The sequence below is a fragment of the Camarhynchus parvulus genome, chromosome 3 (assembly GCF_901933205.1).
Source record: "Camarhynchus parvulus chromosome 3, STF_HiC, whole genome shotgun sequence".
Lineage (NCBI taxonomy): Eukaryota > Metazoa > Chordata > Aves > Passeriformes > Thraupidae > Camarhynchus > Camarhynchus parvulus.
In genome coordinates this window covers 76819409-77396124 of record NC_044573.1, presented here as the reverse complement: position 1 = coordinate 77396124, position 576716 = coordinate 76819409, and the positions used below count along the sequence as shown (strand labels likewise).

At 39.7% G+C, this 576716-nt stretch overlaps 7 protein-coding genes across 17 annotated transcripts; 5 read left to right on the top strand and 2 right to left on the bottom strand.

Moving 5' to 3' along the window:
* The first annotated feature begins 3962 nt into the window (after positions 1-3962).
* Positions 3963-6441, top strand: KCNF1 (potassium voltage-gated channel modifier subfamily F member 1). The gene is made up of 2 exons (XM_030945687.1): positions 3963-4306; positions 4408-6441. The coding sequence occupies exon 2, from the start codon at positions 4606-4608 to the stop codon at positions 6067-6069; it is 1464 nt and encodes a 487-aa protein (XP_030801547.1). The 5' UTR covers positions 3963-4306; positions 4408-4605; the 3' UTR covers positions 6070-6441.
* Positions 6442-157382: 150941 nt separating this feature from the next.
* C3H2orf50 (chromosome 3 C2orf50 homolog) lies at positions 157383-160809 on the top strand. The gene is given in 7 exon segments (XM_030944760.1): positions 157383-157557; positions 157560-157626; positions 157628-157666; positions 159963-159989; positions 160613-160719; positions 160722-160751; positions 160754-160809. Coding segments are annotated over 7 exon segments (501 nt in total).
* Positions 160810-171212: 10403 nt separating this feature from the next.
* Positions 171213-179292, top strand: SLC66A3 (solute carrier family 66 member 3). The gene is made up of 7 exons (XM_030945708.1): positions 171213-171491; positions 173571-173653; positions 174098-174167; positions 174793-174850; positions 176021-176141; positions 177289-177330; positions 179204-179292. Exons 1-7 carry the CDS (start codon positions 171349-171351, stop codon positions 179290-179292), a joined length of 606 nt encoding a protein of 201 aa, XP_030801568.1. The 5' UTR covers positions 171213-171348.
* A 200-nt stretch (positions 179293-179492) lies between these two features.
* ROCK2 (Rho associated coiled-coil containing protein kinase 2) lies at positions 179493-284238 on the bottom strand. 2 transcript variants are annotated; one of them, XM_030945707.1, is made up of 34 exons: positions 283617-284238; positions 243256-243337; positions 232571-232671; positions 226366-226503; positions 223522-223782; positions 217751-217895; positions 215240-215378; positions 213506-213597; positions 212545-212704; positions 211893-211956; positions 211724-211735; positions 210444-210509; positions 210066-210145; positions 209626-209674; positions 208762-208897; positions 208542-208633; positions 208046-208292; positions 207619-207725; positions 206800-206959; positions 205963-206123; positions 205383-205567; positions 204169-204238; positions 202736-202839; positions 202433-202619; positions 201998-202091; positions 201788-201882; positions 200946-201125; positions 200560-200728; positions 197526-197596; positions 196483-196571; positions 195678-195756; positions 195214-195475; positions 194376-194589; positions 189763-191080 (listed from the first exon to the last, which is right to left on the bottom strand). In XM_030945707.1, the coding sequence occupies exons 1-34, from the start codon at positions 283764-283766 to the stop codon at positions 190981-190983; spliced, it is 4341 nt and encodes a 1446-aa protein (XP_030801567.1). In that variant the 5' UTR covers positions 283767-284238; the 3' UTR covers positions 189763-190980. The 2 variants fall into 2 exon arrangements, with proteins under 2 accessions (XP_030801566.1, XP_030801567.1); XM_030945706.1 differs by lacking the exons at positions 189763-191080; positions 210444-210509; positions 211724-211735 and adding an exon at positions 179493-189753 and having other exon boundaries at positions 283617-284235.
* Positions 284239-299650: 15412 nt separating this feature from the next.
* Positions 299651-310072, bottom strand: E2F6 (E2F transcription factor 6). Of its 2 annotated transcripts, none has more exons than XM_030946246.1 (7): positions 309870-310072; positions 305857-305905; positions 304153-304369; positions 303679-303837; positions 302573-302687; positions 301136-301287; positions 299651-300376 (listed from the first exon to the last, which is right to left on the bottom strand). In XM_030946246.1, exons 1-6 carry the CDS (start codon positions 309924-309926, stop codon positions 301168-301170), a joined length of 717 nt encoding a protein of 238 aa, XP_030802106.1. In that variant the 5' UTR covers positions 309927-310072; the 3' UTR covers positions 299651-300376; positions 301136-301167. The 2 variants fall into 2 exon arrangements, with proteins under 2 accessions (XP_030802106.1, XP_030802107.1); XM_030946247.1 differs by having other exon boundaries at positions 299651-300283.
* Positions 310073-318580: 8508 nt separating this feature from the next.
* GREB1 (growth regulating estrogen receptor binding 1) lies at positions 318581-406421 on the top strand. 6 transcript variants are annotated; one of them, XM_030946336.1, is made up of 33 exons: positions 318581-318714; positions 350818-350974; positions 355168-355293; positions 355998-356174; positions 362963-363145; positions 363417-363560; positions 364894-365019; positions 366926-367048; positions 367903-368040; positions 368176-368361; positions 368901-369251; positions 369943-370071; positions 371623-371748; positions 372181-372378; positions 372469-372649; positions 374163-374355; positions 374927-375063; positions 376190-376529; positions 378077-378192; positions 378889-379088; positions 380870-380959; positions 382315-382889; positions 389892-389994; positions 390690-390848; positions 392559-392704; positions 393449-393610; positions 395403-395607; positions 396428-396602; positions 397528-397746; positions 400029-400164; positions 400687-400905; positions 402818-402956; positions 404609-406421. In XM_030946336.1, the coding sequence occupies exons 2-33, from the start codon at positions 350818-350820 to the stop codon at positions 404770-404772; spliced, it is 5823 nt and encodes a 1940-aa protein (XP_030802196.1). In that variant the 5' UTR covers positions 318581-318714; the 3' UTR covers positions 404773-406421. The 6 variants fall into 6 exon arrangements, with proteins under 6 accessions (XP_030802196.1, XP_030802193.1, XP_030802192.1 ...); XM_030946333.1 differs by lacking the exon at positions 318581-318714 and adding an exon at positions 318773-318828 and having other exon boundaries at positions 355171-355293; XM_030946332.1 differs by lacking the exon at positions 318581-318714 and adding an exon at positions 318773-318828 and having other exon boundaries at positions 392562-392704.
* Positions 406422-436037: 29616 nt separating this feature from the next.
* Positions 436038-491389, top strand: LPIN1 (lipin 1). Of its 4 annotated transcripts, none has more exons than XM_030945970.1 (20): positions 436038-436096; positions 452827-453027; positions 454330-454425; positions 455631-455968; positions 456326-456445; positions 461928-462057; positions 464404-464713; positions 466199-466292; positions 467618-467805; positions 468809-468902; positions 471219-471288; positions 474062-474154; positions 475460-475533; positions 477502-477646; positions 480307-480455; positions 481273-481359; positions 482756-482908; positions 484757-484871; positions 486996-487099; positions 487955-491389. In XM_030945970.1, the coding sequence occupies exons 1-20, from the start codon at positions 436064-436066 to the stop codon at positions 488112-488114; spliced, it is 2754 nt and encodes a 917-aa protein (XP_030801830.1). In that variant the 5' UTR covers positions 436038-436063; the 3' UTR covers positions 488115-491389. The 4 variants fall into 4 exon arrangements, with proteins under 4 accessions (XP_030801830.1, XP_030801831.1, XP_030801829.1 ...); XM_030945971.1 differs by lacking the exon at positions 436038-436096 and adding an exon at positions 442910-442967; XM_030945969.1 differs by lacking the exon at positions 436038-436096 and having other exon boundaries at positions 452742-453027.
* Positions 491390-576716: the final 85327 nt, after the last annotated feature.

The following is a 576716-nucleotide window of genomic DNA, read 5'->3' as shown; positions in this document are numbered from 1 at the left end:
GATGACTTGCTCTGTCTGAAGTCCAGAATGACATAATTAATTGCTTCCTGTCCTTCCAGGTTATGTGCTTCCCATTTCTTGTGATTGGCATGAAGTAATTGTATGGTGCTTTTTCCATACAGAACCTTGTACTGTCAGCTGAAGAAGTGATGTCCATGCAACTGGCTGAAAACTTTGACCCCATAATACCCCAAGCAAGGGAGAAAGAATAAGATATTTCCATTTTCCATCCTTCTTTAGGTCCCTGATTGACTTTTCTATAGGACATTTTGATGATATGTTCTTGTCTCGAGTGGCTCTCCATAGTGTGTATCTAGTCTAAGGTAAGTGGTGAAGCTGTGTGTTAGATGCTGAGATCTCCTGCTGAATCTATCACAGGTCCAGTACTGCATGTGTCATTTAAAACCTAAATATGACACAACAGAGAATGTGTGCTTATGCTGAGTATAAGCAGATTTACATGTGCCCAAGGATGTCCCTGGGCATTGAGGCAAACTGACAACTCATCTCCATCTCTTTTAGGAAGTCCTTTTAATCAGCAGTACTGGTGGTGCCTGCAAGTGCTCTGTTGGGAATTGTCTCTGATGGCTAGGAAATGTCCATGTTAGCTGGTCAGTGTGGGCTGGATCTGTGCCAGACATGCTTTAGCTGTTTCTTACTTGGACAGTCAGAGTCAGGTCCCTAAACTTTCTTGAGCTTGCCTGTGATTTTGGGAGAAGGGAGAGGGCAGGTTCAGGGCTGTGCTCAGCGCAGGCAGGGGCTGACTGCTCCACAGCCTGCTTGCAGAGAGGCTGTCCAAGTCCTGCCTCTGTACTAAGCACCCTTCTCTCAGTGGAATCCAATCTTATCTCCCTAGGGTTGGCTTCTAACCCACTCACAGTCCTTAAAGCACCGCTAGTGCCCACAGCTCGGTGGGGAGCAGCTCGGTGCATCTGACAGGAGGACAGAGGTGCTGGCTGGGATTCAGGAATGTAGTATGAGCCAGACGAGTGCTCAAGAGGAGCAATCTCTCTTCCCAGACTGGCATAAAGCCACTCAGGGGTAAATGTCCTTTCCCAAAAAGTAATCAACAAGATAGCCAAACCTTGAACGTGAGCATTCCCTGGGGACTGTGGTTACTGCAGGTCCCTGTGCTGCACTGTGGGTGCTCTGTGCCACCCACTTCCCTCAAAAGGAGCCAGTGTCACTGGGGACCCACTCTGAGCTCCACCTACACTTTGTGGACCAAGCCCTGCTGGGGTTCAAGCCCCACCCCGGGATATTGGCAACCCCACTAAATGCAGCCCCTGCCTCAGCAGGGATGCCCAGCGACCCAGGAGCCCTTTGCTCAGGCTGCAGGGCTTGGTGTCTGGCTGGGCCTCCTCCTCCTCCTCTCCTCCTCCTCCTCCTCCTCCTCCCTGAAGGAGCCTGTCTGAACCACAGCCAAAACTTAACACAACTGTCAGCTCAAATCCATGTGTTGTTCTCTGAGCCAAAGCACCAACACAGGAAAAAAACCCCTCTGTGTTTCTTGTTGGGTCTGTAGGAATTCAATTGCCAGCACAAATTGCTTCCAGCAGACACAGCACAGCTTGACCTGTTCTCACAGGCAACAGAAGTTGAATTTAGGAGCCCTAATAATTGCAGCAATCTGGTCATAAATGAATTATAGGGCAACAATTATCTACTGAAATTTTTAGATTAGAGAAGCTTTCTTTTTGTGGATAAAAAAATGAATTAATGGAATAAATTATTTGCTGCAAATTATTATTTCTGCTCCCATTGTTTGCTGATCTGTGATACATCTGATACAAACATTGATCAAGCAAGCCTGTGTCACTCTTTTCAGCTACAAAAACAAGGGTTTAATTCATTATGATTTCCCTGACCGTTCTTTGGATCATTTACATTTGCCCAAGTGGATTTAAAATGCTACCAGATCTCCTCTAACATTTCACAGGCACACTGAAAGGTGTAAAGAACTCTGAAAAGGTGCAAGACGAGGGAGAATAAAGCACAAGGATTTTAGCAGCCACACTAAGTAAAGTCTTTATAAGGACAGATCTGGCATTTCAAAAATAGTTTCTTCTCAATCTTTTGAGAATGTGCTGAGATTTATCATCTGAAAGGAGCTGATTTCACCTTTCAAACAGAACAATGTCCTGCGTGCCTTTTTGTAGGTATTTGTTCTGTAAAATGGACAGGGAGGGATAAGGGAGGCAGAAAAGCCTTTTTGGAAACAAAGGTTGCTGTGTTGATCATGCTGGACCCTGCATTGATTTCTTATCATCATCTAGAGAAAAACGAAAAGGTCACTGAAATGAATTGTTGATCAAAGAGAGTAGGATCTGAGATGGTTAAATCTGAGGATTTAAATCTACAGAACTTTTCCCTATGCTTATGCAGTGTGACAAAATTTGAAGCCTAACTTTTCCAGATCTTGATTTTGTTTTGTAAGATTGGATAAGTAATCCCATCTGCATTTTCCCCTGTGCAAGCATGTCACTGCTATTGGCATCTTAAAATTTATTTTGCTCATGCCAAGTTAGTAAGTAAGCAGGAAAGCCACAGGTGGGTAATTATTTATTGATAAACACAAATAACCTGAGGGTTTTTCCAGGTCTCCAAAGCATTTCTTTTGTCTCAAGAAGCTTGCAAGTATCAGCAAATTTATATGTGACTGGAAAAAAATTCAAGGGACCTCTTGTATTGTACCCAAACTATGCAGCACACTCAGGAACACACTCAGGTGACACTGGCCTCCAGAGGTTCACAGTATGACACAGGTGTAGATTAATAGATATTACCCTCTTCCTGGGACCTGATATTCCCTTTTCCTGGGTATGTGACACTATGAGCACTATGCCATGTCAAGATGAGGTCTGGTGCACAGCCCCTCATTAATCACCCATAAGCTTCTGAGACAGTGGAACAGGAACACTGTGTACTCACCAGGGTCCCCCTGGCTGTGTGACACCAGCAGGAGGACAGCAGGGACTTCACAGATCCCACCTTTCTCCCAGCATGGACACAAGCCTGGAGAAGCAAACAGTCTGCTGGATTTGCTCCTCTCTATTCCCCTCTACTGAGAAGCTTTTCAGAAGCCAGTAAATTGGAAAGGATCATAACTTGCTTGTGCAGCTCGTTCTGCTGTGCCAGAAACAGTTAACTTATGAACTGTAGATTTTCCTGGATCCACTAAAATGAACTGTAGAGTCAGATTTAATAATTTAAGGGTGGTAGGTTTCCTGCCTGTAGAGGTCTGGGTTGGGAAATATTCTTCAAATCCTGGAATTCAGAGCAAACAATGTTAAAAGGAAATGCTTGTTATTCTACTTCTACTTTTAAAGAGCTGGTTGCAGTACAAAGCATTGCTTCTGGTAAGTAGCAGTCACTGAGAAATCATAATAGATGTAAATTACTCAAACCCTCCTCAGGCTCAGCTAACTACAGGTCACAGAAACGTAGCTAAAAGTGAGGACCCAGAGCTTCGGGAAACATGCACAGAGTGTAGGGGAGGTTTTGCTCCACATCTGCTCCACATCTTCAACAGAAACTTTACGGTCTCTGCTTCTCTCTCAAAGACACCAGTACAAACCCAAATTAACTCAATGTCCTGACGCAGGACAGGGATGCTCTAGAGTTGCTCCAGTCTCACTGAGAGCAGGATTTATGCCATATGTTTATTCCCAAAACACAGTATTGCTTCTTCTGGTTTCTGCCTGGAGAAAATATTTGTGTGTCTCTCTGAGCTCTGGATGACTTTATACACGATTAAGCTTTGCATGTGATTAAAAAAAATGTTATAAAAACTCCTTAAAGTTCCTGTCAGTATAGAAACCCATCACTGTACCACTGGGCAGGCGTATAAATAGCTGAGAAGGGCTTTCTGTGCAGCTGGTGCTTTGCTGCGTTTCACCAGGAGAGGGTAGAGTTTGGAAAGGACTCCTGGCAGCCCAGGCTCCCTATTGTGCTGGGAAACAGCGAAGGGAAAACAAGCACAAGTTTCTCCTCTGCCTGTTTGCACCGACTGACTATGTGCGAGAGTCAGCAGATGAACTCTGGAAGACCTTAAAGTAAACAGAAAACGGAAAGAGAGACAAAATTCAAAAGCAGCTTTCTAGGGAAGTCGGTGGAACCGAAGGGAGAAGCCGCGGCAGCTCCCGTGGGCTCGCCCCGCCGGCTGTCTCAGAGCTGTCACTCACTGCACCGTGCCTTAATCAGAGCTCGGGATTTATTTCTCTGCCGTGACTTCCAAGCTGTGAATAGATACCCCTTTTAGAGACAGAATGGGACCTGAAAAGACTCTCGAGCACTGAACAGAGTGGTGAGTTTTATTAAATGGTTTCTTCTCTTTCCAGTCTGCTGGAGCTTTCTAACACCCTGCTTGCAGGCACAGCAGCCCGATGACTTGTCTTTTCCCTGCAGCTTGTTGCATTCCTCACCAGGCTTTCCCGACCGCAGGTTTCTATCAGTAACCTTTCCCACCAGGACTCCAGGGCAGTTTGGTGACATTTGTAACAGAGCTGGCTCAGTGCTGATTTGCTTTCATGAGAGATTAAAACCACAAAGCTGTGAAACCAAACAACGGGCTAAAAATCAACCAAAATCCAATACAATTATAAAATGGCAGGTGACTCTAGGTTTCCAGATGTGGACGCTGATGGATCAGAAAAAAGTGAAGAAATGGAGATTGTAGTCAATGTCGGCGGGGTAAGGCAGGTGTTCTATGGAGATTACCTGAATCAGTACCCAGAAACACGGCTGGCAGAGCTGGTCAATTGTTTATCGGGTGGATACGATAGCATATTTTCCCTCTGTGATGACTATGATCCTGGAAAGAGAGAGTTTTACTTTGACAGAGATCCAGATGCTTTCAAATGCATTATTGACGTGTACTACTTTGGGGAAATTCACATGAAGAAAGGAATATGCCCCATATGTTTCAAGAATGAAATGGAATTTTGGAAAGTGGATCTGCAATTTTTGGATGACTGCTGCAAAGCTCACCTAAGTGAAAAAAAGGAGGAACTGGAAGAAATAGCCCGAAGGGTGCAACTCATTCTGGATGACTTGGGAGTAGATGCCTCAGAAAGTCGCTGGAAAAAGTGCCAAAAATGCATCTGGAAATTTCTGGAGAAGCCAGAATCATCCTATCCAGCTAGAGTGATTGCTGTACTGTCCTTTCTGTTTATTTTGATCTCCTCTGTTGTGATGTGTGTGGGGACCATCCCAGACCTGCAGGTGGTAGATGCAGAGGGGAACCGTATGGAGCACCCAACCCTGGACAGCATTGAGACCGCCTGCATAGGCTGGTTCACCATGGAGTACGTGCTGAGGCTGATCTCCTCTCCCAACAAACTCCACTTTGCCCTTTCTTTCATGAACATTGTTGATGTGCTAGCAATACTTCCTTTCTACGTCAGCCTGACCTTGACCCACCTGGGGGCCAAGCTGATGGAGCTGAGCAATGTCCAGCAGGCTGTCCAGGCGCTGCGCATCATGAGGATCGCAAGGATTTTCAAGCTCGCACGGCATTCCTCAGGGCTCCAGACCCTAACCTATGCCCTGAAACGCAGCTTTAAGGAGCTTGGGCTGCTCCTCATGTACTTAGCTGTTGGAATCTTTGTCTTTTCTGCCCTAGGTTATACCATGGAACAAAGTCACCCCGAAACTTTATTTAAAAGCATCCCTCAATCATTTTGGTGGGCAATCATTACCATGACCACAGTTGGATACGGAGACATTTACCCTAAAACAACACTAGGAAAACTGAATGCTGCCATCAGTTTTCTTTGTGGAGTGATAGCGATCGCCCTCCCCATCCATCCCATCATTAACAACTTTGTCAGGTATTACAACAAACAGAGAGTTTTAGAAACAGCTGCCAAACATGAATTGGAGCTGATGGAACTAAACTCTGCTGAGGGGAAAGCTGCAGGCTCCAGAAGTGAACTGGAGGATCTTTCAAGGGAAAGCAAAGAGGGTCCTTTTTATAGCAGCCGGATAAAAGTCTCCCACAGTGACACCTTTATTCATCTCCTGTCAGAAGAGAAACACCATAGGACCAGGCTTCAAAGCTGCAAATAAACTGTGAGCTGTTGTCAGCGCTAAGCTGCAGATCAGGACAACCTGACAATCAGCTATGGAAGGGACTCGCAGATCTGTCAGAGTTGGGAGGGAGCACTGCTTTGCTTTTCCAACATGAATATAAATTAACCCCATGGCTTCTCCATCAACAGTTGGTAAGATTTTACCATTATTAACCCAAAATAAAACAGTAGGACTCCACTGAGATCAGACTGCTTATATTGAGTGTGTTCTGACAAAAACCATTTGTAACCATTTCTGAGACTGAAAAATCCTTCCTGATCCGTAAATGTTCAATGACCCGAATGTGCAACATTGCCACATCAGAACTTTGTACCTGTGACAATAAAGAGCAGCATCACACAGATTGTGTCTTTCAGGCTCTCTTCAATGCCTTTGCAGCTAGGGGAACTGCTCCTTAAAAAAATTAAAGCAGCCTCTCATTTTTATTAGATTCATGCTTACAGCAAAATGTTACAAGCAGTTCGAGCCTAGAGATACCGAAGGTATCAGCATATTGTGTGCAGAATATTAGAGTGAATAAATGGCTTTGTTTTGTAAAAGTGTACTTTAGGGTCAACTTTTTGGATAGGTTTCTGTTCCACTTTCCAGAAAAAGTGTCATTTTCAATGGGACATGAAACTATATTTTGAGCAGAGATACAGAACAGAATCAGTGTATTTTAAAGGGAAAATTTAAAAATATTTGTTCTAGCTATTAATTGCTGGATGGTTTATATATGCAGGGATCTTTCAGGAAGGATTTATAATTAAGTAGCTTTTTAAAACTGAGTTAAATCATAGTATCTTTAATTCTCTACTAAATCAAGGGAAGTTTATAAGGAAGTTAAATTGAGTAATTCTAAATAAGAAACTAACTCTTTGAAAGTTTCAGTAAAAATAGTATAGTCTCCAATTGATTTTTAGTAAAGATATCTCGCTGAATAAACATGTTATTAGGTTATTCTTTAAAATAACATACCCTTCCCCTACAATAACTGCAAACTCGGTAAACATTAGTTTACAGAAGCAGTAGGTACTGATCAGTATCTTATTCATTAATTAATATACCAATTAATCAACACCAGTGTATAGATACTATCCTTTCCAAAAGCAAGTGCCATCTACATAAGTCTAAATTTGGTTGGTGTAAAAACTGTATGTGTAATAGGTCTGGTGCCAGAGAAATCCATTGAAACTAGGAGTTATGCCAGCTTGGAGGGAAGGGGAGCACTGGCACACAGATATATTTACATAAATTGGAAGCAGGATCCCAAATGTTTAAAGGGCTAGAGCAGCTATCTTCATTTGTTCCCTTTTGTGCTGAGCAGCCCCTTGCCCAGGTGAAATGCAGCGACACGAGCCATGACCTATCCCTGGGCACCTCATGCCCAAGATCCCCCTACAGGTCTTTGGGACATTTTTCCTGGGACATGGGCAAGCAGTGGGCCTGTGGCATCCACCCCATAGGAGCAGTGGCTGGAGGGGCACAGAGCTGAGGGATGGGCTCTGTGCTCTTTTCTGGCTCCTTGTTTGTCCCTGTTCCCTGGCGGAGTGGTATGTGTCTGCTGGTGGGGAGCTCCCTGTCCTGCTGGGAGCAGAGAGCTGGGGTGGCATGTAGGGCCTGGGCAGGTGTGCAGTGAAGAGCAGCACTCCTCAGGAACACTAGCCACCCTGTATCTCTCCTAGCATGGAAATCAGCAGCTGCTTCCCTAGGTTGAAGGCCTTTCCCAACATTACACCTCAAATTGCTGATCTCCAGGGACACCTACTTGGTATCCCCATGCCCCAGCCCTGTGCCTGACCTGATGTCCTTTCCCCCAGTTTGTTACCGTCCTTCCTTACATACCTCCATCAAGTAATATTAATTTAAACAATGTCTAAACATTTCTGTACCCAAATCCTTCCACCAGCATTTGTGCCAAACTCTCTCCTGCCTAAGACAAACAGCCACTATAAGTACCTCCTCAGCCCAAGAACCCCTTCACATCCATCCTCCCCTCCACATCCCTGCTCTTAGCCTCTAGACCTGCTCTCTCACTCTGCCTCACCTGCTGAGACCTGCTCCTTGCTTGCCAACAGCCTCAGCTCCTCTCCCTGGCTGCCTGGCCAGGACCACAGCTGGCTCCCATCTAAGGGACAGAATCCTGTCGCCGCACAGTTTAAGACTTACAGATTACAAGTATGGGCTGCAAACCAACAAAAATTGACTCAGCTGGGGTGCTGAGGGTGGGAGAAGAGGGAATCTAACACAGCTGTGTGAGCCCAGCCTTATCTATCAGCAGGAATATTACACTCCTGACTTTGCTTGTGGCATGCAAAGGGTAGTTGAAAGTGAGTTCAGTTAGCAAAAGCACTTTCTTGGATGAGGAAAGCACTGTGTTAACATTAAGCAATATGGTTTAGCACTGCAAGTGCTAAATCTTCACTGCCACACTTTGTGATTTATTTAACCTGACATTAAATTTAAAAAAAACCCCTCTTTTATCAGAAATAATTTTATGGGCTAATTTCTCCAATGAATTATGCCTTTGAGCACTGGGCTCTGCTTATGCTCTGCCAGTGTGGAAAGAGTTTTGAGACAACCTTGGTGCTGCTGTAGCCCAGCCAGGTCTCAGTGTGTCTTGCTGCACTAGGGACCTCATTTGTTGGTTTTGTTGCTAGAAGTTATGTTTTCTTAAAAGACTGTGTGTGGGCAGGATGGATTCCTGCCTATTTGCCTTGCTCATGGTGTGGAAACCTTGCAGGAGCAGGGGGAGACGTGGGCAGTGGTGGAAGGACAGGGCAGGCTGTCAGCCCATGGTGAGACTGGAGAGGAGCAGGGGGTCTTGAACACACAATCCTGATGGTGCAAAACAAGAGGCTTTCTGCGTCCCTGCAGAGACATCTCTTGCAAATCAGGAAACTACCACAAACCACTGGCTTTGAAATCAGGGCTGGACAGAAGGCTCTGCTCCTTAAAGAATGGAGCTAGATGTTTGTTTCCTATTGTTTTAATATCCTACACAAATCAGCAGAGCTGATTTTCCTTTATTACAAGGCAGTCTAAAAAAGAAAAGGATTTTAAAATCTGGAAGTCTCCAGGGTTGAAGAGAAGGATTAGAGAAGCCCTTTCTCAGAGAGGAAGCAACACAATCCAAAGGGTCTGGTGTCCCCACTCTTTGACACCGGACTTGAGAAAGTCCAGATTTAGGACAAGCTCTGAAGTCTTTCCAAAGCGGAAACTGCACCATGCTTGTTGCAGGTTTCATTTCTGTGCTCTGGGTGAAGTGAGCACAGGCTGCACCACTCAACCCAGTAGTGCCTTCCCCACATCCAGCTCTTCCCAAGCACTTTGTGGGCACTTTGGCTGATTAAATTAAGGAATTAATTAAATTAAGGAATGCAAACCATTCCAAGTGAGACCATCTCCAGACACATATGGGAAACTGTAGCACAACTGTCTCTCAGGGGAGCCCTGTCCCTAGTGTTTAATACCCTTCACCTGGGAACCAGGACTGGGATAGCCAGAATGCATCCAAGTGCAGAAAAATCCAAATAAACCACCTGGGTCTCTCCTTATTCTTGCTGCACAAGGACTCTACTTTGGACTCACAGGTGTATGAAGGAAAGGGGTCACTGTTTCCATAAGAAATTTGGAGTCTGGGAAAAAAAATGTAGTACTCTTCTATGGAATGCTCTTCATAATTCTCTTCTTGACCAGAATTATGGAGAACAAAAGAGAGCTACTGTAATTTTAGCTGATATCACTTGTCATACAGAAGCTCCTCAGTTCACCATTCAAGCAATTTCAGAGCACAGTGAGCAGATCAAACTGTCCTCTGGAGAAGTTATCCTGTGGGACATCTGCCCTAGCAGCCAGCCCTGGCTGCTTCTAGAAAACTTCGAATCTTTAAAACAACCTTAAAACTCTATATAGAGTTAAAACTTGACATGAAAAACTTTCAGTTCCTGAATAACATCAGTCACAGCTGTAAATTCAGGATTAATCCAGGCTTGACATCAAATAGCTGCTAGCAGAATCTGATTCAATAGCCTTTATTTAATAACACAGCCAATGGCGAAGATTGCTAAACTGTAGGTAAAATGAAGCCTGTTTCTAGCTTCCTGGACACCATTAACAGCAGAACTTAATTGAGTGGAAATTGCTGCTAGAAGTGTGGGAGATGGCTGGAATATTTGGTGACACACAGCATTAGTCTTAGGGAAGTGATGGGCGTTTAACACACTCCACACTCTGGCTGGCATGTCACAGCCACCTTCACTTTGGAGCCAGGCTCAGGCTCAGGCAGAAACAGCCATCAGCAGCTGGGGTTTCACTGCTGGATTGACACATATATATGATTTGAAGAGACTTTATAAAAAACCCCACCAAAATGATGGGAAATAGTAGAACACCACTGTTTTCTGCTGTTGTGCATGTGGGAGAGCCTCTGAGTCCTGCAGGTGTGGCAGTGCCACACAAGGTTAGTTGCAATGGCCTCTCTGGTCTGTGCATGGGTCAAGGTGAGCATGTGGAGGCAGAGGCAGCTCCTATCAAAGAGAAGGAGGGCTGAGAACCAGGCACCATGGCCCATCTGTCCCTTGCTGTGCTAGGGGCACTCATCACTTTTTGCAGGTGAAGCTGACAGCAATGCTGTTTCAGTAACCCTTTGGGCAGATTTCTTTTTGCCTAATGTACTATTTGAATGTAGCTGATAAAAATGCTAAAGAGGAGAAACCAAGACTGTTTTCAGTCTCAAGTACTCTCTATATATGGATTTTTCAAATAACTACCCAAAATGCTCACCTGAGACTGGATAAAATAGTCACAAACAGGTGTTTTTTGAAACAGAACATTCAAATAACCATAAAAAGTAGAGGTTAAGGAATAGAAATTAACAATTAACTATACCAGAAGACAAAAATCCACTGAGATTAGCTCAGTTGGTTAGAGCAGGGTGCTAATAATGCTAAGGTTGTGGGTTTGATCCCCATATATGCCTTTCACTTAATAGCTGGGATTGATGATCTTTGTGGGCCCCTTCCAACTCTGAATATTCTGTGATTCTGTGAAAAAACCCCACAACCCTCTTCCAGCCACACCTGCACTGCCAGATATGCTCAAACAGATAGAACAGAGTCCCCTGTGAATTACACTAGGCAGAATTACTTCCTCCCTTTCAATGCAGCCCTTGGCCCTAAATCCACCAAAACCCCTTACAGTTCCATACTTACATAGCTACTGGGCTCATGCACAGGAGAATGCACTTGTTAGCCACCCAGGTTTCTGGCTTGCTCTCCTTTCAACTGTTTTACCTAGACCGTCCTTTGGGAATATTAGTGTTTCCTTCCACACCAACTTGCACAAGACATTTCCCCTTTGAGACAGAGGGCTCTTAATGATGTGGGTAATAAGTTCTGCACTGCCTGGTGTAAATCAAACTTTACTGGGAGTTGCAGGAACATAACACTAGTGTGAAAGTCAGCTCAGGACAATGTATCTTAAATACACTTGCTTCAGCTGTAGATATCTCACTAAAACCAAAATTGGTTTCCCATCCTGCAATGAACCGTATTAGGCTTGAATTCAGTGGGAGCTTTGCCTGCCTTAGGAATTTTATAGGGGATTTTATAGGGGATGATGGAGCCAAGCAAGCCAGGCTACTGTACAAGGCAAGCTTGTATAAATTGCTAAGAGGAAAATAAAAATGATGGAAATGTCAGAGAGCTCCAGGAGAAGCTGTGCCATTTAATTGTTTCTTTTCTTGTTGCTTTCATATATAGGTGAGAAAGCCGACAGTGTTTTTAAGTTGCTTTTTTTTCTTCCCACGTAAAGGTAACCTTGAATATCTTTTTAACATGCTGAGAGCCAAGTACTGCTAAATCATGCTGGTCATTTAAAGATATATAATAAAAACAGAAAGGAAGGGAAATCTTTAGAGGAGTCTAAGTAGACAAGTTTGATTTTTAAAAAAAAATCTCAAAATGGAAAGAAAGACTGAATGTTATGCTGTATATCCCTACAAAAATCCTCTTATTTTCAGTGAATCCCTTTACTGATTTCATTGATAATGATGCACAAATGCTGACCCCGGTGCTTTGAATTTTAAGTACAACATTCTCTGATTCCCTATTGTATAAGGAAGTAACTTGTACACTCCACAACAGTGAAATGTCTTAAAAATGGAAATTATCTATATTCATTAGAGTCTGTGCTAGAGCTCACAGGTTCTGTGTTAGGGCTCTCAAAGCCGTGGAAACTCGGGCAAGCAGTCACTGGAAGAAGGCAGCAAATTGCTCAACACTGCAAAGGGAAGTTTTAGTAAACCTTCTGCCCGCTCTGACTGTTGTACTGTGCAAGAAACAAACTGCAGCTTCAATTACTATAAGAGCATTACAGGGAAATTCTTTATCAGTACAATGCACTCCACTGATCCCAGACAATGTTTCCAGTGCATTACTGTTATCAGCTTTACAAAGTCAATGTTTTCCAGGCTTACTAGCATAGTAAATAATGTCTATTTTACACAACATCCAGAATATGAAGTAGTTGTAGCTAGCTATTGGTCTCTGTTGATTTTTCCTTACTTCTACTTTTGCAGCAAAAATGATACACCACAAATGCTCCTCTCCATATTCACATAGATGATGTATTCATCATCTTACTGATTTTAACTACTCATATCCCCGAAGTCTCAGCTTGTCCATTGTCAACCAGAAAAGAATTATCTTATTTGACTTAGTCAATACCAGATTAACCACCATGAAATGCTACATGCCATTTTGGTTTCTTTCCTTGTTCCATACAGATTACTCCAAAATCAGACATCTCTTCTCACTGGCATGTTTTTATTTTCATTCACCCTCATTTCTCATACCTTAATTTCAGTCTATTACACGTCAATGTTTTGTTTCAGAAAATGGAAATGATTCATCTGTCTTGATGCTCACACCTCTGACACATTTGTCAAATGACTCGTGTGATCCCCCTGAGTGCAGCTCTCCGAACGCTGCCAGTTCAGCGGGGCTGGCTTAGAACATGCCCAGGAGAGAAAACAAACTGGCTTGAAACTTCACTTGGACATTGTCCTTTCATCCTCCAAACCCTGCATCAGAAGAAAACTCTCTCATACATGAACGCTCAGAAGATGTGAGGCCCATATGCAGCAGCCTTGTCTGAATGCTCAGCCCTAGGTGAACATTTTTGCACACGTTTAAATTCCCTTCTCTTTGAGAGGACTGAAACACTGAGGCATTTGGCTGGAAAGAGATTGCTTTAAATGTACACTTACGTGCTTTGCTGATCAGAATGTGCTCGTGTTAAACCTTACATGGCAAAAAAATGGAAGTTTCTGAACTGCATCCAAGCAGGCACCAGCAATTTTCTGCTCACGGCTACCAATCAGGCATCAGCACAATGGGACCTTGATTGGTCCTTACAGGGGCTGCTGCAATACAAATGAGAATTATTTTCTGCTCATGAATAGCAGATAAATTGTCATCCTACTGCTTGAGAAGTGAAATATGGAGAAGACAGCTTGACCTTTGCCCTCCCTTACTTACTCACTTTGTAGAAACATTACTAATTACAAGTCTGTTTTTTGTACAATAAATAAAAAACAAAAAAACCCACCCTAATTCCATCACTGTTTAGTGGGCTAAACTCAAGCAGAGAGGAGATAAAACCTGCATCCTCCCCATGGCTTTTGCTTGGCAATGGCCACTGGCCAGCTGGACACTGCTTGCTTGTTTGCAAAGGAACAAATCACACCCTTGTCTGCCAGCAGGTCCTTCTATTTCTACTCGTTGTCACAGTAATAAATCAATTGTTGCTGCAAAACACAGCTCCTCTCCAACTCGTGGGGAATCTGCAAACTCTCTGCAGCCCAAATGTCAACCAATTGCTGGCTGGGCTTTCAGGCTGGAGTGGTTATTGTTTGCCAGTTCCTTATTTACATTGGAACAGTAAAATCCATTCGCACAAGCCTTTACCATTTGGACTCGTTTGTCTTAGAAACAAATTAATTGCTGCCGTACAACATCATCCCTGCTGTGACTCACTAGGGCACATTTGTACTGCCTTGGCTGGAGGAGTGAACCTCAGCTGCCAGCTGGACTTCATCCTTGCACACTGGAGCTGTTATTGTACTCCTCGTGTCGGGGTTCTTACTGTCACAGCTGCTCACATGAGACCTGAGCTTCTCAAAGATGCATTAAAGTGAGATCTCCCAAATCTGATGCAACTCATCTGCACAAACATTTCTGAGTTGGAAAAGAGGTGTAAAGAAGCTATAAAGATCTTCAATGAGCATCTGGGGGCTAAATGGGGAGGGTGCACGCAGGCTTGGCTCAGAGCAGAGCTTGGCTCAGCCACCCAGGAGTCATCAGGAGAGGCACCCAAGGCCCTCTTCCCTCCACTCATCGGACTGCCCCTTAAGCATTGCTTGGCAGTGAGCAGGTGGGTAGCAAAGGATGATTGTGTCTGATATTCCCTCAAAAGAGGTCTGCCCCTTCCTACTCCCCATACAGAAAACACTATTGCCCAAAATTCCATGAGGTTTAAAGTCAAGAAATATCATAGGAGGTTAGTAGAGCAGCCTTGGAGACTCAACATTTTTCCCTCAGCTAAAACTTAGGGATGCCAAAGTTTATTTTTTTTTTGGAGGGGAACAATTTTTGATCGCAGGGTTGCAGACAGCCCCAGTGTGATAATGTTTGGATCCATGAGTGAGACTTGCAGGTGTCAGAGCCTGTGACAGTGACACTTGGCTTTGCTGCCTAAGCTGTCACATGATAACCTGTGCCACTCTGGAAAGCTCATGGCTCTCCACCATCAGGAATCCTGGAGGGAAAAATAAAAAGCCTTGTTCAATGTAGCTAAAGAAGTTGCAACCACTTGTAAGTAAACTGTTTGCTGAAATCCCCACATTGCTTTGTGATGCTTGATAGGTCACGAGATGTTCTGTGACATCCACCAAGGGAAATAAAGGAGATAACTGGATTCCTCTACATTTCTTACTGTTCCAGGGTAAATGAGAAAATAGTGATGACATAGTTGTGGGGGAGAGGGAGATTATTTGCTGGTACACTCCCTTCTGGGCTGAGTTTTCTCATCCAAATTTGTACATTTTGTAGACTGAAAAATTTAATTTTGATCAGCAAGACAAAAATATTATGGCGCAGTCCAACACTACTGATTCTCGGGCAGCCTACAATTAGAAGTGGAGTACAACAAACTTATCTAAGATCCCAGATTTCAACCTAATTCACTGCTACATCAATCCAAGATGTAGGGTGCAACAAAACACAAAGGACCTTTTGTAATCGGTCCTGTGTTGAGGAGAAGCCACTTCCAGCTTCAGTGGGAAGGCAAGGATCTTGGCAGTGGGCTGCAGGATTGGAAATGTGCCTTACCCAAGGACCCTCATCTGCAACCTGGTGCTGCAGCTGCTCTTCTGCTCAAGGAATGTATGGGGCATTTCCCTGTGCTGCACTATCAGTGTGTCAGAAAATGTTTTGTACAAAAAAAAGAGATTTCTTCCTAATGAACAGTCAGTGAGGGAGGGTGATGGGCATTTGGGATGTCTCTAGGTATTGCTTCATTTATAAACAGAGACTAAAGTGAAAACAGCTTTTTTCATTGTTAATTTGATTCCACTGCTTTCTCTCCTGTTCAGACTGTACCATTGCTAAAATTTAATGGGAAACAATGCTTACTCCAGTGAAATATCACTGAATTCAATTGCTGGCTCATCTGCCTCGTTCTGATCAAATGACAAAGACACACACCATCACAGTGAGCCATGTCCTCTAGCATCCAGGGGATCTTCCAACACTTTAGTATTTAATGACTCAAAAAACTTTCATGGTAAAGGCTGCAGGAATGAAAGGCTGCAATATGAAAGATCTGCCTTAAATAATTTTAAAAAGACAATTTTTGTTTTGTTTGGTTTCCCAGGTTCTCCAGTAATACTTTTAGAGATGGCTTGATCGAGTACCAGCATAGAATGGAAGTTCCAGGTAGCTGAGGGCTTGTTAATGTAACAGACAAAAGCATAAAGTATTACGTGTAGCATACTCTAAGGAGATGCACAATATCATAACAAGTAATTATTTTACCATGAAGGAATTAATTTTGGACGGGCAGTTTTGCCACCTGGACTCTTGGCTATATAGTATTTCAAAAGAGGTGACTACTGAGAGGTCAGTCACTCAAATTTATTTAGTACCCAGTGTACCTGAGATGGTGAGGGTGTCCCTCCTGGCCTGGTATGAAATCATGCATATTTTCCATAAGTGCTGTTCTGGCCCAGAGAGGTGAAGGGCATCTCATGGGGTATGAAACTCCTAAACATCCTCAAATGAATCAAGCTGAATCACTGTCAGTGGATTTTGGCAGAGCAGAACTTTCAGGTGCCCAATGAACTGGAATTTGTTTCTAGCTGACACCACAGAATCATTTAGGTTGGCAGAAATCTTTTGAAATCCTCAGCTCAGTTCCTCTGCTCAAGAACAGCCATGTAAAGCAGGTTGTCCAGGAGCATGACCAGACAGGGTGAGCTGTCTGAGACATCTGCAAGGGATGGCCAATACACTCTAGGGAGCACATGAGCCTTTCTGAAGTGCCTCCAAGATGCCAAGAGAGGTGCTTCACAGCACCTGAACTGATAATAGATGTCTGGGTTTGGGTAAATGAATCCCAGCCCTCGTGTCTGCTTGAAGAGGGCTCCTGGAACTTCAGCTGCCTGCTGGGCTCCACCATCAGCTTTGAGCTGATCTCAGCTGACTCCAGAGGGATCTGAGAGTGCACAGTGTCAATGCTGGCCTGAACCTTCACTTCTGCTGTCTGCTACCTGCTTCCTGAGTTTGTGATCACATGGTGAGGTACAGAGCACTTTGCTGAGGAAAAGCAAAGAGAATGGTCTTGTTTTACAAAAAAACCCATGCAGCTGAAGAGTTTTCTGCTACAAAAGAATCATAGAATTAGTTTCTCCCTTGATGCTTGGTTAGAAAAGAAAACCTATCAGATATGAATAAAGGTACCTTAATCACATGGTATTAAGGATGGTCCCACAATCTGTGGCACAGGTTGATGGTATTTCAGGTTTCCCTGTTAGATCAGAGGATGCCTGGATCTGGCTGCTGGATCCCTACCTGTAAATCATAGAATCACTCAGGCTGGAAAAGACCTTTAACATTGAGTTCAACTGTACACCTAGCATTACCAAATCCTGTCCTGAAATCATCAAGCTAAATTACCCAACATCTGTTTCTGATCTCACAGATCAAAAGAGGATTGTGCCAGTTGTGTCAGTAGAAAATGAGATAAAAATCAGCAGTGGGCCATGTGCTCTGGCACTGGATCAGAAACAGCCATGGGAGCAGAATGGTGACTGTTTTCCAAAATGCAGGAGACACTCCAGCAGCTCCTGCAGCCGTGACTCCTGCAGCCCATAACCCTGACAAAGCAGCCACTGCTCTGCACAGCTACCCTTCCTGTTCTTCCACTCTGAAAAGCCTTCCTCTCCTAGTCCCTGATCCCTCATGTAAATGGAGACAGCATTATAAACTGTGCTGTCATCTCCTGTTCTGGAAATGTAAATTCAAGAGTCTTTTAACAGTGGCTGGGAACAGTGTGGTTCATGTGCTCCAGCTGATGAGGATAGATCAAGCCAATTAACTTTGTTTCTTAGTCTGGAAGGAGATTTACCTTCCAGGTTTTAATATTGATAGTGGAATGTTAGAGTGGCATTTTCATAAACCATGTCAGTACAAAATTTTGCTCTGTTACAATACTTAAAGATTGCTTCTAACTACACAAGTTTCATAGCATTTCAACAGAAGTGTTGTCTTGTCTAGCTTTCTCTAGACAGCTTCTCATGCATATTCAATTTGAACAAACAAAACTCTGTGTAATAACTCTGATGTTATTGTCCTAGGATTTCAAAAGGAGTGAAGATCCCTTGGGATAGCTGATGACCACAGTCAGTATTCTTACTACGGACTAAATAACTAAATCATGTGATTTCACATAGAGAATCATCTGAATAGAAATAAAAGGCTAACCACCCACATAACTCAATTGGCAAACTATCAAGATGCACTCTCATGTTTATTATTGCAATAAATCTGTGATTTAAATTCAGTGGCAAAATATTTGCAAACATTTACTCAATTGCTGCATGCTCATTTTTTTTATCATAAGATGAATCAGCTGAAGCTCAAGTAGTGCTGTAGCTCCATGATGTTTAGTGCCATACATAAGTTTAGCAACATGTTCTTTAGTCCACACTGTGGCCCTGCATAGAAGTGGTGTGACATCATCTCCTGTTTAGTACAGATGGAGTGACAGACACAGATTTTACTACTGTCAAAATAGCATTAACACTTGGTAGCAGTCATGTTGTGAACTTATCCCTCCATCAGACTGCCTGGTATGGTGTTATATTGCAGAAAAGATATCGTCATTGACATGTTACTGAGAAGAACAGAAACATCAAAGCTGCAGTGCAGTGACTGGAGAACAAAATGAGTCTGATTCATCACCCTGAAAAATCCCATCTGAAACGTCTTGAAAAGCTGGCACAGTTGCACCTTTTCAGCCAAGAACAATGAGAAAAGTCAGTGTGCATGAGAGAGAGAGAGCATTTGCCACTTGTCCAGGCTTGATGGGAACATGAAAGGATGTACTGCTAGTTAGTATGAAAGCAGAGGAGGAGAATAAGCGGGAATAGCACAAGATTTAGAAGGGCAATAGAGAGCAAAAGAATAAAAAGCAGTACAGAGAAAGACACTAAGAATGGAGAGGCAAAAGGGAAGGGGATGAGAGACCTTTTACATTTTTTATTCCTTTCTGTCTTCTCACAAAGCTCCATTTTCCAATTTGCTTTGTGTGACTTTAATTCAATATGATGAAAATCCTTTTAGTACTTTTAGCACTGCCAGTCATTTGCTAACAACAGAGTGAGCGTGAGTAGTGGTGGTGCATAAATGTGCATATATGTATGTTTGCATATACACATACATGTATATGAATACAGTCAGAATTGCAGGATTGATGAAAAATATTTTTAAGTACTTTCAGAAAAGTTTGCTACAGTTGTAACAGAATAATCTTTTAATAGTTACATTTACCATGGGGTATATCTATAACTAACATATATTTAGATGTTTCTCCTTTGAATTTATGTCCAAAATATCTTTTCTATTACTTGTTACTTTCTGTATGGTGCTGAAAATGCATATTGGCAGAGTGTCACCCATTTACAATCCAGAGGTTGACAGCTGTGAAACTACAAAGCCAACTCGTTAATGAGCTTCAATCTATTCCCATATCCCTCTTTACCCATTTACCTCAGAATGAAATTGCCATTCTGTTATTTTTTCCACAAACTGCACAGAGTTGACCCACTTAATTGGAAAAAAATGCATCACAGAAGGATATGACATGTTCATGAAAATTTATGGCTATATATCCTGTCCCTTTAATTTCCAGTTGGTAATTCTTGTTAGTGAGTCCTACAGAAAAAGTCTCAATGAAATGGAAAACACCAATAATTGGAATGAAATAAACCCACTGTATTATGCTCATTGATATACTGCTTTTCTGTGGTTACTTCTGATGGGTGCCTGCAAGAAAACCAAGGAGATTGCAGTAAGGTTGTGGCTTATGAATTAAAAGAATATTTTTGTACAGGACATGATGAAAAACCATTCTTCCATTCTGACATATTTCCTAATAGTTCAGGAAGTTAAACACATGGTTTAATTGCTACCAAGTAATCCAAGGTCAGGGATGGCATTATAAATCACTGCAGTGAATGCCTATTATTTAAAACCTCTGTGAGATAACAAATGACTTCTGGTTTCTGATCTCAAAGTTAAGCAAATGAGAACAGAGTTAATTGTTTTTAAAGGTTTGTGAAACAAACTGAGAGGAACATCTGTATATTTATTTAATTTGCCTTAAAAATATCCATCAATGCCAAGTGCTCTGAAGTTCATGGATGTAATGCTAAGTAAGAGGATATAAGGATTATTACTTTGCCTTGAAGAAAAGTGGATACTAAGAGACGGCATGCCTGGATTTTCACAGATGAGTGTTGAAAGTGCTTTGGTTTCTGACTGTCCTGGTGGTGCAAGGGGGATCCAAGCTCTCCATTCCCTGCCCTGAGATGGACATGGATGTGCTGGTGTCTGATGCTGGTGCCTGCACATGCACAAGTGAAGGAGGTGGCAGGCGGCTGCACAAACTGCTATAAAAACCTTTTATCTCTGCTCTCTAAGCAAAATCACATGCCCTGCAGACTCATCCTAGCCAAATCCAGCCTGCTGACTGGCAGCAGGAGAGCTCTGCTGTATACAGGGGATTAGTCCCCCATTCAGCTCTTGCTCCTAAAGCATTGACACAAATCACCTTTCAGGCTGGACTGCAGGGATGTCCCAGCTTTCCAAATGTGCAGTTACTCTTGGACAATTCCAACAAAGCTAAATGTTAAACCAAATTGCCTAAGGGAGAAGAAGGGAGGGAAAATGTCCTAAGAAGCTGACCTGATAATTTAGTCTTCTGTGAAAAAATAAAAAAAAAAAACTGTCAAGAATGAACCTTCTTTATTTTAGACACAGTCAGAAATTAAAAGGAAGCTTTTCCTGCAAGGAGAGAGCCCTGGGTGTGATACAGGGCTATTTTCAGCTGCATGGAATAATGCAGCTTTGCTTCAAACTGTCAAGAAAAAGCACTGGAGAAAGGGACATGTGTGAAGGACCTGCCTTGCTTCTAAACAAGCAGAAATCTTTATGCTAGCATGGTAGTTTATTTATCTCTGATGTTTTAATCCTACTTGGTGTAGAATTTACAGCTCCACAGCCGAAGGTGAGGGAATGCAAATGGCTGGAATGACACATGAGTATTTTGCTTATGCCAGCCCAGCTTGTCAACTTCCATATCATTGCCCTCTTCTTCAATCCCATTTACCCCATTTTGGAAGGAGACAAACTGGTTCAAGGTCTTTATGACCAGCAGGACTGTACTCCAATGTAGTGACTGTTCTTCCCAGTTTGGTATCATCTGTAATTCCTTCTTCAATGGTGATGGTAAAGTAGAGCTCAGACATGATTTTTCAGATGTAAATTAGAAATAAAGACAGAGAAGGCATATCCTTTCCATGCAGCTTGCCACCCTGAGTTGAAAAGAGACCTCCTCTAGGTCAGCCTGGAAGTAGCCTGAAACATTCCTGTGTCTCATGTGTCCTTGTATCCTCTCCTGAGAAGCCTCAGCTGCTGTTAGACTGAGACACAGAGATGCTCACCCTCCCACTGAGGGCCTTTATTGACTTGTTAGAGACAGGAAGCAATTTAAAAGCCTTTTCTCATTTACCTATTGACTTTCACATCACTCCTTTAAAGGATTATTGGATCTTGAGATAGTGACTAATGTTGTTATCACTATTCATTAATCCTGAAAAGCGTCTGCCATCCATGGAGCTTGGCAAAGAAGATGAAAAGAAGACACTGTAGGAAAAATGATTATAATGTCTTTAATGAAATTCCAAGAGGATAGCTATTATAAGCAATGCATCTTATGGAGTGATAATAGATTTTACTTTCTTAAAAGTGGTGACAGGTTCTTGCTCAATGAACAGCAAGAGAAAGAATTGGTATAAAAACATTCAAGTGACAAACACAAGTTCAAGATCTTATTTCTGCAATTATTTCTTGAGTGTTTCTGGCCTGGTATCTAAAGTCACTGACAAACTTGGAAAAGTCTAGTGGAGGCCACCAAGTTGGTCAGGGCTGGAGGACTTGTCCTGTGAGCAGAGCTGAAGGGAGCTGGGCTTTTTCAGCCTGGGTAAAGGACAGCAGCCCTGACAGCAGCTTCAGGAGGGTCTCACAGCAGCCTGGCCATACCCACCTGGAGGGTTATGGAGGAGCTGAGGTAGGCTCCTCACAATAATGCACAGTAGAAGGAGAGGCAGGTGTCATAAATTGAAATAGATTCCAGCTGGATATAGGAAAAGAAATTTCACTGGGGCCAGTCAGTAGACCAGACTGCCTGGAGAGGGAGTCCCACTTTGGCCTTGGAGAGTTCAAGATCCCCATGGGTAAAGCTCTGAGCAGGCTGGCCTGAGCTCACAGATGACCCTGCTTGCAGCAAGGAGTTGGACAGAGGGTCCCTGAAGTCTATCCCAAAGCAGTTGATTTTGATTCTTCTTCCATTTTCACAACAGTTTGCCAGGACTTCTAAAGAATATTCAGAGTCTAAACACAAATAAAATGATCTTCCTTCTTTATTGCTCTAACTGCATCTGTCCTTACAATGAAATGACCTGATTGGCCAGTCCATATTCATATATCCAGGTGATAAGAACCTAGAGACCACCATAAAGCCACCAGAGAGAAAAGCAAGTCATGCTGCTTACTGTACAAGACTAAATCCTCTCACAAACCCGTCCTCTAGCAGAAAGATAGGCTTTTACATTAAGTGGTGCAACACCCTGGAAAATGAGTAATGACTACAAGTAATTCCTGCAAATGGGATGAAAATCCTTCACAAGTCTGTCCAATCTCTGCTTCCAAAGTGCTCCCATTCATATTAATCTATTCAGAAGATCACATTACTCCTTCAGTGCAGGCGCCTCCATTCACACAGGCACTCATCCAGAGTTATGCTGAGAACATATTGCAGAAGTGTGGCATTTCAGAGCTAGAAAACATGTGTTAACCAGACAGACATTTCCAAGAAGAGAACGCATGCATGAACTCTATACTGCTCTGTACATGGGGGAAAACCTTTGCTCTCCACAGGGCTGCATCCCCAATCCTTTTGCAGCCACATCTACAGGGTGAAAAGCTTCAGGCCATCAGAAAATTGGTGCTCCCTCTGCCTACAGCAAGAGCATATCACTGTCTGTAAGTAATGCAGGTTGTTAAGAAAAAGAGAATATTTATTTAAGCACAAATATGGTTATGAAAGTTTTTTAAATAGCACAGTAATGAGCTTGAGCTGGCTATGTATATTACATTTTCATGTTCGTTATGAAAATTAATGTCAGCTTAAATACATGCATCCCTTTAAAATGTAAAGAACTTTTTGCAGATGAAAAATATATTAAAAAAATGTAAAGATAAAATATTCTGCTATAAATCCACAGAACGAGTCTTATCTGAATTACTGACTCAAGTCAGTGAGGCAGAGAAGAATAGAAGGCAGTAGAATCTCGACAATAAGAAGTTTGACCTGATTTTCCTTCAGAATTGGAAGGTCACCTAGTCAAATGTTATACTAGTATGGTGATCCAGTGTATTCCCAAAGGCAGAGTGGCTTGTACAAATCAAGGAATAGGTATCCATAGAGTAATGTACTATTAGGGGCTTTCATGCTGGAAGACTTTGTTTTATCAAATTGATTGATACATATTTCATAAGTGCTCAAAAAACATAAATGTTCTTAGGATTCTCTAGCTGCTGTCTCTCTCACTCTTCTAGTTTGTGGATAAGCAGAAAAATATTTCATTCTTAAAAGCAAAAGAAAATTATTTTATCCAGAGTAATATGTTCAAACTACCAGAGAAAAAACAAAAACCTAAATGGAAAAAGAACAGCAGTGATTCCATTTTTAGGAGGGAACAATCTTTCCATGACTGAACAATTTAATACATATGACTTGCAATTTCTGTGCCTGAATCTGTCATCTTTTTAAATGCCATTAAACCTCAGTGTCAAAATACCTATTAAGAAACAGGCTTTTATTGAGGAAAAGATAATAAAAATCAGGTACATTAATAAGCTGTATGAGAAGCCTCCCTCCAGAAATAATGAAGCTCATAAAATGAGTTTTGCCATTTACATTCACATCCTAAAGCAACCAAGCACTTTAACACACCCAGATCTGACCAACAGAGATTTACCAGCCACTGAACTCACCAGTCAGAATTTAATAAAATTTTGTAGACACCCAACCTGTCATACTAGGTCACCTACAAATAGAACAACAGAGTTTCAAACTACATTACTTCTTCCTTCAGAAACATGGAATGTCTAGAAAATAGGATGTTGGATTTGGTGTTCCTTTAAGTCCTCAGAAATCCCTAATGAAGCCCACACAGTCCATGAGTACAAAGGATCATTTTCAAAAAACCACTGGGGATGGGATTTTGTGCATGGTAGGAATATACACTAAACAGCAGAGCTGAAGTTATAGGTCATAAATAACCTCATGGATCTACAGTCACTCCAGAGCCTGCTGAAAACTGTTGCTCCTGAACTGCTTGAGCTTCCCAGCCCACCTCCTCAATGCCTACAGCTGACATGTAGCCATTGCACCATGGCAATATGAAAATGGTATTATCTGTGTCAACAAGCATCCACTCATGATACCATTCTGGAACATAAATTTATTCCAGTTATTCGATTTTGAAAAAGAATTAAGGAGATAAGTATCTGGTGTTTGAAAGAATCATTTGAGATGGAAAACAGGAACAACAAAAAGCTACCCATAATATTATTTTAAAGCAGTTTACTTGGTTACATACAAATACAATAAATACATTATTTGAATTTTTATGTCTCATATTCAATAAGTGATTTTCATTTGCTATAAAATTACTGATCTCTTGCTCAAATGACAGACCATTTTGAATTTAATGAATTCTAAGATTAGCAAATTTAGGAAAATTAGAAGCGTTCTTGGAATATAATTTACTCCAAAATCAAAGCATTAAGGTAGCTGAAGCAATGCACTGTAACAACCTGTTCAAACAATAAACTCTCAAATAATCAATGGAACATTGAAATAGAAGACAAAAAAACTAATTTTATTTGTGCTTCTTCATTCTGCTAAATTCCATGAGACAAATCAGCACTCCACTTTAAACCTACATCTACTGGGAATTAATAAAACAACATAAGGAGAAGTATTTTCACAATCTCAGGATAAAATTGTATCTTTGCATCAATTAGCACAATTTTCTTACATTCTTCTAAATAGTCTATCTTTTTTCCACACCAATAATATTTCAAAAATATTATCTTGTTTGTTTATGAGTGAAATACTGTTCAAGACTAGATGCTGAACTGGCTGAAGAATTAATTTATAAAACTTATTATTTTAGAGGTTTGTGCTGTAAGAGATGCCTTTTATTTCCATTCAGATAACTCCATTAGAAACTATTAAATTACATTCTGCTGAAACAGATGAAATTGTGAAGACCTCAAACAACCCACTCAGGCCAGTAGAATATTTGCATTCTTTTCAGCTGCTTTCAGAGCCAAACCCAATTCCTAAAATCCTGAGATCATTCCTACCTCCTCTAGTGACCCATTTTTCATGTTATTCTCAGTCCCTGTCAGCCATAGGTCAGGTCCTTTCTCACTCAGGAACAAGTACTACAGGTTGCTCTGTGCTTAGTAGGAGCACCACCTGTCTCAGCTGCGTACTTTGTGCCTCATTTCATTAATTTGCTAAATGAGAAATAGTGGCATCTATCCTAGAAGTAAACTAAAATATTTAATGATGCATTTAAACAGGTTTTAAATTGCAAGTTAAATTAATAGGCAAAATTACAAAAGAGACAATGAAATGAAATCCTTGCAAAATTCTGTTTGCATCATTCAAAGTGCCTATACGGCTGACAAAGATTTTCCCAAGCTCTCAGAAAACAGGCAGCCCAGTAAGGAGAAAGTAACAAGCCTCTTATGAGGAAGGCTCACCCATTTCTAATAACAGGAATAAACCAAATTTGAGAGGCACTATGAGTGCTTATCCAGGCTTTGCTCTTTTACAACCATTATGGATACACCTGTCTTTTAATTAAACTTACAGTTCAAAGGTACAACATTGCTCTTTACATATCTACCTCTAATTTTACCTTTGAAATTTATTTCCAATTTATTTCATTAGATTTAAAAACGAATTCTGTTTTTTAAATCTAATGATACAAACAAAAGAAAAAGAGAGCAAATCAACATTTCCAGATTCAAATGATCCTTTATTGGTGAGCTAATAACCATTTTCCACCTTTTTTTCTCGGGTTTCTTTATTACTGCTCTGTCTCAAGAATCCCACCATTTCTCCACAAAATTATATTTCTAACCTCGTTCTACAAATGGAACCAAACATTTTTTTCCCCACAGAACAGGAGAGAAATGCTTGCAGTAAGAGAAGATCAGCTTTTCACAAAAAGCTTCCACACAGACATGAACTAGCTGGTAATGATTTATAAACCACTGGGAACACTATAAAAGATTTATTCTATTTAGACAACTATTTTCATCTTTTCAGTATTCAAGTTTAATTCCACCCTTATTAAAATGGCCATTTTTTTCTATTCTCTCACTTAATGAATGGAGATAATCTGGCACAAATTTCACATCAGATTGCAGCAATATCCATCTCGAAGGCTGTGCCCAGCCTGCAGCTGCTCAGCTGAGTGCTGGCAGGTTGATTCTTGGTTCTCAGCACATGGTATTCTCCAAGCTATTGCTGATTTGGGTGGCTGATGGCCAGTGCAGGTTGTTGCCAGGCTGCTGCGCTGTGGCCACCATTGCTGGCCAGTGTGACCTTGTTGTTGGTCCCTCTGTGTTGTACATGACCATGAAAATAAGAATGACTAAGCCAGCCCAGAGCAGACCCCAGAGTGGGACTGCAAAGCCCCACCAAGCCTACAGTGACCTGATATTATTCCTTTGTATTTATAAATACAAACAGGGGACAGCTCTGCTCCCGCCCAAAGCTGTGACCCACCAATGGTACAGTGTGCCTGCTGGTGCCTTGGCAGATGTGGCAGATCTGCTCCCTGGCACAGGGTGGCTGTCCATGGCTGAGCCTCTGGCTGTGCACCAAGCAGGTGTGAGATGTGTAGGGGATGGAAAAATGAGCCCTGCTGCCTGCAAAAATAACTGCACTTCAGTACAAACAGCGCAGGCTCAGGGTGACCTATTGGCAAAGCAATGATTTTAAGGCAGTGGTAGCAGGTTTATGGGCTGTGCCTCACTGGCACACATAGGGCACCATGTCACAGTAGCTCTGGGAACAGTGGAACCAGAAAGAGTCCCAGAGAAATGGGTTATTCTACATCATCAGTTTGCAAGGACAGATGCTGTAAAGCAGGTATAACTTTAGAGCTCTCTTGTGTTCATTTCCTCCAGATTACAGTGACACATAAGGTTTGGTTTCAAGGGAGCTGTGTCTGGCTGGACCTGTACCAGCTGCCCTATGCTCTTACTTAAGAGTAATGTGGTCTAGATTCATTTCTCAGAGGCTCATTTCCCATTGCTGTTTTACATGCATACCACTGGAGCCCTGTGCAGAATCACCAAGGACACTGAGAGTACCAAAAACAAAGTGAAAAAGGTGCAATGAAAGCAGATCTTTGCCTGTGTTGTCCCCCCCAAAAAAGTCAGTGCTGGTCAACTGGCATTTTACAAACAGACAAAACATACAAGACTATTTGCAAGACAATTAATTCTGAGCCTTCTTTCTGGAAGAGGTATGGATTTCTCATTACCTATACAGAGCAGGAGTTTTAGTCCTTGGTTTCACACATCAAGCAAATTTGTGTCAAGAAGGTGATGGCAGAAGGAATTGGAGAAGTCAGAATGGTCACCCAGTTCTGTCCTCTAGAGATCAGGGCTGTGTGTCTTCAGTGAGGTGTGCAGAATGGTGCTCTTTCACAGGGTCACACTGGAAGAGTAAGTTGTCCAGGCTGGTATTTAGCCCACACATCCTCAGGAGTGTGGATTTATACACAGACTGTCAGATTTTAGCTTTGAGAGCCAGAGGTGATTTGGCTACAGATATATCCTTGGCTGGGAGAGCTGTGCAAGGCAATGGAAACAGGTCAAGTGATAATATCAAGAGGAATTCTCTCTTGGCTTGTCTCCTGTACCTCTCTGTTCAGAATCACAGCATGCTTAACTGGATCTTTCCAGCCCAGAGCAACAAACCAAATTTATAATGTTCTTAATTGCTTTTTCTTTTCTTCTTCCCCAGCTGGCAGATGGACCTGTACCATATCAGCATTGCTTTGTGTCATGCTTTCAAGAATGATAATAGAACCAACAAAATTATTTTATTTTCTGCTCTGTGCACACTGAAGAGAAATTTCAGTAAGCAGCACTTGGTCTTTATTTATTTTCATTTTCAGCTCTTGCTGAGATAAAAAATTATTTCTGCTGTATTTTGTTTGCTTTTATCATATAGCGTTCCAAACATTCTCTTTTAATTCTCACAAAGGATGTTTTTTGGAAACAAGCCAGGCTCGCTGAATCTTTGGTAGGGATGTTTTGAGACAGAAAACAGGAAATCATGCTTGTGTAGTCTATGAACACATAGGGATAAAAGATGACTCCTATCACATGCATCAACAAAGAAACCCATCTGAGGCTGAATATAGTGAAGATTTTAGTTACAAATGCCTGCCTTCACAGGTAAGCTAAAGATTCAACTCAAAGCAGAGAGGTTACCCTCAAACGTAACCTCACATTCAGAAAAACTATTCACAATCATAACACCCACAGAATCAGCACAAGTCTTTTCTGGGATTTTATTTTTACTGGGATGCAGAGAAGCATTTCACAGTCTTATTTGTGCCTGACATATGGAATGAACCTGCCATCATTTTGGGATGTAAATATATATATCCACACACATGTGATTGTAGTCTCCCTCTGAAATGGATGTCTGACCATATGAGGTACATTCAAATTCAAGTTTAAAAACTTAAGAGGTGGTTCAGGGGACCTGCTGAGTATTGAAGAAAAAGAAGAGTGGTATTGACTTCAAGAGATCTTTGATTTTTGCATAAGTTATTTGGAACTGACTCTACTAGTTCTCTTCCAGAGAAGTCAGGCTGAATAGTCCCTTTTGATAAGAAAGTTAATTAGCCTTTAATTATTATTTAATGTTTTATAAAAAAATAACAGATTTTTTCCCTGAGGTAATTTTGGTTTTGCAGAGCTGTATCCTTCTTAAACTTAATGCTGTAGAAGGAAAAAATTCATTTTCTTCTTTATAACCCTAACAGTTTAAGGCTGCATATGAAAAAGCAATGCACAAATACTTAAAGAGTTTGGCTTCTCCTTGTAGATGAAGACTCAAAAAAACTGCTATTTTCACTATGACTACTTTGATTGTAGCATTTTCTTTTCCACTGAGCAGTCTGTTGAGGAAGCAGCCACAGCAGACAGCATAGAGTACTATGCTGCACCACAAACAAGGCTGTGAGAGAGCAAGAAATTAGTTCAACTGGTGTTTGTGCCAAACAGCATTAATTTAAATATGCTTTTAGTGTGGAAAAAAAAAAACAGGCTGGAAAAATTTCAATCTTTGAGCAATGCAACTGATTATGGCAGTGCTTCTGGAGCTGTGGTTGAGTCAGCTAAGAGAACCTAGGGCTGTGGTTTTCAGGGCTGTCCCAAGAAACAGCAGGGTTATTGTCTCCTGTCAGGGGGTAAAATGGTAATGAACCATCCATGGAGACCTCAGTGGATCAGGAAATAAGCCCCATGGGTGTTGGGATCTCTAGCTTGTCAGAGTGACCCTGAGATATGTTAGAAAGTCTCTTTTCCCAGCCCAGCACTTGAAGAAGGAGACAGGGCTCTTAATTTCTTGGTCTCAAGGTTGTTTATTGTATCTTACCTATAAAAAATTTTCTCCTGCCCTGCTGAGGTCCGTCCAGCAGGACAGTTCCAGGCACTCTGCCTGCCCCCAGGGCGGTGTTATGTCTTTATACTAAAAACTATGTATACAATGTTTACAATTACTTTCCAATACCTATCACCTATGTTAGACAGTGAGCTTCTACTCTAAACCAATCTAAAAGTGCCAACATCACAGCAGAAGATGGAGGCCAAGAAGAAGATGGAGAAAGGCTGGACATGCCCAGTTCCCTCCATCTTGCCTCCTGAACTCCCATATCAAAAACCTCAAAATCTACTTTTCCACGCTGTGATAACTTCACTATTATTCTGCCTAAACTGTTGTGGCTTGCAGATCTTCATATAAGGTTGGTAATTTGCTCCACGGGTCATAATCAAAACCACGTGTGTCTTGGGCTCTGTGCCAGGGTCTCTGAGACCCCTGGCAGGGGTCCTGGCCATCCTGGACAGCCAGAGGGATGTCCTGGGTCCTGACACATGGGGAGTTTCTGCCTGTCAAAGACAGCTTGAAGTCACCAACTGTCTTTGGAGCCGTCAGCTTTTTACAAGTTCTGGGAGAGTGAATTGTGAATTCAGACCTCTGCTCACTACATATAGTTAATTATGTAAATGCCAGTGCTTTGATGTGGCTCCATTCTCAATCAGGCAAACATCAAGTGTCTCTATGGGTCAGATGAGCCAGAGTTCAATTTGAACCACGGGAGATTGGAAGCATCAGATTCAAAGCTCACACACAGACCAGCTATCAAGCAATGCCAGGTTATTTCACAGGGGAGTGGATTTTGGTTTTAAACATCCACCACTTCCTTGCCCAAATTGTGTATGTCTTTATCTGCATTTCTCTTACATAATTTGTGGGCACCAATCAATCTCTTTGTGAGTGATTTTTCCCAAACTCAGGTAAACATAGACAGAAACTACCCGGTGGAATCAAGAGACCTGTTCTTGCTTCTCTCCTGAGCAGTGCTTGAGCCTATTGGTTTAACTTCCATAGACAGAGAGGATACAGATTTATAAAAAACCAAAACCAAACACAACAACAACAACAAAAAAATACCAACCCAAATAAACAAACAAAACCCCACAACCCCAAAAAACCCCAACCAAACAAAAAATATTCTATTATTCTGGGTTTTTTTCTGGTGCTGTTTTCCTGCTTACCTTAGTTGGGAACAAGGGTGAGGGGATTAAATGAGAGAGTTAAAGAGCAGCTGTAGGGGTTTGCAGGTGCTCAGAGACTGCCACCCTGCAGGCAGGACTAGGCAGAATGTCCTGGGTTCTTGTTACCACTTTGCACAAACTGGCAAGGGCTGCACCCTGTAGCAGCCTTTTTAGCCCCCCTGGTACATCTGAGGCTCACAAAATTCCCCTTATGCAGTGGTGAGGACAAACTCAGGGTACTTTGAGCTCACATATTTTCATGTACTTTTTAAATTCACAGGTCCAGTCCCAAACAGGTCAGATAGAGAAGAAGGTCTTTGTCAGATCAAATTTTATCAGCAGAAGAATCTGGGAATGGCTCCTTTCACTGCCATCCATCCAAATTTGTCCATCTCAGGGACAGAGTATTTGAAAGCACAGTTAGCAACGGACATTGCAGCACTGTAATAGATCTAGAATTCCTCAGGAAAGGGATCAGAGAGCAGGGATTTCTATAAAAAGAGGAAAATAAAGCAATCTAGTGAGTCCCACAAAATTACAGCATTTAACTGTCAAATGCAAATCTTGCAGTTAAAGAAAATATTAAGGAAAGAGATTTTGTGTGTACTGATCCTAGCACTGTCATTTCATCACTGAAATTTGTCTTGCACAGTTTTCTTGGCATCTTGTCTTGGGTTTATCTCAAATCACATTATTCTTGTGCTAATAAAGTCAAGTGTTTTCCATTCTACTACAGAACAGTAAACATGGACTTAAATCCACCTATCTCTGCCAGTTAACTATTTTGCAGAATTATTGCTTAAGTTCCATTGCATTAAATAGGAGATGAAGTTCATTTGGTAGGACATATAAACAATTCAAAACTAAATCTAACAGCTTCCAAACCTTTTGCCTAGGCATATACATATTTTACTATTTTTGTTATTTTTAAATAGTGGTCATTCCTACCATATTTATCTATATCAAATAATCTCAGTGATTTCTTTTCCAAAATTCCTAAGCAAAGTGCTCAGTCTCCTCTGCAATGCACAGCATTGCCAATCTCCACGAGGACTGGTAGACACACAGGTGTCACCTGCTGTCTGAGGCATTTGTCTCACACAGCCCTTCACAGGAAGAGAAATCTAAGTTCTTATGGTTGACTCTTCTGTGAAAGCACCTGTGCAGCAGGGAAGGTCATAGAAAGGGTGAATTTTCTGCTCCTTGTTACCTAAAAACTCATAGTGATACTGAATATTCATATTTGCTGGTAGGATGTGCAGAGCACACTGAGTAGTACCCATCTCTTAGCAATTCATTCTCAGCTACCCCAAAAATGAGACACTTGAAGCCAGTTGTTAACTAAGGCCCTTATTTAAAATGTATTTTCAGAAAAGGCAGTTAACAATTCACTTTCAGTGTAATGAGCACCAGATTCATTAAATAAACACTGGGTTACATGAATCCATATTTATGACTCTCTGCAGCAAACAGAAATCCAAAGTCGTGTTTTGAACTAAGTCATGGGAGGCTGGACAGACACTGCATGGGGAGAAGGTAAATACACACCACAGAAAGAGTGGTGACTCCATGCTTGTCCTCATGGTAAAAACATGAGGGGAAAAAACCCCAGTGAACTATTAATGAGACTGTTGTATTGATGTAGACAGGGTGAGGAAATGTCATAACATCTTTTGCAAAGCACTCTACATTAATTGACAAACATGATGTTCCATTTCTCCAATATAGTCAAAGGATTACCATTAAAAAACCAATCGTAAATGACAAAACCTATTACCAAAAATTACTTGAAGACATTTTCTTCCTTGGCTCCATATTCTGTCTGTCCTCCTCCTCCCAGGAGGATTCAAGATTTGTAAAATCCTTGGCAAAAGGGCTTTTTTTTTGTCACCCTCTCCATTTGGAGGTGATTATTTGGAGCAACATAATTAGTGGCTTGGCATACAACAGCAGTACTCTGTGATTGAAAATTTAAACCAAGAGATTTCAGGAGAAGGACTGTTTGATGAAAATGTGTTGTGCTCAATTCAGCCATTGAAAAGATTTCAAAATGGACTCTTTCTCTCTTTCATCTGAAACAGGAGGAAAAAGAATCACTGTGATTTTATGCTCAAGGAGTCCAAAACCAGAAATACACAAATGAGAAAGGAAAACAAAAGAAAACCTGACTAAATAAATGGTTGATGATCAAGCTTTAAAAATTAGCTTGCCCTACAGAAGGCTATAGCAAAAATTAACAAGTAAGCTGGAATCAAATCTGTTACCACTTCTAATCTGTTCATTACATTTATATACAATATGCTGTGCAAAACATACCTGGAGGACTTGCCTCTTTCAATCCTGTTTTGTTTGTTCTGTTCCACTAGTGCTGTTGAACATGAAATGTAATTCTGTGGAGAAGTGACTAGAGGCTCATTTTTTTTACCATGTAAATGCCTTGTGTCACAAACACAGCCAGGCACAGCTCCTGGGCTCTCCTGTGTTGCAAAAGGTGTGTTAGTTTCCAAAGAAACATGCAGAAATGTTTTCCTGTTCCCTAAATTGTGCAATGAGTTTATGATTTCCTAGAGATTCATAATCAAAACCCAGCAGGGTCTGCAAATGGGGGGCATCTGAGAAACATGCAGCAAAACTGAGACTCCTCTCCTTTCATTGAACTATTTTAGAAGTTCTAAATATGGGGAAGTCAATAAAATATTCATCTTGAATAGGAAGGAAGGAAGGAAGGAAGGAAGGAAGGAAGGAAGGAAGGAAGGAAGGAAGGAAGGAAGGAAGGAAGGAAGGAAGGAAGGAAGGAAGGAAGGAAGGAAGGAAGGAAGGAAGGAAGGAAATGATCAGGATTTTTCTTGTATATATTCTGTGAAATCTACTTTAAAGTCATCCAAAAGAGAATGAGTCCTTTTCATTTTATTAAAAAAATATATCAAAGCAATAATGAGCAGTTTGATCCCAGTGTGAACATTTTACCTCTTATTTTATGTTAAATAATTCCTTTCAGTTAATAACAATTCCACTTTCAAAGCAAGAAAATAGAAATTCTCTGTGTGACCATGCTGTATAAAAGCAAAGTTTGTTTTTATTTCTGCAGGAACAATAAATTAGAGCCTTTCATCAACTACCATTTATCTCCTCTTTTTTATGAGGATGCAAGTAAGTAATTATCAGTGAAGTTCAATGATCAAGCCACTGCATTAATCTGCAGTAGAAACTAATCCTGACTAATTAATCTGACAAAATGTATGGTTTAAAATAATCCTCAGTGCCAGTAGTTCCTTCTCAATAATTTGCTTTTATGTTAGAATTTCATCTGTCCTTCATGCTTTTTATTTGAAATTGCACCCAAGAGCCAGTTTTACCTGGAAATTTCATGATGCTTTGTAAATACAGCCTTGGATACAAAGAGACATAAGTAAATACTCTATTGCTATAGATGAGAGCATCATGACAGTAGTGAACCAATGCCAAAACACTTTAGAAAATCTGGTGAAAATAACAAGGAACAAGTTGAGGGGTGCAATGGATGAAACAGAATCACTTTAGGTCTCTGCCACAGCTGTCAGGGAGTACAAACATCTAGGAAGGATGAGTTAGCTAAGGATGAGTTAGGTTCCAGTACTCCATAGTAAAAAAAAAAAGCAGTGGACATTCTTAATCCTTTTCTTTTTCCCTGAATGCTAATAAACTTAAATTTTCCTTGTTGCAGATTTGTAACAAATAAATATTTGGTTTTGGGAAAAAAAAAAGAAAATCTGGTCAAAGCATACAGTTACTTATTTTAATATCTTTCTCTTCCCTAAACTTGACCTAAAATACTCAGGAAAATCACAGTTCCTTGCAGCACTGTTTCTCTCTAGATGACAAGTATGGAAAAGAATGCACAGAACAGTGCAAATTGCAGGATGTGTGTAAATTCTCTAGCTTACATGGGCAGTACAAGTCCCGGTACCTGCTTGTACAAAATTCACAAGCTAACAAAGCACAGATAGCTCCCACATGAGCACATTTCAGCATCTCCTTAGGGGAAACTGAGGGATGCACTGGTTGGAAATAGTAATTTCTTAAGTCCAAACCTCAAGTCTTAATTCCCTATTTGTGTTCAAGAAATATCTAGATGTTAGAAATGAGAAGTCACAGTCTGTTTGCCATTACTCTTCCTTAAAGACAATAATGAGGGTGTTTCCATGTAAGAATGTATAGGATTTTTTGCCCTCTAGATCTCTTCCTGCAGTAAAGATGCAGTAAAGGAAATCCAAAAAATATCTACTAGTTAGAAATTATCTTCCTGAAAGGGAATTTTATTTTTTTGGTACTTTTAATCATTTTAGTACCGACTAAATAAAAAAATGTAATGTTATTTCTAAGCTTAACAAGTTCACTTGGCAACCACAAATAGCTGTGATTGTCAGGACTTGGATGAGAATGGGGCACTGGCTGACTCTGCAGCATCCTGTAGAGGGATTCTGCTCAGTAAATGCACAAAGCATTGCCCAGTGAGACAGAAAATTACCATGCTATCCGTGCTGTGTGCTTTCCACATCAGCTCAGGAGAAACAGCAGGTAATCTACCTGGTTTAGTGAAACTTTAGCCCTCTGAAAATGTCTCACCTAACCAAAAAAATTAGTTTCTACTCTTGAAAAATCTTTCTCAATCCTGCAGAACATTTACTACAGGATAAGCATAATGTCCAGAACACTTCATTGATAACATGCACACAGAATTATTTGTTGTACTGTTTTTCAAATAATCAAAGTCAGGAGGTTATTGCCTTATTCTCAGAGATTTGCACTATTTCCTTGCTACAAAGAGGCTGCTTATAGAAGCAGAAAGTGCAAGGACAATGGTTTTGCACAGCCTGGTTTTTGGTAGTGGGGGCCCACAGAGGTGGTTTCTGTGAGAAGCTGCTGGAAGCTTCCAGCACATCCAGCAGAGCCAGCCCCTGATGGCCCTGAAGGTGGACATGCTGCTGGCCAAGGGTGGGCACATTAGAGATGCTGTTAACATCTTTGTGATGACATATTTAAGAAGAAAATCAAAACAAAGTAGACACAGTCTTTTTCTTTTAGTGAGAGAAGAGGAGGAGATGAGGACATATGAGGGAAAAAACTTAATGACACCAAGGTCAGGGGAGAAGGAGGGGGAGGAGCTGCTCCAGGAGCCAAGATTCCTCTGCAGGCTGTGGTGAGACCATGGTGAAGCAGCTGTGCCCCTGCAGCTCATGGGGATCCAGGGGGATGCAGAGATCCACCCACAGCCCATGGGGATCCATGGGGATGCAGAGATCCACCCACGGCCCATAGGGGAGTTTCCCATGCCAGAGGAAGTGGATGCCTGGAGGAGGCTGCGATTCAGACGGGAGACCCGGTGGAGAGAGGGTCCCTGCTCCCAGGCTGGGCAGCCTGTCCTTGGAGGACTGCAGCCCATGGAGGAGTGACCCACGCTGCTGCAGCAGTTTTGGGAGGACTGTGTGCCCATGGAGAGAGTTCACACTGCAGCAGGTGTGGTAGGATTGCTGCTCGTGATATTGGAGCCATGCTGGACAAGTTCATGGAGAGCTGTCTCCCATGGGAGGGACCCCACGGCCCCATCGGGTAAGGATTCCTCTCCCGGAGCAGCAGAAGAAAATCTGAGTGATGAACTGACCAAACTCCCATGTCCTGCCTCCCTGCACTGTCGGTGGGAGGGAGGGAGGGGCTGGGGGCGTAGCAGTGTTTTTAAGGGCTTATTTTACTTCTCATTATGCTCCTCTGATTCTGTTAGTAATAAACTCACTTTGTACCTTTACACTGAGCCTGTTCTGCCCTTTGAGTGTTTTCTCCTGGTCCTTATCTCACCTCACAAACCCGTTGCTAATTTTTCCTCTCCTCTGCCCAGCTGTGGCAGGGGAGGGTCAGTGAGTGACTCTCGTGGGTGCCTGGTGTTTGGCAAGTGTCAAACCATGACAGATGGCTATAAATGGCTGGGGAGATAATTCAAAGGAGTTGGGAATCCACAAGAGGATTTACACTATCTATAGCTGTTTTTCAGCCTCTTTCTACCTTGCATGTACTATACATACATTTATATTTCAAAATTTTGTAAGTACAGTTATGAATAAGACTGTCCTTCTAATTTCTTCCCTTTGGAGAGTCTCATAAGAAATGCAACCTTACAGCAACTCTAAAGCAGACTATGCTTTACATACCATGACTCATATTTCTGATCCAGTCTTGCCAATACAGACCACAGCACAGAACCTATTCAGTAGGATAAAATACTCAGACCTGAATGGTGCAGGCCCTAGATGAATATAACTGTCTCACCACATGCTGTTTATAAACCCATTGTGCTGTGTGTGATAATGCAGTAGTCAAAAAACAAAAGCTTGGCTGGAGACTTATAGTTAATTTGGATACATTTTCCCAGTTGTTTGCTGTGCAGAAATGTATTTCCTATGGTGTCTGAGTTACAAAGGCATTACTGGCACTTAAGAGATGAGCAGAAGAGGTTGAACCAGTTGACAGTTAGTGAAGCACTGCATCTGCTTGTGATTTGCAGTCCTCAAGATATCAACTTTTCCTCCTAGCAGCTGTCTTCTGCCTAAAGAATAAAAGCTATTTTGGGCTGCTATTTATCTATCACCTTCCAAGAGTTTGGGGGATTTCCTTCCTGCAAGCTTCCATGCTTCCTCAAATTTTGTCTCATGAGTTATAAATACATCACGTCCATACCAGAAAGTTCAGGGTCCTAGTTCACAAACAGGATTTAAGCAAACAGAAAAAAGAGCTCTTGGCCTGAACACAGACACCTTTCCATCTGCACACAGCTCTGAGGCTGTGACCACTTCAGTGCCTGGGCTCAAGGGAGCGTGGACAGCTCAGTCTGCCACAGGGCTGGCAACAGTTGGATTTAGGGATCACAACACTTCTTCCCATGGCATCTGCAGGGAGCCAGGAGCTGAACCCTCAGAACAAATCTTCTCAATTTCTTACATTCTCTTGGACTTAGATGCCATGGAAGACATACCACTTAACTTAGGTACTTATAAGGTGCTATGAATACACCCCTCTGCATTCCCCTGCCAGCTCTGACTTCATCTCTCGAGTGGTTACACATCCCAGGCCTCTGCAGAGCCCCGTGGAGGTCCCTGAGCCTGGAGCTCCCCTGCCAGGGAAGCGAGGAGGCTCTGAACTGCAGCCTCGTTCTTTGAACAGAGCTTGGGGAGCAGAGCTGGCCGTCATCTGTGTTGATTGGACCAATAGCAAATTAATTACAAATTAATTACAAATTACAAAATGCAAATAAGATAATAAAGAAGATTTCTGTTAGAGCAATTGTTGCTCTAAATTGTTATGGAGGATTTGGGGAAAGAGTCTGGGAGAAACAACGGTTCACTTTGAAAATTTAAAAAGGTTTATTAGACCTTAACAAAAATACAACAAAAGGACTACATAAGGAAAAAGCTGCAGTGCTGGGAACTGCCCCTCATGCATACCATGTGGCCAGTTCCTTTCCAAGATGGATGCTCAGTCTTTTATACCCCTGGGGGTCGCATCAGCCAGCCCTGGCTCCTCCCAAAGTCTGTCAGTCAGCTCATCTTTGCCATTTATCAGTGGAAACTGCTTTCTTGTAACTTGATTGGAGATCAGGTGTTGCCATGCCGCACCCCCTAAGCACCGAAGCTTTTCCATTCCAACTGCCCCATGCAAGGGGCACGTGTGCAGCCTTCTCTCTACCTGTCCTAGACAACCCCGGCTGTCTGATGGTCACAATACAGGGGGGAAAAGGGAACTATGGAGAGAACAGAGGACATCTAAACCACAATAACATAACTATACATCACTAAAGCTTTTCTTAATATTCACACAACAGTTATCCCTTAATTGCGAGAGCCGATCACCTCATTATCCACCTATAACAGGTCTGTGAGAAGTAGTAACATCAAAAAGCAAGTATGCTATGGTTTTTGAGGTAGCTCTTATGTGACTGTGCAGATATCTGTGCACAGTAGATACTGTAGAAAATACAGAGAACCTTGACTGATCGGCCAACCTTTAGAGAACAAGGCTTCTGTGGATAATTTATCAAAACAAAGCCATCTTCCTGGCACAAGTTTGCTTTATCAATTTTGTTTGTGCTAGCTAAACAAACACATTACAAATATTCCATTATCTTTTGCTGCCTATACTAGTGTTGCAGCATTTTCAGATAACAAAATAAACATTTATAAAGGTGGATCTTTGCACGAGCCTTTTATCATGAACTTTTAATAAAATGGATGGGCCAGTGGAAATAAGATGGAACTACACAATCAGGCAAGTAATTTTTTAGCAGTATCCGCCCTTGTCCCACAATAAATGTGAGATTATTTATCCCCCTGTAAAAAGCAATAATGTAGTTTACATTACCATGGGGAAGAGCTTATACAGAAATGCATTGCTGAATAGGTAAGTTGGGGTACACTTTCATCAAGCTTAGCCTCTGGTAACTTCCTGCTGTGCCCAACCCAGCAGCTCACCTCATAATTCTCCATGGAGGTCCTCCCTGAATCCAGAGACCTGTGGGGAGAGTATGATTTTGTCAGAGGCACTGCTGCACTCCAGCCTGTCTCATTACCAGCATGCCCAGGTATGCAGCAAGAGCTAGTAAAAACCCTGCCACTCCCCTGTGAAAACACACGTAGTTCTATAACAGATGATTTCCAAACTGCATGCTGCAAAAGCTGTCTAAGGAACTTATAGGCCATGTGCCAAAATCTTCTCAGCCAAGAAGCCAGATTGATGTTATAATTCTTATTACTAACAAGACTTAAGCCTTTCTAAGTCTACCCAGCAATGGGTCTGCACCTCTGTGTATCAAACTAATAACTATTAACGAGCTGATACTTTACTAATTGCCAAAGTAAAATCTTCATTTCACATTCACCTGTGCTAAGAAGGTCTTCAGTAGCACTGAGTGACATATAAGACAAACCTTCCCCCTGCCTACCTTTGCTGTGCTCAGTAAGATGCCTTGAGAACATGGTCTGTCCTGTCACTGCTCTACTCCTCACCTCTGGCTGAATGTAACACAGAACAGATCACTGGGTGCCAGTAAATAACAGATATGAGGGCATGCTATCATACACATCTGTAGTCCTTTTTCTGTGTCCAGGGACTGTCATGTCAGGGATGGTCCTGCCACAAACCCTCTCAGAGGTCAAGAGCAATTTTTGGCATAGCTGTGTGCTCCTCTCCCTGGTGTTGGTGTTTGGGTGTGTGAGATGGCTCCTGGGGTGCTGTTCTCTGTTCCTGCACCATGCAGCTGCACTAGTACAACAAGACAAGGAAGGCCTTATGGCAGTGCTCCACTAAAACCTGTGAAGGCTTTAGAGACCTGTTGGTGTGAGGTCAAGAGGGGAAGAATCATGAGCTTGATTAACCAGGGATTTATTACTGACATGCTAACTATATAGTTTACTGTGTAATCAAAGCTTCTTTGACAATTCTCTGATTGCACTGCAGAAAATTTTAACTCAGTAATCAGTGAGAAAACCAGTGGTGCTTCTAAATTTACTAGCAGATTTCAGTTCTCCTGTGTTACTACCAAAAGTCTAAAAGACAGAAAAATACACTTATCACTCCTTTCCATGCTGTCCCTTGCAGCCCATGAAGATGCTAAAACCTGCCTTGGTTTCTCCAGGGAGAAGATGACAGTTCCTGATGCTGTGATCACTTCATCTATTTTTGCTGATGTACTACTCAGTGCTACAATTTAGTTCTACTAATTGATTCCTCCTACAAGAAAACAGTTGATGAACACCCATTTTAAAAAGTATGCCTAAATAGGGTTGATCTGCCACTCTTTTAAGACTGCAGCTACTTTTGATTACTTAACATAACAATAAGCATCTTAGTCACTCAGTTGCTGTAGGTAACGCTGTATAACACTTGCGTATTCTCTCACTATTCCTTGTTGTAACCATTAGGATCTGAGGAAAAATCAATTTGTTATTCAAATTTTGGATTTTCTTTATATATTTCTACTTCCATTTTTCCATGCAATGATGGAAGATAGGTGATATTAGCTGTGGCTGGAAATCATTTTATATGATGTCTAGTCCTTTTCTTTCTAATTCTATCTGCTGTGAAGTCAGAAATACAGAATAAATACAATTGCTCATATAGGAAAGTTTTCCTGTACAAATTTATTTCATAATTACAGAAGGATGTTATTTTCTAAAAATTCAGTTGGACTAGTACTGTAGCAAATTTTAAAAATGAAAGGGTAATTGCTACAACCACATTTTAACAACCAGGAACATATTGTTATCCTGTGCTGTAAGGAAGCTGCTGTAGAGAGGAGCTAAATCCAGAAAAGTCCTAAATCATTTGGAAAAGTGGAATGGGAAGCAATGCTTTAATTGTAAAGGAAATAGAAGAAGGTTTGGTGTGAGCCTTAACTGCCTTGACAGAAGGATGTCCATGCCTGTGGTGAGAGGAGCACCTTTTCCTGCCACATGGTAACTCATGCATAGGAGGGTGACTTAAGCTGGTAAACTCCACTGCTTTGGGAGAGTGTCTGTGAAAATTCAAGGGTTCAGGAGGTACAGAAGGATGCTTGTGGAAATGAGGAGAGGGTAAAGAGCTGATACCTTTTTTCTAGCAGAGGATTCAGTGACTGGCAGCTCCACTGCATTATCTCCTGCATTTTGCTCCTTCTTCAGCCTCTACAGTCTTTGATGCTGTATCTGCCATATATTTCATATTTGCAACTTTCCTGATCCTACATTACAAAGCAACTCTGCCGAGTAAATAAGAGCAAATCCTGATGTCAAAGAGTAATTTTTTTGTGTGTGTGTATGTGTGTGTATGCTGGGAGAGATGGGAATAATAAGCTATTTTTCATAAAAGTTTCATATCTCTATATATATCTCTATAAAGATATGAGGTTAAGTAGACACTGGATAGAATAAGATTAGCTTCATCTCCTGGCCAAATTTCATCTTAGGTAATTACATTCTTCCTGACTAAATATCTTCATAATTTCAGTTGGGTACAGTCTATTTCCTATTTCAAATTGCTTTTCTGTACATAATGTGAGCTCCTGTATTTTCCTAGAAATGGGTATGCTCTGCTAACAGGTGAAGTGATCACTGGTGAGTACACATTCAAATCAATAAAATACTCTTAAATTACTTTAGGAAGCAGCCATAAATCTTACTGTTTGTTATGCAAAGACAAAAGGTTGTGGAGATTTTTTGAGGAGATTGGAAGAAAAGAGTTTGGTACTAAGCTAGTGATCTCTGCCTCTTTCACCTTTGGGTCGGGAGTGTCAGGACATGGGTAGGGGATTGACACAATGGATTACAGACTTATACTTGGACTCCAGCTCTATGAGGGGAAAAATATGCCATACTTTGAGCGGTAGATGGATGTATCAGTTAAACTCCTAGGAAGAAGGGATCTGTGCAGGTGACTTAATAGCTCTTGTGTGCAGACCTGAGCACAGCACTGATACAGTTGTGAGATGGTAAGGCCAAAGTTGGGAAGTTACAGGTAGGAACAGGACAAAAGTTCAGGGTATGTGAAATGTAACTGATCCAGGTTTCACAAAAAGTGATGAAAATGGCCATGGGACCAGATATTTGCATCAACAGCATGACTTGTGCCCATTAAATGTCTCTTCAGAATAGACAACCACTGTATAGCACAATGTGCCTTGTATAGAGTAGAAAAGCCAAGTTTGGTTTATGGCATTTTTGAGCACAAAAATCCACAGCAAATTAATGATTACTTCCAGAAATTAGTACTACTGAGAAGATCCAGAGTCATAACTGTATACACCAGTATGAACTGCTTGGGATCATAGTCCTGCTCATTGGGTACATCCATACTCAGAGTCCCAAATGTTTGAGATACATGAATACAAGGAGATGTCACTGGGGAATGAACTTCTTAATAACATCTCCAGTGTTAGGAGCTACTGATTTGCTACACTTTTCAGAATATTAGCCAACTGTGTGCAATGGGCCCAAGAGCACAAGCATTTAATGTGCAGATAGAAATTGTAGTTTATTATTCATGTGCCTTACATATTTACCAAATTAAAGCTGAAAGCATCACCACAGCATGGGGTGGCTCTCTTTGTAGAGTATGTCTTGAGGTCTGCCAAATGGAATGGTGACACACAGACCACCTACCCGATGCAATTTCCAGAGCAAACATTCTTGAAAAATAAGTTAAAAATCTAAATTGCCTGAAACAGGCCTAAGAAATGGGCAAGAATGGATTTCCTCAAGGCTTCATAAGACTGACTTATTTGTAAGATTTAAAAGAAAATTAAATTCTTCCTGGGTTCACCTGGGATTTAGAAGTGCAGACCCACTGCTTCACTCTTTATTCTGTGCAACAGTGAAGTTTAGGAACATATTTTCTATATAAAACGCAATCTGACATGAAAACATGCCTTAATGTTTTGCACAAAACTCTGCACAGAGAACTATTCATATAAAAAATAAATAGAGAAGGATGAGAACTGAGCAAGCACGTGTGATACAGCCCAACTTTTTCCCAGCTCAGGATTAATCACCTCACACAGCCTCTGAATCTAGGCTCTGGAATTGCAGATGATGATGATGATACAGTCTCAAGAGGCCCAAAGTCTCTCTGGAGCTGTGTTCTGCCTTTGCTGTGCAATTACAGCAATAATCCTCCTTCACACTTCCGAGGTGCCTGGAAAGCTCCTGGTAGTGTTCAGCAACCAACAAAGCCAGCATGATTCAGCAACCACTTCTTTCCAGCTTCTATTCTTTTTTTTTATAAAGAGCAATACTGTGTATAATATAGTTTTAAAATACATCCCTTCATTATAAGTTAAAATTAAGTATTTTTGGTTTGCATTATACCGTACTCCTAGTCCAAGCTTCTGCTATTTTCCCCTCTTGGGTTTCTTTTGCCCTTATCATGCTTATGAATCAAATAAACTGAGAATGAGCTTTAAAGCTGTGCTTTACAGAATTGCCCATTTAATGTTAGAGTTCTTGCAGGTCATTTGAAATTATATGCCACTGAGCCTCTGACTTCTTATTGTCACAGGATACACAATATGTTTGTTCTTTCAAAAAATCCCACTTTAAGTAGTTGCAGAGTAAACTGGATCTCCATTTATCAGTATGCCCTGGATAATTATACAATGCTTTAAAAACCTTAGGAAGAAGCATCATCAGTCAACAACTATTTACATTACACACCAGCCTCTTATCCAGCAAATGGCCCTATCCACAGAGCAGACCATCCATCCTGGGTCTTCTCTGGGCAGAGAGACTTAAAACATTACTGGGATTTTCTGCGATTTTAAAATTTCAATAACTTGAAAAAAGGTGAAGGTGTTGCCATAAGGTGGGAAAGTGGAGTGGTTCATGCTGTGACACTGAGAGTATTTGGTGCATTAATAAGGCACAGCCTGATAGAGATTTGGGGTACATGAATTTCTGGGACCTGCCAGGACAGTATGGGAAGATAATGTGTGGGCTCAGTCACTGTGAACCCAAATCATCCCTGGAATGTAGAAACTCTCTCAAAAGGAGAGCCCTGGACGAAATTGCCAGTACATGGTGTGGAGCACAGGGGGACAGGATCTGGCAGTGAGCTGAGGAGTTATTTGGCAGGTACTATGTGCACAATATTTTTCTTTCATTAGCTGGCTGATAACAAGGCAGAAAAAGAATACCATGGTGACAAGATGAAGCCCCAATGACAAAAATGACTTTCTTTCCCAAGACTTCAGTAGGGTTGGGCCAGTTAAATCTGTGCTGTACATCAGCACCTTCAAGATACACACAAATATTTCGTGATTTTACCATCCAGGATATTCATAATGGCCTATGAACTAAATATTTTCTGAATTTAGGAAGTATCATGTGAATATGGAAAAAGGAAAAACTTGCTTGGCTGGGAATGGCCACATTGCTACCCGTAGTCTTCAGAAAGGTGATGTAGCAGCAGTTTGTTCATGTCTCCTCACGTTAGGTGTACTCCAGGTGACCAGCTCAGCTGCCAAGCAAGAACATCTCAGTAGAGACAAAAATGCCTCTGTGCCAATTATTATAAATCTCATTCTTTTTTAAGTGCATCTGAAGCTGCAAATCACATGCAGATGTCAAGTGCCAAGTGAGCTCTGAAGTCAAAATCACAGGGCTGGAAAGTGTCTTTTGTAAAACTGTTCACATCTGCAGCCTCTATGATGCTAAACACAGAAGGCAAAAAGATTACTTTCCTGTAAACTTAAGGGAATTTTCCTCTGCCTGTTCCTGCCTGAGGATTGATGTTACCTGCAGTTGTAATCCCAAGTGAAAGGCTGAAGAGCCTGGAAGTTTGAAGGGGACAAAGCCTTGTTGTGTGATCCAAATTCAGGTCCCAAGTGTCTGCCAGGGTGCCAAAGTCTTCCCAATCCAACCACCAACCGCTGCTGGTGCTCAACCTCTTGCCCACAGCCTTTGCAAGAGTGAGGAGGTATCAGACAGCTTAAAAGGAAGCAGAGCACAGTTGGGGCAGAGCTGAGCACCACCAGTGGTCAGACCTGAGCTGGAATTGTAGAATTTGCAAACTCATGCTTCTCAAATGAGTCTGATTTTGAGCATTTTTTTCAATAATCCATCTCCAGGGTATGAATTAAAAATATGACCCCTCCTCTGCCAAAACAGTCTCTCTTTCTACAGCTGAGTTAAAATTTCCCTTCCTGCTACTTGCCTTTACTCATGGCAATAAATTATTTAATAATATGCCACGATGTAGGTTGGCTGCACAACTGAATGATTCCCATCTTTTTGCTCTAGGGAAAACTCATTTTTGTAAAGCCATCAGGTGATGTCCCAGAGCCATCTGGTGATGTCCAGGTGAGGTCTCAAGGCAGGATCTTCTCTTTTAACTTGATTGTCTGAAGATCTTATGGAAAACCAGAAAAATTCAGAGCATGGTGGGTTTTAAAGTTTAGTGAAAAATACTTGTGTTCAGCAAATTGTAAACAGCCAATCAGTCCTGGAAAAAATAATTCAAGGAGAATGAATAGAATAAAGTGAATTGTTGATGGCTCCCTCCCATGTTTATGGAAAGCTATGCAGCTGTTATTAGGCCAATGACACTTTTAATAGAAGTGCATTTCTGTAAAAGTGCTCTTAAGAGAGTTTTTTGTGCAATATTTGCATCCCTTTGTACTGGTGCCTGCTCATGGTAAGCTGTGAGCTGACTGGGAAATTGGTCCTTACCACATCTGAGACCAAGTGTTGAAACTCCAGCACCAGAACAGGGATGGCCTGGGAGCATCTGGGGACACAGAGATTTACTGTGTACTGCATTTAGAAAGTCTCTGTTGCTTCCCTTCAGGATTACAGGACATGTAAGGTGGAGGTCCCTCCAGCAGCCTGCATGCCAATCCATGTGTGCTGCATCCCAGAGATTTACCTTGGAGCTACGGCATGGGAGAGTACTTCCAGTGCTTCTCACACAGGAGCCCTGCACTTTTACACTCCTGTTCTCAATTCCACCATAACAATTGCTGGTCATTTTAATAGTGTTATGACTTCAAATCAAAAGAACAACTAAGTTTTGCTTCATTTCACCTTTTCAGTCACTGGGATGAGTAGTTACGTATTCCTGATTGAATTGCTCTTTCCTGCAAATGTCACCACTCCATACTTACAATAATTACAATGCAGAAGGAAGCACTGGAAGCTTCCCTGAGAGAAAAATAATTTTTATAATGGCTTGTATAGGAGGAAAAACCATCATCTTATTTGTTTTATTGAGCAGTAACCAAGGGATCCATTAGTTTTATAAACAGGAAATTTAACAGCACAGCTAATCAAGTGACATATAAAAATCTATCAATAGAATTACTTACAAAAAGGATGAAGTAAATCATAAGATAATATTCCTTGAATACTGGGAGAACTCACTGAGAACAACCCTGAAGAGAAGGACTTGGGGGTGCTGTGGGTGAGAGGCTGGACATGACCCAGCCACGTGCCCTTGTAGCCCAGAAAGCCAAACATGTCCTGGGCTGCATCCAAACACTGTGGGCAGCAGGTGAGGGAGGGGATTCTGCCCCTCTGCTCTGCTCTGGTAAGACCCCACCTGCAGTGCTGCATCCAGCCCTGGGGTTCCCAAGAACCAAGGACATGGACCTGTTGGAGGAGGACACAAAGATGATCAGATGGATGGGGCACATATCCCGTGGGGAAAGGCTGAGAGAACTTGGTTCCTTCAGCCTGGAAAAGACTCTGGGGAGACCTAATTGTGGCCTTCCAGTACCTACCTGAAGGAAGCTTATAAGAAAGATGGGGTCAAACTTTTTCGCAGAGTCTGTTGCAATAGCATAAGATGCAATGGTTTTAAATTAAAAGAGAGCAGATTTAGACAAGATATAAGAAGAATTTTTTTTTACAATAAGGATGGTAGAACACTGGCAGAAGTTGCCAAGGAAAATTGTGGGTGCCCCATCCCTAGAACCATTCAAGTTAGACCAGGCTCTGAGCCACCAGATCTAGTTGAAAATGTCCCTGCTCAGGGCAAAGGGGTAGGACTAGGTGAGCTTTAAATGTCCCTTGTAACTCAAACTATTCTAAGATTCTATGATTGTATCTCTCAGGCTGTCTCAGGTGCAAGGCTTACCCTGTCTACAGATGACTCCAGTTGCAGCTAATTATACTATTACTAATTAAATAGTACCTAAAGGTTACTAAAATGTCTCATTAATGTTAAGGGTCCAGAAACAAAAAGGTAAATTAAAGACTGATACTGAAAAACAGTTACTCTAGGCTTGCCAAAGGATTGCAGAGCTGATCTGGAGCCAATGTTCACTCCTGCTGTCTCTGTGTCACAGCGTACACAACCTGGGTATTTGCTGTGTAGGAGGAATCACTGGTACAAAAGCAAAGCTGTAAAAGTAGTAATAGCCATACAAGTTTTTAATTCTTTGTGAGGACAGGTAAGTGTCACCTGAATGAAGCTAAAATTATCTTGCTGCTGAACAGGAATTGGTAACAAAAGTTTTTAAATTGGTACTGCCAATTAGCATTGGTACTGTCAATTAGTATTTATCAGCTTGGTCTTTCCCTTTTTTTTTTTTGTATTGTAACAAAATATGATTGACAAAAAAGTGAAATTAGATGGTTGTTTTAAATCTTAGTGAGAAAAGCTAACCCTTTTTAAAGTTACTAGAAACCAGTGAAACTAAAGGAGCCTGTCATGCTTGAATTTAGGATGTGAATTTTAACAGCTGTTTAACAGTAGCTTGACTCTTCCACAGTGATATGTGAAAGAAAATGGCCTTATTCTGATTTCTGCTCCCATTTTCTGCAGTCATTTGGATGGCTTGAAGTTATTTATAACTTTTTTAAAAGCTGTTTAAAATGTAGTTAATAGCTGGACTAAGTGGTTTCATTATTAAACTGTTTTTAAGAAATGACATGTGATTATTTTTGACAGAAGCTTAGCATTTAAACCTTGAAAGCTAATTATTGCTTCATACATTCTTCCATGGGGAAAAAATCTATTCTTAATAAAAGAAAGGGAATAGAATTTGAGTGTTTATGTACACACAAGGAAGCAAAATGCATGGTAATTTATTTTAACAAAAGTGCAAGATGTCATCTAACTTCCTTCAAAAAGCAAAATTAGGGACACTGTACTTTCTTCACCTGTTGTACCTTGTGAGAGCTCAAGTTCTGTGCAGGAGTGGGCACAGTACAATTTACAACATGCAGCGTCATGCTCCAGTAAAGGAGCACTTTGGGGTGATCAGTATAAAAGCAGCTGCTGGACCATGCTCAATGGGCACAGGGACAGGATGTGGACCCTCACAGCTCCCCAAAACTGAATCGAAGAGTTGCATGTTTGTATATATGGAGTCTTTTTTATTCATTCAGACCTTTTGTACAAGCACTTGAGATAGTTATTTCCACATTCCCTTCCTTTCCATTTTCCATTCCCTTCCTTTCCCACTTCACTTTACCTAATTCATCTTCTAAATATCTTCACCTTAAATCTTGCTCAGGTCTTTAAAATCTGCTTAGTTATCTAAGAGCTGGAACATGGGACAGAGGTAGTCAGGCTTCACTTTAAAGAATTGCAAAAGGAGAAAGTCATATGAATTTTTGTCTTCCAGTACCTGAAGGGAGTCTACCAGAAAGCTGTAGAGGGACTTTTACAAGAGCATGTGGCGATAGAACAGGGGGTAGTGGCTTCAAATTGAGACTAGGTTTAGATTAGATATTAGGAAGAAATTCTGTACTGAGAGGGTGATGAGGCATTGGAACAGGCTGCCCAGAGAAGCTGTGGATGTATGTCTCATCCCTGGAAGTGTTCAAGGCCAGATTGGATGAGGCTCTCAAAAACCTGGTCTAGTGAAAGGTGTCCGTGCCCATGGCAGGAAGCTTGGAACTGGCTGATTTTCAGAGCCTTTCCAACCCAAACTATTCTATGATTCTAGGGCAAAACAAGGACAAACAAGATGCCTGAGGTGCTGCTGGGCACTGCTGGACACCACTCTTGCAGACAGAACTGTCTCCTTGGGATGGCATCTCCTCTCTCCCCACGGGTTGCCTGCATTTACACTTCAGTACACTGCTCCCTCAATGTCTTGGCTGGAAAATAAAGAAAGTAGCACTTTTCTGACTCCCTCAAAGGTTGGTACAAGGATAAATCAAAGGACAGAAAAGGCTCTGAACATTTCATCATCTTACATAAGCTCTAAATATCAGTAACTCTGTTATCATGTGTTTAGTATGCATTCAGCAAGCAACTTGCACTCTTAACAGTCCTGGATGGAGGAGAGCAGAGCAGGAGGAGCTGCCTCCAGCAGTGCGGTTGTAGGCTAATACACCAGGTTTAGTAATCTACACCACTTCAAAAACTTCTGTTGGTTCTCTGTTTTTAGAAAATAAAGTTATGCTTTTCATGTTTCTTTCATTTGAAGAAATGTCATTTATTCATCTCAGAGTTGGTTGTTCTACTAATTTTTTCCATTTGCAGATTAGATTTTATAGTTTTGATTGTTCACCAGAGTGGGGAAAAAGGGAAAGCTATGCAGCCTACATCAAACATCTCCTCATACAAAGAAATATCTATGAGGGTACAATATTTTTTTTGTGATTTCTACATTTAATTTCTTATATGATTTTATTATATTAATATACATTCTGTTCTAATAAATAGAAAACAGTTAGAAAGTAATTTGCTCTTTTAATGAGACTAATAAATTTATTTTCATGTCTGTGAGGACTTCAATCAATAAAATAGTATTCTCACCAAGGACTCAATAAAATCTTTAAAATATATATGAACTTCAATTTTATCTTGGAATTCATTTACAGAATATAATTGCTCTTAATGTACCATGAAGAGAAGCTGTACTTTTTAATATATAGTTTCTAGGGAGAAGTTACAAAATAATAGCTATTCTTCTACTTCTGACTTTAGAGAATTTCTCTGGTTGTTGTCAAGACTATTGAAACATGTCTGCTCAATGTTCTTCACTCTTTAACAAATAGGGTATTAGGAAACAGTTGAGAATTACCAAAGGAAACAAGAAGGAATCTGATTATTTGGGGTACTTAACATACAACATTTAATACTAAATTGTTTAGAGACTTACTAATAAAGTTACTTTCTATGTATACACACCAATGTTTTATTTTTGTGTTGTATTTGGTCTATCCCTTATATCTCTCTAGCCCAATTTCAAAATTAATATATCACATGAAAACATCCATGTATTACTGATGTTTGCTTTTTGTTTTTCCCACTGAAATAATTCCCAGTTCTTCCTCCCAACATCTCTGGGGAATTCAGCTTCTGACAAAACACACCAAGAACTTCAGAGTGAATTCTTCAAAACACCTCATTTTAAAACTGTTGCTCTCTCTAAAACAGAGAGAAACTTACTGGCTTTCAAAGGCCCTGAGCCTGTGAGCCCTGGTTTCCACAGGTAATGAATAGGACCTAATCCAAGTACCCAACACAGAAAAAGGACCAGGACCAGCAGAGCTACTGGCTCACAGACTTAGCCATGAAGTTTGAATCCCAGCATGGTATTCAACAGTGTAGGACTATAGTTTGGTTTGGGCCACTGTATGGACAGGAGTGACTCAGGAACTTGAAATCCAGATTGAAGATATATTCAGCTTAAGTCTTTATTAAAATATGAGCACTGACATGTTGTCATAGTGCAAGAGTTCTATTATCATTACAGTGTGAGGGTTCCATATTGCCAGAGTTTTGTACCTCCTCAATGTTTCTTGTAGGCAGCTCCTCTAGGCACAGACTCTTCCTTGTCCTCACAGCAGCCAACTGACTCCAGTTCCCCTCAACCAATCCACTCTTTTATAACACTCTTCTGATTGGCTACAGCTGTGGCCTGTTAACATCAGGCCTGCTCCTAATACTTAATAATTAGCTCAGCTGCAACTCTTTAGGAGGTAGGATTACTTTCTATACTACCTTCATTTATTTATGCTCCATCCCCCTACACTGACAAGTAGAACAGGTTGCATGTTTCAGCCCTGGGTTTGGAAATGGATGGCAGGAATGGTTTTACTGTGGGACATGTGCAAAGTCCAAACATGACACAGGATCCACATTTCCAATGCCACTTGCTCACAAAAAACAATCAAAAAACCTCAACAACAACAACAAAAACTTTCCCTCTTTCTCTACTGACATGACATAAAATGAAAATTTGGGTTTAAACTGAAATGTCTGTATGTTCAAGACAGAGACAGATGTATGAATAGCCGTGGATTATTCCTCATATGAATAGCTTCTGAATCGCCTCTGACAAAGGTAGTGTACCAAACTGGCATTTGAAGTCTGAAGTTTTAATTCTATTAACAGATTGTGTTCCCAGTCCTCCTTTATGGCAAGATAATTTAGACAATTTGTAAATGAAAGTAATTAAGCAGGTGTAAATAGCACCATGGAGCACTTAAGTGTGCTCTTTTCCACTGAGAATAGCATAGTTAAATGAAGTTGTTAATTTAGTCCTTTGTAGGAATCAAGCATTACAGTGACATGCTAACACATTAATTAAATAGTCAAGATCCTGCCATCATGATTTGATTCACAATATTTCACTTGAGAAAAATCCAGATTCATCCACAGATACACAGGCATATTAAAATGGAATATTGAAACAATTATGTAAAACTCAGTGTAGATGAAAGATATCTACTTGCCAGCTTGGTTTTATTTGGATAGGCAAAAGGAGTCATTCTTCTAACATATTTTCTAACATTTATTTAGCCAAGCCACTTGGTCACAGCCAAAAGGCTCTGTCAACATATGGTGTAGGATGTTTAAAACAGCATTTGTGGGTGATATCTTCACACATTTGATGTGTTAGATTCAATAAGGAAACTTAGATTAGATACACAGATTACAGCCCTGATTTGGAGAGAGCTGCAGGACTCAGGAAGGCCGTGGGCAGCCCTGGCGTGCCCAGGTGCAGGCACAGGTCAGCACCTCCTGTCACAGCCACAGTCCATGCCCAGGCCCAGCTTCAGGATGGGGTGCACTCTTTGTTTCATGGAGAGCCCTGCTCCAGCTGGAGGCAGGATGGCCAAGCATTGGCACCCCAAAGCAGAGGGTTGCCCTGCTTCTCATCCATCCAGCAGGGTGGTACAATCAAAATCAGCTGGTTGGTACCTCCTGCCAACTTCAGAGCAGGAGAGACAACGTGCCCAGCCCAGCACACTGGATCTCCTGGGAAGGCAGCCATGGGAAAAGTCTGGCTGGCGACCATGCACTGGAGAAATTAAGGTGCTTAAAGGAGGTTTTGTTTGGGTTTTTGTTTGCTTTGTTTGTTATTAAATAGCCTCTTGGGATCTAATCAGTCTTAGGACTTGGAGCTGGACTGCTCTCCTGAGCTCTGGCACCCAAATTGTGTCTATGGTGCAGTGGGGGTCCAGGTATATCCTATAAAATATATCTCACTCCTAATGTCAATGAGTTCAATGAGTTGGCTTCCTGATCCTGCGGCTATTGGGCTTCTGAGGTTAATTCTTTTGCTGCAGGATGAAGGGATTTTTTATAAGCAATGAGCCCTCAGGGAACATTGTCACACTCACAATAAGAGACAGCTAACATTTTTCCAACATACTCTTCATCTGCAAGTATAACTGAACCAAAACCCTGTTTTAAAGGAGAGGCAGGCAGAGACATAGCTTACAAAAATGGAAAGAAAAAAAAATTAAAAGTGTCAAGAAGATTTTTGCCAAAGTTTTCTGTTGCAGAATTGAGAATTATGTGCACACAGATTTCACCCATAGCCTCACCAGCTGTGCAACAGTAGGAAAGAATTAGAAGTGCTACATTTTGAGAGAAAGTGTTGTGTTCAGAAATCATTGTCAAGTGTGTAAAAGGGAAGGTGTTATTTTTATAAATGAAATGTATTTTTCTCCTCTTCCTCACACTCTCTTACTATTTCTTAGCTCTACAAAAGCTAGAAGAGGGTGAAAGTTTCTGAGTGTGGCAAAAGAAAAATCCCTTTTTCATATTTTCATCCTTTTCTCATGGAAAACTTTATAATTTCACATGGAAAGTGCTCCTGAGAAAAGCTCTACTTTTCCTGTTCTACCTATGCATGAAGCAGAAAAGACAGATTAAAGGAACTGTCAAAAGTTTCAATGTTAACAGCAGAGTGAAAAATAGAAACTCATTTATCTGACTTTTCCTTTTCCTATTATTCTTCTTGCTGTCACTCTCCAAAATGTCCCCTGATGTCAAGTAAGAGCAGGACTTGGCAAAGATGGAAAAAGATCCTTCAGACTTCAAGACAGGTATAGAATTTCCTGGTTTTGAATCATCTTGAGAATGCAAATGAAGATTTTGTCAAAATAATTTTCTAAACAGTAATTGACACTTTGCAGTTGCTAAACTGCCACAACAAATTCATGTTAACTTTTGCCCATGACAAAACAAAGTTTTTTTGTCTCTTTCTCCAGCTGAACTCTTCAGTCATATTTCTAGAGCTTCTTACAGACCACACAGATTTTTGGACGTCTGGTCACGCCCAGGAACCAAGTTCCCTTGTATGTGCACATCTTCTATATTGCTACACCTCTAGCCTGCCCAATCAGATCAGGAAGCCACACTACTGCTTTTTTCCCATGTCTCTTTCTACTTGCCTAGGAATAATTTTCATACCCTGTAACTGTAAATCAGCTCCTGCAATCCCCAACTCCTGCTTATGTAACAAGGGTTCATGCTAAAAAACACCTGTGTGCTGCTATTTCAAATGCAGAAGTTTCAGTGGAGAATCTCAGCAAAGAAAGAAGAAATCCCACAAACACTTAGACAAAATGACACAAGCCTTTCAAATGTCTGCTATTATTAAAGTAGAACACCAAATGATGCCATTTGTCCTTCCACTGGACAATGCCATTGCTGCTGCTCAGCCCAGGCATTCGACAGTGCTGGGCCATGGACAGCAGCAATGTGCCTCAGTGAGTGTTGGGTTTGGCTGTGCTTGTTCTTTCAGAAATATTTTCAGGTTAAAGAGTAAGTTACAGTCAGAAGGCTGACCTGAGAAAATGTTACCAACAAGACAAGGTTAATGACAGGTCCCATGATCTGCTCAGCTGAGGCTCGTTGTCATTGCGCTGCATCTTTAATGAAATGGGTCCCCAGCAGAGGGCTGAAAGTGACTGTAAGAAATGAAAATGTGGAGATGGGGAGAAAAAAAATGTGCTCACTGTTATTATTATGTTCCATATATCCCTGTGAGTACAGGATATCTTCTGCATATATGGCTTGAATATGGGACCTGCTCCACAGAGAAGAGGGCAAAACAGGCTTTCTCTGGTAGCACAGTAAAAAAGTAATAAAAGAAAAATATATTAACCTTTTCCAAACTTTGGACTGGGGCTCTATATACTGTTTCATGATGGATTACACATTTTAATTGCACTACCCATGGAGTTTTATTGCTGACCCACAATTTTCAGAGTATCTTCCTTCCTTGCAGGTAGAACAAGGTGTGATTTACTGCCATTGAGTTCTCCTGAATTAAACAAGATTAATGGGGTTTCCACAACTTTAACAGTCTCATTATCTTATGGTTTTAATGTGTTATGTGAAATTATTTCAATCTTTGTGACAAATGGAACATTATATAATCTTTTATTGCAATTGTTCTCAATATATTAGGTCTAGGATTAGTACCGCTGTGCTTTCTGGTGGTTGAAAAAAGAACAAGCTGCCCAAATTCAGATGTGCTAATCACCATGTAGGACAGAAATATTAACCAAGAGACTTATAGGAAGGAGGGGAGGATTCACCCATGTGATAGATTCATGTACAAACACAAAAATGAAATCTGTCCTAAAAGAGAAATGTTACGGGCTGGAAACAGGACAGATTGCTTCAGGAACCTTTAGTAAAAAAAACAGACATCACATATCTCAAAAAGCTCTCCAGTGAAAAGTAACTTAGATGAAAAAGGCAATTCTCCTTTACCATAAACTGGCTTTGAGCAGTTAGTTTGGCTTTCATCAGAGGCAGAGATATTGCATCACCTGCGGCTCAAGCTATTTTAGAAAGTTTTGTATTTACAATCAATAGGTTGCAAGCAATTCCAAAGTGAGTACAATGGCTGGAAAGCATCACTGTAACCATGATCCAAAACCCTGCCTTCAGTCTGCTTTCACTTTTACTTGATAGGATTTTGACAATTTGTCTTTTTTTTTCCTCTGGGTATTTTGTCAATGTAAATGCAAAAGACAGAAAGATGCTCAGTTTTTTTAAACATTTTGGTAGGTGAAACTCAAAAGGCTAAGTGGATAAGAAAACAAATTATGTAAATTACTTGTGCAAGGAACAGCTCCTTTTTTACTGTCACTCATATGTTTCTACAGAATGCTGATGATTTTTTTTTCCATATTGCATATTCCATTCTTTTCCAAGTTTCATATGCATTTAAGAGCATAGGAAACTAAGGAGTTAAAGTATATACCTTGGTAAATTTTATCTTGTGAATTCATCCCACACAGTCTGTTTCCTTTGTCCAGTGTTTTCATAACCCTTATTCAAATTAATGAGGGATCATTACATTAAAGACTAAAGAGCATATCTTTTCAGAGCTTTTGAATGTAATATTTGTCTCTGTATTCTTTCTAGAGTGCCATGTAAATGGAACAGAGTACCAGAGACTTCCCTCAAGCCTTGGAAAGGGAGCAGGGCTGATTTTTTAACATGAGATTCTTTAGGAATACAGATTTACTGGCTACACGTGTTTGTGATGGAAAATGAAATAAGAGCTCCCAATATCCACCAGACAGATTGACCTGCTGATGATTTTAAAACATTTTTCCAGCATAATTAAGAAAGACATTTTTGGAGACCTCATCTCATTCTGTCTCAGAAATTTGCCATGCAGCCTGCAATATCAGTTTCTAATTTCAGGAGTAATTAGGTATCTCCTGAGACTTGCCCTAAACATATATTTTCTTCTTCATCCTGTATACTTCTTCATATAAACTGATTTTGCTCCTCTCTTATCAGAGAAAGCACAGTAGAAGAACTATTAATGTTTGCCATTTAGAATTCTACAGTAATATGATGGCTAAGACATATATTGTCCTCTGTACTCACCTCTTCCCACTTCTATCTTATCTTAGATAAACATCACTTATGCTACTACTAGTAGTAGCTGAAATAAATTTAAGGTGCCCTCTTTTAGCAGGAATATAATATTTGCTTCCCTGAGGCAAGTAACAAGCACTGTCTAAACCAGACTGGCCATGCTAGAAAATGGTTCAAACTCTATCCAGGTCTGGATACAGCCCAAACCTCAACATTTCAAATATTTGCTTCCTCTCTGTGCAACTGCTTTGGTATCTCTGAAGAAGGGAATTTTCTCTATCAGGTCATGGTGTATGGGCTCACCCATGGAGGGTTACTTAGCACTTCTGACAGAGGTGGCTAAGTGCTCCAGGCTGTCCCAACACTTTGGGGATAATTCAGAGGAGAGTGTCCCAGCAAGAAGGTCATTTCCATGGTGACAGGCACAGGAGAAGCAGCACAGTGGATGGGCAGGCTATGGTTCAAGACACCTAATGTGAGGTGTCAGCACGTAGGTGTCTGAGTGTGTTTATTTGCATTACAGACAGAACAGATCCAGCCTGTGGTTTAGGTCCTGAAATGTAAGTGTTGAGCCATCTGAGGCACCCTAGGACACCCCACAGGCCCCCTACATTTTCTGGGCCATACCCATGAAGCTCACATGGGTGTTAGAGTGTCTCAAAAGGCCCCAGGAATCTCCTCTGGTCACTGAAACTGAGAGGCACGTGCCTGCAGGTACTCACACAAGGACCCTGAAGGAGGGCTCAGTCTGGAACTGAGCCTGGCTGGGATGTGTTGTACTGCTCAGGATGTACAGATGGAAACTGTACAGATGGAAACCAGTATCCTGAGTTGTTAAGTAACTCTCTTAGAAATCATAGAAATGATTGACACCAAAGTTCCAGGCAGACCCTGGAACTGATGCAAAGCTTTCCAAATCCCAGCCATTCTCCTATCCAGAACGTGGACAAGGATAGCTACAAAAAGGGAAAGATTAGACAAGCAGGACTTCCTCATCCAGCAGGTTGCCCTAATCCTTCAGGCACTCATAAAAAGTTGTAGATGCAACCTTTTCTAGGCACCTCATCTTCTTTCATGGATCTTTAAAGTTAGCAATTTTTTAACATGTAGCACATTGCTGCAAATACTAATTTTCTGTTGTTTTCTCTAATTTTAATCAGGCTGGATGTCTATACAATTGGAATGACCTCTAAAGATCTCAATAAATTCCCTTATGTGTATTACCCAAGCAATGTCTTACACTTCATTTGAAATTTCTTTCTATTTCAGTTGTAATCAATTGCTTTAGCAATCTGAAAAAAAAAAACAAACCAACGTATAGGCCACTGCTCCTAATCACACTCATGGTTAGGTTTGCAGTAAATTATCACATGTAGATTGAAAAGCATTTTTTTATCTGTTGCATGATTACAGCTTCCTTTCTAATCAGTCTTCACTGGGTTTTGTGTATCAGCTATTTAATCAAGCCATAAACACATCCTTGTCAAAGATATCCTTGATATCCTTTCATTACATCCTACGTCCCTTTATTCCAAAAGACAAGAACCTGACACGCCACACATTTGTCTACAGCTGTGAAGGTTATACTTATCATATCTAGAAATGGAAGAAAAATGTCATGTCTCCAGGTACACCTTTCCATATGGACAAAATTTGCCCCTCAGAAGTATTTTTAAACACTTTGTTCTCTCTAGTTTTTCCAACTCAGATAATCAGATTCTCACCAATTCTGCTGGGGAATGTTCCTCAAAACTTTCCCTATCCTAATGTCATCCTACACAAACAAAGACTTTCCACTGCTGACATTTCCCAAATGTTTGCCATCATGTTGTTTCCACTCTCCCATAAATCTGATTAATCTTCTCCACACTACATAACCAGTTTTCAGTCTGTAATAATTTTCTTTCCTTTCTGTTACTCTTCTATAATTTAAGTTCATTTTAATTACTACCCACATCCTAGCACTACACAGACACAAGTACTCCTGGCTGGAGTTTCTGTAGACTAGAACTGTAGCATATCATCACACTGGTGGAAAACAGTGCCTCAAGATTTGGTCTGGCTGCACTTCTTAGAGCAGATATACTAGCTAAACTCTTGAAAGAGTACAGCCCCATGGATTACAGCTGATCTCAGCCACATCAGTGCCCGGTCCTGGGCCTGGATCCAGAATGCAGTGAGAAGTGGGTCTCTCATGCTGTCCTACAGCACAGGACACAGCAGGTGCATCCCCAGCCTCTGGTCTCTGTGGTGTTTTTGCTCCTGACCTGCCAGGGCAATGCATCCCGAGAGGGTTTTCCATTTGCAGCATTTCCACATTGCACATTCAAGATTGATTTTGTCGTAGATACTATCAGCACATTCCCAGCTTTTGCTTGAACACTTATGTTTAAATATTTACAGTTTCTAGGTTTTGTTCTTGTATTTAATACAGATATTTACTCCACATGTTTACTTGCATTTTCCAAGCACAACATTGCTAAGTGATTTTCCAACTGTAGCTCTGCCCTCCATCCTCATGACTTATTGCTCTGCTCTCAGGAGGATTGCAGTAATTCTTTGTATAGTATGTGTTGCCAACTGTCCCTTGGGTCCAGGACACCAAAATGTAAAATGGGACTAATGTAAGGACCGATACAAGGACAAATACCTTCACAGGGGCAAGCCCTAACCCACTACGTCCACAAAGTGCAGAGGGGTTTTTGGTGGCCATGGCATCATCAGCAATGGGCTGGTGCTGAGCTTCCTACAAAGTCCATGGTGGCACAGATCTTTTCAACCTGATCCCTCATTGTGGCAACATTTTCAGTAGGACTAGCACAAAGCCATTGCCTCGTTCTTTCAACTCACAAAAAGACTTCAAAACATATCTTAAGGTCCATCCTAGCTGGATGTAAACTAGCAATTCACTGCAACAGCATCTACAGTTTGCTGTTAATCCTACTAGCCTGCAGATACCCTTTTTACTCTTTCATTATTTCCTGTACCCAGTGCATGGTGGAGTTCTTTTCATTTCCCTTGAGGATGTTGTCTATTTCTCATCATTTCCCAGATGATACATTAGCTGTTTGAGAATTCAATTAATTGAAGTTATTTTATATTTATGCTGTAATTTTGCAATTAATATGGCAAGTGTTATAAATGTGTTCAGCAAACTAATGAAAATGTTATTGATATCCAGTAAACTGCTGTGACAATTTCCTGGGGAGCCCATTACAGTGCCCAGCCACCCTCAAGGTGAAGAACCTTTCCCAATATCCAGCCTAAAACCCCTTTGGCACATCTTCAGGCCACTCCCTCAGGTCTTGTCCCTGGTCATCATAGAGAAGAGATCAATGCCTGCCCTTCCCCTCCCAAGGAAGCTGTAACTGCAGTGAGCTCTGCCCTCAGTCTCCTCCAGGCTGAACAGACCAAGTGACCTCAGTCACTCCTCACATGGCTTCCCCTCAGGGCCCTTCACCATCTTGGTTCCCTCCTTTGGACACTCTGCAATAGTTTCATGCCCTTCTTACATTGTGGCACCCAGAGATGCCCCCAGCACAGGAGGTGAGGCTGTCCCAGTGCAGAGCAGAGCAGGACAATCCCCTCCCTTGCCCAGCTGGCCATGCTGTCCCTGATGCCCCCAGGACAGGGATGGCCCTCCTGGCTGCCAGGGCACTGCTGGCTCATGTTCAACTTTCTGCTGGCCAGGACCACAAATCCCTTTCCATGGCACCTCATTCCCCAGTCTCATTCCAGCATCTCATTCCCCAGTCTGTCTGTACAGCCAGGGCTGCCCCATCCCAGGTGCAGAGTCTGGCTTTTGTTTCTGTTAAACTTCATATGGTCTCTCTCCAGGGCCTCAGCCTTTGAGGGAGTCAACAGGTCCTCCCAAGAGTGCCTGGAAACCTGCCCAGCAGAAAATGACCTAGAGGTGCTGGTTGGCAGCTGGTTGAATATGAGCCAGCATGTGGCAGATGGCCAAGAAGAACAATGGCATCCTGGCCTCTGTCAGCAGTAGTGTGGCCAGCAGGACCAGGGCAGTGACCATCCCCCTGTATTCAGCAATGGTGAGGCCACACCTCACCTCACTGCTGTGTCCAGTTCTGGGCCCCTCAAAGACATTGAAGGGCTGGAGTGAGTCCAGAGAAGAGAAACAGAGCTGGTGAAGGGTCTGGAGCACAAGTCTGATGAGGAACAACTGAGGGACGTGGGGTTGTTTAGCTCAGGGAAAAGGATGCTCAAGGAGACCTTATCATTCACTATAACTACCTGAAAGGAAGCTGTAAGGTGGGAGTTCTCTTCTCTTTTCTCTTCTCTTCTCTTCTCTTCTCTTCTCTTCTCTTCTCTTCTCTTCTCTTCTCTTCTCTTCTCTTCTCTTCTCTTCTCTTCTCTTCTCTTCTCTTCTCTTCTCTTCTCTTCTCTTCTCTTCTCTTCTCTTCTCTTCTCTTCTCTTCTCTTCTCTTCTCTTCTCTTCTCTTCTTCCTTCTCTTCTCTTCTCTTCTCTCCTCTGTAATATGTGATAGGACAAGAGGAAATGGCCTCAAGTTGAGCTCGGAGACATTTTGGACATTAGGAAAAATCTTGTCACAGAAAGGGTTGTCAGACACTGGGACAGGCTGACCAGAGAAATGGCAGATTTGCCATCTCTGGAGGTATTTAAAAGATGCATAAATGTGGCACTTGGGGAATGGTTTAGTGCTAAACTTGGCAATGCTGGGTTAATAGTTGGACTCGATGTTAGAGGTCTTTTCCAACCTAAATGATTCTATGATTCTATAAAAAATTTCAAAATATGTTACTTGTGATAGTCTTTTCAACTCTTCCCTAGTGTTTCTCAATGAATCACCTGCATAAACATGCACAATAATTTTGGCAGCATGTATTATTAAGTCCTGACTTTTGGCTTTGACAAACACTTCGGTATTTTTCAATTTGTTTTGGTAGGATCTTTTTAGTTTACTAGCTCAATTCCCAGATGCCTTTTGTGTAACTCAGTTTCATAGTCTCAGTAATGTCTTTCATAGGCAAGCTGCTGAACTAATAAAAAATACACAATTTAATAATAGATTCCTTTATTTCTAAATGTCAACAATATGGAGTAGAAATAGCTGCAAATAAGTCTTTTCAAAACCAAGGTTTAAAAAAAATCATAATAGCAGCCCAATGTTTTATTGCAAAGATATTAATGTTAGAAGGAGTCAGAGACCTGCACAGGATAAAAACAAGGTTCAGTGAGTTCCAGGGCTCTCTGCTTTGCTGACATTTAATGGCCTGTTTGAGCTTCTCTGTGCAGAATTATTTCTATGTTTGTAGAAAAAGTTCTCATTTACTTCCTGGCAACATTCAGAAAGCCCAGAGTGTTTGCACATAGTGCAGAGGGTTTTTCTGATGGCCATGGCATAACACTTTAGAGAGAAATTGGATGCCCTTTCCAGTGTAACCTGGGAAATGAAGTGGCTACCTAGCTTAGGCATGGATATGTGCATCCCACAGTGTACATGTTCAGGAGTCAGAAGCCAGCTCCTGACAGAAGTTCCCAGTTGCGATCTGGGAATGATACAAGAGTTGCTTAACCCCAGCCACTGCATGGTGACAGCCTAAGCTCCAGCCCAAAGAAACCACAGTAATGGGAGTTTGCATTCCTGGAAGTTGAGCCAGGGGAGCAGATTCCTGCTCTTCCTGCCCTCCACACCATCTACCTGTGCTGTGAAGCTCTATGGTGTGGTGTCACCTCCCTCTCCTTGGGCTCCCCTACTGTGATCTGTACACAGGCACCTTGCTTCAGAAGCAAGGAAGGTGGGTGCTGACATAACTGCCTGGTTGTCAGGGTGCTCAGCTGGAAGGGGGGAAGGCAATGGGGATCTCCTTCAGGTTAGGAAGAAATAGAAACTGAACCCAGGTCTTCAACTTCCTGATGCAAGTATGGAAAAGCAGATGTTATTGCTGGAAAGACTTCAAAAGTAATAAGTATTCTCAGCTACAAGTCCTCACCTCTAAGAGGGTTCCACACTCTGGACTAACCTTATGGAAACTTTCTGATATTCTAATACAGCCCCAACAAATAAAAAGTTTGACTAGGTACAGACAAGCCTGGTTTCACTAGTTCTGAAACTGCAGAACAAAAAGGACTGAGGGATAGGATCTGACAAGATGTTATCTTTGATGAGTAATATGTCATTTGTCACCATTGGGACCAAAGCTGCACTTCTTGGGAGTGCTCATAGTATACAGCTTTTCTGTATGGTTTGGCAGCTTCATGATACTGACACCAACTCACCAGTGAATGTTGGCACAGAGTACTTGAGAAAGGAAAAGGTTTTACCCCCTGAAATTTGATTACTTAGAATGAAAGATACTAAAGAAAGTGAAAACAAGGGCTCCAGATGAACTTTTAGCAGTAAATAAAGAAAAATCAAGAAAATTTTTGTCTTAAATGCAGTCTAGGGAAAGCTTTAAATTAGTACCTAACATTGAAAAAAAAATTATAATCCCTTTAGGTGAACTCCTGTATTGCTGGGTAACTTCATTTTCCAGCCACCCAGTAAGTATGGACATTACTATTCCCTGGAGGAGGAGAACATGCCAGAGTAGTGATGGATAAAAGTGGGGGCACTCAGGGTTTCTCTCTGAGAGTTCTTTTGCTAATAGACTCACATAATAAGAAGTTGCACGGTTAAACTTGAACAGATCATTAATTTGATAATGAAAAAGAGCCAAGTCCTATGAAATGCCCCAACTTCCATCATTTAGCAACAAATCAAAGGGAAACTATGAGGACAGATGGTAAAATTACTGTTAGCACAACTGGTACAATGAACAATGTTTAATAATAGCTAATAATGCATCAAACAGGATGGGCTGTGCTGTACCAACACACTGCTTGCCAAGGGCACCCAAAGGCAAGCACTTCTAGTCCACAGCACACAAAATCTTGAGGGTCCAAAGACTGTTTCTGAGATACAGGGTCCTCAGGTCCTAACAGAGGGGTTGTCAGTGCCAGGGAAGAGAGAATTTGGATTTAATTCTTTTTGCCAAGCCCTGTCCTGAAGTCACCAGGATTTATTTCCAAAAAAAAGCACATTGAAAACAGGATTGACACTCTGGAAACACCTGGAGAGTGTTTCCAAAGTGCTAATGCTTTGGGGAGAGGGAAATTCATCCTTATTCAAGATTGTGGATGACAGTTTTGAGACATCTGAGTATAACTACCAAAGGAAAAAAAAAAACCAAAGCAAAAAACCAAACTGCTTACCAAACAGAATACACTCACCGAACAGGAGATATGATCTGGTGGGTTTCAATCAGTCTATTGTGTCCTGTCACTTTTATGCAAGCACTGCAGTAAAAGAAATAAGTAGGAAATTCTGATCTGCTTGTCCCACTTCAGTTCACAGTGAAAAAGAAGAACTAGAGCAAGTAGTCAATTCTTGCTTTCCTGTGCAGATCAATATACTTTATCTTCATGCCATAAACAAAAATCATGAATCAAACTCATCACCTAAACACTCATATTTTCACAGCTTCCAGACACATGAGTGTTTTGTAAATGTAAAAATACAAAATGGTCAAATGGAAGTAATGAATTTTATATCTCAATACCTGTTCTGTAACTCTAATAAAAAGTCAGCATTATTGACCCAATACTTAATGAAGTAAATATTTCTCATGCTTCTCTTATTGTAATGAATAATTATTCAGTTGAAATCCCCAATATAAAGAGCATATATTTTAATTGCTGGATAGCAGCAGCTCTTCTCATCAGTACCACTCATTCCTTCAGAAAAGGCAGATCCAGAACAGCACAGGAGCAGTAAGGACTACACCCTTCCCATGCTGTTACAAAGGCAGGCAGAGTCAGGCCCCCTCTCTGTCAGTCTTCCCAAGATTAGCAAGAGAGCTAACTAAATGAATAATATAACCATGCAGTGGGAATCACTGCATTATTATTATATATACAGAAGGATTCTTCTGTAAGTAGTTTCCATAGGCAAGATTATTCAACTTTCTATTGAAATACAGAAATAAAATTTTAGTTTCAGAAGAAAATCAGAAATTAAAAATCTATCAGCTAATTAATGTTGTATAGCTGTTCACATGCTAAGAAAGGTGAAAGCCAATACTTGCACCTGGGGTGAATAAAAGTCAAACTTCTCCCACTTTTTGCTTGCAATCTCCAGCATGCAGTGTACCAGGAGTCCCAGAACAATGGCAAACAGGGGAGAGCAGATGAGAAAGCTGTCATGTTAGAGGAGCGATCACTTCATTTTCACAGCTCTCCTTTGCTTTTAAACTTTTGAAGGAAAATGCTACAGATCAATAGGTTTCCTCATTAGCCAGCTTTAGCACCTGGCTGTGAACACCAGAAGAGCCCTGACTTCCATACAGATGAGCTGTACAGAGCAGCTGAGCTGACATCACTTGCACTGTGGAATTTTTCTGGACTGAGAGTGTGTATGTCAGGAAGTAAAGGCTGAACATATAGCTTACTCTTCCAAATTCACCTCTTGGGCACTGTAACTTTCCTTTCTTTGCTGCCCAAAGCTTTGCAAATTTACTCTGCTAATCTTCACTTTTTGGTCTTGATTTTTGGGGGAATGCTTCCCATTCTGTTCAGGTTTTCTGGTGAGAAAAGGGCAAATGACCAGCTCTTTTTGAAGCCACTTGTTCCAGTTTCTTCATTTAGATTTGAAAAAGCTCTATACCATCCTTAAGAATAAACACCTTGTGGATTATTTTATGAAAATCAAGTAAGTTGTTTCAAGTTAGCACATTTTTTCTCCATATTTTCTGCATTTCATAGAATGAAAGCAATTTTACTTCATGGCACTATGATGATACAGCTCACAGCTCCAAATAGTACTAGTTTCCAACCACAAAAATTTTAGCAGAGAAAATTTTATAAGTACCGAAACCCTGACAGCAGATACATTTTCCTTACATCTGCAGAACATCTCTACATTTAATACCCGTGAAAGAAAATTCTCAGTTCTCTTTCCCCTAGGCTCCTTAAATCTGCTTTCTGCACCCAGGAACTGAATCCATGGCAGTGAACAGAGCTTTTTGACATCAGGTTTCAGGTAAGTAAAAAGCTGCAGATCTTTACAAGGGAATCTCTGAGTTCCTTTTTTTCTAATTATTTTCTGTTCTGTCAATTTAAATTGGAAGCTTCTTGCTACAGGAACTGTCTCTGACTTATCATATAAATGAAGTTGTATAACCAGTCACATATCTAAGAAGGTGAAACCAAAACTTTGCCCAGGGTATGAACAAAAACGTATCTTCTAACATACTGCATTCTGCTTCCTGACAATTTTACTGTGTCAATTTAAAACTGTAATTATTTGAGTCAAGACAGGTGTCCAGATGCAGTTTACAGAGAAAGGCAAAATCCAGATGCTGTGGCTCCTGCACTGGGGTGGCTGGGAGCTACTACCTCTCCTCCCACCTCTGCATGGCAGGCAGCACAAATCCCAGAGCTGACCACTTATTTATGTTTTGCATCCAGGAGTTGCATCAGCTCTGTCTCTCAAGGAATGGAGACATGTGGAAACAGCCTCCAGTTCAAATGGAGAGCTCTGTGCCAACCCACTGCTCTTTCAGAAGGTATCACAAGCACCTGTGTCAGCTCTCCATGCCCTGGAGACCCACCTGTCATCTCTGCAAGTCTCTGCAGCTGCCACTACAGCTGATGCAGTTGGGTAAATGCTCAAAGCCACATGTATCCTGCCTATGCAAGTACTGTCAGCAAAATAGCAGCAGAAACTTAGCTTGGCTTTGGTCATTGATTCTTTTTTTTGAGAATATAATTTTGTGTATTTGATTATGAAAATCAAATCACGAAGAAAAATGCCTTTTTTCTGTCACAAGCCAGCTCTGAAAAGTGATGATTCTTCATTTCGTAATTTGGTTTATTCAACTAATCTATTTGACCTTATGCAGACCTTGTGTTTTCATGACTGAGTGGCAAGGAGGAGGGGTTCTCAGTGCATGTAGAAAAGCTGGAGGGGCTGTGAAGAAAACTGAAGTCCAAAGCTTATTGTTTTCATGAGAAAAGTAAAAACTACATTTATGGCAATAAGTGTTACAAGGGTCTTCTATCTCCTTTGCATTTGTGTTGTGGGAACCCAAAAATGAAATTATTAGCCTAAGATACAAAACTAAGCTATTCAAAACCATCTTTCTGGATTATATGAATTTGTTGTGTCATTGTGTCTCCTCTGTGCTCAACAGGCAGAATCACACCATGTACAGCTTACAGGCTTGGAGGAAAATGCTCAGTAAATTCCATTCACTCCCAACAGCCTCAATGGCCAGCACTTCTTGCTCATTTCATATCAGATCCTGCAGCCTGACATACACTTGAACAGCAACATCTTCTTACATACAGGGGATGTAAGGAGCAAGCTGGATCTCTACCCCTTTCTCATGCCCAGGAAGGGCACTGCTCCTGTAAGATTTTGGTCAACCCCTGGTGGTCCTTCCTTTCCTATCAGCTGTTGTGTTCTTTCTTTATTCTCCATTTCTGTGCCCAATTTTGTGCCAATATTTTTTTGCCTTGTCAGAGGTGAGGAAAAACTACAGCTCTGGAGGGCATGTGGGTACTTAGCAGTGGGAACCCTGGAGACCAAACAGCAGGTTGATTTGGGGCTTAAAGGCATTCCAGTCTGGAACTTGGTCTCACTGGCTGAAATGGAAGGTACATTTTTTTCCTCTGCAATTGGCATGGCATCCTCAGCTGTCCCTCGGGATTAATTTTTGTCCTGAGGAAAGTGTCCGTGGTTCAGAGAAGAGCTGTCCTTCCTGCTCTAATAACAAAGCCAGCAGGATTATTACCTAACCAAGAGAAGTTTTTTTTCTGAGGGAGAGATAATCCTGAATGAGCACTGGGGGCATGACCTGCTTGAGGAAGGGCATCTGTGTTGTTGATTTTCAACTGAGCAGTTAGCAAAAGGGAATATTAACACTCAGATGGAAGTAGACAATTTTGAGGGTTTATACAAGATACAGGCCTGCTGGAGATCCCACAGCTCAGTGCAGCAGGGACAGCTTCATCCCTTAGTGCTCCTGCTTTGTATGTTCTCTTCTAGCTAAAAGTATCATCTGATGGGTTGATTAGTCTTAGATTTCTGTTCAAAAATAGTTGGTACTGAAGGTAGCTGGACTTTTCTATAACCTATAAAATGTGACCTGAAGACCCCAAAAAGACAAACATCTTTGTGGGTAAGGCAGTATATGCACCTTTATAGTACAGAGCATTTTAATGGGTAAGTGGAAAGGAGCTGGTTAATATGAACAGGGTTGGACTTATGCTTGTATTTGGGATTTAGACATATTGCAAGAGGCTGCTTTATTCAGCTAAAAATCCACACAGCTGTGATCTTTGTTAGCTGAAAGGTATGTACCAGCAACCACCCATAAACCTGAGAGTCAAAACTGCTTTGATTAACTTGGGACCTACATGAAATACCTTTACATTAAAGTTATCTTCCAGCATGCTGGTCATTATTTTATTAGAAGATATATATTGATAGCATAACAGATATTTTTCAGACTGCCAATAAACCCCAAGTCTGAGATTTTGATTTCAGAAGGAGAGGCTGTAAACTGATGGGAGAAACACAGAGGCAGTATTCTGCAGAAAAATTTGTCCAGAAATAGTTTCATGTGCTTTGGACAGATAAGAAACATTTGAATATACACCTTTAGATACCCTGTATTAAGTAAGTGCTTGTTGCTTCTTCTGAGTGATTTGTGACAGCGCATGCCATCTACTGTGAAACAAGACTCCTGACAGAAATAAAGGATAATAGTTTTTAAAGCAGAGTGGAAATGTGGAGTCTTTCCATTGCCTTTAATGGGCTTTGGATAGATTCCAAACAGGCTGCAGTGATGTGTTGCTCACTATAATTCACAGGCTCTTGCCTTGTGACGAGAGAACATCACCCAGCACAGCGTGCACTGCCTGCAGCAACTCCACACTTGGGACCAAGGCAGCACCAGCCAGGGGCAGTGCCATGTTTGTGGCTCAGGATGGTCTCAGAGGGATACAAAAAACCCCATCAAAGGCAAAGGCCAGCCCCAGAAGTTGTCAGGGATACAACCTTTCTCCACTGTGCTGTGTCAGGGGGTCCCAAAGTCCCAGCCAAGAAGTTGTTCCAGGCTTTGGGTGCACAGCTTTCCTGCAGAGAATCACAGAATCCCATGGAATTGGACTGGTTGGAAGGGACCACAGTAACCACATAGGTCATCTGGTTGAGCCTCCCTGGTCAGCAGGGTGATCCTAGAGCATGTGGCACAGGCTAGATTGGATAGGAAGAATAGACAGGAAGACTGCAGCAACCCAGGGCTCACGAGGAAGGTGCTGCTCCTTAGGTGCTCCTCCTTGGGCAAAGTTCCCCAAGGTGCTACCTCCCCGAACCTATCATCCCACCAGAGCCATGGGAAGTTGCCAAAAGTCATGTCTTCTTGCCCATGGGAAGTTCCCACTCAGCTGGAAATATAGCCCATGGGAATGCATTTCCAAAGCTTCAGGTTTATCTCCATGTTTCATTCTTTCCTGCAGCAGCACCAGCACATGGGGCTCTCGTCCCACCTGTTCCTGTTCCCAGGTGCTGCACCAGCTGTGCTGCAGGAACTGCCCTCATCCCTAATTCCCTAAAGGAGCTGGTGACCTCCCCTCTCCCTGGGGCCCCTGTGCCCAGCTCTGCTCAGTGCCCAGAGCTGGCAGAATTTGCCTGGCTGGGTAGCACACCAAAACAAGGTGATGAAGAGTGATATGGGGACAGGGGACAGGGCCACCTCCCACCCCAGTTCACTGCACAGCCACATGGATCTTTGGAGGTGGCAGATGGGGAGGGCTGCCCCCCTCCTTCCTAGGTCCCTGGGTGATAATCTGGCAAGAGCTGCAGCTGGGTGAAGGTACAGCTGGTATTGAGGTTTCTGTTCTCCCTAAGCTCAGCAGGCTGGCGGTTTTGAATTTGATTTCATTATTGGTGTGAATAGGAGCTGCAGGTTGTTTTCTCCACACTGGATTGTTCCAAGTTATACATATGCATTACTGGCTTGAGCTTAGGCTTCAAAGCACAAATATTTTGTGTGCACATAGTAACACACCTCAGAAATTAAAAGACTGAATAATTACTAGATATAGAGCTTCTTGGAGAAAGTAAAGGTTGTTCTGCAAAAGAAGTGTCCTTTTATTTCCAAAATGAAGCTGCTGAAACAATGCTCATAGCAAGGTTTAGCTGCAGAGCTCTCAGCATTTTTATTAATAAGAATTACTTCCAGCCGCTCTGTGTGTGAAGCACTGTGACTCCAGGCAGACTCACATCTCCTGTCAGGTATAATGAAACACGAGCATCAACTCTCCTGCTTTGTGTGTCACTGCTAAGACGGGGTATGAAGGAGACCAGGCATCACATCCTATTCTGAAGCAGCTGGCCTTTTGTGAAAAGCTAATTTTATTCACGAGCAACGGTGATTTGTTAAATACAGCCTATAAAACCAGAATTTAAGGTAGATGCTATTATAATCAGGGAAATAAAATATTAGCCTTTCCACATCATATAAATCCATGCATTCTTTTAATAAGTGGATTTCCTTAATCAGTGCTTGTTCATTGACTGTAAGTTAACATCTAAAATCTTGGCACTGGTCTTTGGCACATTTGCTGAGACAAAATATCATTATTAACAATTAGAGCAGAGTTATTTTAAAATATTTTGCTGCACTTGAACAATTATCTGGGTAATCACTGACAGGAACATCCAGGCAGTGATGCCAAAGCACAGAGCCGAATTCTTTATTGTTTTCTAGTCTTAGCCTCAAATTTAAAATCACAATGAGCCAGTGAAATTAATGTAGGCATCAGACAGTGTTATCTCACCCAAGCTTATGCAAAGGCTGACTATTTTCACATTCTTCAATTCTGTGTTCAACCAAATTTCTGTGCACACACATGGACATGCTCACAGAGCTCCCCAGACTCTGCCAACCTCAGATCGTAGGAGCCTTGTCTAACTGGAATTCTCCCCTTCTGAAAGCCCAGCTCAGCCACAGCACAGCTCAGTGCTGGTGGCACTGCCCACCGGAGGAGCACAACCACCGAGAACATCCCCATCTGATATCACAGACTGCTCGCTGCAAACCCAGGTCTATAGAAAGATCCTGCTATCACAGCCCTCCTAAAGCAGATTTTGGAATCCAAGAAGTCCTACATAATTGAAGAGTTACGAGGTAATTGTAGACAAATAAGTAGACGTAGTGCAAAGTCCTGGTGAGTCATCCGAATTACAAGCAGACCTGAAGAGTGGTGGCTCACCAGTTTAGCCAGCAGGAGAGGATTTTGTTTTACTTTGCAGAGCTGCAGTTTACAACCCTTTTACACCCTCTTACTGAGTGGCTTGCCTGCTGTTCCAAGGAAACTATTTATTCTGCTGGAAGTCTTATTTTGTCTTTGAGGCTTTTCTTTAAATTGCCATTGCTATATGAATAGAATCTAAGTTAAAAAGAAACTAAGTTAAAAGTGTTTAGCAGGGACTTGCTTTCATTCCAACATAGATTTGTGTGTGTGTGTGTATGCATGCATAACATACAAATGTGCACATCTGTTTAAATTGAATTAATATAGAAGAAATACAAACAAAAACCCAAGCACCAAAGTGCACTTTCTTGTCAACACTTTCCTTTTATTTGGCGAAAAAAAAAGAACAGTGAGGTTGTCGAAGAATTTCTCTAAGAACAAAGTCTGCCATTCCTGACATATAGCCAAAATAATTATTTTTAAGAGGTCCTAAAAGACAGAATAGTCACGTGTGATACAACAATTTTAAATATCAGATTTTATATTCAGGAGGGTATTGTAGAAAATGAAGATTAGGACAGAGCAAGTGATACCACTGCAGCTCTTGGTGAGTGCCTAAGACCTTCAAGGTTTAGATGTCCGCTTTGTATCACTAGTCACAAAGTTGACCAGGGACATGATCTAGAGAGGACCATCATGTAAAACACGTTTTTGGAAGGTAACCAATACTTGTTTTCCTTCTCAAGGAGCTTGGTTTTTTCCTTAGGCAGTTTTCAGTAGAAATTAGCAGCTGATCAGTTCTGCAGCAGATCAGTTTTGAGAGCTCTGCCAGGCTAGGGAAATTTCTGTAAATAAGTGAGTATCTGTAGCTCATTTATCTACTTCATCCAGTTCACACAAAGTTTTGCACCCGCAGTGAGAAACAGCTACCAGTGAATCCACCTTCTGCTCCATTAAATCTAAGCTCCTGTAAAGCTCATTAATTTCCAGCACTGATTGATTTTTTCTGATGTGAATTCTAGAAGAAACCATTAAACTATAAGGCCTAGCAGTAAAATTAATCGTGCATCTACTGGATAGTAATGTCAAGTGAATGTCATTAATTGGAGCATAAAAGGATCTTTATCATCATTTCAATAGTGATTGAAGTCTTGTGAGTGAACACTGGTGATGGACTTGAAGAGTTTTTACTTCTCTAGGTTGCTTGATTTCCATTGCATAGACATGTTTCATTTACATTAAATGAAAAACACTTTTGATTATATTGACTGCCTTACAAAACTCCTACTGATCACACACCTTTTGCTCAATCACTCGGATTTCAGAATAATGAAGATTATTTTTAGAGTTACAGAAGAGGCCAGTATCCTGCCATTTTACAGTGCCTTTTTGGGCTAGAGCCACAGAACCTGTTAGTCCTTCATCTTCTAACACCCAGGTGAGACATACATTTTAACTCTGTATGTACAGGACACGTAGAAACCCAACCATTTGTGTTCTGCCAAACTGTTAGCTTGGACAACGTCTTACAGGAATGAGCACACCACTGATTATGTATTTTATGAAAATCAGAATTCATTTTAAATATGGCTATAGGAGAAAAGCAAAAACCTTTTCTGCCCTTAATTGAGCCTGAAGTTATACATACATATGGTGTCTTTCCAGGTCTTTTTTGAACCAGTAGATAACATATATTCAAACCGTTATCTTGGTTTAGGTTCTGGTCATAGCCATATGGGGATTGAATCAACTGGAGAGTTTTAGGATTGCTAAACTTTATAGTTATCTCAAAGCTATAGACCTAATTTCATGTTAGATAAATGGAAATTAATGCATTCCCTAAGGAAGATTTCTAAAATGGGTCAAACAAAATGCTCTTTTAAATTGTCTGATGCTCTTTGTTGACTAGGGAACATCAAGTACAAGAATCAGTGTGAAACAATGACTTAAATTCAGGTACTTTTGGGTTCCTTGATTCCTCCACTCCCATTAGAGTCACTGGAGCCTGAAGAGCAATTCAGCTCACCATAAAGCAAGTATGTAGTGGCTGTTCAGCTGAATCATTCATTGGTTACTCTTACTAGATCTTCATTAGTGGTAGTGGGAGATTAGACACTTCATCACAGAATCACAGAATGTGCTCAGTTCAAAGGGACCCACAAGGATCATTGAGTCCAACTCCTGGCCCTGCACAGCACCATTTCCAAGAGTCACACCATGTGCCTGAGAGAATTGTTCAGAAACTTCTTGAGCTCTGTCAGGCTGGTGCTGTGACCACTTCCCTGGGGAGCTGTTCCAGTACCCAGCCACCCTCTGGTTGAATAATCTTTTTCTAATCTCCAACCTAAACCTCCTCTGACAAAACTTCAGCAGAGCAGGACAATCCCCTCCCTTGCCCAGCTGGCCATGTTGTCCCTGATGCCCTCAGGACAGGGTTGGCTCTCCTGGCTGCCAGGGCACTGCTGGCTCGTGTTCAACTTGCCATTGACCAGGACGTCCAGGCTGCTTTCTGTGGGTCTGCTTTCCAGCATCTCATTCCCCAGTCTATCTGTCCATCCAGGATTGCCCCACCCCAGGTGCAGAATCCAGCCCTTTCCCTTGTTTTCCATGGTTGATATTTGCCCAGTCCTCTAATTTGTCAACATTTCTCCACAGGACTTTGAGGGAGTCACCAGCTTCTCTCAATTTTGTATCATCTGTGAATTTGCTCAGTATCCCTTCCAGTCCTTCATCCAGGTCATTTATGAAGATGTTGAAGAGCTCAGGACTGAGGATGGAGCCTTGTGGAACCCCATTAGTGACAGTCCCCCCAGCCTGATGTCACCCCAACTTGGTCTAGTGAAAGGTGTCCCTGCCCATGGCAGGGAGGTTAAAGCAGATGATCTTTAAGGCACTTTCCAACCCAAACCATTCTATGATTGTATGAATTATCTCAATGATAACTGAATTCCAAATTCACTTTTAAATGTAGACAAGTTCTCATGGTTTTTATTACATTAGCACGATCAGACGAATGGCTTTGTGGAGCCAACTGCTTTAGAGCACCACATTACGAACTAATTTCATTACTATTTGGCAAGAAGTAGTATCTCAAAGTCTCCTTGCACCAGGGCTTACAGAAAGGGCTGAGGGCCAGCACTGTAATTTCACTAAATGCAATCATTTTACCACAGCATTGCACTAAACCATTATCTTATTCCCCTTAAGACACTTAGTTGCAAACAGGCATTCAAATCATTCCCACCAGACATCCAAGATTAACAAAATAAATATGTTCCCACACTGCAGATTTTTAGAAGGTATATCTGTACATTGGCAATTTCAAGTTCACAGAAGCATGGCTTTCTCATAACCAGAACAATGCAACAGTCTATTTGGGATTCTGCAAGAAAAATGAATATATATATTATATATATATATATATATGTGTGCTGATTTGACACAGGAGACATACAAGAATTTGAAATTTGGCTGCATTCAAGCTACTGACCTTGTCTGAAGTCAAGTCCAAAATCAACTGCTAAGAAAGTAAAATTTCCTATTGGAAAGGCTTTTCCACAAATATTTTTACAAAGTTCTTCTTTCTACAGTTTAAATGTAAGTAATTATGTAAGTAATTATGTAGTTAGTATAGCAAACTGTACTGCTCAGCTCAAGAGAAGAGATGCTTCATTCTTCTTCTCCCAAAAATTAAGCTTTCCTGGTTCTCCACATGCAACAGCATTACAGAAAGTCTAGGAATTGTTTTCCATATAATATTCTGTACAAGTACTACTTTCTGGTCTAAAACCTTTCAGTGTGACTGTTTCATAGAAATTCAGTAGGTGTGGAAAAGAATACTGAGTACTGCACTTAGGAATTAAACTGATTTTGAGGTATTTGTAAATACCTAGAAATTTTCTGGATGGTCTCCAAAAGTCAACCCTACTCCCCTGTTGCACATTGTTCAAGGCTGTCAGAGAAATGCAAGAGAAATAGAGAAGACCAGGCAGGATGTAAAGACCCTGCAGTGCATGTTTGATCAAATCTCAAATCCTTTTTCCTCCTTCTTTCAATCCGATTTCACTGATGGGCTGAATTCTGTCAGATACCATGCACCTACCACTCCTGATCCCACTCACAAGTCAACAGCGCTCCAACTCTTCTCAAAAGAGAGAGGTAGGCTTATTTCTTAGCCCATTTTATGTAGCATCCACAGGACTTGAGAGTCTTGGGAAACTCAACCTCATAAAAACCCACTTGATTACTCAGTGTGAGAAATAGAAAGGGATTTGCTGCTTGGCACACATGGCACTGCTGTAAGAGCAGTTGAGGGATGAGTAACCTGCTGGAGCATCTTGGCCTGCAGTACTAAACTGCTTCAGTTCTCACATCAGACATGGTTTTTGCTGTCCTGCTTCAGTGGGGTTCAGGGTGGTCTATTCCACCCAGACAAAGCTAATGCACAGAGTTGGGGTGCCTGGTTGGCTGGGGTGCTGACTAGCTGGGCTGCCAGCACCGGCACTAGTCTGGGACCCTATGGTTAATTTGAAACTCAGACTTGATCCTAATTATTGCCCTTCCTCACAGCTACCCAGGATGCCAGTGACAAGGGATGATTAGATGGATATCTCAGCTCTTATTCATATAAACTTTCAGTTTAGTTTACCTAATTAATGTAGCTAAGAAAAATAAATTGAAATAATGACTCAAACTATCTATGAGTTCCTGGAAAAAGGTCTTTCATATAGGGTGGGTGAGGGTAAGAAGGTTGTAGGTGTAAGCCCACCCTTTGCCATTCTCTGCTATCAAACTGACTACTTCAACCACTGACCTCATCTAATTGAACAACCAAGGGCACTTACACACAGAACTGGGAAATCTGGGGTACTTCATCTGTTATCATTTCCTTTGTATGATAAGGAAATGGGCAAGCAGGATGGACGTGGGCATGAATTCCTGAAGCATTGTAGTGGCTGTACTGCCCTTCTGCCAGCATCAGGAGATTTTGCAGGGCAAGAATTTATACTAACAGGCACCTCATAAATCTGTCTTATTTCACTGACTCAGGTCAAGAGAGCATTACTTTGCCCTGTTATTAGTGCTTATTATTATAAGCACTGATCCTTCCCACAGGTCTCAGCATTGTCTTCATTGGTTTATGCTTGTGAATGGATAAGAGATGTGATTTATTACTTTCTTCATATTTTTTTAAAATGAGATGGTCATAGTCTAAGTGACACTTTTAAGACCTTCCCTGAATGAGTACAGTTAAATATTATGTTTGATGTAAGTATTCTGTGCTGACCCCAAAACATTAAGTTTATGCCACATCTTCCATCAGCTTGTTATTTTATTCCTCAGAGGAAAAGACACATTTTCTCTGCATTGCTTCACATGCATCTTTAAAGCTTAGCTTTCCAGTTTTATAGGAAACAATCCTTTATGAGCCTGTATTTTAATGTTATTAGCTGCCAAAATATGAAGTGTCTCGCTGAAGAGGTTCACAATTGTAATAATTTAAGATCTCAGACTCATTCAGACTGTTTTCCCCTAATGAATGATGTCACATTCTCTGTTGAAGTCTTGCTTGTTTTCAGTTTTTTGACTGAATGCAAAATGTGCTTAGCACAGTTCAGGTTTCACAATAACATATCAGAAATTGTCAATAGACTTAAAGAAGGAAAACCACTGTAGGCCAGTTGTGAAAGATCAGGAATAGCTGAAGAAATTCATAGAGAAATAACTGCTGTGAAATTGGGTCCTTTGTTTCATTTCTAATGTTCCAAGAACCAAGGAGAGATCTTTACACAAGAGTAGAAAGAATAGTAGATTAATTTAAATACTTGGCTTCTTCTGCAATGTGAATTGATATGGGTGAAGGAATTCTTCTACTCATATCTCTGATACTAAAATTAGAACAATAAGCTAGGTCCCAGCATCCAAATATGCACCTTGACATTGGATCAAAAAATGCTGTTATTATTTTTGTCCATTGCTGTCCACCCCGGGCAGTAATACATCCTGCCAGTGACATCTCATCATTGTCCTCACTCTGGGGGGCAGGCCAGGGGACATCTGTGCCAGAGGCTTTGAGCATATCCCCACACATCTCGCAGCTCCAGAAGTGAGCTCAACAGGAGCATACTTCAGAGAATGATGATGATGGATTAGGTACCTTATAATTAAGCATTTTAACAAGCCAAGTCAAATTCTGTCCCCATGTTAAAAACAAACAAACAAACAAACAAACCTAAAAGATCCCCAACCCTCAAAATTAAATAAAACAACCAAAAAACCTACTCCAGAAAAAAAAATCGCACACTGATTCAGAGTTTCCCGTATTTACATACGTCTCAGTCTTCAAGAGACTTTGTTAAAAAGCAAACAGGCTTTCCTTGGGGCAATTTTTTCCCCATAGTGCAACATTGAGTACAGGTTTCATTTCAGGGAGAAAACAAACCCATAGCACAGAGGTTATGAGTAGAACAACCACATTTTGTACACTCTAGAGCGCCCAAGATGAACACAGGTATGTAGTCAAGACACACATATTTAGACACAGTATGACAAAGTGAATGCAAATCACTCTATATCACTTCTGTGACAGAAAGGATACATTTAGGGCCATGCTAGGAAATATGAAGAGGTGTTCTATCTTTCAACACATGGAAAAATCAAAACTTCACTGAGGAGTTATGGGACCTGGCAAGTTATATCCCTGAGTTTGGGCTCTGTGATTCAAGGATTATGGAGCTGCAAGGAGTTCATAACTAGCCTGACAGAGCTGGAGTAAGGCAGAGTATCAATACTGTGCTGTTTTCCTCAGGTGGGAAGCCCCATCCTCTCCACAGCAGTTTGGTATCAATACCTCAAGGGCTCGACTGAGCTCCAGGTCTGAGGTTATCTTTAGATAAGGCCCTGTAAGAGAAGAGGAGAAGAAGCTCTCAGGCACTGTGTTGAGCTCCCTGTAAAGCCTCAGGCAGGCAGCCAGGGGCTGGCAGGAACAAGGGAAGAGGGGAATACCCCACAGGAAGAAGAGCAGAACTGCTCTCAGCCAGCTTTGCCATCAAAGGAAATCCACTACTGCTCTGTGGCCCCAGGGACAGATATCAGCACTCACAGATGGGAACACTGTGCTCAGTGTAGAAAACTTAATTTAATGGGCTCTAGGTACAGCAAGGGGGTTTTCAATAGCTAAAAGCTTTCTAGAGTGAGGAATTAATGAAGGATGGGAGCAGGTGGCACAAGGGGTTTGTACAGTCTGTGTTACTAGAGGTCAGGAAGAAACTGGACAAGGGCGATGCCCCAAGCACATGGCATTATTGTGCCTTTGGACAGGAGGATAAAGCAGTTACCCCAGTGTTTGACAGCCTTATTTGACTTAATTTTTGGCTCCCAGAAGTCCAGTACAGAGACTTTGGCCATAGTTACTTTGTAAAGAGGATATTCCCTTCTTTCTCTTCACTAATGTATGGGGGTTTTTAAAAATGAGAAGACACTTTAGTAGATAATTGACTTTTTAAAGGTAATTATATAATTGGGTCAGGGGCAATGAAGAGCCATTAGGGCTACTCAGACCTGTAGTTCTCATATAGATGAATTACTTAAACATTTGCTAACTGTCTATAAGTGGGCCCAGAGTTGATACATTTTTCAAGAGAAGATTGTTCTTAATTACATGCCTTTTGACCCCTCTATTTCCTGTGCTTGTCTCACTCATGTATACAGTGCCATTGAAGTGGGTATCATTTCAGGAATCCAGCTGAAAATAATTGGAAGTTGGCATCATTTTACAGAAGGCCACACAGCATTAGGGACAGACTCAGCCTAGACAGGGTGCCTTCTAACAGTCATGCAGACTTGTTTCATCCTGCTCTTACTTTTCCTTGAATCATCATCTCTTCTCTTGTCCTGCCACATGGTAGGTGTAAGTAATTAATGTCTGCAAAATGCTTTAAAACCTGGGCTGAAAGAAACTACACAGGAATGCTGGTCATTTGGATCAGTTTCAGAAACAGTCACAGCATACTCACTAATTTTATTCCCAGTGTGAATTTTCCATGAGTAATTTTCAGTGCTCATAACTACTAGAAGCAGATAATTTCTTGTATCCAGAAGCTGTATTAGCTTTTACAATTTGCCTGTTCACTAAAGGAAATCTTTCTCAAAGGTGAGCAAAGTAAATAAAAGAGCTTGTACGAGTTTTGAACCGCATCCATCCCACTGCACAAAACCTCCATGAAGAGCCTCGTCCCCCATGATTCTCTTGGCAAGAATGTGGGTCCAACACTAACACACCCTCCCTTCACGAGTGGCATTTAAAATGTACCAGTTATACATGAAAGTGCTGGTATGCTTTATTTCAGGAATGCTACCTTTGAATAACTGGCCTATTTAGTTAATCACCAAAGTGTCTTGATCTTTATCAAATGCAATTTCAGAGCCAAAGCACCTGAGTGATTTCCATTTTTAACTAGCAGCTCTTCAGTACAGCGCAGCATAGGAGAGACAATCCTGGTACAGTGGCAGCTACTGCAGAAACTCTGCACATTTTGTCCAAGCTAGATGGGGCTTCTAACTGAGTATTATGGAAGAATACAGGGGAAAAAAATTAAAAAGCCCCAAACACCTCTACATCACTACTATAAACCTGAGCTGCTGACCTTTGGGCACACTGCAAAATACTGTAGGGAAGAGGATGTCCTCTGGAGTGATGGAGCAGCACAGCTGCTGGGCTGAGTCCCATTTCAAACACTGCAGGGAGCAGCTCATCCCCAATACTGCGTGTTAGCATGCCTGCATTGAAACAGCCGCTATTTTCAGAAGAGTCAAAGCCACTTAAAGGTCTCTGTCTCCTTGAAGTAAGACAGCTACTGTTGAAAGCAACCCGTCTCTGCTCCCAGTTATGGTCATCTGCATTGAGGTTGCTGTGAATTGCTTGAGGAAGCAGCCTACAGAGTGGTTTTCAGTGAAACAGATCAAAGATCATAACTTTGCTCCACTCAATAACCTTTTGTGGTTTTGTTGTATCAGCATTAATCATCTTCTTTCTTTCTTCTTCAAAACCATCCATCCATCTTTCAGGTTGATGGAAGATATTTGCCCATTAAGAGCACATTAGTGCTAGGAACAGCCTGTCCACCATGCAAAAAGTGCTATCACTCCTTAATATAACCATGTTCTGCTGCCATATGCTTAGGAGAAAAGTACCTTTGGGCTTTTGGAGCATCTTCTTTGTGGCTGCTCTACACCTCCTCTTTCAGCCTACATCTGCCTCACTAACTAGCCCTGCATCAGGGTGATCCTCAGACATGACTGTTACTGTCATTTTGCTTTCCTCAAACAGACCTGTCTCTCTTAAATGTTTCCTTAGAAAGCACTTTGTCTTTTCTGTGATGCCCAGCTGGACAGCCAGAAGTAGAAATGACCATGACAGATATTAATCTGGTTTTGACATAAAACATCCCACAGAGAAGGTGAACACTTAGTCATGCCTCCCCTTTAGTACCAGGAGCAAATCTGAATGACAACTTTCATGGGCTCACAGTCCAAGTCTTCTAATTCTCTCTATTTGGCACATGGATAATATTTTTTTAAGCTGAAACCATGAATGAGAAGATTTTGGGAGGGAATTAGCTGGTGTGGCTGAATCAATGGCAATGCCCACAATCAATGGCACTGACCAACAGTGTTACAAGTGAGTAGAATCAGTGACTAAGACCCAGGAAGGGAGCAGGGCAGAGTTTAAATAAAAAGCGCAGATCAGCACTAAGCCCTTAGTCTCAATTATAGTCCTTCGTGACTCAGATATCACTCCTAGGCAAATTCCATCATGCAAAATCCTATGAGATTCATAGAGCTGGGACTCATGTTTTCTCCTATAGAAATTTCATTGATAAAAGTGATAAAGAATTTTCCCCTGTCTGAATCTCACATATTTGAGAGCAGACAGCAGCAGAGCAGTTGCCTGTTCCAGTGCTGTGATAATGCTGGTCTCCAAGCCAGGCTTCAAAGACTGCTCTGACCTTAGGCAGTGACTGCAAGAGGCAAACTCTCCTGTTATCTTGTTATAGCATTTTTTCCAGAAGAAATACCACAAAAAGTTTCCATTGCAGCATTTTCCCTTTATTATGTGGGGTATGGTGGGAGGAAAAGTTTGATGAATTGTGTACTTCATGGTACTCTCAAAACCAGCCCTTCCAGAAGTCAGCTTGCACAACAGAGAGTATGAATTAAGAATAAAGCTTTTTTCAGAGCACCAAACTTTTATTGCATCTTTTGGGGTGAATGGGATTAGAGACAGGGGAACTGATGCCCTGATTTTTCAACAGCAAACTCTGTTCACAAACTATCTGTAAGAAGCTGCTCTCTAGGCATAAAAGTATCCCCACAGCTCTAAAAAGCAATGATACCTAGATTTTATCTCAGCCATTTATCTCATAAATGGTTTAAATGTTGCAATAGCAACAGCCACTAAATCTCAAAAGGGCCTATAAACCAGCTCCCAGTCTGGGGCTAGACTGTCTAGTTATTTTTGGATTTACATTATACTGTTACATTAATTTGAATTTACACTGTTACATTAACTGTACACTTAGAAACACTCTCACTGGTAAATCAGCCAAGAGCAGTCTTTGCACAATTTGTTTGTTTTCACCACAATTTATTTCAGGTTAATAAAATCAAGTCAAATAAAACAAACCACTTTTTCTTATTTTGAAGAACTAATCATTGAATATAGCTGTTTTCTTGAGATTTCCACAAGAAACACTTCAACATTTTGTAGAGAAATGTACTCCACACTACATAAGCTAACAACTCATAGCAGCAGTGGATTTTGCTTTGCTAACTCAACTAGAAGATAAGGAAAAAAAAATGGATATTTTCAGCATTTAAAATCTATCAGCTGTTTGAATCTCCAGCTTCTGAAAACCCTTGAGGATGATATTTATGTCCAAGAAACACAGTGGGCCAGAGCAAGGCTCTGGTAGGTGGTGCAAGGTGGGATACAGGTGGAGAGCCAGCAATGCCTGTATCATGGGGGAAAGGCAGCACATCTACAGCCACACAAAGATACAGCTGCACCCTTGGCACAAACAACAGGACATGAGCAAATGGCCTCAAACTGAGCTAGAGGAGGTTCAGATTGGATATATGGAAAAATGTCTTCACTGAAAGGGTTGTCAAGCATTGGAACAGGCTGCCCAGGGGAGTGGTAGAGTCACTGTCCCTGGAGCTATTTAAAAGGTGTGCAAATGCAGCACTCAGGGACATGGTTTAATGGTGGACCTGTCAATATTAGATTCATGGTTGGATTTGAAGATCTGAAAGATCTGTTCCAACCTAACCACAGTTTATGATTCTATGATTCCTTGTGTCAGTACTGAAGGACACTGACTCACAAACAGCAAAGTACTTCGGATACTACAAGATTTTTCTTCTTGCTGCAGCCAAAGAGATGCCATATTGCTGTTGACATCCCCTGACACATTCCCGAGCCCTTAGCACCCAAAGGAGCTTCCGACACAATGGGGAGTGGTGGGGCCTTGCAGGCTGCCAGAGCAGGTCCCACCAGCTCAGCACCCACTTCCCTTTGGCCCTCACAAATTAAGGGTTTCAGCCCCACAGTCCCTGCTGGCCACTGTCACAGGCACACTTAGGCTGTGGGGTGTTTCATGTGCTGCAGGTGACCCTCCACATGTCACATGTGCTTTACTCCAAGTCCAGCTCTAGAGCAGCTGTTTTTCAGCAAGGAGAGGGATGAGGAGCACTTGAGATTCAGATTTCTTAGACAGGGAATCACAGTGGATAGGCTGGAGGAGGAGCAGTAGCTCTGAGCCTCTCCCATCACAGGTGCTGGTATCACTAAGCCTGTTGCTCAGACACAGCCTGGTTTTACACACTCACAGCCCAGCCTGCCAGAAGGCACCATGCAGTAAGCATACAGAGAAGCAATTTGAGGGGGCCAGGACCAGGATTTGGTATTCTCTAAGTCCCAAGAGAGAGATTACATCAGCCTCTTACTGCTTTTACATGAGTCTTGCTTCACCTCCTTGGCAGTTTCAGAGGGGCTGGAGGGAATCCTATCTCAGCTGTACATCCACCCAGGCTGGGGCCATTGTTGGCTTCTACACTTCATGAAAGAGTAAAATAAGAGAGGAAGATTCAAGGTTATTACATCCTGACAGGAATTAACTCTAAAATATTTTCTTCTTTTTTTTTTCTTTTTTTTTTTAATACACTGTTACTTGGAGCATTTGTCAGAGGCATTCAGTCAGCCAGTTCCAAATTCTCTCCAGCCTTAATGGCAGTGGAGCTAAGCAATGCCCATCACCTGCCTGAGGAGCACCTGCCTCTCCTTCCACCCCTGCCCCCAAGGGAAAAGGTGTTCCTGCAGACACCCCAGCACAGCTCCCCATCTTCAGCAATACCAGGAACCATATTGCTCATAAATAAAAAGATGAGCATTAAAATTAGGATCCTGTAGTTTCAGTTTCATCTCTATGTGCTTTGCACCACTCAGGAGGAAACTTGGAGTAACCCAAGACAGTCTGTTGGTGTAAAACAACAACTTTGTTGGCTGTCCTCTCTGAGGGATCTTCTGTGAGAAATTTTTAATTCACTTATAAGGAAAGTTAGAAGTCACAAGAAGAAATCTGGTATTTTTCTCCTCCTGGAGAAATGGTGCTTTTCAACTAATGCATTTAGATGGTAGAACTGCCTTAGTCTTAAGATCTGTGAGCAGACAGGAGTAGAAGAAAAGTGTAAGAGAACAGCAGAGAAAAGTCATCCTCTGCATGAGTCTCCCCTGGTGAAGATCAGAGGCCTTTCTCTGTACTGCTGGCTGGAGCCCTTCCAACTCAGCACTCCAAACTCAGCACTCCATCAGCATTCTATAATTTGTTATAGCTCAGGGCTGGTGTTCAGGATACAAAACTTGTTAAAACACTGTACCAACCTCTTGTGAAGCTCTGCACAAACACTTGTGTAGGACTCACAAATACATAATAACATAAAGCAAACACAGAAGTGAATATAAATACAGGGTGAGGATAACTCTTCTCACAGTAACTTACAGTGCCCTCCACTGCTATGCATGTCTGGTAGCAAGATAATTGAAAAATAAGTTCTGCTGTGAGCTGGTTAATTAGTCTAATCTGTATGAGTTGCATGTCTGCATGTCTATACTGCTCAGATTTTTTTCCAGAGGTCCAAAAGATAGTTGGTCTACTTTCATGTGACAGCATTTGATTTTCTTTGATTTTATGAAAGGGAGCAAAGCAGTGAGAGGAGGATGTGGCTTTCTGCTCTACAAGGGTTCAGAAGGAAGCATAACACTCTTGGTAAGAAAGGCATAGAAACATTCAGGAAAATATTTATGTACTTGCAAATTATCTGTTTTGTGAGCCATTTTGGATATCAAATTAAACATACATATAACATACCCATGTGCAGTTATATATAAATGAATAAACAAGTACGGGAGTTTCTGTAAGAGTAAAAATGTAGGTTTTATGAACTTCTGTTTATGAAATTACCTGAATATTCAAAAAACCCCAAAACCCCGTTACATACAATATTTTTAATGCACATGAAATATTTGATTACAACAGGGTTATATTTAGTTATATAACAAAGTTTCTGTCATATTCACCACGGCGTTACCTAAAGATTTTCCCAGAGTGCAGTAATCAACATTGCAAATTGTTGTCTCTGAGGCAGAAAAGACAGCGGAAAAATGGAATTTTTCTGTTACAGTTGAAGGCAACAATGCCTATGATGTACCTCTGGCCCTTAGGGAATTTTTTCAAGGGTTTCAGAGTGATTTCTTTTGTGGATTCTGCTCAGACAAGCTTCCTCCTTATCATAAAAATGCCTGTACCAGAAGAGAAAGATGGGCAAAGCCATCTGCATGCCTGCAGGAGCCTGTGAGAAGCTTTCTGCATATCCTTAGCCTCAAGCCATAAAGCACTTTAGCACTAAGGGCTGGAAACACGAGCTTGCCTCAGCCTTCTGTAAGAAGCTAATTCAAATGAGAGAGGAAAGGTTTGGTGGTATCCTGGCTGCTGCACAGCTGAGGAAATGTATTCTGTACTACTTAGAAGTGCCAAAGTGCTGCACACTTCATGCCTCATTCTGGTTTTGCTGCCATCCAGCTAAGATTTATTATCCACGTCATGAAGCCATGGCTTATTTTACTCCCAGGGGTAGGCTGGAGTCTGTCATTGCCCCAGAAGTGAAAGAAAGAGCTGATCATAAGCACAGATACTCAAATCAGTGGGAAATACAATAATCATCAGCTGCAAGTATCTCCAGGAGACCTGGGATTATGCAATGGTGTTACAGTGTGCTCTGCTTGAATGTGAAGAAATATATCTGAGGTGACCCACCTAAATGGAGTTGACCAGAAATTGACTGGCAAAGCCCTATGAAAAATAATTTTTGTAGTTGTTCTCTTGTTTCAGCAGCCTTGTCAGTGCTAGTGCTGAAATGTAGCAGGATGGAAGTTCCTGCATTTGATACCTCATGAGAAGATAAATGCAATGCTGCCTTTCCCTGTCTTGGCTGAGTCTGTAGGGTGCTAAGTACCTCTGGGGAGGCTTAGGAGGGTTTGGGGTGTAATTCAAATACATCCAGGTAAGGCAAGGTACACTAATGCCTCTTTCTGTTGTACTTTATTGTTGTCACACCCTGACACAGTCTGGGAGCTGCCATTTGTCCCAGATCAGCTGGACACAGTCCATGGCATCAGTGATGGCTCTGCAGTGATGTCTCAGGCTGACAGCAATGACACAGTTTGAGTCAGAACAGAGAAATCTGCCCTGGGTGTGTGGAGACAACATCTGCAGAACCTTTAGTTCACTAACCAGCACCTGCCAGCTCCACAGCTAGCCAGGGAGCAGCCAACAGGTACTCCTGACACCAGTGTGATGTGCCCAAACAAATGCATTTCAGAGTATCTTTTGTATCAAACCATGCAATAGCGAGCCTAGCTACCCTAGGGGTCTGTGTAGTGAACTTTATTCCTTTTAGAGAGTAATTAAAAGCACCTGATATCATGTCATTAGGCTGGTGTGGCCATGTCTACATCAGACTTAGGAAGATCCCAAAGGTCCAGAAGTGGAAGCAGTGTTTGTGCAAACAGGCCGATCACAACACCAGGAATTCCAGACAATTTTCTGCCAACCTTATCATCCATTAACCAAGCCCCTATGCCCCCAGTTATGATGACAGGATAATGTGGGGGTGTGTCAAAGGCCTTGCTAAACAACATATGCTGCTGTTCCTCACCTGCTGCAACATCCATCCCATGCCAAAAGCAGATCAGGTTGGGTATGGCTGTGGGATTTCCATACTTGCTCCTCCCCAAAACCTTCTTGCCTTTCGTTGCTTGGGAATAGCTCCCAGGAGGATTTGCTCTATAATCTTCCTGTGCATATACTAAAGCCTTACTGAAGGAATTTGGAGTAACTGTAGGGATAGCAAAAAAAAAAAAAAAGTTCTCATTTTTCTATATACAAGGATTAAAAACCTATCAGCCTTACCCATCACTATCTGCTTCTAAGACTGGATTCTGCTTTAAGTGATCTTAAACTGCTTCTTATTGGAATATATTACTTATTTATATTTATGAACACTTCAGAGTGAATAAATCACTCTTGTTCAACAAATCAGCAAACTTTCCTCTGCCAAACTACTGCCAGAATGATTCAAATCTAGTTCCTTTGCACTTACATATAAAATAAACAATCTGCATCCCATCAAATTATGTGGAGTCTCTAAAAGTTATGATGTGCACCTTACTCCAGATCTCCCAGCTATACATGATGCTATTGCAGATGTTGCCCTTCCTAACCAAAACCCCTCCACCTGTTTCTATAGGTTGTAATTCTGGCTACTAAAGGCAAATGCCAGAAGTGGACAGGTTTCCAAAGAATGACAGCCCCTTGCTGGTTAGCTCTATGCGAGAAAAATGTTCTGCATTTTTGATGGAATAGCATTAGCTATTTTGTACTAACTGCTGAATTAACAACACATAACTAACATTGCTAGCATTATTACTGTTAAAAAAATATCCCTAAGAAGCAGTAAGAAAGACTAAGCAAAGTGACCTAAGTTAGAAACATATATGAGGCTATGTGCTGGGTCTGGCTAGGATGCAGTGAACATTCTTCACAGCAGCTGATATGGTGCCATGTTTGGGAGCTTTGACTAAAACTGTGTTGATAACATGAGGATGTTTTAGTTATTGCTGAGCAGTACTTGCACTTAAAAGTGCTTTACACTTTGCTTCTGCAAGCAGCTTGGTTTCAGCTATTAAACTATTAACACTTGCCTAGCATTTCAACACGCGAGTTTTTGGCTTTTGTTCTTCAACTTTTCTCTCCCTTCCTGCCAGAGGGGAGTGAGTGAGCAGCTGAGTGGGGGCTCAGCTATGAGCCAGGATCAACACACTGTATAAGAATATTTATGTTAAGCTAGGATCAAAAATTCCTGGTTATGTGTTCTACTGGATCTTTAAACACCTCCGGGACAAGCTGAGGATTCATGTCCCTGCTGTACAGTCTGCTTGGGACAACATAATGCAAAATAATGCAAAATAGGGTAAAAACCAACAACCGCTCACTCTCCTGTTTGACATGCCTTGAACAAATCAGTGGCATACAAAGTATCAGCCAGAGAAGTGGTGCTAGGGGGCCATCAGGAAAACCTCACCTTTCCAGGAATGTTTCCTCAGCAGAGTCCCCCAAGAAGGTTGCAACTGCACTGCCAAGCAGCTGAATCCCTCTTGGGCACAGCTCTGCCTCCAAGCTCAGCACGAGGCCACTGGCTGCCTTGCAATCCCTCTGTTGAGCAAATAGTGATATTCTCATCTCAGACCTACTCCATGCCCAGCTGTGAGCCCGTTGTCACTCACAGATGGGCTTTTAACCCCAGCAGCAGGATCCTTTACAAGATGCTCTTCTGGGCTATGAAGCACAGCTGAGAGTACAGGCTTGGAGTGTTGGTGGAAGGTGAGAAGTGGCTGACTGTCACAAATTGGTACCCTACAGCTGTGTAAACAACATGGCCAAACCAGGCTGCTCTGAATGTTATGTTTTCATCACAGACAGAAAAAGAAAGAAATCTTTTTACCACCTGTTTTGCAATGCTGTCAGATACTCCTGGCCCCTCTTTGGCTCTGCTGCCTTGTGGCACTCCTCTCCTTGCCTGCATTGCCCTTCAGACCTCTGCTCAATTCCAGCTACGCATCCAGTACCTGAACAGATGGGACATTTTCTCCATTTTGGTTATGTCAGAAGCTTCCTGAAAAAACTGCCATAGGAAATCTGCAAGGCTTTTATATTCAACAAATATATCCCATATGACATTTTGATGGGAAAAAATGCTCAAACAAAGAAATCAGTCCAATAAACAGCTCTCTGCATGCCTTAGTGACATATTCATTGCTATTTCTTGTTTCCTTTTCTTTCTAGAATTGTCTGTGCTGATGAGCAACTTATCTGAGAGGTTATTTCTATGAAGGGTTGTGCTTCTATCAGTGCAGTAGGGCAAGTCTGGGTCTGGCAAAAACAGATGGTCCTCAAAGGAGTTCAAGAGGGCTCTCGATGCACACAGGAGTGAAGAGTGAAAGACACCCTGCCTCCAACAGCTTCTGCCCACTCTGCTGTTTGGGTACACTTTCAGAGGACTGACGTCATAGAGCTTTTGAAAGGGGACATATTTCTGTGACATTTTGCTTGCCTTAGCTCATGCTGGCCTGAAGACCTTCTAGATCATTGGTATATGTTTTATATCCCTTAACACACCACTTCCAAATTAGGCCAAGACTATAGTCATTCTGTACTGATAGTGTACGTCGTTCTTCATCCCAAGAGCTGAGTGCTTTATACATCCAGATAACAAATTTCCAAAACATTCTTAAAGATATTTATTCTATTAAAGCGCAAATGACAGTGGAAACTTCCACAGGATTATATATATATATATATATATCTCAATCCAGGGTAATTGCAAGAACAAAATGGAAATGCCCCTATATATAGCCTTTGCAACCCCAATAGCCAGTGTTCTCACATGTCAGATCATGCCATGTGAATTTAGTTGAGACACAGAAATGAAATAAGTCATTAACTACTACAACATATTTTAATAAGAATTTCTGTTTATGCAAGTTTGCTACAAGCATTTAGCTGCTATAGCAACAGGCACTTTATAAATGAGCAAAGTCACAAAAACAAACATTCCCAGTTTTATTTGAGCTTCACTGAAGTAAAGACCATTCCTGCACTCTAGTGCTGGATCTTTTTTCCTAGGTGGAAAAACAGTGGAGAGCTTTAATTCACAGTTTATTTATCTTAGGATGATTTGTTTAAATGATGCTATTTTGAACTAGATTTTATTAAATGACAGAGTACTTGCTCCTTCCCTTTGGCATGTGAGAGAATGTGCGTTCATGATGGATTTGAATTACTTCATCACATTTCCACACTTAAGTGTGATGGACCAGAATCATGGCATGTATGTGCTCTAAATTGTCTATATTTGGATCTGCACTTTCAGTGGACAGGATGAGTAATAATGAGCATAAGATGAGGGAGTGGGAGACTTCAGTGGGACCATACGAAAAAAATTCTATTGATGTGTGTACAGAGCATTGGATTTGGTTGCTGAGAGCAGTTGCAGCATTTCCAACACAATCTTTTTTGCAAAGAGAAGGTTAAACAGCAGTTTTTTGGTGGAATATCTTAGGTTGTAGAGTTGATTCTTTCCTGGAGCAGGGAACTGACTGAGAGGTTTTCTGAAATTGCAGCTGAGCCTGTAAACTAAATAGTGCTGGAGCAATGGACTAAGAACCTCAACATTTGAAAGATTGTCACATTGTTTATTTGCAATCTCCCTTGCTAGAACAGTTTATTCTGGTGTCCAGAGCACACTCCTAGCTAACACTTCTGCATATATATATATATATATATATATATATATATATATATATGTGTGTGTGTGTGTGTGTGTGTGTGTGTAACTCTGTGCAGTACAGATGAGCAGTACAGATGAGCAGTACAGATGAGGTCACACTTGGGACAGAAGGGAGTTACCTGAAGCTATTTTCTGCCACTGCCTGTCATTACTGGGGAATAGACTTCTTGTCTGCCTTATTAGAACAGTCTTGAATGTTTTATTAGCACAGGCACTGCCAGAGGTTTTCTTCCACCCCTACTTCCCCCAGCACTGCAATCAAGCATTTAACAAAAAGGACACACTTATGAAATGTTGGTATTCAGCTCTCAGCAATGTTCAGAGTCTGTTTTGGTTCAGGTCCTATTGTTTGTCTCTCCCCTGACCTTATCTTCACAGCACTGGTTTCACTGATATATCACTGCTGGTTTCAGAGGGGATTATCCTAGTTTACATGCACCAGGACTCAGAAGTCAGCTTTGTTAAGGGGAAAACCTGGTATGCTGTTTTTTTTAAGTACATTGGGTGAGGTAGCAAGAGAAAAGGATGTGGATGTTGTGGAAAGTGCTAAGGATGTACAGCTTTATGATCTAGCATGGAAACAAAAATGTCCAGAATCAGGCAATTGACAGCAAAGTACATAACCAGTAGTATATTTTTGGAATATATATAAGTACATAACCAGTATATATTTTTGGAAGCTTGAAAGAACATTGTTAACTTTACAGGAAAGGCGGATGTTTTCCAGTCTCTGTTTAATTTGTGTGGTCAGTTTTTAAAATTTGTGCACTCAGAGAACTTGCACTGTGCAATTTCTCACCCAACACAAATCCTTCTTCTATTCAGTGCATGAAGAATCAGCCTGCAGTGTTGCTGTGAAACCCCTGGGCTGATAAGGACCCTGGGCTGATTAGGACACCAGACAGACTTTGCTTATCAAATAGGTGATTCTGGGCCCTGTGTTATCAGTGGCCCAAATGTGCTCAGATGTTATCTAGAGTAGAGGCGTCCATGGTAACTCAGAGCATGGACAGGAGCTCTGCGTTGAACATCTGGATTAACTGTTCCTGCTGGTTTCGTGTGGGAAGAAAGTCTTGCTGAGGCAAGTATGGCGCAACTGTTTAATCTGCTGTCCTTGGTGTAGATGAAGTTGTCGATGAAATTTGTCAGATTTCCTCTAGAGTAACCCTCTTTCCCAAGAATGGAATTTCTTGAGCTTGAAGGTTTCAGAACAGATCCATGATAGGATTTTATCTGTCTTGTGAGAGAGAAGCTATCTGTGGCCTAGAATTCAAAATAACCTCCTAAGAACTTGATGCTCTTTCTTGGATAACCTTTGGTTTTTCTTTTGATTTTGAAGATCAGCCCAGGAAAGAACCATGAGGTCATGGCTTCCAAGATGAAGGGTTTGCTGAGGTGACCTCTAGGAGAGTTCCTTAGTACTGTGCGATAACAAAAAGGATAAGAAGCTCTACTAGCATTAAATTTCATGTGATTCTAAATAATTCCAGGTTAATGGACATTTCAAGATAGATCTATGAGCCAGAGAAGAAGGCTTTCTCAAAGAGAAGCTGAAAGACGGTGTTATGAAGTTCTTCCACAGCAGACATTAGCAAAGGAGTAGCAACATACTTGTTAGCACTTCAAAAACATGCTGGAGTTCACATTTCCTGAAAAACACATGAGCCAGAGGAGAAAACTTGAAAGGAAACAAGACATGGAAGGAGATTCTGTCATGCATTTGCCACTGATGGCTTGTCTGTACTTGAAAGATCCTGTAATCCTCTGAGAATGCTGATGGTACTGGGCAGACAGGTATTTCCTACAGCCAAACCTTGCTCCTTTGGGACCCTAAGGAAGGCCCCCAGAGTGTGATGAGCAGTCACAGAATCTACAAAAGAAAAAGCTTATGCATTTGATAACTGCAAACCTTCTTTGCTATTAACAGGCTTGTCTTCCCTTGTGGTTTGGGCCACTGGGAATCCCAGGGAATCCCTGGCAAGGGCATCCAGACAAATATTCTCATCATTACAGAGATGGAAAATACAGTCTACTGCACTGAATGCATCCAGCCTGTAACTGTAGGGAAATAGTAACTATCATCTCTTCTTCATTCATTCAGGATCTTATTGTGATTATTCTGAAACCCTATGCCCTAATTCAGATCAACTCAAGCATTTATAGTAATTTAATGGACTCATCTACAAACTAACAGGTGAACAAAATTTTCACATAATGGGCTCAAAGGGCATCAGCTGTTTCAGCTGGTTTTTATAACAGGAACTGTTGTACCCATTTTTAAATTTAAAGTGTGTCTCTCCTTCACAGGTCCTGGTACCTAATAAGCAGGTTGTGCAATCTTTCACTGTGTAGGTCTTTTCAGACAGGTCAAGACGCAAGATACCCAGGAGCTTGTGATATTTCTCTTGCACAATTCTCCTGAGGTATGTCTAGCTTCTACCATGCACATGATAAAGGAATAATACCATCAGCAAGAACAAAGATGCTGCAGAGGAGGCAAACTGTCCTTCCCACCCATGTCTCAACTCATGGAAGATGTGAAGAAAGAGCAGGGAGGAAAGATAAGTCTGTAAAAGGTACAGAGATTCACCTGACTAAGGAAGGACTCTGTTGGCTTAGTGGTTCTTCTTGTTAGCCATCCTTAGTCCCTTGAAGCCCATTGCTTCTAGGGACTAACTTACCAGACAATCAAGGTGTATTCTCTTTATTATATATGCTAATACTCTTGGGTATAGAGTTATTAAATGGTGGCGTTATGGAAGATGGAAGTTCTAAGGAAATGGAGTTCCTACATTTGTTCTCTGGCTCAGGCCGTATCTAAAAAATCAGACCCCAGGCACCAGAGAGAGCTGTGCTGTGCCTATCTTGTGATAGACTCAGACAGACTTGCTTTGGCGTGGCTGGGGTCAGGAAAGGGGTCACTCTGGGAGTACCCTTTTCCTTACACCCCCTGATCACCAGGCACATTTTGATGACACATGGAAGGGCCTTTTGGCAGCAGAGGGGTTTTACTGAGGCAGGAGCAGAGAGAGCGACCAGCTGGAGGAGCAAGGGAGAATTAGCTCCTCCGTTTTATGAACTTTAGGCCTTTCATGGAGCATTTCCCAGATGATAAAATTAGGTAGGATTTTTGAAATAGCTTGTGAAGTATGGCACAAAAATAAAGTGTCTTCTAAAAACATGTTCCTTCCCTAAATCAGAAAAGCATCTTTTTATAGGTAGTGCTTCTCACAAATGGCAGATCTTGTGCCCTGGGATTTTCTTACTCCCTTTCTCTTGAGCTCTCTGTCAGGATGAACATAATAGCTCCACTGTTTTACAGCAAAAATATGGAGGTTTGGGTTCTAAAACTGTTAACAACCCACAGATAACTCACATTCATTTATTAACAGTATACAGAGAAGAATTAATTTTTTCTTCCAATCCAGGGTTTCATTAAAACATTCTCTGTTTTTGAAGTTCAGAAACAATAATTTGCAAAGAAATCTTTAATCAAAACAAAGGAATTGGATTCAGATTTTTATTTTTAGTGTAGGAGAAGAGCAGATGGTTTGTGGGAACAACTCATTATTCTGTAACATTATCTCTTTAGGCAAATCTTTCTTTAGCCTGCATGAAAACTGCTAGTTTGCTAACTCTGGGCACATAAAGACCTATGTTTACATACAACACAGGCTTGGTCAAAGCAAATTCCTTGGCTCAGTCTTAGAATGGATTATAATTGGTATTGAGCTGTGGAACAGTGCTGAACATAGTTTGGAACTTCCATTTTCGAAGAAATTACATTTAATTTCAAATATAACAAATGCACTTACAAATGAAAGTTTTTGTAAATCATGATGGCTTTGGTTTAATTTGGAGAAGCTGATATTAAGTGTCAGACATGAAAAAGTCTTGGGGCAGTAACAGCTGCTGGCTGAGATTAGCACAGGTAATATGGGCAAAACCATAATTGACACGATAATAATTTCACTCTGTAGTACCAGAACATTGCACATCTGGGTTCAGTCCTCTTTTAATAAACTGAAAGTGAACATGGAAGAGACTTCCTACCCCTCAGTGCAGTGAAACTGTGGAACAATCATTCCATGGGAATAGTGGTAGAGGAAAAGTCCACAGGAGACATACAGACCCAGAGCAAGCTCAGCTCATTGATTTAGGCTGTAAATTCTACAGTCAAGTACTGCACAAGAATTCTTGTGTGCTGTGTCAAAGGAGTCAAATGGGAACTCTCCTTTGACCAAATCTGTGGCTTTGGTGTTAAATTTACCTGCAACCTGATATTTCTTTTGCAGTTTCAATGTAATTTCATCATCCTTTATATTTTATCTTAAAAGCTCTTGGGTTAACTTGCTTGGGAGTGAGAACAAAACAAGCCTACAATAGTCTGTTTTGTGGGAAGGATAAATATTCAATAGGATATCTCTCACAAATTAAAATCAAAAGAGATTTAAAGTCTTTTAGTACAAATTATTAAAACCAAATAAAAAAGGGTCTTTAGAATGGCAAACACAGAGAAAATGGGTAAAACTTCCAGATCAACAATTTAAATTCATTCTTTCCTACCACCCTAGGATTTCTAATACTTATAAAGAAAATACATACTGAGAGATAAAAGAGAGAAAAAATAGAATATTAAACTTCAGTTGTACATAAAAGGAGTAAGTAGGAGTATGGGAACATATTTGTAACTGTTTCCTTATTGCTAAGTGGGACAAAATTACTCCAGAAATGCATGGAATTATTTAAACCACATATTTAAGCAACTCATATTTTGTTGATTTTTCAAAACACAATTTCCTTACAGAGAAAAATGCCAAGACAGATTGACCAAGGGTATTAATGATAAAAAGCAATATTATCCCATTGGTTTTATATTATTGATTTCCTTTTGAATAAGTAGCTTAGCATAGGATTTATTTACTTAATTATATACATTTCAGATGTTAACTTTAGACTCCCTTCATACTCAATGGACAGAAAGGACATTTGTAGAGTACCATTTATTGCACCCTTATGTAGATCTCTGAAATGGGTGGATGAATTGCACTCCTTTATTGCCAGTTTCTCTTGGGGGCTGATGTAGATCTCCACTGTGCAGAAATCTCAGTTTAGTCAAGAACCACTCTGGGGGAGAGCTTCCACTTCCTACAGACATTTGCACTGTCACATGTGTGCCATCGAAGAGATGTCCATGTGATAGTGCAAATAACATAGTGGATCTATTGGAAATCCATGTTCTTCTCCAGCAGCAACTGAACACTAGACAAGACACCCTACAGAGTCTGTAGTACAGCTGTCTGTAAATGTTAAGGCTGACCTAGAACAGAGACTAGACAGAGCTAAAGAATAAAGTAGGGATTTATTAGGAGGCCTCAATGGATCCACCTTGGGCAGCACAAGAGACCAGCCAGGGCTACACTGCAGGTGAACCCAAAATGGTCACAAAATGGACAACCGGTCACGGGGTCTCTCACTTTTATAAGTTCTGGTTCATTAGCATATTGGAGTTAATTGTCCAGTTACAGCTTTAGCCCATGAAGTCCTGTCCTTCTTGTTTTTCTCTCTTCAGTCCGTGTTGTTTATGCTCTTGTGTCTGGAGTTTGGGTCATTTGTCCTTGGTCCCCAGCTAGAGAAGGAATTGTTTTGTCTGCCTACTGTGTGAAGAGAGCTTACCATCCCCTAATATGAAGCTCAGAAGTACACACTAAAGCAGTACAGAATGTGAAAATATAAAAGCTAAAGCCTGAGGCATCAGTAGAGATAACTTAGTTGAGGCAGAGTACTCTTAGCAATGAGAGATTACTTTTATTACTAAGAGTAATCTCTTAGTAAACAGAGATTACTGTTTACTATCTGCTGGTTAGATTGCCACAACAAAGGGATATGGCAGCTACTTATGCAGGTTGGGAACCAGATAGTCAATTTAAATGTCCTAATTTCATAGGACTGGATTTCCCTCTGGAGGTCCTCAAAGGCACTATTTTTCCCTGTTAGGTGATTTTTGGCACTTACTTTTGGAAGGATGGTCCATTAGATGCCAAGAACTGACCACAACTCATGTACCTAAATGGACAGGATCTTAATTTCTGCAGTTAAATACTGTAAGTGACCTTACTATTTCTTAGAAGAGCGATCCTTAGTCATGTGCCAGGTGTGGGTGATGTATTTTTGAAATCTAGTTTTCATTGTATCTTCAGCATTGCTGAGCAGTCAGCAAGTGCCAGATCTCTGTGTGCTGGGCACTCAGAATTACAGTTGTGTTTCAAAACCATGGTACTGCATTGATCCAAAAAGCACAAATTCCTACCCTTCTTTGGGGGCTTTTTGTTTGTTTGTTGGGAAGGGAAGGGCTCAGGCAGGGTGTGAGTGGGACTTGGCTGTTTCTAGAGGAACAGTACACATCTGAGATCCAGCTGCTCTCACCTGAAGGCAGGTATTTACAAAGACCCATGCCTCAGATAGTGAGCACAAAAGGAACCATGGGTGACAGTCCCAGATGGAGATGTCTCCTAAAGGCAGACTTGTCCCAAGGAAACAACTCCTTAAGACTTGCTCTAATTCCAGTGGGTTTGGGGACCTCTTTCTCTGTGCTTCACTATCCAGTTGAAGAAGAAGCACCTCCTTGTTTGATATGGCGCTCTTGGGGCTTAGTGACCTGAGGCATAGAAAAACTGGCCAAATGAAGTATCTAAAGTACACAATTTCAACCTGTTAAGAGTTAAGAAAATTGCACTGTTTTTCTAGATCATCCCCTATCCCCATCTACCATTTATTAAACATCTCCTCAGCCCACTGCCTTTTTTGTAAACCTGATTGTCTAGCAAAAGATCTGCTGGGAAACACACCAGATAAATCACTGAATTTAATATATAAGTATGAAAGGAAGAGCTGGCTGGCATTTAGATAGACTGACCTTTCAATAGACAAACTGGTCTGTGATTGAAACACTGCCTCATTCAAGGTTTTAGGAGGTTATTCCATGTAATAAAAAAAATGTAAAAATGAAAAGGCAATTGGAAAACATAAAGAGTGGGGTCATTTAATTTCACCTGATACCAACCACAATCTCAGTGTTATACCATTCAGTATTTCTGCATTATTTTACTCAAATATAAATCTCAGGGGGAAGAAGATTTAAATAGAATTTTATTATTGACAGATCATTTAAGATTTTCAGCAAAGACACCAAAACAAGTAAGACAAGTGATATTTCTTTTTGCTTGCTTTATCATCTTAGTTTCTCCCTCTTTGTCGTTTATATAATCTAATCTTTGTCTCTTCTTCAAATGTCATGTGACAAAATGGGTTTTAGAAACCTTTTTAAAGCATTGTTTTGTTTAGCCAGAATCAGCAGCTTTGTTATCAAAGACTTGCATTATCTTGGTCCAAGAGAATACAGAGCATTTGAAAGGGCTTTTACAGAAAACTATTTGAAAAGAGAAACTATGGCATTGTATAGAGAAAACATTTAACTTTTGAAGACTGTTAACTTTTTAAAGTGAAAAATATCTTTTTCATTTATAAATAAGTGGGTGGATCAGTCAGCTAGGCACTCCCAGCAACCTGCACAAACATTTCCAATTTGTTTCATTTTCAGTCCAATTATAATCCCAATAAAAGCAAAAAAGATAGGACCAGGACAAAATGGAGTAGAAAAGACATGCTTTAAATGAATGAGACAAGATTTTCCACAGTTTTTCTTTTCATCTAATCTTTTCCTTATAAGCCAACTTACATTTCTTCAGCTGGCTTCAGGATCACAGTTTTTGAGCTTGGAAGTTAGGTGCAGTTCTGATAAAAATTATGCCTATTAAAAACCAGCATTGAATACATTGACAATTTACATTTTCCCAGCATCGGCCAACTGCTGAAAGAATGGGCATTTTAGTAATTCCAAAATGATTCAATGAGACATTCAGCTGACAAGGTCAGGAATGTACTGTAAAGCTCTAATTAAATGATACTGTAAGAAACATTTTATATAGGCAATTTTCCACAGGCCATTCCACTTCACCAAAACGTTTATACTTATACTTTATAATAACATATAGTTTCTTATTAATTGATCTCATGCACATAAGACCCACAAGAACTCCAGTACCTGCACCAGACTGAAGTGATTTGCTTATGTCACCCAAGAAAAGAGCCCACCTTTGACCATCCCACCACATTTTACTTTTGTTTTTTCTTTTTCAGTTCAGAGGTCAACTATCTGCACTTTTGAAAGCCACCCAGTAAAACCATAGTGGCATATACAGTTGCAATCTTTGCAGACCACTCGGTATAAAAGTTGTCCCGTACATTTCAATTCACACTTCAAAAACTGTCAAGTGTCCAATTTTTTTAATGAACCACGGTGGTTTAGAAAATTACTACAGCTCTGCAGATCAGACAAAAGTGAATAGCTGTTTGAAGTATGCTTTTTAGATGGAACTCTCAGCATCTCTCTAACTCACTTTGATATAGTTATTGGCTGCTTGGATGTATTTGAGTTTCATGTTGTTTTCCTAGCTGGATTGCAGAGTTTCTTCCCCCTCCCACTGAGGGAGACTCAAACCATGGCATTTGGTTACAGACTTCAAGCCCTGCAATTCAAAGATACTCAGAGCCTGTATCTCTCTCTAGCCAGGTGCAGCCTCTCTCAGCAGTAAGATAACACCACAGTTCAGCTCTGGCCCTGAATTCAAATTTCAAAGATAGTTTGTCCAATTGCTTTACATGCAATTAGACACCTGGTCAAAATCACCATCCCACTGGGGTCAGTGGCAAACTCAGCTTCCTGCTACACTGATGCAAACTAATGCTTCACTGCAAGTAAACATCGTTTCTGTTCATTTGCATCAGCATCATGACTGAGAAGTGGATTTGGTCCATGCCCACAACAATTTCACAGTATCATAGAGAAGAAAAAAACCCATTTTTCCATGCCCAGATGATTTTCTCACTTCCTGAATATTGTATTATAGTGCATTCAAGCATAATTAATGTTCCTGTCACTTCACCCACTGCCAGCAGAAGCAGAAGTATTTTTATTCCATAATTGCCCGTTTTTCAGTGTCCATGAAAATGATTGTATTCGCATTACTGGCACTCACTGAGAGCGAGCAGAGCATGAAAGGGAAAGCATTCCGGTGTATGAGTCTGCAAGCACCTGCAATACCACACATAATGTGACCAAAATTTTAATGAATGCTGGAGTTTTAAAAGAATGTCTCTGAAGATCTCTCTTCCTTTTGGAGTATTCTGATCAGCTGAATGATCCCTAATTATCCCCTACAGAAGTGGAGATAGCTCTTGGAACTGGGGCTTTGACAGCTGCAACAGCTGCTGACGCATGAAAGCCAAAGAGCTCTCGAATCCAGTGTGCAGCAAGACAGCTCTTCCTCCCCATTTCTGTCTTTAAAAGCTGCAGGTGAACAGTTTGAGGATTGAGACTTTAAATGGCATCTGCCAGCACAACATCAGAAGGGTTTGTAGGGCTGACTGCACTTACACACCCTGCAAGGAGTTTGTAAAACTGGTGTCATCAGGGCCTAGGTCGTCATGGGTTTTGAGGCGTCTCTCCCATTTAGATTGATAGGTTATGGATTCTGGCCTAATTGGCATTTTAGCACCCTGGGAAGGTTAGATCAGCATAAAGCAGAACCATTTCAAGATTGCAAAAGCACTTGTAAATGCACTGTTTGAGCAAACAACATCTGAAAGCATCTAGCAAGACAATAATTACTTTATCAAATTGGGTGCCAAAACAAAGGACTTAAAAGCAGTTTCTGGAGAGACTTGTCCAATTAAAAAATTAAAAAGAAAAAGTCAGCAAAAAGATTTTCAAAGTGAAATAAATACTAAAAGTCAAACAACACAAACTTATTCCTGCCATAAAACTGTACCATATCCTGAATACCATATAATATTCCAGTTGTGTATTGAAAGAGATGAAGAAAAGATAACTGAAACAAAGAAAAAAATTAACCCACACCTGGTACATTTTGAGTGACTATCCATTCTGTGTCTAGTGAGTACAGGGGAAAACACGTGGCCATAACTAAGGTCAGAAGCACAAGGCTCAAACAGTAATAATCAATTTTTTTTTTCCAAATAAAACAAATATTTAAATTCACACATAGCTGTGAGGTATTTCTTCTTAGCAAATCAAAAGTTTGTGGAAAAAATCCCACAGGACACAGGAGTTTAGAAGGAACCACTTAAAACCTAGATTCTAACATTTTTCTTCTACCATTAAGTGCCAGCAAAGGCTGAATTTAAGTTGATGCCAGAGAGGAAATGAGAGGCATTAGGGACTCAGTGTCTAATTTCTGCATTCTGGCACACTGCCATGCTGTGATTTTGAAAGTTGGGAGCTGGCTAAGCATCCACAACTAGGCAGTTAAAAGAAAAGGTTATCCCATTTCTGCAGTGGCAGCTCAAGGAATATCAGCCATTAAAAGGAGCAACAATTTACCTGCCATGTTTATCTCTGAAAATTTTGCATTAACTTTATGGAAATAGAAGCATCACGGAAGTGATTCAAACATGTTTCCCTCCTCACCTGGGAAATGGTTGAGAGTTTTGATTGCTGCCCTTGACACTCTCTGTGAGCTGTAGAAAGACGAAGCCTGAACTAAGATGTGCAGAGGTCATAACACTTCCTCCTCAGCCTTACAGGCACCAGCATATTCTGTGCATTGAGGAAAAACACACACAGGAAATTCAGAGTCAAAAGAGTTCTAACAATGAAGAATGGAGGCCAGAAATTCTCAGAGAAAATATAGCATGTGCTTAATTCCTATTTTTTTCCCTACAAATCTGCTTTTGGATATTGTTGCAGAAACAAGCATTTAATGCAGGGAAGTTACAAAATTTCCATTTTGCAGCTCAAATTATTTCTTTTTTCCTTGCCTTTTATAGTTTGAATTTAGTTTAAAGAGGTAACCTGTGTGATAGATCATACAGGCCCTCCTCTGTCCGACCTGCCAGTAACTGGAGGAACTGGGAAGGCAGCAAAGGGACTGCATGGAGATGGAGGCTTCCCAAAGCTGTCCTAGCAATATCCTGCATGCAAGGAGCATCATACACAGCCTTCAGTGAGGAGGCACAGACCAAGATGCAGAGGGAAAAAAGCTTGGGAGAGAGATCAAAAACTGAACTAGAAGAGGAATATGGAAACACAGAGGGAAGTAGAAGAAATCTGGAGATGGATGAGAGGATGCAAAATCAAAAAGAAGAAATTAATGCTACCAAATAAGGAAATGGTATTGAAAGAGAAATCAGAAAAATATTAAAGTGATTTCAAAAGAGAGATCGAGATGAGAAAATGAAAGACCATCATTACCTGCAGAAGGGCATAAAGAAAACTTCAAGTCCTTCTCCCCTCTGAGGTCAAAACAGGCACCAGGTGTCAGCCTTTGGGGAAGGGGTGGTGGCTGCAGCCCTTTGTCCTGGCACCCACAGCCAGGCACACCCTGCTCTGCCTCCCTGCCAGCCTGGCACAGCCACACTCTCAGCCAGGCTCAGGGGTGAGCCACAGAGCCCCTCAGTCCTGCCCAAACCTCCAGTGTGAACCCTTCAAATTACTTCCATGGATAGCAGCTCGCCACTTCTCATGCATTGTCTTCCACATTTTCTCACCTTTAACTTATCAGCGTAGTGTGGCTGAGATAAAGGAAGATACTTCCATGTGGATTGTGTGATAAGATAGCATCACTTTATGTTTCAGCATCATAAATGCAAATGAGGAAAAATTACCTATAGGAGTACACCTGACAAAGATTAAGGGGATTAATTTCAGACAAATCATGCCCTTCCAACTGTGACTGACATTGGATTTTTACTTTCAGAGACTCTTCTGTCTAACCTCCTCAAGACATACTATGCTAAAAAAAATTAAAACACCTAGAGCAAAAATTGGAGTGTTTCATCAAACTCGAAAAATAGAAACTGCTCTTTATAGGTGGCAAACAATTCACCTCAGCCAGCTCCATATTGATGTAAGGGGTGGGCTTGATTGTTTGTTTGAACTTAAAGGGCATTAATTTGTTGCTGTCAGTACACAGTCAATTTAAAAGAAACAAAAGGAGAGAAGAGTGAGCAAGTGCTTCAGGAAAAAGGTGCTTCAACAAAGAAGTGCATTGCTTTGAGAATGAGAAATAGATCCTGATTTCACAGGGCTGCATTGCAGTGGAAGAATAGAGTCACTGAGCTATGAAGGTCAGTTTGTATGTCACAATGTACTTGTACCCCTTGGATTTATTTATACAGATATAAGGCTACAAAAGAGTGTGTGCAAAGGTTAACCAGCTCATCTTAGAGTCTCTTTTCCCCAGCAGTTCTACAGGAGCCCAACCTTAAGAAATCATTCTCAGCTGCTGATACATGGTAGGTAAACACAGCCCGGCGGCAGGAGCTGCAATCACCAGGGAGGGAGCAGAAGTCCTCTGCCCTGCACATCCCCTCCTGAGGGAGCACAGCTCTCTCTCTCTTCTGCCAAAGGGGCTGTGCAGGGGCTGCCAGGGGCTGCTGCTGCCCCCAGGCTGGGAGGACCTGTGCAGCAGGTCTTGCACAGATCCTGTCTTGCACAAATCAACCTCTACAGCTAAAGCCAACACAATGGGCTGCTCTGAAACTAATTTAGGGCCAGCAACCACAAAAGCACAATCCCTGCTCTGGCAGGGCTCCCGCACTTGGTGTGGGCGCGTTCTACCATTCTGTGAAACACCAAGAGGCCTTACAGCTCCAACATGTCCTGTCATCTGGCTACAGTAAGGCTGGAAGCATACAATCACAGGGAAGGCTGTCCAACTGGGCAACTTCAGCTCAAGGCAGAGGAAAAGAAAAAGAAGTGAACACCCCATTTCTGAGGTCAGTTCTTCAAAGCAGGGGCTGTCAGGCCTGTACATTTGTATGGCCCCTCACACAGAGTGGCCTTCAGGCCAGCAGCCACAGCTTCATGCTTATGCAACACAATGCTTATTAATAACTGTATCAGTTTTACATCTCACTCTCTAAAACAGGTTGCACCTCCTCCCACCCCCAGCCCAATCAATCAAAAGCCCTTAAAATAAATCTTCTCATTCATGACTATAATCAAGTCTCAGAGAGAAAATGAGAGCAGGTATTTGCTATCACACAAAATTAGGTTATCATCCCCAATTATTCTTAGGAGAATAATTGAGAAAAGTCACATTTTTTGTCTATGCTCCTCTCAGTCTTGGTGCTAGTTCTTTCTCTGACCTTGCTTCTTACTCCTTCCCTGGTGAGTGCAATTTTGAGTTCAATACAGAATGTCCTGTGAGTCCCTCTCCCCTCACAGACCATGTGTGAGCCCCAGGGACAGAGGCTGCCCCAGGCACTGTCTGTAAAGCCAAACCCAGCCACGGGCTGTGGATAACACAGCAGCACTTTTCTGTACCTACACTGCTCTTTGCATAACAGATATTTATTGTCTTACAGCTGAAAAGCACCATTAAGTACTTCCATTTCATCCAGGAAGCACAAAAGTGTCTCCAACATAGAAGACAAATTTCAGATAATATTTTGTAACTGAGCAAGTAATTTGCTGGGAAATTGAAAATCACTGATGTGCTCTGAGTCACCATTGAATTCCAAACACAGCTTCTATTGCATTGGTGACACTGATGGCACAGATATAATGCCAATTTGTAACATATGCATTCAAAAATGCCATATTGTCTTTTCATAGGTAATTGCATCACAGGAACAAAACACTGCAAGTGAAAAATTAATAACATTGCAATGAAACTGGAGGTGGACCTGCACATCCCTTGGCAGATGTGATACAAAGCCTATAGATGTGGCACAATTATTTTACCACTTCTAAGACCAGTAAATACCAGACAGAAGCTTAGTCACTGTAATTGGAAAGAAGATTTTGCTAGAAATTTAAGTATTTAAGAGTTCCTACACAAATCACCACAGTTTTGCAGTAGTAACCCACCATACATCTGAAAACAGGCATTCTAATTTACAGCCACTTGTCTGGAGGTTCACCTGGGGAATAGCCAGGGCTAGGATGAGTTCACATGTCTAGAAGAAAGATCATATATATTCCAACAGGAAGAATGAAGAGACCCAGATTACCTCTGCAAGAGATCTTTGATGACTGCATGTGACTGAATGGGCATGATTCTCTGGACACTTAACTGATCAAGTAATGTGACTCACTTTCGTAGGTAAAGAGTGACATTTGGGGAAGGGGAAAAGAAGAAGCAGAATTTTTTTCAATAATCATTTTTCTAAGCTTGCAAATTTCATTTGAACATATAATAATAAATATGTCTTTAAAAGAAGAGAAGGGGCAAAAGATAGGGGGGAAAAAAGAAAATTGAAAAATGTTTTTTCATCTAATCATTCGCTGGACTATTTTAAGGTTCCTCATAGCTAATTGGTTAAAATAAGTTTAATACAGGCACAACATACAGTCAATTTTTTTACATATAATACATTCCCCAAGAGTCATGGCGTTCATCCCCAGAAGGAGATTTAACGAAAAGAAAACAGATTTCTTAGAATTCATGTCAGAGGAATATATAGATATTCCTCCAAATGATTTTCCTTTGCTTTCTTTGCCATAAGAAATGTGGCATTTTTGATCTTTTAGACTTAGAAGTTGTCAGCAATTACAATTCTCCTTGTGTTGTCTGAAAGAGGTGAAATAAAGGGCAGGGATTAAAACCTGATAGACTTAATTAAAATGTTTCCAGAACCATGCTCAGAGAGATGAGTTCCTCTCAGAAAAAAAAAATAATCTTTAATGCTATGACATTTCTATCCTTCTTTTTTGAATACACTCTTCAATCCATTAATTTCCACTGAAACCTTTCCATAAAAAAAACACAGTTCACTAGAGTTACACTTGTATAGTCTGTGAATAGAACACCAGATAATAAGGCTCATATAGTTTTATCTTCATAGTTCCACAAAAAATAATAATAATAATGTCTAATGGTTTCATCACCTCTTCAGCAACTAATTATTTCATTTCTACAGCTGGAAAGTACACAATAGGAACCATGCTCACTCACAAAGGAAATGAAAAAGGAAAAGTGGACAGAAAGAAGTAGAAGGAAAAAATACTTGTTGAAATGCTACATATTGCTAATATCAGCTGTGAGAGTCATGTATCCCTGTGCAGCAGAAAAATACCATTTCTCTACCATTCAGAGAAGCTCCTCAGAAAGGTGGGATGTAGTGTCACAGGTAAGGCATAGGCCAAGTTGCTTGCCCCACTAGGGACATAAATTAGACAGGATGTGGCGATTTGGCATGAAAAATAGGTGGAGCTAAAAACATGAACCTTCCATGTATACGTGACATATACCCACAGCTTGTACTTGTGCTTGGCATTGCCCCAGCCCTGGTGCAGCACCTTGCACCTGGGTTTTTCTGAACTTTTGCAGATTTGCACAGGGCCACCTCTGAGGCTTTTCCAGGTGCCTTTGGATGGCATTCCTTCTGTCCGAGGTGTGACTGCCCCTCTAAGCCTGGTACTCCTGGCAGACTTGCTCAGTGTGCTCTCAGTGCTCTCCATCCACTGTGCTGCTGCCAAGGACGTCCAACAGTGCTGGCCGCAGCAGAGAGCCCTGGGCACAGCTCCACTTTAGACACTTACCTGCTGGAGCATCCATCCCTGCTGGGACATTCCTCTTCCACAGACTGCCTCCTCCACAGGTTCTTGGGAGGGCTGCTGCCTTCTCTGACTCGAGTAAGCCTATTTCCAGTTTCCATTTGCAGTTTAACAAAATTTATTTCACTGCCTTCTGCAAGTGTATGCGTATGTACAACCCAGAGTCTTGTTTTCAGGTTGGTCTCTTGGTGACCATTTTCACTTCCCACATCTGGGAGCTATGTTGAAACTGGAAGTACTGGGGGAAAAGCCACGGTTTTGTACTCTGGATATGCACACTCAGCCTGCTGTTCTGTGCCTGCCAGCCCTGTACCTTTCTGCTGCATTGTGATGAAGTCCTGAGGCAGAGCAACCACACCTCTCCCTCAAATTGGGATTTAATTCCTTTAGCAATGGTCAGGTTTCACTGATGCCCTTTACAGTCCAGCATTGTCTCAGTCTCACTGCACATAAAATGGAAAAAACCCAGGCATTTTTCAGCTCACATAGTTGGATTCTTTACTGTTGATGAGGTCTCAAGTAATGTATGCACTCTGTAAATAGTCTGTAGAGCTGCCTAGGAAGAGTCTCAGATAGGATAGAGGATTGGCATAATCAAGAGAGACACCTGGGCTCTCAGTCTGAAAAATGTCTGTCCAAAATAATGGCTTACAAAGCACATATTAAAGCACTAACTGTGCACCTCTGAAGCGTTATCTACTGCATTACCCTGGACCTATTTCCACTGCTGCAAGATGCTGTTTCTTTCAGATAAAAGCAATATAGTAAATGTCAGGATCAGTGGCACTGGGCTGATTGGGGGAGATGCTGTTCTGTAATCTAGAGAGTTCCACATTTTCTCTCCACCCAGATTTCTAAAACTGTCTTACTTCAGAGAGTGTCTATATCATATTTTAGAATGAGAGACCCAGAGGGCACCATTCGGCCAATAAAAAATTCCATCAAATCACTTGGGGTAAAACCTTTTGTTGACTTCACTGACATCTCATTTTATTTAGCAATCTACTTTTTTGATAGAAACAGATGAATAAAGCTTTACTTAAACTTGTTTTCTAGAAGTGCTGAGGTTTTTTACAGGGATTATATCTCTTCCTTTTTTTAAAGATCAGCGTTTATACTGTACAGCTGTTTGCAGCTGCAATAGCCTGAAACCGGTAAATAAACCAGATTTCCATAACCTGTGGTGGTTCCAATGAACATAGTGAGAAATTATATTTCACACAAATGAAAAATTTGGTCAATAGACTTAAGATGTACATATTTTACACAATTGAGTTGTGCATTTGAATTGTGTGATTAAAGCAATAAGAAGCCATTGGAATTTGTGAGGAGAATCCTAAAGTGAGGATTTTTCACAAAGAGATGTCTGCGACAGTCATCTGCCTCCCTGATACCTAATCAAGGTTCCTGGGTTTACCACAAACTTCAGTAGAAGGGCGATAAGGCTTCCATGGGCACTTCTGCTGAGCCTTGGCAAAACCCTGGCCAGCCCTGCATCACCCTGGACCCCCAGCTCGCCTGCCCTGAGGAGCAGCCTGCCCTTACTGCTCCAAGACAGCCACAAACAGGGAAGAGAAAACTTTCCCCTCCAGGAATCTGTTTATCACACCTATTTGCTGGATGTTACTCCACCTTTTTTTTTCCAGCTTCCCCTAGACATTCATCTGAAATCCATTAATCCAGTGGTCTCAAAGGCAGACTCCTTGCTGTCTTTCTGCTTTAGAGCTGGAGAGGTTTTCTTTCAAATATAGGTGAGGCAAGTACAGCTGACTTCTCTCCCTGAACCTTGCAATCCCAGACGTAAGACTGAGACAATTGAAACAGAAATTTTTTTTAAAAAGAGGTCACAATAAATCAAAATTATGGTCTTCCAGGCTGCAGATCCACTTTGAGAGGTGTTGGCAGGTACTTTTGCCTCAGATTCACATGCAGCTCAGTAGCAAACACATCACAGTTTCTACAGCTTTTTGCAATACAGAACCATGTCTGCTTGTTTATTCCCCAGCAGGCCTCTGGGAGTTTTAAAGGACTTTGTAAACATTAATAAAGCAAGTGATGATAAGCAGCAATAACCTGCTTGTAGTGTACTGGATTTTAAAATCCAGGCCTAAAGTATAAATTTAGCCACTACATTTCAAAACAACAACAACAAAAATTTCAAATAGAATAGCTTTACTCAAGAATATTTGTCTCCAAGGTCCACAAACCGTCTTGGGCTTTTGACTCTTTTAAAACATCTCCTATCCTATATTCTTGTGCAGAGATATCTTGATTTATTCCCTTTCCCATGCATGCATATCTAGAAATATTTTAAAGTAAGGATAGAATGGGAGAAACTGATCATAGCATTGTTGTGACCATATACAAATTTGTAAAATGACAGAGCCAAAAGAAAGTTTACTTTTCATTTGTATTAGACAGAAGATACTGACATCATTTGTGGGTAAAATAAATTCCAAAGAAATTATCAGTTTGCTATACACATTGGTAATTATCTTTAGATAATTTTATTAATTTCAGTTCACTTGTTGGTCCATCTCCAATGTTCCTCCTTGCAGAACTATGGTGCTGGCAGGAAAAAAACTGTTATGGGACAATGCAGGGTTTTGTTCTAATATTTACTAAGGAAATACACAAAAAGGGAGTTTTTAACAGCCACATTATGGAAGGATAAGCTAACACAAGAGGGAACTGAGTGACTTCTGACACAATTAATTTCTGGATTTTATTAGATAGCGGCACCATATGGGGGACACCAGGAAATTATTAACTGCAGCCATAAAGGCAAGGGAATCAGAGCAAACTGCAGTTTTGCACAATAGGCTGAACAGTCTCTAGGTACTCTGCACTCACTTCCATGTGTAAATGCCACTGAATACTTCCAATTTCCCTGCTAAGCCCCAGAGACTGCTGGAGCAGTGAGGGGCCAGTCCCTCAGCCCAGCAGGATGCCCACCCTCCATCTGCTGCCTCAGAGCTGGGGGAATGAGAGTGGGGACACAGGTTCCACCTGAGCAGCACTGCTGAGCCACTCATCAGCCTGTCAAACCCCCCTCACCTTGACCCACCAGGGAATGACCTTTTGGGAAAAAAGTACAATTTGTGTGAGAGATCTGCCATCCCAAACAGCACCTGGGTCTTGCATGTCTGCAGGGAAAGCTTAGTGCCATGACTGGGGGGTTACTTGCCCTTTTTTTTCAGTGCCTGCTTGGTCTCAGAATGACATTTTAAGGCACAGCTGCTGTTTCAGACACTCTACAGGGCCAATTCATCTGACTCAGATCTGAAATATTTACTGATCATGTCATCTCCATATTAACACAATTCATGTGAAAGAAGCTCACACCAATTCCTTGTTATTGGCAACACTGATATGGTATCCCAAATGTTTTAGCATCAGGTGACCCAGCAGATGTGGAGGGACACGCTGCTGCTGGGTTTCCCCAAACCCACTCCCCTGGCTACTCAGGAGGTTCTCTCCCCACAGGCAGGAGCCCTCAGCCTGTTTAACAGGGGAATAAAGGTGTAATGGTTTTTTGGAATCCTGGATGCTGAGAATTTTAAACTTTCTGTGCTGAAGGGCACAGACCCACAACAAAATACTGTATTTGACCTGAGGCCATGGAGAAGGCTTCCAAAATTGACTGATAGCACTGGGATTACAGGTGTGTAGTTGATTAGAAGTGTGTAATATCACAAAAATTAGTGGTGGAAAACTTAAGAGTTTAAGGTTTTAGAATATAGTGATGCATATGGGGCAAGATGGAGGTTTTAGGTCAGTGGCTGGTTGTTGTTCTTTACCTTCTTCACCTTCTTCCTCCTTCTTCATGTGTTTGGGTGGTATTTTGTAATTGGACAGAAAAGTCCACAGTGCGGACTTCAAGTGATTAGTTGTTGGGTTAAAAGTGAAAATAATCTAGGTGTCACTTCTTAATTGGATAGTTTACCCTTAAAAGACCTTGTAATGAAAGATAATGAGCCATTTTGTAGTTTGCTACTAGAATGGTGTAGAACTCACGACTTGTAATATAGATAAGAAATGAAAACTTCTAAGCCTGAACGCGAAATATCATCTTAAGTGCCTTCAATCCTGACCTTGACAGAGGCAGGAAAAAGAACCTGAGAACCAGCAATGGTTGAAGACAGATTATTTTATGAGTAGACATGAGCATCTGAGGATGCTTGAGGGGATAAAAATTTAAGGCCCAGTATAATATATGGAATTATGTACACTTGAATTATATTCCGTCATCACCTAACTAACTGCAAAGTATATCTTTGGGATAAAATATGTATTTTTTGTAGTTAATTAAAATAAAGGTGCTAGCAGTGAAACCTTGAAAGAATAAAATTTACCCTTAAAGTTTATGTCTTGAGAGAATAAAATTTACGCATTATACAATTTAAATATAACACTCACACCAAGTTTCTTTCTTCAAAGATTCACTGTGATATTTCTGAGACAGGGTCTCGTATTTCAGTAGAGATGAGGTTCAATGTCATTCCTAAATAAAAGCACTACCATACACTGTGGGAGACCATTCTTGTGAAAGCTTTGCAACACTGTCCCTATTCAAGGAACTGATCACATTGAAATCTTGGTCTTGGGCTTATGTGTGTCCAGTCTTTGGGCTGGACCGCTGCCCTCTTCACTGGGAACAGCTTTTCCTTGCTGTCTGATGAAGTGTGACATCTTCCGAAGTTTTATCTTATATGTGCTTTAAAACTACTAAATTAGGATGAGCCAAAACATGGTAGAAGTTTCTGATTTCAGAAATTTGAGACATTTGGAGAGCATTTGCAAACTGGACATGGCAGCTGCTAGTGTAGTTCAAATCTTAATGCAGAAGGTCTAAAAAATGAGTATTTTCAACTTTGTGAGGTAATGAGTAAAAATTAATTTAATGTTATAAGAAATTGTATAATCTTTGCATGAAAGTTGTATGAATATTAACTGTATAAGACATAATTTATAATGGCTCATTATTTAATATTTATTTGCATGACTGCAGCTAATTAATCTCAAGCTGTTTTATCTTTGTTGAACTAACATCAGTCTTTCTTTGAAAAAATACATTACAGTAGTATCTCTCTTTTTAAGTAGCACTGCTGAGCATAAGGAGATCAGTAATGTTTGCCAAGCTCTAGGATCTATTGAACTTTTAAGAAAGTTAATTTGTCTTGGTTTTGTCTGCCTGGAGAAAAATTTTGTTCTTCATGCAGATCAGCAGTGGTCACAAAGAGGAATACACAGCACAATGGACATTTGTTTTGATTCTAATCCTGCATTGGTAAATTATAAGTTAATTTGACCCTTGATCTGCTCACTTTTCTAAAAATTATAAATGTATTTAATACAAGAGAGGCAATTTTGTACTTTATTTGTCCATTATGTTGCAGCTTCATAAAGGGAAAGCCTGCACGTTTAGTCCCTGTAGTCACTCTTTTGTCTATGAAGTGAAAATAAACAAAATATCATGGGACAGGCAAAATGCTTAATTGGTAGTTTAGTTCTTCTCTTATATTTCTGACGTTAGCCACATCTGAGAGAATAACAATTGCTGAAAGACTGCTGCCTTCTGCAACTGGAGTCAAATGCATTCACATTAAATATTAATTTCAGTATTTCCTTACACGCTTATTTGAAAATGTGCAGAAATGTACACATGCTGAAGATACAAAATCCTCCCTGTTTGTGAAGGTAATACCAACTGTCTTCTGGGCAAAGTGGATGCCATATTTATAAATAAAGATGGAGAAAGCAAGATGCCCATCCATCTGGGGAAAAGAAAAGCCAATAAATATTTAAAAGAAATTTCTGGTTTTAGATTCTGCATTTGTTTTATGCAGGGAGTGTGCTTGAAAGAAAAGATAGTCCTGCATGCAGAGAGAATGTGCATGAGCGTAAAAGAAGCACCTAAGAATTTCCCAGCCCCAAAGCCCTCCAGACCAACTCCATCACACATTCATTAGGTCAGGGAGGTCAGAGCATGGGAAAGGTTTGCTGGTGATCCAGAGCTGCTCAGAGTGGTACAAAGAGAAATGAATGGCACTAGGAAGCAACTTAGGAAAATGATTGCCAAGGCTGTAAGATATCAGATGAATTGTGATAGAGGTGAATATAAAAAGATGCACAAGATGGCAAATTATTCACACATAAAGTTCTGCTTCTAAGCAAACCAGAACACCTCAGGACTGAGGCCTTGGGAAACAGCACCTGTTTCCTTATAAGCTCAGTCTTTGGTGGAAGCCAAAAAAAGCAAGGAAAATGAAGTTATATTATATAGGTATACCTATTATATATCGGTAAAAAATTCCATTAGAGAGATCCCTGTTATTGAACAGACAAATTGGGCAGGCAGAGGAAATCCATTGGTCTGAAACAACAGACATCCATTGGTGGATGTAGGCTGAGGCAAAGGGAAGAAATGTCACACAGATTTCTCCTGCTATTACAATTCCTCAGGTATCTACTTACAGACACTTTCAGGCTAGGTGGATATTTGCTCTGAACCAGTAAGACCTTTTTCATGTTTTTATGGGACACAGGAGGGCTGCATTAAATTCCAGCTCATTCACAGAGGCCAAGTCCTTTGCCTGGTTACTTAATCTTAACCTTGAATAAATTTTCCCAGACATCTGAGTGAACATAAAGTGACCTTTCATAAGGAGACTCACACGCCTATGAAAATTATTCCCACTGGTTTTCAGTGAACTTTGCAGAAGGCAGGAATATTGTGAGCTTTTAAAGCCAGGAGTATTTGTCCTTTTATTCAGCTTGAGAGGCAGTCAACACACTTGTGGATGCCAGAAAGCAATTACAACAGTAATTATTTGCATTTCAGCACCAAAATTATTAGCCTTACTGTGAAAATTCAATCTAGTTAAAAGTTGGCTTCTGTTCCAAGTGCCAAGACTGAATTGCTCTGTCTTTCCTTGAGCCCTAGCCAACCAGCAGCATGGCTTGGGAAGGTTACTCAGCAGGGTACAGAGCCGTTTTATTCAAATGCATATAATGAGAGGGTGTGAGAGAAATAGTTGAGTCAGACACAGCTTGCCGTTTGTCACTGCCTAGGTGGGATTAAGCAAGTGACCTTATGATGAAAGCTCAGTGTTAGAGGGTTATTCATGAAAGCTGTTTGGTACTACAATAACTAAATGAAGATTTAACTGTTGGGGTATAAAGAACTACTTGCCCCTCTTTGCTCAACTGCGCACTTACACGTGATTAGCCCCATTTCAGCTGTCAGCCCCTGCCTAAATCATACTGTGGGTGCAACCACATGGATGGACTTCCGAGCCAAGTCACAGCTTCTTCCCAGCCCTGTTTCTGGCCTAGTCTCCTTCTGCTTCTGGATGGAGCACTAGAATGGATCCTGGTCCTGGTCCATTTCTTGCCAAGCCAAAGGCTGTTAGACCCCCGTTATCTGCTCCTGTGGGACTGGGACTGTGGGTGAGGGCAAGGTTTGCACTGACTCATGCTCAGCTCCTGGCTTTGCTGTCTCCCTGGAGCAGCTGGCCTGAGGTGAGACCACCCTGTCAGCAGAGTCAGTGGTAATGGGTAATGCAGGCATTTTCACAACAGGCCTGCTTGAGTGTTGTTTGTGTGGATGTTGCAGTTGAATGAGTCCTCAATAGGAGAATTATTATTGTCATGGCCCTCTGTGATAGTTCCTATGTGGAATGGTCCTAAATGGAAAAAGAACTTTATCCAGTGATTCCCTCTTACATTAAAGTTGTGGTTTCTATATAACATATAAGAAAGAAGGATGTTCTTCTATCTCAAAGATTGAAGAGTGTGATGAATTTCTTGTTCATTTCTAGTAGCTTACAATAGCCACCTTCAGTGCTAAAACTCACCGTTTTACGGTTGCTATATAACATATAAGAAAGAAGAATGTTCTATCTCAAAGATTGAAGAGTGTGATGAATTTCTTGTTCATTTCTAGTAGCTTACAATAGCCACCTTCAGTGCTAAAACTCACAGTTTTACCTTTGCTTTCAACTTTGAGGCAGTAGATCTCTGCATAATTTGCAAAAAGGTAGGTAGGGTTACTGCAACTCGAAGCTTCTTCTGTTTACATGTGATTGATCTGACTGTGCATACTTGACACAGCTTCCATTTATTAAGATCTGTAAATACAAAAGAGGAAACACAAAATAGGAAAACAACTTTATTTCTCCTCTGGTCACATTGCTGTTTCCAGTTTCTTCAGGTTCTCAGTTTCCCAATGTCTTGTTGAATTTACTGTGCTCTAGTATTCATCTTTCTATGTAAGAATCAATGGAATTACTTAGAGTTAAAGGAATTTAAAAGGTCAGAGACGTCTGAGAAATCCTGCAGGAAATATACAGTTTCCAGTATCTTCTGTGTAGGATTTCAAAGCAATTTTCCTTTGGGAATGATACTTCCCTTCCTCCTTCAGTCTAAATTCTTCCATTCACCAAATATTAAGGCTGGTTTAAAAGTTCTTTTCTTCTGAGCTCTTCAAGTGAAGATGAGAAAGGAACTCAACCAGAGAGTTTGATCCCTTTATTTTGCTGTTTCACTTGGCCTAATAAGACATTAAAAGTCGACATTATCTGTACCTACAGGCATTGCTACCCCTCATCCCTTGGCCATTACAGTGACAATCTTATTATCACTTAGCATTAACTGAGATGTTCTGTTTGAACTTTCAAGCTGCCACACCTGACAGCCAACAATGCCCAGGGCATTTGTGAAAGATTACATACATGTTGTAATGGGAGTCTATAAGAAACTGTGAGTCATTCCATTCCAAACAGCTAGAGTACAATATTTTAGAACACCACCACCATCCCACCACCCTCTACCATGAAGAAAATAAACTCTCAGGAAGTACTAAATGAATAAAGAAATCTGGCCTGATTTTGTATCTGGTCTTGCCTCAAGCAGAGGCCTGGACTAGAGACCTCCTGGGGTCCTTTCTGACCTGAATGATCCTATGGTGAAAGTGAATCTCCCCTAAGACCAAAAGAAAGCACGGTGCAAGGCAGATCCTTAGTGGGTCTTTACTTTTGGAGGCAACCATTGCATCTTCTGAAAACCCAAACCTTCTGTGAAACATTTTGTCACTGTTAAACTTGGTCATTCATATACTCATTTTCACATTCTTGTAGCAATCCAGATGAGAGTTGTACAGAATACAAAGGAAGAGCAGAAAGAAAGGAGAAAGAAAGGAATATTAAAAGAAGCTAAATAATATTTTTATCACTCTTCATAACACCTAGAGGCTCCTTACTGCCCAAATGACCCAGTATTTTTGACATCTGGGGAATTCTTTAGTACCCTTATGCTTTTAAGAAAGACACAAGGATGCTACAAGTTAGGCAAATGCACTTGTATCGCTTGTGATATGAACATCATGTATTCTTAGAAAGGAAAGGCTGATGGGCTTTTTGAACTGTGGATCATGAACTGCTTTTACCTTTGTGATTCAGCCTTGTCTGAACCCTTTAAGTCAGTCTCTACTGGAGTCTTCCCTAAAAAGTGGTTATCTTAGGCCACCTATTTCAAGGTTTCTTGTCTCTTCCTTTGGATATAAAGGGAAGAAATGGAGAGGGAGACAGTAGCTTAGAAAACGGTCTAAGTGTCAAATTTTAAATTGTTGCTATGTCACATGCTATCTCTGAGAACAGGATGTAATAATGTAGAAAATATGAGTTTGGCAAGATCCATGTATAATGAATATTTTATACAGTGAACACTGCTTTCAGTGCATAATTTAGATAGTTTGAAAGAAGTCGTGCACCTGTTGTGATATCTCCACCTCCAGAAAAACCCAGAATGCTTCATTCATAGCACCCAATGGGCTCCTGCCTGGGATCATTTAAAAACTTTAAAAAAGAAGATGAGAAAACTCCAGTGCAAAGAACAAAAGAGAAAGGAAGAAACCTGAAGCGTTCAGGCACAAAAAAATGTACAACATGACAAGTTGAAAGCAATTCTCCTGTCTTGCTTCATAACACTGATTTCCACTGGAGGAAGTCCAGAAGAGAGCTTAGCAAAGGAGGCAATTCCAGCTAAACAAAAGCACAGGCAGGTAACTAAACAACTCACCAGGGACATCAAGCCCTAAAGAGAGAAGGCTTTTGTTGTTCCCAACCATGGGAAACACTAAAAAACAAACACAAAACAAAACAAAACAAAAAACAAAACAAAAAAACCCAACACAAAAAACAACAACAACTAAATCCCACACCAAACTACATTTAGCTCTTTTTATTTAGTGATTTTGTTTAATAATTGGGAATGTAAACCTTTCTGCTAACACAATAAGATTTCATTTGTCTAATAAAGACAGTTGATTCTTCTTAGGGGAATTTGCTAATTTGATAGACCACACAAGCAGCATGTTATGTGCTTGGCAGACACATTCTTTGATTACCTGTAATTCTCTTCAAAATTCAGAGGAAGAGTGTATTTTTAATCAATGAGCAAAGATTATCTTAGAGGCTGGTAAGATTGCTAGCCCACCAGCACAGAGAGGTTAATATTGGTGGTTAATATATCTAACATGCCCAACAATTCAACTGACAGGGTAATCCCATATTGTAGAAGATGAACCTTGCTGTGCAAGTTGAAAACAGGAATTACTTTTCTTTAGAGAAGTGAAAGAAACCATACAGACTGCTGAAGGATGAGCAATTGCAGCAGCCCTGGGAAAGAAATGTTATCTCTTGAAAAATATATAGAATCCCAGTTTGCAGGTTTTCTGTTATATTACATTCTTAAGCAAGAGAATAAATATTAGAACACTTATTTGGAAAAAACAAACAAACAAAAAAAAAAAAAAAACAAAAAACCCAACAAAAACCCCCACCTATTTTCCATTGTACAGGGTGGGGAGCATGCAGAGGTATCAACCAAGGACACTTCCCCAAATACTCTTTCTCTAAATAAAGCTTTTAATAGCCACCTGAAAAGTAAGGGCTCTGCTCACAGGTTTCTCATGCCTCCAAGTAGGGAGTACTCTTTGGACCACCAAAGAGATTGACCATCACCCTTTTTAACGCTCCAATAGCGTGCCACAGGGATCTGTCTCATTTTTCCAGCTGAACTGTACTGAAAATGGAATAGCCTTGTCTCAGCTCCACAAAAGAGACTGTTGTCATGCTTGAAGTTGCTCAGCACCTCCATTTGCCCGTTCTTTCCTTCCCTGTTAAACAGCCCTCTGGCAGTAAAGCAAGGCTTCTAATTTGTCTGTCCCTCCTCCTGCCCAACCCACAGCGTAAACATGGCCAAGGCTGTGTCTTTGGCTGGGCACCATTCTCCTTCCTCCTCTCCGTAACTCAATAAAAACCCTATTCATGAAGTCTCCTAATATCTCTGTGAGGTCTCAAGTCTAGAACTGATGAAAAGTACTTCACAGATGCAGTGGGGCCACTGCAGCATTTTGCATCCTCCTGCTGCCTCCCAAGGTAGTAGCAAAGAAGTGCTGTAAATTTCCAGCCGTTCTGTCAGTTAATCAAAGCCAGAGATCATTTTGGAGTGGGGTGTAAAACCTTATGAAGAATTTGGCTAAAACGTGCCCAGCTCAGATAACCATTTGTTGTGTGCTCAGACCATCAATGTGTGGATCCTTGAGTACTTTGCTTCTCTTTCCTTGCCATTCAAATATCATCCTCACCAGTTCCCAGGCAAGGTACAGCATCAACATTGTTAACCACAACATTCTGAGGTCAGATCATGTTGCTTAACAAAAACAGAGGGAGCAAGAACAGTGTCTTCAAGCAATAGTGACACAGAAGACAAGAATTTTAAAAGCCCTAATCTCAGGTGAGGCAATCAGGAAATAGCAGCTCTACTGCAGCTCCTCTCCCTGTTCTTAAACTAGGAGTGAAAAAAAATGTCATCAGCCATTTAGTCTGGATGTTGTGATGCTGTACTGGCCAAGCTCAGTTCTGGCAGCCCACATTTCAGAAACTGAGAGTAGAAACACTGACTCATGAATCCTGTAGCTAAACTGCTGTTATATGAACCTGACTGCATGGGGATGCAAGCTGAGCTCTGTATTTTTACCAAAGCATAAGAAATTTTTGTACACTTGTTTGATATTTTCATATATTTAGTATGTTCCTTTGGACTGATTCCATGGTATTTTTTTCTAAAATATCTGTCTATAACAGTAGAAAAAAGGATTCATAGTTTATACATCCCTGACTGGAGCACCATCTTTAAAGTAAATATATCTGACTGAAAGCTGGAAGAATTACACAGAGTTAGTTTTACCCTTCTGAAATAGGACTTGTCTTTAAGTGTGTTTTATCCTTTGAATTCTTTCACGAGCATGGACCTTGGACCATAGAAACTTGGGTACTGCTTCATAGTGCTTCCATGAATTCTGGAGAAATGGAAAAAAAAATTATTTTTTTGAGACAAAGAATTAGGCTTTAACTTCCATTTGAGTTCCATGTTTATGATGCTTCCTAGAATCCCCTCTGGAGAGTTTAGCCCACTTGTATTTGGCAAAACATAAGTCAAATCTATTTCTGGAGATGTAAGAGTGAAGGATGCTGGAGGCAGGGGTTCATCTGAATATCACCCCATAAAAAGCTCCAGGCTGAGCCCTCTGCTGGGTGCTGGGACACAGGGCTGCCTGTGGGTCAGTCATCCCCTGCTGGGTCTGAGTGTCACCAGAGCAGTGACCTGCAACCCCAAGGATGAAAGATTTCACTGCATCAGTGGAAGAATAGCGCCCCAAAAAGCAGCACAGTCATAGCTGCTTCCATGCCATGTAGAAGGCACCAAGGCCAGGACATTCCCATCTAGCTTTGCACACTTTTGTCTGGCCTCAAAATCAGACTTTTCACTAGAGGTGACTGTAGGTTTCTCCTGTAGTCAATGGAGAGGGAGAGGCACCTTTGAGGGACTGACTCCTGCTTGCTGGCAGCATTTATTTTAGATTTTTGCTACCAGTCTGCAAAGTGTCTGCTGCTGGAGAGTGTGACTGGGAGAGGAGCAGGAGGAGAGAGCCAGATGCTGAGGTTGGCCATGGCCATGGGGCCCCTCAGCTGTCACTCCACTGCAGAGAGAGACAATGCAGCACTGTAAAAATTTCACTGAGCTTGTTCACACCCCAGAATGTCTGAAGATATTTCCAAGATGGTTAGGTCTGATGGTTACTTCTTGTCTTTTATTTCTTCCATGGAGCTAATTGTTAGTCCAGAACCAGCACCAGCAATTCAAACACCACCAAAAGGGATTTCCCATCCACAGTATGACCTCTTGTATTGACATCTTTCCTTGTAGTCTTTACTACAATCAAAGAGATAGTATTTCACATGAGTTTAATAATGCTCAGAAAAAAGATAAACACTTTCTTAGAGCACTTTCTCTGTTCATTCCCACTCCTAATAAAAATACATGTATGGAATGCTACAGGCTTGACTACAATACTTGTAGGTGCTTCCTCTACACAGAATGCATGTTTTAAAAACAGAATCTAAGAGGTTAAAATGAGCTTTTGAAAAGAATTTTGGAAATACTGAACATAAAAGAGGGAAGTATTCAGCTAAAACAAAATAAAATTCAGCTGGTTCACTGAAAGGATGCTCTTTCCTCGGGTTGATTCCTTTTTTCCTTCAGACAGCACAGGATGAGCTGTAGCCAGGTTTTCTTAAAAAAAATCTGTAAAGCTGTCTGTTTTGTGCCAGTGAGATAGGAGAAATATTTTAAAATGAACATTTTAAAGTTGAATTTCACAACAGCGACGTACCTGTAGGCATTTGTGCTGCATGAGTAATTGTGAAAAAGACTAACAGGTTGTTATAGCAACCAGCATTAAGCAATAACTTCATGAGAGGAGTTGAGTGACATCAGAAAAGCACCTTGAAAGCGGCTCCTTTGCTGTGAAGCTCTGCTGTGGTTTAACCCCAGCCTGGAACTGAGCACCACACAGCCACTCAGTCCCCCCACCCTGGTGGGGAGGAAAATAAAAAAAAAAGAAGTAGAACCTCATGGGTTGACATAAGAATAGTTCAATAATTGAAATAAAATTAAATATACTATTACTAGTAATAACAGCAGCAATAATAATAATAGATGTTGTAATGAAAAGAAAATAGAAAGGAATAAAAGGCCCCAAGAGGCAGTGGTACATGCTGCAATTGCTCCATACCCAGTGAATGCTGCCCAGCCCATCCCTGAATGGTGATTCCCCCCAGCCCCAGCCATCTTCCCCCGTTTGTCCACTGTTCCATGCTCTGTGGCTTGGAACATCCCTTTGGCCAGTTTGGTCAGTAGGGTCCCAGCCATGCTTCCATGGCTTCCTGTGCGCCTCCCCAGCACGACACAGAGAAGCCCTTGACTTAGTGTTAGCACTCAACAACTAAAACTTCAGTGTGTATCAACGTTAGCCACAGCACTGCATCGGGAAGAAAATGAACTCTGTCCCAGCTGAAACCAGCACTGACTCATTTTACTGGACAGACTGAATCAATTTCTTTTCTCCCAATGCCCTGAAGCTTGAAGGAGCTGTGAGTGCAGGGGAACCAGAGCTTGTGTCTTATGCTCAGTGCAGGGATGAGCACAAGGAGCTGGATGAGCAAGACAGAGCCCCATGGGCTTGGAGAATGCTCTCTTGTCTATCTCATAGCCCACTGAGCACTTCTAAGAAGTAATTTTTTTCACCCAAAACTTTGCTTCCTGTCACTCCTCCAAATTTTTCCTTCAGACCATCTCCTTGGCCCAAAGTTTCTATTTCCCTCAAGCTTCTGTGCAGAGGGTTTCTGCCTTCTTGGCACATAATTACACAAAGCCTTGAAATGCCTGAGGGAAAATGAGGCCTATAAAAGGCAGAAAATATGACTGGGCTTAGGCTGGAGTTGGGCTGGCTGTGGTGCTGCTGGAAGAAGTAGCTGATATTCTGAGTGGTATCTGAGGAGCCACTGATCATTCTCATCCTCATGATGTTTTTTCCAGAAGCAAATTTTATTCCCTTTCAGGTCTCTTCTCTTATTCCTGTTACCTGAGAGGTTTGAGAGTTGCTGGGATGGAGGGGTTTTTTTATATTTACAGATTTTTCATCCTGTTTTTTCTGCTTTGTTTCACCCTACAGACTTAAATAGACACAGGGTGGTGGCTTCTTGCCCCTGTTAATTCTTGCTACCAGTGGGTAGTATGAGACCACCTACCTTACATCTTTTCCCCAAAGGACAGGGAACTAAGGATTCAAGGATTTGACAAGTGGATATAAAAGAACACTAACTCCTGTTTTTCTCTTCTCTGGTCTCTTCAGCTCCCTTATCTAACCCACAGTTTTCTATCATCTTGACAGTTTCAATTTCTTTGTGGTTTCAGTACATCTTTCTGCTCTTCTGCCTATATATAGGCAAAGAGAAGGTAAACAAGAGTTTGGTGCTTCAGATGGTAAAGAAATACAAGTGTAAGGAATGTAGACTCTAGTGTAAAAAAAAGAAAGCTGTTTTAGACACTAATATATTACTTAAGAAAGCCAAAGAAAATTTCTATAATAGCAATTTCCTTCACTGAAGAACCTGATTTCTAGAGATGAGGCTAGCAGTGTAAATTCAGGATGCTTTTCCAGACAGGCTCCTTCCAGGCATTGCTACATCATTGCATTGCTGAGATGTAACCTGCTGGATCCAGGTGATGAGGAGATCACACAGATGCTGATTGGGTGCATGAGGCAAATGGGACTAAAGAGTGAGAGGTTGTGAGACATCCCTCAGAGTAGAGTGAGACAGAGAAATGGCAGAGGGGTCAGTAAGGAGGGCTAGATAACCTAGTCCCATGTGTGATGCATGAAACTTGGTGGATCTGCAAATTCATTGCTGAGGAACAAGCACTAATTGCACTCCAGAAACAGCAGCAGCAGCCAGTGACTGCTTGGGTGCTGCAAGAGCTTCTAGGGCTGTGCATCAGGCCTTTCTGGTTTTGTGCTTGGCTGGAAAGACTGAACTCATTGAAGGATGTCTGCTCCTGATGCAATGAAAGGAGACCACCAGAGACTTTTTGGATTAGCTTCTTTTAGAAACTGAGAAGAGATTCCAGCCCTCCAGGCTCTTTTCCAGAAAAAAATATGATGTTTCATATTTCATTCAAGAAATGCATATGTTTTCATATTTCATTCAAGATGCTAAACATGAAGAAAGCAAGCACTCCCAACTGATAATATTTAGAACAGTAACCAAAATGGCCACAAACACTCTACACATCAAAGACACTGCATGAGTCACTAATAAGTGCTGTAAAGGACTCGGGCTGTGACAGGATCAGAAAGTTAAGTCCTTCCACGTTGTGTACACAGTCAATGACTCAGCCTGCTCTGACTTTAGAGAACCATGGTGTTGAATCTCAGGTTTTGGCCCAGCAATGGCTAATGAACCTCAGCAGAGAAGACAGAAGCAACTAATTATCATCTGGACATATGAGAAAAAAGAGGAAGAATAGGGGTATCTTTAAAAGACAGGGGGGGAAAAGGACTCATTAGCATGCCAAGACATTTAGTTTAATTGTCTGTGTAACAGAACTCTATAAAGAAAAAAAATCTAGTCTGGCTTCCCTTCTCCTTATGAATGAACTAGCCAGAGGAGGATGAGAGATGCTGTGTCCTTGGACACTCCCTTTTTCCATAGGTACCGTATAATTGCCAAGAGAAATGTGAACAGTAGATGTCCCACATATTTGTTGACTTGTAAAAAGTGAAAATCCCAAATCCAATAACAGTTCTAAGAGTCTGAAATCAATCCAGAAAAAGGTAGCATTAGCTTATAATGCTTTGACTCTGGCCTAAGAAGCTGAGGATAAAAGACAAAACTGATCATTGATTTCGAAGCTCACTTCAAGGCTTGCACTTTTGCCCTTGGTAGGACATAGCAGCTCAAAAGCATAAAAGTAGCTTTCCAATGGAATTTGTTTCTTAATCTGCATTCAGATTGTTCAATTCAACTGTTAATTTCCTCATCCTGAGGGGCTTTTCCCTCTCATCTGCCTCAAATAAAGCTCTCCTACCAGTCAGTGTGGTCACATCTTTGAAGCTGTGCAGCTTCCTTGCTCTTCTTTCTCCCTGCTCTGAGGCAGGGATGATTTCTGGTTCTGCATGAAGATGTATGAAATGAGAGCTCTTCATCTCACCAAGAGAAGAAAGGATTTCAGCCTCATACGTAGAGTGTTGCATAGAAAAAGGAATTAAAATGCTTCAGGAGTTATGAAACTTCAAAATTCAAGCATACATTCAAACAAAGAGACAAGATATATATAGATGATGTCTGCATGTATATACACACACACATAGAATATATAGATAGCACATATGTAAAGCAAATCTTTAAAGCAAGAGTGGACTCATACCAAGTATTACATAAAGAAATTACCATGATTGTGGAAAAGATCCAATCTAGTCTTCCACTAATTTGAATGTAACAGCAATTTCCATTAAAATGTTAGGTTATCTGTTTCTGATGCCAGGATAGGGAACAAAACCACACCTTTTCCTAACAGACTTACTACAACAAACTGAAATTAATTAATAAATAAATGTGTATGCCTATTATAAACGGAGCTTTATCTCACCAAATTGTAACCATATAGTTTGATATTTAATCTACATTAGGGCAGCCAATTTTAGGTTTGTCTTTCCCATCTCTCTGCATGTTACCTCAGCACATGGAGATTATCCCCAAAGTCCAGCCTGGGAGCCCCCCACATGCCCTAGCAATCCATAACAAAAGATATAAGCACTACCAGAAGGTGCCTCTAAATACAGTGATTTCAGATGAATCCTAGGCCAAATATATTTTAATTACCCCAATAGAGAGATGTGAGTTAACTCTACTTCTAATTTTGTGGTGAGGTTTTTATGAAAACTCCCTGAAGAAAGCTCTGTAACAGAAGAATGCAAAAAAATGGTTGAAATTCAGAAGAAGAAATTGGTGATGTCATCTCTACCTGGTCTGCAAAGGGAAAGGAAGGATCCTTGTCTATGCTGTATGTGACCTGGCCAGCCATGGGAGAGGTGTGAGGCCTGGCACTGCACTGCACATCCAAACTGAGCCAAAACCAGATTGCTGTGAATCCCACCTGCAGCAGAACAAATCCCTCATCAGGCTGTGGGCATCCAAAGTGAGGATCCACCCAACAGCCCCACAGATGCAACTGCAGGGGGGTCTGGACTGTACAGAGATCTCAGGCACTGTGTGTCACTGGCCTGATACAGGGCAGGTGAATGCAGACAGCCTCAGAAACACCTTTCAAATGCTTTAGAGACACAGGCAGAGATGGTGCATACTGGCAGAACTTCAGTTTGGGGAAGATTAGCTCACTAGACTGCAGATCTGAGCCACATTTACCTGCAAATCTGCCTTCAGTGAGTCACATGTACTCATTTTCCTCCATGAAAAGGAAATCTCATCTGCTTTTGATTGCATCCATGATACTTTCTGGTCTTCTCTGTTCCTGCTAAGGATCCCTTCAGTTTCCCATTGTTGTCTTCCCTGGCCTTACCTCATGCAGTATTTCCCAGCTGTTCACTGTCCTGACATTGTCTTCCCCTTCCAAACTCTTCCTTATCTCATATTTTCCAGATCTGTCATTGTCCTTTACTGATTTTCCGTATCTTCCTCCCACACCTCACATTCCCATCTGCAGTCTTCTGCACAAGTTTTTACATTTTTTTAGCAACAACTGCTGGCAAACAGTGGTGCTTGCCATTGCCCATGGTAACCATTTGCCCATTTATAGGGGCAAATATGACCAAAATACACACTGTCAGAAGGAATAATACCAGGCCTATCCAATTTGTTTGGGTCATACAGATCTCACAACTGCTCTAGACCAGAGGAACTGCACCCCAACACAGCCAATGGTTTTCACAGCCAGACATATTGCACTAACACAGAGACTGACGATGGGAATGTCCTTTGATTGATGTCCAAAATGCTAATGACCTAAATTCACATGTGGAATCCCAAAGAAATGCTATTGTGGTTCACAATTTTTTATCACCAATGAACTCCACAAAGATTTCCTGCAGATTAGCTTTCTGTCTAAACACACCAGATCTGTGACCATTAATTTCCACATAGTTATAACCTTATTGTACTTGTCAAGTAAAATTGAATATGCACAAATTTCCTTGCCATTGGGCATGTAGAGTTCAGTTATTAAAATGTCCTTTCAAGTTGGGAAAATGTTGTCAGCAGTATGTCTGTGGCTTTGTACATTGGCAAATATAAATCAAAAGAGTATCCTTGAAAAAAAAATTAATTGGCTCCCAAAATGAGAAATGAAGATGGAACTTTGAAAAATCTACAACAGTAATCTGAGGAAAGAGAGATAGAGTGCTTTAAGAAAATCCTTAAGAATTACAAAATATATTCAAAAGCCCATTTTTGCTTCTTTAATGTCTTCATGTAAAAGCTTCTGGCTCTAATTAAAATCTTCATATCACTCAACTAACATTCACTGCTACAAAGTGATAACAAACTTAAATCACAGGACTGGTCTTTTGAAAATGAAGAATTCTGGTCTTGGAGATAATTAAAACTTAATTGATTGAGGCCTTGTCTGATTATAAACCTAAGATCTTTCTGTCACATCCTAATCACAATATACTTCTTGATTGTCCTAGCACAAGACTCTCAACACTGCTCAATCACTTAGGCCAAAATGAGAACAAATTTTCAGACATAACTTTAATAGGATTAAGGGCACTGTCAGGCTTGGCTTCTCATAACCTCTTGTTTTGGCTTCTTAAGCCTACTGCTAATGCCATGAAAAGTCTGTTTTTTCCTGAAGGTTAGACTCTGGCCAGTGTTTGATCTTGTGGAGGCCTTCAAATGGACTGTGGTCCTGCAGATTTCAGCAAGCAGATGGAAAGCAAGGATGTGTCCCACTAGGGTCTCAAGGGATCCAGGCAAAAATATGTGGCACACTAAGTGGGACAGAAGTGTACTCCTGTGAAGAGATTAATGACTGTCAGGTTGACAGGATGCAGAGAGAACTGAACACCAGCTCTGAGTGAGAGTGATATGTTAATGGAAGTAAAGTGAATGCTGGCATGTGCCTCAGTAGAGAAAGACAGCACATCCTGTGAAACAGTTCTGATCAAATGAAAGCTAAATGCCAAACGTGCCTACATTTTATCACCAAAATGTAGCTGGATCTCCCTCTCTGTTCTTCTTAGTTAACTGGTCTTCATCAAACCAGGAAAACAGGTTACACTTATTCACATGGCCAAATACAGGGTCAGTTTCTAATATTAAATAATGAAATTTAAGATTTAGGACAGATCTAGTTAATGCCAACAAAAACCATCAGAGGCAACAGACTGTATTCTGAGTTTCCCGTAATCTGATGTGGTTCACACATCTCAGTGAGTAAAGGGAATAATTTAACAGCTTGCCTCTATTATTTCTTAAGTTACCTTATTTCTTTCATTGGTTCTTCCACATACCAATATAAAACATATTTTAATGCAACACCTTTCACATTTTTAGTGTCATTTCTCTATAAAACTAGTGAGTAATTATGAATTCTTCAAATTTTTGTCCTATTTTTTTCCTAACAGTGCTAGAGCAGGACTCTGATTCAAAAGAAGGACCTGTTGAAAAATTACATTGAGATCAGAAGTTTCAATAGTAAAAAGCATCAAATAAAGCATCCAATTCTCCAAAGTTTTCATCAGTTCAAATGTCCTTTTATTACACTCTCCTGGGGACAATTTTAAAAATAATTTTTTTTATTGATCAGGGAAAGCATCCATCTGACTTCCTGAGCATGCAGTCTTCTGGTTCAGGAGAACCATGATCAAATGCACCAAGGAACAAAAATTCTGGGGGCTCCAGACAGGTCCCCATTGTGCAGCCAAGTGTGGCTTGGTGCAAAGATTGGTGCAAAGAGCAGAAATTGAGTGAGGCACAGCCCCAGAGGGCATGGCAAACTCAGGAGTTTAATCCATGGCTCTCAAATCCTGGCTCAGCATCCCCTCTCTGTTATATCTATCTAGCTAATGGCCAAAAGATGGTCCAAATAATTAGTGCTGCAGAAAGTGAAAAACTCACCACTTCTGAACTGTAGCAACAGTAGATGCAATGACAAAACTTCTTAATGTCCAGTGAAGGGGGTTTCCCATTTTTTCTTTATAAAGTCCTTCTTAAAGCTTTTCTTTTTATGAATTTCAATGTAGATATGGAGTGCAGGACAGAGCTGCCTGGATTGCAGGAGACACAAGCTGTGAGATGGTATCTGCTGTGGTCTGTGCAGTAACACTCCTTCCTCTTCCATTTGATGCAGGATGACATGGATCACCCCATGACTGGATTCCTCAGGACAGATCAAGAGGCTTGGAGAGTCTGGGCTTCATTTCCTTGACACGTTCTTCCCCACCTGGGCTGTATAGTACAGCTCTGGCCTCGGGATGCCTGCATGCTCCTCTGCTTCCCCGCTGGAGCATCTCATCAGCATTTGGTTATCATGCAGTGTGTTCACTGCCCCATCCATCAATGCTGGCAAAGTCACAGTTCCTAATGCTAGCTGGAGGTTCTTCCCTCTACTCTGCTTTCCTGAACCTGTCTTCACACAGACCTGCCAGTGATCCTGTGCTGCAGAAACAGATGGACACAAACTGCTGCACCCACCAGCTACACAACTGCACTTCACTTCAGTCCACGGCAAAAAATGAATCAACATTAACTCCTGACTGTGAGCTCCTGCCCAGCACTGTCAGCACCCATACCCACAGCAGGGAGCAGACCCCACCAACACCAAGCCAATGCCTGGGGGCTCAGTACAGGCACTTGAAGCATCATAACATAAATAAACTATGGGTGAGATGAAGGGAAAAATAGTCAAATAACTTCCTGTTGTGTAATTACAATAAAAATAGCTAATCCTGAGTGAAGCTGTTGCTTCATTCTTGTATCCATGGCAACAGAAATGGAGCCTGGTAGCCTGGCTGCAGATGAACACAGTGTTCTCCACCCCAGCAGCCAGCCCAGACTTCCAGCCGGCAGGGGAGGAAGGGCTGCTCTGCTGCTGGGGTGGGCTCTGCCCAGTGCTGAGAGGGACCAGAGGCAGGGAAACACAGATCCACGCTCAGCAATCTCTGCACAAGCCCATGACACTTTCAGAGCATCCTGCTGCACTCCCTGGGCCTTTTCCAAAGGCAAGCATAGGGTATCATGGAGAAATGTACAGTGCACGGTGTTCTTTGGCCCAAGTGAAGGCAGAGGGCCTGAGTTCTCAGTCAGGAATCAGAACAAATCAAATGACAGGTCACCAGCTGAAGAGGATCAATACTTCTCCCTGTGAAGCAACAGGTTTCAGTGCTTGCCTTAGGTGCTAACTGAAGTCAGCTGGGGCAGTTTGCATTCTGATAATCTGTGAATCTATTGACATGGATATGTTTGCTCTTCCTCTGCGAAATTTTATACAAGTCACTGAGTGCCAGTGAGCAGCTGGACAGTATCCCCATTTTGGATAGTACCCTCATATTGTCACTATCTCTGTTTTGGACAGTATCCTCATTTCACCCTCAGTGAGTCTGTTGAAGTTATGCTGATGACCCCATTAATATTATCTGGAAAACAGTAACTACCACACAGGTACAAAAGCATACCTTCAGTTCCCCATTGGAAAATATCCCTTATTTCAAGTTCTCTTGCCCTGTCTAATGTTTATTTTACAAGTTTAAGTGCAAGAGATCAGGACTTGGATACAAATTTAAATGTCATGTCCAGGTGAACAGAGGTCACAAGTATTGTATCCCAGTCACATCTATGTTCATTTGCACATTCTCAACTCCTGCTTATAATTAATTGCTGATCATGAAATTCCTCCTCATTAAATGGATATTAAATTTGATTATTGCAATCAGTTTTCATTTGATAATAATGTTCCTTTAAGGACAGTGAATTGCACTGCATTTTTATTGGAAAATCATATAATTCAAAATCTTACGTGTTTCACTGATGACATAGACCAGAAACACATAAAATTCTTGTATCTTTATGTATGAAGAAGCAGTTTTTCTAATCCAAGTACTGGGAGTAATGAAAAAGCCTTTGTAACATAACATCATAAGCATTGTGAAAATTGTGAACACTGAGCTGCTGGGAAAAAGAAAAACACTTTACTATGTTTTTCAGTTCATGGGAAGATGGGTGAATAGCCTCCTTTAAAGAGGTAACCATATACAGAATACAGGATCACCTCTTGGAGAAAAATAGCTGAGCAAAGTAGGACATAAGAATCTGTGTCATGTATTACTGTACAATTTTTCTGTTTATGAGTTTTTGTAGCCGTTGGGGTTTTTTTCCAATTTGGGCAATATTTGAATGATTTGCCAATTCTAAATGGATGGCACTTCTATGGGGATTTTTATTCATTACGAGAAACTAAGGCAGGGGGAAAAAAGGTTTCAATAACTGTTTTTACCCAGGTGAAGGCCATACAAAATGATGGAAGGAATCAAGTCTCCTTTTGATTCTTTGGTTCAACTAGCTGTCTGTAGCATGGCTTTTGTAGGCAGCAGAGAACCACCCTGTAAAGAAGAGTTCGCCTTCTGCTGCTGTCCTGATACGTGCAAACATGAATTAAAGCTTTTTTCCTAAATATCCTCTATGCACATTAGTGAATAACTCACTCCCTGCTCAGAACACTGTCTGGTTTGGAGGGTGACTGGCATGACTTGGCTTGCACCTGTACAGCTGACTCTGCTATCCCCAGCACCCACCCTGTGTAGAGAGACAGATCCTGCTCAGCCGCCCTCTGGCAGCTGTCCTGCCCTACAGCTGTATCAGGGGTGGGCCAGCAATCCCTCAGAATGGGCAGACATGCGCCAGCACTGCCCATGTCCTCATCTTGTTTCGTTTACTGGGAGGGAAATAACTTTTGTGGCTGAGAGGCAGCTTAGTTTCTCCCAGGAGCTGCTCATCTGAAGGTTAACAGAAAGCTTTCACTGTCACACTGATGCTCAGAGTTAATCCATCAGGCACTATCTGCAGTTGATCTGAATCACTGGTGTGACTGGGAGAGGCATCGATGGAAGGGAAAGGGAAAGACTGCTGGGTGATCCCCACTCAAAAAAAAAAACTTGCCTCTGGATCCCAAGAACATTTAAATGAAAAATCTCCTGTTTTTTTCAATGTCTGTTACATTTATCAACAACAGTCTGTGCTCTTCTAAAGCCCTTTGCAAACCCTGTTACTGTGTTCTTTTCACCTAGACTTTCTGCAGTCTCCACCTCTCCTTCACTGCCACTCTCTCAAGCATTTTTAGCCACAGGTTGTGTTCTTTGCCACTGATTCTTCTCTACTTTTATTCTGCCAAAGCCAGCCAGCCACATTCACCTTAGTAAATTGAACAATGGTAGGAAGGTCACCTTGGCGGGAGGGTCACAGCTCTGCAGGTCTGTCCATCATGCCAAGCGTTCCTATTAAGTGTTCATGGGTTGGCACAGAAGGACCTTCTGGCGTTACTTTCACCAGGTGATTTCAGTGCAGCTTCTGTTTCAGTGCAGTGCCTGTTTCGAAGCAGAGGAGAGCATGACATGACTGCACTCCCCTGCTCCAAGACTGGCTCTGCTCCTCTCCAGACTCAGGGCTAGTCTGTGCCAGGGTGGCACAGCAAGCTGGTCCTGGCACCATTTATTGTCTCAGATACAAGCTAATAAGCAGATAAAGCAAATGAGATCTCAGTGTAATGGTAGTTGGGGTATTTAATTCTTGCTGCAAAACTTTAGGGCCTCAGTTATTGCCAATCTATTCCCTTAATGTGCTTATTCACTGTTTTGACTCCGTGATGAAAGCTCTCTATTCCATTACAATGGAAGGGAAATGTTTTCTTATGAGCACTGGGAATGCTGTGGGTACAAGGGAGGAGCAGGCTGAATTTGTGACCCCTGAGTTGTGAGAGAGGTGTTGTTGAGGGTGATGAGCTGTTGGGGAAGAAGCAGCTTCACCATTTGGACAGCAGCAGCACTGTGCCATAGCAGGCACCACTCCGTGTCCTGCAAGGCCACAACTGTGCTGGGGGAACAGCTGGCACCACTGCACCAGGAGCTCTCCAGTGAGCATGTGTCGCAGACATCTCTTTGTGAAAAATCTTTTCTTTAGGATTTTTCCTTCTGAGGAGCTGTGGCCTCAGAAACAGATGTAAACAATAGGTTATCTGCTGCTGTGGAATGCAACAGGTCTGTCTGGACTGGCCCATCTTAGATGTTTATAGTTAGTGGCCAATCCAGGACTGAGGTCTCTCGGACAGAGTCTGAGAGAGCTCCTTTGTTATCATTTTTTCTAGCCCATTCTTAGCTTAGCAGCTTCTGGAAATCTTTCCTTCTTTTTCTTTTTAGTATAGTTATATGTATATATCATAAAATAATAAATCAAGCCTTCTGAACATGGAGTCAACATTCTCATCTCTTCCCCCAATCAAGAACCCTTGTGACCACTGTCACAAGCATGGACAGCTCTCCTGTCACCCAGCTCCAGCACAGCACAGATTGTGGGCAGCACTTGAGCAAAATTACTGGGGTTTTCCTCCAGAAAGAATCATGGAGGAAATAAATATTTTCTCATTATTTTCAAATACTTCCTTTGACATTTTTCAATTTTTCTTTCAAAACAAGACCCGGAAAAAATATTGATCAGAAGCAGTTTCTGAAATTTTCTCCTATATGTTCTCTTTAACAAATGTTTTATCCTGATTTTCCTGGAACAAAACAAAATATATTGCTACAGAAAAAATAAAGTGTTATTAGGGTTGTTCTGTCTGCTATATTAGCAAAGGGCCCTGGTTTAGTGAGCCAGAATGGGATGCAGGAGAGGTATGTGTGCACAGCCCTGTGAGAGGCTTGCACAAGGTTTAATCTTGCTTTTTGAAGCTGAATCCTTTCCTGTGCAGCCCAGGTGGGCCATGATGTAAGAGCAAGGGCAATTTTCCTGTAAGACACTGCAGGGTTGGGAGGATTAATGGTCCCAGGCAGCTCATGAAGAATCCACTTGTTTGTACACAGTGGGGCTCTGCCAAGCCACATTCACAAGGATGGGACATTTTCAGAGACTTCTTGATTTTAAAAATTCCATTTCTTTTCATCTTTGGAGCCTGACTTAGGCTTGTTCATGTTAAAATCCCTTCCACCCAGCACAACACTGGCAGAGAACTGGGCACGATAAAAACTTGGTGGTGTCAGAGACCTAGAGTCACAATTGTAAGTAAAATTAGTAAAGAATTCAGAGGCAGCAACAGCATGGCAATACAGAATCTGGAAATTCACACTTTTATCTAAAGCTCTAGCATCTGGTTGATCTCACAGATTCAGAAAGACTTATGACCTTCACACAAGGCATTTTACATTATTAAGGGACTGCATCCAGGATTCCCTGTTTGGGGCTGGCAAAAGGGAGTGTAATGTTGTGGCTGCTTTTAAAAAGATCCCACATACCTTGTGAGGGAAATAAAATTGCATTATTAGTTCCTAAAAGAAATATGTCATTGAATAGATTTTTTTAAAGTTTTCCAGGTTTCTGTAAAATGATTTGTAATCTAAATAAACATTAATTTCCTGATGATGTTTTCGTTAGGGTACAACTTCTTTTCTTTTGTACAGGTTATAAGAGTAGCTATCCCTACCCACAAAATCATTATTATGGAATGCATAATTTATGTTGTGTATTTATTTATTTCCATTTGTGAATCATCTAGCTATATTTTTGAAAGTTAGCTCTTTGCATTGTTTTAGCATTTTAAAATTGTTGCATTTCCCCTTGTGACTGAGTGTTTGCTCGGGGTTAGAAGTGGATATGTGAATTCAGTGAGCAAGCACCTAAGTCACCCAACATCTCTTCTACTCCCAGACTAGGAAATCTCACTTTCAGTATGACCTCAACCTACATAAATAATGTGTTTGGTACCCGCAAGGTGATCCAGTTCAAGATGAAATATAACAAGTTAGGGATGCTTTAAAATAGTTCCCTTTCCCATTTACTTGATGTATTTTTTAGCACAGCAGAGTCAGCAGAGCATTGCATTTAAAATAGTGGAGATGCAGGAGACTCCAACACAGCAATTTCAGTTTCAGAAAGCAGCAGTGCCCCCTCTCTCTCCAGATCCCCTTGGCATCACTGTGCCATCAGCATTGCCCTGAGGATGGTGGATGTGTCTGGGGTACATTGGGTGCTGTAGAGACACAAGGCTTGCAAATCTAAGGCTGTGGATCCTAAAGGAGCTTATGATTAACCCAGAAAAATAAAAAGCCCCAAACAAATACACAAAGAGAAACAGAAGCACAACAGGATGAGGGATTCAGCCACAGACATGTGGTGAGCTGGAAGCAGAGGTTAATAGACGGTCTGGGTCTCATGCATGCTATCCTTGGGGATCATGCCATATTCTCTATGGACTGAAAGCACTCAGTTGTGCCACATCAAGTTATTTTTCCAGTAGAAAGACTGGAAATAACCCACATGGAATCAGTGATATGGGTGGGACAGTAATATTCCTCATTATCACCACCTACAGAAACAGGTACATCTCAAGAGCCTTCTCAGGATCATCACATCCCTGCAACTTCTGTGTATGCCTTCAGATGTGTTTTACCAGTTCCTCTCCTGGGCTGTTTTTTCTGACTTGAATGAGACCTTGGGTCATATCTGCTACTTGAAATAAACCTAACCAAAAATATATTTGGGATGGCTGTCAAGACAGTTTCTCAAAAAATGTGAGCTCTGTGCAACCTCTTCCCTATGAAATCATTTCCTCTTAAAAAAAAAAAAAGAAAAAGAAGAAAATAGGTTTCAAATAGTAATTGTAAACCTCCACCTACGTACAGGCAGAGCCATGGGATAAGGTATAGGAAGAGCTTTGTTGTGTCTGAGGGTGCAGGACTGAGTGAGGAGTGATGTGCAGCTCTCAGGAACATGCTCTGTTTCTATGGTGGCTCTTACTGCAACAAGCTGGGGGTAGGTTGGTGTGTGTCCTCTTGCAGTCATTTCCTCAGCCAGCACTTGTTCCATGTCCTCAGTCTTTCCAGGGGCTCAGAGACCACATGCTGAACAATTTGTCAAGTTCTCCACTGGGGCTCTGTCTTTGTAATCTCCTCTTTGCTCTTTCAAACCCTGAGAATCATTCTAGACCCAAGGGACCATCAGCCAATGCTGAGGAGTCTCCCTCTAATCACAGCTTCAGAAAATAAGCCTTTGCTAATACTCTTCAGAAATGATAAATCCCTATAAATCCTTTTCCAGTCCTGCACACCCATCAGCAGTGTCTGTACTGGTCTTCCCTAACTCTTGGCTGAGCATTTTCCTTCTGTGCTCTCTGCTACCTCAGGTACACCTCCTTCCTCACTGGCATTAGCTGCACTTGGAGAAGGACCCTTCTCCCACCCCAGAGCCACACCTTGCCCTGGGACCCAGGGAAGAAGCTGGGCACAGGCTGCTCCAGTCCTGCAGGCAGATGCTGCCTCAGGAAACATCCAGAGAGAAGGGGGAGATGCTCCCCCAGCCCTCGTGGGCAGCTAAGAAATGAAAAGTTGGCTACAGTCTCCAGCTACCAGCTTCTACTGGGAGGTTATTGGGAGCTTGGAGCTTAGAAGCCTTAATATATTTATAGATGCTTCCACAGAAAAGTGTAAATTTACATGGTTTAGTAGCACAAGGATTCCCTGCCCCAAAATCTTTAACTTCATCCAGAGACACATCTGTCTTCTTCTGCCATGGCTGCAAACTACAGAGCATTGAGTATACAAGTGAAGGGCTCAGAGACCCTCTGAAGGTGGGCATAATACCTCCAAAATCATAACTTCAAAGCTGCTAAAGCAGGAGGCAGCCCTGAAGCTGCTCCTTCCAGACAGACCGTGCCAGGAAGGCAGTTACAGGCCATACTGTGCATGCATGAAGGTCGCCAGGGTCTGAGATTGGAGGCTTGAAATAACAGCAGCAGATTTTAACAGCCTACAGATGTTTTGAAACATGATAAGTCATATTTCAGTAAATTATGAGGGACATTGCAAAGCAAGCCTGATTCCACAGGACCCAATGGGACTACACCAGTGAAATCCCAAAATACCTATCAAGGAGTTTGACTAAAGTATGCCTTTCTGCAGTTTCTGGCTAATGTGCCTCTTCAGACTTTCACAAAGACAGTGACATTACATTGAAAGGTTCAAGGTAGAATTTAAAACATCACCAACTATCCAATATAGAAGACTAAGCATTTAACAGATGCCACTGAATAGTTCTGTACACATCAATTACTGTTTTTGATAGCATCCATTCATCCTCAGCATTCCCAGTAGAAAAGCAGGAATGTTCTCTCTAATGCTGATCATAATTGTACCAGTCATAGAAAGTGACAGGGCTGCTGTGAGCCTGTAAAGGCAGAGGACACCATTAATTATCACAGGGGAAGGAGGAATGATTTACCTTTGTCACAAAAACAGACCTCAGTGCTTGTTAACTCAGCAAAAGAAAAAGTACTGAGATGTGTTAATTTGTCATATCGGAATGAATCTGAAAGGGCAGAAGAGTGTTTTGAAATCTAGGAAACAAAAATATTTGCTTATTTGCCAGATTAGATTGGTCTGACACTAAGGATGTTGATATAAATGTATGCCTCTGTAGTGCTAAAGGCATTAGAAACATCCCTAAATGACCCAGAGGCTTACAGGATCATTTATTGTCATTATTTGCATGGCAAGGGCACACTGAACCTTGATTTTAAGTGTTTCCACATTAATTTAATATTTCACATTTAGATTTGGCCTTCTGTGGGCCACAAAATACAAAAAATAACAGGGGTCAGGAAATGCTTTGATCGTGTTTCTGTGTGTCCAAACCTGTTTCAGCATGTTTCTGGTAGGCTGTGAACTGATAATATCCCAATTTCCTTTCCTGGGCAATGCAATATAAAGGATAACAGAAGAAAAGCAACAGGATAAACACAATCAGCCTGATCCTCCTCTCAGTTTGCTGTCTGGTTTACTGCAAGTAAGGACTTCCCTGGAGAAGAGGCTGCAGGCAATAAAACTCTTGTTATTCTAGCAGGCTAAGCTTTGGGAAGGAAGATGTTTGCTCATCCAGCTGTGGGGTGATAGGACTTGTTCCCATTATTTTTGTTTTCCCTGCTAATTCCACAGTTAGTATCAAAGTGGGGATTTGAGGGCTGAATTTTGATTTCGCTCTCCTTGGAAACTCAAACAACTGAGGTGGTTTAGCAAGATCTCAAATTGTATGAGGTTGAATCAAAACAAATCAGGGAAATAACATCTGGGATTTCCATCCAACTGCTGCTGTTGTTTCTGGCAGCATTTCATAGAATTGTAGAAGGGTTTGGGTAGGAAAGGACCTTAAAGATCATCCAGTTCTCAGCCCACCTACCACAGGCAGGGACACCTTCCACTAGACCAGGTTGCTCAGGGCCCCATCCAACCTGACTTTGAACATTTCCAGGGATAGGATCTTGTTGTCATTATATTACAAGAGTTCTATTGTCATTACAGTGTGAGGGTTCCATATCACCAGAGTTTCATACCGCCTCGATGTTTCTTGTAGGCAGCTCCTCCAGGCACTGACTCTTTCTTGTCCTCACAGCAGCCAACTGACTCCAGACCCCTCAACCAACCAATCCACTCTTTTATAACACTCTTCAGATTGGCTACAGCTGTGGCCTGTTAACATCAGGCCTGTTCCCAATCTCTAATAATTGGCTGAGCTGCAACTTCTTAAGGGGTAAGATTACTTTCTATACTGCCTTTATTTTCTTATATTGTATCCCCCTACAGGATCTCTACAGCTTCTCTGGGCAACCTGTTTCAGTGCTTCAATTTGGGAATTGTTTGGTTAGCAGACAAGTATTTCTAGTAAAACTTCCCTCTATTTCTGCAGATTCTAAGAGTTTCCCACATAGCAGTATTCAAAATGGGAAGTGAAAACTGTTTCATGAGATTCCTGTGTAAGATGGTGGCCAGTGGCATGAGGTTGGGAATGTCCAGTCAGTAGAAAATTAGTCCATCTACACTCTTCCAAAGCTGTAGAACATATTAATAAAGATATATTCTGGTTTGATATATAGGGATTTAGCTAAAACGTACCTTAATTCACCTACTGCTCAGTCAATTACTTGCAAGTTCATTTAGAGAGACTATCACAGTTAGAAACTTATGTGGGGTATAAAGCAAGGGCTGAAGACGAGTGGAGCTCACAAAACACACTATGTCCAAAGTGAAAAATTTGACCTGGCATGACAAAAAAAAAAATCTGAACATTACCAAATTAACTATGCAGCGAAAGAGTTTGTGTTATTATCTCTATTTGTATTTGTTTGTACTATTATCTCTGTCTCTCTATGGTTTTATTATCTCTGGATCATCTGTTAGCTCCAAAATGCAACAATGAGCTGGGACCTCTGGATTTCCAATCAAGCAAAACTACATTTGCATAATCCTCAGTATCTGTAGGACAGATGATTGCTTGAAAGATATGCAAGAGGAATTGTAACTCAGGTAAAATGGGACCAGTGCCATTGTACACCAGACTGCTCAGTGCTCTGTGGTTGGATAATAAGGATACACCAAGCTGGATCAAAATTGTGCTGGTTTGTTAACCTTAACTGCACCTGCATGCCTAATAACATTTTAGTGCTTCCTTTATTTGGAGAAACATTCTGAGCTCTTAATCTCATTAATGTGCACTTACTTTAAATTGGCACATTTATTTCCATAATGGAAAGAGTCTTACAAAGTGGAAGTCTGTAAATATTTGAATTCCCAGCCCCAAGTCAAGACACAGAATCAATATACAGATGTCTTTTAACTTGATATTGATATTTTGGGAAATGTCACTCATTCCCATATAGCTGGCCCAGAGGGATAGTTTTGGGAGAAATTCAAATATTCCTGAAGTAGTCATTCCAGATGCCAGAATACCATTGGAGATTATTGTTAGATGGCTGGCAGCAGAGATGTGTTCAAAGTGACAGGTGAGAGTTCCTGTGAGAGTTTATTAAAGCTACAGTATTAAAAAAAACACCACACATGGAAATGTGTGAGCATGACAAAGAAAGTCTCTGGATGAGGAAGGTCTGGCTCTGGAGAGGCAGTTTTACAGTGGTACTGGTGCAGAACTGGATTAGTTAGGAAGGAGAAGCAGAGACATCTCAGTATACCTCTGTAAACTGATGAATATATCACACAGAAAGGTCAAGGGCAAGGCAAGAGGTACCAGTATTTCTTCTCAGCAAAGGCCACAATCCATTTCTGCTGCCTGTAAGAAATATATCTATAAAATTTAAAAGATGCAGTTAGAACCTTAGGGGATGCTGACAAGATTTTTTAAAAAATATTTTGTTTGTGTGGCTGTGAATCTGCACTGAACAAAAATTCTCAGTCCCTCATGCTATTGTGACCTGAATGACAAATTATAATTGAGATTATAGCTGTGCAATGGCATCTGCTGCCCCTCAGCTGGAGCCTGGCTCTCATGCAAGGACTGTGAATGCTCAGGCCTCTCAGTGAAGGTTCATGCAAACATAATCTTTCTACTTTTGAAAGGTTTTTGTTTTACAGTAAATCACTCAGCCATCGCTCAGCCACTTGTCTGCCTGAGATAATGAAGTATCCTGGAAAAATCTCTCTGAGTAGTGAAGAGCAGCCAGGAGTGCTGTATTTCTAAAAACACATCTGGCAGCTTGTTCACAGTCAGAGATGAAATATCAGGCAGAAAGTCCTTAAGATTTTGCTCAGGGTTTTGTTTGTTTGGTTGGCTTTTGTTGGTTTTGTTTGGTTGGTTGGGTTTTGTTAGTTTTGGTTCATTGAGTTGGTTTTGGGATTTTTTGTTGGGGGTCTTTTTTCTGCCCCAATATTTCCAATGGTCTCTGCATCTGAGCCAAAAATGCTTAGGGTAAATGAACCCATCCTTCCAAATTTTAATAATCCTCAAAATTTGAACTGATGCTAACTTCACCCCCTTTTCATTTTGCAGAAAACAGAGAAAAAGGAGGTGGAAGGGAATATATATTTCTAATATGAAAAATTGTGTGCATGTTGCATCCAGGTTTAAGTAGTCATGGTAGCTAACAGTCAAGTGTGAGCTTTTTCTTCCAGCAAGATTTTTTTTCAGATCAAGTGGAATGAGATTGAGAAAATCATAGCACTTTGGCTCATAACAGCCTATGATTATTCTTTTGTGCTTCATTAACTGTGGCCCACCAAAGGCACTTGAAAGACTTAGTCAGCTCACAGAAAAAGGCCTTTTATCCTGCCTAGAGCAAATTATGTTTTCTCTTTAAAAGTCATCCACAGTGGATGGAGAAGGGAATTAAAATTTTCAGAAAGAATGATGAGTATGACCGCTGGTACTATTTCCATATATGTATGTGCATGTGTTTACCTGTCTCATTCCTGGGCACCCTTAAACAAAGCTCACTTTCGAGGAGAAAAAGGGAATTTAATAAAATAATAGATGTCAGAAAGCAAAAGATCAGTGTCCTTCTTCTCCATACAATATATACACTTTACTTTTCCAGAACATAATTCCCCAGAACAGAAGAAGAGTTAGAAAAGCTTTTTTGCAGCAATAAAGCCTCTCCAACAGGCACAATGAGCACCCCTGAGAGGGACTGCCCTGGTCCTTCAGCAAAGCTCTCTGAAATGGTGTCTCCTGGACAGAGGAGTGCTGCCAGCCTCCCATGGGACTGGTGAGGGACAAGGAAAGGGCTGGGCAGTCACTGCTGCTGCTCCAACCCAGCTGAGAGGAGAATCACTGCTCCACCTTGCTCTCCACGTTGATGACCCTGATATTTTAGGATGAAGCACATCCTATTCCTTCTGAAACACTTCCCTCCTTCCTCCTGAGAAGTATTTTTTCCACCTTCAAGCACAGCTGGTTTCTTCCAAACCCATCTGCCCTGCTAACTATGGCAGGGTATCATGTTTTAAAGCAATAATTGTGGTGTTTTACAGGAATATCCTATCAAATCTCAGAAAGCAAAGAAAATAAGAAAATAGTAATACAAAACACAAAGGCAACACACCTCTCCTGAAGCTGGTGGGTAGTTTTGGGAAGCTGGCTGCTTGCTCTCAGAAAGCAAGTGCTACATTCAGGAATCACATTTATCTGCCTCTGAGCAGAGGCTGTGATGCAAAGCTCTTCCATGGCACAAGATGTGTGTACAGCATTTCCCCTCTCACTGGCATTATGTCTGTGATGAAGTTTGTACAGAAGGACCAGGAACAGGGCCTCAAGCAGGCAACTCAGAAGTTTGCAGCTACACGGGGAATTTAGGCATCACAAGCATGGATGCAACCACAATAAAGTCAGAGGAAATATAGACCCTCTTTGCTTGTGTTTGCCTTTCTTCTTCCCTTGCATAGATGCTGAGATGTTGATGTTGTGCATCCACGTGCCTGAGCTCTCTGGGTAACAGGGGTTTTATTATTTGTAACATAGCAGGTCTACTCAAAACCATTGTGGTAGCACTACACATAAGAGACAGAAAAGCTTTAACCAGATGAAGCAGAGAGGGAGAAGGGAAGATGAGGCCAAGGATTAGATGATTTCATGAGGCCCCTTCCATGAATAACCTGAATAATCCTGTGAACCCACAAAGCCAAGCCACCATCATCTTATAGAAGCCAAATGAGGAACAGAGCTGAGAACACTTACTGCCAGCAGGCATTGGGACATCACCAGGAACCCACATGGGTTGGTGCTCACCTTTCTCCTGTTTCACAGATACTGTGCATCCTCTTCCCTCTTGATTTTTGATCTGCCTCCTTCCAGCCTTCTACTTTTAACCTTGTTAATTGATATTCTCCACTTTGCCAGAGCCGCACTACAAAATCTGTTCTCACCGATACTTCTAAGTGTCACCCCTCCTCCCACATTATCTCTCTCACCTTAGTAAGTGCTTTTAATGCATTGCAAAAGGTGCATCCTCCCTTTTTCCTTTGATACTGCACAGTAACCACTGACCCTGCACCCTCTTCACCCTTAATCAGTGCTCTTCAATCCATCTATCCCACCCACACTTCTGGAGATTTTCCTGCTGCTGGCTTCCTGTCTTCTGCTCCTGTTGGGAAAAGGAGCAGCATTTGTGAGCAGAGCAAGGTCACCCTTCAAATCTAGTGAGTTATTTGTGGCTCTGTGCAGGCTGAATCTGCTAGAAAAAAACCCCAAGAACCTCCCTCAAACAACTGAAGAGAAGGCAAGAGTCATTGCATAAGCAAGGGACAGAAACACTGTTAAATGATGTTTTCCAGTCCATTTATTTCTGTCCCTTTATAGTTTGTGAAGAAAAGAGACAGTTGGAATATTCCAGTAAAACAAAATTACCAGGGATGTGATTATCAGATATGCAGTTCTGTCTCAAGATCTTGTCTACAATGTTGGTTCATTAACCTGCTGATGTATTGCAGACTCATTTAGAAGCTCAGAGACAGTTTCATGTCATCTAGTACAAAATATTCTGGGGACAAAAAATGTACTGTTCACTGTTTTGGGAATTGATGTATATTTATGTCATCAACGCATCGCTTTTAAATATCCTAACTCACTAGAAAGCCAGCCTCCAGCACCTCTACAACAGAGAAGAAAGCGAAAAATCAGAGCAGCTGGAAATGCAAAGGAAGACACTCATTCATTCGTTCGTTCATTCATTCAGTCAGTGTCTCACTCACGCGCGGCCGGCAGCCCGAGCTCCGCGCGGCAGGCGGAGGGGGACGCGCGGCGGGCGGCTCCCCTCTGCTGCCTGCTGCCCGGGCACCGAGCCGGGCTGCACCTCCCGGGGCCCTCCGCACCCGCCTGCCGAAAAGCGCCCAAGCTGCCCGAATAATCCCAAAAGGATGTTTTTCCCTGCAGGTGATCAGCCCTTGAATGACTTTGTGCAAGGGGAAGCTGACAGCAATGGTGACAGCAATTTTCACAAATTCTTTACGCTTTATGGCAGGGAGTCTGGAGACGCTGCCTGGGGTGAGGACGTCTTGACTCTCCCATTGTAAAAAACAGGTTTTCTATGATTATAAATTTCTGTGACTATAAGTTCTGTGATTATTAACCTTAATCATCATATCTGAACATTTCCATATCTTCCCTCAGCCTCAGACTGATACTTTTCAAGTTTCTACCAAAACAGCTCAGTAGTTCCTGTAAATCAATATAGGAAACGTACTTTTCCCCCCCTCCATATAATTTGAATACTTTTTTTTTTTGCCTGCAATATTTCTAACATATATTTTGTTACAATTTCAATGTAACTTCAAATTTGGCAGTGCATATTCAGGAACTACTTCATACCAGCAGCTAGAATGTATGTACCCAAGCCATAGAACTCAGAATCAAAAAATGCCTCTCTGCCAATGAGCAGCAAGAGATCTGGGAGTCTGGCAGCAAACCTCTGAATACTCCTGTGAGATTGTACATCCAACATCTTGTCAAAACACTGTCCTAAAGGAGCTAATAACACCTTTCCTACAGACAGCAGCAGCTCAACAGACCTGCTGCTGGGAGAACACGTGGCAGCAGCCCTCCCACTCAGCCCAGCTCCCAGGGCTTTTGGCAGGGAACCACCCGGATGAGGAGCCATAATTGCTGTCCAATTGCATCCTGGAAACAGGGCAGCATCTTCAAAAGTTGACTGCACCATTAAGCAACACATAAAACTGAAGCATGCTTTTCTTTTACAGTACCTAGTTAGGGATTTGGGGTTTTTTTCCTGACCATGGGGATTTCACACTGACTTCACAAGAGCAGGGCCTCATGCCCTTTTAGTAAGGCAAGTGCTTAAAGCCCACTATACATATGAGGGAATTTTTTCTAAGCACAGGAGGTCTGGTTTGAATCATTCCCAATAGCACAAAAAAAAAAAAAAAAAGATGTCTCACTTACCTGGCTCAAAGCCAAGAAAGAAAGCTGCTTACCGTTACTCATATTATTATTATTATTTGCATTAAATTATGTATGCCCTGAATTATGGACTCTTAAAAATTTTAAACAAGGGGGATAAAGGTGTCTTCTGGAGTCACGGAGATGCAGTCCTGAGCTACAAGCTCCTTTGTTCATCATAACACATCACCTTGGGGAACAGGAGCAGCCAAAGAGGTATCCCGTGTTCCAGGAACAGCATCTGTCAAGCAACTTTCTATATGGGGGACCAGATGCCACCCCTTTGATAGAACTTTGCAGCCCAGGAACGTACCTGGGCTGATTTTCTTCTGTGTGGTTTTCTTCTTCCTGCACCTAAACTAGCTGCTGTGCTCTGCAGGCAAGGTATCCCCTGTGTTCAACAAGCAGCTTCTCAATGGGAGCCCAGATCTGCAACAGAAACAGACGCAGGCACAAAACTTAGGGCTTCTCATACACCCAAAGGGAAATGAGAATAAAGGCTGCCTTGGTCTTGGAATCTCACTGAATTTTGGTCAAAACTTGGCTTGTTTCAAAACTGTGTGTGTAATATGGTAGCATTAGTGCACAATGCACATGTTGTGATGTACTCATAGCATAGAACATGTTTGTGTTCCACTATATACACTGAGTAAATGAAATTTTCTTAAAATCATTAATGTAGAGATATTTACTGTATTGAAATTGCAAAGAGCTTTAATTTCACTGCTTACCTAAACACCAAATAGAACCACTATCTACTAGGAAACAAGAAAAGAAGGGGGAAATAGTACAAAACTCTGTGTTGGTTGTTAGAATCAAATTTTAATGAAAATGATCAGGTTTATGCAAATTCACAGCTAAGCTACCAATCAAACAGCAACATAAAAGCCCACAGAAATGCAATGATAAAAGGCTGGCCACACTGCTTGCTGTCACAAGCTGTCACAAGTCACACAATTACAATCCTTTTACCATTTACAGGCAAATTGCACAGCACAGCTGTAATGGATGGGGCTGTTGATGGGGAAGATGCCGTGGTTCAACAGAGAGACACTACGCAGCAGTTAGAGTAAAATGGGAAAACATTATATGCAGAAGATAGTCTATATTCCATAATAACTGCCTCTAATGATAGATCCTGCCATAATTTCAGATCCTATTTCAGCAGCCACTGACCACATTCTTGTGGCTGATGATTTGTTTGATGTGTTACACGAACGACACAGAGGTCTGTTTGCAGTAAATGTGTAATTCCATCCTGCCTTGCCCACTCAGTGCTGGGTATGGGTGCCTGGGAAGAGACTTAAGCCAGCATGGGAGGAGGGCAGGCAGAAATAACTCGAAAACCACTTCCACTCCTTAAGTGGCTCTCAGGATTAGAAGCCACCGTGGTAATGTAAAAACCACTTGATTATCTTTAGTCTTTAGGGACTTTCCTTCAGTGTTGAAAAATTTCTCAAGATGTTTTTGAAGCTCTGATGGAAAGGATTTACAGAGGGAAGGTTGGCAAGCGGGGTCAACTTCATTTCTTCTATTAACTAGATGATACAGTACGAAAAATGTTTTCTATTCTTCCAAGCACCTAAATACGATGGTTTTTTCAGTTTTATCAAATCTCCATTCAGACAAAAGACCCTAAACATCTCTCAAACGCAGTAGTTACCGGGATGACTATTTACTGGCTTTGAGAGGGCAGCTCTCTTTCACACTTTCCTGGGGCTGTCACACATAATTTCCAAACACCAGAGCTGCTCAATTTCCAAATACCAGAGCTACTCAATCTGCACAGGGAGATTAAAAATAGGGCTGTAATAATTTTACTGAAGTTATATCTTGCACTCACACTCAGTATGAAGGAGAATAATTGAAATGTTATTAAGAAAGGCTCATAAGTTAGCTGCAGACTGCCAATTAGGCAGGAAGGTGTTGTCATATCTTCCTCACATACTAGTAAAACTTCTTGAGAAAATTCTTTTAAAAATGAGGGAAAACCTGTGCTTTCCATTAATTTTAGGAAAAGGTAGACAACCACATGGACACAAACTCAACGTTAACATTTCTGCTTGCATGTCCACCTCTCAGCTTTCACCAAGAGCTTCCTACTCTTCAAGGCTTACTTTGCACCCTAAATAAATCTGAACCATTTTTTATCTCCCCAGCCAGAGTTGCAGACCAGCCATAGGTGCACTGCACTTGTCAATGCCCAGCACTCTCCTGACCTGAGAGAACTGCCTTCCCAGTCCCAGCCTCCCACAGCATCCATACGTCACTGCTCATCATCTGAGGGCAACAGGGGATGGAGAGTTTGCAAGTGAACACAAAAATCTGATTAAAGGAACACCCTTGCTTTTCATGCTCCAAATGACCAAAACCCTCTCTAGTCCCACAGCTAAAGCCCAAATTTTTTAGATCAGCTTTCCTTAAGGAATCTTTCTGTCCTTCTTGGGCTTTTATTTATACAGTAATAAGTCTCTTTTCTCTGCATCTACTACTCAGCAGAACTTTTCAACTACAGGAGCTACAGACAGCTGCTACAAGAGGCTGCAGAAATAGCATGGGATGTGTTTGCAGACACTCCAGTTTATAGGTTCATTTTAGCCATCACTCTCTTTATCTGTAAACTCAGTTTTTGAATAAAAAATTATGATTGCATGGATCATGGAGATACTTCAGGACCAGAATACCCCTTTTCAAAGGACAGAGAGGAAAAAGGAAAAAAAAAATTAAAAATTTTAACTGCAGGATGTGCCAGTTGGTCAGCTTTCCCTCAGTCTCCTGGTGTGGCCTCATTACCTTACTTCTCCACAGAGCCCCAGAGACCCCACTCCCTGTGGGACTCTGCCAGGGAGGAAGAGGAGGAGGATGAGGTGAGGAGAAAATGAGGACAAGGGTGAGGAGGAAGCCTTCAACCACCTGCTTAACTACTGCTTCCACAGGGACTGTGAAGAAAAGCCCCTCTGGCTTCCTTCTTCCCTATTGCTACTGCTGCCCCAGAGCTGTTTGTCCTCCAGCAGGTCCCTACCACTGCCCTCCCTCTCTTGTGTCTCCCAAAGTCCATCCAAAGCACACCACTATTGTTTCCCAAGGCTGCCAAGCAAACCTGCCTTGGCCTATGGTGAGAAAGAAATGTTTCCAAAGAGCTCCTGCTCTTCCTTGAACACACCTCAGATGCTGCCAGCCATCAAGGAGACCTTCATCGTCATCTCACCCAACTTTAAATTGACAGGGATTAATTTTCTTGGACTTGGCAGCCTTTTTTTCTCATTTCTGACAACATCAATAAAGCTTTTAAAGAAACAGCAAAGGAAAGCATTCATGTGCTCATTCAATTTCCTTCAGTTTAGCCTTTTCTACAGAGTTTTATGCTAGATTTCAGCACTGGCAAACCAGCTGATTTTGACAGTAGTATGTGTGACATCAGATATCGGCTTAGAGAAGAGAAAATAATTATAACAGTCAATGCTGCTTGTGAGAATTTGTTAAGAAGATCAATAAGAACAAGAGCACTTTGACTTTTCTTATTATGGTTTCTTTGGCAACCCAGGGAAATAACATAGCCAAAATTACAGTCCCATCACGCTCCATGTGCTGACAGTACATAATTGCGTGCTTCCCACCAGAAAAATTACTTAGTATAATCCCAAACAGTCTTTTCTTTCACACTGTTTTAGGTGTTTCATCATTTTCACAGCTAGCAAAGCTCTAAAAAAAAATCAAAGAAGAAAACAAAACCCCTTGAATTGGTTTTGCTATTGCCTGCCTTTGAGAGCTTATGACAGCACCAATTTAGTTTGTCTGGCAGCAATAATCCTAGATTATTCAAAACTAAGAAGTGGGTGTGTAAATCATGCAGTATTTCTGGAAAGACTTGGTTTTGCAGTTTGTCAGAATCCTTACCCCACTATGGGATCAACTCCAGTACTTCCTGAGCATCTTTACTTCTGACAGCACCTGACTGGCTGCTGATTTCAAAGCAGAGGGGGTGAACCATCCCCTTTCTTTCAGCGTGCACTTTCCAATAGCTGGTGTATGCAGTTTGTCAACCCCCTGAGTCTGCTGTCTGTGTTCTGAGTTCTATTTGTCTCAAAATTCATAGACACCCTGGATTTGCAGAAGGTACTCAATGGGACCTGGAGAAGCACCAACATTTTGCTGTGACATTTATTCCTCAGAGGGGAGGCTGCTGTGCATGTAGCATAGCCTGTGCCAGTGTTTGAAAGGAGAGGAGCAGGATAAAGCAGGACAAAAGCTTGCAAAATTAGCTTATAACTTGCAGAAGTAGAGGTCAGCATTCAAAGCTCTCATCCTTCCCATCCACAGCAGCTCCCCAGTCTCCATCCACAGTCCCTGCCTCACCTCCACCCCACTCAATACTTCGCCCATGGGACACAAGTTCCTCTGAGAAGAATTTTTTGGAACCTAAAACAAGTTCAGCTTCTAATTTTTTTATTTTGTACTGAATCTTCCATGTTGGTTTTTTTGTACTCATCAGGGTACTTTTTTTTCAGATTTGTCTCTTAGGTAAATGTTTTTGAGATACTGCCTCAGCCATACCATCCAGAACTTGGGTTTTAAAAAAGCAGGCCCCTTTTTCTTCCTCTAGAGATCTTGTAACCCAGACAGAAGCAATCATATCTACCGCTCTAAAACATTTCATGAATATAATTTCCTTTTTACTTTTAGCAGAGTGCACTTCAGATGTCTTTGGGATGTTCTACATTTGTTTTCTCTCTTGTTGTTTGTTTTTTTTTTCTAAAGCCAGACTTACCAGAATAAGCAGCATTGTCCTGTTGACCAAGGATCAATGCCAGATTACTTTTCTCTCCTTTCAGCCGACAGCTCTATCCTCCTCTGACTTCAGAAATATCTATCAGTCATTTTATAGAGTTTTTTATCTTAACGCTGTCATGAAAAGCATAGCAGACACAATACTTTTCATATATCACCTCTTTTAATGCTGGCTCTTTACATTTTGGCCGGCGCGGAGATGGATGAAAGTGACGTTCTGGGGAAAGTCATAGCCATAATTCAAATCACTAGAGGCTTGATGTCATCCACACATTGCAACAGACTTGAAATGGCAGATAAACCTTCATAGCTGGGAGCTGTGGATTTCTTCTACAGCGTGAACAACGCCAGACATTCGGCATCTTATTTCTCATGTTAGAGAGAAATCATCTTATTTCCCATGTCAGACACCTGCACGTTGCAGAGACAGACACACAACAGTCAAAGGCAGCTGGGTTTTGGTTGAGAACACTGAAAACTGAGAGTGCAGCTCCAGCATCCCCTGGTTGGGAGCTGCTGCTGCTGTGCCCACACAGCCAAGCTCACTGTTACAGAGCTCGTGGTTTCTATAGCAGCCAGCGCTACATAAAAAGCTTGGCTTTCCCCTCACCAGCTAATCTTCACATGATGGAAGGAAGATGGGAGAGAAGAGGCACAGACCTGCAGGTGTGTGTGTTGCAGGTGGGCTCTGAGCAAGCACTGTGCAGGGGGCTCTGTGGGGATCACCTACCCCTGTATTTCAAGACTAATATTCCACTGATGTCCTGCAGTTATTGGTTTTTATGATAATTTCCATCAGGGGGGAAATATTCTGATATTAAAACCATACCTAACCCTACTCTGCTTCCTAACTGGCTTCTCCAGCCTCTGTGCCAAAACCCACAAGTGCCTCACTAGAGAGAAGATCCTCCCAAATGGTGACTCCATCCAACACTGACACTTCCCCTGCCCATGCTTTGTGCACCACTGGCCAGTTATAAAGGCAAGCCAGCTGAAGGACAAACACATACGGCTGAAATCTCTAAGGAATAAGGAATGCTTACACTTGGGAGTAAAATCTTGCCAATTTGCATATTAAGAAAAGAACAAACCCAAAGTACTGCCAGCCACAGTGTCTTAGCATCAGTTGCAGGAAGGAAAAAATGTACTTTCCTGGCATACCCTTTAAAGGTCGAAGATCTCCCTCCAGCCAGGATGTTCAGAGGGGAGCAAAACATCCAGTTCAGCCAATAGATGTTTTGCTTGAGTAAAATCTACTTCTTTAACCAAAAGGTGAGGAAATTACAAACTGACATGTTTGGATTTTCAAAGCACATATGGAGTTGCTGCCATTAAACATTGATTTTAATGGGAGAAGTCATATTCTGCTGGATGCTTACAGGAGCCTCTCCCTCAAAACAATCATGTACTTTCTGGTATTATAAATATGTGAAAAATACTCTCTTCCTACTGAGTGCCTGTGGCCTGTATAATTTACAGATTCTCAGAATCTTCTGAATTGGAAGGGACCCACAAGGATCATAGAGTTCAACTCTTAAGTAAATGGCCCATATGGGGATTGACCTCACAAACTTGGTGGTATTAACACCATGCTCTGACTAGCTGAGATAATCTCAGGGTCAATGGCAGCTTTTAAAAAATAAAATTATTCACCATTTAAATATTGAATGTAGATTAATCTTCAACTTATCTGCATTAATCCTTTTGTTATTGAACCAATTAATGTTCTAGTTTAGAAAATTCTTCAGGACATAAATTTCCATGGCACAGACATTTATTTGAACTGTAAACAGAAGATTAAGGTTGCTATGGTGTGATCTCTTTCTCACAGTCTATTTACTTCTCCCAGCTAACAACAATCCCAACAGCAGAGTCCATAAAACAGAATGTACAAAGTAGCCACCACAGACCAAGGTGCTGATGAATCTGAACACTCTCCACAAACAAAGACATATAGAAAAGTAAGACAAACTTTTTTTTTGTTAAAAGTTGTATTTGGGGATAAAAGTTTTTTTAAAAGGAGCAGCTTGAAAAATCTGCTTTGATTGTTGTTGTCTAGTCCTCCTACAAAATGGCAGGTTTGTGCAAGCTGAAGTATGCAGACTGTGAGAATATTCACATTATGGCAAGTTAATGACGCCATGGAGGAATGGAAACAGGCAAAGGGCAAAGAGCACATGGATACAGGACAGAGATGCTTTATTCAAAATCTCTATCTCTATCCGGCCTTTTGCAAGAGTATGGTACCATTTCAACTACAGAGCCAATGCAGGCTATTTCCAATATGGATATTCCCATTCATCAGCAAAACTTTTAGCTTCTGTAAACTGTAAAATGGTTTGGGCTTTTTATTTTATGCTAATGGCACAAGTTGTTTTCAGCATCAGACTTGCAAAAAAAGGCAGTCCAAACACATCCTCAATCCTCCAATTGTCAGGTTCAAGTACATAACAAAATTTTATGAGGGAAAAAAGGGCTGGAAGTAGGAATATTAAACTAATCAAACAGAGAAAAAGACTGGAAAGTTAAGCTATTTTTTCTACAAAGTCCCTCACCCAACCTCTTCCTTTGCTCCTGGCTAAGTCCCTTTTTAAACAGGAATTAAGTAATAGAACAGACCATGCAATATAATGTAATCACTTAGTACAAACTTCTTCACTAATGTGAGAAATGTTTATGATTCTCATCCAGAGAGTGGGCTCTGGCACTCTTTTCCCAGCACAAGTGTAGTTATACCTTTTCCTCACAGTAAATCTCCTGTTCAACAGCTGCTGTAGGACTCCTTTAAGGATATCTCTGCCACCCTGCAGGTAGTGGAGGTGTAGGGAACACGTGTGAGCAGCAGGAAGTGGATTTTTGGAGTGAAACCAGCTGTGGTTAAGGAACCACAGAGATGTTTAACCCACCCTGCAGGTCAGGGGCTGCCTGCCCTTCCCTGGCGCTCAGTGCTGACAGATGTGAGCAGCTGCAGAGTGGGTGCACCTCACCTTCCCCAGAGCACTCTGAGAGTCCCCACAGGCTGCCTGTTCCAGGACCACTCCATGGCACAATCCACCGTGCAGTAGGTGGAGAGAGGTGACGGGGAGATTTGGCTGAATAACGCTGAATAACACTCTTAGCTGGATGTCAAGATGTGAAGTATTGACACACTCATTGTCATCCAGAGCAACATGACAGCCAGACGTTGCCTGTCCCTCCTGCTTTTGTAGAAAGATGCAGGTCTCTTGCAGCTTAGCTATGGATCTGCTGGCCTATCATGGACTTCTCAGCTATCCTAGGACTTTCTAAATGGCAGTAAATGCTTCTATGTGTGATCTTCTCACTGACCCAACTAATTTTGCACAGATTAGTTAGTCTTAAACAATTTGGAATACATTTAAAGGACTTTTGGCATGGTCAGCAGACAAGAACAAAGACTTTGCAAAATGTTTTCTGTCATGGTTTAATCTACCAAGGACTTGGAATGCTGAAGTGGACAAAGAATTAATATGCCCATCAGAATATCCCTAATTTGGTTGCTTTTTTAATTTTCTTTTAAAAATATATGGAAGCCTTGAGTAGTCTGCCCAGAAACCAAGGACCCAGGTAGCACAACATCTCAGAACTTTGAGATGCCTGCTATCAAGTGCCAGGAATGCTGGAAGCTGTAGGAGACCTCAACTGACATGGGGCTCTTCATGCTGTCATGCTTTGCTCTGTTTTCTGTCCTGGGCCTCCAGAACCTCGAAGGATTTTGGAAACCCTGTTTCTCATTCACTGATCTCACTATATTTCAAGATTAAATGCTTCATGTGAAACAGGGCAACAGTTTTCCATAATCTCAGTTTGGCTGAAGTTTTTAATGAAGTTTACATGGAAAATGCTGGTAGGTGCACTTCTATCAGCACTGTGATTCAGAGCTGGAATTTTGAAGAGAGATATATGATACTCATACTGTACATGTGTAGATTATGTGGGTAGTTCACACAAAAAGTAGGATAAGGTCTTGCCCTTTTTCTCATTAAGTGACCAAATGCAAGAAGGCAGGATTTAATCCTAATTCTGCAACAGCACTTTTAGTTGTATTTCTGTATAATGTTTTGGGAGAATTCTAAATTTAAGTAGTGACCTAAGCAAAAGGTTTCTGAGAAACTGGGACCTGTCTTGAAAACTGGAATACAGCCCATTCTAAGAGGCAGACTCCTATTCTCTTCACCACACCATAGCAAGATCATTATTGACGCACCTGGTACAGTGAAAATCCAGTCTGAAATATTTTCTAAGTCTGTTTGGCTACTCTGGACTAAAGGTCTGGAGATGCAGCTGTTTTCCTTTCAGTTTTGTCTGAGTATTTGTATGTGAATGGTTGCACAACTAAGATAAAAAGAAAAAGCTCCAAACTGTGAAATCCAGGAAGATTTCACATTGTTCTGGATGTCCATTTCTTCAGGGAGCAAAATTTTCCAACCCTACAGCAAAACAGTCAAACTTGGTACAACCATAGAAGGAATAAGGCTGAACTGGGCTACAGAACAGTGCAGGTGATCTAAGAAAAGAATGCCAAAATGGCACTCCATGTGCACTCCAAGTACACTCTGTTATTTTCCTTTCTAGATCTCATGAACCATCTGCCCTGCTGGGCATGAGCAGCGTAAATGGTCAAATCGGGCAGGGACAGAGAACAGAGTGGGTCAGGTAAAGATCTGACACATCTGTGTAACACAGACAACACAACTGGAGATCAAACTCTGCCCAGCCTGGAGCAGAGAAGGCTGTGGGGAGACCAAGGAGCAGAGTCCCAGTAACTGCAATCAGATTATTGGAAAGACACAGTCAGGCTGCTTAGAGCATGGCTCAGCGGAGGAATGAAATAAAATGGGCACAAGTTGAAACAGGAGAGGTTCTGACTGTATATAAGCCAAAACATCTTCACTACAGTGGCAACCCTGAGGTGAGATGCATTACCCAAAATGGTTCTGCAGTCTCCATCCTTGGAGGCTTTCAAGATCAACAGCACAAAGCCCTGACCAGCTGGTCTGATTTCATAGCTCATGCTCTGAGGAGCAGGTTGGTCTAGAGACCTCCTGAGGTCCCTTCAGACCTGAATCCTCATCATCTCTGGAAATCTGCCACCAGATTTTAGTGTATCAAAGAAAAGGTTATACACAACCCCCCATATTATGGGAGCATCCTGCCTTTAGGGAGAGCGTCTTTCCAAACCCCAACAGTCAGAGATGGACAAACATCAGCCTGAAGTGTGATTTGACGCTAGCTTCTACAGTTAAAAAGGAAACTGACACTAATAACTGCAATGAAGATTCTAAAAGCTTTGCTGAAAAATAGACAAAGCTTGTGATTAGCATGATCAGACAAGACTCTGACAGTTACCTTGAAAAAAATTAAGAGGAAGTAGCTCAATACTCAGCCAACAAAGCTAACAAAGGTGAAGAACATTTTAAAAGCCAGGTGACACCTTTCATTTAATAGTGAGACACAATTTAAAATAAATTTTAGGTGTTGTCCTTTGAAAACTTTGCATAACTTACAGCAGAGAATTTTTGGTTTCTCACATAAAAACAGCAAGTTAATGTCTTTTATGAATATGGTGAACAGATGGCAAATGAAACATTCAGTGTACAAAAATGCAGACCAACAAATTATACCCTTAGCTGCCAGAAGAGACAGGTGAAAAACCAGAGAATAATGCAAAACGCCCCAAAACCAGAAAAGAGTCTTGAGCATTGAAATATGTAATAATACACAGCTGGAATGTTGTAATTCACAGGACAAAATACTTCTCTAAGTACCACAGTGCTACAGGTAGCAGAGAGGGAAAACTGAGCCTCTGTAGTATTTTTGAGGCAGTTTTTCTGCCCTGTAAGGTGCCTCTGTGAGCAGCTGCAGACCCCAGGAGTGCAGGAATCAGAGCCACGCCAGAGTCAGAGGCCAAACCACTGCCACGGGTGCTCAGGCAGCACAAAGCACGCTCTGCAGAGCACTGAACCACTTTATACCCTGCAATTCTCCTGGACCTGTTCACAAATTGTGCGAGCCAACAGTGAGGATGAACAGAATAAAGCCAAGCTCCACTGTGCAGTTACCAGAGCTCCCTGTTGTGGTGAGGATGTGATTTTAACTCAACTCTGACTAACAAAGATAACTTTGGTTGTCCCTACAATATTGCACTTCTTCACAGGATCTGGCCTCTAAGACTTAAATTATGTGTAATAGCAACTGAAAAGATTCCTCAGCCATGAGGAACACTACATATATTTAAAGTTCCTTCTCCTAAAACCAGATACCTTCAAATCCCTACTCACATAACAGCCCAAATAAATAATTTTTGCTTCAAATAGGGAAACTGCACATCAGTAGTTAACATATTTTACAACCTTTATAAGGGGATAAAAAAAATCACAACAGATTTCTTGCAGTCTGTACTACAGCTTTGGTTGTATTTGAAGTGTCAGACTCTGTGTCACTGGAAGCAGACATTCCTCCCGTGGTATTTGTACGCTGCCGACGCAACAGACACTCCGCTTGCCAGGGTCTATCAGCACAACTCCATAAAGACATGAAATAAGTGTATGTTTTAAGAAACCCACAGCAAAACTTAATGCATGATGCCTTTAATCAATCAGCTACATAAATTGCTTACAAGGAGTTTGACTCCAAAGTGGCAGCTGGCTGGATTTGTTTTCATTTTGCCTGCATACAGAGACCCAAGCCATTCTGCTCCTGCCAGACCAAGATATGGCTCACCAGCAGGAGCTGCCATCTCCAGGCTTTCCAGAGCCCTCGGTGCTGAATGCCCAGGGCTGATGAAAAAGCAGTGTGTTAATGCCCTGCCAAATGTCACTTCTCTGCTGGGTGCTCAGTGTCCTCTGGCCAACCACCTCACAGCTGCTCTGCCAGCCATGGCCATGGCCCTCCTTCCAGCCTGCAACCCTGACTGACTTGACTGATCTTCATTCATTCAAGGGACATGATGATGACAATTCAAATGCCACTATTTGAGGCAGGCAGGAAACACTGCTTGTGCTGAAAGATTTCCGTGGGGATCTCTTCACTCATCATGAAGTGACAGAGATCTTCTGAATTGTGACCTGCTCCAAGAAGCTGCTCTCCAGAGGGCTGCCCTCTCCTCCAGCTTTTGCTCCTGCCTCTTATTTGCATACAGCACATGCATTGCACCTGGGTTTTCAATGTGTGTGCTACTTAAATCTCCACAATACCTCACAAACCTTCTTGTATGAAAATTGCTTTGTTGTCCATCAGTCACTATCAGAACACTCAGAAACTTGATCCTCACAGATAATGAGATATGGCTGCTCTTCTACTTATTTTACAAGGTAAGCTTGTTGAGAGACATGTGGGCATCCCATGCACCTTCTCCTAAATTCAGCAGTAGATCTAGGAGTGGGTGAATTCAAAAATCCTTCTAGGTCCCTCTCCCATGGCACAAACATTTGGCAACACAGCCCTTAAAGTTCAGAATACACAACTTTTGTAGGGAAGTATTGCAACACAGTATTGAGTTATTAAAAAAGTGCAAATCAACATTGGATGTATACTGTAGAAGAACTGGGTGTAAATGAGAAAATTGGGAAACACAAATGAGCTAAAAAAGATTTCAGAACTTATTCCTTCAAATAAAACCACATGGAAAAATCAGATCAGAGTCTCACTGACTGTGCCAGCTCCCATCCTGAACCAATGGGCACTTCCAGACAAAGCAGCAACACATTCATCTCCTGTTACTATTTCTCTCATGTGACTGATGTATTCTTGCAAGCCATTTCCATGAAGTTATTCATTGCTTCAGAGTAACTGTCTAAGTCTCTGTTATCCAGTGAAGGGAACCTCTAAGTCTTTAAGAAACTTTTACTATAAGTTTTAGGAAAAACTAATTCAGAAATTGCCCTTGGACAAGGACATCAAATACTGGCATACAAAACCTGATTTTCTTAACTACTACCACCTAATTTAAATAATCAGTTTTGAGAAATATGTATCTTAAAAATAAGTCAGAGCACATAAAGGCAAACATTAGTTAAAGTCTTGCATAACTGATACTGCAACACCCTCTTGTGGTCAAATAAAAAGGTTTTGTCTGAAATTTTTCCTCTATAAAAAGCTTCTCTAGGCATCTTTTCCTTTGACTCAAAGGAAATAACTGCCATATTTCTGCCAGAATAATTTGTACTGCATATTATCACTTGTCTTGTAAAACCAAAAGACCAACCTCAGTCAAGTTCTTCTTCAAAATGACAGGCCCTGACATTTGCTTGTCAAATTAATTAATCACAAAACATACTTCTAAGCAAAGGCCATCTTTGACAGTGACACTCATAATTTTTTTTCAAGTTTCATGTCCCCAACCAGAAAATATCAAGAGGTTCTGATCAGTTTACCTTGATGCATGTGGCATGAAGCCAAAATAAACATAAACCTACAGGATGAAAAGATGTTCACAGTAAATCTGTTGTACCAATTTAAATGAGCAAATAAAATGCTAAACTGGCAAATGGAGAAAATGAAGGGAAACAGTTCAGTATCTGTGCCAGGTCTGCTGAGATCACTTAATGGCATAGACTTAAAACACATGATTGTAATCTTTCTGTCCAGTTTATTTGGTAGCTGATAGTCATTTGGAGGCTAACCTCAGTACAATGACCAGTTTTACCTTATTATTGTTTAATTTGCAGAAACTGACTTGAAAGAATGATCAGAATTAAAATTCAATTTGATACAGGAACTTTGTACACAAGAATCAAGAGGAACAGACTTTCCATCAGCATCCTTTTCTGAACAGATCAGGAGATAAAATCCTATGCACTCTGATTAGTGCATTGGTTCTTCCAAATGTGCCTCAGATTCCTTTTAAAGCAATCAGATGCTGCTAAAAGGCTGCTCTCCAACCAGCTGCACAGACTCCAACTTGGAGAGGACCCTGGACCAAATGCAACAGGATAAGCAGATTTCACAAGAGGAACAGGGACAACTACTAGTCCAGGCTGAAAAGGACTACATTTCTTCACTCCATGACAATGCTATGTGACTACATGACTTCTTTTTCTTTTTGGTTGAAAGAGATGAAACTATTGAACTATTCATGTTTCAATTATCTCAGAAAAAATAGCAAATAAACAAAAAGCCTACTAAAATTTAATTCAAAACCAAAGCAAACATAGGGGTTTGAGGTGGAATTTACCTTTTCTTAAGTTATCATGATTTTCAAATTCAGAATAATTTTTCAAAGATTATTGTAGAATTGTAGAAGTATTTTTTGCTCAACTTGTCAACATGAAGTGTTAGGATTGTTGTATAATTGTAACTACTGTTAAAGAAATTATCTGCCAAATTCAGTATGTGTTTCCCAATACTGCAAGCAAATAAGTTTGCCAAAATCCCCCCGAAGAAGTAGATTCAAAGTTCATTAGCATTTACCAGAAAGATGAAACAAGAGGATAGAATTCATCTGGAACTAATCCACACTACTCAAAAACAAGTCAGTCAAGAATTTCAGAGGAAATTTATACTTTAAATACTCTGTTTTCCTGCAAGGTCACAAATACTTGAGGAAGCGAGTTCATCCCACAGAAGCCTAACAGGCTGACTGCAAAGACAAACACTGATATTTTGGACACTGTTTTGAGAATTCTCACTTTTTATCCTAATGACCCTTTATAGTTACTTAAAACCTTCTCATAGTTGCTTAATACCTTCTGCGGAACTCTCCAAGTGCTTAGAAAAGAATTTTTTTAATTTGAAAATAAGAAGCTTTCAGAACAGATTCCTTGAAACACTTAATTTTAACCAAACATCTCTGCCCCAAACAGAGTTCAAGGCCTCAGCAGCTGTCACACTGGGTCTCTGCTCCTCTTCTGGTATATATTCACAAGTCAGACGTTTCCAATAGAGACAGTAAACACAAGGGAAACCAGCAGCTTTCAGGAGTTTTGCTTCTGCTACATAACCACAACAAAAGTCCTCCTGACTACTCAGCAGCAATCTCCACAGCACCCTTTGCTATTAAACCAGACTTTATTGTTCTGAGGATTTTGAATAGAGGCTGATCTCAGCTGCAGTCGCTGTAATCACCTTGTGAGCTAAGAGTTTGCTGGCTACATCTGGAGATCCCATTGCATCCAATTACAGTCACTTATGAAGCTGCTGTTACCATGAAGACCCTGACAGCACTCAAGCAATGATGCAACATAAAGCACTAGGAAAGGGCATTAAATAAGAGGGAAGTAAACCAGTGCTGAGCACTGCCTGTCAGTGCTGCTGTGCATGTTCTTTCCTGAAAGCACTCCAAAGCAGCAGCTGAAAGAAAATGTTAGGAGAAAAGCAACTTTGAAAGTGCAAACAAGAATAGGTTTCACTTTCTGAGAAGTCACAATATGGCTAAAAAGGCTGGGTATATGGTAAGTCTCAAAATGGACAAGCTGGAAAGGGGTTGTAGAATCAGGAGAAATACCTTGGTTAGGTCTCAGCAAACAGGAACCATACCTCTGGGGCAACCAGCCCCAGCTCCTTCTGTGTCCTAGCAGCACCCAGCTGAGCAGAGCTGGCAACCACTGCATAAGTGGCTACTTGGGCCTGGGCAGACAAGCAGGTAGACCAAGTCCAACAGGATAAGATCTGGAGAGCCAGTGGAGGCTGAACAGAGAGGAAGGAGAATCTGGTAAGTCACTTATTCCAGTTCATGCCTCTTTGGCTTGTCTTGACAATGGTCCTGATAGTCCCTGACAGCATTAGGGCTTGATCCAAAGCCAACACTAGCAAACAAAATTTGCTGCTGCAGGGACATTGGATCAGATCCTAATACCTTCCTTTCTAGGGTTACATTATCTCTGCTCTCCTTCACTGGACAAAATCTGTCCTAATATCTCCAGCATGCTGGGCTTAAGCTGAAAATCGATGCAAAGAACTGTATGCTAAGTATCTTTTAGCTTTTAGAGATTTCCACAATGAAGACATAAAAGTGCCAAGCTTTATAATTTATTGCAGACACACTGATATTATCACCTCTTCTCATACTCTTGGAAATGGCTGAAATGGAAGCTGAACAGAGTGTTCTGCCAAAATACAATTTTGTATTCCCAGTCTGTAAATCTAGTGAACTTGCCCCATTGTTATGGTATTTCAGCAGACTGCTGCACACGTACAGCCTAAGCTTTGGCTGCGCACGCACCAGTGACCCAAAGGAACCTGAAATTAAGATCCTGTCTCTGCCATATCTTGAGTAAGTGTTTGTGTTTATACTTCAGTATACATCATCATGTCTATTAGAAGAACATTCTTGGTAAAATTAAAATCAGCTCCATTTCCAGCTGCACACTGACCAAGCTAAAGGAAAAGGGAAGAAAAAGAGTATCACTCTCAGGACTTTCTAAAATGGGAAATGAAACCACCCAAAAACCTTCACCCCCTTCAGCCTACCAGGGAAGATACAGATCCCAGCCCTGATTTCCCCAGAGAAATTTGCAGTTTGCAGTCTTGCCTGGCTCTGTTTACTTGAGGAACAGGCTGATGCCAGGACTGTGACGCATGCAAAGCCAGGGCAATGTTACTCTTTCCCAGTTCTGCTCGGACACTCAGACTCTTGCTCAACAGGCTCAGCCTGTTCCATACTCATTCCCTAGCTAAGGCAGCAGGAAAGACTCTGTGCCTGTCCCTGGGGTTGACAGTCATGAATATTGGTGCAAACTCACTTTCATATGTAATATGACACATCATGCAGCTGATGCATGTTCTGCTTTCCAGTTGTAGCCATGACTACAGAAACTCGTGCAAAAGGGTAGGACAGGCTTGTGAAGAACAAGATGCCTAAAGATGGATTCATCAAACTACATACCCTACAGCCTGCAGGGGACTGTCCTTCAGTTCCACATTCCTGTCCCAAAAACAGTGATGGAGAAAGGCTGGTATGCATTAAATGTCTGACTTGAAGCAGATGTAAGGCAATGCCTCAGACCATGACATTTCTCATTAATTAGCACCATCCAATAGCACCTGAACCTGATAACACTCAAATAATGGCTGCATATCAAGATAAAAAATTCTAGGACCTCACTGCTGTGCTGGTATACCAAGACACATAGTGATAAACAGAACAGTCATAAATTAGATTTTATTTGCACCTGGGGCATATCTGCACTGGACAAGGAAGTGCAGCACAGAAGTCCATTGCTCCTAGCTCTACATGGTACAAGGCTGTGCCGTACAGACAAGCTCAGCTCAGAAGGATGTAGAGCTTCTGCACTAGTTTGATGAGCTTAGATGCAGCACAGGTGGGCAGCTCAGAGTCAACCCAGGTGTCCCTTGAGCCCTGCTGCAGATACAGCTGTACAGAACTGTTTCCTCTCTTGACTCACACTCCTCTTACAATAGTGGGTGAACTGATGTTTTCTCCATTTCAGGCCGAGGAAAGCAAAGGACAGAAAATCAAAGGACTTGCCCTGCAGCCCCACACCAGGTATAGAACAGAGCTGAAGTGCAAAACTCAGGCCTCTTCTGACTCCATGTGCTCCTAGCACAGCTGCCTATCTGCACAGAATACTCCCATGGATGTTTGCCTGCAGCAATATGGCTCTGGGAGCTCCTACCAGGGACTTCTGCCAGCAAAGTATTGGTAATTTCAAAAATAAGATGCTGTGTCTTGCTCAAGGCATTGAACAAATGTTTTCTACAGCAACTCAGGACATGAATAATCTATTTGGATTTGCACAAGGCATTGTGGACATGGTATTCTCACCTTCCCTTAGCAAAAATAACACCCACTCCTCATATAGTATGAAAAGAAAACCCTGGGCTCCATCCCCAAAAAGACAGGTTTTAGTACAAGGAATCTGCAGGTATAAGAGCTGGGCTGTACATGTCAAACTGAGCAGTTGAACAGGCATTCAATTATGATCAACATTAACCAATTTATTTAAAGACAAAGAATTTGACACTGTATTTTTTACTTCTATTCCAAGGCACCAGATCTGGAGTTTCCTAAAGGATCCTTAACCAAATGAAGAGACATTTAACTGTTCCCATGCTCTATTTAGTTTTTGTCAATTTGAGCTAGGCTAATATTTCAAATTGAAGCATACCTAGGCATTATTGGCAAATTCTTTACAACTATAATCTTTAGGAAAAATAAAAGAGCTGAAATGCTCTTCTCTGCTACCTATGTGTGTTCAATCTGTTTTAATGTTAACAACTTGGCAAAAAGACAGGTGCTGGAAGAATCAACTTCCTAGGAGCAAATTTGTAAGATAATCATCTTGCTGAAACCCAAGCCACTACTAAAAATAAAAGAAAAAGCCTCCCACAACACAACCATTCTAGAGCTGGGTAACTTCTGTCCCAGATAACATTTTATGCAACACATTTTAAAATTATTCATTTCCCTCTGTTATCCTATCATAAGACAACAGGAGAAAAAAAAACCCAATTGTTTTGCTTTTTTTCTACAACACTTGCATGTACACTCAGTATGATATATTTCAGTACATTTCAATTCTAATTTTGAAAGCAGAAGTGCTGATATTATAAGTGCTGATATTACAAATAATTTCAGTAAGTTGTACTTTTATAAGAAGCAATTCTTTCAATTTTGAAAACTTATTATTGGTCTTTGTTTTATCCAGGGTAAGAGAAAGGAGCAGAAGCCACTGCCAAACTGTATGTCTGTGTTCTCAAGCAAAGTTCCCAACTCAACCAACCAAACTACTGGCAGCCAAATGAATATGAGCCTGGCAGGGCTCTGATAAATCTGAATTCTTCAGCAGTGCTGCATGAAAGAGGAAACTTGAGGGTGAGCTCCAGCTTTCTTAGTGCTTCAGTAACAATATAACAGCAACAAAGCAGTTCTTTCAAGGGTAAAAACAGATCTGGTCCAACAATGCCATAATGGTCCTCTTCATAGTTTGGGTGACTGTGCCATATACAGACAGCTCTACAGATCTCATCCATCCTCCCATGCAAATCTACAGTAAGGATGCCACTAACATCTGAAAGAATGAGGTTACAGACAAAAGACCATTTCTTCCTGAATTTTATCTCCTGAAAACAAACAACAGAGATCTGCTCAGATGAGTCACAACATAAAAAACACACTTTCAGTTCTGGAAGCCATGACAAAAACGTAGAAGCTTGTTGCATTTCATGTAGTTAGACAAGGATTCATCAGCTTCTGTCATCTGCATGTTTAAACTTGCTCTAAAGGATAAATACTTAGGCACGTGAGACATGCTCTGTGCTTTTCACCACTCCCTGCTGAGGGAGGGAGACCAAATATTTTTCACACTAGTTTTCATTTTTGTGTCTGTGGATTTGCTGCCCTTTAATTCCTTTCCCTTATGCTTTTTTTTTTTCCTGGTTTAGCTGATGGAAACTCATTGACAAGGAAGCAGGCTTTCACATTTTGCTCTGAAGGCGTGTTGGCTCAGCAACCTGTCTTACACCCTCAGGACTGTCAACCTTGAATTTAACAGGTTCAGTCCCTAAAATCTGTGGTTGCCCAGGGAAACTATCCTCCAGCTAAATCAACACAATACCAAAAACCTGTTCAGCTAGTGCATCTTCATTACATAGGTTGAAACTTTATGGCCTGTTGTTCTGTAGGGAAAAATCTGCAAGGAGCAGAGCATGGAGAGGGTACACACAATATCTGTCCTTGAAGCTGTATGTAACTTCTGCAGGATCATGCTCAGGCCGAAGTGGAGCTCAACACAGAAGCCATTAGCATTGCCTTGACACAACAGGCTGCAGTCTCTCACCAGACTGAGATGGAGCTGGGTGCACTCATGCTTTGCAATTAAAGCTATTTGTTTTTATGATTAGACTTCAGTGGCAGAAGGCAGCTCAGCAAACAAGGTGACCACTGTGACCAGTGTGATCGCTGATCCAAGTGGTCTCAGGCAAAAAAGAAGGCACTGTAGCAAGGAGAGCCAGGTCCCACCCCTGAAGTCACGACTCCCAAGTGGTTCTCCTCTTGGCTTCCTCAACACAGTGAGAACTGAAGGATCAGGGCTTTCAAGACAACAACTAAGTTACCTAAAGAAGGAAGACCACATCATACAACCAGCCCAGGTGAGGAAGGCTGATTCCATTCTGTGCAGACATGAATGATGATGGAGAACTGAGTTCAGACACACCAAATGGGAACAATCCTTTTAAAACTTTTTGTTCATCTGAAACACTTTCTGCTGCCTCCTGTGAGCAGAAAACTGCACCAGGAACTCATTTGTCTCCTGAAAGCTGGAGAGGAAAGAGCAGATCAAGACTTTTCTTGTCCTTGTGCTGTCCAGAGCTTTTTCTGAAAACTACACAGGCCGCTCAGAGGTTAGACATTTTCTGGTGATTGCATAACAGCAAGAGACATTGCCCTTGCATGCCTTACTCTGGGTCACAGACTTTACACTTGAGTGCTGGATGCCCAGTATCTGTCAGGCTCAAGCTCCTACTCATGTAAGAACATTTCAGTTGTAAACCTAGGGGATTTTGTTATTCAGCATGAAAGCATACAGAGCTCCATGTTTCCTAACCTCCAGATGGCACTCACTCTACATCAAGTAATCCACCAGAAAGGATACTAAGGCAGTGCTTAGTGCCTTTTTAATGACATTGAATAATTCCAGATTCTTGAGTCTGTTTACTGTGTACGAATCCAAAGAATCCTTCTCCCAGAGAGTTCCTGCAAACTGGAGGGCAAGAAGATGGTCTAAGCAGTGCACGATTTAGTCCTCCCACTTCACTGAGAAGCAGCACTGTTTCAACTGAAGCACTTCTGGTTTTTGACAAGATCTTCCACATCTTAGCCTAAAGATGTGGGCTACTAATCAGAGTCTAGAGAAATAGCGATGGCAACGGGAGTATGGGAAGACATGTCATATAAGGAAAAGTTAAAAAGATTGTTAAAAGTTTAACCTGAAGGGAAAAAAGCTGTCTTGGAAGAGGATAGCGGTCCTTAGATATGTGTGCATCTCTGGAATGAGAAAACAAGTAATTTGCACGTTGAGGGAGTGTCAGGCAGCAGCAAAAATAACAAGCTAAAGTTTTAACATGGAAGAATCATATTAACTTTTTGGGAAGCAAGTAGTAAGGATAATACAGCATGAAATGGATTCCCTGAGGAATCTCCACCTTTGAAGGTTAAACACACAGATCCATCAAGAGGGATGTATTTAATAGGGTTTGTCTTTTATTGCATAAATTGAATGACTGTTGGAAGAGCTTTTCACCAATTATATGACTAACCAGAGCTGCTGGGAACAGAACATATTTTGCAAAAATAATTTTTCAAAAATATTCACAAATAATTTTTTAAAAATTCCTATTTTAATTATACCAGGCTTAAATAGATTTCACCTCTAAAATACAGACTAATCACTTATTTTAAATTTAAATAGATTTTTAATTCTTCTAACTATTCATATAGGATACTTTTAATGAAGTCAAGATGTGTCTCTTTTAATCATACAAATCTGAGAGGCTTGTTTAGTGCCCTACTGACAGCCACATAAAGACACTTTTCAAAGAACATATTATGTCATGTCTGTGAATGGCAACAACCAATATATTTTTTTTTTAATTGATGAAGTCTGTAGTAAAACTGCGTAGTCCTGTGTCCTTAATCAGATGAAGCAGCCATGGAGGTGCCAGGAATTTCTTGAAGTGGGGATGTGCAGTGGTGGTGTGTGAACAGCACAGGAAAAACCCTGCACTCCCCTCTGCTGTGTACTCCCTTGCAAGGTCACTTCAGGCCAACAGATCTCAACTGGAACTCTGTAGGAATACCTGAAAAAGAGCCAAAGTATGCAATAATTTTTGGCTTAATTGTCGAAGAGTCCAACCTTGGAAAATGTAGTTCTGTGCCTTGTTGTGAGATCGCACCAACCCACAACTGTGCTCTTTTTATGTGCAATTAAGCTAATATCTTGACTTTCTCAGTCAGAGTTCAAGCTAATTGAAATTACTCTAAAATACTAGTGGGCAACAACTAGATAGGACCAGCTCTGTTCACCACAGAACTCCAATTCATTCCTATTTCCCTTTGAAATCAATCACAACTCTTTAGCATTTTGACATTTTAATGATTAAGGGGGAGTGTCCTGAGAACCAAAGTTTCCTATGTGGAATAGATCAGATAATCTGTGTGATATGGGAACATTGTGTAGAACTGGACATCTGATTTTGTTAAATTATTACACTTTTCCTAATAATTACACATAAATTATGTCAATGCAATTAGCTCTCCAGCATTACAATTCCTGAGTTAGTTTGGATCTCTCCATGTACAGCAACCTCCAGAAGAGACCTTTTGGGAATATCCAGGGTCCTAATCAAAACTGCCTTAGAACCTGCAAGTAGAAGGCAGCAAACAGACAATCTCTAGACTCCAATTTCATCCCAAGTTTAGCAGTCATTTTTCTCTTACAGTAATTAACTTTGCCAACTAATCCTTATTTATGTAAGCAGAGTGTCTTAGAAAGATTGGCTGAGATCATAATAGTAGTGAAATCTCTAAATAATCAGTGGAAATTCCTTTATCAAAGAGATTGTGTAGATATTAAACTGTGTGGTTAGTTACTTGTAAAGCATTCTTATGGTGTATCACTTGGGCTTCAGTTTTATGAGCTTTTTTCCCTTTTGTTGCCAGATCTCAAATGAGGGATTATCCATGTTTAGAGAATTCATTTTCTTTATTTCTTTCAGTTGGCACAAGTGGGTAGCTATATTAATTTATTTCTTCCCATAGTTATATACTGCTTTCTCTTCTATATTTTTGAGTACAGTTATAATATTTATAATGTGAACACATGTTTCCAGTACATCTGGATTTTGTGTTCTCATTTTGAGTTCATTTAAATTTAAAAAGTGTGAAATATATTTTTAAAAAAACATAACATACGTAAGTTCATATAAATCTGTGTTTCTTGTGCTTTTAGAACAGTCTTTGTATATAGTTCCCAGATGGCACCTTAACTATAAAGTTTCATTTAATAAGGTTTTTTATGACTGTTAATCCAGTTGTTTCTTGGAAACTGTATTTAAAACTGTTTCTTGACCTTTAGATTACTTTAAAGTAAAAAAAACCAAAAACCCAGGTTTTCCTACGAAGAAGGTCTCATTATGCTGTGAGACATATGATGCTGACAGGGCATCATCTGTTTGTATGCATTATGTGCATACATATTCACATTGCTCAGCTTCTAAAAGAAATACATTTCTTTTCAGAAATTAAATTAGAAAACAGTTTTCTAAAGCAGGGCATTTTTTGTTTTGTTGGTTTTAGAAACAAAAATAATCTGTCAGGGCCTCAAGTTGCATTTCCTAAATCCTGCACAGATACAAACCACTAAAACCTTCCTAAATCTGAATACTACCCTTAAAAACTCTACTTGCTAGTCTGAATCCATGTCAGATATGTTTTCCTTCTTCAGAAAATTTCATGTTTGTGTCAATGAATTCCTTGAAAGACAGATGGGTCTCCACGTAACTCAGGAATTCTGCTGAAAGCTGAAGAGGTGCTGGCACAGGCCTGCCCACAGCACTCTTCTGTCACAGGGCATAGACTGACTGACTTCAGCTTGTGACCTTTCCAAAGCCTCTCTGAGAAGCTGTGTGAACCTACGTATCTGCACAACTGCTAGCACTTAAAAATGGAATTTCCAAGGGTCTGGGGTTACAGCTTCATGTCAGCACAAGGCCTTTATGCCAGGCTGATGGAGCAAAACCACTGCAAATTTTATTAACTGTCTCTTAACCCAGAGCAAAGTCTCAGCTGGCCTATAATGATTGACAAATTGCATTAAGAAGTTATGTCCAAATAAACTGGCACAAAAAATATAAAAATGATGACAATTGGGTTCACTCTATGACCTGATCACTATATGACTTAAAACTGTGGGTTCACTTTGCCCAGTTACTAATAACCAAATACCATCACTGGATATATTTTATATGAACTGTGAATTAACAAATTTATTAATGCAGTAACTCTTATGTCAACTGCAGGTGCTGCTGAGAATGAGAAACAAACCAAAGATGTAGCCTAGACCCACCTGCAGCTATCACAACGCTTATTTAGCAGTTACACTGTTATGTCTCTTTAAAGCCAGACAGACTAAAAACACAATGTTTACATCAACTCTCTACCACAAAACTTAATGGAATGCTGACACATTGCTAGCACTGTGTTACCATAGAGATACATAAAAACCCTACAAAGGCCAGAGTGAAACCCACACCTGGCAGTGTTTCAGACCTGCTGAGATGATAATCTTTGCTGGAATAAAGCATGATTGTAACTGTAGCTGCTCCTCAGTGCTGGCAGATCCATTTGCACCCTCTGGGAGAATCTTAAGATATTTAGCAAGAGTGCAGGAGGCATCACTCACCAGGACCTTAGCAAGGGCTGCTGCCCTTCTATACTCACACTCTCAACTCTTGCTGGAACCTCCTCTTTGGGTAAATCAGATACAGTATGGATCTAGAACAATACCAGTTCCAGATCCAAAAGCTCCAGCTCAACCTCCTCTCTGGGCTACAAGCTCAACACAGATTTTCTAACACAGACACTAGTTAGGATATTTTCCTTCTCTTCTGCTCTTCCCAGATCCTAGCTTTTTTAAGCTTTTGGTTAGGTTTTAAAATCTGTGTTTGGCATTCTAGGCTCTTTCAGTACTACTTTTTAGATAGCAATATTATTTTCGATAAATGTCATTACCCAGAATGGCCTTAACGTCTTCTGTTAACTCAGAAAAGCATTCCACAGACCAAACACTGAGTCAAGAGGGTTTGGGGTTTTTTTTGCTTATAGTACTTTCATTCAATTTGTTATGCTTCTGTTCAGCCTAACCTCAAGTAAACCTTATATAAATAAGGTCATGTTTTCAGTTCCCACAAATATATACAACACACTGCAGACAGAACCAACAAACTACGTGCAACCTCCAGTTTCTTTAATACTCACATCATGCACATTTGTACAACATAACACAAACATGAAGCACGCAGGGATCCATTGGACTTCTTTAGTAAGAGAAGGATCTTCAGATCAGAGTTGAAGCAGTGTCATTGTGCCACCAAGGAGCCCCAGCACAGAGATAACCCCCTTCTCAAGGTGAGCTTTTATCACAGAGCATCAGTCTACTACTCACCAGTAAAGCTCACAGTCCTTGGGCACTACAAGTGTTCAGCAAAGACAATCAAAAGTGAAGAGTACCTAAAATCATAGCCATCCTTTTTCAACTTTGTTTTGAAGTCTTGATAATTTTTACCTTGTCTTAATCTTGATGTGTCTGTTGGTAGAATGGAGCCTCAAATATGCAGCTTGCATAAGGACTGAAGTACAGGAAATCACAGTCATTTGGCCAGAGGGGACCTCTGGAGGCCTCTAGGCCAAGCCCCTGCTCAAAGCAAGGCCAATGCTGATGTCAAACCTGGTTGCTCAGGACCCTGTCCTGCTCAGTTGTGAAAATCTCTATAGGTGGAGATGTCAGAGCCTCTCTGGGCCACTATTCCAGTGTTTAACTCCATTCCCTCACACCTGGGTGGTTCATACCTGTTTCCATCTTTCCAGCCCTCCCATTTTGGTGTTTGAGTTCAGGGAAGCACTGCTGGATCAGCCAATCTGTTCCTCCGCCTGCTGGAGTTCCAGCTCACCAGACAAGCCAGTTTTTGTTCTGTGAGCATGTTCTTTTGAGTTTCAATGCACCCTCCTGATCTCCACTGCCCCCATCGCATGTTCCTGAGAGGTCCTGACAAACCAATTTCCCAAACAAGACAAATTCTGTTCTTCTGAAGCCCAGAATCTTTGTTCTACTATTTGTCTTCCTTATTTCTCTTGGGGTCTTAATTCTAAGGTCCTGGAGTCACTGATGCCAAGGCTGCCCTTTACCTGAACACTGCCTATTTTTTCTTCCTTCCTTTGTTTTTGAGTAATAAATCCAGCATCTGGGTCAAAAAAGAATGCTCTTGATGACCCACAAAAATTCGTTGGACTGCTTTTACCCCACTGGGTGTTCCTCCAGATAGCAGAGCAATTTTGTATTCCAAAGCAACCTGTACCTACAATTGTGAGTTCCTTGTAGTTATTTAAAGCTTCATCTGCTTCCTCTTCCTGATCAGACAATTTATAGAAGGTACCTGCACAGTGTTCCCCATGCCAGTGTCCCCAGCAATTTTGACCTCTCAGCTCAATCAACTCAGTGCTTATTCCAACAAGCAGGGGAACGCTCCAGGCAAATAGAAACTGTTTTGAGTAGAACACAACTTCCACTCATTTCCATGTCTGCTTTTCCAAAAAAGCTTGAATCCTGCCACCTGTAATGTGCTGTGCCATACTGTCCCTGCGATCCCTAAGAGCTCACAGCCTTGCAACTGTGCTGGTATGTCTAATTCCTCTGGTTTCTTTCCTGAGCTCTATGGGTTGAAACACTGTGTTCATGCTCCCTTCCCTGGGCAAACAAACGAGCCTCTTGTAACCTGTTGTCCCTGGCAACTCTGTCCACCCCCAACCTTCCTTTTATGTCTCTCTCAGGGACTGTCCCCATCTGCACAGGTCCCTGAATGGTGGATGTAACCTAGAGCTTAAACATCAATTATCTATAAAATGAACTATTCCCTGTTAGCATGGCAGGCTGTGGAAATAACCACCAAGAGCGCACTCTCTGCATTCCTTGCAAACTCAAAAAATTTAAAGCATGATTCTGTTCAAAAACTCAACTGTGATAAGCCAACATCATTTTTGGGAAAAAATGTTTTGGCTTTTTGTCTTTAGTTACTACAGGAAGATTCTTTTCCTTCTCTGTGTTTTTTTCAATAGGAATCAACATGTGCATTCCCATTTGAGGTGCAGTAGTGTTAAACAACTGCCCATCTGCTGCAGAACTCACAATCTGCACTGGAGACTTGGATGCTATGAATTCATTTCTGGAACTGTAATTTGAAGGGGTCCTGCATTCTGCTGCAACTCACTAAAACTGCAACTTGATGTAGAACTAAATAATTTAGACAGACTAGGAAGAATTTCTCACAGTGCTCACAGATTAAATTTTTCTTCCTGACCTTGGACAGAACTGCCCAGCACTGTGACATCTGTTCCTCCCCTAAGCTGCTGCTCACATGGGCAGTGAAAAGATGCAGAGCAGGGCCATTACACAGACAGGGCAGGGGAGATGGTCAATCATCCTGGTTATCTGATTGCTTACAATGCAAAGCAGGATGTGTTTTTAAAAAGGTAAAATGCTGACTAAAGCAAAATACTTAGAAACTTCTTAAATATAAAAATAGTTGAATAAAAGGGGCTTATGAGCTGCTTAATAGTTTGTAGTTCAGCTTCTTGATTACTCTAGAAAGGTACAAGGCAGTACACATTACTGACAATCTTACAGGTTTTTTTGATCAGCATCCACACAGCAGTGCAAGAATGCAACTTCTATCTTAGATATTTCTGTTACTTTCAGATCATCTGAAATGACAGACACATCTACACCTCAGACCTAACTTTAAATAACTTCATTGTGTGTGACAATTTGTCAACTTTTTTCAAGTACATAATGCTCCCACAAAGCAATTCAGTTCATCAAGAACAATTCAGTTTATCAAGAAAATCGAACCCAATTTTTTTTTTTTTTAGCTTATTGTCTTTGAAAAGCTTGATTACTTTGAATTTTATTAACAGAAACACAGTTTCTACATAAGAATTTTGTATTGGAGGGCTATTTATTTCTGAGTTTTGAGATTTTATGTACTTCTACATACCTGCTTCCTTTTATGACTGAATTACTAAGGGAAACGTGATTTACAAATTCAGAATGAGAAATACAGTTTTAAAATACCATCAAGGGTATGTGGAATTAATGCAATATACCTGTTTTAAGCCATTTTAAGAACTATTGATCACAGTAAAATACAACTTTCATTAAAATTAAAATTAAAATTAAAAAGAAGAAATGCTATGCCTGCAAATAACCCCTCATGTTAAAGCAATTACATTCTATGTGAAACTCTGAATTAATGGTGTAGATGTGACAGTCAGAACAGTCCTGGCCATATGCAGGCACAAAACAGCCAAGATTCTGTCCCTGTGTAATCAGTACAAATGTGTGGTCCTAGGATAACCTTTATTTAGCTCTGACAAACTGAGAAGTGCAAAAACTTCACTGGTTTTGTATGTAACTGTGTGCGGTGGGTAGATGTATGTTTTGTATTTATCTCCAATAACCTGTGATAAATAACTTAAAGAATAACAATTTTCAGTTCCCCCGAAGTTGCTAAAAGACTAACTGGCAAAAAAAAAAAAAGAATGTAAAGGTATGCACACAGGATGATAAACACAGCTGTGGAGAAACAGATAAGGAGGCGTACAGTGGGTTTTTAGCGAATTTTATATAACAAGAAACAACAGTGCGTACACAAAGAAAAAACTTCAAGAGAAAATCACCTTTAATATCAAAGCATTCAGAGAATGCAATCACCAAAGATTCCCCTTAATAAGCCTCCAGAACCACAAACTTCCAGTAAGCGGTGAATGTATGCATGTTAGTTCTAGGAAAGTGATATTTATATATTAAATAAGAAGCATGTTTTAATGAATATGTATAGTTATAATGAACAAAACCCTGCTGTAAAGTCTCACTCCAGGCACAGAATAAATCCACTGCGTCCTCCACAAGTAAAGAATGCCTGCTTTCTAATACTTGAAATTGTGTTAAAAAGTTTATTTCAGCCAATTTCGGTATCCTCTGACAAGTTCAGCATTTAGCAACTTTTAATTTGCTTCACATTTTTCTTGTAAAAATAAAGTGCTGCTGTCAGACCCGTGCGATCCCTGCTGCAGGAATCAGTTCCACAGCAGTCCAGAGAGAGTGACCTGAAAACCACGGGCGCTGGAGCAGTGGGGACTCTACTCAGGGGGAGAAAACTGAGCTCCAGCCTACAGCTCCAAAGCCGGAGCTGACCTGCACCGCTCCGGGGTGAACATGGCCCACGGCCGGCACAGCATCACATCATCCCTGTTCGGGGATGTTGTTTACGGTAACAGACTCATTCCAGGACCAACGCTCCGAACCTGGACCGGAGCAGTTCTCGGCCCGGTCACCGAAGGAGTCAGAGATAGGGAGGCATCAACCAGCGGCCCCGGTGTCCCCTCGGTCACCGCGGCGTTCAGCCCCACGGGCCGGGGTGACCGTGGCGCTGCCCCTCCCGCCGGGGCCGCGGGTGCTCCGCCGGGCTTGCCTCTCCCCTCCTCGTGCCCCGGGCAGTGCGGGCGCCCCGGGCGCTCCGTGAGGGCCGCGCCGGCGCCACCGTCCCACCGCACGCTGCCCGCCTCTCCGCGGATTGCCCGACCCGGGCCGCCGCAGCGGGATGGCGCCGGGGCTGCTGGACCTGGTGCACTTGACAACCTGGGCCGTGTGTGCCGTCATCAAGCTGCCGCAGCTGGTGGCAGTGCTGAGGGCCGGTTCGGCGTGGGGACTCAGCGTGAGCAGCCTCCTCCTGGAGCTGACCGGGTAAGGCGGCGGGGGCACACGGGGACTGCGGAGGGAGGAGCCGCGGATCCCCTCGGCCGGGGGTGCGGGGCTGCTGCGGCAGCTGGGGATGCGTTCCTTCCTCCGCGGCTCAGGTCAGGCGTGAGGGTGCGCTGAGGGGCGGCCTGAGGGCGGCGAGCACCCCCCGCTCCCGCCGTGCCACATCGCTCCGTTCGGAGCTCAGCGCCAGCCCCGCCAGCTGAGCCCACAGAGCCTTTCGGGAAGGAACTTCCTGTTTTAGTGATTCCGCTTTTTCACTTAAAGGGAAACTCGTCTTTTTTTAACTTGCCCCAAACCATCCAGGACCACGCATGTCGGTGCATACAGCAGCTGCAGAGGGTGTAAGCCTGTGTTTAGGTTATTCAGTGGCCCGTGTACCCTGTGGTGCAGGTAGCTGTACTTGTCAGACAGGCTTCCCTCACTCGAATCAGTAAGACTTAAATAATTCCTTAAGAAAATTACAAGCCGTGTCAAACTCCAAAGACTTGTGAGCCCGTAATGAGCTTACATGGGCTAGGCTTATTAAATCTTGCTTAAAGAGGATTGTATGAAACGACAAACAAATAAGCTCGGTGTGTGCACGTTCAGGTGTGGTTACAAGCGAGAGAAAGCAACTTGAAGAGCCCTGCCTTGGCCCAACCGCGGGGTGGAGGTGGGCAGAACATCCAGCCGGGCGGCTGCGAGGAAAGGGGCTTTCACCCACAAAAATCCCCTCACAAAAACGGCGTGGTGTGTCTGAGGGTGCCCGTGCCGTGTCTCCAGGCAGGGGCCACAGCTCCTTTTACAGACATCTCTCAGTGGAGCTGTGCGGAATCCCTCAGGTTCCGCCGTGGCCGCTCCCCGCCCGTCTCTCTCTGCAGCAGTGAACCCGTGTTGCTGCTGTTTACCCTTAACACACCTCAGAATAAATGAAGCAAATTGGAGCTCCAGCAGAGATTACTGCTGCCACAGTCTCATCCAAAAAGCGGTGACAGCCCTTCAATCATTTGTGTGCGTTGTTCTGCATTAAAAAGGGTTTGTAAGTAATGTTTGAGATGAGCATGCAGAAGCTGGAAATGTCTCTTCAACACCTGTGTGAGAACCACGGTACCCACACAACTACAGGTTCTGGTCTTCTTTGAAACATTTATTGTATTTAGTAGACTGTTTATCCTCCTACCTTTAAATACTTTGGATCCAGTTGCAGGGAGCTGTGTGACTACCACTACAAGCTGGACTGGTTCTGTGAAATCAACATAGAGTGACCAGGTGTGAGGGGTGACACAGCAACATGGTGCTGGTGGCTGAGTCTGATTTGACTCTACATCAAATAGCATTCCTGGGAAGTTCAGATATTTAAATTCTGAATACTGTAAAAGCCAGTTTCTTATAAGGCAGGCTGTTCCTTCTGCCATTTTTCTACACCAGAAACCATAATATTTTTTCTTATGTAAAACTGCTCTGAGTCCTTTCTGTTTTCTATACAGCTTTGAATTTTCTGTCTAACCCCATGGACTTGCAGGAGAGCTGGAAGTACAGAAAACATAAAAGTTCAGTTCCTTTTAGGTACTGTATTGTGGAATGGCAGGAAGGAAAATTGCCATTGTTTGGTGCACTTAGAAACAGACTCTTAGTCTGACCAGTAGAGCTACACTGTATAGTATAGACAGTATAGTCTAGACAGCTTGAAAGACATTTTCTCCCCCTATAAAACTTGCTTACAAATTGAACTACAGACATAAATAAAGAAATCAGAGTTATCCTGGAGGTGCCAAGGCTCTTGCAGAGAGAAGGTATCTCCTAGGTCTGGAACCTTTATTTCTTTCTCAGCAATTATAATAAATAAAATTATGCCTTGCAGACTGTGACATAAAGACCTCAACAAGAAGTGTGAGCAGTGAGGGTAACAGAAATAGATTACAGAATGATCAGGCTTGCTCTGTGTGCCTGTGTTTTGTTTGATCGGTTTGACAGCAAGGGCTACACCTATCTGGAGCCTTTTGGCACCACCAAAATCGATATAAAAGCTGTGAAGGCATTTGTGTCCCTCTGTGCAGTCATGTTTTGTATCTCTCTGTTCAGCTTCCTTGTGTTTCTGAGGTACCAGATCTATTATGGTTACCCCCTGGAGACATACCTGGAGTTTCCTGTCGTCATTGCACAAGGTAATTTTCGTAAGCCATGTTTTGGAAATGAAGTGGGGCTCATTCAGCACTCCAAGTATCTGTGTGTAGGTACAGTGCTTCACTGCAGTGATGCTGGAGTTGGGGGGAAGAGGGAATTAACATCTCATATAAAACTGAATTCGTTTAAATGCCATTGAAAGAGATGGTCAGGTAGAGGAGAAAAAGCTAATTATTACACGGAGTCACAGTGTAAACTCATCCTTTTGTCTGGTTTCTCCACATGGGAGAGAAATGTACTAAACACTCCAAACTCTAAGAAAAGCTTAGTTTTGGAGCTTACAGTATTTTGGTCATCGATCACATTTGAGAGACAAAAGCTGTAAGAAAGGAGTTTCCACAGACCTCGTGCCCAGTGGAACTATCTAGGATTGGGTTGGGCCCCTTCAGTCCTTTCTATGACGAGCCATCTTTTGTTTATTGCAGATGTCATTCTCCTTAGCTGTATTATGCATTTCAGTGGAAAAGTGAGACGAGCTTGTTTCTATGCACTCATGTATCCTTTGAAATCTGGGAGGTTTGGTTTATGTGGCTTGTTTGGTAGTTCTTTGCATAGCAGCTGTGTCATCATTTTTTGTGTGCTACTATTGTAAATCATTCTCAGCCCCCTTCAACATGTATTCCACATTCCCATGCTGATTTCTGGGATCACAGTAAAACTTCTGCAGGAAGTAAACTTTATATGTTTGCTCTGCTTTAGAAGGCTCCCAACTGATAAAGAGTAAACCAAATTAATAATTTACATCCTTTCTACAGGGATGCAGAGTAGAGATTTTATTTTTTTAAATTAATTTTTTAAAAATTCCTGCCCACGCAGTTGTACTTACAATAAAGACAGCACTGTTTGGGTTTTTTCTAAATAGGACTTGGGTTTAAATCTCAAATCTTGTGCTTTGGAGCAGGTTTTGAGAAACTCCAGACACTATTTGACCAGACAGTGTGAAAAATAGGAACACTTAGTGTTTCAACCAGTTCTGAATATGTTTTATCTTGATTGCATAGTCTGTTAAAAAGTTTCAATAAGATTATTTCCAGATGTTTAAAAAAATATTATTCCTCAGGCAGTTTTGAGAACTCTGTATCCTATAATTTAAGTGCTGTGAAACTTAATGTAATGTAAGATATTGCGTGGGCTGGTATTTGATAACACTGCAGAAGTGGATAATAGATCTGGCCATGGTAAGTGCTACATGATTATCTGAAATTAGAGCTTCACATGAAATGACTTTTTTTTTCTGGAAGTATTTATTAGTGGACTCTCTCCTATATATATGTCCTTGGAAGAATTTGTCATTTTGGTTAGCTTTCAGAATAACTAACCAGTTTTCAGATACAGGTTCTTTCTTTTGCAAGTAGCTGGAAAATAGCATCGAAAATAGAGACTCTATGGGGGGAAAAAAGGCATATTCTGAGATAAGTTGTTACTTGGTGGTGCCTTAATTAAAACTAGCAAATACTTAAAATGTTGAAATTCTACTGCCACTTTAGTCCTAACGTCATAATCCCAACCAATAAACCTTTAACACAAAAGGAAGAGAATAGAGGATCAAAGAGTTTGAAACAGGGATTGTGACATACTTCTTTTTCCCCCCTTAGTCATACAATTTTGCAAGAAAAATATAATCTGATAACACCTACAAATTAAAAATGGTCTTTTCTTAGCAGGAGAGAGAAAGTAAAAAAGTAATTGAGATGAGCAGGATCTGCTAATGCAAAAGGTGATACAGATGGGGAGAAAAGCTTCCAAGCCCTATGCTGATCCTTACTTGCAGCAGAAATCCAGGCATGGCGCAAAGGCCTGTGTGGAGTCCTCTCTACCTGCTGCCTTTGCAAAATCCCCTTTGAAAGGGGGACTGAGTGAATAGTGCATTCCTGTTACTATTTTTTCCCTCCAACTGGACTAATTTTCCACACATTCTTGTCAGTTTTCTCATTCCTTTATGGTTTGGTTTGCCAGACTAATGATAACAGATGGTCTGAATCAACCTTGCTGTTTAGACTAGGTCAGTCTCATTTAGGTGACTTCTATAAACAGTTTTATGGAGCAGGTTGAGAGGCTTTTTTTGTTTCTTTGCTTCTTACTGCATTTGCCTCTGTCAAGCATTTGTCATCCACAGTAGCAACTGTGCTCTTTGAGCTTCTTGCTGGGCAGTACCTCAGAAATGAGTCCTTGTTTATGGCAACTCCCAGTTTTTGCTTCATTGTTCCTTACTAAGAAGCCGAAGCACTTGGGTTGCCAAATACTGGAAAAGTGTCAATTTTTTTTAATTCTAAATGAAAAAGCTACTCCTATTCAGATAATAACATGGCAGAGGCAGAGGTTCTCTCTCTTTTTCACCTGCTTTTCAGAATCTGTGCACGCTCATCAGTGCAGCCAGTAAGCTGGTTCAGCTGCAGCATCTCTGGGAGACCAAAGATGCCGGACAGGCGAGCGCCCTGACCTGGGGCTTGTCTGTATATGCCTCTGCAGGTAAGCTACAGACAACTTGGAGTGAAGTACTGAGTTCTCCTAGCTCCTGTTTTCATAGGTCTTTACTCAGTCATAGTAGGTGAAGATCTTGCCTTAGTTTCCCTCAGTGCTGACACCTGGGACTCAGATAACATACAGTCTCTTGAAAACAGGTTTTATCTTTGACACCAGTGATAAAAACCAATGACTTAAAGTGTGAATATGACCAAGGGAAGGGGAATGGAAATAACTGAAAGGCTGTCTTTATGAGGCAAGTTTCTCCATGTTCTATGATTTAATAAAGTTACTAGTGGTCCAGCTTGAAAAGATGCTAAAATTTCAGGTATACAGTCAGACAGTGCTAATTATGAAAAGCTGTCTACAAATAAATACACACTTAATGCCAAATACCTTTAGCTCTATGCTACTTGTAATTACATTTCTTGACAGAATTTATGAACAGTCATTTGTGGAGTTCCTGTGGCAATTCCCCAGGGGTCTGCATGAACAGTTCTACAGCTGTTTGTCAGAAGTGCCTTTTGCATCTTCACAAAACTCATTTAAAATATTCTCACTATAAAACTCATCATCCAGTGATGCTGGATCTATTTCTACATGAAAAAAAGTCAGTAATTAGAAGTTATGGTGAACAGCAACAGTAAACTTTATAAATGCTTTTACTCTGCTGCAAGTGTGAAATAATTAACATTTAGGTTCCTTATGGGAAGGGAAGCTGAATTCCTTGTATTTGCAAAACCTGAAATAACACACACATGAACATTCCCAATGGTTAAGTCATGCTAACTCAACTGTGGGTATAGCTCACTGTCAGCTCCTGAAGGAGGGGCTGAACAGAAAGAAAAGCAGTAAACTGACCATGACCAATCTAGTGTAATAGTTGTAAAAATTCTAATTATATTTAGATGTAAAATTTCTAATTATATCTGTGATTTTCTCATTAAAAAAGACCCTTAATACATTGTCAGTCAGTTTTGAGAGCTTGATCTCTAAAACCAAAATAGTGAAGAGTAGACACACTAAAAGTGGGAATGTGTACAGTATGTATTTTCATGCAAGATGATCTGTTGAAAACCAGATATTTCATAATTTTTTAGAAGTATAAATGTGTCCTATGTGTTCCACTAATCAGAATTCATTCAATTTACAGCAAGAATTATTACAACTCTAATGACTACAAAGGATTTCGCAGGTGAGTGAAGTATGGAATTCTCTGCCTTTTCAAGGGAATAGCTGCCACAGGAGTTTTTAGTTGTTTTGCAAAACACTTAAAGTCTCCCAAGAACAAACCATGAACGTGATAGGTTAGTGTGGTGAGGGCAGGAGTTACACAGGATTACAAATCAGGCAAAGACATCAAGAAAAAATCCAGAAAACTGCTTATGCTCGTCATGTGGTGCAACTGGTCCAAAAGGCTTTTTTTTTTCCAATGGCAAAAGCACTACAAAATTAATTCTGAAAATAACAGAATTAAAGTATTAAAATATGTACTAATTTAATAAATAAATAAATAAATAAATATAGTCAAATACAACTTTAGAAAACCTGAGTACTTGAATGAGATTTTCAAGTAATAAGTATTTCACTTATTGACAGCTTTTTGAATTAAAAATTTCTTCTAGAAAACTAAAGTTCAGTTTAGTATGTGAACAGTTTTAGGTCCAAATTTCCATTCAGAAAGTTTATGACAGGCTGAAAATGAAATGGTAGGCTAGTAAGAAATTTTTAAAAACTGACTTAAAATATATAATTTCCAACAAATTATGAAACAGATTTATTTAACAGCTTCTTACCATCCTGAGAAAACCACAAGAGCTAGGGAATGTCACAGATTTTTCAGTAAATTGTTCAAAATCAAGGCTTGGTGGATGCAGGAACAGTAACAATCCCTTTGTACTTCATCTGGTGGTTCCTTGTTCTCATTCAAAACTCTTTCATCAGAAACATCACTTGAATAGATTTTGTAATTTTTAAGCAGCCTTTGCAGCCCAATAAAGCTGTAGCTTTGCAAGCATTTCAAGTGGGTCTTTCACTGGAAAGGGAAGTCCCATTTCTGGCCCACATTTCCACCCCCATGCTTGCTGCTTTTTCTTTGCCAAGGTAAGGAGTTTGTGGGGCTCTGCAGTTAGCTGGTCAACAAAGATTTGGCAAAATGCTCAGGCAGGGATTTGGTCAGAGTCAGGTACTGAGTCCACATCACCCACAGCTACACATTTACACTGAGTGGGAGGGAGGGGTTCACTGTGGGGAGGGAGAAAACACCAGGAAAGCAAAGCTGGTGCTAGGTAAAGGTGCTGTTTGAAACACAGCACCATCCACTTTGGCACATGGAAGGGCCAGCAGCAAACACTGATGCTGTCCTGCTCTAATGGAAAATGTTTCCCATTAAGTAGCAACACTGAACACATTGACACATAGGAAACAGTCAGATATCACATAGTTCTGAAACAAAGTTTTGTGTACATTTCTGTGAATATTCCACCTACCAAATAAACATCAGACATACCTATACTTTAAATACCTTCTCACAGGTACAGGTACTGTGCTGTTACGGTTTAAAGCTGATTTAACCCAGGTTAAATCAGTGAAAAACTGCTTATTTGTCAGTTGTCAGATTTTCTGTCATTAAAGTCTGACAGATCCAAGTATCTCCTGTCTTCTCAAAGTCTAAACTTAAGAGATAGCAGTAGAGAGTAGTTCTTTTATTATAAATAACACATGCAGCTATAAAGGACATGTGAGCTGTGACTCTGAATTTAACTTTTGATGTACATATAAATTTATATGAGGCTTCTCATGCTTGTACTATTCTCCAGGTTACAAAAGAATTAAAGGTACTGGAGTGTATAATTTTGAGCTATCTCTGAAAGAGATCAAGTGCTAAATGCTTGGATTCATGCTTAGAATGTGTGGATTCCTGAACATGGTAATTGAAACTAATTTGCTGAAAACAGTTTCCAAATGTGAACCAGCCTGTGTGTACACCAGCAAAAATTTACAAACCAGTGTTGTAACAGTAGTTGATTTTTTTGATTTATGCTTACAATATTTTTTTTCTCTTTTAGTTCTCATCCGTTTCATAGTCATGCTCATTCTCAATATTTGGGTCACAGCCACAATCCTGCACTACAGGAAGATTAAAAAGACTGATTAGACGACACTCATCAGCACACATATCATTACCATAAAAAATATAATTAAGCCTAACAAATTTAAGAATTCTTCAAAGATTGAGGAAGCTCTCTTTCTCTAATATTTACCCTTCAGCATGCTTATAGTATTTACAGTACTTACAGACTTACAGTATAGCACATTCATGCTTACTTTCTCTTAGAAATAATTCTGATAAGATACTTAATTTAAGCAGCATATTTTTATTGGTCATTTCAGACAAGTTTCACTGATACCACATTTTCTCTGAATTTTTATACTACAAGGTATTTCATAGTTAGATGTATATATATTTTGATATCACTTCAGTACTTTCTGGTTACATATAAGCAATTTTCTTCAATTATACATGATCAATTTTGCACCAACATACTGACTTGTCCTGCTGCAAGACTGTAAAACCACAATAGAAGTTTGTCTTCTTCTTACAAGCAACTCAATTAGTTCAACATTAACTGTCTGTATTTTAGGATGAAGAAAATCTGATCAAGGCCCAATCCAGAATAAGGTTCTAATTACTAAGTCACAAATCCAGTTGGGATTGTAGCACTTACATGCAACACTTAAATAGTACAATTTATACAGCTGATACAGGACACCCATAGTCACTTTCCTCAGTATACCCAGTTTTTATTGGATAAGAGCGCAAAAACTCAACTACAAATTATTTTTCAACCTGAGCTCTCATTCAGTCAACATATTATTTTGGGAACAGCAGGGACTAGAATGTATGGGAATTAATGAAACTGTGGCCAACAGTTAAAAATGCTGTTCAAGCAAAAGTTCCTGGAATGATATCCAGAATTCCCAAACACCATCCATACTGGCAGTGACATGTGCACCTTGATGCATCTCAGCACACTGATCTCCTGTGGTTGTGAGGTTTTGCTGATACTGCTCTGTGGTTCATGAATTTTTGGCCTGTCAGTGCTAAGTGTGTTGAAGAACATAGACTTCACTAAAACTTTTACTTCAGAAATTCTAAGAAGTTTGTAGTACTTAGATTAAAAAGGGGAAAAGGATATTCTTGACAACTATTAACAGAGGATTTTGGTTTTGAAAGTACTGCCTTCACAACCAAAAGTTACATTAGTAATCATACAGCTTGCCTTCATTTATCATTACATTCCCCAAAATTAAAAGATACAACATTCCAGGAGTTCTTATGGTATTCTGTTGATTGGTATGTAAAAACCTAGGCACCCTTGATTCCAACACCCTTGAAAACTATGGGAAGACTGCGTTGACTTCATTTGAGGCAGGTTTTCTTCGAAACATTCTAAATTGTGTGACTGCTGTGGAGCAAAGGGATCTGCAAAAGCAGATGTTTCTGCCAGTGAGCACACAGCAATTGGAGCATTCACCATCAGAAAACAGCTGCTTCGTACTCTAAATTTTAGTGGGAAGGGCTGTGTCTGTGGGCAGTGATTTCATGTATCCCACGTTATTGAGAGCAAGTCAAAGATGAGCTTTTCTTTACTGCTCCAATAAAAAGTCAAATCTTCCTATGTTGGTTGAAAGATTAATTGTAAACATTCTGATTTTACTAAAGCTGTGTAAAGTATCTGAAGTGGTCTAAATGGTGGCAGGTGGCATGTGATACATTTTCCAGGTGATACTAATAAATGCTATTCTTCAAGATTGATAGTGTCATTCTTACAGTTAATTTTCATTGCATTTGAGTTTTTATTGTTTATTGTTCTCTCCATATATGGAGAGAAAATGAAATATTCATTACAGGTCATAAATGGGCAGCTTTCACCTTAACACTTGAAGCATCAGGCTGAATATTGACCTGCCAAATGCTTAAGAGCTCCAGCATCTTAAAATGAAAAAAACACACTTGCTTTTTAATTAAAGCCTTTTCTTGATAGAGAAAGATTTGTATGGAATCCAAACCCTCTCTGTTATTGACTTCTTTCACACTCCTGAGTGATGCTGTAGCAAGATGAAGCTGCTCCATTTTGGTTTGACAATCAGCACCTCAAGATGTTTTTTTTATCATAAAATACTGAAAATGCATTTAAGAACAGTTCTTAATAGGTTACTTAACGCATTTTGAATAAATCACCTTAGAAACCTGTGGGAAAAAAAGACTGAGGAAAACAAATAAAGCTGGGTAATTAATGAACTTAAGGTAAAGTAATTTTGTGGACTTGGAAAACTGGACCATGAGTTCTCATTCAAGCTGCAAGAGATATGGAACAAATCAGAAACTAGCAGTAAATAGTTTTACACTTTTTCCTCTCTCAGAGAGTAACTTTCATAAACAGAGGCACATTCAAATTCCAGGCAAGCCCCACGAAAGCGCAAACACTGTGTTTTCCAGTAGGTAAAGAATAATCTTCTCAGTGGCTGGATTAAAGGCAACAGCTTTAGACAAATACATAGGCAGGATAAATCTTGTTAAACTTGTCATTCACCAGTATCAGGGTGGAAACAGGGAGGTCATTGATGTAATGCAGCAGCAGGGCAAAAGCAAGCAGGGAAAGCATCTTGGATTTATGGCAGAAGGTGTAAGCAAGTAAGCAGCTCTTGTCCACAGGGCTGGAAGTAATCCAGCTCCATTCACAGATGCTGTACAGGTGTGGAATTACACACTCGGTGTCTAATTGTACCAGTTCACAATATGCTCACAAGGTAACACAGCCTGTCCTGCCCTGGCTGACAAAGTGCGTGTCTTGCCGGGGCTTTCAAAAACTTTGAGTCTTGTCTGTGAGAAGACAAGCTCTGAGTTCCAGTACAGTCCACTAAATAACACCAAGTACCTCCAGCAGTGGCTGTGAGAAACTGTGACTGGATTTGGCAGCAGGTAAGCTAGAAGCTCACTTCAGCTGTATGAGAGAGGAAACATTTACCATGAGATTTACTATTGAAAGAATGAGGATGTGAGTCCAGAGATAGCAGGCTGCAGGTCTGGACATGGATGTGGACAGGGGAAGATGTGTATAGTTTATTTTTTCTGGACTGTCCTCAGTGAACAGAACACAAATGCAAACCCATCCTCTCCCCACCCTATGGGCCTCCCTTAGCACTGGGCATTCTGTGCGAAGCAGACACAGATCTTTCTTTCCTTGTGCTGCTCCAATCCAGCAGAGGATGCTTGGACTGCTCAGAAGCCCCTGTCCCTGCCTGACCCCCAAGCCTCTCTCTGCCTTACACCGTGCACGTGGCTGCTCCCCAGCCTGGCTCTGCTCAGCTGATCTACTGAAACACAAGAACAAGGAGTGGGGTGGACAGGCAGTGACAGCCCCCAACCGCTGCAGGTCAACAGCTGGATTTTAGTGCAGTTTGACTCTGGAGAAAGTAATCCAGAATTAGCTGAATGGCCCCAGTCTTATAGAACACCTTCACTCACTTCTTTAAATGAGGTAAAATTACTCTTCCTCCACCAAACAATCATCCCTTTAGTGACGTAAGTAATAGGGGGAAAATAAAAAAAGGAAATAACAGCTGAGTCCACACAAGGAACTATTATAAATGAAAAACTCCACAGATGTGGAGATAACTGAAATGAGGTAGTTTCCCAGCCATGTATTTTCCTTGATGATAAATAATAATGACTTCCCTCCAAATTCTCTTCAGGCTGGTTTTTCCACTCTCTTCCAAATTCATCCATACATGAAATTCATGTTTATGTATGAAGCAGAACATGAAATGTCACCTTCATCACTAATAATGGTCTAAGGATGTCTCACTTTTGAAGGTGAGGAAGCTGAAAAAAAATCTTAAAATAGGATGTTCTAAAGTTCTTGGTTTGTACTAAATGTAATTTGCTGGATTTTGAGCCAGGGTTCTTCAGGACACTTCAGAGTTCTTGGTGATGACAACTGTTGAGGTCAAACAGGTGCCTGGGAGCCACAGTGAACATCACTGTAAGAATCTGATAGATCATCACTTGTGATGGATCCATTTACAAGACCTTGCCAGCCTCACAGACCTGAGTCCTGATGGACCTCAGGTGTTTCCTGCTTAGTGGCAAGATAGACATACAGTAATTTTCAAAGGTGTCAGCTATTCCATTCTACATTGGCAGTAGATGGGGCAACCATCTCTGTCTTGGAAAAAAATTCAATCTTTGGGCCAGGGGTAAAATAAGAGATTTTTACATCATTGTTTTGATGAAATTTAATTTGGAATACTTGAAGAAGTTTAAATAATTGTCACAATTTTGTTCATACCCTGTTTTTTTTCATTATTTCATCTTAGAACTTTCTTATTGTCAGAAGCCTAAACAGGTATCTCTGTACATTATGTGGTATCACTGACTCACAGGGAGGGAGCTTTAAGAGGGCAGACACCTTGTTTTATCTGTCAAGTATTCTGGAAAATGGTGTAAAGGACAGAACCTGCACCAGTCTAAAACGTGACAAGTTGGCTAATGATGGTTCTGATTCAAACTGTGTAGTAACAAGGCTCCATGCTGAAAATCAATTCTACTTACTACCTTATTATAATTACAAGTCATCTGTGCATATGCCTGCTCTGGAATGTACAAGATTTCTGCTTTGGAATGTGAAGGCTTTGGCCAGCAGTACCAAGACTCATACTATATGAAAATCACAAATGGAATAACACACATCCTGTGCCTCAGTGTTGCCTCTGTCAGGTAAATCTTAATGAAGCACGGACTGAGCTTCTATAAAGCATATTTTAAATAATTACTTGAGAGAAATTCTTTCACCTTTGAACAGCTGACTGTATACAGATCCTGTAGAGTGGTCTTTCAAGAGTCTGACTTATTTTGTGAGGTTTTTTTCTCCCCCATGAAATGCACTGTCAGCACAACTTACAGTCTTCATGGACTCTCTGAGCTCATGGGTATTTTCCTCTCTCAGCCGTGTTGTTTTTTTTTAGTTTGCACAAGAGCCCACCTTCCAGTAATACAACTCCCATTGCTGTAGCTCAGAACAGAGCTGGCAGGGGAGCCTCTCCCCATGGCTCCAGATTGGACTAAAGGCTACACAGATCCTACTGAGTCTCAGTGGCCCCCAGGACACAGGGATTGTAATATGCTGGAAAACATCACACAGACACATGAGACCATGGGATCCAGCAGGCAGATTCAAGTCCTAGCTGCAGCCAGACCTGCATCCATCTGCAAGACCTGCTCCAAGAGCCTACCAGAAAATGGAACAGTTGAGGTCAGAGACAGTGCAAGGCGAGCCACTATGAAACAGGGCTCAGACCTCAGGTGGGGTACCCGGCTCCTTCAGTCTTAAAAAGATAAAGGCATTTAGTATCTCAGGTCACTCCAGAAAAAGTTTCTACCAGTTCACTTGTTAATAAAAAGTAGCACTTATTGAAGGCAATTCAGTGCCCAGAGTCTAAGCAGTTGGTGATGCAAAGGACAAGAGGACAGGCTGTGGTCTCACAAGCCTGGTGTACTTGTTGCTGGATAGCCATGCTTACCAAGTGGTGCAAGATCATCCTGGGCAAAAAACACCCCAAACAGTAATGACAACTGACAAGAACTACATGACATGAGGCCCACAGGGACAATATAAGACTATGCATAGAAGCAGGCACACATTTCTGAACAAACGCTGAAGGTCTCGACCTTAAAATGAGGTGGTAGGACTGAAGCATCCCATGCAGTTGTCTTGGCTGTGGAAGCATTTCTGTGCAGCTCTTCCAAGAAGTAAGGGCTGCAGGGACATGACATTATTGGACTCTCTGCCCTTTCTTCTCAGGGTGATGATGTGTTTTTTTGGAGTTCTTTAAGGGTATCAGGACTACATACACTTGAAATTTCGTGACCTTTCACCATGACTTTCATTTTGAAAGCTCACTTTAATCTTGCAGCTTCTACAAGATTATTGGAGCAAAAGCAGCTGAAGTCAAATCCAAGACTTCACCCTTGCAATATCAAGTAGTAATGTGGCTTTCTTACCTTTATAAAACACTGCTTCCTACCTACAAATTGTCAAATATTCCAAATCCCAATTTTCATTAATAAGACCTGGTAATTAACATCCCTGTGCCAATACATTATTTTCTCTACATCCCCACTTCTTAAGAGTTATATTTCTACAGCTACAGCTTTTCCATTCACTGCAGTAGTTTCTGGGGAGAACTAGGCCGGATGTGTTTTGAGTGTTCTTCTCTGCCACACATATTGCAGTAGACTTGTCTAATTTCTCAGATGAGAATGTCTGAGTATGTACACCTGTCTAATTTTTAGGCAACTTCAACATCAAACACAAATTGTATTTTCAGAACCACTCCATCAACATCTTTTATGGTGACTAGAAAGAAGACTCCTTCCCACCCTCATGAGGGATACTTCAAAGCAGCAGGCAAACTCTGTGATCCTTGGGATTCTGATAGAATCCTAAATGATTCAGAAGATTATCTTAAAAATAAGAAATAATGTTTTAAATTTAAAGTGTACTATGTGCAGAGATGATAATTTGTAAAAAACTGTAATGTACTGAAAAAGGCACCAAGCCTGTCAGAGGTCAAGGAGTGTCTAGATCATGCTTCTAGTCATATGGTTTAGTTTTAGGTAGTTCTGTGAGGAGCAGAGAGTTGGACTCGAAGATCCTTATAGGTCCCTTCCAACTTGATATATTCTATGATAACATGAAAAAATAAATTAATCATTATTTTAACATGAATGTCAAGGCAAACTATCCAAGAATGCGGAGGAGACTGAAATACTCCAGTTCACTGAACTGGACCTTATACTGTTTTTTCTTCTACCTCAAAAATAGAATAAGGAGGTGATTAAGGGTTTGTACGAGCAATGCAGGTAAGAAGTTTGCTTTCATATAAGCTCCCCCTTTTCACAGCAGCATCCCAAATACAACCTCACAAGCACAGGATGAGTAAAGGCACTTGGGACCAAAAGATATAATTCTCTTCCAAGGATGATTCTCTCAAAGCTAGATGGAAAACTAATAATTGTAAGATTACAAACAGAAAGGCTCAAATTTCTAATGATCACTTGACATTAGAAACTAAAAAGAAACTAAAGAGAAAAAGCCCATAATTTCAGTGGCAACTTTCCTGGCCTTGGTGCCTTCAGAGATCCACTGAATGCCTGTCAAAAGGTAGGAGGTTCAGCGTTTTCAAAAGGCAGTAAGAGAAAGTAAGCAAAATTTCAGTGATGTTTTAAATTTGGCCCCTGTCACTGCTAAGATCCTTGAGCCTCTTGCATGTTTCCAAGTCCTACATCCTACTGTGATTCTGTGTCATGTTTTTGGTTACAGCATCAGCCATGCTCAGAAGCACAAGAACCACCACAGTTTTCCTCTAGTTAAAAGCAGACTTGGTGCTGGGTTGCTGGCAGTGCTGGAGGGGCTGCACTTTGGCAGGGACACAAGAGGTAGGGAATTGCAGCACACAGCTAGGACAGAAGTGGAAATGTCATTGCAGAAAGGTCTTTCTGACACCTGGCAAGGTAACTCCAATGGGGTCTGCCTGTCCTTCTGTTCTGGTGAGCTCTTGGGACTGCAAACTGAGGAGCAATTTCTGTACAAGTGCCTTGAGCTTCTGGCTCCAAGTCTGACCCCTGGTTTTCCAGAAGATTAATCTGCAGCTTGGCTATACCACTTGTTTATGCTTGTGAGACAAAAGGACTTGCAATGAGAGGATTTTCTATAGGTAAGTCATTCAGGCCATAAAAATGTCCTGTTTGCTTAGGACAAGCCTGTTACAAAAAGAAAATGTTAAAATATCAGTAACTTTCAAGACAAATACTCCTTAGTTCATGAATATGCCCTTCTCTCAAAAATATTAAAAGGTCACCACTAGACAATAAGGAAACAACACAAACTCCAGGAACTAGCATTAAAGAGGTGTTTGCATTTCACAGCAGGATAAGGGAGAAGAACAGAAGAGCAGCTCTGCCTTTTGTGTGCTGGGTACAAAGTGAGGTTTGTGCACCTCAGCCCAGGGGCCTTGAGGAAGCTGTGCTAAGTTAGCTCTGCTCTGGGCAGAGGGCAGAGCACAGGAGCCCAGTGCTCCCTGAGACCCGAACTGCTCCCCGACTCCGTCTCAGCACAGCCTGCTGTCCGTACAGCTAAGGACCTTCTGTACAAGCATGGAATTCATACACTGGGACTAGCAATACTATCATATAGTACATCTTCTAAAATGTCAGGCTTAGCAGGGCCCCCTGGATTCACAATAAATGAGGGCAAGCCAGGGAGAGAAAGTGCAAAGTATCCAGCCCCAGCAGTCTGCTCTTTCTCCAAACACACAGCCTTTGCTGGGCTGCCTTTGGAGCAGCCCTTGCCTTTCCCATATCTGCTGCAGTAGTTATCTTTATATTTAAATATTTCAATTAATTACCAGCTTCTCAAGTTCAGGAACTATTTTACCTTACTCAAATAGTTTATTTAAAAATATATATATATATAATATTCTCCAATTCAGAAAAGGATAGAACTTCCCACAATGTAACATTTTTTAATATATATATATAAAATATTTATGCATTCAGTGAATGGAAACAGTTTTACTGTATACATTTTTAATGTTGTACTCTATGCACATCTGCATTATCTAAAAATATACCGTACTTCTGTAAATCAAAATAAGCAGGGAAAAACCACTGTAGCTGTACTCTGGGTTATAATACCTAACAGAAATGATATGAAAGTTTTAGTTTTGAATTTAAGAACTCACAAACAACATTTTACTTTGTGAGCACATAAATAGAAGACTGAATACATTCTTGCTTTGTTAAGCTGAACTGTAGCAGAGGTTACAAAATGTAAATATATTTATTAATTTTCAGTATTTCAGTGTTTCCAAGTCCACCTTTCATGATAGTGTTAAATAAAACATGGTCCTATCCTTCCAAACATTTCAACACTCTTTAAAAAACAAAAACAAACAAACAAAATTTTAAAGTGAAATGTCCTCCTTCATTGAAGTGTTAGATCATATTTTAAATTACTGCACTCCCACACAATATTTTATATATATATATATATTCTAAATATATATATATATTTATATATATATAAAGAGACCAAATAGGAGACTACACTTTTTACTGTCAATATGTTTAACATCACATACTGTAGTTGTATAAAACATGCATTTTCTGGGATAATTATGAACACATCATGAATGAGCCCATATATATTATATTTTTTGTACAACTCCAAGTTAAAAAAAAGTCAGAATAAGTGCCTCTGAGGCCCTTTCTTCCCAGCTATCAGTTCTCAAAACACACTACTGAATTTTTTATCTATGCCTACAGCTATGTGCTAGAGAACCAGATTAAAACTTTAAAATACATCTACAGTATGTTTCACTTTTCTTAAAGTTTGTGACAGTCCTCAGATATTGTGTTGTGAAATGTAAAAATAGTCACAGATTCTTTTATTTTCCAGAAATTAAAAAAAAACACATCTAGGAGAGTATGCAAAAACAAGGCAAAATGAAGTTTCATAGCACTTAATGAGGGTTAATATAAGTCAATAAGGAGTACTGAGGTTTGTAAAAAGGGCTGGATGAGCAGTTACATTTACAAGCAAATGGTCTGGTAAATCCCATGCTCTCAGACATTGTTTCTGTAACCAACACTTCTCCACCCTTAAAACCAGTTGATATACATTCAAAATAGGTTGACACTGATATACTTAATAGGTGTAAAAATAGTGCACTATTTTTTCTGCCACAAAGCAAAACTGCATCCTAAGAGCTGGTAAACTTTCTTTTTCCTTAAATAGAAAGAATGGGCAAAAAAAAACTTGAAAAAAATTTAAATTAAGGCAATTAGACAGGTACAAGGGGACTGCCCATGATGATGTAGCTGAAACTAGTATATACTTCAAACCTATACTAGCTGCTGAACACTGACATGCAGCTTCTGATAGATGTGTATGAATGATATAAACTTCAACATTATGGCTTTATACAAGTGCATAGTTGCAACTGCAATAAGTAACGGTATCTGATTAATAAGCATAAAAAAATAAAGTGGAAAGATTTTTAAAACCCCTCTTGCAGTATTACAGTACAATATATTTACACAGTTTAATGGTCACTTCTCACAGATGCAGTCTATATCACTGTGGTGGATCCTCCTCCGGTTCTACGTGCAGACGTGCTGGTGGCATCTTTACCAAAGCTGAAAAGTCAGTTTCTTCCATTGCAATACTCATTCCTCTCGATCCTTTTATGAAATGTAGTGTATGTGTCTTGCCAAGAAAGCTTTTGTGGAACAGAGTTTAAAAGGTTACCTAACATATCCTTTGACTATTTACCAACCATTCCTCAACTGATCAGTCACTTGGGAGAATACAGGAAAACCCTCAGAGATTAGTAATTTATATTGCAGCAAAAATGTAAACCTCTGATATATATAGCACAATCTCTCAGGAAAATATATATTTTTAATATATTTTGGGATATGTTTCAGTCTTGCTGTAATGGGAAGAAAATTATCACCTTGACTGTGTCTGCATTCACGGAAAGCAGTTAGCTGAAAAAGAAGCAGGAAGTTTGGTCAGTAAATGCAACAAATGTAAATCTGACAAAAATATACTTCTTCAAAGTCTTTCTTTAAGGTGGGTTCATCATTCTACTTGTGAGAAGCACCTTTCCTCTGCATCTAACAGCAACATTACTCCAGTATAGCACATCCTTACACACTGTAATCCCAAATCAATTAAACCCCCTTGCAATACATGAGGGTAAAGTACAATATGCACAGTGTAATAATTACTTCTAAAGGATTAGTGATCAGTAAGCTTTTAATACACAAAGATGCAGAATATTTCATTAACATAATGCTCATTACTGTGAACACTAAGCCAGTTAAGTTCTGCAGGAGCTGGTTCCTCAGTTCCCTGAGCACACAGCAGAGGAGCAGCCCCTGTGCCACTGTTATACAGCCAGACATATCTCACATACTGTTTAAAACAATTCTAAGGCATTTAACATTTAGTTTTTTTCTGTGTAAATATAAGATTGCATCAATGTGTGAAATTATCAGATCCTGAGGTCTATAAAAAAGGTAAAGCTATCTGCAATACATCCAGAATTAAGCCATGGGACAAATCAGATCACTGCAACAGCGGGATCTTTCTAAAGCAGTCAAGGAAACCACACCACAGAAGCTGCAAACCCATCTGTTTACATAGCAGTTGTCAAATGCCTGGTTAGGTACCCAGAAAGCACAGCACTGCAAAGGAAAGCCAAGTCAAATTCACTTCAGAACAAAGGTAGAAAAGCAAAATGCAGAACTCCAGTGGTTTCATGTCTGCTAGCCATAGACCACTTCATATTCAAAGCTTAGAAATGAAAAGTGTTTGCAAATACCAAGTCTACTTCAGCTAAACATCCAACTGCTACCATCTCCCTTTTATCCTTCAAATATTCAATGCTGAGGTTCCCAGTATTAGCATTAGAGATGAGCAAGGACCCTGAAAACAGCAGTTTTGGGTTTTTCTTCAGGCAGGCAGACATGAATTTTGAAAAAAAATATCTAAAATTAGAAAAATAAAAACACTGGCAAAGGCAACAACTTTGTTGTAATGAAAATGACTCCTCTAAAAGTTCAATATGATGAACAGAATCTCATTTTTCTATTTAAAATTTTAAAATGAGATCTTTTCTCTGCTTTAAGAAACAAAATCCAACATAGCATGCTGTATTTAAAGGCAAACAAATCCATTCCTCTCTATTTAGATTTACCCCTTATACTTCTTCAGAAATCAAAACCATCGTCATCATCATCATCATCACCATCAATATCATCAACATCATCAAAGGACCAATCCCAGTCCTTAAATGCCAGATCAAGTAATCTGCAACAGGAGGGTTTGATGTTTAATGAGTGTCACACTTCTATAAAAGACTTGAAAATTCCTTTTGCTATTACTAAACCTTTTTAACTGAAAGACTGTTTAAGGGTTTGTTCCTTTGCCTATCACGAGCATGAAGTTTCAGTTAGTGTTCATGTAAGTTAAGAATATTGCATTCATTGCAAATCCATCTCAAAAATAATTCTATTCAATACAGAAATCTTACCATATTGATTTTTTCCCCTAGAATTTCAGTAGGAAAGACCAACATGTACCTTTTATAAAATTATCTGCTTTCTGTTTTGTTGCTGTTTTTGCTGACTGAGATGGTTTTATGCTCTTCTGCTATCCCAAATACAGGGATACAAGATATCCCAAATACAAAATGAGTGCTGAAAAGAACATTGAATAAGATAGCACTTCATCTGAACGTACAAACAAATGCAGCAGGATTTTACTGTATCCCAAATACAGGGTGATTACACTATGAAGCTATTCTGTAGCTCATTATTTAAAGTTAAGCAATGCCAAAAAAGAGGATTTATCAACTTGTTGTCTAGGCCTCCCTGTCTGTGCTCCTTGTATGGTCACTATAGAACAAAGAAGGCAAGCAAGGCAAACCCTGTCAGCAAATGAGTCATTTTACTTATCTGAGGCATTTATTTTGGGATGAGGTGAATCACTGTCTAGAAGCACTCATCTCTTTTCTGTTCTAATATCTTAAGTACTAACTTTTCAACTGCTATAGCTACAACAAATGAAACACAGCCTAGTCATCTCTCCAGAGAGCTGGAAGGATCCTAATTAGGGTTGTATGCCAAGCATAGGATGCAGGCATGGAAACCTTACCCTAAGAGAGCATCAATACAAACATGTTACATTGTTTAATACAGTTAATCACATGTTCTAAACAAAATGGGTTTCAGGGGAGTTTGTATTTTCAGGCTTTAAACTATTTAAACCTTTAAATGTGATATAGCCCTGAAAAGGCTCAATATTCATCTGTTACATGAACTATGGCTATTACACTTAAACAATTTATAGGAATTAAAATACATTAAAGTTGTTTGTTTTTCAATTTGGAATTATCCATTTGGCATGATCCAACCAAATGGCTAAGCAGAAATTACATGGTCTGTATGAAAAACTAGTTTGCCCTTTCTTAAATCCTCATGAAGAAAAACAGCCATGAAAATCTTGAAGAAACAATTGTTGTGTGAAATTCCTAGCAGGGACAGCATTTTTAGGACCAGGCAGCTTGGAAGGAACCTCAGGAGGTTTCTAGCCCAGCCTCCTGCTCAAAGCAGGGTCAGATACAAGGCCAGCCCAGGATGCTCAAGGCCTTGTCCTGTCAGATGTTGAGAGCCTCCAGGGATGAAGCCTGTCCAGCCTCATTCCTCCGTCTCTGCATCAGCTTTTCCTTCTCTCCAGCTGGAGTGTCTCCTGGTTCAGGGGACCCCCTTGTTTCTCACCATGCAGCACTGATGAGTCTGGCTCTGTTTCCTGGATGCCCTTCCCAGAGGCTGCTATGGGAGCCCCTGGGTGTGCCCATCATCCAGGCTGAACAAGCCCAGCTCCCCCTCAGGCATCTGCTCTGACCATCCTGGTGGCCTCTGCTTGCTCCTTCCCCAGTGTGCTGAGGTCTGGCTGGAATCTGGGGGCTCAGAGGTGGAGGCAGTGTTGTGCTGCAGACTATGGACTGGACAGAGGGGTATAATCTCTTCCCTCAGCCATCCGGCTGTGCTCCTCTTGGTGCAGTCCCAGAGCCTACCTGGCTGCCAGGGCCCACTGCTCAGTTCCTAGATTGAACTGGCAACTGCATCTCCATTCTTCATAAAGTTCATAAAGGCAAATTAATTAATTCATATGGTAAGCCCTTGCACAAAAGCCTCATAGAAGTAACACTGAGATATAAATTTACTGTAGCAATTACAGTTATTTATGAGTATGTGGTTTCTAATTAAAGGTGTTTAAATCCATACAAATTTCCACTGGTTTGACAGACCTGCATTATTCTGGTAATACGTGACATGACCTCACAGAACTACACTTTTCTTCTGTTAGGTACATTTGTGAGGCTAACTTGGAAACTTAAATTGAAGAATTACATGCTTTACACACAAAAACACTCATCCCCCTCCTTTTCCCCCCAGTATAGAATGGTAAATACTATGCTATGAAAGCATTTTGTACCAAAGTTCAAGACTGGAAAAAGGGTATTGGAAGAAAAATAATTATTTGCAGAACACCTAAAAATAGCTATTGAAAAAAAAAATCAGAATTTATCATATACCTTTATATGTTAACAGCAAGAAACAGAGTAACACCACTAAGTTAGACTGTAAACAGTATGCAGAAGTGATCTACTTGTCCCCGAAATTGTCATGAATGTTTTCCATATTCATGCTTTTGGTCCTATCACTGGTATTTTATTTTTGCACAAAGAAAATCTTCAATAATTGGTCCCTAAAAAGTGATTTAAAAGCTTTTTTCCTTCGTGATTATAATAAATCTATTAATTTAAAATCTAAATTATGAGGTCTGATTCTCTTTAAAATACGTAAATTAAATCACCAAAAATTAGACTGTATGAAGGTTGGGAGGTTGAAATTAATTTACTCTAAGTCCTTCCACTATGCATTTCTACCCATTAAAATACCAGTATTTGTTTAAGATCCTTATGCTTCATAGCATAAGGATGTTTTGTGGTAATAGCAGCATCACAGCAAGAGTGTGCTTCCCTGCATTCACAACTGTAACTCTGGCCACTCATCCAGCCCAGGTCTCACCCAGCCCCCTGAGATACTGGTGCCAATCTGGTCACAGAAAAAAGGACAGCAATCCTGTCTAGGCACTGCCCAATTACCTCTCTGGGGAAAAATGTTCAGCTTTTGCTAAACTGGAACACTGCAATGAACAAAATAAGTGAGACCAACCTTTTCACAGGCTGCCAGCACTGGGAACTGACAGAAACAAATATAAACTAGTACTGCAGGTGATGAAAAAAGCAAATGGCAAAAAAGCCAGAAACTGCCCTGCACAAGTATATAAATGCTACCTGCAGAATGCTATCAACTTCCACAGCACAGCACATAGGATTCTGCTCCTTTGAAGTGATCCAGCAGTAAACTAACGATTTTTGTATGGACAATTTTTACCCAATCAAAAGAATCTGATTAGGCTATTCTTTTAGGGACCATGAGATATTAGCACAAGCCCTTCTACCCTGAATAAGAAATTGAAACCAATTGTAGTAAAACATTTAGAACAATAAATTAAATGACAACTCTTGTGTCACCTTGGTTTGTTTGGAGGAAGCTGTCGACTCGGTCGTCTGATGGACTGGTTTGGCTGTACCTTCATGGAAGTTCTGGGAGAAGATCGAGCAAAGGGGTCTGGTGCTGGAGGCTTCTTGGGTATTTTTTTCACCAGTCGGCTCACCCATTTTTGCTGTTCTTCCGTAGAATTAGCTAACAGTAGTAGATTCTTCGCCGTAGAAATATCATAGTACACTGTAATAAGATTTTGAAAATAAAAATGAATATTGTTATTATTCTAAACATGGCTCTACATCAAAAATTAGCTGTCAGATTAGGATACTCTCATACTCGAAGCAGAGAAATCAGCAGAGAGGTCAAAAGTAAAATGAACTAGTAGGTTTTGTGGCTGCTGACAGTGCCTCCTACTTATATTTTGAGAGTAACAAGTTAGTACTGTGGAAGATACACATTCAAGTGGAAGAAAACACAGGTAATGCAAAGAGGTGTGACTGAGACTAAGAAATTATATAATGTTGAGTCACAGGGAGCAGCCTTCACCACATGTAACCCCTTCCATAGTGCTATTGTTTCCCACAGCAGAGCACAACACAGTGTGAGCACATTACAACCACCATGCTCTGTTCCATGAGGATGACAACACAACAGGTACATGCACACCACAGCCACATGCCATGAACTCAGAGCAGAGTGACCCTCATGGAGACATCCTCGGAAAGGGGCTGATGGCCATGTACTAACAAAAGACAAAACAACCTTGATGTTCAGTTGGCGTCAGACCATTACCAGAATCCTCTGATCTATTAGAATGCCTTGTGACTTCAGCACTATCTGCATATTTAAATACTTGCTACTTACCTTTGCAAGGCGCTATAATCTCTTCCTTTTTATCCATGTGATCTTTGTGACATTTGATATGGCAGCGGCGACATTCCAGAGCAGGAGGAGGTTTAAACATGTGCCACAGGGGCTTCATGCAAGCTTCACAATTGGTTGGGAAGTGGTAAAGAGTAGGTATAAACTCATGTCCTTTGTGACAAATGTAATTTGACTTCTCTCCCATGGGTTCCACAGGAAATTCCTGTTCCTTTTTGCTCTCTCCTTCATTAGCATATAGGATCTAGAGTGAAAGCAAAATAATCTCAATACTCTGAGATGGCAAATGTAAATTCACAGTCATTATCTAAGTACAAAGATTGAAGAAGTATATTAGGAATGATTTTTCAATGATTTTTTAGTAAATATTTCATTAGACAGTACTGTTGACAATGTCTGAAATGCCATGTCTGTTACAATAGAAACATTAATTTATTAATGAATACCTGAAATATCCTAGGAATTTCCTTGGCATCTGCTCTGTACACATCAGTCTGAGTGACTGGTCGGACATGGAAGAGTTTGCTATAGGAAATTGTTTCAATAAGGACAAAAATTAATGTTACCACAATGATAAATATGACAGATTAAGTTAGGATACATTATACCACATTAAGGCTTAGAACCATTGAAGATTTGTCAAATTTGTACAGATTTCTAATCACTTGGTAAAGCCCTGTCTTTCAACCCTGCACATGAACTCTCAAAAACCCTAAATAAAAAGAAGTCACAAGCATCCAGCTACATTTGTGCACTGAAAAACCATCACCATGTGACTTTAATGGCTGCTGGCACCTTTCTAACACAATCCTGTCCCCATGCTCTGAATAGCCACCTTCTGCATTTATTAAGAAAATAAATTAACTGTATAACCCCCCTGTAAGGCCATGTTGTAAGAGAAAATAAATGAACACTAAAAATGATATCTTCTCTGCTACAGTTTTCATTACATGCTGTGCTCCCAAGCGTGTGTGAGGCAGGTCTAGCTGAGCTAGTGGGGGCACTTCAGTTACACCAGGGCTCAGTGCAGCTCTCTGGATCAGTCTGAGCCCCACACTGCTCCTCCTGCACCAGTGCCTACAGCAAACCCCACTCTGCACCACAGTGGGTCTAGCTCTACAGTTCAGATTAAAAGTCGTGTGCCATGTGATGTGCTCCCAGACTGGACCTCAAAAAGCCCTTTGGCCACAGATCTTTCCAACAGAGTTCACCTCCAGATCAGAAGAAGGAAACACACATGGCAATACTTACTCTATATCCAATACCATATGGGGATTAGATTGCTCTTTATCTTGTTCACTGTCATAGAACAGGATCTTCTTGCTGCTTACAATTACATACTGTTAGGAGACAAAAGGATAAAACTCAGCTCATCACAGATGTCAAATATGTCACAGCAATTATCTATCACACATGTTGTAGCAATATTTGTCTACAATTTGATTAAATGGTACCTAAGTGGACAGTGGTAGTACAGTATACTAAGTCAGTGCCAAGGAATTCATTGCATAACAAACAAAATCCTGATTACCTGAAAAATCAAGTTATATTATCAGATTAACTGATTTTTAAACATATTTAAATACCTATGAAGAAACAAAAATGAAACTCAGGAAGAAAGTAGCATATAAGCTTTTCCTTTCTATTTTATTATTTAATTCTCAATTGGACTGGTAGAGAGAGTAACTGTCACTGTATTTTGTGTATGCAGGTCACAGCTAATAGGGATCATATTTGAAAAGATCACTATTATACTTACCAGAAAAGCTGACAATGTTCACTAAAAAGCTAATTACCTAAAAGATGCCCTACTTCCAGAATTTTGTCTAGAATTAACTGTATGGCAGCAGTAAGGAAATTTGTATGAAAATGCGTACGTTACATTTTGGACAAAGACTCATCAAAGAGGTTACTGAGAAGCAGTAAGCAAATGAAGGCTGCACAAGGGGGAGGAGTAGGTTTTAGTCTTATCTCCAAAGAAATTGTCAAGAGCACCTGTTTCCAGACTCTGCCTAATTCCAGCTGTGTAATACTGATGGGAATGCTTATGGCATGTATAAACATCTGAAGATCATGAATGACTGCTCTCACCTCTGGCTACACAAAGAGGTGTCTTAAATTATTGCAATTGTCCTAAGCTGTTCCTCTCAGATGTAGCTATACCAATTAACGCATTTTATACATTTAAGTAAGGAGAGAACACATAAAAAAGAAAAACTGAAGTGTTGAAAACCTACAGTAAGTTTAAAGTTGAACCTATGCATGAAACAAAATAATAAATCCGGTTTTCTTACCTTTTTAACCCATCCAAATTTTTTAGTGTTATTTCTAACAGGCATTGATAGCCAGCCTTCCAATCTTGATTCTGAAAACGAGATATGTATTAAAGAACAGACAAAAAAAATTCGAGACTACTGTGCATTTTAGAAGTTATTGAACATCAATAATAAAGCAAGAGAGCAAACATGAGAAGATGAACTATTTAACAGTATGAGATCTTGCAAAGTTTATCATGGTAAATGTTCAGGAATACATTAAATAAGGAACCACTGAATACAGCCAATAACCAGCAATGCAATCACAAAGAAGTAGTAGGAGGAAGGGAAAGAACAAACTTGCAATTATAGCACACACATTCCCTTTAGTAATTTTTTCACGTCTTAAAAGCCTTATGTCTATTGACCATTACCTTTTACAACAGCACCTAAAGATATTAGTACAGACCACACAACATCCAATCCAAGACCAAAAAAAGGCAAATTACCACCACAAATAACCTATATACCCCATATGCTGGGGAAAATGTCAGTTTAGTATTCTAATTCATACTGTTTGGTCTGTAAATTTTTCTTTTCTCTAATTCTGCCTGTATTTCCTAGGCTTTCTAATCCAAAATAAGTAATTTTTGCCTAACTCTTAGGCCTTGCCTGAATTCAGCTGCCCTTTCACACACTTGCAATATTTTATATTACACTGACACGTTTGTCAGATTTGATTTATCAAGAGTATTGAGAGCTCAGCTGTTGTTTGACACACACATTTCAGCAGTCACCAAAAGCTCAACAGGATCACACTTTCCCAGTGCTTGGTAATACATAGAATCACGTGCCCTTCCACCCTATTTTTGTAGCTGCACGTAACACAAGTGTTTCTTCTCCCTATGTTTTATTAAGGGGAACTACTTAATTGCAGTAATATTTTTCTAATGAGTTTCCTACCCTAGCAGATAACCTCTACTACTGCTGAGGAACCTCCAAGTAAAAAATAGTGAAGTGTTAAGCATCAACAAAGACAAAACCATGGAACTAGCAGAAACATACTCCAAAATTACAAAAACTATTTTTCTTCTTATCAGAGGGCATTTGCAGGTTCCTGCCCATGTTTAACACAGTGTAACAAATAATTACTAGATATTCATAGAATTCTTTTTGTTTTAGAGAGACTTAAACAAGATACACAGATACACACTGTCTTCAATGTTTATTGCCCTACAAGCAATGCTGTTGGGGACCTATTTTAATACATATATCCAGTACATGAAACAGTTCTGTAACATTTGTTTTGCCTCATACCTGCCAACTTATATTGTTCCTTTTAACTACACCTCATAGAAAGTGTAGTAAGCATAAGGTTGATACAAAAAAATAGTCAACTCTATATCCAGGAAGCAGAAGTAGAGCAAAAAAACATCCATATTTCTCCTATTTCCTAAAATATGATTTTCCTATTTTTCTCTGTAACTTGTAATACAGATTAAGTTAGACAAAATGGAGAGCTTCTCATTATAGTTCTTCAATTCTGGTGTCCATTCAACACTAACAGATCAGAAAAAGGGCAGAATATTCCAAACTTTTCAAAATACATGCTTATAAACACTAGGACACTATCCTACCTCAAATATTTTGTAATTAGGTCAGCAAAAAATCTCATCTTAGCTATGATTTTTACTTTAGAACAAAGCAAATCCATGCATATACCACAACAGCAGCTAACAAGGAAAAAAATACATATGTATGTAGGTTTTCTTTCATTAGAAGCTTCAAAGCAGAAACCAGAGAATGAGGAAAATAGAGGAAATAGAGGAAATTCTTTACTCTAGTTTGATGAAGTAATGTCAAAATACCAAAAGAGGTTCTACCTTCAGTGGAAAGGCATTCACACTTTAAAGGAACCTCATGTGAAATCCAGAAATTTGAATGCATTAAAAAACCCACCTCTAACATTAACACTAAACAGAAGCTTTGTTAAAAGGGTGTATGTATAGTCACATAAAATGAATATAGAATTAATAAAACAGGGCCTTATTACTCACAATATACTTTTAAGGCAAAACAATGTAATATTCAGGACAATGAATTTCTACAAGAAAATCATATATGTTTAGATGTGAGCCATTAGTTATTTCCACACTTCACTTAAACACAAAGATTTGACCTTTTGGTGTTCAGTACCTTAGGGTCATACAGAGAGCTGCAGATACTGTGTAGAGGCTATCTTGAAAACAAGCCATAAGGCTAATTTATTCTATGACTCAATAAAAATGGTGGGTTTGTAACTGTCAGCAAGCATTTGCAAACATTTAGAGAAAACAGACCAGTTATTTGTTCATGCAAACTTTCTCATGTCTTTGATGGCAATGTTTACTGCTGCTGCAGTGTGTTATCTGCCAGATTTGGTTTATGAGTCTTTCATTATGTACTAATAGTGTTAGTTCTGAAACAAAAAACAACACAATAAGAACAAAATCAAACGGTTCTCAGGGGTGTCACCTGTGCTATCAACTTCTGTAGGGCTGTGGGAACAAGACAAAGGTTCTTCCTCTGAGTCAGAATCGGAATCAAGAAGCATGCGAGAACTGGAAGGCTTAGTGGCAATACTGACAGAGGTAGAAGAGTGCTGATAGGTAAAAGACATGGATTCCATAGTGTGGGATTGAGTGATATGGACTAAACAGAAAGCATAAAGGAGGAAAAGTAGAAAAGAAGTCAAAGTAGAATCTCTAAGAGAGTATTAGTTTTACATTTTATCACATACACACAATAATTGCAAAGTAACCACCAAAATAAAGTGAAAAAAAATTTAGTTCTAATGGAGCACAACAGAATTTAAAAAAAAATTCTTTAAATAAATATAAGGTGAAGTATTACAACAGACAGATTTAGTTAGCAGGTGAGCAAGTGATCACTATCAAAGGATTGGTAAGATGGTAGAAATAGATGAAGATGAGAATCACAGAATCATCAGACCATCAATTTAATACTCCAGTATCTATGGAAAAACACTGGTATGAACCTAGTTAATGCCAAAATATTAACAAAATTAACATACCAGGGAATCCATCATCTGCCTCAGCCTCTCCAGGTCCACTGCCTATGCTACTGTTGTCCAGCCCAATGTGCAGTGACTGCAGTTGGGAGCGAAGCTGTTCAATGTCACTGTCTTTGCTGTCCAGAGTCATCTGCAGTTCAATCCGTATCTGACTCTCTTCTGCTATTTGCTGCAGAGATAAATTGCAAGATTTCCTATTATCACAATATTTGGTTACTCAGAGAAAATTATGCAGAATTTGTAGCCAACCTCAATCTACATTCTGTGTATTTCTTCTGGCTGGGGAAATTCAAAAATAGAGACTGGATATGCTACCTTAAAGTCTGTATCAATAGTAAGACTTTACAGAAAATACTCCAATGTTTATATTTACAAAAGGATCTTACTGCCTGCATTTCATTTATTTCCTTCTGATATTTGATCATCATCTGGGTTAACTTTTCTCGTTCAGACTTCAGTTCCATATGCAGCTTCCTATTTTCCTTTTCCTTCCGCCGTACATCAGTGTCAGCTCCACGTTTGACTGGACCCTTCCGATTCATGATTTCAGCCAATTTATTCACAGCCTTCCCATGGGAAAGAAAAAAGTGACAAAAACCACACTAATAAATACATAGAGTTAAGTTGTGAAGAAATAAAGTATTCTCTCCATCTATAACCAAGCACTTCTAACTATAAATTAAGACCTCTGCAATCCAGTATTACAAGCTTGCTTTAATTCAGTGTATTACACAAAATATAAAAGAAGGTAATGATGCCCTTTTTACTTGAAGCAAGCATTAGCTGTGTGAACACTTTCACTCATTTAAATAATCCCTTCCATTTTCACTACATAGACTCAAAATATGTCTTTGTATTAAAATGCCACTTGTTCTAAAAAACAATCTATATTAAAATCAGAAATGTCCTTTTTTATAGAACTTGTAGAGATATGTAAATCAAGATTGAAACCAATAACATATCAAATAATTTGAAGGAAATGAAGGCTTCTGCTGGTGGAATACATCTGGATTATAAATTCCTCTATTATGAATCATAAGGATTCAGTTTCACTACACTGAAAGTCTACTTACAAGAAGAGGAAAAAAACCCAATATATTTTCTTTCAGAGCAAAAAAAAAATATAAAGCAATACTGGTATATATCAATAGTTTATAATGGAAAGTATTCTATTAAAAATTTGATTAATGAACATTGTGCCTACATGCATTTGAATATATTTGCTTACCTGGGTTTTTAATGTTCTTTCATTCAACAACTGTTTCTCAAATTGTGCTTTAATATTTCCTACATTTGCTTCTTCTTCTTTTAGCTTTGTAATTTCTGTAGCAAGGTAATTAAAAGAAAATCTATGAAAATTCATGACAAATGCATATAGTACTATTAAAGAAAAAACTTAGTTTCAATTTAAATCCCGTTTGGTTCAGAGATTACGTACGTTCTTGTGCTTCCTTCAGTTTATTGTTTAATTCTTCTTTCTCATTAGCAAGGTTAGCCACATCACTAGTTAGTGTCCTATTTGCTTCCTCCAACTAAAAAAAAAAAAAAAAGGACATGTGAACATGCAACAATCTCATCTGGCAAACAAAGCAGCATTACAAGACAGAAGGAAATGCTGCAGAGTGAGACCAGGATAAGGATAAGAGGACTTGCTCTAAGAGGGGTAGGGGCACAGAAGAAAGAATGGTCAGAGAAATGCATGGAAGAAACACAGTAAGAGACTATTGAATTTCAATCATAAGAAATAAATATTTTCAAAATATTAGATGTTGTACTTGTAGATCTCTAAATCTGCTAAAGAGCAATGGATAACTCAAACTGCAAATAAAGCTCACGTACAATGTCTACCAAAATTACAGATCATATAACTCACTGAGGCTATGGTGGCATCTTTCTCAGTAAGTTCCTGTTTATGCCTCGCCATCATCTCTTTAATCTCCAGCTCTTTCATAATCTTCTCTTTTTCCAAATCAGAGTACTGTTCTTCAGCAATGGAACGGGCAAGTTGTTCTGAATCTGCTTTTGTCAAAGTAATCTCTAGCTGAGCAGCCAAGGAATCTCTGCAAATTATTGATATATACTTTTAACTTTAAAATGGGTAGGTTAGGAAGGAAAGAAAACAACAAAAAGCCATCCTGATCCTTTACATATTAGCAGTCCAACTAGCAAAACCCACCTCTCATCCTGTAACTCTTGTATCTTCTGCTGCATTTCTTTACAAATTTTGGTCTTTTCCTCACATTCTTCTTTAAGTTCTCGAACTTGTGTCTTATAAAGAGTCTAGAATTTAAAGTTGGAAAGAAAATGATGTGAATTCTATACTCTTGAAGGTTCACAAAATTTATACAAGTTGACATGGTATGCAGTTCCTTAATCACACTAATTAGAGTATAATTGTGCAATGCCTTCTTGAAACTTATCTAAATATCATCATCATTCACAAAAGTGCTTTGGTTATTTTACTTTGTTGCTTTTCCTTTTTTAATTTATGTATTTGTGAATGGGTAGATGTATGATTTGCATTTTCTCTGTTTGTATACATACTTCTAAAGACACTCTAAATGTGAAAATCACTATTTTGTACAAAATCAGAAGTATCAGAAGCAGAGAAAATAATTAATTTATTTTTCTCTACTATTTTAAATCTTTATCTCATGTAATTAGGCATGTGGAGTTTAAATTCTAATCATACAAATCCATAAAACCAATATGACAGTTAAAGAACAAAAAGAAATACAGGAATAAGGGAAAACCAATTAGAAAATAATTTGAAATTCAAAATTTCACAGAATCAATATAAATTTAGAACTCTGAAGAAAATGAAAGAAACATTATATTGCTCTGTCGATTCAAATGACTGACTACAGGTCAAGTAACAGACAACTCTAAGTGTACTTACTGCAGGGATTTTGAGACAGATTGTCTCTCTGGCCCATCTATCTACCGCAGTCAACTGACCTCAATTCTCCCTTTCTTTCCTTTAACATGTGTAACATTTTAATCTATAGAACTTTAGGTAGGCCTCCTCCTCACTGACCTAAATCCACAAGGAAATCTTAATTTTCCATTAATATTGAAACAAGCCTTCTGGCATCTCATGCAGTGACTGGCTGTGCACTGTTAATAAAAATTGATCTCCACATGCCAGTGATGATGTTTTAAGTATGCTACCTATTTATTCTAGTGTACCTTGCCACAATAAATAAAAAACTCCCAACAGATCACTACCAAGTTTGGTCGTAATGCAAAATTTCCTTCTGAACTGTAGATGCACATGTATTGTCACATCACATGAGAATACAACTCTTCTCTACCATACAGCATGGAAAAGGCTTGAAACATGCACAAGATTATTCACATTGTGGAAAAATGAGCTGCTTCACTCCTCCCTCTGAACTCCCCTACAAAGCTGCGACATTTCTCAACATGAGCTCTTTTGTGCTGCTCAGTGATCAAGATCAAGGCAGCAGACAACACTGGAGACAGGCACAAGAAAAACAAGTAGCTTTGGGTTAGAGATGTGAAATGTCTGATAGCTGAGGGGGAAGAAGAAAAGCTAACATACTCAGTAAACAAATTAAAATTAAAAAAAAGCAGCATAAAACATACTGAGAAATATTGCTCAGCTTCGAGCTGGTCTTGAAGCTCTTTCATTTGTCCATCTGCATCTTGACGCTCCCTAGAAAGAAAGAACATGCTTTAGAGATATGAAGATATTCCAAAGCAGTAAACAGAAAAGACAGCAATCACACTCTTGAGATCTCCAGCAATTTTTTGATCTAAATATCATCAGCCATTAAACCTGAAGCTTCCTCTGGGTACCAGCTCTCTTTTTCACTTGTACAGCTGAGAATACTGCACTAATAACAAGTCAGTTTAATACTGCTAACACACTAACTACAACCATGTCACAAAGATTAACTGGTAAGAGACACTGATGAAGTAAACAGCCACCAACATAATCTTATTTCCATGTAAAATGTCACTGATCTGACTGGTTGTTTTAGGTCTCTTGCTTGCTAGAGCACAGTGTGTGAACGTCTGTATTCCTTGACACACATATTTTCTTGAATTCATCTGTTATTTAAACAACAGTCAGTTCCATAACAACAGAAATGTAGCAGAAAAGACTTCTGCCAGTGTTCCACATTATGGCCACCTTCTACATGACTAACTGCATCTTGCTGACAGAAAGGCAAAGCACAGGGAGACAAAACATGCAAAGTCATAAAGAAGCTAGGATTGAGATTCATCTGATACATGTGGTAATCTGGTCTTTTCATTCACAAGAAAGTTCTTCACGTAAAAAAAAATCTTTCTTTCCTTACTTCCTATCAGGTGCAAATACTACTTGTAAAACCTTGAAGAACTCCTGTCTGAAGGTCCAACAGATGTGCTATCTGTAGTACTAGATATTTCCAATGGTTATGCTTCATAGCTCTGTAGCAGTATTCATTTCCAACTCTGATAAGCTCTCCTAGACTAATAACTCCAGTCACTTTCCTCTTCACCAAAGTCCTACATCATTAAAAAAAAGTACCTAGACCTTCAGTTAACTGTTTCTCTGAAGTATTCAGACTCATATTTAAGCTGTGTTTTCTAAGATTTTCAGGATAACAAACATCTTTTAATACAAACCTATACATCGCTGAATCACTAGGGCAAGTCACATTTAGAGTCACCGTAAAGAACAATTAGGTTTTGCACTGTAGCATACCATATTCTTTGCAGCAATTTTTTAAAATAAATTTTGCTCCCAGCTTTTGTTCCAAAAATATTTCAAATCAGTAACATGACTAAAACGTATAGAGCAACTTGCATACTTGCGGAGTTCATTGTTTTGTTTTTCCAGACTTAATTTGATTTCCTGAAGGTGGTTATTCTCCTGTTTTAACTGCTTCTCCGACATTCTCAAGGTGTTGACCTGCTGTGTTTGCATCTTGAGGTCATTTTGAGTGAGACAGCGCTTCTGTGTTTCTTGCTCTATTTTTAATGTCAAGTTTTTTACCTGAAAAAGAAGCAGAAACCTGTGAATTTTACAGATCTACACAGGAAAACAACATTTAAACAGTCTCTAATTGACTTCCTTTACATCTCTTGGTAAATCAAAGCTGCTTCCTGAATAAAAGCATTAGCACACATTAAATTACCTAGTTTTTCCATGTCAATCTCACAGCATTTACCACTATAGAGGACAAACTTTTTACATGAATAATGCTGAAATATATCAGAAAATGACACCCCATTCCATGAAGTAGACCTTTCAAAGTTTCAAAGGCAGAGAAGGAAAACTTTGCTGCCATTTTCATGCACAAATATTCCTAAATACAGCTATAACAGGAAAAATACTAGGACATTGAAACCAAGGTTTGGCTCAAGACTCCTCTTGCCAGTGCTCCTTACATCTTCACTCAGTATATCCTTTTGCCGAAGGAGCTCATTTATCTTCTGCTGCGACTGTTTGAGATCACAGTCCAACATGGAGCGCTGCTTCTCAGCTTCCAACAGCCGATTTTCTACTTTCTGCTTTAAAGCTCTCTCTTCCAAAAGTTTCTTTTCCATTTCTGCGAAGTAAAAGATGTAAGACATCAGTGAAGTGTAAACAGCAGCTTTTGGAGGCCAAAGGGAAGAGGATGTCTACCCTGTACTAACAATAAGCCACGTGTTTTTCCTTTTAAAACTGAAGAGAAAGACTACTTAGAAGTGATTAATTAAAATTTTCACAGTAAAAACACGCCCAGAGGATGCTTTTTCAAGCATTTCTGACAGAGCTATTTCCTACTTTTGAGCTTGTAGATAACTTCCAGTTTATCTGCAACACATCTGAGATGAACAAAATGGGTGGAATTTTAAAAATAAAACATTTAAATCTACTGTGCTCTGACTGTAATAATATAAAATCAAAGAGCTGAAGCTCTTTGGGAACCTGATATGCCAAGTGACTAAGCCATTACTACTGAATCATTCTTGCTTCTTTTGAAAGATCTGCATGCTCAAATTTTTTGTGAATGCTCTGCAATTGGAAGGACAGGATCTGTAGGTAGCTTTTTAACTAGCTGCAATAAACACAAACCATTTAATTCAAAAGTAAGAGCTATCTTCTGGATTTTTTTGGCAATCATCCCTCCCTTCAGGATATTTCAGTTGTCATGAGATGCACCAGAATATGCACAGTGAGAGATTATATTATGTACTTTTTACAATTCACACCTAAGTCCAACTGTGATGTCAAATACATACCTTTCATGGCTTCAGATTTTGCTTCCTCTATAGACTCATAGATCTTATTTTTGTCTGCTAATCGTGCTTTTGTGGCTTTATGTTCAGCTTCTTCTTGTTCAAGGTTCTGCTGCATAACTTTAAATTTATATGTCATATCTATTTCCATGTTGCTCTTTTCCTGTTAAAGAAAAAATAACATTGAAATAAAACATTAAATATACCAGGTTAGTGGCAGAATTTTGAACAACAGTAACATGCTGCTTGGAAGGATGCTTGGAGTGGAAGAGAAAAGCTCAGACCAAGGAACTGAGACTCACTTCCATAAATGTTTTTTGTGAACACCAAAGTGCTCTAAAAATGTACAACAACATCCCCAGTTGCAAACAATTACAGAATTACTGCCTTAACAACCAACATTTTGTAGTAAGAGCAGCTCAAAGATTAAGTTTATTGAAGAAATTTTTCAAGCCTTTTGTTTCAATAAAAAATTCATTAAAGAAATCCTATTATCAGAGGCTCTTTTATTTTTGGCAATAGTGAGAGTTTAAAAAAACTCCACACATTAAATGAAATGTAACTACTGTACTGTTAAGGTACACACCAGAGTACATAATTAAGTACTTAAGTACTCTAAAAGTAAAATGTGTCATGAGTGTATGGGAAATGATGTCTTTTTTCCCCACTTCTCAAATTGGAAAAAAAAAATTAAAAGAAAAAAAGCTGAGAACAAAGCTTATTTATTGTATAGGTTTAGTTGCAAAGTCTCAAATAATAAAAGTACAAATGCAAAAATTCTGTAAGAATGTAACACCAATGTTCATTTAGCAGTGCTGTTACCTTTTCTAAATCAGTGAGCTTTTCCTGCAATTGTCTTTTCTCCATTTCCAGTTTGGCTAATGCACTCTTTCCATTTTTCACTTCTTCCTCAAGGCTAGATATTCGACCTTAAAATTACCAAAGTATTAATGAGGCTGTGGTCAGTGTGTGAAAACAAGACTGTATTTTAACTATTTAGAGATAACATGTTTTAAAATATAACACCTTCTAATTCTGACTATTAAGAATGTCTCCTTTTGGGGTGATTCTAAAAGTTTTCAATAATGTTTTATAGATGTCACTTACACATTTTTTCCTAAATGCTACTCACAATTATGTAATGTTTTATAAAACAGCACACTCACCTAGTCACTGTCTGAAACTCAAATAACACCACCCACACCAGAAACATGAAGCAATCTGAACTTCAGAAGATTTGCAGAAATACCTTGTAAATCACTGATAATCTCTGATCCATGACTTCGATCTCTCCTTTCTGATTCTAGAGCTGACTGAAGATTGAGATACTCCTTCTCCAGTTTGAGTTTTGCATTCTCTAGCAGGCAGTTCTTATCTTGTAGTTCTCTATTATTAATTTCCAGCTGCTGGATTTGCTTTGTGCTTTCTGTCTGGTTCTTCCTTAACCTGGCTGCAGTATCAGACTCTGACCGCAGCAAAGAATTGGCTTCATCCAACTAAGATTGATAAAAACATACTTCAGAAACAATTAAAATATAAAGCCCACTATTTCTACTACAGAATACTAGGTTTTATGGATTAAAGAAGTAAGGAGTATATTTTAAGATTACTTTTGAACACCAAAACCTAACAAGAAAGAACAGCTTTTAAAACCCAATCCCACATTTCAAATTCCTCCACTGTTACCAAAATCTGTACTTCAAGCAGTAATTATTTTAAAATATATGTATGTAAAGCTGACATACCTGTCTTTGTAGTTGATTGATTTTTTCATTGGATATTTGAGAGTTCTGATTCCTCTTTTTTAAATCTTCAAGTTGGTCTTTCAAACTGTTAACTGCAACAAAAACAATTCAACATTGTTAGTCACTGTCATGAAAACACTTCAATCGTAACTATAATTTATTTATTTTAAGTATTAAAAACCCACATCAAAATGGAACCTTCAAGCATGGTTCAACATACCCTCATTTTCCAAATTGCGTTTCTTATCTGCTTCATGTTCTGCTTTCCTCTGGTATTCTGTGTTCTTATGCTGAAGAAGAGCCTTTTCTCTCTCTAACTGCCTGACTGCAGACTCTACATTCTTCCTTGAAGTTATCTGGATATATTTAAAAAAATACACCACTAATTACACACACAGGAGTGGTATTCTTTTACGATAAAAACCCAGCTCATGCACTCAGTTTAGTCTGTAATGGAGGAAGCCAGTCCATCTGCCTGCTGCAAATCCTACGTATCAGAACACGTGGTCAAATCCAGCCTGGGATGTCTATGGCCAGGAGCTTTGCAATTTAAATACTGTTTGATCATCTGAATTTGACAAACCTGGTAGACCTGCCTAAGCAGTCACTCTGGGAGCAGACAAACATACATGTAAAGGTAAGGTCTTGACATGCACCTGCATGAGCCATACATTAAGTTGTACACAGCCACATCTAAATTTGTAGAAGCAGTAAAGTGCAAAGCTGGGTAAGAAATAGGGTCCTTTTACTAACACCAAACAATCCAAAGCATGGTTTTCTTCCTCTGGAAACATTACTCTCACCCCTTCAGTTTTTAAAATCTGTATGGGATATTTGCTGTATGGCAACTTAAAAATATGGTAAAAATCTAGTTCTAGAAAGAAATTTGCAGTTACAGTACAGAAATCATAATGAAAACATTTTAGCAGTGACAACAATTTCATGCTTATGAACACCAAGAAATCAGCTGGTTTTATTTGCTATAAAATATACACCTAGTCAAAATCAATTTGCTGTTATTGAAGGAAAAAATCCAGACACAAATGATAAAGTTCTAATTCCAGTAAGAAATCTATGGCCTTACCTCTTCATCGAGCTCTTTTGCTATCTTCTCTAAACGAACACTTGTAGACCTGAACAAATTTGAAAAATAATTTTAAACCCTGCTGATAATACAGAAATTAGAATGTTTGGATATGTTTCACTAATTTTATGTAAGGTGCTTTTGTCTCATTATTTTTATGCAAGATATTCTATTTTAAGCAAAAACATGAAACCTCAAGGACTGGTGAAATCACTGAACAGTGAGATTCTTATATGGAGCTAAAGCAAAAAAAACCAAACCCCCAAAAAACCATCCCAGTAGTCACAGGAGTAGCAAGAATTAAGCCAGCAACTTAGACTGAGGTCTGCTTGCAGGGTTGGGAATCCCCAAAGTGTATTAAAATGCTTTTAAGCATTCAAAAACAAAAGGTCTAATGAAACATCTTTATAAACATACCAAACATGCTGAAACATTCTCACCTGTACTTCTGTTCTAGTTCATCTTTGGCTTGTAATTCATTAGTGAGCTGTTCTTCTAGCTTGCTTAGTTTTTTCTGAAACTGTGCAAAATGTCAAAAAAGCATGACCCATGTATAAAAATATTTTCACAGAAAAAAATGCAATTCAATTAAATAAAAAATAAGGGAAAGCGAGGAAAATTAATTCAATCTTCCAGTATATTATTTTAAAACCATCACTAAAAGGTTACATCATTAAAAGGTATTAATTCTGATAATTTTGAACATATGGATTTACAGCAACAAAATTTGCTGCATGCTGAATTGAATTGAACCATCACAGAATTATGTGCCACAGATTGTGAGTCATTAAATTTATATGGGCAAAAAACATTGTTACCCGCCCTTTGTTGTGCTCTGTAGCCAGAGACTTTCCACTGGAGCAGTTGTTTTTGGATAGCATTTTCTAAATGAAATGAAAAAATAAAAAAGGGGTATACATGACCAAATTTGACAATATTAGATAACATGGCTAAACATGTTCAATGACCTCACATAAAGAAGAATTTTATACCTTGGAAACTAATGAACACTTTGGAAATGCTTTGGTTAGCTTACTAAAATATTTTTGAGAAATAATTCATAGTCCAGTACCCAAATATTAATGAAATAAATTATAAATAATACATTTTGGATTAATCTCATGACTTCAGGCTTTCAAACGCATTTATTTTCCTCCCTTCCTCCTCTTCCTCTACCCCCCAAACATAAAATGTAAAAATGTGGTTTTCCAAAACACTTTATAATTGTCACAATTAGAAGTTTTCCACAACAGGAACATTGAAAAGGACATCAAAACTGGAGATTTGTTGCTTGAGAAAATACAAATAACATATGTTGTCAGAAGTGAAATGCAAAGTTTTACCATCTGCATTTACTAACACAACATAAAGCAAACACCATGAATGTGACCATATGTATTTTAAACAGCAGTGCCATTTCTATTTAAAAGGTGAAGTCTAAAACTATTCATCTATTCATCAATGACAGGAAGGAAGTGGAGTCTCATAAACTTGTGCATTTAAATTTATCTGATCAATACATCATGCATTTCCTTTATGCATTTTTTAAACTTTGAAAAGGAATTGTAAGTTTTAAGAAATGTTAACAACATACTATCTACACTCGAATAAGACAAATGTTTAAGTAACATAATGAAGTAAGTATATGAAAATACCATTGCTTTTCCTGTCATGCAAATTTAAATTCATTTGTCAATCTTCAAAAGCTGGATAAACAAGCTCCATAAGCTCCATCTGGAGTATGATTTAAACATTCCTTTATCCCTGCAGGTGACAATTTACTTTTTCAAACTCTGAATAAATCCATCATGAATCATTAATGCAAGTGTGGGACCTTCAGAAGAGTAATGTTGTGTGTAGGAAACAGAGCCTCACACATTGGCTGTCCAAACAAATTCTGGATGCAAAAAGAATTTGAGAAAAATCTGTATTCATTTATCTTTATACTACAGTACCTTAACACTTGATTACAACTGTTTCAAAATACAACTGGTTTACTGCTAACAATTTGGTGAATAAACATTAAAGATACTTCACATCCACATAAAATTATGAAGGAATTTTTTTATTCCTTTCATAATTCAGATACTGTACTTACCTCTTTGCTCTCCTGTAAATAGAAAATATCATTTTTATTGAGGATCATTAAAAGACAAAGAGCTCTCCACTAAACTGTTTCAACACTTATTTTAGACTTTGACTTTTCTTAACAGACTTAACAAAATTAGTTAATCATCCTATTAATACTAAGGAAAAAAGGTACTAACCTCATTTTTACTAGATTGCACAGATTCGTTTTCTCTGCAAGACTGAGAGGAGTCACTTAGCAACCTGTCAAAAACAAAAACAAATCCCTCCAGCTCTTACTCAAGTTTTCAACAACTCTGGCAACCTTGCCATTTTAATCAATTCCCTCAAATCTCAATTTGTCCTACGCTGCTCTCAGAATGAAGCTTGTTTCATTTTGATGTTAGTGCATCTTTCTGATTTGAATTTTCCTTAACAGAATGTTTTCAAAACTACAGCAGCTTGAAATTTTTCAATTAATACAATTATTTCTTGATTATTCAAGATGAATTCTAGAAAGTTATTATGCTGTGTAAGCTTTCTTCTAAAATAACTAATAAAAAGCAATTTTAGAAAAAAAATTACCAATCTATCTGAATTTTAACCCTAATTAATTTTTTAAGATATTGCATAATTTTGTGCATATAAAAATACACTGTTTAATCAGAGTTATTGAAATAATTGAAAGAGTAACAAATTATTTTACTCAAACTTTGCATTTTTATCTTCACAACTGGACATAAATTAATATAATGCAAGGAATAAATTATGAATTTAGAGTGAAAAAAAGAAAGAATATAAGAAGAAATGTGCAGGTATGTTTTTAAAAATGCATATTAAAGTATCACATACAAATTGTCTCTGTAATAGGTAAATCCTATGAAAGGCAGCTGGTTTCCCACGAAGGCTTTGGGGATTGGAAAGGTCTCCACGTCTCCCTTGTCATCCTCAATGTCATCAAAATTACTGCTATCTATATCACTGCTAAGCTCAGGAACAACAGGAGCAGCAGCTATAAAAAGGGGAAAAAAGATGCATTTCACTCCAAGACTCAGTCACTTGCTATATACAGCTATCTCTCTAGTGTTAAAAGACTGTATTATAAGTTGTCCTTAAATAACTTGGAGTTAAATATGTATTAACCAGACAGCAGATCTGGAAATATTACTATGAACAATTTTTTCTAGAGCAATCTATTTTTGCATTCGTAGCCTAATGCATAGACCATCTAGTATGCAAGACATATTTGCTCAGATAATCACACTTGAGAATATAACTCCAAATACAATAATAATTTTTAAACTTCTTAGTAAATATATAACTTTAGAAGTTATGACAAGCTTATGAGAACAGACATACTTTGCTTTTTAATCTAAAGCTATCAGGTTCTTAATACCTTACATGAAAAGCAGTAAAATTGACAAGACCACTGTCAAACTACTGTCTTAACTACCAGAAGATTAAAAGAAAAATTAAAGAAAACAAAAAAAAACACCTCAAAAGAACAAAAAACCTGAGAAACAGAACCCAACATGCATTCCTTTTAGTTAAAATTCTGAACCCTCCAATTCCATTGTTTAAAATTGAAACTTCTACATTAAAAACATGATAAAGGTGAGATAATTCCAGTAGGAAAAATGCATATTTATTAACCCTTCCTCATATAAGGTTTCATAATACAAGTGATAAATATGAATGTTTGAGCAAGATTCTTGATAGATAGAAATTACTTTGTTTATACAACCAAAGGTTTTTTTCATTTCTACTATTGTAAATACTGAATAAAATAGAACTTTTAATCTGATTTACTTACTCTCTCGAATGTTGTCCCAGTTCCACTGATCACTTCTGAAGAAAGGGTGATGCTTTATTTCTTCAACCCCATTTCTCCCAAGTCGCACATCTCTAAACAGCAATTAATCCAGAGTCACATTAGGAAAAATAGCCGCTTTTGTTGCCTTTTTTTTTAATTCTCACTTGTTCATAAGCAGCAATGAAACTTTCAATAAAGATTGTCTGTGTTAGCCACACTAATGGTCAAACAAAAACAAAACTTAAAAACCACCAACCACTAATCTGTAGTTTCTTATATAAAATTTACTGATTCTTAGCATGCACTCTGCCTGTGACTGCTAAAATGTCTAGAATCTGGAGTCTGCCACGTGGGGAGTAAAGCAAGAAAGTGAGCACTGAGGCAAAAACTAAGAAAAAACTAAAAACACAAACAAAATCTCAACACCCTTGGGGGAAATAAAACTGCAGAACATTCGTGTCTGCCAAACCACATGACAGACCGTAAGACGCAAGTGAAGGAAGGTCTGACTTGCTGCACAGAACAGTTATTCAAAGCTGGACTCAAATAAATATTCTAAGAATTCCATCCTCTGCCCCACAACTAACCCTGACACGTCTCTTGCTGATATTTGCCGCGAAGTAAATCTGAAGTGCAACAAGAAACTTTTAGTTTGAACAGAGGAGTCTCTCTCGAAACTACGTACAAGAACAGGACATAAAAACAATGCATGGAAAAGAAGCCATAAATCACAGGGTCAATGTTTAGTCCTCCTTTAAGTGCTTCAGCAGCGATCACGCAGCATCTGTTTCAAATAAATTGCTCGAGCCCTGTGTTAAATATAAACAGGAAGAGGGACACACGTAGTAGAAGTCCACCTTACTACATTTACACTATTAAATTCTAATCATGTTTTCTCTCTACCTTTCAGTTACTGAAGGTGAAAAATGCTGTTAAATACAGCACATCCTTCCTGACCAACCACAGGCTTGCTCAGTAGAGCAAACAATCTCTCTTTGAATGTAAAACCCATTATAAGGCACTTTATTTTCCTAATTCCTCCTTCTATAGTGGCCGGATGCCCTGCTCCAGCCAAGTTCAGGTGATCACAGGAAAGCATAAGAAGGCATCATCAATCTAGAGTTAACTGTGGACCTACATTGTTGTTCTTTTAAATCAGTGAAATTGAAAATTATCTCTGCTTTCTGAAAGCAAACAAAATGTAAGTGTTCAGGTCAAGAACAAGCTTACCCAGCTTAATTTCAACAAGTGGCTTAGTTCCATCAAGGGAAACTTCTAGGATTTTTTTTGTAGCCAAAACAATACCCTTGTGGGTTTGTTAGCTATATTTACCAATTAATGCAACAAAGCAAATGAATAAAAAATTCAGTAAATACATGCTTACTTTCAGAAAAGTATTTCCTTCTACTTTTTTTAAGTAACACGCACATAGACATTGAGCAAAACAATTTTGTCCCTGCCTTGGAGGTTACAAATTACTTTCAGCCTTATGAGTTTGTTACTGCAGTTGGAAGGATTTGTCCAGTACCAACTGTGTTGTTAACAAGAGCTGTCAGAATTGCTCATAAAAGTAAAATACAATACCTGGAAAAAACACCTCAAAAGAAAAACTAGAGAACAGGAGGTTTGGCAGAAGATATGTGAACAGAGATCAGGAGAAGTATGAGAATGAATTAATTTTTACAATGTACCATCCAAAATAAAAAACAGTGCCAGAACAGTATGTGCACTTACCTATCAGTTAAAAAGGCACAGATAAGGTTCTTTGCATGCTTAGAGATTTCCACATCATCAGGGAAATGCAATGAGTTCTTGTGATCCATAATTTTACTATATGTTCCTACTAGTGAGTCTGCATAAAAAGGAGTATCACCTGAAAATAAAAGAGTAAACTGGCTGTGATTTTACATCATGTTTAAGTTATGTGAGTTGAATAAGACAGAAGAGATAATGAAAAGTCTACAAGCAGTTTACCTAGCAGAGTCTTCTATTAAGAAGAAGAAAAAAATTGGACATGCAGTGTACAAATAATGTATACTACTAAAAACATTCCTTCCCTAAAATGTCTGTGTTAGAAACTACACCATTTTCCATCCTGTCTATCCTTACCTAAATTTTGCCTGGTGAATTACATCTTTTGTTCTGCCTTAAAGCTCTCAATATATTTTCTAATTTACATAATGGCCGACACCCATATGAATCAATCTTTAAACATTCCAAGGGTAAAATGGACCAAAACTCATTTAAAACTTGCTCATGCACATTTGTTGGAAGGAATCCACCAAAGCTCTCTGAAGACCATTTCAGAGGCACACAGGTCTAGGCTCCCTAAGGCATGTCAGCTCTGAGCAGGAGCCTTCCCAGTGTGTTACCACACTATTAAACTTGTAATAATAAATCTTGCTGACTGACAAATTACATCAGCTTGAGTGCCCATATTAACATGGCAGGTGGCTTTTAAAATAATAGACTTTTCTCACCCAGAGATTTCCAGCCTAGGCTGTATTTAAAGATATTTGCAAAGGAACTGGACTTAAGAAAGGTAAAACAGGGGCAAGTGAAAAGAATAGGCTGTGATAGAGGCAACTGACAGTCAAATTAACTGGCAACATTCTTAACATAGAAATGGTTTGGGTCTGTAATCAAGAAGCTGCAACTTTCACAGGAATCCTTTCTCCCAACTAATCCATAGGTTTCATAGAGAAGGTGAACAAGCAGACTTGTGAGTTAGGCTCTTTCCTCAGTTCTGGTGTGCTGCATGCAGGCCGGAATAAGCCGGCATCTCAGGCTGCAGCATTCCAACAAGGAACTGAGCGTCTCAAAAGCCATAAACATGAAAAAATGTACAAACAAACCATTGCACAACAGCCACTCTGCTTTTGAAAGAACAATCTTAACTTTTGTCTTTTTCTGTCATTTTATAGAAAAATAAGAAAGTAGTACACACCAGCTTGAACTTAACTTCTAGACTCTTAGTAAATTTATTAGGTTGCCATACCAGTGCAATGCAGATGGGAATCACTGATATTTGCTGTTGCCTCCCTCTTTTCCAACCTTCCTCTTCTTGTCTTGGAAACACCTTTGATTTTGGCAACATCTCAAAACTATCTTAAGTCACTGAACTAAAGTTAGGATTCATCCTGTGACCAACATTTTATGGTTGAGTTAAGCACACAATAAAATTTTCATTTTCATAATAAAATTACCATTTTCATTAGTTCTGTGGCTTTATCAAAACCAGAATAACAAAACAGTTTCTGTGCTTTCTTTGAAGTGCAAAGTTTTTGAAGACTATAGCCAGAATCTGATACATAAGCACAGATAAAAATAGATCTTTCTACCAATATATGGTGAATATGGAGAAATTAAGTAATATTTTCCTCCTAGATACAAGGTGGGAAAAAAAGAGGCTCTGAAATGCTGAGAAAACATTCTGGACAGCTATGCCCAATATTTTAAGAACTGAATAATTTTATTTACTGCTAAAATTGTTCATGACAGACTATTAACTATAAACCACACATTCTTAAAGTCAACATGCTGTAATTCTGAAAGAGTTGGAAATGGTAATAGCATCATATGTTAAAGCGTATTTCCTGTCTCAGTATACCAGAAACATGAAATCTGCAATATTCCTAGAAAATGCTGATTTTTAATAATTGTATGCTCAATTCCATCCTTCCAAAATCAGCATTTTGCTACCAGACCATCATAGTGATCCTCACTATAATTTAAGATGCAGATGACTCATCTCCTGAACAGATTCTATTCTCTGTTCGTTGCCATAGCAGTCCAGTATATTTTATTGGAAAAACCTGACTCAAGCACAAAAGAAAGAAGTGAGCCATACTTCCACACTTTGACCTAACATAAGACACTGATGTGCTATGGAAAAGGAGGAGAAAAGAAAAGAACAGGCCTGCCCTTGCCATTCCTCTTGTCTCCTGTGTCCCTGCAAACTCAATACTGCCTGAGGTGGGCACAAATGTGGTGAGGTAGCTGACCCCAGTTCTAAGAATTAGTTTTAAGCTGAACCGAGTCAGGGAACTAATCACTGAACAAGCATGCAAATAGCTGTCACAGCACCAGAGTGACAAAGAGCAAAGAGAACAGCAATGAGCCATAGCATCAGCCAGAAGTCAGAAGCTGTCAGTGAGTACGAGCAGCCTCCATGCACCAAAATGCAGCTAAAGGCACAGGGAAGACTCAATGATAGTCCCACTAGCAGAAGAAATCATTACTTACCAACTAACATCTCAAAAAGGAAAACCCCTACAGACCACCAGTCACATTCCCGTCCATAGTAGCCATCACCCCCCTGCGACTTCAGGACTTCGGGTGAGATGTAGTCGGGAGTCCCCACGGCTGTGTCGCAGCGCACCATTCCTGTCTGGGCAACAGCAACAACACACACAGCTCAGCTCAAGGGCCTTCTGAGCACCTCTCTAACCAATTCCTCTGTTAGCAGCACAGAAAACCATCCAAAATATAGCCTAAAATACTTAATTTGAGGAGAGTGTTTTAAAGACTAATTATAATTCAAGAAGCAATATGGATTGAAATGACATTTCTTGGTAATGTGCTTACCCCTGCCTACTCCGTAGTGATTTCTCTTGACTTCATCTTCTCAAAATTCACCAATTTTATTCTTTTTACCCTTGGTTTTAATATGAAGGTACACAGACTTCTCATTTTCTCATTGAATTCAGGGACAAATTTTAGAATTATTTTGACAAGTTATGAATTCTAGGCCCTACAAAGCAGATACATAACAATTTTGTCTAACTCAGCCAATAAATCAAATTATAGGTAAATTTTTGTATGTTCTTTGTTTTTGTTTATATATAGTAAGAAGAATAAAAGGAGAAGCTATTTTTAAAGAAGAGCAAAGTTTTATTTTTTTATTAACATATTACCACAACTGTATCTATGAAATGATTCCTCATACTCTGCTTCACACTGAGAAACCAAAATATAGGGAATGAGTGATGCAGAAGCGTCAATCAGCTCTGCCATCATTCTGAATCAGTTATAAGTCTTGTTTCCTTTAATGAAATTCACTGAATTCGTTCCTGAGACCAGATGGATGAATGAAATTAAATCCTGGATGAAGTTAGAGAAGTACCAAAAATACACTCATCTTTTATCCTGTTTCCTAATCCGAAGTTTTATCTAAACCATTTTACAAAGGTTTTTTGTGCATTTTGCCATAAGCATGAATGGCAATATATATTAATTTTGAATATTAATACAAAATATTAGTAGCAACAACTAAGTTAAAAATACATATTAAAATAAGAGAATAATTTGATTTTGGAATTGTACTGATACACAAAATTTGACACCACATTACAATATTCTTCCTCATATACAATATGAACTGTGAAAAGCTTTTATTTCTGTACTAAAACAATATCCAGAAAGTCATGAACCAGTAGGCAAAAACTAAAGGGATGACTATATACTGTAAAGACCTATGTAATACTTCAAATGTCCTCCTGACAAATGCCTATTTTCTATGACTCCATGCTAAAACTGAAACCTAAAGAAATTTTAACTTCTCAGTTCCAGAATGAAGAGCAGGTAAACTTTTGCTTTCTATATTGGATGAGATAGCACATAGCTTATTCATACTGGGATAAGAAAATGAAGTTAGCTCTTTCCAGAAGACCTATTGCATTCATTGGACAAAGAAAAATTCAGGCAAACACATTTTAACACTGCAAAATAAACTAAAGCTCAAAGACTACAGGAATCTAAAGCTGAGAGGATTTGAAAATGGATCTAACACATGGCAAGGAACCACTATTTGAATATCCTGCTTGTCACAGCACTCTGTGCACTAACCTGCATGACTTCTCTGAAGCTTAAGCCTCTCTTTGCTTTGAGCACAGGAGGAATTGCTGTAGGGTTATGTGGTTCTACTCATCCAGTAGGACTGTGGCAACGTAATGAGGCTCCAACACTGGTGTGTGTCTATCTCTTTCTTATCAAAACACAAAATTACAACAGGGGAAGGTCTGAATTTGTGCTCAGTCAAGTCTGGTTGAAACCACCTGAATCCCTCCCTGGGTAAGGAGATTCTTTAAAAACAAAGTCACCAAAACAGTTCTGAGAGAGTTCTCTGAAGTCAGCAGCTTCAGTCACAGCTTTTCCACTGTGACAACAAAGCACTTAATAACATCCTATTTCTCATCCCTCTATAACTAATACACCAAAGCAAGAATACTTTTTAATATGTTACACATGTTGCTATTTTCTGAGCTCTTAAACAAACAAAGTCAAGACTGTGCCAAAACCTAGCCAGACCTACACAAGTCTGATGGCTGCTATGCAGCAAAAACGTAAGTATTTTCAAAAATGTTACAGATGCTAAAGAACTCCATGTAGTAACACTTTATGTTTTCAGGCAAGATGACAAAGAATTGAACAGTAGAACAAAAAAATACCTCTACAGTAAGAGAAGCCTTTGCATGTTAACACCAGGCTCAATGGGCCATAGCTCTCTGAAGCACATGAAGCTGGTTCTTATTCCCCATAAAACTCTCTACCTTCTGTCTCAGGAACTAACTTAGAAATGCATTTACAGATCACAGAACAGCCTGGCTTAGAAGGGACCTGAAAGATCAACTGACTCAACCAGTCATGGGAAAAGGAGCTGATAAAAGATTATCTTGCACCCTGTGTGACTACATTACAAAATGGGGATTCTATCAAGTTCCTCAGGACGTTGGCCCATTATCACCTGAATATGAAATTCTCAGATTTCTGTTCTGCTCATTTACACACTTCTTCTTTCAAAGAATTTGGCTGTTGTTCTGTATATATTTTTAAGTACTGGATACCTTTAATACCACAGTCAGACTGTGATCTCTGGCATCAAAGCTGAGTAAACAGGGACATGCTCTCTGTCCAATATAGAGCAGCTTGGCAGTCCCTGCATTCTGAAGAGACTTAAATGATGCTGTTTTCTTTGGGCAATGTGTTACTCATGTGTTTCAAACACTAAGCCTCTATGCCTGAGTAGCATACTTACTGTAACAGTTGTCATGCAAAGCTTCCTGTCAGGATTCTCAGGCCAGTGTTTTACCTGAAACTTTTCTCATCACCTCAAAATATCATGGTGGACCTTGGAACTCATCTCCTGCAGATATGTGAGAGATGTACAGTGCACAATCTTAAAAAATAGGCTGTCCAGGGGACACAGCAATGTTCTTGCAGCTCCTGACAACTTGGAGGTGAGGCTGTTGTTTTTCCCAGCATCATTCCACATTATTATATTGCTGAAGACAAAGTAATTCAGGTTTCATCTTCAGGAGGATCTCCATCAAACCTGAAGGACTTGCTGTCTTGAACCAAGGCTGACAATCAGGCTTTCACTCCCTCAGGAAGTTCCTTCCAGTAAACAAGAGCTGGAGGGTGTTTGTGTGGAAACATGAGGACCACACACATCAGGTGTTAACAGCAGACAATGCATGGAGGCAGGAAGGATCCAGCAGAGTCCTCTTCACTGGACAAGCTTCAGTGAGAAAGAAGTTGAGTTCCAAAAAGAGGAAAATGCTGCTTCTTTCAGCTGAACTGCCCAGGCTGAGGCAATAATCCCAAGTGGCAAACATCCCTTCTTTTGGTCACATCTTTTTCAACAGATAACCTCTCAATCTGTGCTCTGGTGAAAGCTTGGTTGGCACAGGACAGTGCTGTGCATGGCAACACTGGGAGCTCCTGGCCCTGCAATATCTACCAAAGCCAGCTGCTGTTTAGTTTCTTACACAACACTTGAGGATTAGACAGACTGGTGAACCCTGCCCTGGTCTACCTAATATACCTGAATACCAAAAGAGGGAACCATGATTCCTACTAAATTTTGAGTCTAACACCACTCTTTATTCAACAACAGAAATACCCACTTTGATGCAGATTTTAAATTAGACAACTATTTTTAAAAAACCAAGACAAACAATGAAAAACAATACCACAAACCCCCAGTTATCATCACTGAGTTACAAAAACAGAACAGTCCCTTTTATGCTGGGAAAGATCACTAAAACACTTAGCAACTCTTTTCACAAAATGATAAGGAGAAACTCTGCTGCAAATGTTCTGGCCTGGCCTGGCCTGGCTGACTTAAGCAAACACTGAACACAATTCCACAGCAAAGGTCAGAAAAATCCCTCAACAAATTGCAGCAAAATTATCCTGGGTTTTCAACAGCACAAGGAAGATGCTAATGCTCACAACTGCTAAAAAAGATCCAAATAAAAAAATAAATAAGTACTGGGTAAGCATATATTTTTTACAAATAAGTCTGCCAACACCAATATTATATTTACACAGCTGGGATGTGTTCATGTTTTGCAAGAAGTAGCATGAGATTTGGAGACAATCCAGAACCTCTCAACTTCTAAAAGCTTCTGTAGAAAGCTTCTCAAACTTCTAAAGCTTCCTGTACAAAAAATTTTTGCCATTCCACTGACTGTGAGAAACACAAAGAACTTAAAATGCAATCCTTTAAAAAATTCACTTCCCTAGGAGATCACTGGTCCATGGATGATGCCTGGTCTAAAGGGGAGCTCACTGTAACTTTATGAGAAACACAGATGCATTTGTCACATTTACAGTACCATCATAAAAGGTACAGTCCACCATTTCTGGGGGCCCTAAAATAGCACAGAGGATCATCTTTTTTTGGTAGATTTATATTGTGAGCTTTTTTGATGCTTTTTTGTTGTCATGTCCAAGGAACAACAGATTCTTTTAAGACATTACAATCTGAATTAAGAGACCAAGTACTACTTTATATTTTTTCAATTAAAGTAAATGCTGTCCTCTGAAATACAGGAAAGTACATCCAAAAAATGGAGGTACATATTATCTCTGCCTTTAGACTAACAACTACAACATCATCAAAACTGAATAGACTGAACTTCAATAAACAGCTGCAGTTAGATAGTGATGAAAACAATATATTGTCATGTGAAAAAAAACCCACCCTGAACAGACACAGTACTTCTGGATACTGCTGAAGAGACATTAACTTAATGATGCAAATGCAAATTAAGTAGATAGCAGAAATTATATCAAGCACTGCCTAAACAATACAGAAAAAAACCCCAAAACATAAAAGCAAGTAAACTTAAAAGGATTACCCTTGCCAACACTACTACAGAAAACTTTCAAAGATCAGATAAATCGCAAGACACATTCATATACAGGTTTTTTTTATATGTTATAATCTTACAGTTTTTCATAGGAAGAATAGTTATATTTTTTCATAGTAAGAGTATATTCTGTAAATTACAGCACAACACTGTCTGTCAGGCAAGATTCTAAGAGTGTAAACTACAAAAGGTCATTTTACTTTCAAGTTTTTTAATAATATAAAGTACCCTGTTAAAAATATTCTTATACAAACTCATTAGAAAACTGTATTTGGCTGTACATGGCTAAATCTGGACAATTAAATAATTTTAATTGACATTTTGGCATCCTGACAAATAACTAACAGATTTTGATCAATATGTCACGTATCAACTGCTGCTGTACCGTGACCTCATTTGAATGACCACTAGAGGATGCTATGAGAACAATTAGATACAGGAAAAACATACATGGAATGGATCTTGCCTATAAAATAATTTCATTTACAAAAAAAGTCAGCTTATGAACTGTTCCAAGATTATTAATGTTGAAACTAAGAGTTATCTTGTGAGCTTTTCAAACATTTGGCAAAAAAAAAAGTACCTTAGAAATTCACAAACGCAAATGCTTTCAAAAATAGCAAAGAGTAAGTTTACATCCTTCTTCCGTGTGAGAGAACAGTTTATAACAGAAAAGGTTACACTATTTAAAGTACTTTTATATTTAAAAATAGGAAACAAGAATCAGTTTTCTAACCAAGCAGATCATTAGATGACTATTCCTTTGGGTATTATACTTCATAAGAAAATAACCTCAGATGTAAATGTAAGTTAGAATTACAGTTTAATAGATGGTAAATTATTCAGTTGCATACTTACTTCATCCATTTTCATGCAAGTGCCAAAATCTGCCAGCTTCAGATGCCCATACTTATCTAAAAGCATATTGTCAGGCTTCACATCTCTGTGTATCAAGCCCATGGAGTGAATTGCATCAAGAGCAAGAACAACTTCAGCTGTGTAGAACTTGGCCCATTTCTCAGGCACATCGTAATTGCTCATAAGGTTTACAAGATCTCCGCCTGGCATGTATTCCATTACCATGTACAAATATTTGTCATCTTGAAAGGCACAAAATAGCTGCAACGTTAAAAAAAAGGAAAGGAAAAAATTGCAATTATTTTTCAGACAGCTAGGGAACGGAATAAAGCCCTTTATCTTGAAGTTTCATTGAACCTGAGAATACGTTTTCAAGATTACTTTTAATATGTATAAAATATACATTTTTCTATTAGAGTACCTTAAAATTTACTGAACTTCAGAAACCCCTCATTATAATTTTTGAGAAAGTAAAAAAATATTTCCTGATTGTTTTAATGCTATAGGCATCTATCTATCTATCTATCTATCTATCTATCTATCTATCTATCTATCTATCTATCTATCTATCTATCATCTCCATGTTTCCGGCATTAAGAAGTATAACTGAGTAAAAATGCAAAGTATCAAATCTGCAACAGGGAGCATCATGTTCTGATTTGAAAATAGCTCAGCAGTGAGCAGCATTTTAGACTGTTTCCAAATTGTCTGTATTATAAATTCCTTATCTCTGTACATGTTTACAAAGTCACTGCTGACTTTGTCCTAAATCAATGCATATTGAAATAAGAATTAAAAACAAAATGCTCCTGAAGAAAACTAATACAATACAAAGAAACTGTCCTTAACAGTAAAATACTAGTCTTGTATAAGTGGCAGTCAGTATGTTTCCTACTAGCACGATAGTGAAAGTAAATTCAGTCTCTTTAAAATGTACTTCAGACCTAGAGTGCTGAAGTTTTAGAGATTCCACTTGGTTATCACTAGGTCTGAAAATAGCCCAGTCTAGCAAAAAGCATTACTATCAAATGTTCAGTGACTGTTGTGAAAAAGTCTCTGAAAGTCTCACCTTATTTCTCAGGGAATACTGCCTTACCTTAAAAACTAAAATCATTCACATCTTTAAATTACACACAAAATTAAAAGGCAATTAAAAAATATGATGTGTACAAAGGATGAAGTCAGAATCAGGGAAACTGTGGAGGATGAGGAACCACAAAAGGCAGGTATGTTATTATGGATATTTGACCTTCAGATTAAAATCACTTGTATAAATAGTGACAGAAGACCTAGATTAGAAATATGTAATATTTAATTCATATATGCTGCACTGTATTTGTTTTCACGAATGGATAATATATCCGATATATAATACAATAATGGATTGGGGCATTAAAATCCAAATGAAGATTCAAAATAATCTCTAGTTTGTCACATGTAGAGATATTAATATAATAATAAATAACAGCACTATGTCTTTATACAGGACTTTTGTTATTGCCCTTGAGGGATTTAATAAAAAAAATTAAAACTACCTAGGGCTCTTGTTTCATTTATTTTTCACATTAAAAACTAGACAGAGAGAAGCAGTGTGATCTGTCCCAGTTTCTAGATCAGAACAGGACTTACGTTTTCTTCAAACCAGCTCAATGTCCTACCCTACTGGACCACATCACCTAAATATATCACACTAATACACTTAATCACAGAAGGCACAATTGCAACTACGCTTTAGTTCATTTGCTATTTACAAATGCAGACACACGTTTATATCCGGCTTGTGACTGTTTCCTTTGAAAATCCACCTCATGCATTTCTCATTACTTTCAATTGCATGTGGAAAACAGTTCCTGACAATTACTGTTACTGTTCAGAACAAAGAACTGAAAAAAAAATCTATTTGTTTAAGTATTTCTACTGAATATAGGCAAGACCAGAAAACGTGCTCAAAGAGCAAAACATCTTTGTACACCTGAGGTAAAGTGTAATTAAAAATATACTAAAAGCTTAAAGTCAATCTTATCAAATACACAGAAGTATAGAAATATATATGAGAGCATTTAAATTATTTATAAGGACTAACAATTTCTCCAAGCACACACTTTCACTACTCCTTTTGTTAACTGGTGCAATTTACCAGTTACAACAAATGGCAATAATCAGTACTGATTGTTCCCAAAGGCATAATTCACATTACAGCATCTTGATGACACATGTCACTAGACAGCTGCGAGTGACGGTGTCCAAGGCCAGAGGAAGAAGTCAGCTCTCTGTTACTGGACATGCCCAGGGCTGATGTGAGCTCAGAACTGACCACTACAAGAGGATGGTTTCAAGGAAACCACTGCTACAGCCTCTGTCTTGCTGGAGACCAGGACTGCACACTCATCCATATACCAAACTGCAGCTGAAAAGACAGCGGCTATTTAAAGCACCCTTAATACTAATTGCCTGTGATCAATTGACTGTATCATGAGGAAAGACTGGAAATGCCAATCACATTTGTTTCTACATTCCTATACAGAATTTTTCACAGTTGGAAAGATAACTTCCCTATTATTCCAAGTAATTATGTAGGCATTTCAAAAATCTATTTAATTCTGTTTTAGAATGCATTTGTAGTAACTAAAATGCAAATTATTCTACTTTTTAACACAGCCAAATATACAATACTTAGTGAAATTGCTGTAAAAATGTATTTTTAAAAGTAAAAATCGGAACCTAAATCTTAATTTGAGTTTCAATGTAAATTCAAAACCAGCTCAAGACTGGAAGTATTTACGGCCTCAGCATCATTCCTATTGCTGCTGTTGTGATTATTTTACTTTTACACATCTTCCTTACCTGAACCACCCACGGGCTGTTGGCAAAGGCCATGATATCTCTTTCTTCCCAGAAAAAGGCTGAATCTGATCTTTTGATCATTTCAAATTTACTAAGGAGCTTCATTGCATAAACCTTCTGTGTCATTTTATGGCGAACCTGTTGGTTGAGAAAGAAGAGAATCAACCTTTTTAAAATGCCTTGTTAAAATCTGAGTACCAGCATAGTATGTTTCTGCTATGTGCAAACTGCTTTCTTGGATGTGATGCCTCCAGGTCTTCACACACCCTATTTTCTACACAGTAAGGATCTGAGAACTGCCAAACCGCAAACACAAAGTTTAACAGCTGCTCAAAAAAACCCACTATAGCAAGAAATAAAGTCTAACTCTGCTTTTATTTTCTTATTCTGAACACTGTCTAGCCATTGGATTCATCCATGTTAGAAACTGGGCAAGCTGTCTGCTTCAACCTCTGCCAATTTTTATTTTACACCAAAACATGATCGTTCCTATTTATTTTCCTACAAAGTTCTTAAATTCATTTTAAATGGTGCAAAATTAATACAATAAATCCTGTTGGAAAACTGTAATTAAACCTTTTATTACAAAATATGAAAACATTTTTGAAAACTTCATCCGAATTCAGACATGAAACCAAATCCTTAAATTGTACATTGCAGTTATTACTCAGTAATTAATCATGTGGCATGCTATTTTACAAAAAAACTATTGAAGGAACAGGTTTTTCACATTCTTGAGCGTTTCTTAAAGAAATCAAGGTGAGAAGTATTCAGCTGTAAGAAGACTCAGTCATCAGGACATTAAGTTTCTGCCTATTTTTTCCTGTTAAAATAAAAAATCCAGAAACTGAAGTTATGATTTTCTGGTGCATTTAAAACCTCTCACATCTAGTAAATAAAGCAGATCCCCTAACTTCTTAGTTTTGCACAATATCTGAGTTTAATTACATTACACGAAAGAATGTTCAACAGGCTTTTCTGAGCAGCTGTAGATGCAGGTCCATGACACCTGCAGAGCAAAGCTTCAGAGAGGCACCTATTTGGTCTACAGATCTAGGAGCATCAGTCTCCTGCTCGTGAGGAGCTGCAAAATTTAATACCCCTGAAGGAATAGAAGAATTATCAGGTGGAGGAGTAATCTTTGAAAAAGCAAGAACATGAACAGAAAGAGGATTATTTAAGGAGTTGCTGTTCTTGAAATTGGGGCTTTTTACCTTCTAGATACAGGTGCAAAGGTTTTATTATTAGTATCTTGCATAGTTTAACACTAAGAAATTAGATCAAAAAACCTCCAACCTAACACCAGAACAGAAACATAGTATCTATGTGCATTAACAACTCTATAAGCATATTTTAGGACATTAATTAGTCAGCTAGTGAAGATGTCCTAAAACAGTATTTTCAAAACTAACTTCTTCCCACTTACTAATCCCAAATGGGATAATTTACAAAAATCTGGTGGCACACTACAAACTATACTCCCCTAAGTAGAACTTTTGTAATCCTGGCCAAAACCAGAAGAAACACAAAGACCAGAAACCTCTAAAAGATATTGTTCAATTGAAGATGCATTTCCTGTGAAACTTCACATGGAAGCTCTGCAATGTATTTAGTAGTTTACAATTCCTAAAGTCACTGTGTACTCTTGCCTAGGTGCAGTTAGAGCAGCTGCCTGCATTTAGAAAAACAACTGTCTCCTATGACTTGGGGAAAAAAATTCTTGAAAGTCATCACAGCCTGAAGGAAGCTCACATACAGTAGAAACAAAGTAAAGAGGGGTGGGGGCCCAAAATCAGTCTGTACACCTGTCTAAACACGGCCAATAGGTTATTGGCTAATGATTTCTTGTGAAAATTTCAAGATGGGCTCTTTCTCCGTACAAAACCAAAGCAATAACAAGTATACTGGCACAGCCAGAGACTAAGTATGTCTTGGCACTCCTTGCAGGTGAGCAGACCTACCACTGACATTCCTCCTGCTATCAGCACCATGGGCCCTGGAGCCAGCCTTTTGAGCTGCTAGTCACTGTGCTCTTTACTCAGAGCTATATTTGTACATACAGATATTAGCTCATACAGCAGATTATTCATGTATTAAACTGTCATGATGTTTCAACTTCTTCCAACTGTTAAAATGAACTGCCAAATTTAAACTGCAGCTCACCAGAGTAACTCTCAAAATAGGTAGGAAAATCCCTTCATGCCATTAGCACTGAGTAACATGGCCTTGTTTAACTTGTGAAAATGCATTAAGAAAAAAGAATTTCACTCTACTCTGCTTCAACAATCTAATACTTTCAATAAACAAAATGCCTCCATAATTTCCCCAGCATTCACATGGGAAGACAATCTGTAAGCAAAGAAAATAACACATCAATTTGAAGTTATCAGATTTAGTACATAGTATTGGTAATGATATTGTCTCTTTTATGATGGTGTTTTGAAATGAACTCTATGGCTTGAATAATTACAGGTATCCTAAAATAACTAATAAAGCTGCAAGAATTGACTACAGATAGGGTATCATAGTTCACATCCTGACATATTTTCAGGTAATAAAACACAACTGCTTTATCTGCTTTAGTACAGAACTGTACATCAGCAGTGCATGGGGAATTAAACCTAACAAACAAAGCACTTAATGAAGAAAAAAAAAAAACAGGCTATGATGACCAGTGCTTTGCAACACTAAGAAATCAGACAGTAGAGACTGTCACTCATCAGACCATCCTGCAGCACCCAAACACAAGGAGGGTTAACTCTGCTTTAGTTTTCTCTTCCAGTGCATGAGCAGGTCAGTCTGCTGTGTCACTGCAACATTACAGTCCTTCATGGTTAGACCTGGGAGAAGGAACCAAGGATAAGTTTCAATTTCAAATCAAGATGATTTTCCACAAGTGAAAACAAACAAGAGGAACTCAGGATGTGCTTTCATAAATAACTGTTTCTGCATAAACCAGAAGTAACATATTAAGTACCATAACTCAATTTTTCTGTCTGCCCTAGACACCAGTCACTTTTATTCATGGCACTGCATAAGAGAAGAAGTGATCTGGCAGCTGGCAATCATTTGCTTAGCTTTCCCCATCAGTACAGACCCAGCAAAACCAGAAACCAGAGCACAATGTAGAGTTTAATACTTCTGGATTTATAAGGAAATTGTTTCTCCACCACAGTCAGATGCTCGGACCAGTCATCTGATCTCTATTGGACTATTTTTAATATTTTTTGAAGGGGAGAGGAAGAGGAAAAATCAAGCCTTTAAAAAAAAATCTAGCTGTAAGACACAACAGTAGAGAATGTATTTCACTTTCTTAACAGAATCTGGAAAGCTGATTGCTTCACATCAATTCTTTAGCAATAAAATGTTATACTGGAGCAGAAGACTTATGGAAAACAAAATAAAATTAAAGAAGTCATAGATGACTATTTTACATTGCAAACATTACAAGCCAACAAATAAGCATACTAATATAATAATTAGAAACATATAATAAATATTTGTACTGAAATTCCTATGCACAATAACACATACTGATAACACAACATTCATTAATTTAACTCATGTACTTAATCATGTTTTATTTATGGTTCTTTCTGTATTTAATCCCCACTGAAGCAAATTTCTATTTTGATCACAGAAAGCGTTGCAAAATATTTTCATTACTGCAAATCCATCATCTGCAACAGTGGTGTCAACATTTTGAATGGAGTAGAAATAGATAGAGCTTAGCTCAATAGTTTAAACTTGTACCATACCTTGTGAGGCAAAAAAATTGAGGTACGTATGTCCACATCACCAGCTAATATTAGTTCAGATCTGCAGTTGTATTTATTAGCCCACTGCTTTTCAGCTGTAAGACTGCATAACACTATGATTTCTACTTGTATTTTTACTCTCCAGAGAGAGTGTTCTTTTAAATTGACATGAAGTACAGAAGAGCTCTATATGAAGACAAAGAAGTTTCTTTCCAATACCAAGGATTCTTACTTTTTTTGAAGGGCTTATTAAAGATTTTTTTTAAAACCCCATGACAACAATGCAATCCAAACCCCATCATTGTATGACCAGGTTACTAGGCATTTTGTCATTACATTTTAATGGTCAGGCAAATGAAAAATAATGTTTGCCTTCAGATCCCTCAAAGTACCCAACTGCAGTATGTACACCACGAAATATTATCTCTTCTTAAAAATTTAAATTGTATATGACATGGTGAATTACAAAAAAAGAGTTTCCAGAACAAATCAGGACCCTTTATTTGAAATTAATTGTTAAAAAGAAAATAAAAATACGTTAGAAAAAACCTTCTGTTCTTAAGAAAAACACATATGAAAACAATGTATGTTCATTTTTGAAGCACATCAAAAATATAGTTATCTTGGATGCTTCCAGGAAATATGAGTGTGACATCTAAAAATGGCACATGGCTTCTGTTATTGGGACTTGCTCTTTTTCATCTCCTATCCCCTCAACAAATGGACAAGGAACTCTGCTCCTTACAACTTGATTTTTCACTGACTTCACATGCCAGTGCACAAGGAGCATCTCTATTCACTGCTCCATGTGGATTAATGTAAAACTACAAATGTCTAATAAAAGACTTTAAAATAAACCATTTGATGTGACTCTCAGTGAAAAGACATGGACTAGACTGCTTTCTTACAAACACCCTGCAGCAGCCCCTTCACAAGAAAGTAAGGTTCTGCTGAAGGTTTTGGTTTTGATTTTAATTTCTTGCCTACAAAGATATAAAATCATACAAGGTTATAAATATATATAATAATTCTTTAAAGTCTTGCTAGAAAATGAGGATTTTTAGAAATACTCCATTCCGTAGTTCATTCACTCTTCTGGACAAAATCAAAGTGTAAATGACCCTGACAGAAAGAAAGAGAAGAGGGTGCTACATTCTCATGCTACTAGATTTGGATGAAGTTGTCTTAAAAAATGAAGAAAACTTGCTGATTAGATGTTGCTATCTGCCATATTAATCACATCTAAATTTGCAAATTACCCATGAGTCATGCAAACAACATTAGGCTAATCAGAGGGGTTTTTTTCAAGTTCCAACAAATTTCAACAACACTAATATGGAAAATACAAAGAATTTTATAAATTGATCATATATTTATTGCCATTATACACTGTGTCTCCTTTAAGCCCTTCACAGCTTAGATCTTACCACATTCCTCAACAAAACTCCAACACAACTTTGTATTTTCCAAAATGGTTATACATTACAAGACAATATGATTTTCCCAGCTTCCTAGGGCAAAATTACCACAGAGCAGTAAAATACCAGCTCCAGGTAAACAAGTATGAGCAAAAGAGTAATTTTTGTTACCTTGTGGTAACAAGATAACAAGCTTCAATTGCAGCATATTAGTTGCTCCCCTTTCCATTGAGTTGCTTTATATCTCTCTTCCTCTGTAAGTACTCACCCAGAAAATCACCCAGGATCAGCTGGTGCACAGTTATCTATTAGCTCATGATAACTTGTCCCTAATGTTTGCATTCTAGATTCTATCTGGCACTTACATCCAATACTTATTTCAAAACTGACATATCAATCCATCTCATACATAGGTTCACATTTTTGTGCCAATTCATCAGACAGTAGGACTTGGAAGTCCTGGAAAAATCAAAATTAAATGGAAATCAGACTACATGTGATACACCAAGTTATTTTTTGTAACTTGATTACCTTTTTTTTTATAACAGAATTTCTCTGCAATAGAAATTTTAAAAGTAATCTCATTCATACTTTAGGTATTATATTGCATACAATGTCAAGGAAGGAATCTTTTAAAAATCCTGTCAGTCATGTCACTCAAAATACAATGCAAGCATCACAATGATAAGAAAAAAACAAAAATCTTTTGTTGCAGTGTTCGCCTGCTCTTTTGTAGAAGGTTTCATATATTATACAGTGATAGTTGTGGCCAAAAAGATTTAGAATTGCCATAGACTGCCTTTTTGATTTTGACCAAAGGATAGAAAACATTCCTGAGTTCTTCCCTTCCTGTCCATCGTATTTTGAACTCAGATTTACTGTTTACTATGCACAGAAACAATCTCTCAATACAATGAAAATTACACTTGTTCTTTGTAAGAATAATTTTTAAATATAAAACATGAAGATTGAGGAAGTTTTCGGCTAAAGCTGTTAATCTCTCTAAACACTAAATCATTACATTCTTACCAGCTGCACTTCTCCAAAAGCCCCTCTTCCAATCACCTTAACAACATCATAGTCTTCAGCTTTCATTTGTAAAGCTCGGATTTTTTCCACAATCTTCTCATCTAAAACAAATCAAAAAGAAGTTGTGATAATGCATACATTAATAGAATACAATTTTAGCTATTCATTTAGAGTAAAAATAAGCTATTTTTATTCAAATGTTTAGAGCATTCTTGGTAATTCTTGAAATCTGTAGTCACTGTTAATATCTCCTTTCATTATTCTTTGGAAACCATTAGCCATCTACCTTTAGCTGTAACAAATGAAGTATCTTTCATATTTTGCTGACTCTCATTTCACACCGCTAATAATCACTCACAAGCTTATGGGAAGATTCTGGTAATGAAGAGAGCCAGAGATGCCTATCTGGAATTTTCAATCATTCCTTGCTACCCGCTGCACTCCCAGGATCCACTGACACTCCACTGATAATGCAAGGTGGAGCATGTGGTACGCAAAAAGCATTGCAGGTGTAACCTGCTCCTGCACACCTGGAGGGTTCAACAACATTCACATGGCAAGGAATGTGACTTGGTAACCTCCATGTACAGCTGCAGATCACACAAAGATCTGGCACATCCACTCACCCATTCCATATGAAACATTGATTCAAGTTTACAAATGTGTAACTGCTTTTTTGGTGTTCACTGCATGTGTAGTTCTACACTTCTTAAAATGATGTCTACAATGCTCTGTTCAGCCTTCTTCAGATAAGCACTGCCTGTCAGAATGTGTCTTATGAGCAGTTGTGAGAATCTGTAAAAGGGAAAACAATGAAATTCTGATCTCTGACAAGTTCTAAAAACACACAAGGTCCTAGACTCTAATCTTGTAATGAAGCATGCTATGAATGCATTCCCAGCTAAATGCATTTTTGAAATCTATTCTTATTACGAGGACAAAAGATAATGGAATCAGTGAATGGAATCCATAATACTAGAGGTAATCTGAGGGATGACAAGCTCCTATACACACTTAGAGGAAGAACAAAACAAAGCAAAACAGGTGGCTGGAGCAAGAACTCTACCAGGGAAGAGCATGAAATTGTATGAAAAGCTGTGGATGCTTAGATTCAGAGAGGGGTAGAGGTTTATATACTGCGAGATCCCTGTTTAGGGTCAAATACCATGGAATTTTATCCCTAGAAAGGCATTAAAGAGGATCTTAGATCTGAATACCGGGGAGAAAAGGATGAGAAATACAGTTAATCCAGTATGACATTAAAGATGACATGGTTTAAGGGAGTTAATGATAAGAACATCTAGTAAATAGCTTAACCATTCCTACAGATTCATGAAGAGCAACTTGGCAGATTACAAGCAATCCAATAGATGCCCGACCATCAGGAACACTTATTTTCTTCCAAACAAGCAATAAGCCAATAAGGCATTTTACTGAGTAACAAGCCTCAAAACAACCACCTAACTCACACCAGACAAAGCTCTCCTTCTGCATAGAGCCCTCTGAAATTAGGTGATAAAGTACAAGACTTAGCCATAAGAAGTGATGCCTGTATTTCAGTTATGGATCATATCAGCATCTGTGTGTGTTGTACAACATAACACAGGGATTTCAGTAGCAAGGACCCTTATGTCTAAGTAGGGGTGCAACAGAAGTGGGCAAGGAGGCACTCTAATTAATTATTCACAGACAAGAATGAACTGGTTCAGAAAGACAAAGTCTGTGGTAGACTTGGCAGAAGCAACTGCAAGATGGTGGAATTTAAGACTCGAACAGACCTGAAGAAGGAAAATAGCAGACCTTGGACTTCAATCCAGAAGAATCGAGCCAGACTATGGCTCGTTTGGAAAACTCACCGGCAGGATCCTGTGAAAAGCTTCTGTGAAGGGCAGAGGAGTGGGCTGATCTTCAAAGATGACATGTTCATAGCACAAGAACAGTCTGTTCTAGTTAGCTATCGAGCTGTTCTAGTTAGAAATCAAGCAGGAATGGCAAGGAGCCAGTCTGCCTAAATGGGCAACCTCTGCCTCAACTCACCACAAAAGGTAAAGGTTTGGAACATGGAAGCTGAGTTGGGTTACCCAGCAGGAACCTCCCAAACTAGAAAAGATGGAATTGGGAAAACCAAGCTCAGCTGGAACTGAAACTAGCCAGGATTATGAAGGGATACAAGAGATTCTATAAACATATTGGCCATAAAAGGAAGACTGAGGCAAATATAGTCCCACTGCTCCCAGTGTGGGAGGTGAGCTAGTACCAGGGACATGGAGAAGATCAAGGCAGTCTATGCCTTTTTTGCTTCACTTCACTCTCAAGCCCTGCTCAAAGGCCTCCCAGCTCCAATGAAGCAAACTTGGCATACACCAGGTCTTGAGACAATACAGGATGCATCCAAGTGTGCTGAAAATACCTGTCAAGACCATTACCAGGCTGCTCTCTATCACCATTGCAGGATCATGGCAACTTGGGAAGGTGATGACTGGTAAAGCACAAATGCCACATCCATATTCTAAAGGGACAACAAGGAGGCTACAGGGTGGCTACAGCAGCCTGACCACACTGCCCAAGATGATCATGGAGAAAAATACTTCAGGAATCCACTTTCAAGCACATGACGCACATGGAAGGATAAGAACACCTAGAATGGATCTAGAAAGGACAAACTGTGTTTGACTAACCTGATTTCCTTCAATGATGAGATGTCTGTCTTGGTGGACAAAGGGAAAGCAGTACATTTCCTTGACTATAGCATGACTTCCAACACAACATCTCAAAGTATCTTTATAGCCAAACTATGCTGACATGGACTGCACAGAGGAATTATCTGGTGAGTGGTAAAGCTGCTGGAGTCACAGCCAGTGGTTTTAAGTTCAAAGCTGATGCACTGGAGGGCAGGGTGGCTCCTGTGAGTGACCCAGACAGGATGAGTAATGAGTTGACAGAAAGCTCCGAGTTCAACAACAACAAGTGCAGAGTCCTGTGGCTGGGATGGAACAGGAAGGAATAGGATGCACTCACAAGCTAGAAGGCACCATGAGAAAGAGGACCTGACAGCCCTGGTGGACAACAAGCCAAGCAGAGAGGAATGCCTTCACAGTGACTGTGTGAGTATGTGCTGGTCAATGCACAGCCAGTAAGTTGAAGGAAATAGATTTCCTCCCCTATCTGTCATTTGTGAAATCATATGTGGAATATTATGACTAACTTTGGGGTCGTCAGTGCACAAAAAATACTAAACATTCCATGACCACCAAGATCCTCACATGATGCTCAAGAGACGCTGAGAGAACTGGAATTGTTCAGGTTAGGGATGGATAAATGGTTGGCCTCAGCAGAAGTTGAAATGAGGTTTTATTTCAAAGGTGTACAAAGTGAAAGGACAAGAGACACCAGACAAGATGAAATACCAGAAATCTTATTTTGTAGGAAAAGAATAGTAAGAACTGGGGAAAGGTGCAGACTGTCAAGTGGAGCTAAAAAACTCCACCTTTGGAAATTCTCAAAATTCAACTGCACAAGAACCTGAACAATCCGATATAACATCAAAACTGGCTTGACTCTGAGCAGAGAGTTGGACCAGCTGGCCTCCAGAGATCCTTTCTAACCTGTGGAACACAAAAATGCAACTGTAAGTTTCTTCTGAGGAAAAGACTGGATGTGACAGGGAAGGGGGGAGATTCATGTTACAGGGAGGGAATGATCTGCTAGTAAAGTTGTAAGGACAGAGGCAATTAAAATCTCCAAAAGTAAACAAATCTGCTACATTCAGTGTACTTATAAGACCAAAGTAATACAGTGTGTCAACAGGAAGAAGAGCTGAGAGAATTGTGATGTTGTTTCCATACAGAATAATGAAAGCCTAGACCAAAAGCACAGGAAAGCAACAGTGCTTCACCCACACCAAGTTTATTATTTTTGTTAATAGTGTGAATTAATTTTGCAGATTGCAAAGGAACAGCAGATCACAAACCCTGGTACTAGACAAGGAAGATAAATACAAATTCACAGGAAGCAGCAGTAGAGAAAGAATATCAGCAAACTTCAAGTGATAGAGAATGTGCAGTTACACGTTTGAATATAATGATACATCTCATTAGACACATGAATGACATGAGTTTATTTTAAATGTTTCTGACATGTTTCAATGTTTTCAAATATGTGAAATAAGCAGGGATCTAAACACATTGAAAAAGCAGTGTGTAGTTTTATGCAGCTCAATATCTGAGAAGAAACTCACAGGAATACTTCTGTATAAGGTAGAAACTATAAACAAAGTTACTACAGCTACAGTGAAACTCTTCAAGCATTAAATAATGCAAACAAGCAATGAAAAACCCAAAAATATATGAATCAACCAGGTGAGGAGTTACTGGTTTTATCATCCAGGTGAAATGCTGAGAATAGAGAAATCCTACTTGCTTTGCTAAAAGATGAATAGAATAGAATAGAATAGAATAGAATAGAATAGAATAGAATAGAATAGAATAGAACAGAATAGTGTGCAATAGAATAGAACAGAACAGTTCGAAGGGACCCACAGTGACCACCACTGTAATTGTCTGACTATTTCAGGGGCGACCAACAGTTAAAGGTTATTAAATGCTTCTTAAACACTGACAAGCTTGGGACATTGACTGTCTCTCAAGGAAGCCTGTTCCAGTGTCTGACCACTCTCAGAATAAAGAAATGCTTCATGATTTCTTGTCTGAACCTCCCCTGGTGCAGCTTTGGACCATTCCCATATGTCCTGTCACTGCATCCCAGGAAGCTGAGCTCAACACCTCCCTCTCCACTTTTCCCCTCTTTAGAGAGCAATGAGGTCACTCCTCCTAACTCCTTTAAAATTTAATAATCTCAGTTAATAATAATACCACATAGAGATGCAAATGTTGCAAAGGTATCAGTAACACAGATGAGTTGTCTATTTTGGCATAAAATCCTATGGATATGGAACAGATAATCAATGCATGGAACTAACCTGAAACAAAAAACTGGGGTGCAAGAAGGCAAGCTTAGATTAACCCTGAAGCCACATCATAATTGCAACATACTGGATCATAAGATTTAGTTCACTATCACATAATGTGATCTAATCCAGGGTGCAGGAGACCTTTCCAATAGCAGCCTTCTTACAGTGGTCTGAATTTTCAGATTTCACACATATGAGTTTGAAAGTTTTGGTATCTGTATGCACATGTCTCATGAATTTGCAACAGCACAAAGACCAGCAGAAGAAAAATAGTATGTTTAAAGGAAGGCATTAGATGGACTCTCCAGCCCCAGGATGCAATGGAATCTTATAGAAATATTTTGACATTTAAATAAAAGTTCTAAAACATGAGAATACCATCACCTATGACTCAGTTTTCTATGTTAACACAGGAAGGACCAGGAATGTTAGATACAAAGAGTCTTTGAAGACAACTTTTGATTTACTATTTGAAAATGGCATTATAGCTTTTAAACAAATGACGTTCCAGTTTCTGAAAGGGCTGAGTGTTTGGATCAGTCGCTGACAGCTGGCAGCAAGAACGTGGCTGAAGGTTGCAAATGCTTGTGAAAATGGAAAAGATACCTGTCTAGGACAGTAAAGGGGGATAGGGAGGAAGAAAAAACCCAAACTTTTCTGCCTTTTAAGATTTAAAAAAAAAGTTCATATGCAGGTTATTTTCTCTTAAAAAATAATGTGTATCAAGCAGTTCTGGGGAATGTATATACGATGAAAAAAATTGTAAGGGAGTGCAATTTTACCCCACAGATCACCCACAGTCAGTCAATGAGTGCTGCTATGGAGTATGTTAAGTCAAAAGTTGCTGCCCTAGGCAGAAGTCCAGCCAGAAGTTAAACTGAAGTACAGCCAGGAAGTGCTGCAATCCCACAGCTGAACAAAACCAAACAGAAAGCACAACAGAAGTAATTAGGGGTGCATCTATAGTGTCTGGTCAAAGGTGTATGAAGAAGAAGAAGCTTCTGGAGACCTTGCAGAACCAGGAGGAACTAGAAGGCACAGCTCCAGACAGGGTAATGCTTCCTCCCTCAGAGAAATAAAAGGGGAACATGAGAAATATGTTCTCTTGCATAGATGGAAAAGAGCAGAGACAGGGAAACAGAAAGCAGCAGCCCTCTCTGGCTTACAGAGAACACATCCCTAATGTAATGAAAATAAGCCTAACGGCAGGGCTGAATTGCTTTGTATCTACCAAGTACCCAAAAGCAAATGTGGTTAATGACACTGACATATAACTTGTTTATACATCTAAGACATTCTGTCTTACACACTGTGGCTTCCATGCTCTGCTTGGGAAAGTTGGTTATTTGATACCTCTCCCATCCCTACTCCTACCTGAACAATATCATTAAGAATGGAACTGGAGCCCAACCTGCTGAGGTGACAGCGAAGACCTGGCAGGGAGCTGCCTCAGAGAAGCCAAGAGAAAACCAGAGTAGCAATTAGCTCCTTAACTCAGTGGAAGTTCTACAGTGCACTAAATTCCCAAGATAGCAAATGGCATCTGACATTTCATGAGTGCTGCTGACAGGAAGCCCAGAGCACACAGAGCGGCAGCCCTGGGAGGCACTCACACCACACGGGGTGACACAGGTTCCTGTTAGTAACCACACAGCTGGGCAGGGTTCAGCAACTACAAATGACATAACAAAATGCAAGGGAAGGAACCAGAACTGTTGATTTTGCAAGAATTTAATCTTAACAGACACATCTTCCAAGTAAGCAGTGTCTGGTTGGAGAGAAAAATGGCTGAAGGAACATTTCAGGGAGTTTATTCAGGGAATCTTGAAAAACTGGTGCACAGGTATCACACCTCTACTAGAAGTCCCTTCTACGTAAATACATCCACTGTCACTACACTCTACAAGTTTGCCAACCTACATAACATCAGCAAATCATTTTAAGAACACAAGTTTCCAACTCTTGAGTGATGTTAAATAATGCATAGAAAATCACTGATGCATTTAGGGAGTCAAGACTTCTGGGTTGTACAATGCCTGTTTATGGCACCCCTCCCTATGCTGCTATTTGGACTTACTCAAAATCCATTTTTCGTGCCCTTCTATTCATGATGATAAGATTATAAATGATTAAATGTCTCCAACTATTGCTTAAACCTGTTATTTAGCTATTTCAGACTAAGTTACATCTGAATGGGAGACCACCAAAAAAGGCACAAGCCACTAAGACATGATTCAACAATTGGCAAATCTTAGACAGCAGAAAAATTGACTTGAAAGAATTTACTCAACCTATTGCCTTCGCCTGGATGACAGAAGAGGAAAAGACCAAGAAAGATTTGTTACACCAAGCCCATGCTGAAAAACTCAGCTTCCTTTTCTAAAATAAGTGAATTAGCTTTTGCTTTCAGACGACTATGAGATTCCTCTCATTGTTTTGGGAATTAAATATTGCATTACGTTTTTCTGTTCCATGAATATGCTAACAGAGCAACTTAAATCAGAATCCCAACAGTTGATTAAAGCAACAAAAAGAACAAAAAAACTGAAAAGGAATGGTTGTATGATGTCAGATATTTAATGTGTCTCTTCTAAGAAACACAGGCTACACTTTGGTTCAGTACCTTAGAGAAAGTGGTAAGAAATCAGAATAGTAAGGCAAAGCAGGCAATTAAAGAATTTCTTTCATATTAAACAAGTGAAGAGACTGCTTTGGCGAAGTGGTCACAGAAACAGAATACACCAAACTCCTATGGTGTGGACAATTAAAACTGCCTTTGTGAAATACCTGAAACAGTTGAGTTTCAGCTTGCAATTATGAGCTGAGCTAAACATAATGTCTCAGCTGAAGTGCAAGCTATTTCATTTTTAAATTAAAAAAACCACTATTAATAAAAACATTAACCCGAATTGTAATAACTTGACATAGGTTGGAAGTAGGGTGTATGCAAACCCCTTGGATTGTGCTGGGAAAAAAAATCTCTCAAAATGTTACTGTGGAAGAACTAAGGGATTAAACTGACTGAAGGTGTGATGATTATTTAGTGTTGTCCACAATTTCTGCAGACTTGTGTAATGTGGATGAGCAGGATGGCAGTGACTCTGCTTTAGCTGCCTCACTGTGCAGCACAGTGTAACTCCCAGGAGGCCCTGCCACCTCTCTGTGCTGGCCTCAGAAAACCCTGGGGAGGGATGCAGGCTCCAGGCCCCTGGCACAGACTGCTCAGCAAAGTTTGTCAGAACCTTTTGACAGCAGTTCTCAGCTGGGCATTTGCGGCAGCTCTTCAGATGCTGAGAAAAATCACAAGAGACAAGAACTCACTGTTCCTTACCCTCAGAAGGCAACAACTTACAGTTCCATAAATTCTCAATACAGTTCCCAACTTTTCTTCCAAGCCCAAGGTTGCAAGAGGCTTCAGCAAGCACGTGCCACACTCTTTCCAGTGATACCTGCTACCCTCAGAACAGTTCCCAAGAAGCCCTGAGCTATGGGTTTAACAATTTTAAACTGCATAAAATGGGGATGTCGATAAGAACCCAGTTTTGTCCTGTTTTCTCCTCTATCTGAGTGGCTCATTTTGGGCTAGCACAAGTATCAGTGAAGTGAAATGAAAATCAGAAACTGGTCTTTGCTTTTATTTTGCCTGACCAGTTTTAATAAAAAGAAAAAATGAAACCTGACTCTCTGCATTAATTCTGCTCAGCTCCCCTGTGTGGTACATAACAAACCATACAATCACCTGCGTCGGAAAAGACTTTGAAATGAATCACTGTGGCAAGACTGATTCTTTCTTTTGCAATATCAAAATATTACCAGCCTTGAATGTTTACAAAATTCTCATTTCACAATTTATTTTTTCCCAAAGTGTAAATCACAGAAGATATGCAGCACTATTTTTATTCTCTCCCAGTCAGTACAGAAACAGAAGAGAAGTTACATGCGTGATTCTTAAGAAAGATGCACAAGATATGTTGGCCAAAATAGCCAGGTGTTGCATGCTTTTTTAGAGTTCAACAGGTAAGGATGAAGTGTACCCTTAAAAACTCTTTATTAGCTACTGTGAATTTTTTTGCAACACATCTCAAAATTCTTTTAACTAGTATCCGGCTATTTCAACCGTATACTGTCAGCTGATTTAACAATAAAAAGGCAGTAATAAAATTGTGAACAAAAGTATATTTTCATGTTTCTGACATTGCTGATAGCCTCCATGTCACAAAAGCTACTTAAAAATATTTACTACAATAATGACAGAGAGCCTAGAGGAGGAGAAGGAGCAACAGCCTTTGAAAAAAGGGAGACAGTCAGCCAGAATGTTCAGGGGCTGCAGAAAACAAGCAAGCAAACAAACAAAAAACAACCAATCAAATAACAACCAAAACCCCAACCTGCTCCTGAGGTTAAATTGTTTTCCCACCATTACTATTTCTAATAGTCAAAAGACACTGGTCTTCTGATCAGAGAGAGGCTTCTAATTTTGTTCTACTGCAAAAATAGTAATGTAAAAGCAAATATGACTAGCTCATAGAATTTGCTGATAAATGTTATTTATGTCATTTTCATAGGGGTTTCCCCTCACTTTACACATACAATGCTCAGTTGCAAATAACAAGGATACTTAAAATGCTGTTACAGACCCTTTCTTTCATAAATATCTGCTTGAATTCCTTTGAACTCAAACTGAAAATAAACCTAAGGTATGCCTCTATGTCCTAATCTGCTCTTTCTTATTTAATGTATTTTAAGTGATTTCTCCAAATGCGACTTTACTGGCAACTGTAAAAGCTGTATGTCCATCTACAGGGCTCTGCTAAACCTCATGGAGAAGCACTGGATTCCAAAGAACTCACCACAAATTACTACACCAGCCACTATTTAAGTGAGGAGTCTGAGTGGATATTCCAAGGAGTCCCAGGGCAACAGAGGGTAGACACACACAAGGTCTTACCAGTAAAGAATTGAAAAGGAGCTGCTAATAGGACTGCATCTGCAGAAACCTAACCACAACATATGCAACAGAAAAGTGTTTTTTTTTTTAAATACATCTCATACATCTCAAAATAAGCTCACTACAAAGCATAGTTATTCCAAGAAGGCTTACTCACTGCAAATTACAAAATAAACTGCTATTTTTACAAGAAAAAAATGTTCTGCTTATATACAATAATAGAAAATACTTCAAAACCCCAAAATACAGCTACTCTGATGTAGAATCATATGCTTAATAAACTCCAAGATCCTGTCTACAATTAATTTGGGGAGAATCCCAAACATTAATGCAAAGGTTCAAAAATGAACCAATAGATTTTAAGGTACAATAATTTAGTTTTAAAAACCCACAGAAGACTTCTGTTAGATTAAATATGACTATATAAACAATGTTGACTTCAGTGTAATGAATTCCTGAAGAGTAATAACTAGGATATACTTAGCAAGTTATGTAGCTCCATATACATAAGATAAGAAAATAACATAAAAGGGTTTTTCCACCTGTATTTAGGAAAATAAAAATCTGGTATTTTCCAACATATTTCTACAATATAGCAACTCCCTTAAATGAAATTTCTCTCTGTAATAAAATGGTCCTCCAAAGCCTTCTGAAGTTCAGATTTATAAAAATTAATATAATAACTATGAGTAATGCATTTCTGACCACTCAACTTCTTATGATTGAGTCAACAACAATGTCATTGTTTAAGAGCCACTTGCAACTTACATCTATTTAAAAAATTATCAATGTTCTTGTTCTTCCTCAGTGCTGGATAATCCAGATCAAGGACCAAAGAATTCAAGCCATCCTGAAAAAAAAATAAAAATAAGTTAATTGAATTCTAAAATCTTAATTAACAACTTAAAATTACTGCACTGAGACTGATTATACATTATTCAAGCAAGCATTACATTCCTAGTAGGCAAATTCAAACAAGCTCTCAAGTATGTTTATAAACCAGCAGAGGAGCCAACACACACTGACTGGCTCCAAGCTCTATAAACAGTACAGCTATATTACCACTGATTAGTGGCACTGGGACTTAAACTGGAGTAGTAGTTTTAATCTTAATCAGTAAGTAATCTTACTCATTAAACACTGATTTAAGGTACTGAGTTAAGTCAATCCATTTTTCTTACTTCTGTTACACTTTTCCTGAAAAGACTTTATGTTTGTATATCCATATTATTGCTTTGATCAAAGTCTCTCTACCTTCTCATATTCCAAAACCAACCACACATTTTTCTTGGAAGCAAGACATGACCTAAACCTAAGAAGACAATTCATCATGTAATTCAGCCTCACAACACTAAAATACCTTTTCTAAGTGACTCAACAGAGCCAGAACTCTACATGCTCTTCTGCTACCCATTATCAATGCCTCAGCAGAAAACAATTGAGACTCCTAAAATGGCAAGGGATGAGATCACCAAAACTAAACTAAAAATAGTATTTTTAAAATGCCTGTTACAAGACTTTACTCAGTTCCACCTTTCTGCAACCTGGAAAAACTTAGAAAATTACTCTTCAAACACAGAGACCTTTCCAGTTACACAGGGACAAATAAAACTAAAAAAACTAAAAATTAGCTTCAGATACTAAGAGCAGTATACACCATTCATTGTCAGCAGCTCCAGTGTTCAGCCTGAACTGGCAGCTTTATTCATTGCCCTAAGAACAAAATCCTGAGACTGCTTTTTCAGGTTTTTGAGCCTTGACAGGGCATCACAGAGATTTAAGTCAGAGAACACATCATGTTTATTAATAGGCAGCCAACAGAACTAGATAGCTTTTCGGTCTCCTTAATAACCGAGGCTATAGCTAACAATCTGCTGATTTTATATTTTTATTATTATATCTGGGAATGTATAATTTATTGCAAATATTACTAACATTATTATATTCATTTTAATAACGCATCTGGAGAGTTTCAAAGGCAACAACTAAGATTAGTAAATACATTTTGAATGCCACTTTGTTCTAAATAAGCTCATACAAAAATAAGACCACCTCATCCGTGGCAATATCTGTTTATATCACAAAACACATTAGTGGTTAAGACAATTTCCAAAATGAAGATATTTATTTATTTATTTATTTATTTATTTATTTATTTATTTATTGCCTCCTAACAAATGAAAGTGTCTTGGAAAGTGTCACAGACACATTGATGGAGTATGGGTTAGACAAATGATTAAAAGCTGGTTGAAAGACTGGGCCTGGAAGACTGATCAGTGGCACAAAGCCCAGTTGGAGCTGGTCACCAGCAGTACACCCCTGCACTGGCACTTCTCTTGGACAGAGAAGGTTTTCACAAAGGTCAACAAGGGGAAAAGTCAAGTCCTGGTGCTGGAGAGCAAAAACCCCAGGTACCAGGTATAGGCTGTGGCCTGACAAGCAGGAAAGCAGCTTTGCAATGAAGCACCAGAGGGTCCTGGTGAACAACAGGTTCCTCTCGCCTCTGCACTGAGGAGGTCCCACCTGGAGTGCAGCGTTCACTTCTGGTCTCCCAAAGCATCAAGGACAGGGATCTACTGGAGTGAATCCAGCAAAGGGCCAGTAAGACTAAGGCACTAACACATTTCTCCAAGGAGAAAAGGTTTAAAGAGCTGTGACTCTGCAACCTGAGAGAAGAAGACTCAGGGCAGGGGAGCTCATCAGTGTCTGTAAGTACCTGATGGGAAGGACAGAAGAAAAGGCACTGCTCATTACCAGGACAACAGACAATGGATATAAGATAAAACATACAAAACTCTATTTTAACACCATGCTTTTTTCCTGCGAGAGTGGTCAAGTACTGGAACAAACTGCCCACAGAGGCTGTGGAGTCTCCACCAGTGGAGATACTCAAAATCTGACATGGTCCTGGGCAACCTACTTGTGGTAGACCCTGCAGGGAGCAGGGTGTTGGACTAGACAATATCAAGAGGTCCTTGCCAAGCTCAAACATTCTGTAACACCTATAATATTTCCACTGCTGCGCAGAAAAAAAGGTGGAATTTTACTCTTGACTGTAATCTTAACTGTTATGACGGTCTAAACATCAAGTTTTAGAACTTCCTATCAGAATAAGAAGCATAAGGCAATGTAAATAAGCAAACAGAAAGTCAGTCAAAGAAGGCACAGTAGGTGCTTTATTAACAGTAAATATAGGAATTATTTCAGCCTTGACCATAACAGCTCCTGCAAGACACATTAAGGAGGAAGGAGTGATGAACCAGGACATCATACTCGTCTTTCAGAGGGACAGAAGACTTACTACATATTCCTAATTTATATGACACTTTTACAGAAGATACAATAAAACTAAACCAAAGTAACAAAGTTGTTATACACTTATGGATTAGTCACTACATGAATTGCACAGGTAAAGCCCAATAATCTGGACAAATCCAACAGAAAGTACTAATTTGAGAAGACTTCCTGCAAAATAGCATAATAGAATCCACACTACTCTTGATTTGGCAAACACCACCTTCAAAAAGGGGTATCTCATTCTGCAGCACACTGTCTGCAGAAATATGGATCCTCACCCTGCAACATGTAGAGACAGACCGTGCTGAATGCCCTGATGGAACAGCTGGGCCACCTTTTAGGATTTTACCCAGCTCAATGAAGTATTGATTCCAATTAGATGGCAGTCTACACCGAACTCCAACATTATTTTTTCACTGCTAGTGAGAAAATACTCTCATGATCACTAACAACTGGGTAGATAACTTAAGGGAGATGTAAAAGCACTCTGTGCTAACAAAAATCAGGAAGGTGTATTTTTGTTCTTCTTCGTTTTGAGGGGAAGAGAGATGAGGTCTTAATGCTTTTCATGTGAAGATATTTTAGTGGTTGACCAAGAAACCCATATATAGTGTTCTTGACTTCTATTTTATGCAAAACATCAGGGGAAAGAATAGTTATCACCCCCCAAAAATTACAGTGAAGTTGGATTACAAGATCCAAACCAATCATACATATTCTAATTTAAGCTGAACTGTGTATTATATAATTTCAGATGTCACTTTTTTCCCCAAGTGTCATTCAGATTCCATGGCTTTTTTGTGGGCTATAAAAACTGAGAACTATATTTGCAGCTAATTTTTAATTAGCTCTTTTTGCCTCTTTTTCATGGACTCTAGGTAATAATTTTCACAAGTAGTTATTAATGAAAGGAAATTTGAGAACAGCATAACTGACTATTTTAGCTCTTTGGAAGTGTCCTAACTCTAGACCACAGCCAGATACAGCTAGTGTCAAAGAGAGGTGATAAGTATAATCATCACAAGGAACAAAAAGTGTGTCAAAGTTTTTTTAGCCCTGTGAACAAATCTTATTCTCATACTCTTTCAAAGACAAGATTTTAAGCTTCTAAACAAAATTTTAACGTACGAGATTTCAAGTTCATATCAACTTGTAATCTATGAAAAACTTGTCTTGCACACTAGCATTTTGTTAAAAGTTGTTTCCTTAAAGCTTTACATTTTCACTGAAAGACCTAATTTATATCACTTAACAGAAAAAATCACTACAATTAAGAAGCTGGGTCAAAAGATTATGCAGTAAAACAGTCAGTTGGGACTGAAGAGAAGTAATCCAGGAAATGACGTGTCCTCTGTCTAGGCCTCCCAGATAAGTCACTTCAACCAGGAAATATGCTATTAAAGGGATTTCACTGCTCGCTTCCGCTTTCTGCTATTACAAAAGACTCTGAGCTAACAGGCCAAAAATAGCAGCTCCCAACCAGAAGCATCACTGGCAAAGATAGATCTGCCCCCATCAACAGCGTTTTCCTGATGGCAAACATGCTGAAATGTTTTCCAAGAGAAAAGACCAAACTTGATAAATTTTGCAACACCCTCCTACTACGTGAAGAGCAGAGCTCTTGGCCACTCTGACAGCAGTCACCCTCTGTGGACAACATGGAGCTTGCCTTCCCCAGCAAGCAGTTTGCACTGTTTACCAATCTGAATGAACAGGCATGAACGAAAAAACAGGCAAGAAAAGTTCATGAAATAAAGGAACTAAATGTTTATGTTCTTCTCTGACAGAAGGGTCGGTGATAGGGAAAAATACTAGTAGCTTCTCAATAATGAGCTTAATATTAATTCCAGGCAATCCCACAGGAGCCTTCACCAAATGAAACCATTCTGTGTTGATAGAGTTTCTGATGTTAAAGTAACTGTCTGAACCTGTCTAACATAGATATGTGCATGCAAACTCCACTGGCTGTCAAAAGCAGCTTTGGCTATTTTGATTTATTCCTCACTTTCATGATGTGAAAAAAATAAAACACAAGGCCAAATAGTGGATGACTGAGCAGAAAAGGTATCAGTTATTTCAGGAAACAATTCATAATCCTGCAATAACTGGAAAATATAAAAAGCCTGATCTAGTGAAAGATGTCCCTGGCCCAGACAAGGAGCTGGAATAGATGGTCTTTCAAGGTTCCCTTCTAATCTACCCTCATGAGATCCTACAGAAATTTCACTATGTCATAATTTATTAAAAAACTAAACAATATTCCTTTCCTTTTCCAGACCACCAAATAAAATTTACTAAAATATGCTGCTGCAAAAAGTAAGGATAGAAAAGTCTTGTAACATCACACTGCATTTTTCTAACTGGGCCTAAATGCTTTTAAAGGCACAACTACCCAAATCCACGAACACAGGAATTGAGCATCTAATGACTCTTCCCCAGGACTAAACCTCCACTAGGTTCTTCCACATGCCAATGGGACCCTTAAATAATTCTGGTCTTTCCTGAGCAATTACTTCTTTCCATAACACCATAACACAGAAGGTACATTTGGATGCAAGGTGAACAGCTCAGTAACAGCATACAATAGGAAAAACAACAGAAAGATCATATGCAAGGCAAATACAGCCTTTTCCCTGCTCAGTGATCTCTAGGATATGTTGCAATTCACTTTTCTCTTATTTAAGAGTTAGCAATCAGTATGTGAAGGAATAATCTGGGCCATGATAATTTAGCCGACATTTACTGCTGGGAGGTCTTGCTGTTCTAGTTCTTTAACAGCTTTACATTAATTAACAGATTTTTTTAACAGTATTGAGTATGTACAATTTAGAAACCTAAAAGCAGCTACTGTCCACAAATGAGTATGTAAATACTTAACAACAGGCTACACTTACAATCTGATTTCTGTACATGAAGGTAAACAAATACTGAAATGGTTTTAATGTTGTCTACTAGTGAATACAGGCAAATTTTTCTTCATCATACAAGTAATACTCCTCAAGACATGTCCTTTTATGTGCTGCATCTTACATGCATATTTTAATGGTTTTATACATTTCCCCCTGCTATTTGAAAGGCACAGTGTGAAAGTGTAATGATAACGATAGGATGGTAACAGCCCTAAACCAGCTTCCTTCTAAATACTTACAAAAGTATAATCACAAAATAGTTCAAGGTGCAACATGACAGATGTTAAGGAACACCACTATGGAATAGTAAAAGCTTATGTAAATAATTATCAGAAAGGCTAAGGGGTATAATGAGATGTAGTTTACAAGAGACAAGAGAAAAGAATGGAAGATACTTTATATTCAGAATGATAAAAAAAAAAATCCACTAAGAGTTACAAAAAACAAAGAATGCACAGAAGGTTTGCATTTTCCATGCTTTCTGGGATAAGAATGAAAACAAATCCTAAAGAAATTCATTATATACATAAAGAAATATGCTGAGGACAGCAAGAGACACTGAAATTCACTCACAGTATTTAAGGAGACTGTCCCAACCAATTTACATTGAAATTCAGGAGAACAGGAGAGGTCAGCAGGACTGAAAAGGGTAAATCAAAGCACTCCCATTAAAAGGCAAAGGGTTTTCCAAACTACAGATCAGAATATTTGGCAATGAGGAGTTAGAATAAGACATTTATTATCTTGTAAACACCAAGAAGAATAACATGTGAGATCTAGGGTTTAAGGTTTTTTGTGTTCTTCTCAAAGATAAAACTGCCATATAAAAGATTTCTGGCAGATTGTAGGGAGTAATCAATAAAGCAAATCCTCTTAACACAGGAATAAAATGCAGGACTCAACATTAACATAGGCAAAGTAAAAAAAAATATGGTATAGGAAATCACGGAGAAAAAGTTCAAAAGATAATTATTAGGAATTTGGTAATCATCAGGACTTGGAAAAGTGTGTCAAAAAGAAATTCCCTTGGGTTTGTCCTGTTTCAGTTCTACAGAATATTTTCATTGCCACAATAAAACAACAAAATTAGAAACAGATCTATTAAGAACTAAAAATAAAATAAATAAATTCAGCAAATGATACCAAGCTTGGAGTTTTGAGCACAGGCTTTTTACTGCACTCGAAATTACCTCAAAAAGAAGGAAAAAAAAACCCTGAAAAAAAGTCACATCAAAATCAAAGTACAGAAAGGGGGAGGAAATCTCCACTAACATATGCTTTTGAAAGAAGTTAAATGCACAGAATATAAACATTGAAATTATGACCAAGCAGGAAGGGGTTACAGCAGACTAGAAGTCCAGTCTCAGATGCATAAACAGGAGGTGCATTGGAGAAGACCTCACAGAGAACTAAGATTCTTTTGTAAATAAAGATCAGAAATCATTTGCTGATATTGATACCCTCTAAGCCAGAATATTGTGTCCAGTTCCGTGAATCCCTACACATAGGACTGCAAAAGACAAGCTGGAAATGAACTGAAGGGGAAGTTAAAAAGAGCAGGGAAATGATAAGCAATTTGTGCTAAAATAGGCTGTCAGGACCAGAGACTTTAGTCTTTAAAAAGGTTAGCCTAATGAGACAGGACAAGTTCTCTCAGAACATAAAAAGCTATGTACAATGCTGATGACAGACAACTCCTCACGTTCCCCAAAACAACATAAAAAAATTAGCTGAATTAGGCACAAAGTTTAGGTCACAGATTAGGGAAAAAAGTTCTAAAATAGCAGTAGTGATAAACTGACATAATGCAGCTCCTCAAGGGAGTTGAGAAACCACCTTCACAAGAGATTCACAAGCTAGAGATACATTTATTTCAGTTGGTCCAGCTGTGGATCCTTTAGCAGTGATCTCTAAAATTCCTTCCAAAACTACCTAAAATCTCTTCACAAATTACTGTAAGAAATACACAAAGGCAGTAAATCAAGCCAAAGAAAAAAGACTGAAAGCCAGAGTAAACCAGAAGCTCTGAAGATACAGCTTAACATTACTCACTTAAAAAATCCCTAAAAACTTAACCATTACAAAAATGCACTTTTTCTTCCTCCAAATTGGTTGTTGCTGTTTTCTCTTTAAGCTTTAATAAAATAAAACTGGTCTTGCATGTGTTGCTGATTATCACTGTAGCCATGAAAAATTCAGTAGTTCAGCATAATCTGCTTTCATCTGAAGTCACTGTACATTTCCAGGTTCTTTAGCTACTTTTGATTTTAGAATTCACACTGCTTTCAAAACATTAATATGCACCAAAGCCCAGAACTACAAACCTGCTAAAATGACATCAGAGATAATTTCCTATTCATTGGAAATCTCCAAGGCCTTTATTAGCCATCTTTACTCCTCAATAAGAGAGCAAGAGCGGGCTGGTAATTTTGACTGTCACTTTCCTGCAATCATTTATGCACCAGCTCAGATGGAGTTTGCCCAGGCAATCAAGCAAAACAGTACAAGTACAAAAACTGCAAAAAGACTATCTAAAAATGCACAAAAAATAAATCCATGCCTAGAATTGTTTCTCTGACATTCTGAAAAAATTGAATTACCTACTGTTTCAAGAAAATCTAAATGCAACACACAGCCTTTTATTCATTCCTCTTTTCTCAAAAAGGGCTTCCAAAGGTTACAGCTGTTGGACAAAGAGATAACATCAGGAACACAGATAAAAGGTCAGGAGGCTCATCTGTGCTTGAGGATGGAGACAGATACACAGCCTATTCTTAAAATCATGTTTTGACCACAAGGTCATCCTTGTTCCATATTAACTAAGAATCCCACTTGTCCATCAAGTAGGATTACAATTACAATTATTTCATCCAATAATGAAAATTATTCTACTTATCTTTTTGTAACCTCAGACAGTTCAGTCTGTGAAGCTACTATCAGCAACTATCCATTGCATGTTACACCATCAGAATCACTCATTCTGCAACTCCACTTTCAGATAAACTAGTGAACTTGCTTTCAGATAAATTAATTTCCTATATATTCCTTCATGTAATGCTGATGGTTGTATTATATTATGTATTTTTACTAATCTATTTAGCAGTCATGGATAAATAAAATGCAAGTACACAATCTACTAACTAAAAAAGGCACTTATTAGGGTAAACAACAAAACTTGTAACTACCTCTATTACTGTAACTGGAGCTGCAAACAACATGGCTTGAAAAAAAAATCAAGAAAAAGCCTACCACCCTCCTCCCTTAAAAGCATGATTAATTAGAAGCTATTAAAAGGCTTGGGTTTATTTGTAGTCACTGATTCAGAACAAATTATTATAAAATTTCCCTGTACTAAAAATACCAGCAACTCTTTAAAGTCATTCTTTAAAACACTTCTAACCAAATAAATAATGGCCTGCCCATCATCTTGCCTAACTTCAAATTTGATGTCAGCAGCATATTCTTATCAGCCGCACCACATATTTCTTGAAATGTAAGTGCTGCACTCCACCATTTTTCCATGAGCCCAGATTTCCAGTTAAAGTGATGAATAAAACTGAGGTAATCAAAATCACATCTAACTCTGGAGTACAGAATTTGGATGCAGTATGGAAAAACCTACATGCAAATATGTTAAAATACATAAATATTTAAAATGTTTAAACATATAAACTAACATAAATAACACTTCAATTCCAATTCCTGTGTCAGGACTTCTAATGGAACATTCTAGATTTTAAAGCAGAAGAGGGATTTTTCTGGATGTTTTCTGATGGAACTCTATATACTTTCTTCTAGGGACTGACTAAAGTAATAGTTCCATCATTTGTAAAATCCATGATGATGAGGTATTATCAAAAACTGAAGTTTTCTCAACTTCAATAACAAAAAAAATATTTAAGAGGTCAATAGCCTCAGCCTCGAGGACTGTAACGGAGTTTGTCTCTCCTGACAAGCCCAACTAAAAGTGGTTGAAAACTCCTCCACAAAACATGGAGAAAAGCAAACCTGTCGTGCCACATAACTGGCTGTCCTGTATAAAAGAGACTGGGTTCACACTCGGAACAGACATTAAGCAGCCACTTTGAGCAGGGGTTGAACCCAGATGACCTCTGGAGGTCTTCAAAGCTGAGTTACTCCCTGATGCTACAATTACTTTTGATCTGAACACATGGCAGACTAGGAACATTAAAATCAGTTTTTGTATCATTGAGTCCAAAAACTTCTGTTCTTGCAAAGATAAAGACAGTCCTTGAATAAGGAATTTCTTTACTGTAAAAAAGTATAAAGTAAAGCAGTAGAAAGAAGTGTTGACAGGAACTTGCTATCCGCAGATTTTGAAAGACTACTTCAGCAAGCCTGAAGTGAATGCCTACTGCAATCTGCTGCTATAACTACTCATTTCCAAGTTTCTGAGTGAGAAGTTGGTTCTGTGCACAAATCTATATTAATTAGCTATTTCTCCCACAAGATTAGTTAAGACCTTCATATTGCAAACAACTGCTCCCCAAAGCTGCGAGTAGCCTTTATCAAGATCTTGGGGCTTCTTTCATTGAAGAGGAGGTGACACAAAGGACCACAGAAGAGAGCAAAAAATTTCTTCTGAAGGATTTTTTCAACCACTTTAACAATAAATTAGTTCAGTCATGGAAGAACTTTTATTTCTTTAGTCACTAAAATCTAGTTAATGTAAAGTTTAAAAGACATCAAGGCAACTGCAGAACCTTGTTTTAGAAGCTGCTAGCATATGAATTCATTACAAAATTTAAAATTTCTATCACGGTTGATCACCAACTCAGGAAAATAACAGCTCTTGATTTCTGATCTGTTTATCTAGCCATAAATTCCACTCAGTGGGTGTTGTTATATCCTCTGCCTTATGAATCAGTTTGCAGAAGCTTTTAATGCTAATTGCAAGTTATCAGAAGGAACTGTATTTAAAAATAAACATTACGTAATACTAAGATACCCAAGAAAAAACTCCAAACTATTGCAGCCTGAAGAGACAAATACAAGCAATAAACACTTGTGCTTGTACACAGCACCTCAGTTTTGTCTCAGTCAAGAAAAACATCAGTGTCTGTGAGATATTCAAATGTCATGTATGACCATAATAAAATAAAACAATTATCTCACTTTGGACAGTGTAAAAAATCCTGTGCTGTGCATAAAAGAGCATGACTTGGAGCATGACACAGAATTACTGCGACAAAACCTGTTTCTCTTAAACTAAATGAAAAGCATTTAGTATGTCTGTCCCTAGAAAACCAGAATATACACACATACATGCACACACACATGTATGTGCATATATTCTGGCGCAGGTAAAGGATATGAAAGGGTATGAAAGACAAAAACAAAAGCTTCTATGAATAAATCAGCAACTAAAGAAAGTAAATCTGGGCACACTGTCTTGGTAAAGCAGGAGACCTGGGGACAGAGATGGGCACTTCATGCCTTTTTTGCTATTGTCCCCTGGGACATACAGAGCTCCACCTCAAGCATCCTCATGGGATCCATCTGAGGGGCATGAAGGAGTCAGTCAAAACCATTACCAGGCTGCTCTCTACCTCCTCTGAGAGGTCACAACAACTGGGGGAGTCTCCTGTTAATTGGAAAAGAACAAATTTTCGGCCCTTGTTCAAGAAAGAGGACCTGCAGAAAAACAGGCCAAAAGTCAAATTAAGTTCAGGCCCCTGGACACCATTATCAATTAAATGCAGAATAAGATAACTGACTACATTGATCAGAAGTAAATTGTACATAATCAACTTGTCTTCTCTAAGGAGATGACTTTTTCAGTGCTGAAGGAGTGAGCAGTGTTGTTTATTTTATCTGGACTTCAGCAAGGTATTCAACACAGATTCCTGCAGGAATTGTATGGGCCACTTGGGTACACAAACAATCAGTTGGGTGGAAACCTGGCTGGACCATCCGGCTCAAAGTATCACTGTGATCAGCAGAATCAAGTCCAACTTGGCACCTGGTGACCACTGGCATTCCCCAGGGACTAATACTGGGAGCGATACTGGGACCAGTACTGTTTGTTTTTACTAATGACCCAAAAGCTAGGACACAGTGTACCTTCAGCAACCTCACAGATAACACAACCAGGGCAGTGGCTGATACACTGGAGGACTAGAGCTGCTATTCAGAGGGACCCAGAAAGGCTGGGGAAAATGGGCTGAGAGGAGCCTCATGCAGTTCAGTGACACACAGAGACTCCCACATGTGGGATGGAATACCACCACACACCAGGAGAGGCTGGCACTTGCTGGCTAGACAGTGGTTTTAAGGAAAAGCATCTGAGGGTTCTGTTGAACAAAAACCTGGTCACGGGTCAGCAGTGGGCCCTGTGGCAGAGGAGTATGACAAGAGGCAACAGACACAGGTTGCCATATGGGAAACTGAAATTGGCTACATGGAAATGTTTTCTTCACCATGGTCAAATGTTAGAACAGGTTGCCCAGAGAAGGTATGGCATCTCCATGTTTAGATATTTTCCAAGCAAAATTCTTAATCATCCAATTGAAGCTGATAATGAGTACGTCAGCAGTTTGGATCAGAGGACCTCCACAGGTCCCCTGCATCCTAAATTATCCTATGATGGGTATTTGCATTCAATTCTGGAAATGACATCAACCAGAGCTCAATTACTGACAGGGTGCCATGTGCATCTCCAGAAATACCACAAATTATTTGGCTAGACATTGCTGCCAGAAGATCTGACAGGATATTTTGTGAAACAGTATTTCATCGTGAATTGTATTATCAGAGTGTCATCAATCATGGACCAGGGCCTGTCTGTGGAAGATCATGACTCTGTTTTGTTTTGTATTGCAGTCGAATCTAAGATAAGAGATGCCTGATGGATAAGCACGAATTGAAATAAGCAGAGACACTATCAGACAGTATCACAGACATTCAGCTGGAACCTGGTCTCCTACGTATGTGGTGACTCAGACTTCCTGGCTAGCTGGATCCCCATTAACAGGACGATGGAAGGCAAATGAAGCCAGCATGCAAGACACTTAAAACAGAAGGGAAGGGTTTATTCACATCATAAAACTTATTGCCACGGGATGTTTCTGCTGCCAAGGAGTTTACACTGAGCTGAAGGCCATTCGATTCAAGGGAGATAAAGCTGACAAGGGCTGTGAGACAGAAAACCACCACATCCACCTTGGAGATTCCCTGAGTTGCCCTGTCTCCCCAAGCTGGGAGAGTGGAATTGAACAGGCAGAGTCCTTCTCCTGCACTCTGTCCCAGGCACTTCTGAGCTACTGACTACTGCTGAGAACAGCATCATAAGGCTAGAAAAACTCCTAATTCAATCTAGTTATCAAAACTGTCTTTTCATGCTCTCATAAACTGCTTTAATCCCTACAAATAATTACATGGAAGTAAGAAAAGTTTCTTTTAGCCTACATATTACATGCTCTGGACAAAAGAGAACATCATGCCAAACTCAAAAGTATGCATCGAGAAAGAGAAGAGCTTCAATAACAGAGACTAAGATAAACCATTCTGAAACCAGCAGTACATTGTATCTCGCCTGTCATCCTCCCAACCTGCAAGAGAAGCCTTGAAATTTGGGGCTGGAGGAGTAATTTGTTGATGAGGTGGTGATTGTACAAAGGTTGGACTCTGACGATCTTGGAGGTCTTTTCCAGTCTAAATAATTCTGTGAAATGTGAGAAAACAGAGGCTGGATTCAGATGCCAGCTCCAGCAACAACCAAATCAAGGGCTACTACTACAAAGTAGGCTATGAGATTGCAGAAAACATTTGAAAGGATTTAGTATCAGCTCTGTGCAATAAAACAATTTTTCTCATCTTTGAAATTTACAACAAAAAGACTATTAATCATTTAGTAATGTTTTAAAGTCATACTGTATCTATTTTAAGCCAACTTTTACATCTTGGGAGTGGCAGTACAACTGCATACACATACAGACCTATTAGAAGAAAAAAAAAATTAAAACCTAGAGGATAAAATAGAACAAAGGTCGACTGCCCAACCTTATCTCGCTTCCCTTTCAACATGATAATCCAGCAGGGAATGGGTGGCTGTGCAATACTTTGTGCACTCTTTCCTGGATGCAAGTTCACCTCTTGCTCGGTGAAAACAAAACCAACAGAATTCAGTGTTTAAAATTTCTCTTAGGTAGCTTAAAAACTACTTTTAGGTACATTCAATGTTCTAGGAACTTGACTTCCATTACTGCACAGACAATGTAAAAACCACTCACACTGCAGTTTCTGAAATACCATGACTGATTATCAATTTTACAGCTGGTTAAACCTCATTCTAGTTAAAAAAGGCCATTTGTTTTGGTGATACTCTAGATGGTAACTCTGAAATAAAGTGGGACACTTGGTCTGGAATTTGCATAACAAGTTCCCAGAACATTCCTCTTCCCAATGTTCCAGCTGTAGGTGCAATTCAAACAATTCGGTGTGCCTATGTATGCAAGATCTTTTTGTTTGCATTTGTGAAAAGGAGACACATCAAATTGGCAAAGGAAACTGTAGTCCTTTTAGAAGAGACTTAAAATCATAATGAAGTTCCTCAGACTTTTACTGCTAAGAGAGAAAATTTTTTTAAGTTCTATCCCTACTTTAAATACAAGATTTATCTTTAAGAGAACTTTAGTGTCTTTTTTTCCCAGACACCTCAATTCTCAGTATCTGAATTTTGAATTTAGTGTTATTTTCACAATTTCACCAACCTAGGAAATTATTATTTTCAAATCCAATTCAAAAAAAGACTTATCTCTACTAAGAGAAGCATTATCGCAAAATTCTGAAATTAGAGCAATATAGTTTTTTTCACAGTAAGATGTTATTCCTGAGCTATTGTAAACTCACTCTTCTGTTCATTATGGATGAAATAAAATCAAAGGTTTTGCTCTACATACACACACTTGTCCTTTTATCCATGAGTAATGTGATTTTCAGATGGACATACAAGTCTCCAAGCTCTCAAGAAAAAATCTCATCCAAATCCACCACATTTTGAAGTTGATATGTACCTTTACTCTTCAACAGAGTTCCTGGTTCCTAACTTCCTGTACACAAACCAAGAAGATGGAGGTACACAGGTGAAAGATAAGAAGATCCCATTTTAATGTTCATCACTTAGAGGTGCAATGACCCACCATGCAGCTTACCTTCTAATACTTATTTCTAAATTTTGCTATCACCCTACACTACACAGTATGTAATTCTATATTTAACCCATCTCTTCACTCAGAATGCCATCACTCTCAGTGGAAATACTTTAGTTACATACCAAAATAGAACTCCTAGAAGCAGTAATCCTTTATGCTGACTCATTGATCTGAAAATATAATTTCAGTTCTTCGAAAGCATATACCTAACTTCATTATGTGCTCAAATCCCCCATGTTTCATGTACTTTTGAAAAACACTGAATTACAGTTACCACAACAACAACTATTTGTGAAAAAACATTAACGTGCAGCTAATCCCTACTATTCTGTTTGATCCCACTTCAATATATCTGAAAAACAAACCTGTCAAGGAAACCTGTTTGAAAAGTACATATGATTGTATTTGTCTAACAGCAGCAACATAAAACTTCTTCTACAAAGGACAGGCAAAGAAGTGCTAGGCTAAGAAATACTGCAGTCATCGAATTAGAAGATATTTAAGACCTATTATTAATCATCAAATATTGATGAAAGTTTGGCATGAAAACAAGCTCATATTTGCTCATACAAAGGATTTGGAGGAATGAAAATCCACAAACACGTTTCTACAGTAAATCATAATACTGAAAATCCAAGTTAGTATTAAAATTACCAGAAAAAAAAAAAAAGTCAGAGTTTTAGCACACATAATGCAGACAAGAAAGGTGGTCAATAGTTAAAAAGATGAAAGGATAGAAAAGGATTACAGAGGGAAATGTCAAAGATCATTCCAAACACATTTTGAAAGGAATTCTAAATGTTATCACTTAGACTTGGGCACAAGGAAGAAACGAGCAGTTAAAATTATTATGGCTTTTTCAGTCTGAACAGCTTAATTCCACTTATAAACCAATGTTTCTGCACTGACTTTAATTCCCATTACTAAAATATATGGTAGATTAGGTACTAAATTCTTTTAAAAAGAAATCAAATTAATTAAATGGAAATTTAACTCCCTAGCTAAACCTTTGATTGATAAAGTTGGAGAAACTGAAGCCAACTATTCCAAAAATTATCTTTCCTGTAAAGTTCTAAAATCCTACTAACACAAACTAGTGCTAGAATTCTAGAACTTGTGTCAAAATTCTGGAACAAGTTCTAGATTTTTACAATCTTTGCACATAAATTTCTTTAGTAAAAGAACTACGTCGGTTCTTTTTGCAGGTTCTCCTACATGCATATGTAAAAAAACAGTCCACAAAGCACCATAAATTGACAAGATTTAACAACCTGTTATCTGAGTTCCTCCCAGTATCAATAAGTGAAAGAACCATGTGCCTTGAAGTTGTTTGTTGAGCCAGCAAAATAGATGACTTTCAGGTCATTCACCAGTACATGTACACCAACACAGAATATAATTCATGATTTGTAATTTGTTTCCAGAATTCCCCACATTATATCCATGTGAATAATGTGGGGGAAAATAATCTGAAAATGGAAGTTTATTGTTTCTTTAATGTTAGGTTAGTGGTTGGACTTGATGATCTTAAGGGTCTTTTCCAGCCTTAATGATTCTATGAAAAGCAATCCAGTAGGCTTACAAAGCCAGAGTAGGGGATGCCAGCACCTCCAGTGTGACAGGACATACAAATGGGAAGACTTTCAGGTAGACAGCACAGGCTGAGTAGGGTACAGGTCAAACAACAACAACATCAACAAAAAAAACGTGTACCGGTGAAAGAAAAAAATGTCAACTCTAAGAGTACACTCTTCTGCCAAGAGGACAGCCCTGATTTCAGAATCACAAGTGCCCTGAGTTCCCGGAGAAAGATTTCTATAACAAGCTAATGAAGTCTTCCCTGTGCAGATATCCAAAGCAGTGGCTGAGCCTCATGCAGACTGTAGAGCTGTATTTCATGGCTATGGTTATTTCTGAGCAATACCAGCAGTGAAGACCATGCCCAGAGTCCAGCTCATCCATAACCCTGCACTGCAAAGCAAAAGGCGGATGATCTCAACAACTGTTACTTGCATGTCCCATTGCAGCTTGAAACGCAGACACTTTGAGGCGGAGACTTCTGGTGCACCACCACGACACCGGATTAGTGATGCAATTCCTTCTTCTTCCTGCTTATGAATTTTCACTCTATACCAATGCCACAGCTCATATCTTGTCCATTCTGCAAACACAACACTCAGTCAAGCAACTAGCATGCTTTCTTGGGAAATAGGATCAGTTTAATAAAAAATGTTGCCTTCACCATCCCTTTGCTAGGGACCGTGTCCCCTGCAGGCCAGGGTGCATTGCTGAGAGCACAGCAGCAGTGGTGGCCAGGGCAGGACATAGCCACTCTGATCCTGTTCTCCACACTTACAGCCATGGTTGGGAGCAGGGACTTTAAGTTCCTTTACACACTCAGGAATAAGAACCAGAATTTCCCTCCTATGCCAAGAAGACTTCAGAGCTGCTTCCCCACCTGGCTCTTCCCTGCTACTTCATGGCAACTTCTTGCCTCAAAATTATAAAGGGGAATAAAAAACCCCACATTCCCAAGGCAGCACCACAGGCATTTTCAACAGCAGGAGACTGTTGTTCAGCTGCATATGAAAGCCAATGCTGCCATCAGAGCAACAGCCTTATCCTAATCTTGGACATGGAATTCCATTATAACTGTGCAAACATTACCCTTCTTTACCAAAACGTAGTTTACAAGAATTCAGGGTTATTTGCTAGGATGTACTGTTTTTCAGATCAATTTTACATTTACAGTTGTGATATTCAATTAACAAGAATGCTGATGAAAATATTAACTCACTCCCTTTGTCAAGCAGAAATATTTTAAATATGAAACCTCTTATTAGCATAATTTTAGATTTTCTGTATTTAAAAAAAGTGCTAGGAAAAAATCCACTATGGGGAAATTAGCAGTAAGTATGTAGAAATCATTCTGAGCTGATATTTCCAAAAGTCTTCCAGGTTCTGGAATATAATTTTGCAACCATACTTTGCTATATATTGATTTCAACCCCCTCAGTTACCACAATTAAGATTGTATGTGTAAAGTTTACAGTATGACATTTTCATCTTCTGAAATGTTTAAGAAATTATCATCATACTTTACTTCATTTTAAAAATTTTCCACTCACCACAGGAAGTAGCTGAATGAAAGCAGAATAGGGCACCTGCCCACTCCTAGGAGCAGCTGCTCAAATACTATCCTCTAGTACGTACATGATTAAATGGGAAGTTATTTAATTTCCTGATCAGCCTCAAATTTAAGGTGGTACATAACACAGAACCGTCTGCATGAGCTTCCATATGAATGCTTCTCTGAAAAGCATGAATTTTTAACAACATTAAGGCCTGCAATTTGCCTAAACAATGCATATGTCAAACTTTCAACTCCAAGTACTTTGCTAAACTGACATTTACAACACTAAAGCAACACTGAGTGTAGCTGTGACAAAGTAAATCATGATGCTCTATGAAAACTCACTTTCTGACTGACTGCATAACTATGGCACGCTTCAGTTATGCACATTCTTCCAACCAGTCATAATCTTAGTAAACCAACTCCCTCCTTTTAAATTTTCTCACCAAGTCATAAAGGAGGACGCATTTAGAGACCTTCATCAACCCCTCCAAAAGCTCTATGACACAGCTGCCTTCCAGCTGCACAACCCTCCTTCTGACATGTCATGTTTCACTAAAAGATCTAGGTCGTTTCCTGGACAGAAATGGACTGAATGCACATTTTAAAGCACAACGGAAGACCCAAGATCAATGGAAATTTATGCTGGGATTTCTTGGGCAGCTCAGAGGAACATGAAGTACTGTCCCTGTAAATGCAGAGGTTAGCCATTTTGCACAGCAGGCAGGAAAATGAGGTAAGTGCTTTCACAACTTCCACTTGCAAACCAAGCTGCACCAACACTTTATGCTACAGAAATAAGGAGGAAAGCTAAAAGCGTCTTACTTTGTGCTGCAATATGGCACCTCAGTCAAGAGCCATTTTGTTTCTACTGAAGTCAGCAGAACTGTCTCATTTTAATTTTAAGGCTTTTTAAAAAGTGGTGATTTAGCTGACCCAGTAATACAATGTCAGAAGTAGATTTTTAACAAAGCCATGCTCCTCTGTTCCTCTTATCTCCTGATCTTGTCTTCTTTGGGTTTCTTCCTTTGCTATAGCTCCATAACAGCTGGATTCCCAGACAATATTTCATTTTCTCAAAACTGATCTTGCATTACCTTCATGAGTAGTCATGAACTGCTCTCAATTTGAGATGCTTGACCACAGTTGTTACTCTTCTTCAGAGTTGCAATGTCTTACTCAGCCAGCACATTTGCAGCTCTTTAAACTCATCTTTATCTACATAGGTCGGGTTGCCATGTCATTTTTTCATAGAATTAATATATTTCTCTTCAGATGACACAGTGAAAAACCTTGCTGTTCTTCTCACCGGATGACACAGTAAAAAACCTTTACAAACCTTCAGATTGAAAACATCACAAACTTTCCAATATTATGAACTTTTTTCCAGCAAAGTCAAGCTTTTAAATAATGTTTTCAGAATCCTTCTCTTTAGACTAGAACAGTTCAGCTGTTCATTTTCCCTCTAGATGCCCCTACAGGCCTTGGGAGGACACCAGGAGTTTTTCTCTGACCTTAGTGCCTTCTTTACATTGCTCTCTGAAAGTTTGTTCATTTTCAGTCCACCCAATGGCAAAAAACAATACTCCAGTTCTACTTCACAGCTAAACAATGGCACTCCACCAACTTCACAAAAGCAGAGAATTCCAAATAACTACTATCAATAACCATTTAGAAAGAAGTTCTGCATATCTGTTGTATGAAACAATACTATCTCAGCATTTTATGCAAAAGTATTACATTTACCACACAATTTCAGTTGTAACTCTATTATAAACATTTAACTTCCATATGATGCAAAAAGAGTTTTTAGTAAGGATGACTGCATAGTGGAATTTGACAGAAGTAGCCAAGATAACTGAAAAATGCTGTCAGTAAATTATCAAATGTTTGATAGAAATATTATTTAACAGCACTTCAAAAACTTGACTGGGGAGCAGAAGAAGATCTAGCCTGGCACCATCTCTGAAGGAGGTGCACACCGCTGCATAAACTGCTGGGGTTTCATCAACAGAGTGCCTGGGTGGCCGTACGAAGCTGGAGCTTTACATTCATTGTATTTATTTTACGTAATTTCTTGGAATGCAGTTCATAGCTTAACACAGAAATCTGCCTGATCTTATAGTTTTAGCTCTGTGATGTCATTTAATTTCTTTAACAAGATAACAACTTTCAGACAATTAAGCCCTTCATGAAAAGGTTATGTAAATGAGAGCATTAATATATTCCTTCCATGACATTACAATAATGCACCTACTGGATTTATAAATAAACTCCGTGCACTCTATGCCTCCTACATCATCTACCTCCACGTCTCAACATCTCAAAATATCTTACACAAAACAAATTTTCACAGGTATTGCAAACACTATACAGAATGATATTTTATCATGACACTTTGAAAAAAAAATAAAGTTAATAAGTCTGAAACTCATGCCTAAACATATTAGAGTCAATTAAAATAATTTAAACAGGATGGTCTTAAAGGTAAAATGAGAAAAAGCCTAGTTGTAGTGAATGACCCTTGGAATACATGATGAAGTAGTTATTTGCTACATCTTTTGCTACATTTGCTAACAAAGCCTGAAGGACTTCCACAAATAACAAGTGTTGAAATGCTAAAACTGTAAAACATGTTGGTAATTGCTCTATTTCAATTCACTGAAGAAAAGCAATCAAAAATAGCTCTATGGGAGGAGTTTTGAGATGGAAATACTGAATAGCTCATACTTTTCATTAAGAGTGACCAATACTTGTAATTTTAATATAAAATAATTACAAATACATGGCATTCAAGTATACATGCTTTATCAAGGACAAGTGTGAAATAACCTTTTGAAGCTTCTTTCTTTTCATTTGCCCCAGACTGCAAAAGAGCCATTACGTTGTTGACCCGACTAAGAAACAGTTGAATAAAAACCACAGAGAAATGGGAAGCTCGAGCCTGTGCTATTGGTGACATCCACAGCAGTCAGGATGGATGTCTCAAGAACTTACTCCACCCAACTCTTCCCAAAACAAACTTCGGAAGCAGGTTAACACTAACATTTGCTTCCAAAGCTGTATGTTGCAGGCACCTAACAATGAGTAAATAAATTACAGGAACCCACAGTAATTTTCAGAGCTGCAGAGTAACCAGTCAAGCAGCATATGTTTGCATACAGAAGTGATCTATTCAAGGTCTGAGGATGAAGTTCCAGGACAGTCTAAACCAGTCTCCTTATCCCCTAAACAAAAAATCTCCACCCCTCCTTTGCCTCAGCAGTTATGTCTTTCTCACCCTGTGCAAGCCAGTTTAGGGAGCCAAACTGGACAGGTCTTCTGCTGTTTTCATTTTTGGCCATTTATCCCCTTAAACCTGCTCACTGCAAGGTCAAAGAAGTAAAATAATCACTGAAAAGGCAACAGAAACAATATAGCAACCAAGGCAGATCAGTCCCATGCATGGGTAATTACTCCTGAGAAAATGTCATTTCATTCAAACCTGAAACACAGAGAGGGTGGAAAAGCAATAACAAAACAACAAAAAGCTGTAAAGAATTTCTTTCTTTTATTCTACCAATACAGCTTCACTTGAAAAGAAGCTGTATATCTTTAGAACTGACTATTTCTTGGAATCAGTCTAATCAGAATAGAAAATACTTCCATAGTTCTGTAAGAAAAATATGCTAAGCATACTATCAATAGCAATTAGTTTATCCACAGAAAATGTTTTGTTTCACTAAGTTATGGTTCATATTCAAATGGACATATAGACCTCTCAAGAACAAAACACTCCCTACATATTTTAGAGTAATCCAGTAAGTTCATTTTTCACTTCCTGCCCAACATAAAAAGAAAGTCAAAATGTCAAAACAATGAAGTTTTACATAACTATATAAAAAACTCTTCACACATGCAAATAGTACCTTCTTTTGCTTAGGAAATAGATCTGTAAATTTAGAGAGAGTGAAAAAGTGGAAGATAATTTTTAAGAAAATCATACTGACATACTGCACAAGGGTCCCGTTCAGCTGTAAATACAAAGAGCTATATTAGAAAGGACATATTTTGGGAAAAGATTAATCGGAAACTATTACCCTCTACAGAGAAACAGTAACATTACTTCACCTCTTCCAAGTAATTTTCCTTCTTCATTCTATTTAAGACAATGGTCATGACCTTGCTCATAAAAGTGTTGTTTGGATTTATATCAAATAGTTTGAAAGAATGTTTATCCCGAGTTTCATGTATCTGCACTGTCAACTTGAAAATCTCTTTCCTCCCTAACCTTAAAAAAAAATCCCACCCCGCAAAAATCTGAACATTTCTCCTCCTCAACTTCCTATCCCATACTGCAGATAAGCCTTACTTATTCAACTTATCTTAAATCTTGCTGGAGTGCTGCCATACAATTTTATGGACATGAAGATTTCTGGAGCCTAGTCCTGTTGTACCAAACACTGCAGTGTTCCTCCAGAGCCAGACCAGCTGTCTCAAAGCATTTGCCTTTGGCTCCTGTAGTAGATTTAGACTTTGCAAATCGATCTCATCATTCCTTGAGGAGCACAGAGTTCAACTGGCCCTTACAGTGTCACCACACCAGTGAAATCTCTCACCTGAAGACTGTGGAATATAATTACATTCCTCTTGAGCAAAGAAGATTTGCAAAACAGAGATGAGTTTTATCATCTCTGTTTGGAAGCCTGAGATTTTGAGAGATTGGTCCAAAATTAGGCAATGAAATTCCACAGAATTAAGGACCACAGAAAAGCTCACCATCTTTTCCAGCACAAGCTGCCTCTTTCCTAGTCATCTGCTACATTTTTCCTGCAGGGTTTTGTCTCCAAATATCACAGCTGAGGAAGCTGGCGTAACAACTTAAGGAAAAGCGAATGTAATTCCCCAAACTCTAAACCCAAAGAGAGCTTGCAGCTCTGGGGGTAGCCAGTGCTCCAGGTCTGAGACAGACTGCAGTTTTCTTCACTTTACCAAACTCATTTTTTAAATACATTTCATGACACTGAAGTGTGTTCTTTCAATAGCATTTGAAGTTTGTTGCAGAAAGTTTCTCCTACAAACACTAAAGAGGTTAGCAGTTACCACAATCACTTACAAAATTAGTGCTTAAGAAATACTACAATTTATCCCAAAATTTTTATATATATTTATTCTTTTTAAGATGACCTGCATGCATTTGGAGAAAAAGGGGAGAAAAAGTTGATAGCTGGTTATTTTTGACAGTTTGGGTTGAAACAGCTTTTCAAAGATAAGCCTAGCAAAGGTAGTGCATTTTCTACCAAAATGAGCAAAGTGTGTATAAAAGCAAAGTAAATGTCACTAAACGCTTAGCAAAATGAGACAAACATGAGAAAACATCTGCCAACCAATACCACCTGATTAAACTTACTGAAACACTCAGGGGAAAGAAAAGACAGGTAGTATATATATTTTCTCACTAAAAATATTGAAAAATACTTATTATTATTTCCAGTGTTACATATTCATGTTTGCCAAAAAGGTTGAAAATTCAGAAAATAAACACTTAGATAATCATAGCAGAAATGAAGAGTAACACATTTTTGTAACTACTCAAGTAAGGCACATGAAACAAATCCCAGGCCAAAACTCACTTTCAGTAAAGAAATACTGTCTTCCAATTACAGACACACACACACATACATATATATATATATATATATATATAGACACACATGCAACAAGAAACATTGTAGACTCTGACCAATGATCTCAAAGAAAAGCTGACAGCCCCATGGAAAAAAAGTCAATGTTTTTCAGACATTGTCTTTTAGAAAATAATAAAAAGGTTCTATCAACCTGTTCATATTTAAAGATGTGACAAATCAGTAATTTTAATTCTGTGTTTTTTATCACAGTGGCACAGTTGCAAATATTCCAGTTATGCTCCAAGTTTCACCTGTATAATCCAGTAACAGAAAATAAACCATCTGGAGTCTTGAAGAAAATAAAATAAAATCATCACTGGAGCCAGGACATCTGCCCTTTCCTCTTCCTCCAATTATTCCTCCATAAAGCATAAAAACTCTCTCCAAAAACACAATTAAATACCTGAGAAAGAAGGGGCAGAATTCCATGGAAATGAGTGGAATGTATTACTGAATGCATGACTAAATTTCACATACAGTAAACTCTTTGGCTTCAAAGCAGTAATGACTAAGCTCACAGAACTACATGCTAACAGAACACACATTCAAACCTTAGCTCTTAGATGTCAGGAATCTACTTAAACAGAGCATATTTTTATTAGGAAATAGACTTCGTCTGTTAGCCTCAACTGAAATGGCTCCATGTTGCTCTAAGATGAGAAGAGAGATTAGAATGAAGTGGGTACAACAAGTATCTTACATATCAAAGAGATGACAAGGAAAAATTACACAGTCCTGGCAACAACCACCCAATCCACAGCTCTGTGGACTGAAACAACCTTATGTCTAATTCTGAGCCTATAAGTAAGTCCTACCTACTTAATTGTATTTACTAAAATGTTTTAAGCTAAACATGCATGTAAGGGCTTGCAAAACTGCACTCTAATAATATTTCTGAAAAACACTCCCCCTGCCCCAAAGTATCTTTCAAAAGACTTCCAGGAATCCATCTCTCTAGGATCCATTTCACTTTCATGATTTGTTAAGTAATAGTTCTAAAAATCCATGTCTGACTATCTATTCTGTTTACCTAGAGGAAAGAATTCAAACAGCCAAAGAAGCTTCCCACTATGACAGAGAAATTTGTATCTTTTTTTTGTGAAGGGATAATACATTCACATTTTGACAACATCTGAACAAGTATAAAATACAGATTTTTGATTAGCTGAATTTGATTTTTGACATTAGTGTTGTCAAAAAAAGGAAATTGTATGAAAGTAACTATTCCCTGGGACCCCAACTTCTCTGAAAGAAAACTGCCTTTAGCTTATCTGACCAGGAGATCCAGTATCTACAGAAATTCATCCTGCCACGGTTCCTGCACTCTAATGACGAAAAAAAATTTACACTCTCAGTCTGTTACCAAAACAGAGCTCTGAATTGCTTAACATCAAGCTACAAATTGGAAACAAACTGACTGTAAAACTGACTGCGGTGACACCGCAAGTGGCTATTCTCTCCATAAATTGTATTTGACATAGTTTTCTAACATTTTCAGGCAAAAAACCAAGAATACCAATTCCACTTACTGCAGTAAACTATTGCCAGCTTCTTCATGGGAACCTTATGAGGTTCAACAAGGCCAAATGCCAAGTCAAGGACATGAGCTGGGGCAATCCAGACAGGCTGGGGGATGAAGGAATTGAGCACAGAAGAACTTCGGGGCGCTGGTGGATGAGAGGCTGGATATGACCCAGCCACGTGCCCTTGCAGCCCAGAAAGCCAAACATGTCCTGGGCTGCATCCAAACACTGTGGGCAGCAGGTGAGGGAGGGGATTCTGCCCCTCTGTTCTGCCCTGGTGAGACCCCACCTGCAGCGCTGCATCCAGCCCTGGGGTCCCCAGCACAGGAAGGACATGGACCTGATGGAGCGAGCCCACAGGAAGAGCACAAGATGATCAGAGGGCTGGAGCACTTCTCCCATGAGAAAAGACTGAGAGAATTGATTTTGTTCAGCCTGGAGAAGAGGCTTCAGGGAGACCTTACTGCAACCTTTTAATATTTAAAGAGGGCTAATTGGAAAGGTAAGAGACCTTTTAGCAGCGCCTGTAATGACAGGAGACAAGGGGTAATCTTTTTAAATTCAAAGATGGTAAATTTATAATGGACATGACAAAATCTTTACAGTGAGAATGTTGAGACGCTGGTTGTCCAAAGAGGCTGTGGATGCCCTGACTCTGGAAAAGTTCCAGGTCAGTTTGGATGGGGCTTTGATCAATCTGGTTTAATGAACAATGTCCCTGCCCATGGCATGGAGGTTGGAACTACATTATTTTAAATGTCACTTTCAAGTCAAACTGTTCTGTAATTCTGAAAGAATTTTGTAATCAGTGCTGAAAATGATACATCAATAATCAGCTATTTCCTTCATTTTTAAATGGCACCCATCATTAAAAATACTTCTTTCTTTTATCAACTGTAAAATTAAACATTTCTTTTCTGTGGAACCTTCAGAACAATTTTGTCTATTATAAATATATCTACCTCTCCATCAAAAACCTAGAAGTAAAACCTTTGTTCTTTAAACAACCTTGTTTCAATGCTAACACTACTGATGTAGTTGATGTTGCCCTGATGTAAGAATATAAAATCAGAAAACTGTGTAAGGTCAAATTAGTATTGATATAATTTAATTCAGTCAGGTATCAAAGCAGACTGCAGTGGTATCAGTCTGCTTTGTGCCTGTGTAACTGAACCTCCATACTGGAGCTGGAGCAATAATAACATGGCACTAAAAACAACCTTTAGCTAATCACTGGCAGCTAACAACTGAAATTATTCATTTGGCATTTCTTATGTTGATGAATTCCACTATTTCCAGAAGAATATAAGAGCCAGTATTTATCTTTAAAACAAGCATGTTTACTCACAGATTCCTGCTTTTTCCTAAAAGAACAGATTAAAGCAATAGACTAAAGCACAAAAAATCTGTTTAAATTACCAAAATTCAAACACAGGCAAGTACTAATCAGAATTGACTTTTTACTAGTTTTTTTTAAAAGAAACCCTTTCCAGTTTCTACAATTTTCTCTGTACACAGACTAGTAAGACAGTGTGATATTACCCCTGAATGTGATAGCAGAATTTATTTAATTCTTTTATTCTCATTCTCTTTTCTCCTAAATTTATATTAACAAATTCTATCTAAATGGAAGTGTTCTCTGTAATCTGAAAGAAGCTACAGTATTTGCAGAGCAGTGCATACATTTTTTTTCTTGGACCACGCTCTCCTCAAAGTTTCATTACAAACACTGTGGAAGGACATGCAGATGGATGGCCTGTATTCAGAAAAAGTAGGCTGCATCAATAAACACACCATTCACTTGGAACCTATCTCTTTGGAGAAAGGAGATATGCTGTGGATTTTTTAGTTTGCTTTGGAGAGGTTCAGGATTGTGGGTTGTTTGGTTTTTTATGTTATTGTGACAGTTCACAGACTCATAGAATATGCTGAATCGTAAGAGACCCACAGGGATCATTGAGTCCAACTGCAGGTCCTGAACACGACACCCCCAAAAAACCCATCATGTGCCTGAGAGGATTGTTCAAATGCTTCTTGAGCTCTGTCAGGCCAGTGCTGTAACCACTTCCCTGGGGAACCTGTTCCAATGCCCAACCACCCTCCAGATGAAAAACTTCTTCCTGATATCCAACTTAAACTTCCCCTGACCAGCTTCATGCTGTTTCCTCAAGTACTTTCACTTGCCTTGAGAGTGAAAAGATCAGTGTCTGCCCCTCCTCTCCCCATTACGAGGAACCTGTAACTGCAGTGAGCTCTGCCCTCAGTCTCCTCCAGGCTGAACAGACCAAGTGACCTCAGTCATTCCTCACACGGCTTCCCCTCAGGGCCCTTCACCATCTTTGTTCCCTCCTTTGGACACTCTGCAATAGTTTCATGCCCTTCTTACATTGTGGCACCCAGAGCTGCCCCCAGCACAGGAGGTGAGGCTGCCCCAGTGCAGAGCAGAGCAGGACAATCCCCTCCCTTGCCCAGCTGGCCATGCTGTCCCTGATGCCCTTAGGACAGGGATGGCTCTCCTGGCTGCCAGGGCACTGCTGGCTCATGTTCAACTTTCTGCTGACCAGGACCACAAATCCCTTTCCATGGCACCTCATTCCCCAGTCTCATTCCAGCATCTCATTCCCCAGTCTGTGCACACAACTGGGGTTGCCCCATCCCAGATCCAGAATCCTTGTTAAACTTAATATGGTTGGTGATCATTCTGCAAATCTGCCAGGATTAGCTGAGAAAATGATTCAGGCTAGTTTTAATCCAGGTTAGGTACTCAAAGCAATTCACAACACACCAGCACAAATATTGTGTCACCACCAAGGTGGTGCCTCAGGGAAGCAGGTGGAGCTACTGCTTTAACTGATAGGGAAACTATTTGTGTTAGCCATTTGTTTTTAAATAGATTAATATAATTACTAAAGGAGAAAGGCAGGGGTTAAAAAGTTTTTGAGATCACTGAGGCATAGTTTCTCATACTGAAAAACTTCTCTGTTCTTCAGATTTCTGAACATTTCTTGTTCTTATTTTAAAAGCTGCTTGGTATCTTCATCTAACACTGTACAATTTTATTGGTTCATTTACAAATTCTTCCAAAATAGATGTATTCTTGTTAAATACATAAAAATTTGATTGGTACTACCCTTAATGATGGAAGCACTTAAACAAATACAAAAATATAAATTTTTAAAAATCAAAATCTAGACTATTAAAGAATAATCCAGAAAATTTTATTCCAGTTATGAAGACCACCAGTAGACCACGTCTGTTCCTCTTCTAAATGCGCTAGTCCTAAAGCAGAAAAGTTAAATTGCTGCCATTAATAATAATTATTGCACATGTATCTGAGAACACATCTGTGCTCTGCTGTGCCTACCTTTTCCAAAATTTTTATTTACAACACCCCTGCTGTTGTATCTTCCTTCAGAACATTGCAGACTACCTGAGAATATTTAAGCTTGTCTTAATTACTGCTGCATTTACATCCACATTACAGACCACAGTTATCTAACCCAAGCACGGTACTCGCCTATTTACTAAGTTTGTGTCTGCAAAATCTCATCTCTTTCAGCTTCTAGAATTAATTCAGAAACAGAGACAGCATCCTACAGCATTTTTAGGCTTCCCTCATCCTCCATGGACATTCTAACATCTTTGTCTATGGCTGACAGAGATCTTCACAAAGGAACCCACATCGTCAGGAAGTTTGGTCTCAAACTGACAATGAAGTACCTCATATCTTCAGAATGGCAGGACAATTTCACAGCCTTTTCAAGGTAAAGCAAAGGCTCCTGGGCACTGTAAAACTTCAACCAGATATAAATTTTTTTTTCCAATTAATAACAACTCTGCAAGGTAGTGGATTATCTTCATATATGCAGGCAATGAAATCCTGCCTTTTCACTTTGTCAGAAGATACACAGGACTGCTTTCATTGAGACAGTTAAATTAAAACTCTATCAGAATTTGTCTACAACCTGATATTGAAAATATCAGCTGAGATTATGGTAGCAAATAAGAAATTTTTAAATAGAATAATATTTTTCAATTTATTTAGTTTGTCCTTATTCCACCATAATCACTTTCCTTTTTAAAGCAAATATATATTTGGAATATAAAGAATTAAGAAAACCCACAACTGTTAAATAAAAATATGGCAAGAAATTCAGGGCTAAGTGAATAGTCTGAATTACTTGGGAAAGCAAAGCAAAATAGAAAGTAGATTTCAAATTCCTCACCGTTTTATAAGTGCAAAACAGTTTTCCCACAGACAATAACTCGATGTTTCCTAAATTTTCCTTCAGCTTTGGCAACAAGTGATTCTTATATGGAAAGTCAAGAAAATACTTGCCTAAGACCTGAGCAGGTTAATCCCCACAAGAGCCATCTGCATCAGCTGCTTCCGCAAGGAATCACAAATTTTACATTTGAAGAAAAAACTCATGCATAAAGACCATTAAGGTCAAAAGAAGTGTATACACTTGGCTAAAGATTGTGGGGAAGAAAAAAAATTTACATAGGTCTCTTGTAAGAGTATTTCTGCACACATCCTATACGAATATACACAGGTGGAGAGCACACAACCTTGACCTAACCAGAAACAGGACAGTCACAACAGCATGGCATCACCCAACAGCAAGCAGAGATCACTACTAACACTCTACTAAAGCAGAATTTAAATTTGGGGATACAAAGTCCTTGTATCAAGAAAAAACAGTTTAACAGCTTCACTGCACATTGAGTAGGTAAGAGCATGACCCTGGTGTTTCAGGCCGTTCTAGACATAATTGGGTCCCTAAATAATTTGAGTTTCTTGTCATTTCTTATTACCCTACATGGAAAATGTGCATACAACTAGCTACATACACCGCACCATCAAAGGGAGTTCAGACATACAAAAAAATTGATTATTGAGTATGTTCACTTACTCAAAGACCAGCATTTTCAGAAATAACTCAGGAATAACATGAGATAATTGGTGCTGCTCTTGTTTCACTTGCTGCTACAGATGTGGCCTTGGAAACCACCATTCACTCTGAGCACTGGCAAGGTTCATTTTAAGCCTAAATTGCTGATCATTCTGCTGGTTTTGACTTAAATCAGAGATTCACAGAAGGATATATAGAATACTCTGAGCTGAAAGGGTATTCTGGTGAATCCTTTTGTGAAACAAGAGCAGCACCTGAACCTCTGTGTGAGGCCTCCAGTCCCCTCACTGTAACCACAGCGATGTTTCTGGACAATCTTGGGTCAGGAATTTCTCACTAGGGACAGGGCAACACCACACCAGCTACAGGGGAGAACCCTGACACAGTCTGAGTTACTGTTATTAGATACAAACTTACAGATGACAATGACATTTTACCACAATAACGACTTTTTCATTACTTTTTTACATGCAAACACAAAGAAGATAAAAATGTTATGCTTCTCTCACAATCCATATGTGCTTTCAGCATCAGTGACCTAATGATATTACAGCTTCAAGCACATTTGTTTGTCCCCCACTTCCATTTTAGAGGAAAACTGACCCAACAGTGCTGAGAGTTCACATATGAGAAAAAAAATCAAGGCATGATGGCAGTAAAACCAAAACAAATTCCACAATTCAGAAATTTAGTCTGTGTATAAACCCAAGAACAAGTAACATGTGTCAAGAAAAGAGTCCAATTACATGGCAGTCTCCTTTTGACAAACTCTAGAAAGTAAGCTTGAAATCAAAATAGAGCTAAAAAGTTCCACCTTGGAATAAAATGTGTCTAAGATTTTTCTTCAGTCCTGCTTCCCGCATACTCCAAAAAGGCAAAACAGCCATTCCCCTCCCCTGTGACATTCATCATCCATTTGATGTAAAGCACTGACAAATAGAAATAACTACAGTGTACATTCACTTGGTTTTGATTTAACAAAAAATAATTTGTATTGCAAGTATATTGCAATTTTATTAATTCCCATCTGTCTGTAAGACATACTGCACATCTTCCCTCATAAATTTAGACAGTGTGATTTCAAAACACGAATACAACATCACCATATGTACTTTTACCCAACCTATAGCAAACATTCTTTCAGCAATATGGCAGAATAAGCAGAACAGTCTATTCTAGGTAGAAAATGCAAAATAAGCTCTGCAGTTGGGCTCAGGGCTGTCTCTGATTTTCTCATTCAGTGAAATCCTGCAATAGAGTAATATAAAATAAAGCCAGGAGCTTTTTAAAAATTAACAACCTCATACCTTACAAAATTTTTAGTTAGATTTTCCACTTTATATCTGTCAAAATCTCCCAAAGATGTTTTCACAGGTAGAGAGGGGACATTTGGGACTTCTGGCAGTTGAGAAATACTGCAAGGCACATGTGGGAACAAATACTGGTATTTCTTCAAAAAAATGAGAGCACTGAAATAGTTTATTTTGACACTTAAATTGCCTTTCTTCAGAGGCAGCCAACCATTAAAATAGATGATATGATTCACACCTCATGGTGCTACTGTTCCAGGCTTCTACACACATAAACTATTCCTCATCACAGCGTCCACATTTAGTGGTTTTCTTCATCATCTGAGCAGAAATCATTTCTAAACCAGAGATCTAGCCAGATGTCTATGATTAAAAGGAATTGCCAACATAATATTTTTTCAGGAGATTTAGCTTATATTGGTGTATTTATTATTATCTTTTAATACAAGCTTAAAATATTTCTGACACAGAACACTACGTGCATACAAAACAATGTTCGGGCTGCCTCGTTTGCTGTTACATTCAGGTTTTACCAGCAGAACTCTGACAACAGAGTTCTGCTGCTTCCCACCCTCACTGTCAATAACATCACATTTGCAGAGTCAAGACAAATCCTTCCTTTCTGGGAAGATGACAAGTGGGGAATAAGGAAAATAACTTTAAAATGCAATAAAAATAAGCACATTCCATATAACTAAACTGATACTGAAAAATGAATTTGAAAGCAATTTAAAAACCAGCTTTATAAAACTTAACAATTTAGTAATAGGATTTTTTTTGCAAGTGCAGCTATTTTCAGCTTTCCCTATCAGATATAGAGTACAGGTGCTTGTAATACCAGCATGGATGCAAGTCTTAAGTTTAACAGAATTATTATTTTGTACTCACAGAGAAAAAAAAATTAACATAGAATAATGTTTAAATTAATAGCAGCAGCTGCTATACAATCATAAACAGCCAGTACGTCCTTGCCAGATGAGTAATTCAAGCAGTTGTTCTCAGTCACTTTTCATATAAAAGAATATAAAATAAAAGGGGGGGTATTTTATAATCTGGGTTTATACGCCCTAAAAAGGTCATTAAATTGAACAGGCCAAGAAATAAAAACTATGGCTTAGTGCCTAAGTGGCCTAACTTTTACTGTTGGAGGACAAGGTCCCAAGATGTTCCCTAAAGGAAACAGATCATGCATGCATACCCCTCGCATTGGAAAGGTTTTCATTTCTCACTCACTAAACCAACAGCTTCTAACATGCTATTATTTCTTGCTCTTCTTCATTCTTCTAAACTATTAGAATGAATAATTCTATTCCTAAATTGAGAGACTTCATGGTTATTTTATCACAAAAGTTTAAAATTCCACAAAAAAATCCCATAATTCAGAAGTCAAGCATAGTTATAAAATTGTGCAAGAAGGGGTGCAACCAATATTAAGTAACCTCAGAAGATCTTTTATCCATTTACTGCAGCTTGTTTCCAATGATTCTAGCTGCACATTGTAGAAGCCTATCATAGCTTTCCCTATATAGCAGATGATGCTAAAAGTCATTTACAAATAAAAATCTGTGTCCTAAACATGCAACAAATGAAAAGGCTTGTCTCCCTAATCTTGTACTTAAAATGATCAGCACTAAACTGAAAACTGAGACTAGAACAAACTAGTTTCAGTAACCATAAGGAAAACCAGTTTAAACTACTTTCTGTATGAAACTGAACATTTTCATAGCATAGTCACGCCAAACTTTTGTATATCCCTCAACCAAAACCTGTGCTATTACTGTTTCTAGAGCATAATCTCTTTGAAAGTATGCAGATACACAGTACTGTGAATTTATCAATGCAGCACTCTTAATTTCAAACAAAAGAAAAATAAAGAGGGTCAATCAAGTTGTACAGTAGCAACAAACACAAGCAGATTTCCAAGTTCAGAGCTCATTCAGTAAAAAGGAATTCCCAAAGAACCTGAAGATCCTTCTCTCTGTTCCATACTAGGGTAAATCTATGCTGTTGACAGAACTATGTTTGATATTTAATCAACAATGAAGCTATAGACTTTGGACGGCTACCTGTAACATCAGTGACATGGACAAAGAACAATGATGCGTTACAGCCTTTAAATAGTAATCAAGATTTTAGTTAAACTTTAAATAGCATTTGAAAGAAAGTGTGGAACTCAGGCATTTTTTCTTCTAGTTATTTATTTATTTGGTGACAGTAACAGTCAACATTATGTGTTTTGAGATTAAAAAAAAAAAAGGAGCATTTGCTAAAGCTTAACTTTTCTTCTTTCATAGCTGTTTAAGCCTACTTTCAAGCCTGTATGTGACTTCCTCTTCATTTCCTCCTGAAGAAAAGTACAAGAAAATTCTTGCGTTTGGATGAGTCACCCAAACTTTATCTAGCTTTATGTAGGATCCTGTAATTCTGTACTTTAAATACAGACTAATAAAATCAGTACTCATGATTTAGAACAGTCAAGAGGCAATAAAGCAATTACTTGATTACCTGAATCCTCAAGGTTCAGAATTAAACACTTGGGCATGGCTTACTTGTGATCAACTTTTTTTAATCACATAAGTCTATTCTAAATATTAAATTATTTTCCAGTACATCTTAAAAATAAAACTTCATCATCTCCATTTCATATAGTTGGAAATGAAGAAAGATTTGTCTGAAACCATAAAGTGATAGCAGTAGATTAGGATTCCGACTCTCCTGCACACTATTTTTTTATTCTCTGTACCATCTGAGCAACACTATCCTAAAAAAAAAGGAATGATGAAATGACTGTGGAATTAAAGTATCAATGCTGAACACTAACATCAGAACTCATTAGTCTCCATCTGGGCACACAAAACACAAAGCATGTGATTGGTTATTTTTTGCAAAAGATTTGACTTAGATAAGTCATTCTACATGAAATAAAATTAAAGGAAGACAAGCATAATCAAAACCCCTCTGTATGTCACACCCATATTGTTTTTCTTCTCGTGTCTATCACCTTCCACACCCTACAACAAATGAAACAGAGACTGAACAGAAGGCACATTTCACATGACAATGAAGAAATCTGTGTCCATCCAACAACAAAACTCCATGATACTTCACAGACAAAAAAGGGTCCCTCTTTCAATAGCTGTAACAGTAGCAGACGAACACAGAGTAAAAGCTAAGTCCACACTACATAAAGCACCTGTTACAGACTGAGACTATCCACCATAGTGAAATCTGGACAAATATCACAAAAGCACAACGTTTCAAATATTGCAAGCTGTCGGCATGTTAGGAGCCCAATCACTGATTGCAGCATACAGTCTTAATACTCTGTTAGCAGGTAATGAATGTAATGCTGCCAATGAAGGATGCAGGTGATGCCTCACCTGCACTTGGGCAGCCACGCGTGGCCGGACTCAGGGGCTCTTCGGACACTGCACTGCTGCAGGAGCTTGACGCACCACAGGCATGGCTGGGCAACCGAGCACTACATTCAACCTTGTGTTTACATTGCCAACAGCTCATTAAAATAAGTTTATTACTAGCCAAGTCTGCCAATATAAACACTGTATTCTTGTTCTTAACCAATGGGATGTACCAAGAAAAAAAGTATTTAAAATAAATTTGTTACCAGAATCATTCGCTGCTTTACAGTGTAACAGTTTAGAAGAAACCTTGGACACAATATAGCATTCTTCCCCCCAAAACCCCCCATGCTTATGAGTTATAAAAATACACAGATTTAATTTCTTTAAATCTTTCAATTATGTAAAATTCTACTACCCAATTTTAATCACTTTCATCTTTAAAATCCAAAGTCAGCTCCTCTGTGTCACTGATACAATTCCAGTCATATTCTGTAGATCAAACACTGGCAAGAAATCATCAACTGATTGCTGTGGAGATTGGCTACTGAGGTAGCACTTTCCTTTCTTTTGAAATTAGGCAGCTTTTGTTATGGATTGCATTACTAGACAAAGAGCCAAATGCTTTGGCACTGCTCTGCCATTAGTTAGAACTGAAAATGTACTTTGAAAAAACAGGTTCTAATAAGCATTTGCACACATTTCAACTGAAACTGAGACTATTAATATTTTGAAAAGTGGAGAGTTCCTGAATTTTTATTCCTGCACACATAAAACAGAAGAAAACTCTCCTAATTCACTAGTGTAGGTGTATTTATGTTTCTCTTAAGTTGTTACAAAGATTGAACAATTAAAGGATCCTAATGACACACTCTGCAATCTGATCAACAGAGATGAAATACTGGGAATGAACATGCCTATTGTGAATACACACACACAAAATCTCGTGTGTGTGTGTATTCATGCATCTCTTGTGGCAGTAAAAAGACCTGAAGCTGAGCAAAATTTTCTCAAACCAGAAGTCTTCTCAAACCAGAAGTGAAACACTTTAATCCTAGTGTAGAATAAGTCAGAATATAAAAACACATGAAGCTGCCAGAAAAGTAGAACTATCTTTTTCCAGCTAACTATACTGCTATATATAAATCCATCAGAGGGGAACAATGAACAAAAGACAATTCAGTTTTCTTAAGGATCGTAATTTTTAACTCTGCAGTAGATGTTCTAAAATTACAGATCAAATATAGACCATTTATAGAAAGAGTTAGAAACGAAGAGAGAAATAATAGCACAGGAAATATAACAAACAAGAAAAGGTTATTTCTTCAAGAACAGAGAATCATCTGGCCTCCAAATTACTTAGTGGGCAATGAATTTTAGATCAGATCCTGCTAACTGCTACATATGCATCTCTTTCTGTACTTGCTGGCTCAAATTAACACAACAGATTGTTCTTGCTGATTCAAAATTATATGTGACAATAAATTCAGGAAAGTGAAACAACTTTCATATTAATTATGAAATGCTTAGAAAATTCCTAAGGCTAAAATCCTGCAAAGGAATACCTTGTATCAGCCATGATGACCTGCAGATCCTGAATTAACAGAGCTCAGCCTAGTGATCTGCTCAATTAACACTCTTGGTACAAGGTTGGCATCTACTCAATTGATGAGATCTTCATGGACAGATGCACCTACTGAAAGAATGGGAGTCACAGCTGTATCTCCAATCCACTTTTCATTAAGAATAAAATTCCAGGGTCTTGATGGCAGCGATCCATGTAGATGAACATCTATTCATGTTCAAACTAGTGTAAATACACAGTTTACCTGTCAGCTTTATTTAAAAAAGAAATAAATGGCAAATTAGTTCAGTTTTGGTTTGTGGGTTTGGGTTCTAAGGCATGTGTATTCTGAGACACTTGAGCACTCTCCTGCTAATCATCTCTCCATTTCTCAGTCCACCATGCTTGCATGCCAGCGTAGCCCAGCACTGTGCTCACAATTTCACTGATGCACTGTCTAATTAACAGTTTTAAGAGCTTCTTCTTTCAAAAGCTGACACAACCATAGCAGAGCAGCCAGAATATACTCAACATTTTACACCTCCAGTGTAATGCCAAACTTCAAGCTTAACACTAAAATCCTGAGGCTTGCACTGAGCCAGTGAGTCCAAGGGCAAACACCAGCACCTTTCTCTGGACGACTGCACTTGAGCAGCTCCAGCCCAGGCAAAGCACTGCAGAAAGAGCATGGTAAGATTTACCAGAGTTGTTCATCACCACCACACATCTCAAAAGTTGAGTTCAGTATGTGCTGAAGTGATACAATTACACATGGCAAAGAAGTGGAGGTCGGGATTAGTTTTACACAGCCTACAGTGACCTCTCTGCTCTTGTTTTAAAGAAGGTTAACACCCCAACTAGATAATGTGTACGAAATACTATCAAAAATAACTCAGTTCATACCGTAGATAGAGCTTATGTGCAAAATCATAAATGCCCCAATATATTTGAGCAGTGTTAAGCTTGCCTTAAATGTAGCTGTCAACTCAGAACTATTCGGTAGGAATGTATTTATAGAAGGGTTTCTTATGGATCAGCCAAGGTCAAATGCCATTAAGTGCTATCATCCATGTGTACATGCAGTACACATAAAAATGTCACTTCATTAAATCAGTGGGTGACACAACTGGCAGAAAAGCAAATAATAAAAATATGGTAGCTTTATAAAGTAATCTGCATGATCTAAATGTAATACAGAAAACAGGTTTTCATAACCACTAATGCACTGTTACATACCCAAAAAGAATAAGACTGTACCACAGAAAGCTGTGACAATATCAAAATTATTTATCTTAGCATCGGCAACCTAACAACAAGCTTTCAACAAGACACAATGAGAGAATGAGCACTCAGCCAACCCCTCAATGAGGTTGCAATAACCACTTCCCTTTGTGGATGTCTTTGCTGACACCTATCACAGCACTGAGTATATAGTTCTAGCATTCCTCTTTCCATCTCTTTATCAGACCAAAACCAGAAGAACCCCACCAAGTGCTGGCTGTGCATCTCATCTATGCTAATGAGTAGAAAGTCCTCCATGATTTTTCTTTATTTAGCAGAAAAGGGTGGTAAAACATGCCACACATTTTGGTTGGTTGGTTGTTTCCTGGGACGTTTTATTTTGCCTTCATAACTGCCTGTGAGAACAAACTAAATGCAGAGTTCTCCATCTCATAATGCCTCTGAACAGAGAATGCATAGGTCTTTTTTGAAGATATGCTTTAATGAAACGCAAATAATTATGCTCAACACAGGCACTAATAACTGTTAAGGCACACAAGATAGCAAAAATCCCATTAGAACATCTAACAGTCTCTCTTGAGCACTGAAGAGGGATGGGAGAAACATAACCAATCAATGTATTTGGCTTCATAGATTCTCCTGCTGAAGAAACAGATGGATGTGGTCAGCCATCCTGCGGTCAGGAAGGTACGCAAAGAGAGTCTCTTCATTTAGAGCCACTGAATAAAATGTCCCTTGATGACAGCAGAATTGCTATCTAGAGAAAGACAGCTTATTACCTCAGCTTCTCGCGTCTTTCAAATTTACACCATGTGTTATAGATCAACAGCTACTTTTTCGCTTTTTACGGCTTCCCAAAAATAAAGCATGCACACAAAATACAGAATAGCAGCTGTTTATGACTTTTTACACTGTAAGGAAATGAATTCCATTTTGAATTCCATTCCACATTTTTAGTTTTGGTTATGTTATTTTTGGAGGATGGAATAGTGGCATTCCAGCTAGTCTTTTTAAGATGCTTTCCCTGACTCTCAGTTCATGTTGCTGTATTTCTACTTTTAACTGAAAACACATTTCCACTTTAGATAATTTACACTGCAAGGGAGCTGGTTAGTAAACAAGTAAATTTTTCAATATGAATATGCTTTCATACTCAGACTATTTAGCAGCACACCAATGCAAAATTAATGTCAAATTTCATAAAGCAACAATGCCAGAGAGCAAAAGAAAGTGCTTTTACAGGAAATCTGTTGCAAATTTCCTAAATAAGAATAATAAATAGTCCATTATTTCATACACAGATATGCAGACTGCACAAGCTAGGAAATTTGATTGATTAGCATAATATTTCACTTGCTGCTAGTTTTTTAAACAATACTTACAGACAGTGTAGAGAACAGTGATGACCTTTACTGTAAAAAAAATGCATTCACAATCCAGCTAACACTCTCCCATGGTTTGCTTTCTCAATGTATTACATGAAGCAGTCTACATTGCTAGCATATAAAACAAACAAAAAATCAAGTTCTAAGCAGCCCAGTCTCAATTTTGTACCTAGGATTTCTCTTCAGAAACATGAACATATTTTAGTGTATTCAATCTACATCCAAGGCATGGGAGGTGAGAGAATAAAAGAACCATGCATATAAAAGTATGAAAGCAGAGTGTGAAAAAGTCTACTGGGGTTAAGTATTAACCTGATGCATTTTTCAGAACGACTGTACTATTTTTAACTAGTCTTTTTTGGCCACAGGTCAAAGTTTTCCAAGCAAAATACCAAAGTGAAAATGCTGGGAGCGAAGCCCAGAGGCAGCTCTCTCTGCTTTGACCTAGGCAAAAACTTATCTGAATCCAGTCAGATATGTAGCACTGTTTCCCACCCCCCTCCATTGACTATGGCTGTCATTATGCCTCTGAACATGTATGAGAGGAGTAACAGCACCACAGCCTCGGGAAGAACATTTTTCAGATGTTATAGGAAATTCCTATATTCTCCACACAGCACAGGCATACATTCTGTTCAGTCAGTTCCTGTATTTTTGGCCAAACAGAACTGAGTCATTTGAAAGCACAAAAAAAACCACAGTGTATGTGCCTTGAGCAACTGCTGGAAGGACTGGGATTTATTCTCCCTTTTTCTGCTCCTCATAACTGGGACACATTGGAATTCTTGGGGCAGACTGGAAATATAAGATTTGAAGACCCTAAAGTACTTATCAGTTAAAACACTAATAATTATAGTACTAATAATGAAAATAATTATAACAACAGTAATAATAATAATAATCTGTCTCTTGGCTGTCTTTCTAGAGTTCAGATGGTTAAATGAGAATATCTAACCCCTTTCACACTTCTTCACAAGGGCATACATTTCTCACTAAAGTAAATTGTATTTCATACACTCACACGGAAAAATGCTATTTGAAACAGGATACAGACGAATCCATTTGGCCCAATGAAAAATAAACGTGAAGGGTCACTGGACCCCCCCAGTTACATTTCTCCCTTAGGCGTGTCCCCTTTTCCTGAATTATTTCCACATCTCACAGCAACCCCAGCTTCACCAGGGGACGTTTCACAGGGGGTGAGCGATGAGTGCCCGGCAGCGCACACAAAGGCAGGTACTTTGGGGACGGACACGCTGGGATTCCCAGGCGCGAAAGCGAACGGTGTGAACGATGCTGGGAGGGAAAACAAGGCGCTTTCCTCTCCCTGGATCAGATCTCGTCAGGGACGTTTCTCGCTTTCCCCTAAATAAGATGTTGCTAATCGGGGAGCGCTGGCTGTCCTCTGCCGGTGCCGTGCCCGTCCCCTCGCCCAACACCGTCCTGGGGGCGAGGGCCGCTCCCGCCACCTCCCCGCTGCCGGTGGCCCGGCCGGGGGCGTGGAGACGATCCTTCGTCCTCCCCCAGGAAAGCACTTTCAGGACGCCGGAGCCCTTTCCTTCCTTCCCGTTCCCTCCCGCCCGCCTGAGGCAAGGGCAGCGCTCCCTTTGTTCCCCCGCCGAGAGCTCCCCCCAGGCGCGGCCGCCCCTCACCAGCAGGCTCTCCACGTTGACCGGGGAGCGCGGGTCGCGGATCATGGACTCCAGCTTCCTCTGGCGGCCCTCGAGCATCCCCGCCGTTGGCTCCAGCGCCTCGGCCGCCAGGGGAGCCGCCGACATCTTCCCTGCCGGCTGCTGGCTCATCCTCCGGCCCGCCTAGTGCCGGGCCCGCGGAGGGCACTGCGCGGGGCCGCCCGGCGGGCCTAGCGCGGCGGCGAGCCCGGGAAGGGCGGGGGCGGCGAGGCGGGAGCGGAGGGCAGCGCCGCCGGTGGCCGCCGCCCGGGCATGAAGGGCGAGGGAAAACGGCCGCTGCTCCGCCCGGGCGCGGGGAGAGGGAGGGGAGAGAGCTGGAAGGGAGGGACGGAGCGCTTCCCGCCGTGCCCCCGCCTCTCGGTGCTCAGGGCGTCCCTTGGCGGCCGCCGCCTCACTGTCCGCTCCGCCGCGACATCGCTCCGAGGGCGGGGGGAGGCGGAGAGCGAAGGGGGAGCGGCTGCCGCGGCGTCGGGCTCAGAGTGTGGCTCTCTCTGCAGCGCTCGCCGGCTGCCGGGGCAGAAGCCGCGATCCCCGTCAGCCGCGCTATCCCTCTGCGCTCTCCGCGTTCCGCCCACCCCCGGCCCGGCGCGGCCTCCCGCTCCCGGCCCCGCGCGGGCCGCCTCCCCTACCCACAAGGCCCCGCTGCGAGCGGCGCATTGTTCGGCGCTCGCTCGGCACCCGGCTGCAGCCCTGAGCTCGGCGGGGCCGTGCCCGGCCTGGGCAGGGCAGCCTCTCGGAGACAGGGCTGTGTGCGTTTTCTCAGCCTGCCCGCATGGCGTCAAGCACACAGGGAAAAAAGCGAGAAATATTTGAGAAGGTGGGAGAGCAGTGTTTCCGATAGAGCAGCAGTGCTCACGGCATTAATCAGAGATTCGTGGAATGATTTCGGTTGGAAAGGACCTTAAATATTGTCTAATTCCAAGCCCCCTGCCATGGGCAGTGGCACCTTTCACTCGGCCAGATTGCTCAGGGCTCCATCCAGCCTGGCCCTACCACATGAGGGATGGTGCATCCACAATTTCCCTGGGAAATTCCAGTGCCTCACCACCCTCAGGGTAAAGACTTCTTTCCCCCATATCTAATATAAGCCTACACTCCTTGAATTTGAAACCATTCCCCCCTATTTTGTTGCTACATGGTCTTGTCAATAGTCTTGCCCTATCTTTTCTATAAATTCCCTTCAGGTGTTGAAAGGCCACAATAAGGTCACCCCAAAACCTTCTCTTTTCCAGGCGGAACAGTCCAAATTTTCTCATAGGAGAGGAACTGCATCCCTCTCCTGTGTGAATATCCTACATGTATGAGAGGGAGGATGAAGAACTAGCCAGAGAGGAGCTGTGCTGGGGAGGATGCAGGCCACCCTCATGCCCTCCGAGGAAGATGAGCCTCCACACTGTGCTTGAGATGGGTACAGCCACCTTGCTGCGCTCCGTGGGCACTTGGAGGGGACAGGATGCTGTTTATCAGACCTGGGTAAGAGAGGCTACACTATGGAAGCTCAGGCTACTGATGCCTGAGCTGTGGCCGCAGGGATGGAGGTGGGGAATTGGATAGTAGGGATGCTCCATGGAATGGCATGTGAGGCTGTGGCCAAACTATGGTTCCAGAAGCCCTGAGATGTGGCTGCTGGGCAGATGTTCTGGGGCAGAACAACAGAGACTGTGGAAGTGTCATTCACTAAGGTGGAGGGACCTCAGGGAGGAAAGGTTAACATTTTACTGTGTTGACTTTCAGCTGATAGCTGGCTGGTAGTGAGCTGGTGTCAGAAAAGTGGCTCAATATTTTAACTTTAAAGGAAGAGGAGAGAGAGTCAGAGAAGTAAATATGTGAGTCACTTGCGAGATCACACTCACTGATATTCTGAGTCAGGGCCCTGGTGCTAAACAACTCCCAACTTGAGGGAAGGTCTGCTCTGAATATCCACCCAAACTCCATAACTGGATTCCGCTTTTACAGCTTACTGAGTCAAAATCCTCAAGCCTCACAGAAACACGCACACACAAGAACATTTTGAAAAGTCAATATGGGCGTTATCGCTCATGCTTTACAGTGAACCACACTGAGTTTGTGAGAGTTTTCTGAAGGAACTGGTGAAATCTGTTTGGGAGAGGCACTGGTTATTTATATCTTAAGACGACTTCATCTTCAAAACAGATTAGGATCTGCTTAACTGCAGCACCACCAAAAAAAACACATTGTCTCCTTGAACAGTTTACTTTGCTAGGAGATAAAAGAAGTGTGAGAATGAATTTGGTTGCTACTAGCATTATATGTGGATACTAACTGGATCATGAAGTTACACAGCCTTGCAAAACAGCAGTTCAAAACTCTAAATTACCTAAAATAAACATTATTTCTTCACTTACAGCCTATTCACTGGCTATTTTTTATAAGTAGCACAACAAAAAATGTTTTGGCTCTTTAAAAGGATTTAAAATAGGTTTGGTCAACAGATCAAACACAGTAAGTGTGTCTCTAGTGATCAATAAGGAGCTTGTGCTAAGTTCTGTTACTGTGAACAACAATTTTAGGGATGATTTTAATGAACTCTGAGTTAGGCACTAGGTGATCTGATGATCTAAGCTCTTAGTTTCCTCTTAGCTATAGGCAAGGTGCTTATTTTTTCTTTGGTTTTCCTTATCTATAAGCTTTGTAAAAACGGATCTTTAGCTTATGTGATTTAATGGCTTTGTTGAGGGTGCTATCTAAACAAAGGTAACAAAGAAAATCTTAAATAAGCATAACAGCCCTTTCTACATAGGAAAAAGTGTGATTGTGACTTCAAAAGCAAGTGTGTAGAAATAGTACCTTCTTGAAATTATTGCCCAATAGATCTATTCTTCCACCCTTCAGGACATATCTGTTTACTAGCTAAACAAGTTTTACTCTGTTACAGGGACACATTGACAATGGTAGTCAGCTGAATTCCTTTGTACGACACAAACCCTCAACAAAATCATCAGCAGAAGATTTATTGCTGGTTATAAGTGACTAAGTAACAAAAATAGTACTCAGAAAGTCCAATCCTTCTCTCAGTGTTTGCAAAAAACACTGTTTTAACATGCCCTCAAGGAAAAATAACACCACCTTCTGTGGTCTTTTTACAGTTCTACCTTTTCTGCCTTCAGTGGTGTAAATCTCTCAGGGTATCACCTGTTCCTACAATGACCATCTAAGGCAGAACTCTTCCTACTCTCTCTGTGTATGCTAGTTTTGAAGTCCCATGCAGTGAGTTGTCAAATGCTATTTACTATGTTTTGTAAGGCAAAGTCCAAGCCTTCCAGTGTGTCTGCTGTAGCTTTAAGCCTAGGATTCCACAGTTGGATCCTTCATCTCTCTGTCTGCTTCTCACTGAAATGCTGCTGAACTCTTTAGATAATCTACAGTCCAAATATGTTTTAGGTGTCCCAAGGCAGTAGGGAATTCACTGTTGACCATTTTCACAACTGGCTACATTTATAGGTACAGATTTTTAAGATGTTGGTACTTTGGGCTTATTGATTAAAAGCCATCAGCTTCAGGTTGTTCCTTTAAGGTATTGCACAGTTCCCAGGCCTGTTCAGGGAGAAGAGGGTTTTGGCTTTGGACCTCAGGCATGCTTTCACTACTATTGCAAAAGAAGCAAAAGGAGACAAACTACCCATGTATGCGTCTGTTTTAAGAGAAGGGGCTGTGCTTTTAGCCCTTGCTGCTGGCTAAGTAAGGCTTTTGCAAATCCTCTTTTCAGGCTTCCACTCTGAAAATATTTGAAGAACATAAGAGCACTACTGACAGGGGAGTTGATTCTCCTAATAGCTAGGTTCTCTAAAGTTTAGGTTTAGCATCTCGTGGATCTAGTCCATCTTTGTGTTTTGCATATGGGAGAACAGATAGAAGAGCTAAGAGAGTTGCCAGAAATATCATGGACTATCTCTGTTCAATGACATAAATCAACTCTATCTCAAATACGAAGCAAATTGTGATAACAGAGTAGGAAGGACAAAACACCTGTCAGTAGTCCAAGCAAATAGTCTTTGAAAGCTGCCAAAAGTAAACCATGTCAGACTGCTACAGGCAAAGGTGCGTAACTATCGTCACTCACTCAGGACGCTGCACTGATGTGGATCAGTGTTGTTGTGATGGAAATAGGACAAGTCCTTTTTTAGATAATGAGGTCTTGAGACTTTGGAGGGTGTAGCTAAAGATCATCATTCTACCTCCAGAAAATAATGTAGATTTATGTCATTAGTACAGGGGTTTCTTTACTTTTATATTCATAAATACGAACTAGGGGTGAAAAGGAATATAAGTTTATTGTCAGTTTTGTTTGTTTTATCTTTCCGTTCTCACATGCTAGTGTTCAGTCAGCCTAAGGGTTAATAAATTATTTTTTCTGGATTAAAAATAAACTTCTTCATTTTAGGTTAGTGAAAACAGACAGGAAGACAGGTACACAACTTGTGTGTACAGGAGTTACATTTTTGAAGGACTTGCAAAGTCAGCCGCAATCTTCATTGTTGATATACTGATTCCAGTGTTGTCTTGGGACAAATAGTACAGTTATGTAAAGTCCACAGAAAAAAAACCCCAACATTGTTTAACATTCTTTCATTTAATTCATCTCTTGCATTGTAACAAGAGGCTTTAAATACAGCTTTTCAAACCCCATGCATTTCCAAACCAGCGTCAGTAAGACTGACACTACCACATCAATTACTAGCACAGTCCAGCTATAAAATTACAAAACCACTCAGCCATCTGTATAATTAAATGCAAACCAAAGTAATCAAGCAAATGCTAAAGAAAATGTCTTCATCTGGTAAGCTTTGTAGGTAAAGGCCTATATGTACTGTTCTGCTTGGAAAGGCATGTACCTTTGTCTCTGAAGGTGCTCCAGGTAGCTGCTTCCCATTTTTTCAAACAGCATATATAGCTGATAAATACAGAATTATTAGTTGGTACTGTCTGTTGCTGTGTTAAAGTCAGTATCTTAAGCACAAATACCAAAGAATCAAGAAAAGGAGGTGTGAATCAAAAGTGGCTGTGTAATGTCTGGGTGTGTCTGATAATGCAGGACTTGGTCTCTGCCTGGCTCTTAATTGCTTACATAACTCTCCCCAGCTAAATAACATTGCTTTTGTTCATAAGGTAGTTTCATAGTTTTTTGGATGCATTGGGAACACAGAAGTGAAGCTGTGAATCTAGGTTAATTGAAATGCTTACATGATGGTGATGTGCCAGATTCTCTGCTGTAAGTCTCAGGAGGAAACTTGCAGTAAGTGTAGCTTGGAGAGTAAGGACAAAGTGACCTCGAGTTTTCCTTTGCTGCTTTGTGCATTTAGGTGAAGCTTAGGGCTCTGTGGCCCATAGGTGTAAATCACAGTTTGAGAGATTGCTGTGATTTATGAAATCCTTGCTGTTAGGCTGTCAGTAGGCTGTTTATACCTCACAGTACCTTGGAGCAGAGGAGGGTTTCTGCTGCTCTTCTTTCTGCAGCACTTCCGTTACATAACACATTGTAAAGGTTGAAATATTGGAAATATGCAGGAGTACAATGCTGCTGGTCCTTTGGAAGTGCTGGCCACAGCTTCTCAAAGGTGTCTCTGCCTCCTTTAATTTGCCAAGGGGACAAGAGATTGATTCAGATTTGTCACTTGTATGCCTGTAACAATCTTTTCCAGTGAACACGTACCTGTAAGAACAAAAGCATTTCTGATAGTTTATTCTGTATTTAAGATAAAACATTTAAACATTAGATACCAAATGGGAATTATGAGAAATGTGGCCAAAGTCCCATGTTTTCCTAGATGAGACACAATCTGAACCAACATGTTCAGCCTGATATGATCCAGAATTCTTTAGCAGAATGAGAACCCATGTACATGTTGTCCTTTCTCTATCCTATGGCAATTCATGTTGCACAGTACACCTCCAAATAAAGTTTCTAGACACTGTCTTGCAGGCTGGTGTGTGTTTTTGCAGAAAATTGCATTAAGAAATGGGATGCCAGGAAGAAAAGGCTTTGTAGCCTTTCAATGAGAACACTCAGCAGGATGGAGGCAGACAGGTAGGTGGCAAACTTAGTGACCTTCACAGTTATACAGCTATTGAGGTTTTTTTAATTGTCATCTTGGATTTTGGTGTAAGAACCACTGGAGGCACCTATCAGTCTTCTTTTGATCTGGCCTTTGCCATAAGTATGCAGAAACTGGCTTGGAAAATGACAGTAAAACCCCAGGCACTGAATGCTCCCTGCAATTAGAGGGAAATGTCAGTAGATGATGACTTGGATAGAGCAAGCTAAAAAAAGATGATTAGTGTAGAGGTTCTGTGTGCATCTCTGAATACCCACATTATGTGTCTCTGCATTAGCACTGTCATTCCTGTGATCTGCTTTTCTTCAAGACTTAGCTACTGTTAATTGTGGGGAAACCAAGCCGGTCCAGCTGATACCGGGGTGTAAACAACTACAGCGGCTGTGCCTGCCCTCAGGGAACTTGTAGGGGCTGTTAGATACGAGTAAGAACAGTTGTGAGTGCACCAGTGAAAACATAGCTTTGCATATAAGGGTTTACAGTCTTGGAGAAATGACATCACTTTGTATTTAAACAGCATCAGAGTCAAGGAGGGAGGGAGGAAGGAAGGCAGGAAGGAAGGCAGGAAGGAAAGAAGGAAGGAAGGTTACTGCTTGGAAAAAATACAACTTTTCTATCTGTCCTTTTGTCCAATATGGACAGTATGTTTAACTACTGTTATTTCTAGACTTGGCTGTCAAATAATAAATGAGATACTGTATGAAGAGGCTGACATAGAGATGATCTCAGTTTTGCCCCAGTCTTTGGTGATGAGGGACAATATGAAAATGAAACACTACACATGGGTAAGAAAAACATATCTTGTAATACTTTAATTTTCCATGTTTATAGATAAGAAAAATCAAGGTATTACAGGAGGTAATTGCAACCAAATTGGAAGAAAACTTGGAAGATTTTGATGTGAGAAAGCTGAAGTTAGTGGGAATTATTAGGCAACATTTTCATGTACAATTTTTATAGAAGAATAAAACATTCTGAAGGATATCGTGCTACTCTCAAAGTAAAAAGAACTCACTTCATGTAGGATAGCAATGCCTTATGGGGTGAAATAGAGAGGTAAGTATTAGTTGAGTCCTTGAAGATTTGGATTGGTAGGAACTACAAGGACCAGTCCTGGTCCCTCTTGTTTAACTTTTTGAAATTGGAACCTTTTTGTTTACCAGCATGAAATCCAGGACTATGCTGTTGATGCTGTTTGCATCAGACAACATCAGTAGACAGTTGAGGGCTGGGATATTGCTCAGAAGATCTGGATCAGCACAATGATGGGAATGATAGAAACAGGACATTTTTAAATGGTAGAGGCTATAGAGGGAGTGCCCTTGGGGACTAGTAAAAAATTCTGATGTAATGTGGGACTTTACCACTTGGAAATAGCTGAGGAGAATTACTTCAGGCTTACGTTAGCTAATGAAAACATGAAATTAAAAAGTATAAATGGTATTGTAAAATTTAACAAAGATACTCAAGTGAGATAGGATAGGGCAAGATCCAGTGAGAACACTGGGACATAAATAGTTCCATTCCTCTGATAGGAGAAGAAGAACTGAAAATGGGGATTTGGCAGCGATAAAGGAACAAAGCGGCCTGTTTTATGTGAGGTAGCATGAATAACTCAGTTTTCTAGATCCAGCAGAGAAGTGAATGAGAATATGGTGGTGTCTAAAGATACACCAAAGACAGCAACCAAGGAGTTTAAGAGCTGTACATAACAGAAGAATGGTGGCAGAAGAGCATATGTGAGTAAACTGGTCACAGATGAGCACAGATGGGAAATAAGTCTGTTTCTAGCTATTCACAATGTGGGGTTAGTACAACCTTCATCCAAGTAAAGGCAGCCAGAAAATACCTACCTGCAGTGCATCAGTGCACTTTGAAAGGGCCATAAGATACAGTGTCTTGCACCACAGGGACTGGAGTCAGGAGCTCTCAATGCCATTTTCAGTTCTTATGTGGCTGCAGAAATACGGGTTTGTAAGAAGCATAGGGTAGTCTGGATGAAGGTTATCAAACTATTTCATGATCAGTTAAAGACTTGGTGGAAATCACATTTTTGTTCAAGAACTGCAGTGAATGTCATAAAAATCAGCACAGGATGGACATAACTAAACTGGCTGCTTTTCTTTGCTGAAAGAAAATAACCTGAAGGTTATTTCTATGCATGAACCATTAAATGTTATGTTTTAATCCAATGTAGAATATTTGTTTTGGATGCTTGAAAGAATGTCATAGCATGGATATACTTAGGATGAGGAAATCCTACTTCTGTCCAAGGGAACTTGAAGCAGAATTCTACTTCTTAGAAAGCTGTCCAAGGACTTGGTATCCATGAAGCAGGACAAAGGGGAAATTCTTCCTCACAATGAAGCTGGTGACCTGCACAAAGGCACCATGTTTGTAGGGTCAGCGAGGGGGAGCATGAGAATCACAGCTTCCTACTCTGGGAACCAGCCTGCTCCTTTGGGAGGTGTGTCCCCATCCCTCGCAACTGGGACAAAATCAAAGTGGTCACAGGAAGGACTGAGCGTAGTCCACCCCAACAGAGGCTCTGTTAAGGGGTCTATGCTACCTAAGTAAATGCTCTGATCATCGAGCTGTGGCATAACTGGGGACTTTCCTCCAACACAGTTTATCCCCTTCTTTGTTTTTTTTCCAGCCAAAACTATTCAGCAAATTTGAAGCAAATAGTTTAGACATGACTGAAACCACATTTTCCAGGGAATTAACTATTAAAATAAATAAATAAATCACCCAACTCTAACTATTACCTCTTTTAAAATCCATGATGCTTCTTTTCCACATAAATTGAAACTTTTTTTTATTAGTATGTGTAATTAAATGTAACAGTTTGACCCATCTATCCAGCCAGGGTAGTAAATCTGGGCTCTTTATTTATGCTGTTCTGGAGTGTACAAGATGTTTTTATAACACAACTAATGCTTATTTCTTCGGTTTACTCATATTTTCCTTTTTTTTGCAGTCACTTCCATCCTATCAGTTCCAACACCTGATCACTGTAGGAGAGAGAATTCTTCTCTATTACATTTTCATGCTTTTCTAGTCAACTAATTTAAACTAACAGAAAAATAAAACACTTTGCAGTGACTCTCATGCTAACTTGTTGATAGTTTAAATCGATTATGCCATTCCACTAGATCCAAGCTAAACTATTGTAAACAAATCAAATAAAAGGATATAACTAGATGTAGTTTTTAATAGTGTTAAAACTATTCAACCAGAACAAGAGGGGTTGGAATTAGATTATCATCAAGGTCCTTTGCAACCTAAACCATTCTGTGAATCCATGACTCTATGATTTCTGGTCTGCTCTCTTGGACCTTGTAGCACTCCAAGCATTGCATCTCATCTTTCCAACTGTTGTGTCCAAATACTCTCCCTAGGCCGTGGCGAGCAGCCCTCTGATGCATCCCTTGCAGCATTTCTAAGGACTGTTCGTTGCCGTGTGTGATTTCCAGCTGGCCAGGAATGTGAAGTGGTGGTTTGCTTCAGCTGTGGAAGGATGGTTGTAGACATCCCTCTAGTGGCCCCGCAGTGTTGGGGACGGCGGGAGCAGCTCTGGCATCCCCGGGCTCAGCAGGGGCAGATGTGCTCCTCTGTGCAGCTGGGTCCTCTGCGGGGCTGGGGAACTGGCAGATAATGTCTGTTTTTTCCCATTTCACCAGTTTCCCTGGAAACACGGCACCAGTTCGGGGTGTTTAGAGTGTTTGTTTCACACAAGCCTTGATACTTGAAGGCTGAACCCATTTCACTGGCCGCTGTAAAAAACAGATGTACTGGGAGGTTGTATGAGGAAAGGGTTAATCCTGTCTCTTAAGTTTGTCTAAATGCCAGTTTATTTAACCCAGAGTGTGGAAAAACTTTGTCATCATTGAAAAAAGAGGCAAGTTATACTTGAAGATTAATTAAATGTTTCAGATCTTCTGGTCTCTTTAATACAAGACTGATAGAATACCAAAGTGGGGAGGGAAACCCCAAAAAACCCCAAAGTATATGTAAAATAAATACAAGGAACACTTATTTGTACATCTGTACAGTTCGGCTTCTCAACTGAAATTGTCAAGAAGATGCTAATTATGTTTATGTGTTTGAAACATTGAATTTATTTTGCTTTTTAATTTGTTAAAGGACGTGCAGCAGAAATGAGAGCCCTGGGATAGCATCTTTAAAGATAGTGAAGAGGTCTTCAGTACTGTCTTCAGAAAGGGTGTTGTCCCAGGGCACCCACTGTGGTTACTTCATGGAGCACAGCAAGTCTGGGGATTGCCCTTGCTGGCGCTGGACAAGCATCCTATGGAGGGTCTGGGGAAGCTGGCACACTGAGGAGTCACTGCAGAGCAGAACTGATCAGTTTGCAAAGGAGATCAAGACAGTCCACCCTTTTTGCAAATGGGCACAGCACAGAGGAATGATTTGTTCCAGAGGCAGCAAGCTGCCTGACAGCAGCAGGATGTGGTGTTGAAAGGAGATAACGGGTTTATACGTAAGTAAAACTGTCCTTAAAGGACAGCCCACCCTGAGATTTTCTCTGTATAGAAAAAAAAATACAGATCTCATCCTTCTGATAATGGTAGTTCTGTATCCCAGTAATTCACCTGTACTACCAGTATTACCATTGTGAATCCATTATTACTTTTAAATAAGAATTACCTATACAAAAATATCATAGTACAACAATTAAGTAAATTATACTTAGAGCTGAACTCAGGCCCATTTCAAAGCCATCATTTGCTGTTAATAAAGCCATGGCTGAATGAGTATTTCTGGTTGAACCTCGATTTTGTTAAACTGATTGGAAGCAATCAACTGAACACACACCACCATCCTGATCAGGTTTTGATTTCAAAGGCGGTAAAAAAACTTTTTAAGTTGCAATAGGGAATTTTTTTCCCCCTTTAGCTCTGTATCATTTTCCCTCCAAATTATAAACCCTGCTTTGCAGACTTCCCTCCTTACACCCCAAAAATAGCTCCATGTGTCAATTTAAGAGATGGACAATTGGCATAAAGTCAGCAGAGAGAACATAAATGTCTGAGAAGTTTTTAGGCGACATCTATGTAAACAATTGCTGTTGTCTTGTTTTCATTTCCAGGCAACTGATCCTCAGAGACACATACATAGAATACAGACAACAATATCTGGACAACTTTCCAATCCCTTCTTTCCAAGCAATTTATACTTTCTCCATGTATAAAAGAACAGTATTTTACAGATTGGGAATAAAATATATCTTGATTGGAAGATACTTGTTTTAAAGAGTGTGATCATCATCTAATGTCACAAATTTAAAGTCTTCTTGAAAGAAGTAAAATCCCTGAGCTTCAACTTGCAGTAAAATTTTAATACAGTCTAGAGTATTTCAGACCAGGAGAAACACATGATTAATCAAGAAACACACATTAATCCCACATTTGCCTCTTCTGCTGCTCAGCGGCCCAGGGTTGTCAAAGTTTTTTGAGTCAAAACTACTAATCTCTGCATGGACTCTGACAGCCAATGTGTCAATTTTGGCAATTTGAAAGACTAGCATTTGTTTCTATCCCTTTATTCAGTTCTTTAAGATAAATCTGCAATTAAGTCTTTTTATCTCAAAAGAAAGGCAATGCTAATGCTTACAGTATTTTGCTTTTACTTTGCTTTATTTTAACCTCTAATCATAGGAAGAATTAATCCTATATCTCTGTATTTCCCCCATTCCTATTCTCACAGGATAGGATAATTGTTGCATAATTTCAAATGTGTTTGTTTTCTCTTCAGCTGAATAAATACAGAAATCACCTCCAATAGCTTCTTGTCAGCCTGAAGACAATGGCTGGGCAGGCACTTAAGGTTGAAGTTGTTTCTAAAACTAGGGAAGATTTTTCTCGTGAGAAATTATTTCTTACTCAAAGTATTACTGGCACTGATGGTGAGAATGTTGCTTGGTAAAAAGGTTCTCTGATGATCTGTGGGGAGTAGCATTATCAAGTAAATCACAGTTCTAGCTCCTTACTGAATTCTGTGCAACCTGCTTTAGTGTATAGGATGGAGGCACTGCGTGGATATTGTCCTGTTTTTGTAGGTGTTTTAGGGATTGTGAAAAGATCACAATTAACTTCTGGGAAGCTTGATTTAATCCCTGAATGCCCAGCTAGCAGCAGAGTGTCTGGTACTGGCCACAGTGCACTGCAGTCCAGGAGAGCTCCAAGGGTCTCACAATGGGCTGGTGTTTATAAGGTCACTAGAGAGTTGGCTTTAGTCACAGTAATTTTCCATCCTGGCCACAATTCAGGCTGGTAACTTTATTTGAAAATTTGGTAACAAAAATTTTATTCCACTTAGGTTGTTGTTCAGGCAACAAAAATAAGTTTCCAAGGCTGTTCATCAAAACAGGAGCTTGTTAGACAGCCAAGGTTCCTGGGAGAAGAGAGTGTTTCTGGTATAACTCAAGAGAAGCTCAACCAGCTGCTGTTTGTCAAGGCTGAGGCCTAATGAGCATTTCTGGGATCACAGTGTGGCCAGCCACCCCCACAGTGGCCTAAGAGAAGTCAATAAAAGAGTTGCGATGTGCTGAGCATGGATCTTTGAATTTGCTGTTACAGCTTCTAGAACTGTCTTCTATAACCCCATTCTTTAATCTAAAGTCAATTGGAAACACCACTTCATTCATGGATCACAAGGTGAGGAGCTTCCATCAGCCCACATCCACATGGTGGGTGTCTGGAGAGTGCAGCTCCAGGCCCTCAGATCACCCATGGTGTGCCTGCAGGGGTGGCAGGGAATAAAGGAACCAGGGGTGCCATACATGGACAGAACCAGGCTGCTCCTTCTCTGCAAAACATTAAATTTTTCTTCAAAACACAGACTGTGCTTTTCGACTAACAAGTATCTGAGTCCTTCAGTAAACATCTACAAACAGTGAGAAGCCTCGTCTACATTTGTATAACCTACACAACCAAGGGTAGTTTATATGATTTTACCCTCAACACACTTCTCACAAGTTACTCCATGCAGATCAGAAGTGGAACCAAAATTAACAGATTCGTGTTCCTGATAAACCCTTCAGCAGTTACTGAGGTCCCAGCAGGGTGCAGGGGCCAGCCTATGCCAGGATCATGGAACACAAGGGTTTAGAGCTTGCAGCCAGCCCCAGCACGCTGGGAGCAGCTCATGGCCTGGCCAGCAGATGAACCTTGCCACTGACAAGGACTTTTGAAATCAGTGTTTAATTATGCTTATAAAATGAGGCTCTTCACACACACCAAAAAGATTATTCAAAATGAAGAAAATTGCTGACTTTCAGATGCTTTCCAACAGACAATAATTTGCAGGAATCTTCTCTCTTCTCAAAAAGTCACATTATTTAAAACTGTAGTTCACATCTCAAAACTCTGACAAGTGAATTCCCACACCACGTAAGGGCTGAACCAGCAACCTGCAGTGCTTTTTACTGTAAGAATCAGCAAAACCAGGAATTTAATAATTATGGGTCCTGGCTGTTGCTATTGCTGATTGATGCATTTACATGCTTAGCCATTCCTATTGAAGGGAAGGCAGAAAGAGTACTAGAAATTTTTAATTTATCAGAGTCCTCAAATAGCCAAGAGAGCTTCTTACACATACAAATGTACTGAAAATGAACAGATGTAGACTCAGCAAAAATAATAATCTCTTAAAAAAAATCAAGCATTACTATACAAATTCAGAGTAAGGTCCTGTCACATTTACAAGTGAGCTTGTAACTTGTGTCTAAATTCAGCATCACTCGGGAATTTTTCAAGGCCAAGTTGAATCTTTTCAGCTAGTTGGTGCACTGAGCTTATACAGTACATTGGTTTCCAGTATCACCAATGGGTAATACTGTACATAATCAAGTAGCAAAAGCAGTGGTTTAATCTTCAAAAGTCCATTTGTTCTGCTGAACGTGCACTATTACAACAACAGATGTATTTAACAAAATAGTAGCAGTATAATTGTTGTATTACAGCTTCTTCCATTTCACTGTGACAACTGTGTGGCTAAAAGCATTAATTATACTGCTAGAAAACCTGTACAAATAAGTGAGGAAAAACAATAACTAGAGATTTGTTCAAAATGAAAAATCCTAATGTTTCATTTAAATGGATTGTTCCACTGTTGAAGACAGACTTCCTTAACATTTTTAAGATGGTTATTTTGTAAAAAACGTACTTCCTTGCTCTATAGATAAGGTAGGTAATGACTAAGAGCTAGAGTCGGTTTAGATTAAATATTAGGAAGAAATTCTTCATTATGAGGGTGGAGAGGCACTAGAACAGGTTGCCAAGAGAAGCTGTGGATGCCTTATCATCTCTGGAAGTGTTCAAGGCCAGGTTGGATGGAGCTTTGAGCAACCAGGATGAGAGGAAATGGCCTCAAGCTGCACCAGAGAGATTCAGGTTGGACATCAGAAGAATTTCTTTACTGAAAGAACTGTGAAGCACTGGAAGGTGGTGGAGCCACCATCCCTAGGGGAGATCAAGCAACGACTGGATCTGAATCTTAGTGCTATGGAGTACTTGATGTTGTGGTGTTTGGTCAAAGGTTGAAGTTGATGGTATTGGAGGTCTTTCCAACTTAAATAATTCTGTGATGTAGGGGGAGCATTGGAATTATGTGACCTTCAAGGTCCCTTGCAACCCTAACCACTCTAGAATTTTATGATCATGTAACAAAAACCCACCCCAAGATAGAGCATTCAGAATTATTTAGTGTTGGAAATTTTTACACGTTTTATGGCAAACATTGTCCTGACTTGTTGAACTAGTGTAGGGGGAATCAATGCTTCTCTTCGGCACAGACACCCCCCCCACCAAAACAGAACAGCAATGTAAAACATCAAATAGTTTGCCACCTGAACAGAAACCAGTCACTGAAGGAAAAGGACAATTTTCCTGTGAAAAAAAATGCTTTTTTAGTTTTAACTGTCACTCCCAGCTTCACTGGAGGAGCACCTTCCTCATTTTTACCCTGTTCTATGTATTCATTGTACTGTCACTTTGCTTTTATTTATTATTATTACAGCTCAGCCTGTAGTTTTGAATTTCATAGACAAAAAAATCACAGTATCCTATTTTTTCCAGAAGTCCTGTATTCTGGAGCTAGAATTTGATAGGACAGATATAAAAATTCAAGATTACTTTCTGACACAAGATTGCACTTGGTGTTTTTTCCCCAATTTGCAAAGCATACTACTATGCATTTCGCAGAACTAGGGAACCTTGTGGAACACTGAGTTAATTCTCAATCTGTATTTAGGTATATTTATGCTCATCAGTGTCACCTGTGCCACCTTATTTGTATTGTAGAACCTAGGGCATTTAATTTCACTGCACCTGTCTAAGAGAGCTGTAGAGCTGCTGCCTAGAACATGCAGGGTTTAATTAGCTTTGATGGTCTCACTTGTGAGGAGATGCATAGCTGTCAATACTGTGTGACCCAAGGACTTGGACTTCCCATTTAAAACCAAACCTGCCAACCCATCCCTACAGAAACCATACTGGGATGAAGTGAGCCCATGCACAGCATTTGTACAGTGACAGTTCACTCCCTTAGAAAATCCAGTATACAAATCTGACAGCTTTGGTTTACGGATATGAAAGATGGATAATACAGACATAGTCCTAAAGTATTTTACATATTTTTGCAAGCTGAGCCACAAAGACATCACGATACTCAGCTAAGGTTCTGCTGTATGTAAACTCCAGAAACTGAAATGGACCAACTTAAGTAGTTATCGATCATTCTTCTGAAAATTGCTACAGTGCTGTGGCATCACAAGATCCAGATCTAAGTGTTATCTGACAGTACCATGTGAAACAGATTTTAGATTTTCACATAATTTTAAATGCTTGTAGTTACTCAGTGAATTGCAGCAAAGGCAGCCCAACATGTTTCATTAGACTATTTTGTATTTTTGTAAACTTATTTTATTTCTTTGCTGTACAGAGGCAGAAATGCAAACCATCTCAATAAATGTACATCAGTAACTACCCAGAAATGATACAAGTATATACACAAAGCCCAATTATTTCACTTCAGTGTTGATACCATAGTTCATGTAGAGGTGGACACAAACAGCACTTACACAGTGTAAAGCATAACTCTTGGGATATTTACATCTTCTTCATACCAAAGGCTTCCAATACACCAGTTCTTTGTTACACTTGTATTTGACAATCCTGTTTAGTAGTGCTGCCTCAGAACTGAAAAGTGCATTTCTTCATTTTATACATTCTCACGCAGATTGTGGACCATTCCAGAAATTGTTCTCCAACCTTAATTTTTGGAAGTAATTGATTATCTTTGTTTTCTGTCAATTAAAATTTTAAGGAAAAGAATCGTTTTCCCAAAACTCTGTAGGTCATATGCAATTAAGAAAACAAAGCTCCTAAACGCAACTCCGGAAACTGTTGTCTTTTGACTTGGGAAGATAAGCAATCCTGTGAAAGCACTCAACCAATCCACTGCTGGATTTTTAAAACACTTTGGAACATTTCAGGTTACGAAGTTAGCAGATCCAAGCAGTTTGGAAAAGCCCTAGAACACAGATATTTACATTCTACATTAGATTTTTGTGTTGCAATTAATCTGGCATCTCAAATGGTTTTTTCTCTTCTGTCGGAGATCTCACTTTAAAAAGAAAGTAAAAGAGGAATATTCTAATTGTAGAATACTAATTGTAGAATTCTAATTGTAGAAAATACAATTTTGAGTTATTCCACAAGCGAAATGAATTAAAAAAATGCCTGAGACGAAAAAGCCAACTCTTCCCTTCACCTATAAAGCAGCATTTCTAAAGATAATTTCTTTCTTTGTGTTCTGAGCTTCTGCAATTCCTGCTACATTTATTTTTAAGCCACAACATCCTGCTGCACTAGGGTTCTTCAGAATCTCTACTCCATCCAGTCTTGTTTTAGGAGATTGAAATACGACGTCCCCTCTTCTGTCTGCCCTGCCTTAGGGCAGGAATGAGCAGTAGCACAGTGTCATTTACAGCAGCATCATAACTCTCATGGCAACAATCTGCGCTGAGCAGGACTCTGTAGTGCAGCAGCTGAGAGCTGACACATGGAGCTGAGAGCTCCATCCATGGGCTCTGACAGAAAACCAGCAAGGAGCAAAGGAAGGAAAAGGCCAGGGAACAAGAGTGCCTTGCTCTGTGTGCACGTGCCTGACTCTCTGACCTCCTGTTGCTGTGAGGTAACACAACAGCACACACTTCTATTCCAGGCGTTTCCTATAGTCCCACACATCTTGGCCCACACTCTATGCTCCGAAAATTACACTTGTTCAACAGTACAGCTTACAACTTTATCAGAATGATACGATAATCTTGAGAAAACAAAAAGAAAAATACATGTGGATAAAAATGGAAAAGGAGGATGTTACCTTCATCAGGATAAAATGATGCCTCAGTTTCATTAGATATGGACAGTATCCATATCTTCACAAGTTTCGGCACCTGGATTCTCTTTTTCTACCTCACATAGATACACATCAATGGGTCCTTTCGTGCTCTTCACATGTACTTCTATGTGATCCTATAAAACAGCAACTTGTATGTAATTCAAAGAATAAATCTAATACATTCTTTATCTATTTTTGCACTTAAAGACAATAGATTAAGAACAGAACTAATACTGAAATGATGTAGTTATTTAAAATTGTGTTACTGCTTCCACATAAATTATGACTATTACATACATTTGTAGGACAACTATTATGCAGAATTAAGCTAACAAGCTTTCATTTTTAATCAATGTGCATTTAAGTATTTGTTTAGTCTTTCTATTGACCTTCAGATAGATAACCAAGACTTACTTATGTTTAGGAAGAGTAACAAAATTTAAAAACTTGACAAAACATTGCCATGAATCACACAACAAACTGGAGCACATAGCTTTAACAAAATAGTAAAGCAACTAATCCTTATCACTTCTACTGCATTCCTTCCACAGACATCACGTTGCAAGACACAGAGCAAATAAATCTTAATGCACAATGGAGAAAATATTCGGTGCTAATGTACAACTTTTTAAATTCTGCCTTTTTATTGCTTCAGGAGGCATCTGGAATTTTCACCTCCACTGGATGCCAGACAGCTCCTTTGACCAGGGAAACTACTGGAGATCTATGTAGTGGATCTAACTCTTTGGTTCTGCTGATTCATTTCCTTTTCCTAAGGTATCTCCACCTTTCTGTCCACACAGCAAGGCAACTTCAATGACTATGCAACTGGGAAGATTATAAAAAATGCTCATGCAAAAAAGAAAATGGAATTAAAGTTCCGTTTGTTATCTTAGGCTGTCTTCCAGGATTTGCCCTCTCAGAGCACTACCAACAATGGGTTCCCAGTACATAGGCTACACTATGCAGCTGCAGCACTGCTGGGTGCAGGGGGCAAAGGTCTGGCTCCTCTGTGAGACAAGAATGGAGTCTGTATATTGCACCGTGGGGTGAGGACAGGGAACAGCCCCACTCCATGAAAAATCCCTGTAGATATCATCTATCAGAGTGAATAAAAAGGTTTTCTTTTTCCATCCATACTGTACATTGCATACTTTATTACAGCTTTTCCATTCTCTCTAACAAAACCAGGTAACTAAGGCTCAGATACATTTATGGTGTAGTAATTTAGGCAAAAAGAAAAATACAGCAAGTAAGCTTCTAAGACTATTATCCCTGCAGCACTGTTCAGTGGAACACAAGAACATTTAACTACCACTATCTGCATGACAGAGAAACTGGAAGTCAATTACTGACTGCTGCTGCAAAAAATCAAATCTAAAAACTTCTGTTTCTTCAGAAGAAATGTATTAAACTTACGTCTTTAGGAACTGGTATTTCCAATTTGGTTTCCTCTGGAGCTCTGATTGCAATCACAATCTGTTCCTGAAATGCCTGAATACTTCGGATATCTTGGTACGTCACATAAGCTAGTGTATACATTGGTCAAGGATTATGTAATTTGCTAATGGGCAGAAGCAAGAGTGTGATGTTAAGATATATTGAGGCAGAATACCAACTTCAGAAAACTGATCAACAATTCAGCAGAAGTTAATATTATCTTTGCAAAATGGCGTATCTGCTAATGGTAGAAAAATACTCTTCTGTATTTCCAGGAAGGAAAAAAAAGCTTTTAGAAATATATTCAATGTTATAAAAAAACCCCAAACAGTCTTCACAGATGTTGTCATAAGTCTACAAAGCAGAAGGAATACTGTTCTTCAAGAATTACACTCTGTTTTCTAATAGCATGAAAATAATCTCCTGAGACACTGTAGAACTATTATCTTGACCAGTAAGGTATAAAGAATATGAGCACATTTCATTTGTGCACATCCCTTAACATCTTGCCAAACAAGGGAACAAAATAATATTTTATTGTAACCCAAAGCCAAAATTCAAACTTTATGCCATATATTAAAATGAATCTCTTTTCTATTGTCAAAACCCATCTGGAAGTCAGAACTGCACTGGAATCTCTTTCTAGAGAGAAGAGTATTAGGACATAACCAACATACCATTATATCTCCTTGGCAACAGGTCACTGGGACTCCATTCTGAGTCCTCTCTGTTATCTCACTAAGCATCTTGAGCTCACTGGTGGGTCAAAACCAGCCCCTGAGCCGACTCAAATGGAGAGAACAGGATGATGGTCAGGGTACTAAGACTATTCCCCACTTCATTCTTCTGCAGTAGGAAAGATCACACAAGCAACGCTCCCCTGAGGACAGGCTAGACTGTCCATGATACTGCAAAGCAAGGCACAGGACTGGCATTCTCAAATGCAAAATAATCAAAAAGTCTGCTATTATAAAACTCGTTATCAAGCAGTACTGCATACCTGTGGTATCAGACTACACTTCTTACTAGATAAATATGTGCAACCAAAATAATGTGCTAAAATAATGCAAGAGTTGAAAGGATATTTTGCATTTTCTTTGTCATCTGTTAGTTCAAATATCTGATGAGCACAATTCTTGATTAATTCATCCAGAGCTTCTTCCATGACTGATAAGTCAGAAAGTTCTTCTTTAAGTTTCTGCTGCTCTGGTGCTTTTCCAATCAGTTGGTCAAGACTGTTACCTCTAGAAGAATATTAAAATTGTCTAGCATGTTTGTATAAACAAAAGCATGTTTATCAAACATCAAGTATACTAACAGCAAACAGTAAGAAAGTCTGGCATCCTTTTTTCTGCTGAAATATGCTTCCGCGTACTTACGCACTTGATGCTTGTTAACATATTAGGTAATTCACATAGCATAAGGAAGGATGCAGAACTTAAAATATTATCTATGAGAAGCAACTTAATATGCTTAAAGATACTCTCAAAGTTATAAACATTACTCAACACTGTTGGGATTTACTGTTTCAGAAACTAGAAGCTTCAAAGCCAACTCACATCCATTGGATATGATTCTTAGATCTTTTCTGAATCAAGTCGATGCCATCCAACACATTGGTGATGTCATACACTCTTCGTTTTCGTACTCCAAGTGTTTTTGCTACTTCATTTAAATCAAGGACACCATCTGGAGCTTTTCTGAGAAGAGCCATAAATTTTCGTGTCAAAAGCACCAAGGATGCATCAAATCGAGGCCTTTTGATATCCACAGTTTCTGTAAAGTTTTGGTAGAATATTTAGGGTAAGCTACTACATAAGCATGAAGTAAAAAAATGATAGTGATGAAGTAACAATGAATGTAAAAGTCTGGAAGCACTGCAGTTTTTAATACTTACATTGCAATGGCACCATATAAAGCCTATTAACTACACATACCTTCATTTATTTGCAATGATTTTATGTAAATAGCAAGCATACATTTTTGTGCTTTCAACATTCATGACTCCACACTGCTAGTATGGATATTAATAACTGAGTAACTGTGTGCTCTACAGGACATGGGATCGGACCACTGACCAAATACCAATGAAACCTTTGGTTAACTACAGACAGTGCTGAGGTGCTGCCAGAGAAACATAGCTCTATCTCTGCTGCATGACACTATTACAGTATTTTTTCACATCTTTTTGGTCCAGTTTAACCAGCAGACCTCGCATGTAATCATTAGGCATGGTTCACCAGTCAGCTTGGCTTCAGGACTGTTTCAGCCTGGACAGGACCTATCTGCTCTGGAACTGAAGAATTTAGTATGCAGACGAACTGTTTGCACTATCTGGTCTCAGGGCAAAAGAACTAGTCATTCCATTGGTTGATTTACTAATACAACAAAGATCTACAGCTACCCTGACACCCTGGTTTAAGAGATCCCTGTGCTATGTGTATTCATTACCACCATATTTGCAGAAACAGCAGAAATCCCTGATGAATAACTTGAGATTGTTATTTATGTATGCAAAAAGCACAAAAAAGCACCTACTTCTGAGTCAAAAAGTCAAGGTAGGCACACATTCATTTGATGCCAACCAATAAAAGATCATCAAATTCAGCTGTTACTTGTCTTTCCTCCTGTAAAGCAAACCAGGTATTTCACCTGATCAACTTGTGTCCCTGAGCAGTCTGATGCTGCAAGAAAAGGTGAGTGTGTAAACAAAGTACCCCAGACAACACTTTTACTTCAACCTTCAGTAGTTTTCCCAAGATGAATGAAATACACACTTTTACTCATAACGTATCACACCCATTCCATTGCTGCAAGTTTGTGCACTCCTTAACACAAAGTGACAGGTTCAACAATTCAGTTTTGGACTGTGTTACTGTGAAAGGTGTGAAGCAATTCAGCTGGTGAGAAAATAAACAAAAAAACCCCAACACCCAGAAATTCACTCAAGTTTATTTCCACATTTATTAACACCAGCTGAAACACAACATTTGCCAGTATGTTGTTCCAGTCTTTTCTAACTTGCTTTTCCTGTGCATTATTTTCTATATACAATGGGAAGGTATACTTGCAACAGATCTGAAGAGAAAAAACTATAAAGAATGTATTGCTTCATATCTGTTATTTCAGTCAGTGTTCAGCATTTTTCCTGCTCTGCTGATATTAAATACAATTTTTCATTTGTCTACAGCATTGTACTCACATTGTAAAAAGGCATGACATACTGCAAGATTAATTTTCACACATGACACATAGCAACTTACTTTTCACAAGCTGTGTGTCCTTGTGCACATTCAGGTCGACCAATTGTGCCTGAGGAAATAAAAAGGGAAAAAACCCAACTGTCATAAAATGCTCTCTACAGGGGGAGCTTCTTCAGAAGAAATCCTCAAATCTTCTTTAGATGTTACAGCCATCACAGCTCTGACAACAGCTATTACTGTGAAGTGTCACTAGATAAAAGGAATACATGCATTTTAATTCCTGCCAGAACTTTCAGCCCTTTTTCTCAGCACAACTCACTCTGTTTTCAAAAACAGGAAACCCCAATGAACTCGCTGATGCTCAGGCAAGCTGCAACCTCTCTTGCTTCTTCTGCTTCAATTCATGGCCATCTCCTTTCAGTTGCCCATCGTGTACAACTGTGAAATATCTGGTAACCTTTAAAGTTCTTAACTTGCTTGCAAGTATGGAATGAAACTTGTCAGGGGAAATTTGGGTTAGATATTAAGAAAATGGTTCATCACTCAGAGGGTGGTTGGCCACTGGAACAGGCTCCCCAAGGAAGCAGTCACAGTACCAAGAGTTCAAGAAGCTCTTGGACAATGCTCTCAGGAACATGGTGTGACTCTTGGGATTGTCCTGTGCTGGGACAAGAGTTGGACTTGATCCTTATGGGTCCTTTCCAACTCAGGATACGCTATGATTTTACTGAAGGGCTGCAGTGGCTTAACAAGTCCTCTCAGTTTATTAACAGCCTTCCTGTACTAGTGGGCCTAAAACAGGAACAGCATTCCAAGGGCAATCTAACATATGCCAAGTAAAGAAAAAGAATAATTTCCCTCAATTTACTCTTCTCCTGCTAAGGCAGCCTCATATGCCTCAATGTCAGGACACAATGCAGACGCACATTTAGCCCACTGTCCATAAGGACCTCCAGATCCTTTCAAGAGAGTAGTCCCCAGCCTGTACCACTGCAGGGTAAAGGCAAGGCTTTAACTCTTGATTTTCAACTTCCTGGGTTTATGAGGTGTTAGATGACCCCTTCTTCCAGCCCATAAACCTCACATCCTCCACCTGACAACAGGCCCTAGGAAAGACCCTGCCAGGCACCCACCAAAGCTGCTCTATCACTCCCCTCTACAAGTGGTCAGGGGAGAGATGTAACAAGAAGTTCATGACTTGAGCTACGGACCAGAAGAGATCACTCCTCGAATACCATCATGGGCAAAACAGACTCAACTTGGAAATATTAATTAAATTTATTACCAATAAAATCAGAGCAGAATAATGAGAACTAAAACACATCTTAAGAAAACATCTTCCCCTCCATCCTTCCCCAAGCTCTACCTCCTCCACACCAGCAGCGGAGGGAGATGGGAATGGGGGTTATGTCAGTTCATCAAATGCTATTCCTGCTGCTGCTCAGGATGGAGAATCCTTCCTCTACCTCAGCATGGAGTTCCCTCCCACAGAAGAAAGCCCCCCATGAACTTCTCCAATATGAGTCCATCCCACAGCAACAGTTCACCAACTTATTCAAGTTTCCTTTCCCTCAGGGTGCAGTCCTTCAGGCACAGCCTGCTCCAGCAGGGGTCAAGCGTCACAAGTTCTACCAGAAAGCCTGCTCCAGCATGGGCTGCACTCTCCATGGATCCACAGGTCCCTGCTAGGAACCTGCTCCAGCATGGGCTGCCCACAAGTTCACAGCCTCCTTTCAGGTACCCACCTGCTCCAGCCTGGGTCTCCTCCATGGGCTGCAGCTGAGGCTGCAGGGAGTCTCTGCTCCAGCACCCAGAGCACCTCCTCCTCTTTCTCCACTCACATTGGTGTCTGCAGAGTTGTTCCTCTCATATATTCTCACTTCAATCTTCTCTGGATGTAATTACAACTCTATAATAACTTTTTCCCCCCTTCTTAAATATGTTATCACAGAGGCACTATCACTGTCTCTGATGAACTCTGCCTTGGCTAGTGACAGACCCATCCTGGAGCTGCCTGGACTTAGCTCTGCAGGACATGGGGGAACCTTCTGGCAGCTTCTCACAGAATCCACCCTGCAGCCCCCCACCTGCTATCAAAACCTGACCACAAAAACCCAATACAGGTTTATACAAGCCCAAGGTTTCCTTTGTTTGGGGTCCCTGCTCCAGCTGTTGTACCAAGATTTAAGTTATTTTAAGGGTCCAAATGTCTGAGGCTCTGCTATGGGCAACCTGGGGTTAATCTGGTGAGGGGACCTTGAGGTGTGTGAGTGTGGAGGTGCAGCTGCAAAGGGACCTTGGTCCCAGCTCAGGTGGTGTGAGAGTGACTGACAAGAGTGTCTCTTGAATGGTCAGACAGGGAAATTTCTTCAATATTGTGACCTTTGATATTCCTTGCTAGTTTCAACACTACAACTTTGGCTTTCCAAGCATCATATCTGCATGTCCAGGCACTTTTTATCCTTGTTCTTTAGGCTGTCCTTCAAGTCTGTCCTGTTCTTTTTGCCATGATGAAACGTGTTTCTCCTTACTGATCTCAATCTCTTCAGCTCCTCCAGCTTCCAAAGCTGCCTTCCCAAAAATCTCAACCTACCTCTTGGCAGAATAAGCTGGTGTCTTGAAGACTGAGTAAGCTGGAATCCAGGTTCTGCACTTTACTACTAACCTTCCTTACTAGTAGGCTCAGAGTCTTGAATATCCCACTGTTAAGAAAACTTCCCAGTCTGACCATTCATGAGATTCCCTGTTAAGTCTCATGCTGTCACTGCTGGGACTGAAGGCCCTTCACGGTGGACTGCCTCAGTGAGCTATTGGGAGGCCCACTTGACTCCCTACACACACCACACATGCAGTCAGGCCATGCTTCCTCACTGGTTCAACCCCAGGTTTCCCACCGCAGAGTCTCTCCATAAAGCAATTTATTCACAGTGAATAAACAGCCCAAGCTGGTACCTCCAAAGAGGATGCACAATAAAGGAACCTGTAAGTTTTTATATGCTCATAGTCTACTCAGGTGAATCTTGCTCTTCATCCCTGAGTCCTCTGCTCCTGCTGTGTCTCCCCATGCATCTCTCTTCATCCACCTTGGCAGTGCCACCATCTCTGTGTCCTTTTGTTACCCAAAGGGTTGGCAGTTCATGGCTTCTGCTGCGTCCCTCAGTTTCTACTCACCTGGTCAGTGCCAGTCACCTGGTCACCTTCTCCCTGCCCTTTGTTATCCCAAGGGTTGGGCAGTTCATGGCCTCTGGTCTAGGGATCCCACCCATCTGCTGCCTGCAAACCGAGCTACCTGCAGAGATGTAATTCCCACCCACTATTCCATGGCCATTGCAGGCAAGGCTGTTAATGATTACCACATCTTTGACCTCCCTGTTTATAAGAAGTTGATTCAGGAAAGTATCACCCATTGTACACTCATCTAGGTATCTACATAAAGAAGCTGTGCCAAATACTATTTTCTTCTTACAATCATCACTTTAATTACCCACCAAAAAGCTTACATGAACTCTTTCATGGCTTTAAGAAGTAAAAGTACTACCAAGTAACCTTTAGCCCAACTGACAAGATTAATTTAAGGAAAAAAGTAATATATTTTAAACACATCACAAAATTAAAAGCATGCACCATTACGATTAACTAAAAGACATGTAACTTTTTTTCAAGTTTTACAAAATAGACTTTTTTGCAAACTACTTCATAGCATTGCTAAAGGTAATGGTGGCAGCTGCATGTAAGATGATCACAGACGTTAAGAGGAGAAAACACATCGTAGTCCCCTTTTCTCATACTTAGCTACACCATATTTTGCTCGATTAAGAGGCTATAAGAGACATAGGCGAGAAAATCCATCCTTTTGCATTCTAGCACCTTTCCCGGGAAGCCCGCCCCAACGCCACGAGGGAGGGAAGCACCCCAATGCTCCTCTCGGCTACCACGCTGCCTGGCCCGTCGCATCTTTCCCGCCCAGAGACGTAGGCCGGGCTTTCGGCCGCCCCCTCACAAGCTCCGCGGCAGGAGCGCAGCTGCAGCGCCGTCCCGCCCTCTCCCCATGCCCGGCCAGCGACCTCACTCACTCGCAACGCGTCCGGCTGCAGCGGCTTCAGGCTCTCCCACTGCTCGGGGCTGGCCATGTCAGCCCGGCCCCGCGGCGAGGCGCTGGAGGAGGCAGAGCGCACAGACGCCCTCACGCCGAGGCTCCGAGCCGCGGCCGGGCGCGGGGCGCCGCGGGGCCGCTCCCGCCCTCATCGCTGCCCGACATGGCCGCGGCTCCCGCGCGCGCCTGGGGCGGGAACGGGCGGGAGCCGCGCACGCGCCCTCCCCTCTGCCGCCGGGGCGCGCGCGGCGCCGCCGCCTTCTCCCTCTGTTACCCATCGGCCCCCGCGGCGCCTTCCCGCCCTGCCCGGCTTCTCCCAGCTTCTCCCGCCCCCCGGGACAGCCCCCGCCTCCCCCAGCGCCGGCAGGAATGCGCCAAAGCAGCTCCTTTCCCTCCCCTCCCCTCCCGTCACCCTGCCAGACCGGCGCCGGAAACGGTGCCGTCGTCCCCGTCGTCGCCTTTGCGACAGCGGGAGCGCTGCAGCGGCCAGCGTGGGTTAAGGGAGGAGTCAGAGTATGCTGAGTTCGAAGGGACCCACATGGATCGTCGAGTCCAGCTCCTGGCTCTGCACAGGACGCCTCAAGAGTCACACCATGTGCCTGAGAATGTTGTCCAGGTGCTTCTTGAGCTGTGACCATTTCCTTGAGGAGCCCGTTCCAGTGCCCAAGCACTGCTTCTCGGGGTGAAGAACCATTTTCTAATATCCTAAAGCTCCCCCGGCACAACTTCAGGCCATTCCCTCAGGTCCTGTGCCTGGTCACCGAAGAGAAGTGTCGGCCCTCCTCTGCCCCTCACGAGAAGCTGTAACTGCGGTGAGGCCTCCCCTCGGTCTCTTCCAGGCCAGGTGACCTCCAGCCCCCCTCACACAGCTCCTCACAAGGAGAGGGCCCTCAATGGTTACTGCGAGGAGGGAGATTTCTCTTTCCTCCAGGTAACAACATGAGCTAGGAGAGCATTCTGGCTGAGCATTGCCATGCAAGTGTATGTGAGAGTAATTAGTATTGACTCTATGCCAAATCACCTGGTTTTGTCAATACTTGCTAGTATGAGGCAGCCAAAGCTATGCGTGTCGCTCACAGGGGAGACGTGGATAGAATGCTTGTGTCAGGTATAAGTTAATTACAAGAGGTTTGTGAGTGAAGGGCAAGGTATATTCCTCTAGGACCAGACAAGAACCATCAAATGTGGCGTGTCCAAACTAATCCTGTACATTTACCTTGTAGCAACATCCTTTCCCAAGTGCCAGTTTCATTGCTCCTGGCCTTTCCTCCATACTTCTGGTAATGTTTTACAAGCACTGATGCCTTGTCATTTGCCAGCCTCAGCTGTAGTCTCAAAATTTCCAATTACTTACATAACTTTTGTTTGTCAGACAAAAACATTTCTTTAAAATCCAGCTTCTTGTTAGGTAGTCCATTTGTTGCTTGATTGCTCTTTATGGAATTAACTCTCTTCTACAGCAAGTAAGTCTGTCATGGAGTTCTTTTGCTTTAAGAACTATGAACTTTTTTGCTTCTCCCACCCACATTTCAGGTGAAATTTCTAGTCCTGATTTCATCAGACATGTAGAACTGCTAGTCTGATATGAGGAATTCAAAGCCATGAAGAATTTTGCTCATATTCTGTCAGACCAAACAAGTCAACTAACACTATTATCTTGAATAAATACTGAATTAATTTACATTTACCATGCGTTTCATAACCCTTCCAGTTAGACATTTCTTTAGAGTAGCTTATGGTATCACCAATGATGTATCAGATGCCTTGATAGAGGATGGAGTTTTCTTCATAGCAACCAATTTTCAGTCAAGTAGTTGCATGGTAATAATTGACCTTGTAGAGAAGTGTAGAACTAAGGTGAGTTGTTCTTGTGCTCTAATGAATCAACCAGAATAAGAGAGGGAAAAATATATTACAGCTCCTCAAAGGCAAAATGTGTTTCAGGAGATTTGGAGTTGTGCATTTAATGATGTCATGCAAATGCTGGTTGTCAGTATTGTAAGGCAAGGCTAGACTGCTGCAGGTGCAGGTTTTCCTATCATGGAAGGGACACATGATTACACCAAAATGTAAAAATGCTCAATTTTACTGTGTGTGCAACATAACCTAATTGCTAACTTCTCTGTGGTCGTGTGTGTAGTTCCATGAGGAATGAACATTACTGACTCTTTTTTGTATTCTGGAAGATGCATTTTATCATTGCAGTTCCAGATTGTATAAACCCACTGTGATAAAGCAGGTTTCTTCCACCTGGAACAGCAAAATGGAGTAGATGTTTGGGGCCATGTTAGTTTGAGGCGATGTGAGGAATGTGCCAAGCAGTATTAAAGTCATTGAATTGGTGGCTGTTGGCTGGTCAGACATTAGAAGGATGTTAACAACTCATAATTTGAGGATTAGGATACATGAATTCCTGTATTAACCCATGTGGAAAACATTGCATCAACATTTAACTATGCTGTTGTTCTAGCCAGTCATAAGATCAAATCCTGTTGTTCCCATGCTTCTCTGTCCTTGCCTGCTGACGTTATCTCACAGAGATTCAGATTCAGAAAGTTTTCTGTATTTATATGAAAATTAATAAGACTTATTATTCTTTTAAATGAAAATTAGATGTTGAAGTAACTTGCTTGACTATCAGGAGTTTTTGCTGTGGTGCTTTACTGTTAAACAGTTTTATTCTAGTGTGTTATTATTTACGTTTTACAAAGCTGATCATTAAACATCACACATTCATTAGAGTAATCTTGTAGATGAAAATGTAAATTATACCCCATTTACTCTTATCTTAATGCATATTAAAATGACTGTGCATTCCTTTAACACCTCCAGATATTGATTGTACAAAACATGATTCTTAAAATACAATATTTGATTATTTATCTGTAATTGGTTTCTTTTTCATTACATTGATTCTTAGTGTGCCACCAGGGGGCAATAATTCATTTCCTAAATCTGATCTTTTACCATCAAAACCTGCCAGAGTAGTGGATTTACTAATATTTCTTAATGACTGTATGTGAAAGGCAAAACATAATTTTCTTTAAAATGCTTCTAAAATTACTTGTGTAATTTAATATTTTACCGTGCACTACTTAGGCTTTACTTTTATTTTGAGCAGCTGAAATTTGACTGCTTTGTAAAAGTTTTTACTAGTGAACTTCATGCAGCACTGAAATGATGAATGGTTTGTATTTCATGCAGTGTGGGATTTTTTTGGTGGTTTTTATATTGCCATTGTAATATTCAAAATTTGTTTATATAATATTATTTTCCCATTCTTTTACTTTTTGCTGCATTAATATACTATTAATATTTATTAGCCTATATATGTGATCCTGAAATTGGAAATACATCCATTAAAAAGTACCTTATAACCTTATATGATTTTTTTTCTTTCTTTGTGTACATAGTGGTTATAGCATTCTGCAGTTAAAATCAAAGCTGCCTTCTGTAAAACTCTACAGCTCTGTATCAAATGCAATCTTTCCTTTCAAGACAATAATCTTGTAATTGGATCTTACATTAGGCGCACATGTTGCTGAAAAGATGAGCCAGAGGAAATATATTTCTGCAAAAGTAAAAAATCATGAAAGACAGCAATTCCTGTAAATATCTGTTTGAACTACATGGGGCTATAGAGTTAACAATTTTTTTGTATATTAATATGTCAGTCTGTATAAGCTCCTGGCCTCCCTAGGGTCCTCACCACTGCATAACCATTAGGCATAAAGGTGTACATTTTATGCTGTAAAATGTAATGACTTAAATCTGTTTCTGTCAATAGTAGAATTTTCTTCATGTGCTCAGCTTAATTTAAAGTGAAAAAAATTCTTCCTGTACACATGGCAAATAGTCATCCTTTAGTCTAGGAAGGCAGATCTCCTATTTCTTCACTTTGTTGTGTGAGTATGAGGAAGTTTGGGTCAGTTAATCAGAGCAGCAGAGTGCTAAACAGCATTTGTTTTTGTCATGTCCTGAATGACACTTAAAAGTCATGGATGTGGTATCCCATTGGAGACGTAGGGTTTAGTTCATGATACAAACTGAAGCTCCTGCTTCTTCTACCTGTAATTCAGAAAAGAAATTATATAGATGGGAAAAGGACCCTTAAGGCGACATTAGTGTTGTGTAAATAGCAAGTCCTTGCTGTATATGAACACTGGTGTCTTACTGAAAAAGTTCAGAGAATATTGTGTTCTTAGGAAGGTTTGGAAATTTGGCAGTAAGCCATCTGCCATGGTCTGACAGAGCCTGGGGGTTTCTAGGCAAAGGTCTTTACAGAGCCTGCTGGATGTTTTCATCCATGCTAAGGAATTTATCAACAGAAGAAGATTCCTGTTGCAAAAGGTCATTATTATATTTTTTGTTTGTATCTTTTCTGTGGCAGAGGAGGTACAAAATTCCATGATATATTTAATTTTGTCAACTTTAAATGTATGGAAAAGTTGAAGTACGTTCTTGTAAGGTGGTTGTCTTTATATCATGAGTTTAAAAGTATCCTTGAAATTAATTGGGGGGTTTTTGGTTGTTTTGGGGGTTTTTGGTGTGGTTTTGTTTTGTTTTGTTTTGTTTGGGTTTTTGTTTTAATTTTGGGGGTTTGTTTGGGGTTTTTTGTTTGTTTTTGGTTTGGTTCAGATTTTTTGGGGATTTTTTGATGGATTTTTTAAAATTTATTTTATTATTTAGTTTTACCTTATAATGTGAAAAAGTGTTATACAGTACCTACTTGAAATAAGAGTAGCTTGCTGTTATGTGTGCAGTGAGATTTATGATTTAGCACAAAAAGCATAAAAGTAATTCAAGCCCAACATGTTGGCCACTTCCATCCTTTCCTCCAGTTTCTCACTCTCTAATAGCAGTGAGAACTTGAAATGGATGGGAAATGTTGGGGCACCTGTTTGTGCTGAGGGAAGGTGTAGGAGAAAGAGATTCTGGGAAAGTGGGTTACCTGCCACTGGGAGGCAAGCTGTAGACAGATGCTGGAAAAACAGAAACCACTGGAAAACTCAGGTACTTGTTTCCATTTTCGAGGCATCTGCATTCCTCCATGCTCTGCTAGTCCAGCCCCAGTGCTTCCATGTCTTACCATCAGGGAGTAACACCCCTTGTGAACAGACCTCTCCAGCAAGATGAGATCACCTCCAGCCCCAGAGGATTAAAGCTAAGCAGACCTTTCTGCCTCTCTTCTCATCCTTCCCTTCCTCTCACATTTCCACCACAAGCAAAATGGAAGGTAGGTGTTACCACTGAATGGTAATACCACTGTTTTACCATTGAGGAATGGCAAAATGCAGTTTTGCCTACAATACTGAGGAACCTTAGAGATTCATTTAGGTTGGAAAAGACCTCTGAGATCATCACGTCCAACCATTAACTCAGCACTGCTAAGTCCATCACTAAACCATGTCCATGTGTGCCACATTGGCACATTTTCTAAACACCTCCAGGAATGGCAACTTAACCACTTCCCTGGACAGCCTGCTCCAAAGCTTGACAACCCTTTTGGTGAAGAAGTTTCCCCTAATACCCAATCTAAACCTTCTTTGGTGCCACTTGAGGCTGTTTCCTCTCATCCTCTCTCTTATTACTTGGAAAAAGAGACCAACACTCCCCTCATTACAACCTCCTTACAGGTGGTTGTAGAGAGTGATATGGTCTCCTTGAATCTCTTTTTTCTTCACCTTGAGTTGGTTCTGATCAGAAGGCAAATTCTAATAAGTAATAATAAATTATTAATTGTAAACAACAATTTATATAATAACAGGAAAGCAAAAATGACCTGTTTTTACAGCAGTGACTTCTATAATTTTAACTTGTTAGAAAAAATGAAGTAATTACTTTTCAAATATGTTCCCTAATCATGTAATTTGGTACTCTGCAATTCCTGTGTTATGGGAAACTGGAAGAATTTCTTTTCAGTGTGCTTTTTCCATATTATTCCAAACTAAATATCTCAATAGATATTTATCAGTTCAGTTACCATTTTTCCAATTTGAAGACTCTTAACCTATGTAATCTGTTTTGTGTGGAAGTTATTTCAAATCTCTAGTCACTCTTGTATGTTGCTTTTTGTTCTGCTGTAGCCTTTTCAAATGTGACATTTGAAAGGAATAACACTGTAATCTGAAAGGGGAAAAAAACAGGGGGGAGAAAGGAAATTGTTCCCCCAACATGAGAACAATAAAGCTGTGGATCAGATTGTCTAGAAATGTTGCATAGTCTTCATCCTTGGAAGTTTCCAAGGCACAATTGGGTAAAGCCCTCAGTAACCTCACTGTATAGCTGACTTGTGAGACTGGGTTAGACACAGCCGGTGGTCCCTTCCAAGAGGCTACCGATGATCCCATGATCAAATACCCAGTCAGGGTACAAGAAGTCTAAGTGTAGACTTAATGCAATGTCAAACTGATATTTTCTTCTTTATTCTCTATCCTTTTCCTAAAACATTTTGTGTGTCTTTTCACCAACTGGTGAGCATTGAGCTGTTTAGAGAAAACTGTCTATGGTGCTCAAACCCCTCTTTACCAAGTGGGTAGGAGACCATTATTATGCACATAGTTGGCAGTTGCAGCCAGAGCAGGGAAAAAAGCATCAAAGGGTAGTATTTTGAAGTGTGGCTTTGGGAGCCACATCCCTCCCATCTCTCTGTGCCAAGTTACTTCCACAAATTTGGACAAAAGCAGATAGTAAGGAGAAAGTATGTTTGGGATTGTCTGGATCCGTGGCTGCTGCTGTTGGCTGAAGGACTGGCAAAAACATTGGTTCAAAGAGAGCAGGTTGTCTGCTGCAAGGGAAAAGGACTGCACTTCATGCCACTGGCATGTCTATTGCCCCTGGTATGCTCCTGAACTGAAGAGACTCAGCAGAGTTGGACCCAGTTTTAGTTCCCTGACCATTCTTCTCCCTCTCTCTGGATAGGTGACTCTTCTGGCTAGCTGCTTTTGTTCTTCCACTGATCTCCAAATCTCTGCAGAGTACCCATACTGTCAGCATCTTGGCTCTGAGTGCCACTGTTGCTTGTTAGAGCCACAAGGCAGATATTTTCTTGGACATCCGTTGTTTTTCATTTATTAGTACTTAATTGAACCAGGCCTTTCAATAATCCACTGCTGTGAGATATGCCTGCAACATTTCACTGTCTATGTTTGTGTATCTTGAATAGTTTTCTGTCACTTCAGTGTTCTGTGCTGTACAAGGTATCAAACTTCATTAAAGTCATGTTCACCTCATCAGTCAACCATTGGTGATCCACTCTTATCTAGCACTCTTCTACTACTGAAGTTGGTTTAAGGTATATATATAGATCTTAATCTTATAGCTGGGAGTTCAGCAGTTTTGTATTTTGTGTAAAAAACCTCTGGTCCTGGTGATACTTTACTTCCAAGTAATCTGTCCATTCTAAAGCTTCCTTTGCTTTAGAAAGAAGTTCTGACCTTCAGAAATTATGCTGACAAATGTGACAACTCTAGAGTATTCTAGAAAAGCACATAGATAATTTTATAGAGATATTTTAGTACCAAAATAGTTAGAGATCTGATTCTCTCTCCTTGTTTTAACCTTTTTTATTTTTGAAGTTTATCTGTTCTTAAAACAAAACCTCTGACTTAGTACAGATTAGGTGTGCTATGGTTTGGTGGCCATACGTCATTGGCAAGAGCCAGAAGTGTCTCGAGACCTCCAGAGGGAGACCCTGTCCACCTAGATGAGGTGTGCAACCTTAAGCAGTCAAGATCTTTTAGAAGTCTTCAGCATCACCTAGCTCTCTCCACAGTCTCTGTAACAAACATAAACACTTTATAAGGACTGTTTCGTCATGTGTCTAAAATTAGGTCCTTAAGAAAAATATCCTGGTTAGCTGTAATTATATGTGACTTTTGGGAGCCATGTACTGGTTGCCTGAAAGAGCTCCTAATCACCATTACTACTCAAAGTGAAAAAAGACCCCTTGAACACATTTGTCATTCAAGCTGAAAAGTCAGAGGACTTGTTCTGGTGTTTTCTGTGATCTTAAAGGGGTTATTTCATAGCTCATAATCTTAAAAAATATTACTGATTACTTTTTTCCTTTCATTCTCCATTGCATCATGAGAGTATGCTGGTATTTAAGTCTGGTTTTACAGGGGAAAAGTTTCTTTACAAAAAAGCTATTTAGCATAAAGCTTGAGAAACAAAGAGCATAAACAATAGGTAAACTGGATTTGGGAGATAACTAGCTATCCAGTGCACTTTTCTTTATCTGTATAGATCTCTTAAACTAATCTCCAAGTGGCAGGCTTTGGCTAGTGTGACTTGATTTTTTTTTTTTTAACACACAGATAAACCCCCAAAGTTTCCAATTTCCCCAAAAGGCTTCCACTTTCCCTTTGCATCCCCGGTCTTCCCTATGCATTTGCTATTTTATAACTCTTTTTTTCCCCGTGGCTGGTGAAATTGTCTGCACTTTAGATCCAAGAGCCGACTGAGGCCCGTCTGGTTGGGAAGATACCATATTCCGTGGGAAGCAGGGGTGAGGATGCCTGGGCGGAGAGGAAAAGGCGGGGGAAGGGTGAGGGGTTGTATTCTTGACCTTAGGTAGCTGGTGCTGAGAGGTAGCGCATTGTGTGGCAGCGCAGAGCTGGAGCTTTCTGTGGATGGGAAGGAGGGAGCAAGGAGGAGGGAGGAGGAAGCTGGGACAGCGAGGGGGGAGGAGGAGGGAGCAGCATCTCTATCTTTCTTTGCAGACCACGCTGCTAAACAGCGAGGGGAAGCTCATGCTTCCCTAATGTCCATCACTCCCTGCTTCCAGCGTGGTCGCAGACAGAGCAACAAAGAGGGTCTCAGAGGTAAGAGCCGTGCAACTTGCAAAGCTGTAGCTTCTGCCAAAATAAGGGGAAGCAGCAGCAACAATAGAGAGAAAAGCTTATCAGCACCTGGAAATGCTCCGAGACGGCAGGGGGGTAAGTGGAAGCCCAGGGCTCCTGAAGGTTAGGGAAGTGTTAGTCCCAGCAGCAGCAGGAGCAGAGTGAGAGGGGAGCAGGGCAGGTCCGGGGGGATTACTTTGTGCATATCAGGAGAGGAGAAAAAAAAGAAAAGTGAAGTTAAAGTCTGCATATTGTTTTGACTTTTTTTTTTTACCTGAAAGTTTGATTTTTCATTTTAGGACAACGTTTCAGATCAAAAATGCAGTTAATAGCAACAACAAGGAAAAAAGACAACATTCTGAAAATAAATGTGCTTTTAAAGTCAAACAAAATGCGCTGTTTGACAGTTATTTTAAGAAAATATTTGTGATACCAAAACAAGGTATGGTGTTTGACCAGAAAAATACTGTTTCATTTCATTTAGGAAAAAAAATCAAACCACAATTTTATACTTGCCTGAAATGAAATTTCCAGTTTTGTGTTTTCATCCACTCAGACTAAAAAATCAGCAGTTAGTGTAGGTGTATTTATAAAGTGAAATGTTTATTTTTACTTGTGGATACTGGGATTTAAATAAAGGAGACAGAATCTATAGCATCTCTAGATTGCAAAAATTGATGTTTGCTTTTTTCTTGTGCTTTGTCTCATTTACTTTACCTTTTGAGGTATGGACTACCTTGGTTTTGGTCTAATATTTCATAGACCCTTCTGAAATTATTAATTAGTAAAAGTTATAGTGTCAGTGTTTGTTGTTAAACATGTAGAACCACAAACAGAAGATTAACAGTGGTTTGTATGTCTTATGAATAAGAGTCTTTAGGACCTAATGTTGGGATTTGTTTTGTTAGGTTGGTTTTTTGTTTGTTTTTGGTTTTGTTTTGTTGGGTTTTTTTCTGTAAAACATAGAATCATTCTCAGAAGCTGGACATTCTGGAATATTTGTGCTTAATTGGAAGTTTCTGTGTTTTCATCTCAACATTAGGTAACTAAAATAGCTGTAGTGAGTTGATTTGTTGTTTGAGGGAGGAAATTGGAGCCACCTCTCTGGTGCATTAGGAACTTGGAGGTGATAGAGCTAAGTTTGATTTGCTTTTTTCTCAGTGTAAATTTACTGCTACATGTGCACATCAGATCAACATCAGGGTCTGTACTGGTCTACATTGCCTCATTTTTCTTATAGATGAGAGAAAAGCCACATCACAGCAATGGGACTTCTCTTCCACCAGTTTTTAAAATTATCTTAACTGCTATTTCAGGGCTTATTTAATTTCTATTATTATTTTCAAAATATAAGTAAGAGTCTGACATTGCTCACCATGTCTGGTGAGGTAGTTGTCACCTCTAGCTTTGAAATTTACTTAAGTTAGTTGACAATCAGGGTTTTTATTATAAAAGAAAAAAAAAACTTGCTTTCCTGTCAGCCCACCCCCTCTCTTATACAACTAGTTTGGCTTTGGTGGGTTTCTAAACATTTTTTATTTATCTTTTGATTTTCTGACTTCAGGAACAACTGATACATTTTTGAAGCCTCCTGTTCTGTTTTGTCCTCAATGTACAGCTGTTTAAGAAAATATTGAATTAATTGAGGCCTTAAACGTGATCTTTTGTTTCCTTAGAAAACCTAAATGTACCATGTACAAAATGATATTTTATTTTTTACTTTTCTTTTTGGTTTTGACTACAGTTTTGATTTTCTGTGGCTTCTGTTAAAAACTCACTTTGGAAAGTTTTAGCTGTGTTAGATGCATAAAGAAACAGTAATAAAAGCACCCAAACACAAATCTACCATTGCAGGTAAATTTCATTTGAAGCTAACATTCTTTTCTACTTAGACAATAGTTAGCTACTGTTCTCTTAAAACAATTTTCCATGAATTGTATTGTTCTTGAAGCTTATAAGGGCTGGATGCAAAGCTCCCTGAAGTCAGGAAGAGACATTCCATAGACTTCAAATGGCTTTGGATCAGGCCTGTCACGTGAGATTAGCTCCTGACAGAAGATGTAATAAGCACAAGCCCAGAAAGGAATGATTTAGAGATGGAATTTCACTCAGGCTGTGATAATCTTTGTTGTTGTGAATATCTCTTAGTCACAATGTTTTTATTTTCTGTTGAAAGTGTCTGTATTCCTTGGTGTTTGGAATATAAGGTTTTTCTTCTCACTTATGCCTCAAGTCTATTGTCTATTTGTGTCTGTATTTAAATTCTTTGTTAGGGTAGTCTGTGTTTGGATACAATAGCTCTGATGAGATTCCGTGTTACTTGGTAAAACTGTGCAGAATATGCACAAAATTAAGGGAAGAGTTTTCTAATGTGAAATAGCAAGTTAAAAACAATGGTTTGAATTCTGTTTTTCCTTGTTATACGAAAAAAATGTATTCTGTATGAGAAATTACTGGCTTTTTGTCATTTCTCTTTTAATAAAACAACACTTGTCCCCAAAATCCAGAAGATACTGCTGTATAAAATGTGAAAAGTGGCAAAGTAAGACATTTACAATTTTTTCTGCATTTGAAGCTTATGGAACTTGCACACTGTAAAAGTAACCATGAGAAAAACAGTATAGTTTAGTTTAACAAAATACCAGAAGGGCATTTTACAGCAGAGTTAAGTGAAATTTGGATTAGGAAGTTGTAAACGTTAAAAGGCGATTCTTACTAATAAATCAAAGCCTGTGAGACTCCCAGACCCTCTAGTGATGCTGGACATAGTTATCTTTAGGGGAAAAGTGCCTTTGGTTCTTATTGATTGTGGTTTTTCTAATTAATACAAAGCCTGCAACGTGAATGATAAGTGATCTCTCACTCCTTTTTTTCACCTTCATACAAAATGAAGCATTAACTTACTATCAAGTGAGATCAGGCAGAGCCAGAGATTTATTTCATGTGAATAAAAGCTACTTGAGGGGCAGAAAAGGCTAGTGGAACTACAACCAACCAAAATCTACATGAAAACATGCCTACTTTCACAAAAACATGCCTGCATTTGTATATTCCACATGTGCACAGGGAAAGTATTACTTCCTGAACTACAGCTGAATATTTCTTTGCCTTTTTCCCATGCAGACTATGGTTCATGATTCAGTCAGTGAGGAAATCTGACTAAATCTTGAAAACTTCTTTGATGCAGATTGTGGCAGGAAATACTATAATTTACTAAGGAAATTCAAATGTATCACTAATGCTCATTTTATAGATATTTGTAGCTGTAACTTTATAATTATACTTAAGGATTCCAAAGATTGTTGGTTTGTTTTCCGTTTGTCTTTATTTGCCTATACCCATGTGCTGCCTTTCATCCTTAAATGTTTATGTGAGGAATAAAGGAAGTCTAAGAAGTAACATTGGCAGTGGTGTATCTCTGAAGAAACAGTAAAAGAAAATTGCCATTTGCCTACATTGTATAGTGTAGGAAAAATGTTGTAAAATATAAATACTGATCAAATGTTATATGAAGAAAATACCTTTTTTCTAGTTAAACAGCACAGCAGTACTTCATGTACTAAAAGCAATCTATAATTATGTTGATGGCATATTTATATAATTATGCAGTGGATAAAAATGAAAAATTATTTGTAGAAAGTTTATTAACATCACAGGAAAGAAAATGTATAGTAAAAACATAGAATCATAGGATATCTCAATTTGGAAGACACTCACGCAGATCATCAGGTCCAACTCCCTGCTCCTTGCAGGACAACCTAAAACTAAACCACGTAACTAAGAGTGTCATCCAGACACTCCTTGAACTCTGTCAGGCTTGGTGCTGTGACCCTGTGCCAGTGTCCAACCATCCTCTCAGTGAGAAACATTTTCCTAATGTCCAACATGATGCTGGTTTTCCCTGGTTCAGCTTCATTCCATTCCTTCAGCTACTCCCCTAAATTCTTGTCTTTGACACCATCTTGTCACCCTCCTCTGGACAGACTCTAGTAGTTTGATGTTCTTCCTAAGTTGAGGCACCCAAAATTGCACATAGCATTGGAGGTGGGGCTGCACTGATGTAGTACCCAGAGGGACAATCACTGCCCTCAACAGGCTTGCTGTGGCTGGTGGTGCTGTGCCTTGTAGGACATGGTTGGCCCTTGTGGCTGCCAGATCACACTCACATTCACATTTCCATTGATCCAAACTCTCAGATCTCTTTCTGTGGGGCTGCTCTCCAGCCCAGTTTGTATGTTTAACCAGAATTGCCCCATCCTAGATGGAGAATCCAGAACTTGCTCTTGATAAATTTCCTTTGGTTGGTGATTGTGCTGCTCCCTAATCTCTGCAGGTGTCTCTATATTAGGCCTCTTGACCCTCAACTGACTCCACAGCTCCTCCTGTGTTTTTCAGCAAACTTACTCCTGTGTACAGATAATTTATACAAATGTTAAATAACACTGGCCCTAAAATTGAGCCCTGTTGAACCCTGCAGTTGACTGGCTGCCAGCCTGATGACACCCCATGTACTATAACTCTTTGAGCCTTCATTATGTCATCTTCAAAAAATATGTGATCTTACAAGAGTCTTCAAGAGACATTTGTCTTCAAAATGACAGTGACTTTTGTTCTGTATGAAATAGAAGTTATGTAACTTTCTTGAGCATCTTTGAAGTATCATCTGGGAATTTCACAGTATTGTAACTTAGAGAAGACAACCTGCCTTTTTCTCCATGCCTAAGGCAGCAAGGAAATTAAGAAAGGCATGAAATCAGAATTATAACCACTTCAATTTTTAGAGTATCTCCTATTTGCCTACACTAGCCCACTGATGAACATTATTACCCATATGTTCATGTGGCCTCAACTTGATCTATACACTGTTTCTTTTGTAATTTGTGCATAAACAACAGTTCACAGCCTAGACAGACAACATGTGTTTTAACTTATGTAAATTACCCTGGCCTAAGTGTGTCCATGCCTCTTCAGCTGCTCCATCGTAGCTACTCATGGCTGAAAGCTTTTGTCTTTGAATCCTTAAGAAACAAGGAGACCTTCAGTTACTTTGCGCTAAACAACTTATATCTTGCAAGCTGCGTTTCCAGCTTCGTGCTCAACATATCTTTAATTCTTCTGCCATTTACTTCCTCTTCCATCAAACCTAATCATAGTCTTATTTTCATATAGAGGACTGGGAAGGTTAAAGTGGAAATTTTTGGCAAGCTGTTAATTTAATGTACTGGCCCACAAGCAATCTGTACACTGACTATCCTACATCGTCCAGTTCAACTGTGACATGGGGAAGTTTAATACAGAAGGGAAAAAAGCTCCTGTTCAGAGAAATAATAGGAGGAACAACTAGAAAATCAGTTAGTGTTGCTGTTTTCTGGGGAGATGTGCTTAGCACTGGTGACAGAATAAAAGGGAAATGCTGTCTTTCCTTTGGGATTATTAAGCAGACACTGGCTTTGCTGATACAAAAACTAGTCTTATTCATACCAGTTCAGAGAGCTGTGGTAATGAATTTCTTTGGTTAATGGACCCACTTGTCCTTAATGGCCCTGTCTTTGCTCCTCCACTGATTAATCCTTTTTTTTCTGACATGCTCCTGCCATATATTTCTATAGCTTAATTCACATATGTTTTGTATGATCTAGAAGATTGCTTCATCTGTTTAATTTTGTGTTCCCATCCATTGAAGTCATGAAGCCATAACATCTCTATGCATATGGATGTTTTTGCATGGAGGCTCAATTTGTCTAATGGACTCAATTTGTCTAATTTGTCTTCCCATATGGGGAAGCCAATGATTCCAGCTACTGTACATATCGAAGTGGGTACATGTCTTTTTTTGCAGTTTGGCTGATTAGTAGAGAGTTTGGAAAATTCTAATATTCTCCAGCTATAGTGCAGGTTTTCTACTGAATTTCTCACTGCATATGTTATAAAATAGATGTCCCTAATAAAAACTGAGATAATGACTTTAAAATACTCAAAAAAGGCGAATGCTTCATTATATCAATGCATTTCTAACATTTAGTTGCTACTGTGCTGTAAAGGATCCCTACAATCTCCAAAGGTCAGGTTACATTTTTCAGTTAAAATACTAACATCTGTACACTTCAGGCAGTGATTGTGGATAGTCTTCTATAGATTTTCCTATGTCTTTCCTTGTGTGTATGTCTTCTTTTATTCAGTGAAGTTTCCCAATATGTTCTGATGCTTATTTTATTTTTTTTCTTTCTCTTATGCAGCCAGCATTTCATATGCACAAGGGAAAGGCAAAGGCAGCTGAGGGATCCAGTTGGGAGTGGCAAAGGCACTGAGGGATCCAGTGCAGCAAGGGGATAAGGTGACTTGGCTTGAGTTCATTCCCAGGTTTCAGCCCACTGACAGTGTTCACTGTGTGGATTGTGTTCTCTCTTGGGTTCTCTTTAATGGAAATCCAATGATTTCCCTCTGAGGCAAAACTTTAACATTGCTCTGGAGTGAATTTATTTCAAAGGCTGCTCCCACTCGGCAAAGTGGATGACGCAATTACCTATGACTCTCCTAATCCCACGTGATTTTCTAATACTATTGAAGTAGGTCTTGTATCCTGTGTGTGATGTGATGCAACATCCCCATTCATGTATCACAAGCTTTTAGTTCCATGCCAAAAAATGCTGCTCTGATAAAAGCTTCAACACAGCCTGCATGATAATGAAATTAAACTGACTGGGGGAAAGACCACACAGAAATACTTATCTCAGGGCCCTGGAGGCCCAGCTGAGGCCCAGAGACACTTTGGCCCAGCATCAGGTGATGTGAACATGGTCCTGCAGTGTAAATGCAGGCGATTCTCCAGCCCTGGACATAAAGGCCTGGCATCTCTTCCTGGGCCAGATGCTTGTAGCAGTAGAGGTGTAAGGTCATGCTGACAGGTCAGTCTGGGTGGGAAGTCATGGTGTGTAGGATGGCAGCAAGAAAACAGAGCTTTATGGATGGAAGCTATTCCTATTTCAAATTAGCTATACTGCTTCACTGTATTTTCACTGCTAGGTGGCATTGCTTTTGCATGTAATTTGGTTTCTTTGGCATTGTGCTCACTTTCTAAAGACAAAAGGCTGTCTTGAATTCAAGCTACATCTTACTCATTTGGAATGATCCCTTTAAACCTTGCAAACAAGATCTTAATCTATAGGGAAAACTTTCTGAGGTTTGTTTGTTTGTTTTTCATTGTGTGCTTCTGTGGGTCCAGGATGAAATAAAGTTTTCTTTTTAAGGTGCAAGTTTTGATACATCCAATTAGAAATTTCTTTCACAGTTGTATTTTTTTAGGTTATGTAGTAAGAGTCTGGAAACTTCTAAAGATGATGTCACAATGGAGAAAGAATAGTCTGACAAACAGCAGGACTTCAAAGGAATAATCTATTTCTTGTATCTTCTACCTACATCAGAATTAAGTGTAGCTGCAGCCACAGAATTTGCCAGCACTCAGGGCTGTGTATAAGTGCATGCACATGAAAAGCTGGTGTGTTTTCCTAAGGTTTTATTCACACATCCTCTTCTGACTGCAACTGTGCTGGCTGAGATGGTTCCTAATAACAATAGTTCTTGTAAATCTCTGCCTCTAATAACTCCTTACTGCACTTCTGCCACAGAGGTAACTATGCCAGCAGAGCTGCTCCTGTGCATGGCTCCTAATCCATTCCTCTTCAATTGAAGAGGGGTGCTGAAGATCCATTACTATAACAGTGTTAACTTTTTTTTACTAAAGAGGGTCAGAGATTGCTCGCAAGGAAAACAATGTGTATAAAACTGGCAGGGCAATAATTTCCAACATCAGAGTAGTAATGAGCCTCTATAAAATAGATTGTAATCTTCAGTGGGCACTGCCAGAACTGGAAGATTTGTTGATGGCCATTTAATTTATGTCACTGATTTTTCAGTATTTTCCTCTTGCTGTATAGATATGACCTTAGGTTTGTATATATGTTGCCTGTTCACAGGTAGTTTGTGTTAGCCATGGTCAGGATTCAGCTAAATGAAAATATTTATAGACTTGGGGTTCATTAGGTTTTTTCCCCCTGTTTTAACTTTATCTGTTTTACATTCTTGCCAGAGCTGCTCTGAGGGCTCTGTACTGATTCAGAATCCAGGCTCCTGTTCTGTTTAAACACATGCAATTTATTTTAAAAATAACGAGATTAAACACGGAAAATAAATCGTCAGTATCTCTTGCTGAACAGAAATCCTTGGGGCCTGGTTTAATTCAAAACCCACCAAAATCAGAAAGATCTATTAGAACAGCCTTATGTGGCTATTATCAGTATTTTGTCTGAGAACTTTATGAATTCTTAAACTTTTTAAAAACATCTTTTTTCTCCCCTTTGCTACTTTTTTTCTTGTTGGTTTATGCCCTGTTTTTTATGGTAGTAAACTAATACAGAGAAGAGAATTTTTAAAGATCTCAAGATCCTTGGCTGTTTGAATCCCATACAATTCCTTTTGGGAATTCAGTTTCACTCTTTTCTGACAGACATTAAAATAAATAAACATTGGCTGAGCTGAGTAGATAATATTAGGTGATTTAGAGCTGTCTTTAAAACAAGCATTATAAATCCCAGTGTTTGCATAATAAATGATGTATAGTTTGGTTTTTAAAATGTTGACATTTATCTGTTATTCTATATCTGTTGCATTAACACTGGTACATCATTGACTTTTAAATTAGGAGGAATATTGTCAGTGAAGAAAAAAGTGGTATTGATGCCAGTTTAAAAAAAAATCAATGCAAAACAATTTATCATTTGGGCATAGTTTATTAAACTAAAGATAGTTTAGAAGCTTACATACTGTGAAATCCATCACACTTTGGACCAGACTTTGTCCTCATTTCAAACTAAAGGACTTCATGAGGATAATATTTTAGCACTGTGTTACAAAAAATTGTTTCAAAGCGACAAGAGACTGAATATAGATACTAGTTTGGCTAAACTCTAAATTTGTGCATACATATGGATTGTCAGTTTGTTGGTCTTGTTGAGAGGTTTTATGTGTATATGTGGTTTCACTTATGTATTTGGACTGGGTTTTCAGCAGGACCTCCCATAAGAATAAAGGAGAGAAGGGTGTTTCTCTAGGTGTTTGCCTGACTTCCAGTGTTTTAGTTGGATGTGTATTATTTCTGTTTGACCATTTTGTTCAATTTCAGTCCCTCAGAAAGGTGAAAAATGAATTTTTTTTTTAAAGCACCCATGATAATCTCTGGTAGTTTTGTGAAAAATTATTCTCTAAATATTCTGGAAAACAGGGGAAAACTGATCCAATTATCAATCACACAGGTGTGTAGAGAGCAAAACAGTTTGAAAAAATGTTAAAATCACATTTATTTTTAAAATATGAATGAATAGAAATTTATATCAGTCCTTAACATACGGCATGCACACCATTTAAAATGTGTATGTTTATTGAGTGAAGTTATATCTGCAAGCAAAATCTGCATGTCAGAAGTAGAAATCTGTATGACACTGGCTAGGTAGAAATACTGTGGGTATATGTGCACGTCATGATGACAATGTCAAGGCACTTTAGACAGAGTTGGCTTTTAGAAGGCAGATGTTTGAGAGTGGTTTCAAAACCAGAAAATCAAAGATTTTTTTTTCTTGACACTTTTCCTTCTACTCTTTTTGTAAAATCTTTGGTGTTCCCACAGGTACATTAGGATACAAAGCAATTATGGAAAGCAAAATAAATCCTTAGTTTATTGGCTAAATTTGGAAACAATTTTTTGACATTTCTGACCATCCCTCAAATAAGGATGTCAGAGTGCAGAGGTCAGGGTATAGACGCCTTGGGATATCAAAAGGTGATGAGAAGAATGGCTGGGATTTCCAGCAGCCCGAGAGTCCTCTTTTGTCTCTGGTGGTCGGTTGTCGAGGATGATGCCTGTGGACATCAAAGAAATGTACAAACAGTGTTATCAAGGCCTGTCCTTTGCCCCCTGCCATGTAATGGGCCTCTTTTCAGGAAAACATTGGGAAAGCTGAGAAAGCGAGCTGTCCTATCATGGTGCTATTAATTCAGCAAGAAAGCGGATCAATAACATTTGCACTAACCAGTAAAACAATCAGTTAGTTTCTAAAAATGCAGATTAGTCAAGCTTATAAATTAGACACTGCACATCCAAAAATCAATTTTAATTTTTTTTCATAATGTGTGTGTAATGAGACCTTAGTTTCAAAGAATTTTTTGCCTTCTTGGAAATATTATGGAGAACTGGTCTGAGAAAATGAAACAAAACAAATCCCCTATCTTCCTTTAACACTTGCAAAGAAGTTTGGTTTGTGGGGTGTTTTATTAATGTGTTATATGTACTGAAGTATTGTTTAAAACAAAAAGGAGCCAGTATTTCATGCAATTCATGCTTGAAATATTGACTTTGATGCTTGGAAGAGTTATGCCATCATTTTTAAGATATTTCAAATCCATTCAACCTTTTAATAGACTGATGAAGGAACAGCTATTGTGAGCTGTTTGTGCTAAATGCAAGAAAATGTTATGAGAAAAAAACCCAACAAAAACCATTTGCTTCTTGTAATTTTATATTTCTTTTTAGAGATCAGAGCTTTTTAAACCCTCAGTTTTGAAAAGAAATATTGCAAATTGTAGTGGAGAACAGCTGGGGTAATAATCTTGTCCTGAACCATGTAACAGCTTATTAAGCCTAAAATAGGGAGTAACAGAGAGGAAGGCAGCCTAGAAATGGGCTTGTGCTGGTGATTCCTGTGAAACAAACCCTGGGTTTTTTTAGCTGTGATAGTGCCTGTGTCATTATGAATGCTGCTGCCATTCTTGAACTAAGTAGAGACAATGTAAAAAACATTCTTCACAGGACAGAGGACTCAGAACAATTTCTGACTATGGGTCAGTCTCTATAAATATTTGATAAACTCAGTTTTTAGGATTCACTGCTGCACACATTTTGCTAAGAGTATATTATTAATTAGAATGTACTCGAAACCTTTAATAAAATTAGACCACATAAATACACATAATTGCATAATTGTCAATAGAAAACTACATTAATTCTGTATGAAGGTACTTAAACCAAATGGTAATGTAAATATTAAATATAAACCTGTGGTCGAATCAACAGCACATCTAAATAGAGGAAATTGGAGCTGAGATTCTTCAGCATGTGGTTATGTGACATCTTTAAATACAGCTAAAAGTGTAAGTGCAATGTGCTTTTGAAAGTCTGAAATGAAACTGTTTTATGAACATGTGTTTCTCTGCCATACTTCATTTTACTGTAATTTAGGAGTGAAGAGAAAACTTTTATATAAACCTGTGAGTTAAGTTTAACTGGGAGAACATGGATAATAATATCATTGTTGCTGCATTAAAGTTTATAACAAGCAACAGATGTGCTGGGATAATTGTTATTTATTTGGATGGATATTGTACTTGAAAACTGGCATTTGGGGCTGCTAATATGACTCATCATTACTATCTTCCTGTACCCCCATTTAGTAAAGAAGATGAAGAGCTGCAGATTTGCTTGTGTGCTTGAGTGGCCACAGAGAGGCTACGTGGTCATTTTCATTTTCCTTGCTCTGGAGAGCAAGGAAAGAGAGTCCAAATGCTTTTCACTTTCAGAGTATGGATCTTGAACATGGATACTATGTATTCCATAGTTAGTATCTTTTATAATAGATCATATAGTACTACTTCTGGAAAAAAACATGGAAAACAGTGTTGCATCTGTTATAGCATTTTAACCTTTTTCTTACTACATCTGTGGTTTTTTCTTGTCATAGTTGCATCCTGATTTTGCAAACTTCTCTGTCCATAACTTTTCACAAGAGAATATTTTCAATGAGTGCAAAACATCCTTCTCTATTAATTGGAGAGGTACAGATTTGGTGGATGGAGTGTTCAAGGCATGAAATGTTAGTAGAGTCTGTTGTGATAGGACAAGGAGTAATAGTTTAAAAAAAAAAAGAGGTTAGATTAAGATTAGATATAAGGAAGGTTTTGTTGTTTTTTTTTAATAGAAGTGGTGAAACACTGGCATAAATTGCCCAGAGAGATGGTAGGAGCCTGTCCCTGGGAACTGTCAAAGTCAGGTTGGATGGTACTATAAATGACATGGTCAAGTTGGAGATATTCCTGGTCGTGGCAGGAAGGTTGGACTAGATGACCTTAAAAAGTTGGTTCCAAAGCAAAACTTTCTGTGATTCCATGGTTCAGTGTTTTTCTTCATAAAAGAAGCAGGATAGCCACTGGAATTATCATGCAACAAGAACTGAAATGAAGAAATGGCTTGCTGTTATTACCGCTTATCTTCTGGTATTTTGTTTTTCTTTCTTTGTTTTTGATGTGGTACAATTCGATTAAATAGTTAAACGTGAATTTTACAATAATTTCTGAAGAAGTGGTCTCCTATGGTGTGTAGTAAGTTTTTGGTCTAGCAGTTTTTCAGAAGAGTTTTGATTGTGGGTATCTAGAGATGTATTGATTACTAATATCTTTGAATTCTGTCACAAATTTATAAGAATTCTATAGGACACCCCTTACATACCATGGGAAAGTGCATGAGAATTTGAGTAATATGAAAGAAAGTGAAAAGCAAATGCTGCTGGATAACACACATTTTGTGTTTGGAGAGGTTGCAGCCTATGTTTGGATGATGCTGCAACAAACTGTATCAGCTCCCATACAAGATGAAGTTCCTGTCTTTAATTTCTGTATTTTAAATTAAGGCTTGTATTACTTAGCTCTTCTCTTTAATGTGCACTGAATCTCATGCCTAGTCTGACTTGCCTCAGAAAATGAAGAGTACAGTCAGTGCTCATTGATACTGCACAATGATGGGACAGAGTAAGAGAGAGGAAATAAAAGCAATTTAAAACATATAAACTGATAAGGATACACATAAAAATGTGAACACAAATGTTGATGTGTTTATGAAGAGAATGGGAATAGCCTAAAGAAATTTGCTGCTGAGTGGCATGAGCAGCATTACCCTCAATAGTGTTGAGTGTAACCAAAGGCAGGGAGCAAACACAAGGCTTAAATTATAGTTTGGACAATCTACCCACAGCAAATCAGGAGTTGATGTAGAAGCTTTACTATTATAATGAACCAGATATTCAACTTTTCCCTGTATTTACTTAATCTATGAAGTTTAAAGGTAAAGAAAACAATGTCTCTTATTGTCTCTTACATGGGTATATGTGCAGCTGCAATACCATGATAGTGTCTACAAGTTTGCAACAGTCTCAAAATGCAACCTCTTTATCTTTTTAACAATGATAATTTTAAAGCCTAGTGGTGTCCAAGTGTCAGTATTAGTTGTTTCATTGTTCAATATTCCAATTCTTGGAAAGGAGAGGTAGGTGGAAGTGGAGTTACGTATATAATTTTTGTGGAGGGCATTGAGAGTAAAAAGTTTTAAAAAGACAGTGAGTAAAAAAGAAGTCAGAGAAAGGAGGACAAAGGAGGGAAAACTGTGACCAGAGTGCACATAGACTTGAAGGCAGAGTCTGAAAAGCTAAGGAAGGCAGTTTGTGGTGGGCCTGAGCTGGAACTCCCAGTCAGAGTGGTTCCTGGTACAGTTTTGGCCTGTGGCAGTCAATAGTCTTCCAGGCAGTGCCTGGGCTGGGAATGGCATGCACCAGGGGCTGCTCCCAGAGCACATGGACCTCACATGCTGTCCCAGCAGCCTCTTCCCACTAAAGCATTTCCACAGCCATTCCCTTCCACACTGTGAAAGCACCACTGTGATGACCTGCAGCACAGCCCTGGCACTGATCAAAATTCTGACTCAAGCCACACTCAATATGCCCACAAAGCCACAGGGTGCTACATGTTTTCAGGGGAGTGGGCATGACTGTGCCAGCACCAGTGGCCTGGTTTTATCTAGCAGTATAGACGTGGCAAAGGAGCAACATTCCATGTTTATATGTAGCTGATAAGTGGATGGGGTTCCTGAGAAGCTGCAGCCTCACCTGAGTGGGAGTGGTTGTTTTTTTGAGTATTGCTAATGGCAGGGGCTTCATCTGCATGTGCCTTCTGATAAACTCATTTCTCTGGAGTCTATCACTAAGGGCTGTTGAATGGGGCATACAGGGAAATGACTAATAGCAATAACTAAAAGTTACATTTCTGCATAAGGGGCATATTTTTTCTTTGCCTTTTATGCAAAATTCTTGTGAGGTCATGCAAGTAGAGTGATGAATGTCAATTAATGAAGGAAACTACAGTATGTACACAGCTAAGTGTTATGCATTGATAGCTGAACCTCAGCCTGAGAACACATAAGATTCTCTGTGTGTATGTGTGTGTGTAGGTATTAATAGGTATGTATGCACAGGTATTTCCTACCCACCTGATTTATTTTTATCCATCACTGGGATGTAGCTGTTGCTTGAAAAGAACTTCTTAGTAGCACACTGGGACACTGTTGTGTGAAAAAAAACAAACCAAAGTGATACATAGAATTTATTTGAAGGAAGCAAAAGCTTCAAAACTGCTTATAAAGTAGAAACCTATTCAATCAGAGAAAGTTCTGTAAAGCTCTGCTTTGGTAAAGGGTATCACTCTAATGGGAAGAGGCTATTCATGTAGTATATAGACTGGTAATTGAATGCAGGAGATGATGAGGCTGAGATAATTATGTACAATTTCCAAGTCCATAATGTTGAGCTGAAAGAAATCATTAGTCAGAGTGTTAGGAAGAGTGACTTAGATAACAGAATTCTAGAAGAGGTAGGGTTATTTTCTGTGAACCAGTTATTCCTACCTTTTCTTCCTCAGAATTTTTAGCACAGGAGACAATGAAGAAGGATAATATTTCAAACTGAAATTGACCTGGGCCCTCCTATGGGCTTGACTCATACTTTTCTTTAGGCAGAGATGATGTTCCTGAGTCCAAGACAGCTTGTAAACAAGCAATAGTTATGATTATTCCTCAGTAATTTTTCACATATTTCCCTGCATAGGATCAATTCTTGAGAACACTTCATTTACAGTTCATCCCATATTCTGTCATAGAGGTAGTGTTTGGTTACCTTTGATAGGATGTTTCTCTTTATTCTTCAGGCAGGTGAACTACTCAGAATCAAAGACAGTTGAAGCTTTCAAAGTTTTTATTAGAAGTTTAAATTTGTTTCCAGCTGATCTTGTGCTAACATTTCTGAATGCATCATCTTCATGCTTTCAAATTATACCATAGATTGTGATATTTTTCCTTTATCAAATGTCTAGAAAAAAGACTGTCCTTTATGTGAAATGATTACTGCTATTGGAAAAATGACATGAGCGTGTAAAATACACTGGATATATAATTACAGGGGAAAATAGATGCTGGCAGTTGTGAAAGAGCCACTCATTAAAAGCAAGAAATTTGCTGTTACATAAAACTTGTTCCTAGCATGTCAGTTGGTGCAATCTGTCCAGCTGTGGTGTTTCAGACATACCATTTTGTACTGTTCCTGCTGTCTGTTTAGAGTGCTGTTCCATTCTTTCATCCAGTCACATGAACCCTGTTCTTTAAGTCTCTCTCGATTGTGAGAGACTGTTCTCTGCTGCAGGGACAATGTACAATGGGTAATACTCAAATGTGAGAGCAATGCCGAGCATTTCTGAAAAATGTGAGACACTATCAACCAACTGAAATAATACTATGTACAGTTTGTACTGCTTTTTTTAATAGATCTGTTGCTCTGGATAGCCTTTCCTACTAATACTTCTTGTGTATGTTGCAGAATATGCAATCATGATTTCAAAAAAGAACAAGATAAAATGTCAAACAAGACAAAAATGTCATAATGTCAGCGTTTCCCCTCCAGCTTCTTTTCTGTAGTATGATGTGTCAAAAATGCTAAAGATTTTAACATTGCTTTCAGCATAATGTCAGAAATCACACGTGTCAAATTGAGTCCTAATTTTTTTAACACATTTTTTGTCATTCTGGCAGACTTGAATTCAGAATGGCTTTTTTGATAAATACTTAGAATAAAAGGGAAAACATTATACTTGATTATGTAATTATGTAATGAATACTTGCTTTTTAAAACTTCTTAATACTTTTTCCAAAGGTCAGCAGCAGCATATATAGTCACTATGCTATTGCAGCACCATATTTTGGTTGTTCATAATGCTAAACTAAAGTAGATTTTGTAGGATGTTTGCCTTTGCAATTTGACACTCAGTATTCTGTTTAAAATGAAGATTTGAGGCCTTGGAAACTGCATTGAATTTTATATGGTGGTAGCATAATGAAGTTATTTTCACATTGTAATATGTTTACAGTAGGTAACATTAATGTATTCAGTTGAAAAGTGCAATTATGTTAATATATGAGAAAATGATGAAAAATGTATCCCTTTGTATTTTTTGCTTGGGGTGAATTGATAGACTAAAGTTGTTTAAATGGCTGTGCTGTTTTGAATTGGGTATAATATAACTTAAAGATGAATTGATTCTTAAGAACAGAATGAGAAAAAGGATACAGATTTTGCAAAATAATGTCTATAGCTCCTCCAAATAAATGCCTGGTGTTTTTATGTATGGAAAAACATGGGCAGCTGACTTCCCAGTCCTTAGGACTATTTATTCTATTTGCAAATACTAGACCTGTTAAAATTTTGTTTTTTAATGTTAGAAAAATCCCTGTGTTTGAGTCCATCTTGCAGCTTTCTTCTAATGCCCCTTTAGGCACTGGAAGGTGTTCTAAGGTTTCCCCAGAGCCTTCTTCTCACCTGGGCTGAACAACCTGAACACTCCCAGCCTGTCTCCATGGCAGAGGTGCTCCATCCCTCTGAGCATCTTTGCGACCTCCTGTGGACTTGCTCCAACAGGTCCATGTCCTTCTTGTGCAGGGACCCCAGGGCTGGGTGCAGCGCTGCAGGTGGGGTCTCAGCAGAGCAGAGCAGAGGGGCAGAATCCCCTCCCTCACCCGCTGCCCACGCTGCTTTGGATGCAGCCCAGGACACATTTGCCTTTCTGGGCTGCTTTTCATGTGCAGGGGCACATGGCTGGGTCATGGTGATTTTGTTACTGCAGCTCAATTAAGGAGCAGAAGAGAAACACAACAGCAGATGTGAAAATTTTATGCTTTATTTTTCCTCATCTATGGCTTATAGTTTTTCAAAAGTGACAGGGAATTTCTAGCACTACCCAAATAAGGAAAAAATCTCTATTTTTTATCAGAGAACTTACTTTGAAGATTGTTTTTATGTGACCATACAGTTAGGCTTTCCAAGTAGAATTACAGAAATAGAATTATTTATTTCTCTAAGCTCTATATGTATTCCAACATTTAAATGAAATAATAAATGAGCTGCATTCAGATCTGCACTTTTCCACAGTTTGACACTGATTGAAATTTTTGAACTCAGACTCTTAAAAGTATTTAGATAACATTACCTGACATGGATTTAATTTGTAATTAGAGATTCAGATGTTCATAGAAGCTACACTAATTTCACTTCAGACTGTAAATCTGAATGTAAGTCAGTAAAATGGAGGAAGATACCCTTACTTCCCTGTTGTTCTCTGGGGGTGATATTAAGTAATAATCACTGAAGTATTCAGGAATTGTGATACATAATCCATAATCTGAAAGAAGAGAAATTGGAGGCTGCGGTGGCTCTCAAAAGTAGCATGGTACAGTTTTTAAGTGAGATTGAAAACTATACTGTTGTGAGCATTCTCAATTAATGCATCCAATATACAGCACCAAGCTCTATAGTATTATAAGTGACCAGATGATAGAATTCTGAAGAAAAAAATATATAAACCCAAGGTGAACTAAAGAGATTAAAACTCTGATGATTCATAGTGTTTCCTTCCAAAGAATATGTGGGGCTTGGAAATATACGTAAATGGCAAATTGGGAAATAGGTACACAGCAAGGCAATGAGTGGGGATGATATGAATATCTTCAGTAATTTGCAGTGGAGTAGCCTCCTCTCTGGCTCAGTAGCTGGAGAGAGGCAGTGGGTTAGCACAGGCATATCAATTCCCCCACACTGAGCACAGGACTTGTTCAATTAGTTTCAGTTCACGTTCGCAGCAGAATGCAATGTGCCTGTTCCCCAGGTATGAGACGGTGCCACGTCTCATCTCCTGACCCAATGTACTGTACAGCATTCTCCATCACATGGCTTGGCATACGGGGTCTTTCACAAAGAGAGCCCAGAAAGCTGAGAGTTCTTAAGAGCTGTTTTTCTAAGCACTCAAAGGGATGTTACTCAGCCTGGAGGTTCGGAGGCTTTCTTGCCCATTACGACAATTACTATAGATGAAGGAACACTCTTAAAGAGGTGTTTTGAACAGTTAGAGTCTTTAATAGCTGCAGAAGTATCGGTCAGGCTGTAGCTTTTCAAGTTTTTAGAAAATGGTCTGTGAAAATTCATTTAAGATTTTTACACAGATACAGCATGACTGAATATGTGGTGGATGCTTTTGTGCAGTGTGAGAATAAAAAATTAAATGTGGGTAAGACATGAAAGCAGCAACAGTTTGTGACTGTTAAGAGCAGTGAAGAATCACATGTGACATTCTGAAATATTCCTGTTGTGCCCTGAAGAAAGGAAGGATTTTTCTGGTGTAGGTTGTACCAGTTGTAAAACTGGTCTGATTAATAATGCATTCTGTTGAAAAGGAATGGGAGGTTTGCTGAGATATGATTCATCGTTGTCTGTTGCAGTAATTAAGTCTGTTGCTTGCCTTGAGGTCAGCATGACCCTGTTTATTTTAATTTTTCAGTCTCTGGAGAAAGGAGGGCCTTATTTAACTACTTGTGGAACTAAAGCTGAGTGCACAGTGCCTGAGTGTAAACCAATGTGTACACAGTGTGATCAGGTGATGGGGAGCTGGAAGCAAACTGGAAGCTGAGTCACTTAGCAATGTAGATGTAGCCAAAGTCGTGCCAATTTTTGAGTTTGAGAGTAGGATTTAGTTTGAGATGCAGGATGTGATTCTGTGCCTTGTTTATGTGCTTCTTCTGCAATTTGGGATGCCCTCAGGTATCCTGCCTGGCACGATCTCCTACAGGTGTGTTGCTGCCTCAGATACACTGGGGCATATCAAAGAGCACTAAACATCTTTGTGTAAGCAACTGAATTGAGCCCCAAGACTCCTCAATATAGAGGTCTTAGTGCAGCTACAGCTGCAGCACCTTGTGGTCAGTGAAGCCAAGTGTGGCCACTGGAGCTGGGGGAGGGAGTCAGCTCATGTTGAGCTAAATAAACACTGGCAGCTGGTCAGCTGAATCATCTCTCAGATCACTCTCAGATCCCTTGGTTTTATTGATTATAATGGAAATTTCTGGCTAGTGAAACAGTAGATATCTGGAGTCTAATTCACATGTAGATGCCTGGTTTCATGGTTCACCCAGTTCACTGGTTTACCTGAGGTATCTGTAAAGGACTGGCACAAATGACAGAGGACTTGCTTCAGAACTCTGCTTCTTTGGAGCAGCAGTCAGGATCCAGACAGAACTACTCAGAACATCTCAAAGTTAGACAATGCCTGTGGTTAGGCAGCTGAATTGCAGTCTGTATTTCTAGGTGATCTTAAAGGTCTCCTTTTGTACATCTTCAAAATACAAGACTGAGCATGTTTCTCCTGGAGGAGACAGTCTGGGCTCCACATAAGTACTCTCCATACCAGTGTGGTATGTATTTTTAGCTTATATAGATGATATTTTATGTCAAATTTTATACATACTCCAATATTATTTTTGTATAAACACAAAAGGCAGGTATGCCTACAGCCATTTAAAAAACATTTTGAGAAGAAAAACAGTTGTCTCACAATTAAACCAGTCATTCTGATTGGCAGGACCCAGTTTTAGTTCTTTCATACACTGTCTGCATGCAGAATGCTTCAAAGACTAAGTTCTTGGGGATATTTCAAGTAACAGTCTCCACTTTACCTGCTAAAGCTGCTGGCTAAATCAGTCATTTGATCATAAATAACCTCTCATCTTCTTGGGGAAAAAAACGCCAAAACATTAAACTTTACAATCATATCTTAATTTTCCTTTCTGATTGCATGGGGGACAGCTCTTTCCTTGTTCTGCCTTATAAATGCATGTCCTGGTAAATTGTTTTTATGATGCCATTTATCATTTTTGTGCTCGTGTGCTTTAGACTTTTGAAAATCTTGTAACCCTGAGGTTATAACCTCAAGTTACATGCCGTGTTTCCCTTCTATTCCAGTGTTCTCAATATGTGAAAACCATGTCTTATAGAGTCCTGTAAAATATTATTCTCTTCTTTAATGCCTAGTTACAAGGTTACAATTTTGCATAGCTTTTGTTGGGATAATTACATGATCAGCTTTCCCCTAACAACTGTTCTGTCAATTCATCACTTACATTACTGACTCATTTCACACAGATTCAGCAGCTCATTTCAGCAGCTCATTTCAGCAGGCAGAGCCCCTCTTTTCCAGTCAATGTGGTATCAGCAGCTGCATAGTGACTGACTCTTCACTGCTTCTGTATACAACATCTCTTATACATAAACTCCATGCTCATTGCCCATTCCTGGAATTCCTGCTCTGGCTACTAATCAAACACAATAGAGCCCTTTGTGCCCTCTTGCCCTTTCTTCTCCTCTGGAACTTCTTTTCCATGCCTATATCCAAAGCAGGCATGCTTCTTTTCCTTTCTGCATTCCATTCCTGAATATCAGGTTAACATGTTCTTCTTTAACATCTCCCCTGTGCTAATATTCTTTAGCACTGATGTGGAGTTTCCAGCCACAAAGCAAAGTCAGAGACAGACACTGCAGCATCCTAGATGTCGTTCCAAAAAACATCCTGGGCAGTGCATCCTAGAGAAATTTTGCTTGTGAGTGCACTACAGTTATGGGGCAAATGTGTTTGGCTGGCATTAGTCAAGTTATACTTCTTTAAAAGGTGAATTTCCTGGCTTTTGCTTTCGTTGGCCTGGTAAATTATTAAAAGTGACTCTTTCAAAAATCACCTCTCACACACATATCTATTTCTTGCAATGTTTGTTTTCCTTTTGGATTTCTGTAAACTTTGGCTGTCAGTATAATACTTCAAGTGCCAGTTTGGTCAAGCTAATATTTTGAAGATACACAGTTGTACAGTGCTGGTAGGAAACCAGTCAGTCATTCCTGCATTTCTTAGCTGAAAGAATTTGTACCCTACTTGCAAATGCATGGCTGAGGTCTCCTGTATCTGGTGTCAAATATAGAACATTTATAAAGCTTCTGTTTCACTTCCATAGAAACAGAAAAAGATACCAATCACTCTCATAAATAATTATTTACTACTTTCTGGACAGTTTCTCTTTCAGGTTCTTCAATGGAGTGCTTTTATCTAAAATCTAAGAATAGAATTGACTAGACTAGCGTAGAGCCTGTCAGTTGAAAGAGACCCACAGTGATCATCCAGTACAACTACCTGACCAGTTCAGGGCCAATCAAAAATTAAAGCATGTTTAGTATATAGAGACAGCATGTATTAAAAAAAAATTACTAAAGAAACAATGAAAACTTGCAATTAATATGAAAATTGTTTTCAGTGAAAGCACTAAATCACCGAAGTTCCCAACATTTTAAAGCTTCAAGAAGCTTTAAAATTCAGGTTTTTCCCTCTTGTGTTACAGAAGAATCAGAAATTGTATCTTTCAAATTTTAAAATGTTATTTATTTTTATAGAAAAAGATACTGTTCTCACCACCCTCTCTAGCCATGTACTGGTACTTTTCTTTTGCATGTATTAATGGCCATATACTTTATGCATATCTAGATAAAGGATCTGATCTAACAAAACATGACCCTAAAAAATTTACGAGTCCTCAGATATATCAGCTGACATCAATGCCACTGAACAACAGAGGGAGAATATACAATGAGCAGTGAGAGATGTTGCTTTTCAGCAGTAACCTGAGTATAGAGTAGCTTGAGCCAGTCATGAAACCATGTCCTGCGAGTGAAGGGTGAAAATCAAGTTTCACAAGCTGTACCAAAAATACTCTGCATATAAGGTTACACAGAAACTTAATTCAACTGGGAGCCAAGACTCCCAGTGCTTGATTCAAGTAAAATCAAGTGTTTCATTTTACTAATTTCAGTAATATTTAACTGAGTTTAAAATCAAGCATGGATCTGAACCTTGCATGACTTGGAGATGCAAGAAAAAGAAAATTCAATTACGAGAATTATTGTTTTTATCTTCTGAAGTTATTTGTTACCTAAAGGAATATTTGATAAATATGTTTTTATGAGAAACATTCTCTGTACATGTACTCTAGCTGTATCTTGAAAAGATGCAGTGTTTGTTTAAATATGATGCAACAGCTGTTTCTTTGTATATCCAGTGTTGTATTGAACATGTTCTCTCAAATATTGTTTTGACTTCCTATCCTTTTGTACAGGAGATATGGGCATCGTACCAACACAAAGATAATATTGCTACATACCTGATTTCATTCTCCTGTTAATCTTTTCTTCTATTAGCAAAAAAAAACCCAAAAAACAACCTAGAGTGCATACTTCATGCTTTCTTTAGTGATTTTGGTATCTATATAGTACAAAAGGACACACTTATTTCTTAAAAACCCCAAACTGTTTCAGCCCTTCCAAAAAGCCTCCAACAAAACTGTTGATTTTAATAATGTTTCAGACTGATAGATTCCTGTGTGCCTGGCTGGGAGCACCATGACCCAGCACTGCACTTTTGTATTAATAAGACATAAAGTCAGACCATTTATCATTTAGTATGGCCAGTACACAAATTAGAGAACAGCTTGCCAGGGTATATTGTGGTCTCATTACTTAGTTTTTGCCACAGTTGCAGAATAGATAGCTTTGAAACCTTCTTGTGCTCTACTGTGACAGGAGAGTGTTCGTGTCATGGTGACCCGACTGGGTTGTTCAGTTGCGCACTGTGCTGACTCAGGAGCCTTAAGTGTGCTCACCAGTTTGCCAAGCATCAGACTCTCCTAAATGAAACAAAAAAAGAAAACTCCACAAAGACCTAATCACTGGCAGTTAGCACAGGTGTAAGGTATTCAGCACTGCAGTCAGGACATGAAACTTCAGGAGTCATTTACTGGAAGTCGCTGAGGAGCACACACTGTCAGTACGGTACAGTATATTTTCTATTGTATATTTCCATACTGAAAAATACTGTTACTGTTTAATAAAAATATGAATATATCACAACATGTACCATCTTATTTTGTTCCATCTTATTACTGTTCAAATATAATATTCATGAGACATTTTACAGCTAATATTAATGCTTTAAATATATTAATTTGCCTGCATTTTCTGTCTCTTGTTTGCTGTTCTTAGTTTGAGTGATTTCCTCCTAGGAAAACTTTGAAATACTAAAAGTTCAGACAACTTGAATTTTTAAACCCTCAAAGTAGACAACTCATATATAAAACTGCTGAGTTCACTCTCCTAAATGAATTAAATTTGAGGATCCTACTGATACTTTTAAATAAAGATATTTGATTAATGCTTTGGATTGCATATTTTTGTTTGCAAATGTTTCTTATTGAATGTATTTTCAACATATAATACTTGTGCAATCAATCTCCTGATTGAGTAAACCTTGAGGTTCAGAGCTATTTGTAATGTGATACACTCATCTACAGATGTATTTGCTATCCACAGATGGTGAGGTACATTTTAAACTGCTCCCATTGTATTTGTGTCCACTCTTTGTTCATTAGATGGAAAATATGACCTAGATACAGTAGAGCGTGCTCTGCTAGTAGAAATCAGTGAAGCTCTCTTTCAAGCAGTGGGGCCATTTGCTGTGAATGAGGTGGAGCCTCTGAACCTGGACACTGTGTGTGCATCCTTGGAGAACTGCCACAGGCACTGGCTCTGCCCCTGCTGCCCTGGCAGACAGCTCCAAAGTGTGTTTAAGCTTTCCATTCTGGTATCTCTGTGCATGTGGCTGCTGCACTGCTTCCAGGGGTGAGCCTGGAGGGGTGGGGGTAGGAATGAGTCTGGAGGCTTGGTGGAAGGAAAAACTGAAGTCTGGTTTTGAGGATGGCTCAAAAAGCTAACCTGTACAATCAGTACAGCATTACTCTTTGTACACTCCTTTTGGACTTGGAAAAGATTCTTGGAAACACTCTATAGCACCAGTAACCAGAAGAAAGAGTAGTGTTGGTTTCCTAGAATTTTCTTTAGAAAATATGCATTTCAAGATTATCTCTCTGCTGACTTGCCAATCTTCTCTCTACTGCTTTACTTTGAGATCTCAAGTGGCTCTTCTCAAAGCACTGGAGGAGATGTCTGAGACGGTTCTTGGAGAGGGAGTTGTGTCTCCTTAGGTAATAGTGAGAGAGCTTTTGCACTTACAGCAGTGCCCCAGACCTGTACAACTTGGGGGTATTTTTTACTAATTTCCCAGTCACCACTTTGATTATTGCTTCCTAGCCCTGATTTGTGGCACCTCCTTCCCTCCCTTTCTCCTCCCTCTACTTGACTTCTTCCTGCTGCTTAACAAGCTCAATTGGTTTTATGTATGTAATTCTTTTTTTTTTTTTTAAGAGAGTTTTAAGGTGGCCTCTGAAAGAATTGCTTTCATCCAAAGCCAGGAGCTGATCAAAGCAATGCACAAAAGGCAAATGGGATCCAAGGCAGTGCTGTCTGACCAGCCACAGGATCAGGGTTCTGTGTTGGAGAAATAGTAAAGCAAATCATCTGCACTATACTGGAAGCTGCTGATAAGGGATTTTCTCTCCAGTAACACCTGCAGAGTTTATGAGATCCTGTAAGAAAACCAAGGAAATCTGTATCAGAATATATTGTTTCTTGCAGAGAGGAATGTGAAAGCATTTACAGGATGAAGTGCCACTGCCTAAATGTATTTATTGCCATATCATGTATTAGGCTCAGTCTGCACTATTAGTACAACAGTGGACTATCACCCAGCTCACATTTATTTTTATCAAGTGGCTCCTTGGCCCAGTTGTCAGGATATGAAGGAATGACAAGTCTTTGAAAAGAAGGTTCATGCTAAAACAAGAAGCAAATAAATGAAAACCAATGTCATCATTATATCTAAAATAGACTTCCAGTGGAAATTAAAATAGATTAATAATAGAGGCTACGTCACTTTTAAAAATTCTAAGATTTCTTCTGAATTCTTTTTGCAGATATGGATTTTTATCAGGCATCAGTCCCAATAGTACTTATGATTATGATTTTTTTAAGACTTGAAGAGTAATCCAATATATAGTTTTTAACAAAGGATTTCTGTTATGACCAATTTGAACTTTGGCATTTTTTCTTCTCTTTAAAATAAATTAAAATATAGTGTCATTTTAGCACAAAACAGTACTTTAAATGTCTCAGAAAAAATCAGCTCTGGTTTGAGAGTAGGTATAAGAGTTACTAGGGTGAAGGAAGATAAAGTTTTCTGTTGCCATAAAGGAAGACCAAACTTTGTGTTAAAACCAAAACAGTTTTTCATCCTTAATTAATTGCAGGAATCTGATTGCAATTGGAGTTTTCTGTTTCCCCAGAAAACTAGAGTGTAGGCTGTCACAGGTTGGATTCCTTGTCATTAAATTGCCAGCATGCCTTAGTACGTATCCCCCATCATAGCTGTATATTTTAATGAGTTTATGACGACTTAGATTGCTCTGGATTTCATCAGGCTTTATTTATTTATTTATTTATTGTTCAATGTAAAGTTGAATTTGTATGAGAAGGTTTTTGTTGTTTCATTTTGGTTTTTGTTGGTTTTTTTTCCCAGACATATCAGGAAATTATTTTTCCTTTTTCCATAGAAATTATTCATTTCATTTCATTCATATGTTCTCTGCATGAATTATAGTATTTAAATTGAAAAAAATGAACACTCAGAAGTAATGCTTACTGGATTTGCAGTTGAAAAATTTCAGAAAAAAAAATACTTTTTTTTAAAGCTGTCTTTACTACGGCCAAAATGGATGTGAAATAAATCCATAATAAGAATAATCCATTAAAAAAATTATTTACTTCCTGCCTGAAGAAAAAAGAAAGGAATAGCTTTTTATAGTGTTTTATTGAGGTGGTTTAACACTGATTTGTCCAAGTTTGTTTTCATCCTTTTTTATATTGATCAGTTAGGAAATGGACTTGATTTTTAAATAGGTGAGGGAATTTTCCTCTATTGAATTTCACTGCAAAAGTGTCTGTATTAATCTCTGCAACAATCTCCTGAGAATAAAGACATTTCCCAGTTACTTACTTGTGCAGTGAGTGAGAGAACTGATTTCAGTGATTAATATAAGGAATCTGGCTTGGAATCTAGAGTTGCCAAAAAAAAAAAAAAAAAGGGCTTGACACCTTTCAATCTGTGCTCTTGTTCCAGCATCCTGTTGCTTGGAAACATGAGTCAGGGGAGGAAATCATCTCACCGTTGATGCGGGAGAAAATTCCTGTCTGCAGTCAGCCTGATTTTCAAAATCAGAGAAGAACTCAGATAAAAATTAAAAGCAAACAGAAGGTAAAAAGAAGTGGTAGAGAGATCTGACTAGTCTCGTTACAGTATATTTGTTTTATGGAAGCAGCAGCAGAATTGCTCTTGGCTGTGTAAAGGTGGTAGGATTAAGTTCTCTGTGACCTGTCATCAGCCTCCATCAGAGTCTCTGTGTTTCATCATGAGCTTCTATCCAAATTTTTTGGAAACCATTAAGTTTAATCTGGACTGATGTTTAGATAAAATTTCTCATATAAGTCCGCAAGACATATGGAAGTTCTAAGATCTGGTAACAGAGAATGAGCTAGAATTTCTGGCAAAGGTAGCTGTGGTTTTATTTAAAGGTTTTATGTTGCATTTAAAATGTAATGGGCCAAATGGAGTCTACTGAACTGCCAAACTTTTGTCATATATGAAACAGAATGACTAGAGACTTCTCATTCATCTGACAGCTTTACTGCTGAGGAATAAATTACTTCCCTGAAGAAGTGGATTTCAATCAACAGATCCATAAGTGACTACTGATTTTATTCTTGTTGATATTGCTGGAGTTGGGCTCAGGAAAGAATTGTAATTTCATTTCTTAGCATCTTTTGAAGCTTGAAAATTTCTCTTTCAGGGTAAGACTAACAGACAAAAATCAAACCTTTCTTGAAGATTTTGGTGAAAATCATTTTGGTAAAATGTTGGTCTGGAAGTAATCTCAAATGAGGTGATGGTTCCCACGCTCCAGTGTTATATCATAAACATCAGTCTTATGAGCCCTTTTTTTCCCCTCTCTCTTACTGCCAAGTCAGTCTGGCAGAATAGTGAGGAAACAGATTTGACTTCCAGAAACTAGCATTTTTCTCAGAAACTGGCAATAATCCACCTCTTTACAATGCTTTTACGTGGTTTTGTACTGACAGAGAAAAAGCTTTGTAAATTGCTTCTACAAGCGATAATTTTGTGGTCCGTGAACAACTAGGTTGATTTCTGGAAGAATAGTTTTTAATTTCTCTTTGCCCATATGGTCTACAGCTGTATTACTAAATGAAACAATTGAAGGAGATATTTCTGTGTGCCCGAAATCAGTTTTCTGTTGTAGTGTCTTGGCATAGCTCTGGTGCTTGTAGTCCCTCTCTTCAGTAGTTCCCAGACACACTTCAGGGGTCACAATGGACGAGGGACTGTTCCTGAAGGGCATTTTGGATGGAGTAACCTTATTTTGAGACTAGTAGTAAAGACATAACATATAATACTTTATTGTGTCTTGCGGGGGCTGAAAATCAGAGTGTCTTTTAGTTCTCCTGAATCAAGAATTTTATATATCCTGTGGGAATAGATTTTATGTAACCGGTGGGAAATAAATACCACACCGTATCACTTCTACATGTGACACACATTAATGTAAGAGATTCAAAATAATTTATCCTTCCAAATCTAAAGCTAGAGATAACACTGTAATTACAGATAGCTTCATGAAAATAAAGGAGTAAATGGTGATGTTTCGCAGCTGGACTGAATCCACGAGGAGGATTTTGCAGGATGTATTGCTACCATTGAAGAGAATCAGTTCTGTGCTATCTCCAAATTTATTTTTCTTCTTATAGTTATATTTAGATACGAGTCCCTACCCTAAGATTTCTTTTTTGTTAGACTGATGCTTTTAATACATCGGTAGAGACTTTACTGGACTTTACAAATATTGATGGATTTTGGGTGTTACTTGATAAATATAATTATATCCAAAGGGCAAAAGGATCACAGAGCTTTTTTGGTACTGTTAACAAAGTGTTCTGTTAACAAAGTGTTAACCTGCAGTAAATAACACTTTCTCCCTCCTTGCAGAAAAAAATTGATAGATAGCTTTTTAGATACCTAAATCCCATGTTTATGCAAACAAATCCTTTCTTTCTATGCAAGCAAAAAACTGCCTTTTGCCATAGTGATAGCAAATTCTGTTGGAGAGCATGAGAACATCTTGCTATTCTCCACTTAGAAATGATACAATAGAAATTACTCTGTTAAACTGTTTCAAAAGAATGAAAGCTGGCTGCTGAAACTTGGAAAACATATTCACTGCTATAAAGCAATAATTAAAGGATTAATATAGTAAAGTAGCAGTGTAAATTATGTTGCATAATGCAAAAATCTTGCAACTTAATATGAATCATTCCCACCTGTAACAATTTGTAACTTGTATCTAAGGCTGAATTTCTTAGTAATCAACCAGGTCTTCCTAATTTCCCACTTAATTACCTTGATTATTTTTTAAGTCAACATAACACAGCCCACATATACTCTTTAGTTTCCTCACTTTCTGCTGACGGCAGGCTTTATTTATGTCTGTTTCAATGGGAGTTGTTAAAAGCCCTGGATTACTTGCCGTGCTCTGAAGTCCATAGCATTCCTTAGGATACTCAGTCTGTCCTAGGTGTAGGATTAATTTTGTCCAGAATTGCTGTGCTAGGTCTTCAATCCTCACAAAACTCTAGTGCTCCTCACAGCAAAAAGTCAGCAAAGTGCTGCTGTCTGTTCCACTGTGCACAAGATCTCCCTGTGTGATCTGGGCGCTGGCACTGAATGTCCTCCTGCTGCTGGCCATCGCCCTCTCTTGCTGTGACCAGTCATTGTCATGGCCCTCCTGGGAGGGATTGCCCTCATGGCTGAGAGACCTCCTTACTGAAATCACAGCATGGGAGGGCAGGCTCAGAGCAGGTTTTCTTAAACCCTGACTAGTTCAACTGCAGTTGAACTTGAAGTTGACCCTAAACGTGACAGACATTCACCCCTAAGAAGGTCCCTGTTTTTCTTAATTACATAGTCCCTGTTTGCCACTGAAATGGTGATAGCTCTTTATTTGGAATTTGAGATGCTCCTTTAAGTGACTAACAAATTTTTGCTCACATTTCCAGATGCCTGGACTTAGCATCTCTCTTTGCCAGCATTATCCATGGATTTCTAAGGCATTGTCCTGACCTACTTAATTTGTATCTGCAATTTTTTCTTAGGGTCCCTAGTGGCTCAGAGTGTTTTTTGTCTTTTTATCATGCTTTTATGAGGCTCTTCCAGGTCCAGCTCTTTGCCTTTTTTCTCCTCCTTATATTGGCAAGTATGTTCCTCTGCATGCTCTCCATGGAAACTGACCACGTGACAGGGAGATGCCCTTTGATTTATCAGTAGATGGGGTCGAGGGCCATCCTTCTGTGTCAGTGTATGGGGGTTTTTTAGTAGATCTGGTCACCATCTATGTGCATGGCTTGGACTTTCACAAGCGTTTGAAAGTTTAGCCTGTGGCACCCAGTTGTATCCAAGAGAAACATAAATCAGGGCTGGGAGTGCTGAGGTCATTGAAGCAGGGACATAGGACTCAGTTTTTGCTTCCTGATGCCATGGAGTCAGCAACTGGCAATTCAGATACCACAGGCTGAGCAGCTCTAAAAAAAAGAGGGGATGACAACTGTCATATAGTTTGTGGGAAATGGTTTCTCCCTTGCTTACGTTGGAGAAGTAATTTCTCTTGTAGTTGAGAGTCAGTGGGGCTCTGAACAGCAGAAACTGGTGCTGGCAAAAAAGCTCTTGTAATGCCCATTTTCTGGTTCCAGTGGTGTGTGTTTGATGATGAAAAATGGCTAAAAAATATTTATCACATCTTCCAAAATAGGTTGCAGGGTATATGATTGTGTTTACACTGATTTTAAGATCACACAAACACATGAGATCTTACAAATCCAGAAAGTGTATTTTTGTTTCTTTTTAGCAACCCATTCACAAAATTAAATTAGCTGCCTAATAGGCAAACAAACATGCTTGTGTTGCAAAGGGTTCCAAAACCGGCCTCTTTCACAAATAATATAATCTTAAATGATTCCTTATCTGTAACATCACATTGATAAGATGGTGGTTTCACACATCCTCAGGATTAAATACAGGGTTCCTCTTCTGACCACCTGTGGGCTCTATAAATCCTGAGCAAGCATTCAGCACTGGATATAATTCATTTCAGAGCTGACCTGGGGTTTCCTGCATATACCTTTGATAAAGCTTGTTAAGGACATTACTGATGTCAGGCTTTTCTCATTGTCTTCAGCTGCCTTTGGTGTAGGGGGAAGCCGTACTCAAAAGGAGCCAGAGGGTTCCTACCGGTGTGGGATGGGAACTGTGAGAAGCTTTCTGTGTTGGAGGAGAAGATGCAGTCTGATTTCCGTACTAGCAGTGAACATCTCTAATAGGCTTTGCAGCTTCCCATTTACCCCTTACCAAATGGATACATCAGTACTATTCAGTGCAACTCCTCTGATTTTGTGTATATACATGAATAATTTGTTGGTAGTGCTTTATTTTAGTCTAAATAATTTTATTCAATATTGTCTCCACTGTTTTATTGATCTCATTATGGTTCTGTTAATACTATATATATCCATTATAGCAATTTTATATCATGTAGTACTAGCTGTACTCTCTGTACAGTATTAAAATGATACAAACAAGTACACTAAAATATGATTATATGTGTAAAATGTGCTTTACAAAGTCATAAAAGGATATCCAAATCAACAAGTTTGTATGTTGTTGCCTTCAACCCCCTTTTCCCATGACAAGCAGTATGTGGTTTCACAGTGGTTTTCCTTTTGCTTGACTGATTCCTACGGGATGCTTCTCAACAGGCGAATTTCCCAAGCAGGGCTGAGGAGGGGCTGTTCAGGGTTTAGGAATTACTGCCACAAACAGGAAGCGTTTCATGCTTTCTATTCACAGTTACTTGAGGAGGGAAAGGACATGGGGCCCAGGGCAAGAGCTACTTTGTAATGTGGAAAGAAAGCTGACATGGCTTTTGGTTACACCAGTTCATTGTGTTCCCTGTGGAAAGTAGGTGTCAGTTAATTCCGTGGAATATTCAGCTGGAATAGACTGCCTTCTCAATGACAGATTGAATAAATTACATGGTTTCACTAAAAGAAAAGTCCTAATAAATAAGTGAATGCAATATCAATGCATGTGGATGGATATTGTTTCATTTAAAAAAAAGAAAAAAACACCCTGTTTTTTACATGGAAAAATACTATTTAGGGTGAAAAGTAAAAGTTATATTTCACCATCTGTGGGTTACAGCAATGCTACATTATTTATGAGACAGCACTTCTGAAAGAAATGTTGAACTGCTTTAGCCAGGTTTCAGCCATGATGGACCATGCAAAGAAAACTGCACAAAACTGTGCTATTGCCCAGATCATTTATTCTGCTCAAATCGCTTAAAATAGAAAAGCTGTTTAACAATAGACTGATGACTATTGAAAGTACCTCTCCTCAATTGCTATATAAATCAAGGAATTACTTGAATCAGATTTCTAGTCACTTTTTCAAGAAGGTGCCAAAGCTTGCTGCCTTTCTGCTGAATTAGAGAAAGCTGTTACTTTTAGATAACTTCCTGTAATTTACCAGCAGGATCTGCTCAGTGACTGCTGCAGTCAGTGTTCTTTTCCTTTCTTTGTGGACAATGGAGCATTTCTCTTTCATGAGAAATGTTGAGCCTAGTGTCAGCATGCAGTGATTGAGTTCTGAGTGCTTAAATTGTAATATCTTTCTTTCTTTTTTTCCCCCTCTTCCTGTCTCTTTTGCCTTTGTTTGTTTGTTTGTTTGTTTTTGGAGAAGATGGGAAATTCTTACGCTGGTCAGCTCAAGACAACACGATTTGAAGAAGTCTTGCATAATTCCATCGAGGCCTCTCTCCGCTCAAACAACTTAGTTCCCAGACCAATCTTTTCTCAGTTGTATTTGGAAGCTGAGCAGCAACTATCATCACTGGAAGGTAGGAAAAATGAAATTTCTGTTTCTGCCAAAGGCAATTCTGCTATTTGCTCAGCCATGGCTCAGCATACACATTTTAAATCATAATATGGATAAGCATAAGTTTTTATTTGGATTTTTTTTTGATCTGCAAATATGTATTAGAATTGGATTAAAATAGAAAATGCACTGTGTTTTATTTTGACAAAATTAAGTCACTTGCTCAGATTCATCTGTACACATAAATGGAAGTTCTAGGAATTGTTCCATTACATTTGGGAGAAGTCTTTGGAGATTTGGAACATAAATATGTTATCTTATAATTTATTATATACTGCTCAAAGTCACACAGAAAACCCATAATAGATTTATAAAACATGTATGCTAAGACTGATTTTCAATGTGCATAAATACAGCAGAAATATTTTTTAGCTTTTAAGATGGTTTATAATTACTTCAGGTATGATATTTGTAGTTATTCTGTGGTTGCAAAGGTAAAATTTAGGATGTGTACTCTCACAAACCCTGCACAAGTTGATATTTAATAAATAGGATTTCTCATTGAATTTGTGTGTGTGTTTACAGAAGGCTGCTTTCTCAGTAATGGAGTTTAAATGAACTGTATGGATCTGCTAAACAAACTCATGATGCAGTTTGGTGTCTGTTACTTGTAGTGGTCTCGTGGTTTCCAGTGAGTTTACTGGTGTGTGTACAACACTGGCATGGTGGTGTAAGGTTATGTTTAATAATTTGATTATTTAGTAATTTCTGTCAACAGGGTGGAGTTTTATGTCTTTTGTCCACACCTACTTTCCGTGTCATACTTTGCTGCTGTTACAGTGAGAAATGCATAAAGGTCCACAGTAACACACACGCACACAAAATCAGGCCAAGGAGTAGTAACAGATAAAAGTATTTTGCACAGATTAAAGTCTTTGCTATTTCCTCACAGTGACAGCTGTGAATATTTCTTGAAAAATAAAATCTGCTTGCACATCATTAGTAATTTAGTCTTTTTTTTTTTTGCTAATACAGGACAAAATAATGAATATACATTAATTGTTTAAATATATTTGCTGTTTATTCCCTGCACAAAGTGGTCCTTCTATCAAACCCTTCCATAAGAATTTAATAAACTTCCATGGTAGCTGTGATATTACAAAACTGATTATGACATCAGGTGGGAAAGATAGCACAGGAGCAGATGCATTGTTCAGGAACAAAAGTGCAATTTCACACTTCTGTAGTTTCTTTCTTTCTTTCAAGACTTTCAAAGAACTTTGCAAACCTTGAGGGGCTGATTCTGTGTTCCTTGTAGTTAATGGAAACAGAATTGAAGTGTAATTAAAAGTCTCATAACAGCCTGGCAGAGAGCATTCCTTTTCATGAAAGTTTCAGACAAGGGGAACTCTGAAGTGACCTATAATAGAGTGCTCCTAAGTTGTTCCTCAGGTGGAAGAGGTCTTCAGGCTGCTCTTACGTACTGCAGCCTTGTCAGAAATTGAATCTTCCACTTCTAGCTGCATGAATCCCTATGCTCTGAGGGCCAGGAGGCTCCTGAATCAGAGAGACATCCTAGGGGGCTTGGGCAATGCTAATGAAACCCTTTACAGGTGGCAACAGCTCATGCTTGAGTGCTTTCTCTTTTACTCTTTCCACTTTTGAATTGAAAATGCTGTAGCTCTCTTATTTCTTAGTCTCCACTTCCATTTTCCATTTCTTTCTTAAATCACCTACTATAGTTGAACAAACCTCATAGTTTACCTCTGTCCAAAAGGGAGATAAAACATATCCTGTTCTGTTCTCTTCATCTATCCATACATTCCCATTTTCTCCCTTTTCATGGATTTTGCCATCTTTTGGATATTCCATTCTGCTAATTTAATACATAAACCCAGCAAAAAGAAAAGAGGACATTGGTCACATTTTTTCCTTAGTTGAAGTTTTTGCTGGTTAGCAAGATGGGATGGCTCAGGAAAGAGGGAGGGAGGGAAAGGAGGGAAAGGAGGGAAAGGAGGGAAAGGAGGGAAAGGAGGGAAAGGAGGGAAAGGAGGGAAAGGAGGGAAAGGGAGGAAGGGAGGAAGGGAGGAAGGGAGGAAGGGAGGAAGGGAGGGAGGAAGGAAGGGAGGAAGGGAGGAAGGGAGGAAGGGAGGAAGGAAGGGAGGAAGGGAGGAAGGGAGGAAGGGAGGAAGGAAGGAAGGAAGGAAGGAAGGAAGGAAGGAAGGAAGGAAGGAAGGAAGGAAGGAAGGAAGGAAGGAAGGAAGGAAGGAAGGAAGGAAGGAAGGAAGGAAGGAAGGAAGGAAGGAAGGAAGGAAGGAAGGAAGGAAGGAAGGAAGGAAGGAAGGAAGGAGGGATTTCTTGTCTAGGAGCAAGGGGAAGGAGTGGAGGAGGGATAGATTCTGCCCTTTTGCATTGCATTTGGATATTAGTCAAGGTTATGTCATAACACATAACTTACCCTTTACTTAAATAGCATAGATGAAGAGTTTCACTTTTCCCTTCATTCAGTTGCAGCATTTTTGTCTTTAGACCATGCTCTTAAAATAGTTGTGTTTAGTGTTCTGTCCTTAGTTGTGTGCACCATACAATTGGAGCTTAATGTTCAGAGTTCAAAAGTAAATGTACCCTTCAAATCTCTTCTAGATTGAACTGTAAATCTCTCATTTATCCTATAGTAGTTGTCTAGATGATTGTGCAATAATTTGTCAATAAAATGAAAGGATATTCTGAGGAGGGTCATAAGAAAGAAAAGAGAAATCCTTGATGATATCCTATGGGATTCTGAGTACCTGATCCAAAGTCAATTGAAGCAAAGAGACTATGTCCAGTTGACACTGGGCTTTGGAGGATGACTGCCCTGCTTCACTGTTTTTCTGTTTCAAGACTAAAACCTGGATCAACAGTGTAATTTCAGTGCCTAACTTCTCTTTTACTTGCCCAAGTACAAGCAGCTATTCAGCTTCCTGCTGGTCGTCAAGTACCCGCAGCCCTTCACGACCCAATTTTGCCAGTGGAAACTCTTGTTGTGTTTGCTGCAGGCACATCCCTACAGACCCCTAGAAGCCTACAATCCTAAGACAAAACCGCACTGGGTTCACCTAGTGCTTGTGCACTGTCTCTCATGTATGTAAAGTGTTCCTCAGTCCTGTCTGTGGAAGTGTTTTTCCCTTCTCCAGTTAGTTGTTCTCCTCTGCTTGCAACATTTGTCCCGTTTGCCAGGAGCCTGTCTGAGCCAGAAGAGGGGATGGAGCCAGTGGTCAGTATGGTCAGTTTTGCTGGAGCTGTTGAATCATTCATGAAAAAGCCATTGTCCTTTGAGTAGAGAGAAGGAAAGAGGCAGTCTCTAGTTGAAGAGGTGAAACACACAGCAATAAAGCCCTCTAAAAACACCTAACACATTCTAAAAATTGAAGCTTACATCGTGTATTCCTCTCCAGCATTCAGTACTACCTCCATAGTGCCTCTTGGACTAGCATAGTCCAAGCACAGGCTGCAGTGAATAATTTTCCTGAGCATCTGCCTTTCCTTGACACTGTACAGGGGGTGTTGGTGCATTACTTGGAGCTCTGGATTCTGCTAGGAGACAGACCGGCTGAGAATTAGGTGTTCTTGTCATGGCATCATCTGTGGTGAAACTAGTTTCTAGCAGGAACTGTTTTTTCACTGTCCTGTACAAAACCAAGGACATGGTCAATGCCTAATTAATAAATTCTGTACTTGAACTGTAGCCAGGACATTCTAAAGTGCCAAGAAGTAATGACTTTGGGTTTTATTGGCTGTTAATATTATAAACAAAGGATACAGTTACACTGTTTTGATCAGCAAGAGATCAAGCATTAGAAGCTAGTCCCCTAAAAAGTGTGCACTTATCTTAAAATAACGTGATTTAAAAATTAATACTTTGAGGCTTCCTTTTATCTGTACTTTAAGGTGTTTTACTTTCTCAGGTGCAGCTGAGTCATGTTTTTGAACTTCTTTTGCACAGGAACTAATATATTTATTTTCTTGGTGAAAGACATTCTATCATAAGCATGACTGGAAGTTGGAGCTTTAAGGAATAACAACTATCAAGAGTTGGCAACAGTAAAGTCATTGTCAAGAGAAGAGAATCCAGTGTGCTGTAATACTTTCTGTAACTGGGTCACCCTGTTCACTCACTGGTTTGTTGCCAGCATTTTCTGGTGTCCAAGTCATTTATGCTATGATAATTTGCAGCAGGCAGCAGAGCAGATAATGAGGAAGAAGAAGAAGAAGAGGAGGAAGAAGAAGGCTCAGAATCAAGTAGTCCTCCTGTTTCTTACCAGGTGAAGCCTCCTCCAGAAGGATGTTGCACTACTGATGGTAAGAGTACAGACCATGCTGTCAGAAGCATTTGCCCTACTGAAGACGGTAGAATTTGGGCTATTTCCACTACAATTTGTCAGAATGAGATAATGTATATGATATAAAAATCCTAAAAATGTCAGTGTTCATTACCTGCCAGGTAAAGCTGGATGGCTCTCAGTTGCTCTTCTGTTTGGCAGGGTCTTTGTTCAGTGTCAGATAAACATTTGAGTTGAAATGCCTGGCAGAGGGACAGAACTTCTGTTCTCTTAGGCAGCATAGCCTTTAAATTGTTGAGTTTGCAGGCATAGCATTTGCTAAAATGACTGTGATAGTTCTTATTGCTTTATCGCCACTCTTTCCTGTTTAAAGTTATTAAGTGTAAAAAATATGTGAAAACCCAGGAAAAGCTGGTGAAATTCACCAGATTTTGAGACCTATTTTCTCCCTTTTTGAATGTCTCACCTAAGTTATGATGATAGCAATGATAGTAGTCCCATAAATATGTAGGTTACCAACTACCACCAAGAGAAACTTCATTGTCCGTTTTGTTTATGGCTGACCAAAACGAGGAAAGAAAATTCTCTTTCAGTATGCCTTTGATCTTAGAGGGTAAGACTTTGGCTTTCATTAAAAACATAGGAAGTCCTTTAACAAAGACAACTGTGAGCAGGAAACAAACAAATCTTTTCAACTTAAAATAAGTTGAAATTTTTTTCTAGGTTTCTGCCAGGCTGGTAAAGATTTGAGACTGGTTTCAATTTCCAATGAACATATTGAGGTGCCATCCGGATTTTTACTTGTTGGTGCAAAGTCACCAAATTTACCTGATCACCTGTTAGTGTGTGCTGTGGATAAAAGATTCCTGCCAGATGACAACGGGCGCAATGCCCTGCTGGGTGAGTGTCTGACTGCAGTAACTGAGTTCTTCTGTGGCTTCAATTAATAGCTAATTGTGGTTTTGGGTTCAGCAGATCTTATTTCTATTCCACATCTACAGTAATGCTCACAGGTCATGCACAAGAAGATAACAAGTCAGAGCTGGCTGTGTTTGCTTTGGAAAGACACAGAGTGAGCCACTTCATTAGAGATGCTTCATCACCCGCTGTCCATCAGTCCAAGGCTAAAGTCATTATTTGGCTGGTGCATGTCCTAGTTGCTGGAACTGCACATCTGGTAACTGGACTGGTTGAACTGCTGCCTGTGTCTATTGTGGCTTTCCAAATATGGATGTGTACATACTGTAGGCCTGTTGAGTGGAAATTTCTGGCTCTTATATACATATTAACAGTTTAATGATAGTTTAGACCACAAAAAAGTAACGACCTTTCAATTTACCTCTTTGAGATAGGGATAATATTCTCCACTGTGTTTGAACAATAGCCTGGCTTCTGTTCCTAACCTTGCTGGCATCATAATATAATTAAATATGAGTGATTATAAGTTGAAATTTTTCCCATATGTGCAATCAGTTAACACTGTGTGTTTGAAAAATACTCTTAGTAGGAATCTTCATTTTATTGTGTTTAATCTACTTAAAAGTTTAATTTCTGACATAAAAAGAGATCCTTCTTCTGACATAAAAATAGATCCTTCTATCTATTTTTATTATAGTCTTTCTGATTGCCATTAACTTCATCCAAATCAAGCCAAATGGGGAAAATCTTGTGATTTTGTGAAGCGACCATGTGAATTACTTAAATGAATATTAATGTTATTGAAACGGAATATTTTTTATATTGGGAAAGGTGGTGCATAATTGGAGGGGGAACTAATTTTTCAATCGGACACTCTCAGGTATGTGTATATTGTTTTCAGGGTTCACAAAAAAAAAAAGATGCATCATATATTTGTGCACCAGTCTGAGCTTTGAATAGCAAAAGGGAAATATTTCCCAAGAATTTTAAGAAGTTTCTTTAACAAACCCTGAGGGATATGACATGAGCTCAATTCTTATCTCAGTATGAGCAGCTCTCCAAGGCATTTGGGTTGACAGTGGAGTGTGAAGGTGCATAATGTGATCCTATGTACAGTAATTTCTTTTCCTATGTGATCTTGTAGAGTTGGATTGGTCACAGTGCATTTGACCAGTGATTGTAAAAGAATTAGGAGGGTTGTAAATCACCCACGTGTTGTCATTTTAAAGATAAAGACAGGAATGTTGTACCACTCAAGTCATTCAGTGCTAGCACTGTTAACAGCTTAAGCTCCTTAGGCTGTTAGCAGAGAGGAAGTAGTGTATTTGTTAATTGCGTGCTAAACAAGAACAGAAAAAGGCAACAGGAACATAATTGGGAGGGTTTTATGCTACTTGCATCCTCAGTTTGCTTATTTAATACATTTTAGTTTCCTGAAACCATTTAAATGCTTATTTTTAACTGTCGTTATACACAAACCCCAGTTAACCATATTCTTTTACAGAGAATTCTAGTAACTCTGTAGCATGACTTTTATGTGTTCTACAACAAGCTCAAATACAAAAAGGCTTACATACTTTAAGATCTGAATTCTTCATCTGGAAGGTGGAGATAAAATAATGTTCCTGGTCCCTAATCTAATGAAAAAAATTATGTATCATAATACATAATTTAATAAAAAAAATAATATCATACTAACATGAGGATAGTATATCATTTGTACAATAGGTCATACTGTGGATAGAGATGGTTGTTTGATTCAGGTTTTCATATCCCAGTGCAAGTCAAATCAGGGGAAGTAAAATTAGAAGTAGACGTGAGTAGTCTGATGGTTTTGGACACATAGTGGGATATAAACCAGAACCATCATTGCTCTAAATAATCTCCTAATGTAGCACAGTGATCTCTGTCTGGCAGTAGATTTAAATTGAAAACATGCCATATGAAGAAGGGAAACGATTTAGTGTCTTGCTTTTCAAGACAGCACGGAAGCTTTATTTTTGGTATTCTGAGTTCTATCAAACATGTTGACCTTTTGAAACAGCATGGAAAGTGGTCCCTTCAGGCCTTTGTAAGTTTAGAGGGAAATTGAATCGGATTCATTTTGAATTGAAATTAGCTGTCATGAGTCAGAGTATATATCCCATACTTTTAGTAAGGCTTGTTGGTGATACAGACACAGGATTTGTAACCCTTCAGCTTCACTGTTTGTTTCTTTTTTACCTAATTTCATGTTTTTCCTCTTAATGTACTGAATTTTTGTAAGGCAGCTGTTCCTCAGTACTGTCGACTTTTTTCAAAAGAGTTTATTTAAAGAGAGAAGACACCAATGAGTCCCCGAATAGTTTCCTGGTTTCTTATGGGTGTTTGTGAGGCTGCCTGTGGATTGTACAAAAAGACCAGAAGAAAGCAGGAAATGTCTCAGTAGTTTCAGGGCCAGATTTTGACTTTAGATTTTGTTCCCATTTAGGAATGTTGATATTCCTCTGAGGCATGTGACATTTTATTTGATAATGTTACCAAATTGTCCCACCAATCAAGGCAGCTGTGCTTGTGATTTGACAGTCATTTCTGTTGGAGGTTGGGTTTTTTTTAGCTTTTACAATTGAGGTATTATTCCATAGGAAGACAACCTCAGCAGTTTCTGGAAAAGACTATATTTTTAATAAGGAAAATGTCTCTAGGCATGTTCCTCATCTGATTCTGTTAATCATGTTAGATCACAGATTTAACTGCTTTGCAAAACACACACAGGTTTTTGCCTTTAGGAAGCTGTTTCTTGAGTTTTATGCAGTCTAAAGGAATGCTTAGATGGAGCAAGTGATCTGTGATAGTGAGATATTTATTATTTCCTAATTAAAGCAGCAAACATGTATCACTCCCAAAGGTATTTTTTCTCTTCTTGTTTTGTTTTTTTTTTCCCTAGTTCTTGCTATTCAGGGGTGTCTCTCATTATAAACAAAGCAGCTATTCGCCTATCATCTTCCAAAACACCAAACAGCTGCCTACTTTCCTATCAGGAAACAAGAAATGTTTTGTTGTTTTTTTTTCTGTAGGACCCTGAGGTCAGAAGGACAGAGGAAAAGATTAGTTTGCTTGCATTGTAAGCTGTATGTGAGAGGAAAACATTGTAGTATAAAGTACTACGACTGCTTCTTATAAATATGCAATGATCTGTTGGGCTTTTGTAGCAGTACTGAGTTGCCATACAATGGAGCTCTCTGCCCTGACCATATTGATTTTATTCATTTTTTAAACTTAGGACTTCGGTCTTCAAATGGGGTGGTACTGAGTAGGTGGGAAAACCATTGAGCATTGTCAGTGTTTGAGTGCCTTTTTCTATGAGTAGAACTGAAAAGAAGAAATACTTGTGGTGAAAAGTTGAAAATACAATCATTCTTTGTTTAAGCAAGCTGCAAACTTTCCACTAAAATATTAATGTTAATTAAAAGCCTATTACTAATTTAAAAGAAAAACAAGAAGAAAATTTTCTACTACTTTATGAAAGATTTGACTATGAAATATCAAGTGGATGTCCTTCCATTCTGAACTCCTCTCTTTATCCCTACACAAGCTCACTGTTGATCCAAAGGAACCATTTTATCAGTGAGAAGGTAGGTCAGGTTTCATAACCTTTTGGTCCAAGGTCCTTCTTCAGAGCACAAGGTCCCTGCTGTGGAAGAGCTTTTTAAATTATGAACAATTGATTATTGTGATGTGAGCAAATTCAAGCAAATGCATATGACAAATCACAGATGCAATCAAACACCTTCTGATTAAACAAACTTCAGAGGGGAACAGCCTTTAGTCACAACCGAGCCGAGCTCAGTATGAACCAATGACCAAAAGGTGAAAGGCTTTTAGCCCCTAAACTCCAGGCATTGATTTCTAATTCTCTTGTGAAATCAATCCCATGACATAGATATATTGGGTCACCTTATGGCTGACCCGAGTCTCCTGACCTTTGTGCTCTCTGTGATGTATGGAAGAATATTTAATGCAGCTTGTTTATGAAACAAGCTGTCCCCTCTGTCAGCTGCTGCCTTGGGCCATGGCATGAACAGGGCATTCAGAGGAGGATGATGAAATGTTTGGGTTCTCAGTGTTACTCAATCTGCCACATGAAATGCTCTGAGCAGGGGTGGCAGAGCCCTGCAATGAGAAATGACTGAACAGAATTTTATTGCACTGGAACTATAAGAGCATGCTGTGTTCTATCTGTGGTTTCAGGGCTGAGCTGCATTAATGAAGCAATGGCAGTCACCAAAGAGTGTCAGTCAGAGGGAATTGGATGAAGAAGGGTGCTGGCAGGAGCTTGCAAGAAAGGACTGAGTCACACTCAGAGGACTGGAAAACTAGACATGGAAGATGATAATTTAACTTAAAGGAAAATTAAAAAATAAACTTTTAAAATGTCCTCCAAGGGCTTTTCAAAACAAGTGGACAATTTAGATCTGTTTAATCTTTACTAGCCTCACCTTATGCTATATAGAGTGTAAACTAATTTTCCAGTAGATGCTGCAGAGTTAAGGTGATAAGAGCAAAAGGTTTCTTTCAGGTAAAAGTTATTGCTAAATCTGGTTTGGGCAGATGCCATTTACAGAAGTGATCTGAAAATCTGAAGTCCGGATGACAAGATTTTGTGTTTGCTGTCCAACTTGGATTGAACAAATACTTCAACATATGGCTTTGTCAAGTTGCTTTGTCAAGTTGCTTTGTCAAGTCGCTCCCAGCAAAATGATAAAACCTAAAAAGTGTACTTTTGGAAAAAAAAAAAGAGTAAATTTGAAAACATGCTCAGTCTTGCAGGTGGCAACCAGGCGAATATTGCAGTGCTGCTGCTGTGATGCTCTGTGTGCTGCCAAATAGATGGGAAGCTTTCATTTACCAGCAAAAGCATTTTGATGATTTCTTAATCGGCATAAAATGCATGGAAACTCTATAGCTTTTGCCACATCCGTTCTAATTTTGTTTCCTTTTGTTGTTGCTTTTATTGCATCTACTCAAGGCTCTGTGATGTTAGACAGATGCTTTTGTGCTGACTGATATAACACAGAGGATTCTGCAGAGTCATGACTTGTCCTGATTTTATGAGTCACAATGACTTTTATCATCCTACTGACTAGGATCAGAGACATAATAGGCAGCTTTCAATGGTTGTTAGCCACTTGTTCCCATGGATACCAGACCAATCTCCACATCAACTTTCGTTTTTAATAAATTCTTCTGAACCTTTTGAAAACTAATGAAAGTGCTCAGGTTGATAACCAAGCAACAGGTGTTTACAGAGAATTATGTTTCAGTGCTTGTACTTTACAGAAAGAAAAAAAGCATTGACCATTAGTTTGTAAATTTAATTTGTTTGAGATATGTGATGGAAATAATAAATTTCATAAATGTCTCTTAATTTGATTTACCATATTATTGATCCTTTATTCCAGTTTTTTCTTGGACAGTGGTATTGTCCACCTTATGTGTAATACATTTCCTTTATTTTTACCATGTTTCAATTCACTGAATAGAAAGGAATGCTTAGATGGGGGAGTAGACCCTGAATAGACCCTTTTCAATTCCTGTTATTACACATAAAAATGTACATTACATATGATTAAAATTAAAGAAAAGGTCATATTTCAGGTCATGTGTAGAAAACAGAGAGAAGATTTCCATGGGGAAGATTATCTTTTAATTGCTATGTATAGGATGATGATGATGATGATGATGATGATGATGATGATGATGATGATGATGATGATGATAATAATAATAATAATAATAATAATAATAATAATAATAATAAGTGTATTTTCAGATACTTGCATTAGTCTGATGAATATGAAAATGTCTCAAGAAATACTTTGTAAAATGGACAAAAGAAAGAAGAACCCTAAGGCAGCTGTGTGAGCAGTGTCCTTTATTTTACAATGCTAATGACATCAGCACATGAGCCCCTTGTTGAGGCCCAGGCTGTGTATCTCAGAATGAGAGGAAATGGCAGTATCCCTGGAAATGCCCCATCAAGCCTGAGTACAAAAAGCTTTACGGGGAAGGACTGTGTCTCTGTTGTGTCTATAAAGTTGCAGACACTTTGTTCCTGTAATCATAAATAGTTTCAACTGCTGTGAAGTGCTGACACAGTCCAGCCATAATTTGACAAAGCTATTTTAAATTAATAGCCTAGGAATGCTTTAGTAGTTTCTCCGCTCTAAAACAGTGTCTGTAGTAGGAACTTGGTACTTAAATATGTTTAGATCTATCTAAATATGGTAGGTTAAATATACTTAACTTCTTGAGACTTAATTGCATATTTTATTGAATTGAGTGAAGTGAAATTCAGTGAAATGGAATGATATGTCAATGAAAACTGAAAGAGAAGTGAGGCATGTACATACTGTGGTGCTGAATAGGGCTGGGATTAAGCAATTGACTCAGAGCTCTTCAGTCAGACTCTTTTCACAGGTAGGTAATAAATAGGAATTGTGATATTTTTCTATGGGGGAAAATGAAAAATATGGCCCATTTTATTTGTTTTTTTAAATGTGGGGCTGTGTTTTTGCAGTCTGTTAACTGAAGTGCAATACACTTTCTGTACAAGTTGCAAATACTTTTTCTGAGGAAAACATAATAAAAATTTCACTCTGTGAAAAAAAAAAAACAGCCAAAAACTCCAAACCTAAATACAGCCTTTCCTCTGGAAAGAGTCATGTTTGAATGTTATTAATAGTGACCCACCTATCTCATTGGATTATGTGTATTGTTTATTTTATCAGGCTTCTCTGGCAATTGCGTTGGCTGTGGCAAGAAGGGTTTCTGCTACTTTACAGAATTCTCAAATCACATTAATCTTAAACTGACCACTCAGCCCAAGAAACAGAAACACTTAAAGTATTATCTGGTCAGGAATGCACAGGGAGCTCTGACCAAAGGATCTGTAATCTGCTGGAAAGGGGCAGGTAAGATAATGAAGCTGTCTTCCCCGAGCTCTGGTTTTCATCATCCAAGCTTAGCTATTACGGGGTCTGGTGTCTGGGTAAAGCCCAAGAGAGATCCTTTGAAAGACTCTCTAAAGCCAGGTGACTGCTGGAGCAGCTGTAAAAGCCATTGTCTGACCTAATATGAGCCTGGCATGTCTGAAGACATTGGTCCCTTCATTCCAAGTGCTGTAGCCTCTAAGCAATTCATGTGTGAAATTATTAGAAAGATAAAGAAGTTTTTTTTTTTAAGAGTTCAGAGGCCGGCAGTCTTCAACCAGTACCTGCTCAAGCACCTTGTTCCAACTGCCAGAAAGCTCAGGCCTCTCAGGAAGCACCTCCAGTGAGCCTCTCCCACCTGCAAATCCCAGTGCTCCAGCTGGGAGTCAGCAAACAGGTACCTCTTGGAGGGAAAACACGCTGGGGTTCCACTTAACTCTTCTGTGCTTGTGTATTTGGGTACTTGTACTTGTGTGAAAGCAAAGACAAACAGACAAGTAAGCACATTGCCTAATAAAACAAGTTGAATAGAAAATAAAACAAGTTGAATAGAATTAGAGATCTATTACAAACAAAGAAAGCAATCATTCTTTGAAGGCTTCTCGCTGTCCAATTTCTCACATCAAGTTTATGTAAAAAAGGTTAGCAAATAGTAAATAGGTGCTCTGCAGCTTGCTCACAGTTGAACCAAATCAGAATGTTTTAAAAAGGCTTTATTTCTGAAGTGTTTTTCCAGCTGTCACTTGTCTGGTCACTGATGACAACTGTTACAGGATCCAGTGTAATTTTAGCTTTTTTTGTCTGATCCATTCTATTTCATGCTATGACCAGAATCCTTTTCAAAACAGACAGTATATGGGTATCAGTTTAAAAGCTTGTGAATTTTTTCTTCTGCTGAGAAAAGTGACTTTAATATTAAAAAAACAAACTAATGGTCAGTATCTGTATCTTTCTTTGTATTAAAAATTCTTTTTGCGACCTTTGCTTTTCCATTAACTTGACATAAATGAAAGGTGATGGATGACAGAGGCTAGAGTGATCTCTCTGAGCTTCTTATAATGAAAACAGCTCTTTAGTGTCTTGTGATTATTACAGGTTTTTCCTGGGTTTTTACACAGGGGAGGGGACCTGAGCTGAAGAACATCTGTAGTGGTTATAGTCTATATATTCTCTGTGTGAGATAGAAGTCTGTTAAATGGTTATGATCTGGAATACTGGTGTCCTTTCAAAAGAAATCACCAATCTCTTTCTGATAACAGATTGCCTTTTTATTTCCTCAGATGTTACAAAAATGCTACATTAATTACAAACACATTAGGCTTGAGAATGCCTCCCTTTTTTTTTTCTTTTTCTTTTTTTTTTTTTTTTTTTTTTTTTGAATACAGCATAGTTCAAAAATCTTAGAGAAGGATTGGGATAGAGGCTTAGTAAATTCAAAACATGTCTCTTTTGCCTGGTTCTTGAGCAAACTTTATGTAAGAGCCAGGGTCATGCAAAGAAGCTACAGCTTCTGACATATGCATTTAATTGAAGAATTAGATTTTGCCCAGGCACTTTATTGGGAGTAGGAGGTCAGAAGTGGATTGTTTCATTCAGCATTGTATTCACTCTTGGGCAGATCCCAATGGCTCTATTAAAGTAAATGATCAAATGATTGGTTTGTTGTATCAACTGAGGATCTTGACCTAGAAATGTTTAATGTGAACACTTTGGGTTTTTTTCCTTGTCAGCTGCAGCCGTAGATCACATCCCTTCAACAGCTGCATTCAGCTCAGCAGTTTATAATGGCAAGGAATCACCTAAGCAACAGTTGATGAAAAATAACCTGTCTGCTCTGACAAGACCTTCAGTGTTAGGTATTTGTATGGATTTGTTGTTTAATAACCCTAAACTCTATGTATATAACAGAAGCATTGAACAAATTATATCATGATTGTAATTTCCTGCATGAATAGAAATTACCATTCCCTTCCAAGTCCTTTCTGACCACAATACTGTTTTCTGTATTAATTTCCAGGGGAAAAAAAATTCTTTAGATGTTTTCAGCCACAGTTTTGTTGCAGTTCATAATATTATCTGGATGTTTTCCTCATATTTACAGTTCATTAATTTATTAGAGACACAGACCAGATTCTGAATCCAGGTTCCTAAGGAATGTGTCAGTTTGCATCGATTTCACCAACAGATTTTATGAAGGGAATTAAGAAATTTTTATAAGAAATCACTCATAGGATGATTCCTATTGCGGTTCCTATTGAACTGTTGTGGTTCACCTTGGGATGGAGAGCTAGACTTTGTCAACCAGCTCCAAATTCAATAAATTGTCCTCACTATAGCATTATTATTAGGATTTTTGTTGATTGTTTTCTGTACAAACTGCGTCACTGGCTTGTATAAGGAAGAAAATTAGTTTTCACTATGGCTAGAAACAAACTATAGCTCTGTTTTAGGATAAGTCTTCCCAAGTTTCCCTGCTGGCATCACAGACAAATTCTCCTTCTCTGACCATTCGGGCTCTTAATCTCCTTTTCCCATGCAGCAGCACATTATTGCTAATTAATTTCAGAAGGATTTATTTCACATATCAACATATCTGCACGAAAGAGCACAGCACTGTCAAATAAAAAATCCTTTGTATTGCTCTAAGTATCTTGTGACTTTGTCCCAGGCAATGCCAGGAAACCAAGTGAAGGCATGAGCTGCAAAATGGCCAAAGGCTGCCCTCGCGTGGCTAAAGTGTCAGGGACAAAGTCACTGGAAATCTCTGTCTGAGGGTCTGCAAGAGAACCATCTTCTTCTAGATCTGAAGGGCTCGGGTTTATCTTTATTTTAATAAATTTTTCAAAATTAAACCCACACTTTTTATATTAAATTATTATGTTGCCTCGCATTTTATGTGGAACTAACTGTTCTGCCAGGAGGTACAGCCTTGGCAGGGTGAAGCGGTGTTGTGACCTCAGTGTAGTCACGTCCAGAAGCAGAAATAGCTCAGTCCTGTGAGTTTCTGAGCAATTCCTGGAGGACCATTGACTCACAATAATTGAAAATACTTGATGTTAGTGGAGGCTCATCATTCTGGGAGTTTGCAGGAGTGCACAAGGAGACCCAAGAAAATGATGAAAGAAAATTAAAGAAGTTAGTCATCAGGATCTCCTAGAGAAACTGTGAGAAAATGGCTTCCACAGGAAAAAAAAAAAATTAAGGTATTCATCAGTAGGAGGAAGGTGTAGAAGTAATTTGATAGGAGTTGATATGGAATAACAAAAAACCAAAGATGGAATCAGCAAGAAGTGACAAAAATCCTGTAAATGGGGAAATTGTTGAAAAGAACTCAGATGTTTATTACTATTACTCTGAAACCATTGGGAATATTATCTTTCAGTAAGTTATATGTAACGCTGTGTCATGTGTTCAGAAATAAAAGGAGCAAAATTCCCACAGTCTTGACTTCAAAATATTAGTACTTTTGTGGATTCTTAGTATGTCTCTTACTGTACTCACACTGTATTTTTCTTAATAGAGAGAAAGCATTGGTATAAGATAAGGAAAATCTGGATAATTAGGAGTTCTTGTACCAGAAATTTCCAAGAAATTTAAGCAGGACACAACAAAGTAAAATACACCACACAAAATTATTATATTCATAGACTTGACCTTTTCTACTACCATACTCATTGAATACATTCAGTTTATCAAAACATATTGAATTACCATGCACAAACCTGTATACATTTTATTCTACTATTTCTCTGACACATTTAGGCACGTTAACAAATTCAGGGCCTCCAAAAAAGCGCCATAAAGGTTGGTCACCAGAATCTCCATCATCCACTGAAACTTGGAACTTGCAGCTCAATCCACAGGCTTCAAACAGAATTAAAAATGGTAAGCTATATCCCAAGTAATGATTTTGTCTTGTTATTCAGAAAATAATGGGGGGAAAGAGGCATTATTTTAAAGACATATGCAGATTCACATGAGAGATTTCTCTGTGCTCACCTAGATGCTTTATTTCCATTGATTTTGAGGCTCTGAGCCTAACTCTTCTTAGGTTCCAGTCACTGAGTCATTAACAAATCCCAACAGATACCTGAGTCCATTTTTAGATACCAAAATGCATTTGGAATGTTAAAATTAGTACAATAACTCAGGACCATGACAGCAGTGCTGTTCATTGTTTCAATTATTTGTCATAATATTTGTGGCACTTGGATTTTATAGTCTAGATACAGACAAGAGTGACATGCAGTGAAATAAACCCAGTTTCCCCAAAATGTTTTCTTTTAATGTGCTATTTTTTATATTAAAATTATTCTAAAGAAGTTATGCCTGAGCAAACATTGAATCTTGTTTTTTTCTTCTTATAGCAATGTTTAGAATGAGTGAAACTAAATATATCACATAGAACTCACAAATCATAACTACACATGTAATCACAACTACACAATATCACATAGGTCTCTCTATTTATGCATTCCTACCTGGAACTGTTTATTTATAAACATTTCAAAATCTTTAGATGCATATGTGTTGTCCAGTCTTGCAGTGACATAATTAGTCCTCCAAAACACTGAGCATAACAGTGTGGGTTGTAGTAACAGGTCATGAGCTGTTTGATGGAGCCACAAAAAACAGTTAATCCTGATAGCAAATGTGGGTATGAGATGATGCTGAATAACTTATCTTTGAGGAAATCATTACCAGACCTAACTCCAGTAACAATATGTCTAAAATCTCAGATGGAGGAAGCCTGTCATCTTTACCACATTCTGCTTTGGTGGGACCAGCCTCCTCTCCAATGGTGGGCTCAGGAGAACCAGTCTCAGTTCCTGACAACTTGCTGAAAATCTGTAAAGCAAAACCAGTTATTTTTAAAGGTAAACCCTCCAAACCCGCAACAAGGCCTCTATTTTTTGCAAGAGATTTAAAGATATATCCCACTCCTAAACACTATCCATTTGAAGTGAAAAATGACAAAATTAATGTGATGTGTACATACATTTATTTTGTAGGACATGGAAACTTCCCATATCTCTGTGGGAACATTAATGATGTGATAGTGAGTCCTTTGCTGTACACCTGTTACAGAAATTCACAGTCTTTATCTAGAGCATATGAACAATATGGTGCATCCACAATACAGCCTATTTCTGAGGAAATGCAGCTGTTACTGACTGTCTACTACCTTGTTCAACTAGGTAAGATTGTTCTACATCCAGATAGACTACCTTGAATGTATTACATGCAGGCAAATGAGAAGGGGAATATTAGGGCAGGACAGTGCTAAATATGAGTCTTTGATAATATGATATTCAACTGATAATATGATATTTCATTCATAGTTATGGAACAAAATGAAGACTATGTTCTGAAGGCCAGACAGATTGAGTTATAAACATACAAAGTTTATTTTCTGCATCTGGGACCTCAGCAATGAAAATTAAAGGAAAAGAGCTGTAATTCACTGTTCTTGCAGACAATCTGTGGTTTAGAAGTATGCTGAGACAGGCAGCACTCAACCTCTTAAATATTTCTAATAACTGGTACTCAGGTTCAAATTAGGGCAGCTTTCTCTGAGTATCACAAAGGCACTTCAAAATGAAAAATTTGCTTTTCATCTACTAAAGGCAACAGAGTCATGCATGTAGAAATCTGAAGCATGGTTTTAAAAATAGTTTTTAACTCAACAGTTTTGTTTAATTCTTTCATAATCTTTTCCTCTTTTTTTTTTTTTTAGCGGCAGACCAGGTCCCTTTGATTGAGGATTTGGAGCAGATATTCATGCGCTCGTGGCGGGAGTCCCACCTGTGTGAAATCCGTCAGTACCAGCAGGCTGTTCCCCAGCCCTTCCCCCAGCTGCCCAGCCCCATCACCCCGGTGACCTCAGCCCAGCTGCCCTGGCTGGCAGGGCTGGCAGCCAGCTCCTGCAATGACAGTGTCCATATCATTGAGTGCAGCTACTCCCTGGCAGAAGGGCTTTCTGAAATGTTTAAGCTCCTCATGGAAGGAAAGTTAACAAAGACAAACTATGTGGTGATCATATGTGCCAGTAGGAACCGAGCCATTGACTCCTGCATTGTGATAACAGGTAATATCCCAAGGATGTATTTCCTCACAAACCAGAGCAGTTCAGTGCTGTGAGGGCTTTGGTTGGAGTTCCAGTGAGTTGCCTCACAAAGCAGAGCTTTGGCCAGCCAGTAATGGGCTTTGATGAAGCCAAGCTGACCCTGCACAGTTGGGTCTCTCCTCAGCCACCTTCTGCCTGTGTTGCCCATTTTCTCACCAAAGCATCTCAGCCAACAAGGCTGCAAACAAGAAATAGTGAGTTACAGCATACACAGTGCACTAAGCTCTTCTGCTCTGTGCAACTGGGATATTACTGCAGGGAACCTTTCCTTAGCTTCTAAAAGATGATCTTTCAATATCATTCCCTTCAACAGCCTGTTCATGATTAAACAAATTATCTGAACGGCCATTCAAAGATTCATTGTGATTGTAAGATAAATGGCAATTCATTTCAATATTATACAGTCTTTTGATATCCTGTATCAACAAATACTTTCCAAACTGGGAATGAAATACATAGAATTGTAAAACATGAATCTATTTTACATGTATCTGGTGCATATATGTGTTGGAGACACAAAAGACTCATCTCTGTCATTTTTGTATGCATGGTATTTATTTAGTTTTAGAGTATTTTTATTATGACTTAGAAGAACATTCTTAACTAGTTTGAAGAGTTTTCAAAATTCCTTTTTTTTTTTTTTGTCTTTTAGGAAAGTATCAGGCAAGAGTCCTGTCTGAGAGCATGCTCAGTCCTTCAGACTACCAAAAAGAAGTTAACTATCAGCTGGTCACAGGGAAGGTGGAAACTCTGGGGTCCTTCTTTAGCACACTCTGCCCAGGTACCTAACAGATTGTAAAGAGTTGTGTTTCCAAATCCCTGAAACTTCTAAGTCTGGGAAAACACCTGTGCTCATTTCCTTACCAGAAGGAAGACACTATTAGAAATACATGAAAAATGCAGGACAAAGTTACGAAAGTACAGTTGAATTAAAATTCCTCCTAAAAGCGTCAGTATCTAAAATCCATTGGTTTCATAAAAATAGGCCAGCAAACAGCTGAGCATATTATTCTTAGCTATGCAAATCCATCCTTACATTACATAAGTCCATATGCATATGAATGTATAAATTCTTTTGCCCTAAGCATTTAGAGCAGAATAGATCAGAGCTATTTTATGAAAGGTGGGATTTTCCCCTTCAACATACCATACTTTAAACCTGATTGTGATGCCTGGGACAGAGAGGAAAATTGCAGAGACTGGATCATTTTTAAAGTGAGTGTACTGAGAATTACAACAGGCAAGATTATCTGGGGATAGATCAAGCTGTGTGGAAGGTTAAATCACAACTAGGGCAAATGCAGCATGTTTGTCAGGATTAATGGGATGTCACAGTCTTCTTTGCCATTCACATCATGTTGGTAAATAGATCACAAGAACCCTTCTGAATGTGTCATGATATTTTGAGTGGTCACTTAAGGGAATCTCATTTTCCTTAAATCATCTTGTAGTTATCTACTGTTTATCTTAGTATCTTCAAAGTATGGTTCTCAAAATCAGGAAACCATAGAGAGTCACAGAGAGTCACAGAGATCTCTGCAGTTGCTATTGTTTAGCAACATTATTGTTTAGTTGTTATTGTTTAGCTTTTGTGTAGCAGAACAAGTAAATGAGCATCCTAAAAATAGTTGCCACGCATATTCACTGGACTGCTCTGCACAGGACAGGCCCTGCCTTTCTGAGCTCACTGCAGACATGCTCAAACATCTTTTCAACTGCTGAGAAAATACTAATGCCTGGGTCAGGCATATTGTACTCTCTGCATAGCTTTCATCTCTAAGTAAGGCCCCTGCTCTCTAGAAATGGGTATGTTTGCAGATATTCTATACTTCAATAAAATATACCTTGCTTGCTTCAGCCTTGACTCACGTTTTTCTTTTGGCTGTATTAGAAATTATTTTTCTTTCTGTCTCTCAAAAACGTTAAGAGTTTTAAAAATGTTTATCAGATGTTTCTCAACTTCCTTGTAATCCTTGTTAATGAACAGTATGGATCCGTGGTCTGAACACAAACTAAGCCAGTCATGTCATTGTTGTTGCTGGTTTGCATCGAGGCCTTAAGGTTAGTTTTCTACCACATTCCATAAATGTCCTAGCTGGTCTGCAGAGAGGGTTTGTCATTCTCTGGTCTGGTTTTCATTTTACTAATGATACTCTGTGAAAAGAGATGCAATAGAAAAAAACAAGAGTGTTCCTGTATAAAACAGCCAATAAGCCAAGGGCAGGATAGCTAGCAAATACATAAAGTTTTTAAGATCTACAAAACAAAATCAATATGAAACGCAGCTCTTATTAACATGGATGTTTATTCCACTATCCCTTCCATTTGACAGAGGGTGACATTGATCTTTTGCTGGAAAAATTTTATCAAGAAAACCAAGGGCACATCTCTTCATCACTTTCTGCTTCAGTGAATAAACCAACAGCAGTGAATGGAGCTGGAACAGCTGTGTGTACAAGTGAGTAAGGAGGATGTTCTAGAGAGGTAACAGAGTAGGGCACTGGACAAGTTCTGGGCACACAGTGAGATCCCTCTGGGCAGAGCCCAGAAAGCAAAGGTCCTGAGGCAAACTGCAACTCATGTCTTGGAATATTTAGATGAACACTGATGGATGTTCTGCTTCATTCCACTGGGTGTTACAGTGTTTGAAGCTCTGGTAGCAGAATACTATTGTTCAAATTCACTTTCAGGTCTCAGACAATTACAGGACCAGTAAGTCCAAATGCAGAAAGATTTCTTTGCATGTTCCCTATGGATTTTTATAAATGAACTCCTGTAAATAAACAAAATACTTTAAAGAGTAGATCAGTTATTCTTTGCCAGACTCTTAACATTTTACATTAGATTAGCCTTTGGGCATATATCTAAACAGAATTTTGCCTTTTTTCAGGTTATGAGATTGAACGACATCAAATCCGTCCATTCCAGCTAGCAGTGGCTCAGAAATTGCTGTCTCATATTTGCTCAATTGCTGACTCCAGCACTCAAAATCTTGATTTGGGTTCCTTCGAGAAAATTGATTTCTTGATTTGTGTTCCACCCTCCGAAGTGACTTACCAACAGACTTTGTTTCATCTCTGGCACTCAGGTGCTCATTAGTTAGCTTTATTTTAGATTTACACAACATTCTTAGATGTAGTCATATCCAGAAATACTGACACTTGTTCTGTTCTTTTAGGTATATTATTAGAACTTGGATTAGAGAAGGAACACCTTACGAAGCAGAGAGTGGAACAGTATGTTATGAAACTAGATGCAGAAGCCCAAATTAAATTCAAAATCTTTTTGCAAAACTCTATGCAGAATCCACACACACTGTTTGTCCTAATCCATGATCATGCACACTGGGATCTAATGAGGTAAGAAAACTATAACTTGTTTTTAGAGAAATTATTATTATCTGCATTATCTCTCAAAATTAGTTTTCAGATTTATCCCTTCCTTCATCTTTGCATCTTTCTGCTAATTCTGCTTCCCCATGCATTGAATAAACATGTTTTAAAGGTCCTTTGTGATTTATTCTTACCCTGCTTATTATATTGTGCCTCAGTGGAATATTTCAGCTTTTTTTGCTCCCCATTCTTATCTACTTTCAGCCACAGCTATTGTTTTTTTGGCTGTTTGTCCTTTGTTCAGGGGAAAGCTTCCTGTGAAAGTACACAGAGCTCCTCATCCTCTGTTACTGTCCTCTGGGCTGTAAAATTTGCGAAACCTCAACCCAGTGAGTAGAAAGCTAGTGAGCCAACATTGCTGCCTATTTTTTTAACTTACTGGAAGTTTTGCAGTTCTTTTCTATCCAAAATCAGTGATTTGTAAGAATGGAAAGCTTCTGTGGATTCTTAGTGATGCCAGGTAGAGTTCTGAGGGAGAGAGAGTGGTTCCTGTCCAGCGTTTACCAAGTTTCCCATCAGCTCACTCACGTAACTCATTGCTTCCCTCTTCCCTCACAGAGCTCTGTTTCCATAGATTCTCAACAACCTGCCTGCTGAGAAGTGGGGCTGCTTTTGCTGTCTGGTTCTGAGGCTCTTGGGGAGGTTGGAAACCATTCTGAACTCCAGAAACACCAACATATTCCAACTTTGGGATCGTGGTAGTGTTTCTGAAACCAAACACTGGAATCTTGCTTGTGAATGCAGTGAGGTCTTGTCTTTTACACTGGTTAACAATGATGACTTTCAATGAAACTGCATCTGAGGGTTTCCTGTTCAGCTCCCCTGTCTTAGGAACTTACATGGACTTTTACAGCTGTCCTAGCCTTTGAGGCATTTATTCATTTAATCCTTGAGTGGTAGGGAAGTACCTATGTTGCTGCTCAACTGGGTTTTCTGTCTAATAAAGATACATAGGCAGGTAAATGCCAAAAATTCAATAGCATTAATTTGGACTGAAATTTTGCACAGGAGCAAGGAATTCACTGTCAGTATTCCGTGATACTGTGATTTGCTCTAAGAATAACTATTCATTTTTTCTCTTTTTCTATCATACTGACTTATCATCTGTACTTTTCTATCTTGATTTTGTAGGTTAGAATTATCTTTTGTTAAGGGCAGCACCAACAATCTGACCAAAGTTACTACAGGACTATGTGTCTATTGGTAACTTCCACGTTAGCTTCCTTTCCTACTTTATCTCTTATATTCTGGTAGCTGCAAGGGATTGGTAATTTGCTAGTTAGAGAGCTTATCAGACTCACCAAAATTTTTACTTGCAGTGAAATAATTTACATTTTCTTCTCTGCAACAGTTTCAGGGTAAAAGAAGAGTCCTAAATTCCTTTAACTTTGATTTCACATCCAGGTTTAAGCTATTACACAGACACAAATATTCCCTTTTGCTGATCACTTTGGAGAGTTTTGGGTTTCTTTTTTTGCAGTGCTATGCATAGTCTTTATCCTCAAACAGAGCTGTCGACAGGACTTGTTGATAGACTGTTGAACTGCAGGGAGGTGAAAGAGGCACCAAATATTGTGACCCTCCATGTGACTTCCTTCCCCTACGCGCTGCAGACACAGCACACTCATATCAGCCCTTACAATGAGATCCACTGGCCTTCTTCATACAGCAATGTAAGATGGATGCTTTCAGGTGCTTTTCTGAGCTTTTCATGAGTTATTTTCCATTTATGTACTTAATAAAACAGTGAAGTCCCCATGATTTTTGTAAACAAGAGTGAAGTTTGCATGACATCCTGTTCAGTCTGTGGCAAGTTAATTTTTCCTTTTCTTATCCTTTCTATCTTTCTTTTTCTTTATTCCTTTTATGTTTTCCATAAACCTTAGTAGCTCTGCTAAATATTTTTGAGCTACATAAATGGAAATTATCTTCAGTTCTCTCTCTAGTGCATTACTGCATAAATGTATGTACATGCATGGATTTTCTTCATATATGTGCATATTTAGTCTATATAGCTGTGTGTATGGATATGTGGGGAGAGAGAAAGAAATGAGGAAAAATTGGGTCAAATTTTCATTCTCTCAAAATAACTAATTCTGTTTCTTTCTCTTCTTTTTTTAATATGTCTGAGTAGATGCATGTTTATTAGAGAATGTAAGTATATCCAGATACCAATGGTTAATCCCTGGTAAATTAAGTATGATAGACTTTGTCCTTTTATTTTTATTGCTTCACTTGCTCTAGGGTGTAGATTTATACCACGAAAACAAGAAATACTTTGGACTGTCAGAGTTCATTGAGTCCACCCTCTCTGGACATAGCATTCCACTGCTTCGGTACGACAGCTCTTTTGAAGCAATGGTCATGGCTTTGGGAAAGAGGTATGGGGCCCTCCTTTGCTTAACATGGGAAACTTAGGAAGTCATTTTTAGGGCCTTGAGTTATTAGCTAGAAGACCATTTTATTTATTTATTTATTTATTTCGCTTCTCACTGTCTTACACATCATTTACATATGCAAGGCATTTCACCTGTTGTTATTTTCTCATATGTATTTGGTATATACTGGGCCTGCAGTGTCATCACTGGAGGTTGTCTCTTGCTATGAGCATGCACACTGCTTAGTCCAATTTACAATGTGTTCTTGTTTTGACCTGTAACTCCTCTATATTATAATAATCTACCATTGTATCATCACATAATTTTAAATGTGTTATTACTTTTGTCCAGTATTATCACTTGCTGACCCTGGCTGATTTTGATTTTGAGTATACTGCACTTGGAACACAAAGAGAAGTCAGATATATCACTGTGGCAGGTACACATAAATCAGAAATAAAATCTTCACAGCAAGCCATAGTCACTTTTCTGAGCAAGCCATAGCAAGCACTCTTTTTACTGTGCATCTGGGTTTCGTTTCTGTGAAAATCAGAACACAGAAAGCTATTGGATATCCATGGATCACCTTTCCATAAACTGGGGATTGAGACAGGGTGTAGCTGGCCTTGGGAGGTTGGAGTGTTCATTGGTTGCTGCCTACATATTCAGTCCTCTTGAACACAAGAGTAAATTGGTTCTGGGCTTCAGTAAGAAAACAAGAGAAACACCCAATCTCTCTCTGCCCCTTAAGAATGACACACAATGAAAAATACTATTCTTATTGATTAGAAAATGTCATTTTGTTTGATGATATTAGTGAGTGCCTATTGTGTGATAATATTGTGTGATAAATTTTGTAACAGCAGTAAGGTATGGATAAACTAAAGTGATGTAACTTTACTGGACTACTTGCTTAGTAAACCTTTATGAAGAGAAATGGAGGGACAACATCAGTTGTGATTGTGAAATGATGCCTTGCAAATACTGTACAACTGCAATTGATGAGATTTTGTTGTAAAGTAGATACAAAGGATTTGTTACAGGAGAAAATCCTGAGTTTACTATATTTTGTAAAAAATAGCTTTTTCACATCACCCTTTAATACTCTTTAATTCACCATTTATTTCAGGTTCCCCAGATTACACAGTGCAGTGATAAGGACTTTTGTCCTCATCCAACACTACTCTGCAGCTATGATGGCAGTGTGTGGTCTTTCTCAGATGAAGAATTACACCTCAGTTGAAACTCTGGAAATCACCCAAAATCTAATAAATTCTTCAAGGCAATGTCCTAGTGGCCACGGCCTCATGGTAGTGTTGAGAATTCCATGTGTCCCTCTGGCTGCAGTGGCGTATGAACGTCTGTATAATGTAAGGGAAAGACTAGCCCTTGAAGATAACTTTGAAATAATCCTGGGAAATCCTAATTCTGGAATCACCATTGGGAAGCACTTTGTGGAGCAATTGAAGGTAAATTGCAGAATGGCATGTGCTGGGAAGCTTCCTTAGATGGGTAGGTGGAGAGATTTTACTGGTGACAGTTATAGCCATGGGCTGAAGTGTGGAGTCCTAAAAGTAAAACCAAAAACTGCAATGAGGAGCATGACTTTTATCTTTTACACATACTGTCTGTGACAACTTTCCTGTCCTGCCTGTGGCTAATGCTCAGTGAAGTATTAACTAATATGGTTAGCACTTGACCTCCAGTAGCAACCCTTAGAAACAGCTGAAATGCTTTTACCTAAAGGGACTATGAGAAATACATTAAAAAGCCAAATAAAATGTTCAGTTTCCGCTGAATTTTCTCACAAAAACCTCACAGTGCAAAAAGATTTTAATCAGTGACTAGTTGATAGTTAAATTATTCTTGTCACCAGCAGGGGACAGGAAGATCGATTTGCTTGATCAGTGATTGTAGTTATGGATCCTAGATCACCCTGGTGTTCATAGTTTGGGGTTTTATGCTTTCTGAATCATGTTTTGGTTTATGGATTAATTTATATCCTTTAAGTCCAGAATCATGGGTAATCTGTTTAAAAAAGTGTCCTTTGCTCTTCATAAAATTACCATCTTCTGATCACCAAAGCAAAAATGTATTTCCTCTAGAATGTTGTAATATCTATATATGTTATACTGTTTACTCTGTTTGATCCAATACATTAGATGAAGTCATTTGAGATCCAGAGCCTAATGCTGACCTCATTCTGCTATTAATTAGGCATCACTTTGAAAAATCAGAATTAGTTCTGAGTCACATCCTGATGATGTTCTCTGACATGTATAGAGGGGAACATGAGCAGATGTCAGAGGCGAGTTGTTGTACTATTGATCATACCATAGATGCTCCTTATCTGTAGATCAGTCTCACAGCAGAAAGGACTGACTGGTGAGTAAAGCAATACAGCCTGAGGCTGAGCAGTCAAACAATATATGGGCTTGTCAGATTTCTCATAAAGATACCAGGAAAACTGATAGCTTTAGGGGAGAGTGGGAGACTCCAGGAGGTTGTTAATAGGGACAGTGGTGTGTGTTGAACACTTCCAGCTTTCTCCTGTTCCTCTAAGGTGAAAAAGTTTCATTTCTAGCTTAGTTTCTTCCTTGGACTCAGACATCCATATATTGTCTGCCTCAAGAAGCCTCTGTGTTCTCTTCTCTCCCCCAAAATTCCTGCTCAGCTTTACTCTCCATTGTGCCATATTTGCCATATGCCCTGGTCTCAGTGCTATCTATGCAGGCTGGAACATACTGTCCCAATGTGCTCAGACTAACAGCAGGCAGACTGCTGTCTGTAATGCAATAGAAACTGTGAGAGCTATCTGTTTGGAATTGGGCTCTGCAGTGTGGCTTCTCTTCCACTGTACAAGTGGATTATTATAATGGATGATAAAGAATGTCTTTCTGTCTTTTTATTTGATGAAGATATATCTCAAATATATATATATATATAAACTTATTATATAGTTACTGATAAGTCCAACATATAGATATGTCCAACAGGATTTCTCTACCTTGTACAGATCTGGCAGAAAATTGAGGATGTAGATTGGAGGCCACAGACCTATTTGGAATTGGAAGGTTTGCCTTGCATATTGATTTTTAGTGGGATGGATCCACAAGGGGAGTCTTTGCCACGGTAAGAAGATCTACTCTTTTCTCAGTGGCAGTGTTTTATCCATTGCTTATCAAATAGCTAAAGATTAACTGTGTGATTACTTTTGTGAAAGGAGAACAGATTTCAAGGTGTTTCTTTGCCATTTTTGGGGCAGTTTTTATATCATGAATGCAAACTCCATATTATTGATAGTAAACTTCTGTTTATACAAAGACATACATAGCTTCAAAAATATTATAAAAGTTATCCCAGTTTAGAGGAGAGAATGGGTATGTTAAAAAAAAAGTATAACTGCTTAGGTTTCTTTAGGGTAGCTGAGAAATCTGCTGATGATGGTTGTATGTGTGCCCCTAGAGGTGTGGGGTGCCTTCTGGAACGGCAGGTGAAAGAGAGACAGGATGCCCTGGGGCACTAAATGCTTTTGTATGTTCAACTGAATCCTATTCTGTGTGTGTTAGGTTTAGAATCCAAATGATTATTCTTTTTCTTATGCTGATGCTAATGTGCAGTGCAGTAAATTAAGTTGTGTGATTGGGTTGAGAGAAAGAAAAGTGTATGCACCACAGTGGTAAACTTATTAAGCACAAAATATTGTGCTCTATCTCATCCCTCATTGAAGCAAATTGTGAAAAAATTCCCCTTTGGCTGTGTTTCTGAAAGAGATAAGGCAGTAGAGTACAGTGAGTTTTCATAGTAGCTCCTCCTGTTTCTCTCCAGATCACTGAGATACTGTGACCTACGGTTAATAAATTCATCTTCTTTGGTACGGACAAGCCTGGAGCAAGAACTTGGTTTGGCAGCATACTTTGTGAGCTCAGAAATTCACACAGAGAAACCAGTTGTGAATGATGTGTTAGAAAGTGACCCAGAGAAACTAAGCAGTACTGACAATGAAGATGAAGAAATAGCAACAGAAGGTATTTTTTTATTACTGGTAATAAAAGAAGCTGTAAAATGAGTGAAAATGATTAGCAAAAGCAGCAATGTATGGGTGAGGTTTTCTCATTTTAGTCTTACTAGGTGAGCTCTGCTCCTTAGTTTTGTTTCATCTCATTGAACCTCTGTTTCCTCACCCTTCTGCTGCTGATGCATTTTAACTTCTTGCAGTTCTACTGCTGTATCTGTTATCTCTCTCTGTTTTCTGGCTCCCTCCTGTGTTCCTCCTTTGCCCTGTGTGTTCTGATAGCCACAAAGTGGAGCTTTGTGTGGAGTAGGAGCACCAGGTGACACTCACTGTTCAGGTGACACTCACTGTTCAGAGGACCCTCTGCACTCTCCCTCCCCAGCAGAGAAGGGTGAGGTTTGCTGTCTGAGAAGCAGCAGCAGTGACTGCATCCCTACCCTCAGTGGCAGCTCCAACTAAACTGTTCCTGGTGCTACTGAACCTATGCTTACAATGATGTCAGTGATAAAAATTCCTTTCAAGGATACAGCTGAGTAGTCCCCAGCTTGTAAGGTGTTAAATAGTATGAATAGAAAATATATCTCAATATAGAAACTTTTGAGTTCTCCTTGAAAATGTCCATGAATTCAAATTAACAGTGTAGAGTTGGTGAATTCATAATTTCTTAAGAAACCAATTGAGAACAATCAAATGTGTAAAAACCAAAAATTATTTACTCAGGAACAATTACTTTCTGTGGGTTTTTTGAGTTATAATTGATGGACATTATCAGTTATTTATTAGTTCTTTGCACTTTTCTTTACTATCTATTGTGCCTATGGAAAACAAAGGATTTTTATCCCTGTAAAGTATTTAAATCTCGAACAACTTGCCTTCATTTCCTTTTCTACACTATGAGGAGGAAGAAACCCAATTACCTTCCAAGTTCACCTAGGAAGTTCTTACTGAAAATAACAGCAGAACAAGCTGAACAAAAATACTTTCTTTAATCCAATATGGACTCTTCATAGAGGAATGAAATGCCTGGGGTCATACTCAAACTGTGTTGAAGAGATGCCTGCTTCAGATGTGATGGATACTCCTTGCAATGAGCAGTTCTGTCCATTTAGTTGAAGTATGCTGGGATTGTATGTGATCTGAGTCAAATGGGCTCCTGTGATGTCTAAAGCTGCTCTCCTAGTCCATGAAGTATGGTGTGATCATCCAGAGTCCAACTCAACATGTGAGATAGGCTTACAGTCTAAGTTTGCTGATGGCAGTGCTTATGTCTCAGTTTATCACATTAATACTGTACAGAAACAAGCATTTTAACTTAGGAGCCTCAGCTAGGAACTCAAGTGAATGATGGCCATCCACCTGAGGATTTTCATCACTGAAAGCTGAGATGTAATCTGGCCATAAAGCTGTGTGGGGTAGGAGGTAATTTCAAAACATACTGACAAAATAGAGCTTGTTGCCTGCTGCTTTCCCTGACATTGGATTAGTGGGGAATGTAAGACATGGGTTGGAAGAGAAATCATGGTTGAGACAGGCCTAGATATTACCAGCTCCTGGTTGCAGCAGTGATGTTTGTGAAGCTATTGCAGCTCAGCACAGGTAAATTAGACCATAGGCTGATCCGATATTCTGTGGTGGGAACAGATACTCTCCATACTGGAAACAGTGTCAGGATGAGAACAAACCCCACACAAACCCTTCTGTACTTTTCCTTACTTTGACGATATAGCTGTGACCTAGAGGATTACCTAAATTATATTTTGATTTTGTTTTCCCTTACTATCATTCATGAAACAGGTTCTACTTCCGAAAAGAGAAGTCCTATGAAAAGAGAAAGATCACGTTCCCATGACTCTGCATCTTCATCTCTCTCTTCAAAAGCTTCCAGTAAGACCATAAGATCATCTCTGTTAATTTAAGTTTAGGACATAAGAGAGACCTTAGCTTATTTGATAAATAATAAAAAGCATAAATCACTAAGGTTTTGATCAAGCCTATTTTAATGGGATCACTTAAGATGACTAGAAAATATAGGGATTAGACTTCAGAAATATAGAAGATAGGATCTTTTCTTGCTTGAAAAATTAACATGTCATGGGGTGCTCAAACTAGGTGCTTCCATGTGGTCTACCCATGGCTCTGTCCCCTCAGTACATCTGTGGTTAAAGAAATATTTTTATTTCACTTTTTTCTGTGCCCCTGGATACTGATATTTTGAGGGATGTCACACTGGTGTTACTTGTGGCCATTCACAGTGCTGGTGACACTTTTGTGTTTGTTGCTAATGGCTATTACCGACTACTTTAGATTAATAGACAGAGGATAGCATTTCTTGAAATTGGGAGAAACTACTGACTTTTGTTTGTTCAGAATGTGGAGGTTTTTTGAGAACCAGCATGGTTGTTTTCACCATTAGAGGAAATCTGGTTTAATGTATGTTCAGCCTTAGGCACATATTTCTAGTACCTTGTGTAGACTGATTCCACAAGCAGTTCTCTGCCTACTTTAAAGACTGTGACATATTTGCATGCCCTCTTTCACTAAGCATTAAAGATGCTCAGAACCATTTAACATGTGTTAAACTTAAACTACATGTGTAAAAATATATAGCTTTCAGAAAACCCACAGTTATCTGCAAGGTGTATCTACATCGCATATTCCCAGCCAACATTCATGAGTTCAGTATGTTCTCTGAGCTGACCCAAAGCTCTGTCAGTGCACTAATGCATTATGTAGCACCAGGTGCTTGAGGGCTGCCAGGTTTTATCAGATCAGCCTAAGTGCTGCAATGACCCAGACATGAGTGTCAGAACAGAGCTGACTCAAGCACTGTTTTTAGATATCAGTCTGAGTAGACATTTCTGTAGTGTGGTGGGGTAATAGCCTGGAAGTACTTATTTCCTTCAATGCATTTAAACAACGGTTTTAGTAATTTTGTATTTGATTAAAGTATCTGGTGAGCACCTTCAGCAAGAAGTGTATGAGGGAAATAGAGGACAGAGCAATCACTGACATCTTTCCTATGCACTTCAGGACTTTAAAAGCCACGTTCTGCATTGAAACAAATACTACAAACTAGTCCCATTATGGCTTCCTGTACGAGGAAGGTCAAAACAAGAAGAGGAGTAATGTTTGCTGGACAATGTATCAAGAGGATTATTTGTTGTGTTTTGTTTAACTGTGGCATTGACTAGCAGAGATATTTGCACTGTGTTAAAATGCAAATTTTCTTTTAATTACAGCATTCTGCACTGAGTCATCTCCTCCCCAAGCCCTAAGTAACAGCACTGAAGAAACTACAAATAACTATGAAAGGCAGAAGCAGAAAGTAGACAAGGGGGCACAAACAACAATCAGCAAACACTTGCCACCAGTAACTGAACAGCTGGATATGAAACAAAACATAAAAAGTACCCAAGTCTCCATCACCTCATCATCCTCCCCACCTTTCTCCTCCTCTTCTTCCTCCTCTGCACCTACTCATAACTCCTTCATCCTACAGACGTCTCAATGCTCCATGACCAAAGCATCAAAACAGCCTCCCATAGTTTTCCTGCCCAAACTGGTTTATGACATTATTACTTCTACAGACAGCAGCGGACTTCCCAAATCCTCTTCCCTCTTGCCTTACCATTCTGTTATGTGGGCAAGTTCTTTTCGTCCCCTTATGAGCAAGATGATGACGTGCACGGAGCAGTCCCTGTACTACCGCCAGTGGACGGTTCCCAAGCCAATCCACATGGACTACAACAACAGAAATGAGGGCAGAATGGACACCTTTCACCCAAGGAGACTGCTGCTGAGCGGGCCACCACAGGTGTGTAAAAAGAACAAGGTATTATCATTGATTCATTTTGATTAAGTTTATCATAATATCAGAAAAAATATTTAGTCATTATTATTCATACTTAAAGGTGTGGGGGTTTTTTGGAGAGTAAATTATGTGTATTTTATTTCCTAATACCTTCTAATAAAAAATTTCTTCCTTTCTTTACTGTTAGCCTGAGTTTCAATACAGAGAAGCTGCAGCAATATTTGCTTTGTCAGTCTCTCTCCATTAAAATGTTTTAAAGACAGTTTGCTCAAGAGATAGATTTCATGTGTAATTTCAGTTTGTTAAAGTTGAATATGCATTTATGTTTTAAATAAAGATCAGAGATCTTGACAAAGCCACTTTCTTATGATCAATGTGAAAGCAGCTGTGAGTTTGTAATTAAATTATTTTGTTTCCTTTGCACAGCAGACAGAAATAGAAGCTGTTGTAAATAATACATGCAAGAAGGCCAGTTCAAAGTAGCAGAGCCATATTTAAAAGATGAGTAGCTGACCGAGGAGTTTTTTTGCATTACTTTGAAAATACATATGAAAATAGATCTAGTTCTAAGAAGTTAACTCTCGTGTAAATTCTCCAGGAATGTTTAGCACTTAACTCTGAGCAAGGTATCTCCCAGTTAAGTGCACATGTTACAGGCAAAAGGTAGAATTGTGCCTCATGTTTTACTGCAGTATGAAGCAACAAGATAGGAAGAGGCACTGTGCCTGCTGAGAGCAGATATATTTCCTGTCAACCTCAGAAGTCAAACAGGATAAATGCAAACCAAGACAAAGGTGTTTCCAGTTACTGTAACATCAACCCAAAGAATTAATCCAAAGACAGTTGCTGAATTATCTTGCCACATGATCCACTCCCCTATGCCCATCCATGCAAAAAGCAACTGCATATTGCTATTTGTTACATTATTGTTTTCCATTGTATACCTAAATATATGGGGCAGAAGGAGCATAAATGAACTCTTCATGCTAGGAATTCCCACAGATGTTACTCTGAGTCACAAAGGATTCCAGAAACTGATGATCAGTTTTTCACTGTCCATTCCTTTGATCTAAATAGTTTGTGTTTGCCAAATATTGAGGTGTTATGTGATCAAGAAACTGAATTTCATACTCAGCTGCAGCATAAAAATGAATACGATGTGGAGAGAGATGTTCATTTTCATCCCAAAAAAACCCCAAAATGACAGGCTGTAACAAAATGACAGGCTGTAACAAAAGGACAGGCTCCAACTTCTGTTAGAATTTTATATTGCATTCACATCAAACCCCATAAAGATATGATTCTGAAAGCCATTCTAAACATTTAGATTAGCCAATAAGAGATTTTTCCTTTGGTATTTGAGTCCCAAATGTAAATTGTGGATCGCAGAAGAGTCATTCAGAGACTTCTGACAGCATACTACATATGGTGAGAATGTTTTGATAGTTCACACACTTGATATTTGCAATTTAACTATGATCAAACAGGAAGCTTCTTATTTGTCAGCCCACTTTTCACTATCAAATCTCTCTGGTTTCTTACCAAGTATGGAATAGGATGCTGTTCACTCTCTGTACAGCTGTGAATTTCAGCCCTGGTAACAATTCTTTTACTTGAAACTCCATCTCTTTTTCAGCTGTCTTCACAATGCAGGTTATTTCCTAGTGTTGTATCAGGTCCTACAGTTGGATTAGTCTCTAAAGGATGCTTTTTATTTGTTTATTCATTTTATATTCCTCAGTTCTTTCTGAAGAATATACCTGTTTCACGCAGAACAAATTCATGTTCATCAAATCAGGAGTATCATATCTTCTTCCTAAATTAAAAAATGTAGGATTATATATTAATTTAATAGAATTTACCATTTATTATTTCATGGAATTCTCTTAATTCATTTCTATCTTCATGGAAAAATCCAGCAACTTTTCTACCTTTACTATTTTAACCTCCCAAAGTACTTAAAACACCCATAAACCAAACAAACTGCTTTAAAAGTATATGGGTTAATTTAAGGTATAACAATCCAGTGTTTTTGAAGGGAATAGTAGCAATAAATTATGCAGAAATTAGAATTACCCTTCTCTTTTGAGAAGAAATAATTTTCCTTCCTGAAGTTGGTTTTGTTCATTATTTTTGATAATATTAACATTTCACATGGACTTAATACTTATTGCATCAAGAAGTATAAGCAGAAATGAAAACAATTATTAGACAGCTCATATCTAAATGTTGCTTACATCTCAGCCAAAGTAAAAGACTGCCAGAGTAGTACCTTCCCAAAAATTAGTAATTACTTGTTTTCTTTATCAGGCAGTGATTCCTTTACTAAAATTTAAATCAGGAAGCAATTTTCTGGTTAAAACTAAAAATACGAAATCAACAGAGGAAGAAAACATCAGAGAATCAAAATGACAATTCTCACTGTCAGGGAAATTAGTAACAAAATATGCTCACCCTTCTCTCATGGAGATATTTTACTCTATGTACTGGTCAAAATATTTTGCTGGAAGACTTGACACATTTTTACAAGGACAGTTATGTACATTAGAAGGCAATAAATGTCTTATTTTACAATAGGCTTTAGGAAATGCAGCAAAAACTGGATAGGTATGGACTAGTTTATCTGTAATTAGCTCCCATGATCAAAGTGAAGCCATTGGTTAGTGAGTATAATTTAATATACATCACCATGAGCAATATGTATTGTACACACGGCTCAACATCTCTTTCCGGGTACCCCCATGCAAATGCCTATATGGAATTCTAAATTCTCTCAAGTATTTTTTCTTTAGAACATTCATCTTAAAGTTCCCCAAACTACAAATCAGGGTTTCAAATGTTCAGTTTTTTAACTGGATTTTACAATTTAGAACTGGCATTTTCCTGAAGTGTGGAAGCTGCTGGTGAGCACAGCTCAGTCCTGTGGCACCACATCCAGGGAATGGAGCAAGCATGTCTTAAGACACTTCCTGAAGAAGAAAAGTGCTGCCCATTTTATTACTCTATTAAAAACTCATTACAATGAGTGTATATACCATTCAGCTTATATAAGAAAAATATTAGGGAAATATTTATCTATTATTAGCTGTATTTTAGAAGAATGTAGCACGTGGAAACAGATGGAGAAGAGCCATCAACATTTGACCAACTGTCTGTGGATCATCAGCATGTTTTCTGCAAATCATCATTGATTCACAGGCCATAGTTTGAAAACAACTGTCATGATATGTGAAGAACTGTCTTACCTGGAAATTAGAATAGAAAAGCCTTATGGAATAATTTCTCCTTTTGCCATATTTCTCCAAATGTGAGGCCTGAAATCAGATGATGCTTTATACCAACATGTAAGAATAATAAAATACTTCTAATGGTCCTGGTGTCCAGCATCTGGAACAAGTTAAAAAAGGAAGCTCATTACTGTTACACCTTCTACAACAGCACTTTTGAATGTAATTTCATGGATGCATGGAGGGACACATGCAGTTTATCTCACTGGAATGCTCTCAGATTCTTGGTTGTTTGCACCCTATCCTTGATATCTATGGCAAGCAGATTTCAGTGGTCAAAATCTTTGGCGAGTTTTCCGCTTCTCTTTGGTAATATATGTCTTTGATACAAACACTAGACCTTCATATATATGTCAAATTTTCTTCAGGAAAGAATTTGAATTCATATTCCTTCCTCTTGCTACAGCTACACTCTTCATGAATGAAGAGCTGCAGAGTAAGCATATTCTTAGTATTAGCATCCCTGGCACTAAGGATGACAATAGAAACCCCTAAATCTCATCAGGCCCAAATTCCCTAGTTATCATCAGTTTTCACAAGATTTGAGATTTTCATTTCTTAGTCTTCTGGGATTTTCTTCTTCCAAGTCTGATTCTTCAGACTTCTGACTTCCAAAGTCAGCTAGACAGGAACAAATTAGAGTAATACTTCCATTATTTGTGAATATTGCCCTCCCAGGTGCCTTGTCTTACAAAGCGCTGAGCACTGCCACATGTTTGAGGAGCCTTTTTTCTGGAAAGCAGAGCTGTTTGTCATAGTGGTCCCTCTCATGTACATTTTGTTTCAGAAATTGTAAAAATACCGGCCAGTTCTAGGTTTCTTCAGTCTTTTAATCTGTTTGTAACTTTGGTATCCAGAGCAAAGACAGGCTATGGGGAAAAACACCTTGCTCAGAGTACTTCCTTACCACTTGTTGTCATTATTAGTATGTCATGCTTAGCCCAGAGTCACTAGTTGGGATCAGTACGGCATTGTGCTTGGCTTCCCTAAAGCCATGTAAAGTTGCAGACCAATTGGGTATGCACTTTAAATTTTCTTTTCAGATCTCCTGTTTATTGGAGATAGGGGATGGGCAGGATCCCCTTATGCAGAGCATTATGCTTCAGAGGTGTGCATACCCTGCTTGCAGGATCTCTTTGTAGCTACTTACAGAGCACAAACTCTTATAAAAAGGGGTAGTGACAGACAGGGTGAGATGAGAAGATGTAGAAGTTGTGGTTTCCGATTGTTATTCAGTTTATTTTCAAATTTTATTTTCAAACAAAGAAAAAGTCTCTGTGCTATTCCATTTTGCCTGGAGATGGTACACTTATAAAACAGTACAATTAATTTTAGAGGTGCATTTAGCTATCTGGGGATGTTACAAGTCCACTTGTTCAAGATTCTTCCCTTCTGGAATAAATGCTGATTGTAAATGAGATGCCATTCATTTCTCATTTTCTTTTTGAAAATCTCAAAATGACCTGAAAAAGCTGTTCTCTCTTTCACCAGTTCATTTCTTGAGCAGTAAATACAGGCAAATGTGCTAGTGAATGGAGTCCAACTATGAATGCTGCATGTGCTCAGCCCATTCTCTGGCAGGGAAACATTCTAATAACATGGAGGTATTCCTGAAAGTTCCCAACAGCTTTTTACATACAGCATTGCTCATATCTAACAGCTCATAAAACTCAATAATACTGAATTGGAATCTTTTAATGTGACAGCTAGAGATTGGGTAAGATCTGATGCATGCCATGGCCTAAGTGTATGCATTAGATTAGTGGTGTAGCACTTGTCATCCTGTGCTTTCCAGCATTTTTGTCTCATGACCCTACAGTTTTGTGTACACTTGAGCCTGGTGATTGATGCTTTTCATCCCAGCACCATGGAGCAGTAGCCTCATCACTCCCACACACATTGTAAAAAGCCATTGGCAAAGACTGGACCCCCAAGGAAAGAAAAATATATGAGTTTGATAGAATAAGATTTTAATGCATATCAAAAAGTAAGGTTTTCAGCGTGTTGTTCTGTTGACAATTCCAAGTATATATTTCAAACAGATTAATAATTAATTTTTATATAGATATCTAATACCAAGGAGACAGATGTGCTTTTGATAAATGATCTCTTGTTTGAAATTAGGAAACTGTTAATATGTCAGGCTACCCTGTGTTTAATGAAAAGATGATTAGAGGCAGTTTAAAACAGTATGTTCATAAGAGAATAAAGAGGTAATCTCAGACATGAAGAAAACAAATGAAAGTATTTTCTTTGTTTGCCTCAGATGTGGGAAAATAAGATGGTTTTGTTTTAGCTTCTCAATGAGTAGCCATTGCTACCAAGTTTAGAACCTTGTTCCAGGGTCAGAGGAAAAATTCTCATTAGTTTCAATGGATTTTACATAAAAAACAAAACTGGGAGTTAGAAACATCTAGTCCATGGGCTGACTATAGTCCATGCTGTCATTTCCTCTATTCTAAGTCACTTTTTTTTTCTGTGTTATTCCAGGATGACAGAGTTGTGTGCTGACATTTGATTCTCAACAGAGAACAGGGATCATGAGACCCTTATCCACCCTTTGCAAGCAACTGTTCAAACTACAGTCTGATATGAAAAACAACAGATAATGAGCTTTGACCAAAACAAATGTCTCTTGCTTTGAATTTAAAGCCTCCCTTCCTCAAGTGCTGAGAGAAAATTAAAATTTTTCTTGTCATAGATGGAAAACAGTAACTTAAATACTCTTTTTAGCAATTCCAACACCCAATGCTTCTGACATATCCTAGCAGCAATGGATGTGAAGCTGGATTTTCAATTCAGTAATAATATAGACCTAATCCAAAATCTGATGCCACTTTGTGAAGTCAGACAGTTGCTGTCCAGTGTCTTGTAACTGATCTGTGTGTTAACCTCCCCTGTACAGCTCACACACACACAATCATGGTTTTTAAAGCTGCCTGCTTAGACATGGCCTTATTTACTTGATGTTATCATCAGCAAACTACGTGTGAAAGACAGAACAAACATTGAGTAAATCACTGGCTGTGGCTTACACCTTCCAGCAATACTCTTGGTGTAGTGAAGGGAAAATTTATACACTGTGTTGATGGGATGAAAAAGAAAGGAGAAAGTTATATTTTAAGATAATTTTAAAATGGACTTTTAAAAGGTAATTTTAAAAGACTGGAAGGGAAATATTCTATTTTCAGCATGAGAGGTGGAACAGGACATTACCATGTCCTTCAGGAGTGGAAGTGGCCAGCAGGAGCTCTCCCAGGGATGTGTTGCCGCTTTTACTCCTCAGGAGAGTGACTGAACTTCAGTAGCAGGCAGTGTACTGGTAAAACATGTGGAAATAAAAGGCTTGGGATAATTCTTCAGTTATCTTGTAATTCGAGGGTTCTTTGTAAATTTTATGAGCTTATGTGATTTTTAAATGTTCATTGCCCGTGTAGAACCTATAACATCAGGAGAGAAAATTCTTGTCTCTGGGCCTGTAATTAGACTTCTGTTATAAAATATGTTTTCCAGCTAGGCTCCTGCATAGAGAGAATAAAACTGTTGAACATTATGCTTTTAATTTATGCCAAAGAATATACAACTAATGAAGATATCAAAGTCCTGAATATTAATATTCAGTTTCACCACAGCTACAATTTCCAGATATGTGGAAAACTAACATGGTGAAAAGCAAAATTTTACTCTTTTTTTTTTTTTCTAATTTATATGTTTACAGATAGGGAAAACGGGTGCCTATCTGCAGTTCCTCAGTATTTTGTCCCGAATGCTGATTAGACTGACAGAAGTGGATGTTTATGATGAGGAAGAAATCAACATTAGTAAGTTCCTGATATAAAAATATTCTGGAGACAATTGTTTTGCTAAATTGAAATATAGTTGTCATATTCTATGCGTATTCTATCCTATTCACCTTTGCAATTGCTTTACATTATATAAATAGTGTAAGAATAATTTTCTGTGATCTTCAACTGATACTTAAGAATATTTTATTATTTTATTAATTATTTAGAATTTAAGCAAAGAACATACCTCTGTTTTTTGTGGAAAGAGATCGACAGCATTTATGTATATTAAATGATCTCCAGCCATTGGTCTTCACTGTAGAATTGGAATAAACTTCTGTGGTAAAGCACATAAAAGGAATGATTGAAATTTTGTCAGATTTATACCCTGAAAAGCAATGTCATATTTTCTTATTACACAAGATTACCTGAGGGAAGGAAGTTTGTGCTCCCTAATAGCTAATTTAATCCAAACTTGCTTTATTTACAGTGTATTACTCTGTATTTTCAGATGTATTTCTGTCAGACAGGACATGAAGATAATTTTTAAAAGGTAGAGTTGCATTGAAGTGCAAGGTTCATTTCTGCAAAAGTTTACCGTGGTGCATGATATTGTGTCATCAGACTAATGAAAGAAAAAATTAAGCAGGAATAATAGGTAGAGCAAAACCATCTATAGTAATATAAAGAGCTTTAAAAATTCTGAATTCTTATTTTTCAATATGTCATAGACATAAAAGAAGAATCTGATCAATACTACCATCAGCCTGGAGATTTGTGGCCAGATTTGGAGTCATTTAAGAAGACGCCCTTTGACTACACCATCCATGATCCAAAATATGAAGATGCAAGTCTGATTTGTTCAAAGCTTCAGACTATAGACAGTGAAGGTTAGAATTTTTAAAATCCTGAGTAGTACACATCTATGTATTTATTTGTTTTTAATGTAAGAATCCTGTTAAACTTTTAAGCAGAATTAAAATATCAGAATTGCTTTTGATTAAGTAATAGTGAAAAAAGATTTCAGGTTTTCCAGATGAAATACCAGAGTATCACCCTTATAAATTACTTAAGGAATATTATATGGATAGTCTTTCATTTAAAAAGCTCTAATTCCACAATAAATTTGTGCATTTGAATGATTTTATAAAGTAGCATTCTCTTGCTCTGCAGCAATGCAATGATTTATCTGCATAAAGTTAGCTTTGTACTTAAAAGTATCTGTAGGTTTATTTTTTAGGTTTTAGGTTAGGTTTGGAAAGCATGAGACGAACATGCCCAGACCTAGATTCGTGGAGTATTGCTGTGTGAATTAGTGCTCTGAATTAGCCAGCTGGACATACACAGGTCCATGGGAGTGGGTGGCATGGAGGAAACCCTGCTGTTCAGAAAGGCCTTGGCAGGCTGGAGAAGTGGAGCCTCAGGAACACGACCCTGTTGAACAGTTCATCCAGTGTGCCTCTTGCACTTGGGATAGAATAACATTATTCAGCTGTACAAGTTTGGGGCCAGCTCTAGAGACAGCAGCTTTGATAAAGGTGACTTGATGGTGCTGGTTGACAACAACTGAACAGGAGTCACCAGTTCTCCACTGGGTCAATGGCTTACTAATAACCTAGCAACAAGTCGAGGGAAGTGACTATTCTTCTGTGATGGCAACTCTCAGGCCACATCTGGGTATTCTGTCAAGTTTTTGGCTTCCCAATATGACAAAGATGTTGACATCGAGAAGTGAGGCCAGTGAGGAGCCACCAAGATGTGGAGAAAATTGGAGTGAATTGAGTTTGTTTCATCTAGGGATGTCTAGCAGGTGCATCTGAATGCTGTCTTCAATTTCCTAATGGGAATTTATAGAAAAAAACTATTATAGATACACAGCATAAGGACAAGAGACAACAGACACAAGTTGCAATATGGAAAAATTACAATTAGATCATATGAAAAATATTTGCAGAATAAAAAGTAGTCAAACCATGGAGCAGGTTGCCCAGAGAGATTATGAAAGCTCCACTCTTGGTGATTTTTGAAAATTAACATGACAAGGAAAAGCTTTGAGCAGCCTGATCTGATGCTAAAATTTGGAGTGGAAGATTAAATAACAAAGTCCCTTTCAGCAGAAAATATACCTCATCTTCCCTCAGTCTCTCACAAAGAGGATCCTTTGAAAAATATAGATATACATGAAGGATCAACATCACTAAATTGCCAAATTAATTTCACATAATCTACTGTGATGTCTGTCACAGAATGGCAAATGTCATAAGGCTCTTTATTACTATTTATTGCTTTTGTAAACATTCTAGCAATAATAGCAACAATGAAAATTTTAATGATCAGGCATTGCTTACATCTCAGCCTTATGTGAAATCTGTAGTGAATTACCATAATCATGAATTTGTAGATAATTCCTTGAAGTTCTCTTTGCTGTACATAGTAATTTATAAAATATACTATTCCCAGAATGAATTCATGGTTTGTTTTGTACGTGTTTTATATTGCCATTTTCCTAGAAGCTGCTTTCAGTGACAGAAACAGTCTGTCACAAGAGAATACATTCTATCCTTGAATATATGTTGCATTTAATTTGTTTCTTTTCTTAGCAGACAGATCAATGAGCAGGAGACAGGAAGATATGTACACCTGCCGTCAAACAACCAGGATGAGATTGTCCAAGTATGCAGCGTACAACACCTACCATCACTGCGAGCAGTGTCATCAGTACATGGGCTTCAATCCCAGGTACCAGGTAAGGTTTTCCAGGTGTTACTCTGCAGATCAGAAGCTGTACACAGTTTGTGTACATCCACTGAATTTAACTGGCTTAGAAGTTGTCTGTGTGTACACATACAGCCGATTTACAGATTTTGTTATTTCTTGAGGTTTGCCTGCCTTGACCAGGCTGCAGTTTGGGGAGCTCAGAGGACCAACCCTTGTGTGATTTACACTAGTTTATTCAGTGTTGTGATTTGCATGTGTACTACCAGTTAAAACTACTTTCCCCGTAAGATTTCCACTGGGCTTTGCTTAAGTGGAAAAGTTTGCACCTGAGTAACAGCAACAGGTGCTACTTCTGATACAGGTGTAGTCCAGCACAGAGTAGTCTATGTGTGGTATACAACTTGCTTGTACTCAGAATAACCCTCTAATTTCTTGCCTGTTTTAATGTGAGGAAGAAAGTATCAGCAATGCAAATACTGTTTTTTATGTGCCAGTATTACTGAAAGCCAGGAGGGGCCTGTAAGTATTGGTACCATCTGCAAGATGAAACTGAAACAACAGTTTCAAAAGAGGGAACTCTTTAATCTTATATTTTTAGTGTAAGCTCTAGCCTAGGGAATATTGCTTAACACTTGTGAATAATGAAGTTAGATCTAGTGTCATACAGTAAGTGCCTGTAATCTGTTTAGCAATGTTGTAAATGTATATAAACTACACTGAGACCTTGTGGTTTGACTTTAACTGGAATTATCATATTTTTTCCCATCCTTAGATTTATGAGTCAACTCTGCATGCATTTGCCTTTTCCTATTCTATGCTGGGAGAAGAAATACAGCTGCATTTTATCATTCCAAAATCCAAGGAGCATCATTTTGTCTTTAGCCAACCAGGAAGACAGTTGGAAAGTATGAGGCTACCGCTAGTCACAGATAAGGTAGCTGGATATTTTTATTTATATTTATGGCCATGTATAGGAGAGAGACACCACCAATGTCAAAATTTGTTGAATTAGTATTCTCTATACTACTGTTCCTACTATCAAGAGACAATGAAGATGTCCTTATGCTAAGCTTATATTTTCTCCCAGAAAGGGATAAGTGAAAAAAATTTTTGAGACACCAAAAAGCTCTATCTTTTGGTCATAGTCAAGGTTGACCCTTTGGTATAAACAGTCTTATCTGTGACAAAAGGTCTTTGGTTATGAGTTTAAGATGTTAAAATGAGAATAGTTTCTGCAAAGAAACTCAAAGATATGATTTCATTTATCACACCTTTAGTAAGAGGAAGCATTTTTTTCTGTAGAGAAAAAGCAGTGGAATATCCTGTTTTATGCTGCATAAATGCTTAGTTACTTTCATATTAAAATAATGCTTTCAAAGAATCTTAGTCATGGTTTCAAGACTGTATAAACAATTACATGTCATCCTTGTAGAAAGATATCTATTTGACAGGCTCTGACCACAGAATAAATGAGTTGGAAGGGACCCACAAAGATCATTGAGTCCAACTGCTGGCCCTGCACTGCACCATCCCCAGGAGTCCCACCACGTGCGTGAGAGCACTGTCCAAACACTTCTTCAGCTCTGTCAGGCTGGTGCTGTGACCACTTCCCTAGGGGAGCCTGTTCCAGTGCCCAACCACCCTCTGGTTAAGAATATTTTCCTGATATCCAACCTAAACCACCTCTGACACAACTTCAGGCCATTCCCTCAGGTCCTGTCCCTGCTCACCACAAAGAGATCAGTGCCTACCCCTCCTCTTCCCTTCATTAGGAAGTTGTAACTGCAGTGAGGTTTCCTCTCAGTTTCCTCCAGGCTGAACAGAAAAAGTGACCTCAGCTACTCCTCACACAGCTTCCCCTCACGGCTCTTCACCATCTTTGCTGCCCTCCTTTGGACACTCTCTAATAGTCTAATGTTTTTCTTGTATTGTGGTGTCCAAAACTGCACAGAATATTCAAAGTGAGGCCGCACTGGTGCAGAGATGTTGACCTTTACAGAGATTCCTGATGCCCACGCCTGAGGTGAAGCTGTGCCTTGCTCAGGCCACATTGCTTGGAGTATTGAAGCAATTTGTGGAACAGCAGTAAGCAGTATAGCACTTCTATCCTAGAGAAAATAAGCTGCTTCCAATAAACACTAACAAATCAATATCACCCTCCAGTTCAAGTTTTAAATAGAAGAACCAAGACAGCAACACAACAGCAATGTAAGAATGACATCTCCTGCTCTCCCTCACCGAGTAAACTTGTGCTTGGCTACATGGTCAGAGCTGTGCACTGGGTCCTTGTGGATTCTTTTCTTGCTTCTGCCACTGGCCTGGTTGAGGCTTTGACATTTAAAGACTATTCTCCCTTTACTTCTTTTTCTATTCCCTTGCTCCAGTCAGAAGAGTTGTGCTGTAGTTTTGGAGTAAGGTGTTTCTTGCAGTCCTATATCATATGGAGTCCTAAATCCTCTTGCAGATCTATCCTCAAGGTACCTCTGCCCTTGGCAGGCCAAGGTTAGCAGTCCTGTCCATCCCACCACACTCTCATTGGTCAATTAAACTAAATGACAGTTTTCTTTTTTCCAATTCTTATAAAAGTTGTTTATTTTCCTGTCAAGGAAGTTTAAAATGTGTCAGTTTGTCTAGTGTTAGTGGATCTGAATTATTCTCCTGAAGAATCTATTTCTCCTTTTTCTGTCCAGATTAATACAGAAGCTCACACTTCTTTTTACCTACAGAGTGAAGATTACATAAAAAGCCCCACTTTCACTCCCACCACTGGCCGTCATGAACATGGACTTTTCAATTTATATCATGCAATGGATGGAGCCAGTCATTTGCATGTTTTAGTTGTCAAGGAGTATGAAATGGCCATATATAAGAAGTATTGGCCCAACCACATCATGCTCGTTCTTCCAAGCATTTTCAACAGTGCAGGAGTAGGTAAGTGTAACAAGAGGTTCTAAAAAATGTGGACACACAGCTTGGGTCCTTAGGTGTTGTTATTTGACAGTGCAACGTAGACCCACAGCTTGCAGCTAGGATGTCTGATCTGGTCATCTGGATTCCCTCTGAAGACAATGTGTCGCAGCTGAAGATACACTTCTCTTAAACCTGGACATGTAGAACAAGCTCAATGAGTTGCACTCTAGAAATACTCAACTCTTCTATTGTCTTTGAAAGAAGCTGAGGGTGTTAAAGCTCAGATGGAGTTACTGACTCTGTTTCCTTGTGGAAATAAGTTGCATGCTACTTGCATGGGCAGTGATGCTCTGGTTGGATACATCCCTCAGGAAGGTTCTGCTAATATAACATCTGTGAAATATTCAACCCTTTTCTTGTGCTGCTGGAACGCCTTATATACAGCAGTAGTGACAAACATTTAAAGTAGATCATCAGGGACAATTTCCAGTGTCATTCACTGGAAAGCTGGTCAGTCAGCATCTCTAACTCTTTGCACTAAGAAATGCTAATGAACACAAATATTGTCACATGAAAAGAAGTAGTCACTAAACCCTTAAGATACTAGAAAATCTTTACCACAGAAGTCAGGCCTCATTTTTCATCCTTCCCAATGTGGTTCTTTAAGTCACTTGCTTGGCAAGTGACAAAGCAAGTTGCCTCTGGGTGGTGGTGGGGCTAAAATCTTCAGAGTGATTTATGCCCTTGTCTGCAAAAATATTCACTTTAAAAGGCTTCTGAGTTAAAAGCAAACAGTTTCTGACCCTATTTTTAATCTGGTGATTTATGCCCATGGTTTCAGGTGCTGCACACTTCCTGATTAAAGAGTTGTCTTATCATAACCTGGAGCTTGAACGGAATCGGCAGGAAGAGCTGGGGATAAAACCCCAGGATATTTGGCCTTTCATTGTCATTTCAGATGACTCCTGTGTTATGTGGAATGCAGTAGAAGTTGATTGTTCAGGAGACAGGAAAAGGTAAATAGTGTAATATATGCTTTTTCATCTGATCTCTTTTAACCTTTCTCTGCATGTAATTTTGAAATTATGTTTGCTACACTACAACTTCTACCCTGTACAAGCAGAGAATTATATTTGCCCGAGGAGAGCACTTTCCTAGGTATCTGTCTTTGCATAGCATGTAGTGTCCTGTCCCCTGAGGATTTTTGTGCCCTGCAGCCATTGCTGTTCAAGCTAGAGTTACTTGGACTGCAGATTTCAGACCCTGTAAACACTCCCTGACACACTGAACAACATGGACATTCACATGTCCATTTTTCACCAGATATTTCTAGGGAAGCTAAATGAAGCTAAGCTAAGTTCTGTTCAAGTTGTGTAACTGATTTCCTTTGGCTCTTTTGTCAGTCCCAGTCTGTGTGTCTCCTTTATGAGCTCCCCAAATCCCTGAACTAGCACTTTTGTTTTCATTGCTTCAGAATATTGTTTGTGCTAGATATTTTTATCTATTCCATGAACAGATTATGCAGAATTTACAGCTAACTTGCAGAGAGAATGACACTCAATGAAAACTGAGATTTATGGACTCTAGGGATGGGCTAGGAGGATCTTAATACTTTGTGCTTAAGTTATGGCACAAGTCAGCAACTCTTCAAGATTCATTGGAATAATATCTAGGTAACTTTAAAAGTTCACATATCTGAGTGAATATTTTGAGAGATGTAGACTAAATTATAGATCTGTCATACCAGTCCCCACCACATAAGTACTAGTTAATTTTAACTATAGTGAGAGACAAAAAAATACAGTAAAGTAAGACAACACTGAAGTTATCTACCTGAAAGTCATAACAACTTCCAACTGTTAAGAATTGCTCTTCAGTGGAAAGAGATTCTGAATGTTCTCTACATATTTTAAAATTAACACATTTTCATAATTATTGTAGTGACTATACATGGACTGAAAGGAATGTTTCCCTGAAGCAAATTCTGCAACACATTGAAGCAACTCCCAATGTCACTCATTATGCCCTAATTGGAATGAGGAAATGGTCCAGTAAAACAAACAGTGCTGAGATCAAGGAACCATTCTCCTGCTGCCACGTGCATGACTTCATTATGCTGAATGTGGATCTGACACAGAATGTACAGTACAATCAGAACAGGTAAGTGAATCAGTAGCACTTTTCAGCAGAGGTGATGAATCAGTAAAGGGTTTTTTACAAAAACAAAGAAAGCTTAAACAAAGCTTTTGATTTTTTAGGGAAGTTGTGAATGGCATACAAACAGGTCTTGTTTTCTTACTGGTGATTCAAATCCTTCCCAGGCTGCCAGAAGTTGGAAAAAGACATTAATTTCTATAGTTCCAAATAAAATAGTGATAACAAAGCAACAGGATAGACATAGACAGCAGTGTAATCTGCAGTATTGGTCTACTCCAAGTGGCCTTTGGTAAATAATGTACTTCCCTTCTTGTCTGCCTAACTGTTCTCCCTTCCAAAGGCAACAGGGATGTATGCATGAATGGTGCATAACCAAATCTCATTCAGATATATATATCTGGGCATTTTACCCTTAGTAGCACAACACTGCAGCATACCACATGTGTGCTCATCAGGACAATCAGAAGAAAAGAATAAATAAGTCTTGTTCACATTGGTGAATGTTTCTCACATTCAGCTATCTCAGAAATCCCACTTTTTCAGTTATTGTGCCACTTAGGAGGATATATCAGATTTTAGTTTTGTAATGCACAGCATTACCACAGTTGACAGAACTGTATTCACTAGGTTCATAGTCTCACAGAATTTCACTGATCTGTGTGAAGTAAACTGTGGGTTTCCTCCCATTTCTGAGGGACATGCATTTATAACAACAGAATGAAGTGTATATATATCACTAGAGGTGGGATTCACTTGTCTAAAACTGGTCTTTCAGTGCCTTAGAATATGGAAGACATCCATGTGGGGCTGGCAGGTATGACATGAAATGTGTGGCTTTCTGTAAGCTGTGCAGGATAGCCCAGGTAATTAAAATGGCTCTAAGTTACACTTGGGTAACTGAACAGTCACAGTGCTTTTCGGAAGAATTCTGCTAACTCAGGAAAATATCTTTTGAGGCCCAAGCTTACTTATAACTGCAGGGAAGCATTCTGCATTCATTATTCTCTGAATAAACAGATGTTCTATATTTCTATTGTCACCAGGTCTGGCATCTTAAAAGAACAAATTGGCCCCTGTGTATCTCCTAGTAGAGAACTGTGCTCCCAGGCTAAGTGTGTTACCTTATGAAGCATTATGTATGAAGGGCAAATGGAGACAATGATAATAAAGCAAAATTATATGAGTACAAGCAGCAATGTTAAAATGTCAGGAATGCCACATCACACCACCCATTTCCTGCCTCTGTCTTTGAACCACATGAGATTCGTGGTTCCTGTGTGGGTACTGCTGACTGTGAAGTATTGTATGGCATTACAAGCATGGGCAAGGAAAAAGGTACATTTTAAAACCCAGAGGCAGCGACAGTCAGGGATATCAAATGACCATGTAGATATTGCTAAGATCAAAGAGAAAACTTGAAAAATTTACTGAATGCCATGTTTCTCACTGGTGTTGACTGTTGCACTGGTTGCTCAGTTAGCTTAAACTCAAGCCCTCGATGTCAGTCCAATGGTTCTGTACATCATCTTATTTCCTTTGTAAGAAATATATTCAAATTGAAGAACTGATCCTGAATTTTCCAGAGATCAGAGTATTTGAATTTAGTCAGCTTTAGGAGTTTACCTTTTATTCTGTTCCCTCATATTTTTTAAATGGGTCAAATTTAGCTCAGGGATGTTTGGCCTCATTCTGCTTAATCTTTTCCTGTGTCTCAGCAGTTCTCTTGTATAAAGACTCCTTGCCTTCAAATAATTTTCATTTCTAAAATAAAATTACATTAGTTCTGTAGAGGAACATTGAAAAAATTGCTAGCTATTCATATTCTGAGGGGAAAATGAGTAGTCAGATACTTCTGTGCATTTGATAAATCAAATGTAAGGCTTCATCCCTTTCCTTGGAAGTCAAAGGAATTAATTTCCTTGACTGTATTTGGGATAGTAATGTATGTAGCAATTTCTTATGACTCCATTATTGTAGGAAAAGGCAAAAAAATGTTTTAACTCCTGGGTGTTTTCCTTAGCAGTTTACTGCCTTTCCACTTTATGCTTTTGATCCTTTCCCTCCCTAAGCACTTTCCTCCCTCATTCTGATCTTTTCAAACTGATGCTAGCCTAGTTTATTACTAGAAAGCTGAATCTCCTTTCCCTGACTGATAGGCACTGGTAGAGGGTCAGTATGTTTGATACCTGTCATTTCTGTGGTGCTGATCAAAGGCTCTGAGTGCTTGTATTTGTCAGTGTGTGATGAGGAACATTCCTCTGACCTGCTGTGATTTTTTTTTCCAGATTTACATGTGATGATGTTGACTTCAACTTGCGTGTCCACAGTGCTGGCCTCCTCATCTGTCGGTTCAACCACTTCAGTGTCATGAAAAAGCAAATTGCTGTTGGAGGACAACGATCCTTCCACATAAAGTCTAAGGTGGGAACTAGGACCTTTGTTGCACTGTTGTTAAAATTCTGTTTTCCTTTCTTGTCTTTTTTAACTAGGAGACCTGAGGTATTTTGGTGCATCATCTGTTGATAGTAATGGGGTATGTCTGCCATGTGGGGCTTTTTTCAGTATTTTTTTTCTGAAATTCACAATATTCTTGTCATAAATACAACTTTCCTTAATAGTTTTCCTTCAAGATTTCGAAAAAACACATAAAGTGTTTCTTTGCAATCCATAACCATTCACTATGTGGATTTTATCAACAGCTATAGAATTGCTCGACTCCATGTGACTTCATAGGTAGGAGTATTTTGAGTTCAAAGAAGAAACCTCAAAGACTATAAACACAAATATAATTTTATGAAACTGAAACTGTTTTGGTAGCAGATATTTCTTGCTGAATAACTTTTCTTCTTATGTAAAACTTTGATTTGTAGGGTAGAGATGTATTTCGTACAAACCAGAATTCACACATGTACAGCTTGATTGATTAAGATTGATCTGTACAAGAAATATTTTTTCTCACAGGTATCTGACAATTCAGTTTCAATCTCCCCTGCTCAGTACATTTGTGCTCCTGACAGCAAGCACACCTTCTTGGCAGCACCTGCTCAGTTGCTCCTTGAAAAGTATCTCCAGTACCACAGCCATCGGTTCTTCCCTCTCTCACTGAAGAATTATAGCCATCCAGTGCTGTCTGTGGACTGTTACCTTAACTTAGGACCCCAGGTACTGAACAAAACAATTTCCAAGTAGACCTAGAAATGCGTAGGCTCTGTTTTGGATGGGTTATTGATGTATTCCTTTGAAGAATGAGGTACATTACTATAATGTTAAAATTGAATTCTTAGTCCCATAGAGATATTGTCAGAGGCTTCAACTAAAGTACATGGAGAGAAATCCCAGAATTGTCCTAAATACTAATATAGTCTGTGAAGTGTTTTCTCAATCTGCTATAATTTGGCTCTTCCTACAGAAAATTTCTTCCACAAGAGGGTTTTACAAATACTAGATAACCCTTAGAAAGCACTTCAAATATACAGATGTTTTAGTTCACTTCAGACTGATAAGCTGAGGCAGAGAATCAAATACTAGACAAGCAGCGGGAATGGGAGATGCTGACATTAGGTCTCAGGAGCTATTGGCTCTCTCTGATAAGTCTGGATCTAAAGCCAAGGTCATAATTCAACTCAAATATGTCAATAGAAACTTGGTACTAGGGTGGTGTGGTTCAGGAGAGAGGGACTGCGTGGTATTTACATTCTTTGAACAGAAAGAGGCATAATTTTCTCTCTCAGGTTTTTCCTGGAAATCGCAGTGAGGAACCTCAGAGAAAGAGAAAACAATTCTTATCTCTATTCTCTGCTCTTATTGTTTTTGCACATGTGGAATGTGTAAGGAAGATTGTTTACCTGAAGAGATTTAGTAATTAGATTCTAGTGATGGTTGTTTATATTAATTGGTCTATTAGGTCAAAGCTGTGTCCTGGCTGTCTGGAGACAGTCACAGGTTTTCCTTTAGTATGTATCTTTGTATAGTATAGTACAGTATAGTATCTCTTTAGTATAGTTATAATATACTATTAATGTAATTTATAGTTTAATAAAACAATTGCTCAGCCTTCTGAATCAATAGAGTCAGATGCCAATCATTTCCTTTGTCGGGGCACCCTGCATAATAAAATAGGACTGTTTTTATTTCTTCACTGAATACCAAATGAAATTCAGTCTTTCTGGGTTTACTGAACTTCTCTTCCAAAGAGCTCTGTAATAACTTCCCATGTATGCTGCTCCCACAACATTTCGAGTTCTTAGGCTTTTGTTTCCACCATGTTTGGAAAAACAAGCTTTTTGTGGGAGGGCATTGTACTGTTACTGTCTTCATCCATTGCATCCTTTCAGCTCTAACCCATTCAGCAAATGAAATTATTTCAATTTCATTCTGGAATTGCTGCCTGAACTGTAATATGATACAGCAGGATTGAAGGAATATGGAATAGGTATACTGGTACAGAGTCTTAGTTGCAGAGGTTCAGCCTTCCTCCTCCACTCAATCATGCTGATCCATGCCAGATGAGGATGTATCCCAGCCAAGTAGTACAGTGGCACTTTTGAAACAAAGCCGTGTATGGAAGATTCCCTAAATCTGAATTTATAAATCCTGAAAGAGTCCTGTAAATATTCCCGTTCCTAGTGGATTTCAGGAGTAGCCATAAAAACAAATTAGGCAAGAGGAAACCCCATAAATTCACCTATATGAATAACTCTACTGACTTGAGTAATCATAATGTAAATGAAATTTGGAATTTCTAAGGGTTCTTTTCGTGTCTAACTGTAGAGTTATTGTATTTACTCACATATAAATAAAATGTGCTGGACAGGTCACAGCATTATGGTAGTGGGGAGCTATTGTTACTGTAGCTTTCAAACTCTATCACATCTAAACCTAATAATAATAATAGTACATAATTATGAATTGTGCTTATGTATATTGTTGATAAGTAGTGCTATGTTTTGGAAGGAACTATAAAGCTAACAATATTTGGAGCTGGAAAGAAAGTCTGAATTTGAATCAAGTGCAGATACTGGAAGCTTCATATGGGAGCTCTAATGTTAAATTTTTTCCACTGTCTCCCAATCAGATTGCAGTTTGCTACGTGAGTTCTCGGCCTCATTCTCTGAATATCAGTTCCTCTGGTTTGACATTCAGTGGTCTCCTGCTGTACCTCTGTGACTCCTTTGTTGTGGCTAGCTTTTTGAAGAAGTTTCATTTTCTTAAAGGTGAGCTGCAATAATTTTATTACAAAGAATTAGGTGACATGGTCTCCGAGAATATGGGGAAAATCTATTTTATCTGTGTTTTAAATCTATTATTTTGATTTAATATATGTGCATTTATACATATATGCATGTATTCACATTCATCTCTATATGTCCTTCCCAACTTTGATGCTTAATCATGCTGGCTCTGCACTGTAGTAAACTGGTATATAGCAGCGCTATAAGTTCTGCAGATTTCTAAATGGGAAGGAATGTTGGATCCATATCATCCTGCCTAAAGTATGCGCACAACTCCTTACTCTGTTTGAAAACTGAGTGTTGAAGATTTACGCATGAAGCATTTACCTACTGTGTTCTTGCAGCTTTTCTAAATTTCAGTAGAAGATAGGTGATTGACAAGCCTTTATCAAAATCTATTTCCTGTTTTTAGAAATAGAAACTGGCTCATTTAAGATTTATTCCTGATACCCAGTTTCTCCATGTGAACTTTATGATGCTCTGCAGCAGCGGAGACAACTAACTTCCACTTGTGTTGCAGTCACATTGCAAACTTCCTTTGGATCCTCCTGCTGCTATCTTAGGTATTTGGTGCTCTGGGGCTTTGTTTCTCAGCTATAACTGTCACTGGGAGAAGAGCACTGTGGTTAGTGCCTCATGAAACTGACAGAGTTGTTATAAACTGCTGTGTTCTTCCTCGCAGTTAAAACAGAGGCTACCAGTCAGTCTCATTTTGCATTAACCAGTCAATTTTTATATCATGTAGCATAATGTGTGTTTGCTTTGGGATTTCTCCATCTCCCCTGGCAGTCTGTTTGATTTTCTAACCCGTCACATAAGAATTAAACACCATGTGACTTTCTGTCTTGTTTCTTTTTATTATATTCACAGGATTGTTTTTGTCTCGGGCATTACCACTTACCTCACCATCTCTCATTTAGATTACTGTATACTGGTGAGGTAATTGTTTTCTCTTAAAGGAGGACTTTTCTCAGAAGCCATGCATGCAAATTAAAGTGGTTATCAGCATGCCAGACAGGACAGTTGGCATTGGTTACTGAAGTATCATTTTTTTTAGTTTGGCATTCTGGGTTTGCTTGTGTCTGCAGCCACATAGACCAGATTCTTTCTTGCCAGCACATGAGTTTACCAATCCAAAAGCCACTAAAATCTGTGATTAGTTTTAAAGACATGTTTAGACCATTTCTGGGCAGCAAAGCACAAAGAGCTTAGTCAGCCATCACAGTGATTGCCGTGTGGGTTTTGCTGAGTGAGGGTTTCACGCAACAAAGGTAATGATCAGGAGGCCTACAACAGGAATGGATGTAGGGCTTTTATCTGGTTTGCTGTCAGGACCCATCATGACCTCCTTAGACCTGCCAGTTTTACTTTTCCTACCCTAAGGATCATGGAAAGTGCTTCTAGTCCTGTTTACTAGGCGATTATGAGGTACCTCAAGTAACACAAGAAGATCCTGACAAATAGGCAGCTGAACACAGCTCTCAAGTCCTACATGAGCGGTTTAATTTTCTGCCAAGCCCATTTGTAACTCCTGATGTGAAAGGAGTGGAGTTCTCCATGCAGGGTGGTGGGAGGTGGGTGATCTCAGAACAAAGGGGATACTCACGTGAGTTTCTTTTGAACTGTTTGCCCAGGTGCCACGCTGTGTGTGATTTGCCAGGATCGCAATTCTCTCCGCCAGACTGTCGTCCGGCTGGAGCTGGAAGACGAATGGCAGTTCCGCCTGCGGGATGAATTCCAGACTGCCAACGCCAAAGAGGACAGACCCCTTTTCTTCCTGACTGGACGACATATTTAATTGAAAAGAGACACATTTCCTGAATGACACAAGACACTAATTGCCACCACCTCATGAAATTACTTTTGAGGAACTCTGCTTTCTGAACAGAAACAGGACTGTTTTTAGTTGTTTATTAGAATGATATCTATTCAGACAGCTTAAGATCATATTTACAAACATTGAAGTGACTTTTCCAATTTAATGTTCTGATGGAAGTCATCCCTAATTCCTGATAGAGACACAGAGACTTAATGGTGGAAAGCATTTCATAGCAGAAGATAGGTCAATGAGTGCACTTCTTCTGTGACAAAGAAGACCACATGCAAGTTCATAAAGAATGAACTTGCACATTCCAGAAATAGGAAATGTAAATTTAGGAGCAGGTTCTGGTTTACCAGTCTTATTTATCAAACAGTCAGCATAGGGCAACAAGAGTTGGTACAGTTCTGTAGTATACTCCTTCTGATTGATCCAGGTAGGCTTTTTACATGAAGATTTGTAAAGTATATTTCCTTAACAGTAGGAACTCATTTGAAGCTTTAATTTTTGGAATAAGTGCCACACTGGATAGTTTTACCGTGCAGGACTGTTGGAGTAGAAGATAATTATATGTCTGGTTTTATTAGCATAAGGAAGAGAGTTAACAAGATGGTAAAATGAGATCTGAACATTTAAACCTGAAACTGATATTAAATTGAATAACTGAAGAGATCAAATGATGGGACTGACCTGCAAGTGATTTATTTCTAGAACAGTGATATTTTGTGACTAAATTGTAGACTGGCTGTAGACTTCAAGCTGAGGCAAGTGCACTCAGGAAAGCCTATGAAATGGTTCTAAAACACTCCCAATACACTTTCTGGGGATATTTTCTTGCCAAGGTGCTTCAAAGGAGTGAGAAAATGGAGATTACAATGCTGAGAAATTCAGGTGAAAATCTAAACCCGTGTTTTTGAACAGCACCGGGCATTGCGGTATTTCGTACGCTGTAAATGTTAAATCAGTGGTCACTGTCCTTGTCTCGGTGTTTGGGAATGCTGTCTAAGTTGCAACTTCCTGTTTGTCTTTATGGAATCAGTGTTAATGTCACTCAGTCAAGGTGTAGGAAGGATGAGTATAGACACTGTCAGAGGATATCTAATATTTGGGCAGGCCTTTCTTGCTGGCTACACCAATGAGGGGATCATTGGCTTTATACAGATGAAATGCCATTGGGTGGCTGAGTCTGTTACAGTACTGGCCTTGAAATGCAGGCATCCATATGACTGTGCCAAAGAGCTAATTTAGGTTAATTTACAGAGGAAATGTAAGTTCTGCAAGTTGTGAATTCTGTAAGAGATGTGGATTGCTATCTACAAGGAAACTGCTGGCAATCAGTGTGCTTCTATATTTCATTGTTTGTGTTTCAGAGTGAGAATTCACTTTAAGTTTTGTGAAGGAAGGTGAGCATTGGCCTATGTAAATAGTATTACTGTTCGGTTTTCACATGTTGATTAGTTAATTTAAACTTTTTTTAAGGAAGTGTGACATTTATGTCTTTATAAATAAAGTTCATGCTGCATGGACATCTGTCTTGGTGATGTACTGGACCAATAAGTACACACACTTTTGCAGTGGAAAAAAACAGAGGAAAAACACTGGCTGAAAGGAGTTAATATAATTAAGGGATGACCTGAACTGATCAAGAAAAAATACAGGATTTCTTAATGGCCTACATCATAACACAGCCTCAAAAGTATAAGGATTTTTGAAAGAACTCAGATTGAAAGACAGTGAGTTGAAATTTCCTTTCCTGTAACCAAATATTTAAACAACTTACACCAAGTGTCCATTAACTTTTTTCTGTGTTTTAGGTCTGATATTTGCTTTGTCAGTCTTTAGACATCCATTTTCTCCAAGAAACTAAAAAAGCCCTAAAATACAAAATAATTTAAAAAAAATCACATCCTTTCTTAATATCCTCTTCTGCCACAATGTTTCCAAAACTTTGACAAAATACAGCTGCTAGTCACCTGAAGCCATCATACTCCTGAGTGTTTCATGTTAACCTTTTCCTCCCTACAGTATCCTGTATACCTGACAGGAGTCCCAGGGCCTGGCCTCAGCTGACCTGTGTCTATGGTGTGACCAAGTGCAATCATTCTCCATCATGGACTATATTTATGAGCAATTGTATGTGATGAAAGTTGCATGCACAGCCCAGTGTTTTGGAGAGCACATCCTGTAATAAAACCAGATATGCCCTTACTCTGACCAAAATGCAGGTAATTCCTGTCATGTTGTGGGAGCATCTGTGCACCCACATGGTAGGAAAACACAGTATTTTGCCCACAGGAGGCCAAAAAATGATGGTGGATGACTCAGGGAGAGACAGCCTCCAGAGCCCCATCCAAAAGTTTCCTTATCCCTAACCTAATTTACAAGCTAAGCCCCCCTAAAGTGTAAGGCTTTCATGGAGAGGGTAATGTAGGTTTTGTGTCCAGCTGGGACTCTGAGATGATCAAGTAATACAGATAAATAATAATGATAAATTATGGTTTGGGTGGGACTGGCATCCTGTGCTGCAACCCTTGGTGCTATAGTTCTTTACCATATGTGCATGTGTAGGGCTGGGAACCCAGGTCCCAGGTCCACACTTCTCTTGTCTTTCTTTTGTGAGAAAGAATCACTGGCTTTCAGTCCCAGTGACCTTTGTGAGAAAACTTGGCCCATGCCCATTATGCACACAAATCTTTTAAGCATTTCCTTTCTGGTTTTGGATGTGGCAAGAAAGCAGAACTCCGCATTCTGTGGATTCACTTGACAGTGTGATAGCAAACAAAGTTTTTATAGCCTCTGCCTTCTTTAGCACCTTCCATGCTTTCTGATTTAGTCATCCACTATTATCACCTGCAGATAGTATTATTAGCATGTTCTGAATCGTCAGTCAGAGAGAGAAGTAGTTTATGATTCAGCTTCTGTAAAAGACAGAGTCCAAATATAGAGAAGGTTGTTGGAAAGGTGACATTATTTTCCTTCTTACCATCCTCTCTTCTCTGTTGAAGAGCTCTTCACAAGCACTTAAGCACTAATATCTGGTATCTAATCACTGGAGAACGTTAGGGATTTCATCCCTCCCTAGCAAGTGCCTCCTGTTGTGGTGACAGGGAATGTACAGATCTCAGCTCCCACTCTGCATCTAAAAGCAGTTGCTAAACATTGCTTGTGAGGGGGTTGCTTTCCAAAGGCTGAAATGCACTCTGTGGTGGAAGGTATCACTCAGACAAAAAGGAAGGTACAACAAACCCTGTTAAGGGACAGCTCTACAGGGTAGAAATTGAAGAGCAAGTGAAATGGGGGCTATGAATCGATCCAGAGCATGGAAGAAGTTGGGGGGCAAGTAGAACTCCTGGTTGCAGTTGGAAGTGTTTGCAGGGGCACAAGGACCCTGGGCAGGGGCTATGTGCAGTGTGAATCTGGATTCCATGGAAGTTGGAATTCATGTGGGTGTCATGAGCACCCATCCCAACAGGACCCAGCTATCTGCCATGGGCTGCTGCTCTGGTCTGGCTGTGAGGGTGAGTGAGGATTGTCAGCCATCCCTCCTTCCTGGGGTCCATCCCCCAGTCACAACCCAGTGCCTGTGCCAGAAATGACTGTGCCAGAGCTGTTTCTTAGGGTGGTAAAGCACTGCAATGACCATAAAGCTCAATCTCCACTTGCATTCCTCTGCCATGCGTGGCTTGCCCAGAGAGCAGAGCCCTGCACCCTGCTGGGCACCCACGGCCCCATGGCACAGCCTCTACCACACCACACCCAACTGCCATGCTGCCTTTCCACCCTCCTGCCACAGTCCTCCTCTCCCACATCATCCCCTCAGCAGCCAGTCTTAATAATTCATCAGCTACCACTGAAATATTGTGGATATACAATATACTGGTGTGAAAAAAATCCATATTCTTCCCTTTTCCCTACTTCCTTAAGGGTACAGCACTTCAGTGAAAAGTGAAACAAGTCCCAAACATCCTCTGCGTGGTGACTCTCTTCTGTCCCTTACTCTTGCTCTAGTTTACACGTGAATAAATACTCAGTGGTTCTGGTAGTTTGCAAATGCTTTTATAACATTTCCAGTTCTGTTTTGACAGCTCCCAAAATATCCATTGATGATTGTGGAGCATACAGTTCTGGCAGTTCTGAGGCAATAGTCCAAATGCTGACATTGTCCACTGCTGACATATTATTTGGCTAGGAAGTGCTGGGGTGTCAGATATAACAGTGAGACTCCTGTGCTGTGAGAAGAAGGCATTGGGAATCAACTGCCATGATTTTAAGAAAGACCTCATAAAACAGCTTCATACATAAATGCGGTTTTGATTAAAATCCTCAAGGAAACAGAAATTTTTGATTTAGATTTACATAGGAATATAAACGGAAGGAAATTTCTCCACACTTGTTACATGACCAATGTATAGATTATGCACTTAAATGCTGAAGTATTATGAACTATTATTAATCTGTCAGTATGAGCTGTTATGCTGTGGAAAATGATGACTGGCACCATTAACAATAATTAAAAAGTATTCTTTATACTTAGAGACAACAGGACTGACAGGAAAGTGGGCTTTTACTTGTTGCTACCCATCAGAATAATTAACAGCTAGGAGAACAGATATTGGCTCAGGTAATTGCAGTAATCACAGGGCTGATTCTTCATCATAAGATACACTTTCATAAATGGGCTTTTGCAAGCACATAGAACCTTTTCTTTTATGTTGATGGTGTGATTTATCTCTATTAGACCTTAAATTATTCCTGTAAATACTGTTTATTTATCAACCATAAATCTCAAAGATTGGCACCTGTGGTGGGGCAGCTGGCAGCCCTGTGTACCCTTAAGTCCCCCACTGGAATCATGTTTGGTTTGAATTTGTAGCATCTTGAACTTTACCTCTGCAGGAGATGCAAAAAGGGAGAACTATGACTCAGCATTTCTGTTAGGTAGATTTTCTTTCTGCTTTCTCAATATAGCTTTCTTAATATACATGATGCTATAAATTTACATAGGTGTTTATGAGACAAAAGCCTTTACAGAAAGAAAACAGAGAGAGAGAAGCTCCATAAGATTTGTCCATGGAAACTACTGTAATTTGAAAAGCAACTATTTTAGGAGAGTGATGCTGTTCCAGTACAGTAGAGTTGTGATTGTATTAAAAAATATCTTAAATTATCCTTTAAGTTGAAAAATTATTCTATTAAGAAATAAGATTACAGTTATCACTTCAGCAAAAGAAAGTTCACATAGAGGCTATCATGAACTAATATTTCTATATTTAAATACTCTACTCATTATTCTATTAAGTTATTCTATTAAAAATAAAATGACTGTTATCAGTTCAGCAAAAGAAATTTCAAAGAGAGGCTACCATGAGCTAATATTTCTATTTTTAAATATTCTGGAGTGATTACAATTTTTTTTCCTTCTCATGATACAGCACTTGCAAATGCTGTTTATAAAAAGCAACTTGCTTCTCTTTAACCTGTGTCATGTAGTGAAATCACAGGACACTGTTTAAAACTGGCATCAAAACTTCTGTTTATAGTGTTTATCCAGTGAAACTTGTTGTTAGAGGATGTCACAGAGGCTACGGGCTGAGGAGGTATCTAAAAACTGATGTGAAGCCTACATGAACTGTGAGTCTTGAGAACATTTTCTGTCAATTTTGTGTTAGCTACAATTCCACCTTTGTCTTTGGTTGAAAACACCAACTGGGGAAGTAGCAACAAAGCTGTGAAGTCCTGACAGTGCAAAAATGGGAAGGGAGCGAGGGAAAAGCAGCTGCTGGGGTGGTTGGGGAACACTGTGAAGAAGGCAAAGAAACTGTGGCCTGGCTGTGTGGGTGTGACAGCAAGGAGGTGGGATGGGGAGCAGGTAGTGGGGATGAGAACCTTGGGAAAAGTCTGGTCATTACATCTAGTCATTATTCCATTTATGGGTGTATTGATCAGAAGTGTTTGGTCATGGTCACCCTTGGACATGGATATCAGATGCACTGATCTAGGAACAGCAGCCACTGGATTCATCTATGTTGCCAAGGGGAAATGCCCACACTTGTTAGTGCTTCCTGGGGAAAAGCAGGAAGTTCCTGAAACTGGATGGTACAGAAAATGACAAAGGCTTCAGGAATACAGTGTGCTGGGAAAGATGCACGCCTATTTCTTGAAGAATTTGATAAATAAACATTATGCAGCATATTACAATTACTTAAATGCTATTTCTGATAGATTGTTATACTTATCCATCACAGCTTGAAAGAAAATTTATCAGAAGAAATGGGTGGAACAGTGGAAAATTACTGCAACAAACAGTGGTTCCTATCTTTTAAATTTAGTGAATAGACCTTTCAGCAGGGGCAGGAATGCAATTGAAATTCATTAGGCGTGGCATTTCCCTATTTATCTGAAATGAGAAGAATTGTATTGAATTTCCTTCCCCAAAATTGTTCCAGAAAGAAAATGAGATTTGTCAGATAGCTAATAAATGAGTTTTTGTGCTTGCAGTCTTAACATTTGGTGCACAACAGAAACGAGTAACTTGAGCATCTTGGTAACTCAAGTGCTGTGCTATTTTCTCTTGGAAGAGTTCCTCTACAACTGAGGGTGACTTGGCTATTGGGCCACTTCAGATTATGAGTTTCTAATGTGAAGCATGAAAGAATCTAAGCAAGCATTATTTTTTCTGATGATTAGATCTCTTTCAGATGCCTTTCGCATCAGTGTCCTGTATTCCTAAGACACCCATCAGGTGGAAAGTCATTCCATCAGGGACTGGCTGCAGTGGGGCAGTGCCAGGGTTTCAGGAGCAGCAGCAGGCCAGAGCCAGCAGCAGGAGGCTGTGTGACACTGCTGGAGGGATGCTGAGGGAGCCCAGCAGAACCCCATAGGCCCAGGGAGCAACTGGAGTGAGCTGAGACTGGGTTGCCTGCATCTAATGCTTGTCCTGTGATATAAACTGGCACTTCCCTTGCCATGCCAGGCATTCAGAGCAGTTTGGCAGCTGTGTTAGTTTTGGTTGATACCCAGGAATAACACTCATTCCCAACAGTCCCAAAGCTTAAAGGCAACTCCATGCAGCAATCAACTTAACTCTCAGCTGGAATACCACAGCTCTTCTTGAGACCTGAGAATTGTTTTAGGAAAGTATTTCAGACTTTAAACAGTCTTGCATGTTGTATTTTGGGATAAGGAAGGTGACAGAGGCAAGAGCAGCTGATGCTGATGCTGCTGTTGAAAACAACACCCTGTCCAGCCATGGCCTGTGATACCCTAATCCTCCAGCTGACAATGCCTGGTGGGCTGCGCAGAGGGCTGTCACTTTTTAGTCCTTTCTATCTGCTGCCTACTTAGTGACACTCACAGTGGTGAGAGACCACATGCTGGCAACAGGTATTTCTCTACTCTATGCCTTATTTCCAGTGTTTTTCCATTGACTGATTATTTTCCTACTCACTGAATTTGCATATAGCCAAGGGTGAAGTATGAAGCATAGCTGGGCATATTTGTACATTTGATAACTGTTATCAGGTCATAGTTAATGCCAGGACTCTCCTGCAGTGGGGTGCTATAAATAGCCCATTTCATTACATAAGATTGGAAAGATTTAGAAGCCTTTGCCCAAAGCCAGACCTGCAACAGCAGGGTTCAGGGATTTTGGTAGCAACTTTATTTCACCAGCTACTGCAGAGGGATGATAAATAACAAAATTCAACCCACAGGCTGTGAGTGTGAAAGTGTAAGATAGCTGTGATTTAGTGGTCAGTTTGAACACAAAACCTCAGGCTGTATCTTGGTGGCAAGGCTGCCATTTCTGCCAGCTGCCAGAAGTGAGTTCAAGATGCTGGACCCAGCTGTCCTCTCAGACAGAGACAGAAGTCTCAAAATTCAGGACAAATTTATCTGATAAATAAATAGTGTGTGATCTCTATGTATCTGTGTGGATTTTACATACTGATATCAAACTCGGCACAAACAGAAAACGAAAAGGAACAAATGGAAACAAAAATTATCCTCTTTCAAATATTATTGCACAGAGGAACAGGAAAGCTGTGCTGCCTTCTCACTCATACAGTTACGGTTGTGGAGTTGTGGAGTTGTGCAGCTGTACAGAAAGGCAGAATTAGATTGTGACATTAAGAACCTGTCCTGAAAAAAAATTAAACTATTAAAATCCATACAAAATATGATCAATGATAGTAATAAAATGTTGGCAGTAAAAATTCCTTGTATTCTATTTCTGGAACTTATAACTCAGTAAACTGCCTGACCATAAAATCTTATATGAAAGTTAGGATACTGACTGGAAGTGAATTTGTGTTTGTCGGGCTCTAATTTTTCACTGAACCTTTTGACTGAGCTAGAGGACTTGAGGAGTCAGTTGCAAGGAAAGTGTGCTCTGGTTTATTGAGCTCAGGTTTCTTGCTCTGACTGTGATTCCAAGAACTTTGGCAGGTAAAATTAGCAAGAACATGATCACTGCGAAATTATATTCTCTGGAGCTTTGTTGTCTACAGCTAAAATCTGAAAGCAGCTTTTTTGTATATGGCAGAAACCAGCAGCGGCTCTAGCAGTGTATGTGAAGAACAGGGAAAAACTACCAGCTCAGGATGTCGTCTGAGGAGGAGGAACATCCAGAGACCCCCATTGGCTCCCCTTGGTCTTGGGTAAGAGGCTCTGCCCTAAGGTAGCATAAATAACGCTTAAAACTTTAGAAAAAAGTAACAAGCTGTGCTGTGTGATCCTCAATAGTACTGAGTATCAGCAGCATTTTTAGTCTCCTGTTGATGTCTGTTCTTCATCGATGGCTTGGTTATCTCTTCTAGTTCAGCCTGTGGACTTTTAAAAAAATAACTGAATGGGGAAAACCTTATTTTGCTTCTCCTGTGTATGTCAGGTTCTACAAGGAAACGTGATTGATTCTGTACTGTCTGCTTTGCTGTCTCACTGGCTGTGCAAAGCCACACTGTTGAAAGGTAGCTTTTAGGTGCAATGGAGGGAAAGGATATAAAGAACAGTGTTAATGTTTGCTCTGGAGGTCTGCATAAAAAAAAGAGCGAGTGAAGTACAAAATATTTTCTCAGTAAGACGAAAGCTGCCTTAATGAAATACAATCTGCACTGATGGCCCCCTAATAGTGGCTTCATGGTCCTGTGTTTTAAGGTCTGGGCTGATGCCTAATGCTGCTGGAGAGGATGTGGGTCAGTAGAGGTTTCTGGCAGAAAGACAGAGGATGAGTTCCCTCTGAAGAGACTTTGGGTAGAAATAGGAACAGCTCTACTGAATCTCCTGGCAATTCATTAAGTTTCAGGAAAAGGCAGGATGGGTTATAACCAAGGCTTTAAATTACTTTTAAAAAAGCATTAAAGTGGTTTAAAAACAATTATATGCTTTGAAATTAATATTTATGGTTTCATATATGGTTTGCATATATTTTTATAGACACACACATCTATGCTTTTTCAGGGAATGACAATATTTTAAATGGTTTCTAAATGTGGTCAGACATGAATGTGTGTGATATGTACAGAACAGGTATGTCCTGCAGGTACCCAAGGAATTATCTGAGACTTTTGCTTTTTGAAGGCAGAATGCATAGAATAAATTGGTTGAGCTAATGATAGAAACCTTCATTTAAGGTAGTCTCATATTTGGAGGAACATGTAGGGAGGGTGAAAATGAGCACCAGTTGTTCTCACTATCAGCACACAGGTTTCCTGGTATTTGTGTGTTGGTAGATGTCTGTTTCTGACAGTTAGGAAGATAGTTTATAGGTGTTGATTTCTAAATTAAACATAGGTGGCAACTTTCTATTTCCACAGAAAATTCCCTACAGACTGAGCAGAATGGAGGCTGGGTGGGAGAGATGGAACTGATTGGTTGGAGCACTAAAGAACATCAAGACTATGTTCAATATAAAACAAACTGAGAAGGAACAAAGAAGTCAGGGATTTTATTTTTTTCTTTAAACTTCAAATATCATTAAACTCCCGGCTTTCACCTGTATTACAAGTTAAGATATCCTATATAGCACTTTAACTATTGCATTTGTATGATGTGCACTTTAGCTTTGGTTTCCTTCTAGAAATTTCCTTCACATATAAGTCTCTTAAATTGACAAGGAAAGTCATGGATCCCACTGCTCCTTTGAACAATCTGTTTTACAGTGAATGTGTAAGATTCATTACAAGTTAAATAAACAGTGTTATTCAGCATATAAAGAATATCAGATTTCCGATAGAAATAGATGTGCTAAATATCATTTGAGACTGTTGCTATTGGCCTTTAGGAGCTGCTGACTCTGGGCTTCTGCTGAGGACATCAGAAAAGAAAAACCACTTACCTCTATAGATTTACTGAAGTGATTCTGCCTATCATTGTGTTGCAGAGTACAGAGAAAATTTTGGTCCTTGGAGATGATGGCAGACTACATGTATTAGAGAATATTTAAAGTTCATCACAGAGAGCCCCTTGATAAAAAGATTCCCTAGGTATACAAATAAAAACATATGAGCCCCAGGCTTTGAAATGCAGCATGTGATTAAAAACTTATCTGCTTCCAGAAGCAAAAAATTTGTTTTTGTAAGCATTTAGACTTTAAACTTCCTCTGATTTGTCATGATGTTGCAAGAGGACCAAACAAATATGATGTCCTACAGACATTTGCTTTCCCTAAGGTTAGGAATGAGATTGTACACTTATGTCCTTTCCAGATGAGGAATAAATTAAAAACTAACAAATAAATTCAGCATCACTGAGAGAAACTGATATAACGTGTGGGGATGGTGGTCAAAACTGGGCCTATCAAAACATAGCAGACATCAAGGAGAACTCTGCAAATTCCTGCCTCAAATACAAGCTTCCTATACTGCCCAAGGCAAAATTTACATTTTATTTGCTAGTGTTTCAAATTATTAGGTAGCTGTGCTCTAAGATCTCTGCTTGAGACCTTCATGTTCAGAAGAATTTCTACAACTTTCCCCTGTACCACAAGGAGCATTTGTAAAAATACTCCCAGAGCCACTTGCACTGGGTACCCAAATTAAACAGGCACACTAGAAAATTGTAACTTTCATTTTCTTCCTACATATAAAATTTTTAGGTTCATTTAACCTGAATCTTTTGTTGTGTTTTGAGATCCTTTGGCAGAAGCCTTCCAGAAATGCAACACCTTGCTGCAGTCACTGTCTGCTGCCAGTGCTGCTGCTGCAGTTGATGCTGCTGTGGGGGAGGGACTGGAGAGGGACTCCTCAGGGCAAGTTTCCATCATTCTCTTCCAGTTCCCAGTCCCAGTGACAAACCACTGGTCATGACAAAGCACTGGCATTTCTCTGGGGCTGCAGACAGTCCTGGATTTACCAGAATTCCAGTAGCAATTTAAGTAGCATCAATTTCTTTGGAAATGGAAGAACTGTATGTTTCTCACTGTGGAGTTTTACTAAGCACTAAACAGCTTAAACAGCTGTCCTGGGTAAGGCAGGAGGAGCAGGGTGGGCCAGAGGCTGCTCTCACCTCACCAGAGCTGTGCTGGCCCAGAGCAGCCAGAGGCAGAGCCCACTTGCCCGGGGGCTGCAGTCCTGCACTTTACAGCCAAGATACACACAGCTACTCCGACAGCAGGGCTGTTCCCAGCTGTCCCTGCAGATGGCAATGCCCTGGGCTCTGGGACTGTTCCATTCCATGGACCTTGCCGGGGAAGGATGCCCTCCCATGGGGCCTGATTCTTCCCCTATGGCTGATCTGTACCACTTTGGGCACAGGGATCAACTGTACCTATGCACCCTATGCACAGGGACCACAGTGTCAGCTCTCCTTTTGTTTTATTTTGGTGGCCTTTTTGCAGCCATCTCCTGAGCAGACTCCAGACTTTTCAGGGGCAGGAACATCTTTCCCCACAGTGGCCTTTCCCTGCCATGCCCGGCCGGATTGGCAGCAGCAGCCGGAGGAGCAGGTGCCGCTTCGTTGCAGCTCCTTGCTCCCATTTTGGAGGGCTGACCCTTCAGAGAGTAGAGGATGTGTTTTTGCAAGGGTAAATAAGTCTCAGCTTCATTGCAGATCTGTTTTCCTCCAGCATCAAGCACGTGTGCTGCCTTCCCACCTACTGAAAAACAAACAGTAAGTTGAACCCGGACCCTTCCGTGTGGTTCACTCTGGGGGAGCTGACTGCAGGCCAAGTCCTTTTGCATTTTATTTAGGGCAGGTTGTGGGAGGTCATTCTGTATCTGGAGATCACGTCTCAGAGATCATGCCCTGTCTTAATATAGATCTGAAAGTTCAGCTTGGTCCACGGGGATGAAAGGCTGTGAGGGCCATGAGTGGCTGTCAGCTGCTTCACCCCGCAGCTCCTGTCACCTCACTGCCTTTGCACCATAACAATGTGCATGAAGAGTAATGCTTTAATAACACTTATTTATCTCATGCTGCCATAAATGCAAACAGAATGTCAACCTCTCTCTTTCTGACTCTCCTACTCTTTAAAATGGTCTGTGACAACTCAGTCTCACCTGGGCAGGAGTCTGCACCTTGTCAAGGCCACAGTCCAAGGACTGGTCAGCCCAAGGCTGAGCTTCAGCAGCTCCAACTGAGCAGCTAAACAAAACCTACTGAGGTCCAGGCTGCAAATGTAAAACACTTTGAAAAGTGGAGTAGATTAGGAAAAACCCAATCGAAACAGACAGAAAGCACAAACACATCTCCAAGAACCAGAGCTGTCTTAAACCCTGAGATTTTTGAAAGCAGTGATAGATATTTGTTTCTTGCTATGGGCTTTTAGATGTCTGCATTTAAAAAATTATCAAGCTGTTACCAGTCATGGCAAAGGTTAAAACCCTTTTCAATTTAAAGTCCCCTATCTCTGGGAGGTAAAAAAAAGCTTCATGAAAGCCAGCATAAGTCTGACATTTCCACTGCATCTTCCCAAAGAGCTTCTGTTCCAAATAAATGAGCAGATAAGGGTTGGATTGTCATCAGCTGAGCACTTCCCACAGACATCACCCAGTGAGCCATAACTGGGTTTGCACAACAAGGGACCATCGTGTTGGCACCTCAGAATGTGTCCCCTCTGTTTTTAATGTGCACAGTCTGGGGAGATAATTGAAAAGCCTGCAAGGCAAAATGGTTCAGAAAATACAGAACTGTCTTCTACTTCACTTGAAATAACATATTTGAGGTGGGGAATATGTTAAGGAAATGGGATCAAGCGAGCTTGGGGATCTCATCACTTTTACAGAGTTAGAAATAATTTAGAAATTGCAAATGGAGCTGCATATAGTGAAGCCCTGAAGAGACAGGAGCAGAAAGCAAAGCTGTGCTTGCCTGTGGAGCAAAGGAGCACTGAAAAGAGAAGGACATGTTTTACTCAAAGCCTCATGCATGGCCATCCTGTCAGGGCACACTGCCTCACTCTGCCCCATGCTCCCAGTTCAGATGCCCTGTATATTAGAACTGAGGTAAATGCCACCTGGGATTGCAGTTCCTGAAATGAAGAATAGAAGTGACCCAAAGACCTTCCTCAGAATCAATTTTCTCTCTTTTGGTACCAGTAGCCACACTCATAGGAAGATCAGCCACTAATTTTATGAGAATTTATCAGTACAATATCATATATATTAATGCAGACAGAAAAAGAAGTTCCTGAAACTGTTTCCCCTTTGATCTATGATCTGTATTGTTCCAAATGAAGCTGACAGTTTCTGCTGTGACTTCACCACCATCCCTGAGTTCTTTACATCTGTGCTGGTGCCTGCCAGTGCTGTACGGGGATGGTTTCCCTGCAAAGCTGACAGCAAAGTAGATCCTTCACTCAGCTTTGCAGAGCCTCTTCGTGTTCTGTCCTGTAGGAATGAATTCTGTGGGCTTCAGTGTGAGTTTTTTTTAGTTTCAGCTTCCTGTGATGCTGCCATGGTGCTCAGGGGCAGGAGGCAAAAGCCTGTTTATCCCTCAGTAGTACCATTTAGAAGTTACAGCTCTTTAAATCTTCACCAAGTACCAAGCTGTGATTTTTATCTTTACAGTCCCTCAGGAAGTTCATCATCAGAACCACAGACCACAGCACAAACAGGCAATCATTTACTCTGTATTACAGGCACTGTTACCAGGCAATGGAGACACGCCTGCTCACTATAAATTCTGCATCCTCCATTCAGAAAAGCCAAGAAGAAAATACCTGATTGAGGCATTTATTCATTTTTTCATTTTTTTCTTGCCCTCTTTTCCCTCTTTTCCTTTTTGCCCTTCTGTCTTCTGCATTTCACAAAAGCTTTGGTCTGATCTTGTAGAAATGCTAGTTTTGTGGCTTTGCAGAGATACTCTGCTATAATGGATGAGCAAATTGTTCTTTGCCCAACCAAAATGGGGAACAAGGAATTGCATGGCTGCTTCCAAGCAAGGGAGGCCAGGCAGGAAGCAGCCCCCTTTCATGAAGGTCTAAGTCAATAAGGAAAAAAACTGCAAAAGGACAGAATGAACACTGGCAGCTGGTCTGAAAAAATCTTTTTTTTTATTCAGGCCCACTCTCCCTCTGAAGTGAACTGTATCAATCATCTAAGGAAGACTGCTGAGAGGAGAAAGTTTGCAGGATTAGCCTAGAAATGAATCCAGTACACAGAGAATTGCTCCTTTTCTTTGCTCCTTTTTTACTCCTTCAGTAAACTTGGAGCCTTTGAAGCAAGTGGTAGATATCTGATCCATGGATCAGGTGAATAGTTTTAGCATATTCTTCTTTCAAATGCAGAGCTAGCAATGTGTCTGCATAGCAACACAGACAAAAATACTGTATTTTTTATTCTAACCCAATCTATAGTAGTTGTTTCAATTAAGTGATTCATTAATGTTATGTGATCTAGCCAAAACAGTCACATTGTAAAAATCTGTAATAAGGAAAAAATAAATTAGTGAGAATAGATGTTTCATAAAGGTTATTTGTTAGAATTTCCTCAAACTCTTCTGGGCTACAAAATATCTTAAAATGAAAGAAATATCTTCCTATAAATTTTCATGAACAAGTGATAAGCCCCAGTTCTGCTCTCTCCTGCATTTGCAGAAATTGTATTGCTGCCAAAAGACTTTTAAAGTGAGGGATTTTTAAATCAAAAGTGCCCTCCAGTGGTCCCACATATTATTTTTGGCTGACACCTGATATTTATCTTCCCCTTCTTAGAAATGAGGCCATATGATATTTAACAGCTTGTAACAAGTAAAACAAATTAAATTGGATGTACCCTTTAAAAAAAGGTCAGATAATCTGGATGTATCCTTATACTGAGATATTTTGTATACCTTCTAACCAGTTTGAAAGCTTTTAATTTATTCACTTTTAATTTTTTTCATCTCAGGAGTGTTTTTTTCCTGCATTGTGCGGGGGTTTTTTTCCCTCTGCTCACCCTCTGCACGTGGTACAGCTTTGACTCTAACACCATCCATATTGCAATCTGCTACAGGACAGAGGTGACCTTTGAAAAGCAAACAATATATCATCAGGCAACTCAAGGGTAATTTTTACTTACACAAGCAATTAGGAATTCAGCATAGCTTTGCTAATAAAATCATTAATTTTCCTTTAAAATCTGGAAATTATGATGGATTACCCTATCTTTTTCTAAGTATTTTAGGATCCCATGGACTCATTATTTCTTGGCTATTTTAAAGCAGAGAAGGATCAGGGAGAAGTAAAAACTCAGGCTTTGTGGGATTTCCATCTCAGTAAATATCTCTGAGAAATCCCTGGAGTTCAAGGATTTTCTTTCATTATAAATTTCTGAGCCCCTCCACTCTGCCAGTTTTGCTTAGAGGTTTTTATGATTCAAAAGCATCTGAGGGGCAGCATTCCTTCAGAGGGACACTTTGGAAATTCAACAGAAAAATACTCTTTAATTAAATAATTGGCAATAAATATTTTATTTGAAAACTCTTTTGCAAAACAACAGTTTCCTTAATCTGTTTTAGCCTTAATAAAAAACAAAACAAAACAAAACAAAATCACGAAAAACCCAACAAAAAGCCAGACTAAACTTGAAGGAGAGTTTCCCAATGGGTATTTAAATGTCCTTCATTATTAATTCTTTATTGGATTCACTGTATGAATTCTGGTGCTTTTGTAAGGTCAGTGGAAATGCAGCAGTCATTGCAAGTGAGCTAACTTAAAGCAGTTACAGACATGACCTTCGATAAAAAAAGTTTTGGCGCTCCTAAATCCCTTCTCCTGGAAATCTAATGTTGTCTGTGCAACAGAGGCCAAAACTTGAATATGAGAGAAGGCAAATTTGACTCTCAGCTAAGACTGAGAAATGAGCTGTGGCTCTTGCCCTGGTCAGAGCAGTGCTGGCCCCAGACAGGATGACAAAGCTGTTTTCCCTCACGCTGCTGGATGAGTTTCAATAACCCTCTGCAACTTTCTCAGCTGCTCCATCTGTTGCAAGGGGATTATGTTAATAACATCATTTTGCAATATATTGCAACATTCACCAGGCTGTGCTGTGTGTGAGCAGGGTAATGCAGTTTATAAACAGAGTACAAACACAATAATACTTTTTTCCCCTTCTATGTGAAAAGTAACACTAAGTGAAAGGAATTTAAATGAAAGAAGATGTTAGCCCTATTTTTCATCAATTTCCTCTTCTGCTTTCCTCCAGCAGCTGTATTAGACTTGTAAAGGACAAGCCCATGAAGATGGGCACAGACCACAGCAACACCTGTGTATACAACCCATGCTAGAAGGTTCATGTTTTCTTCAAAATTAATACACTTTCTCTCTTTTTTCCTCCTAGGATAGCAGGTTGTAGATAGTCAGGAGCTAATGGTAAAACTGAGAACCAGGTAGTTTTCTTTAACTCCTACTTATTTGACTAATTCACTAGTTTTTTCTTCCTCCCTTGGTCAGTGCTGCACAAATCTCAATAGATCAGGAAATAGTACAGAAAAGAGAGCTCTGCCAGGACCTGTGAAACAAAAAGAAGATGGATGGTAGAAGGAATGGCATTTTATCTTGGCATAACTCTGTGACAGTCAAAAAGGTAGTTTATTAATAGTGGTTTGGCAGACATACTATACCAACACTTCATGACTGCAAGAAGAAGACCAAAGCAGGTGTCTAATTTCCTGCAGGCAGCCTGTGCCTGACGGGTGGCAGGTTTTTGCAGCAGGAGAGGCAATAATCAAGTTTCCTCAGTTTTCTTGGCAGCTCTGGGCAGCTGGGTAGGAGAAGGAAGTTTCTGCAATGGATGCAGAACTATGAGGATGTTCTGGACTGAGAATTAACCCAGTCCTTACTGCAGGATCCAGACACTTGGCTTTTGCTTGGGCTGGCCACTTGTAGCCTGTAATCAGGAAAGGACAAACAAGCAGGACAGCCTGTGGGGATGCAGCCAGGTTTGGCAGAAAGGCTGGGAACAGAGGGGGTTAATGGTGAGGGTGAAGCAGAGTTGGAGGGTGAGGGTGGACAGATCCAGGGCCATGGAGACACTGGCTGATGGGGAAAGGCCTCCGTCCACACAGCACCCATATAAGCAATAGGCAAGAGCTGGGCTGCTTCCAGCCTAGCAATGCTTTTCCTCAGCTTTTGGCAGGAACTGGAAGGAGCCTTTGGCCTACACTGAGGAGGGCTGCCAAACACCAGAGACATCAGCATCTAGCCCTTCCTCACATGGCATCTGGGGAAGAAACCTCAATCTCAGCCACTCCAGGGATTTCCACAGGTTCCCTGGGTCTCCTACCTCCCATTTTCCTGTGGATTCATTTGATCTCCACTCACACTGAAGAAAACAAAAAAGGAACAAAATAGGATGCTGCAGGTTTGTTACCTCATTTCAGTGAAAATAGGAAAGATAGGTTTTGTTTGAATCCACTGAAGGATTTATTTCTACAGTCCAAAGGCAACAATCCTGTTGGAGTAACACAGTCCTTGGAATTGCCCCTGTCTCTCCACTCGCTACAGAGGGAGGTGTGAGCTCACTTAGGTTTCCTCTAAGGTTTGAGAAGATGCTACTCACTAGGAATCTGTGCAACATGTACACATGGGAGAGGCAGTTCCTCCCTTTAACTGGCTTGTCTCAGTTCAGAGCCTTTGAACAGTGGTCTTAATTGATTGGCAACACCAGTAGTTTATTTTCTGCTTTGTAAATCCTCAGACGAGCATTCCTGGAACCAGGCTGGAGCAGACATATCTTCTGACTACTTGCTGGCCTTGTGGGAGCTGTGCAGCATGTTCCTGACCCTGCCATATACATCAAACAAACCCTTCAGCTCATCCTAGGCTGCCTACATTAATGATGACGGGTTCCTTATTATATTAATAAAGTTGGTAGCAAGTAGCAGAGAGTGAATGACTGCCCAGACTTTTGAATGCTAAGATTTGGGAAAACTTCACTTAAATGAAAGAGGATTTCACAAAAGAGGCATCCTGTCACAACCTTTTAATTTTGTCCCTGTACAGTGTGTCACAAAGTGAGCCCCAATTAAAGCTTCAAAGCACCGTTGAAGGCCAACAAACAGCAGTATAGAATGTGAGTCTTAGTGAATCTTCTTTTTCTTTATAAAGCCTAGGATAATTTGATATTTCTTTATAAACTCTGTGATAATTTAATGCTGCAACAAAGGAAGCTCTTTTGACTGCTAAACTGTTTTTCAGGGTGTATTTGCACTTGTTTTCACTTTTTCATTGACTATGAGAGCTTTGCTGAAGAGAAGTTGATTTTGATGGAAGTGGTATGCTCTAGGTGAGATACAAAAGCAGATCTATCCTGTGGGGGAAAAGGATGGAAAATTTAATGGGAAAAGAATAGCAGACAGTTATGAAAATGATCTTTTCAAGGCAGGTCAGAGTTACATTTAGAAAAAGTTTGTATTTAAACACTCTATGTCATGCCATGTTAAGGAAGCTTAAATGGATCATGTTCTAACAGTGCAACACTCTCTGTGGATTAATTAGAAAGGGAATCCAGGCATAACTATCTTTCTTAGGACTGTTTAAGGTAAAAAAGGCAGCCCCAGGATCTAATTCCACTTAAAAATGTGGCCTTGAAGTTAAAGGGAACTATTCTCTCACCTTAAAGTCAGACAGGTACATCTGGGTTGAATATAGTAGGATTCTTACATGAAATATCTTTGAATTAGATACCATGGAGACTCCAAATCCAGTGCTATCTCACTAACACATGCACTAACAGTCCAGCCCAGAAAAAGGATATTTTTCTATTCAACTAATGCCACATAATAAAGGCTGTGGCCTGGGTGAAAAAGCCTCTGAAAAGGTAAAGTCTTGTGTTGGCACCTCAAGTGAAATAAGAACAGCTGGACCTATGTGCTTGCCCTCTGTAGTAATCCCTTCACATAGGAATAACTACATTATGGACACTGCATAATGAAGTGAAAACAAGGAAATATGCAGGAGCCTGATACAGTGAACAGATTATTTTGCCACCATCTTTCTTTTTGCCGACTACTTAATCTGTGAAGTTAGTTTAAAAATGAATCCCGCCAGTCTGGAGTATCAGGAGGTGTTAATTTCTCACAGAACAATTAACAATCCTTCGCCCACTGAAGTCAGGAGTACCTTTAAAGTCCAAACTAGTCAATAAAAGAGTATGCACAAAATGGAGCTTTGAATGTTCCTGTGATCTAACTTCTGGGAAAATCATTCCTGTGTAGGTAACAGGAACAGCACGTGGGATCCTCCAGTGACACTGGTGGATCTCTGATGGCCTTGACTGTGTTGCTAGATGCTGGGGGAGGTTTGGAGGTGGAGGTCTTGTAACCTGTCTCTCCATATTGTCCTTAAACAATAAAGGCAAAAAAGACAGTCCCAAAGCATTCCTAAGGGCAGCTGGTTGTGCTCTATCCATCCAGCACTGCTTCACCACCAGCCTAGCTGCAGTGGCAGCCTCAGGAGCGTAAAATAAACACTTGGAGTTGCTCTACTCTTGAGCCAGCCAGCCCTTTGTGGAGCATCCACTGATTACAAACGTCATTCTCTGCAGCCAGGGATCTGTATAGCTTCACCCATAGTACTGCCCTGCCTGGAGAAAAACTGTATGACATTTAACAAAGAGACTGATGGCTGCCAGGCCACTGAGCCTTGTTTAGGCAAAATACTGAAGAAAGTAGGAGGAGAGGCAGAAAACTTCTAAAAGTGTGACATTGTGACATGGCGAAAGAATTTCAAAGCCAATGCTGTTATTTTAGTATTAATTAAAGCCCAGTCAAGCCCAAGGGATTATTAACATTTAAAAAACATTTCTAAATACTTTTAAAGCTTTCTGTGTGAACAAGTACTAAATGTGCACCACAGAAAAAATGTTCCTGGCCCACTGTGCTCTGAGATGCCTCTTTCCAAGAAATTTATTCAAACACTTCCTCTTGTTCTGCACATGCTGTTTTTCTTCTAGTCAGCAATGTTGCAGCATATATTGATTGGATTTTATGACTGCCTTCTTCCTAGAAACAGTCCTGAACAATTTGTAGCATTAGTGAGAAAAACAAATCACTTGCAATGAAGAGGCACGCTCCCCTCCTCTTTATTTTCTGCCCTTCTGGACAAGAGCCAGAAGGGAGCTGCTTCCAAAGTCTATTTATGAACATGTGTTTACTTTTGCATACACGCAGTCTTTACTATATGTAAGCCCTGTGTACTGAACCAATGAAGTCAGGAACTGGGAAAATTGAGAAACTCGCTTTCATAACAGTAGTCTGAGTTGATAATGTTTCTTTATTTTATACTAAAAAACCAGAAGCAGAGTGAGGTTAGCTGCGTTGTGCAGCAGAGCACAGACAGCCTGCAATAGTGCCAGGCCCAATGGAAGTTTCCAAACTTCCTGACCTACCCCTCAGACGTAGGATTGTTTTTCCTCTTCTGTTCCACTCCAGAAATCTGATCTTGGGACACAAGATCTCTTCATATTACAAACATACCTATGTTCCACAAAATGATATAAACTTTCTCCCTAAAAAGCTGTGACTAGAAAATCCCTTAAAAAACCCCTACAAAAACTACACACAATACAATTTTTTCTGCTGTTAGGAATTTGCATGTGAGGCTTTAATATTTGAATGCTTGAAGGATTTCAAAGAACAGCCTACCTGGTTTTTCTTCCCCTAGATTGACAAAGTGGAAAAACCACCATGTATATTTTAATTCACTCACACTTTAATGGAGGCTTGTTAAGACTCTATCAAGCCTGTCATGAAGCCATACATTAAAACCTGTTTTGTCCATCACTGTTGGTGCCCTTGATGACTCTGGACAGTGACTAATGTGCAAGTACTTACATATCAGTACTGGCTTGATGGAACTTCCCTCTGTGGCAAAATTTAATATTCTTTGAATAAATTGCATTCTGATGGGAGGCTTCCCACAAATCAATGGACAGGGGGATGGGAAGCATCACTAAAATAGCTATGATACACATAGGGAAGACCTCTGAGTAAGTCTACAAGCAAACAAAGTAAATAAACAGAGAGAATAAAAAGCCCAGCTAGGTTTTACAGGTCAGGCCCAGATGTGGCCATTACCTCCCACCTGCCATGACCTTTATGGCTATGGAGGCGGCTGCCATAGGCAAATGGACAAAGGGTTCAATCATAACACAAAAGGCTCATGCAGCTTTTCAGTGTGCAGCACAGCTTTTTGCTGTCATCTTCCTAACTCCATCACCACTCTTGAAATTCATGCCTAAAATTGAACAGAAAACATATGGGATCAGGGAAATACCCCTTTCTGAAGGCTCTCCACGAGCTTCTGTAAGGTATTTGTACAAGGTATTTATTTGTATGTGACCCATGACAAAGTTTGCTAGCAAGCAAAAACACAGTCTGTGCCTGGTATTATTTGAAGAGCAGGCGCAGCATGGCAGCAGCAGCAGCAGCTTTGCTCTGTGTACTGCTAGTGCTGGGAGCCTGGGGATCCAGCGTATGGCACAAACCCAGTTCCTCAAGTCTTTAAACAAGCCTGCTGCCAGTTCAGCTCTGCTGTCATACCTGTTGGACCAGAATCCCTCTGAACTAAATCAGGAACTTCTTGATAGTTCCTTCCCTTTTTCTCTTCAGAGAGTCCTCTGTTTACATGACTGAGCACGTATCCGTGTCTCAGACTGAATATCAGTGGGCTAGATGAGTTTTGTTTGCTCTGTATCATGAAAACCCAGAATTTACAGATTCCTTGTGGTTGCAGATCCTACATTCAGCCAGATCTAGCTCTGAACTCCTTTGCCTTGCACTTAACAATGAGGGGCTGGATGACCCAAAGCCCCGTCAAGCCTAAGCCATGGGCAGTGTCGATACTGCAGTCGTGGAGCTCGACCACCCACCAGCTTTCTGCCCCTGGCTGTGAGGAGAAGCAGCCATTTTCACCCTTCTCTGGTGAAGGGCATGTATTGCCCTCCTTTGTGCTCTGGGGAAAGCTGTGGGTAGCAGCTGCCATGTCCAGGGCTGATGGAGGAGCTGCTGAGGGAGGCCTCTGGGTCTGGAAAGGCTGATGCCAGGAGGGAGGGTGGGGTGAACATCAGGTGATGTGAATACATCACCTCATGGAACGCCTTTTGGTAGCCTAGGGTGGTTCCTAAGAGCAACATTCCCAGGTGCAGTGTTAACTGCAGCCTTTAAAATATCCGACAAAAGCAAGTGCCCGTGTGGCGGTGGGGCCACCCCCTCTGCCAATGGCGGTGGCAGCCAAACAGGCCTCGCCCTGCTGAACGGTCTGCGGGAGGTGACAAAACAGCCTTTATCAGCCTGCCTTGCAAGATGTTAGATAAACAGCTGATAATTTTCTCTGTGAGCGACTAGGGTGAGGTTAGGAAAAGGGAGGAGCTCAGCAGGAAAAATACAGACCTGGCGTGAGGCTCTTTCAGGGCATATTTCAAAGACCAGGGTTCCTTGTGTTAACCCAGTCCTGGGATGTTCTCAGTGAGGTTTCTGACTAAATGAGCAGCTTCATAGTGTCTTACTTGCAGTCCTTAATTTTATCTTTATTTCAAAGTCACTTCAAAGTGTGGTGAGCAAACCAGCATGCCTGAGCTCTGCTGCAGTTTGCAGCATCTCCAGGACAGAAGTGCCACAGATATTCTCACTTTTTTTTTTTCCTTTAATTTATAGGTTGGATTATTACAAAGCATTCAGTTTACATCTGGATTTCAAAATCATTTAGGAACTTGATGTAGCACACTGGGAGATGAACTCATTGAGAGCAGCCCTGCCAAGAAGGGCTTGGGGGTTCTGGTGGATGAAGAGCTGCACAGGAACTGGCAATGTGCACCTTCAGCCCTGACTGCCAAATGTATCCTGGGCTCTGTCAAAAGGAGCTCTGGTGAGACCCTGCCTGCAGTGCTGCATCCAGATCTGGGGTCCTCAGTGAAGGAAAGACATGGACTGCTGTTGTTGCAGCAAGTCTAGAGGAGGGACACAAAAATGCTGGAACACCTCTTCTATGATGACTGTCTGAGAGGGCTACGATTGTTCAGCCTGGAGAAGAGGAGGTTTTGAGGAGATCTTAGATTTGCCTCCCAGTACTTGAAAGGGACTATAAAAAAAGAGGGAGAACAACTTTTTGCATGAGCAGGCAGTGATCACATAAGGGGGAACAGTTTTAAACTAGAAGTGGAGAGATTTATATTATATTTTAGGAACAAAGATCTGTACTGTGAGGAGTGAGGCACAGGTTCCCAGAGAAGTTGTTGATGCTCTGTCCTTGGAAGCAAACAAGGCCAGGTTGGATGGGAATTTGAGCAATCTGGTGTAGTGTGTTGCATCCCTCCCCATGGTGGTGGGGGATTAGAGCTAGATGGTCTTTAAGGTCCTTTCCAACCCATTCTATGATTACAATGCAGGTATCCATGTTTTCAGCAAGGAAAGGACAGGGAGAACACTGCTCATGCTGCAAGAGCTGCCCTGGTACCCATGCTGTCTCCAGAGAAATAGTGGCTATGAGGACTGGGCAAGCAAGAAGACTCCAAACTGCTGTGATCTTCCCACCCTACACCTGTTCCTCTGTCTCCATGTATCCCTTGGGACCCTGGAGCTGCCAGTGTGCTTGAGCATAATGGCTCCTTTGACTTTGGACCAGGTTTGAGTGAGGCAGCTAAACAGAACTGGTTCCTTGTTGTGCTTCCTCGGCTTCATATGATAAAACTTGACTCTGGCTTCCATATTGCAAAGTACTTAAATTGTTCTGTGGTCATCTCCATGGGCAGCAGTTCCCATGTTCCCTCCTACAGGCCAGTGGCTTTATTTTTGTAGCCTTCTTATAGAAGATAAATATAGACAAGGGTGTTTTTGTTTGGAGTGTTAGAACATCAAGCCATTTAACTAGGAACTCACTACTGAAATTTCTGACAGAACTCTTGGTAGTCACATTTTTTTCCCACATTATTTAATGATGTCCTGAGCTTTGTCTGACTAGTTACAACTTCTCCAAGAAAGTTAAAGCTGCTAGTCAAATCTGACTTATTTGAGAAGCTAGGAAATGGTTTTCTTACTTTAGGTCACTTAGAAAGGCGGTATGATCATGTAGCAATTGGATTGTCATCTTACCTGGAAAGAAGGTGGCCCTCCTTCCTCTTTGCTCCCTAAAATTACTCTGTAGTGGAGATAGCATCTCCTCCCAAAAGGCACCTACTCTGGTTGTCTGTGAAAGAACAGACCAGCTGCTTTGCACTAAGCACCAACACTGCAGGGAAAATATAACTCTGGGCATCAGGTGCTCCTCAAGGGAAGTAATAGGATGTTTCTCTCTGGTACTAGCAGAAATAAAGCACTCAGTGTGTACTTAACTACATTTAGAGGTATGATTAATGTAGGAACCTGATTTAAATTACTTGAGTAATTCACAAATGAATAACTTTGTTTACAACACCTGTTGCATCAGTGTGATGAGCTAAACACCAGTCAGGTGATGTCATGAGACTGAGTCAGAAGTTTGAGACAGAAGAGCTGCTTAGGTCACCCTGCCCATCCCTTGGCTACTCTGCTGTGCTTCCCTATAACATGTTTCTGCACTAATTTTTTTTAATTCAAAGCATTTCATGTAACAGGGTTTTCATCACCAGTTTCTGTATTTTTTCCCACTGTGAGATTTCGTTGTCAGGAAAGAACTCCTGAAAGTGTATTCTCATTCTGCCACGTCACTTTATCATAGACTAACAGAATACAAGGCTGCAAGAGACTCAGAGTTCATCCGGTCCATCTCTATGCCTAGAGGCAAATCCAACTATAATTAAAACATTTCTGTCAAATGTGTGTTCAGCCTGCTCTGAAAGATCTCAGCCTCTTCCGGCAAGCCATACCAGAGCCTGGGTGCTCCAACTATTATAAAGTTTTCCTAATGCCTAAATATTTCCTGTTTCTTTTCATGCTCACTGCATTTCCATATCTCTCCCAAGGGGTCATGCATTACAGTTACTAGTGCTATTTTTTGCTTTCAATATTTTTATATAAGACATATATTTTCCCTCTAAGCGAGAGTATGAAATATAGATTAATCTGCTTCTTTCTCTCAGTCTTCTGTTTTACTTCACCTTCTATCAGCTAAAAGAAATCTCTTCATTCTTAAACATTCCATATTTAGTTGGGAAAAGTACAGTTTGGCTTAATGCTAACAGACTGGCCAATATAGGGTCATAAAGACTCTCTTTAGGGTTCAAAGGGCAAATTTTGCTTTGCACCACAAATTAAAGTTTTCTTATAAATATTATTGAATTTCCCCTTACAGTTTAGGCATATATTATTTATTTTAGACATCAGGAGAGCTGTGCAATAATACTTGTGATATGCCCACACTCCCGAAAGCAAAAAAGTTCAGGTAGCTTCCCAGGAGATCTGGATCTCTTGGCTACACTGGTGATAGTAAACTAAACAGTGACAGTGCCCATTCTCTGGCTTTGATGCTACCTGGTGTGATCCAGTCAGCTCCTGCTATTATTGTTATTAAGCTCCATCAACGCTGAAGACCAGTTGGTCTCCTTGAGAGGCCTGTTGGAAAAGCTCTATGCTCATTCCCAAGCTGGGAGCTGCCAGCTGGCTGTGGCAGCACCTGTGCCAAGTGCTGTTTTTCCAGCATCAGGGCACAGGCCAGAGTGTCCCAGTGCCTCCACCTGTGCCTTGATTCTGATTGTACAGGAATAGCACTTGTGTCCTATTTCACTAGCTTAAGTGCAAGGTCATCTTTTCCCCACATTAGCTTGTTCTCTAAGGTCAGTAGGGTGCTTTCTGAGGCTGGTACAGCTAAAGGAAATACTTAATGCATTGTGTCTGCTTTGAAATCCTTGCTGCTCAGTTTGCCTTTCCAAGACTACTAAATAGGAAAGGCAGTCGACTTACAACAGTCACTCAAAAAAATGGACAAAATATAATTCATTAAATTCTAAATTTTTCCATTAATTCCAGGTCTGAATGAAAGCTCCTTATGGTTGTTTTTCAAATGTGAGCAGGAACAAGAGATTAGACAACTAAAAACATCAAATACTTAACTGCAATATTAACTATACTTTCAAAATGTTGGCAGGGCTCCTGGAGAGTCGCGTGGTTGTTGCACAAGTACACAAAGAATGTTTTACAGGATTGTCTCTGATCATTGTTTTTCAGAGGAACTGAATGCACAGGCAGCAGCACTCTCGTAACATTACCATCTCTGTTGAAACACACTGTTGACTTTTCTGCTAATGAAATGTAGTGTTTGCCTGTGGCAGTTCCTGTTACGATGTTTCTGAGATTTATTTTTTGGATCATGGAATTCTGATTGTTTTTAAGAAAGAAAGAAAAAGAAAGAATGTGTGTTTGCAGCCCTGAAAGCCAGCTGTGTCCTGGGCTGCATCCAAAGCAGGGTGGGTAGCAGGTGAGGGACATGATTCTGCCCCTCTGCTGTGCTCTCAGGAGACCTCACAGGGGCTGGTGCACCCAACTCTGGGGCCTTCAGCACAAGAAAGATGTGGAACTGCTGGAGCAGAGGAAGCCACAAAGGTGATCAGAGGGCTGAAGCACCCATACTCTGCAGACAGGCTGAGAGAGTTGGGGTTGTTCAGCTTGGAGAAGGGAAAGCTCTGGGGAGATCTTATGGCACCTTCCAGTACCAGAAGGGACAACAAGAGAGCTGGAGAGGGACTTTTCATGAGGGCTTGTATGACAGGGGTGAACATCTTTTAACTGAAAGAAGGCAGGCTTAGATTAGATATTAGGAAGAAATTCTTTACTGTGGGGATGGTGAGGCACTGGAATAGGTTGGCCAGAGAAGTTGCGGGTGCTTCATCCCTGGAAGTGTTCAAGGCCAGGCTGGATGGGGCTTTGAGCACTTTAGTCTCATTAAAGGTGTCCCTGCCCATGGCAGGGGGGTTGGAACCAGATGGTCTTTCAGGTTCTTTCTAACCCAAACCACTCTATGATACCTCTTAAGCACAAACAGGCACATGCAGCAGGAAAATGCAATTATATTGACTTCAGCATTTGCATACAGCATGCATCTGTATTTAAGTTATCAATTTAGCCTGGAAGAGTATTTCTGATAATTTAATTATTGGGGCAACAATGCCAGTATTTTTATTCTGCTTCTGAGAATAGAAAAGATAGACCACTTGTTAAAATAATGGGCCATGTGGAAAGATGTCTGTTCCTAATTCAGATGCTAGAAGTCCTTTGTAATGCCAAATAAGCAATTTAATCAGTGTGCATTTCAATTTCTTAATTTGACAAATGAAATTTATAATATCTTCTGGCCCATAAGGTCATTGAGAGGCTTGGTAAACTCTGTTTGAATACTGTGGTGCAATCCTTAGTGGAATGTTCCAAGTGCAAGATATTGTCATGAACAGAGAAGGCCTATGTGCCAGACCTCTGTCTTCCTCTGATTGTACCACTTCAAACTTACGTGTCACATCCCCCACATGAAATGATATTCTAATTACACATGTACCAGAGTGTGTGAGTGTAATTACCAGTGTAATTAACAGTAATGGAACCCTTAAGAACTGGACGTACCAGAACTAGGTGAATTTATTTCTGTAGTGCTTGTTTTGCTATTTCTGATTGCTCCCTATTTGTAATGGTTTCATAGTCTTTATTCAAATGGAAGAAAATTCAGAAAAAGTATCATTTTATACCTGTTCTATTTGCTCAGTAGAATTCCACAGAGTATTCTGGGTGTCATATAACTTGAGAATTAGAGAGCAGAATGTTTTTCCTTTTTTCCTGATAAGCACTTTTGTTTGAAAAATGTTGAGATTTGAATATGAAGGAATATAGGTGCTTTGAGAACACACCACCAGCAAATCTGGCCATAACTTTTCTAGGCAAGAAAAAGAAATCTTTCAAATTATTTGTTCATATCATCATCATCATCATCATCATCATCATCATCATCATCATCATCATCATCATCACTGCTGTATTTATTGATATTGTAGAGTTAGTCCTTACAGTACGAAATTTCACTATAGAATAAGAAGTATTATAAAATGTGCTTCAGAATTTCTCTTGAATAACTTTTCCTTTTAGTTATATGTGTCCCTTCATCTCCAGCAACACAGAAAGCTTACCCTACTTAGTAGGTATTAATTAACGTCAACATGTCTTGCAACTGTGGCTTCTTTAAAAATGAAATCACCATTCACTCCTACTTCTGTGCATTCATAAAGAAGTTGTCACAGCAATTGTCACCTCAGCTGTGGGCTCTGTCTCTGAAAGTCAGAGCAATCACATTGCTGAGGCTCCTGTGCTGCCTGTCTGCAGAGGAATTACTCATGGAATATACTCATGCCTCTGCTATGCAGACCCTGAGCACCAGGCTGCTTCAAAGGGGCTGAAGTGCGCTCCTCTTGCTCTACAGAACTGCTTTTCCTGTCCTGCTGGGTACTAGACTTCTTCCTGTACCATGAACACATCTAGGGATGATGCCATATGAAAAGATCTTTGGCATCCCTATCCTGCAAAACAATAAACAGACACTGTTGTGGTCTATGCTTCTTCAGAGCTCACAGAATTTGCCAGCTTCCAAGCTCTCTCCAGCTGATGATACAGATCCCATTAGCAGAGGACTAAATCCTTCTGCAAAAGCCCTGAAAACTGAGATGATGGAAAAAAAATTGAGAAAATTTCTCAGTCGAGATAAAAAGTGAGGATGACACAAAGGTCATGTGGCTTACAAAGGAATCTTAGGAGAGATACTCATTGAAGCTGGGTTTCAAGAGCCATGATTGAGGCCTGTATATATTAACTTCTGTATATATTAATATTATTTTTCATTTTGTTTTGTTTCTTTCAGATTCCGTTGATGAAAGATCCTGGTTGGATTCGAAATGTCTGGACACGCAATCTAAATGTAGGAATTTAATTGTTCATTTGCTTTTTAACTCCCATGCCTTAGAGCAGGCCCAGTTTGAAGCCCAGTGGTCTTTGGTAAAGCAGGATGAGGAATGGTTAATTCTTGCCCACTTCCTGGTACCCAGTGCAGAGTGTCCAAGTGTCACTCTTTGGACACTGTGTAACCACTATAATGTGAAGTTATTATTCCTATGAAAGGCTGGCTAACTCTGTGAAACTGGTGGTCCTCATATGTGGCCAGTACTAGCAGGATAAAGATGGAAAAAACATAACAATTTGAAAATTTGGCACTTGACCTGGACAATAAGCACAGAGTGAGCAAACCTGTGGCAAATGTGAGATGCAAGATGTCCCAGGCCAGGGAAAACATGCCCAGACATCCCTTCTGCTAATCTCCTGGAAGGCAGAGAGCACATCTGTGAGGTGGTGGTCTTGGGACACAGCCATGGATTGACAGAAGAACCACTCAGGAGAAGGAATGAGAGGGGGAGAACAGCACTTCCCATACCAGTTATAGAACTGCCACTGCTGAATGGTTGGCTGAGGAGGCAGAAGAGGCAGATCCAGGGAACGTCCTGATGCTTGTCTAAGTGACTCAGGACTCTATTCCTCAGAGTGACCTACTCTTACAGTGATGGTGGGGCAGAGTATTTAGAGGCTGACTTGATGAAATCACAGGTAAGTCCACAGCATTTCTACCCAGCACCAAGCAGAGCTGTGCAATCACATCTGCCTAGCTGAGCTATTGGAGCCACTGTCCAGCTCTGCGTAGGCTTCACTGAGGTATTAGCCTGGGTGGAGTGTGATGTTAGCATAGCTACACTGCTAGCTCATGCAAATCCCACCTGGGGGTTCCAGACAACCTACACAGTGCAGTGTAGGATATTCTCTATGCTTTCCAGAGGAATCTTCCTGATCCAGGAGCCTGTGGAGACTTGCTTGTAGCTTGTTGGTGTGGGAGCTGGTTGGCAGAGCCTGGCAGCCTCTCAGTTGGGTCTGGCAGATGTAGGAAGGTATGTCACCTTCAACAAATTGAGGATCTAACTTTCATGCTGAGCTTGATATTAGCAATGTCACATAACCTGGACAGCTAGATAAGCCAAACACACAGTCTGAAATTAGGATGGGGTTGGTTGCTGTTGGCAGGAATTGGGTTTGGACATGCAATTAGTAGCTGTGCTTTGCAGACAAAAAGGTATCTGGGAATTCAAAATGTTGGTAAAATAAGCAGACAAGGAACTCCAGTTAGCAAAGGACAGCATAAAATGTGAAAATTAAACACATGTGAAGCAATACTACAGATGTGATCTTTTCATTCCAAACTTCGGGAACATTCAGATCTGCATTTAGGTGAGATTCTGAAATTTACAAGAACATCTGCTGGGTGACCAAAACATGCCACGTGAACTTGTGATGCAACTCCGAAAGAATGGAGGATAATACTTGTAGTAAGATTATACTTTAAGAAGGATCAGGTTATGGGTTATTTGGGCAAAGTTTTGAATTTTTAAAAATGTATCAGTACTATGGTTTTTGTCCTAAATTTCTCATAAGCTAGTACATAAATACATTAAGAAGAGGAGGAGGAAGAATTTTGCAATTCTAACCACTGATGATAAAAAAACTTAGAGATTGTGCAAATAAAAGAGGTGTTTGCACTAAGCTGTGCCAGTATCTGCAGAGAGAAGCCAGCAATATGAAACCAAAAGTGAGAAAAAATATCAGGCTGAATTTGCCACAGGAAGCAGAATTACACAGAACAAATAACAACTGACCTGGACAAGGTAGATAAGCAATAAGCATGATCCCACGCAAGCAACATGAAAAACATGCAGGGTGAATGAACTGGGCTGTCATCTAGGGCTGCAGGGGAGTGACATCTGATATCACTGGGATGACTGCACAGCAAGGCTTTTTGTTAGTGCCCGATTGCAGTGTGGGGGTTGGAATGGGGAAAACGGTCTCTGAAGAGTTCACATCAGAAGCAGACATGTACCTTGACATGACTCTGACCTACCTGTGGGTATGACTTTGTTTTTTATTCTATTAAATAGGATAATTTTCTTTGTTTTCTGACCAGTCCTTTGTCTCTTCTTGTACTATGGCAGAGCTTGATACAAAACACTGCTTTCCTGTTCCTAGTCTTGCTTTTTTTAAAAAAAAAAATCTTCACCTGTTTGGAACAATGAGCAAACCCTTTGCTTGTGTAACACAGAGTTCACTGGCTTGAAGGGGATTATATTGCTCTGTCTGAACTGAGCACCAGGCCTGATACTTTCAGACTCTAAACTCACTGGGATGGAAATTCTCTTTGTGCATGATACGACCAACACAATGTGGCTGATGTGTGAGTAATGAAACAAGCTGATGTTGTTTTTGTGGGCAGAAGCTGCTGGCTTTGAGAGATTGTGCATGGTATGTAGATTTGCCTGAAGTAGATATGAAATGAGGGTAGCAGGAGTGAGGTAAAGTACCTGATGAATTCTCACATTTGCATAAGGGAATATGGAAAGCATACAGGCCACCAGGACAAAGGTTTTCTGTTCCAGGACGTGCTGTACCTAATGAAATGGATTTCCCTAATTTCACCAAAGTATATTATTTCCATAGATTTACACAAAGTGCTTGTTTTAAATTATTTTCACAGTGTGTTAATTCCTGAATGCACCTATTTTCTCAAAACAAATCTGAAACATAATGTTTTTAAACAATTCTTGCATGTATGTGCAAGTGGTGGTAAGCTTTTTTCAAACAGTGAAGAGGAATACATGGAGACAGGATTGACCCATTTATGTAAGGGCAGGATCTAAAAAGCTACATGTAGAGCAGGTAGGCTTGATAATACATTCATTTATAGTATCTTTATACTGGAATAACTAAAATTATTTCAACTTTTTCAGTTCAACAGTGAATTACATTTCCTTCTGATGGATCATTGTCTCCTGAGAGCCATTCAAACACATCATATTTTGTGACCAGATTACATAGACATAATAAACACTCCTTTAAGACAGGTGTGTTTCACTTGTAAAAACTGTTGTACATTTTAGACTCCAAGACTCTTTTATAGTGAAGTTTTCATTAGAGTAAAATTTTAATTTTTGCTCAGCTTTCAACATACTGGCAGAAACCAGAGGGAAAAAACTTTCTTTCAAATCACAGACTACAGTTCTTCCATTGGTTAATATACCCTTTGTCACAGCAAATCTAAATTTAATTTTCATAGTAATTATTTTTAGAGTGATGGAGATGAAATGTTGTTTAATTATAGTTCTAAAATAACATTCAGTACTCTGTTCAGGGATTTTAGTGCTATAACACTTCTGGAGAGACTACACTCATTTTGACACTGTGAGCCTTTTGAGGGAAGGATTTACTGAATTACCTGGGACACTTCTACCGCTCGTAGAAATTTGAACAAGAAACTGACATAAAGTACCATTTTCATGATTTTGCAAGCTAAAAAGCAGAAATAAATGAGAAAGTTCCTGCTTTAACATAACTGACTTGCAGGTTCCAGGTAGAGTTTTATACAAGTTGTCCGCCTAAATCAGAAGAATGATGTGTTCAGATAAAAGAAAGAATACAGTATTTACTGATTAATTACCTAGGCCTGATGCAAATAATTAAAGAGAATTTATTGTCTTGTGATGTGCAGGATTTAATTCTGTGCCTCAGCTTCTTCCTAGGATTTTCACACAATTTTGATTATTAACTTTATATATATCAATATATTTTTAAGAACAAAAGAGATGACAACAATAAGATTGCCAGCTTTTACAGCAACCAAGACTGAAAAGATTATTTGCTTAAGCAAAATATGTTTTTAAACATTGCAATTGTTCCACTTAGCTCAAATTTTGCCTGATAAAAATTTATCAAAATAATTAAATGGATGATTGTACTTTTAATTCAAAACAAGCACAGTGGCTCAAACTGTAATCACTAAAGTCCTCAATAATGGAATTAAAAGGAAAACACTTCTAAGACATTATCCCAATCCAGCATCTCACCTCTCCCCCAATTCACCCAATTCAGAGCCTTGAGGTTAAAGATCTGAGAGATCTGAAATCTGTGCTGCCAGATCAAGGTGTCTTCAAGTTTGGCACAGAAGAAGGAATGAGGGGACAGCGTGGAAAGATCTTAGGGCCAGAGCTCCCTCATACCTCACTGTTAGAGAAAGCCCTGAGAAGGGAAAGCAGGTGCCCTTCAGGTGGAGGCACAGGACTTACACCTGCTGCAGAGGCTGAATTGGGAAAAGTACCTTTTTAAATGTTACACACAGTTGTTTTAAAAAAACCCAAAAAACTGCTCTAACCTGGTTATATTGTCACTTCAAATGTTCAAGAAAATTGAGCATTGGTGAGAGAGGAAAACACTAAGTAGCACGGGGTTGCATTATCTCACTTTTTTTTTACAACAAAAGTAATACACCTTTCTTTACTTTGGATGAAGGGATGAAGATGTGAACTTTTGGGCAGTACCTGCAGAAGCCTTCCCCTTCAGTTCTCTGGTGAGGGGGACAACAGCCATAGTCTGCCTCTCCTTCTGACAGGCTGCTCACAATCCTCCATCTGCCTCTTCCTTGAGGGGAGAGCAAAACCCTTTTCATCCAGTTTATATGATAGCCAGAACTAATTACAGTACCTGGGAGAGTACAGAATTATCTCACTTCAAAGCCAAGCAAACCTGCTTCTTGTAATGTCAAGCCAGGGACAGAGAGCTTCTGCATTCACCAGGAGCCATAGACAGCACAGCCCCCCCTCTACCCTGGTCTGCACAGAAAGAGAGATTCTTTCAGTGAGAGAAAGAATTTTTCTCTCACAGAGAAAGGGCTACTATGGCTACTTGTATTATAAAACACATTTTAGATACTTCACTTTCTCCGTGGAGTTATAGAATGAACTTCAAGCTGACCTTTATTAGCACTTAATTCTTAGCCCACCAGAAGAAAAAGCTTTACACACAATATCTATTAATCCTCTTTTTATCATAAGTGCAGCTGTTACATCTTTGCTACCTCCAGTTTCCCAGTAAGGTGGAAACAACACAGTGTACTAATCAAGATGTCCAGTTTTACAATCCCCAAGCAATAGCTTTCAGAACCTATTTGCAAGGATAATTTGATATTGGTAGGCACTCTGGTCTGGAAATTTCAGACATGAGGCTGAGAGAAAAGCAACAAACTTCTCAACAGAAGGAGTTGGTTTCAAAATATCTTTCTCCTTTTTGGGATTAAGATTGCCATTTTAGTTTCCAAGCATTGCAGGTACTGTGAAGAAAAGATTATACCCTGGGAAACAGACCAGCTTTGTTTGAAGTTCTCAAAGCATGTTTTGTACTATTTTGTTCTGAACAAATAATACAAATGATTTTGGTTTGCTTTGCTTTGAAAACAGTATTGTGAGCAGAAGCTTTGCTGGTCATGCACAGATATATTGGACTGATGAAAAGCTAGATTTTGGGCTGGAAAGCATTTTGTCCATGACAGGATGGACAAGCTTTGTTATGATCTCTCATTTCTTGTATGCATGTCACTTAACTTAGACACCAGTATGTATTTTACCTGAGCAGGATACAGATCTGTGTTTGAACAAGCATATGCAGGAATTGTGGTCTTGGCTGAAGAAAGAACATGTTGATGATTTCACTGTTATATCCTTAACCTCACATTGCAATTGCTTTGCTTTATCAGGGCTCAAGATTTTCTAAGCTTTTAAAGATTATATTTAGAGAGCTCAACTGTGGCTGTTTACAGATTTGGAGCTGAATTGCTTTCTGATGAGATTGGACTGGTACAAGTGTAGCTCCAGCAGGGTTGATATATTTAGCCTCTCTTGTTCCTAATTTAAATACTCCTACACTCTTCTGCTTTGATGATCTTTGGATCATAGGAGTCAACAGAAGTCTCTGTTTCTTGGTAGCCAAGTATTTTGTAGCAGAGAAATTACTTTTGACTGGGGAAAGAGCTGCTAGGATATAAATGAAGCATTGAGGTTCTCATGGGTTTGCATGGTTGGATATGGATCTAGAGGAAAAAGAAAGGCTCTTCTGAGAATCTTCATCATCAAGACATTATATTCTGAGAAGCAAAAAGAGACTTGTCTAGTGCTTCATTTGCTAGAGATCCCCTTCGCCCCCTTTTTTTTTTTAGTGAGGGAGAGGAAAGCGTGTATCTGTCACAAAACCAAGTCCAAAAGTACTTGGTTCAAAATCAGGTTTGGTTATGCAATGCATGCACTGATGGCACAAGAGATGTTATCATTACAGATGAGCACAACTCAACTTTCTTCATAAGTGTCTTTTCATAGTAATTATGAACCCAGATCATAGTCTAGAACTCCACTGTGCCAGAACTATACAAACACAGAGTGAATATGTAACTTATAAGGTCTTTGAAACAAGAATCAGAGTTTGGTAATAATGAATTAATGTACATTGACCATCAAAGGAATGGAAAGAAAAATGTCCATGAGCAGGTCCTTCAAAATTTTGTGGACAGTTTAGATCAAACCTTGGTAAACAAACATCTGTTGTCCAACACAATGCCTCCAGAAAGAAACCTGTCAAAGGTGAAACCTTTCAGGAAGAAAACAATAATACTTCAGAACTTCATCATTCCTGAGTGTGTTTTGGAACTGACACTGTCAGGGACTTTGTTCTTGCTAGGGCTATACTCCCTCTGCCAGCTAGTCTGTGGGTAACTCCAGATTATTTTTCAGGAACCATCCCTGACCGTAGTATCCTCCAAACTCTGCACTGGGCTGAGTCAAATCCACAGCCATGACCATGCTAAGGCTTGGACAATATCAAAGTACTGGTTATGTACTAGTGCTTGGTCCTCTAGACAGAACTAATTGAGAGCAGTTATGAGCTGAAGTGCAGCACAAGTAAGGGTTTCAGAATGAGTTGGCAGAGGTTGTTCCAGGGAAGTAATCTGAGGAATACCACTTGGTACACTGCTCACACCATGAATAAGAATAGAGTGAAAAAGCACAGCAGGATGGTGCCCTGTTGTCAAAGGAAGCTCACTGTTGCTGTGCAAGCATTTGGCACTTCCCACATCTTGTGTGTATTGTGGCTGTATTTACTCTGCTCTGTAGGAAGAGAAAACATGACCTTGCACATGGAATAATTTTGAATGTAGAGCATTATTCTGTGGGCTATTTTATATCGAGCAGCAGATGGTTGGACATGGTAAGTAGCTAAACACAACACAGTACTCCCAAAAATGAGAACCTAGCTTCTGAATTTCTGAAAGAAGCATGGAAGGGTGGGTGTTGTTGAGACTGTGGAAAGACAGTGTTTTTGATTCAGTATGTTATGATCATATTTTGACTTTAGCATAGTAATAGAAGACCACAGTGGACCAATATGTTAGAGAAGTCCTCCCACCTAATATGGATGGTGATGGCTGGAGATTTCCACTCCCTCAGAGGGAACACAATATGGGATTGTATTCCGCACAAATGTGGTGGGCAGAGCACTAGTAGGATCCACAGTCAACACAGATGAAGCTTCTTGTATTAACAGACATGGGATTCTTTACCAACATTTCTCATTGCCTACTGACTGCCCACTGGCAGGAGATTAGATATGAAATGCCTGGGAAATGAAACTGCAGTTGTGTATTACTTTCTCTTTGGGAGTAAGTATACACCTTTCCTTGTCATGCCTGGACAGGAACTGTCTTCACTGACTTTTCTGTTCTAAACTGAAGTGTAGCTGTGAAGCTGTGCAACCAGGAATGGAGGAAAGAACAAGAGGTTGGGATTGGAATCTGTGGGTTTGCACCTGGTCCTATAACTCAGTAGCTCTGTCTTAGCGGTGAGCTGTACAAAGACTGGCCAACATGGAGAGAGAACTAAGAGAGCTACAGGAAGAAGATGTGTTGCAGAAAAGTAATTTGAAAGACTACCAGTGGGTGATAACCTAGAGAAGATTCCACTAAGATTGCTTTGGAGAGTAACCAAAAATTTAACAGAAATGGAAGGCTTAATTACTCTAATTACTAATTACTCCTCCCAAGCTTCAGCTGCATGCAGATTTTGAGGGCTACAACTTGGAGATGCTGGAAATCCAGCTCTCAAAAACTTATTTTCAGGCCTAAAACTAACAGAGTGCTTCAATAATGACCTTTTGATCAGTTTTGTTTGTTTTTTCGCTTTTTTTTTCCCCTGTGTAATCTTTGTCATCTTGTATTCCTCCGTGTTACTCCGTTTCCTGTTTATTTGTAATGGACACAGCACCACCCTCTCCTGAGTTCTGTAAACAAGACTTCAAAAAGGCCTGGAAGATTCCTTCATCAGTTTGTTTTTAACATGGACATCCACTTCCCTTTTTAGCTGTGTAAGGTGGTCAGCGCAAAGAGAGGTTACAATACGGTTTACATACAAGGAAGTCACTATCAGGTGGAAAAGCTTTATTTCATCGCATTTATTTAAAGCGATAAAGCATCTGACACTGACAGACGTGTTCCCGATGGCGATGAATGCCAGGCTCTGGCAGCCCGAGCGACGCTTATCTCGGCCCTGCCTTTGCTCAGCCTGGGCTCAGCCCTTTCCCGCTCTCCGTTTTTCCCCAGCTAGTAACCTGACCCGCCAGCGGCCGCGGCATCACCCCACACCACGGCACCTCGGCCGCGGGATCACCCCACACGAGCGCGCCACGGCCCCGCCCCGGCCCGCGGCGGCTGCCGCAGCTCCGGCCCCGGCGGGCGGGGCCGGCCGGGCCGCGCTGTGCTCCCGCTCCGCCGCGCCTTCCCCGGGCCCCGCGCTGCCTCCTCCCGGCCCCTCCTCCAGGGCGGCACCGCCGGCCGGCCCCAGCGGCCCCGCGGCCGCGGCGCGCACAGAGGCGGCGGCGAGCGGAGCTGCGGGAGCCGGCCCGAGGCAGAGGTGGGTGCCGGGGCTCTGGCGGCCTCTGCGGGTGGAGGGAGGCCCTTCCTCCTCCGGCTGCCCGCGGACAGGGCAGGCAAGGCCGGGAGCCACTGAAGGCAGCAGGTCCGTCCGGCCTGGGCATCCTGGCGGGGCTCCGGGCGGCTGCCCGCATCCCCTGCCCGCCTTTCCTTGCGGAGCCGCCTGGCTCTGGGCAGTGACAGCTGCGCCCGGGTTGCTGGGCGCATCGTGGCTGGACACTGCTGCTAGACACTGCACGGGGTTAGAGGAAAGATGTGATGCTTTCCAGGTGTCCCCTCAGAGGGAGATACCCTGCATGGGGATCTCGGGCTTGGGTCCATCCCCCGCCGAGCTGTGTGAGCTGGTGGTGGCCAGTGCCCTTCTATGTGCTGCTGCTGCTGCTTCCCCTTTGGCTCCAGGAATTTTGCTTCTCTTTGCCTGGCAGCTGCTGATGCAAATGGCTGCATTATGCCCCTGCTTCACTAATACTTTCCCTGAGCCTGGATTTAATGACATAGCAGAGCCTGGCTAGCAGCAATGCAATGGCTACACGGGAAACTAAACTTTCAGATATTTTGTATTTTTTAAATGTTACACTCCCCCCCAACCCCCCCCAAACAGTTTTTATTTTTCTGTTGATTAGAGTATCTCCTCTACCTCCAAGAAGCAAAACTAAAAGCAAATGTGTCTTGCGGGGAGGAGACAAAACACTGCAATATTGTTACCCCTGTCAAATAGAGGAATTGTGTAGAGGTAATATCCCAGCCTTGATATTGCAGACCATCTAGCAGATCATTTGTCTTTTCACACGTTAAGTCGTAAACCTTGATACATCTTTTGACCTCTTATTTGGCTTCTAGTCTGGACGGTGTTTAGAAATGGTTTATTTTCTGGATAGCTTTATCTCTGTCCCTGCCTCTGCTGTCTCAGGAAGCAAGCACTGGTAAATGCTTAGTAAACACAAATAAGGTTTTGTTGTCATCAGTGCACTGTTAGAAGTTAGATAGGTGAACTCCTATTACAGTGAAATGAACCTGCTTCCATGAAGAGAACTGGAAAAAAACTGGGGAGACAGTGAAGGCAATCAGATGGAAAATGCTCAATATAAATATGTTTTGATTTTAGGCGCAAAGTCAGGGAAATAGCTTCTAATGGTTTTCGATGATTTCTGCTTTTCTTATAGCTCCAGGTCAGTAATGCAGATACAGACTACCTGATAATACCTGCTTGCCTGATGCAGTGGGGCCTATTTGTAGGGGAGTTGGGCAAGTTTTAGTCTTTGACCCTTTTCCATACCTGAGCATGTGCAGATGTACAGATTTGTTTATCTGTGAACATATATACACACAGCAGTCATCAAAACCAGTTGAAATACAGTAAAAGCTTACTTTAAACTCTAAAAATGCAGAAAATATAGATTAGATATAGAGTCTAATGAACAAATTTGTTTTCCAATCCTCTTGAGAGAAAGCATGCCAAGTCACGTGAAGTGTCTGTATAGAGTAGAACTACTGCTGTTTTTCCACTCTGATTTATGTTCCCTCACTGACATCAGAACAGTAGCACAGGACAGCACAACATACTTACCATATTTTCTCAGCTACTTCAAAAGTCCTTGGTTTCAAGCATCAGTTTGTACTTTTAAGTTTGTTGTAAAGGAACTCCTTTATGCAGGGTCAGTCCAAAGGGGTGCAGTCCTTCTGTACTCCCTCCAAGCGTCTCCATGAGGAGGGAAGCACTGTACAGTTGGGAAGTTAAGGTACAGTGAGACCAAGGGAAATGTGGTCTCAAGAAGTCTCTGGGAAAGGAGTAGACAAGTCTTGAGATACAATTTCAGGACTGCCTGGAATTTCAAGAGGCGTCCCTTGTACTGTGCATTACTGACTCTTAGTTTCTCTCTTTGTTTGGTAATAGCAATTGTATGGGTATGTGGTGAGTCAGATCATCCCATTGATCTAGCTAGAAATATTTTTTTCTGGCTTTAGTGGTGTTACTTTTCAGTGCTGACAGAAGGGCAAGATTTAGGAGAGTGGGGAATGTGCAGCTGGGAGGTTGGTGTGGGGACTGTGGTTGTACCCTTCAGCTGGCCTTGAAAGAATTTTCCTGGACTCTTGGGTACCAGTTTGATACCCTGACTGGGGGGGTTTGGGCCAGTTCTTTTGTTTGAACATGGGGATTCATTGCAGGAAAGTTTTGAGTCTTTAGTTTGAATTTTTGATTTTCGCTGCTCTCAAGAAAATACTCGGTCCTTTACAGGGACTTAATGAAGAATTGCACCAAGCAAAGATTTAACTATTTGAAATACAGTGCAATACCAGAACCGGAGGAATAGTCATGTCATATTCATCAAAGTCCATGTCTGTGAGTGAGTGTGAATGGGTGGTTGGAGGGACAGGCAGCTTGGAAGATAAGTTTGACATTTGATCCATTTGACTCTCTGGCTGTTGTAAGAAGTCACAATTTTTGGCACTGGCCTTTGGTAACTTGGAATAGAAGTCAAATAGTTCTAATAGAATTAAGCCCAGAATAATCCCAACCCTGAAATATTCTGGAGGTTTGACTGGCAGGAAGCATAATGCTCTTTACTCTGGTGTAGAGCCAGCCACAGGCACAATTTTGCTTTCTGATGTGGGACATGTAAGTGAGCTGCACCTATCTCCCAACTGACCAGATGTACTGTCAGATCACCTGCAGTAATGTGGTCTGTCCCATGCAGCTGGGACTGTGGGGAAGTTTGGAACAAATGTGAGTATAATCAGACTTGGACAGAGTTTGCCCTCCTGTTTACAGAACAACCAAAGTCACACTGTTCAGCAGAGTGCTGTGGAGTTCTCCCTCAGCAACTTGTCCACATTGGGGTCATGGCTGTTTATGGCTCCCTTTCAGGTCATGTGTCCAGGTTTCCTTTCCCAGGAAAAAAGAATATGGAAGGAGAATGTTTGTCTGTGTCTCACTTGGGTGAGCTTGGCCTGCTGCAGTTGGGATATAGCAACAGTGGTCAACCCTGCTTGCAGCCAATGGGAGCTACACCCTCTGAGATAAAAGCCTCAGAAACTTGCCCAAAGTTATGAGGGGATCTTAGGAAAGTGAAGCTCTAAACTGAAGTCTCCCAAAGTCCCATGCAATGTCTTCATGGCTCCTCTAGAGAAAGTAAATCCAGGCTCTGATTCTACTCTGGAAAATGTACAACTTTGGGGTTCTGCCTGGGCGCTCACTCAGAAAGGTAGGGTGGGAACTCGTGGCAGTGAGTTTAGGTTGAATTGATATAGGAACTCACAAATAGTTAAGAAAAAGGCTTTTGGGAGTTCTTAATGATTTTCAGTTTCCTACCTGAAATGGCTTAAAATACTAAGGGATTTGAATGTGATGATCAAACAGCATTAGTGACTTTACAGTGTGTTGACAGGTTACTAATAAACAAAAGTACATATTAAAAAAAAAGAATGATAGTTATTAAGAGCTTTTATAGTTAAGAAGTCAACATTACTATGGTTGTTGCACAGACATGAAGGGCTAAGCTTAATTTTGAAAATATTAATCTAGAGAATCTTCATCTGAAATATTTTCTTATCTCCCTTACCTTTTTATCATTAATCTTTTTTAGAACATAACCTCTGAAACTGTTTTTGATGGTAAAGAATATGTCAACATAGAATTCCATTAGTTGCAGTAGAGGGATTAAGTGTTCAGTACTGCAGACAAAATTGAATTGTTTCAGAGTCGAGAACAGAAATAGCTGGTATGCAGTAAAAGAGCGTTCTTAAGCACTGACTTTGAAGTATTATAATTTCCTTATTATTTTTTGCAAACAAGGAATCATTTTCTTGAAGGGACCACAGTCCGATTCCCAAATACAGTCTGATCTCTCAAGCTTTACATCTTCAAAACAGAAACCAAGGACAGGTCAGGGGATCAGATGGACCAGGTTTGTAAAATTGTCATAGTTTCAGTGTCAGCAGCAGAGCTGCAATGATATATTTTAACTCAACACTGACCCATCAATTTTTATCTTCCCTTCACCATTTCACAACATGTATGGAAGTTCTTAGGAGAAAAGTTGATTTATTTTGTGCTTATGCCCATCACTTCAGCTACAGACCAGTGTCTCATCATCATATCAGGTATTAAAAGCATAGCTGAAATATTTTTCTGTATCTTTTGTGGGTTTTTTTGTTTGTGCTATGTTCACCATTGCTGCAGGTCTTCCTCTCCTGGCCTACAAAGCCAGTCCACAATCATACAAAGAGCCTTAGAGAAGGGGCTGAAAGATGTTGCCATCTTATTGCAGGGGTTCCATACGTTATCTCTTTATCACAAAAGTTTCCTACCTTCCTGGTGTTTCTCGTGGGCAGCACTTCAGCGCACTGACTCTTTGTTCTTCACAAAGCAGCCAACTGACTCCAGTTCCCTTCTCAAACAGCCAAACCACTCTTTTATAGCACTCTTCTCATTGGTTACAGCTGTGGCCTGTTAAAGTCAGGCCTGTTCCTAATCTTTAATAATTAGCCCAGCTGCAACTCCTTAGGGGTAATATTACTTTCTATACTACCTTTATTTTCTTATATTCTGTCCCCCCATAGAAACCGACTTAAATGTTGCCAAAGCTCATTCTTGGTGACCAGACCAGCTAGCACCATCTATTCTACAAAGCTCTGTAAAGCTTTAAAAGAAGGTGACTGCTTCTCAGCTGGCCATGGGAGTAGTGCCCAATCCATCTTAGCTGTGCCTTGGAATTGCTGGGAGAGTGCTTATTGTCTTGAGCCTAAAAGAAACAGATACTGAGATTTACCAGAAGCAGATTTTGAAATTTAAATAGATTCACTAGACGTGTCCAGATTGTAATGGTCAGGTCTGTGATGGGGTATGGATTGATTTGCTGCCTTGGGCACAAAGGCAACAATGTCTTTCCCAAAGGTTGCAGTTGCTTGTTCTTTAACCAGTCCCAGCAAATGTTTGTCCTTTTTTCAAAATGTTCTGCATTGGAAATTTCATATCTTCCAGAGGAAGTGTGTTTTACTTTTTAATTATCCTTACAGCATGCCACCTAAATCAACTGTCTGTTTTTAGAGCATGTTGAATAGCACTTGCATCCCTTCGTAATTTGGATATGTGTGGATATCTAGTCTATTATTCATTAATGTTGTGGCACCTGATGAGACACCAGATATTGCAAAAGGGAAAAAAGGTATTTAGTTCCTATGATTTTCAGTGTTTTATTTTGAAAATGGTAGTAAAGAAAGATGAAATTGTAAGAGGAGGAGCTGAGCTGTGAAAAAATCCCCAGAAACAAAAGCAACCAAATCCATGCCACAAGGGGTACAATTACTGGCTTTTCCAGTGGAATTAGGACATAGTCTGGTGTACCTGTATGAAAGAAGTAGATTATCTAGATGACAGTGTGTTTGATCTTACTGTGGCATCCAGCAGAATGGGACTTTAAAGAATTTTTTTTTTGGTAGATCAACCTTTGCTAAGTGAATAAATCAGTTAATAATAAGGGAGATCACCAGCTATTTTTTTTTTACTTATTTTTCCACATGATGATAAATTCTGAAAAATGGCTGCTGTCTTTAACAATCAAAAGAGTTGGAAATTTTCTAGGCTTTCTGGAAGGTGATGCTAGTTAGATTTACATTTAAAATTATACTAGGAAATACCTTTAATTTTATAATAGATCAAAATGTAGAGCTGTGAAATGTCTTCTGGCAAAGAACAAAACTCAAACCATTTGAGAATCCTGACAGAAGCAGTACAGACTGTTCTCACTTGCAATCTTAGATCAAAGGATTCTGAATTTTCCCAGCATGAAAAAATATTCTCTGCTGTGTCCACCAGCATGGTATGAGAGCAAGAGTTTTACTAAACTGAGTATAATGAACAGGCAGGCACTGGGGGTGTAACCCATGATGTAAACTTGTGTTTACTGCTGAAGTTGCTGCTGCCTGGTCAGTAAGTGAAAGACTTCTTGGAGTGGCCAGCGTGAAGTATTGCTCCAAAACCACATCCAGTCCCTCTGGGGTTTGAGGAGTGTTGGTTTCCTGGAGTGCTGACATGGCATGGATCAACTTTATATTCAGAGTACAAACTTAGAAACCTCACACTCCAAGCAATCTCAGCTTTGGTTGGCATATATAAAAGGTAGGATAGAGGGCCTACAGCCATCAGAGTCTAATTTCTGAACTCTTCCCCATTTTAACTACAGCATCCTTTGTTCCCTACATTTGAAAAATAAACCCATTTTTGTAGGTTTCTTGGGGAACTGGGGTTTGTGTGATCAGTCTCCCAGTCTGTCTTTGAATTCTGCAATGACTTTGTTGCACGTGCCAGGTTCAGCCCAGCTTGAGAGGAATGTCCACTACCAGCTCACAGGTGGAATGTGACACTTTTTTGAAGTGTAAGGGATAAGAGATTTCCACTGTATGGAAGCAAGCTGTGCTGAGCTATTTGGCCTCAGAGCTTGTGGATGGTGTCCAACTTTTCTAATTTGTGGGTATAAAAATAATCTTTGTGTCCAACAGCAGGGCAGGCAGAGTAGCTAAGACTTTTTGTGAGCAAGAATAGTTGCAATTTCTCTGTTTAGGATTTTAGGAGCCGAGCTGTTGTAACTTGTAAAGAAGATGTGTGAGTCCTCATGTTTGGATTGTCTGCCCAGAACTCTCCCAAACAGTGGGGGTTTATAGACTGTCCCAGCAGCTCCTTCTCCGCCAAGGGAGTCATGGCTGTTTTGCACTTAGAAGTTTTGTTACTTCAGCAGACCAAGCATTAACTGGGGTGAACTATACTGTGTAATTTTGACCCCAACTGTAGCTGTATTTGTATTTAATTTAGCTCCATTAGAAATGTGTTTGTATTTGTGCTTTAGGTTGGAAAAATCACCAGTAAAAACTGAAGTATTTTTCCACAGCAAAGGGGTAGTTTTAAAAGTTTGCTTATATCTGTCACGCTGGAGGCTGACTTCTGAACTTAAATTTGTGCCTGTGTCATGCCAACTTTTTTAAGAGTTTAGATGGTTGCCCTCAAGATAGTTAGGGGGCTAAGATCTTATGACTTAGAAGCAGAGGCCAAGCAAACTAGTTTGATTTATTCTTCAGAACACTCAGTTACTTTTTGGGGGGTATAGCGGAAACAGCTGGGATATTAGAAGTGCACAGGGGTAGGACAAGGGGCAGTGGCACAAGCTGCAACAAGGGAAACCCAGATGTCATGAAGAAAATTTCCTCTGTGAGGAGAGGTATACATAGGATCACGAGAGCAGAAAGGCTGAGAAATCTCCATCCTGAAGACACTGAGGACTCTGCAGGATCAAGGTTGTGGGCAGCCTTGGGCAGATGTTTGGACCAGGTGACCTTTAGAGGTCTGTTCCAACCTGTTGTTGTGTGATACAGTGTAGGGTGTGGCGTGAGTTTCAAGTGCTGTTCCCTGTGAAACAGCTTGCCACTAGATTTGCATTCAGGAAGGTGATGTTTCTAGTGTATAATAGGAGCCCAGAAGTGCTGATACCAGCTCAGTGCTGGAGAAAGGAATATAATTGCCATGAAGTTTTTGTATATTGTTTTTTCAGTAGGTCGCACTTTCTGGATGCCTGAATTGAGGGCTGTGCAGAAACAGCCCTCACTTCTCCAAACACTATGTAGGGATTATTCTTCCATTAGTAAACATCTGTCCTGGTTTTGGCTGAGATAGAGGTTTCTTTCTAGTAGCTGGTATAGTGCTATGTTTGGGATTTAGGATGAGAATAATGTTGGTAACACACTGCTGGTTTAGGTGTTCCTGAGCAGTGCTTACAGTATGTCAAGGATTTTTGGTGGCTTGTGCCCTGCCAGTGACAGGGCTGGAGGAACCAGCCTGTGAAAATGTGAGGGGACACAGCCAGGGCAGCTGATCCCAACTGGCCAAAGTGATATTCCATACTGTAGACCATCATGCCCAGAATATAAACTGGAGGAGGAAAATGGCCATGGGCTGCTGCTTGTGGAATGGCTGGGAACTGTTCAGTGGGTGGTGAGCAATTGCATTGGACATCACTTGTTCTGTATGTTGAAATTATTTTTTTCTTTTTAATATAATTTATTATTACAATTTCTATTACTTTCTCCCCTTGCTGTCCCATTAAACTATCTTTATTTCAGCCCATGAAGTTTTTCACTTTTCTGGTTCCCTCACCCATCCTGCTCAGGATGGGGAATTGGTTGTAAGCGAGTAACTGTGCAGTGCTTTGTTGCTGGCTGGGGTTAAACCATGACAGCCTCTTGTACACTGAATACTTAGAAAATCAAACAGAATTTTTTAAGTTAGTGCCTAGTTTTAGTCTTAATCTTTTTGTGGTTTCATTCCCCAGTTGTCAGATGGAGGAACCATGATTGCTTTTCAGGGACAATATAGTGATGACTACAATAAATAATTCTTCCTTCAGAGCACAGTTTGTGTCCTGACCCATGTATTGCAACGGAAGCAGAGAAGAAAGCAAAGCCTCAGTCCACACAAAGTAGAGGGACTTTTGAAAAAAAACAACAGAGGTGAACATTAGTTAATTAGAACAGCAATGCATGGAAGAAAACTGCCTTAATTGTAGCATTTCCTAAATTTCTGATTTTTTTTACTCTAGTGCTTTCATGGTATTCTTTAAATGGTCTTTTGTTTATCACTGTAAATCACAGTTACATTTGGAGCCATTTTACAGCATCTCATACATCTTTTTTGTTGTTTATGAAGGGACACAGCTGAAAGAGTCTCTATTGTAGCAGATGCTGCTGCTGTGCAGTGACTGTCTCAGGCTCTGAGCTCAGTTCTGTTCTCGTCACCATCAATAGGAGGGAGTTTCAGCATTGCCTGCCCTGCAACCGTTGCTTTTATTGATGTCCAGGTGCTGTAGTACAGCCTAGCAAAGAACTTGTGTGTGAGTCTTATGCTCTATCCTGCATGCACAAGGACTTTGATGAAGCCAGTATCTTGGAATCTGCAAGACGGGCTGGAAAAATAGTGAAAACAATAGACACTGGAAGTCTTTAAAACCTATGCTGTTCAGGAAAGTATCTGCTTAAATTCACCCATATTTTGAGAGCCATTGAAAGACCTTCTTATTTTTTAAATGTGTCTAAATATGCATGTTAGTAATTTCTGGGGGACTAAATATATTGAACAGGACATGTATTAATAATGTGGAAGCAGCAAACTAAATGCTAAATAAATGTAGGAGCAGGGGAAATAAAGCAAAGCACTTCAACCGTCAACATAAGTGTAATTTTTAATAAAACTGCAGATACTGTTTGAAAAGGCTATTTGAAACAAGAACAGTAAAGTTGAATTAGGAAACAGTGTTCAACCTTAATGCATAACTAATGTCTGAATGCATTATAATAACCTTTTAATGGGAGAAATCGCTGTAAGATGAGAAAATAGACTTTGCCTTTAGTGTGGTGCAAAATTAGATATGTTCAAAGCTATTCACTTGCCCTACCTTTAAAAGCCTGTGGAAACACACAAGAAAAGTATTTCTGGTGTTGAGGGCACAATAAATGTTAGGAGGAGATGTTATTCTGGAAGTAATGTTTTTCTCCTCAGAGATAATTGGAGTCATTTGAGCTTCAGAGTCTCAAAGTTTGACAGTGGTTTTGAATTCACCTGATTTTAATGAACTTTTGAAAGTTGTTACATTTTTCTGACTTGATGTCCCTTTTGTGTTTCAAGAGCTCTCTACAAACATGCTGTGAATAAATTAGGTGGGAAATCCTGATTTTGTGCAAAATTGTTAATTTGTGAAACAGGAGAATACCCCACTGCAGGATTCTCTATCTCTCAAATGTCTCCAAAATACAAAGCAGGGATCAAAATCCAATTTGTTCCACCTTTTGCCTTTCAGGTCCAAACCATGAATTACGTTGGACAGTTAGCAGGGCAAGTGTTTGTGACTGTGAAGGAGCTCTATAAGGGTCTAAACCCAGCCACACTGTCAGGATGTATAGATATAATTGTTGTACGTCAGCCAGATGGAAATCTGCAGTGTTCCCCGTTCCACGTTCGCTTCGGGAAAATGGGAGTTCTACGTTCCAGGGAGAAAGTGGTAAGAAAATGTGACAATTTTTATATGTCCTGTCTGTGAGTTAACTGTAGTAGCATGGAAGTTACTGAAGTTCTATGGTCTGCTAGTTGAGATTTTCTTTAGACACCCTTTATAGAGTCTGAATTAAGAAAACCTTCAGTTAAAATGGTTGTTACTGATTCTTGCAGTTCAGAGCATAATTTGTAAGACATTGACGATAATAAAAACTAGAACTAGCCATGAAATTTGTAATATTTGTGTTTAATAAAGCAAAATTTCAAATGTGCTAATTTGAAACTATACTAGATTTCATTAGTGACTCGCTAAAACCCCTTTCTTTGTTCAATGACATGTTCAATGATAGTTCCAAAAAAGGGAGATATTACTGAAGTAGTATTTTCAGATAATAGAACCTTAAGGTTAATTGAAGCTAGAAAAAAACAGTGAGGATTTTGAAATAAAAGTAACTAGGCTGAGTGACCTGGTAGTGTATCAGATGTGAAGTTATGAGTGTGACATTATTTTAGAAAGTAATTTTTCACTCATTAGAGTCTAGGTTCTAATGTAGCTAGAATTTTTGGCAGGAAGATCCTAAAGTCAGCATGGACATTGTTCAATTCTTACTTAGATCAGAAAGAAATTCCAATATTTAGAATTGGTAAATGTTGAAAGATATTACTGTGCCAGTGATGTACTGTGTCCTGAAATAGATTTGTAGACTTGTGCAAGTCTCCAAAAAATTTACAGTGAAAATGGAGTTAGTGTCGAGCATGGTTATAATCAAAGACAGAGATCTTCCTGAGAAGAAATGGAGATAATCAGGGCTGTACAGTGATATGATAAATGTGTAGAAGGAATTTTACATTCAGGAATTGAATGTAGAATTATTTTTCTCATTTGTGCTTCTCATAGTGTAAAAAGAAGTCTCTTTAATGAATTTGAAAGACAATATATTAAGACAACATATTAACATATTAATTTGCATTTGGAAGTACTCCTAGCACAATTAAAAAATAGGCTATGAATTAAAGGAGCAAATAGATTTGTGTGGCAAGTGAACCATTCAGAATTGCATTTAAAAAGATTCAGAACTTTATCTATTGACTGTAAACCTTTCTGAGTAGAGGAGCAAGGTATCAATGAGCTGAACAAGTTGGAAAAACATTTTTGTAAATGATTGCTTTGTGAAGGACTGAAAGAAAAAGAGTAGGTCAATGTTTCCTGTTTATTGTAATGTCTCCTACACTTCCTGAGAAGCATTTGCCCAGTGCCAGCAGCAGGACTACTTTCTTTTCATATAGGAATGTATTTATTTCCTTCCAGGTTGACATAGAAATTAATGGAGAGGCTGTAGATTTGCACATGAAACTGGGAGACAATGGGGAGGCCTTTTTTGTGCAGGAGACAGATAATGATCAGGTAAGAGTGAAAATGACTTTTAATTCATTAAAAATCTGATGCTGGCTCTTCAGAGTCAGTTTTGAGTTAAAAATCTTGTTGAAAAATATGCTTTTATCCATTTTATAGTATTGAAAGTTTCTGGACAATATTCTGCTATGGAAATTTAATGCTTTGCTGTTACTTTAGGGCTTTTTTTAATTTCTGAGATTTGAAAAAGCTGAAGATAATCACATGAGTGAAAAGTAAATAATTTGCATGCCAGTGTGTGAGCAGAAATGGCAACGACAGAGTTCACATGCTTCAAAGTTGTGTGCAAGAGATTAATGTCCAGGGACCTGTTTTTTTCAGGAATCTTTAATTTGAACATATGCACCAGACTGCCAGTAAAAGTGCACATGCTCTGTGAACATCTGTGCCCACATTAATTCTGGTACTCCTCATAAACATGGTCTCACAACTATTATTCATGGGGGACTATATTTAAATGAGAATGTCTGCTGTTGAGCTCTGGTTAAATACTGGTCCAAATAAATTATGGTCACAGTAACTTTGAGTAGTCCACATGTAATGTAATATAAAAAAACTTTTGCAGGCATTTCTCTTCATATATCCCAAATAATTTTTTTCACTGTCTGGAGTAGGATGAGTGTTCAAATTCCTATACTGAGCATGATATTACCAGTTTCAGGTGAGATTTTGTGAATGTGCATCTCTGTACCTTTAAAATTTTTGTGTGTTAAATTATTTGGTGACTGAAAACTGCTGGAAATACTTCCATGAATGTCTAGAGATGTATATATATATGATTGAATAGTAGGGTGTTTGTGTGACCTAATTACAAACCATTGACCTTTCTGACTACTATCTGTCATCTATGTTGTGAAGGGGAATTGTGTTTTACAAAACATTCAGGTTCTAAAGTAAGATTTTGTTTCTGCTCTGTACCTTACATAAGGTGGACAGAAATGTATGCTGTAACCTGGGCAATATTAGATGCTCAGAGGATGCTGTATTTAGAGTATTGTCCCTGGTTTGTCTAAGGAGATGCAGCTATGGAAAAATTTCCATATGCCATAGGAGCATAATGAGCATCCAGTGTCAAATCCTTGCTATTTTTCTGAGGAGTGAATAACTAAAATTTTGGTAATTTGTGCATAGGTTGCTGGTTGTATGAGTGGTGAAAGAGCTAACATGTTTTATGATTTGAATTTTTTCTTTTTCAGGAGGTGATTCCTTATCATCTCTCCACATCTCCCATTCTCTCTGAGGGGACTGCCTTAATGGAATCCCAGCTGAAGAGGAATTCTGTAGACAGGATACGAAACCTGGAAGCCAATGCATCTTCACAAGTCCCACCCCAAGCCCATGGATCCCAGCCTTCTACTGAAACATCTCCAGTCTGTAGCTCTGTGAAAAAAAGGAGGAAGAAGAGGAGGAAGTCAGCTCATAAAATAGACAGCTTAAAAAGAGAAGACACACATGGAGACACGTCAGAAGATGAAGACATGTTTCCCATAGAGATTAGCTCAGAGGAAGAAAAAGAGCCATTGGACAATTCAAGGTATCATAGTGGAATTGAGATATGTAATGAAAACCTGGGTTAATGGTCCAGTCCATGCCTTCTAGCAGTAATTTCTACGTCAGAACATATGGCTGATGAAGGTGTTACTTGAAAAATAAAGCTTTAGGCTAGAAAGCTATTGGGAATGTTAGTAATTAAAGTAATGAAAATGACATTAAAAACATAAGAATTCTCTGTGGTGTTGTGAGCTAGATGGTTTGAATCAGATAACATTTCTTTATCTCCTTTTAGTTCAGGTTGTACTAATTCTTCTCTGCTGTAGGGTTTGTTAGCTGAAGTATATGAAAATTCAGTAACCGAATGTTTTTTAAATGTCATTTCTTTCCCCCTGTTTAGGATCCCTGTTCCAGATGTGTTTGTTGATGATGTATCTGACATAAAGGCTCCTGCAGTGTCTGTGCTTTCTCAGTCTGCACCTTATGCTCATTCAGATGGAGAATGGTCACCTCTTCAAAGGTACTTTTTTCTGATAGTACAGTTCTAGATAGTACCCTTATTTTAATTTTTCCATTAGTCTCTTCTATGTGAGTACTATATGAAGGCTCACTAAAGATTTTGATATCAAACATGGTCAGTGACCATTATTAGATGAATACTTTTATATTTTCAATAAATAGTCTACATATTCAATAGATAGTCTACCAAAACATCAGGTTGGCTTCGTCCTTGTACAGCAAATGCATACATAAAAATGCAGGTCCATAGATTCTGAAGAATATTTTTATCTGTTAATGGCACTGTTTGCATATAAATACTGTAGAGAGGAGGAATGTTTTGTGCAATCTGAATATTTGCCTGATGCACACACCCTGTAAGGGCTTCAGTGAATGTAGGTTTATAAGTCTTCAGTATTTCAAGTGTAATCCTTTTAAAAATTTCCCAGATAGGAGTTAATATATAAAAATAAGACTTTTTTAAACAAAAATGAGCTTTTCATGTCGCTTTTAACAGAGATATATTTACTGTGTGAAAAGAACACATACAGTAGTAATTTGCTTACTTTTTCCTGTATGTGTATTTGTGTGCATGTGAATACCTTTCATGTCAAAACAGAGCAGTTTGGACCTCCCTTTTTGTGTCTGTCAAAAAGGGACAATTTTTTGCTCAGGGCATTGGACTATAATTCCAGTTAGGTCTGTGTGTGTGTGCCCCATGCACGTGTGCTCCACATCCCCCATGCAGACTGCTGGAGTGCAGCAATATTCACAAGACCTTGTTCTAACAAGTCTTACCTCAATATCCTACCTCTGTAGTTGAGGGGCAGAGGAAGGGAGTGTGAAGAGATTATTTCAGGGCATTGGCTAAATTGAACTGTTTTGAATTGCATTCTGGAAGAAACATTGTTCAGTCCCTGTAAAGCTTAATGTGATTGGTTTCACCAGGCTGCTGATAGCATTTGTCAATACCCTGCCCTTTCGATGGCTTTTGGAACTGTGTGTTCTGTTTGTTTCTTGATTGCAGTATCCTAGGTTTTGAAAGCTCTCAATGTAAAGTCAGCATTTGTGTAACTAATACACAAAAAGTTTATGTTAATCAGCACCTGTGAATATAATGACACCCTGTCTTTCTTTGTCTCTACATGCTTTGCTGCCCAGTAAGGCTATAGATTGTAAAGGGCAAACCACTCTCCTCACTGCTCCAGCAGACAGAGGCCTATCTAACTCTTGTCCTCAACAATCTTCTCACTTTTCTCTTCCAGACAGGTAGAACAGATGTCCTCCCTCTTTTCTGGACTGCTTTTGAATCCTTTTAACACTTTATTGCATTTTTACCTCATTAAGACTATGTGAACTGCTGCTGTATTTATAGCTGTACTTATTGCAAACCCAGACACTTTGAAAGTGACATTGGAAACCTCTTTCTCTGCTTGCTTCTTTGTGTGCATTGAGTAGCAGTAATGATGAACCATGTAGTACCTTGATGAACCATCCATTCAAAGAGAATGGCTGATAGAAAATTATGTCAATGAAAGCCTGGGTTAAAAATCAAGTTCATTAAGATGATAAACATCCCAAAAAGGAAGAACTTAGCTAGTGAATTAATTCCTCTGAAGACTGACATTTCCACATATCTTTTTACAATCAGTGTATATTTTAATGACATTTTTGTCCCATGGTTTTCCTGAGTTGTTTGCTTGTGCATAGATTGCTAAAAGCAAAAAAAAAAACCTCAGAGAATAAGTGAGCAATAAAAATACAAACCTTGTAATGGGAGGAGCCCCGTGCCAAAACTTCTCTCTCTAGGCCTTTGCAGTAGTGTAGGATTCCTCTTTTCCACAGAGCTAAAAGTGGATACAGAGACTTTCTGTGTTATCTTAAATTCAAGAAGTCTCAAGATTCTGCAGTCAAGCTCTTTCACTCCATTAAGTCAGTGGAGAGAGGTCACAGCAACGTTAAAAATTTAAAGTAGTAGAATATGACCTCTACAATTCTCCATTAATGCTGGGAAAGTTTTGAGTAATACATCAGGCTAAATTACTCATTGCTTATATCAACATACTAGATGCCTAAAGCTGTATCAAAACTGATAATCTTGAGGTTTTCCCAGCTTCTAGGTCTGCCTTCTTTAACCTGACCATGCTGCAGCACCAAGTCAAAGTGAGATCCTGGGATGTTCCAAACTGTTCTCCTTAGCATGTTCTCATGGCAAGGAAGGGCAGGAGTGCAGGTTGGGATGGAGCAGTGATTAGCTCTGGGTGGCTTCATGAACTTTGTTCTGGAATTCAGCTGTCTTACAGACTAGACAGACATTTAAAGTGCTGTAGCAACTTGTCTGATTGACGCTCTGTGTTTGCAGCTGTTGAAATAAGAAATGCTTGGTGGGTCTTTCAGCAATTTTTTTTCCCTCTGTGAAGTAAGTAATGCTATTATGGCCACCTAAGAGGTGCTTCACAGGCTCTCAGTCATTGCTGTGACATGTGCATGATGTAGGTCTCTTTCCTTCTGATCATCTTTTATCACAGGTACCTTTTGTCACACAAGACAGGGCTTTTTCTCAGGTCATATTGCTGCTTTTTCAGGTATCTGTTTGCTTCCAGTGCAAAACACTGCAAAGATCATTGTAGTCTCTTACTGCAGAACTACCAACTACAGGCCATGTTCCTTGTTCTTTGTCATTAGATTAGATTAAGTGCAATCATAGCTGTTAAAGAATATATAGGACTGTGATACAAATATTCAGCATCTATGGGAATCAGAGATGCTGATCTAATTAGCTGAAGTTTCCCTTCCTTCTTGTGTACTGTTGACAGGATGGGTGGCTCTGGTTTGATCTGCAGTATCTCAGCAGTCTGTGCAAGGCAAGGCAATTTCAGCTGGGCTGAGTCAGTGCATAATTTAAGGACACAGGAACTGCAAGATACAGTTCAGCCCAAGGCAAAGCCAGACCATTGGGCAGCAGTTGCAGCAAGAACCTTCCGAGTGCAGAGCTCTGCTGCTTTAACATACCCACGTGTGTGAGTGCTGCATTTCTGGTATTTTCACTATGTCTCTGAGAATAGAAATCACAGTGCTGAGTAACAGCTTGGGCTCTTCCCCATTCAGCTGTGTATACAAGGGAACTGTATTTTCAGGGAAAATTATGGAGAATACCATGTTTCCTTCTGCTCCAAATCTGTTTTCTTACTGCAAAGTGCAGAGGTTCTACCCAAGCTGAAGCAATAGCTCTATTCTCTCAGGGTGTCTGAGTGAGCTTGGGCTGAGCAAAGACAGATTGGAGATTTTTCTAGGTAAACAATAGGTATCTTGGAGGTTAAAATGTCTGTAGTGCACAGGGTAAGAAAGACATGAAGTGACAAGGCTTCCTTAAATCTAGATATTTTAGGCTTAAAGCAGCAGTAGGAGCGTTATTGCCTACTGAGATTTTCTGAAGTGCTCAGGCTACTGATTGCCCAGGTTTCAATGGCCTCTAAATATGACATACTGCAAATCCTACAAACTTTTCAGTGGAAGATTTAGAAGTTGCTTAAAAACCCACTAGGCAATTTTTTAATCCTTAGAGCTTGAAAATACTTTAAAATTACACTGTATTGATTCCTTTGTCTGTCAAATTATAGGTTATACCCTGAGGACGGATAAAAATTGAAATTCTTAGGCCCTAAAAAGATGGCTTATAAATTTTATAATTGAATTAGGTAACAGAAATATCTGTAGCTAAAATGTCCTAGTGTCTGTCCATATTCAAATTGTATATTACTGCATAGTTGAAAACAGTGAATACTGTAGATAATTAAGTTGCTGTTATTTCAGATGTGAATGTGAAGTAATTATTTTGGTGTGATCAGTGAATTCCCTACCAGCTGCCTCTACAAAACATTGAAAAAGGGAGACTTTATAACACCTTCCAGTAGCTAAGAAGGAGAGGAACTTTTTACACAGGCATGTAGGGACAGGACAAGGAGCAATGACTTTGAGCTGAAAGCCTGGACTTTCGGCAAGAAATTTTTCACTGAGAAGGTGTTGAGGTGCTGGAACAAGTTGCCATGAAAATTTGTGGATACCCCATCCCTGGAAGTATTCAAGGCCAGGCTGGATGGGACTTTGAGCAACCTGGTTTCATGACAGGGTGATTGGACTAGATACAATTAAGCCATTACAAACCATTCTATGATTTCACCTTTACATAAATTCCTCATGTTTGATTTATTCTTTATCTTTTTTCTGAATAAACTGAATATCCACACCAGTTTGGCTCTTTCATAAAACTGTAGAATCACAGAATGATTTAGGTTGGAAGGGACCTTAAAGATTATCTCGTTCCAGCCCTCCTGCTATGGGCAGGGACATCTTCCACTAGGCCAGGTTGTTCAGAGCCCCATTCAGTCTGGTCTTCAGGGATGGGAAGTTCACAGCTTCTCTGGGCAACCTGTGCCAGTTCCTCACCACCCTCTCAGATTTTTGTCCACAAACACCCTCAAGTAATTCTTCCCAGGGCTGCTCTCAGTCCATTCTCTGCCCAGCTTGTATTGGGATTGCCTCATCTCAGGCATAGCACCATGCACTTGGCCTTGCTGAACTTCATGGAGTTAGGCACTTCATGAGATGGAAGCCTTTTGTTTTTAAGAATGAAAGTAACTCAGTTTGCACCTTTGATTTAGGAATGTTGTGGATTCTTTTGTTGCTTTTAGTTTTTTTAATCAGGATTGGATGAGTATACCAAGACAGGTTACAGCTCAGATAAAAAAATGCAAGCTTTGTTCAGGAGGTTCTGGGGGAGATTCTATGACCTGTGTTATGCAGAAAGGCAGAGCAGATAATCTGAAATTTTCCTTCTGTCCTTGAAATCAGTGATTCATTATTTATTAATGACTGATGTGACATCACATTCTTGACTTCACCACATTAAGAATATGCTATAAGCTGATAATTCACCATTAATTTATAAATATTTACTATCAAGTAATTATCAAAACATAGAGTTGAATATGTTTCAGCTGAAAGGGCTCAAATTCTTTGTGTAGCTCTCCTGCTTTTTTCCTCATAAACATCTATCCAATGGTTGAGCTGAACAAGTTAGAAAGGAGTCAACTGGATTGCTTAGATTAAAGTATTACTTAGTCAGGATACGGTGTCTTGTTGATGTGAGTAATTTCTGCACTTTGCATACATTATTCATCTGCGCTGGTACCATCCCTATTCTTTTTACCATGCAGAAAACCAAAAACCTCCTGAAATCAGGTCCAATGTTCTTGTTTTATCTCTTTCAGCCTCTCAAATATTACTTCTCTGACAGCACTTACTGGAAAAGGGATGAGACCTCTGAATGCCAGTGTAAGAGGATCCTGAACTTTTCAACTATTTTTCTATGCTTTCATACCTTCAGTTGGTTCCTGATTATTTCAGTCTTCAATTCCTTGTATTGGTGGACATTAGTTTGGAAAGCACTCAGTGCTTTGTGGTTACTTTTGCTTTTGTAATATTTTTTGTTTGTTTTTCTTTAGCCCATCAGATTCACGTCCTCCTACTCCTCAAAGTGACTCAGAATTAGTCAGTAAACCTACAGACAGAAGTGGACTGAAGGATAATCCCCACATGCACTGGGCATGGGGAGAGCTACCCCAGGCTGCAAAGGTATCCAACATAAGTTCTTTAATTCCTGCTAGCATCTCTTGTGCTTTAATAGGGCACATGTGCTTAATCTACTGCAAACTGATGAAGAGGAAATGGATCCTGGTTTAACCTAAAATTACAGTGTTTTATGTAAGATAATTGAATCTTACTCCATAGGAGGTATAGGAAAGTACCTTATGGCATGGATATTCTCAATACTGATGATATACAGTAGAAAATGAAGAAGTAACTGAGACCCAGTCTTGTAAATGTTAGTAGCTTAAAAAACAGAAAAGATCAAACCCAACGTCCTTTGGTAAATCACTGAAATTCATAAATGATCTTAAATGGAAATTAGGTGCCTGGTATTAGCAGTCATATTCACAGAAATGAAAATGGGCTGCTTCAGTACAAAAGTATCCCGAGACACCTGCAGTTCTGTATCTGTGGATGTGCAGACATGCTGTTCTCTTGGCTGATAGGACTGGCTTGGTGCCTGTTTCCTCCTGGAGCCATTTGTCCCAGTTAGGTGAGGGATCTGTAGCCAGCAGCCTTATTTCCAGTGCTGTACAGAAGCTGTGGGCAGCTGCCCACACTGCAGGCTGGTCAGGTGCTGGCTGGCTCCTCGTGACAGCTCCTGAGGAGTCACAGCATTCACATTAGGGTGTGCATGTGCCCCAGGCTTTGAGAGGTAGAGGTCAGGTTTCGGTGGAATACTGCAACTATGGGGGCTGGGATAGTGCAGAGTTTGGCACCTCCTGCTGAAGGCTGGCTTCTCTGGAGAAAGAGCTGCAGAAGAGATGGTCTTACACACAGTATTAAGAGGAAAAATTGCTGTTTTGCGGGGCAGGGAAGTGGGCATCCTGTTCAGAAAGACTTCTATGTTTTGGTGATGGTACCAGAATTATAATGGCACTATTGTAATTTGTTGTAATTAATTGTCTGTTGGTAATTAGTGAAAAAAGGAGGGGTGGGAATCCAGAATTCTTAATTCCTTTAGAGGAGCTCTGGCCTCTTCTTTAGTATGTCAGTGGTGAGCTGTCTCATCACCTCTGCACTAGTCTCTTCCCTGTGTACATTGCAAGAAATTTGGGAGCTATTTTCTGTTGTATTGCACTAAGTAGTTTATTTAGTTGTTTTGCACTGGGTTCTGTATTATTGCACTGATAAGTATGTTTGAATTGTCATGGGATTCTCCTTTGATAGCACATGGTGTTTCCCTCCCCCAAAAAAGCCCTGGTGGAAATGGTTTGTCTCAGATTTACTCCTCCCCTCACCCCCTCCTCACTTGTGTCCCATTGGCTGTGGCCCCCTTCCTCCTCCCCCCTTCCTCTGAGCTTAAAATCCCCTGGAAAGAGATCCCTACCCTCTTTTCACCTGGGAAGTCACCTGGTGTCTCCTGTCTAGGAAATAAAGTAGGACTTTGTTCCCAAGAGAAAAAGAGCACTTTCATCTTCTGCTTTTGTCCTGTGTAGGATTGTAAGGGCTAAGGTCCATAGCTAGCTGGATTGGACCCGAACAGCCCGCCAGGATCAATCTTAGGATTTTCTGCTCAAAGAGAACTGATATAAATGCTTGGGTCCATGCAGGAGTTCCAAATTGGCAGTTGCAGTCTAGAATGGAGAGTTTCCTGCTAGGAAATTTAGGTGTATCTTTCATATAGCAGTCACACACCCTGGTGTGTTTTGCAAATCTTACTCCCAGAGGCTTTTCTCTCTGCAGTCCCTGTCTATGTCCCAAGCTATTCTGATCTTGCCATACCTGAACTGGGAGTCATACTTTAGCTGCTGTTGAACTTCATGTAAGAGTTGTTTGTTTGCTATGACATGAAGGTTATAGCAGCTGTGCAGCTGCTGATGTAGTTCAGCTCCTCTCTGTCCCTCTGTAAGGACACTTCCTGTCCCACACTCAGAGAAGATCTGGAATTGTTCCTATAAAGTGATTTAAATTCTAAAGCTGGGGATTAGACAGTGTCCTGGTGCCTGAGACCATCTTGATTGTGCAAGGACTCCAGTCTGCACCACCTTCTCTTGTTTGTCAGGTTTGCCTTCTGAGGGAAAGCCAGGATTTTCACAGAAAGAGAGGAAGGCAGGGTGAGAGGTGGGATTTGTGGGTAAATGGCAAAAGAGGACTGTAGAGCACATTGCAGAACAAATTATTCCTGGCCTTGAGATGCAAGTGAATTTTGCACAAACACAGCAGAGAGAATTTTTGCATATTGTAGTCTCTATCTCAGTGGTGGCTTTCTGCTGTAGTTGGTTATCCTGACAGTCTGATCTCATTGGAGCGAACAGAACAGGTTAAACTCTGGCTGTTGTGTTTTTTAAGGGCTTTTCTTTGTAGTAATCTGTTAATTTTTCCTCACAGGCCAGTTCTCTGCTCAAAGCAAAGGAACCCAGCATGCAAGATGTAAATCCTTCTGAAAGCACTCACTTTCGGGTCATCCAAAGTTCTCCTGTTGAGGAGTTTAACACAGTGTCTCCTCTGCCTGCCCTTGGACAAGCAGATGCAGCAATTGCTGGTGAAATTGAGCCTTTACCAGCTGAGACAAATAAGCCAGAGACAGAGCTGCCAGGAGCAGCTGAACCCCCATTGCCTGCAAATGAAGAAATAAAGCAAGCTGCAGCTTGCTCAGCCCAACCGACTGGCAAGATGGATTCCCCTTCCAGAAAGAAAGGTAACGGTGTTGATCCTGCACTTTAATATGCATGACTTTATCTTCAAATTTCATGGTGATAAAGCATCCTATTGCCATATAAATTAATCCATGGCCTGAAGGCACTTTCAGATCAGAAAAGGAATAAGCTTTGGAATGAGTCTTCAAAACCTGAGTTGTGCATCAAGCTGTGCACGAGATATGTATTAGAAGATTCTGAAGGTCTGAAGTTGTTGGCAGTTCTGTGCATATGAGCAGGACTATAAAACTTGCTCCATTTGACAGATTCTGGGATTTCACTTTTGTGTATAAGCAGACTGTAACTCCGCTGGTTCACCCGAGTGATGTGTGGCTGGTAATTGTGGAAACTCTGCTTTAGTGCAAAGTTGTGCTATGTCTTCTGCACAATGAGCAGATTTGCCATAAAGTCAGGTGCTTTTGTTTTACGTGCTTTTTAGTTCTATGTGGTGCATATCCTGTCCTGAATATGTGAAATGCAACTTCATCTGCTTTTCTATCCTAATTTCTGGGCTCTATTTCCATGGTATTTTATAAAAAGTGAACAAGTGTTACAGTCTTCACATGAAATTTATTTGCTTACAAATGTTCTGTTTTAGAGCACTGATTATAATTATTCCATAATTATGTAAGCTCTATATAAGCCCAGTTTGTGCAGCTGCTTTTTAATCAGTAAACATACAAGTTTCTTGCCCTCTTCCCCATGCATTCCACTGTCTTTGAAAACAAAAAATGATGTGTTTCTCTGCTTACTATTCAGTGCTTGTGTAGATTTTTTGATTGCTTTTGTGATGCTTAATGTTGGAAATTGAGACAGTGAGAAGTTGTGGGTTTGAGAATGAATCCAGATTAGTTTTTGACCTTACAGTGGTTACTTATCTAGGTCTACTGGCAGCAAGAGGACAGTGGTTGGTCCTAGTGACAGGTCTAGAAGGGATGTGTTTGTTCCCTACAGTGGTGCATGTGCACATACAACATATCAACTCTATGTGCTTAAAAGTGAATTGTCTCCATAATGAGCCAGTTATAGTGTGTTAGTCTGTTATTTCCCTTTTCCCTATATTTTAGTTTGTTATTTCCCATTTTCAAGGAGGGGTGTAAGATTAGTTCTCAAAGATTAAATGTTCTGACTGCCATACTGTGATAATAGGCCTATGCAAATACTTAGAAGGTTTTCTTTTCCTTTTGCTGTTTTCCTCTGGTGACCACTGACTTCTGATTCACAGTAGTTTTGTCTGGGATAGGGAGTCTTTGGCATGTCTCAAAACTAGTCCTCTGCTGTCTCATTTTGTTAATTCGTAATTTGAACAATGTATATAAACTACTTCTTTTGATATTTCAGTATCATTTTGTACAAATACAGTTCACAAACTGTTATAACTTTCTGGTTTCTCAGTCTTAAAAATGAATAGCTGAACAGTAATAACAGCTCTGTGTTGTTACTCAGAAAATACGAATTAATGGGCTTATTTCTTCTGTCCCTTACAGACAAACGGAGCCGGCATCTTGGTGCTGATGGTGTCTATTTAGATGACCTCACTGACATGGATCCAGAAGTTGCTGCACTTTATTTCCCCAAAAAGTATAAAAGTCTTTTTCTTATATTTTTACTTTTTAAAGAGCTCTTTTCATCTTCCATATTTAGATCAAACTCTTCATTGCCAGCCAGATAAGATGTCTTTTTCAGGATTCAAGCAGAGATGAAGGTAGAAGGAAAGTAAAATTTTCTAGAGAGGAATATTAAAAGTTTGGAAGGTGCTGCATTTTAGTCTGAGAAAAGTGCTTGCAGCTGGTTTTCTGTTTTGGTCAAGTAAGTATCATATATTGATTGTGGATGGTTATGTAATATACACTGATGTTTGTGAGTGTTACATGTCCTAGGAGAGTAATTGGCCTTGGGATATATTTATCCCCTGTCCTGACTTATTACCATAAAGAACATATCTTACTGTTAACTGTATTAGCAGAAAATTATTGCTCTAATGTGGCTTTACTGTGTTTGATTCACCTATAAATATGAATGTGAGAAAATAATTTTTGGAAGATGAATGACAGAGTTGTATATGAAAATACTGCACCCTGAACATACAACTTCCAGCTTGTTCTGATCTTTATTGGAGCCTCTTGCAACATTTATAGTTCTCTTTCAACATATACTCTAGTGACTTGATTAAAGTCATTGAGCAACAACTAAAGTAGCTTGTGTACTTTATTTTTCTTTTTTTGCTTGCTTAAACTCAGCTGCTGTAATATTATCATTTCAATAAAGCTGAGAAGGATTAGTTATATAGGGAAAATGTTGGATTGAAAATTTCTTTCTCAAATGCATTCATATAATTCTGAAGTAGAAAGCAGAGTTTGATGAGCTTGAATTTTGTAATATTGATCTCATCAGATTTGAAGTAGGTATAATGATTTATTGTTTCTGAAAATTTTAATCCTAGTAGTTTACATGTAGAGCGTTTTATTTATATATACATGACACATAAATACACAAACATACACATTATTTGTGTGGGTTTAACTATCAGTTTATATAGTTAATATAAATATAATAATAAACTTACATGCTCATTCTTGTTCCTGTGTGGGAATAGTTCTACTAGTATAAACTCTGCTTATTGTATAATTATTTTGTCTATTAAGATTATACAGTTTATTGTCTTATCTTCCTAGCTCTTATAAATAAGTGAAGCTATAATTATACATGCCTAGTTTAGATGAAGTAGAAGCAATCTAATATTGGAGGGCACCTGAGACCTATATTACTTTTGTTTTGCTGTAAAACTTAAACAAAGGTTTTTCTTTTTTTTTTTTCTTTTTATTTTGCCTAAGCTTGTACTTGTTAAAGGGAGTGAATTTGGGAATGAACACATGAAGACTGAATTGCTGATTTTTCTGTTCCAGTGGGGATAATGCCCAAAGCAGGAGCACGGCCGACGTGGGGCCGCGGCCGGCCAGCCACTCTCCGCAGTCTGTCGGGAGCTCGGGTGTTGACAGCGGGGCTGAGAGCACCTCGGATGGAATCCGGGATTTGCCCTCCATTGCCATTTCTCTCTGCGGAGGCCTTACTGAGAACAAAGAGATAACCAAAGGTACAGGATGACTGTGAATTGCAGACGTGTGCTGGCAGCTGGGTTTGAGCTTCCCAGCCTGAGGCTGCAGAGCCCTCCTGTGGCTGTGCTCAGCACTGGCTTGAGAAAATAAATACTGGCCATGTAATGATAAACTTCCTAGAACTTCTCATGATTTTTAACACATTTGAACAATCCACTATATATGAAAATTTTTGGAAGTATTTTATTGATATTTTTACTTCCTGATTTTTTTAACACATTTGAACATTCTTAACACATTTGAACAATCCACTGTATAGGAAAAGTTTTGTAAGTATTTTATCGGTATTTTTACTTCCTGACAGTGCTATGTTTTGTATAACAGTAGTGTTAATGATACTTTTGCCACTTAGTACAGCGTACAGCTAGGAAATTCACAGCTGTTACAGTCAGGAGTGAAAAAGGTGGTCCATAAACGGGGACGTAAGGAGAAGGAGTGGAAAAGTTCAATCTGATTCCTGCCCTACCTCCAGTTTCCTGTGTAACTTTTAGATAAATCACAATACTTTGTGCTTTAAACTTCCAGTGGCATAATGTGAAAATAAATGTGTTAACACTTGAACTTTCTGCAGTAATGTGGTGTGATAAAATCATATGAGCCTGATGCCGCACTGACTGCTGCTCACAAGCTACTTATTAAAATGTTTCAAATATCCTGTGATTTATTTGAGTCATACTGTCATCTGAATCACTTGTAAATTACATAATTTTTCTAAAAGGAGATTTTCCTCCCTCGCAGTTCAGTCCCCGAGCTTTCACTTTAGGCTGTATTTTAAAAGGAAAAACACCCAGAAACAAAGAAACCCTCATCTTCTGAGACTGAGAGTCTCTGAACAACTTGCTTTCATATTGCAGTTAAATCTCAGCACCCTTGTAATGAAAGTGTAACCAATGTGTGTGAGAGGTGCTGAGAGGTTTAGGTTGGCCCATCCCAGGCATTTATAAATGCATGCTTTACAAATGTAACTTCTTTCCCCCACAGAAGAGTTCTTAGAACATGCAGTAACATATCAGCAGTTTGTGGACAATCCTGCTATCATTGATGACCCTAACCTTGTGGTTAAGATTGGAAATAAGTAAGTATATTTCATATTACTGTTGTAACAATGGCACTTCTTTGTCACTTCAGTGCATTACATCAGTATAACTATAGCTGAAAACCAGGTTTTGAATATTTGTAGCTTGGATTCGTCCAGAAAGAGTCAACTCCCTAGTGAATTCACATCCTTCTAGTTACCTTTCCTCCTTTGAATTGAAAGTGAAGAGCAGTTTCAGATGACCTGTTACTGACACAATTTGAATTTCAAGAAGCTGTTATTAAATGCTAATAGTATTCACATTCAATTGACAGAGTAAAAATGAAATACGATGTGAACTTGCTAAGGCTTGCCCTGAGCCAGTTTGAATAATTAATATTTACAGGGATACATCAGTCTGCTTCCAGTTGCTCAGTACCAAGCAGTTTTTTTGTATATACTGAATATTTTGCTAATATACTTCTGTGGAGGCATTGCTTTTCGAGATTTGTCAAACTTCACCCACTGAGTACGAGGCTTCCATTTCTGCAAGGCTAAGACATTATTTTGTATGTTTGTATTGCTGGCAGCAAGGCAGTGCTGTGGTCTAAGCCAGATGCAGCTTTTTGTGGGGGTTCTTTAACTTGAGAGTTCCTTGCACCTTGCAAACAGAGGAGAGATCATGGCTTTGTGCTGCTCTTAGAGAGGTTTGGCTACCCTTGGTCACAGCCATGGCTCATGTAAGGCTGATGTACCCAGGTGATAGTTTATATTGTGGTCAGCCTCATACCTGACCTCACCTCTCTGTGGTCTGAGGTGAGTCACTCATTGCTTCCCTGACACTGTTCTCTGAATCTGTTGGTTGTATTTATCTGCCTGCTGAATGTATTGGGAAGAGAGGAGACTTTAGTGAGGATCTTAAGTGTCATATTCTCTTAATGTCATGTGAACTTCATCTTCTCTACACAATGGATACTGTAATTGTCCTAATGTCTGCAACAAGCGTTGAGCCATGTTCAGTGTGTAATAACAGGAGCTTGACATCCTACAGACTACAGCCCCTAAGTTTTATGTGGCTCCTTGATGGAAAAAGAGTGAAAAAAGCTTGCAAAATTGTGGCTTATGCTGTGATAAAGAGGAATATAATAAGGACTGTAGCTGGATGGATGCAGCCAGAGAGTTGTGAACAGCTCTGTCCAGATGGAAGCTGATGTCCCTGAGGGGTCTGTCCTGGCAACTGATGCTCTTCGATATCTTTGTCTATAGCACAGACAGTGGGACTGAGTGCACACTCAGCACATGTGCAGATGACACAAAACTGAGTGGTGCAGTGGAATCAACAGAAAGAAGTGATACTATCCAGAGGGACCTGGACAAACTTGAGGAAAGGGCCCACAAGAAACTCATGAAATTCAAGTTAAAATGACAAGTGCTGCAGCTGGTTTGGAGCAGTCCCAGATATGAGTACAGGCTGTGAGACAACTCATTGAGAGCAGCTCTGTACAGAAGAACTTGGGGGTTCTGGTGAATGACAATCTGGACATGGGCCAAGAGTGTGTGTTTGCAGCCCAGAAAGGCAAACATGTCCTGGGCTGCACCCAAAGCAGCAGGGGCAGGTCAAGGGAGGGGATTCTGCCCCTGTGCTCTGTTGAGACCCCACCTGCAGTGCTGCACCCAGCCCTGGGGTCTCCAGCACAGGACAGACATGGACCTGTCGGAGCAAGTTCAGAGGAGGGACATAAAGGTGATCAGAGGGCTATGAGGACAGGCTGAGAGAGTTGGGATTCAGCCTGGAAAAGAGAAGGCTCTGGGGAGACTTCATTGCAGCTTTTTAGTACTTAAAGGGGACTTAGAAAAAAGAGGGAGAGCAACCTTTTATATGGTAATAGTGATATGATACTGGGGAACAGTCTTAGATGAAAAATTCTTTATTACTGTAAGGATGGTGAGTTACTGAAACAGGTTGTTCAGGGAAGTGGTAGATGTCCCTGGAAGTGCTTAAGGCTAGATTGAATGAGGCCCTGAGCAGCCTGATCTAGTGGAAGGTGCCCCTGCCCAAGGCAATTGAGTTGGAATTAGATGATCTTTAAGATCCTTTCCAACCCCACCATTCTGTGATTCTATGATGACTTGAGTAATGTGTGACAAACACCCTTTCTGCTCAAGGCCTAGCTTCTCTTGCATACCCTGACAAATGTATGTGGTAAATTACCTGTGAGCATTCTGTGGAATAAGATGGGTCTGTTATTGCTAGTGCAGGTCAGAGTTTGATCTGTGCTTCATGGCTTTAACCTGCCAGCTGGTGAATACCAGGTAGATTGTGAATTGGGGCTTTGGGATTACAAAATGCTGTAATTGTCTCCCTTGTGTGCCCAGGTACTACAACTGGACGACAGCTGGTCCCCTTCTGCTGGCAATGCAGGCATTCCAGAAACCTTTGCCAAAGGTGAGATTGAACATGAAGGCTGGTAAGAGGAGGAGTTTTGAAATGGTGCCACTGATTAAGGGAGGGAAATGGGTTGTTGTACGAGAGAATCTGCACATCGGTAAAATCTACCCACATATAACCATTCATTTATCTTATGGCCTAAATAAGGACTAAGTTTGGTCTGTGAATAGTGTTTATCTGCTAGGCTAAAGTTTCTACAACTATTCTGAAGTAGGAAAACATCTTTTTTATTTCATTAATATGGTTTTTAAACATAAATTACATTGACCCATGTTAATGTTTGCTGTCGCTGCATACTTGGTGTTTGCTTTCTGTTTTATATGTGTACTGCATATATTATTAGATAAATATAAATAACCTCAGTGAATAAGGTTTAAATACTAGACGAGGAAGGCCTGCAGCTTGCTAGCTTTTTGTTTCTCAGTTGGTTGTTCATAACCCAGGTAGATAGTGCCAGATAGCTCTATGACTGTGTGATAACAGTGTGTGTTGGCTTATATAAATGTGCTGAAGAAGTTAGTTCAATGCCATATGACCTGGTGCCACGTAGGTGGTCGTGCCAGAAATACTGTAAATGTATATAAAGAAGCAGTATCACCACTATCCCTATTTAGTGTCCTGGTTAGACATGGATTTAGTAAATTTTTGAACCTAGACTTTCCTTCTGCCATTTATAGCACTTCACATATCTTTGGGATTGTTCTGTGTGAATTCAAATGCTATCTCTGTTGCCATCACTGTAGACTAAAAAATTTCTCTAAAGCCCAGAATACTCCCTGCCAGTGTTTCTTTCTTAGTGCCATGTTAGCTCTATGTGCAGTCATGTGCAGCTGCATGGTACCATCCCAGTATAAAATAAATTGAGGCTAAAAATCCCAAGTATCTGGTAAACATTGCTTGAATTTCAAAGATATCACAGAGCCAGATGTTTTGTGCATTACTGCAAATGTTCTGATAATCATCAAAGGTGGGATTCATCCCATGGAACTCAAATGCCCTCAGAAGATACATAGTTATCCTACTCTATATTTGTTGGGTGCTCACACAGTGTGATTCAGATCTTGATAGGTGCCTCTTGGGTCTTCATTGGCAATAAAAATAATGTAAGGTAACTACATTTTAAATGAAACACTTCAAAGCCTGAGCCAGATGTCTTGGGTTTCACCTAGGATGTGTAAATGGAAAGAAGTGCTATAAAATATTTTTCCATAATGTTACAGCAGATGGCAATTCTTTCAACAGCTTTATACTTACGTCATTATTCATATAGATTATCAGTTGAGAAAAATCTTCTATGAGTGTGTAATTCAATGTGCTGGGGTTAATTTATATTCTGAATGCTGATAACTTTCTTGAGAGTGCAGTTTTAATTTAGTGGAGAAGCCAATATTTATAGTTTGAACAATCTGTATGTTTGGAAAGGTTTGCTTGGTTTACTGTCCCTCTGAAGCTAAAATGACTCATTTATGTTACCAGTCATCCTACTGGTTTTCTTCATGACTTGTTACTTAGAGTTTTGATTTGCTGTAGTAATGAGGTTAAGGAATTGAAATACTAAGATGCTTTAATAATAAACAGTTTATGAAGTATTTGAAAATGAATGCTTTTGCAAAAAAAATTTACTGATGTTCTGTAAAATACATTTATATGCACATCTAATTGTAAGCATGTGAATTCCCCCACTAAAAGGTTATAGGAGATTTGCTTGAAGTTCTTGACGTATTTGAGAATCCCCTTAAATTGTTGCTGTTGTTCTCAAATGTGGCACTCTATTCTCCATAGCTCCATCTGCTTCCTGTTTTTTTAATTTGTTTGAAAAACTCAACTTTATTTTTCCGTCATTTCTTTTTTTCTAATATACTTTAGATAGTATAGTGAAGGTAACCTATGGAAGAACTGAGAAAAGGGATGCACTGTGCCACACATTATCTGAACACAGTCCCCTCTTAATTGCGAAGAGTTCTTAGTTTAGAAATTTTTTTAAAAAATCATTCATCAACATCACAGCATTCTTTTGGTGACCTTACTTGCAATGGAAGCTGTCATCTCAGAAATACAGTGTCCCAGCTGTTCTAGGGTGTAACAAACCCTGTGGCCACTTTTACCTTAATATTTTCCCATTCATCTGTTGCTTCTCTCTGAGTGAAAGAATTCAGCTCCCCTTGTTACAGTGCATAAAGCTCCAGTCATGGATTGAAAGAACTTTTCTACCGGTGTCTAGTATGTAGAACCAATGTAAAGTAGAAAAGGTTTATAAAAGAAACTATTCTAACATTTTCAGTCAAGTGCATAGCATGATAATTCATAAACTCATAAAAGCTAGTAACTTCTTTACTTTTTGCTAAGCTGGTGATTGAATACCAACTTTGTAAATAACTCTCTTGCATGTCAGTTTGTTACTGTTTTGCACGACACCTCCTTTAGGAAGTGGGTTTTTTTTTAATGTATAATTTGTACTAAATAACTTAGAAATAGCAGGTTCTCCATTCTAGACGTTATACTAACATCTCTTTATGCTTTTTTCTTCTTTGATTTGATTTTTTTCATTTTCCTTTTAAAAATACCATAAGTATTCATGCTTAAGTTACTTCAGAGCAGCTCTGGATACCATTAGATTTTGCTTTAGTAGAATTTATGGTCCACAGACAGTATGTTTACTTTTATTCTATTTATTATCAGTTAAAACTGTGTGTTTGGCACTTTTTCATTTACGTATGTCAGGTTGTCCTTTATTTTGGGCCTTTTTTATGTTACCATCCATTTATCACAGGCAACTGTGGAATCTATAATGAGGGACAAGATGCCAAAGAAAGGTGGAAGATGGTGGTTTTCATGGCGAGGGAGGAACAGCACTATTAAAGAGGTAAGTTTGAGAAGCAAGCAGAGTTTTCTTCTGCTTGCAATGGGAGGGCTGGGATCTGCATACTCATCCCTCAGAACTTCACTTCAGAGGGTACCTTGGTACTCAGTTTGACTGAGAGTATGCACATTAAACATGATCTGAGGTCTGGTTTGTTTTGACTTACGAATGCTTTGGATCAGACCCTACCTGAAACATTTGCGTGAAGAGTTTTGATTTATTTTCATTACACAGATCTGAGGCAGTAGTATCTAATGTATTAAATCTCTGTTTGGAAACCTAGCATCAGAGTTGTGCCACTAATTTAAAGTGTTCACTCAGATTACCTACCTTTCAGCATCTTTCTTTTGATGGTCGAAGAGCAGACATATTTATGAGTAGAGTGAGCTGTAAAACTCAGCAAGACCTAAGATGGCAAGCTGACTATATATATTGGTTTGAAAGGCTTTTTGAGTTTCTTTTCAGAATGTTAGAAGTTTGTGATAACAATCTTAGTGCTGGATGAACATTGGAAAACTGAAAAAGCCAAAGTTTTATATGAAATATTGTTGGCTAGTGAAACATCTTCATATTAATTTATACTGCTGAAGCATTAGTACTTCAGGGGAGAAAATTACTTTTAATACAATTTTATGGTTGTGCCTCTGTCAAGAACTTCTTTAACCTTGCATGAAATAACCATTGTACTGATCTCTGGGTATGGGTTTTAGAGCATGAGATTTTAGTTTTATAGTTGTTTGAAATTTTCAGGATTTTCTCTGCAAGTATTTGATTATCTCTTAAGCTGTGGTGACTTTAAATGGAACTATGTAAAACAGAACTATTCACTATTTAAAAATCTTGTGGAATGATTTGGTAGTGTTCAGCATCTACTCAAAAGCAGTTTAGAAAGTTTTACTGGATTTAAGATTTAAATTATTCTCTGAAAGGTAATTTGTGGTTTTTTTCCTTTTCCCAAGTTGTACTTTGCTTTCTTAGGTGAAATCTAGCTATTTGAGGTGTATGAATTGAGTAGCTATGGAGTTGATCCCAGAACTTCAACAGTACTAGATGTTAAACTTGGTATTTCTCTACTTCTTCCCTGCAAAACTAAATCTTAATTATTGTTCTGAGTTTTATAGTTGCAGTTTTTAGTTCTTTGTACTGCCTTTATTCTTTAAGGGTTTTTTTTTGCCTACAAACAAAGGAGACACACGGTTGATTTTTACGAAGTCTGTACAAGGCAGAATTTGATTTTCAAATATTTTTCTAAAAACATCTTTCTGCTCAACAGAAGATGCATAGCTACTCATACTTGTATTTTTACAGGAAACAAAGCCAGAGCAAGGCATGAGTGAGAGTGGACTTACAGAAGAATCTTCACAGATGAGCAGGGCAAACAGGTACCGCCAAAATCGTCTGTACCTGAAACAAGCAAGAGTGATTATTTAAAAATGAAAGCAAGTTACCTCGGCTATTCAAACAAAGAAATACTGTGTCAGGGAAATACTTTAAATTTGTTACTCATTGCACCACAGAAGTGCAAGTAGGAGGCCCCTACTGGCATTTCTGTGGTTTGGCTGGCAGCTCTGGGACTTTCATTCCGGCCCCTTGGAAACACACTCTAATTGGAGCAGTTCTCCAAAGCTACATGTATTTCTCAAGAGTTTTTAAGGTAACATCGTAGACGAACCCAAGCTGTTGTCAGATCCCAGTTGCTTAAAATTTTTTATTTATTTAGATTTATGGCCTGACAAATTAATTGGTTCCTGCATATTTTGGAAAGTTAAAGGACTTTCCAGAGAGTTTTTCACAGGCAATAGTCATGGTTTTCTATTGCTTCTTTCCCGGATTGCAGAAGTCTCTTCCTTCTTGTGCTCCTAACAATCACACTGTACAGCCAGAATCTCACCTCGGAGGGTTCTATGACATGAGTTTTAGCTTGCTTTAGAGGAATGAGTAAGCCAGGGACAGCTCTCCCACCTTGTCCCTGTTCTGTGCATATGCATCTTAATGTAAAGACATCTTGTTTGTGCTGGCTGCAGTTACAGCTGAAATGGACCAGATTCAAATATGCTTTATGCTCATTAAGTGAGGTTCAGGGGTCACCATTCTGAAGCAAAAAGCTCTCATTCTTTCTGGCGGTCAGCAGTTGCAGTCCAGGCAAATGTGCTGGAAGGAGGATTCCTCATTCTGTAGGAGATTAGCTGTTGTCTTTGTTGCCTTTCTGAGATTGAGAACCAGAGTTAATTGGAAAGGCTGATTTTCCTTTTAAGGATGACAAGTGATGTATAGGTCTGTTTCTTACATGGTTGTTTAAAAACAAGGTTTAAAGTGGGATTAAGAGTTCAAGCAGACTAGATTCTGAAATTGGTATTCTTTGTTTAAATTTTACCTGGCCTTAGAAATCTCTCATTAAAAATTTATTGTTTGCAAGCAAAATATCACAAGTGGGATGTTGAGTAAAGCTTTTGAGATCACATGTCGCAAAGGATAAGATAGGCTTTTAAACGTTGCTAGTCATGACATGCAGTACGTTGATACTGGGTCAAGACTACCAAACATACCTCCAGGTGTGATTGCAATAAAAGGCCAAATACTGATTGTTTTAAAGATCAGATCTGTAGGATGTGAAAGAGTTTTAACTTACACCTACAGTGATAGGATTTTTTACTGTAGGAAAACATTCTTTCTGAGGAAGAATACCCTTAAGAAGTTTCTAAAAATGGTTGTAGGAGAACAAAAGTAATTATTCCAATGTGTATTTAAACAGAATACTGTGAGGGAGCTCAGGTTTTATGACTTTTCATTATTGTATTCTGAACAGGGTAATCCTGCAAATCCCAGAAATGAATAATCCTGTTATTTGAAGCTGCTCATTGAAAGAACATGAGGAGTTATTTTGTATAATAAAACTTCCATAACCTGCATTTTTTTAAAATTAATTTTTAGATTCTTTGGGGGAGTAGAGAAGAGGGACAGAGAATCCAGCATAGCAAGTGCCTCTTCTTTTGAGAACAGAGGATTTTTAAAGTTATAATATCTAATGGGTATTATTTTTTCATCATATGAGATTTTTGAGTTAATATAATACATTAATTTATATTTGTTAAATTTAAGTAATGAAAACTGTTATAGCCATTCACTTGCCTGTAACCAATCCAAGTTTGAATAATGGGCAATGTGTGAATGAAAGTTTGGTACTTCATTGATATATTAAAAATCATGATATGAATGACATCCTGTGAGACAGTATTGGTAGCAGAGAATCAATAACTTATTTGGTGACTCACTGTTAATGCATTTTTAATGGCTGCTGAGATGTATTTACGGGCATGATAACATCATTTTCTGTGTGTGCAATGTTCCAGAATAAAAGATGAATCTTCTTCAAGTGACGAAGACCCTAGAGCTGCCAAACAAAACCTCGGGTCATTGCAAGCCAACTCCAGTCATCTCTCATTATTGTCTGGAATCAGTTACAAAAAATCACTTCGACTCACTTCTGACCAACTTGTGAGTTAATTTTACATCCTTGTCCTGAAATGGCATTTCTAATACAACATAAATCTTTACTGTTTTTCAGGCTTCAAAGCTTAATTAGCTCTTACATCTTGCATTTAATTCTCTCTCATTATATTTTCCAAAAAAGTCTTTTCCCTTCTCTTTTCTGTATTAAACATGAATGTTGCTCCTTGCAGCAAGTGCTGGGGTTTGGAGGTGGGATGTCATTTAGAAAAATATCAAATTCCAAAGTGTGTATTTGTCAACTGAGTAAGTGTATTGGAACCACATCCTTCCTTGTAGTATGTGAAATGTGTATATGTTGACGGACCTCTCTTCTTTCTCCTTCCTCTGTTTTCCTTTTCTCTCATTTATAGGCAGATAGTCATATTTTGCATGAATACAGTTTTCTGTTAGTAACTTCTGAAAGAGCTGCTTGTGAATTTATAATGAGGCCAGGCTATTGATTTCTTTGTAGCTTATTAATTTCTTTGAAGCCAATTCTCTTCCTCTGTGACAGAGGTGTTTTGGCTAATGATGACAAAACTGTTGCAGTTTTGTGTTCTGTACATTTCAATTTGATCTGGAAAAATGGGCTACTATAGGGAAATGCTTCTTGTCATCTTAGGTAGAGATAATTAATTTTCTGAAGGAAACCCACATGAGGCATACAGCATTTAACAGCCCATCACTCACTGCCTGGATAATTTGTAAGAAATGCATTTTTTCCCAAGAGACAGATGAGACGTGTTGGGTATTTTCTGTTGGAAAGAGAGAGCAGGGGTTACACAAATAAAGTGGGACTTCACAGTTTCAGAAACCTTGCAGAAATTAGCTGATGTTAAAACTACTCTTAAATTGGTTTAAAAGTGGGGGAGATTCACCAGTTACCTATGAGTTTTGCATTCTCACCTCCTTTTCACTTTTTAACTAATTGAAAAGTTGCAATGAAAGATAATGAAGAAAGAGATGCACTGAGTGTTAAATTTCTACAGGTCTTGGGAAAATGAACAGCTAGGTTCCCAAATAGAATCAAATCAGTAGCCTCTTGTCCCACATGTCACTAAGTGGCCCAGGACACAGTGAAGAGCGGCAAAGTAGGAGAGTTAAGGTTGGTTAGTGTAGGCTGAAGGGTAATAGTTCATGTGGTGTGAAGGTCTATTATTGTACAAAAGAGATAAAATAATGTAGAACACAGATCCCCCTAGTAGAGGTCTTAATTAGAGTTTATGAAACTCTTGTTACTTTGTTATTTCTCTCTGCGTATCTATCTGTCTTTCAGAGTGGGAAGTGCCCATAGATGGTCCCCATTCCATCATTTGTTACAGTTTGTGAACATTTGGGGATTTTTTTTTAATTTACCTGACTGTAAAACAGACAGTTTATTTCGTTCTGTTCTATAAACCAATGCCTAAATACACCACACAGGGTAAGCCTCAGTTGTTGTCTTTTAGAATACCTCTAGTGAAAGCAATAAAATTCAGGGTGACCAAATTGGGTTGACTGGTTGGATGGAAGGTGCCCAGCCAAGCCAAGCCACTCTGTAACTCCCCTTCTCAGTGGGATGGGGGAGAGAACATAAGGTGGATAAACAAAGAGAAAAACAAGTATATTCTCCACTTCCCACCAGTGAGGGATGCTCAGCCACTTCCCAGAAAGCAGAGCTTCAGCTGTGGGAGGCAAACATTGTAAAATAACAAATGCCCGTCGTTCCTCTTCCTTTCCTTAACTTTTATGTCTAAGCTGGTGTCATATGGTAGGGAATACCCCTTTGGTTAATTTGGATCATCTGGCCTGGTTGTGTCCCCTCCCAGGATCCTGCCCACCCCCAACCCCTTGATGGGGGAGGAATGTTGGAGAGACAGTGCTGGTGCTGTGCCAGTGCTGCTCAGCAGTGCCCAAAATACCAAACACCTTTCCAGCTGCCAGTGCAAATCACAGCACTGTGACGGCAGCTGTGGGGAAATGAGCTCCAGCTCAGCCAGACCTGTTACAATTTCCACCTCATTCCATACCATTTGTATCACACTCAGGTCCCACATAATTGATGTATCTTCCAACTGTTCCATTGTATTTATTTCTCAAAATCGAAATCCCTCCTTACCCAGATTCAATTTAACTACATTCTTAAACCATCTCTATACCAGACATACATTTCATTAACACTGTCCTATCCTTTCATAGATACATATTACTTTCCCATTCCATGGGCTTCCTCCACCCCTCCACATCCATGATTTGGGCTCCATTATATCAGGTTGGGTGGTCAGGACAGGAGAGCAGCATACCTGATTGTTGACATGACACTGGTCCAGTTCGGGTCGTCATTGCATTTCCCTTGATCCTTGCAAAATTCATTCTTCATCAGTTCATGTCATTGCTGTTACTTTGCTTCCTGCAGCATAAAAATTACACCACAGATCATTTTCTCCCCAAGGTTAAATCTCCCTGAGGCACTTACTGGTTCTCCCTATGCTTCTGAATTACCCCCCAGGTATACCCTGGTCTTCGGGGAAAAAACAATCCCACAAATGGGTTTGACTTTATGGGAGGGGAAATCCATACCAGCTTCCCCAGCCAAATACACCAAGGCAATGCTCATGCGCAGCTTTTACACTGTGTCCATGTCACATGCTTAGTTTGTTGATCTCCTTGCTGATAATGTCTTGCAGAAAAGCTTAAAGCTCAAGAATGGCCCTAATGATGTCACCTTTAGTGTTACAACCCAGTATCAAGGCACTTGCCGCTGTGAAGGAACCATTTACCTATGGAATTGGGATGATAAAGTTGTTATTTCTGATATTGATGGAACAATCACACGGTGAGTTTATGAACAGGGAGAGACTTTATATACAAGGATTTTCCTCTTTAGTTTAAAGGAAAATATAATTAACAAGTGAGTGGGATCTATTTTCTCTGCTATTGGTCTGCCCAGAGTTATTGAATCACTTCACCTGACAATGACAGTGCAAATCCATCCTAAGCCACTGCCCAATATTTCTTCCTCTAAGATGCAAGTTATTCAGGGTGTGGACTTCTTGCTGTGTATCTGTACAGTGCTTTGTCAAGAAAGATGCTCATTTTGCACTATTTGTTATTATAGTGTGCATATTTTTCTATCATATAAAGCCAGAAATACATTGAAGCCAGAATGAATATTTGAAAATAGTTTATACCTGACCAACCCCTGGCTTAATGTGGAGAAGTTAGTTTGAAGTAAGCTAAAATGTGACTTACCTCATACTTTAAATTTCTCATAAATGTCCATTATGGGTAGGTTTGGTTTATTTAGAAAACATTTAACATCAACCTCAAAAATTATGTTTAGCATTGGTGGCCTCTTAAAGGTCTGAGTGATGCTTGTGTGCTGTGACTTCTGTATTACCTTTTGGGGCACAAGCTTATCCATCTTGGGGCACAGGAGTAATTGAAACAAGATGGTCAAGGATGAGCATGTCAGTCTATCTAAAAAAAAAAAAGGGAAATAAACCAGTTCTCTTCTGATGACAGTCAGTTCTTTACAGAATACTTTTTTCCATTTGCAGCTTCCAAGTAAGTTAGTGGGATTTGTGTTAGACTTGACCGTTATTATAAGTATGGGGTTTTTTCAGCTCAGTTATATTGTTTTTCCTATTCAGGTCAGATACATTAGGTCATATTTTGCCAACTCTTGGCAAAGACTGGACACACCAAGGGATTGCGAAGTTGTACCATAAAGTGAGCCAGTGAGTATTCAGTAAATCTGCATGCATCTGTGGCTTGTGTGTATTCATTTGTGTGTAAAAATTTAAATTTCTCTAGGCTTCTCTTAACCTGTAAGGGTGACAATTTTCATCAGTATCTTCTTGCTTTAGTGATGCTTACACAGTGTAAATGTCTCCTGCATGATATGCAGTGCAAAACCTGCTTTGTGACAACGAAAGCAAAAGCCCCCTATCTTTTTTTTGTGAGTTTTTCTTTTATTGCAAGAATGTCAGCTTTTCTTATGTGTTTAAATTACCGTGAATGTGTGAGGAGCCTCTGGTGCACACATCACAACTCTCTTCTTAGTTAGTCTGTTCTGTGTACTAGAGTTATGCTAAGGTTCGTTTACTGCTTTTTGTTTTACATGGATGATGAATTATAAATTATGGATATTGGAATCTGAATTATGCCAGAGACATCTCTCTGCATGTTAGACAAACGTGTTCACAGAAAAGACAGGACAGTCTGGGAATTCACATGCTGAGTTTTATGTATAACCTCTGCATTACATTTGGTGGAAATGTTAGTTAATTTTTTTAATTGCAGTTGTTATTTCTGTGCCTGCCAGCATTATCAGTTGTTAGGGCTTTGATGATCATAAACATAGGGGAAAAATAGATTTGAGTCATGTTGGTTTTCAAATTACTGAGTTAATTATTTCGTGGCTATATTACAGCTGAACACCATAGAAATGCTTAATAGTTAGATCTAATGACCATGCGTGTACTGAATACAGTATTTATTTTATGAAAATTAATTTTTTAATAGGAATTGGGAAGTAAGCTCCTGCAAAGTTGAGCTGATATAAGATAGGATTCTGTTCTAACATGAACAGAATCAAAGGCAACCTGTGACTTACGCCAAAACTTTTTTTTCAGTGTCAGGTTAAAGATTACTTCTCTTACTGTCTTTTGAAGCTCAAGTTGTTCCAGCTTGACAAAATGTGTTATTGCTGGACATCTTTTTTGCAGAGGCCCAAGAGGCAGGAATGCAACTTTTAATACAACAAAGGCCAATGTACCATTGTCTGCTTCATGCCAAATGTTTTCCTCTTTGCAGATATCTTTCCAGTTAATTCTAAGGACAATGGTTCCACCACACAGGGGTGGAAAGATAACCATAAGGAGTTATAAGTCCTGAGAGGAGCAGAGATAAATGAGCCCTCTTCAGGTGTAATCACTAAATGCAGCAGGGCTAGATGGGTTTTAATTACCCAGTTTTCTGGCATAAATGTTTCTACTCTTTTAAAAATAAGTCTGGGTTAAACATACTATTTAACACCCGTGATTTGATTCATGTAAAGGTAAACCCTCAAAATTATTATCTAAACAACTGCTTTATTTTTACAGTAGTTTCTTCTTTTCTATCTCCTCACAGAAATGGATATAAATTTTTGTACTGCTCAGCACGAGCTATTGGAATGGCGGGCATGACCAGAGGATACTTGCACTGGGTCAATGAAAGAGGAACTGTGCTGCCTCAGGGGCCAGTTTTGCTGAGTCCAAGCAGCCTATTCTCAGCTCTTCACAGGTAATGCAATTTTGCTTTTACAGAGAAGGGAGCTAAGGTTGGTGGAGGTTGAATTATCAGCTTTTTTAAATGGGAGAGCTTGAAATAATTAATAATTTAATTATTTTTACATATTGGTACAAAATTTAATTAAGAAGAAATTTTGTTAGAGAAAGACCAAAATTCAGTAGTTACTCAATATCTGGTTTATATCTTAGATGTATATTAAGGCACAGCTGTGTTCACTGTTGACCAGCAGATACTGCTTGGTGACTTGATTTGTTTAACATGGTGTGTTCACATTTAGCTATGGGAGAAATGTGGACATTTTCATAGCAATCGCTCTTGTCCTTATCTGTAAGGTGTTCCAGTTGGCATAAGTATATTTTTGTGGAAGGTTATTTGTTGATGGGTTTTGAAGAAATTCATGTGAAAATGAAATGAACTTTTTATATGCCTGACTGCACTGTGGGATTCTGTGAGGACAATGTTATCTTTCCTAGGTGTTGAATTGTGGTGAGTGAATAATAACAGCACAGATTATGAATATTGTACCTTCTGCCTAATTCAGTGAAGCATGTCAAGTGATTACTGAAAATATTTTAAGCTGTTAAAAGCTGCTGTGACAAGATATATTTCATTAGAGTTTTTAATGGAAGGTTGTTCAGATGATCTCCTGATTGAGTGACATGCTACAGGCTGTCTTACCAGTCACATTCTAAATATAAAAAACCATGGAGGTATTAGAGTGCACTGCTCAGACTGATTAAGTAATAAATGCAGTGAAAGGTAGTTACTGCTATCTTATGCTCCTTGTATCTAGAAATACCTTTAAAACTATACTCCTTTTGGTATCTTGTTTAGACTAAGGAATGCCCATCTTTCAGTGTACACTAATGTAACTGCTGAGGTGTGTGGGCAATAAATTACTTCACTGTTTTATCCATGAATTTAATCCTTGTAGGTTTGAGATCAGGTGTATGTTAGACTGAGGAAAGGTGGTTTTATTCATCTTTTGCACATTCTCAGGCATTGATTTATACATGGATCTGCTGTTCCAAAGGGTTGCTCTACTCCCATGAAGCTCCTGTACTATTCACATCTTCCTTGACATTTGTGTTGGTACTAGGATCTTGGATTCTGAGCTTCTTAAGTGTTTTTGTGTCATGCTGGCATCTTCCTATATTACGGGAACTCCAGACTCTGCCACCGGTTCAGTCTGGTGTTCAGTTCTGTTCAGTCCTCTTGCCAAGAGTTGTTGTTGTGAAAGGGCTTTTGCCCAGAGATGAGATAACTCTTGTGTTCATTAATGAATTCTCTATTCTGCAAGAAGCAGCTGAAGAGAAATACAAGATTCCTTTAGTCCTTAACTTTTGCTAATCGCCAGTGGTGGAGAACCTGACTGTAATTCTGTCTTAACAGGCTGAGGTGCTTCTAGAACATATGGTGATTGCAATCCTTTTAAAAATAAAATTTCAAAAAAAAAGCACCTTAAACAATGAGGGCTAATATAATCTATGAACCATTCTGCAGTTCTCAGGAGGTAGTTTACTTGGTGAGAGTTTATGTCTCATAAGGATTGATTTAGCAGCTACTCCCTGTAATCCACTATCCTTGCTCAGTAGCCATCATTGTAATCTAGGCTTCAATAGAAGTTACCTTGAGAGGATTTATTTACTGTGCCCATTATGTAAGCTTGGGAATACTGTTCTGTTTTCATGGGCAATCTGACTTCTAAAAGATTTATTGTAGAAGGTTGGATGCTATGCAGTAGTATCTAGCCAGGTGAAAATGTTGAATAAAGAAGATAAAATGGTTTGTGGTGTATTTCATGTGTACTTATTCAGCTTCCCTTTTTTATCTTTTCAGGGAGGTCATAGAAAAGAAACCAGAAAAATTTAAAGTTCAGTGTTTGACAGACATCAAGAATTTGTTTTATCCTAACACAGAGCCCTTTTATGCTGCTTTTGGAAACAGACCTGCTGTAAGTAATAGCTAAATTTATTTCTATTGCAGAGAACAGAAATATTGCTGTTATTTCATGGTTCTGTTGTATTAGAGCCTAGAAGCTTTAAATGAGAATTAGGCACATTTTATTAGGCTGTGTACCAAAAAAAGTATTAAGGTTCTTCCTCAAAAATACCATGGTGTAGGATTCAGAGATGGAAGAGCAGCAAAGTAACTAGGTTATATCTGCATAAATTAGCAGTTAAGCTTGTGTAGAAACAGTGATCTCATTTTAATCCACGCAGATACAGTGGCAGTGAGGTAACTGGGCAGACAGAAAATATTCCAGATTAATATTGGTGAGACTTACACTTCTCTAAGTACACTCAAATAACCTTGAATGTCCCATTGAAGTCAAAAGGTTCTACTTTGTATGGAAAGTGATATATTGGACATAGAAAAGGATGGAAAGTGGTATATTAGACATAGAAAAGGGAAGACAGATCTGTCACCTGTAGGAAGACTGGATATTTGGGCTATTGAAAGCTCCTATCCTGGACCAAAGAATGCTGTTAAGCATCTAGAGGAGGGAAAAGTCTCATGGGCTTGGGCTGAGGGGGACCCTGGCATGTAATTACCCCTTCTTTAAAAGCATTATGTAGAGCTTACAGAGGTCCTCACTATCCCATTGCTGTATTGAACTGTTATATTATAGGCAGCTTAGTTTCTATTATCAAGGCACCTTTAAACATACGATTATGAAATAACATTTTAAAAACTTCTGTGATGTTGTATTATGGATAACTACCTCTAGTTCCATTTTTTTGAACCTCAGGGAAACATGCATTAAAATAATGATTTTATGTCAATAGTATTTCAAGCAAAACAGTAAGTTACTGTTTCTAAAGTAATTACTGGTAGCTCACTCCCATGCTGGCTGCCAGCGTGCAGGCTTCAGGTGTGCAATGTGTCACGGGTTTTGTATAGCTCAGGATCATAGCTTTCTCAGTTTTCTGCTCTGGGTTTTCTGTTGTTTTTCTGTTTTGGTTTTTTTTGGAAGTTGTTTTTTTGTTGTTGTTGTTTTGTTATGTTTTTGGTTTTGATTGTTTTTTCCAAGAACAAACTCAGGGAAATTTCTGTACACATGAGTGTTACAGGTGTAGACAGTGTTTGGACTGCCATGATGCTAAATTCTTGAAGTGACTGCTCTTCGCTTTTGTTCAGTTACTTAATTTTTTTGAACAGTCTTTACAATATAGAAATAATAATAAACTTTGTGGTTTCATTAACATTTCAGTTTTTCATCATCTTGGCTTTTGAAACCATGATTTATGTTAGCAAAAACTGCTGGAAATTGTGAAAAAAAAATTGGAAATTGTTTTTGCTCTGATCTTCTGGGAGATATTTTCAACTTTGGTTTTGTCAAGTTTTTCTTCAGAGCAGATCAAAACTTACTCATTGTTTTCTTTAACAACCTGAATTTCGTAGAAGACATTCTTAATTCTGACTTCTAATTGTACTTCCCATAGTTGTATCTGCATTACCTGCTGTGGCTCACTGCTGCTGTTTTGGCATATATTTCTTGCTTTCCCTTCTTTATCCCTTGTTCTGACATGTAGTATGCCATATGAATATGCCACAAATCTGAACTCAAGAGCTAAGTGATGGCTTTAGTGTAGATGTATTTGTTATGAATTTTGTGACCTTGCCCTTAAAAAATAATTCCTGTTTTATGTGTCAGTTACATTTTAACCTCTGTACACTGTTGTAACATACTTGGTACAATGCACACAGGACATTAAATATTCTCTGAAAGAAAAATGAAGGTGTTAATGTGCTCTTACACCAAATGTCATTAGTTCTTTACTGAATGTTATTATTGTGTCAAGGGAAGTTACTGAAAAAAATGAACACTATTTTGATTAACAGTTTAAACTGAAGTGGCAGACTTCTTATCTAGCAGGAAATTGTCTGTTTCATGAACATTTCATTAGATTGACCTCATTTGTAACATAATGGAGAATTTCAGGCACACAATAACTAGGTGAATTTAGTACCAGTTCTGTGTAAATATGTTCTTTTGTGTAATATATTACAGCAAGATTACACATGATTTTGCAAAGGCAGAATAATGATTTTTCTTCTTTTTTATTCTTTTTAGGATGTTTATTCATACAAACAAGTGGGGGTTTCTTTAAACAGGATATTTACAGTTAACCCCAAAGGAGAACTTATACAAGAGCATGCAAAGACAAACATCTCATCGTAAGTAATCTCTTATCCCTAACACTTCACAGACTAAATTCATTTGCTCTAACCTATGACTTAAATTGCCCAAAGATCCATTCAATTTTAGTAATTAAAGATTTTTTAGAATACTTCAAACAAAACAAAAAAGATTTAGATTAAAATACAGACTTTCCATTTCCCTTCAGTTAAACTGACAAAAATAATTTTTTTATATTTAGTATAATAAATTCCATCTACTTTATTCATGTGAAAGATTATAAGTGGATTATTTAATCTGCATAAAAATGAGACTCACTAGTTTGCTGATGCCATCTGCCTTTTCCTGGCCTTTTCAAAATTTCCTTTTCCTGGATCTCCTATCTAGAAGAGCCAGAAAACAAAATCTGAAGAGAGGGTCAAGTGCTTCCAGAAAGATGCTTAGGCACTGGTAACCCCTAGCACTGGAATGGCTTTTAGTAATGTTAAATGTTGGTGTCCTTAATTGAAGGGCAGCCATATGTGCATAAAATATGAATAATCAGTTGAGCAGGGAGCTGCTTGAGCCAAGCTGGACAGAAATGGAGAAGCAATGTGGTGCTTGAATATTTTAGCAGATGATCTATGTGTAAAATGGCATCTGTTTCTCACTTAGGTAAGTATCATTTGTTAGAATGAACGGATTAGAATGAATTTCTTATCCTAACTGTGAATCCTTTATGGAAGCTGGGCACCAAAATTAAATTTAGTTTTATTCCTTTGAGGAGGGTCTCTTGTCCATTTTGTCTGTTTGTAAATGTAGTCATGCCTTAGTGGTTGGGATGTTTAAAAAGTTCAAAATAAACAAGATCTGAAATGGTTCAGCATTCTATTTTTTTTTTTTTCATTTTCCAGCTATGTCAGACTCTGTGAAGTGGTAGATCACATTTTCCCTTTGCTGAAAAGAAGTCATTCTTCAGACTTCCCTTGTTCTGACACCTACAGCCAGTTCACCTACTGGAGAGAACCTCTGCCACCTTTTGAAACTCAGGATGTACATCCAGCCTCATCTTAACCACGTCTCCAAATTGTTGGTCTCACCTCAAAGAATGGGTTGGTTTGTGTTGAAAGGACACCACTTGGCTTTTGCTGTTGACAGTTCAGTTGGAATCTGTGAAGTTGTGAGCATTGTACTCTTCTGTTGTGAGCAAACTTAGGAATGCTTTTTCATACTTAGTTAGGTTTCCAGACAAGAGGAGTCTTGTTGGGAATAGGAGTTGCTTTTCTAGGTCCTCTCCCAGCTCCTCAAAATTTGCCACGCACTTTCATTATATAAGGTCAGTTAAAAGTGCAGTGATGTTGGGGTTGCAGGTAAACATGCCATGAGGTTGTAAGTGATTCCACATCTGTTCTGCATCACTGAAGCCATCTTCCATCCTGTCAGACTCCTTGCCAGTAAGGGAGCTGAAGGTGCTCACCATTCCTGACATTATCTGGTGACACAGACAGGGATTACAATATGTATATCAAAATCCTTCTCTCGGAAGGAGCAAATGATTCCTCCTCTCTTCTCTTGCTTGACCAACAACTGTTTGTTTAAGAGTTAATTACTGGTCTAGGTCCTCAGCAGATGTAAATCAGTGTAGCTGTCAAAACCAGTTGAGCTGTGTTTGATTCATTCCAGCCTGTTTTGACATGGGACACTTCTGAGGAAATAAATTATATGTATTCTAAATAGAAAGTAAATGAAATAGGATGGCCAGATTCTTCCAGTCTTTCTCAGTTTGAGAACTATCATACTTCAGGAGTAGCTTTTTGGATCAAGGTGGAAGATACAGGCCACTGTGGATAGTGCTCACCTTACTGAAGTGGGTGATTTTCAGTAAACACATCTTTCCCACACACAGTGTGCTGAGGTTGAAGATTTTTTACTGAGCCAAAAATAGTAAGGATTTTATCAAAATGGAATAGTTTTGTTTGAAATATTATTTTGGTTAAAATGTGAATTTTGATGCTGGTGAATGACGCATCTCAGGTTTTTACTGTATGGATTTTTTTGCTTTGTTTTGTATCATAAAGAATGGATACTTTTAGTGCAATTTACTCTCCTTTAAGATAATGAAATCTCTTTTTTGTTTTCTTTTTTTTTCCATATTTATCCAGACACAAGCTGTAGATATTGCTTTTGGCAGCCTTAAGACTGAACTGTGTGCACTAAAAGCAATACTGTGGATCAGTTGATAACATTTTCCAAATGGTCTGCCTTTACACAATGTGGTACTTAAAATATGGACTCCAAGTCCCCACATGCCAAATGATTTCAAATATGTTGTAGATAGGAAAGAAATTTTTTTTCCTTTTGGAATATACTGAAAAGTCTAATTTTTCTCTGAAATGCTGAAAATGGCATCATGGGCTTCTATGTACATTGTATTTCAGTATGACTACACTGGGGGTTCACAAGCTGTGGTCTCTGCCAGCTTGTGATCTGAGATTATGGTAAGTTTTGCAGCTGCTTTGTAGTGTTTTCACTGAAGAGTTTAATAACAGGAAGGCAGAGTGGTCCAGGAGACAATTTAAGATGTGATTATGGTTGTTTATCAGCCAGAAATTTGGAAATGGCTGCTCTGTATCACATTTCTTTTGTAACAACAAATTCTGGTTTTGCATGTCAAGAGTGATAGCAGTGTAGATAGGATGGTAACTCTCTGGTAGGGGTTTTCTAAGTTTTACTACTGAAGACTTTATCTGGGTTCTAAGTGGGTCAATTTATGATTTCTCTGTGCCTTCAGTAGTAATGAGAACATATGCAATGCTTTACATAGCTGCAGTGTGCAATGGAGAGCCCTCCCTAAGTCTTCCTTTCACATGAACATTGCTACTTCAGGAAAGGTAAATATCTGCTTTGGACATACCAGGATTAGACACAAAGAGGAAGAAATGTGTGTTTGACATTTGTTTGACAAGTGTTTGACAACCCAGAACTGATTGTGTTCTCTTGAAAGTTTAAAGAAAATGCAAATATATTTTTACTTCAAGGTGTAAGAAATACAGGGTGGATTTTCTGAAAGACAATCAGTGGGGATTGCAGATTGCCAGACTGAGATGGTTGCATCTCTAAATATGGCCACACTTTCCTTTAATTATGTGTTAATACTTGTCATTAATGATTGAATAAATGGACAGATGTACTAGCTGCATCCTATTTAAATTCAGTTTTGGTAAAGGCCTATTTCAAGCCATTTATTATATAAAATATATAAAATAAAACTAACTGTTCTCTTCGGTGAGAGGCTTTCAGTTTTGTGGTTTTTATCCTTAATAGTAGTTAAACTCTATTTTCCCAAGATGGTACACACAGCAACTCCCACCAGAAAAGATGGTCCCTGAAAGTTTTCCACAATTAAAGCCTGTGTTATATTTATTTATAACTTAATAAATGGGCAATCTAGGGTTGTTTCTTGCCTTTAGTATTTGAAACAAAATGATAATGTGAATAAGGAACTGTTTTAATTGTCAGATTGCGGCCACAGTGCAGTGCTGGTACACGTAACCCTGAGGTGCTGCAGAATCTGTCCCAGAGATTTTCAAGGTTTGGTTAAACAGGGTTATGGCTGGCTTGATCTAGTGCTGGTATCCATCTGCTTTAAGGCTGAAGTTGGACTGCATGACCTCCAGGGGTCCCTTCTGACCAACTTTTCTGTGATTCTGTGACATTCAGAGCCTTGCTTCTGAGTTGCTGCATCCCCCTTTGTATCTGAAATTGAAATATAGCTGAACACTGTTAGGAATGTGTGTTGCTGTAACTTTTATCACATTTACTGACAAAAAAGACACATGAAAATCAAGGGTTTGACCTGCTAGAAACATCACCATACTTTTCCAGAACGTATAAAACATTTTGATTTGGTAGCTGAATAATTTTAGCATAATATTTAAGCTGCTTTGTTAATTCGTGTACCAGAAAAAGATATTAAAAAATGCTACTCTTTCTGTGAAAGAAAAAAATCAACCTTGCTTGCAGTGTAATGCTGGTTTTTGTTACAGAAAGAATATGTTAACATAAGTATGCAGACACATTAAATCACAGTATATTCTATTCATACAATACACAGAAACTAGAATATGCAGCAGTGAGGAGTGACTAATGTTTATTTTCTTGATGCTGATGACCACACCACTCTAGCTGGGTCATGGGAGGGAAAGAATGTTGTACTTGTGACATTAGTTATGCTGAACATAAAATGTTACTACTGTAATTTGGGGAAGGAGGAGAAAGAGATATTGGATATTTTTTATTTGTAGATATGGTTTGTTATTATTTGAAAGCCTATTTATATACAGTGTTTACTCTGTATATGTATGTGCTACTGCAGTGATGAAAATCGTTTTAACACTTCATTTTGATCTGCTGAATGCAATAAGAATAGAAATATATATTGTAATAAAGGCAAAAATAAATTTTTTCCTGACTTTCCTATTTTTCTGTGTTCTTTGATAATGGCAGAGTGCTTTTGCAGAACTGCTGAACATGTAAAGCAAGGCTTTTGTATCTCCAGTCTCCACTGCCTGTTTCTCACTGGGGCTATCCAGTGTATCTTATATTATTTTTGCTGTTCAGCTGCAATGTTTTACCCAGAGCCTTTTAAATCTGAAAGAGTTTACTGAGGGAGATGGGGCCAGGATCTGGGCCCTGGCTGTTTTGGGACATGGGAACAGCACCTTGGAGCCAAGAGCAACCAGACGGGAACTGGAGCAAATTGGAGCAGTCAGGAATCCTACCCCAGAATTTTTGAATCTTCCTTTTGTCTAATTCCTAGTGTGACCTAAGCAAAAGCTGTCCATCTGTTTTGAATGGGGATGCTGTCATCCATCCATGGCAGTGAGACCAGATTGCCTGTTTGTGGGGCTTCTCTTTGACATAGGCCATCCTGCTGGGGGAAAGCCAATAACCTTTTTTCCTCCTGTTCCTGAGAACACAGTGGTGCCTTTTGCTCCCCTGCCAGGTTTGCTGAGCAGCCTCACTGCAGTGCAGTGATACTGCCAGGCCTGTGAGTGCTGGTATGGAAACAAAGATGTTTGGGGTTGATAAGGCTCTGCGGCATCTCAAGTTCTCTGTTAAGAATACAAGAGCAGCTGTATTTGGGCAGCCTGCAGTCACTGCTTCTTCAGTGTTCTCTATCTTCTGTATGTCTCTGCCTTGTATAAACATTTACCCTGGAGCTCTGGAGACAGACTTTGAAATGAAGGTACCCTTTTAATTAAAAGTCAGAGAAACAGTGCTTTTGCATCAGCAAACCAGACTTTATAAGGATGCTGTCATTGCTCCTGGAAGATCCCATTGACACTAAAGATACAGTAGTCTGGGGGAGGAAGCTCCTTAGGAGCAAAGAACATAAAGTTGTTGGGGAAGGGGGGGGGCATCTTTTGATGCCATAGGAAAGGTAGGGAATATTTCCTGAATGCTACATTTTCATCCTTATAAATAACCTTAATTCAATATGCATTGCATGTGCCATCAAGTACCTCAGGATAGTTCATTGCCAGAGTCAGAAGATGGTTGATGCTAAGAGCTAGTGCCTAAAAATACCACTAGTGTAACTTGCAGCTCTTTTATGAATGCATGAAAAGGTGAAGTCTGAGGGTTGCTCTTAGTTTTCTTTGTTTTGTGTTTATTTTTTTTCTTTCTTTTCATAACACTCCAGCAAAGTACACTGGTGAAGGGAATATACTCACTGTGCCATGACCTCAGGTAGTCTCACTCTTATGCTTGCAGTAAAATACAGCCCCTCATTGTGTTTAGTAGCATTTTGGAAATATGCAATCAAAGGGCTACTTGTAAATGGGAGCCGAGACGGTGCTGAGGAATTACAGCTGTTGGATGCTGTGGGAAGAGACCTTCATTGAGACCTTTCCAGCTATTGGGAAGTGAGGGAGAAAAATAAAGGTAAAATGAGAATTAAGTTTTTTCCTAAGGGGAACTAGAGAAAGGGAACAAAACCAGAACAAGTGGCTAAAAAGCACTTTCTTGTTCCTAACCCTGTGCTGACCCTGGGTGGTGCTGGGTCAGGCACTGAGCTCTGCCTTGTGCCCCCTAAGAGCACAGCCTGAGATCCTGTGTGTCTGTGCTGCACAGAAGACATCAGAAGGCCCTTTTGGCTTCATTTGCCAGACAGAAGAGAATAACATTGAACAAAAGGAATTCTATGCTCAAGTGTCCAAGGAGTACTGCTAACAGCAAAACAAAGTTGCAATTACAGCTAAATTTTAAGCTTATGTAAGGACTAGGGATTCTTTATTATTTTTTCATGAACTTGGGAAACAAAGCTTTCACCTGCACTATCTGCACCTCAGTGCTACCATGCATGTATCCTGTTAATACAGCTTGCTTCAGTGAATAAATACAGACATCATCATTTTCCAGCCTATTTTAGCAAGTGTTTAACTCATCCCTCCCTGAGCTGAAACTTATGTATATTCTTAAACACTTTGCTGGATTAAGCCAACTAATTCCAAGAAAACTGTGTACTGGAGAGATAGAGTTTCTGAGCTGAAGAATTGATCTGACTTTACTAATGGTTACCCTTGGACCGGTTTTTAGCCTCCAGCACTGTCAGGTGTTCTGCCTACTGCCAGCAATCTATTTATTGATACAGGAAATCCATTTTGCCTTGCCTTGCTTTTAATGAGTTTTGCAAGCAAGTGGCCCCCTTCCTGTGACTCATTCTGTGTTTTCTGAGCAGGAGATTGTGGTTTTAAGTTTCACATTGGAAAGTAACCGCTATGTCTGCTTTCCTTGTCTGCTGGAATCTCAACAAGAGGAATACATTTTGGAACAAAGAAATGTAAATGGAGTAGAACAGTTCATGTTTCTTTGCAAAATTGTATAAACATCCTTCTTTTCAGGACAGTTAAAAACACTAGTGAAAACTGAAAATAAGTCAAGTTTTAAAATAACAGCTTTATCTTAGAACGTTACTGTTAACTCAGGCAAGAAAAGATATTTCCCCTGCTATCTCAGTATGTGCTGGCCCTTCAAGTTATAGGCAATAAATATTCAAAAATTAAACAGTCGAGGTCTTTCTCTAATCTTACTGACACAGGATCAGCTCCATTAGCATCTGGATGGTTGCTCAGATATGCACAGCTATGATTGCAGTCTGAAGTCTGAATAGGGAGTGCTACAGATTTCCATCCAATTCAGGATCCCTTTCATCCCTTCAGAATATTGGAGGCAAAGAGGTAGGAGATGTGAACGTATTTGTTTTTGACTTTTGCCAAAATATGGTGGCGGAAGAAGAGAATTCTCAGCAGGCTTAGACCGTTGGCAGTGAAAACTCAGATTTACGTTAAAACCAGCCATAAATACATCAAAACCAATGACCAGGACAGTTTCCATTCCCCATTGCTAGATACAACTATTTATATTTCAAGCTCGTGGCTGTCTGTGCAGATAAATTGCTGCCCAGTAAAGGGTAGGGATCCTTTTAGGCACCCGCACCAACGGGCTCTCTTGGCCGCTGTCCAGCTGCCTGCCTGCACACAGGGGACTGCACAGGGCTCTGCTGGCCTCTGCTGACCCTCACACTGTGCCCAGACCTTGCCTGGGTCAGTGCTGGGGGCCCTGGCTGAGGTCACAGGCAACTGTGTGCCAGGGCTGGGGCTCATGCCCTGACTCTTCGCTGACGTGTCTGTGCTGTACCTGCGAAGAGCCAGGTCTGGGGCTTGGGCCTGGCAGTGGTTCCTTTCCCCATGCATGTCTCAGCTGACTGGTAATCAGATATTGGGACCTCTCTTTCTAGAGGCTTTGAGATGAGCTGAGCTCTTCCTATGGCTTCAGGAGGTGCTTCAGTTCATCTGTAGCTCAGCTCAGTCTCAAGAGGAGGCACTCTCTGGTCCTGAGCTGCTTTGAGCCTCTATCTGCTGGGAGCCTGTGCAATATCAACGTGTTAGAGAAGCTGCAGTTCTGCAACAAGGCCAGAAAAATCGAAGACCTTTGTTCGTACAGGATTCTTAGAGATGAAGTGTGGAAAATGAAATGCTTAGAAAAAACAAAACAAAACAAAACAAAACAAAAAAAAGAACCCTGAGCAAATAAGTACATTGGGACAGCAGAAATTCAACTGATCATGCTTAAAATGTGACCTTCCAGTTACCCCTCTCAATTGTCAAGTTCAAGCTGGCAGAGACAAGAGCTGGGAGCAAAAAGTGGGAGGCTCAGAAAGTGAAGCAGCTTTATTGGGAGTGTACTGAGAGGAAAGAAAGAGGAAGGCTCCATATTATCCCACACCTTTCCTGTAGGGATCCAGATATTGTGTAAAAATGCAGTGCCCTGTATTGTGGACTTTTTTCTGATCCATGTATTGTGTGAATGGAAATGAACACACTTCTATTTCTCAAACTATGATGGGGTGAGGTGGTTTTTAGAAACATTGTTTTGTGTCAGTAACAGATTGTTTGGAGTTGCAGTGACTTAGGGAGCAGTTCAGCTGTTCACACACACTTTGCTTTCTCATGCACTCTGCACAACCTGAGAGCCTGCATAGGTATTGCACTTCTCTGCAAAGCTCATTTCTTCTCTTGCTCCACACTGCATTTCTGCACATCACGGGCATGGGATCACTTCCATTTATTTTGACCTAGTAAATTCTTGTAAATGAGGGCTGTGGTTTTAAGGGTGGCTGATCTGATCTACTGGGTTTTTTAACTGCCTAAACGAAAAAGCCACTTTCCCTGTTTGCTCCTCCTGATTCTCCACCCCCAACCCCTCTCTGTACTCCTGGGATTTTGTTCTACATTAGGGAGTTACATGGTCTCAGAGGGAAGAAGAACCTTATGCTTCTAAGTCTTATGAAAGCTCATAACTGTAAGCTCAATTTTACTACGGCCATCCCAATTCTATACTTGACTATACTTACTATTCTTACAGCAATCATCATATAATTGTGGGCAGACCTTATAAAGTGACATTCCTGGTGTCCATCAGGGAACTTGAGAGCATGGGATAAATGCATTCAGATGAGAACCTGCATGGTAACATACCACGTGTAAAGAAATTGCGGGATCAAAACCACCTGCCCAAAAGGGAGGGACAAATACAAATGCAAAAACCTGGAGGCAAGTAAGGAACTGGATACAGTCTATGCCCTGGCACAGAAATCTTGTGTTGACTCAGTGAATCCTTCACTGTGCTTTGTGCCTTATGTCTCCATGCAAAAGGAGGGGATGATGGCAGTTCCTCTGTCCCAGGCATGCCCTGAAAGCAAGGCTTTAATGCCTAGAGATGTTGCTATGTGAAACTGAAGGATCATGCAAGAAAGGTATTTGAACCACCAGCAGTGGCTCAGCTTCTGAACACCTGACAGTCAAGTTTTATCCTTGCTGAGCAAGAGAGATGGAAGAATACTGTCTCCATTTAATGTCAGGAAACAGAACATCTTGGTAGCCTCAGCAACATCAGCTTTCATTTCCTGAGTCTGTTGTCAGGGTCCCAGGTGTTAGCCTTCAGTTTGCTCAGAACAAGGATTGAGAGGAAGCAGGGAGCTCGGGGCAGATCCTAATTTGTCAAGTAAAAGCTTCTGGCCTTCAAACTCATGAAGACTAATGCCTTTTGATACTGTGGTAGCCTGTAGGATGCCTCATCATCATCATGTGGTAACAGACCACCTACAAGTAGAGCCCAGCTAGAAGAAGAGAACCATCTACCAGAAAAACCCAAAAAAAAAGGTGTTGCAAGTATAAGGCTATTTGGATTTGCTGGAAATGAGCAGTGGATTAGGCTGGTGCAGAGAAGCACCAAATTAGCATTAGTCCCTGTAACAGAGAGCAGTACATACCAGGGCATCCTGGCTTGTGTGAGCTAACATTTGCTCTTGGGGTCAGTGCCTGATGTCTGTTTGCTTGTTGGTTATGTCCCAGCTAATTTTGCAATGTGAGTCTAAATCCTTCAAACCACACATCCAGTTTGTAATTTAAGCCTGCATAATTTTATCTCTCCTTGCTTACACCCACTGTCTCCTGGTTTATACAGGCCACTGCTGGTTTCTGTAAGAATTACTGCATTGATTGATACGTGAAACAGGAAGGTAGGAAGTTTTAATGTGGAACAGTATTTAGAGAGATGCAGCATCTGTGTCTAAAGCGAGAGATAGTTACAGGGTTAGACAAGTAGGCCATCAATTACCGGAGACTGAGGTTAGGACCATCTGGCTGTTTGAAACAACACCAGGTGTTAGCAGAAGCCAATTTCCTGTGTTGCAACATAGGAGCAGCAGGCAAGAAGCAGCCCTCCAGAGTGAATCTCAGCCACAAAAGAGGCCGCTTCTCATTTCCTTCTTTAGCGCTGTCTTGTGGGAAAAAATCACTCCCGGAGCCTGACACACCTGTGTCCCCTGCTCGGTGCCTCCCAGGCTGCTCCAGGCAGTTCTCAGCCCAGGGTGGGGACCCCTCCTCTGATGAGGGCAGAGCAGGAGTGATACCCTCACAGCTTTGGGGTTTGCCAGCTCCTGGCTTTCAGTCACAGCTGGAGCGTGACCCTTGCTGAGGAAGCTGAGCACTGAAGTCCTGGTTTGTGTATCCAGGATCCGTGGTCCCCTTGGGCCCTCCCTGCTGCCAAACCCACAGTATGAGGTATCTCCACCCATGTGCATCCCTGCCTCGGTGTCCCTCCCCACCCTGAACTGTCCATCAGCCAGGGGACAGGCAGCCAAGGGTGGGCTGATTGCTGGTGGAGTGCCAAGAGGTGCAAAGAGATGACTGGCACCCACAATCTGCTCAGCAGATGAGCCATTTCCAGCCGGTCAAGGCTACTGGCCTGTAGTTTTAAATAGTCAGTGGCTTGGTATATGCAAAAATTATTGCTGCATAGTCCAAGTGCATGTTGTTAACCTGAAAGAGTTTCTCATGTGTTTGTACTGCTCCAAATTTTCTGATGTATACTTGAGAATATTATTATTTATATTAAAAGGGAGAATAAACCATAATGCTAAAATTCATCCAACTTAAAAGTTACATTAAATATCAGGAAGCAATCTCCCACTAAAGTTGTTCTTACTGTACTAAACTTCAAGTGTAGTGAAGACTTGATGGAGGCTCTGGCAAGAGGCAATGTCCAAGGCAATTGTTCCCAGGAGGCATCCCAACTCAGCAATGTCCTCTCACAACAAGCAAGCAAAAGGTTAAATCCAGGTAAATGCAATCTCAGTAACTCACAGCAGAACTTTAGATCAGTTTTTCCTAATTTCTATTTCTGTCACAGAGACAAAGCCCTCACAGGTTTATTTTAAACTTTAATTATTATACTTTAACTATCAGAGGGAAAACCCCTCTGATTTGGTTATAAATGCTAAATTTATATGAATTCCTTGATAAAACACTTCATTTAGGGAGCATGGCAAAGGTTGCTAAGTGACAGCAATGCATTCTGTATCAGAGCACTTCCAAACCCCTATTGCTGAGGAGAAAATGAAATAGCTGGAGACAGCAGCACATAGACAGGGTGGGAGGCTAAAGGGCTCTGGCTTGTAAGCAGCCTGGGCCTATGTATTTTTAGCTACCTATTAAATGCAGGCTGGCTTTCAGAAGCTCTGAGCACTTATGCCATCCCCTGAATAATGGCAACAGTGAGGTGTGCAGGTCACTGGTACCCAGGGACTCTCATGAAAGGGGATAATAAGGTGTTAGCTCCGGCAGGATTTGAAACCATTGGCTATTATGCAAATCAGGAGGGCTCACACTGTTCATTAAAATGCAACAAGATGAGTGTTGACCTAGGGATAACATTTCCAAAATGTCCTTGTGACAAACAGGGAGGTAGAATTTTGACTAGTTGAAAATTTCTAAACATTGCCTTCAAAGAGAGCATTTGGTGGGCAATGCTGCAGGTAACAGCAATAACCATTCCTGAAAATAATGCTTTGATTGAAATTCATACTTAAAAAATTATGGAAAATTTCAAACTAGCTCCTACTGATTTACCTGTGAAAGTGATTGGTATGTATGAGTAATAACCTCATGCACGACCTTCCATATGGGTAAGCAAAGACTTATTAAATTCAAGAGGTGTAAGCGCATAAGTCATATAAGACCTGCCTATTTTCAGGAGCAGAGTAGTAATTTTTGTGTTCCTTTCTTTGGTGAAACATTTTTTTTGTATGTGACTATTTAATATTTTGCATTTAGGAATAAAAAGGTAATGTTTATTTTAATGTTGTGCACTACAAATACAAATTTTAGTCCTTAACTCTTTAAAATGCTTTATAATTTTTTGCGTGACAATTTGTCAGTTGTTGACTTGACAATTATTTTACTTTAAAAGGAAATCTTATTTGCAAACCAAATAAAATGCTAACTTCTAAAACTAGGTGAAAATGAGACAGAGGGTTGGTTTGACTGTTAAATGAATGTATAAAATTAACACACAACCACAGGTTTCTAAGATTGGGCTAGAAAGCAAAATATCCAGCAAAATGTATTGGCTGCATCTATCCAGGACACTTTCTTTGAGTGTTTTGTGTGGCTAGGTGCCTATCATGTATTTCTCTGTTCTCTTTAAAGAGATGCATCCATCTCTTTAGCATTTCAAATTCCACTCTCTTCCTGTGTGTTTTATCTTTACCTTCCTTATGAGCTGCCTGTTTTTCATGCAAGTATCAGGACCTGTTTCTATTTCAGAAGGACATGAGATGGGGATGTGCTGGACCTGATCCCTCCAATATGCCCATCTCTTCTCTGTTGTCAGGAGCCTGTGCTGTGGGGTTGTGACAGGAACCGAACAGCTGCTCGTGGCCCCAAGGCCGACTGCAAGGATTTCACAAGGACTTTACTAACCCCTTGAAAACTGATGGGGCTGCCCCACCTAAATCAACCCTCAGCCTGTCCAACAACCAGTCTTGGCGGAGAAAAGACGCACTGGGTTTGTGCAGACACATGGCATAGCATCACTTTGCAATGATACACATAAAATGACCTTTGTAAGGCCCTCATACAGGAGCCAGGGGACTGGCTCCATTTGCAGCTCCAGCCTGGTTTCACATGTACTTTCAACCCCGTGCAAGAGCATTCAGAAAATTTGGCCACAGACAGCAAAAATGTGCTGGTAAGAGAAGTGGAGCCCAGTCCAGCTTAGGCTTGGCTTCAGTCTTATCTAAGCTGCAGGGTGATGGGTCTGGCACAGACCTGTTGTGCTGGATGAAGTGCGGGTGCTTGGGCAACCACCACCTCTTTGGCTTCTTTTGTCACTGCCCAGCACTAGTGCTGATGGTGCAAGGCTGAAACTTGCACGTTTGACAGAGCAAGGCCCACCTGCCAAGCTGCTCCTCTGCTTGGTCAGGTCCTGCAGGCAGATGATAACTGGGCTGGCAGTGGTTGCTCCATGGCAGAAAAAGTCTGGCCAGCAGGGATGTGAAGCCATCGCATCCTGAATGAGCTCCTGCAGTCAAACTGCTGGTGTCCCAGGAAATACTTTGGGATATTTAAATGCCCCAGGCTGAGGGCAGTGCTGAGGATGACTTTGGTTCCTTGGCTGCTGAGTCAGTTGCTGGGGCTTAGGGGCCAGGGGGCTGTTTCAGGTACAGCTTTGGGCTAATGCCTAAACAACTGCTCTGCAAGCAGTCCTGGGAGGCTTTGTGCACTCCTGGTGCACCTCCTGCCTTTCTGGTCTGCAGGACAGGATAGAAAACTTGAAACTGGGGTCTGTGATAAAGCCTCATTGGTAGGACTAGCCAAAAGAAACCAGAGAAAGAAATACTAACCCAACTGTCTTTTGATCTGACTGAAAAATGTGTTCTCAAGAATAATATGTGAGAAAGGCATTGGAATTTTTGCCTGTTTAAAGTTTCCTATTGTCTTCTAAGGAGCAAATACTTTGGTGTATACTTTGTTTAGCTGGATTCTTTTGCTATGATGGTCTGTCTACACTGACTAAGTTCTTGTGCTAATGGCTCCATGATGCTGCATTTCAAGATTATAATACATTTATAGCCCACTGATAAAAAAAATTAAAAAAATAGAAGCAAGCAGCTGTATAAAAGCCAGGTATTAGCTGTTATTAAATAAAAATAATTTACAGCTTACCACAGTCAAAATGAATGAGATTGACTCACTCATGGGCTTTAGGACATTTTTTCTAGTTTTTGTTTTATGAGTCTGTACATGAAGGATGTTAGCTCAGTTGGAGATTTTTTCTTTTACTCTATGCCAAGGTTTTCAGAAGTGACTAATGACTTTGGGTGCTTAACTGGAAACATTGTAATAACGCCTGAATTTCAGAATGGCTGAGCACCCATCATCTGAAATTTAAGTCCTTTTATGGTCGTTTAAATTCAGCTCTCAGGACTGAGATCCTCTAATTCATCAGGAGCTCTTGAAAAGCTTAGAAGTTATGGAAATATATTAAAAAATTTAAGATGCAATTTCCTCCTTAAAAGCCTTTCCACACCAAATTTTCCATGTCCCAATATGTGTGGAATTAGAAGAAAGAAATTGGCAAAACTCAAAGCAATATGCTTTGAGTTTATGATAGAGAAAACATTGTGTTCATTTCCTTACCACAATGTGGTAGTCCTGCTTTCCTGATAAATTGTGATAACCATAACCTTGTCCTTAAAGTGTCAGCTCTCTAGATCTTCAGCATAAATCAGTGAAGAGGTTGAGGGAATTCAGCCTTTTTTTTGGAAAGCTGGACACAACTCTGTTGTCTTTTTACTGTGAGGAATTAGTCATGGAACATAGTAAGCACAACACACTTGGGATACCCAGGAATGAACGTCACACACAGGATGACAACACTATTTCATAGACCTTCAGATGCTGTGCTGCCAGAAACCCCCATAACCCACAGTTATATAGTGGGCACATATTACCTTTATTAACATTGCCTTTGCAGATACCAAGTCAGATGTGTCTTTGATATCCATTGGTGCAAATTACCACCAGTTAAATTATGGCATCTGACACCAGGTGGTCTTATCATTTCATCGCTCAGTGGGAGGTGAAGCCTTCCCTCAGGTAACTGGAGAACTCTGATCATCTCATAAAAGCCAGCTATTGCATCAGGCATAGAATAGAAGGAAGTGAATCTCTTAAAGGAATTGTAACTGTAAGCTTTTACTCTGTTTAGCCAGGCTGTTACCCACAGCTTAGATTAGATCTTATCTCTTATGCTTCCTTACAGGTTGGCTCTGATTGTCTCCCCATTTTCCAGTAAACACTCTCAGAGACCCCTGGGCAATTACTGAGGAAGTCCCTGGGAACTTTTCCCAGCACGTCTGATCCGCAGCATGCACGGTCTACAGGACTTGCCCAGGATCACATGCTCCCAGACACACAGGGCACATGGATGGCTGTTCCCAGAAGTGGATGCCAAGAAGCAAACTAGTGAGGGGCATGGGAACAACCTTGTGACTGCAGCCCACGGCAGCAGTGGGATTCTGAGGGCTGCAGCTGGACTGTGAGAAATGAAGCAGCATGTTTGGTCACGAAGTGAGAAACCCAAATGCATGTCTAAAGCATACTGGACATCCCTGAGCACCCAGACTTACAGTGACAGTGCTGCACAGAGGTGTTGCAAATCCTTTATCTCTGCCTGGCTGACCTTTCATTACCTGGTCCTAGCTTCAGGCAAGGACAGAAGAGTAAGTACTTCTTGGCATCTTCTACTCTATTTTTATAGGTTGTAGCAACTATGAATTCCTCCAAATGCTTTTCCACATCCTACCTCTCTGACCCTGGCCTGTAATCCTACACTTACTCCTGCACTGGCTCATTACCTTTCCAGTCTCTGTTTTCCTATAATCTGAGCAAGTTCTCTCCCCACTTTCAGCCAGGTGACTCACTGCCTTTGCGGAGGACACACTGGAGACAGCTTCTTGTGACTTTTTTTTGTAACAGTTTGTTTTATTTCTTCTCATTCAGATGACCCCACTCCAGTCTGTTTTATTGAAATCCAGCAAGTCACATGGGAATCTCCCAGTGTGCAACCCCAGCTGTGGCCAGGATCTTCAGGACCTTGCTGCCCTCATCAGTTCCTCATCCTGGGTAGGCTCCACTCTTCCTGACTGTGCCAGATCCTCTCAGTACAAGGTCTGGCCAGCCAGGCCTGTTGTGCAGCTGAGGCTGCACTGTCTATAGTGGCAGCACACAATCACAAAATCAGAGAATATCCTGAGCTGGAAGGGACCCACATCAAAGTTCAGATCCTGACCCTGCACAGGACAGTCCCAAGAGTCATACCATGTACATTTTTGGCTTTTTTCTTCTGTCCCAAGAATCACAAATGATTTTTTTCCCCTTTCCTCCTGTTCTGCATCCTCTGAATTACCAGCCTGGCACTTTAAATCCTCAATGAGGCAGACACAACAATGCCAAGGGCAGCCTAATGCCACATGTCCCTGCATTACTCCCCCTTCTCTCCCTCTCTTCTCATGATGTGGTGTGCTGGAATGGTTGCAGGAAACATAAGAGAGAAGGAGGGTTTGTGAAACCTTCTGGCTGCCCAGCTACCCTTCACTGAGGGTGAGCAGCTTGTGCTCCTGGAGATACCCAGATGCCCAGAACCTTCTGTTTATAGTACTTGTCCTTCAGCTAAAATATGTGATATCTGTTTTAATAAGAGCAGACTAGCAAGGTGTGCATGTCAGACATCATGAGTTTTGGGACCTGAGAGACTTGCAGGAGTAAAATGAAGCCAATATTTTTATTTTTAAAATTAAATTAGTTGAATAGTTTGGACAACAGCATTGCACAGGGGAGAGTAAAATTGACTCTACTTGTACTCAAGCAAAGCTACATTGTACAGAGTTAGCATCCAGACAGGGTAGAAAATGGACTCTGCAAGGAGGGTCTGAGAGATACCACTGGAGGTGAAACCAAACCAGAGACTTATTGCCTGGCTCATCACTGGGGAATAAGGTTTACCTCACTTACAAGGAAGGGAACAGGATCCTGGAGCTATTTCAGGAGAATGGGACACTGTGGTCTGCACTAAGCATGGCTTGATATGACCTCTAAACCTCCAAGGCCACATGTGCAGCTGCTGAGGAAGCAGAATCTGCCCTGGCAGCACGGTGTCTGTGAGCACTGTGTTGCTGCAGCCCCACTGGCAGTACCCAGGGCAGTGAGGTCCCAGTAGAGCCACAGCTGCAGGAAAAACCTCAGACACCCCAACCATATCCCACCTTGTTCCACTTCTGCTGCCAGAGTGATTTTGCTAGCTAACTAGATGGCTTTGTAGGTCCCTTCCAAAACAAACCTTCCTATGGTTCCATGATAACACTTTTTTTGTCTTTTCTGTCTGTCCATCGGTGGCTGTGCTCTGCTGACAAACAGCACAAAGGTATCTGCCTGCCAGCTCTGACAACACAACGTTTTTGGGACGTCCCCCCCAGCTCCATCCCATCCTAGACAGCACCACCCCCGCTTCCAACATCCCTCTCAGGCACTCAGGCGCCTGTGCCTAATTGAGGCAGCGGCTGGTTTTAATATGAGCTCGGGACACTGTTTTGGGGTTTTTTTTAGGTCCTGAATTGCTTTCAATGGGATGGTGCATCATCTCCCCGAGCCCGGCCCGCAGTGCCGCGGGAGTGGCGGGACAGCCTGTGCAGCCTCCAGAAGATGGTGCCCTGCTGTTAGGAACAATGCTGCGAGCACAGTCATTCCAGTTCACTGGCACAATGTCACACAGAACGCTTTGTGTCTGTCAGCACATTCCTGGAAGGTCACAGTGAATGATGAATGCTCCTGTGTAGGAGCTGAGGAGGGTTTGGGTATTTTTTTCTTCCCTCTCTTTTTTTTTCTTTTTTTTTTTTTTTTTTTTTTTTTCCCTTTTCCCCATGAATTGCATCACTTGGCAGTCTCTTGGCTTCATTCATTTGACTCCTGTGGTTACAAACCTTTCCCAATTGTTGTGAGCCTGCTTCCTCCACAACCCCTCTGTGGCCAAAGCAGGATATTCATGACTGACTGCCCTGGAGAAGCTGGATGACTTCCAGCTACTTTCCACAGCAGAGTTGCTCACTTCCCTCCCCCTGAGGGCTGAAATATCCTGTGGTTCTGGTTAGCTTTCTCTCCGGATGCACATCAGCTAAAGCATATGCATCATCATGTGATATCCAAGGTTGTTTCAGCACAGCTAATTGTGACAGAGGCTTTATTTAGATGCCATGTATAAAAAGATGTGTATAGCACTCCAGTGTGAAGTCAGAAGGATATTTGACTTGATCCTGAATGAAAAGCTAATTTTAACTGGCATGTAGTATTGGAGTTCTCCATTGAGCTTTGCACATATGTCTAAGATGTTTAAATAATTCCAATAAACTATGATGTCATCTTTGTAGCTCTGTTGCCATTTCCTATGATTTGGTTCATGATTTCTTTCCACTCTGAGTTGCTAATTGCTCATGAAGCTTGTGCAATTGAATGGGGCTCCTCTATTTTTTCACACCCCCTTCCCCCATACAGAAAGCACACAGACCTGCTAGTTTTAATTGGGAAAAAACACCTAGAGCTAAATTCAGCATTACTTCTCAATGGGAATTGACCAGCACCTGAGTAGCAGTAGTCACTCGGCACAGTTCAGCCAACCCCACTGAGGGGGATTTTGTTGGCATGGGGAGTGTCTGGATGGGGAGGAGGTGTCTGAAATGCCAAAGTGGAATTGAATGAGGAACGCCTGCAAACAGTGCGCACAGGCCTGTTCAGAGAGTCATATGGGCACACATTCTGCTGATGGATGAAGATGCACTCAGCGGTGTGGATATTTAACAGCCTCCAGTACCCTTGCTCTTGTTTGAACAAATGCAGCAGGTTCTGAGAAGGCACCACTGGTTCTCCAAGAGTATATCTGTTGAGGACTCATTGTCTGAAGCCATCTGGCAATGTCTGTACTCTTAAACTCTCTCCCTGGCTTCCAAAACAGGGTGCCTGCATCCAACCTGGCCAGTAAAGAGTCCCTGGTCTGATGCCTTGGCTGTGCCTAGGAAGTGGTTGGAGGATGCTGGCAGGCCACGTTGAGAAGTGGTCCTGGCACTGCTGTGACCATTCTCTGGTGCAGATGATGTTGATCTGTCCTTGTGTCCTTGCTCTACTGAGCTGGCAGTTTGGACAGATTCCTCTGGGCTGCACAGGGTTCACCTGTAGAACAGGGAACCTTCATTTGGAAATAAGAAAAACATCCTTGAACAGGAAAAACTAGACAGGACCAAGATGGAAAGTCAGTTCTGGGTGAGGAAAAGTGTCTGGACTTCAATAAAAAACTAAATAAAGCCAGAGATTAGAAAACAAAACCAAAACCCAAACAAAACAAAAACCCCCCCAAAACCCCAAAAAACCAAAACCAAAAAACCAAACAGGGACCAAATGAGTTCTTGGGAGTCAAAGTTTGTGAACTAGGGCAGGATATTATATTTTCCAGAAAACTGCAAAAAAACCCACACGTTGCTGCAAGTTCATTGGCACGTAGGGAGAAACTAATCAAAACATCAAGGGGCTTTTTCAGCAGCAACAAATAAGGACATTTTTGTAAAAGCTTTGGTGAAGACAATCAAATTGCAAAATGCTGTCCAATAATGGCTACATAGTACAAAATGTGGGATGAAAGGAAAAGAATCCTGAGGATGTTTCGTACGTTACATATTTCCAGAGAATTAATCAGAACTTTCAAGTTGTTGAAGAAATATCAGGAAATAGAGAAGCAGAGATTTTGCAAAACCTATGAGTAATTAAAAAAAAAAAAAGAAAAAGAAAAAAGTACTTCAGTCAGAAAAAGAAATCAGAACTTGTTTGGGTTGATTTTTGTTTCATGAAATCCCTTGGTTATTATTTCCCAGGTCTGCATTTACGGGATCAGGTTTCTTCATCACTGCCCTTTGTGCAGACTAAGAGTTGTTCCATATACAGGCACACAAATATCATCAAATCCTCTGGGCAAAGGTCACTTCAGATCCAGTGAGCTCTGTCAGCATCTCTGGCAACCTGACAATAACAAGTGGAAGCAGGTTGGCCAAGAAACATAACAGGATTGAAATCACCTTTTTCTTTCCTCTTCAGCATTTCTTGATGTCACTAAAGGGTGTTGCTAGCCAGACTCTTATCCCTGCATTGCTGTATCAAGCCATGGGAGGCTGCCCTGTGTGCCACTTGTGAAAAACACAAGGAAGTACTGATGTTTGCAGGGCTTTGGATAAAGGGCTGGAAGCACTTTATGGCGTGAAACCACATCCACAGCCTGTTCCAGAGGTGTGGCAGAGGTCCATGCAGACATGACATAACCAGCTGGAGCAGCCCAGCTTCACCAGAGGCTGTACATGCTCATGCAGAGTGCTGGGTTTGCAGCTGGTGGCTGTAAGTCCACTGTGTCTGCTTTTCATGGGTTGGCTACAGCTCTCTCCGTTGTGTCTTCCTGAGGATGGGAGATCCTCAGGTCTCCTTGCCACACAGGAACTGTACACCCAGATCTTCTGAGGGGGAGGTCACAGAATGGATAAGGTTGGAAGGGACCACAGTGGGTCATCTGATCCAACCTGCTTGGTCTAGCAGGGTTGTCCCAGAGCACACGGCACAGAAATGCATCCAAAAGGATCATAAATGTCTGCAATGAGGGACACTCCACAGTCTCTCTGGGCAATCTCAATCACTTACACAGTAAAGTTATTCTTCCTTATATTCAGGTGAAACTTCCTGTGCAAATGTATATGTGTATGATGCCAAGTATACAAAAAGCTGTAAGAAGGGCAGTGGTGCTGTCTGCACCTGTCTTCCAGAGCTCTCACAGAGATATTTCTATAATTACTCAGTGATAGGGACTACAGCTCATCTGACTGCACATGAGAAGAAAGCCTGCCAAATCTGCCTTTTCCATCTGTCCAAGAGCAAATCTCAGTGTGCCCTGATGCAGCCAGAGGAGCCTGTAGCAGAGAAGATAAGGAAAAGCAGTCTGCTGCCATTCTCAGTGCAACAGGGCTTGAGTACTCATGAGTCATTGTTTGCTCTCACCCCTGAATGAAGGAAAATGCCTCCTGATATGTCAGGAACTTGAGAAAAGTAAGGACTCTAAGGGTCTTCTCAAGGTATTTTGACATGCACATCACACTACTTGAATGACAGCAAAATTGTTATCAGCATCTGTAGGGTAACACTCAAATGCACTCATCACTGCGATGAGGGAAGGAAGGATTTATTACATGTCCACACATGTACGAGGAGAAAGGGTTAGAACTTCTGGAGTTCTTCAAAGTAGGTGGTTTGTTCTGCATGCTGGTGTTTGACCCAAGCAAATAAAAACTTCCTGAGTATTTTGGCTTTTGCAAAAGCCACTTCCATACCAATGTTCCGAGCACTTATTTGGGACTGAGATCTCCCCTACCACAGACAGTGCACCTGGAGGTTCCCTGGCTGTCTTGATCCACAGTGGCAGCATAGATACCTTGGAAAGAAAACAAGACTTTCTCTGCTATGGTCCATAACCAGCACTGGCACAGGAAGGCAGCAAGAAAGACAAGACGACTTTCTCTGCTATGGTCCATAACTGGCACTGACAGAGGAAGGCAGCAAGGAAGACAACAAGATTTTCTCTGCTATGGTCCATAACCAGCACTGGCACAGGAAGGCAGCTTGGCAGTTGTTTCTACAACTTCTCTCAGTGAGCGGATGCAGGTGGGCAAGGACAAACATTCTCCTCATGTACTATGTCTTGCTCTTGGGTGGTGTGGGACTCCTATGTCCTGGCTTCCTCATATGTTTGTCATAGGTAAAACCCACACTTGGTTTCAGTTTTGTTCTCTGGGGGCCCTTAGATGGAAAGGCCAGGACACTGCAGGATGGATGTGAAAGCTATCAAACATGATTTTCAATTACCAGTAGAGTAAATCCAGGCAAATCCACCATCGAAGTCAACAGGGACTTTTTAATGGCTTCAGCTGGGCTTGGATTCTTACTCTAATGGTGTGCCTGTGTAGGGTTTGAAGACTAGGATTCATCCACATAAATGTAGGTATTTGATGAAGATGTCTGAGGTAGAAGGGTACAAAGAGATAGATGTAGTCAGGCAGCGGATTAGACTCTTTGATTGAACCCATTCCATGCTGTTAACTGTGAAGAGTCAATAAAGGAGCTTAATCTTCTAATTTGGTGCCTTGAACAGTGCCCAAACCTAGTGGGAAGAACAGGTATCTCAGTACTCAACTGAAGCAATGGGAAGATAATTACATAATTTTCCCACGCCAAATTTACAAAGATGAGGGTGTTGTTGGGTCTGACTGAGGGACAAAGAAGGAATATAATAAATTAGAAAAACTAAAATGAAAATACAATTTTATTTTTATGCTTCATTCTAATGTAACTAGAATGTTAAGAATTTATCACCTGAGATAAAAGACTTAATTATTACTAAACCCTTTGGCAATTGTTTTAATAACATTAATCAAGATGAGCTCATTTAGTGCTAATAGGGGTGTTTTAAGTACTTTTATAGGATTTTCACTGAAATTCAGAATTAAATAATTGGGCCATTATTCTAAAGTGTTTTCGTCATCCCTCAGGGAAGTCTCAGTATCCTGGATTTCATCTGCTTGGTTTTATTTCCTCTCAAGCATTAATTCTGATTGCCCTTGACAATTTTGAAGCACCTTCTCCCAGTTATAATTTGACCCTCTTCTGGGCACTCTGAGGTTGGTTGCCCCTGATAATCTATTTTGTCAATGCAGTCATGGACAAGAAAGATTTAAAATACCATGTAATTAATGTGATGATGGATGATGAGACAGGCAGGGTGTTGATTGCCATTGGCTAAAGGTTCTGATGAGTTGAGTTTTTCCCAACAGCCAGACTGGATGAGCAATTGGCTAATTAATTGTCCAATTCCACCCAGTGTTTCTCTAAGTGAGCTTAGTCTTTAGGGCTGTAGCCTTTGCAATCTCCCAGTCTTTAGGGCTGTAGCCTTTGCAATCTCCCACACATCAGCAGTTCTGAAGGCATTATGGAAGGAAGGCAAAGAGTTATGGACTTAGGAAACCTGCCTGAATTTATATTTTAGTGCCAGCTGGTGCACCCAAATGTATCTGGAGCATCCATCTGATGGCAGGTGTAAGATAGGATGTGGAACAGACCTTTGCCTTCCATGACAAGCAGTTAGATGCCAGGAGTGGTCTGAAACAGCACTAAGTGTTGTGGGCTGCTTCATTGAGCTCTACAGCTGCGAATCCATTTGAGATTAGGACTCCATTTATACAATAATTTGATATCTAGACTGTCACAGTCACTAGAGATCTAGTCAATGCAGTCACTGGCACCCAGCTCATCACTTGGCTGCTTAGCCACTATCTCTGTGCAGTCAGACACATTGAGTCACCCTCCAGACCCTGGTGACTGTATGGAGCAGATCTCTGCTAACACTGTGGATCTGGGTGCCTCAGGCTCAGTTCTGCTGACTGAAATTAGATGCCTAGTGCCATGGTAGATGCTCTAGACCATCCTGGCTGGCCTCCAGCTCTTTCTTCAGATAGAGGCATGTCATCTCTGCCAGCCCAACATTCAGACATTCTATGGCACCTAAAAAATTGCAAAATGGCTATATGTGGGCACCAAAGTGCTGCCTTTTGTCACACAGTGCAGGATGCAATGCTCAAAGTAATTTCAATACAAATGCTAAAACTCTCTGAGTCATCTGTATAACGGTACATTCATTTATATGACAGTCATATTGGAAGGTTTTATTTGACCTGGTCAAAAAACTTGTATCAGCCATCCCCGATTTTGATAATCGTAAGAGATGTTGCCATTTCAATCTTACTCAGCAAATCTCACTCACATACCTAGGCCTCAAAAATGACAGTAGAGGTTAACTATAATAAATTTAAACATGAAATAGTGCATATTTTTTCATATTCTAATACTTTTCATAGTTTTATGACTGCTGTTTTCTATTTTTTTCTCAGAATAACTGAAAGTTTCTTCCTCTTCATTTCTACTACTGATTCAAAATAGTACAGGCTGGTAGATATATGAGAGGGTAAAAAGTGGAAGAAAGCATTCTTACTTTATATCTTGTCTGGAAAATAAGCACTGAAATGTCTTTGAGAAGATTATCTTCAGTGCAAATATCTTTACTCCAATCATTGTATCAAGCACAATAAAAGATTACATGCAGCAAAACTTCAGTTCCATAGATCCCATTTTCCAACATTTTTTGTGATAACAAAGATCAAATTCTATAACCAAAATGTGTATATCTTGTATAATATACATTTTGTTTGGTTTCAGCATAATACAACAATACATTTAAGATAGACAGATTTAACAATTTCTAATTTTCCATTCACAGAAGGAAGTTGAAAAATTACATCAAACAATATGACTGAGGATACTTATTTTCAGGATAGCTTAATCATTGTGTAGGATCATTAAGATGTATTTTCACTGTGTAGAGCATCTTTATTTTTGTGTGCTTTGTGATCCCATAGATAGGTGTCAGGTTTTGCAGCACACATTGGACATGGTTTATGACCACAAACAGCAATTATATAAGGAAATCAGAATCCATGTAAAAAAATATGACATGTATCCTTTTTACACTTATATAATTATAATAGTTCAATCCTCTACAAAACATTGATGCATTAAGTTTTCATTTTAAGAGGTTACACTCTGTGCACATGGGTGACCTAACTCTATTGCAGGCTGCAGCTGACATTTACGTCTCCACTACAGCTGCAGGTTACTGGTCTAACAACACCTACTGCATCCAGTCCTTGAAATTACTTAATCTTAATAACTGCATTTGAACTTTAGCTAAGCCAGCATTTACATAGAATTTCAGCTGCAGCAGGTAACTTATGAAAAAATGAAGCTGAAAAGTTGACGCTTCCTGTGCCTTTAATTCGTGGCAGTGTTGCACCAAACAACAGCTGGAATAGCTATGCCTGGAGATACTAGCTGGTCATAGTCGGGTGGGCCAGAGCAGAGGAAAAGCAGCTTGACTAATTGTAACTTTTTTTTTCATTTAATAGCTTAAGAGATTCTGACGCACTCTGATTATCTAGTCTGACCTCATGTGGAACAGAGGCTTCACCAGGTGGTTCCTGCACAGTCTGAACAGTTCTTCCCTGGGCCATAGGGAAACTCTCCAACCAGCTATATGGGTGAGCATTACCTCATGCAATATATTGGGCTGTATCCTCAGTTCATTTTACCTTGTAAATCCTGAGAAGTTTCACTTAGCAGCCCAGGGATTACATGAATGAAAGAGAAATCAGAATTTGGTTCACCCTTCTTCACAATATGGTACCCAGTGAAAACTTTTCTTTATTCTTCTGAATAAAAAGTGTAAGGTACATATTTAGGTATTGTGTACACTGCTTTATTCTGAAGTGCAATGTTTTGGTGGAATCATGGATGTTGAGGTAAGTGGCCCCTTGGTCCAGTCATAGACTTTGGTGCTGTTTAGATGACAAAGAAGAATCTTCAATATTTTTATTGCAGTTTATAGATGTGTCTGACCTCCTGCCTTGTACATTTCATCCTTAATATTGAGTACTGAGTCCATCACTTCTCATGTAATCAGAGAAAAACCTTCAAAATACTTAATTTAAGAATCTACCATATCACTAAGTAGCTATTTTCAAGCACTTTCAGAAGCTATGTGCCTATCTCCAGAGGAAGAGTGAAAAGAATGACATTACAGACTGAAATTCCTTAATTCTAGTTAGATTACATATTTATCCTTCCTCCTAAAAGCAAAACTAGCATATTTTAAATACAGCTAAATCTAATGCGACAAGAAATAAAACAATTCACATGTAGTCACTATTCTAGGTAGTATTCTGATGCTCAGAAAAACTGCATCAGTGCATCTAATTACAACTAAATAACAGAAAAATGCTGTTATACTGTAGTCAGCTGGGAAAAGACAGCTAATATCAATCAGGTTGCTGGGTAGCTAAATCTGGGTTTCTGCCAGCCAAAAGTTTTGGGACCTATATTTGACTGAGATTCACCTGTTTTCTTTGACACACCTATTTGCATATCTGTATCTTGCACATTATGTTGCAGTTCTTTTCAAAAGAAAAGGATGTAGTTCCTTTAAGGCCTGATTCTAAAGCGGGTATATGAAAATGATCCATGATGTTATTATCCCAACCACACTTCCCGAGTGATACTTTCTAATATCAGAAAAATTTGTTGCCATGGTGACTGGTCTGACCTGAAACAGTTCAGTTGATGCTGAGCTTCCTTTCCCTTCCCCAAAAAAAGGAGCTAAATATAATTTTTTGGAAAGGCAATTTTTCTTTTGATTAGTTAATAGCAATATCTCTCGACCTGTTGTTTGTGCCATATTGGCTTATTAACACTCTCAGTTAGAACAAATAGAGAATTTAAAGAAAAGCGAGCTTGAAAGCAGGCTACAGTTTTAACTGAAAATTATCCTTGTAAAAGGATGGTGTACCCACCCATCTCAGGTCACCATCTAATTTAGCTTCTTCTGAATGGAAATGGAAAGTTCAAATGTGACATTAAAATCCAAGAATTCCAGTGAATTCACTGGGTGAATTCAGCTTTACCTGCCCACAGATAAAGTGGACAGTGGCATCTTAAATGTTACCTTTGATCCTTAGTAACTTACTTAATTTGCCCCATCATCAGCTTGCATCTTACTTTAATCCTCTACTGGATTAAAAGGTAACCTTTACATGACCCTCAAGAAATTTTTATCTGAATTTTTTTTTTTTTGAAAGGGACGCTGAGCAGGCAGAAAAGTCAGGAGTGGCATCCTTCTGCAGCTCCAGTAGCAGCTGGGACATGCTGCATTAATGGCGAAACAAGGGCTGAAATCCACAAAAGGCCACACTGAGAAAGGATGTGTTAAAATTTTTTAAAGGCCAAGAATGAAAATCACAGGGCCCATCATCAGCACCAACTATGATTTCTCTGGCTACGTTTTCTAGTTACCTAGCGAAAGACTCCAACTGTTTAGTGTTTTCCAGCTTGCCTAAGGGGCATACTTGGGGTTCCTAAGGGCAGTAGCTTGAGGAAGTTTATGTATGTAACCTGGAGGTGAGGGCAGTCTGTCTTTAGAATTTAGACCAGACAGGTACCTCAGACTTTCTATATTTCTGAGATTTATATTTTTTAATAACCTCAGTTATTAAATATTATTAAATATTTAGTAAATTCTGTTCAGGGATATCAGCTGCAGTCCAGGAGTGGAGTTTAGGAAAAGGATCTTGGGACCTTTCTTGCCAACTGCTTCAGAATGAAGCAGCATTGCCCACTGTAAAAGGATATTGGGCCTCTTTTTCCTCACCTCTCCAGTCACCTCTCACAGGTCATCCTTCCCACTCTAGCATCCTCCTACTCCTGACTTAGTGCTTTTACCATCATGTTCCAGACTTAGATTTCATCTTACTTTTTCTTTTTGGCTCAGGGCTTTTGCAGGTCTGGTGGAAATGATGTTCTTACTTTCTGACAGGATTTCAAACTGAATTTTACCCTATGCTTTGGAGACAGACTTACTGGCATTTACTGGCGTGCCTTTTAGGAATCAATTAATCCACTGTGTGGGCCTCCAGGTCTGAACAGGGACATGAGGGTCTGAATGGAGCACAGTGAGCTCAAAGAAACACGGGAAGTGCCTCAGGTCTCTTTGGGGGATGCTAATGTTGGGAGAAGCAAGTAACTTGCTCTGTGTTCTTGGCACATCATTTCACCTTTCCAAAGTCTCTTCCACAAACACCAAAAGGGGGCTCATTATCTACTGCTCAGAATATGTCCACTGAAACAATGCCTGAATAGAAAATTAGGTTCTTAGCTGAAAGACTTTGATGAAGAACTTCTGCACTGCTGTAAAATTTCCCCTTTTGGATGGAAAAATTCTAAAGCAGAATTGTTTGGCTTTCAGCCATGTTTAGCTTACAAGATTTTTTGCTTTGCTAGATCTTTTTTCAGGAAAAGATCATTCTGAGCACCAATATTTATATAAGACATTTCAGAAACTAGCAATGAAAAATGATCTTGAAATGCAAGAAGCAGTAGTGTTATAACTGGGAGCACCAGCAAGAGAAGATTTGTAGGGAAAATAAAGTTTTTCAGTCTATCATCTTATATAATTAGGGGGAAAACATGGGGATGTAAACCCCTCCTCAGACCTCACTAACTTACAGAAAGGTCCTAGCTGACAATAAAGGGCAAAGAAGTATGCCTTCAACTTCTCCAGAATTGCTCTCCAGAGTCTCTAATTGCTCTCTTTCACACACACAAACATACACAAACAAGTTTTAAAACCACTTATCTTGAACAGGTCTGCAATCTGCCAAATACCATGTTCTCTGAAAGGTTACAAAGGAACATGGGATTCCTCTTACCCCAACAAACTAACTGACTTTGACAGCTAAATTTCCCTTTAAATATGTTTAGAACTTCCTTTATATAGAAGTGTGAGTCATTCTGACAGACCTAATTTGTACTGAAAAATGAATGTGTTAAACTTACTAGCCATTCAGGTTAGAAAGACTGTAAACAGTAGACTGATGACATTTGCACTTGGTGTACTACACCCTGTGTGTCTAAAAGTGAAATTATGAGAGTCAGTGAAAGACATGCTAGAAATTGTAGAAATTTGCTAGAAATTGTATCTTAGTCCTTTTCTGCTCTTGACTCAATGTTTCCTTGATATTTCATTTTCTATAATGAGGGCAATATGTATGAAAAAATGGGCCTTTTTTAGCAGCGCTGTATTTATGGCAATTTATTCATATTTCCATCAGAACTAAACAACAGTATACAGCAGTTTGTTGGAGCTAATAAAACACTCCACAATAGACCAAAAGGTCTGTTTGAGCCTGAAGACCCATAAAGTGTTACTTAAGGAGACGTTGAAGTTCCAACCTTTGTTTAGAGTCCTTGATGGTGTCTGAATCTGCCTTGGTTTCTGTGCTAAAAGCTTTTCTGACTTGTAAATAACTGTGAGTGGAAAGGATGTGGTATTCACAAAGTCAAGTGTGAATTACTTGGGAAATCTCTCAATCTCTCTTTGTTCTCAGGTAAGAAAAGCTCTCCAGAAGGTAATTCAGAGGTGAAGCCTATCTCAGGTGCTCACACGCAATGTTTAGTATTGTTGGATGAGGTTGAGGTGTGAGAGGACTCCTCAGTCCAGCCTGCACATGCCTCTGAGCTGGCTTGTCTGGGAGAGCTGGCAGGTCCTCTGGGCAGGAAAAGTCAGGCAGGAGTGTTCACAAGCCCTCTCCAAGCTCAGAGTCTTCTGGCTGTACTATTGGATCAGGCACTTAGGAGTCAAGCATTGCTATGAGGGAGTGAACTGTGTGAGTCGGCTTTTGGCTTTGAGTGGCCTTCTAGATTACTAACAGGGACATATAAAACTGGAAGATCAGGTTTAAAAATGCTAGAATTGACTCCTCTGTGCCCTTCATAATCAAAGAGTGGACAAGATCTTAGAAGGTGAGAAGATGTGCTTATTGTGCTGTGATCTTGGATGTCTTTGGAAACTGGTTGATGGCACTTGGTATCCAAATCAGCCATTGTTCAGTGGGTCAGTGTGGGAGCAACTAGCTAAAGCTGGGGCTAATCTTGTCAATATAGACCTTTCCCTGTCTCCTTTCTTCAACAACTAGCAGTTGAAGAAGCTTTAAGAAGCCTAAGCATATAATGTAGGGCACAATATTTCAATTTTCTTCATGTTTATTTTATGGAAAATTCTGTATTGCCAAACAATTGAAGTATGGGGAGTACTGAGAGATATCTGTAAATTAGAGATATTTTAAGAGTGTGCTTAGAAATCATAGCCTTGTCACTCATACTTGAAAAAATCTTCATAGCTCATCATCAAATCCAGCAAGAATATCTGTAGTCAGGAAGGAAACGTCTGCTGAGATTATTTTCTAGTGCTATGCAGACCCTCTTCATTTCTCTGGATTGTGTCAGGAGTGAGAAAGAGAAGATAATGAGAATGAAGACTCCTTGTCAAATAATAGCACACTAGAACAAAAGAGGATTAGGGGTGTATGAAAATGAACACTCATCTGATCTGAATGCGCCAATTCTATGAACCCTTGTATGGCTGACAGCTTTGGTGTGATGTACTCTGCAGAGGACTTTGTTTTTCTTCCTTTGCTGACAAATTTCTGCTGGGAATCTAATGCATTATTATATTCCATGGCAAATGGTTTGCAGCCCGTGGAATGAATCATGAAAATCAGCAAATCATTTGGAGCATTTCTTCCTCTTTGTATATATGTCTCTGTGTATCTGTGTCTCTGTGTGTGTGTCTGTGTACTTTCAGAACTGTTCCATGTGTTGTGCATCACATTTGCCATCAGGCCAGACTGCAGCTCTCCAAAGGCCTCGAGGATTAGGACTCCTGTAAAACCATGTATCAGAAAAAGATACAATTCTTTATACAGAAAGAGTACAAGCACACCAAGCTCATCTAGAAGTACAAATGAATCTAGGTATTTTGGATATATTTTCATTTGGATATGACTATCTTTTTGGATAGAGCTACAATAAATTATTAGTTTCATATTTTTACTACAGTGAATCAGAAAAGATAAATCCGAGTGAATCTTAGTGCTCTTGTTGCCCTGGGAATATAAAACGGATTTCATGTGGTGCAGCCTAAGATAGATTGTACCAGAAAACAAAATGAAACCAAATATCCCACCCAATATCTAACAACCTTTAAAAGAACATTTCTAGGGTTGCAGATGCAGAGATTTAAAAAATAACAACATACCAGAATTAATGTCATCTGTGGTTTTCCATTCACTTTCTTAGGTTACAATATTGAATTAAATAGTTACATATGATTTTTCCCACTTTGCCAGGGGGATGAATCAGACTTGTGCTGTGAAGGCATCTGTTGTCTGTTAAATCCCCTGACTCATTTGTTGCACAAGTCGGAAGATGTGAGATGAATGAGGCGGGGGAGAGCAGGGAGAAAGAGGATTGTCTGGTGGCTGAGGTAGGTGGGTGTCACTCAGGAGAACTGGATTTCATCCCTGCCTCTGACACAAAGATCATATGAGGAACTGCAAATCCTTTAAACTGCAAAATCTTTTAATTGTTATTTTCAGCCACAAAGAAGAAGACTGATCTTCCCATTGCACAGATATGGATTTCAGTTCCTTTGTGGACTTCCCTGTTACAACCAACCAAGCTTTTTCTGGCCCTCCTGCTTTTTCCTTGCTCTAGAGAGCATATTAAGGAGTTGAATCCCCTCAATTCCATGCCAGCACCTTGGCCTTTACCTTAGAGGGTCTTTGGCACTTCCAAAGCTTGGGACAGGGCAGATGTTTCCTGGAGAGGTGAGGACACAGACTGTACACCACAACCAATGGAGGACCATCTAGCTCGGTAGTCTCATGATCTTTTCCTCAAGTTTTGGCAAATAAAGACGATCAGATTTTGTTCATATTCAAGAGGTTGGAGCTGATGTCCTTCGCCCATGGGGGTAGCTCAATGCTTACCTACATGAGAATGAACTTGGCTGCTAGATGTAACGTGGATGCTGCAAATTTCACACATGTATACTAGCAGGGGATGGGACATAGTCAGGGAAGGGGCTGAATGGAAAGATTTTGAGCTTAGCTTGCAGATCTGAGGATGGCTGTGTTTATATTTCTGCTCTTTAAGCAGAACTCTTGTTGTGACTTGTTTTAGTCCTATTCCAGTCCTGTTACAGTCCCGTGCCCAGCTCCTCACTTAACAACATAAAAATCTCAGAAAATTCAGGTGTGCCCCATGTGGGGATTCGTGTCTTTCCCTTTCCCAAAAGATTTCCCTCACCAAATATTCAGTCAGTGTTGGTCAGCCCTCAGACTTCTTTCCTTGACCTTCACTCCTCTGCACTGGCAGCCAGTTTCTGCAATGGGCTGCTCCTCCCACCCTGTGGACCCCTGAGCAGATTCTCTGCACACAAGCAGTCCCATCTCTTTCCTCACCATGACTGTGGCCACTGCTTGGACCTATGGCTCACCTTACAGTTCCTAGGCCCCAGCCCCTATTCCTCTTCCAGGCTTGCCAGTGTACTGGATTCTTCCCAAAACAGACTTGAGGACAGAATTTTTAGTGGGGCATGCAACAATAGGACAAGGGGTAATGATTTTAAACTAAATGAAGGCAGATTCAGATAGATACATGGGAGTGATTTTTTAATGAGAGAGATACCCAGAGAAACTTCTCTGTAGATACCTCATCCTTGGAAACATTCAAGATCAGGCTGGTCAGGGCTCTGAGCAACCGAACCTAGTTGACGCTGCACCTGCTCATTGCAGGGGGTATGGACTAGATGGCCTATAAAGGTCCTGTCCAACCCAAACTATTCTATGATTCTCTATTTCCATGGATTATTCCCGGCGTCTATTCCTTGACAACACCTAGACCTAGAGTTCTTCTTCAGAAGTCACATTTTTCCACATACTTTCTTTTCCTGACAGCTTTTGTTCTCCTCTTGTCCAACAGGAGGTAGATATCTCCCTTCTCTGCAATGCTCTGTTTCAGCAGTGGGTGGACTGAGAGTACAAGAGATATCAGTTCCCTGGGGCCACATCCAGTGCCCAGGACTGCTTCATCTCCAGACATACGGGGACAGCCATTACAGAGGAAAACTGATTTCATTCCTATAACCAATTCTGCACAATACTATTTAAATAAAAAATTCTTTTTCCAATGACTGTGAAGCACATATGATTCAGCATATACAGAAACTGTAAGGAGCTGGGACGTGCTCAGTGAAGACAGACTGCCTGGGGATTCTGGCTGTTAAATTCTGGCAAGTCTTTATGAAGTATGTGCAAACTACTACTGGTCAAAGACCGGTACATTTTTAGGGTGTGTATGTATTTCACAGAGAACAAAAATGATTAAATGAGGTTTATCCTTAACAAAAGCCACAGTCTTCCACCACACAGGGTTCCTGCAAAACACAGAATTCCAAATCTTTTCAGCATTTTTGAAAACATTTAGCATTTTTTTTCTTTTTTTTTTTTTTTTTTTTGAGTCTTAGCAATTTTTTAGAAAATAAGGTAGCATGAGAGATGACAAGTGTGAAATCTCAAAAGGTTTCTCCAAACTTCAAATAAAAACCTGGTTATACAGAATGAAATGTTAGGCAATCTTAGTTGGGATGAAAGGATAGGTATACTGCTGAAGCACAAATGCACCTGTTACGTAGGTTCATTCAACTATTGAGCCAAAAATTGTCTTAGAAGTCAATTAGACTCTCTCTAATGCTTGTGCTCAAGTAATCTGACTAACACTATATAGGCATGCAGATACAAACCAAATGCCATCCCCATTCTTCAGTGTCTCTTTTAGGAGTCAGATCCTTATTCCCTTGTTCACTGAGAAATAAAACACCTTAAAAGGAATAGAAAAAGTGAATATATGGTATCCTGCTGCATTCACCAAACTGCAGTGGTGGTTTACAGCCTCTCAATGGCAGTGCCTGGCCGTGTGCAGCCTCTGGAGGAGTGGCACCACCTCTTTGGCATGTGCAGCTGAGTTCTGGGAAGCCATAAATGGGGCTGTTCACATCTGTCTGGCTGTGAAGCTCATCTGAGAGGAAGAGGAGAGGGAGATATCATAGCTCTACCACTAAGTAATTTTTGTTATGGAAATCGATTTTTAATGTGTTCCATACGAATCTTGGGAAAATGAACCATTCAAGAAGTTTATCATAATTCTAGTCTAGATAAACAGCTCAATAAAGAATGGAAAATATGTATTTTGTCAGAAGGCACCACTAAAAATATTCACATATGGCAACGATTTCCTCAGAATTCAACAAAGGGTTGGCTCAGGAGCTTTCTCCTGTAGATACAGATCAGATTTATCACTGCGGTAATGTCACCTGACTAGTTCGATGTTTAAGCTATGAGTCAGTAGAGCAGAAAGACATAGATCTCCAGCATGTACAGTACTTATCCTCTCCTTTTCCACTCACTGGCACTGATTTTGTTTTTAACATTATTAAGGAGTGATTCTTCACAGCTAAGGTTACAAATGAGTTTGTCTTAAAAGTTTGTTTCGGCTTCTTCCTACAATCTACGCTGCCACTCCAATGCTACAGGACTTTGGAGACTATAATCCCAACTGAGAACAAGATAATCCATCTTTTAAAAAAGTGAATCAAATGGAAGACTTGCTGGATTCCATTTCTCAGAAAATGAAAGTGCTCCCACACCAGAAAGAGAAGTCCTCTTTTTTTTGCTGCTTTGTCCATCGTCAAGGAATTAGCAGAGACTTGCTTTATTTCCCTGCGAGAAATTCTGGAGGTCTCCCCATCATCCTGAAAAGAGATCTCCTGTTTTACTCATCCCAATTTAAAGATGAGATTGGCTGGAATAACAAAAAAAACCCCACTAATAAAAAAAAGTGTCAGTGTTAGCTCTTTATAATGGATGAGCTGAACAGACTGTGGATTTGAGCTCTTAAAGCCTGCAGGGCAGCGATGTAGATATAGATCCACAATTTTTAAGATCTATGTGAAGAAGATGATAAGCCTAATAAAAAAATGGGGATAACTAAACAAAAGCTTTCAACCTGAGGCTACTGAAGTTGCAGACTCCTCTGTTGAGGCAGTGTGGCTCTGTATGTGCTGTGCAGCTCTGTGCCCAGCATTGTTCCTGCTGGGAGCAGCTGGGAGCTGGAGGAGGAACAGGGCAGAGCAGCAGCCGGGTCCTGCAGGTCCATGTCCGCCAGTCAGGGACCCCTAACACCCTGAGAGCACCTGCCTGCTCCTGACACATACCCATAGCAGCATCCTGCTGCTTTCTCTACTGAAATAGACTGTCAAGTGTGAGGATAGCACATGGCCTTCCTCTACCCCATCCTTCCCACATGGAATCAAAAACTTCTCATGTCTAAGACTGAAGTGCCTCAGTGCTGAGGCAGGTCTGAAATCAAAAAATCTTTAAATCTTTCTCTTTTGTTGTTATATTTCCTTTCACCTAGCACTGCCTGTAACAGGCAATTTGAGAGGGAAATTATTTTCTGATGTACCAGTGTTTATACAAAAACTTGGTAGAAATTGTGGGAGCTTAATACACATACATGCTATTTGTCATGTACATAAAAATTGGCCATTGTGGTAGATGACACATAACTAGCTTTTTACTGGATTGGTTTCCCTGAACATCATGGAGAGCATCCAAATTCAGTTTAATGTTTAAATATTTTGGTTTAGTTTAGTATATTATTGTTACAAGCTGCAGAGATCTCAGTCTAGGCTTGCAAAGAGTAGGGTTTTTGTATCTGAGGGCTGTTCAATCAGCACAACCCTCTCATGCACCCCTAATACTTCTACTGACATACCTGGGATGTGCCCCACTTAGCAGGTGCAGTTCACAGGCAGCTTTTGCATAAAGTCATAGAGAATTAGGGCAAAAAGTATTTCAGGAAACTGTATATGCCAGCCTCCCAGCCCTAGATCACCCACACGTTTGACTCTTGTGAGTTATTAAGGTGACCTGTTTCTAAAGATTCCTCACAGCATTCCCAGGCAGTCCATCACACCAGCTCAAGATTTTTGTCTTGCTTCTCCTTTGCACTGTCATTTAAGCTCATGATGCTGTTTTCTTTCCTGCCCCTGGACACAGAGAAAAGAATACTCCTTCCTCTTTGCAGCTGCTTTTCTTTGTTTGAACACCGTTGTTCTGAGACTATTCACCCTCCTTTCCAGTCTATGAAACTAATTTTTTTCATTCTTTCCTAGTAAGCCTTGTAGGCAAGGTCTGACACATGTCTTCTGCTTGAAGTAGATTAAAAATCTTGGACATCAGTTAAAAAGAAAATAACATGGCACCACCATTGTGATGGGATCAGCTGGACACTGCTCAACCAGAAAATAACTTCAGTTGACTACTTCAGATGTAAAAATTTAATTGATATCAAATGAGGCAGCACTACAGATTTTTAGCCCAGAAAGAGTTATCCTACAGTAGGAAGATTCCCTTTGCAGAAGTGAGAAATGGACACTAACATCAACATTAGGGTTGAAACTAGTATAGCTGAACAATATCAAAAGATAGACCAATTCAAGGCATGTCACTGTCTTAAAATAGTGAGCTTTAGAAATGAGGAAGCATTATTAACTACTCTTCCTTGCCTTTGGTTTGTGAGCCTGCAGGAATAACATAACATTTCTAAGATATCTCCTGGAAGCCTCTGTGAAAGAGACTGAAAACTGAGACACTTGTCTAATCACTTGGCTCTAGAAATAGAGTCCTTGGGAGAACACCAAATGTTGTAATTACATTACTAGCATAGGTGTCATAACATTTTGTTTCTTTCTGTGTGGAAAATGAGAAATTTGCAGTTGTTGATGAGTTCTTGGATAGGAAAAAGGTGATTCACCCAGGAGCCTGAACAGTCTTTTCTCAAACATCAAGGCTGAATCATCCCCACTCATTGCTGTGATGGATTTCAGGTTGTTGAAACAATTGTCTGACATGAAGCCAATTCACATTGCAGCACACTGTGCCATACACAGCAGGCCCAGGGGCATCTTAAGATTTGTCTAGGCATAGAATCAGCAGAATCTAAGGCTGAGCTGAAACATCAGATGGAAATGAATCCTCTGAGGGATATTCCAGCTTATCATTAACTTACACCAAGTTCACTGTGAGATGTCAGAACCATCAATAGTTAACATGAGAAATATCAGATAACCATTAGTGAGTATTTGTGGGCATGTGCATTGGCATATCAGATTACTGCAGCACTAACTTAAAAAGATGTTTTGCTTGCTATTGATTAGAGTTTGGAGGAGGGAGAAATACTCAAGACAGAGCTACAATTATGTGTGATAGATCTCAAAGTAGCTCAAATATTTACTTAATACATGATAATTTAAATGAATTAGACATTAGTTCATAATTGCAATCAAAATGTGTTTTCCCTAAGACTTTAGCTGTTCTAATGATTCTTTAAGTGTAAAGAAAAGCCTGCTGCTTGATTGAAACATGTCCAAAAGACATCACAGCTGACAGGAACTTGAATTGGTCTTCTGCATTCATTTCTGATAGCAGAGGCAACATAATCTGACGGCAGATGTTAAGCAGGCAACATTTCTCTTTTGCTCCTAGGAGCAGCTGACAAGAATCTGTAGCCTAACTTAAAACAAATAAACAAACAAAACCACCACCACTAAAGTGGTCCAATTAAAACTGACTTACTTCTTTCTTTGTAGAAAAATATAATTTAAAAACTCAGCAGGGGCAATTAACTTGTCCTGATAATTTGAAGTGAGTCCTTAGATATTTTGAATTGCTTGACTAATTTTAATATTTCTGTTCTCTCTATTCTATTATTCTTTCTTGACAATTCTGTTTAACTGTGCCAGAATTATCTACAGTTCCTGAAGCTAAGGACCCTGGTAATGTTTTTTTTTTTTTTTCCTTTTAGGCAGGAATATATGATCTTTTTTTTTTTACCAAGAGCCTCCTGAAGCACTCTTTGAGCTTGAGTACAAATCTCTATTTATCTCTCAATAGTACAATGATTTATTTATAATTGATCCCCTGTAAAATGAGTTTACTTCTAAAGGGGGGATTAAAACCTCTTGTCCCAGTCCTGGTTTACCCCAATAACCAGAGCAGTTGATGGCCTAATTGTTAGAGTTTTTAGCTCTCAGCAGAAGATTTTGCCTTCTTCTTAAGATATCTTATGTGTCTGCACCAAGGTGTCTACTTGTGCTGGAAGAGTCTAACTTCAGTGACAGTCTGTGGAAGGACAGGGCTGTAGGAGAAGCCTAATTTAGATGCCCAGCTAGTACCTGCCTGCTATAGGGTGCACTGAGTAGCCCTCCAGTGACTCCAAAGGGAACTTAGGCAACTCCAGCAGACCTCTACTTTCATTTAGGTGTCCTAGAGTAGAGCTCTACCTGGAAGGCTTCAGTCTGTATTCTGGGCATGACACCCACTACCACTGGAAATCCTCTAGAATATGTATGCACAACATCCATATGGACTTAGAAGACATGATGCAGGCCATAGGAGAGAGCTCCATCTTTTTGGAGGAACAGCAGCAGTGGCAGCAGGCCAGGTAGGCAGCACTAGATGTCCATGTTTGGGCACGTGAGCTGAGCAAGAAGGATGGGATTTCATCACCCAGGTGTAACTACCCACCACTTTTTGAGACATCTTTTGCCATTCCAGAGATCACAGATGAGATGAAACACTTGTGGGAGGCATACATCCTTCTGGAGATATGGGTAAAACTCATGAAGTGTTACTAGGTGCCGATGTCCAGGGAATCAAGTCCTAGTCTGAGAGCTGATTTAGGTACGTTAATCCCAGTGTAATTCCCATAGGGAGAAGGGAGAACTATAGCCAGGTTTCCAAGGTCCCCACCCAGAATTTAGTTCTTCAGTCCTAGGAAGAAGGATGTAACACACATTCCTCTCAGCATCTCCTACAGAACTATTTGCAAAGGCTCCCATTGAGGGCCAGCTTTGTGTGGAGCCTTTTCTTAAGCATGATTTGTCATCATCTGCTCTGTGGAGCACACAGAGGCATCCAAACTTGGTGCTCTTTTTACTCTGAGATTCAAGAAAAGTGAGCCTTTTTTGTTCATTTGCTTATTTATGTACTGTGTAGGATGTAGCTTCATCTTTCTGGTGTCCCAACCACAGGCACAGAATTACTGCATTAACACAGCCACAGTTAATTATTATGAAGAGGGGAAACCATGGTACATGAGCCACAATGAGCTTGTACATGGAAGAGAGTACACTTCTAGGATCAGGAGATCAAACCCAATTTTTGAGTCCATACCAGAAATGGTACTGATTTAATTTACAGTAAATTAAACATGTGACTTTGGTTAATATTTTGTTATTAGAATGACCTGTTCCCAGAATCCTGGGTATTTTTTAATTGCTGCAAAATATTAATTAGCAATTAGTTCATTAGTCAAGACCAGAGTAACAGTGACTACAGGGTACAGGAAGGTTTATTAATATTTTTCTCAACTAACATGGCAGAGATGTACTTGTCTCATTATCTCATTATCTCGTATTTCTTAGGCCTGGTTCAACACCTTCAGAATACGAGTTTTGTCTTGCAGCTAAAATCAATTTTTCCTCACCTAAAAATATTTGAAACAATGCAATTGGATTTTGGTTGCAATTGCAGCAAAACATTTTTATTTAGGAAAATTCAAACATTATAAGTGATCCAAAACAGATTTCAGTTTTCACATTAAAAATGAAAATCAAATAAAAGAAAAAACATCTGGCAGATATATAAAAATCTTGAAATAATTTACACTCTTTCTCCAGGTCCTAAGGAAAAGAAAAATCCAGCTGGCAGAATCCTTCAGTTATGGTTTGTGCTTCTGTCCTGGTGATGCCTTTAGGTACATTGCCCCTATGAGTTCCTGCAGGAACACTGGATCATTACCTCTTCTCTTAGCTCATCCACTGCCCTGGAGCCACAATTTACAGCCCATAATGCCTGCACTTTGGTAATGAAATGACCCAGACACATTAAATATTATTATTATTATTACTGTAGAGCATGACCATATGAATAAACTCAGAAAACTCCCTCTTCATTCTACAGTGACAGATCATGCATTTTGGGTGATTTCTGCATCCCAAAATCATTGTCTGTAAAAAAATCATGACCAATATGTGTTCAGTGAGCTGTTCATTAAAATGCCTTGCTTCATTACTCCACTACATACCTTCATGTAATTCCACTCCAAAAAAGCCCAGACAACCCTCAAACCAGGGTTGCACCCAAACCAGCAAAGCCTGTTTAAAATCTACAGCTAACAGTGCATCGTCAGAGCAATTTTGGGATGGTATTCATGCTTCATTTAGCTCTGCATTTTGCTCTCCAAGATTTCTAATGAACATACTCAGGATTTAACAGTTTCCTTTCCAGGAAGGAGTGATATCAAAATAAGAAAATGTTAATATTCACAAAAAAACCAATGTCCAGGCTGGCCTCTTTAAGCAGCAAGCCTCAGGTAGCTTTCATGACAATACTGCTAATCTTCATTTAAGTGATCAATTTAAAGTATTTAAATTTTGAATGTAAGTTGGATAAAGTCTTTGTTTCCCAAAACTGTTCTAAGATAGCACCTGAAAGTTGTAATTATGAAATTATTATTAGGGTGCTGGTCTGAAAAAGCAGGGGGTTTTCACAGTTCTACATCCCTTTCTTTGTCTGTAGAGACTGTACTGACCAGTGATTTATTCCATTAAACCCATCTGAGGCACTACTGTTTAGAAATGGTAAAGTTGTATAAATTGTACTCTAGCACACTGTGCACACACAAAACATAGAATATTTTTCACTACATTTAACAGTAATGCTCAACAAATGAGCAGTGAGTGTTGGGAGTTCTCATTCACACAGAATCCTCACCAACCAAATAAAGCCTCATCAGTCTTGAGAGTGACACCAAACAAATTTGCACACGAGTATGTAAAAAACCAATCCTCTCCTTCTAATGGTAGTCATGTAAAGGAAGTGCTTAGGTTCATAACCAACAATAAGAAATACTTATTTACTGTAACTATCATCATGGACTTTTCATGGAGAAGCCTAATTCAGTGTGCTTTCGGGGAAGAATATTTGAAATGAAATGGCAAAAAATTGGCTAAACACCCCTTCCTCCCTATTCTTCTTCAAATGTACATCTAGAAATTTCTATGGCTAGGTAGTCATATGAATTTTGAGTAAGAGTATAGCCAAAACCTCTGATAAAAAAATGCAAATAGGTCTTCAGTGACTTTATTCAAAATTATTTAATGGAAATCTGGGTTAGGGCATATCAGACCACTGTAAGTATATATGAGTCATGGCGAAGAAAATTTCAATAGTTAAAAGCCTGAATTAATGAAAATTCATAATTTAAATGTCAGTAGTAAAAATTCTAAGCCTAGGGTTACACATATGTTCGTGTGTCTGGTTTAATCAGGACTTTGGGTTTATATTTATTGGACTGAATTTCAGTTATTTTTTCCCATCTTTTTGTACAGTAATAAATAGCCACTCAAACTGATATTCTCTCCAGTCTCCATGTAAATGTCAAAACATTTTTCTTGCAGACTACAGAAAAATTATTAATATTAAGAAGTTACCCAACTCCTAAATGATACACAAACCAAATACCGGGGAAACTACCAGTGGTCAGACACCTAACAGATTATGTTGTTTTGGTCCATGCAGTCTGCCTTTGTGGCATATCATTTACATGGATGATTTTGTAAGAACTAGCCTCTGTGAAACAAAACGAGAGGACCATCTAATATTAATTTTTGTTCAGTTTAGCTAAGGTGATCTCACATACTCCAATTCCATTGCTGTAAGTACAGATGATAAAAAAAACCACCGCAGATAGTGACAGAGAGGCATTTTCAAATTGTTCTCCTTTGGAAAGGCAGAAACATTTTTGTGTTTTTTTTTTTTATTCTGTTCACATCTGTCATCTCAGTAGAGATGATGCAGCAAAAAAATTATTCCTACTCATTTGATTTCTGTGGTCTAATATTTGGCCATGACTCCCTGGCTAACTCCTGCAGAGAGGGATTCCCAGCTAGTCTCTCAGTGAAGCATAAAATTATTCAGTTGTTTTGGTGTGATCAGACTGGGTGCATTCAGTCTGACACAGCTAATATGAAAGTCAAGAGAATATTAACAAAGGTTTGGAAAAAGAAAAGTCATATGAACTTTGGACAGTCAAAACTGCCAGGATTCCATGATTCAGCACATTTTAAATAATGCTCAAGCTTTCATACTACTGATATACTTTCCACTTTACTTTTTTGACCACAGCTTGCAGCACATAATCTATGGGATTAAATAGCTCTTAGTGGTTCAATCATTTGGATTTTTGAATCTCTGGAAGATTCAAACTGGAGAAAATCACCAACTTCAGCTTCAGTTTCCCACCTCTGTTTCTCCAGGTGGATGGAATTTTTAAGAACTGCAATCTTGTAATTGTTTGAAAGATCCTTCTAATTTCAATTTTTAGTATATAGGTCCTTCTAATTTCCATTTTAGTATATAGATCCTTCTAATGTCATGGCTAGAATATACATGCTATTAACCCATTGCTTGGGAGGAGTAACTTCTAGCAGTAACAAGACAAACCCTAAACATCAGAGGTGTGTTAGGATTCCAGAAGCTGGGACCTGTGCTCTTTGCAGTGCTGTAGCTCCTTTGAAGCTATCCATATGACTTGCACCAAGCTCAGTAGTGCCATCCAGCACACAGGAAAACCAAAATGTGCTTATGACCTGACTGAAGTCCAAATTACTTGTTATCAAGCCTCATGAAATGTCATGGCTCACTGAGATCTCAGGAAAGCAAATTCACATCACAATTATTATTCCAGCGAAAGTGCCACCCTTCCTAGCAGACAGGCAAAGGACTGGAGGGATGTTGGCTTGAATTGCTCCTTGTTGATACTGGTTTGCCATTCAATAAGGCCTCCTTTCAGTAGAGTTCCAGAAGTCAGGAGAGAATAAGATTGTCAGGGCATCCCTGTCTCTTCCTCTGATAAATTACACTTTTGAATAAAACTGCATGGCGAAGAAAATCAGCTAATTAAAGATGTCACAGAACCAACATTAAAGAAATGTTCCTTTTGTGCAGAATAACTTGATCTGATGTCTGACTGCAGGAATCCTCTTCAAAAGCCCCTCTGGGAGAGAGAGCCCTTACAGCCAGGGCGTCACAACCTCCTGTGGCACCTGCAGCCTGCAGCCTTGGGGCACAGCCAGTTTGGTCACACAACTCTTCTCTCCAGGCTTTTCTTTGGAGGCTTCTTCATTGAGCAGAGACCAAAATGACCCCAAATGCATCAAAATCAGTACATAATTTTAGCTCTACTTATTTAACCTAGCTTCCTGTCCATAATTTGACAAAACAATTTTTTAAAGAACAAGAGGCCAGCAGCACTCAAGCCATAAGAAAGATATCTGCTTTTAAATTATTTTATAAAGTGCCAAAATACTTGTGAAGCGATGGGCATAGTTTCATACTTTAAAAATAGAGAATAAACCATGTAGGCAGTTTAGCAGAACAAGAGCATGGTATGAGGGAGAGATGATAAAAAGAAATGCACTGCTCATGAAGCATCTTGTTGATAGAAGCTGGCTAGTGATACCAAGTAGACATATGTCTGGATAAATGGTTAGCATCAACATATTTCACTAGTACTTAATTGACATATCATTATCTAGGCTTCTTTTTATATTCCTTTGCTGTTAGGGATGGGTCCTCTTGGAAAGAATTTCTGTTTTTCTTAGTGCTACTTATTACATTAGGGGAAAGACGAGTCATCTGGCACCTTAACCTTTTCCAATTACATGAACAGCTCAGCCTTCCCATTCAACCAGGGAGCGAGAAGGGGCAAGAGAAGGGAAAGTTATGAGGCAGAAAGTGGAAAGTTGGTAAGGGGTGGAAAAAATGACTTAGCTTAACGGATGTGGTGGGAAAAGAGAAAGAAAAGGGTTTCTCAAAGAAAAGAGACAAAACAAAAGGTTTGAAATAATTTAATGTCAAAGTTTTCTATTGTAATTTCAGTGAGGTATTCAGATGCCATGGTGATGAGTACAGCTGAAATATCTGAGCACTCTGGGATAGAATATATTCAAAAAAAAGGATAATTAAAGTAGTGCTTATTTAGAGGAGGGATAATGTCTCAGTTCCAATGCAAATGAGCATAGTTAAAGGATCACTTGCCTTTTTATGAAAATGAATATTGAAAGTTTGATGAGAAACTTGGGAGAGAAACATTCTGGAAGTCAAAGCAAATGCAATCTCTATATGCAAATGAAATCAATTAATTTCAGCAGCCATGTATGAGTGTAAATGAGAAAATCAATGATTTTCAAAATCTAGTAATTTGATAGCCATTAGTCTCATTAGACTTCCTTTTTAAAGCTTAATTATTCAAAAATACAACCCGATTGAAGTGTGGCTTAAAAAGGACACATTCTTAAATTAATTACAGTAGTGATTCTCTCTGCAGCATGAGGATACAGTGCCAGTACACAGCTTTGTAGAAAGAAATATGTGGGGTTTTTTTTGTATTTTGATGAAGAGTGCACCAAATCTCTGCAGATCGCCTAAACACCTATGAAGAAGTATGTGAGTCAACCCACTGAAGCCCATGGAAGACATATCATTTGTACCTTATGTGAATCAAGTCCTTGATTTCAGGGAGAGTTTTGGTGAAGAGTCCAAGCAGAGCAGAGAGGTGACCCTGTGCAGAGCTGGCCAAGCAGCACAGCACCACGAGGGCTGTGAATGCAGGCACTGACTTGCAGGGGGGTCCCTCTCCTCAGCTGTCTCTGGGGCAGGAATTTCTGCCCATCATCTTCATAATAATCTCCTGGCAGCAGCACTTACCCAGGAATTGGTGCTGTGACATTTGTGCTATTTGTCAGTCTGGAGAAGATTTAAACAGATTATGACTGTAAATTTGGTGGTTTTGAGAATTGTCTGTGAACTTGATGAGCTATAAAGATCTTTAGTCCTAAATAGTACAGTATACATTCTCCCTGCCTTTTCAACCATTCAAGATAGGATTTACTGTTTGCACACTTTCATTTATAAAATGCCTCTTTTCTGAGTGTGAGGTGCTGGTCTGGTTAAGCTGAGTTCATCCCACTAACTCAGACACAGGCTAAAACAGATGGCTGCATCCAGACTGCCAGCCAGCCACGGGCCATGGCCTTTGCTAACTCCAGAACTGTGCCAGTGCACAACTGGGAATTGTTTGGATGAATTCTGCCCAGCTCAGGATAAAATTATGCCAAGGCATTTTAAAAATTTGTCAGCATTTACAATGAAGTTCATATTCTCAGGACACACCTTGGCACCTTTTCATTTATTAGTGCTGATGAACTTTACTAAATAAATTCTTCTCAAATTTTAAAATCCATTTCTCATAGGAAGAACTGTAATTATCCAGATTCCTAGCTACATTTCTTCACCCTGTGTGAAGATATGCCCTAAGGCATTTCTGAGGACCATGTTATGATAACTCACTCCACTGCAGCCACACTTGCCTATTGCCCCTCTGTCCTCTTCCACTCCTTGCAGGTCTCCCCTGACTTCCCTCCTCCGCTCTCACCTCCTACTCAAAATAATCAAGATACAAGGAAGAGGTACTTTTAGAGGCCAATTAAACACAGCAGGGCACCAGCTGAGATGAGGAGCTGCAGTGAGTGAATTTAAATCAAGCTGTGGTTTCTGAGAGATGATCTCTGTACCACCACTGGAATATTTGTTAACAGCGGCAAAGGCTTCAGGCGGATCTGCACATCATCAGGGAGGCCAAGCCTTACTCAGATCATTGTGTGACCCAGAACTGTGAGTTTAATAAAAAAGGAAAAAATGTTTAAGGTATAGCTTGCGAATTACAAACACGTCTGCAAAATTTTGTACTGAAATCTTCCATGTGACAGGCAAATGGGGAGCAAAAGGGAAAGAGGCACAGTTGGCTAAATCACAATGTCCACATTTATATAACATGTGATTGTAACAGCTCAGGATTGCAGAGGATTAAAAAAATAATTCTCTTTTACATAAGGCAGCTACTTTTCAGTAGTGCCATTACCATCTCATGTCTATACTCTCTGCTTGGCAGAGACAGTTTTCTGACACCACTCCACTGAAGCAGAGATGCTGTAAAAAGGAAGGAATCAGCACAACCCATTGGATTTTATTCTAGTCACAACTTTGAAGATAACCCAAAATTTCAGCCCCTACCAGAGACCATCTCCCCCAGCTCCACTTCGCCATTCTTCCACTGCAAATCCCTTGATCTCCTGTGGTGTGGGTCAGATCAGGAGAGCTGTGTGCCTGTGTGTGCTGCTGCTGCTGCACTGCCCCTGACCCCGGCGTGAGCCCCTGCTGCTGGCCAAGGGCCAGCTCTCCTCTGCCCTGCCTTTGGGGCCAAAGCTGCATCTGTGCACAGCAGAGCTGGAGGGTGGCTGAGGAGAGGAAGTAAATAATTCATCAGCTGTCTCTGCAGCACGGAGCTAGGAAATAAAAGATCTTCTTTTCCCAAATATCATCAGGTCAGCTGGCCAGAGGAACACCCTTCAGGGTTGTTCATGATGCCTTATGGTATTGAATACAGTGGGAATTTTGCTTTTGTCTTCTCTGCCAGCAAGCTGAGAGACTGAACAGACATGGGATTCTCCAAATTAGTGTCTCAGTTTGCAGTTTGCTTGGCTCTGTCTCATGGTGAAGGATGTTTTATGCATTACATGTCCTGCACTGCCCATACAGAGACACATTTACTGTGGGCTGCAGATAGACAATGGCTTTCTCAGACAAACAAGAAAAAATGAAATTGTAGTGGCATCTCTTTTCCTGTCTCCTGTGATGTTTGCAGGGCAGGAGTCATGGCAAAGGAATGTATTTCCAGAGCATGGACTGTCCCAGAGCTCTATGTTCAGGTGCCCCCAGGAGGCTCTGCCAGTGCACGAGAGTCACAGCAAGACTTTAATCAGCCACAGCAGAGCAACAGGGCACTTTGCAAAATGTCCTAAAGACTGAGCATGTGTCCCTGTTAGTGCCCTGCCTAGCAGTAATAGCAGCAGATGGATTTCAAGGTTCTGCCTCTTTCCACAACTCTGCCCTTAATAAATGATTAAACTCTGCACTTACTATTAAGTGCTGGTAGAATTTAAATGGGTTGCAGTGCCCAAGCTTGTCTTCTCCTCCTTTTTGGAAGCAGGGCTTAAGACAAGCTTATAAAACCTGAAGAAATGCAGCTGTGACTAATTCTTGGCTGCAGCTGGAAGGAAGAGAGAAGGAAGGCATAAAGGGCAAAAAGAGTTTTCTTAAGCATTCTCTCTGGCCTGGCTTCTGTCTGCTTATCCTGCTGAAACTAGACAAAGTGACTGCATGGCCCATTCCAAAAAGGTCTACAGAGAACCTCAGGTACATAGCCTGAGAGTTATACGAACTAATAATATGAATAATAAAATTAAATACTATGATTTCATTCTGCAAACGATTTGGAGACATAGTTTAAAGGAAAGACAGAACACAAAGAAAAATTGTATTGCATGGAATAATTCTTTATGAGCTTTTTGTACTTTAATATGGTATAAAATTCATATTAATAGGTGCCATTTTTATGAAGAAATTTATAGCCAAAATACGGCAACTCCTTTGCTGTAAGAAAGTTAAATTTGATGATTTCATTTTTTTTATTTGCATGGATATTTTGGTGTGAAACAGTGAATTATTTAAACTTGAGACCTTTTATGACATATGCTCTTTTATTAGCCACTTTGTTCATGATCAGTTTTTCTGGGGCATCAGTAAAAAAAATGTGGTATCTGTCCATGGGCCAAAATGACATCTGTACTTTTTCACTAGCATCAGCTGAAGAATGTGTAGCCTAGAGACACAATTAATGCTAGGCTGGCCTCTTCCCCAGGTTAGTGGTCTCCTATGCATAGCTTTATATACCATATGTGAGGGGCCAAATTAGTCCCACTTGGGTCACACTTTCCTTGATCGCTTCAAGAACTAACTCCACAACAGTGGGTGTTTGTAGAGATGTAATTTTCCATGACTGAACTGGTACTTACCTACTAGAGGGATTTTTCAATTAAACATTCTATCTGAGATGTTGGGACATAAAATACACCAAGATACATTTATTAGTAAAAAATCTATCAATATTTAATATCCTTTCCGAGACAAAAAATCAAGGTGTAAAGGCTGCTGCTATTTTCCTTCTTTGGCCAGGGCTTTTTTTTTTTTTTTTTTGTAAAAAGTACCCTAAACTGTATTTGCATACAGATATGGCAAGTTACCAGCTTTCTTCATTGTGGCTTCAGCAGGGTTCCTCAGGGGCAATGCCAGAGTTCTCCTACCTGGCCTAAAAGGACATTGCCAGGACAAAATACCTAAATGCACTTAGGCATACAGAGATAACTGGGCATGTGGCAAATCCTGATGTCTTCTTGGGTAAGGGATTTTTTCCACTCTTGTTATTCCTATCCCTGGCAACTCTGCTATGGGACTGAGAATTAGAAAGTAAGAGACCATACTGGGTAGTTAGCTAAGTCTACAAGTGCATGGGAATGTTACTATATGAAAGCAAAACAGAAAAAGAGCACAGTATAATCATTTAGGCTGGGAAAAGGCCTCTAACATCAACTCCAACAGTCAACCTAATACTGCCAAGCCCACCACTAAACCACATCCCAAGTGCCACATCTTCATGTCTTCAGAAATGGTGGTTCCACTGCTTCCCTGGGCAGCCTATTCCAATATTAGACAGCCCTTTCAGTGAAGAAATTTTTGCTAATATCTAATATTAACCACCCCTGGTGCAATTGGAGATAATCTTCTCCTTCCTGTCCTCTCTCTCCTATTGTCCTCTCTGTTACCTGGGAGAAAAATCTGATCCCCACCTGCCTACAGCCTCCTTCCAGGCAGTTGTAGAGAGTGATAAGGTCTCCCCTGAGCCTTGCTTTCTCCAGGCTAAGCACTCCCTGCTCCCTGAGCCACCCCTCACTGGGCTTGTGCTCCAGACCCTTCACCAGCCTTCCCTGGACACTCTCCTGCCCCTCAGTGTCTTGCTGTGAGGGGCCCCAAACTGGACACAGGATTTGAGGTGTGTCTTCACCAGAGCCAAGTACAGGCGCACAAGCACTGCCCTGCTCCTGCTGGCCCCACTATTTTTGATATAAGATGGGATAGCACAGGCCTTCTTGATCACCTGGGCACACTCTGGCTTGAGTTTACTAAGGATGACAGGGCATGAAACAAGACAGGAGTTGGGAGTTTCCTAATTTGTACATTAGAACTTAATTTGTTCTTTCTCTCTCATTCACTTTGCCTCTGAACCAGAATTCATGGCCATTTGTGATGTATTTTGGTTGAAAGTAACTGAAGGGATTCTACTAGAAAGAACTGTTACACACCTGGGTTATGTTATTTTGCTTATGTGCATGGGCTGCATGCACATGCATGTGCATAGGATGCATGGGCTTTCCTGCTGTTTATGTAAGAATCTCAGTATAATGTTCTGATGAAACCTTAGGTACATTATTTTCATCACATATTTTGGAAGATAATTTAGAAAAAAATTTAGGAAAAAGCCCACAAATGAATCAAGATATATTTCTGTTTCTGTTTTCTGCCTCTAAAATCTAAAGGCAAAAAATTTTAAAGTATTAAAATATTATTAATATTTTAAATATCAAAAATTTAAATCTTCATATTTGAAATGGTTGAAAGAAGCATCATAAACATTAAAATCCTGTATAATAATGATATTTGGTTATTACTTTGTATTATTATTATAAGGTGTGGGTAGTGGGGGTATTGTTTTGTGTCTTTACAATACAATTTATGTTTTCAAGTCTGGATTGTTTTCCAGGAGAATTTTTGACTTCCTTATTTTTTGATGACTCAGCAATGGGATAATTGCAACATACAGGGAACACTTTTCAATCTTAAGTGATTTTATGCAGTCCTAAGATAGATTTTTGGCTTGATAATATGCGTGTTATTATATACAAATTTATAATTCTTCTGATTATTATTAAAATTTATGGTAAAGGAACAATTATTTGAAGACCACTGTCCTGTGTCAAAACACCATAATTTTCTCAAGCACTAAAAAGCAGTGTACACTAGTGGAGCATGGTATCAGGTCTGAGACATAAACTGATATCCTCTTTAGAGGCAACTAGAAATCTGTTTTGTGGTAGAATCATGAGGATGGTAGAAAATGAGAAATAGTAAGAGGAAAACCATGGAAAGTTATTTCTTTAAGGTCCATAATTTAGAACAGGTATGTAATGTTAGAGAGAAAACAACAGAAACCTTCCCTCCAAAATTCAAAGGAAGACATGAACTTAGTTGTTATTTTGCACCATCCATGTTCTTAATGATTAATATTAAATAGCTTTGTCTCTAGAGGAAGAAAGATAGCTACATGACCAAACCACTGCCTTATGCTCTTGTTTTTTTCTGTGATCGGTTCAATCATGTATGTATTTACCAAAGCCATTAGAACTGCAATGGCAATCAGAAAGAGGAAATGGTCTCCATCTATCATCCAGTTTCTAACAAGAAGAGGTAACAGACCATTTTGGTTACAGTGCATTAATGCCTATTACTGCCCTAATGAAGATTTGTGTTGCTTTCCCAAGAACCTTGAAGCTAATCTTCGATTTCCTCCCAGCTTTCAAAGAAACACCAGTTTTCACATGACTTCAGCCTGTTGGAGCAAACAAAGAAATATTACTCTGACCATTATAAACCATAGTTTCATCAGGGAAATTAATATGAAAAACACAAGGTAAAGTCTAGTTATTACTGTGGCTAAATCCTCTGAGTTTGGCAAACACTGACTGACTCAATCCCTTTGATTGTGCCCAGACTTTTCTCCTAGCAGCTGTATCTATACAGCTAACACATGGCTAGTATTAAACCATTGCCTATGAAACTATTATCACATATTCAAGTCTATGTTACTGTGAAATATTATAGTAACCATATGGCCATTGCACATCTTGCCTAAGCTAGATTTCTACTAACCAGGCTCAGTATTATTTCAAGTACCTTCATTTTTACAGTGTAACACTCAGGCTGCAATGGGAAATCCCAAATGCTCTTGGCTGATGATTTCTTGTGATGTGTCACATGCCATTACAACTCACACATCTCATAGTGAATACTGTTTGGGAACTGGCTCTCCTTTGAACAGTGTTTGCTGTGTTTATCCTGTCCTGCTGAGGTTAAGTCCCAAAGGAGCTGCATGCAGGGCTGATTTCATGTCCCAGAAAGAAAGGTATGCCACAAAACCTGCTCTTCTGGTGCTCTTTGTGATGGACACAGTTAACATGCAGATATGGGACTGAACTTTCACTTACTAATGTGGGTGTTAGCTCACCTGTCCTCTCTAAATAGTGGGTTCAGGTTTTCTCTCTGGTTTTGCCTCCTATAGAACCTTGGGTGTTTGTTCAAACTGAACACCTATTCAAATATCTTGCTCTATCAGACAGCCTCAAATGTCTGAGGCTCCCAACACATGAGGAGTTACTTTCCTGAGTTTTTTTAAAGCATCTGTTGGAACAAATTCATCCTTGGTAATTACTTGACATTTGGACACAAAGAATTCTAAGGAAAGGAAGTACCTTAGTAGACTTAGGAACATTTAAATGCATCCTAAGGAAAGACCAACTTGAGTGTTATTTGAAGGGCTTTAATTTTGTTGGCAAGGCTACTGGGAACTAAGAAAGCCCTTTACACTTGGAAACAAGTTTGCCAGACCATTTCCTTTGCGTATCTTGTTCTGCAGAAGTAACAGAATATTCCATTCCTGCATATTTTAATAATGCCAAGGGAAAAGGTGTATGTAGAGTTGAGGAAAGCAGCTTTCTGATCAGCCTGTTTCTTCCTGTTCCCATGGTTTATGTGTAATGGTGGCGACACACAATTCCTCCTTCCCCAAGAAAGGATATCTGTCACAAAAAGAAGTTCTGCTGCTCTCTGTAAGATTGACCTCTTTTATGGATAGCTTGGCAGGTGTTTGTTTTAATTTTTAGACATGTGACTTACAAAAACTAAAATGGGCTGTAGGGATTTGACCATCACTCTATTTTACATCTGCTTTCATCAGCATAGCTCCATGACCTTGATTCATGTTGGCGTGAACGAGAAGAGAATTAGGCTCTGAGTTTCCATTTTACTATGCAGGAAAACTAACATTATTGTAAAGAGAAACAGTTTAAGGATACTGTGGAGTATGTCTATATGGAGATATAGATCAGTGACTTGGATTAACATATGGCAGTCAATTCAGTGCCCAGTAGTAGGTATGTGAAGAATAAAGAACTTAATTGTGAACAGCTGTTTCCACACACTTTATTAAGTGAGCACGGCCAGTTCAAGCTCTATAAAGTGTAAAACATAGTTTTATAAAACACATACTGGGACCATGCACATTTTTCAGAGAGTGCATCAGCCATTCTGACTGTTAAGTCCTGTCTATCTTTTGATTTAAGAGGCAGATCTCTGTAAATATTTTTCTTGGGTTTTTTCTTTTTTTTTTCATAGTGTAACAGGCTTGGATGACACCTTAATATTGTAAAAAACATGGCTATTCTTATGCAAAAGGAGCACTAAGTTGTTACTGTTATCATAGCAGTCTTTCCACCTCCTAATCTGTTTTGTGATGTTAAAAGGAGGAAAGGATAGTGGCTTTAGGAATGGTTTTATTTCAGCTTGGATTATGGCTTCAGAACTACAAAGAATGTCAGTATCTGAGGGGAGCCTGGAGGGATGAGAAATTAATAGTATCTAGTTAATCTGCAATTTATCAGCAGGAACTGAGTCCTGGGCACTAGAAATGACCCACAGATGTCATGCATTCAGCTGTCAATCCCATGCTTTGCTCTGCACTAATGATGATTAACAAACACTGAAGTGTGTGGCCAGCCAGGGAGGTTTGAAGGGTATTTGGGCCATGAGCACCTAATGTCTTTTCATTCCTGTTTTGAGTGCAGAAGTCAAGGGGATGAACAAAGGCCCATTTCTATCACTGCCTGTGCTCTAGAATTGGGTCTCTGCCTCCAGTGGGTCCCAGCTCTTGTCCTGCAGAGTGGTCACATACAATTCTTGTTTTCAGATGAGTCCCTCCAATGTAGTAGGCCAAAACTGCAAGCTGGTACACATTTTTGAATCACTTCTTGATTGCAAAGAGCAGAAATTATTCTACCACTTCCTTCAGAGGCCAAGGACTTTCAGGTCTGACTTTAAGCTGGTTCAGGGCAAAAGTGGAAAAACTCTGCAATGGATTAAGCAATCAGAGTGAGACAGCTGAGTGAGAGGAGGCAGCTTCATGGAATAAGTTGTACTACAAGTTTTAAAGGTGTTTTGAAAATTAATGTGATTTAGCAGCAGTTTGGCAAAATTAGACTAAGCCCACACCTCAGCAATAGATTTCATAGCAGGAATTTCCACCCATTGAAATAAATCCCATATAGCAAGAACCTTCCTTAAAGTTTACACATCACTACCTAAAATGCATAAACATTAGTTTACATGAATGCACAGTGTTCTGCCAGTCAGCACCAAGTTCATAGAAGAAAAAGTAAATAATAAAAAATAAATCAATAAAGCATGGACAAATGAAGATCAAAAGGATTTTAAACAGTCTATAAATTTCTTCCATTCACTGACCAGTACCCATGCTCCTATTTCTTCATTTGGCCTTTAAGCCCAGAAGAAAAACTTGCACATCTAATACAAATAAATGAATAAACAAAGTGGGAAAGTTTTTTTCTTGTTATTTGAGTTCAGCTCTCATATACATCTTGTTCAATGTCTAAGCAACTAATGCTAAATGAATATGAATATTAGCAAGTACAAAGTCAAGCAAGGTCAGCAATACGGAAGGACAATTACTTGTTGACATTTCTTAGTTAAGTGGTCACGTGCATGGCTCTTTGAGCTCAATTATCTTTTACTTTAGACTTTTAGATGCAATTTAATGTGTTTATTTTTAATAACAGATGAGAAAACTTTCCCAGTTTCCTGCTCTTGATGTCTTTATGCAGATTTTCAAGAAGCTTGAGCTCTTCAGCCCTGCTTTCTAGTGAGGCCAGAGGGCTCCGAGCTGCCGCAGGTCTCCAGAGGGGAGGTGGCACTAGAGGGCGATGCAGACACACACTTTTGTCAGCATTTGTGTCTCCATTTGTTAGAAAGCAAAACGAGAGGAGTAGCAGATTAATTAGAAAGTTCTTGAAAGAAGGGTTTGCCACTGCTCTGTCACCTCTTGCCTTCTGTTCTTATACCTTCTCTCTGGATTCTGCTTGTTTAAATTTGTACCCTATGTCCTGCAGTAGTTCACATTCCTCCCTTCTGTGATTATCACTTTTTGCCCTTCAGCCTTCAAGTGATCTGAAACATGTGTCCAACTCCTAAACAACACTACTCTTCTCAGGAGTCTTCCTTCTCTTTTCCCGGTCCTTTCTTTTTTGCTTTGGCCTTTCCCTGATCTTATTAATTCTTCATCCATTTTCTGTCTCGTCCATCCTGTCCCTAAAGGAATCGTTCCCATTGTACATCCTGCCCCAGCCTGCACTAAAAAAATGCAAAAGCCATGAGGATGAGCAAATAAGAGAAGGAGGTATGGCATCATACGTGCTATTGATTAAGACACAGGAAAGAAGAGGCTGGATCCTGGTCTTTGTGCCTAAGGTATCCACCAATGGTGCAGTACACAAATAATTCACAAGTAGGTACCATAGTCAGGCTTTCCTCTAACCTGGGTAAGTGTTGCAATACTAAACTCCAGTGTCATGTAGCAAAGCTCCTTCAGGGGGAATGGAGCGTCCTTAACTGGTCCAGTGATGATCTGAGGAGCAGGTACAAACAGCTTGGCCTCTCTCCGAGAGAGGCTGAAGGCTGGACTGTTCACTGCCTAGCTGCTAAGGTTGTGGTATGAAATTGGATGGGGTCATAGGAGACCATGGATAAGCCTGGCAGCTCCTGAACCAGCAGGGAACTGAAGACCCTGAACTCCAGAGAAGATGTCAGAATACCCTGCATGGACTTTCCCTATCTATCAGCTCAGGGCTGCTCTGTGTTCACACAGTGTTCACTGTCATGTGTCAAGGGCAGATGGGATGCAGGAAATTGTTTTCTCTGCTGTGTGCAGGCAGCTGCCAGAGGTGCTCTGGTGGTTGGCAGGCAGGAGTGGTTTGTGCCTGTGACTGGCGATGGGAAGCTGTGCCCCTGGCTCTGCGTGCAGAGCTCTGGTGCTAGCAGCTCTCTCCTTTTGAGGCTGCCAGCTTTCCTTGTTTTGCAAGCACCACATCCCCTGAGAAATGTTGTAAACTGTGCTGATTAGGGCATGTGGGATTAGTTGTGGGTTAGGCTGCTCTCAAGGAAAATTTCTTGTGGTGCATATAGGCAAAAAGAGAGCTGTCACTCAGTTATCTGCCTCAGTCCATACAGTTTTTATTATCCTCCCATGGCTTCTCTAACCTAGCACTCCAATTACTTGGGAAAACATCCTGGATTTGTTACTTGAGAACCCTTTTCTCTTTACAGAAGATTCAGGATTATTCCAGGGAAAAGGCAGTCTGTCTGTAGATCTGTCAGCCAACCTGCAATACTCTTTCTCTAGAAACAGACACGCCACAAATCCCCCACAGGTGACTCCAGGCTAGACATTTTCTCTATCCTCATAACTTTGTAAAGCCACTTGAAAGAATGTGTGAGGGGAAAAAGAAAAAGAGAAATGAGAGGGGTGGGGAAAGACATGCCTCTAAGCCACCATAATTTTTTAAGATCATGCTGAAAATTGCATCAGTGAACACCACTGTCCTGCAAATGGATGACTCATCTTGCATTTGCTTTTTGTGGCTGCATACCACCAAATGTCCCCACTTGCTCATGTAGTGCTGCCTTCTCAGAGCCTTATGGACATGTTCTCAGTTGCCATGAAGACAAAAACTAGCCAAATGACACAGTGCTCCCAAACTCAACAAGACTGTAATGTGGACAGGTCTCAAAAGCATCAATTTTTAACTTATTGAGGTGATAAATATTTCCTCCTCCTCCAGAAAAAGCAATCTTTCACCTCATCACTGTGGGATCTGATTCCAACAGTATTTCCCTGGAAATGACATGATGACAGGAGGGTGTGTGATGGAGAATGAGAAGGTATTATACAGACTCACATTCAAATTCATTATCAGACAGTGAGACTGATGAGTCAGAGTTAGAGAAAATGAAACAACCAAACATCATGTCTCAGTCAGTGCTCATAACAAACTTGAATTCCCATTTGCACAGCTCATATACATGGGAATTACATTGCATGCTTAGAATCAATTTGCATATGCTGTTTCTACCCAGTCACACATCAAATAATGTATTAGGAGTGCATTTTAATGCACTGTATTATCATACAGCTTGAAATGCTGTCTTCTGTTAATGTGCCTTTCGAAGGCTGTGTGCATGCATGTGAGTGTGTTCTCACTTGCTCTCCCCTCACTGTTCCTGTGAGCATAAGGTCTTCTACCTGAGGGACCAGATTGAAAAGAATTTGGGAATCAAGGAGTTTGGTAGAAAGAACAGATAAATATGCATATTTCAAGCTGAAGGTTTCAATCCCTTCTTTGGCATTGGAGAATTATCTAATATACAAGCAGATTTCAGAATCTGGGCCAGGGGCTCTGCCAAGACAGGATCACATGGTCTCCATTTGGCCTTGTCCTCCAAAGAGATCCAGGCCCTTCATTAACTGCAGAGCAGTGATCTCAGAACTGACCAGCCCAACCAGACCTGCTTTGACAGTGTAAGGTTTTTGCTGTGACGTTTCACTAGTTCTGCACTTGCTAAGTACCAAAGAACTCCAGAATGTGCTGCACCATTAGCTGATTTTTTTTGATCACCAATAGTAAAAACAAAACATGGCAAAATATATCTGCACTGTGTTTTCAGTGATTGGCAGAGTAAAAACCAACCATGTCCCAAGCTATGCATCAGTCCATCAGATTGAGCCAAACAAAAGTACATTTTGAAGTTCAGCCTTTTTATTGCTATAATTTCTGGCGAAAAACTTAGGCATCAAGGAGGGGTTACCTTACATTCTATTCCGCTATTTTCAACAGACATTCTTCCTCTCCTTACCACAAAGTGCTTGGAAGAAATATTGCCTCATGTGCCTAAAGAGATGCTGAGAGCCATGCAAGCCTTTTGAGCTGTTGGAAGATGAATAAGTGGTGGAGGTGGCTCTAATGTCATTCTGTGCAAGTGCTCCTTATGCTGTCCCTTCAGTGTCACTCTACCCAGGACTGTGCTGTTATCTTGTTCCCTTACCTTTCCTCCTCTTCCTGGGAATGATGGGTGAATTTACACAGACACCTGCACATCATGTCTGTGCACTGTATTCTCTTCTTATCACTGTGTATCAGAATTTCCAAGTGGCTCAGAGGTACATTAAAGAGCATTTCAGAGATGCAAACTAAATTGTGCCAGGACCTATTTTCTAGCTAAAAAGCCAATAGGCTTGTCCTGTCAATTTGACCAGTTTGGAGTCTGAATAGATGTTCATAATCTCTGCCTGTTAAATAGCTTGGTTATTAAATTGGACTTGGTATGGATTTTATTGTTCCATCATCCATGAGTTATTAATGATCAAAAGTGATGTGCTAAAAGAAGTGGTGGTTTCCATTAAGATTGTGTTATATCAGTGTTTACAAGAGACAAGCTTGAGATAATTGTTTCTCTTTTTGACTTTGTCTGAATGTTTTTTATGACTTGGACTGAATTTAAATATTTGATGGATGCTAGGAAAATAGCAAAGAGGACCACATCAAAGGAGAAGAGAGAAACTTGGTTGTTCCAAAGATTACAATAGACACTGGTATCTTTGAGCAGCTAGCAGGCACCTTAAAAAAGCACCTGACTGTAGAAATTTTAATAATAATATTCTATTGTACCCTCTAAAGTTTTGTAAATCAATAGTACTTTTGCAAAACAAACATGTCATGGTTCTACTGAGAACCATCATGTCACTGTTTAAATTCTTAAATATTATTGCTGTATAATTTAAATAATTTATATTAGTGTGGGTCCTCCCAGGGTATACAGGAAATGCTAGTTATTCTACATACAGTGGAATGACAATTTTATTGTAAAATCTCTCTGCAGTCAAGGTCTCACCCTAGAATAAAACTGGATTTCTGCAATTCCTAAACTGTTATTTAAGCAGATCACCTCTCTAAAAGGTAATTCATTATGAAGTGAACTGAGCAGAGCACAGTCAACTTATTGTGTATGTCAACCAGTTTCCTAACATAGTGTTCTTTCATTATCAATATTATTTTCATAAAAAGGAAGTGCTAGTCTAGGTCTGCACTATGTAGTGCTTGATTCTGGAATAATAAAGACTATTATTCCAGAATAACTCTATTCCAGCTGTAAAGAACTGTAGAATTAATTTATATAATCTACTACTTGAATGCACTAAATGCCACAATTTACAATATCAGAGTATCCACTTCCTTCAGAAGGAGGTGTGCATAGGTAGCACTTTAAAAAAACATGACATATGCTGACTGTAGACACTATATTCTCCTAATTTCCTCTTCTGCACTGGTTGCTATTTATGTGGATATCATATCATGGTGGCACATTCTGCCTCTGACCTTTAGGGAATAAATAAATAAATAAATAAATAAATTTCAAACATGGTTGCAGAATTTACTTGATTAAGTCAAGAATGGTGAATATTGACTATTACTGGGAAATCCATTTTAATGTATTGAAGAAAAGTTTCTCTGAAAGATAGGTTGTTGACTGTATATAATATTTTCTTTCCCACAGGCTGAAACATATAGGGTTTAACTGCTACACTAGGAACAACACATCCATACTGCACATATGGCACAATGATGTGAGCAACACTGAGCTAGGACACCATCAAGGAAGATGTAGAGTGGTTTCATTTAAACATGAGCACATAGAGATGTGAACAGCAAGGCTAAAATATCAGATGTTTGGATAGAAACTGCTGTGGGAAGGCAATGCCTTTGCTGATCCTCATTGTATTAAATACAAGATGAAGGGCAAGAGCTCTGATGGGCCTTGTGTTGGTGCTGACCAGGGCAGATCCTACTCATGGGTGACTGGAGGAAAAAACATAAAGGAGGATGCAAAGCAAGACCTGCCCTGGGAATTGCTGCAATTACTGCTTTAGCAAGTTGCTGAATTCAGGCCTGTGATTCTGGCAAAGATGATGTTGGCAATTTGTTCTCCTGCAGTAACATGTTCAAGCAAGAGAGCTTGATGGCCATTAATTGATGGGAGAGCATCTTTGGGTGAATGAATCTTTCTGAATGGGGAACAGGAAGGAAAATTATTCTAACTTCGAAAAATATGAGTCAGAAAAAGGTAAGAGACTTTTCTGCAGAAACTGGAAAGTGTTTTGCAGAAGGAGAGCCCCGATTCTCCAGAGCTCCTGCTGATCTGTTGAACAAGCTTAGGGAAGTAGTGTAGGGTGGCATTTCATCTACCTCTGTTCTCTTGTCTGTGCAAGAACAGGACCATGAAATGAAGCCACACAAAGAAAGGTCAAGAAGAAGCAAAAGGAGATGGTTCATTAAGGTATTTGGGAAAGCTCTGTTATTTAAAATCTGCATAGGTGTAAGGGAGGACTGAGCAAATTAACAGAAGAGAAATTGCTTCAAAATATTTATAAATTCTTGTCATGAAAATGTTTATTGAAAGCAGAAAATGTGACTGGTTCTGCATTTGCATGAGCAACAGAAGGATGTTGTCAGGTGTATCTGATGAGTGAGAGAGGGAATGAAATGGGGCAAAGAGGACTCCTGTGTCCCAGGAGGGCCTGGAAATCCAAAGACCTCTGTTCAGGTGAGCACAATGGTCCTTGTGGACACTTGCATTGTTAGTGGAAATGGTGGTTGCAAAGAGGTCTAAAACACGGCCTCAGGAATTGGCCAGTGCATACAATCATTCTCCACATCTCCCACATGCTTCTCCTTGAGTTTGTACGGTTTTGGCTAACACTTCTTTGGGAATTCTGCTAAATTTACCAGTGGATCATATAAGGTAGAATTAGATTACATACCTCCTGTAGAATTCATATAATAGGTAACTAGCATGATGCCTGATTTAGAGTAGGACTCTCATTTTCCCTCCCTTTCTTTGGCTATAATTGTATAAACTTAATTACACATCCCCTGTCTTTATGAAGTGAATGCACAGGAGAGCTAAATACTGTATTTTTGATCTGATAGATTTGATTACAAGAGGAAAGATTTAGGGACAAGTGATTGATTTTTCAAAGATGCAGGTTCATTTGAACTGAAACTGTTATTGAATTTTAATTGAGATAAAGCAGTTACATCTTACAGGTGGGTTTTTTTTTTATTTTGAATATGCACAAAATAGAGAAATGCTACAAATATCCAGCTTTTTATTTTAACATTAAAAAAAACCAAACAAAAAAACCCCCAACTCTACCAGACCCCGTATGTCCCTCTCTTTAAAAAATGAAATAAAGCACCACATTTTTTTTCTCTAAAATCTCATTCTGCCAATATCTCCTTTGGACCCACACAGCTGATGGAATGTAATGTGCTGAATATCCTTAAATAGTGTTAACTTAAATATCTAGAGTTACATAAAAGGCACCTGCAACATGAAAGGCAACTTTAATATTTTTCCCTAAGACTTGCATGTGCAAAGGAAAAAAAGGTGATTTATTTATCCTGGAACAGAATGCTTCTTGGAAGACTGATAATTTTTAACAGAAAGCTCAAGATTGCTCAGATTTTGCCTCTCATAATTGTGGATTGTCAGTGTAAAGATAGTTAAGGTCAAAGTTTAATGACCATACAGATTCATCACCAAATGTTTGTTTACCATCCTTAAAAGAAGATTATGTCTGCTGTTCTTGGCAAGTCATGCCACTTTAATACACATTTTTCTCTCCTCTCAGAAATTTACCACACCCACTAATGAGCTATTAATCAGAAATCAGTGCACTAGTATAAGTCAGTGGGAGATGAGATGAAGATCTCTGGAGACACCTTTCATCCCATTTTACTTTTTTATGGGGCCTCAGCTTCTTTTATAACAGCTCACTATTTAATAGCCACTGTCACTTTAGCCTGGAAGTTCAAAAGACCTATAAATTCCTTGACACAGCTTATCTGTCACAGAACAGGAAGGCTACAATAAAATATGATAATAAATTAATAATCAATTATAGCTGACAAGGTTTCTTCTTACTCTACCCTGTGATCCAGCTTGTGCAGTTGAACCATTGTAGGGTTTGTGTCTCACAACAGAGGACTGCAAGGCAGAGCTGGAGTTCTGGGGTTTTCTCCTAAAATGACCTGTAAAGACATTTTTCATGCCAGCTCAACAGCTCAGACTGCTATTTCATAGCTTTAACCTCTCTGTAGTTAGATTCAAATGAGAAGACCCAGAAAGGTGAGAACTCTCTTTATGTACAACAGCCTATTAATTTAGAAACCTGGTTACAACTGCTTGAACATCAAAGGTCTTATTACTGTAATTGACATAACTTTTAGCCAATCTCTAGACAATGAATAGCTTTAAGTATGTGAGGGGGTATTTTTCCTAAGGAGCCAATGAAAAGACATCTCAGCACATTCTCGTTTAATCTCACTCAAATGCAGAATAGGTTAGAGATTTCTGGTTACTGTCCTGCTTACAGCTACCTTCCATTTTTTGTCTGAATACAGGAAATGTCCTCTCCTGATTGTGGTCTTAGGATCTAATGATGATACAGAAGTGAATGAAGGGCTTTTTCTGTGGGCTCAAGCAGGAGCCAAAACAGACTGCCCAAAGTAGTCTTGAGGTCAGTCTGGGCAAGGTTGGCAGTTCAGTACTCTCCAAACAGCATGAATGCAGAACAATTTTTGGGATATGTGAGTTAAAATCAATTTCTCTTTATCACTGAAACATCCAGCACTATATTAAGTAGTAAATATCTATTACATAGACTTAATTTCCTCTCTCTGATTTGTTTTGCACTCATCAGTGCCTAAACTGTATTAACTAAACAGCCTCAGAAGATTTCCTATCCTGCTTTCTTTTTCCAGAGAGCTGTTGGCATGCTGGATCCTGCATACCGACCTGCCACTGCTGCCACCGTCATGTCTTGGAATGATAAACACTGCTCCTTTCCAGAGGGTGTAGGGACAGCAGTTAAGGAGTGGGACAATGACTTATGAAGCATCAAGGTGCTAACAGAGATCTTCAACACTGTCTCTGCCTCTTTCAAGCTCCCATGGCTACTTAACACCAAAGAAGCGGCATAAGACCTTTCCCTGGCTTTAGTGTTCCACAAGGTGTGAGTGATTCCCACAAGTGAATTCAAGCATATCACTGGAAGAACTGGATTACAGAATGGCTCTGTGGAAATATTTCCCTGTAAGATTTGAAATATCTTATTTACTGCCTTACACCATTCCTCAGATTCCAGTAAAATCATTGAAAGCCTCCTGCATAGGTGGGTGCTATATGGTTTCCTTGTGGGGAGGAACACTTCATCATCTAATGGCTTGATCAAGAGGACTGTTGTTGCTAGGAAAGGTGTCTAAGCCAGATGATTTCAGTTGCTGCTGCCAATAAATGAGGGCTGCAAACCCACTGAAAGTGGTGGAAATGGCTACAAGTGAGATTAAAGCTGAGCAAGCTCAGAGGTGTGATTTTTGCCAAGACAAGTTTATGGTGGGTGGTAGAACATAGGGATTATTTTTTTAAAAGAGGACTATTGTCTGCATATGTGCCTCCTATATTAAAACCAGAAATTCTTCAATCTTATGATAAAATTTTTGAACAGTCAAAAGCAGAGTACAAAATATGTTAGAAGTGAGTTTGAAGGCTTCAGAAACTATGGCACTATGGCTCTCTAAATGTAAGCAGTGCTGTTTTTCTCTGCCTTGAATTACTTAATCAATTAAAATGTTAGCCAGCATGATACAGTTTGTTCAAGTAATTTGTGCTGAGTTAAGAAAATCTTCAGCTTTATCGTAATAATTAATTCAAAGAAGAGACATTATTTTGTTGAACATTTTCTTCTATGCTGGGAATACTTAATAAGTAATTAAATGTTATCACTGCTATTAAGTGCACATTGATGTTATCTGATCACCGTGCGTGGGTTTCTGCTGGAAACACTGCGTGTTTCTAGAGAGGTGGAAGGAATTGCAGGCACCCTGTGGTGCTCCTCAGCTCAAGCACACCAAGGTGTGGACTTATCCCAATGGGTGCCCAGTCAAATGCTAAATTTCTGTGCATAATACTGCACATTCCCACATTTACAGTTACGGATACTTTGAGTGCTTCTAGAGGGAGCCAGAACCTCTGTGCTCTCTAAGCATCTAAGACAAGACCCAAGATAATAAACTGAGCTAAGCAAGACCTTGTTCTCCAGCTCCAGGGCCAGAGCACAAGGTAGCCATGCCCATGCCATTAAAGACTCTCCTTTTCCTCTACCAACTGAAATACCAACTCAGCTACTGGAAAGGTTTCAGGAGCATGCCAGTGCCATAAACTAGGCTGAAAGACTTGAACTGAAAATGTGCCAGAGTCATGCCAACAAACGATAAGGAGGGATTTCTGTGTTCCCTTGTTCATGCCCATGCCCTAGCACTGTTTCCTTCATAGCCATAACCTGAATTAGGAGGACTACATCCCACCTGATTAATACAATGAGTCTCACCTCTCCAAAGTCACCATGCAATAGATTATGAGTTACAATGTACTACCTTTGCTTGTAACTTCAGAAAGTTAAAGCTTCAGAAAATTGTATATACTGCAGCTGCACTGGTAGCTAAGCACAATAACCCGAAGGAAGTGGCAGTTTTAGGATGCTGCTGCTCCTACAGGGCAGGAAGACCACACTTTTATGCTTTCTTTGGCTCTTGATTTTTCCCACAAATGACTCTGAGAATTATCACATGTTGCTTCTCTGCTTGGTTTAAACTTTACTATGAATTATGAGGCATTATGAAGCCTCATTCTGCTCTTTTTAATTTCACCTGATGCATTTCTTCTTCCAGCTGCCTTTCTAATAAAATCCCCCAATAACCCTCCTGACATTTATTAAAAAAGAAACAAATGAAATGTTCTGGCTTATTTATGATCATTCACTCTGTTCTGGTCCATAGCCATTCCTTGCAGGGTTGTGTGTGAATTAAACTGTACACTACTCAAGACCAGTGTATTTAGACAGCTACTCACCCTGTGCTGAACTCACAACTGCTATGTTAGAGTCTGGGTTGAAGCCACACAGAAAATTTGGCCCTTAACACTGTTTTAGAGTGAAAGATGATGTTTAGAGAGCAATGCTGAGACATTGGACTGCCTTCTATATATCCAAAACCCAGTTTTACAAACTACAGAAACTTTTATTATTTGAAATTACTCCAGCCAAGAGTTACATTATTGATGACATAACTTCAACACAGACAGTGGCTTGAACATTCCCAGCTGGAATTCCTACTCCCAGCAGTCAGATGTGAGGCTTATGTAAAGATGATAATCACCTCCTGACTGCTGACTTCTCCTATCCACTTAGTAAAGTATGTTCCTGCAGGGCCTGAGTTAAAACCCATGTGAAGTTTATGGGACAGTTTGTACTGATACTTTTGAATGTTGCATCACTTTTTTTTTTTAATCTCAGGCCATCTTAAGGCGTATTTTTAAACTAATCACCAAAAGCCTTTACCTACAGCTATAGCTGGAGTGACAGAAGCAGCCAAATAACCACAATGACATATTTTGTACCAGTGACTACAAGCACTACTTTGGCCATAGGTCATGACTCATTGGAGTCATGTGAAACCTGCCACAGTGTGCAAAGTTTACCACAAGTAAGAGGACTTTAGGTTTTAATTTCTCTGGCTAGCACACTCCCACAGTGAGTTCCACAGCATCCAGTGGAACCTTGGAAATCTCAGCATCCAAGTCAGCTCTTCCAGGAATCAAACAAATTGTTCCAGGGAGTCTAAGTATTTGACCATGAAAGTAGTCCGACTCCCCACTTAACTGAGACTAGACGCTCAGGATGTTTGTACCTTTGGACTATGATCCACAAAATAGGCCATAATAATCAGCCAGCTTACTGCTTTGAAAAAATTTCCTTCTGAAGTCTGCCTATGTTCTGGGATGCTCTTTATGCAGTCCCTTTATGGCAAAGCAGTAACAGGGGGGAGTATGGCCCTGCAAAATACAAGTCAAATGAATTACATCCAGATTGCCTAATGCCTTTGAGACGTCACCATGGAGGAAATCGTATATTTTAGGCTAGTGTGAGAGACTGTAAAGGAAAACACATTGCTTACATTGCTTTTATATGCTGTCTGTCATACTGCATGACAATCTTTAATGCAAGAATGAATATGAAAGTTTTCCTTTAGTCACAGCAGCCTTCATTCTTCATGCCTAAATTCCAGTGACCCTCTGAAGTCCTCAAGAAAACGTCTTAATCACAGCATGCCTGTTTATGCATCATGGTATTATGTCTGGTATGTATCATGGCATATCTGTTTTAGGGTGAAATTGCATATCAGTACTGGACTTGATGAACAAATGAATAGACAAAGATTTCATAATGTGATCCCCAGTACAAGACATGAACCTCTTAGAGTGGGTACAGAGGAGGGCAAGTAAAATGGTGAGAGGGCTGGAGTACCTCTTCTATGAGGAAAGGCTGAGAGAGCTGGGATTGTTCAGTCTGGAGAAGAGAGGACTCTGTGGAGACATTATTGTGACCTTTAAATATTAAAGAGAGCTTAAAAGAAAGATGAAGAGAGACTTTATATTGAGACTAGGACAAAAGGGAATAGTTTTAAATTGAAAGAGAGAAAATTTAGATTGAAGATAAGGAAGACATTTTTTATTGTGAAGGTGGTGAGACACTGGAACAGGTTGCCCAGAGAAACTGTGGATGTTCCATCCCTGGAAGTGTTTGAGGTCAAGTTGGGTGGGGATTTGAGCAACTTGATCTAGTGGAAAATGCCCTTGCCCGCTACTAGACCAGGAAAATTGACTAGATAACATTAAAGGTCCCTTCAAACCCACACCATTCCATAAAATGTACCCTGCTTAACTGAAATGACCATACTGCTGCTGATCAAACTATATCAGTTTACATTCTATTATTCCTCTTACCTTTTCGTGTTCTTTGTCTCATTCAGAGTATTTGAGATGTTTTCTATTAGGTCTTGTTTGTATAGCAGTTGGTGCAATGGGGCCAATTCTAAGTAAGACAGAAAAAATTATTAATAGTAATTTTAGTGTCAGACAAGATTTTGAAGTAGTTACCCTTGACTCTATTTGGAAATGCAGGAGAGAAGTTATTGTCCTGACTAGACTGTTTGCAGTCACTGGCCAGCTATGAACATTTCAGTCACACTGGATGGGATTCATCTCACCTAGTCTAGAGCCATGCTGCAATTATAAGTACATCATACAAGCTGGTTATGTAAGCTGCATCTATTCCAGTACGTAAATTGAGACAGGCACTTTTTTAGTTGTCAGTATTGGGAAGTGTCCCTGACTAGCTCCTGAAATACACCCAGACTTTGTTTTGGAGAGTGCTGGCTGACCTGGGTCAAAACTACACCAGGGATCACGCTAAAAGTTAGGCAGGATAGACAATTGCATGCCAGAGGATGAACACATACACTGGCTTTAAAGATGTTATTAATTTAAAAGTAACTGGAGGTATTGGAGTGGGATGGGCACTTCCAGAGGTCAATTCATTGCATCTATTGATAATTGTTTACAACAGATGGAATGCAGCTGTCACTGGAGGTATCTGGAGTGAGGCCCTATGGAGGAACTTAAATGTCTGGTTTAGCATAGAAATATAAATTTCTGTCCATTGTTTCCCATGCATAGATGGCATATTTAGTGTCTTCTGCTGAAGTTTGATAGATACAGCACATAGCAGCTCCACATCCTTCTGCAGCAGCACCTGCCAGACAAGCAACTTATTTCCAATCATTCTAGAAGCATGTTTTGGGAAAGAGACCAGTGGTCCTCAGGAAAACAGCAGCTCTGGCATGAGATGAGGTCTGTGCTTAGCAGCAGTTGTAAGGTAAAGATAGGCACAACACACAAACAGAGAGCAGTGCAAAGAGAGTAATATCAAAAGGAGACATAAGTCAGATTCAGACTTCAAATGCGATATCATATATATGTAATATGCTAACTGAAAAACTGCAGAATTGGTGTGAAGTGATGGACTGCATGACTCCATAGAAGTGGGTGTGCATGCAAAGGTTTACTTTTTGAGTGTAAATGTGCTTTATTTCACTCTTGGTGAGTTGCATGTGGATATCTGCACTGTATAATTTACTCATGTGTTTTGCATTCCTCAGTGATATCAAGTAAATTCTTTGGTCAACTCCTATAAACAGTGCTTGAATCATAAATGAATCAGACATCTCAGATGGCCATTAAGCTTGTGCCTGTGGAAATATGAACGTTTTATATTTGCTGGCATGTGGAAAAGGTCATTATTTATTCTTCCTAGCCAGATAGATGTATGAAATTTTACTTGCTGGAATGATTCCTTGGCATTTCCTAATATCATGGAACATGTTAAGTATTTCTTTTTTTAACAGAAGACAAAAAGGGAATATGACTGTGTTGCAAATGTTAGTTGGAAATAATTTGAAAGAGAGAACTAAATGTCCATGTTTATCCAGGAAAGGTAGATGGAAACTTGGAACCACAAAGGTGTTTTCAACTGAGGAGGTCTGCATGATCCATTAAGCACTACTGCATAATTTTCTCAAAAGATTGGGGCCTCATCCTCTTCCTCTGGAAATTAATGGCAAATCTCCCATTAACCTCAATGGGAATAGAGTCAGGTCATAAGTCCAAAACTCTTCTCCTCCCCAGGTATCTAAAAAGAGCTAAATGTTTAAAGAACTGCTTCTAATCCCTCTGAAACTGATTCTAATGCAAGAGGTGGAAATCTGTTTTCCATGAGACTGACTTCAGTGGGCAGATCTGTTAAACTTACAAAAACCAAGATGCGTTTTGTCCGTGGCTATCCAGGGAATAAAGCATTCCGTGAGAACCATATATTAAATGAAATTCTTTTAAATTCTGTGCTTTCTGCTTGTGAATAGGTGAACATAATGACAAACAGCCAGAAAAAGTCTGGAAGTCTTGATAGCCATAACATCCGCTACTAAATCCTTCACTGATTATTATTGGGAGTGGTCTCACTGAAGCAGAAAACTTCCCATTCCAGAAGAAGGGCCTCTGTGGTAATAGATCTTAATATAGTGGCAGAATCTTGGGAACTGATTCAGATTTTAGCTGTGTTGAATTGCTCTCTGTAGAAGCCTTTTCTTTTCCATTAAGGAAGTAGGGATCCTGGAGGGTTGATAGTCTTAATTTAGCTTTTTTAAGAAGTCACAGTTCAGTGGAATGACTGTATTAGTGTCATCTGAAAAATGAAAAAAAAAAGAAAAAAGTGAGGAACTATATTTTCTTGAGTAAATATAAAATTCCTTCGTTCACCTCATGCACCTCATACTTTGTTTCCCAGTCTCCTGCTGATTTTCCCTCTGTGCTTAAGACCCAGGTGGCATGAAGCAGTCCAGGTATGAGGGTGACAGCCTGTTTGCTGGGATATGAGCTGTCCCACACCAAGTGCATGCCCAGCACAGGAGAAACAACAATGCTGTGCTGCCTCTGAGATGTGTGCCAGCTCTTGTGGCTCTTGGAAGTAGTGCCTTTTGTAATGCCCCAGCTGGCAGCATCTGGTGTATCAGGTAGGCTGGTGGAAACAGGCCACAGCGTTGCACCACAGCCTGGCAGGAGATGATTTATAAAATGACACAGATGAAGGGGAAGGAGGAGAAGGAGAAGGAGAACGAGAAGGAGAAGGAGAAAGGAGAAGGAGAAGGAGAAGGAGAAGGAGAAGGAGAAGGAGAAGGAGAAGAAGGAGAAGGAGGAGAAGGAGGAGAAGGAGAAGGAGGAGAAGGAGAAGGAGAAGGAGAAGGAGAAGGAGAAGGAGAAGGAGAAGGAGAAGGAGAAGGAGAAGGAGAAGGAGAAGAAGGAGAAGGAGAAGGAGAAGGAGAAGGAGAAGGAGAAGGAGAAGTTGAAGGAGAAGAAGAAGAAGGAGAAGGAGAAGAAGAAGAAGAAAGAAGAAGAAAGAAAGAAGAAGAAGAAGAAGAAGAAAAAGAAAAAGAAAAAGAAAAAGAAAAAGAAAAAGAAAAAGAAAAAGAAGAAGAAGAAGAAGAAGAAGAAGAAGAAGAAGAAGAAAAAGAAAAAAAAAGAAAAAGAAAAAGAAAAAGAAAAAGAAAAAGAAAAAGAAAAAGAAAAAGAAAAAAAAGAAAAAGAAAAAGAAAAAGAAAAAGAAAAAGAAAAAGAAAAAGAAGAAGAAAAGGTGCTTTTTAAAATTCCATACGTTTTTTAAGCATTGAGGTTGTCAGACTGCAATTTACAGATTTTAAGGTCAGAAAGAATGCTTAGGAACTTCTCACATGGCCTCCATAATAACAGCCTTGAGGACTACACAGGCATTATTTAATCTATTTTGTATCTTAAAGAAGAGATATCTATTGTTAATAAAATACTGAAAGTGTGGATTATTTTGATAGGGTAATTCTATTCACTGAATATATACCTTACAATGTACTCTAAGAGATAAAATCAGAGGTATGGGAATGTGATTCTTGATCTTGTTTTTGACTTGACATAATTTTTCTCTTTTTACTTACAAACCTGACTCTGTACTTCCTTAGGTATTTCTATGATAAAATCTTGGTAGGAATTGTAATTCTCTTCTACAGACAAGCTACTAACAGCACAGGTAAATAGGAACTTTGATATTCCCATAATGAGGACAGTAAAATTAATTAGCTTGTTCATAAACTCAATTTCAACTTGCAAAGATTTAAGGGTATTATTAAAGTACTCATGAGAATGCTATTATAAAAGTTAAATAGTGGAAAAATATGCATTTCATTTTGAAATGGTGAGAGAATTAATTATATGTGAAAATACATTGCTCTTTGTATGTGTTTAGTCAAAGGATAACCTTAAGTACCCCTCTGAGATATTTTTGCTGCATTCCTGTGTCTGATATACCTATTATTTTTCAACATATGATATGAACATTAAGTTATATAACTTTTACATGCTTTTACTGTATATAACCCAAGTTACATAAATTCCAGGCCTTCTGACTGTTTGCAATCTTTAAAATGTAATGAGCTGAAAGATTAGCTTTGAGCCCTGGGGCCGGATTGATGTTTTGCTTAACCATTCAGCTGAGAACAGCTTTTAGAGGGATAACTCATGCTGCATCACATCAATAATAAAACTAAAGACCTAGATCCAAGCAGCTATGAATGGGAATTAAGTCTCTCAGACTGTTATAAACTTAAATGAAACAAGTCTTAAACAGAAGGCAGCTGCAGGCACTGGATCTAAACTGCATTAAGATGACATAATATTCTTTTGGAAACAATAAGGCTTCCATTGACGTGTTCTAGAAGACAATCCCTCAATGGAAACGAGTAACTAAATTAACATACTGTGATGAAATATGACTCATACTGAAATACAAGTCTCTGTGGGGTTTCCACATCTGAGAAACATATTCATAAGTAAGACTGTCAAACTGAATGCTCAGTTTCAGGGATATTCTCTGATTAGCTACCATTCAGAGAAATACAGAGGAAAGACTAAGATTTTCGACTGATGGCAGTGGAAGTAGGACAGGGAGAACAGGAGAAGGCTTTTATTAAACACGTTTTTGTCGAAGACACTGCTTCTATTGATAATGTTTGTGCAATATTTGTCCAGAACTAATGGTATTGGTTCTCTGCTCTCTCTTACCAATACAGACTATTAAGTCTCTTTTAAACCTTTTGGTGTGATAATATGGCTGCATGGGGTATCACTAGCATGTGTAACTCTCATTGCTTACACTTCTCAGTTTTGCCTTTATCAAGCACTATGTTGTACCAGTGTAGTGACATTGCTGCATGTGAAGGAGGACCTGTCTTGAGAAAGCAGAACTTTGTCTTTGCAGACAGAGATCTGTTCTGCGTGTTACCAACTCTGACTGGTTGCATCCAACCACCCAAGGTCAGGTTGGGTGTGGTCCTAGGCACTGAATCTAGTGGGTGGCATCTCTACCCACAGCAGGGGGTCTGGAACCAGATGAAATTTAAGGTCCCTTTTACCCCAAACCATCCTGTGATTCAGAGCATGCCTGTGAAATACAAAAAATTAGAGAGGAAGTTGTCACATTTCTAGAATTCATTTGTGTGTAAGAGTGCATGACAATAGAGATTATCCAAGACAAAGACACTTCCAGGCCTGTGCTGAAGAGAAATGTTAGTGCCTGGGAAACTTCAGTGGTAAACCTAGGATAGCAGGATTCACATCTTCATAGATAGGCTGCAGAAGAAAAATGAAATCTGAAGCAAGAGAGCTCATGCTATATCGCGCCCAACATTAGTATTTACAACTATTGCATTTAGACAGGATATAAATTACTGACCTTTCAGGCATTTGGGGATCACAGGAGACATTTTATGGACAAAATTATAGCATTCACAAGCTAAAAAATTCTTGTCTCCAAGTGCACCCTCATCTGTTACAGTCAGGTTGATACTCCTATTCCTCAGAGAACAAGATCCTGTTGTTAGGGTGCCTGTCTGCACTTAGAGTTCCTGTCTTCTGCCATTTTCTCCTGGATTCACCCAGTTTAGCTGGTCAGTGAGCTGCCTATGGCAACTTCATGTAGGTTTGTAGTGGGTGACCCTGTCTGGTTACCAGGCACCCATAGAAGCCACTCTATCACCGCCCTCCACAAGTGGACAGGGGAGACAAAATATAACAAAAATTCATGATGTGAGCTAAGGACCAGGAGAGATCACTCACCAAATACCATCCTGGGCAAAATAGAGTCAGCTTGGGGATATTAATTGAATTTATCAGCAATAAAACCAGACCAGAATAATGAGAAACAAAATAAATCTTAAAACCACCTTCCCCCTACCCTTCCCTGCTACCCAGCTCTACCTCCTTCCTGACAGCAACACAGGGAGATGGGAATGGGGTCTATGGTCAGTTCATAAAATGTTGCTGCTGGTCAGGGAGAAGTCCTTCCTTTGCTCCTCCTTCTTCCTGCCTCCCGTGGGAGACAGCCCCCCATGAACTCCTGCAATATGAGTGCACCCCGCAGCAACATGAGCTGCTGCAGTTTGGGCCACTCTTTCATGGGGAGCAGTCCTTCAGGCACAGCCTGCTTCAGTGTGGGTTCCCCACAGGGCCACGAGTCCTACCAGGAAACCTGCTCCAGCGTGGGCTCCTCTCTCCATGAATCTCCAGGTCCCTGCCAGGATCTTGCTGTAGTGTGTGTTTGCCATGGGTTCATAACATCCACCTGCTCCAGCCTGGCTCTCCTCCATGGACTGCAGGTGGATCTCTGCATCCCCATGGTCCTCCATGGGCTTCAGGGGTGCAGCTGCTTCACCATGGGCTGCACCACAGGCTGCAGGGAATCTCTGCTCTGGCACCTGGAGCACCTCCTCCTCCTCTTTCTCCACTCACCTTGGTGTCTGCAGAGTTGTTCCTCTCAGAAATTCTTGCCCTGCTCTTCTCTGGCTGCAATTACAACTGTGCAATAACTTTTTTCCTTCTTAAATACATTATCACTGAGGTATTACTATCATTCCTTAGTGTCTTAGCCCTGGCCAGCAGCAGATCCATCCTGGAGCTGCCTGGCATTGGCTCTGCTGGACATGAAGGAACCTTCTGGAAGCTTCTCACAGAAGCCACCCCTGCAGTCCCCCCACTACCAAAACCTGGCCATGCAAACTCGTAATACAAGATGCTTAATTTTTGCATGCAGAACTCAAGAGTGTCTTTGGTCAAATATGATGCAGCATGGACTCATGAACAAGGTCACAGGGATGGCCATTCCTTGCATACTGTTGGCCTGTGTACAGCTTGTGCAGGGACTGGCAGACCCTGTCTGCTACCGAGTGAGCAGGATGGCTGGGTTCTACCAGGGCACCTTGGTGCTGCCAGCTCTGCTGGAATCTGGTGGCCTCATTCCCAGGATCAACAGCTGATACAAGAAGAATTCATCACTTACAGGGGGTTGAGGGCTGCTGTGAATACATCATCAAAAGGAAGCCTAAGAACACATGGTCATGCTGGTCAATGGGATGAAGGGCACGGAAAAGACCACTGCAATCAAGGCTTATTGCTTTATGCCCTCATGCCTTCCATGTTGCTGAGCTCAGCAGGGCCTTGTGGGCCTCTGAAGTATTGTCCACAGGCAAGGAGGGGTGAACAGGGAGCATGCAAACAGTTTGGAAATACATCTGTCCATGCAGCAAGAAGAAATATATCCAAAGGGGAGCTGGCTTGATGTCATTGCAATGTTGCTCCCTGTCACCATGGGAAGACTGATGATTAGAGGAGTCTACTCTTGACTGTCACACCTAAGCAAGGATAATCTTGGGAAGTTTAGGCAGGTCAGTCTCACATGTCAGTGACTTCACAGGTTATACCCAACAGAGGAGAGCAGTCAATATGCTTTAGGGTGGAGCAACTTTTCAGGGTGACCTTGACAGGCTGTAAATCAAAATGGGTGCCATTTTAATGGGGGGAAAGCAAGAACAAGCAGCAACACAATGCCACAACATCCTTCAAGTCTTTCTTTTCTCTGTATGTGGATGCTGTTCATAATATCTACAGAGCTTATAAATTTGGAGTCTGTCTAGTCTTTACTATAGGACTCCTTAGACAGAAGTACTGCTTGTGGCTGGTTTGTTAGAGCAAATGGAGCTTCCAATGCTAAAATGTGAAGAGAAACAGCAACAAGATTTTCATTTTGTATTCACAGAATACAGTGCTGCAGAGCTAAAATTTGGTTTCTGCTGTTCTGCGTTTTTTTTTTTAATTCTTACTAGAAGTAATGTGAAAACTGCAACTGGCATAAAAAAATCCCTTGAACAAACACCATAAGAATAATTTAAGTAGGAGAACAATGAGATGTCAAGCACAGCTGTGCTTTATCTTCAGGTCTGCATAAAACTGAACCAAATTTAATTTCCCTCAATCCACTTGGAAATAAATATAAGGGAATATGCATATGCTATCTTGAATGCAAATCAGATTTGAATGCATGCTATAAATGAAGGGCAGAAATCTAGTTCTTTCTTTTCAGATCTATTGCCTTGCTATCTAGAGACTATCATACATGAGGCCTAGGAATTCTATTTCTGGACTATGGAAAGTGCTATAATGATTTCTTATTGTTTATTAATGTAATCACATCACCTTCCACTTTAATTTACAATAGATACTATCTAGAAAGCCACTGTTGGTAAATAATATTTGTTACTACTTATAAAATATTTCAGTATGTGAAAGAATCAGCCAAAAACCCCAAAAATCCATAAAATCTTGATTTGAGAATACTTTAAAACACACAAAGCACACTTGATTGTACTAGGGGTGCTGCAATTGCAACAACATTTCTTGTAATTATTTCGCAGATTTTCTGTCTCTTGATCTTAACATCAACAAACAGTGAAAATGAAATGTAGCATTTGGTATGCTGATAAAACTCTGCAGCTGTTGAAAAACCCCACAAAATCACTTGTTGATCTTTGTATGTAAATGCCTGCATTTCCAGTTTCCCATAACTATATTTGGTTGATTAGTGAACTGTCAAAGGTTTTACTTTGGGATCAAAGCTACCACAGATAACTCTTTGTTATAAAACCGAATTATGCTAAATTGCATCTTTCAACTGTATTTCAGCATATGGCTGTTTGCAGTAGGGTAGAAAGCAATTTAAGCTGTCATTACTTTTCAGCTCTAGGTCACTGGCTCAAATATGACCTAATCAGAAAAGACTGTGAATCATTTCCATCTGATGGATGTTTAGTAGCTTGTGTAAAATGCGCTGGTAGACACAGTGAAGTTTATTGGTAAAAGGTGCCCACATCAAAAAATCCAATAGTACAAGTCAGCAGATTGGCTTCTACTTTTAGAAGGAAGAAAGAACTGAACAGAGCTGGAGGCAACTTGAGTGTTTCTCAGATAAAAACTCATCAGATTAACACTATATAAGATGGAAGCACAACTCTTTGAGACTGGGTGATACGGACTTATGGGATCCAATTTTTAATACTATTTCAATCACTCATTTACTAGATGATGATGAAGAAGAAGTAATTTCAGTGATATTTTAAATCTAAACCTAAATATTTTACTGATCCAGGGAACAAATTTTTCAAGACAGACAATTTGATATCTCCATGTCCTTGGGCTCAGATACTGTGCAATATTTAAATGCGAAACATCTATATAACACTAATGATGGGAGATAATCTAATATTGGTGTTTTTCTTGGCAAGGAAAATAACTGTATACAGCTCCTTGCTTACGATATTGCAATTTTCACATCTTCCTCACTGATAAACTTTAATTATAAATAAGCCAATATTAGATTTTCACTGAGATACACCATTAAAATCTTGGCATTTATCACACACTGCAGTTGAATTTGAAATGGGACTTTCATGATTCTGAATATATTCCAGTACCCTGGAGGTGTGCCGGAGACTGTTTTAGATATAGCAGGGAGATATTCACTCCTTAGGTTTGCTTTCTGCAGCTTCCTTGAGGGATAAAATGGCTTTCTTCTGTGTTTCATGTGAAAGTACTATTTTTTGTGATGTGCCTTTGTTAGCACAGAGTAGTTTGTCTCATATTCCAAACTGAGTAATAATGTGGCCCATTCTTGAGTAACCCCCATCACACTCAGAGTAATCATCACACTGAGGTGTGATCTTCATCTCTTCCTCACCACAAAACCATTGAAATAAGAGCAGTTTTCAATTTCTTCTTCCAAAATATATTAATTTAAAAGCATTCCCTCTATAAGAAAGACCTGAGTTGCCAAATGCTTTGGTACCACATGGGAGATACAGTAATTGAACATTATATTGAACCAATCTCAGGTTTCTACAGAACATAGGCAAAATTGAATTTTGTCATCTTGATGGATAATGCATTGCCTTGGCTCACAGTCAAATATCTACACAGCCACTTGCTCAGTCCCTCACCCAGTGATATAGGGGGGAAGATGAGGGAGCAAGAAGAACTGTGGGACAAAGAGAGAGAAATAACTTTACCAGTTACTAATATGGGTAAAACAGATTCAGCTTTGTGAAATATAACTTGATCTATTGTAAATTGATATAAATATCTGATTATTGCTTAAGATATTGGGAAAAAAAGACTGCAAGGAGAAACAAATGTTTACACACTTAGGGAAACATCGTTCCTGCTCTATTCTCAGGCTCAGCTTCACTCCTTCACTCCTGACTCCTCTCTCCTTGCTTGTTGTCACCACAGTGGACACTTAGTTCTTTAATTCTAACAATGATCTCATGGAGGTGTTATGGTCACAATACCACAGTTTCTCTGTGCTGCTCCTAATTTCTCACTCTTTCCTTCTGCTCTGGCACAGGTCTTCCGTGAGGTACAGTCCTTTGGGATTATGTGCTCTGCTGTGGAGTATCTCATCCTCCTCTGGCCTTGGGGTTGCCTCTGCTGTTTCTTGTTGTTTTGTGTTTGTTTATTTTTTTTTTCTCTCTCTCTCTCTCTCTCCCCCTTTCTCCTTCTTCCCTACTGTCCAGTGCTTTCTGACCTTTCACATTTTCACAGAGGCCCTGCAAGCTTTCCTGATGGTCTTGGTTTTGGGCAGCCCCAACCTCTTCCCACAGACACCATCTGTGCTGCGTGGGTCACTTTCCATCCTGCTGCCCCCCTCCAGCCTTGCCAGGTACGTATAATTTAGCATCTTCTTTCAGTGTTGGCAGTGGCAAAATTTAGTTTTATAGCAATGTAAAAGTGATGTATGAAGTAAAAAGATGTTGAAGGCTTAAGAAAGTTAGTGGGATTTGAAGAAATATATAAGACATCTGTGATTTGGATTATCTCTTCCTCAGAGACTTTCCCATTGTAAACCAGCCTGCAGTGACCCAAAATCTGGAAGGGACCACTAACTTGAGATTAAAAACCCCATACCTTATCAGGTGAGACAGGAGTATTCTGGTGTTTTCACACCTGACTGTGGTTATATTCCTGACCCCCTTGTGACCCTTGCTGAGGCCATGGTCTCTTCCATGCCACTGGGGCAGCGTGTACCCACTCACCCACCTCTCGTGACAGCCTCTTCTGTCTCCATCCCACCTGCAGTATGGGACTGGAGCTCCTCTCCTCCTCTTCCAAAACTAGCAGCTTGGTTTTTTTAGAGGCTGGCAGAGGGGAGCCGGACAGAGGTGTTCTGGCCATTTCTAACTGTCAGCTTTCAAAGGAAGTAGCAAAATTGTCAAAACCTAGACTCACTTCACTGTTATATCTTTTGTTCCAAGCAATTTTAGAATTCAGCTTATGGAAGTAAAATTGTTTTTTGATATTGTTATAAGAAATGTATCTGTTTTCTACTGCTTATCTGTTTTCTCTCCAAATATATTTTAGAAAGTATTTGGTATAAGGCAAGCACTGAGCATTCTTGCTCTGGGAAAAGTATAAAGACGTCAGAAATACATTTATATTTATCCTTCAATGTTGTTTGCTATGGTCTTATTAAAGCCTTATGAACTACCTGACCCCATTTTGACTTAACAATATTCCTTCGAACATCTCTCCTTTTATGAAGTCTGTTTAAGTTGTTGCTAGACTAGATTAATTCTTTAATCCTAATAGGTTTTTCTCTCTCTTTTTAAACTCTTTTATTTTTTTTTTGTCATTTTACCAGTCATGACCATGCAAATTATGGTTTTTTGCCTAATTTTCTGGGACTTCTGCTCTAGACTCAAAAAAATCAGGACTAATGTTCTTTCTGACTCCAGCGGAGCAGAGGACACTCTTATTTTTTTTTTTTTTTTCTTGTTAGTCTCAATATATTTTCTTCAAGAAAAGAAAGGTATTTCTCATGTTTGTCCCTCTACTGATTCATTGTATGTTGACTGGGACATTTCACTGGGATCAGGAACAGCTGAACAGTACCCTAGAGCCTTTCTTAACCAAAACAATACAGCACATGCTGACGTCTGATTGTTCTATTACCTTTTTAAAAATCACTTTATTAAAAAGAGATTCCTCTGTGACTCACTAAGCACAGTCCTTTTGGTGTCACTGAAGCTTATCGCCATTCAGCAAAACTGGGCCTGGCTCCATTCTAAACAAATACTTAATGTTGGCTGGAGACCTGCTTTAGTGAAAGAGCAATGCAAAGCTGGTGTGTGTATTGTGAGGCAAGAATATTTTGAGAGGTATGTCATTTGAAACTAGCCCAATCTATGTCTTGTGTAATCAGTCTTCCTTCTGCAAGGTGAACTAGGAAAATCTCTTGCATAGTGGCAGATAAGGATTACAATATAATCAGTTCAAACCTTCAGGAAAATAAAGCTTTGAAGGATATGCGGCAGAAAATGTGAGAGAATGAAAAGCAAATGTTCATCTGCCTTGAATGCAGAATGGATGCCACAGGGAGAAAGGCTTTAGGCAATGTTATTCTGCCCTGTGGCAGTCAGTTACTATGACACATTGAAATAAACAAGAAATCTTCTGTCAAAATATTTTTAATGGCAAATTACATTTTTTCAGACTGAATGTCTCTAAGAATAACATTGCTTTATTGGTTAAAGTAATGTATAGTAGTAACTAATGAGCTTCCTTTTAGCCATGTGGTGTATTTTGGGTGCCTTATGGAGATGTGTGTGTCAAGACTTTGTGCTCTCCATGATGGATAAAGTTCCTGTGGGTCACCATGGTCTCCTGTCTCAGTCCTTTGCTGCAGTACAGTGTGGGAGATGAAGTCCAGCTGGGAAACCTAATTTAGAGACAATACTAATGCAGCTGCCTGTGTGCCATTTGTGCTCAGGCTGACTGCAATAGAAATTCATCCCAGATAGAATTCATTAATTGAATTATCACTGTAATGTCACTCACATTACAGCTATTTTAATATACTAAAGTATATTAAAATATACTACAAGTACTGAAATTTAATAATTAATTTATTAGCAGGATACTTGGTATATTTTCATCAGGGGACAGCTAACACTTTCCCAAACAATTCCCAGGCATAGACTGGGAGGTAGCTTATCCAAAACAAAATTCCCAACAGGGAGTTTGGGTATGACATCTTGTTTTGGATTTTGAGGATACAGGCATGGCCAAACTGTGCTGGTTGTTTTCTGGGTCAGATAATTCACTCTAACATAATTTAAGTTTTTTGGTATGGATATAACCTTAGTTTTCTAGGCCTTAGCCTTAACAATCCTTCAGTACATTTTTGAAATAATCTGACTTCACATCCTTATGTAAAGGAGAGAAGGAATGGCTGAGGAAGATTGAGGAGGATTTACTTCTTTTAATAACAGCTCTGGGCCCTTGCATGTCAGCAGCATGTGCTTTTTTTCTTGCTATCTACTTCATACCAGGATGCCTTTCAGGGATGGTACAGGAACTCGGACAGGCTAAAAATACAGTCCTGAAGGGTTTCTGGGACATAAAAATGATGATGTCTGTACTCTGAGGGCCAGCTAAAATTCTTCTCTTACTACAATTTGGTCCATAACTAAATGCTGAATAAAAGTGCCCTTGAATTATGTGAGATACTTTGAAATGGCTGCATATCAAATCACTCTGAATGTGAGGCTGAAGAGACAAAGCTTCAAGCTAAAATATCTCCTGAAGAACATCAAAGTTGACGTGCTATGCCAGGCTGGGAAGCTTTGCCCCTGACCTCATTTAGATTCCCAACAGGTTTTGTCCAACATCATAGCAGTGTAAGGGGAAAATAACAGCAGTAGAGAGAATTCCAGGAAAGGAAGCCATTTCCTAACTGGGCTTTACAAGAAGCAGCAGTCGCTCTGTTCCCTTTCCTTTATCCCAACTGTCTCCTTCATAGCGGTTGGGAGCAGACTACCTAGCTGTCAAGGTCACTTGGCTTTTTGTTCCACTCTTCTCCTACTCAGTTATTCCATCCTATGGTAGGATCAATCCTGCTCCAGCCAGGCTCTTTCCTTCTTCCTTAGGCTGACATAATTAATTTCATTTTACAATGCTAAGAATACTTAATATGGACTGAAACAGTCCTCTCCTCTAAGCTTAGCAACACTTCCCTGAGCCTGGAAGAGAAGGTATTTTTTCTCTCTCTATATACTGCTATTTTTCCCATCCTTAACTCAGGTCATTTGTGATCCTAAAAGAGTCAACAGCTGCTGCTGTCATACAGATGTGTTTTAATCTGTTCAACTATTCAAAGTCTACCTTAGTCTAAAGGTGGAAACATCATTTCAAAGGTGCAATGATCCCTTTCCCTAAGCAGTAATTACAGTGTAGTAGCACAGTTGGCATGAAGATTAGGGAAATGCACACTTTTGGGAATGAAGGAGCTGAGCTTCTTTACTTACAGCATTATCATTAAAAGTGTATGCCTTTTCTGGGTAGACAGATGCTTAGATTAAACTGTGTTTTGTTTAATCTCTAATATCCATTCTGATTTTCTTTTCTGAGGCCTTAAATTTTTTTTATCTGCTCTCTTTTCCCAGGATTATGGGCACAAAAATAGTTTACAAGTTCCATGTCAAAAAATCAGGCCTTTTGATTGCTTTGTGCTTTATAGAAAGGCAGACAAAGAAATGAAATTTTTTCTGGGTGAGTCCCTTAAGAAGAAGGAATGATATAAGAAAGGCAGGATTTTTTGTGAAAAGAAAAGCAAGAAGACAAAGCTATTGATCCTTCTGTGACTAAAACCGGAATTCAAAATCATTTGAATTTGGGGAGCCATTAGTTGGTTAAAAAAACTGAGGAGCACCTAGAATTTTATCAAAGCCATTTGTGCCAAGGATTTAGAGCTGGATTGTAAAATGGGTGATTGTCAAATAAATGGCCAGGAATGAATAATTGAGGAAATGGAGAATAATATCTCTTTATAGTCAGTATACCAAAAGGCTTCCAGACATTGCAGAAATTCTCATCTACTCCTGTTCAGTGAAAAAAAGCACAAGCATGGCTTTAAAAAGACCGTGTGGGTTATAAATATTGCCTGTTAGGATTATTTCTGAGACAATCCCTCTCTGTTCCTATTCCCCTGAATATCAACTGCATGCATTAGGAAGGCAAAATCTGAAGAATTTGTTTTAAACTGCAGATGAATGTCATATCCCAGATCCTCCTGTGCTAGCAGACATAGATTTTGAGTCCTTGGTCTTGACTTTGAGGGCCACTGCTTTTGCATGCCTGCAGAGACACCTGCCCTTGCAAGCTCCCTAATCTGTTTCAGTCAAAATTGTGTTACTCTGACTAGGAATTTGACAATTTGTCTTATCTCAACTGCAGCAGGTATAGTAGTTTCCCCTTCAGCAACTCTGTTGTGAGATTGGATAATCTTTTAGATAAGGGCATGATAAGCAGTTGGTGACAGGCTGAGAATGGTAATTTATTCCACCATCACAGGGCTGCTTCTGCATAATCCCCATCTGCTTATATCTCTATTTGTTTCCTACAGTTACCATTTACAGGCAGCACTTATGGTATGAGTTCTGTTCTATATTCTGGGAAAAAATATGCAAGTACATGGCAAATACAATCCCTGACAATGAATGATGGCATGAATCAGGCTAGAATTCTTAAAAATAATCTTGTTAGCACTTTTTTTTTTTTTTAACTAAGGGAAGTTTTATTTTCCTATTACTGCCTAAATTGCATGTTCTTTAATAATTTAAGGATACACTTGGTTCAGCTTTGATATAAATTCAGGGGATATGTTACTGTACACATAAGGAGGTTTTCAAAGCTCTTTTAAGAAGCTGAGTTACTGGTTTCTTTGGTGCACTATTCTTTTCCTCTTTGTGGCAAAGGAGATGATATGTCTAAAATCCCTAGGTGCCTTTGAAAATCTTGTTGGCTGACATAGTCTAAATTTTGTTCATTTTTTCTAAGCAGACCTAGTAAACAAGGTGGTTTGGAAAATATTTCCATGGAACTTGCATTCTTCCGTTCAAAAGCTCAAAAGAAAATATTTCTCTTGTATTTACAAGTTCTCAGAAAACTTCCTAATGATAAGGAGAAAAATCAGAAGTCTGAAATGTCAGGAAATATAGTTATCTTAAACTTCATGAAACAACTCAAAGCATTTCCCTATAATTTCAGTGTCCATCGTACATTTTCCTTTCTGTGTTTTTAATGACACCAGCAAATTTTTAGTGATATATCATTACATTGTAAATTTGCTTTATTTCCCCTGTTATAGAAACACAATTTTGGGTGAATCACAAAAGATTTAGGTTTGAATTTGAATTTGGGAGTGATCCGATATGTATTTATATCCAAAATAAATGCATTTTAAAAAAAATTATCTACTTAAAATTAGCTTCAGTTTGGTTTAGAGTGTTTGACTTGCCTGTGGGAGTGTAGATTTTCCAGCATTGTTCATTGAAATCTGTAATTCTCCTCTGTCCAACACCTTTTATTTAGCCTGACCTGTAGTCTTCTTCAAGGAGTATACAGAGAAGTAAAAAAACCCAGAGTTCTTTTGACAGAGAAATATTAAGAAAATAGAATAAAATTACGATTAATTTTAATTCCCAATTTAAAATAATCTGCAATCTGTTTGTTTTGAGTTTATTTATGGGTATCTGAATAGGTAGCACAGTTTTTCTAAGAGGAACCAACATCTTTTCTGGTGTGTGAGGCTGAGAATTCAGAAAGTAAAACAGAGAAACTAGACCAAGGACAATGAAACTAGCTTAGTGGTCATTGGAGTTTGGTATGCCCTATTTGTGCTAAACATTTGGAAATATTTTTCCTAAAACCCTTCCAAGAACCAGTCCTGTATTTTCCATAATGGTCTTGAAAAATTCCTCCTTTCTAATAAATTCAATATATTTTTAAACATATTTTTAAAATCTTAATGCAATACTGAAACCTCACACTATCCTCTACATGACTCTGATCGCTACCAGTCACAGTAATTCTCTCTTTTAGTTTTGTAGGGGGGAGTGGAGCTGCCTTGGTCTAGGGCTGTTTGCGACTAATCAGCTTCTAAGCTCACAAAGGAAATATATTTCCTTATATTCAAGATTCTGTGCTCCAGATGTGCACCTCTCAAATTCCTGCACCCCGGGCATGGCACACACAGCTCTGGAGGGTGTCAGTGATTCCTGGGCTGCTGGTGCTTGAAATGCAGGCAGAGTGGAGGGAGGCAGAACTGTGTGACTGTGTTCTACTGGCAACCTGTTAGATCTCTAGCTCAAGTACAGTTGGACACCTTAATAAGAACTGAATTAATTGGGCTCCAAACTGAAGAATAGAAGCACATTGTTCCAGAGGTAACAGATCATTGACTACTGTAAATAGTGTAGGCTGCTGGTTTAAAGAGAGAAAAATATAAGGAAACAAAAATTAATGGTAATATTTTTCTTCTGTAGATGGCGCAAGTTAAGAAACCAAAGCTTGGTCGTCTGTAATTTATGCAGTATTTACTGTGAACGTCATACCTAACTTTTGCATTGGTTTTCCATTTCCTTTCTGAATTAAAAAAAAAAAACACCCAAACTTAACCAAACAATGAACAAGTTTCATAAAATACCTGTCTTCTTTATTTACACAGAGCACAAAGACAGTATAACAATTTTCTCCTGTGCAGGGCTTTTGATCTTGTTGCTGAATTTTGCTTTGTATTAGATATCCCCAACCTTGTGTCAGGCAGACAGACTCAGGACCACCTCTTGGGAGCATTTTCCAACCCAAGTGAGAAACTTGTTCTATTTTTTAACTTATGAGAGCATATCTTATAAAATGTCTTACATTGAGCAATTTTCCAACACAGGAATGATCAGAGGAGTTGAGGACTGGAGATTTTGGAAGTAAACAAATGCACAAAGAGGTGCTTGCAGAGCCTTTGAGATTTCTGGTATAGGTCCAGGCTCAAATTACTCATTTAGAGACCCCAAAGTTAATTGTCCAAATTTGAATTCCTATAAAAGTTTGCAAAAGACTAAAGACCAAAGCTGGTTATATAGAAAGAGCTCTGTTCTCTGAAAGATGATGAAAAGTACATTTGGCTCCAGGTTTCTATTATGATCTTCATTATCTGCAACCTTTGTGCAAACATCTCTGACCTTTTTATCAAATATCATGTTTCTCAGCTAGCACCAAGAGAAAGAATTACATTTACTCAGGTGTTCATTTGTCTAGAGGTCCCAGACTTCAGAAAAGGAAGCTATTCATAAACTTGTTATGTTAATCAGACCAGTAGGAAGGTGAAAAGAAAATGGGGAAATAGGAAGAAGGAACTACTCTTTTTCCCACATCTCTAGCTCCTTTTTGAACCACACCAAGAAATAAAGCACTTGGAGAGGGTGGCCTTTTTCTATTTTAAACAGCAGAGCTCATTGTCCAGCTTTTAGGCATCAGCTTCTAAGAATAAGATACAGGCTGTTCAGCAGGGAGGAGCCCTGAACCTGTGTGTAGCTGTGCCTTGGGAGGCTGCCCACTGCCCCATTTTGGGTATCAAGGACAGGCATCCTCTCTATGACTGTACAGGGAAGAGGTTTTTCAGAAAAAATATCCTTGTAAAGATAAAATTACCTTGTAAGGAAGAACTTAAAGCCATTGAAAACCCAAATCCTTTGCTAAAATAAGAGGCATATTGATGTGTACCAATTCCAAAGTGTGCAAGGAGATCCTTAGATTGCCTAATGTAAGAAGTTTCACTTTGTGGATGTCTCTTGCAACAGCTTTTCTTCAGAAGTCATCTTTTTCAAATTTGTTTCAGATCAAAAGTATTCATTCATGTACCCAATTTCAAGGATAGGGCTCTTGAACTGGCTCTTACAAAAATATCCAAATGTCTAAAAGTTCATGATTCCACTGTCCCTGTGCAGTAATTCACCCCTTAGGTCATCCCACTAAAACCAAGGAAATACTTTCAAATTAAGTGTGACTAAGATTCTGATCCTAAATGGCTTGCCAAGAGCACAGAAGGAGTCTGTGGCGCCCAGCCCAGGTTTCTCAGAGGACAACAGGGTAAACTGGCTGAGCAGTGAACATCTTCCAAGAAGACAAGCATGGAGAAAAACTGCAGGGAGACCCACTGTTGGAACATACCAAGCTTGCAAGTCTGCAAACATGCCTTTTTAGAAAAGCTGGCTGTACCAATTGAAATAACCCTTGGGCAGGTCAGTGTTTCAAGGCCAGCACTGGTGCAATTGGTAGCATGAGCCCACACTGACTTTGGTGGCCAGGATAATACTTGGGTAAGAATGGATGATTCATGAACGGTCCCTCTACTCTAGCATGGATGTGCATGCTTCTCTCTAACATCAGCCACAACAACTCCTCTCTTTTTTAAAATAAACATCTTTATTCTGACCAATAAAAGGAAATTTACATCCTCTTTCAAGAGCTCTTTCAAATCTCTGAAAAGATAAATGGTGAGCAGCAAAACCAAGACTTTTTCCAGCTCAGGACATTTGCAAGGGAAAAGAATAAATAAATTGTGTTAATCCTTGGATTTTATCTGTATAATGAATAGAATTGGAATTTGAGCAATGTCTCATATTTTTATGGGACTGGCATTTGCAGTCCATGAAAATACCTTAAATTGCTCCCTTTGCTGCTGCTGTAGCTCATTCTAGGTATAAATCACAATCAAGTTGGAATGGGAGATTTCTTTGCAGCCTCTCTGAGAGGTGACAAACAACATCAAAAGGCTCAAGGCTCTGAAGAGGCATCCTTATAGTCTGAACTTCCCTGTGGATACATGGTGACCCGAACTATGTATTCACACAAAATGTGAAAGACTTCTGGGCTGTTCAGCCTGTGAATTGGGATGTGTGAAAAAGATAGCACAAAAGGAAAATAGAAATCTTGCAATTCACTGCTCATAGCAGCCTGATGCACAATGGCATTCCCAATAAGAACTATGTGAGAAAAAGCAATTCTGTTTTTTGAAGGAATTAATAACAGAAATGATGAATATTTCTACTAATGTAAACATAGGTTTTTACAAGGGTGATCCTTCTAATAGGCTGACCCAGGGTCACCAGCCATGGTGACTTGTGCAATAAGCTGGAGCCATGAATGCTGGTAGCCTGGGAGTTCAGGTGCTGAGCAGCAATGAGTTTGAAAGTTAGATTCTTGTCCCCTTGTCAGCTGGGAATCTCTAAGCTGTAGGAACCTACAGAATTTCCTGAAAGGCCATCTGTGCAGCACTTGGGACCTGAAGAGGTGAAATCCAGGATTCCCACAATCTCACTTGTCTACCAGTCCCTTATGTGCATTGTTGAGGGAGTAGGTGAGGTGGCCAGAAGCTGCATAGGTTGCAAGCCCATCTGGCAGGCTTGGTTCTGTGGGAACCTTTGCTCCATGCTGTTTTGAAAGGTCTCCACAGAACACTATTTCTGTGAAAGGATATTCATTGGCATCAAAATATTGTGTTGGAGGAGCTTCTGACAAGTTCAAATGCCTTTCAGCTGATGCAATTCATACATCTTTCATTTTTCAAGGAACCCTAAAAGTAAAAACTTTATTTTGATGCTTCTTTAAATAAAGGGTAATTCCAATGAAGTCAGCAGACTTGCACTAATGGGAACCTGTTACAGTAAGGCTCACATTCTGTGATTTCAAAACTGCTGCAACCCCCAGAGTGACTTTCAGTGGGACAGGTGTCACTATGTAGAAGACAAAGAGGGCTATCAGGTTATGAGAGTGCCATTGAATGGTCCAATCCCCACTGAAAGTTACAGGCTGTAACATCTTTCCAGGTAATGTATAGTGACATACTCCTGTGCTGATGAAAATCTATTGTTTAAACGAAGGAGAAGATATTGCTATGAAACATTGGAAGACTTATTTCTGACACTTTATCAAAGCTAAATGACATAAGAAATAAGAGAAGTAAAGGACATGGTGATAACTAGAAATTAAGAAATGACTTATTGCTGAAAACTGAAAATATGTTAACTACGGTTTGTAGTAATTAGCCAAATTACTGGGTTTGATAGTAATAAATGCAAATAATTATAATTATTTATAGATGGACAGAAATATAATCATTAAACATGCCATGGATATTGGACACTGAGGAGTAATTTAACTGGATACATCCTGCTTTATACTTGCTCTTCATTTTATTTATTTGTCATTTGAACAGTGTTTAAAATTATTTATGAAAGCATTTTAGTCCTGTAATTAGGATTAATATTGAAAGTTACAGTAATTGCTCAAGCAAAGTTAGAATGAGAGTGCTGTGTAACTGTAATATGCAGGACTCAACCAAACAACCACTTAAGCTATTGCTCTGCCAAATTAAAATATGACAATTATGGCTTTAGGCATGACTGATTTTTTGTTATTATTCTTTGCTTCTCTGGTCAAAGTGGAGGTGAGGATGAGCAATTTGGGCTGGACATTCCAAAAGTAAATCTACTTTGGATTTTCACCTATGATTCCTCAACAAGTTGCATTTACCTTGCCACAAAGTACTACATTCAAGTGGAAAATAAGGGTTTTTGTAGCTTGCAAGAAATGCAGAAGAAATAATGGAAAGAGTTGTAAAGCTTCTAGAACCTGCTGATGCTTTCCCTTGTTCTTGTATATTTTGTTCTTGGGCAGTTGGGGTAGAAGAGGTCCAGTGGCAAGTTTGCAGGTAACACCAAGTTGTAGGTATGATGAAAGGAAGGGCTGAGGTGAATTTTGCTGGTAGCTGTTCATTTTTCCAATAGGAATAAAGACCTTCTAGAGCAGGATGGAAGGAATTGTTCCTCAGGGTACATCCAGGCTGCTGGCTGTATAAATCATCTGAGAAGTATGCTTGCTCATAAATTATCTGTCTGATTTTGGGTAAGGAACTGAATTCAAGTGAGTGGCATAATGATCAGGCAACAGCATCTTCTGCTTGACTGTGGCATATCCTGGCTCTGAGGAAAGACAAAAATATCTCTAACCTATTGATGAGGACACTTGTCAAGCAGGTAGGGAATCTGGGAACCTGTTCCCATGCTGAGAAAAGTTTAGCAATGATATAATGTATACAAACCTCAACCAGTAATATTTGGAACATCCCGATTTTTCTCACCCTCTGGGTGAGGAAGATGCAGGCAGTTTATGGATACAAGAGCAGGGAAAGCCACATTCCCAGCAAACTCCGTTAGCCTTTGGCTATAAGGTAATGGGGACACTGACTCGAATGTTGGTTGTTAAGCCACTACAGCCTTGTGAGGAAACTGTTTTGCAGTTGCAGCTGTTAATGCTTATTCAATGCAAATATAAAATAATTTTGAGTTTTCCTGATCTTTATTTATAGTGGAGGTGCTATTTCTCAAAGATTAATACAGTGTCCAGATGCAGCTGAAACATTTTAGCAATTATGTGCTTATATATATAACAATTTTTAGTTTAACATCACAAAGTAAAACTATTTCAGCAGGTAATGTCTTCCTGATATTTAAAAACCTTCCATCAATTTTTTTAACCTTTCTGTTTGTATTACATTTATAATGTGAATTGCATAATAATTTGAGCATTCCTGATTTCTTTGCTCTGTCCAGGCTGATTAATTTTTGTACCTGCTTCTAAAATCCTGCAGAAGTTAACAGCATCCCACCTGCACTGTATTGTTTGCAAAACCTTCTTTTCAAATTGCACTGTGTTTGACTTGATCAGAAACAGCTTTGGGGTTTTTTTGGAATGGACCAGCATTTTTTTTTTTATAGACTGTATGTTTTCTATTGTGGCTTGACTGTTCTTTATGTAGTTTCTCTATTTTCATCCCCATGTGAAATATATTTATTTTTAAACTGAAATTTTAGCTACCACAGTGAATTTGAGTTAGAAAAAGTAGATGAAGTAACGTGATAAAACTACCACAAGAGAAACTGAAACTTATTTTTTCCTTTAACAGTTAACTCCTCTTTTTGTTGTACTCTTATATGTTTACATCATTTAAGCAATAAAGGCAGTGTGATAAAGATGGTTGAGTTCTCATAAAGAAAAACAGGCACAATTATTGGCTTTGATTCTTGGGCAGGTTGTTTTGGTACCTTGCCTTGAAGAGGCCTCTCTGTGTGCATGGTTCCCATTGAAACTGGGGAATATGTTAGCCACGCTCTAATCACCAGCTTGTGCAAGCATATCCTTTTATGTAGCCATACCCTGCCACTGGCCATATCCCCTAGTGATCACTTTTTGACTTTATTTTGTGCAGCACGGGGTGATTTGTAACATTCACGGTTTTAGACACTTCAGCTTCAGCTGAGGTGAGCCAGCTATCAGTAAATCCCTTCCTCAGGAAGGCATCTAACACAAGGCCTGGTGCCTTTTTGTGAACTTACAATAGGTAGCAGCTGGCAGCCTGGATCTCAGCATCCAGACCTTGCCACGGTGTAACTGCTGTTGTAAAAACCCCTGCTTGTGTCCAGATGTGAAAGCCAGCCCATGGCAGCCTGGCTCTACCAGGCCATTCCCTGGAGAGCAGAAGGAAAGAGCCAATGGTGCAATGCCACCACAGGCAGCCCTCATCCTCCCACAGCAGCTGTCCTTTGCCACACTTCGCTCCTCAGCTTTGCATTGGTGGCATGTTAAATAGACACATCTTTTGCACACATGCATTCAATCTATTGGGGGCAGCTATTGATTCTAATAGCATTTTGCTCTTCAGTTACTCTTGGTTTGGCTCAGACTTTTTTCCCCTTTCCTATTTAACTTGGTTGTCAGTCATTAAGACTTATGTTGTTGGTGTGGTTTACATTCAGCCATTAATATTTCAAAGAACTTGAATCCATTTTCACTTCCCATCCTCATCGTGGAAAGATCAACGTACCCCCACGGGGGATTTTCTGCTCCTCACCATGAGTACAATTTTTTTTTTCCTTTTTGGAAAAACCACCACACAAAACAGGATGTGGAAATGGTTCTGTAAAAAGAAACCAACAAAATAAGTAGTTCCTTTTACTTTATTGCTGTAATTATAGGCTGTGCATGCAGGCTTTCCTACATTTGCAGATTATTTTTCAAGACACATCTCAAATCACATTTTAGATTGGAACTAGAAGTGAATA

Coding starts and splice junctions, on each gene's coding strand:
- KCNF1 (XM_030945687.1), top strand. CDS start 4,606: ATGGCAGGTGACTCTAGGTTTCCAGATGTGGACGCTGATGGATCAGAA.
- SLC66A3 (XM_030945708.1), top strand. CDS start 171,349: ATGGCGCCGGGGCTGCTGGACCTGGTGCACTTGACAACCTGGGCCGTG. Junction 171,492..173,570: donor CTCCTCCTGGAGCTGACCGG/GTAAGGCGGCGG, acceptor CTCTCTGTTCAG/CTTCCTTGTGTTTCTGAGGT. Junction 177,331..179,203: donor GACTACAAAGGATTTCGCAG/GTGAGTGAAGTA, acceptor TTTCTCTTTTAG/TTCTCATCCGTTTCATAGTC.
- ROCK2 (XM_030945707.1), bottom strand. CDS start 283,766: ATGAGCCAGCAGCCGGCAGGGAAGATGTCGGCGGCTCCCCTGGCGGCC. Junction 223,783..226,365: donor ACAGCCCGTGGGTGGTTCAG/GTAAGGAAGATG, acceptor TTAACGTTGCAG/CTATTTTGTGCCTTTCAAGA. Junction 209,675..210,065: donor GAACTAGAACAGAAGTACAG/GTGAGAATGTTT, acceptor AAATTTGTTCAG/GTCTACAAGTGTTCGTTTAG.
- E2F6 (XM_030946246.1), bottom strand. CDS start 309,926: ATGGCCAGCCCCGAGCAGTGGGAGAGCCTGAAGCCGCTGCAGCCGGAC. Junction 304,370..305,856: donor GGACACACAGCTTGTGAAAA/GTAAGTTGCTAT, acceptor AAAACTTTACAG/AAACTGTGGATATCAAAAGG. Junction 301,288..302,572: donor AAATACCAGTTCCTAAAGAC/GTAAGTTTAATA, acceptor GCTGTTTTATAG/GATCACATAGAAGTACATGT.
- GREB1 (XM_030946331.1), top strand. CDS start 318,808: ATGCTCCGAGACGGCAGGGGG. Junction 372,650..374,162: donor GCACACTGGGATCTAATGAG/GTAAGAAAACTA, acceptor CTTTTTTTGCAG/TGCTATGCATAGTCTTTATC. Junction 380,960..382,314: donor TCTCTCTTCAAAAGCTTCCA/GTAAGACCATAA, acceptor TTTTAATTACAG/CATTCTGCACTGAGTCATCT.
- LPIN1 (XM_030945969.1), top strand. CDS start 452,767: ATGTCTCCAAAATACAAAGCAGGGATCAAAATCCAATTTGTTCCACCT. Junction 467,806..468,808: donor GAACAAAGAGATAACCAAAG/GTACAGGATGAC, acceptor TTTCCCCCACAG/AAGAGTTCTTAGAACATGCA. Junction 482,909..484,756: donor CTATTCTCAGCTCTTCACAG/GTAATGCAATTT, acceptor TTATCTTTTCAG/GGAGGTCATAGAAAAGAAAC.